This window comes from Chlorocebus sabaeus, chromosome 18, assembly GCF_047675955.1.
Source record: "Chlorocebus sabaeus isolate Y175 chromosome 18, mChlSab1.0.hap1, whole genome shotgun sequence".
NCBI classification, from domain to species: Eukaryota; Metazoa; Chordata; class Mammalia; order Primates; family Cercopithecidae; genus Chlorocebus; species Chlorocebus sabaeus.
This window is the reverse complement of record NC_132921.1, coordinates 37,881,116-38,457,831: the sequence shown is the minus strand read 5'-3', so window position 1 is coordinate 38,457,831 and position 576,716 is coordinate 37,881,116. Positions and strand designations below refer to the sequence as shown.

General features: G+C 40.8%; 1 protein-coding gene across 4 annotated transcripts; it reads left to right on the top strand.

The window, feature by feature from the left end:
* Nucleotides 1-192,655: 192,655 nt before the first annotated feature.
* On the top strand, nt 192,656-570,778 carry SETBP1 (SET binding protein 1). 4 transcript variants are annotated; one of them, XM_007974168.3, is made up of 6 exons: nt 192,656-193,115; nt 214,089-214,746; nt 381,301-381,354; nt 458,749-462,208; nt 540,994-541,164; nt 565,300-570,778. In XM_007974168.3, the coding sequence occupies exons 2-6, from the start codon at nt 214,261-214,263 to the stop codon at nt 565,917-565,919; spliced, it is 4,791 nt and encodes a 1,596-aa protein (XP_007972359.2). In that variant the 5' UTR covers nt 192,656-193,115; nt 214,089-214,260; the 3' UTR covers nt 565,920-570,778. The 4 variants fall into 4 exon arrangements, with proteins under 4 accessions (XP_007972359.2, XP_007972360.2, XP_007972361.2 ...); XM_007974169.3 differs by lacking the exon at nt 192,656-193,115 and adding an exon at nt 193,604-193,747; XM_007974170.3 differs by lacking the exon at nt 192,656-193,115 and adding an exon at nt 199,753-205,401.
* The last annotated feature ends 5,938 nt before the right edge of the window (nt 570,779-576,716 follow it).

Here is a 576,716-nt window from a genome sequence, read left to right as displayed (position 1 = left end):
TAATGGAAAGGTATCTCATGTTCACGAGTGGAAGAATTAATATTGTCAAAATGGCAATACTACACAAACCAATTTACAGATTCAGTGCAATCTCTATCAAATTACCTACTAATGATATTCTTTACAGAATTAGAAAAAACAATCTTAAAAATAATATAGAACCACAAAAGACCCCAAATAGCCAAAGCAAACCTGGGATAAAAGAAGAAACCTGGAGGTATCACACTACCTGACTTCAAGATAAACTACAAAGCTCTAGTAACCAACTCAGCATGGTAACTGGCATAAAAACAGATACATAGGCCAATGAAACAGAATAGAGAACCCAGATATAAATCCATGCAGCTATAGCAAACTCATTTTTAATGAAATTTTCAAGAACATACAATGAAGAAAGAACAGGTTCTTCAATAGATGATGGTGGGAAAACTGGATATGCAGGGGGAAGAACCTAAATCCCCATCTTTGAACATATGTACAAATTAAATCAAAATGAATTAAATCTGTTAAGAGCTGAAACTACAAAACTACTAGAAGAAAGCATTGGGGAAATACCCCACAACTTTGATCTGGGCAAAGACTTTTGTGTATAAGACCTCAAAAACACAGGCAACCAAGGCAACAATAGCCAAATGGGATTACATCAAGCTAAAAAGCTTCTGCACAGCAAAGGAAACAATAAAGTGAAGAGAAAACCCACAGGAAGGGAGAAAATAGTTGCAAACTATTCATCTGACAAGGAATTAATAACCAGGATATATAAAGAACTCAACCAACTAAGAAAAAAATCTGACTTTAAACCTGTGTAATAGATCTGAATATATATTTCTGAAGACATTTAAACGGCTAACAGATATGTAAAAAATGCTCAACATAACTTACCATCAGAGAAATGCAAATCAAAACCACAAAGGGATGTCATCTCACCCCAGTTAAAATGACTTATCAAAAAGACAGGAAATAACAAATGCCGGTGAGTGTGTAGAGAAAATGGAAACACGGTTGTACACGGTTGGTGTGAATATTAAATAGTGCAGTCACTGTGGAAAACTGTATGGAGGTTTCTCAAGATACTAAAAATTGAACTACCATATGATTCAGCAATTCTACTCCTAGGTATATAGACAAAAAAGGAAATCAATATATTGAAGAGGTATCTGCATGCCCATGTTTATTGCAGCACTAGTCACAATAGCAAAAATGTGTAATCAGCTTAATAGCAAAACTATGTAATCAACCTAAGTGCCCATCAGTGAATGAATGGGTTAAGAAAATGTGATAAGATACTTACACATACACACACACACACACACACACACACACACAATGGAGTACTGCTCAGCCTTTAAAAAAATAAAGTCCAGTCATTTGTAGTAATATTGTTTGAACTGGAGGATATTATGTTAAGTAAAAATAAGGCAACACCAGCCAGAAAGATAAATATGACATAATCTCACATATATGTGGGAGGTGAAAACGTGGATCTCATGAAGATAAAGAGTAGATTGGTGGTTACTAGGGCCCAGGAAGGGTGGGGATGGAAGAGATGAAAAGGATGATTAATGAGTACAAACATACAGTTTGTGATATGGTTTGGCTCTGTGTCCCCACCCAAATCTCATGTTGAATTGTGATCCCAGGTGTTGGAGGTGGGGCCTGGTGGGAGGTGATTGGATCATGGGGGTGGTTTCTTACAGTTTAGCACCATCCTCCAAGTGCTGTGTCATCATGGAGTTCTCATGAGATCTGGTTCCTTGAAAGTGTGTAGCACCTTCCCCTTTGCTCTCTTTCTTCCTCTGGTTCCAGCTATATAGGACGTGCTGGCTTCCCCTTCGCCTTCTGCCATAATTTTAAGTTTGCTGAGGCCTTCCCAGCTATGCTTCCTGTACAGCCAGTGGAACTCTGAGTCAATTACCCTTCTTTTCTTCATAAATTACCCAGTCTCAGGTAGTTATTTTTAGCAGTGTGAGAACAGTTTGACAGAAGACATTAAGGCCTAGTGTTTTATAGATTAGCAGAGGAACTATAGTTTACAATACTCTATTGTATATTTTTAAATAGCTAGAAGACAATAATTTGAATATTTTTAGCATTAAAGAAAGAAAAATATTTAAGGTGATAGATATCTCAGTTACACTGATTTGATCTTTATAAATTATGTGAATGTATTTAATTATCATGTATCCTGGAAATACACACATATATTAATAAAAATAAAATTAAATCTAATATGTGATTGTTTATACATGTACATATATATACATACACACTTACATTTTATATATTTATATGTAAATGAAATAATTTAATAAATGGGTGATTACTATATTAAGGAAGAAGAAAAGAAGAAAAAGAATGGGGTATAAGCAACAATGAAAAGCTATCATTTGAGAATTTTCTCAAAACTCATTTAGATACAATGCCACAAACTCAAGAGGTACTACAAACCCAAAGAAGAATGATAAACGAAATAACACTTGACCCACCATAGGAAAATTGCTGAAACCCAAAAACATAAAGAGTTTTGAAAGCACCCAGAGTACCTGAAAAGGAGCGGTAAAAATTACAGCTAGCTTCAAGCCAGAAACAATGATGATTGAGTTACATTGTTAAAGTGCAGGAAGAAAATAACTGCCTAACTGTAATTCTGTGTTCAGTGACAATTTCCTCAACACAAAGGGGGACAATGACATATTTAAATGAAGAGACAGTGAAGCTAATGCAAAAAAAGTGAACTCTGTCTATATATACTTCTCTATACATGTACTATATATTGTAAAAATTTAATAAAATAAGATCCTATGTATACATGGGTCTGCCTCTGAGCTCTTTTCTGTTGCATTAGACTGTTCATTTATTCTTGCATCATTGTCATTATTTTCAATTCCAGAGAAGTGTAATATATCAGATTACCTGAGAGAACACATAACTCCATTTTTATGCTTTATGCTTCCTGTCAAATGTTTACTTATCTATTTCTGAGTTTTAGTTCTGCCATATACAATCTAAAATTAAGTTATTAAATTTCTCAGAATATCAAATGAGATTTTATTGGTATTGAATTGAATTTGTAAAATAATTGAAGAATATTTATACCTTTATAATATTGTCATGCCGTCTAAGAACATGGACTGTTTCTCTGTTTACCCAACTAAACATCTATTTTTATACAGTTGTATTTTTCTCTTGAAGTTCCAAATGACCTTATTTAAGTTTTTTAAAAAAATTGATTGCTTTGCGAATGGTTTTGTCTGTTGCTATTAAAGAAAAGTGCTATTTTTTTTTTTTTTAAACATGGAGTCTTGCTCTGTCACCCAGGCTGGAGTGCAACAGCGCAATCTCAGCTCACTACAACCTCCACCTCCTGGGTTCAAGCAATTCTCCTGCCTCAACCTCCTGTGCAGCTGGGACTACAAGTGTGTGCCACCACACCCAGCTAATTTTTGTATTTTTAGTAGAAACAGGGTTTCACCATGTTGGTCAGGCTGGTCTCAAACTCCTGACCTCGTGATCCACCTGCTTCGGCGTCCCAATGTGCTGGGACTACAGGCATGAGCCACCGCACCTGGCCGCTATTTGTTTTTATCATCTATTTTATTAAGCTTATTGATTCAGCATGTGGGTATATATGTAGACAATTATACTGTATACAAACATTGAGACACAAAGAGAAAGCAAAATAAATGAAAGAAATTAAATGAAATCTTTTCTCTCCTTTCCAATATTCACACATCCCATTTTTTGTCTTATCCTATTATATTGGTTGAGATCTCTACTAAATGTGAAATAATAGAGTGATAGCAGACACGCTTTTATTTCTTTTCTAAATTTTCAACAAATAAGTATGATATTTGATGTAAGGTTATTTGATGCTAAATTGTATCAAATAAATACAGCATTCAATCTCAGAAACTATTAAAAAATAATACCCAAGAACTTAAAAGTATAAGAAAAGAAATAAAATCAACAGCATAAGTTAGTATAATAAAAACAAACAAAATTAATGTAATCAAAAAATCCAAAGTTGGTTATTTAAAACAGTAGTAAAATATGAACCACTGGGAAGAAGAATCAAGAAAAATAAAATTTCATATAGAAAATAGGACTTTATTATGAAAATCAAGGAAAGAATTATATTTGAATAAATCAAAATTAATTAGAATAATTGACTCACAAATTTAATATATTATTTTCTGGAAAGAGGCATCAGCCAGGCCTAGAAAGTTCTACGGGGTATTGTTACCAAAATACGAAAGAACAAATATCCTGCTCTTTATTTTGCACTTTTTGTTAAACATTCACATATTTACTCAAATCCAAATATTTTCTCTCTCCCATTATTACACTTCTGCTCCATTCCCACTTGCTTTCTCTAAGATGTATATTGAAACTTTTCATTCTATCCTTCCTCCGTGTCTCTTAAAAATTTTTAACAATTTTTATTCAGTTCTATTTAATTCACTAATTCTTTCCAGTTGTATCATTCTGTTAAATATTTCTCCTAAACTTTATTTTAATAAATATGATATTAGTTTCTGATACCTGCAATCATTTCATTTTCATATACTCCTTTTTAAAGAAAATTTCTCTCTTGTTTTCAAAGATAATAACTACTTTGTTGGATGACATTATTTTTAATATTTCTTTCCATATGAGTTCTGTATGTTGAGTCTTTCATAATATGTTCAGTAACTTTTATTTAGTACCTCTATCTTGGTCCTCTTGTCTGTACAATCCACAACAGGTTTTATATTTGCATTTTGCACTTTCCTCCTCAACTGGTAGTGCTGTTCTGCATGCTTTTGGTATTTCTTTTTTGTTACTCTGTTTTTGTTTTGTCACTTCTCTCTTGATTGTTTGCATTTAGATGCATTTCTTTCTTCCTAGGCCACTGGCAAGAGGTGCTTCTCTGACCATACCCAAGACAGTTGTAAAATTTATTTGAACTGGAGTTCACTAACTAGCACTAAATCCAGCCCCTAACTCTGACATGTAGATTGTGTTCTCTGCCATGATTTAACATGGTTTTAAAAGTCCTAAATCACTCTGCCTATATTTTCCTCCACTTTCTTCTTGGTACTAGAATTTGTTCTTACTATTTAGAGTTTTCTCTTCTTATCTGAACACACATTTTATCATCATATATCTTACACACACATACACACAAACACACACACACACAATTCTTATTGTGTGGGAGTTGGGTGGTAGGGAGATAAGGCGTGTGTGTACCGCTCTATCTTGACCAGGAGTTCACTCCCTTTATTATTCTATCAACTTTCTGGTATTTATTCTATTTTTATTATAAAATTTTCAAATATATGGAAAATTCAAAATAATCATCTTAAAATGAGATAATTTTAATATCTTACCATATTTGTTTTATCTACATTTCCACATGTAGATAAAATTCAAATTTCCCTAACTGTCTCCAAAGTGTGATTATGATTTTTTTCTTTCTAAACCAATCTCTTTTTCATTATCAAAATAGGTCAGTTGTTATATAAACAGTTCCACATTTTAGAGTTACCTGATTGCTTCCTCATTATGTTGCTAACCTGTTATTATATGATCTGTATCTCTTTAAAACTGAATTTAGGTCTAAAGGCTTTGTAAAATTCAGATTAAACATTTTTGTCAAAAAACAAACAAACAAAAAAAAAACCTCTAGAGGTGATGCTATGGTATAACACATTACCACATCAGAATGCACATATCAAATTGCTAATTATTAGCAATACTAAGTTTGATTATTTGGTTAAGATCTCTTGATCCTAAAAGTATCATTTTCTTTTGCAACTTATAAACAGTTGGCGGAGTGGGGCTCTAGCACTTTGGAAATTTTCTGTTTCCCATAAACTTCCACCTAATCATTTTAGCATCCATTGGTGATTCTTGCCTAAGTCAGTTACTTCTTTAAAGTTTGCTGAATATTGATTTTCTAAATCTATTGTTTCTTCACTATGTTAACTGGTACTCTTCTACAAAAAAAAAAAAAAAAAGCAAATCTTTTATCAACTGTTACATATTGAATTTTTGCATTTCCCCCAAAGATGTATATGTTGAACCCCTAGCCAGCAGTGTGATAGTATTTGGAAATGGGGTCTTTGGGAGATAATTAGGGTTAAGTGAGATCATGAGGATGCTGCTGTCATGATGGGATTAGTGCCCTTATAAGAGGCAGCAGAGAAAACTCTCTTTCTCTCTGTCTTTCATCTTTACAATCAATTATAGGTATTTTTTTGTATGCAACTTTTTACTTTCAAATTTGCCCATATTGGTCAATGAAAGCCTCTGCAAACTGGCATCTTATTTCTCTTGACATTCGTACCCTAGACTCTGGATGCATCATTGCTTTCTGGCACAAGAAGGTGCTCCAAACTCAATTTACATATTCCCTATCTTAGATCGAGTACCAGCCACTCCCCCAAAGATCCATGATTCCTTTTAATGAGGAAACCAAGATCTGATTGCTAGATGTTTTCATTGCTAATTCTTTGTTGTAGGGGTTGTTCTGAGTATCCCTGGACTCTTCTCACTAGAAGAGTAGGACCTTTTCAGTTATAAAAACCAGAAATATCTCCAGATGTTGCCAAATATTGCCTTGAGGGTCAAAATCACCCCAAGTTGAGAAACTGTGGTTAACAGGAATGAAAGCATTATGTGAATACTCTTCTGAGCCTTGATTTGTTCCTTTTGATGATTCATACTGAAGATGATTCCAAATCAGCACATAGAGGTAATCTTCATTATGTCTTAAGTTCTCATGGTATTGTATTTTGCAGCAGTATCAGAAAATCCTCATTTAAACACTCCCTACTTCTGGACAGAGAATAAATTTGTGTCTTTGTTCTTGATATGCATTGAGGTATATCTTTAGGAAAGATTCTTAAGAATTAGATTTCTGATTAAAAAGCAAAGTACATGTGTAATTTTGTTTTATGTTATGAAATTTTCCTCCATAACATTTGTACTGTTTTTCATTTCATCCAGTCATGTGTGACAGTGCCTTTTTCATAACAGTTTTGCCAACACATTTTATTTTCTGGGAAGTGGAGAATGGGCTGGAGGGTGGTGATATGTTTTGGCTCTGTGTCCCCACCCAAATCTCATCTTGTAGCTCCCATAATTCCCATGTGTTGTGGGAGGTTTCAGGTGGTAGATAATTGAATCATGGGGGTGGATCTTTCCTGTGCTGTTATGCTAGTGAATGAGTCTCACAAGATCTTCTGGCTTTAAAAATGGGAGTTTTCCTGCAGAAGCTCTCTCTTTTTGCCTGCCACCAAACACATAATATGTGACTTGCTCCTCCTTGCCTTCTGCCGTGATTGTGAGGCCTTCCCAACCACATGGAGCTGTGAGTCCAATTAAACCTCTCTCTTCTGTAAATTGCCCAGGCTCTAGTATGTCTTTAGCAGCAGCACGAAAACGGACTAATATAGGTGGGTAATAGGAGTTTTGCTAATTTAATAGACGAAAAGTAATATTTCCAGGTAGTTTTCTGCATTTCTCTTTTTAATATATCTAAGAGCCACTTTCCACACACACTACCCCTACCCCCATTAACTCCATGTTTAAATTTTTTTCCTGTTTCTTTTTTCTGACAAGGTTTCAGGTTTTGTCATCGCTATTTTTTAAGAACATTTTACATTTCAGTAGATATTCTTTAATATAATTAAGAATTATTTTCTGATTTATTTGTGTTTTGACTATGTTCATGGTGGTTTTTTCTCATTACTTTTTGTATTAAGATTTTTTCTTTATCGCTTCTGGGTTTTGACTCATTGTGAGAAAAAAACTTTCCACACTTGGAGATTATAAAATAATTCACTTTTTATGTTGCACTTGATATGGTTCAGCTATGTGTCCCCACTCAAATCTCATCTTGAATTGTAATAATCCCCATGTGTCAAGAATGGGGCCAGGTGGAGATAATTGAATCAGGTGAATCATGGGGGTGGTTTTCCCCATACGAACAGTGTTCTCATTATAGTGAATAAGTCTCATGAGAGCTGATGGTTTTATAAATGGGAGTTCCCCTGCATAAGTTTTTTTTTGCCTGCTGCCATGTAAGACATGCCTTTGCTTCCGTTTTGCCTTCCCGCATGATTGTGAAGCCTCCCCAGCCCTGTGGAACTGTGAGTCCATTAAACTTCTTTCCTTTATAAATTGCCCAGTCTTGGATATGTCTTTATTAGCAGTGTGAGAACAGACTATACACACTTGTATGTTCTTATTTTTATATTTTTATCTAAGATCTATTTAAAATTTATTTAGATATGGGTGCAAAGTAAGTAATAAAATGTTATGGCCATCAAATAGTTTTTAAACTGTTTATCAAAAGCTCTATTTTTTCCATAGTAATTTGAAACATCACCTTCATTATATACAAAATTTCCATATATCCATAGGTTCTTTTTTTAGTCTTCTGTTCTAGTCCATGAATGGATTTAGTTTTTCTTATCCTGATACCAAAGTGTTTTAAATAGAGATATTGATAATGTATATTTTTAACTTAAAATGAGGCTCATTATTATCATTGCACCTATTCAAAATGTTGCTGGCTGGTCTTGTTTACTTGCTTTTCCTATAAATGACACAATCAACAGGCCTAGCATCCAAAAAATAATCTGTTATTCAACATGGAGCATCTATTTTTTCAGGTCTATTTTTGTCTCTTTTCAAGATATTTAAATATTTTCTCATACAGATATTATACATTTCTTACTAAATATCATACCTGGATATTTTATTGTTTTATTTCTATTATAATTGGGATATTTAATAATAGTTTTATAAACTAGACTTCATCAAAATTAATTATTTTGGTATGTGTTTAAGATTATTTCAGGAAGATCAATATTAACCTAGATTTAGAGAAAAACCCATGGTTCTGTGATATATAAAGGTCCAAAGTAAAATCATGAATAAATGTCTCATAATAAGTTAGATTAAGAGTTTACACTTCTATTTTACTAATAAACTTGTATAATATAGTTGAATCATATTCCTTATTGCTATGTGGCCCAATTAATCTGAATATTAATAAAATCCAGTTTAATACTAATATAGTATGTTAGATTTATGAAATAGTTTGAAATTACATATTTTGCAAATAGATAATCATACAGATTTTTCAAAAGCATAAGGATATCAAAAAGTAAACTATTCAATCTCTTGTTATGTGAATGAAACTTTTTCTACTATTAAATGAGCAGACTGGCCTGGCACAGTTGCTCACGCCTGTAATCCCAGCACTTTGGGAGGCTGAGGTTGGCAGATCACTTGAGGTCAGGAGTTCAAGACCAGCCTGGTAAACATGGCGAAGCCCCGTCTCTACTAAAAATGCAAACATTAGCCAGGCATGGTGGCAGGTACCTGTAATCCCTGCTACTCGGGAGGCTGAAGAAGGAGAATCACTTGAACCCAGGAGGTGGAGGTTGCAGTGAGCTAAGATAGCACCGTTGCACTCCAGCCTGGGCTACAAGAGTGAAACTCCGTTTCAAATAAATAAATAAATAAATGAGCTGACTGAAAAAAGCAAACAAATGAAATTAATAACTTTGGACTGTCAAAAAAAACACTGTTTAGAAAATGAAAAGACATGCCACAGATTAGGAAAGAAAATTTACAAAACATGTATCTTATAAAGGACTTGTACCCTTAATATATAGTTTCCATAATCTAACATATAAAGCAAAAATCTAAATTAAAAAAAATAGACAAAAGATTTAAATAGATGTGACCAAAAAATATATTAGATGGATGAAAAAAATGTGAAAAATGTTCAATATCATTACTTATTAGAGAAACATAAACGGAAACCACAGCGTCATACCACTATACACCTGTTAGAATGCCTCAACCTCGTCTAACTCCAAAAGGGCAGGGAGGTATGATCCTAGCCTATGCTCAAAAGGAGTGCGGCAAGTATTTAGCCAACAGCACAGATTCTTTATCTTGTGAGATAAAGAATCTCACAAGGCCTTCAGGGTTCTACAGGGTCCTTCCTCTAACAATTACTCACACCTAATTGTAAAACATCTCCCTCTTGCTCCCGGTCCTAGGTCTTCTCAGGCTTTTTTAAAAAACCTTCATACTTTCCATGTTACTTTCAACCACTGGACTTTCTCACATAAGAAACCCTCTCCCTCAAGTTTCCTTATCTCTCTTGGCCTAGTCCAGTTCTACCCATCTGAAAACACAGTGACTCTTAGTTCATAGGTTAAATGCCCTTCCTCCTTCAGAATGGCTGGAAATTTAATATGGATTGTGAAATTGTGTCATTAACATCTCTTTATCTACTAGCCCATAAAACTCTGAGGGAATGGAGACTACACTTGATTTTACTTTCCCTTATCTCTTTAGTACCTAGCACAACTGTGGCACCTTTTAGGTATTCATTCAACATTGTTGAATCAATGTATGAATGAAAGAATAAGTGAATTAAAATATATGAAATTTGAAAACGAAAACATGAAAATCCAGAAAATTGAAGATGGACAGAATCATGAAGGTTTTTTTTTTTTTTTTTTTGAGACAGAGTCTTGCTCTATTGCCCAAGCTGGAGTACAGTGGCGTGATCTCAGCTCACTGCAACCTCTGCCTCCCAGGCTCAAGCAATTCTCATGCATCAGACTCCTGAGTAGCTGGGACTACAGATGCACACCACCACACCTGGCTAATTTTTATATTATTAGTAGAAATGGGATTTTGCCATTTTGGCCAGGCTGGTATCAGACTCCTGGCCTCAAGTGATCCATCCACCAGCTCGGCCTCCCAAAGTGCTGGGATTACAGGCATGAGACACCGAGCTTGGCCAGTAAGCACCTATAACTGAAAAACATGCTCACCTCTCTAGGAGGCTTTTACTTCAAAGCTTGGATGGAGTGTAAAGAAATGGCATTTTTATCACTGAAGTAAAGTAATGCTAATTATTGATAAAAGCCGAGGTAATTTAAAAGATATTAAAATATACTCAGATATCAAATGAATGTATTATTTCATGACATATAGCCTCTAAAATACAATGGTCTCTAGAATCATGGGATTATAAAATGTTAGAAGTTGAAGAGACTTAGAGGTTTTTTCTTAAAACCAACTAACTTATTTTACAGAAGAAGAAAGCTGAGCAAGTTTCTAGTTTAGAGATGACATTGGGAACATTTCTCCTGATTTCTAGTCTAGTGATGCTGCTTATTCCTTTTCATTTTAACTTATATGTCCTATTTTTATCCTCTTTTAATATATTCATAACTGTCTTTTTTTCCAATAGGCATTTATTGGAAATCTACATTAACCAAAACTGACTTCATCACAGTTTACACACCTTATCATTGGGCACATATGGAAAACAAAATAATTATTCTTTTGTGTGCTCATTTGTTTAAATCCTTAAATATTGAAGTTGTAAATATTTTAATATGCATTTTCTATTTTTAGAGCATTGACAAAATATTGACTAAGAGATTTATTTCTGCACATTGTTTTAGGATCATGGCTCCCAAAGGTGGCAGATCATGTCACCACTTCCCAGATGTATCACTCCGATATTCTCAATTTTAAATGCAGATTTTGGGTATCTCCTGAGAATTCATATTTTTTAAAAATGCAAGCAATCCAAAATCACAGCCAGGTTAGAAAATCAGTGTCTTAGAGGATTACCAAATTTTGATAAACTCAAAAACTAATCTTATGAAACATACCTAGCCCAATCTAAAATAATGATAGTAATACTTGATGGTAATATCATGTAATAGAATAAATGAATTACCTAAGGCTTTTTATTGAAGCACCCAATTATTTGCACATGCAAAATGTAGGAGAAGCCGGATTGGTTGAACTGATAAAATAATTTAGAATGTGAAATGTCTAAGTCCTATATTATTCAGATTTAGAGAGCACCCCTCCTGACATTTCTTTCCGCTGCTTCACAAATGCCATCATCTTTATGACTATAGCCTTTTTACTTTTCCTTACTGCTATTGCCTTCCTGCAGACTTTATAGCAGCTTTGACAGTCCCCCTCTTGATTCATTTAACTCCCCCTCCTTCTCTCTGCTGTCTTTTTCCTCCATCTATTTTAAGTTACAAGGAAAGACAAGAAAATCACAGCCTAAAGCCTTTCAGAATTTAACGTTTTCACTCTATGGAATATATGAATCACCCACTTGCACATTCTGGAGTTTAGTTATTTGTTTCTTTTTCCAAAAGAAATTGTTTTTACAGATTGCAAAAACATGTATTTAGATATTGACTCTTTTTTGACACTCTCTCCCCTCTGAAATATCCCTTGCTCTCTGGTCATACTCAAACATGTTCACAATATGTGACCAGCAAAATAAAACAGAACATGACTAATATGGCACAAAATCTTCAGTAGACAGCATCTTTAAACTACATAGTTGTATGAATCTGGCCTTAGTTAGTAGAACCAGTATAAGCCAGTCACTAACAGGAGTTAAAGATCTCATTCCAGGCTAAGCTCTGGGAAGGAGGAACACTGACATGGTTTAAGGCCAGTTGTACTTTTCCATCTAGGTGCCAGCCAGGCCCCAGAGTTTATGATACCATGAAGGTTAAAAACTCTTGTGTTATTAGGTATTGTTTCTTCTATAGAACCTGCCTTTTGGTCATCTTTTTGAAAATCTGTTTCTCAGAAATATATTGGGGGTTAATATGAAACTAGCCTGAGATGCCTTTCACTAGTGAGGAGTCCTGACACTTGCAATATGTAACCAGACCAGGAAGAGAACTGATGAAAAAGGGGCAGGCAATGGAGATCTAAACCAGCTGCTGATACTTTGAGAAGAAACACATGCCTGGATGAGCTTTCCTCTGTTTTGTGTTTGCTGCTGCTTCTCATTGTCAGAATATTAAATCATCAAGGTTTGGGGAAGGGAACCAGGATGGCTGTATTTAGTCATTGCTACTGAGCCCTCAGAGACAGCCCGGCCCAGTTGTGAGGTCTGGTACCAAAGCTGGATAGACATAAGCCATGGATGTGTTCCCTATTCCACTTCAACAGTTTCTCTCTTAAATCTGCTTGTTGTCATGCTATGTGACTGGACAAAATTGAGTGTTAGGGACTTGAGATCCTAGGTCCTGACTTTCTCACTGTCTCTTCTCTCCCTGAAATACAACAAAGAACAATCTTTACCAGAGAGAAAATGGAGAGTGTCAATGGCCATTGGACAGTGTATGTCATAAATCTAAAAATGAACAAGATTCAGAGTTGCAGGTCAGCAGAGCCAAGAACTGAAGCAAAGAATAAAACAGAAAAAAACGACGAGTGAAGTTTTTAAGTAGCAGAAGATCCAGATAGACATAGGGAACATCAGACACAAATCCGAAAATTAACATGATCATAATATACACACATACAAACACAAACAGAGCCAAGCCAGGGCCAAAAACAATTTCTAAAATAATTCCGTCCATGAAGGCTTCAGATTTTGCAATCCCTAGACATTCAAACCTCCACTGGTGGTGCTAAATTCTAGATCAGGGTACTGTACTTTTAAATAGACTCTAGTCTATTTCAATTTGCCTATGATCTACAAAGCTATAGTAGGACATAGACATACTAAAACAGAGACAAATGATTGGTCTTTTGAGAAACAAAAGAATCTGTCTGTCTAGAAAACATGCCAGATCTAGGTACGGTCACATACCTCCCTGGAATCTGAAGCTCAAAATGGTGTCTCTGTTTTTAGAGCATTAACCTAGATTTAAAACAGAAGTGGGAATAATGCAGATAGGATGTGCATTTGGGATCACGAGCTTCTTTTCATTGGCTTGTCCTCTCTTCTATTACTACTACTGATACCACTACTGGCAGTACTACTCCTTTGAATGTCACTAAAATAGCCCAGATGCTGTTAGGGTAGCTGTTTTCATGAATAAGATCCACTAATGCTTTAGATATAGGCCTTATGGACCCACCCAAGCTCCATTTTATTGTTGTGCATTGACACCCACATCTCTACATTTATCAGTCTTCCCACTTCACTCTTAAAGTGGCCTTCAGGAACTGGAATTCTGATCTATCATAAGGTTCAGCTTCTCAATTAAGGTCCTCTGTATAGACATCTTCACTGCAAACAAGAGGTAGAATTTCAAAATTGCAGAAACCAAATAGAAAGTCAAGACTGGAGAAAGAAATATCCTTTAAAGTCATTTCAGTCAGATCCAGTCCACTGCTGGACTGTCTTTTAAACATTGTTTATTTTTCAGCTGACATTTTCTTTTATAGAAGTCATTTAAGTAATCAAAGATAGTCTTTTCTTATTCCGATTGAACAGTTATATTTTCTAATATTCAGGTTGCTAGTGGTAGCAATGTATTTTAAAATGACACTCATAAGAACTTCACTTAATTATTTAGATATGGTTGGAGTAGCACAGACCCAAGCAAAATTACACCTCCTTTGTTTTCGATTTTAAGTCTAATTCAATGATTAGTTACTTGGATGATAGAAGAGGAAGGGGAGAATAAGAATAGGGAGTTGAAATGACAATGATAATTTAGATCATCTGAGCTTAAAATTTAGGTATTCTGAGTTCAGCATTATGCTTAGCATCTACATAGGATTTAGGAATTCCAAGACAGTTTTATATTCACTATATGAGTTGACCTACACACCAAGCGATTATGATAGATAAGACAAGGTGAGAGTTCACACTTGATTTTCTTACAAAACAAAGTATTTCCACATAATTGCTTAAAGCTGAAGCTACTCTTATCCCATCTTCCTGGAGCCTAAACCACTAACATAAGTGTATTTCCTTCAAAGACGTCACTCCCACACATCCATCTTTCACTCCAGTTGTCAAACAATGAGATACAGAGTTTGGCAACAAAAAAACACAAGGCACATTTTGACACTTGGATATCTGAAAAGACAAAATTAACAATGCATTAATGCCACGTAAATGTCACCCCTCTCCTCTTTCCTTTCAAAATATCATTTTCATTTGAATCACAATTCACTTAAAAATAAGGTCCTTCCTGTCTTTAACATAATGGGATCAGCTTGCTTCCTTACCCTCTTTCTCTTTCCCTTGTACCCTTGGTCAGTGTATATGTATATGTGTCCTTGTGAATGAAGGAGAGGGGACAGATTTCCCACTTCCACCTCTAGGATTCTGGCTTTGAGATTAAGACGCCTTAGGAGTGCATGTCTGCATCTGCCTTGGAGACTGTGTCTACTTGGACACGTAAGCATCATGACCTACTTATATGCAGGCCCCACCAGGTGGATCCTCAGATTCACTCCTCTGGTGTTCTGGCTCTCTTATATCTCTCCAATGTGCCAGATGTTTCTTAAATTGCTCTCTCACTCAGTAAATTTGAAATCAGTGGGGCTTGGTGGTAAAGGGAGAGGGCTGTTGTTTCTTAATTTTGTTTCCTTCCTTTGAACACTCCTGCCACATCTGTGCACTGACAAAACTATCTTGAGTCCCTCCCTCTGTGGCAAATTTTGGTTTTGGGTTCTAAAGTTTCATTAGCCCAAGCAAAGTCTCCTGGAAGCTATTTCATTTTTCATAGCTGCAGGCAGCAGAAGCTAACACTCTCAAAAAATGGAAAAAGCGAGAGTCTTATTGTGGTTTTATAAGTGTCTCTTTGATGCCCCTTTGCAGGTGCGGATATAAGGCTGCTGAGCTTCAAGAAAAGTTCCATGCTCAATTCCTGTCTATGGTTTCCTGTAATCTGCCCCTTCATCTTCCTGGGAATTTATTAACTTTAGCAGTTATTACAGAGAAGACTCAGTAGCTCACAGTTACCTCAGAGTAATCAAAATCCCACCAGTTATTCTATGGAAGCATACTTTGTTGTCCAACTTAATGGAAGAAGTGTACAATATAGTGGAAACAGTATTTCAGGAAAACTGAATGTGATTCTAAGTCATTCCACTAACCAGCAGCATGATACTGAGAAAATTATTTAACATCTCTGGACCCAGGTCTTTGTCTTAAAAAAATTAAAAAGTTGAGTCTATAATCTCTATGCTTTCTTCCAAGTTTACCAACCTATATGTATTTTATTAATGTAATTAATGTTTATTGCCCGCTCTTTTGTATCACACTTTATGCTGGATGACTGTAGAGAAGTAATGATATATAAAATGCAGTATCTAACTCCAAAGCATATAGGCTAATTGGTATAAAAATCGTATGAACCAATAAATAAGTGTAATTCATAATGTTGAGTGTTATAAGCAAGATTCCTGGTAAGGTGAGGTAGTTGAGGAATTCCTAATTCAGATTGTGGGGAGAAAGTGAATAATGAATATTGGACTTTATTTACTTTTCCATTTCTCAATTGTTCAAGATAGAGTAAATGACAATCATATTACATCTATGTACATATATTACATATATTATATATACAAAATACAGTTGTTAGTGGTAATTGTTACAAGGTTATTGAAATTGTGTACTGGTGCTAGATATTATAATGAACATTTAGCATGTGTTACCACTTATAAAATTAAAATAATTATGGGGTAGGTACCATGTTTGGTACTTAACTCTAGCTGCTGAAACAAACATTCTAAATGTTAGTTGGGGAGCTTTGGAAGCTTTCTGCCAATTGATGACTCAAGGTTCAACTGATTTCCATCTTTGTCATCTCACATGCATAACCTCCAGGTTCTTGCAGAGAAGACTGAGAACCAAGTCTCATCCCTCACAACGCTCTTAGCCCCACTTCCCATTTGATAAATACTGACCTGGTTGTAGCTCTATGAATAGCCATACTATTTCATTCATCCTCTCTTTACACATACTACATGTTTAATCTGAAAGTGACTTTTGCTTCTTTCCTCTTAGCAAATTCCTATTCTTTCTCCTGCAAATAATTTTTTTAACTATTGTATACATTTCTAGGACTGTAGGAAATTTGGTTCTTCTTGTGTGATGCTAAGTGGCAAAAGCAAGACTCACAGTCAGGCAAACACACACATATTATCCTCTTCCCAAATTTACATTGTTCTCATTTGACTGAATGTGTCAAAAATCAAACTCATCTTTCACTACACCTCTCCTTTTATGATCCTTACTATTTGTTGATAGCATGATTTTCCTTTCCTTGACATATGGGCCTTATGCCTTGAAACTGACTTTTTAATGGTACTCATGGTGTTCTTTCTGCAACACAGCTCATGTTTATACCTTCTCCTCTTTCCCATGGTCACGGCCATTGGCATAGTTCAAGTCCCTGTCACTTCTTTCTCTGATCATTGTAGGAGCTTCATAACCTCTAGCTACTTCCTTTTTCAATGTATTTTACTTCTGCTTCCAGATAGTTATATTTCTTTTTTAGTTTTTATCTCCACAATGCCTTACATAGTGACTTACAAAGAGAAAATACTTAATAAATTACTTTGCCACTGACAATTACAATGATAAAGATTTATTAAATAATCAAAATAACTATCAGTGTATACTTTTAAAGCCTACAAATTATAGAGGAATAAATGAATGTGATTACCACAAATGAACTTGCAATGTTTTTAGAAACCCAAAGATTTTAGAAGTAACACTGAGAGCAGTTATAGATGTTTCAGTTGTACGTGAATGTGTATATCTGTTATGTACCTATGCAAGTACGCACACACAAAGATGAAAAAATCCATCTTGTAATAATAAAAGTACTCTATATTCAGCCCTCTTTTTCAAACAATGCAAAATTTCTTAGTGAGGTTTATTTCATAAGTCTACCTAAAACCATATTTTAGAAGGTAAATACAAAGAAAATATATAATAAGAAGGGCTCTGATCAGAAAAAGAAAACAGAAGGACTCTATTTTTCTGCCTAAATTCTATGCATATTTTTACCAGTGACTCTCTTCTCAATCAATCAATGAACATTAAGCCCAGAATTGCATGAGACATTCTAGGGTAAAGAATAAAGTAAATTGCATTTTTTAAAACCTTTAAAAATTAATATTCACACCTTCATGTGAAAAGAACTTTCACATCATGGTGTGCAACCAGAAGTTTTAAAAGAAGATACTGAGACATTCAACTAAATAAAAACGTCAAACTTCCCTGTTTAAAGGGAAAAAAAAAAAAGCACGATATAAGTTAAAGACAAATAACAAAATGGAAAATAATAAGAGCAACATAAATAAAAAAGACTAATATCATTAATATACAAACAGTTGTCATAAATCAATAAGAATGCTCCAGAAGAAAAATGAGCAAAGAATATAAATAGGCAATTCACAGAAGAATAATTATAAATGACTTGTAAATGCATGAAAAACCATTCAATTTTCCTAGTCATGAAGGAAAGACAAATTAAAACAAGATATAATTTTTCACCTGTCAAATTGGCAAAGATCTAAAACAGATACTGTTCGCTTTTGACAGGAGTTTAGATAAACAGGCTCTCTCGCATACAGCCACTGAAAGAATTTATTCCACTTTTTTGGAAGGCAATTTCTCTTTATATCTTAAAAGTATTAAGAGTTTACATAAAGTTGGTTTACTAAATTAAATAAGAATTTAATAATTATCAAAGAAATAATTTGACAAATTTTAAAAGATATGTGTATAAGGATTTGCACTGTGCCATTATCTACAATAGTAAACAATTAGAGATAATGTTCAATAATAGGAAATTGACTAATACATAACTATAAAAATGACTTACATCTACATCTTTTGGCAAAGGAAGATGTTCGTGATGTACTAATGAAATGGAAAAACAGACTGGATAACAATATGTAGAATATTAATTTATTTTAGGAAATCTACCTATAAATACATTTCTGGAAAGATTTATACAAAATATAAGGGAGTTTAAGTCTGAATGAGTCATTTACTAGTGATTTTCTCTGCTCTCACCAATATTTGAATTTTTCAGCATAAATACAGACCATATATAAAGTATATATAATTCATGCTATAGTTTTGACATACTAGGGTCTTTTTTTTTTTTTGAGAGGGAGTCTCACTCTGTCACCCAGGCTGGAGTGCAATGGCGTGATCTCAGTTCATTGCAACCTCTGCCTCCCGGGTTCAGGCAATTCTCCTGCCTCAGCCTCATGAGTAGCTGGGATTATAGGCACAGGCCACCATGCCCAACTAATTTTTGTATTTTTGTAGAGATAGGGTTTCACCATGTTGTCCAGGCTGATCTTGAACTCCTGACCTCAGGTGATCTGCTTGCCTGGGCCTCCCGAAGTGCTAGGATTACAGGCATGAGCCATCGTGCTCAGCCTAGAGTCTTAAATTTAGAAGGAATCATTGAAACAATCTAATCTATTCCAACCTAGAGACCGGGTTAAGGATTCCCTACACAAATATTTCTAACTGATGACAAAGTGTTTGTCTTGAATATTGTAAATGAATTGAAGGCCACTATTCTATGTCCTATTTTGGAATCTTTAGTTTGTTTTTAATACTTTCTACCTATTAGCCCTAGTTCTGTGCTCTGGAACAGTGGAGGAGAAACCTACTTACTTCTTTACGTGACAGTTTATCAACTCTTTGGAAGAAACAATCATCCTGGGCTTGTCTTCACAAATATATCAACCCCCAAGGCTCCATCTATGGCTCTTTTAGCCTTAAGATCCTCTCTCATCAAGGACAAACTCCTTCAGATACCTCCCCTAAGAGACTTGACATACACCACTAGAAACTGTGGACCAAGTCAGAATAGGAAAAAAGGTAAATGAAAAAAAATAAAAAAATAAACTTAAGAAAAGAAAAACATCTCTGTGAGTGAGAATGATAAACTCAGGCTTCACAGAAAAGATAGAACTTGCTGTAGATCTGTGAATTTTTGATAACCAAAGAAGTAGAAGGGAAATCTAAGCTCTATAAAGTGAGAGAAAGTTTCGTCTTAATGGTTAGCTTTTCAATTCAAAGAAGGAATAGAGGGGAATTTAAATTTGCCTTTCTTCACATTTATTCTTACGTTCTTTTCACTCCCTTTCTGCCTTCTTGCAATCTTTGCTGCTTTGGGAAATGCCAAAAAAAAAAAAAAAAAAAATTAAACAAACCATTGTTTTGTGGCTACTATTCAATTGTTAACAATGTTACTTTTTCCAATATTTTTATTGGTGTTAGTCCCTAAACTATTTCCTTTATATAGGTTAAAAATTCTCAGATAGGCTACAAGCAGCTTAAAGCCAATGACACATCTTTAATTTCTTCATCATCTCTTCCCATGCCCTTTACCACATAAGAATGCATACCATGTCTAAAATATTGTTTAGGCTTATTAAGTAAATGGTATTGTTTTTTATCGTCTGATGATCAGTCTTTCTGAGGTAGTATCACACTTTTACCCTATGCCATACATAAAGGCCTACATCCTATCCTAATTGTCATACTAGGAGAAGGAATCAGGTCACAGTGTTGTCATTGCTGAAGTCCATCCATGTTCCTTCCAGTTGTAGACAAACTCTCATACAGCTTCTTCCTCTCCACTGTGGCTTTTGTGAAATTCTCAGTGGGAGATGATAGGGATCATTCTTTCCCAATGGATAGGTGTAGCTCTTAAGGCAAGAGCAAGGGAAATGCTGGAGGCCACTGAGCCTCCAATGTAAGAGTTGCTGCCAGTCGGACTCACGCTAGCCTCTCTCATTCTTTCTCCTGTAAGACCTTTTCCCTTCTTCTGACACACTGGAGTTTCTATAGAATAATCCCTCACTTCAAAATTGTGAACTTATGATTCTCACATCCAGGGATCTGCTCTGGCTGATCCAGGGACTCAAACGATTTTCCTTTTTCCTTCATGATCATCCCAACTGAAGAGAATGACAGGGCAGCAGGAGATTATCATACTTGGCTAATGTGGCTCCTTCTAGAAGAGCTAATGGGAACAGTTGGTGCCTCTGAAGCGGTTTGAGGATTGGTTTTCATTGCTTGTTGCCATCGGGAGTGACCAAGGAATGATGGCTGACTCATGACCCTCCAGCTGGGGCCTCGGAGCCCAGCACCTGATTTGATTATCACATTGCATTTATCTTGCCAACATATGTCAAGAGGACAGCTTTTGGGAAAAAATATGTATTAAGCAAAAACTATACACCCAATATACCTCATCTTTACACTCAATACCCTTCCCTTAGTCATTTTCCTCACTACTCAACTTTCTATCTAGTCCTATTCCTGTGTCCTAAAATAAATGTTCATTTATAATAAGATATTTGCATATCCAGTGAGAAAGACTTTATTATTAAAAGAGGTTTTAGAATAAACTAAGTGGTGACTATGATTGCAAACTAGGTAGGCTGTTGACATAATGAGTTAGGATACCTTCTAAGATCCCACCACATAAACAAAATTTTCTTATTCAGTATGACCCTGAATGATTTCACAAACCAGAAATACCCATGGCCTGAATCCATTACCTACCCATACCTTATTTTTATTTAGGAAATATAAATTAAAGCTAAATTGATATTTTTTGATAAAAAAAATTAATTTGAAAAATGTGCATTATGAATGCAGTGCTGAAAAACAATTTATATTTATAGTTGCTACTCAGACTCAATACTCAAGTTGCTACTTCCACTTAGTACCACTGGCATGAGACAGGTGGCCAACATCAATCTTCTCCCCTGGAACTATTAGACATTAACCAAACTCTAGAGGCAGAAAGGGGCTCCAAAATTTGCTAATAGAAGGGTAAAGCTTAATTAAGATAGAAAGCTGGCTAGATCCTGAGCCTTCAGCAAAGAAGATGGGGGCAATGATATAGAGGGAAATTTTTGTTATGGGATGTACGATCAGAAACGACACATGGTCAAAGAACTTTTGCCAAAATGGCCTAGACCCTAAACACATTATTTTCCCTATTTTTCTCCATAGTAAATGTAAGCACTTGATTAGTGTCTCATCAACAATATCATATCACAATTCACCAGTGGGTTACTACAGAGGTTGTCTGATATGATATCTCAGGAAATAGTGATGTAATACTGAGTTTCAATGACCCCCTTTTATTAATGAGTGACTTCTCATCTCATGGCTTGTATATTGAGCATCATGGGTATTGTTAATTGTCCCTGGAACCTGATTTTCACACAGAATCAGAATATGTGCTCTCTGAGAAGGTTAATCACACAAACGCTCTTTGACTTCTTTCTCATGAATGCCACATCCTCCTCAGAACCAAGCCCACGACTGACTGACAAGCCCAATGGAGAAAGAGCAGAAAACAGGAAAACATGTATTACACATTACCCTGCATTCATCAGACTGCCCTTCAGAAAGGGGAAATAACAAAGAGTGAATGGTGGGAAGTCATTTTATCTGCTAGAAAAATATGCCCTGTTCCCTACTCAAAAAACAAGTGGTTGTGAAGCAACGGCATTATTTAAAGCTACAAGGCAAACAGGAAGAGGCAAACCAAACAGGCAGACCCTGAGAACTTCCCGCAAGTGCTCCCCTCAGCTGGGCTGGTTTGCAGTCTGATGGGCATGCTGACAGGCTCCAGTGGTTGCTGTGAACCCAGAGCATTCTTGACGAGAAAGGAAAGAGGTAAAGAAAGTGCCAGTTCCTCTTTAGCAAGCTATTTGGGAAACATTTGCCAATTCAAAGGAATAACAATGATTTCTAAAACCAACAACCATTAGCGTAAGCATTAACATCTGAGAAAGAAACCCAATGCTACAATGCAAGCTTGAAGAGTTAGGAATTGCCCAAGAATAGGCGGTAGAAGAAAGTTGTCTACAAAACCCAGAAGAATGGTGGTACTTAAAATTAATTGACAACACAAGTTACTGTAGTGGTCAAAGCATGATCATCATTGGAACTTTAAAAGTTTACAGGTTGGGATCAATGAGTCCCCAGTTTTGAAATATTTGATATGAGTGGACAGATATTCCAGGAACTGTGTGGGATGACACTCTTGGTCTCAGTTCCCCATTTTAGCCACATTTGAAATACCTAGAACTATATCTCAAGATAGCCTCTGAGATAAATTGTTATTTTGTTGCTTCACAAATCAATCTCAGTTCTGAGAAAAGAAGTGGATAAATATTGTGACCACAAAGCAATTCAGGTATTATTCTTAATCCTTACCATGGGCTAAGCATTAAGTGTCAATGTCATCATCTTACAAACGAGGGTACTGACAGTAGGATAATTGTTCACCATCAGAGAGTCAGTTACAGCAAAGTCCATCGGATAATATACCCCCTCTTTCTTCTGTACCATGGGATAAAACACATTTAGGGGACAGTAGAGAGATGATGCCCCTGCATCATCATTTCTCATGGCAAACAAACTGAATTTTCTTTGGGCCAGAGTGAGCAGTCACAGGGGAAAAGTCCTACCCTTGGACATAACGAGAAGTTTGAGTCTGCAGCACTTACAGAGCCTAGAGATTCACCAAGAGGTGGGAGCCAAAGACCCTTGCTTTCCAGAGATGGATTACATAGAAAAATGTGCCACTTGGCTGACAGTGATATTAGTGTATGTTTTCCCATTTCTCTCACTCCTCTGACAAGATGTAGTGTCACTGAGAACCAAATTAACACACCGGGAGGCTTTGTCATTAAAGAAATACAAGCTCGCTTTGATTATTGCTGGCAAGAGAGCAGAGTGTGTGGTGCAAACAGCAATCCTATTCTCAGAACTAATATTCTTGCAGACAGCACAGTTCTGTCTCAGTGTATCTTGAATTGGAAGACGGGGTGTAATTTTTCAAATCTAGAGGGACAAAATGATTTCCAAGCTAGGTACTTAAAGGTATAGGCAGCCATAGATCGCAATGAACACAGCTGTCAATGTTGCCATAATCATAAAAAAAGGGAGAGAGAGGAAAAAAAAAAAAAAACATGAGCAAGGAGGGAGAAAATCACAAGAAGTGTTTCTAGCTATGTATATATGAACTGAATATGCTATTTGTGAGATTAAGCTAGAAAGACACTTAAGCAGAGGGTAAAAATAAAATGTACTTATATGAAAGAAGTTATCAAATATAATCAGGCAATTTACTGGAACAGCTTTAAGAGTCTTAACTTCATTGTTGTAAATGTTGTTGTTTGCCTTTGCATTCAAATTAAGGTATTACCATTTTCATGTTTTTTTTTAATTTACTTATATTTGTTGTTTTGCTGTTTGACTGGAATCTGTTGATTATGGAGAAACCAGTCCTAGACCAGGAATCAAATATCCAGCATGTTTATTTTCCTCATTCATTATCATTTAATAAATTACTTTATTCTTTGGAGCCTCAGTTTTATTACCTGAAATTTGGAAGAATAATATCTATATTGATAACTCTACAGAAGATTGTGTATATCAAATGAGAGAATTAATCAGAGAGCACATTGGATGAGGATTGCCTGGTCTTCCCAAGGCTGGCAGTGTCTCAATATGCACCACACTGTTGAAATCACATTGATACCTGGAGAAAAAGGAAGATACAGTGTGGGATAAAGGGGAGATGTAAAAGGGCTGTCCATTCCCTCAGAAATGGATGGTATGTTTTGTTTTGCCACCTGAAATAGCAAAATCATTGAACTCTTCTGAAACCTAATTCACTGCTTACATCCCAAGACTGGAGGACACATGAGCTGTGACTACATCACATAAAGATAAGCAGTTCACATAATTGTCTCAATTAATTGTCTTACAAATCAGTATGATATTTAGTCTTTAAGGGAATAGGTAATTACACCCATCACAAAGCAGTTTGTATCTGAAAAATAATCTTAAAGGACGTAACCAAAAGCAAAGATTCAGAGGAAGCTTTATGTCCCTAAAACAAAACACTTCAGATTTGTGTAAGAGGGGGAAAAAAAAAAAAAAAAAATCCACACAGATGACCAAACAATGGGAAACGATGACTATGGAACAAGTTCTTTCCAGTTCTGGAAAGCATAATGGTAATAAGAATTAACAACTAGTCAATCCTTTCAACTAGTAGGAGGAGGTATGTGGGGAAGAAGTCAAGTCTAAAAGAATCAGGTAGGTCCCAGGACCAGAGTCAGGCAGAATGGGTGGAGAAACATCAACCACAGCAAAATGTAATAAACAGTTGATATTAGTGATATGATTCAGACTTTTATAAAATAACTTGACAGTTATATTTTATGTTAATCTCCCCAAAACCCTGTGAATGTGTCAGCCCAGGTAAAACACACACACACACACACACACACACAAACACACTGTAAGGAAAAAACATTTCAAACAGTTTAAGCAATTTTTCCACAGATCACAGGAATATGACCGAGAGAAACTTTCTTTAAAACAGTTCTTATAATCACAGTCTTCAGCTGAGCTCCATGGGAAAGACTTAAATTTAAATTATTACATTGCTGCAAAAACACGAATAGTTGAAAAAGAACTTATGAAAATGATGCTACTGCAACTAACTGATTATGGACTGTCATATGAAAATTTTAGCCATAAGAAATGGATTTCTTGGACCATTTTAGCACACATCTATTACCAGATAAATGGTAGAAATGGGACTCATTTCATATCAACATAGAAGGAACAAGTATTTAGGTAAACTGGCCAATAAACACAGAATACTGGACAAGAAAACAGCTACAGAGGAATAGGTGTTTCTCTAGCAATATACAACAACTACGCATCTTGAACCCAAAAGCAGCATTTCTTGAACAATATTCCCCTTAATATGCTTATTTCCAACTCATATAATGGATTTGAAATCTAAGGAAAAGTGTGTAAAACTCTAACTTTATTCCTTTACAATTGAAAATAACCTAAACCTCAATTCTCATTTCCAATAATTGTGGAAAACTGAGCAACTTGAGTAGAACTAGTCTCTTTCAGTTTATAACACAGTATCAAAGGAATCAACTCTCTACCTTTACATTCTCTCTGAAATGAACCATTATTATTCCTTGGGAGTGTAAGATCTTCAGTTTGGTGAAGTTCAATTGATCATTTTTTAATTTTATGTTTTGTTTGCTTGGTGTCATTGCTAAAAAGTTGTTATCTACTTCAAGGTCATAAAGATGTTTGATTTTTCAATATGTTTTTTAAATGTTTTGATATTTTTCAAATATGTTTGATTTTCAAAATATATTTTATTTTTAATTTTAAAAACAGTTTAATGTCTCAGTCTATGATCCAGCTCTAATTAATTTTTGTGTGTGGTGTGAGATAGGGGTCAATGTCTACCTTTTTCCTATAAGTTTATCCAACTGTTCTTAGAGACTCAGAAGGGGGAGCATGGCCGGGGGGGGGGGGGGTTGTGATTAAAAAAAAAAAAAACTACACATCAGATACAATGTACACTACTCTGGTGACAGATCTACTAAAACTTCAAAGTTCACCACTGTATAATTTATCTATGTAACAAACCACTTGTACCCAATTGACTATGGGTCAATTGATATGTGGATTTGCATCTAGATTCTCCATTTTGTTTCTTTGTTATATATATCTGTTCTTACACAAATACCACATGTTGTTAATTACAGTAGCTTTGTAGTAAGATTTAAAATCAGGTAGTTTAAATACAGTTATTCTTTCTCAATATGTGTTAAGAGTTATTCTAGTCTTTGCAATCCCATATAAATTGTATAATCATTTTTTCATTTTCTAAAAAAATTTTTAAAATCTATTAGAATTTTGTTGCATCTATAAATCAACCTCAGGAAATATCTACAATATTGACTCTTCCAATCGATGAACATGACATATCTCATCATTACTTTAGTTCTTTAACTCATCTAAGGCATATCTTATAGGCTTCAGTGTAGACATCTTACATTCCTTTTATTATATATAATCCTGACTATGTATGTATTTATTCATTTATAAATATTTTATTTGTGTGCATATACATACACATATATAATTTTTTCTAAATCTTATGAGAGTAATTTGCTGATATGATGCCCCTTCAGTGCTACTTTATTTAGAATTCATTTTCTAAAGCACAAAGGAATCAAAATATATTCAGAGTATACTTCCTAAAGTGCAAATAACTACAAAGTACAAATAACGACAAAGTTAAAATTATGAGTAATACCCTTTTACTCTCAAACTTACATACGTTATTTTAACATTTATTGATGATTCTTATCTGAGCCCATTATTACCAAGATTTTCAAAAATACTTTCCCCAAAAGTTCTACTTATCATCTGTTGAAGGATTAGTTCACTATAAACTATTCCACCATTACCAGAACCAAAATCCCCGATTACCATTTTAAACATAAATTCTCTGGGTCCAGAATGATTTGTGAAGAAACACATCAGACTGGACATTGTGGCTCATGCCTGTAATCCCAACACTTTAGGAGGTCAAAACAGGAGGATCGCTTCAGCCTAGCAGATCAAGACTAGCCTGTGCAGCATGGCAAGACCCCATCTCTACAAAAAATTTAAAAATTAGCCAGGTGTGATGTCATGTACCAGTGGTCTCAGCTACTCAGGAGGCTGAGGTGAAAGGATCAATTGAACCCAGGCGGTTGACACTGTAGTAAGATATGTTCATGCCACTGCACTCTAGCCTTGGTGATAGAGTGAGACCCTGTCATGAAAGAAAAAGAAAAAGGAAGGAAAGGAAAGGAAGAAAGAGAGAGAAAGAAAGGGAGGGAGGGAGGGAGGGAGGGAGGGAAGGAAGCAAGCAAGGAAAGAAGGAAGGAAGGAAGGAAGGAAGGAAGGAAGGAAGGAAGGAAGGAAGGAAGGAAAGAAGGAAGGAAGGAAGGAAGGAAGGAAGGAAGGAAGGAAGGAAGGAAGGAAGGAAGGAGAAAAGAAAAGAAAAAAGAAAAAGGAGAAGAGAAGAGAGAAGAGAAGAGAAATATGAACATACCTAGAATGGATTAAATATGAACATACATTTAAATACATAAATGAAATATACAACAAAAGTGACAGCTAATTAGTAGTGTTGTTAAAACAAGAACACAGTTTTCCTTTACTATAATGCGTTTTTGCTATTATTATTTGTAATCACTCTGCATTGAGTACACCTGTGTACTTGCCATTTGGGTATATAAGGGTTTTAAATACGATTGTTATTTTATTTAATTCTTATAATAACCCAATAAGGTAAATGTTGCTGAAACCTTTTGACAAATGAAGACTCTGAGGATTAGAGAATTAACAATGTCTTGGGTCAAACATCTAAGTGGCAGAGTCAGTATATCAAACGTAGGTCTCCATGACTGAATGTAAGAGTATGAAAGTAACTCATAGCTTACTTTATTGGAACTTTTTCAATTTTCTTAAAACTTAAAGTTGGAAGAACCAGTGTTACATTACTTAATCCAGTTAGCTGATTCCAGGTCACTAAACAGGTAGCTGCATTGGCATTCCGTCTGTGTGGACAGTGTGTTCAAAAAAAGGACTGAGTACTATTGTCATGAGAATAAGAAACCAACAGGAAAGATATATCTGAAGGAAAGGACGAGAAAAGAGAAACATTTAAGTGATTAATGTAAATCAAATTCTTTAAAACAAACCCTTCTCTTGAAGGATTAATTTTTTTAGAACATAATACATCTTGTCTTCTCCATTGGACTAGGTCATGCATGCCAGGGATTAAAAAGACTGTTTTCTGTCTCATCATTCCTTGGATATTTACTTCTATAATTAGTTCAAGACATTGATGCTAGCCTGACTTATTAAGATAATTGAAGAGGAAAAAAATATATTTACACTAGATTTCCAAAGGACTTAGCCAATGCCTAATTTTATCAAGAACCGATTATATACTTATAAGGCTGGAAATACTGTAATTTATAGACCTTACCACTAAAAGGCTTTCAGTCCAATGGACCTGATACAGAAAAGTTAAATGCTTACTCATATTAAAGAGCATAGGAAAATAAGTAACAGTTATCACCTGGAAGTATACAGTAAATTAAATGTGTTATACATGCAAGGAGAGCTAGAAATGAGGAGAAAGCAGGTGCAATGTGGCTTGGAAACATTTCACAGTAGATTTGGCACCACAATATTGAATAGTTCATCAGCAGCAGTCATCGTTATGCCTGAAACAGAAAAGATGAGGTGTAACCCACATATATTACAGAAAGTTGGGCTGCCATTTATCCCTTTTTCTGCTAGTCAAGAAAGCACACAACAAATTGTACAAAAGTACTACAGTTGTTTTTACAGAAGCAACCCTGAAATGTTCTATTGTGTAAAAGAAATATCATCCATATACTTAAGCATTTAACTCTTTTCAGTGACAGTTGACTTATGACACACCTCATAGTTCTTCCACGTGCTGCAACACTGGTTAAGAACAGCTGGCCCAATGACCTCTAACAATTCTACTTTGAGCATTCCCTAAATCCTTGATCAGACATTGATTAGATGCTTGATTCTATGAACATGCCATGTAAAGTCATTTATATACAGAATTGTTGAGACAGACTTCACTATCGCCTTTTAGAATTGAGCGTTCATTAGCTCATGAAGGCATTTGAAAATTGAAGAATTTCTTGGTAGCAAAATGAAAACAGAAATTGGAATCAAGAGAGGAAACAAAAAGATTGCCAGAATCTTAGAAGTCCCTCTTGGTAGACAAGATCTCTCGGGCTAGGATCACAGCGCAGAGAAATGAAGGATACCAGACTAAGCTGTCTCTTTGTCCAACATGGTAAACCACAAAAGAGTGGTACAATATGCCCCTAGATAAAAGAATCCACTGTGGTGTTCCCCATGAACAGTATGATAGTGACAGTGAGAGTTACATGGGATGGAGCTGGTGAGGGAGAAGAATCATAATGGATATAACCCCAGAAAGGCTATTTTCCATTCAAGCTTCAACTACAGTTCTGCAACCATGAATATTAAGTTCTTTATGACAAAGGTAACCATTACATTAAGGAAACAAGATGTACAAAGTGTAATCAGAAGTCAATGTACTTTTGTCTCTCCCATCCCCGGCCCCACCCTCACTCCACCACTTTCATCCAGTCTCTCTAAATCTGTCTAGGGGAAGGGGCTTTACTGATAATTCTTATGTTATAAAAATTATACAACACAAAATCATCTTCATTTACTAATTAACATCCCCAATCTCATATTTAAAAAAAAAAAACTCAAAACTGGTTTTCAAATGAAAACTTTCCCTTCCGTTTCAGAGTGCTGTAGACATGAATCTTGAAGCTGAGGAAGCAGATGTAATCAGCTTCTTTAGTTTTGCTATGGGTCTCCTCAAACCTCTTCTCACTTAGCTCAAGTGGAGAGACACAAATACCTATCTCAAAAAATTTACCCTCAAATCATCACCTCCCAAGTCTTTTGTAATTTTTGCATGTGTGGGAGGATTAATATTGTGCAATTAATTGGTTTTTGACAATTCAAAAATTTTGCATCCTTCTGTCACCTAACTAATGCCTATTGAATGTTTCTTGTGTTATGCATACACTGTGTTAGCTCAAAGTATCTAAGAGACAGGAGGCAGATATTCTCTTGGGGATGAGTGCCACAAAAGTGAAACAAAAATTTCACCAGAGAAGGAAATCATTGGTCACTGGGACTGTCTGGAAAGTTTTCAGACAGGGCATGATATATGTGTAGTAACTTCAGAGAGAGATGGATGATTTCTAACAGGCAGAAGGGATAAATTTCTTCATATTTACTAAACAAAGTCTAACTATAATCAATTGATCAAATTGTAAAGGTGCCAGATTTTTTTTAAAGTTTTCTTTACTTGTACTATATGGAATGTATTTAATTTAGTACGTTTTACTATATGTCTGTCTGATTCAATTTATCTATAAGTTGTTAAGAAGATAGCAACTGAATTGGGCATTTGCCTCTTTGGGCTACTCAGTATTGGAACTCACTCCCTTGGAGAACAGATATGTTTTCCCTAGCTCCTGGCAGCTAGACAACAGGCACTTCATTGAAACTCAATCAATTGCATATTTTCCCTGGGACTTTAATTGGGAGCAAATAAAGCAAAGACACAGGAAGCAAATTGGAATGCCTCTAACTGTGGTGACGGCATGCATCTCCCAGCAACCATGTCAGTGGCGACTTCTAATACCCAGACCTAGCACTTTAGGTCAGATTCTTTTTGTGGCATCTTCTTAGATGTAATTCAGGCACACATACTAGCCTACTTCAGCTTCTGCTCATTTTCTGAGGCCAGTTCTTTACTCTTCCCAATTATTCTTGGAGTTATCCAGTGTTCTTCCAATAAATTCCTTTTCTGCTTAATTTATTCAGGCTTTGTCTCTGTTGTTTGCGACCAAGGACCCTGACTAAAAAAATGTGTCTTTTTTTCTTGTTCTCTTTTATTGGCATAATAAGCACTCAATTGTTGGCCTGAATGGAATTGAAATGTCCGTTGCCAGATTCTGAAAGGCTTTAAGTTTTAAGTTGGCTATTTTGTCTTTTATGCAAAGGACTGGTATGAAAAACATTTTCTTAATGTCATTCTCAGTATTCTCCCTCTTAAAATCTCACCTATTTCCATGAGTTCTTAGGTTACAGTTCACGTTTCAACTTCCCAATGAATATTTTCATTTGGATACACTGCCAGCACTTCAAGCATATCATTTAAAAATTAAAATTTTTAATTTATATCCCAAATCAGCTCCTTTTTTAAACTTTCTTATTTTTCTTAACTTTACGACAAGGTCCACAGCCTTGGATATCCCCACACACACCTACCCACCCACCCCCATCCCTCCCTACATACATACTTTGACCTCCTTTTCTCCTCGTGGCCTCTCACCTATTCCAACTAAATTATAGTTCAGGAACTTATTAATATCACTAAAATCCTAGGTTGGAATATTAGTCTCCTTGACTTTACAATTCGTATACTCTTCTGGCAATTATTCTTTCTAGGTTGCCCTAGGGGGGTGTCCAGAAGTGATTAGGTGAAAGCAAAAGTAACTAAAGAGAAGGATTTAGGCTAATATTGCACATCTATCAAGAAGGATTAGAACTCACCATGAGAAGAGACAACTTGAATTTCAAAGATGACCTTGAAAACGAGATCTCAGTAGAGTTGTGGTAATGAATATGAGACAGTAAGTGTTTGCAAAAGGGTGGGATGAAAGTCGGGACCATAAAAGCAGATGGTTTCTTGAGAATTTGAAGAGAAAGCAATAGCAGGAAGGGGCAATAGGTGTGAGAAAGCTGTACATATGTAGTTATCATAAAACATGACGATTAGAACCAAACAGCCTAGATTTACATCTCAGAGTCATTATATCCTACCAGCTCCCCGACCTTAGGCGCTCAAATATTACCTGCCCCTGCCTCCATTTCTTCGTCTCTAAAATAGAGCTAATAGTATCTGTCCCAGTGACGATTAAATGAATCTATACATCTAAAACACTTCTGAGAGAGCCAGTAAATCAGTAAGACATCAGCAAGCATTAGTTCCAAAGGGTAATTTCTTTCTTTTTTCCACATTATGAAAGACAAAAGGTTATTTTAAGACATATGTTTTTAAATAAGAAGATAAGTTTTAAAACAGAAAAGAGAGAAGAAAATTTAGCAGAGGTAGATCTGTGAGACACGGAGAGGACAATACAAACCAGGATTTATAAGGTCGGCCTTTCACACAGAGATGACTCGTTGGGCAGGGAGGAAAGCAGCTCAGAGAATATTTCCATAATTTTGCAGTGAACAGGAGGATGTGATGAACAGGCTGTACTGAGCAATCCACATGCTGTTCTGCAACAGGAGAGGGAGTAGGGGACTGTCTAGGGGCTGAACTGCAAAGAGAAGGATTTTTACGAACTTTGCTGGGATGTGTAGTAACCATTTTGGTCTCATCCCAAGTAAGGAAGTCTTAGCTGCTGATCTTACTCCTGGACCAGCCATCTGTTCAGCATTTAGGTCCTCCCGATCCATAAATGCAATAGGCATGCCAACTCATCAGATCCAGAAAATGAGCTGCCATAACTTGACACTTGCCCCTTTTTGTAAAATGTGTAGTACATAATGTGTAGTTAACAGAGGGAGAGGATAACGAGTTTTAAACATACATTTACATGGCTTTACTTTCTAGAAAAGGTCTCATATAATTTTTGTTTAAAACCTATGGGGCTTTCCTCAATGTGGTTTGGAAACATTTATGCATCCCTGATAGGTATGTATGTTGGAGAATTACGTCACATTACACACAGATGTATACTTTGTCTGCTCTGGGGCCATCTGTGCTTTTACCCTTCCCACCAGGGAACCATGCCAAGAAACTTCTGAGAAGCAGACAGGCCATGGGCCTTTAAAGGAGGGGTGCTGTTTCCTCTTGTTCATTCCTAGTCCACAAGTTAGACTCAAGTCTTCTCTGGGTCCTCAGACCAATTCAGTTCCCAAAGTCAGTGTCTCGGCCACCACTCATTCTTCTGTAGAGAGGGGCTGCTGAAATGGTGGAAATCCGAAAACACTAAAAACAATGCCTAATGAATGAGAAAACTTACAACCTCTTAGCTAGCTTTGGTATCTCTCTATCTCATTTCCTTCTAACAATAATCCAGCTGGTTGGGAGAGATAGATATCATAAGCCCCATTTTATAAATAAATAACTGAGGCACAGAAACTCGTCACTAAATCCTCCCATGATTTCCATCATGCTTTATCACAATCCCTGTGAACTCAGTTTCTTCTTCTACAAAGCAAAACAAAACAAGGAAATTCACTACCTACCAAAATATCTTGATAACCATGCAGGCAGGGATTGTAACCAAATAATCTCTGTATTCTCAGCATCTAACCCAATACCTGGCATGGGATACTCACTCAATGAGATATCAAATATCTAAATATCTAAATATATCAAACTAACCAGAATGAAGTACTTTATTTTCTGCTTCCTTGAGCTGTTCTTGTTATCCTCACCTTTGCTGAAATGAACAGACTCAATTTCACTGTATTATATAAACCCAAGGGCTACCAAGAGAAATATTGACCCAACAGTAATAATAGGTAACTTTATTTCAAAAACTTATTCATTCCCTAAGTCTACAACTATTTCTCTAAGGATAGATAAAATACACAGAATATATTCCCTTTACAGATTTCCCCAAGAATAGGAATCATGTCATCTACTTCTTTCTGTATCTCAACACATTGCACAAACAAAAGAAGTTTTAGGCAACTGTATTTGGGATTCTGAACACTATTCTCTTAATGACATAGAATTCAATCAAATCATAAAACTATAAATAATTTCTGGGCAAAGAAAATTAGCATCGTTTTGCACTGGATTCGATATCAGATACAAGATCTTTATACAAAGTATTTTCTCTCAGTGTGCTTACTTGTTAAATCATATTAAAAAATAAAAGATGAAAAAATAAGTACAAATATGGCTTTAAAATGTTACAGGAGTTCAGGGAAAAAAATATTCACATAGTACAGTAGTAAGGTCTTCATTGAAAAGGTGAAGCTTGAGACTCATCAAAAAGGATGCTACATCAAGGCTATTGACCTCAAACTACATTCCTTATGAGCCATCTGCAGCCTGGAGGTATACATTCCCTGATTGAGGTGATAAGCCTGGACTCATTTGATGGCAGGTAGAATTGTTTTGCACAACATAGCTCCATCTTTAGATTTCTTATTTGGTGGTAAATTTCTGCTTTTGTTTGCATTTTTGTTTTGTGGAAATCCTCCATCAACATCACGATCTGAGTCTGATAATCAACATATAAAAAGGAAATGATTTTTAAAATATGATGATTTAATTAACAGCACCCAAGCCTGTCAAGGTGAGAGTGACCACAGAAAGTGATTCGGAAGGCCATAGTGACACAAACTCAAGAAAGCCTATCACATATTCACACAAAAACTACACAAACCCATGGCATCCAGACACACAACTCACACACACAAACCAATGCATGCATATAAATACTCCAAAGCCAACCTGTTTGCCATTCGTGTGAAAGGTGGGAAACTGCAATATCCACTAAAAAGTTAACGTTCCTCATTAGAAAATCTCTTATCTCACTTCAACCTAGTTTCAGATTTTTGCCTCTAAGGTCACTAAGGGTCTCAGCTTAAAGTCATTTCTCCAATTATTTGTGTCATCTTTTTTTAATTCTTCCCCCTCTTCCTATTAGCAGTCAATTAACTATAAAATAGAAAATATTAAGTTACATTTGAATTATTTTGAACAAATGCAAACACACTATAGATATTGACAATTCACCCATTTTTTGCAAATTTCAGAGCTACAAAAGTATTAATTAGGGAGATTTGATGTTTTTAGCGATCTCAGGTATTTAAGGGAATAATACATGCAGATGAGGCTGTAGATACTCTAATTCTTTCTTGGTTCTCTCAGGTATAAAAGCTTAACCTTTATAACAAGTTCTCCTCTTAACCATAAACTTGAGAAACAGAAGAAAATCCACTACTAGGAACATCCTTCACCGCCACACAGGCTCAGTTTCCAGAGTCCAAAACAAAAGGCACATTATATATCTTCAGCTACATGGCCCAAAGGTACCTGACTGGAACTGGGAGCCCATCCAGTCCAGTCAGAAGGAAAATATTACCCTTCTACTTAACAAGGCAGTGCTGAAGGATTAATCATTAAATAAATAGCAACAAGCCAGGAGATTTACAGGAGGGACAGAACCCCACCCGGTGTTCTCAATTTTTCTGGGATTCAGGATGGAAATTATTACAAGAATAGTTTGGAAGGGGCTTCACTAACAATCACCTTCCAAGGCAAGATGGAACAATGCATGCAGCCCCAAGTATGACCCAGACAAGAGAGAAATTCTTCCCCCAAGCCCTCTGGGGAGCATAGATTCCTTTTGTCTAGCAGTTGGCATCCATGCACAGGACTGATCAAACCTGGAGAATGGGCAAAGCCTGGCCATGTATTGCTGTGTGACTTTAAGCAAGTCATTTAACCTTTTTGAACTTTGTCTTTCTCAATTTGAAGTGGATATGCTACCCATATTATGAAGCACACCATAACTAGTCATACATAGGAAATAAAAATCTTGTCACTTGGGTTGTTTATATCTCTTCAGGCCTCCATCCTACAAGGACAGATCCAAATAAGTCCTGACTCCTTTAGAAAAAATATTTCTGCAATCTGAGCCAGGAGACCAGAAGCACTTGTCTCAACATGGGGTATATGCCTTCTCTTAGAAACTAGATCACAATTCTAAGATTGCTTCATGAATGACCTCACCTCAGGGTTGCAACATGCTTGGTCTATTCTGTGTGACTAGATGGTGTTGAAAAGATACAGACATTTCATGAAATATGTTATCTCTAAAGTACTTCCCTATTAAGAGATTGAACAAGAGTCTTTATCTGTGATTAGATTTATTCTGTCTCCTGTTAAATTTGTATGTATTAACTCAACAAAAAATATTTACCAGACATCTAAAGTGTGCAAAAAAAAAACAGTGTTTGATGTTCAATAAAATGTAAGAAAATGATGGGACACAATCTCTGTATATATGGCAATTTATAATACAGTCAGGATATGGTAAGAAGAGAAAAAGTTAACACAAATAAAATATGTAAATAAAAATATAAGCAGCATTTGGAAGGAGACCTGAGAACTTCTTTTCCCCTGTAGCTGGGACAGACCTGTGATGTTGTTTTCCTGAGTCCAGGGTGACCTGTCAGGAAAGGGCAATGATAGCTCCTGGGTGGTGGCACCCTGGTATTGTGCTAAGGGCAAGGCTGCCAAAGAGCATCACTTGGGATGTCAGGCAGGTAGTAAAGTAGATTTAGACATGTACAGGGACTCATTTCCTTAAGAAAGCATTGGAAGTTCAGGTGAGCCAAGCCACGGACCATGGCTTGATCTGCAATCCCAGGCTTCAATCTTGTGCTCCAGATCAGAGAAGGCCTGACGGAGAATTACCACAAGGGGTCCTTGCTATGAAGTACCCATCAAGAGGATTTCTCACTGTTTTTGAAAGTTTCTGATGTCTCCTTTTCACAATGTCAATTGTTTAATGTGTAACTGAATTGCTACATCATGGTGAAAGACTTAATATCTTTAATGTTACTCAGATACAGCACAGCCCATAATGATATCATCCCAATGAGCATCAGAAAAAGAAATGGGCAGGTGTTCTCTGTCACTGGGAAACTCTACTTTAGGTTTATGAACGGAGCACTATAGTAGTCCAAAACCCTGTACAATCTACATCATGGCAGGGATGATGAATGATGATTCTCCAGGATTGGAGAAAAAAGAAAAAAGAAGGAGGACAGATTGTGCTGAAGGGTCTGATCTCAAAGGGCAGACCAATAAGAATCCACTTTAGTTGACCCTCCCTCCATGCTCAACCTCTATGCTTTGGACAAGAATAGCTTCATTTTTTCTATCCTCATGGCCTTTGGTGTCTCCATTTCCTCCCTCTTTTTACTCTGCTGGTTGTGAAAGCAAAGAACCTTCCTGAATAGGGTGGATGACATGGGAATAAAACCAAGCATGGTTGATTAGAGATTTTCATGATGATTAACAAAACAACAACAAAAAGCAAACAAAGGCAATTAAAGGAGGTTGTTATATGAATATTATTACATGAATGACAGAATATGATTAAGTGTTCAAAGAGAAGACTAAATAATGCATGTTCAAACGTGTCCCAAAAATGCAATAGTGACACGATCTGGAATCAAAAGATAAAGTTCCATAGAGGAAAAGAGAGAGACTAAAATGCAGTTTTGAAGGATGAGAAAGAGTATAATAAATTGAGAGCATGTATGAGGACATTTCCAGTGAGGAGAACAGTTTTCCAGCTTAAGCAAAGCTGTAAAGATGGAATGAGTTTCATGTTTGCTAGAGGGTAGTAGCCAAAATGATCTCCTTTCTTTCAGGGTATAATCTTTTGGGGTACAGTCTCTGATTTCTGGACCCCAGCCTTCTAACTCCTTTCCCTCTTGTCTTGTTCTCTCTCACTCCCATATCCATGTCATGCTGGCAGGGAGGCTTCCCAGAATACTTAAACTAGGATGGCCCTTTTATACTTGCATATAATAGTCATCATATACTCCTCCAAAATTCACTTTAAAAATCTGTCCTAAACCTTACGCTAAACCTTACAGCTGCCATTTCTACAGGCATATATCCTAAACAATGCCTAGCACAGAGGAAATTTTAAATTAATTAAACTGATTATCAGATTCTTGAGAATGAGATCTGGCTTCAAGGAGTAACATTACTAATACAAGATGAAATAACATGGTTCAAGCTCTCCATTCAGGACCTAGCGTTGGTAAGAAAAGGCTTGAATAAAAGGAATGACAAGGTAATGTTATGAAGAGTTTAATAGACACATATGGTGCTGTCAAAAGCATGAAAGGAGGCATCAACACTGCTGGGAGGGTCAGGGCAGGCTTCACAGAGGAGGTGAGCTCTTTGCTGAATCTTAAAGGATAGTGGGAGGACTCACTCTTTAGCTAGCAGAGAGTAAAGCAGAGGATTTGAAATATGAGTAGTGTAGGGAGCAGTAGATTAAATTGGAGCTTAGAGATGCTTTGAATTTCAACCTTTGTTTTATCTACAGAGAGTCACAGCCAGAGCATATTGTCACAAGTTGAAGTCTAAATTGCTTTAGATCACAGGTTCCCAAAGGGTAAGGTCCGTGTCTTTGGTGTGTTCTCTCAGAACTTCATGCCTCCTGCACGGTGGGTGTTCAAATAAATATTTAATAATAACGAGCTGATTAATTGAGGGCACTCATGTTCCATATGCATGGGTAGAGCCCTCTTTTCACTTTAATTACTATTGCTTTAATCATCATTAAATGCATTTCTTAGATAGCAATGTGGTTCATTGTTAAACGCTCTGGCTTCCTAAGTTTCTAGCCCTAAGGTAAATAGTAGTATCAGAGAATAACCCTGTTCTTACTTCTAGTAAATGATTTTGTGACACTGTCTATATGAACCTGAAGCAGAATTCTAGAATGACATTTATCAAGAGATTACACCTGAAAGAATGCTGGAGAGGACTCGCGATGTTGGGAAATATAGGGAATTCCCTAGAAGGAATTGGGAATCCAGTGAAGAGTTTCTCACATAGCAGAGGCAGAAATAAATTCAGAAAGAGGTCTTCCAACAAGTGTGGCAAAAAATATGTGGGTTCCTGACTTGATGATGGAATCCAGGGAGGAAACTATGACTAGCCATAGCAACTGGTGAGTGTGCTTCAGACCCATGGACCCAACAGGGTGAATAGTAGAAACACACCTGTATATGAGCATCTCTGCCAGGCAGATCATCAATGATCAAACTGTCCCAGGTTGTAAAAGGCCAATCTCACCTCAACTGAATAAAGGGTAAAATGAATTCATGACTCTTAGGCCAGGAGAAGTCTGGAGAGCAGTGAACTCCAATGCAGAGGAGGTAGCATCATTTCCCGCAGCAAATCTATGCCCAATGATGGAGCAGAAGTGAAGAGAAGGTAAGAGTTGAGGAGGAGAAAAGGAGAACAGAGGTTAGAACACTTACAGCTTTTTCATATGCACAAGTGGAGAAAGCATTTATGAAAGCTTCTTGCTTGACCAGTTTACTGCCCCTAATACCACCTAGGGGCCAGCATGGAACAGGCAACCACTGCAGATCAAATATCAGACTGGGGCTTTTGGGCAATCATCCTAAATGATCTTAATAAGTGTTAAATATTGTTTCTTTTTTTCCATTCTTGCCACAGTAGAGACTATTATGCATAAAACATCCAGAGTGATATTTTTAAACACAATTCAGATCGTATCATTCTCCTGTGTAAAACTCTCCAGTGGCTCCCCATAGTATAGCTCTATGATTATTGTAGTGCAGAGGTCTCAAACTCAAATGTCTAGAGGGACTAGATTATAAGTGTTAAACATGCATTATCAGATTGGAGTGGCCTCTCAGAATGCAAGTATGTGTGAATGTAAAGAACACTGTTGCTGCTTCCTCCTGTAATGTGTTGCCATGTGAAATTATTAACCCATCATTGCTAGAATTAATTTTTCAACACAACCTGGATATCTAAATTTTATATGAAATCTAATTTTAAATGTTGGATCAAATTTATAAAATATAGTTTATGCTAAGCAAAATGTATCTGCGTAAGTGTTCTGTCTACTAGCTGCCAACTGGCCTCCTCTGGGACAGGGCTAATGCCAGTCTAGAACTGGTGTCAGATAAAGTTATCTCATGATTGCTGACGTGGGGGCTAAAATTGCAGCAAATGTAATGAGTGTTACAAGAAGCAAATGGCCAGATCGAAGGGCTAAACTTATATCTGGGCAATCTAAAGAGGGGCCTCAAAGGCAGGATAAGAGATTAAGACAGGAGAGTTCACTAGAACCCACACTATGTAACCACAGCAGAGAGGTCCATAGAGCTATTGATGCCTCAGTAACTTTCTGAAGCAACAAGACAAGCTTATAAGATTGCCTTACCATGTATGGTCTCTAACAAGACAATTTCATCTTCTATATTTATGTGAAGAGGCAACAGAATGCAGAAAGAGTAAGAATATACTATTGGCTAAATGCTCAAAACAACATCTATCTCTTCAGAGGTCTGAGTGGGCTTGTGGTTCATAGAGAGCATAGCCTTACTGAGTGGGGTGCAAAAGTATACTTCTTGGTGATTATTCCCAAAAGTAACCTGTAGCATTGGTGAAATAAGACATGGACTTAATTCAGTTGGAGATAATAAACTAAAGAGTACCCGAAGCAAACCCCAGATCAGAGAAATATTCAACTAGCAAAGGGGAAGTTCAGAATCTCAGAGAGGAAAAGAGAGAGTAGGTATTATCAAAAAAGGGTTGAGAGAGAAGGTAGGATATGAGATGAAGAATAGAATAGATTGATAAAGTTTTTATTACTTCATTAATTAAACAAAGGTTTATAGAATGTTAGGCATGGTTCTAAACATTGGCATTGGGGATACAACAGAAAAGAAAACAATGACCTTGATGGAGCTTATTCTGGTTGACAAATCATTTCTGCTAGTTAGAAAATGAAACAGGGAAATAGGACATGAAGACTAGTGTGGTTAGGAGTTGAGCATCTCTTCAGAGGTGGCACCTGATCTATATCCTGATAGACAGAAAGGAGTCAAACAGATAAAAGTGTCAGGAGAAAGCATCTCAGGCAGAGACAACAAGAGGCATATGGTGGTAATGAGCCTGTTATGAGTATGTTCAAGAGAATAAGAGGTAACTGGTGGCAATGAGCCTAGTGTGTTCAAGAAAGAGGCTAGATGGAGTTAGTGCCACGAGATAAGAGACAGTTGGCAAGGGTCTTGCAGATTCTAGATACAGGGAAAGGATTTCAATTTTATTGTATTTTTAATATGCAGCCATTGGAGTGTTTTAGGCAGGAGAAGAATAATATGATATGGACAGTACCTTTAAAGATCACACTGGCCATTATGTGAAAAAGAGACTTTAAGGACAAAGAATAGAAGGTCATAGACCTTCTAGAAAGTGAATGCAAGCCAGGTACGGAGGCTTATGCCTGTAATCCCAGCACTTTGGGAGTCTAAGTCAGGCAGATCACAAGGTCAGGAGTTTGAGACCAACCTGGCCAATATGGTGAAACCCAGTCTCTACTAAAAATACAAAAAAAATTAGCCAGGCGTGGTGGTGCATGCCTGTAATTCTAGCTACTTGGGAGGCTAAGGCAGGAGAATTGCTTGAACCTGGGAACCTGGGAGGCAGAAATTGCAGTGAGCTAAGATCGCACCACTGCACTCCGGCCTGGGCAACAGAGCAAGACTCTGTCTCAAAAAAAAAAAAAAAAAAAAAAAAAAGTGATTGCAATAGAGCAGGCAAGAGATTAAAGTGGTTCTCAAGCGGTGTTTAGCAGTGCTGAGTTGCTCCCAGTGCTGAAGCTGATAAAGAAGAAAGGATCATGAAACACAGTATTTTGAAAGTTGGAGGCAAATTAATCCAATTTTTAAAGGGAGCACTGAGATTCCTGACCATAGAACTGATGTGACAGTATAAGAATAATTTATTTGCCTAGTTGCTTATCACCTGTTTTTCTCCGTAAATTTCATGAGGAATTTGGTCTTATTCTTCAGGACCCCATCAACTTTACTACCATCACCACAAGGCAATTAAGCATCCTGAAGGCAAGCACCATGCTAATTTCACTTTGAACACAGTTATTAGCATATAGTATGCTCAGTAAGTGACTAATGAATGTAATGAGCATATAAATGAAAGAACAATGTATTCGATGAAATAAATAAGATTTAATGGAAAGATATTAGAAGAATAACAAGCAATTAAGTTGCTACAATAATATAGATTTAAAGTTAAGAGACTGTACTAAGGAAAGAAGGAAAGAGAAATGCAATCTGCATTTTTAAGGAAATCAATAGAATGTGGTAATAGTGGTGGCCTAGTGATGGTAAAGGATAACATTGAGGAATAAAATATGATAGATTAGCATGTCACATCTATTTCACCCTCAACTCGCATCTCCTGTCCAGTGTGCTAACCTCATCTGCAAAGTTGGGAAAAATGAAAAACACATTTCCCAGGGACTCTTGTAGTTAGGATTCTTGATGTGATATAGGTTTGGACAATTTTATGCATATGCACGATATTTTATTTTATTTTTGAGACAGAGTCTCACTCTGTTGCCCAGGCTGGAGTGCAGTGGCACCATCTCAGCTCACTGCAACCTCCATCTCCCTGGCTCAAGCGATTCTCCTGCCTCAGCCTCCCAAGTAGCTGGGCTTATAGATGTGCACCACCATGCCTGTCTAATTTTTGTATTTTTGTAGTACAGACCGGGTTTCATCATGTTGGCCAGATTGGTCTCCAACTCCTGACCTCAAGTGATCAACCCGCCTGGGCCTCCCAAAGTACTGAGATTACAGGTGTGAACCCCATGCCCAATCCATTTGCATGATATTTAAAGGAAGAATTGAAGTGGAGACTGCACTACCTGCCACTGCTATTTTGCTGGCAAGCACGGCCATTGAGATGTCGGGATTTTAATGGTAGCATTTAGCAGATGCGAGGGTCCAGTCAGGCCAGCACAGTGGCTCAAACCTGTAATCCCAGCATTTTGGGAGGCTGAGGTGGGCAGATCACGAGGTCAGGAGATCGAGACCATCCTGGCTAACACAGTGAAACCCTGTCTCTACTAAAAATACAAAAAATTAGCTGGGCATGGTGGCGGGCACCTGTAGTCCCAGTTACTTGGGAGGCGGAGGCAGGAGAATGGCATGAACCCGGGAGACGGAGCTTACAGTGAGCCAAGATCGCGCCACTGCACTCCAGTCTGGGAGACAGAACAAAACTCCATCTCAAAAAAAAAAAAAAAGGAAGAAAGAAAAAGTCAGAAAGCAGTCTCCCATTTTGCTGATGCAGATTATAGCAGGTTCAGTTGCAGACCCAGGCCTAGGACTGACAACAACAATGGCTTCTTAATTATAGCACTTTGCTGGTGTTGACCACTTTCTGTTTGGTAGCATTGGCTACCATGAAGAATCTGCACCTTCCTTGGTGGCAAGATACAGTATGGTAGACTTGGGAGTTATTTCCAAAAGTTTAACACACATTTTGTTTCTTCCACCCTCTGAGAGATTTTTTAAGTCATTTAATATTCTCATATTTGACTCCTTATTGCTTAAATTAGCCAGAGTAGGTTCTGTTCTTTCAAATTGAACTGTGGGAGATAAATAACTATTTCTGGATTTGAACCTGAGGGACTGGAACAGTGGTGGACACACAAGAAAGAAAAAGTAAGGAAGATAAGAAGAGGATAGAGCCTGAAAGAGAAAGAGAAGACATTTTCTTGCCTTATGGAGAAATTGAAATAGGCAGTATGACAAGAGGGAAGCAGAGCCCAAACAGGATTGAAAAACTTCAGTGTATCCACAAAGCAACAAGCAAATATGAATAAACACACACCCTAGGACTTGAGCACAGAAGCCCTGAGTAACCTGAATTATCAGGAAGCCTTTGGAAGCAGGCAGCACCCTGTTAGGAGGAGAGAGCTTCAAACACGATCACTGAAAACAGAAAGATTCCTTGGAAAGCAGGTCCATAACAGTTTAGATGAATTCAAATGGTCTGTGTACATGTTTTGGACATTGCCACAAACAGGAAACATGGGATTGAGCCATTGGATACAGTGCCTGCCTTGCTTGTCAGCCAGGGCCACAGGGGCCAGTGCCAGTGTAATGCAGCAGAAATGCACGGAGACATTAGGTGCCAAGAAAACACAGAGCATCCTGGAGGCTGCTTTTAGACAAGAGCGGGACAAAAATGCCTTCCCCACAGAATTTGAATGGTCTAAGAAAATCCCATAGTGTGAGGTACTGGAAATTGTTTTCTTAATGGAACATCAGAATGATTTACAGAGTAATGGAACGGTCTAAGGTTTAGCAATGTCCTGGGTTTCCAGACTGCTTTAGCCAATGTTAGACCAAAGATTACACAGGGAAGGGTATGATAGATGTGAAATAGGAGAAAGGGAGAAACGAACATGACTATGAATCTGTGGGTATGTTTTGCAAGTATTTGTCATGTTTCATTTTATTTATTTGCTCATGTATTTGTTCTTTTGCTTTATTTTTGCTCAGACCCATTCCACAAAACACTTAGGCAAGAGTTATTTATGACATATTTAGTGCTTTTTACACTTTTATTTTCTGAAGTATGGGCTAGTAATCATTACCTTGATAATATATACAATCCATTTCCTATCCTGTATCCTGTGGATGCTCCTTCTCTAGTGAATTTGTAAAGAACTTTTGATGAAAGCAAACAAAATATGCAATCATCAACATGCTTAACACTCACAGGCATCATTCTCATATGGAAAATTGTTTAAATCACCCATTCAAACATGCTCATTGTGGCAATCACACCACCTCCATAAACTGTGTTATGAAAGAGAAAACACATACACTCTCCCGCTGATGTTCCTGCCTACAATAACTCAAAGGCAAAAGCTACAGGCTACAATTTGCTGTCAGGCTGTCAGGTTCTGGACCCACTGGGCGTGTCGATTTCACTTTTCCTTTCTACAGATTCAATCTCCGGCATCTTGGGGCTACAGAGACTTCCAAGTAGGAGATAACTACAATATTCTAACAAGGAAGGGGAAAAAGGAGATTAACTCTCACAGCTTCCCGATGCATGTTAGCATAAAAACACAACAGTACTCTTTATAGTTCTTATTTTAGGGGTTATGGAAGCCAGTTTAAACATGGCTTGTAAACTTCACCTGAATTATTCCGCAGTGTGTATCACAGTATTCTGCACCATGTGGGTCCTGTTCACCTATTATCATAGAAGTTTAGAGGTGGAAGGGACAATAAATGTTTGACAAGGTGTTAACAGTCTGTATCTCCATGTCTTCCATTCACGTGGTTCACCATCCACATATTCAGGAAGTAGCTTTTATCTTTCAAAAACAGTTCAGTGATAAGAAAAGAAAATGCATTGTGTGAATGCACAAAGAAAAGTGCATTGTGATGTCACAATGGAGCAGCTTTGATTCTCTTTCCTCTGAACACTAGAGAGGCAATATCAAAGCTAGACCCTGGGAGTCCAAGCACCTCTGCAAATCCACTTCTGACAAACATGATAATTATGATGGTAGGTAATGTTATCGGTCGATTTGTGTCCCTCCAAGCTTCATATATTGAAGTTCAGCCCCAGGATCTCATAATGTGATATTATTTGGAAATAGGGCCATTGCAGATATAACTAGTTCAAAGGAAGTCATACTGAAGTAGGGCGGGTCCTAATCTGATATGACTGATGTCCTTATATAATTGGAAATGGGAACACAAACATGCACACAGGGAGAATCCAGGTGAAGGTGAAGGCAAAGATCTATAAGCCAAGGAATGCCAAAGATTACCAGCAAACCATCAAAAGCTAAGAGAGGGATGAAACAGATTCTCCCTCACAGCTTCAGAAGGAACCAACCCTGCTGGCATTTTGATGTTGGACTTCTGAATCCTAGAACACTTTCCTGTTGCTCATGCCATCCAATTTGTGGTACTTTTGTTATAGCGGCCCTAACACAGATAAAGATACTAATTAAAACCATAAACCTCTAATAACATGAGCACATATCATAGAGCTCTTTCAAGATTATTTCCCCAAGTCAAGGCATAGGGCAGAGATTTTTGTTTTAAATGAGCTGATGGAAGTGACGAGACTTACTCTCAGTTTACACTCAAAGGCAGTAAAAAAAGCTGAGGCTAGAAAGGTGTTTCAGAACTGACTTTCTGCAGATTCTGTGACATTAGTCCCTGGCCTATGCTGGTGAAAAGAACCGGAAAGGAGAAGATGACTACGATTCCTAGATGGTCTCTGTTCTCTCCTGTCAGTTTCACCAGGTTAGCAATACATCTTCAACAACAATAAAATGTTGAAGGAGATGGGTGCTATAAACTCAGATCAGAGTGGGAGTGTGGCAGTAGAAATAACAATGATGTTATAACAATATTAATAACATCTTTGCTTCCAGAACATTTTCTCATTATCTCTCTCTTTGAACTTCACCTTCAAATATATGAGATAGTAGCCCACTTATTATTATCCCTTTTTGCAGAAAGGGAAGCTGAGACTCTAAGAAGTAAAATGAAGTATTCAATCAACTCAGGCCACAGCTAGGCCAATGCTCTTTCTAGGAAACCATGCTTGAAGAAAATGCTTTCCATGGAGAATTTATGTAAAAACATAGTTGGCCGGGCGCGGTGGCTCACGCCTGTAATCCCAGCACTTTGGGAGGCCAAGGCGGGTGGATCACGAGGTCGGGAGATTGAGACCATCCTGGCTAACACAGTGAAACCCCGTCTCTACTAAAAATACAAAAAATTAGCCGGGTGAGGTGGCAGGCGCCTGTAGTCCCAGCTACTCGGAGGCTGAGGCAGGAGAATGGCGTGAACCCGGGAGGCGGAGCTTGCAGTGAGCCGAGATGGCGCCACTGCACTCCAGCCTGGGCGACAAAGCGAGACTCTGTCTCAAAAAAAAAAAAGAACATAGTTACAAGGAGACATTAAATTTCATTAAATTCCTGAGGGTTCTGAACCCTTGCTGCATGGTTGATGCAAGCACATCTAGGAATGTGTCCTGGAAAGGAATGGTGGAATGAATGACCGGAGAAACCCCTGAGGAATACAAGGACTCCCTGGTTTGAAAGGCAGTAGAACAGAGCTTCCAATGTGCCCTCTGGATCTAGTATTACATGAATAAACTCAAGAGAGGGCCACACCAGGCCTGCTGTCATTGGTCTCCCCAGGCAGAGCTCCTGGGACTACGTGGCCACAGCCTCTGCACACAAGCCTCTAACCTACCATCTGATGGCAGCAGCCCAGGGTTAAACCTCTGCAAATGAGTGATTGATTGCATCACTGCAACCTCAAAAGGCAGAAAATCTTCCAGCTTCTCCAATCTTCCTTCAAAATTCCTTATTGATTCATCACCTGAGTACTTATCCAGTCTTTCAAAAATCTTTCATATATTCAATGCATTTCCTCTCTAGATATAAGAAGGTAAGCTTACTTCCCACTCTATTAGTGGAATGCCTACTGAATTATCCTAAACCTGCCTCACTCTGTCTCACGATCTCAAAGTGATTCCTCTACTCCTTATATACCACATGGCACGGAAAAGACCTCCTTCTCCATCGCCTCAATGAGTTTATGATTTGTATCCGGTTTTTCCAAAGTCTTCCTCTTCAAACTCCCATTCAATATCATAGTCACATAGTCTTTCTTCTCCATGGGTTTACTCACCAATCAAATTTTAAGCATTTTCTTTATGCAAGTTGCTGGCCAATTACCAGTGACACAAAGATGAACAAAGCACTGTTCATGTTCTCACAGAGTTCACGTTCTAGGGGCAGAATTTCAGTCAAGTGGGAGAGTGAGTTGGACTAAACTCAGCTGACCAGAATGTAATGTGGGCTATGATAGAACAAGCAGAACACATGGGTTTTGCTCACAAGAGGGCCCTTGTGTTGATCAGAGTTCTTTGCAAACAGCATAAGTAAGTTCTGGCTTACTTGGACACAAAGAGGGAGAGGTTGGAATATTTGAATGGCTGAAAGAAGACTCAGGAGATCCAAAACAGGCCTCAGAAAACTAGGAGCAAAGTCTGTTTCTGGGATTCAAAAAGCAGGAATTACCTAGAAGAACCAGCTCCAATCATTTCTGGTTCCATGTGCCATTTCAAGACAAATACCAAAGAGAGGGCTCTGGCTGCTCAACCTCAGTCCTAGGCTGACTCCTTTTCCAAGAAGACCAGCTCACCTTACAGATACCTTGTTCAGACTGCTTCTGTTGGGGAATAGGCAGTTCCTCAAAAACAAAAACATCAAGGTGATGACACTAAATGAAGGCGGCTGTCAGGTAGAGCAAATAACAGATGTCTATAACAACAACTAGAATATAGAGGGAGGAGGCTGGATGTTGTGGCTTATGCCTGTAATTCCAGCACTTTGGAAGGCCAAGATGGGTGGATTGCTTGAGCCCAGGAGTTTGAGACCAGCTTGGGCGGCATGATAAAAGCTCATCTCTACCAAAAGCACAAAAATTAACTGGGCATGAAGGTGCATTCCTGTAATCCCAGCTACTTGGGAGGCTGAGGCACAAGAATTGTTTGAACTGGGGAGGTGGAGGTTGCACTCTGAGATTGTGCCACTGCACTCCAGCCTAGGCAACAGACCAAGACTCCATCTCAAAAAACAAAAAAAAAAATTTACATGTGTATATACGTGTGTGTGTGTACCTATATGTCTATATAGGTGTGTATATGTGTGTGTGTGTGTGTGTGTGTGTGTATAGACAGAGAGAGAGAGACAGAGACAGAGAGAGACGATGGGGAAGACTCCTGGGAGGAAATGAACAAGAGCAAAAATGTTAGCAAAAAGCAAGAATTAGTGGTGTGAGTGTAAGAGACAGGGGAAGAAAAAGGAAGGTGCTCCAGGCATTTGAACAGCAGAGACAAAAGCAGGGAGCAAGTCCTGAGGATAATAGAGATGCTTTGGGACATGGCACCGAAGTGGGGAAGGAATAGGAGCCAGATTATAGAAGGAACCCACGGAAGGGCAAGGGTGTGGGAAAGATGACAAGGGAAACACAGAAAAATGGAAGACAAGACTCAGTGTGGCAGCAGTGTAAAGGGGCACATCATCAGGCAGTGAGGTTCCAAGTGTAGAATGGTGCACAATGCTTAGCACGTGATTAATGCTTAATAAGCATTAATTTCATTATCATTATAATCATAGAAAGGGGAGGCATAAGTACCTTATTCCTTTGTAGGCTTGTCTGAGAACTCCGTGAAATCAGGGATGTGAAGGGGATGGTATAAAGTAGAATGTTTCTAATTTGTTTCCCACTTCCGTTCCCATTCATGCAGTAATCTAAGTCAAAATAATTACAAATGGTTCCTGACCTAAGTTGACTGCACTAAGAATAGAAAGTAGCCAAAAGAAGAGAGGCATTAAGGTGAACAGGTACTTACGAAGTATAAAGAAATAGTTTTAAGACCTTACCAGGTGTCTGATGTAAGAGATTAGGTAGATATTGGCATTATTCTTCAAGATGGGAAAGGTGGGTTTTGAGGGAAAGAGGAAGTGGTTGGTTTGGTGATGTCGAGGGTTAACTATGTCAATTACGGTTTCGTGTTGGGTTTGGGTAGCAGAAGACTTTCCACGGGTGGTGGAACTGCTGGCACTGGCCTTCCTATGCCTTGACAGTGTATGTGTGACCCGAACGGCCAGAGCAGGAGTTTTTGTTCTGGGGTACTGAGTTTTGGACTCTCAATGGGTATCAAGTCTTCTGACCTGCTCTGATATAAACTAGCTTACTCTTTTCTTCAAATCCTTTATCCACACTGTACTTCCTAAGGCATGTTCTCTTTATTTAAATCCCTGTGAAAACCTCCCATCTGAGGATGTCCCTACTAAAGTATTTTCAAAAGGAAAGAGAGGAAGCAATTAGAACAGCAACAATGAACAAGCCCTCAAGGAATTTTTAATGCCTGGAAAGTATTTCCCCCTGAACACCTGGGGTTTCTGGGATAGACAGTTTCCAAGTCCCCTAAAACTAGTCAGAAGGACCTGAATCCTTCTGCGGCTTACAGAGTCCAGTCCAATCTCAGCACTCCACACACAGTGATGAATCATAAAGAATGGAGGAGTTGAATTGGAACTGTTTCTAAGCCCAAAGAGTAATTTTTTTCTTACTTATGATGTATTTCAGATCTCACAACATCTGCCTGTTTAAATTTCAGCTGGGGAATTTGAGGGGGAAGTTAAAAGATTTCTGGATTTCTTATAATAGAAACAAATGTTTCCCTGTGCATTCTAACTTTTCTCCTGATGAATTTTATATCTCTTTAATCTCCTGATAAGCTTATGCCACAAGCATTACATACTTTATTTGGAACGGAGTGCCCCCTACACTGGATGACAAGGGCACACAACAATTGCACAGGTTCAAAGGAATTAGACACTGGTGCTCTTGACCCTTAGTGCAGTCTCCTTCCCATGAATCTCTTCCAAGAGTTTGCTGGGAACCATCCCTTCCCTAAAAGCAGGCTCTCACCAGAGCATACACCATGCTAATAGGCAGTGCAATCAGTGAGGAAGTTCTTAACATCCACCTGCTCACTTGTCCAGAGAATATACTGAACAGCTCAGGCAGCACTGATTACAAAGGTCAGTAGTCGACATGTGGCTGGAGAGCTTAGCAGAGCAATAATCAGGTGCAGTCTCTTTCCTTCCTCTTAGAGTTTTTTCAATTTGATAGAGTAACATGCTCAAGGATGTGAGGTGACCTCTTGGAGCGCTGAAGCTTTGTGTTCATCATACTCATCTTCTAAAAGTGTCTGTGACCCAGAGATATATCAAGTGATGAAATGAAAGAGGTTTTGTATCCTGCTCGTATGCGACAACATGAAACTGGAGGACATAAGGCTAAGTGAAATAAGCCAGCCACGGAAGGACAAATACTACATGGTTCTCCTCATATGAGATATCTAAAATCAAACTCATAGAAACAGAGTTAAATGGTAGTTTCCAGGAATTAGAAGTAGGGAGAAATGGGAGTTGTTGCTCAATGGATATATAATTTCCATATACAGTTTATGGAAGATGAAGAAGTTGTAGAGATCTGCTGTACAATATTGTGACTAAAGTTAACAATACTGTACTGTGCACTTAAAATTTTGTCAAAGGAGTAGATCTTCTGTTAAGTACTCTTACTACAATTTGTGTGTGTGTGTGTGTGTATGAAGATACTAGGGACAGAGGTAAAGTAGTGTCAATCACTTACATTTATAAATAAACTTAGACCTAGGAAAATGAAGCCACTTGCCACAAGCCACAGAACTAATCAGTAGCAGGTTTAGTAGAAGAATGCAAACCTTTAACTCCCAGTCCAGTAATGTTTCTACACATTGAATAGCATATAGTTGCAAAGAATACACCAAAGTAACTGCGTTAATTTCTCACTAGTCACGTCAGCAGGAAAACTCAGGTTTAACAAATAACAAATTGGAAACAACCCTCAAGGCACCACTCCAAAGCCGATCTGCCAGTCTAGGAGCCTGTGGTCCCAAGTTCTGAGTCAGAGCCATTCCAATGAGTCACATTGCAATGCTGGCCCCCTGGGCATCTCACTGTATTTGTAGGAGCAATTCCAAATAAGCAGACAGACTGGCTCCATGCAGACCATAAGCCAGAAAACCTGCTCCTGTATGCTTGTCTGGAGATGCTGAAAGTGGTTGCCTGTCATGAGTGATTTATATTATATTTTATATATATATGTTCCTTCTACACACCTGTACCTGCTTTAGAAGAAGTCGGGTTAGGTAATTGCCTATCCAAGAGCGACTTGAGCAGTAGGTACCTTGCTCCAAGATATCCCCACTAGTGTCAAATCAAAGTTTCTAAAATTTTAAATTTAAAAAAATATATATTACTTTGATTCTTAAAAGCCCTTTTGTACTTTAAGAACCACCTTATTTACATTTAATAAAATGTAAATGATAAAATGTACATCTTTGGAGAAGGGAAATTAGGTGAACTTAAGAGAGCACTTGCTACTAAGAAGCATGAGAAAGAAAAAGGGGAATATGGAAGTAGCAGAATTCAAATTAATATGCTTCATCTGTCATTGACTTTTTCTGAGCACTTAATATATATCAGGCCTGAGCTAGGTGCTGGGGGCACAAAGATGAATAAGGCATGGTCTCTGCTCTCAAGTTCAAGAGTCTCTTAGACAAACAAAGGAAAGAAATGTGAATAATCGCAACATTATGCAATAAAGTTTTAATGGTGATATTAAAAGTGTTTTAATTATGAAAATAGAGATGAGGGCTACCTGAAAACATCCAAAAAATAGATTATAGGCCGGGCGCGGTGGCTCAAGCCTGTAATCCCGGCACTTTGGGAGGCCGAGACGGGCGGATCACGAGGTCAGGAGATCAAGACCATCCTGGCTAACACGGTGAAACCCCGTCTCTACTAAAAAATACAAAAATCTAGCCGGGCGAGCCGGGCGAGCTGTAGTCCCAGCTACTTGGGAGGCTGAGGCAGGAGAATGGTGTAAACCCGGGAGGCGGAGCTTGCAGTGAGCTGAGATCTGGCCACTGCACTCCAGCCTGGGCGACAGAGCGAGACTCCACCTAAGATTATATTTGCTGAGGAAGTAATGCTCAGATTGTTTATAAATAAGAAGAAGCTCATCACGAAACAAAGAGGTCATTTGAAGCTGAAGAAGCAACATGCACAAAGGCACAGAAACAAAATAGATACTTTGCCCTCAGGAATAACAAGCAATTTGGAATAAATGTAATGGTGACATCACACACACCCATTTTTAGGGTGACTAGCCATTCCAGTTTGCCTTAGTCTAAGGTGAGCCCTGGGGCATGGGACTTTTAATGCTAAAACCGGGAAAGTCCCGGGTAAACTGAGATGGTCACCCCATAGATGGCCACGAGGAGAAAGATGTTTATGTTTGGGAAAAAGTAGCAAAGCAAATTGCATAGTAAAAACCATACTGAATCAGGAGTTAGAAGCCCTGAGGTTGAACTTGGCTTTATCATTACAAGGAGCCTTCTTGGAATCACTTTTCTAATGAGTACTTGGGCAAGGAAGCTCTGGTATAATTTCAAGCTCAATAGCTCCATCGTTCTAAATGTCTTGGGATATTTAGAGCAAAGAGCAAAGTGAGGTAGAATCACCTGCATGAACAACAGAACATTCAATAAAACAGTAATTCCAAGAGTACATATCTTTCATGCACAAGTTATCTGAAGCCTTCCCCAAAAGCAAAAAAAGCCACAGGAGCTCGATATCTGAGAGACTACTTACTGCTACGTGATAAACCATGGAAGCCATGAATATGAGTGTATTAATGCCTTATTCAAAATTAGTCACTTTCAAGCACAAGTCACTGGTTTGTGGCTAGGCATCGAAATGATTAAAAAAGAAATCGGTGTCTGTTTATCATTACTATATAGATATATTTTACATTGTAATGATCTGGAGTTGCCAATCTTAGTTGCACTGTGGCTTATCACAGCCTTTCTTATTCATTCATTCCGTCCATGGATTGTAATAATAATTCTTCGCTTCACTTCGGTGATTACATAATTTAGATGACTACTGCTTAGAATTACTAAAGTAGACCAAAAACTAGAATTACTTTTGTAATTGTTCTAGATCAAAGCAAGAATTACCAAACATGCTTCAGACTTCCAACTGCACAGAACCTCTATTCATATTAACCCCAAAATTCCAAGAATAAATCATGCCTACGCTGCACCTTGACTGTCTATAAAACGTGAAAACAGTGACCAAATTTAGTCAGAGGGAAAAAAAAAAAAAGTCAGCCTGTGAGTGAGTTAGATGAAGAGGCCTGGAGAAGAACTTTGTGGACTCATAATTGGTTGGCTGACTACAGTTAGTGTCTCAGGGTCTTATCCAGACAATCTTCTTTTATGTGAATATCATGAATCCAAAATAAAATGTGAGCTCCCAAACTAAATTTTCTATTTTCTGGATTTTTAGTTTTCTCATCTACTTCCGCAGTTGGGAGATCAGCCCAGCAATCCTTGCAAAAGTTCTAAAAAACAATCAGTTCCATTTCCAACCCCAGTGATTGTTCTCTGCTTCGCAGCTTGTAGCCTCTGCCAGAAAATGAAGCAAACGTTCCTTCTCAAAGCAGGTGCAGCAGCCTGACAATCATCCAATAAAAAACCTATTAGCTGGGTCTCCATGACACTCCTGGTATCCATGGGACCCACAATATCTTTAATGTAGATAATAAATCCAGACCATTTCCTTCTGCAATTGCTCCCAATATGGCTCCACTCCTAGGACTGTTCCACTAACCTTTTGTTGCTACATTTTCTCATGAATGCTGAATCACTCTCTAATCTTTGCCATGAAACACGTGCAGTCCCACTCAGTGAAACGGATCAATCTGCTTGTGTTAGCCAATTGCAATTGCCTACTGGGCTATATCCGTAGATGCAAACAGCAGGCCTAATACTGACCAAGTTGTAAATTATCAGTCATGGGTTGGTGATTAAGTGATGATGGGTAAAGAGGGAACACAAGAGGTGATTTGAGACCATTAGAGGCACTGCATATATCTCTGAGTAACTCTGCATATGTAAGCTCTAATGCAACAATTTGACCTGCATATGTCAGGTCAAAATGTTAAACAAAAATTCAAGGAAAAGGTGTTCCAACTCATCTCACATGTTGATTTTACCTTAATATTCCTGTTATCATATCTCATCTCAATTCAGAAATCTTCTATGGCAGGCTGTACTAAAAGACCAAATCTCTCTTTCACCTGAGATTGAAGACTTTCATCACTAGTACCCTCCATACATCCAACCCCATCTCTCACTGTTCCCACGTTAACATTCTACTTAAAGAGCAAAGTGGATCACTATTAAATGTGCATTATGGTCACTGTCTTATCACTTTATTTGCAAGACTATAATCTCCATAAAGCAGGCACCAAAGTTCGTCACAGTTACCCTATGTCCACAGCAACTAGCATCTAGTATATACATAATATTTCTTGCAACTATAAATTAATTTGTTATGTATGCTTCTTGCTCTAAAATTAATGCTCTTTCCCTTCTCTGTATTTTCTTAATTTTCAAGGCCCTGCTTAAATACTAAATCCTCCTGACAGATTTTCCTAGGCCATTCTTGATTATATTGACCTATTTTCATCAAAGTCCAATTATGTTCTAGAACTCATGTCTCTTTAATTCTTGACTTGGAAAATGTTAGAACTTTAAAAATACTTAAAGTTCATCTTGGCCGACACTCCACTTTTTATAAATAAGAAGTCTGCAGCCAAAGAAAATACATCACTTGTCCAAGTTTACATAATACATCACAACCAAGACTAGAACCAGACATGGGGTTTTGCACAACCCCAGCTCTGTCATAACTTGGTCTTGTCTGCACCAGGAGGCTGTCATTCATTCCTTGAAAGCTTGTTAAGTGTCTGTCAATTCCTCCACAGGCACAGAAGAGATTCCATCCTGATGTTTGATAAATATTGTTCATTGGCATATTTGTTCCCAGATTTAAAATTGTGAAGTCTAAAGAACAATGTAAAATCAATGCTGAATAATTTTTAAAGTTGTTAAATTTTGTCTTTGTTTCATGTTTAATGAAAAATTAAAGTCACTTTAGATCTGCAGTGATTTGTCTTAAACCAACAAAAACATCTGGGTAGCTATTAAATGTCTTACAAGCTGTAACAAATCAACAGCCACTCAGAATCAATAGTTCTCCTGGGAAACTGTTTCTATTCATCAGTGCTTTCTACAAAATGTGACTGAAGTATTATAATAAGAACCTGGAAAAATAGTATGGTATGGAAAAAGGGGTGTCATTTTATGAGATTGAAAGGAAACCTTCAAAAACATTTACTGACCATATCATCTAACCATCTGCTTCTGGAGAAATATATCATAAAAGACATGTGAGCTCCTGCCCTCCTCAGTACATGTCATCCCAAAAAAAAAAGAAAAAAAAAAGGCCAAATTATAAGACTGTTTGCCAAGGACCTAAACTCAGCTACATGTCAAACTGGTTAGGTAAGTAATCTTACAATTGTCTTAGCATTCATGAATATTATGTTTCTGATAAATACAGAAAAGACTATAGCAGTGCCTATTGGCGATTCCTCACTCTCCATTCCCTATCCTTCCTGGAAATACAGGGAAATTTCATTTTCAAACTTCCCTTGCAGTTATCTGTGGTCATTTGACTGAAATCTAAGCCAATGGAATGGAAATAGAGATATCTGTGCCACCTACACCTTAACACCTGGTCAGTGAAAACCGCCTACATGTTCTCCCCAGTGTTCTTCCACCTTTCAACTGATGGTAACACTAGAACAGTCTTAGCAGCCACAGGTGGAAAATGCCAGAGTTGCCATCAATCTGAGCCCCAGAAAAGAGCTACCTTGTCAACATAAGCACCAGTCCTAGACAGTTATTATTTAACCCACTGAAATTTTAGTGACTTTTTTTTACTGCAGCTTAACATATTCTAACCAACAACAACAAAAAAAAAATTTCCATGTTACAAGACTGCTGCAAAGTCCAAATTTTTCTTTTAAAATTATATAAATATGATATAAATTGAGAGGGGGATAATTTGTTAATTGCATATATATTGTCCTTTCCCCCTAATTTTGCATGATTTTTACAGGGAAAAAGAAATACCCACATATTTCTGTGTTCACATTACTATAAAATTACTAGTAATAAAATATTACTATATTCCTGATAAATAAGAATATAGTATCTTTTAATCTGGAAGCTTTCAGGTAATACAAATAAAATTCCTTCAGTCTTTTTTTTAGTGATGAAGTCACATTAGGAGTAAATCAGATTTGAAGCAAAAATTACATAAACAATATCTCCAGTCTTTATTCTGTTTGGATAGTGTAAATCTTGGTCAAAAGAAAGAACCAGAACTTGAAGATGTAATCAAAGACTTTCATACAGGAGCATCAAGGAATTGTGACCTTTCTCTATAGCCTCCAGACCTTGACAAAGGAGACAGAATTGCTTCTCAGTTCCTCAGAGCAGAACTGTGCATGAAATGAGACCTGTCAATAATTTTCTGGTATGTACTCTTACTTGGAAATTGGGACACATTCCAGAATCAAGCCCTTCCTTATTTCCAGAAGATCATAATTTAGTAGGCAACATAATAACAACTAACACTTTTACGGTAACTCGTAGCTCAAAGAATACTGTCAAAGTTTCCATTTCAGTTGATAGTATTACCATCAGGTTTTCAAATTTTAATTTGAATCTTGACATAGAAACCAGTTGTTTCTGGCTTCACACTATCTCTGAGTTTTATTATTTATGTTCCATTTCAGTATCCAACATCCTAGTTAAACTTTAAACCCCATATCTGAATTCCTAAAAAATACTCCTAATTACTGTTAGCTCAAACACTGTCTCTTTAGTTCCTCTGCCATAGCAAATGCCTTAAAATATTGGTGCATCATATAAAATAAGAATAGTTACCTTTTACTGAATACTAAGTGCTGCACTCTATGCTAAATACTCTACAGTTATTATTTTATTCCTGCAATCACTACATAATAGATCTCATTTTTCTCCCCATATAATTCTTGAGGACACTAATCCTTAGAGAGGTTAAGTAACTTGTTTGGCAGTCTTTAGTGATAGGGATAAAATTCCCTACCTGGCTTGTCTGACTTAAGAACTTGAAATTTTTATCAATATATTATATTGCCTTTAGAATAATAATAATAATAATAATAAAAAAATGTCCCTTAATCCATTTGTTGGTTTTTAAGTACAAACCCCTCTCTCAATTCAATCCTTTTCTATGTCAGATAATTCAAAATGGTCTTCTATGTTGAAACATATTCTCACTTTCCAGTGAAATTCAAATTTGTTCATGGCATCTCCCTCAGCTATTACTCTATCATCTTTTTGGCTCTACTAAGTAGTCATTGCAACCAAACTTTTTTCTGTGTGTGTGTATATGAGGTATTATATATATATAATATTATAATTAATATCATATTATATATACACACAATACATATTTCTTTTCCCTTATATCTCTTTGATCACTCTGTGATCTTTTTCTCCAAAAACCCTTTCTCTTCTGTCTTGGCAACTTCCTTCTTTTTCTTTCTACTCATAGTTCAGATACACACATATGTACTTGCCCACAAGAGTCCACAAATATTTATTTAATGCTTATCACCTGTGAGGCAGGGGCTCTTCTAGGTTTCAGGAAAACAGCTGTGAGCAAAACAGAAAAAGTTCCTACCCTTAAGGAGTTTCCATTCTGGTAGCAGAGACTGACAATTTGTGAACAAGCAAATGAGAGATTTGAAAAATGAAAAGTGCTGTGAAGAAGATAAAACAGGATAACCCAATAGAAAGTGTCATCGGCAAGGAGGGGATTAGTCTAGCCTGGGTGATCACGAATGGACTATCTGAAGCTGTACCATTTGCACTAAGGACTAAATAATGAAAGAGCCAGCCATGCAGAGGCTTGAAAAGAAAGATTTCAGGCAGAGAGAACAGCTGTGTCCCAGGGTGAGAATACGTTTCTTGTGGCTCCACTATAGCCAGCAGGTGAATGTGGCTGAGGGTAGGGAGTAAAGGGGAAAAATGAGGTTGGAGTTACGGCTGGACCTAGAATATCTGGAGCCTAAAAGTTAAGGTAAAGATCCTGGCTGGGTCCTCGGTGAGGTGGCAAGCAACATGAGGTGGTGAGCCAGGTTTTCCATTTTTTAAGAGTACACTCTGGCTGTTGTATAGAGAATAGACTGCAGATGCAACGACAGTGGAAGGCAGGAGACAGGTAGTCTATGCAGTGGTCCGGGGAGACATTTTTATTATGTGGTCTAGAGTTACGTTTGTGAAGATGGAAATAATAGTGGGTGTTTGGAACATATGTCCTTCACTCTTCTTTTTTACTTCCAAATTATATTGTTTAAATCTATGTATGTTACAAACTGTATTGAAGTTTTGAATCTTCTTCCAGGCTTTTCCTTCTAATCTTCAGAGATTACTTCAGTGTATAATTGCCCAATGTAGTGAGTGCTGATGTACATATTAGATTGGTGCAAAAGTAATTGGGGTTTTTGTCATTAAAAAGTCATGGCAAAAACGGTGATTACTTTTGTACCAACCTAATACATTACCACAGTAGGCCTTCAACAATATCTGATGTGTAAATGCATGCATGAATTCTAATTTTTATGATTTTCTAGTTTCACATGTGCTGAAGTTGCCTTAGGCTTATCCCCTGACACAGTTTGGAAGCGTCCCTATCCCAATCTCATGTTGAAACATAATTCTCAATGTTGGAGGTGGGGCCTGATGGGAGGTGATTGCATCATGGCATAAATTTCTCATGAATGGTTTAGCACCATCCTTTTGGTGCCGTTCCCAGGATAGTGAGTGAATTCTTGCAAGATATGGTTGTTTAAAAGTGTGTGGCACCTCCTGCTCTCTCTTTCTTGCTCCTGCTTTGGCCATGTGATGTGTCTGCTTCTGCTTCACCTCCTGCTATGAGTAAAAACTTCCTGAGCCCTCCCCAATGACAAGCTGATGCCAGCACTGTTTCCTGTACAGCCTGTAGAACTATGAACCTATTAAACTCCTTTTCTTTGCAAATTACCCAGTCTTGAGTATTTCTTTATAGCAGTGCAAGAATGGCCTAATACATCACCCTAGTAGACTTGCAATCCCCTCTAAGGATAGAACTTGTCCTTTTTATTTTATTTTTTTTATTTTTGTTGTAGCAGGGGGGTTTTTACAGGACTAGGTATATTGCTTGACATATATATATTTTACATTTTGAGTTTTTTAAAGTAATTCATAACGAAAAAGTAGCACTGATGTGTCCACTATTCAATTCAGCAAATATAGATTGACTATTATAGACTCCTCCACAGGCTAAAGGCTAAGTGTGATGTGTTAAATATGTTTTAAATGTGGCAGAATAGCAGTGTACTTTGCAGAAGCAGATAATTCAGGCTTTCTAAAGGTGCAGTTTTTCTGAAGAATTTATCAACGATAAGGTTGGCTAAATAATCTGAGGCTATGTTATGAAGGTGTTCAAAAAATATTGGCCTTCATCCTGCAGGCAATGCAGAGAGCTTTTCTGAATAGGCAAATCACTTGAGCAAAGTGTTAGCTTGGAGGAAGGGTTCAGGCTTCACTGACTGTGGAAGACTTTAAAACCAGACAGGCCAGAAAGAAACTATATTTCTAAATAATCATCTTCATATAAGGAAGAATTAAAGGTAACTGATATTTTTTAATGCCTACATATGCTTATGAAAGTGGCAGGTATTGCTGAAGACTTTATAGACATAATCTCATGTTAATTCTTGCAAAAAAATAGTAAGTGAATCATTATTTCAATGGTAGTGGCAGAGAACTTGAATCTCAGAGAGCTTATGTGATATCTAATATCATAGAAGTAGGATCAAAATGGTATAATTAATATTAGTAATAATTCAAAGTCATATGTAGGAATTGATGTTTAAATATGAGGATACAAGAGAAGAAGCTCAACATCTTTGCAAGCTTTTAATCCTGTGGCACTAGAAAATGGGAGTTGCTATTCATGGGGGTGAGAGATGAAGCTAATAAAACAGTCTATTCTCCATTTATTTACTATGTATCTTAGGTTAATTTTCTGGATAACTATCATTCTAATAATACGCCTTCTCAGCAAACTCAATTTTACCATATTTGTCTCTAAATTAACTTTGTTTGTAAATATCCTGTGCATCTTCCCAAAACAATTTTCCACCACTGAATGTAAAAGATTGTTGTATTTTTCTTGTCTAGTTGAATATTTGTGGAGAGTTTGGCTAGCAAACCTAAGTTACATTTTAGTACATATAGCACAGGGAACAAAAAGAATAAGAGGCATTGTGCAGAGTCTGTAAGATTATTATTGCTGTTTCTATTGTTTCGCAGAGCATTTGCAAATTTAGAGACTAAATTGTAGTTCATTTTTGTTTCTTATTTTTAAAAACTTTTTGTATACATTTAAGTTTATAGCATAAAGGCTTAATACTCACATTGTTGCTTTTGGAAAATCATTTTATAAATCAATTTATAAATGCAATATCCCTTTCTTCTCAATAAGGGTTAGTCATTTTACAAATGGAAAATGTCAAAATTCTTATGGTACAGTTGAAAATAGAAGCACTCCTCATGGTATCTCAGATATGCAGGTAAGAATGGGAACAAATTCTTGATATTTTATTCCCATCCACCCATCCCTTAATGTACCTTTCTTTCTTAAGCCCATGGCCAAGGAAGAAAACAAATGTTTCTAGTTTTTCCCTGTTATGTCCAACAGTGATTAAATGTCCCTGAAGCACATGCAGTGGTTTCTTTGTGTCTATGTTTTCTTATCTAATGCCACATTTAGCCCTTACAGTAGCCCCAGCGGATAAGTAGGCAAGTATTACTATTCCCATTGTGCACACAGATGTTCCAAGTTCAAGAATGTTGCCTAAAATCACAAAACTGGATATTGGCAAATCAGGTCTCTAGACATCCTGTCCTCCTCTTTCTCCTAAACAGCAGCCTCTAAGGCTGGATTAACATTTTTCTAGATTAAAGTAATCCACATTAACTACAGCTGTTTTTCCCAATATGTGGGTGGGTTAGTGAGCAGCTGCAGTTAACCCTAAAGAGAAGCAAAAGCACAACCGCAGAGAATGACAACAGGAAGCATCTTTCAGGCAATTTACAACTTGAGGCCAGGCCTCCATCTGTTGTAATAAATAGAAGAGAGGGTTGCGTAATTACCTATTATGCTGATCCCTGTAGATAGCCACTTTTCCTAAACCCGTCAAATCACTTCGTCTTTAGAAGCATTTCCTTCCTTCTCTTACCCTCATATTTTCTGACTAATTGTATGGTAAACACTTTGAGGGCAGGGACAGGATCTTCTATGTCCCATATAACTAGACTGCTTGGCTTAGTTGGTGATAACGAGCACCAGGGTGTCTCCTGGGGCTTCAGAGGTGGGGCAGGGCACAGGGATCCCATCTCAGTGCTGTATTGGAATCTGCCCAGAGTTCTTGTTTATAAGCACAACTGGCCAAGTGTAGACTCTCCATGATATCTTTCCCTGACTTCTTAACAGTCAAAATTCAACCTGTTCTTCGAGATCCAATTAACTCCACCTTCTCCATGAAGCTTTCCCCGAATATGCAAGTTGATTTCCCACTTTAATAGAATCTCCCAAGCTATTGATGACTCCTTTATAGCCCCAAGTCATATCCTGCCTTTCACTGATAATTATGTCTCCTCAATTAAAATAAAAGTTCAGGGACTGTGCATTTTATTTCTTGTAGTTCTGCCCCACTCACTTACCTTCTCACCCACTCCCACCCTCAACTAGTATGAGTATCCGGCACAGAACTGAGGTCATATGAAAAATGACAATGTGAATGATTTTTATAAATATGTTGGGACTTACCTATCCAAGGAAAAGCTGTTCCCTTCAAAGCAGTTTTCTTAGAAAGCTCAGCATATTGCAGCCTTTGATGTTCTCTCCTCTCTAAAGTAGGTTCATCTGTTAGAGGGTAGGTAGCTGATGCTTACTTTATTCTATGTTGAATAATTTGACTCTCCCATGCTTGCTCTTCACCAATAGACTGGGCACATTTCTGCAGTTGAAAATTTTTTCCAACTTGAAGCACTCTAGTTGAGATTAAAAAGATAAGGCAAATGAAATATTAGAGAACAGCTCAAATACGTATTTAACCAATTGTTGCATGTCTTTACATTCTTCATGCCCTATGCAGAACAGATCTTTCCTCTTTAGAGCCCCCATAGCATCGGGAACTCCAACAGAGCACACCCCTGATATAAGCAGTGGTGGGCTGCTGCCCTGACTCTTGCTGCCCCACCACACCATGAGATCTGGTGGAACAGTAAACAGGCATTGATTGCTCTTCTGTCTTTGCCTCAAGCCCTCACATAGTATCTTAATTAACACATCCAAGAATCAACTCATTAACTATATTAAAAAAAAACAAAAAAAACAAACAAAAAAAACTTGTCCTCTTTGCATTGCTAAAGAAATTCAGGGAAGATACTAAACAGTGTGGATTTGAGAAGCCCAGTAAGATTTCATGGCTTACCAGAGGCCAGATGTACACCCTAACAGAGAGTAAAACATAGGTGGAGGAAGAAGGAGGGGAGAAGCATGCAGCAAAAATATTGATGCATTGTCTATTAGACATCAACAAGAATATTGAGGCATATTTCGTCATCACTACCCTATATAGTTTCAGTGATTCTATCAAAATTGTTCAATCAAGAAATTGCCTCCATTTGGTAAGAGTTTCAAGTTACAGATTACCACGCCTTTGAAAGAAAGCAGAGTGACTTTGGGAAATGAATTAAATTTTCTAGGCCTTTGTTTCCTCATCTTTAAAATGAAAATAGCGTTGTTTGTCCTGTCTCCCTAGGATGAAGATGAAGATTATATGAGATAGTATACGTAAAATACTGTGAAAAGTACGAGGGCAATTATAAGGAATTATCATCTAATTTAGCTGCTGACAGGGGAAGAGAACATAGTTGTCTGAAGATGGGTATGGTATCTACGTGAATCATTTGCTTTCAACTGTCTTTTACCCAGGGCCAAAGCTTCTTTATGAGAAAGCACCAGGCAGGTGTAATCAGGCTTCATGAAAGATGGTTCTCCTCCCCTTCCTTTCTCTTTCACCTTCCAGTATTTTGGTCCAAGGAATGCTTGGCAAAATTAACTTGAAATTATTTCCTTGCAACTACATTGTCTCTCTTTAATGTTGTAAGAAATGTATTTTAATCCTCATTGTTTTTCAATGTCTCATACAGAAAGAGGAGATGTTTCATAAAATTTGATGAATGAGTAAAGTTGCAAACCAACAAAGACTTGGAATTTATTTATTAATTAATTTAGTAATTTATACCAAGGATATATCCAGGTCATTTAGAAAATGGCTCCTCTTTCTTGTGATTTAGATCCACTAGTTAATTGGTTTCTCTGCCTGGCTGATTGTCAGTCGAGACGCCTACATTGCTTATAACTAGCATGTCCATAAACAGAGCAAAGTTATTAATTTAATCTGCTTCAGTTGGTAGGCAATGTGGAGGAACCAGTCTGTGTGTACATAGTTCTCTTGGGCTTGTTTACTGGATTCCCACTTCAGAGACAGCCAGACTGTGTCTGTCTATACAACACCTACACTACGCAGCTGTTTAGGCTGTGTACCCAAACAATTCATTGACTCAGTGGCAAGTGTCAATTGCTTGGCTGAATTTCTGGTTGTTTAATGAAATTGAATAGTTGATTAACTTCGATTGGTTAATCTAATAATGCTTTGGAGACCAACTCCTTTTTAAAGAAAAATACGTATTTCTTTACTTGAAAACACTAATGATTAGTTTTAATCACCTTCACACAATATTTTTTTTTTTTTTTTTTAAACAGAGTCTCACTCAGTCACCAGGCTGGAGTGCAGTGCCGCGATCGCAGCTCACTGCAACCCCCACCTCCCAGGTTCAAGCGATTCTCCTGCCTCAGCCTCCTGAGCTGGGACTACAGGCGTCCGCCAGCACACCCAGCTACTTTTTGTATTTTTAGTAGAGACATGGTTTCATCATGTTGGCCAGAATAGTCTCGATCTCTTGACCTCGTGATCCACACCTGCCTCGGCCTCCCAAAGTGCTGGGATTACAAGTGTGAGCCACCGCGCCCAGCCACACAACTAAATTTGTTACTCCAGCCTAGGCAAATATAAAGAACATTGGTTTAGGAGCCAAGAGATCTGTATTATTTCTAGTCCTACCTCTCCTATTGCCTAATTACTTGACCTTGGGAAATAAACCTTACACCTCACCTTCTCTCCCCACCACTATGTTCTACATTACTTCTCACTCCCAGCCTCAATGGTATCACTTGTAAATAAAAAGTTTAAACCAGTAGCTCTCAAGTTTGTGTTTTACGAACTTCTGATGCCATGACCGTACTGGATTTCCTCATTATAGAATCCTTGTTTATGTAGGCTTCAAGTACCTAAGTGCTTGTGACTCATTCCTATTATGTATATATTATATCTCAGAGAAATTGCAAGGCTTCTAAATAGTGTTGACACTTGGGCCTCATTTTAGACTGTGGGTAAAAGTTAAACTGGTGAAGAAGCAGAGAATAAAGGGGAGAGTTTAAACACAACCACAATTATGAGATAGGAAAGTCATAGTCATAATGCCTCCAAAGAAGTAGATGTTGCTCAATTTACCCTGAGAAGAGATGTGGCAATAGTTAGAATGGGATAATTAGGTGATGACTTTGACATGGTGGCTCTCACAGTTATTTAATCAATGACAGTTCTATTATTTCCCAACACTTGTTTTAAATGATGACAAAGACTCCTGAAATATAGCTTATATTCCTAAACCTAAACCTTCCTGGTGGCTCGAAGACATGGAATTGGTGCCAATGTGCCATTTGGTTGAACGGGAAAAGAGGCTAGTGTTACAGTAGGAGTACCAATTGTGGTACTCGAGTTGTGGTACCTGGAGTACCAGTGAGGAAGCTGTCACAGCAACCCTGGAGAGAAGTGACGAGGGCCTAACCTGAAGGCAGTGAGGTGGGTATGGAAAAGAAATTATTTTATTTGGCATGGACATTACCTGAGAAACCATGCACACGAACCTCCGCCCCTATTTTCACAGAGCTGTCCTGTTTTCCTGGGTTAATTTGGGAGTGTGGTAAGTTAGTTTAAAAAACAAATACAGTAAAATATATCCTAACAGTTACAAAACATGTCAGAAGTACACACGAATTAACAAACTCCTGCAGGCTGGGCTGAAGTTTTGCTGGAGACATAGGGGGTCTGTTGGCATGACAACCAAAGGGAAGCATCTTCGGAGCCCCACAGTGGATTCTGCAGTGGCCTAGGTCCATGATAAAGCTGCCTCCCTTCCCTGCAGGCACCCATCTCACAGTTGTATGTTCCAACAGCAGGCTTATACCTCTGGCTTTTTCAACAACATGGCCTAAGGCATAGCCTTATAGGCTTTCTAGAAGAAAAACTTCTTTGGGAGCCCTTTCCTGCTCACTTACCAGCCCTGTGATTGTAAGTGAACCCTGGAAACTTTCAACATCTCAGCTTCATTTGTAATATAGGTGAATAAAACATTCATTTTATATAATAAAGATTAAATCCCCAAACAAAACAGAAAACCCCCACAGCTACTCTACAGAGTTGGAAAGCAAGGTCATCCTGTGGATCCAAGGAAATAAAATTGCATGTGAAAAATCCTTGTAAGCTATAAAACACTACACATGTACTCACATATGTCATTGTTATATGAGTACCTTATGCTGTCTCAAGTACCTATTGTTGTACAACGAACTACTCCAACATTCAGATGTTTAAACTAACAAAGGTTTAGCCTTTCTCTCAATTCTGTGGGTTAATCTGAGTGGTGTTATTTTTACTGGTCAGTCATGGCTACAGATACCCAATGGCTTATCCAAAAGTTGGTTCCAGCTAACAGAAGTTGTGCCTCTTTCATGAGACTTATCATCCTTTGGTGGACTAGACTAGACTTATTTGGAACATGGAGACCTAAGAGTTTCAAGACTGAAAGCAAATGATAGGACATTTCCCTAAGGTCTAACCCCAGAAGTCATATAGCTTTGCTGTACTGTATTTTTTTTTTTTTTTTTTTTTTTTTTTTTTTTTTTTTGGTCAAAGAAAATCACAAGGTCAGCCCAGGTTCAAGGCAGAGGGAAAATATGCTCTACCTTGTGATGGCAGATTTGAAAATAATCTATCACATATGAATAAAATAAAAATTAAAACATGGTCAAGAATTTCCTCTCTGGCCAAGACCAAACATACAACTCAGGAGAAATCAAGGTCTAGGCCTTGCATTTTATTTTAAGATCTTATTTCAGCTTGGCACAGTGGCTCACACCTGTAATCCCAGCACTTTGGGAGGCCGAGGTGGGTGGATCACCTGAGATCAGGAGTTCAAGACCAGCCTGACCAACATGGTGAAACCCTGTCTCTATTAAAAATACAAAAAATTAGCCAGGCAAGCTGGCAGGCACCTGTAATCCCAGCTACTCAGGAGGCTGAGGCAGGAGAATTGCTTGAACCTGGGAGGTGGAGGTTGCAGTGAGTCAAGATCGTGCCACTGCAGTCCAGCCTGGGCAACAGAGTGAGACTCTGTCTCAAAAGCAAAACAAAACAAAAACTTATTTTGTCTTCTGATTGTCATATCTACAAACACCCAGACTATAAGCCTTCTCCACCACTCCTTCCAGAAATCCCAAAGTCCTAGATTAGCATTTTGTATGCCTTACCCGGGAATATTTTTTAACATAAGTTAAATAAAAAAGAACACGTAATACAATGGACTTGTTTCCATTTTTGACACTACTAAAAACTAATATCAGAACTAGTCAAAGGCATCAAAATTCCCCAAGCCTGAAGTTTCACACTAAAACTTAAGATAATAATGGCTACAGAGGAATTTTTACATAAAGTGGTGAAAATAAACTTCTCCTTCTGCTTGCCATTCCCAGAAGGATCCTTGATATGGCCATAAGACAATTGCCAAACTGATTTTCCACACTCTGCCTGGGATATTAGCATGGCATCTGCCCCTAAGCCTACTCCCTCCATCCACTGAAAACTTCCATTACTCTTTGCCGCCCACCACCTTCCCCTGAATGCACATTGTTGATCAAGTGCTCTAGACTAAATGTAAACATCTTTCAAGCCCTTTCAGCCCTAACCTCCCACACTTCAAAATATCAGAAAAAATGATACATGTGTGAGTTTTATTGTTCTTTTTCTTCTGGCCTCCTAGCTTTCTTGCCTGTGTCTCCTATCCCTGTTTAACCTAATACACTAATCTAAATGAAGAAGTCCTAGGAGAAAATAGCTTTAGGAAGCTAACCTCCTCCAATGGCATTTGTCTGTTCATTAGCAGTCTTCGAAGCTTTCCATTAAAGAATGATAGGTACAGAGATGGGAGCATCATTGCAAGTAGGATGGAAGATATTATAGAGGACAACACTTTGACTCATATTCTTCGAGCACAAAGATAAATATTTTTAATGGTGTGTGATATTTATGCAAGAAAAGCATCTTGTATAAGCAGAATTATTTTTTGGTAAAAGCTAAAAAATTTTACTGTTAATATTGATGTCAGACAACCCCCATTATAATGAAAACTCAGCTAACCAAAGATTTCCATGCATCAGGTAAAAAGCCACTTAGTTCAGACTCAGTGCTACACAATTTAAGCCTGACCCAGGATCCCTCACCATGGACTTGGTCACATACTAGCTCTCCAGGTAAGACGCTGAATATTCTAAGAGTCAGCCAGCCTTATCTGCAGAGGGAATTTTAGGCTGGGATTTAGGGGGTATCAAACAGGTCCCTTCACCTAAGACTTCCTCCCCCAGCTACACGCCTCAAAACCTGCAACCCTGCCAGTTAAGATTCATTCCCTTGAGTTTTAAAATCTGCAATTTTTCTATTGACATGCTAAATTTCAGAGGCTACAGGTGAAACCTGAGGTTATTTCTGGTCTACACCATTAACAGGCCACATTCTAGACAAATCCTCAGCTAAGAACAGGGCTCTACAGCGAAAATTTGTAACTCAGGGACTTTTGGACATTTAATAAGCTGATGATACATTTCCAGGGACATAGGAACCCTGAAAATACATGTGAAGTTTCAGTTTCAACACCAGACTCCTCATGCCTGTCTCTGTGGGGAGGGATAGGAGATTAAACTCACATATGTATTTTTCTACAAATAAGATGTCAGGTTTTATCCTATCAGATCCTTGATATAAAAAGATTTATAATGCTAAAAAATAAAACACAGGAGAGGATGCAGGATATGAAGTAGCTCAGAAGTGACTGGTGGAGCAGAAGTGAGGAGAAAATCTGAACAGCAAGTCAGAGAGCCTTGAGACCAACTGTCTTGTGGTCACAACCTGGCCACAGATTCAGGCTGGCTTGTAAACTGACTCCTGCTCATCAGGGGTCCAGACCCTGTTCAAACCATTGTGGAAGCTCCTCTAACTTACTTCCCAAACCTCACCCCAGAAATACTCCTGATCTTGGAATACCCTACCACAGCACTTTACAGTAACTGGTTCCCCACACTTTGGAATCCCTCAAGAAAGAGATGGACTTGGCAGGAAAGAGATCCACTTGGACAGGAAAACGACTAATTTCTCACCTTTCCCTTCCTCCCGCTATCTTAAGGATCTGGATTAGAGCAGACTTTTTCCTGCTGCTGCAGAAATGAGGAGGAGTAGGGGGCTGGTTCAGGCCTGGGGGAATTCATAAACACAGGTCTGACAGCTCAGGTCTCTTGCAAGGCTGCAGTCAAGGTACTGGCTAGAGTTACAGTCATCTCAACACTCCACTGGAGAAACATCTGCTTCTAAGTTCACTGCCATGAGCACGAGCAGATTCGGTTCCTTTTGGAAGGTTGAACTGAAAGCCTCAGTGTCTCACCAGTTGGTGGTTGAAAGCTGCCCTCAGTTCTTCTCCATGTGGGCCTCTGCAGCTTGGTCAATCATAGCAAGCACATTAGAAGAGCCCGAGAGGTGCAGCAAACCATCATGGCACATGTATACCTATGTAACAAACCTGCACGTTCTACACATGTATCCCAGAACTTCAAGTGAAACTAAAACAAAAAAAAGAAGAGCCAGAAACACAGCAAGCGAGGGGCAAATCAGAGTAGCTATGACCTAATCTCAGAAATAGCTTTCCATCCCATTTGCTATATTCATGACAGGAGAGGACTAGAAAGGCATGAACATCTGGAGGCGGGAATCACAATCACTGCAGGCCAGTAGCAGCAGCTTCTCACAACGATTAATAAAGATCATAGGATCTTAAAACAAAAATTTTAAAAAGTTCATAGAATCTTCAGTCTAAGACAATTTTGGGAGATGATCTGATTTCTATACTGAAAGGTAGGAGAACTGAGGTCATGTAAAGTTCAATGTGTTTTCCCAGATTACACAGCATCAGGTGGTGACAACTAGCAGGGACTCGCACCTTCTGAGTCTTAGTCTAGTGTTCTCTCCAACAACTGCCTCAGTGTCCTCACCGGTAAAATGGGATTAATAATTTCTGGGCTACCTTCATTCCCTCAGAGATCTGTGAGAAACCAAAGCAATCAAAGAAGAATGCTTAAAAAAATAAAATACTAGCTAAAGTTGCTAAAGTTATATTTTTTGTTGTTATTCTAATAAACGATGATGATGCAAATTTGTGACATGAGATTTCTTTTTACTCATCTTTTTCCTCCCCTTGGTGGACATCTTACTAGCTTTTGAGACATGTGAAGCACCTCATGTTGAGGAAGGCTACAGAAACAGACATCCTGTCTCTTTTCCACTCGCTTGATTTCAGTGCCATTAATGAAGCATTTCCATTCTCAATACATACGTATCAGAGTCTACCAATCTTGAGTTCCACCTTCAAGAAGTTCTTTTCCCTCTTTAATGACAATGCCTGTTCAACATAAAAAAATGAGGCTTCCTTCCTAAATAGGCCTCATGTTTTCACAAGCACCTGAACCCTTTTCTCACTTAGAACTACCATTTGTTAAGAATCTTCTTTGTGCTAGATACTTTTTGAAGCACTTTATAGGGATCATCTTTGGTTTTCAAACATGTACACTCAAGTGTACAGATGAGACAAATGAGACTAAAAGAGGTTAAGTTCTTTGGCTAACTTCATAATCAAGAGCAGAACTGGGAATCAACCCAAGCCGTGTCTAACTCCAAAACCTAAGCTTGTGTATTTTCCCATATCATCACGAATTTCCAGATTCTTGATTATATTCTTCAGCAGATCCTATGTCTCTTGGAAGGAAAATTATGTTTTTCTTGTTTGTAATCTAAGTGCCTGGCATAGTGTTGGAGTCAGTGTCAGTTAAATATTAGCATGCACTGCCCTTTCAGGCTTATTTGCCATTTTACCATCCTTTCTAACATCCTTAAGGGCAACATCTTGCCTTCTATTCCCCTCAACAGCAAGGACAAATTCTCCAACGGATTTCAGATATGTTGTTTATTTCTCCTAACCTTATCCGTCACGTCCTGAGTAGCTGGCAGTGACCTTACACGGCAAAATCATGAGTTCAGTGATGGGATGTAGAAAAGATTATTTTGCCAGAGATTTAAACACCTGATCTCAGCCCACAAATGCCTTCCAGTGGATGGCTCCATATTACCTTATTACAGAAGAAAGGATGAGTGTTGTTCTTTGCATTGAAAAGATAGTAACTCATACCAAGGGCTTTCCTTTAATTTGTCCTAAATAATCTCCTTTACACTTCAGAGAAAGCAACCTGTATTTTATATTTCTTGTTGGAAACCAGTTTATCCACACACGTAAACACAGGGGGAAAAAGAGGCAGAAATTTCTGTATTACCTTCACATTTCTTGTCATATTTTAATCCAAAATATCTATTTTTCCAAGTCTGACTGAATACTTTCTTAGTATCCTCAGGCTATCCACATTTTAACCTTATCTCAGCCTAAAAACATTGGCCTAGTTCAATTGTATATACAATTAAAGTGTTTGTTTATAATGCTTTCTATCATAAGTACAAAATAATCAGGTATCATTGTGTCCATTCACATTGCCAGCAAAAGTATTCTTGATGGTTTTCTGAATTTCTCACACATTCATTCACCTTTTCTCTCCTTCTTGGCTTCTCATGCTAGTTCCTTTCCTTCCTGAAGTAATTGAGAACAGAAATCTCCCTGTCATGTTAGTTCCTTATTCTTTTTGCCAAATGTTCTTTATTTCACTTATTTATTGGAGTCATGCATGTCCCCAGAGTTTACAATAATCTAGAGAGTTGGTGAATTCCAATTTAGTATTTCCTTTATCACTAAATTCATTTCTGTATTACTCTTCAAGCCTTAATAGTACACATCAGTGCCAGAAAATACAGCACATATCTCACAGCAGAGGTGCAAATAGGATATTCCTCAAAATATCTTACTCTTGATCCAGGAGCCATAAAAGACAAAAAAAAACAAAAAACAAAAAACAAAAAACCTTAATGTCAGCTGCCTAGCTCCAGCTGTGCTGTCTACAGTTACAATAACAACCATCATCTATACAGTTTAAGCCTAGTTAAAGATTTACTGAATGCACACAAAGTTGTGATAGAACCTCAATTCTCTTTGTGTAAATATTCAAGAGTATTTAGTGATTTGGGGTTAACATATGAAAAGTGGTTTTATATCAGTCAATATTTAAAAATCCTCACTCTTTGAAAATGACCCAAATAAATGGAAAATAGAAGTCAGAGCACACAAACTGTAAGACCAGAGGCAACCCGAAATCAAGGTCAGAATCTGACACAACAGAGGTAGTAACCTCTGGGTCCCTCCAGCATGCCTTGAGCTTTTGCTTTGAAGCAGCTCAGTTCTTCCTTAGCAGCCCAATCTCCCATCTCATTTCACAAATGAAGATCTTTCCTACCCCATCACCCAAACAAGGCACCTTCATGTCTGTGTCCAACAGCAGCAGACTCTTAAGGTGGTGAAGCAGGATTTGAGGCGTGATCCAGTGTTGAACTGCTGTGTCCTCATAACACATATCATAATGTTTCTCCCCTGAGCCAGATTCTCCCAGCTGGACTTTTGATCAAAGGGCATGTTCAAGCAGTTGCTGAGCATCTTACACACAAAGCATGCCTAAATATATAAAGCTTTTGAAAATTTCAAGAATGTGAAGGAAATAAAATTGTAAAAACTTGAAATCTGGGGGAAAAATGACAAATAGCAAATTTTTTTAATTTTCATATGTCTGGTAGATATAAAGACACTTGATTCATGTAAAATTGATAATGTACTATTTAAAATACATGTAAAATTTTCAATTTTGGTTTATTGAATGACAGAATGGCCCCTCAGATAGCTTTAGGAAAATGAAATTATTTTTAAAAGGGAATGGAGATTACTGAGTCTAGGAAATAAAGAAGGCCAAATAATCTTTCGGTAATTTTATAATTTCATATTTTATTTCTAGACCTTCATGTCTCCATAAACAACATTATGTTGGATCCCAGATAATCCAATTTAACTAGACATAGAACAATTTCAGCAAAAGTCTTTCTTTGTACTTAGTATCTAAATTTTATATTTTAGGATGGAGGGGAATTGGTACTGATTCATACCTCAAATAAGTGAAGATTTCAGAAAAATAAAAGCACTTGACAAATGATACTAAATTCCGATCTCAGTTTTACCCCTTATTAACTGTATGATTTTTTAAGTCTCTCAAGCTAAGTGGCAGTTTCTTGTCTGGAAAGTGGACTAGTAGTATCTTTCATATATACTTTACAAAGTTTCCATGAGACTCAACTAAGTTGATATATAGGAATCTTTTTTAATAAATACAGAATGTACTATTTAAATTATTTGTCTTCAGGTACCATCATTAAAATTATGATTATTTCTTCATGCTATTCATAGTAACCAGGGAAGATAAATTCTCTTAAATTCAACGAGCTTTGAGCATCCTATGTGGCCAGTCAATACTAGCTGACATGATTTCATTTTAGGCCAAAAACGGGGAGGAGGCTTTTAATCAGAACCCCCAATAGCTATCAGGGGTACAGTACTAGCAGAGTTTCAGCACAGCAGATAACATATTTTTTAAGTATACAATATTATAGCACTTGCCAAGAATGACAGTTTTATGTCTCCTTTTCAGTTTTTACATCTTTATTTCTTCTTCTTGCCTTATTGCACAGGCTAGAACTACCAGCAAAGCTCTATACTTGCTATGTGTTCCATGCATTGAGTCAAAACATGTACAGAAAATATCCTTATCTCTTCACTAGCATTTATTTGCTTTTCCATGACATTTTTATAACTACAGAACTACAGAACAAAACACCCCTCAATATGAGTTGGCTAAGGTTTCTATTTTATTAAGTTTGGGTTACGCTTTTTGGGAGGAATACTACAGAAATGACATTGTGATCTTTTTAATTGCATCATACTAGGAGGCACAAAAATGCAACTAGTGATGTCAATTTAAACCAACATGGTGTCTGCCAGGTTTTCGTACTGAAAAGTTACTATACTTATATTTGTGATTAATAAATATCTTAACGAATTTTGAGATAATGTAAAAATCTTGTTAATCCTCAAAGTTTAACCCATCAGCTTTATCATTCATTGATGATTCTGGCCTCCATAAATTATTATAATAATGGTTGTCAAATAGTAATTTCCCATTTTTTTATACATTTAATCATTGGTGTTCTACTGTAAGTAAAGGTTTTATCATTTTATTTATCATTTGTTTATTTGTATGACAATATGACACATAGATTTTTATTTCATTCAATTGGCAATAATTTTGTATTATCATTATTAATTTTGAGCTTAAATTGTCCCAGATTTGAACAGTGAGATTTCCTTTAAAATGGCTCCTATGATCCTTTCTTGTGTTTTGTTTGATGTGTCACCATCATTCTTTAAGCATTTGTTTTCTGGCGCAGCAAGATGTTTCAAGTTTATTTTACACTTTTCTTTTCCAGTCTTAGAATCTAACATTTTTCAAGGAATCCTAGTTCCCTTTAGTTGAGAATACTATTAGATATTAAAATCTGTTCTTAAGTATGGTTATTGTTAATTTTTGTTTAATTATTCATTTTTACCTAGTTCAAATATCTTAGTCTTTTGTTAAAATATTTGTTATACTTGCATTAAATGTTATTATTGACATCTCAATTTGTTCCCTTTTTGTTTTGTTCTTTTCATCTACTTCTTTCTTGCTTTCTTTGAATTCATATTTAAATTATTCCATATATCCTTCTCTTACCTAGTTATTAATTATTTTATTTGTATTATGTTAGTGGTTATTCTAGAGATGGCCATACATACCACTCCCTGATTAGTGTATAAAATAAAAAGACCTTGCAAAACTATACTGTACTCCTTCCCCCTTCCTGTATTATGATTTTCATGTTTCACTCCACAGATATTTCACACCTCATGAGATATTATTATAATAGTAACTATTTAGATTTTTCTACTCACTCTTTTCAGTGCTCGTTATAAGCATATTTTTTTCTGCCTGAAAATCTCCCTTTAGTTTTTCTTTTAGTAAAGGTCTGCTGGCCATAAATCCTATAAGGTTTTGTTTGACTAAAATTTTTTTATTTCACATTTATTTTTGAAGAATTTTTGGGGGGGTATAGAATTCTAGGTTTAGAGTTTTGTGTTTTTTTTTCAGATACAATTCAACGGGTTTTTGGAAATCTGTTTTCTGTTTTATCATTACTACTTTGATGGTCATCTGTGTTCAATCTTTGCCTACTTTGAGTATCTTTTCCTTATCTTTAGTTTTCTGCAATTTTATTGTGATAAACCAACTGTTAATTGTACCCCCATAAAAATATATGGCAAAGACCTAACCCCCAGCACATCAAAATGTGACCTCACTTGTAAATATGATCTTTCCTGAATTAATAAAGTCAAAATGAGGCCATTATTCCCTATCCAATAAATGGTGCTGGGATAACTGGCTAGCCACATGCAGAAGACAGATACTAGACCCCTTCCTTATGCCATATAAAAAATCAACTTAAATTGGATTAAAGAGTTAAATATATAACCCAAAACTATTAAAATCCTAGAAAATAACCTATAAAATATCATTCTGGACACAGAAACTGGCAAAGATTTCATGATGAAGATGCCAAAAGCAATTGCAACAAAAGCAAAAATTGACAAATGAGTTCTAAACTAAAGAGCTTCTGCATAGCAAAAGAATAAACAGACAAAAGAATCAACAGAATAAACAGACAGCCTACAGAATGGGGAATGCAAACTATGCATCTAGTATCCAGAATCTATAAGGAACTTAAATTTACAACCAAAAAACAACTCCATTTAAAAGTGGTGAAAGCACATGAACAGACAGTTTTCAAAAAACATAGATGCAGCCAACAAGCAAATGAAAAAATACTCAATATTACTAATCATTAGAGAAATGCTAATGAAAACTATAATGAAATATCATCTCACATCAGTCAGAATGGCTATTTTCAAAAAGTCAAGAAATAACAGATGCTGGCATGGTTGCAGAGAAAAGGGAATGCTTACACAATGTTGGTGGGAGTGTAAATTAGTTTAACCATTATGGAAAGCAGTGTGATGATCCCTCAAAGAGTTTGAAATGGAACTACCATTTGAGCCAGCAATCCCATTACTGCGTGTATATATATATATATATATATATATATCCAAAGAAATATATATTGTTCTACCATAAAAACACAGCCACACGTATGTTAATCACAATGCTATTCACAGCAGCAAAGACATGGATTCAACGTAAATGTTCACCAGAAGAAAACGTGGTACATATATACCATGGAATACTATGTAGCCATAAAAAGAATGAGATTGTGTCCTTTGAGGAACATGATTGGAGCTAGAGGCCATTACCCTAAGCAAACTAACACAGGAGCAGAAAACCAGATACCGCACGTTCTCATTTGTAAGTAGGAGCTAAATAATGAGAACAAATGGACACAAAGGAGGGAACATAGGCACAGAGACCTGCTTGAGGCAGGAGGGTAAGAGGAGGCAGAAGATCAGAAAAAAGATAACTATCAGATACTATGCTTAGTACCTGGGTGATTAAATAATCTGTACACCAAACCCCCATGACACAAATTTACCTATATAATAAACTTGCACACGTAACCCTGAATCTAAAATTAAGTTTTTTTAAAAAGTGAGGTGATTAGGACAAGGGTGATTAGGATGATTTGTGTCCTTATACGGGGAAATTTGAACACAGAAACAGACACACACAAGGAAGATGATATAAAGACACAGAGAGAGAACGCCATGCGAAGATGAAAGATTGGAGTGATGTATCACAAGTAAAGAAGCAGTTGAGGCTACCAGAAGCTAGGAAGGACGTTTTCCCTGGTGCCTACAAAGGGAGCATGACTCTGCCATCATCTTAATTTCACATTGTTGGCCTTCACAACTTTAAGACAAGAAATTTAAAATGGTTAAAGCCACCCAGTTTGAGGTACTCTGTTACAGCAGCCCTAGGAAATTCACCCACAAAGGTATAGATTTCTTTACATCTTTCTTGCCTATTACAAGGGCCAGGATTGCCAGTGTACCATCAGTGCTAGGTAGTTATCTTACTTGGGGACTATAGTATTTTGGGATTTAGAACTTGATGTCTGGCAAATCTGAGGAAGTTTTCAGACATTATCTCTTCACATAGTCCCTCTATTCTATTCTCTCTTTTCTCTCATTCTAAGAAGCTGGTGTGATTTAGACCTCCTCACCATGACCTATATGTCTCTCATACTTTCTTCTATGTTTTCCATTCTTTTTGGTTCTCTGTGTGCTTCAATCTGGATATTTTCTAATAATCTATTTCTAATTAATTATCTAATCTGTTATGTCAATTAAAATATATCCATCTATTAAATTCTTAATTTTAGTTATTATAATTTTTAGTTCCAGATTTCCATACTACTCTACTTTATAGATTCCAGTAACCTGGCTAAACTAGAATTTTATTTTGAATATATTATTATTTTATATTCAAGTCCATACCTTATCTATATCTTAAAATTCTGACTCATGATTCACTTTCTATTGTCTATTTTTCCTGTTGGTTTTCAGTCATTCAGTCTTGTTTCCTACCTTCCCTGGAAACTTTTGATTGAATCTTGGATATTCTCACAAAAAAATTATAGTGACATGATATTATGTTGCCTTTCTTCAGATAGACAGGTAGAGTATTGGCATATAAGCTTGACGAAGTTGGGACTGGTCTATTTAAGGTTAGCTTTCACTTCTTGAGTGCAGCCCCTTCAGGTTTCTAATTATAAAGCCTGGGGTATTCACTTGGGCTCCTCTCTCTTGATGTGCTCTGAATGCTAATCCTTGACTCTCTAGCACCAGGAGACTGCCAAAGTCTCTGAGAAATTTTTGGCCTCTAAGCAGCAGCTTTTTGCATTATTTCTGAGAGTACTGCCTGCCACATGCATTGCTTTGGAGTAAAAATGTCTCTCAGGGAAATTGTGCAACAAAGATTCAGCTTCACCTCTCTGTGGTTTCCTTTTCTTTGGGATCTTTCTTCCTCACCTCAAATGATGGCTGTCTTGACAGCTCTGAACTCCAAGTTTCGTCTCCCTAGCCCTGGTGAGTCTGCCAAAGGCTCTAGGCTGCCACTTTCTGTTTGGCTTTGCTGCCATGATATGTGAATCAGTCAAGGACCTGAGGGAAAAAGCAGCCATAAATGCCAAGCTCAGTTCAATCCACTTCGCTTGCCTTCAGGATCTTGGACCTTAATGTCTGGTTGCTTTAGTTTATTTCTAATGCTTTCGAATAATCACTTTGCTTCTCTCCCCCAACCCCTACACCTAATTCATAAATTTCCTGGTGGAAGGTTTTGGCTAATACCAGCAATAATATCATAGCCAGAAACAGAAGTGTTTCCTGTTTTTACTGAATTCTGTAAAAACGGAGATGGTAATTTCTGCCTTGCTTACCCCATGGGAAGATCTAAAGTTAATTTAACCTGGAGAAAGGAAAATTAGTAAAAGAAGAAAGTTAATAACTGATTCCGAAAGTTACTTGTCAAATCTTCATTGAGTAATCAATTTGTAACAGGCATTGTTTAGTAAAAGAGAAAAAAATAAAAGGAAGGAAGGAAGGGAGGTAGGGAAAGAAGGAAGAGAGAAAGAGGAAGTAGAAAGGAGAACACATCTGCTTCCATGAATCTTTTTTTCTAGTACACTCAAATAGATTGTAGGTAAGTAAAAATTTACAAGATAATGATAACTGCTATTGAGAGAATTAAAATAAGGTAGAGACTGTGAAATGACTACTTTAGATTAAGAGGATAGGGAGTCGGAAGAGGCTTTCTAAGGGGATGATATTAAAGCTGAGATCCTAATGACAAGAAGACAGCAGCCATCTGAAGTTTGAGGGGAATAACATTTTAAATAAGAAGAATAGCTAATGTAAAGGTAAGCCCCAAGTCAAAAATGAGCAAGGTAAATCTAACTATTAATGTCAATAATTGCTGTGTGACACTTCTTATTTCTCTACTGCCTGATCCCCTCACCAGTCCCTGCTACTCAAGAAACTAAGGGAGCTGACTGGCTAGGGAGATTGGAAAATGGAGTTTGTAGACTTTTAACCACAATAGTACAGAACAGAGTACAGATGGGTAAATGTGGACTGAGAAACAACAAATTAATACCAGAACAGTCTAGCCTTTTGGCTACTCATGCCTTTCTACACTTATTTAAGCTTCTAAACAGGGACAATAACAATGATGTGTTTACCTCATATAAGATTCAACCATCCTTTATGCAATTGATGCTCTCAACCTCTTTTCCCAAAGACGACAATGTCTCAGAAACTGTTTGTATCTTCAGGTGATGTTATTTTACTGGTAGTTAAGTCACAATCCCAAATTATTCTGTAACCTAAAGACTAAATTTTAAAAATAAGCACAATCCGTGTCTCTTACATAAAACAGTGAGTAGGGAGAAGAAAAAACATGTAAGGTATACTTAACAAACAAGAAAAAATTGTATGTAACTGTAACTAGATATGCAGCCATTACAACTTTCATCTCTCATTCCCTATTCCATGTTTTTCTTATCCTGAACTGTTACCATAATTTGTTAGAATTCCTATTTGGGAGTAAACCAAGCTGTCATTTCTGAAGGGGGTAAATCTTATCTGTATTTGGTTGTTGATGTATCCATTAAGTTGGGGCATGGAAACATAGAGTATAGATAGGTGAACATGGACTGAGATACCCTCAGAAACCCATGAGTTTCAGATGTATTTTCCTCTGTGATGCTGTGGCAATGCAATTATTTTTCCTTTTGATAGTCAGGATCAATCAACTTAACCAGAAAGTGGCTTGATTCTTTCACTACCTGTTGGTTTTGTGGCATAAATACCAGGTGTCAGCCTTAACTTTCAGTTTCATTAACTTATTGTTGTTTATCTGGTGAAGGCATACCTCCAGTGAGAACCAAGACCTTCAAATCAGTATAGTCAAAAGGTAAGGGACCAGACAGTAAAAGTTTTGCATCATATGCTACCTAAATATCAATCCCTCACTAATGGTGTGCTGAGAAGGGTTCAGAGGAGACAGAGGAACGTATCAGGGAGAGAGACACGGACACTGTTGAAAAGCAATGTGATCTTTGTCCTTTGTAGGCCAGGTGTGATGGTAGAAGGCGTTGCCATTGATGTGTGCTCCCTAAGTTCAGTTGGAATGATGGGATCCCAGAAAGGCAAGCTCCACATAGCAGCAGACAAGGTAGGCACAACTCTAACAGGCAGGAAGAACAGAGTGGCATCCAGAGCGTGGCACAGAGAATTCAGATGGATCACTGGAGATTACTAATTAATCATGCTTTCCTCAGAAATAGACACCATATAGTAGCAGTGCTTACCTACAGATGGTCCCTGACATACAATGGTTTCATTTAAACTTTTTACACATTGCAATGATAAAAATGCTACACACATTCAGTAAAAACTGTACTTCAAGTTACCTATACAACCATTTGTTTTTCACTTTCAGTACAATATTCAATAAATTACATAACATATTCAACACTTTATAAAATAGGCCTTGGGTTAGGTGATTGTGGCAAACTGTAAGCTAACGTAAGTGTTCTGAGCACATCTGCGGTAGGCTATGCTAAGCTATGATGTTTGGTAGGTAAGGTGTATAAATACATTTTCAACTTAGGATGGGTTTATTGGGACATAACCTCATCATAAGTTGAAGAGCATTTGTATATCTTTCAGTGCTTATAAGCATTTCTTGAATTTCAATTGTGAAGTCATTATTCGTAAGGAGACCTGAGTGGAAAGAAATGAGGAAGGACAACTAACTTTTAGTCATGACCACACTATGGATTTTGTCATGACCATGGGCAATAGGCTTCTTTTGGGACCTCATCTTTTGTAATTATAAAGTGAGAATAACAAAATAACTTAAAAGAGAATAACAGCTGGTATTTATTGAGCACCTACAATGTACCAAGTACTGTTTTAAACACATCTTGTCACCTCATCCAATCCTCTTATGACTTGTGTCCTATTATTAAATCATCTTGCAGATGAGACAACTGAAACACTGAGAATTTAATAATCCATCCAAGCTTCAACAGTTTCTAAGTGGTAGTCCAGGGTCTTAAATCTACACACTTAATGCCACTAAGTCATAGATGAAGCCTGTTTAATCACAGTTTCAATGTCTGCAGTTTTAAGTCTCAAAATGGCCCAGCCTGATCCCCAGAAATGACCAATTTTAGGGAAACAGAAACCAGCTTTCTGCAAGTGGGCTGATTGTGTAACTTAACTCAGGTGGACTAAATTGGCTGTAAATTCTTTTACCAGGCATCCATGCCCTACAGGCTTCTGGGCACTAGAACAAAAATAACAAAGTGCATAATGATCACAACAGGGACAACTTGCCCAAACATATCTATTTGTGCCAAAGCACAGGAGAGAGGAAAAGAAATAGTTTCCTATCTACACGACTGATCATTCTGGGAGAATACGTCATAAATGTTTGCCAAAGCAGAAAAGAAGGTGATGGTGGGTGGGAAAGCTGGGGCTTACAGGGCGTCGCAGAATGGCATGGACTCGTGGGAAGGCACTGGCCTAGATGCGGGACACTCAAGCTCTAGTGCTGCCTCTGACTCTAAACTACTACCCAACATTGTACATGTTATAATCTCCACTGGATATTAGTATTAAAGGAATCATCAGTTTGAAATTCCAGATTTTGCAGATGAGAAAGTGGAGGTCCAACAAAGTGCAGCTAAACCCCAGCTGAACTATTCAGAATCCCCAGGCCTTCTTTCTGTCCACACTACACCATTTTACTGGTCTAAGGCTATTCATTATTCTGAGCATCAATTTTCTCATCTGTATAATGGGAATAGCCTGACACTCTAACCATCTGCTATAGGTGATTACACAAGACTAAATGAGGTAATATATGAGGTTGTTTTTAAAAGTACACACCATTCAAATGCCACTGGTCTGAGGGGTTTGGAATGTAACATTTTTCTTCTCACTGGATAACTCATTTCTACAGACTGTAGCAAGAATGCCCTAAGGGTCTCCAGAAACAGACTTGGAGTTCAAAAGAAGACAAACATCATTTAAGGTCAACCGATGAATTAGAACTAAGAGGAATAGAATGGAGGTATGGGAAATTTTAAGGAGATGGTGAAAAAGAAACTCATAAAAAGTAATTTGGCAAACCACAAAAGTTTCCTGCAGAGAAAAACTGATCACTCTAATGCTTGCATCCTTTAAGCTCACACCAGACACAGCACTTTAGGATGCACCAGGTGGGTGATCTGCCATAAGCAAGGAAGCAAGCAAAGGTATCCTAAGTTGGGTTTTCTGTTTTTCAGCCCACAGACTTTATGCTAATGTGTCCTGTCTCCTCCTTCAGCCTGGACAGAATTGTCCCACATGGCCTGGTCTTCCCTGATCGCTTTAGTCAGCCAACTTTTAAATAATGGTGCATCTTGGTCCAGGTGCTCTCATTTACTGTGCAACTACTTTTTGCTAAGCTATCATCCAATGCTTATTATGAGCCCAAGCCTGCACCCAGTGCTTTGTGTGTATTCTCTTATTTAATTATCCCAAAAGTACAATGAAGTAAGTCACTGAATGCTTTTGAGATGCTAATGTAATCCTCATTTACCAAGCAAATATCCTGAGGTCCAGAGAAGAACCAGCAAGTGGAGGAGCCAAGTCTGAAACCAAGACGGTCTAAACCTAGGGTTTGCACTTTTAACACCCTGCAATTTTGCTATCTTGGTTGTTTCATTGTCTTGAGCTTTAACTTCAACCCAGTTGTGCCAGGGAATGAATCTCTTGCATTACTTTCCAAGCAATTTTTGTTTTTACAGATATTTAAGAGGCTCTCACATTGATGAAAAATTAACCTTATTCTATATAGCTTTAGAAGTTAAAATGAGACTCAATGGCTGAAAAAACCTAGCCCAATTTCAGCTTACTGTTAAAAAGACTTGTGTTTTCATGGAAGTGGTCCAATGAATGGAAACAGCTATTTTGTGAGTGTGGCAAGCAGAAATTACTGTTTAAGAAGAGATTGTCAGAGATCACCTGTTAAGGACTGCTGCCATGCTGAGGGGGGATTTCCATTTGGAAGCTCCTAAAGTCATGGCTACTCTGAAATCTTACAAGTCTATGACCAGCAGGTCTCAATAAAGAATAAGTAACATCTTGTCAAGCATGGCCTTCTGTGATGATTTTACACCAAGAATAATCTGAACAATCTCCTAAAATGAGAGTCAAGAAACTAATTCTGCATATTGAGAAAGGGGATACTTATCCTGGGTTTGATCTATTTTAAAGCCATAATGCTAGTCTCTGTCTGAAAACTTTTCTCTATTTCAGTTACCAAATTTATTCCTTCTTCATCGCCATTTCAAGTCTCACCACCTCCACAAAGAGTTTCTCTAGGCCATCCCAGGCCTTGACACTACTCTCTCCTCAAACTCTTGCAACACTTTCTCTTCTCCAAAAATCAATACAGTACTGTCTTACTTGCAAAAAAAAGCACTGTAGGAGATGTCAGGCTGCAGAAGAGTCAATGACCATTCAGAACAAGGATACTCAAGACTTTGAAAGAAAAATGTGACCTGCAGCTAAATCCTAAAACATTGACTGTCAGCTCAGGAGGGTGAAAAATATATCTGATCTTCTGATGGAACCTTAGCAGTCAGCACAGTAGCTAGCACATTATAGATGCTAAAAGCATCTATCAAAGGAAAAAGAGAGGAAGGAAAGGAAGAACAGGTGGGGGAGGGGAGAGAGGAAGAGGAGAAAGGAAACCAAAGTGGTCCAGGCATGTTTGTGTAATACTGAGGAGACCAAACTAGTGAGAACAATGTGTATCTGTGTTGAGCAGTGGCTACTGGGAAAAATGAGCAGTGTAGGCTCCTATTAAGAAGAGCCCAGAATGTCTGGATGAGAACTTGAGGCCAGCTATAGAGAGATTTATAGCATTCTGAATAGCGTCGACAATTTCAGACTGCAAGTCATGTAAGAATATGGGTCTCAGCTTATTCTTCTTGATATCTTCAGCTGATTTAGTTATGTATAATACTTGATTGAAAAATAAATAAATAAATGAATAAACCAGTCTCTGCCTAGTCATCCCAGAGATGAATTGATTTTTCACACTTTGCCAACATTCTGGTGCTTGCCACAATGTTGGACTCTCTCACACATAGAAGAGCCAAAGAAATGTGACCATTTCTTCAACTTGGACACTACAGAGTGACATTTAATGAACTTTCTTCTAAAGATGGTATTTATCATTAAATCAATCTCACCTTTTCAGTGCTATTCAGAAACTCCCAGTCTACACTAGTAGCCAATTTCCAATTCCCAGTCATGCTCTTGAAAGTGAAATGAACAGAAAGCTTAGTAAGAGAGACTTTTAAACTGCACCCAATCCCTGGAAAACACTTTATTGAAAGTGTTTCAGCCCCTTTTTTTCTGACTAGAATATCTTTAAATCAACTATAATTCATCCTTCAGAATATATTCAATTAAAATTGAGTTTTGTAGAAGAGTAGAAAGAGGTAGAAAGGAAGAGGACTTGGTCAGAGAGTCCTGACCTGAAATACTGTCTCTACTACTTACTAATCCTGAAAAACTTACTTCTCTAGGTCTCAGTTTCTTAATCTGTAAAATTATACCAATGCCTACTACATTTTTGTACATTACAGTAATAATTTTTGCACATCAGTTTTATACATGTATACATATACACACATATATACACATACAAGATATAGATGTATATAATGTACATATAATATATAAAATATATACATGCATGTATATTTTTATGTAAATATTAACAAAATTTAATTTGATAATTTTTTTTCCTAGGGAAACGGACCTGCTTTTCACAGCAAAGACTCTTGTCCTAAAACTGTCTTATTCCTTTCTCCGATTAAGACATAACTTTCTCTTTGACATCCTCTTAGGGCCCAGCATTTGACTAGTAAGGTACCTTTTCAGACTAATGTGCTAATAGAACACCTCTTCGTGATGGAGTATTCTCATTTTTAACTAGAAAATTCTGGATATCTTACCCCTGATAGATTTTAATCTTAATATTATTAAACATTATTAAATTGATAAATCTATGCTGATAGAAAGCCATTAAGAGAGAGAGTCGGGGTTTAATTGCTTGGGGATAACTTTACATTTTTAAAAATTTCTTCTGCATACGTGACTATGTGGTAGGTTAATCATGAGCTTGTAACTGAACCAAAGCCAACAAAATGCATTTCAGTAGAATAAACACAAAGCCCTACATTTAGATTCAAAACATCCACTTGACAAATAGAAGATGGTGCTTATTTTAGCAATACTCACATGCAAAAATGTGACAGTATTATTTGACTACAAGTTGGGGGTGTTCAAAAGGCTTACACAAAATAAGATCAGTCACATTTATACATCTATCAAATCAATATCACAAGACAATCCAAGCTGGTTCTACTGTGATGGCTGGACTATAGGTAAAACTCAAGATAGCCTATTTTAAGACACGCTGCCAAAAGAAGACAATGAAAGGTCTAAATATCATGTCAAATGAGATTCACCTGAGGCAAATAGGCTTCCCTCTCTCTCTCTCCCCCCGCCCCCCCACCCCCCGCCTCCCCCAGAAGACTAGAAGATTAAAAGAAAATACAAATAATTAAGAGACTCTTATAAGAAAGAGAAAAAAGCTGGGCATAGTGGCTCACGCCTATAATCTCAGCACTTTGGGAGGCCGAGGTGGGTGGATCACGAGGTCAGGAGTTCAAGCCAGCCTGGCCAAGATGGTGACACTCTGTCTCTACTAAAAATACAAAAATTAGCCACTGGTGGTAGGCACCTGTAATCACAGCTACTCGGGAGACTGACGCAGAGGATTGCTTGAACCTGGGAGGCCGAGGTTGCAGTGAGCCAAGATTGAGCCAATGCACTCCAGCCTGGGTGACAGAGCAAGGCTCTGCCTCAAAAACAAGAAAGAGAAAAAAGAGAGGTTACTCTAAAAGACAGAATTAAGACAACTTGTTAGGAACTATGAACACGTCTATTTTGCTGCATATAAGAAAGGGCGTTCGAGTAAGTAGAGCTACACAAAAATAGAAGGGTCTATTTCACAAAGAAATAACTTACTGTTTTCTGCAACTTCAAAGCCTAGTGCAGTTCTTGACTCATGGTAGAACAAGGAAGAAAGGAAGAAGAAAGGGTAGAACAAGGAAGAAAGGAAGAAGAGAGGGAGGGGAAGAAGGAAGGAGGGAAAGAAGAATGGAGGGTACAAGGAGGGAAGAAAGTAGGAGGGGAGAAAGGAGGAAGTTGCCCTCTCAACTCACAGCTGGAGCCAGCCCTTTTTCCCTAACTAGATCAGGATTTCTTATTAAAACCACATCACCTGCCCTTTCCCAGAAAGTTTCCTCAATCACCACCTGGTCCAAATTTGCTTTAAACAGACTCTTTCACAGTGAAATTCCACTTCGAATTTAACCTAACTCTGAAAGGCAGGGCCTGACAAAAGTGTTCTTTTTCCTAACTGGAAAAAAAAAAATCTGGAAATTTCTCACATACATTTTTTATTATTTTCTATTGTAAATGTTAGACATAGCGCAGTTTCAGCATCTGCCAGCTAAATATATAGATATATAGATATATATAAACCATTGTGGAATAAAATTTGGTCATAATAAGGGAAGATGGGTGAAGGACACACAACAATTTTTAATAGAACCATATTTTCTTAAACCTTAAAGTCCAATATTCAATATATCTTCGTTGAGTAAAATTTGTTTGTTCATGCTTAGAGATTTCATATAGTCAAGTCCTGAGTCTAATCAGAAATTCCTGTTACATTTAAAAGAGTTTCATAGCATCGACTTGTTTTTTCAGATTTTAACGACAAAAAAAATAAAAATAAAAAAACACGAAACGGCCATTCTGTAACAGTCACTTAATTCACCTTGGTAATATGCCTTAACTATGCGTCATCCCTTTCGGTTGACCCTGATGGACCTGATTTCTGACATATCCTTTAGTATGATCTAAAGAACAACCTGAGAGTTGGAAATGACAAAATCTGGGTATTAGTCCCATATCCACTATTTCGTAAACGTGTGGCCTTGGGCAATTCCCATAGCTCTTCTGAGCCCCAATTTTCTCAGATGTAAAAGGAGATAAAATTATTACCCCATTTTGCCTTTTTGGGCTTATTGCAAAATTGTCTGAGATATCCTATATGAACACGCTTTAGTAATCTGTAAAGACTTTTTTTTTTTGAGGAGTTTCCCTCTTGTCACCCAGGCTGGAGTGCAGTGGAACAATCTCGGCTCACTGCAACCTCTGCCTGCCTCCCAGGTTGACCCCATTCTCCTGCCTCAGCCTCCCGTGTAGCTAGGACTACAGGCGCCCACCACCACACCTGGCTAATTTTTTGTATTTTTAGTAGAGACGGGGTTTTGCCATGTTGGCCAGGCTGGTCTTGAACTCCTGGCCTCAGGTGATCTGCCCACCTCGGCCTCCCAAAGTGCTGGGATTACAGGCATGAGCCACCGCACCCAGCCTGCAAAGACTTTTAAATAGCATAGACATATTTGTCCTTCACAAGTTTATGAGCACAGAAAAATATCCCTATTTCATTCTCAAGGAGCAACCTGGGATTGGGTTCCTTCTCAAATTCACAAGATCTCTATAGACAAAACCATTGCTGTGACTGCAGAGTGGCTAGGATCATCACAGAGAGATGGGGGTGCAATTGAGATCCATTGATAGATATTTTGTTTTCTTGTGGAACTAAAGCAATAACAAAACCAACTTACAATCATGTATTTCCTAAACTTTTGCTTTCTATATTTTTTGTCACTATGTATAGTTCAAAGTATAATTGAAGCCTATGTGGACTTTGTACACCCTGGAAATCTGAGAAGGACCTTGAATTGTAAGGCTACTTTTATTGTACCTTATAGGTCTACTTTTATGATGATTTCATAATGGCATAATGCATGGGGCTCATACCACTCTGAATTCTAATCACAGTCCTACCACTAAAGTCACTCACAGTTTAATCCCCAGAACCTATGCATTCTATCTGTGACCCTACATGGCAAATGGGAGTATGCAGCTGTGGTTAAGGATCTTGATATAAAGATATTATCCAGAATCATCTGAGTAATCATTGGGATCCTTATAAGAATCATCTGAGTAATCACTGGGATCCTTATAAGAGGGAGACAGACGAGTCACAGGTGTAAAGGAAGTGGTGCTGCCAGAAGTGGTGGTCATAGTGATGCAGGGTCGTGAGTCAAGGAATGTGGACAGCCTAAAAGGCAAAGACAGATTTTCCCTAGAGCCTCCAGAAGAAACAGCCAGCCCTGCTGACACCTTGATTTTAGCACACAGAGCCTGATTTTTGACTCCTGGCCTTTAGAATTTAAATGAATGAATGAATGAATGAACGAATTCATGTTGTTTTAAAATGCTAAGTGTGTGGTAATTTGCTAAAACAACAACCAGAAACTAATACACTAGATTTATGAAAATATTCATCTCTCTAAAATAAAATAATTGTCATAAACATCTACACATCTAACATCAGTTGTGATGTTAGATACCTTATAGGGCTACTTTTATAGCCTGTAGATAGTCTTACTCTTGGGAAAATCTAGTTTCTCGTATGGCATTATAGTTGGATTTTATATAGATAATTAGGGCTCTGTTGCTCCTAGAAATGAGATTCTCTGTTGTAAGTTGTTTGTATTTTGGGTTTAGTTCTTGTATTTATTTGCCTGAAAGGAAAAAAAAAAAGAAAAGATACGTGTATTTTTTTCTGGAAGAAAATAGGGATAAAAATAAATGAATAAATGCAACGAGAGGAGTACTGGCTGCAAATGGAGAGACTTGGTCTCTACTCCTGCCTTTGCTAGTGGGTAGGCCACTTCACCTCTCTCTCTCTTTCCCTCTCTGTATGTGTGTGCTTGTGTATGTGTGTGTGTGTGTGTGTGTGTGTGTGTGAGAGAGAGAGAGAGAGTTTCCTGGTGCTGCCATAACAAATTACCACAAACTGAGTGGCTTCAAACAACAGAAATTATCTCACAGTTCAGGAAGCCAGAAGTACAGGATTAAGGTATCAGTAGCATCAGTTCCTTCTGGAACCTCAGAAGGGGAATTTATGCCTCCTCTCAGCTTCTGGTGGCTGCAGCAGTCCAGTTCGCAGCATTCTTTTGCTTGTAAGTTCATCACTCCAATCCTTGACTATCATTAAATGGCACCTCTTCCCTGATTGTCTTTTCTGTGTCTCTGTTTTCTCTTCTTATAAAGACACTAAGCATTGGATTTAGGGCCTGCCTTAATCCAATATGACCCATCTATCAGTCAGGGCTCTCCAGAGGAATAGATCTATTAGGATGTATATATCTACATATAGAAGGAGGTTTAAGGAATTGGCTTACTTGATTATGAGGGCTGACAAATCCCGAGACGTGCAGTGGGCAAGCTGAAGAAGCAGGAGAGGTGGTAATGTAGTTCTAGTCCAAAGGGCAAGAGGCTCCAGAGCTAGGAAAAGCCAATGTTTCAGTTTGAATCCAAAGAAAGGGAAAAAACCAATGCTTCAGCTGGAAAGCAGTCAGGCAAGAGGAACTCACCCATTTTCAGGGATGGTCAGCCTTTTTGTTCTAGTTCAGCCTTCAGCTGAATAGATGAGGCCCATTCACATTAGGCAGGGCAATTTGCTGTACTCAGTCTATTCATTTAAATGTTAAGCTCATCCAAAAACATCCTCACAGAAATACCCAGAATAATGTTCGACCAAATTTCTGGGCACCCTGAAGCCCAGGGAAGTTGACACATAAAATTAATTATTACAACCTTATCTTAACTAATTGTATCTGCAAGGATCCTAGTTCCAAATAAGGTCACACCTGAGATTCCAGGTAAACATGAATTTTGGAGGGCGGGGCACTCTTCAACCCTCTATACCCTCTCCAATGCCTTCTCTGTGAAATGAGGGCCTGGACCTGCGGGATGGGGGCAGGTCCTCTATAACAAGGGGTTTTGGGTGCTGATAAGATTGGGAAATGCTGCTTTGAACAAAATTGGCCAAGATTCTTTATCACTGGCCCTTGCTGAGACTTTATTTCATAAAGAAGTGCTGCGAATCTTCAAGAGGAAGATACTGCTCTGTTTTTTCAGAGCTTATTTGATCGTAGAAACCCCTCTCTGTTTTTCTCGGCATGCCTATGAACACCTCTCAATGCAGAGTTCCCTAGAACCCAGTTTCAGAAACACTGGACTAGGTCAGTGATCTCCAAGGAGTTGTCAATTTCCAATAATCTGTGGTTCTATAGATCATTAGTTCTCCAACCTCCTTTTTAAAAAATAAAGTACTCTTGAACTCCCGGTATTGGTTTAAATTACATTTATTAAAATGTTATTTAAATATGAATAAACATAAAACTACCTATAAATCCCTTACGCTTCTGACTCTCACAGAACTATAAAAACCAAACAAATGTGCAAACAAATTAAAAGTAAACTAATAAAATTAAAATTAACCACATTAATTTAATGTGATAGTATTTGGTTGGAATTATATCATTGCTCACAATGTGCATATGGTATACTCTGTTCCAACGCAGTTCAACAAATCTATTACAATATGCCACAGGTGACTCGATTGCCCCACAATTTTTTTTTCTATTCAAATTCCAGGAAAGCTTTATTTGTACAGCTCTTACGGATGCCATTTGCCTTCTTATGGTGGGAGCAGACCATTTATATATTTTTTTTATACCTCTGTGGGTTTTTTTATTACAGGTAAACATTAGATAGTTCTTTGTATTACTGTAATAATAAACACAAATAGAAAGAAGGTATGAATATTGTGAGTAGGTAATTTAGTAGCCGTCCAAAATATCCAGAATGTCTTTGCTTTAGATTCACATGATCATTAGACTAAAACAAGACACTTTAAAACAAGTGTAAAAATAAGAGATAGTTGGCAAATCTCTTTAACCTTTAATTTTTCAGAGCCCGTTTTAAAAGTGCTAACTACAGATGCTTGTAGTTCTCCCACATGAACTTGAAATTCCCCTACAGAGGCTAGCTCATCTCTTTTCTTCCATTCTCTTCCCAGGAACCAAGGAGTCAATCATACTCATGAAGATGATGCTCCACCATGGGTCCTAACCACTTGTCTCTATTCGGGAAATCATGGCCATGAATGTTTCCTTCATAAGACTCTATGTAGAAATTTGTGTGCGGTACTTTGGCTTCTGCAGACTCCCAGTTTAACCTACAGTAAGAAAGGGACAAATCTAACAATCTCTCTAAAATGACTCTCTTAGATTGCCCATAAACAAACGTCATTAATTCGGACTTAACTGGGCTATGAAGAGGCCAGTAGGAATTAGAGAATTCCTTTCTCTTCACTGTCTAGTAAACATAACAACTCAAATCAGCTTAACAAAGTGTTAAGAAGCAGAGGTCCTTTAATGGCCTGCTTTAATGAACAGGTAAGAACAGTTTAAAAATAGCACAATGATTGTTTTCTTGCAAATTTGATTCTCTACTATTCTATTAAGCACTTTAATTATCTACAATCTTGTTTACCCCAGTAATTTGCTAAGAAAACCTTTTCCTTCCTAGCTAGAGTAGAAGCAACATTTAGCTCAGGCTGGTCCAAATAAGCAAGAGTTTCAAATTAGTAGCATCTGATTTAATTAGATTTTACTAACAGCCAAGTCAGGAAAATGCATTAACTCACTTAGCCCACTAGGGGTTCCCTTTGTGTTCCGAGGCTAATCGCTGCCATTTACTTCCTTGCCTGTTGCCGCCTTCCTGACTGCTTTCTCATTTGCAATAGTGTGGGAAACGTTTTGACAAACCTCACTCAACCTCACCAGCATTCCTAGCTCAGCAGAAGGTGGATGAATGGTGATTTGGCTGTCAGTCTGCATGATGAGATTAGAGAGTCACCAAAAAGCCACCTGGACCAAAATCATTATACCTTTTTGTTTGTGCAGCAAGTCCAGAAGGAGCTATCACATAGACATACTCACTATTTACACTACTTCTTGAGGACTTTTCGAGTTAGCTCGCTTTTCACATCCTCACAGTATCACTTTTTCTCTGTTAGTCACACATTCCGTGTACATTAGCATGTAGCATTTGTTTCTATTAACTTAAATTTCTGAGAGGTATGCTGCATCTTTGCAACTAGACGTGACTTGGAGGACAGAGGTTCCTTTTACTTGCATTTTTGTTCAACCCCACCTCCCTCCTAAGCCCGTGGCACAATGATAAACCTGGGATCATAAGTTACTACCTTAGGACAGAGTAATTGTGAGGTAATACTTTTTAAGTGTTTTAAACAGTATCTGCCCAAGGGATGTTAGGAAATAAATAAGTGTAGATCCTACAATCATTAACTTCTATTATCCTCCATTATCAGGACCTATGCTTTCTGATTATTCACTCACTCTGATTATTCACTCACTCCACAAGCATGATTTGTCCTCCTACCTGGTGCCAGCCACTACACAGGAGATGACGTAACAATGAAGACAAATGTCCCTACTCTCAAGCGGCTTTCGGTTGGCACAGCTAGGTTCTATAGCTATAATAAAGTGAGCTCATTCAGTTCCCTGCTCCCAATCTCAAAGAAATTGTTACAAAAAGGGGGTGGGCATTAATCAAAACGATGTGTAGTATTATCTTGGAGAAAATTAGCACAGTTGGGAAAATTTATATTTAGGAGAAATTACTCCAACCAATCACCAGGAAGGCATTTTTTTTTCCTAAACATAATATTAATAATCTGTTCTAGGCCTAAAATAATGTTTATTTTATTCTCCTCTGGTTCTAAAAATACACAATGGCCTGAAAGCCAAAATCTAATTTGTAATTTTCACAGCTGAATCATATTCATTTCCTTCCAAATCGGATACTCCTGGGCACTGGCACCAATACTCAACAGCAGCCCAACTCGAAGCCCAAAAGCTCCCCTGGGGAAGGGATGGGGCAGTTGCATTCCATTTATAGCAAGATGAAAAAAGAGCATCTCTAAAGTAGAGGATATTCAATCAATAGACAGAAAGTTGGAGTAGAAGACCTTCAAAGCTCTTTCCAATCCCAGATCCCATTATGCTGGGAGAATTAATGAGTGGCTCATGAAATGTGACAAACATCATAGGCAGAATATGGGTGGAAGCCAGGTGTTCTAATCTCCAGTTGATGACTTTGAAAAGCAGATTATGGTGGGCCTGGTCTACAGCTCAAGGAATAAAATAGTGCTGTCTTTTCATTAAGGAAAATAGTTCATACGACAAAGAAATAGCAGTTTCGCAAACCATTTTATGTGAATCCGCAAAGCATTCTCTAAGCCCCAGTTTGTAAGAGGCAGATAGATATGCACAAAGGTTGTAGAGGCAGTCACAGCTGGAAAGCTAATAAGTTTTTGAGAGATAATTTGGTCCTTAGATGACACCACTCCCTTCTCATTAGGGGGCACTTAGGGAGAGGCAGCAACAGCCTTCCCTGACCTTCCCTGCAGGCCCTGAGCAGAAGTTGAATACAGGCCTGGAGTAATTTTAGAGCTGATGGGATGATGGCCTTTCTGTGGCTAGAATGTTCACTCTGGGAAATTTTGAAAATAAGGCACAGTGGCATGGTAATCTAAGAGTCTATTTATAAACAAGGATTCTAAATTTTGATGAACCAAAGGATAGGCATAGATTCAAAATTCACACTTGCCACCATTAAGAACATTCTTCTCCAAAAGAACAGAATTTCTCAAGCCAATCTCTGACTGGGGCGGGAACCTAGGAATATACTGCTTAGGGTTGTGGTTTTTAAAGATTCATGAACTCTCATTGGGAAATCTCTATTAAGAATTAAGAGCATGGAACTTGGAGTCAAAACTGAGTTAGATTCCAGTTTTATCCCATATTAGCCACACAACCTTATGTTAGTTATTTAATCTCTTTGAGGCCTCATTTTCTCATTTTTATAATGAGATATCGTGACCTTGGGCAGGTCAGTAGAAGTTTTTGGGTTACAACCAAAGAGTAGGAAATGTTTAGTGCGAGGGGTCCCTGGGTTTGTTCCTCTACTCTCCATCTTCATGAGACCAGAAGACTAAGCTGCCAAAAAAAAAAATATACCCCAAGCTCAGCTAAGAAGCTGAGCAGGTGGAGAAAGGAGCACAGTCTTAACTCTCGAGGAAAAGAAGGTTCAACTTCTGAAGGATCTTTGATAATTTAATCGCTGGAAACATATAAATGAGTTCTTTTTCCTAATTTGTTTGCTCGTTTATTATCCGTTGCAAGTCCAAGGGCTCTACTGGCTCTTATAAGGCAGACCCACTCTTCTGCTTCAAGCTAGGACACTTTGCTCCAATGTGGGGAACTATCTTGGACCACAAATAGGAGGAAAAATTAAGTCATCTGAATTTTGAATTACTTATTCAGAACCATAAAGATGAACATGCCATCCAAGCCACCAGAGGAATAAATTTTTCAGTATACCTCAGCTTTGTGAGTTTGTACGTTTGAGAAGTTTTGTGAGTTTGTCCTCATTTTCAGCATTCCTACCGAACTTTACAGAGATTAGCATCTTTTTAGTGACACTAAAGACAAAATGCATCCCATTCACTAAGCCTCTTTTTGAATCAAATGTATAATGAGCCTATGCTTATAATTATCAATCCCAATAAATCCCACTTCATTTCCCTGTGACTGTCCCAAGACACACCTTCAGCCCTGGATTCTCCATTGTGCCAGTGTCATTTTTTCAACTATGTATTAGGCATTTGAGGATAACTTGCCGCCCCCTAAAGCTAATATATTTAACATTAAATTTGTATTTTCTCCAAAGCACTTCATTTTATAAAATAGCCACTAAATAAATACTTGTTGGCTAAACCCATAAAACTCTTCTGTTCATCTTGATAGTAGCATCCATTGCTCCATTATTCCCTCCATTTACAAGTCTTGAACACATTCCAGTCTTTGACTCCGCCCTTTCCATGAACCCTCAAGTTCAATTAATCACCAGTTTGTCAAATATTTACTTGACACACATGCACCCTTGTCAATACCCAGATTCAAGGATCTTATTATTTTATCACCTTTTTATTAAATTCTTTATTCTCACTTTCTCCCTCATTCTAATCTATTTTTTTAATTAATCGGTAGTTACCAACTATGACTTTGATTCAGGACTTCCCATTTCTTCGGTAGTGAAATGTGCCAGGCAGTATTTTAAGATCCTAAAGCTGTAAGTTTTAATTTGTATTGCAAAGATCCATGGGAGTCCCATAGAGGGAGGAAGCTAAGGGGAACTTTCAAGGCTCTTTCATCTTGTCTTCCGCCAGAGATGATTGTTGTTTTCCTCTATTTTACAAATAGAGATCTACACAAATTTGCTTTAAAATTGTCTATTGGCAAAATGAGTTTGGGAATCATTTGCACGTGTGTAAAAGGCAAACCTCCATAGCCTGCTATTTAAAACTTTCCCAATCTAGCCTCACACATCTTTACAAATTAGTTCATTTTATGTCTCTTAAAGTAGAGTTTTCTCATTAGTTTTTTTCCAGTAGGTCTTAGGTGCTCTCACCCTCCCCACTCATTGTCTCCTACCTAAATGCTGGCCATCTGTGGAAGTCAATAGTTCTATTATTCATCAAACGTGTCTACTTCTCTATTCTTCTGGTACAAGAGTGGATTACATTTCCTAGGATCTTGTGTATAGTTCTGGCCAATGACTTTTGAGTGAAAGTGATTTGTGTCCCTTACAGAGAACAAAATGAATTGCCAGTTGCAGACCCTCCAATGTCTGTCTTTCTCTCTGGTGCTTCATATCTACACTCCAGATAATGGTCGCACGATTAGACTTAGTCCAGACCGAGCCTGAGACAGAGCAGAGACTTCAAGTAGATAGAGTGAGTGAGAACCAAATGTCTGTGCTTAAAAGTCACTAAGATTTTGAGATTTTGTTGTGTTACTGTAAACTTTCCTAAGCAATACACAATCCTTCTTCAAGGATGGGATAGAATTCTTCTCAAGGCAACTCTTTTAAAAAACAATAAATCATTTTATTATGTACACCAAACCTGCTACTACCACCAAGGTAAAATATCTCTCATAAATGATATCTGTGGCATATCAAGTAGTCATTCTATAGAATGCCAAAACACTTATTACTTATGTTGATGGCATTTAAATCGATAGTCTGTCCCATATTAAGTAATAGATGTATCTGCTTACCTATTTTTCATATAAACCATAAACTTCACCTTGATTATTCCCTACTGTGTATCAGAGTGGAGGGAGTATAACACTGTGTGCTTCTCTCCCAGTCCCACCTCAAAGCTAATATATTTATTAATATTCCACATAAAATTCAGTTAAATTACTATCAGGAGGTTGTCAAAAGAAAGATTACCTCATGGCCAGGCACAGTGGCTCACACCTGTAATCCCAACACTTTGAGAGACCAAGGTAAGCGAATCATGAGGTCAGGAGTTCGAGACCAGCCTGGCCAACATGGTGAAACCCTGTCTCTACTAAAAATACAAAACATTAGCCGGGTGTAGTGGCAGGCGCCCGTAGTCCCAGCTACTAAGGAGGCTGAGGCAGGAGAATCGCTTGAACCTGGGAGGCGGAGGTTGCAGTGAGCTGAGATCACATCACTGCACTCCAGCTCAGGCGACACGATGAGACTCCATCTCAAAAAAGAGAGAGAGAGAGAGATTATCTCATTTAAAAACGTACAGCCTAAGAATTAAAGACGTGTGTGATGGGTGAGAAAACCAAGTGCCCCAAAGGCTATGTGTAGATATTTCTCATTCATCATTGGCCTCCTCATCCTCCCCTATCTGTAACCTCCTTGACTCAAGAAGAAAACAAGAGTTTTGAAGGTCCACTAAAATGCAGAGCTGAGGATGAGGACCTCAGCTTGACATATCTTGCACTTCTGTTGTCTGTGAAGTTCAAGACTGTGTCAACTTTTAAGTTCCTTCTCATATATAGCCCCTGAGTATCCAGCCCAAGGATGCTAAACATGCTTTCATTTCTGGGTTGATGGGATTTTTTCAATTCCCCTCAAAGGATAGAATCACTTCCATGGGCATATTAAGTTGAAACATAAAATTGGTGACTGCCCTGAATTATAAAAAGAGCTGATAGTAGCTAATACTTATTTTGTACTCACAGTGTGCCAGGTATTGCTCTAAGCATTTTGCATGTGTTAATTTAATATAACATGGTGGTTAGCGTGGGGACCCGGGTCAGACTGCCAGAACTTGAATCCTTGCTGTTTCATTATGGCCTGTGTGACCTTGGGCAGTCCACCTCTCTGTGCCTTAGTTTCTTTTTATTTGTAAAATGAGGTGATTGGACACAGTGGTTCATGCCTGTAAATCCCAGCACTGTGGAAGGCTGACATAGGAGGATTGCTTGAAGCTAGGAGTTTGATACCAGCCTGGGCAGTACAGCAAGACCCCATCTCTTAAACAAATTAAGTCAAAATAAAGTAATTATCATGATAGTACCTACCACACAGGATTGTTGTAAGACTTAAAGGAAGTAACATATTCACAGATCTTAAAACAGTTTAGAGCCAGGCATGGTGGCCTATGCCTATAATCATAGCTGCTCAGGAGGCTGAGGTGGGAGGATCACTTGAGGCCAGGAGTTTGTGTCCAGCCTGGGCAACATAGCAAGACTCTGTTGCTAAGACAACATGAAAACTCAGTCCAACACAGTGTCCAAGCTCTGCATGTCCTGCCTGGTTTTCTTTTAGGGAGCCAGTCAGAATATATACTCGGGACCTATGGAACACTGCAGATGGGAGATGCTAAAACAAATATCTTCACTCTTAGTATCATGTCAGGGGAGACTTATGAGGAATCAGTCACTGTCTTCCAGAGGGATGAGGAAATTTGTTCCTGACAGAGGTTCCTGCCATCTGGCTGTGTTGCTGCTACTGTTTTGCATTAGAGAGTTTTTTTTCCCCCACCCAAGAGATAACCACAATATACTTTGCACTTCAGGGCCTTTCATCCCAGGCATTTATGGGATGTGATAACAACTCTCCTAGCATTTGTTTCTCACCAAAGTAGGCCAGGCCATCACTGGATTGAGCTTTGTGGGAATAGGAATGTTCCAATGCAGTCAAATAAGACAAGAACCAGGTCTAATATAATTCTTCAGAGGAAGAGAAGATGCGCATTTGGCCTGCAGTAATTGCTTTTAGAGCATAAACAATTGCCAAGATGAAAAAGATGAACAGTTTGGCAAATTTCAGCTCTGGAATCCTGTGCGGAGATACTCCCAGGTTGCTGTGTCATCCAGTGCCATAGCCACAGCCTGTCAGCGTTTCACTCCCCAGAACATCCAGAGGAGGTAAATCAGAAGTGGGCAGCCTGATGCTTGGACAGGTGGGTTGAAGATTTGGCTCAGGCAAATGTGAGGATGGCAGCCCTCCAAAGGCTGGCCTGGAGTAGGAAAGAGGAAGAGAAAGCCATCTCCCCTCTTTTCAAAGGGCCTGGCTTGGAAGCTTGCTTCTTTTTCTGCAGTGGCTGCCAGGAAGGCGTGTGAGGAGTTCTCTAAATGGTGAATGGTAATCCTATTTGCCAACTATGGGCAATTTGCAGTAGAAAAGAACAGAAAATAGTTGTTTGACATAATATTTGTATTGGTAGTTTAACTATAATAGTAGAAATATTAGAATATATTGAAAAAATCCATATTATTGGCTTATAACTTCACTGTTTCAAATATCATTCCTTGTTAGCTTTTCCCAAAAATCTTATTTCTACATATTTCACACATGAATATAGCATGATTTATTTAACCTCTCCTCTTCCCATGCTTAAATAATTAGGTTGTCTCTAATTTCTGAAAATCACAAAAGGCAGAGATAAATACACTTGACCATACATTTTTGTTGTCATTTTTACCAATTTACTTTGTATAGATTCCTGGTAGAAAAATTTCTGAGTCAATTGGTATAAGCAAATTGTGATATAAATTATATATGTGTGTGTATTTTTATATATATATGGAAATATATATGTGTGTGTGCGTATATAACCATATTTGTTTTTCAGGAAGGGATTATATACTTCCATAACCATACATGAAAGAGTCTAGCTCATCCAAGCCTCCTAGTCTTAAAGATAGACGATAGATAGATAGATAATATTTGCCTTCATATATGAAAAAGTATTGAATTAAGAAGCAGCTGTAAATTCACCCACATGGAACAATATCATACATTGTAAAATGCCCTGAAGCTTTAAACAGGCTGAAAGTCCTATTGGAATTGGGAGGGGTTGGAAATAAATAAAATTGAAAGGCTTCACGAAGCAGCTAGTCTTAAGTTGAACATGAATGTGTGGTAAGTATTTAATCAGGTAGATTGAAAATAAAAGCCTATGTATGCCTGGGTGACAATAAAAGCCTATGTATGCCTGGGGGAAGGGGAAGATTGAACAAAGAAAAGCCAGAATAAGCAAGAAATATTTGGTGGATGGTTTTACCAATGAATGTTTATTTCCACATCTGTTCATTCAAATAATATTTACTTGGTATGTATTAGCTACCTGGCAGTGTGCTAGGTGCTGAAACTCCAAGGATGAATAATAAACACAGCTTTGGTCTCCTAATGAAATAGTCTCCTAACTGGCATCGCTGCCTCCAGGCTCAATCTACCACTATCCATCACTAGCACTGCCATCAAAGCATCTTCCAAACTATAAACCTGTTTACATTATACCCAGGTTTTAATCCCCAGATCATTTTTACAAGATTGGGAAACTTCAGTGGCTTAGCAATGCTTTGGGATAAAATCCAAAGACCTTAATGGGGTTTTCGTGGCTTTTCTCCATCTGGAGGCTTCCTACCTCTTCACATCTAGCCTCTCTTCCTCTCTTTCCAAAAATAATAAGGTTCTTTCAGTTCCTTGAACTGGTCAAATGCGAACTCTTCACACAATGTCTAGACTCCTGGAATTCACAAATGCTGTTTCGTCTTATGAAACATCTCCCCCTCTGAGCCCATGTTCCTGCTCCACCATGTTTTACCTAGCTAACTTCTGTTCACCTTCTAGCAGTCAGATTTGGGAAGGCTTCCCTTGGCCCTGAGTCTGGCTTAAGTTTTCCTGCTACTTATCCTCAAAGCACTTGTTACTTCCCCTAGCATAACTCTCATCACATTTTATTTGCATAGCTTCTTTTATCATAGCACCCTCAAGAATGTAGTCTCTATAAATACAAAAACTGTCCTTCATGTTCACCTCCAAGTTCCTAACATTGCACTTTACACATAGTATTTTCTCAATAATTATTTATTGAAATATTTTGAAATAAAGTTAGTTGTAGGGGACTGACCTGCAACTAACCACTTGTTCTATCAACTCAGAGGCCAAATATTCGCAACATTGAATTCCGGAGTCAAACATAACCAGCAAAGGTTTTGAACAGAACAGAATCCAGGCTCAGGAACTAAAGTATAGCATGTCAATATACTATCAACTTAGAGCAGTTCAGTTATCTCTCTTCTCTAATGCCTCTCTCCCAAGGCCATGGTAACGAGCTAATAAAACCAAATATGTAGGGCTCTGCATAAGGCATCCATTAAACTCTCACTATTCATTGCTTTCCCTTCTCTCAACTCTTCATCTTACTCCCAAAGAAACTTTGACAAGTCACTTCTTCCGGGGCTTTCATGTTTTTTGCTGTAAAAGTAAAGGATTAGAAAAAACAGTTATTGCCTAAACTGGTCAAACTCAGCATCATTAAGAGAGCTTTGGCTGAAAACCTCCAAGGGTGGACCTGGAAGCCAGTTTCTTTATAAAGTTCCCCCAGGTGATCCTGCGGCAGCCAGCCCAACTTAGAACTGCCATCCAGTGTGTTGGAAACACTAGCCTTTTCCAGCTCTAACAGGCAATGGTTTCATTTTTCTCTCTGCTTCTCACATGGAAAGTGTTTATTCAATAAATCAGAATATGACTCACTTGGCTGGCATTTTTTGTTCCACCAGATGAAAACTATGCCATAATTAGCAGTGAAGGTCTACTTTATGTGTATGTGTATGTGCATGTGGGTATATGAGAGTGTGTGTGTATTTGTGTGTGTGTGTGTGTGTGTGTGTGTTGGTGGACTGAGGTGGAGAAGCATAAAAAAAGTCTTGCAATCACTTCCATTCCTGACTGGCAGAAGTAGACCTCCCAGTAATGACATTACAGCACAGTGAAGCAGTGAGCTGCTTCCAGAAGGCCGCCCTTAAATAGAGACAAAGTGAAGATGTCCTTTATTCTTCTGCTTTTATTACATCAACATCAATCACATTTGCATGTTGGCCAATGGCCATTGCCCTTTTAAGTAATCACCAGAATACAGGGTCACTGTGGGCTCTCAGAATGGGTTGGTAGAAACAAAATCAAGATCAGTCCAGAGCTTGGCCATTAGTTTAACAGACAGTATGACCAGAACCCAAAGCCCCTTAAAAAAACACTAATTAGATGTCCACTTGATATAACAACAAAAAATTCAAAAGCTGAATGGATCATGCAAGAGAGTCAAAGCCCGTGGAAAACTTTGAACTCAAAGCCTGCAGAATTATATTGCAAATGTTTTCGGTAATCTGTAGACATTTCTTGAGCCCTTCTCTGAACTAGATGTTGTATTATAAATTGAGAATAAAAATATATTAAGACATGGTCTATCTCTTTAAAGAACTTTCAGTCTATGGATATGGAATTTGAAAGAACGGTAATTAAGACTCACTGTGTGCTAGCTGTATTACACGTGATATTTTATTCAAACCCCTTAACACTTCTACATTGTGGGTATCAGTATTCCACTGACGCTCAGACAGTCTGAACAACTTACCCAATATTCAGAGATAATATTAGAAAAACTGGACTACTTCTTTATTAAGAATATAGATGGAACTGTTCAGAAATATTATCTATATTATACAGAAAATATTTGCAAACATTGCCTTCTAGTAAATAACCATGGCTCAAGCACTAATTAAAGGAATACTCTAATTAAGAATCATCAATCCTAATAAGTTTCTCTGTGACAGCCCAGAAACTTAATGGTTACTGGAGTTTTAAGATGAAAGATTCTGACTCTTCAAATGCCATTGTCGTTTGGGTGTTAACCCTAGAATGAGTCCTTGCCAGCCACACAAATCTGTTCTTCTGTCTTCCCAAGCCAGAATAAGCAGAACTTTCCCCTTATTTACATCCATATTTTGGCTAAAGCAACAGTCCAGACTCCAAAGAGTCATATGGAATGCTAACTGGGCACTGGTGGGCAAAGCATCATGCCAAAAAGGCTGAAGTTCTGGAGGCAAAATTCACCCAGTGGCTCCCAGAACAAAAATCCATATATTTTCTTTTTTCCTTTACCAACAAAAAAAATCGTCTCAAAACTAACAATCTATCTAGGTTAATAATTGGACAACCAAGTATCCACTACTCCCCGCTACTCTTTTTAAAAATCTCATTACTGGGACTGGAAAGAAGTAGAAATAATCTTTGTGTCTGATTGAAAACAGGTTTCCTGATTCTCTTGTGCTTCCACATTTAACAGCTCATTCCACAGAAACAATCTCTCTTCCTTCTGCTTGGCCTAGAAAGTTCCTGACTTTATTGGTGCATTTTAACACGCAGACTGTCCCCCTTGAATGTGACCTGTCATCATTGAACTTTGAATATACAAATCCCAATCACCTTCTCCTTCCAAATTAACTGAACACATCTCCCTGTTTTGACTCGAGTTAGATGGTTGCTACTAAACTTGAAAAGGTTGCGTCTCACTTCCTGGCATCATTGGACAGGTTGCAAACCATAACCACACTAATTAGCACATGGATTTCTGGATTTTAAGTATGGCAGGCAAAGGGAGATGTAAAGGAGGGGATAGGAGAAAGAGGAAAGGGTCACTCAGGGGAGAAAATGGAAGGGAGGGAACATGGGCAGAAGGAATTTGACTTTATTTTATCCTCCAAAGCAGATACTTGCTGGAGGATTAACTTCAGGAAAAAATCCTTCAGTATTAGCCTTACTTATTTGTTACACAGAAACAAATATTCCTGTTCTTTCTTACTAGATCCTCTTCTCTTATTTTGAATCATGGTAATACAACAGACTTCAGAAGGTACTGAATTAAATTATCTCTGGCCTGGCTTCCAAGTGAGGTCAAGTCAATTGCAATCTCATCAATTATGTAAATGAACTAGAGAAAATGGGTCTTTGGAAAGTTCCTGAGCTAAGCTTTGCTTTCATAGCAAGAAACACCAAACCATCTTTTAAAAGTATACATATGTGTGTGCATATACACATATACATATGTATACATGGATATACATATACACATATACAGATGGTCCCCAAATTGCAATGGTTAGACTTAGAATTTTTGGCTTTATGATGAGTTTATCAGGACATAATACCATTGTAAGTCGAAGAGCATCTGCATGTATATGTATGAAATGCTTCCAGTCCTTCTTCAAATAAAGGAAATTTTTTTAGAGAAAAAAATATCCTCTGGGAATACCCTCCACCCATCCCAACCGCAGTTATTTAAAATAGAGACTTACTTAATTGTGTCACCTACCTACCTCTTCCTTCTCTAGAATCTCAGGCTATTGAATTGGCATTCTTTAATTTGGAATATATTTGAAATTTATTGGAAGAAGCAGACTGTGTGTTTTGATTTTAAACTTTGTCTCTTTGCTTTCTGTGTATTCCCCCACATCCTCCCTTCTCCAGTCCTTCAAATAGCCATGTCCTAAATGAACCTTCCAGGCCAGTCTGATGTTAAAAGAGAAATGTTTATCTTGGAGTGTAGAGATAATTGACAATTAGAAAAGAGGACGCTTTTAGCTCTTGCTCAGGGCACTGTGCTCCTGAACAAAGTGCTCTTTTCTTTGAAGCAGAGTGGATTGCTGAGTGACTCAGGCAGGGATATGTGCATGTTTATATTTAGGGCCTACCAGAGTCAAGGAGCTTTCTGGGACAGATTTCTCAACCAGCTGGTCCCAGATAATACCAATAACTCATAAAAGACGAGATCAAATGAGCCCAGCCCCTCCTGGTGAGAATTTCTAACTTTAATCCCTGATGTGTTGGTTTAGGGGAACTGATTTTTGGAGTGAAACCCAGCTCTGCCCCTAGTTTTTATTTTTTTCTGTGCACTGGAAAAGGAGGCTATGGAAAGAAGTGGCTTTTCCCCAACTCTAATCTGAAAAGTTAGATTTTTTTTGGGAAATTTATAACTGGTTTTATTTTTTAAATTATCATTGTATTTTTATCTCAAATGAGGCTCACTTTATTATCTTTATTATAAATTCATTTTTATTTTATACACTATTAAAAATAATTTTTCCATTCTATCCTCAAAATCCACAACCATTACCCCCCCAATAAGGGTAACTATTCTAATGTGTTTAATAAGGTTTTGTTGTTGTTGTTGTTGTTGTTGTTATTGTTATTGTTTTTATGTGTTCTTAGGATTAGGTATATTTTATATAAATATATATTTTTAAATTTCTATAGAAGTTGTGACATTGTACATCTATTCTGTTTCTTGGTTTTGTTCTCACTAATTTTTAAAGATCCCTTCATCACACTTAGTGCACATCTAATCTACTGCTACTATCTGAACGCTACAGTGTCCGTCTACTCCATTTTACCTCTCCAATGCTCTGTGTTGCCCCCTGCTATGGTTTAAGTGTATCCCCTGAAAAACATGTGCTATAAACTGAATCCCCAATGCAACAGGGTTGGGAGGTGGGGCCTAATGAGAGCTGATTAAGTCATGAGGGTGAAGTCAATGAATTAACGTCATTATCTCAGAAGTGGATTTGTTATAAAAGGGGGAGGTCAGCTCCCTTTTTATTCTCTCCCTCTTCCCCACTGCCACCAACCCCTCTCCGTCACCCTCCCTTGCCCTTCTACCTTCTGCCATGAGATGATTCAATAAGAAGACCCTCACCAGATGCCAGCCCCTTGATCATGAACTTCCAAGTCTCCAGAACTATAAGCCAATACATTACTGTTTATTATAAAATACTCAGTCTCAGGTATTCTGTTATAGCACAACATAAACGAAGACAGTCCCTAAGTCCAGGAGTAACTGAATAAACTTTCCAAAAGAAAACTAAAGACAGAAGATTTGCCCTATCAAGTACTAATACATACTACAGAGGCATAATAATACAAACAGTGCATTTAATGGTCAAGAACAGAAAAAATATATCAATATAGAGCCAAGGGACAAATTACTGCATATATAGAGATTTACTATAACACATAAGAAGAATACCATAAACAATGGGGAAAGGAGGATGGTTTGATAGGTAGTGGTGGGAAACCTGGTTCACTATATCTGTAGAAACAACTAGAACTCTAATGTTACATTGAAAGACGGGTCATAGATGAATTAAAGGCCCACCTGTGAAAGGTAAAACTATAAAGTTATTAAAAGAAAATATAAGTAAATATTTTACTTATTTTATTATTAATAATATTTAAGTAATATTATTACTTAAAAATGTTTACCTGGGAACAGGAAAACACTTTTAAAAGAAAACTTCACAATACAAATGTAAGACAAGAAAAATTTGGTGATATATAATTAAGTGAGAATTCCTGTTCAATAAAAACCAGAGATATAAAATGTTATTTTCTCTTTCCACACCTGGATAGTGAATAGAAAATTGTTTCATATGGCTTCTTTTCACTTGAACTGCTACAAATTCCAAATAATACTCATTCATTCTTTCTGGTCAAATTAATAAACAAATCAGTTTTCATTCTATCTAAGCCCTGCATGGTTTTATAAATATTGAATGGAAAGACCTTACTTTTTTTTTTCAATCTACCCCAAACTAGTATTCCCTAAAAGGAAAAGAGAATCTTACAAGTGCTTCCTGGTGTATTAAGCAAAACTGTGTTCATAGAGATATTTTGCTCTTCTGAAAGCATCAAATCATACAAACATTTATTCTCACTCTCTGCCAGGTCTCACACTAAGCATACACAGAATTCCTTACGTAGTTCTAAGAGAATCCTGAGTTTGCAGGACTAACGGGTTGGGGTGAGTAGCAGGGATGAGATGCCTGAATTCAAAACCAGCTCCGTACTCACTTTCGAAACAAGGATCCAGAAAAATGACTATTTGTTATTTAAGGTAGCAAATTCTTTCCAAGCTTTCTTCGTAACACTGATAGAATTAAAACTCCTTCTATCATAAGAATGAAAGCTAGAAAGAAGCATGAGGAATTAACAAGTTCAGCTCTCCTCCACTGTGATAAAGGTACTGTGGTAGAGTGTGCTGACATGGCCACCCAGTGTTACCGATCTAGTTAACTGAGCCAGGCCCATGACTCAGAGAGCTGATTCTTGGCCCTGTTCCCGTGATTTCCCAATTGTATTAGCAGAGGTGCCTCAAAGTGCCACAGTGTTCACACAAGGTTGCTGTCAGATATTTTAAATTTTCTAGGAAAACCGTAATAGTTGACATTTGGCAGACACCACACCAACTACTAGCTCAAGATAGTTCACAGTTTTAAAATTAGATTGCATTACATTCCTTTTGATGATGTACTATCTTTATGAAGCTGGGTTTTCATCTTTCCATGCAATGAAAAGTAAGTACAGCAAAGAAATCAATGTGAAACAAGAAGTAAAGATGATGGTATCCAATCTAATTCCAAGATTTGAGAGTGTATGTGGAGCCCAGCAAGCACATATATCCTATATATATAGCAGGTAATTGTACTTATTTAAGAATAAAAGTAAAATATGATTTCTCTCCATAAATATATATTAGTTTTTCAAATGGCTTCTAAGTTGTGAAGACAAATATTAAATCATTTGAATTTTAATACTTAAGATACTGAATATTTAACACTTCTCTTTTTAAAAAATAAACATAAGGCTTAAGTATTTCTTTTGGCCTAGGCCCTCCATGAAAAAATTTCTGAGACATACAGGGTACCAAAAGCCAAAAAAAAAAAAAAATACGGAGAACTTTTGCCCCATTCCTTAGATAGTCACTCAGAAGGGTAACCTATTTCATAGTCACAAAGGTGTCCCTTTAGGGACTTTGAGACTTGGAGTGGAGACCTTGAAAACCTCCACCTCCACTTTAGCAAAGCAGCTTCTTATTTACTAGTTTTCTGCTTTGCACATTTCCACAGATTTTCATTTGGAGAACCAGTTGAGGAGTTGGGGACAAATGAATTGAATCCACTGTCATGGTAGACTGAGACTGGATTGGGATAAGGACATGAAGAAATTATTTGCATTAAAAACGATGGGCAGCCGGGCGTGGTGGCTCACTTTGGGCGGCTGAGGTGGGTGGATTACCTGAAGTCAGGAGTTTGAGACCAGCCTGGTCAACATGGTGAAACCCCATCCTCACTAAAAATACCAAAAAAAAAAAAAAAAAAAAAAAAATTTGCTGGGCGTGGTGGCATGTACCTGTAGTCCCAGCTACTCAGGAGGCTGAGGCAGGAGAATCGCTTGAACCCAGGAGGCAGAGGTTGCAGTGAGCCGAGATCGCGCCACTGCACTCCAGCCTGGCAACAGAGCGAGACTCCGTTTCAAAAAATAAATAAATACATAATAATAATATTAATAATTTATAGTAACTCAAATGCAAACCTTCTTAACTCTGGCCTCAGCTTCCAAATTAGTCTAAATTTCAAGGTATCTTTAGTTTTTTTCTGAATACTAATGATTCAGATTTAAACTCACTACCCCTGTCTGACCCTGGTTTGATATGTTATTCATGTCTATTGCCAGTATGCACAAATACCAAATCACCTAGACTTGTAACTTAGAATCATTTTTGCCTCTTCCTTCTGTCTTACTCTTCACATTCACTTCAGGCATTAAGTTGTGTACATTGGTCGGGCGCGGTGGCTCATGCCTGTAATCCCAGCACTATGGGAGGCTGAGGCGGGTGGATTACAAGGTCAAGAGATCGAGACCATCCTGGCCAACACGGCGAAACTCCGTCTCTAGTAAAAATACAAAAATTAGCCGGGCATGGTTGCGGGCGCCTGTAGTCCCAGCTACTCAGGAGGCTGAGACAGGAGAATCACTTGAACGCTGGAGGTGGAGGTTGCAGTGAGCTGAGATTGCACCGCTGCACTCCAACCTGGCAACAGAGTGAGACACCATCTCAAAAAAAAAAAAAAAAAAAAAAAAAAATTGTGTACATTTGACCAAACAGTGTGTCTCACACCTGCCCTCTCTTTTCCATGGTGGTATAGCTAATTGAAGTAAGGAAGGCAGGATGTGGTCCTGATTTCGCTGAGTAAAATTATGGTTTTTCTGATGGGCATTTAGGTAGATATAGGAGTAGAATAAAACAGGAAGATATTGATATTATCTGCATGAAAGTGATATTTGAGGTAGCAGAAAAGAAAGTCAAGAAGAGAGCTTGGGAGAATATGCCTAGCAGTATGAGAAAGAGGGAGTCTATCAAAAGAGTCAGGAAATCAATCACATAAAGACTGATACCAGGGGGCTGGGAGAGACCCTAGCCAGCATCCAGGCTCTTGACACCATCGTGAGAAGGAATGCAAGGATGAGTCAGAAAATAGTGAAAGTATGGCGATTTGTTGCAAAACAAATACACTCAAGAAAGTACATATTCAAGAATGGGGAGTGAGGGTATACTCAAGAGAGAGTCCCACAGTGGAGTTTAGGACTGCTACCTTGGTTTCTTTAACCAAGGAGCTGAATATTTATGAAAATCCCTGGAAAAAGGTGGAGGCTTCTCAGAACATGGTGCCACCCACTTTTACACCAAATATGTGCGATCTCAGAACTCTCATGTCACTGGTGGGTGTGTAATTGAGTATGTTAATGGGCATATAATGAGGTCCCAGGTGAAACCTAGGTAGAATCCAGGGCCATGTTGGGTGCAGTCAGTCTTAGCAAACTTGGTCCACACCCTGTTTTTCAGAATCTTATCAGCTCATAGCCGCTAGTCATGTTAAACTATTGCCTAGAATTTTTATTCTCCTGTGACCATCCTGTATTATTCCTGTCTCCAGAGAACCATTGTATGATTCAGGAACAATCACCAATGGATGAAAGAGGGCCGGAAGGAAAGGAGTGACTATCAAGTCTCAAACTGTGTTCACATAAGATGTTGGCCAAGGAGAAAAGGAAAAGATATAGAGAACAGTTTCTGGTCTTTAAAAAATCTATCCTCCAGTTGAGGCTAGGGCATAGGACAACTGTGAGGAATGCAGGAGCAATGTTATTTCGAAGCCAAAATAAATCTATTCATTGGAAACAACCAAAGAAAGAAAAAAACAAAAAGGAGTACTTTAAGGTTTCTCTTTTCATTACATATCTTTAAGACCTAATACTTAAACTCTTTCAAAGCTATTTACTAGATATTTAAGATGTATTTTGTTGAAAATGAGCTCTAAGGAAATTTACCATGCATTTACATAATCAAGTAATCTTGTGTTACTCAAAGGAACACAACTTAGAAGGAATTCCAAGGTGTATGGAGTCATGGAGTGTTAACACTCACCAAGACTGCAGAACTTGCCATTTAGACATTGCAAATAGACAATTTATAAGCTACTTCTAGCCCTCATGTATTTATTTTTTGGCTCAAACACTTTGGTTTGATTTTGTGTGTCTCATCAACAATCAAAAATAAAGAAATTTTACACAAAAACATCTATTTCTAAGTTCTCTGAAACAATCAGAAGGTTTCCCTGTTGTGGACCAGCATTCCAGAGTGTCTGCCATCAGCTAAACCGACTCACAGGTGCCCCCTTGAAGAAGGCACCACAGACCTGGCTGCTATAAGTATTCTGCTTTTTGTAGGCCCACAGCAGGGCCAATATGCACATTTCACAGGCAAGGATCCTGGAAACCAGAGTAACAAGAGACTTGCTCAAAGCCGATGACTTACTAGAGGCCAAAATGGCCCCAACTTAATAATCTCTCAAACCAGATCTCCTGACTCATTGAACTAGGGAATTCTACAATGTGGCTCACCAGAAAAAAAAAGAAAAAGAATTCTATCCCAGGTCTGTGGCTTATCTTTGAGTGACCTTTGGTAAGTCTGCCCAATTTTCCTCATCAACAAAGTTTTAGCATTGCCGTGTACCCTAATGGCTTCATAGGGCGGCAGTTATAATAGAATATTATTTTCAAAAATACTCTCTAGAAAAAAAGGAAAACATAGTAATTTGTAGAAGAGCGAAGTTAGCCAAAAGCCCTACCTAATTTCATGTTCTAGACCTAGTTCCTCCACCAACTGGTTGTATGACCTTTCACGTGTTTCTTAAACTCTGGGTTTCAAATGCAAATATTTTATTTTCCACGATCTTTGCAAGATTAATCTCATTCGTCACCTTGTAAAATGTTTTTCTTGAACTAAAATCTTTATGACTTGGGCCAAACCCAATGTGAATTAAACTAATAGAGAATAAGAATGGACTATTGGGTCAGGTCTACTTTACGCCCTGTCAGAAGCCCACTGAGATATTGATAATGCATAGCCATTTGAAACCCCAGTGCCTCCCAGCTTGGCACAAAGAGCAGAGATACAGAGCAGAGCTCAGAGAGGAAAAGTAGAGATATAAATGACTGGAGAAGTGCTTCCAGGGAGCTGAGTCAGCCGAAACAGAGCCTCCTGCTGAGCTCAATGGATCTTTTCTCAGTTGCTTGTAGTGTTGGCTGGAGGCTGCTTGGCAGTGCCTGCTGGGAAGACAATTTTTAGTCCATCGATTCATTGAAGCTGGGCAGTCTGCCCCAGCACTTAGGCACTCAGACAAAAATGCCCTTAATCACTGGCAAACCCAGAGATGTAGCAGGAGCCAGTGGCTCCATCAGCACCTCAGGTCTGACCAAAAGGGAAGGGTGGTCTAGAAAGCTCAAGGCATCAGTCTCTGAGAATTCACAGGATCTATGGCTTGACTTTTAAAGCCAAAACTCTAAATAATCCCTGATCTTGAGGACAGAAACATTGTAACTCAAGAGCACCGCACTCTTTCCTTTGCCCTCAGTGAAACCAAGAGCAGCTAAGAAGCAGATTTTTCGGGCTTTACTCACACTGTCCCCTCTGCCAATCTTCCTGATCAAATTAACCCAGGATGTGCTTCCTCCAGGAAGTTTTCCCTGACCTCCCTCTTTATGTTGGAATCAGGTCCCTGCCTTGACCTTCTTCAGAACCTCCTTTGTTTATCACTATTATATCACCATCACAGCATACTTATCTGTTTTCTTCTCCATCTCCTCAATAAGACTGATCTCTTCAGACTGAAGACCTTTGTTAACTATTCATCTCTAGCATCTAACATAGTGCTTGGCATATGAAACACCCTTGAATTCTTAAATGTTTATGGGGGAAAAGAGGGAGGGAATAAAAGTAAGAGGAAGGAATGAAAGAAGGAGGATAGGCTGAAGGGACTACTGTGATGAGAGTGAAAGCTGAGGAAGTAAAATGGGACACCTAAGTGGGCTATCAAAGTCCCCAAAAACTGTGCTAACAGCAGACGCAGGTGTCTGAATAGTCAATCCAGTCAGTTGAAGGAAAAAAATAATCCTGGAACTGAGAAGCAAAAGGAGGATCAGGTGAGATCACTAATATATAAGTAATATGAAAGTTTAAGGTGTCCATAAATACAAGGGATTATTACAATTTCTGTTTATTATTGTATTATTACAATATGTATTATTACAATCATTATAAAGGAATTAGGACCACTTCCTTTCATCAATTCATGGTTTATTTCCCTGTACCAAATCTGAGATTGTATGATTCAAATAGGAAAAAATTGAAAAGGATTATCTGTTCCCTGTTTATGAACATGTCTTTATCTTGTAAGTAAAATATCTTCATGAACTGAAAATTCCTGAAACAAAGAAATTATATCACATTTAAAAAATAATGATGATGATGCTTTAGACAAATGGAAGATCATTGATGGTCCTCAAAACATACACTCATGTTGGACTCTTAGGAGAACTTCTGACAGGCCAATAAGCTAGGGCAACCCCAATTTAGATGGTCAAACTAAAAATCATTGAGATTAAGTGACTTGATCAAGATTGAGCTTGGTAAGCATCTTGAAAGATCTAAGAACAAAGTAAATATCCAAAAATATTTACAGAAATGAAGTGCCAAAAAGGATCTAAAAGATAAGCAAGTCCAACTTCCTACATAGCACAGGAAACCCTTCTGAAAAAGGGGCACACCTAACAACTAACATGTCATTTAAACATTCTTTATTTTCCAGAAACAAAACATTTTTCCATTATCCACTCATCTTAGAGGCAGTTTACTTATTGTAAAAAGAGGATAATAATTAGCACATATTTCTTGGTTTTTTTTTAAGGATGAAAATACATGATGTGTATGAACTACTTAGCAAGGACAATTACCAGCACATAGTGGGTATTCAATAAGTGCTAGCTCTTACAATTTTTATTAGTCTCTTCTTGTGTTTTCTGTTTTTTGTTTTGTTTTGTTTTGTTTTACAGAGCCTCTCCAACCTCTCAGATCTTTTTGCTTCAGACTCCAACACTGTTTCAGGTGAATAGGGGGAAATCTGTTATATGATTCTTGAAATTATCCTTAGTGGAGTAGAAATTATTGGTCTTAATTTTTCTCTGTATCGTAGAAACTTAGAGATATGATGAATTGACAGCAGCTGAGTGAAAGACAAAGCCTTCTGGGGAAGAAAGATTTTTTTCTTCTAGGACTTGAAAGGAGCCTATTTGGCAACCTGCCATCTCAACAGCATGACTGTGTGGCATCCAGCATCCTACAAATGTAGATGGAATTCCCATAAAACAAAGTTTTACAGTAACAACTAGCTCATTGCTTAGGAAGCTCTGATTCAAAGAATACTACATAAAGTGTCTTGTTTATGTTAACAAACTTCTTAAGTGAGAAACACCCAGATTGTGGGCAAGACCACTCACTGAAATGTAGAAAGAAATTACTGGAATTTCAACTTATATAGTAATGTAATCTTTTCCATTTGAATTTTTATCTCTATATAGAGTTTTTGTTGTTTGTTTGTTGTTGTTTGAGTTTGGGTCTCACTATGCTGCCCAGATTGGTTTCAAACTCCTGGGCTCAAGTGTTTCTCCTGCCTCAGCTTCCCAAAGTGCTAGGATTACAGGTGTGTACCCCTACACCCAGCTTTTATATAGACTTCTAATGCAAAAAATATATCATTAAAGTTGCACATGAATATGGTTTATGAATAAATGTGCATATATTTGAGATCTATGATCACAATTTTTACAGCAAAAGTATGTGATCAAGGTTTTCAAATCATTGGTTTATATTAATCCTAAGATTAGAAGGTGTTTAAAACAGTAACTGTGTAACAATCTTTACCACTATACATGTGAAAAATAGAAAATATATACCCATTTAGAAATTAATAGTTATTTTTCTCATTTCCTAATTGATTTTGCTAAAATTAATTTGATTTTGCTAAAATTAATTCAGTTTCCTAAGTCTCTACTCTCTCTTTATAAAAGCAAATTCGTATTTACTGTGATCAGTGTAAAGAGAATGGGTGGAATATGCTGCCAGCATTCAAAAGAAACATTCCTAAGGGCTAATGGAAAACCACAAATCTGACTGGAGGTCTTGACATCCTTTATAGCAGTAGACCAAATGTTAGCTACATCCGCCAACAGTTTCAAAAGTTTTTATGGAACAAACAGAGACAAATACCAAATGCCAAGTAACCAAGTTACAACACCTCACTTCCTTTAGGCAGTGCTGTCAGAAGCATGGTTCAATTCTCACTTTCAAGTTTGAAGTAACTCTAGACCCACACCCTGCCCTTCAAAACTGTAGGAAAAAAATATTGCGAAAGATGTCTTCTTCATGTTTCTCAAGGTAGTTAATCTCACCCAGAGAGTAGCAAGTACTTGGAATCTTCCTGATATATTTTTCTCCTCCAGAGCTTTAGTAATGAAAGATGTTGGGAGAACACAGAATGCTAAGCCCCACAAATCTTGCTGGAGAGATCTCCTAGAGAAATCAGAATCTTTCAAGATTGTTTTAGAGAAATACGCTACCACTCTGACTCCGTTCTAACAATTCCTGTGTGACCCAGCTGGCCTGACAAACTAAATCACAATACTCTGCAAAACATACCCTTTCACACATGAATGCCCAAGGCAATGTTTCCTAACCATTCATGAGTCATAAAACCTATGGCAGAAATCATTCTACATGTTCACCAAGACATTTCATTTTTCCCTCTGGGTCAGGAAAACTATTTTATTTTACTTTATTTTTTTTACTTTTTCTAATCTATATGAGGCTGTGTGATGAGTGCTGCCCAATAAAATGTGGGCAAAATTGATATCAGCCACTTCCAGACCATGCCCTTAAAGCATTCTACAGAATCATCCCCACTCTATGTCTGTTATTATTAGTTGTCTGGATGCAGAGAATCAAAGAAAGGACTTTATTTATTTATTTATTTATTTATTTATTTATCGAGACAAAGTATCACTTTGTCACCCAGGCTGGAATACTGTAGCGTGATCACGGCTCACTGAAATCTTGACCTCCTGGGTTCAAGCTATCCTCCCACCTCAGCCTCCCAATAGCTGACACTACAGGCGCATGCCACCACTCCAGGCTAATTTTTGTATTTTTTGTAGAGAGGAGGTTTCACCATGTTGCCTAAGCTGGCCTTGAACTCCTGGGCTAGAGTGATCTGCCTGTCTTGGCCTCCCAAAGTGCTGGATTACAGGCATGATCCACCATGCCCAGCCCAAATGAAGAATGTGGAGTCCGTGGTAAAAGGTAGAACCTCCCCAACTCAACTGAGCTGATCGTGAGTGAAAAGCACATCTTTAAGCCAGAGATTTTGGGAGTTGTTTTTTACAGCAGCTAGAAAGGTTAATACACACTTCTTTGAACAAATAATAAAAGACATAACAGAACAATATAAATTTGTCCATACATACAAAAGCTGGTGTGCAGATTCTAGAAGCCCTGCTGTGAACCTCATGACATTTTTTGTGAGGAGAAATCCTATAGCCAGTGTCAACACGCAGGTCCCATCTATCTCCAACAGTGCTTTGAAATTCTTCCACTACCACAAGCTTTATTTTGGTATTTTTTATTTTAGGCATATAATCACAGTATAGTGATTGATTTGGTAGTTTCCCTCTTATTAGACCCTAAATAATTTGAAATCCATGTTACCTTTTGGTCCAGAATTTTCAGAAAAACATGGACAAGTGAGTGAAGCGTAGTAGGCAGCAGGCCTAGGTGCCCGTGGAGTCGAGTAATGCAGAAACTATTTCCTTCCCCTGGAAGAAACTGACTGAGCTGTTGGTATTGCATCGGCTCTTCAGGACTGAGGGTAGCTATGAACTAGGAATTTTAACCAATGAGATTTTCTAACTTCAACCATACCAATAAAACATCATTTTCAATATGGTTCCTTTATCTGTCCTTCTTTTATGTTTCTAGACATGTATGGTTTTTAGGAAGTACCTGATATGGAGAAACAACTAAAAAGCCACCAAGCTGTTACCACTCCTATTACAACCAGGCTCCAACATTGATGCTAGTTGTAGCCGTACTCGCCTTTACACCACTTTCCTTTCCCCACGCTTCACCCAGCCTGTATTACTGTTAATGTTTGTGTTGCCATTTCTCTTGTTCCCCTGGCGCCGCCAGTTAATAATGGCACCTGGTAGTAAAACTATTATTACTAGCAATGGCATACATTTGGCCGCAGTTTTAAAAGAGATTTGTAGGATGCGGTCTTGAAATTTTCCCAATGTATAATTTTATTTAAATGATTTGTAGAAATGAATCTGTGTTTACTTCTATATATGCTTGTTTATGAATAATTTAATTATTTACCGGCAATCTGAGTGGCTTTCTTAACCTGCAAACGCAATGGGGCTCTACTGACAACCTGACAGTTGGAACTCAATCGTCATGGCTAGGAGCCCAGACTTTTCCAGAGTTCCCCTCCCTCAAGTCATTCTTGGAATCACTAAAGAGGCTTATCTATATCGAGAATCCGCCAGTCGAATCAAGATCATCCACAGCCTCCAGGCCCCAGTGGCTCCCCAGAGCGACCTCTCTGAGTCGATGAAGCTCTGGCGCCTGATGTTGCCGGAGGACATGCGGGAATGTGCCCAGTCAGTCCCACTGCCTCTGGACCTAGTACAGACCTGCGGCACCTTCCAGCCAAAAACCCATGTGGCAACTCCTCTAACAAAAGATCACCCTTTCTACTTTATAGCACTTCTAAAGATAGGGGTGGGGAAGCAGTAGATCCCAAAGCAAGAGGCATGAATGCTAAAGTGTAGTGACTTTTAGTGACACAACTCGCATCCCATACGCACACCCCACCACCATTTCCCAGAGGAGCGGGTGGCGGGAAACCCCAGCCTCAGCTACCACACTGGATCCAGAATACTCATTCCCTGAGACTTTTTCTCAGGAGATTCTTCAACCCTTGTGTCTGCTCGTACATGCAAACGAACACTTAAGAGAGGAGTGTCACTTACCTCTTTTCTCATTACCTGACTCCGTGAATGCAGCTAAGGTACTTTGTTAAGTACTTCATTTTACACTTATGTAATAATAAACAGTAGACGTGAATTGGTTTTACAATAACGAAAACTTCTTCAAGCTTCCCACAAAAATGAATTTTATGTTTTTATTGTCCTTCATATTGTTACTCTCAGGAATACATGTATGTGGCTATGCTAAAGCATATCAGTTAGGCTCCATTTGCTGAAGAAGAAATCACCCAAGTGGAAAAGTGGAAAAATAAGTCAGAAAAGAAGTTATTCTTCCAAGTTTGTTCATTGTTATGAACGTATTGTTTATTCTTCTGTCTTAATAAATAGAAAATTTGCTTTATATACATCATTATGATATTCTAACCACCAATAATTTACCTTGCCCATATAAACAGCCAATTTATAAATTGATACTACTAATACTGCTAGTTTTATTTTTTAATTTCTGAAGAAAAAAGATTTAAACAGGGTATAAAAAAAGTGTCAATGACAAAGCAACTTATGTTAGAATTTCATTCACCTTACACAAAATAGCACAGAATATCAAGAGGTCAGATTATTTTGAATACTATAAAATATAGGTTTTGGATTTTGTAATCTTATTTAAATTTATAGTTGAAGAACAGTGCATTGTGCCAGAACATTTATTAATAAACCAGTGGAATAGAATACATTATAAAAGACCTTATGAGGTTTGATTAGTTTCCAAAGGACTTGAAAAAAACGATGTAGAAATTTATCCACTCCTTAGGTTTTCAAAAATCTAGTTAATATCTACATTGTCATGAAATTTACATTTGCATAGTACTCCATAAGTTTTAAAATACTGTCAAATGCATTGTCTCATTTGATTTTTCAATATCTCCATGAGAAAGTAAAGCCGAATTAATGCCTGGTTTTAAGACAAGGGAAAAGAGGTATAGGTAAGAGCCAAGAGTCTTGTTGAAATCAACACAAACAGAAAATTAAAATCTAAGAAACCGTTCTACAAAATGTCAGTCAAGGTCTTTATATTACTCACCTTCTCTATGTCAGATAAGCTAAACTTTGAATCTGGGTCCAGCTTCCTGGGTAACCTGTGGTAAGTTAGTTATCTTTCCTAAGTGTTAGCCTCCTCATCCATAAAACAGGAATATTTCTCACAACCTCATTAAGGTTTTTTTTTTGGTGAAGATTCGCATAAGAATGTTTATGTAAAATTGCCAAATCTTGTGTAAGTGCTTAATAAATATTCATTTTTTTCCTTCTCCCCTTTGTTATTTCAAGAAAGTCTCAGTCACACTATTATAGTCCCCTTGAATATGAATCTCTAAAAAGTATTAAATATCCATCTGGAACTAGGAAAAGATTAAATCGGAAAATCATATTGAGCAGGAAATTCAGTGGGGTAGGATTGTCTACTGAACACTCCTGACATTTCTCTGAACCCCGTCCTGCCCAACTCCATGGGACAGCCAGCTTTATATGCAGATTTCCCCAGGAGCAGCCTCTCTTCAAAAATTCACCTCCTTCCATCCAGCTGGTCATTGATGCCTCATCCTAGTTGACTTGATTGAAAATATCCTGCGGCTTATCAGTGCAGAAAGGAAATTCTTTGGCTTTGAGCTGAACCCTACACAGCTAGATAGCATTATTTTGGCATTCTAATTTCCAACATTGAGAGCCTTCTGGATATTTCAAAATGCCGTATGGTCAAAGAAGTCAAAGAATCAGTGTACTGCAATATAAAGCACTGGCCAAGGCACAGGAGACCCGGGTCAGAGCCTTAATCAGCCTCTAAGTGTTGACTCAATAAAGCATTTTCACCTCTCTGAACCTTCTGTTCTTCATGTATAAAACAAAGCGGGTGAAGAAATATTGAACCCCTCTTTCCAACACTGTGAGTTTATGATGCAAAGGGGATTTGCAGTGTTTGCTCTAAGAGTGTTGAAGAACAGAATCATACAAAATCCAATACAAGAGCAAAAACGACTTGGGTAATTGAAGGAGGTAAAAGGAATAATGACATCTGTTATTTGTCAAGGTGTGAAGCAGAGTCTGAAAGACTTGTCAATAAGCCAACAAGACCATTGGAAGAAGTCCTAGATGACACTGGTAGATTTAGGATAAGGAGTGAGACAGAGAGCGTGGGAGAGGAAGGCGGAGGCAAGAAAATATTTAAAGAAACTTAAGAGTTGCTTGAAAAAACCTAACCAGGCAAAGGACCAGGAGGCTCCTTCTTCAGAAAAATGTGCTTTGGCCACAACAAAAGGGTTTTGGCTGGCCTGCTTATCCTAAATCCTTCCTTTCTACCAACTATCTTGCCACTGTTGCCAAATTTTTCGTCCTAATTCAGAATTTCCTAATGTGTCTAGGGGATCTTATGCAAGGTTTCACAAATGAGGTTTAACTTGATAGCATTTTAAGAGATGGGCAGAAACTCAACCAAGGTGAAGCTCTTGTACTTAAAACAAAAGAAGGATAAACAGCATCTACTTTATTGATGTCATTCTGAGTGCATTGCATATATTGCATATAATCCTGTTGCATATAATACTGTTGTTCTGGGTGCATTGCATATATTGTATATAGTCCTCACATCACTACCAAGATGTGATTATTATCTCCATTTTACAGAAGAGGAAAAAGAGGCTCAGAGAATTTAAATAATTTGTCCATAATTACTTAGCTAGGAAAAAGCCTACACCAAGTACATTACATGATTGTTCTTTTTCCACCAAAACTCTCAATACATGCAAAGTCACAGAGTTGCAAAGGGATAAGATTTCTTTGGAAAGCATTGTCTATGCTTTCTCTGTATGAACAGGAGAAGAGGTGTGGCTGGCTGGGATGGTAACAGTTGCTGATGTGCTTCAAACGACAGGTTGACGCTAGATTGAAAGTGATCTTGGGAGTGTTCATGTCATCTTGTGGATGATAGAAGACCACTGAATTTTTGAAGGGATTGTGGAAGACAAGCAAATTGACATCTAAGAAGTCTGGTGGTTTGTATCACAGGAATCTCTGTGATTGCCTCATGCCTCATTATAATTTTTTTTTTTTTCTTTTTAGACAGTGTCTTACTCTGTCACCCAGGCTGGAGCGCAATCTTGGTTCACTGCAGCCTCCACCTCCTGGGTTCAAGCGATTCTCCTGCCTCAACCTCCCTCACAGCTGGGACTACAGGTGCACACCACCACACCAGACTAATTTTTGTATTTTTGGTAGAGACAGGGTTTCACCATGTTGGCCAGGCTGGTCTCAAACTCCTGGCCTCAAATGATCCACCCACTTCAGCCTCCCAAAGTGCTGGAATTACAGACATAAGCTACCATGCCTGACCCTCATTAGATATTTATATAATATTATCGAAATCATTATTTTTTATTAGCAACAGTATCTAGAATGGGATCAGAACCTCCAAGCTACCTGTTATCTGTGATTAAATCCCTTTGCCACCTGCCATTAGGATATTAGGTCCAGAGGTCTAAAGATGTCAGGCCCATTCCCCAGTCTAAAGGGGTAAGGAATGCAGTTGCAGACACATTTGCTTGTCTTACCAATCAGACTGCAGCTAATAGATTATTCCTTTTAAAGAAATATTCCTAGCCGGGCTCGGTGACTCACGCCCATAATCCCAGCACTTTGGGAGCCCGAGGCAGGCGGATTAGGAGGTCAGGAAATCGAGACCATCCTGGCTAACATGGTGAAACCCTGTCTCTACTGAAAATACAAAAAAAAAAAAAAAATTAGCCGGGTGTGGTGGTGGGCACCTGTAGTCCCAGCTATTTGGGAGGCTGAGGCAGGAGGACAGTGTGAAGCTGGGAGGCAGAGCTTGCAGTGAGCCGAGATCCCGCCACTGTACTCCAGCCTGGGTGACAGAGCGAGACTCCGTCTTAAAAAAAAAAAAAAAGAAAAAAAAAAGGAAATAATTCCTTAGTAGAGACCTCATTGGGAAGCCCTCACACCTGGATGCACTCAGAGTCTTCCTTTCTCCACTGGAGCCTTAGACTCATGTTTCTTTCATGTTTTATAAGCCATACCTTCATTTTCTGAACCAAGATAAGCCTGGTGTAAGTTTCATTTTTTTCACTGTGCTCTGTACAAGAGAATCGGAAGCTTGTGTATAAAAAATAAAATAACAATAATAATAATTATGGGACCAGCTCCACATGGCAGCAGCAATAACAGCTTTCAAAATCCTTTGAGTGTAAAAGTCTTACTTGTTTTATGAGCCAACACATGGAGTTAGTCTTAAAAATAAAAAATAAAAAAATGAAAGGTTTCTTGCAGCTCAGATTTCATAGGAAAAAAAAATTGCATCTTTAATTAAGATTTATGGCCCTCAGTAGGGCCCAGTGAGAGAAGAGAAATGGCTCAAGAGTGTAAAAAGTAACAGTTAAAAATGGGGAAATATGATTAAGGGCCTTTAATTCCTCCTGTCTCTTTTGCAGGGCCTCCAGCGACCCCAGGCAAAAACGGGCACTTATTGTCTTTAAAACAGCATTATTCTTGGCATAAAATGTTTATGAATCAAGATGAAACTTGTAAGGAATAATAATGCCAATCTCACTTGAAAGGCTTCTTTTGCTAGAAACAATATTTAGTTTAATGGGAAAAAAATTTCTTAAGAGAGAAAAAAATATTTACATATTAGTTTCTATATAAGAGAAGATGCCAAAAAGTCGACATCTTGCCTGGTGTTGGTTTAAGACCTTTCGGTTTTCTTAGTGTTGTGTGCTTTATTTCACTAGATCTTCTCAAGAACTTTGAGAAGCAATTAGAGCAGATGCTAGGACCTCTACTTCGAAAATGAAGGTTCTTTTTCATGATGTGAGGTTATAATTGCACAATCTGGAAATGGACATAAACAGAAGTTTGATTCTACATCCAGCACTTCCTGCACTATATCATAGTGACATTCCTCTCAGTATATACATGCAGGTTATTTCTATAACATGTATGCATTTTTAAAGCATCATAAGAAACATTTCTTCAAAAGCATTGAAATACAAAATACTATATATTTCAACACTATAAATATTCAGACTGAACAATAAAGATAACTTGTGCACATTTAAAGTGATTATAAATGTTTTAGATTTGATATAGAAACTGGAATGCACCAAGACTAGACCTATGTCCCTTCTCAACTGTGTTTGAGAATCACAAAAATTAAGAGCAAATCATTTCAAAAATACCTGTGGACACAGTTGTCCTTTCTATTACATAGACAATTAATTATGCCATCTTATGTTTGTCATTTTATAAAAAAAGTTACTCTATCTCTTCTTTCTCTACAAAAAGGATAAATTACTTTAGGGAAAGAACTGTGTTGTCATCTGTTATTTTTATTCTAGCTAAAGTTGGAAATGCTGTCAGTATTTAATTTGTCAATTAAGTAGGACTTGCTTTAATTTTTAATTACTTCCTTAATGCTTCAAGGCATGCCCTCTTGATCTTGTGCCTCAGTAGTAATACATAAGCCATTCCTTTCATGATTGCATATCTTTAATTATTCATTGCTGCTGAGAGGTGCTAACCCATCTTCTCAAATTCAAGTTTCAATCTTGTTCCGGCTCTACCTCCCTCATGACCAGCTTGCCGCTTCCAATGGGGGAAATTTCTGTGAGTGTCTACATCCAGTTCTGGGATTTTGACAACCTTCATTTTGTTCCAAAGACCCACAAATCTGATAATCACTCTTCTAGTAACCTCAACCTTCCAGAAAGCAAAGGGAACCCAAAGAGTAGATGAAAAGGCTTTCCAAAGGATATTCAATGTATTCATTTTGCACCAAAGCACACCTTATGTCCTCACCACTCTCTCAATGAATCATTTTTATGACTTCAGAAGATATCCTTATGAAGATAATTCCATAGTCAACATCTCTAGCCCCAAGTCTGTTTAAAAAGACCAGCCCTAAAACTACTGCTACCTGTATATCTGACCAGCACTTCAAACTCATTCTATCTAAAATTACATTCATGATTATGGTTCCTAAACTCTCCTTCCTTATATTGTCCATCAGTACTTACTTGACTCATTCTGTCTTCCCCCAGAATACCTACACTTCTGCAAGTATCCCTTCTACTTTCAATGATCTGCTTCAATCTCATCTCCTCAGTGCAGACTCGTGATCCCTTTATCTAAAAAGTGACTCCAGCTTCTTTCAAACTTCTAAAACATATTGTAATTCTAAATGTTACCCAAGTATCTTTCCAACTTCTAAAACATATTGTAATTCTAATTGTTACCCAAGTATCTAAACCAGTGATGTGTGCAATGTCAACATAAATGCCTTTTGTGAGCTATTTTGCTTCCATTTCAAATGATAAAGGAGCTTAAGGAGAGCTGTTTCCAAAGTGAGTGGGGCAAGATGAGATCTAGTGAGATGCACACACACACATACACACACACTATTTGGTTTCCATTAAATTTAACTTAAACTTAGAAAATTAACTTTATTCCTATTTAATAAAAAAACGGCCTGCATTAAATCTTGTGTGCAAAGGTCTCACGTCCCATGTAACACATAAGAATCCTCAGAAAAACATGTATTTCTCAAAGAAAAAAGTGGAAAGTGGAAGCCTCATTCTTTACTTTGCTTTCCAAGTAAGGCTGTGCACTGCAGTTCATTTCTGTCTTATTAAGAATATTTATGGTTCATGTTGTCTATTGTTGACTACATTACCACCACAATAAGGTAAAGCTGATTAAAATATTTCCTCCTTGAATAACACATGAGTTAAAGTTAAAAATAATAATGTAAACACAAATGAATAGCCAGAAAATGGTAGAACTTAAATAGTTATGAATAGTATAAGTTCTTCATCAAAAATATTATAGGGCAAAAACAATGGATTCTGTAATTAGACCTATTGCAGGATAGACTTTTAACCTCATCTTAGAATAGGTGAAGCCTTAGATTATAGCTATTGGTAGTTATGAAGCCATCAATATGCAGGGAGACATTTTATAATGTTGTATATTGTATCTTGAATCATTTGAAAATTATATTTTGGTTATGTTTCTATTGTTCATTATCTGTACTGTACAGTCTTTATAATGTATAAATAAATAAATATTTATACAGGTGTTTTTCATTTTGTTTGTTTCTTTTTCCAATAGGGATGGACAATGACATAATTCAGAGGCCACTGCCCTAGAGGCTTGATTTCCCTGCCACAGGCTCTGTACACTCATTGGTGGAGAGGAGCTATTGCTGATGATAGTACCACATCCCTGGTGGCCAAGAGACACAGGCTGACGATGTAACACAGTGCTGCCCATTGGGCTCCAGCACTTTCTCAACACCACTGCTGCTACCAGTACAGTTCTCAGTCACAAACATCTGATAGAAAATCCACCAGGTCTCAAATGCTGCAGAATTTTACAAGTACAACACGTTTAGCTCACATTCATTTTTTTCCCCATATGATCCTAGAACAGCAAGCTCAGAAAGCCTCAAGAAAGTCTAGAACCGGAAATTCTCTCCAGTGATTAACCCTGTCCTTCATAATGTCAAAAATTCATGATCTCTCCCCATCACCACTGCTTCCTTAGCTCTGATCTATTTTCTCTCTTGGGACCTTGTACGTCCTGTCCCTTCCCCAGGCTACGCTCAGGCTGCCCTAGACCATCAGACATATTTTAATGACTATGAACTCAAAGGAAAGCTGTAAGACTCCTAATTCCTTTGCCAGGAGTCTTAGCTGCTTTTTCATAATTTCATGAATTAAAAATTGTCAGGAAGATGCTGCCTTCTATGCCAGTATTTAAGACACAAATGAAAGTGGGAAGCTTAGAGGAAGCCAGACTCTTAGCCTCTCCATCAACATCCCATAAACTCCAAACTCTTTCAAGGAATGGGACAGTTACATGGTTCTTCTCATTTTCTCCATGACAAGCTCCATTGAGGGCAAGGAAAAACAGCATAGTGTAGATGTCTGGGGCATCAGCTTGGGGTCAAATGATCTGGGATCCTCACAATCCTATCGCTGATCTACTGTGTTGATTTGGGGCAATTGACAAAGCCTTTCTGTCCTCAAATTCCTCCTCTCTGAAATGAAAAGGAAACTGATGCACTGAGAATTCACCGAGCTAATTCTTATAAGATACTTTGAACAGAGTTATCTTTCACATAAAATCACCTAATAAATGTTAGCATTAGTAATTATTATTATTATTTTTAATTTTCTACCTTCATGGTTTCTATCAAATGCCATGTGTTGTTTTCCATATTTATTTGTTTAATGGATAAATTAAGAAATACCTAAAAGAAAGAATGAGTGAATGAATGAATTGTGTATGCTGCAAATATTAAAACAGCTTCTAACTTATATGTGTTCTCCACAGGGCCTCACCATGTGGCAAATATTTTTTTCTTCTCAATAATTGAGAAATCAATACAACAAAAAAGAATACCTGCCAAGCAGCCAACTTATATATTTTTATTGGTTAGCCTCAGATTTCCATGACTTTAACCAAGAAAAATAACAACTGATAATACAAATCTGAAAAATGGCATATTCCCTTCTCTCCTATGCAATTTTTAAATGTTTTTGTTGCCTGACTTCTCTTTAGAGTTGCCTGTATTCCTCTAGCATGTTCTTATTCAACAAAGAACTCCCAGGAAAATCTACAGAAAAAGCCTTTTAGACCTGAACAGCCCATCACCATGTGAGGAATCTCCTTTAGACCTGAACAGACCCTATCATGTGGCCTAAACCTAAAAAGATGTAATAACCAGGAAATCTTTGGGCTTAAACAGAGCCCCAGAGATCCCCCAGTACCCAGCTGAGAGTAACTGAAAAGGTGAAAACATTGTAAAGCATAGGAATATTAATCACACCGGAAGAAACAGCTAAGAGCATATGACAAAGATATTCAACATTGCAATATGCTCCTTGAAAATTGTTTATTTCTTTTCTTGAAAATGTACCTACTCCACAGGATGTGAGATCACACAATGGACTTAGGGAAGGTATTTTTCAAATGCATATAGGAGAAATATGAAGTTCATAAACAGCCTCTGGAAAGCATATCTGAAGCCAGGAAGTGATTTGGGATATGTTCCTGTATGGAATACTTAATCAGGTCTTACATCACTAATACTATATGCCATTCATTCCATAGTAAAGATACTCTGTTATCCTAAAGCACACACTCTTGAAGGCCCCAATGATGAATTCTGATTCTCCATGTGTCATGACCACATCTTTCTAGATGCATGTGCTGCTGGTAGACCCACAATCCCTCCATCTCTGGTTAGGAGAGGAAGGTACCAAATGTCTCTTCTGTCTGGTTAACCAATGCCAGGAAAATGAACCAGTGATGCTGTCCCCACATGTCCAGTTTTTCTCTGAAGCAGTTTGGCCACTGAAACCTCAGTAGAAATCAATAAGAATGGATCAGTAATGCTATAATAACAAACACTTAAAACATTTCAGTGTCTTACAGCAACAAATATTTATTTATTGTTCATATCGCATATCCATGTTGACTGGGCTGAGGGTTTTGCTACATTGTGTGGTCATTTCAGGGCCCAGGTTAATAGAATAGTCACTACCTGGATGTTGGCAGTCATTGTAGCATTGGGAAAGAGTGCTCTGTTGGGTCTCATTGGTAATTAAATGCTTTAGCCTGGAAATGACATACAATTTTTCTAACAACTCATTAGTTAGATTTTGTCACATGTCCCCATCCAACCATGAGGGGATAGCACATTTAATCAACGCCAAGAGATTAAAATGGTAATGAACATCACTAAGCAGTTTCTCACTCAGAAAAGATGAACAAATGTCTTATTATAAACTTGAACTTAACACCAAGGGCATAAGAGTGGGAGGAGAATACAATCTAATCTTTGCCCTCAAAGACCTGGTAATCTTTTGGAAGAAACAGAACATCCAGAAAAAACAACAAGAGTTTACTTTTATTGAAGACCATTTACAGTCAGAAGGAATATGAAACCCCTAACTCTACAGTACCAGGATAGAACATAATTTCCTCTTCAACATAACTGAAAATGGCAAATTATACTCTTCAGATCACTAGTGATCCCATAATTCCAAGACATTCAACTCTTAAATGCATTCAAATTGTTCTTTTCTAAAAATCATTACAATATTGGATCTCCTTCTCTTTAATTCTAATAAAATTAGCAAAATTACTTTCCATGCAGACATTATTTTACACACATGATAATGTATATAATTAATAAGAACCAGTGAAGAAACAAGGACAAATGTAAAACAAAAGACTCTGAGAAGCAAGGCTTGACAATGGGATAACTTTACTCCCAGCACTGGTAATGTCCAAGACTCAAGTTTGTGCTTCTATATGACTGCTAAGTTTTATCTAATCCTAGATTTTTGGTATCATTTTCATAAAACCAAGAATACGCAGTCTGAAAACACTGAAATGTAAAATAAATGTATAGAAGAGAAGGTATTTTAACTCAATTTCTATCAATGTGCCATTCTGAGGATGGGGGAAGTGAGTTTTGCTCACGAAGTTTTGTCACCTATAAATCACTCTCTGTAATCTTGATTCATCTAATCATCATTGCTTCAGCAACCTTCCGATGGTTTTAAATATATGATTTTAATATTTTATAGGCATTTCTAGTTATTCCAAGAAATTCCACAAGCTACTCTATCCTTCTTGGAATAGACAATATGGGATCATTTATAGGGTCCCTTTCTCAGCCTATGTTTCATTTTAGAGAAAAACTGCCACTGAGTTCAAAGATACCAGAGAAGTCCTCGTGAGTGCAATAAAAACAGAACAAGTATGACATAAAATCATAGACGTTATAACTAACAGCCTCTTCCCACTTATTTATAAAACACACATGATATATTTAGATTTCCTTGTGTTCATTCTCTTTTTCGTTGTTCTAAATGCAATACCTTTTTGAGGGAAAAAATTTGCAATCACTAACTCTCTTTGCCACTTTCAAATGAAGGATAGAGTATCAGATCTGGGAGATTCCACAAATATAAAATGTCCTTTTTTTACATATGACTAAAAGAGGCACCGCTTATCAGAATCATGTTATATGTTGTGAAATATAGAGAACGTACCCAAAATATGTCCAGCATACTCTGACGCTCAGGAAGCTTACACACATGAATTAATTTATAATTTAAATAATAGATGGAGAAAATCAAGAGTGAGGTTGTATAGTATAAACAACAACAACAAAACAAGAAGTTCAGAAAATATAAGATTACCCTGAATGACTACTGAAGCATTCAAGGAGAAATTGTGAAAAAGGTGGATTGTGACCTGTACATCTTGAAACATGAGTTTTATGCCAACAGAAGAAGAAGTTAAGGAATGAAAGAAAAATGGAGCAACTATTGAATAAGCAACGTAAGTAAATGTTCTCAGTTAAGAACCAGTGGAGGGACTTCTTCCAAGCAGGATAGAGTAGCATGTGGAATTTCTCATAGAACTAGAAATGGCTATAAAATATCAAAAGCATATATTTAAAGACATCAGAAAGATGCTGAAGCAATATGATTAGATGAACCAAGATTATAGAGAGAAAACTACAGAGAGATGAGCTGATGATCTGCCACTGCCTTTCTCTAAGAGAGGTGGCTCATTTTGGAAACAGATGAGGAGGAACATTCAGACCAGGCTTTGCCTATTGATAAGATCACTTTTGGGGCCTAGGCAGTCAGCAGATTTGGTGGCCTCATAGGATTGAAGGGTTATATTGAAGATTTTTTTTCAATGTATAAACGTGTTTGCTCTTTTCCTCAAGATATTTGCCAAATTCTGAAGCTACATAGGAGCAAAAGTTAAAGGAGAAGCAGATGCCGCTGCAAAGAGAGCAAAGCTTTTCATAGTATGGGAATCCTAAGGACAGAAAGATTAGAGTCCAGAAAACACCGCTTAATTAAAAATTCTCCAAGGATACACCTTAGGAGAAGAATGATACGGGGCTGACTGAACTTTCCAAAAACTAGAAGCCAGACTCAATTGAATTCAGTGCTTGGTTGAAATAAAGATGACCAGTCACCACTGAATTTGCCTGGCAGAGGAAAGAGGGAATCTTGGAAGAAATTATCTGGGGTAACCAACAAATTTTATACACAATATTATACACAATATTAGGCATTCAATTAAAAATTATTAGACATGATAAAAAAGAATATATAGGTCACAAAACAAGTCTGAAAACATTTGAAAAGAATTGAAATAATGTCAAGCATCTTCTCTGACCACAATGGAATGAAACTAGAAATCAACAGCAAGAGGAATTTTAGAAACTATAAAACACATGGAAATTAAACAATATGCCCCTGAATGGCCAGTGGGTCAATGAAGAAATTAAGACGGAAATTTAAAAATGTCTTGAAACAAATGATAATGGAAACTCAACATATCAAAAACCTATGAAATGCAGCAAAAGTAGTACTAAGAGGGAAATTCATAACTATAAGTGCCTACATCAAAAAGAAGAAAAACTACAAATAAATAATCTAATAATGCATCTCAACAAACTATAAAGAAAGAGTAAACTGATCTTAAATTAGAAGAAAAGAAATAATAAAGATAAATTAAAAATAAATAAATTTGAAATGAAGAAAACAATACAAAAGATCAATGATACAAACAGGTGGTTTTCAAAAATATAAACAAGGCAGACAGATTGTTAGCCAGACTAATGAAGAAAAAAAGGGAGAAGACACAAATAAATAAAATCAGAGATAAAAAAAGGAGACATTACAAGTGATACTGCAGAAATCTAAAGGATCATTAGTAGCTACTATGAGCAACTATATGTCAATAAATTGGAAAATCTAGAGGAAAAGAATAAATGTGTAGACCCATAAAACCTACCAAAATTGAACCATGAAGAAATACAAAACCTGAACAGTCTCCAATAACAAGTAATGAGCTTAAAGCCATAATAACAAGTCTCCCAGTAAAGAAAACCCCAGGACCCAATGGCATCACTGCTGAATTCTACCACACATTTAAAGAACTAATAACAATCCTACTCAAATCATTCCAACAAATAGAATAGGAGAGAATACTTCCAAACTCATTTTATGAGACCAGTATTACCCTGATACCAAAACCAGACACATAGACCAATGGAACAGAATAGAGAACCCCGACAAAAATTCACACACCTACAATGAACTCATTTTCAACAAAGTTGCCAGGAACATATGCTGGGGAAAAGAGAGTGTATGTCTTCAATAAATGAGGCTGGGAAAACCGGATATCCATATGTAGAAGAATAAAACTAGACCCCTATCTCTTGGTACAAAAATGGAATCAAAATTCATTAAAAGCTTAAATCTAATATCTTAAACTATAAAACTACTAAAGAAAAAACAGTGGAAAACCTCTCCAGGATATTTTTCTGGGAAAAACTTTCTTGAGTAATTCTCCACAAGCACAGACAACCAAAGGAAAAATGGACAAATGGGATCACATCAAGTTAAAAAAACTTCTGCACAGCAAAAGAAACAATCAACGAAGTGAAGAGATAACACACAGAATGGGAGAAAATATTTACAAACTATCTAAGTGACAGGAATTAACAACCAAAATATGTAATGAGCTCAAACAACTCTATAAGAAAAAAATCTAACAATTCAATTAAAAAATGGGCAAAAGATTCAAATAGACATTTCTCAAAAGAAGACATACAAATGGCAAACAGATATATCAAAATGTGCTCAACATCATTGATCATCAAAGGAATGCAAGTAAAAACTACAATGAGATGCCATCCCACCCCAATTAAAATGGCTTTTATCCAAAACACAGGCAATAGCAAATTCCGGTGAGGATGTCGCAAAAAGGGGACCCTTGTACGTTTGTACACTCGTTTTTTTAATACTTTAAGTTCTAGGATACATGAGCAGGACGTGCAGGTTTGTTACATAGGCATGCACATGTCATGGTGGTATGCTGCACGCATCAACCCATCATTTACATCAGGTATTTCTCCTAATGCTATCCCCTTTGTACACTCTTGATGGAAATGTAAATTAGTACAACCACTATAAATAACATTTTGGAGGTTCCTCAACAAAAGTAAAAATAGACCTAGCACATGATCCAACAATCCCACTGCTGGATATATTCCCAAAAGAAAGCAAATCAGTTTATTGAGGAGATATCTGTACTCCCATGTTTGTTACAGTGCTGTCCACAATAACCAAGATTTGGAAGCAACCTAAGTCTCCATTAATGGATCAGTGGGTAAAGAAATGTGGTACTTACACATGGAGTACTATTCAGCCATAAAAAAGAAATGAGATCTTGTCATTTGCCACAACATGGGTAGAACTGGAGGTCATTATGTTACATGAAATAAGCCAGGCACAGAAAGACAAACATCACATGTTCTCACTTATCTGTACCATCTAAAGATCAAAACAATTGAACACCTGGAGATAGAGAGCAGAAGAATAGATACCAGAGACTGGGAAAGGTAGTGGTTTGGGGTGAGGCGGAGGTAGGAATGGTTAATGGGTACAAAAAATATAGAATGAATAAGACCTAGTATTTGATAACATAAAAGGGTGACTACAGTCAAAATAATTTAACTGTACATTTAAACATAACTAAAAGAGCACAATTGGATTGTTTGTAACACAAAGGATAAATGCTTGGGAGGATGGATACCCAATTTCCCATGATGTGATTATTATGTACTGCATGCCTCTATCAAAATATCACATGTGCCACATCAATATTTACATCTACATTGTACCCACAAAAATTAAAATTAAAAAAAGAATAAATATAATTGAAAACAAAGAGAAAAACATACAATAATAATAAAGTGGCAGATAATCTAGAGAATGCCTTTGGAAACAGCAAAAACTTTGACATTAAAATAACAACATTTTTTATCTTTTGATGTTTTAAATAGTCAAAGATATAGATAAAATGGCTTAAAATAGAAAATCTCATGAGAACTTATAGGAAAAAACAAAGAATCAATAGGAATTTTAGAACTTAAAAATAAATTATCTGAAAATAAGTAGCACCAAAAACTTAAAACACCAATAAAACAGCAGTAGATTAGATGCAGCTGGCTATAGATACAGATGATATAAATAGATATCATCCAAACTGAAGCACAGAAAACAAAAAGAATGAAACATACAGAAAAATGCATAAGAAGCATATAAACATATTAATAACAAATATAATTGGAGACTCAGAACAGGAGAAAAAAGAGGATGGACAAAACAATGTTTGAAGGAGTTATCGACTGTACTTCTACAGACTAGCAGCAAACAAATAAAAATGTTTTAAATGTAACATTTAAATTATATAATAGCATCAAAAACATCAAATACCTAGGAATAAATCTAACAAAGCATATGTAAGACACAAACATTGAAAACTATGATATATTATTGACATAAAAGAAAACCTAAAAAAGATAAAATATACCATTACCATTAATTGGAATACTCAATATTGTAAAGATATTTATTCTTCAAAATTAATTAGAGATTCAACTCAATCTTAATATAAATCTCAAAGTGTGTGGTGTGTGTGTGTGTGTGTGTGTAAATTGACAAGCCTATTCTAACATTTATATGGTCATGCAAAGAGCTAAAAATAGCTTAGGCAATCTTAAAGAAGTGTAAATCCTCTTCTTGGACTTGAGCTGAAGGATTTATACTTCCAGATGACAAAATTTGGTATAATGTTATAGTACTTTAAAAAGTATGCTATTGAAAAAAGGGTAGAAAAACAGACAGAAAGAAGAACAGAATGGAGAATCCAGAAACTGACCTATTCCTATAAGGTCATTTAATTTATGACAAGGATAACATTATGGCACCTTGCGAAAGAGATAGGCATTTCAATCAATGGTGCTATGAACAAAAGTATACCATACATAAAAAATCAATTCCAGATGGACCTTGTACCTACATTTTGAAAGAAAATCAGTAATTATTTCAGATGGAATCATAGGGGAATATCTTTATGATCTTGAAGTAAGCAAAGATTGCTTAAACATGATGCAAAAAGTACTTTCAAAAAAACCACTGATAAATTGTTTTTTTATTAAAGACTTTTTTTATAAAAATAAGACAATAAGAATTCAAGGAAACTCAAGAAGAGTAAGAAGATATTGGCAATACTAGAGTCCAAAAACAGACTCACACCTAGGCTGCTGGGCGGGGTGGCTTGTGCATGTAATCCCAGCTACTCAGGAGGCTGAGGCGAGAGGATGGCTTGAGGTCAGGAGTCTGAGGCCAGCTGGGTGAAATACTAAGACCTTCATCTTAAAAAAGAAACAAGAAACAAACCTCATTTGCATCAAGAAGAAAGACAACATGAAAATAAGCAAAAATTTTGAAGAGAAGCTTCATTAAATCTAAATGCCCGAATGTCAAATTAACATATAAAAGGTACTCAATTATTAGTTATCAGAATAATGCAAATTAAAACCAAAATAAAACAAAACATAATGGAGAAAATGAGTCAGTGCAGATAATAATACCAGTTGCAGATTGATGATGACTGAAACTCTCACATGTGATGGACATGTGAGTTATTAACAGCAGCTTGAAAAAATTGTATTTGCTAGAGCTAAACCGTGTAACCCAGTGTTTTCACCCCAAAAAACATACTCATTGAAATGTGAACATTATGTTTATAAAAACACATGTACAATAATGTCTATGTCAGTACTATTCATAATAACCAAAAATTGTAAACCACCAAAAAATCAGAGTATATATGATATATGTATGATATATGTATATGAATGAGTATATGTATGTCCATTTAATAATAAACTATTCATATACAGCAATGAAAATGGTTCAACTTATAAGACACACATCTATATGGATGAATCTTATAACACTGAAGGAAAAATAGATATTTTGTATGAATTTAAATATAAATTTATAAACATAAAATAAAACAATGATGCTATTTATATAGCTTCCAAAACCAAGCAAAATCAGCCAAAGTCATTTTATCCCATATTTGGCAAAGCAATCCAAAAGTTGAATCCAATTCTTTAGCTAGACTAATCTCTGTGATGTTAGAAGATCACAGTCATTACTGGGCCGTGACTGGTGACATGCGAGAACTTCTCTTGTTCTCATAATATTGTTATTTGAACTGAATGCTGGTGACAGGAGAATGTTCACTTTGTGATTTGTGTACCTTTCTACATGTATGGTATTTTTCAATGAAATTTTACTTAGAGAACAAATATGAGCTATGGCAAGGAAGTTCACCAAAGGTAAATTTGGAAATGAGTTCAGAGAAAGAACGTTGGTTGTTAAACAAGTAAATTCGCATATTTTAAATGATTTGTTTTATTTTAACATAAGACATTATTACAACTTTGCTGCCTTAGCACATGATCACCTAAAACAATCCAAATGTTTGTAGATGTACAAATCAAGTATTTTTTAACGCCAGTTGAGCAAAAAAAGGAGTATTCTTAGTATCCATGTGTTTATGTCTCATGCCACACACCCCTAGGGTTCTCTCTTCCTGCTCAAAATGTCAACCACCATTGTGATATGCGTTACAGAAAAAATTGTCTCAACAAACATTTCTGTGTCAGGAATAAATGTTTGCAGTGGAAATATTTTTGCTTTTTAAAATTGAACAGTTAGCATTTCAACTTGGGGCCATGTATCTCACCAGTGTGTGTTCTGTCATGCACAGCTAAAACAATCATATCTTACGAAATTGCCATAAATGCTCTTAGTCATATTGAAATTCCAACATAATGATTATACTTCATAGAATGTCGTGGTTATTATCTTTCTACGTTTATCTTTTTTTTTTTTTTTTTTTTTTTTTTTTTTTGAGACAGAGTCTTTCTCTGTTGCCCAGGCTGCAGTGCAGTGGTGCAATCTCGGATCACTGCAAGCTCCGCCTCCTGGGTTCACGCCATTCTCCTGCCTCACCCTCCCAAGTAGCTGGGACCACAGGCGCCCACCACCACGCCCGGCTAATTTTTTTGTATTGTTAGTAGAGACAGGATTTCACCATGTTAGTCAGGATGATCTCGAACTCCTGACTTTGTGATCCACCCGCCTCGTCCTCCCAAAGTGCTGGGATTACGGGCGTGAGCCACCGCGCCCAGCCTCTACGTTTATCTTTTAAACAGCATAGATGTCTAAAAGTGATTAAAGACTTCAAGGTGTTAGTGGAGATCAGAGCTGACCATACCTTTACCACCAAGCAGCAGTCGTGACCAATGATCATATAAACAATGACCGCTCATCTTCTGGGCTTCCCGGAATTCTGCTTTATTGCTCTACGAACTCTCCCTCTCCCATTCTAATATCCCACCCAAGTTCTATGATCCTCTGTATTATCAAGAAAAAAAGATAATCCACAGAAGCCATTATTGCATTAGCAGTAATACCAAGTAAATAAATTGAAGCTATAGTGAACTAATGCTTCAATGAAGAGAGCGCTGACTTTTTATAGAGGTCTAAGTTTTCTTGGCTTATGGGAAATAATACTTATATTCTGGGTCAAAGAATGTTCTTGCATGTAAGACAAATATGGTTTAAGTATTGCCCTCTTCCTGTAACCTCTTTTAAAATCTAAATAGCCTTTAAAGAATATCAAAGTTCAAATACTTAATACAGGTTTGATTATCAGATTACTTTCTTTTATAAAGAAGGACAGCCTAAGACCACAGGGCCACAAAAATGATAGATGAAGCACTTAGAAAGGGAAAAGAAATTGAAAAGTGGAGGGATAAGTTGGAAACACAGATATTACCTCCTTCAAAATTATCCCAGGGGCCAAAAAGAAAAAATAAACAGAAAAACATACATATTGCTGTCCTCTGCTTGTGGCTGCCCCTTGCACATAAGAAGCCCTCCCATGTGGCATTGGGGTTGACATTAAAACTATAATAAACAGATACTGAATCCCATTCTAAACCAAGCACCGACTGTTAGGCCCCAGGAGTTCAGAAAAGATGAGAAAAAGAGAGGTTTCTTCTGTCTCCATTGAAGCAGGAGTTTACAGCAGCCAAAGTCATTTTACCCCATATTTGGCAAAGCAATCCAAAGGCTGAATCCAATCCTGCAGCTAGGCTAATCTCAACTTTCATCACTGTCTGCAAACAGATTTGGGAGTTGCCAACTGCCTTGATTCCATTGGCCTGGGAAAAGTTCTGTAAGCTGAGTGTGAGGTTCTGTTTGTCACTTTTGTCCTTGGGCTAGTAGGTGGATAGATGACACCCAAAGGACACTGTCAGAGAGGTGGCAAATGATCAGGATTTTCCCTTCATTAAAGAGGATTTGTGGGAAAGTAAATTTTCTATTGAAATACAAATACAGGAGAAATAGCAACTCACTACCTGCCCTCAACACTTTTTAGTGAATAAGTGAGCCTTGGGCTAATTGGCACACTAAGGACAAAGTGACACACCCAAGGTAAATATTAACTGGTGAAAGGGGAGAGAGAGTGTGAAAACCATCTTCAAAGAAAATCAGGGCTGTGTGAAAGAAAGCAAAGGCAGTCTTAGTCCTTCAATATTTGAGGGAAAAAAATGAGGAGGAGATAACATGCAAAAAAAAAAGAAAGAAATCTATGAGAAGATTGTGAAGAATTCTGAGAACTGGCCCTTTAAGACTGGTGGAGATTTATTCAGGAGGGAAGCCCTGCCCCAGGGAAAAGTTGCCAAGAGACCTGTTTTTAGGAGATCACCAGCCCAAATTTCCATGACTTTCTACTTGTAAATTCAAGTTTACTTCTGGCCCTTGTGGTCCAGAAATGTCAGTACTCATTGAAATCACGGTCTCATTGTGCTCATCAGAGTCTGATCTTACCTGAGCTTCCATCCTTGTTTTGTTTGTTTGTTTGTTTGTTTTGTTTTGTTTCTAGAGTAAGTTTTGCTATCTTGCCCAGGTTCCACTTTTTAATGCTTTTCTTTAACCACTTCCCAGTTTTGGTTTTGCAAGGCCCATTCTCTGTGAATAATTTCTGTCCATGAGCTCAGATGGAAATGCACCAGAAATCAACACTGCTGGCCTCACGGTTTTCATGCCAAAAAGAATTCCATGAGATTATCTAGGGACCTGGTAGGCTATAGTAGTGTGCCTGCTCGTGGTGGCACCAGAATGCTTGAATAAGATGAAGAGTTCTACCATTTTCAGGATAAATCAAAAGGGCTAAGGAAGAAGACACCTTAATGTAGCAACAGAGTTCTCTACCATACACAGCAGCCATAGACACTGGGTTTCCAGAACTCACCTGGGAAGACTCTATCGTCACACTGCTCAGGAAGCTCATTAGCATTTTAAGGAGACCTGAAAGCTTCAACCTCCCAGTTAAAATATAATTTCAACTGACAGCTTAAGGGCATCAAGGCATTTCCCTCCCTTTATTTACATGTAAAGCAGAAAGAAGCACAACAGTTACAAGTTCCAGTGCCCCTGGGAGAGGAAGGTGTGATTATCACAGGGTAATCATATCCCTCCAGGTGCGGCTGCCAGGCTTAGCCAGCTGCTGCCCTCAACTAACCAGCTGCTTAGAGGACTGTTACCTTTGGGGTTTGGAGATATGTTCCAGGTTTGGGGATAATTTGGTGAGGCAGCAGGGTGGGAGGTAACTGCAATTAAACAAAAGGGTCCACACATAGTACGAGACCTTAAGTGAATCCCTCCGATTCTGTGAAATGACAATGACAATGGTTCTTTTTCTTGCTGGAAGAGGTTGGGGAGAGAGGTTTCCCTTGGGGAGTCTCTGAAAGGAAGTGGAGAAAGGGAAGCTGTGAGGTTCGCACAAGTTAGGAAGGAGCAGGAACCCTCAGCTTTCCTTTGCTGAGTCTGAATGTCCATCCCTTTGCATGTAGGGCTCTGCTGCCAGGCTACCTGCTAGTCTTAGGAGGAAGAGATGATGCTGTTTGTTCCCCAGAATTTCATGGAGGAACCAGTTTCCATATACCCATGGGTCTGAAGCTGGCAAAACAAATTTCCTCATTGTTTTAGCCTGAGTAAGGTTAAAAACCTTCACATAGAACTTTTCTATGAAACAAATGAAAAATGAAAAGCATTCAAACACCTTAATGAAAAAAAAAAAAAACAGAAAAAACAGGTATTTTATGAAATAACCTAAAGTCCAGTTGCTATGGTCTGAATATTTGTGTCCTCACCAAAATTCATACATTGAAATTTACTTCTAAAGTGATGGTTTTAAGAAGTGGATCTTTGGGAGGTGACATTAGTGCCCTTATAAAAGACGCCTGAGAGAGTTTGTGTATGTCTTCTATCTACCTCGTGAGGATGAAGCAAGAAAGTGCTATCTTTGTGATAAAGAGTGAGCCCTCACCAGATGTGGGGTCTGCTGGCACTTTGATCTTGAATATGAAAGCCTCTATAACTGTCAGCAAAAAATTTCTGTTGTTTATAAATTACCAAGTCTAAGGTATGTTGTTATAACAGCCTGAATAGACTGAGACACCAGTTTCAGGTGTGACTGTTTCTACTCTCTTTGTTCATCTGACCTCTGTCTGGGTGGAATGCTGAATGGCCTTGAGCTCTGCAAAAGCTCACTTTGGTTGGCACTGCCACTGACTATGGTGGGACTCTTGACTCTCCCAGAGCTTCAACTATTGATATTGTCAGTTCAGAATGTAAATTTCCCAAGGTCTCCTCTAGCCATGAGCAGTATACATTTAAAATCTCCGGACCCCTGGAAAAGAAAATAAATATGTTATCTGCCTTAAGAGGGTCTCCTTACAGCTTTGGAGCATCTTGAATTATTTTTTAAGTCACTACTTTTACACGTAAAGTCTCTTTGACTTTTGTGTTTGCAATCACTCCTCCAAAGTGACTTTCTCTGTCTGGATGGCTTGTTGGTAACACAGTCACTTACTTGTCACTTGATTTCCTCATCTAGTGTTCCAAGCCTATATCCAGGCCTAGGGTGACTGATAGTCACATGACTCAACAGCTTTTACAATCAACCTGCAGCCTGAGTGTCTCAGTCTAAGCCCTCTATAAATGAAGAGATGCCTCCAAGTCCTTATTGTTGAAAACAATATCTCTACTTACCCTTCTCTGGCACTCACTGAGAGATAGTTCTCAGATCTGGACACCAATAATTACAGAAATTGCTTTCTTTCTGTGGAGAATTGTGGCCACCTCAATTGACCCTTTCCATTGGGGGGATTTGGGAAGGGAGGTGACATGGGGCTGTAGTAATCAGGGTTGGGTCATGGAAGCACTACTACCATCAGTATCATGGAATAAAGAACTTAAAGAATTAGACCTTATGTAATTGAGAAAGTCACTGGAGAAGTAAACGTCAAAAAGGGATCAGAGATCCAACATTTAAGTTTCTAATCCATCTTGAATTAATTTTTGTATAAGGTGTAAGGAAGGGATCCAGGTTCAGCTTTCTACTTATGACTAGCCAGTTTTCCCAGAACCATTTATTAAATAGGGAATCCTTTCCCCTTGGACACAGGAAGGGGAACATCACACACGGGGGCCTGTTGCAGGGTGGAGAGGGGGGAGGGATAGCATTAGGGGATATACCTAATGTAAATGACGAGTTAATGGGTGCAGCACACCAACATGCCACATGTATACATATGTAACAAACCTGCACGTTGTGCACATGTACCCTAGAACATAAAGTCTAATTTAAAAAAAAAAAAAAGGATCAGAGAAAAGTGATTAGTCATGGTGTGATGGAATGAGCTGAAGCTTGCAGGAAGGACTTCACAAATGATATGGGAATTCAGCTGAGTCTCAGGGACCTATTAGGATCAGGATAAAGGAAAAAGAATGATTTGAGCTGCTCGTATTGGTTCTCAACCCTGGCAGTATATTAGAATCACCTAGGGAGCTTTTTAACTTCCTGCTGCTCAGACTTCATCCCAAGTCAATTAAATTCAGTCTCAGGAGATGGGGCCTGGGCATCAGCATTTTCCAAAGCTCCCCCAGGTGATTCTAACCCGCAGGCAGTGTTGAGAATAACCACTAAGGTAGGCACAGCAAGATGGCCAAGACTCTCATTATTTTAATATGTTATAATAACACTTAGCACCTGCGAGGTCTTTTCATGTTCTTGGCATTTAACTTGGCATTAATATATGAAACATATATTAATTACTTACCAAAAGAAAACCCCAAAAGGCCTTCCCTTGGCCTCAGCCTTAAGCAGGAGGATGAACACCTGGGGGCTCTATCTGTGCATCTGCTGGCAAATGCTCACACCTGTGCCTCCTTGCCCACCCACACAGCACGAGGAATGATAGCATGCACCAGTGAGCTCCCACAGCTCCCTGCCCAGACATCCACTGTAGGTGCTATGGAGTGCAGGGTAATGTGTATGTTTCACTTCAGTTTCTCCCAACAGATGGTGTAGCAGGCACTGTGACTTACTCCAAGTTGTATTCACAGCAGTAAGTACAGTGCCCAGTACATTTTGAGTCACTGAATAAATGAACAAATGAATGAAATAAATTCAGTCAAGGATATCAACTCAGTTCCAGTATTTCCTGCATCCTAGAGATGTTCTCACGAATTGTCTGGCTTCTTGGACTCTACTTTTTGCCTGGATAGCCAGATGATACCTTCTTGGCCTCTTATGTCTCTTCTGTCCTCAATGAACTTGATCTCTCTTCTGTGTCCACCTATGAAATGGAAAGGGAATCTTGGCCTTCCCAGTTCCTCAGGGTGCACTCTCTTACCTAATAGACCTTATACCTAGCTGCCAAGTTAGAATCTAGGCAAGAGCTCCAGATCAGGCAGAACTTCAAAGCTGCCACCTCTGCCCTGATATATAGTTCATCTTTGACAGTTATATAGAGTATACTGAAACTATACTTTATTCATAGAAAGGCACTTCAGTTTCCACTTTAAAACAGTTTGCCCCCAGTATGTACAGTATCGAGATGGTTAATATGAAAACCAAGGCATCCCCACCAGTAGCAGTTTTAGAAATGTCAGATGTGCCCTATGCAGGCCTTTTTTTTTTTTTTTTTTTTTTTTTTAATGAACTATTGAACAACATTTCTTGTGGGAAAATATGCCTTTGTCTTTCTCATGTCATCTGAATCATTAAATTTAGTAACTATTTCCATCTGATCTTGTGTTTTCTTTTGCTCTGTTATGTTATTCTTGTCTCTTCCCAAAAGTATAAGCTCTTGAAGGCAGGGACAATGTCTTTCACTAAAATATAAACTCCATGAGAGCAAGGACTTTGTTCTGTTCATTTCAAAGTCTTCTCAGGCTTATCACAGCACTTAGAACACTTTCTGAAATGTGACAGGTGCTAGACAAACATTTGTTGTATAAACGTAGTAGCATAGGGATATAGTCTTATTATTGAATGTATATAATATTCCTGACTTGATAATTTACATTGATTCATATTTCTTCTCAAAGCCAATTGACAAACTTCCAGCTTAGGTTACAGAAACCTTTGGAAAGGTTCTCCAATTTTTCTTTCTGTACTTTTTCTGAACAGTCCAGTATCTGGTATTTCTGGCTTTAAATCTGGCTACATAAACAAATTCCCTGTATGAGACTGACCTTACCCTATAAAGTATGACTTTGAGTGAAAGATCACTGCTCCAAAAAGATGCTTGCTTTCTTGCAGCCAGTGAGGGCCATTATATTCTTTTATTAGCTCAGCTAAGTTTTGGAAGTAAAATAATTAACACAGAAGCATGTATAACTAACAGGCCTATACTTAATTTTATAAAGTGTCTGCATTAAAAAAACAAAACCAAACAAAACTTCTTAGCCCCGAAGAAATTTTAAGAGATGGGACAAATAGTAGTAAAGAATGTCAGATATTTTTGGCTAGAGATGCTTTTTATTGGAAAAGGACTTCTATTATGAGGAAGGCCTTGTTTTTGTCCCAGCTGCATAATCAAAGGCAATTGCTTTTCCGAGATGTCAAACTTTTTATTGAAAAACAGATGCCATTGAGCCAAAGGAGCAGTTTTCAAATTTACAGTCTTTCTTTTCTTTTTGTGAAATGGGGTGGAACAGGGACAGCTACAGTGTTAACTACAAGGAGTCTTTAAATTCATATGTGCCAATTAGCTGAATGCATAACATCTCATACAAGCTATTTTAATACATATAGATTCTATTATGATTAACTAAATACAAAATCACTTTAGGAAAGTCTTACCAAATTTAGAGTATTTGCCATTATTCATTTTCTTCTTTATATGATGTTAACTGTACAGACACACCCATATTTATCAATATTGAGAATTGCCAGTCTAAAATAAATCCCTCTAGATCGTTTCAGTTGTTTTTAGCCAAAAAATAGAATTTACTCTAGATATTTAGGGTTTTATGTAAGAAGTAGGTCCTTATCACACTTTTAAAAGAGCTTGGAGGGCAAAGTTCATGAGAGCAAATGCTAAAGATTTCAGCCTAAACCCCCAAAGTTCAAAAGAACTTGCCAGAAAGTACCTTTGATCCCCAAGAATCTGCATGAAGCTCCCACCAACCAGCCCTGGTCTGCAGCAGTGAAGAGTGTTTCTCAAGAGCTAACCAGAAAACTCCTGTGAACCTCACATTTACTCACAGACCTGGCTGCTACTGCCTTCAAAGAATAGTGACTTCCCCTTCTCTTCTGTCTTCCCAATCTTATGTGAGTGGTGACACTGAACTAAAACTGTATATGAAAAAGAATCCTGAAATACCAACTTTGGCTTCTCTTACTGCATTGCAGAAGAGACATTAGAGGGGTGTTGTACTGATGTGAACTTTACAGTAGCCAGTGGCATGGACTACTTCTTTTGTCAACTCAGCATCTCCACACGCCCATTTTACCCATTTTTAACCTTCAAATAGGATATTACCATCATTTTGACCTAACATGGCACAACTGTATCTCATACAACCAAAGACCTGCTTTCTTTCTACCCAAAGAGTAGACACAAAGTCCTGTGTATTATTTTATCTTTTGGCAATGTCCTTCATTTCAAAGGGCACACCAAATTTTCTTTGGTGTACTATAATTTAAGCCCTTAATTATAGGATCATTTATAATTAACACATCTTTTATTACAAAATAGGAGATGGGGAGGTGGGAGGAAGAACTGACGGACATGTAAAGCACATAAAAGCCATGGAGAAAAACATGCATAACCAGAAAGTTCTTGTTTTTGCAATTGATCATTTAGCCAGAGTTAGTTTAATAATTTCCTTCTTCTACCACATATTCTATGTTTCCTTTGCCCTCAGCAATTTAGTTGGTTATGAATCTTTACCTGGCAGGGTATTCCATGATGATAAGTACAAGAATGGTGGTTTTTCAAATGCTATTGAAGGCATGGAAAGCAAATACAAACCTAGGCTCTATCTATTGCAGTGAAGATAAATTATTGCCCTTTCTATGTTGGAAAAGATTCAATCTAATCGCCTGCCACAGAGTGACATATTTTTCTCCCAGGGAATGGAGCCATATAAGTTTCATTGTTGGTCTTTTCTTTTCTTTGTCTTTTTTTACCTTTTAAGTTCAGGGGTACATGTGCTTGTTTGTTATATAGTTAAACTCATGTCATGGAGGTCTGTTGTACAGATTATTTCATCACTCAGGTCTTAAGCCAACTACCCATTAGTTATTTTTCCTGATTCTCTCTCCCTCCTCACACCCTCCATCTTTCAGTAGGCCTCAGTGTCTGTTGTTTTCTACGTGTCCATGTGTTCTCATAGTTAAGCTCCCACTCATACGTGAGAACATGTGATATTTGGTTATCTGTTCTGGTAGTTTGCTAAGGATAATGGCCTCCAGCTCCATCCATGCTCCTGCAAAAGACATGCATGTCCTCATTCTTTTTATGGCTGCATAGTATTCCATGCTATTTATGTGTCACATTTTCTTTATCCAGTTGTCCATTGATGGGCATTTAGGTTGATTTCACATCTTTGCCATTGTGAATAGCGCTATAATGAATATACACATGCATATGTCTTTATAATAGAACAATTTGTATTCCTTTGTGCATATACTTAGTAATGGGATTGTTGGGCATTGTTGGTCTTTTCTACAAGCAAGTTTGGCATTCAGCTGCATCATGGCCAGATCAATCTTAATGAAAGCCCATGTTGTCATGCTTGTGCAAAACCCCAACCTTGTCATCATGGGCCCATTATGGGCGTAAAACCATTGAGCTATGGCTGGAGTATCTGGGGAAGGAGGCTAACTGACATACATGGCACATGTCTTCTTCTCCACCTCAACTTTAAGAAACATTTCATCTCTTTACTGAACATTTAAGTGGTACATATATATCCCTATATTTTCTACTTATTCTGTGAGATCTTTTCACAAATTTCTTCCCAGACTTTGTTATCACTAACGTGCTAATCTTTTTTTTCTACTAAGTCTACCACCTAGCCTAATAATCCCTATGTGCCCTTAGCCATCTTTTCTTCAGCAAAAATGAACAAAAAAGTTCAAAGCTGAAAATTCTGCACCCCTTGGAGAATTTCTTTTCACCACTATCCTTCAATGCTGTCCTGAATGGGGCCATTCTACTCAGCCATTCATTTTGGGTGTGGTGCCACCATATTGGGCAGAATTATCAGGAGAATGGGTCCATTTCTTTTCTTTAGTCAATGGTAATAGAAATCTTCCCCTACAGCCATGTGTTGGTTGAGTCAGCAATAGTAAGTGCCATGGAAGTGTATATATATTATTAAATTTGGCAAAGACACATTGAAGCTCTTGCCACCAAGAAATGGAATCTATTTTTCAATCTCTTGAATCTGAGCTCTTCTTATTACCCTTGGTATTAAATAGAATTTGGCAGAGATAACTTTGAATTCTGAACTTAGGCCTTAAGAATCCTTGCGGCTTCTACATTTATATTTCTTGGAACTCTGAAGTGTTCATGTGAAAAAAGCCTGGGCTAGCCTTCTGCATGACAGTAGAAACATAGTCCAGTCACCTCCATTGCCTCAGCTGATAGCCTGTCAACAGCCACACATGTGAGTGAGATCACCCTAAACATGCCAGCTGTAAACTGACCTTCCAGGTAACAGTAGACATATGAGCAAAGCTAGCAGAGATAAGTGAAGTTGCCACAGACCAGAAGAATGATCCAACTGATTGACAAATTGTGGAAATCATAATATAAATTAATGGTTGCATTTTAAGCCATTACATTTGGAATGGAATGCTGTTCAGGTTAGGTAACTGATATAGAGTCAGCCATGTGCTCATACACCTCAATTATGTATCCAGAAACCTTCTCAAGCCTAAACTTGTATATCCTACTTCCATGGAATGACAGAATGCTGTTGTGTATGCCCAAATTCATGACTTTGTGGGTCATATAGTAACCACTTAAAGATGAATAGTTCATGTCACATAGCAATTTTGTGTCCTATAATTAAGTATTCATCTCTATCAGGGCCCTGTAGAAATTAGAAGCTGCTTTCAAAAGAACTATAGCTACGTTAAAAAAACAAAAACAAAAACAAAAACAAAAACAAAACCACAGCATAGCTTTGCTCCAAACCTGTACATACTTGAGTTGTAATTCTTTTGTTGGAATCACGCAGCCTTCCCTAGCTTTCAAAGGTACTGTGAGCACTTTGGATCTGCTTGATCCTATATCTCAAGAATCAGAAACACGTATGTTTATTGCGGCACTATTCACAATAGCAAAGGCTTGGAATCAACCCAAATGTCCATCAGTGACAGACTGGATTAAGAAAATGTGGCACATATACACCATGGAATACTATGCAGCCATAAAAAAGGATGAGTTTGTGTCCTTTGTAGGGACATGGATGCAGCTGGAAACCATCATTCTCAGCAAACTATTGCAAGAACAGAAAACCAAACACCGCATGTTCTCACTCATAGGTGGGAACTGAACAATGAGATCACTTGGACTCGGGAAGGGGAACATCACACACCGGGGCCTATCACGGGGAAGGGGGAGGGGGAGGGATTGCGTTGGGAGTTATACCTGATGTAAATGATGAGTTGATGGGTGCTGACGAGTTGATGGGTGCAGCACGCCAACAAGGCACAGGTATACATATGTAACAAACCTGCACGTTATCCACATGTACCCTAGAACTTAAAGTATAATAATAATAAAAAAAAAAAAAGACTGAGGATACTTAGAAAACAAAAAACAAAAAAAAGAATCAGAAAACCTGGTGTCTGCCACAGAGCCTTTTTATTGGGACCCAACTCAAAACTGGCATCAAATAAATGGGTCAGCACAGTGTGCACTCATCTAGCATACAATGTTTCTAGGATCCTAAGAGGCCCCCAGCCACACTATATTGTGCTTCTTTCTTTTCTTTCTTTCTTTCTTTCTTCCTTTCTTTCTTGCTTTCTTGCTTTTTCTTTCTCTCTTTCTTTCTTTTCTTTCTTTCTTTTTTTTTTTATGGAGTCTCGCTCTGTCACCAGGCTGAAGTGCAGTGGCGCGATCTCAGCTCACTGCAACCTCCACCTCACAAGTTCAAGCAATTCTCCTGCCTCAGCATCCCGAGTAGCTGGGACTACACGCCCAGCTAATATTTGTGGATTTTTATAGAGATGAGGCTTCACCATGTTGGCCAGGATGGTCTCCATCTTTTCACCTCGTGATATGCCCACCGTGGCCTTCCAAAGCGCTGGGATTACAGGCATGAGCCAACACACCCGGCCCTCTGCTCCTTTCTTAAAGATAGTACATACAAGATTCAGAAATTTGTTCTTCATCATGGCAGGGAAAGAGAGGGAAGGCTGTGTGGTCCAGACCATTGGATGTCTAGAAACTTCCTCAAGATGGATGATATCTGAATTTTTATGGGTTTGATTTTTCTAACAACTTCTGGCATGCTTATTACCTACCAAGATATCTAGGGCATTGTCTATGTCATGATCATCATTTCCAAGCAGCATGATGTAATTAATCTTACAGATTAGCATCATGCCCTGTGTGATGGTGAGACAATCAAGATCCCTGGAACCTAAATCATAATAAAGAGTTAATACAGCCTGAAGGAAGTCAGTGAATGTATATTGCCATCCATGACAAGCAAAAGTAAACTGTAAAAATGTTTGCTAACAGGTACAGAAGAAAAACAATCACCAGAGCAATAGCTTAATACCAGGCATCAGGAATTTAGATGGTTTGTTCAAGTAAAAAAAAACAAAAATCAAAACAAACAACAAAATACTACATCTGAAATAGCAGCTATATTTAGAGCTACCACCCATGTTCAGAAATATATAGTTTTATTCTCTAAATTTCATCTGTCTTTTAGACAGGCCAAGTAGGCATACTTCAAATCTTTGATAATACTACTCATCTGAAATTTCCCCTAATACAGTATATGATTTTGGTTTTCTGCTTTCTTAGGGATAAACTCTTACTTGGTCCTTCTTATCACTGTAGCTGTCTTTTCACAGGTCAGGAAACCAATATGGAAAATTTTGTCATTTTCCAACTATGTCTATTCCAACTATTTATTCAGGAACTGGGAAAATAACTAATGGTGTTTTGGGGAATCACTGAACACATTTTGAGATGGAACTTAAGCCAAAATGGCATTCATTGCTTAATTTTTGCTAGCTTCTGCTCTAAATTTATAGAATAAATTGGCATTTTGAATCCCCTAGAATTAGCATAAATTCAGATGTTCAGTAATCACTCAGAATTCTTGGTATTCCCCAAGGCGGAGAACCTTTTATTAATGACTAAAGTCAATTTGAAGAAAAATAGGTAGAAGAGTCATGTTATAAATATTGGCAGTGGAGCAGAGTCCTCCTTCAAGATACCACAACTTTCACTTTACTTAGGAATCTTGGCATCTGTGAAGTGAAGTCTAAGAATTGTGAGAGTCCATGATTTCTATTATAGTTACTCAACTTCAACATTACATGCTTTACTCTCTGGTCTAACACCTACAGTCCATTTCCACACATAAGCCACTGTACGTTGACAAAATATTTTGATTCTTCTCATATGAGTGGAACTTTGGCCCTAATGAGAAGTTAAATTTTATCTTATTGTCCCAGGTTTTATCAGGATTTGAGTATGATTGTGGGTTTGGAAGCAAAGAAAGGTGATGGGTGGGCCTTCAAGAGAATCATGATTCGTTTGCAAGGTCAATGCCTGAGTTGATATTTTTACAGGGTAGTCAGGCAAGAAAGGAAGCACTACATACAGCTTCTTCTGGCAACAGAGGCCTGGCAGGTTTGGGGTGTTCAAGGTATTTGGATTCATTGAAATTTGCCCAAGTTTCTCCTGTATATTTCCAATATGCCAGTCTTTCTTGATTAATTCTCTATCTTTGATATAAGAGACTTAACCAGTCTGTACATTCATTTTGAATATAAATTTACTACTCTCAGGATTATACTTTTAGTTTATTTTTGGGAATATTTGCCCAATGGCTACAAGAAATATAAGACTCTTTCAACAGAGTAACTGAAGTCATAGTCTATAGTACTTCATGCATTCCTTGAATAACTAATTTAAAACCTTGACATTGTCTTTCTTTTTCCAAGTTCTACATTATATTCAGAAATAGCCAACCCCATTGAACATTCCTTGTACTCTTTATTTCTATCACAAAGTTCAGTTACTACTATTGCTACTTTGCCTTCTGAAGTGTTGCCTTCTACAGCTGCATAACTCCAGGAAATCAGAAGCGATAACGTAAATAGCTGTTTTGCTACTGCATGCCATGCCTGTACTATCAGTGACCCATTTTGCTCTGTTGTTGAAACTGTAATCACATCAAAGAATTAATTTGTCAGTTTCATCCCTAACATTCTAATAGCCCCAAACCACTTACAGTTAAAAAACAGAAACAAACAAACAAAAAAACTATCTATGTTAAAGTTCAGTTAAGCAATAGAAGCCACTCTATTTCAAGTGTAAAGGACTTAAATCAGGAAACAGTAGCTTAACTACTGGAAGAACTTGGAAGTACAGGTTTGGGAAGTTGACACTAAAGATCTTACCTGAGGAGCAGAAAGTTTGGAGAGCTCTCTGGAACACTGTTTCTATTCTTAAAAATTCCTGAGAAGTTTGTATCTCTTTGTTGTCAGCAGTGAACCAAGTAATTCTCTAGGACTCACCAAGAAGTTACTGTGAGCCACTCTTCTGTTCGTGAATCTGGCTGCAGTTCCCTCCAAAGAATAGTGACTTCTCTTCCTTTTCCCTGTTTCCAGATGACAGGCAAATGCCTCTCACTGACAGACTCAAATCTGACACCATATAGAGAAGAAGGTTCTGTAAAAAGGAGTCTCTCACTTCCCCTTTACAATACAGAAGACACCAAAGATGAAAGTAGTAGTATCAAATTTGCTATGGATACTCCAATGTAATGATCTAGCACTTTTATGTGATAGACCCTTAAACCATGAGTTAGAAAATGAACACTATATCCTATAGTTTCCACTGACTTTGTTTCATCTGCCTAAACCTTACCCAGGCACTCCCACTAAAAATGGGAATTTTTCTCAGCCATTCACCCTGAGAAACACTGAAAAAGAAAGACACTGTGGGGAAAAAAAAGTTATTCAGTCATCCCAGGTGTGGTGATGATGATAGTATTTCAATGAATCTTCATTGTTCAGTTCAAAATGGAAAAGCATCCAGAGGCTTAAAACAGGAGCTAATATTTGGAACACCGTTAAGTCACATGAGCACCTACATTCAATTCAACTAGACTCAAGAGCATTTTCCGATTATATAAAGTTCACCTGGCATGGGATAGAAGCCAAAAGATTAGATCATCAGCCAACATATTGCCAAGAATTACAATGAAATCAATTTTCTTTTTTCATAATTTCATACCTCCTAATCCGTCTGACATTACTTTAAGATGTCCTTTAATTCTTTTTCCTGAGAGAATATTTATCAGAGCATATAAATAAACCAGAGAAGATTTTCGCTTTAGAAATAGCAGAAGGTAAGAGGACTAAGGGGGAGACTGTTAATTTTCTAGAAAATATTTTGCTCAGTGTATACATATAGCCTATTCAAGATAACCTAAAATAAATATAAACAGTAGAAGACACTTAGATTTGAGCTTACCAAAAGTTTTCCTTGTCTGCAACAACTCCAATCAATCAGTAGTGGTGGCTGAGAGAGCTGTGTTGAGGAGTCCGATGATAAGACCTAGCTCAGGTTGAGGTGGGGAGGTGCGGGGAAGAATGCTGTGATCACCACAAGCAAAAGAGCAAAGATGATGGCACTGTGCACTTGACATCTTTTGATTCATGTCATGCAAACCTTGGCAACCAATAAGTCTAGCATATCTTAGTAAATTCAGCCATACATTCTTTCCTAAATTATTATTGTTCTGTCACTTTCAAAAACCACTAAACAGGAAAGCAGGGCAGGTATTATTCTTCACATTTTACAAAGGTGAACTCAGAAGTTTAGAAATCTCAGATGGCTTGTTGAAATGATCTCACCCAGTAAGTTGGAAGTGGCAGAAGTCACATCAGAACACACCTCTCTGAGTCACACATCCTAGGGTTTCTCTGATAGTTCACGTAGTTTGAGAATAACTGGCGTACCTCTTATGAGAAGCAGAGGGGAGGTATGACAGTGACTTTAAAAGTATTATAACCAGCTTCTCTACAGGCTAAGATCTGATTTTTAAAAAAGATTGTATTTAGCATTAAGGAGAAAACGCTAGGGTAACAACCATTCCTAGGTCTGCCCTTTAAGGCCAACACATTGTTCCATGAGGACACATGTAACTGATGGCTGAATGTTTAACTTTGTGACTAAGAGCCTCTGCTGACTGAGGAGAAGGGATTAATGGAGTGAAAGAGAAATAACAATGCTGACCTAATTCACAGGAATATAATTACCCAATTCACCATTGTAAAGTACTTTGAAAACAAGTGTGTTATAAATGCTAACTCACATTATTACCAAAACTAATTCTGTGTTACTATCTCATATCAAGGTTCCCAGAGAATTCCTTGGACGTGCCCTGCCCTGCCTGCCCACACCTGCAAGGTAGCATGTTAAAAACTCTGACCAGTCATGACACCTATTTTTCCCATACCTACTCCTCCTGTTCTTCTTTATTCACTTTTTCATCTTTCTTTATGGCTTCACTTCACTTCATACACAATCATGAAAGAATCTTTGCTTCAGTGATTGGCATTCCACAAAATGCCGTTAAACCAGAACCATATTCCTCTTGCTTTATTACGGTCAGCTTTCCTTAGTGGTCATCCTATCTGAGCACAGTAGCCACGTCATATGCCAATAGGTGTTCAAAAAATGCCAATAAATGCATTGCGCCTCATAATTGTCCAGCCCTTTTATTTCTACAAGGCACTCTTCAAGCCTTTCTCTCATAAAAACTGTACAAGAAAGACCAGACAGGGATGGTCACTATGGACAGTTGAGTAAACTAGTGCAATAAGAAGTTAAGTGGGCCGGGCGCAGTGACTCACGCCTATAATCCCAGCACTTTGGGAGGCCAAGGTGGTTAAATCACAAGGTCAGGAGTTTGAGACCAGCCTAGCCAACATAGTGAAACCCCATCTCTACTAAAAATACAAAAATTAGCCAGGTGTGGTGGCACACACCTGTAGTCCCAGCTACTTGGGAGGCTGAGGCAGGAGAATCACGTGAACCCGGGTGGTGGAGGTTGCAGTGAGCCGAGATTGTGCCATTGCACTGCAGTTTGGGCAACAGAATGAGACTCTGTCTCAAAAACAAACAAACAGAAGTTAAGTGACTCTCTCAGTTCCCATTAAAATGAGCAAGGAGACTGAAATCCTCAACTTCACAAGTACAGCAGGTTAGCACAGTGTCTAATACGTCATAGGCTCTGAATACTATCTGCTGAATGTGTAAGTGAATGAGTGAACAAAACAATGAAGTAATGAAAGCAGGTGTTGAAACTCAGTGCAGTGTGTTTTCCACTTAGCCACACTGATACTATTTTCTGTGTCAGAAAAAAATTCTAACCTGGTGAAATACTGCCCAGAGAAACAGTGCCAGGGTGAGGTGAGTCCTGTATCCACTTCTCCAGTAATCTTCTAAGATGGGTAGAGAAGATGCCAACAGAAAGTCCTGTTCCTGTGAAGTCCTTCACGGAAGAAGAATGGGATTAGACACTGACTGTTACTATCAAAGAGTATTTCTTGAGGGCCAATTATCGTAACAGTTTACATTTGCAACTGCTTTGCCATTTGAAAAGCACTTTCCCATTCATTAGTCCATTTGATCCTTCTAATAATGCTATGGAAAATGTGTCCTCATTATCCCACATTTTACAGATGAGCAAAATGAGCTAGAGGGAGGTAGGTAACTTGCTCAGGGTTTTATATCTCTCATAAACAGCAGATAAGTTCTGTAAATAAAACCTACCAGCTTCAAAATGAGTGTTCCTTCTGTTGCATTGTATTGTCTTCCAAAACTCAGAAACTCGTCTCTAGGACCATTTCCAGAGAAAAATCAAATTCTCTATCACCACTGCCTACACTTTCTGAGCCTATGCCCTACCACCCAAACTTCCCCAGGCTCCCAACCAGGGGCTCAATGGAATTGTCAGCTGGTCATATGCAAAGTATGAACTTAATCACATTCGCTTCCAAAGCAAGTGTCTGTGATTAAGAGCTCATCTAGTAGAGTCCTTTCTCTTTAATAGTCCATTTTTAGATGACAATATGTCTAGGTTTTACCTTCCAAAAGCCTGTTGTCTGCCTAAATGCAAACAAATGACTAATGGAGCAATTTAGAGAATTTAGCAGGGAAAACAATTTGGCTGCACAGAGGCCAGATTAAGAAACAGTAGACTCCTATTTGTAAATTACTAACGTAAGAATTGAATTTTCCAGATGCTTTCAATAAGGATTTGTTCATTCACTCTTTCTTACAATGAGTGCTTCCTCCTACTTTTGGCCTTGTAAAATGCTGCAATGTGATAATGAATAAGGTAGGCTTCACCCTTCCTACTGCAGGTAAGAAAGAAGATTTGGAGCAACATTAACACATGTTTCTTTGAAAGTGGTTACTTCATCTATTGGAGAACACCCTGGTTTTAAACTTTGCCACTACCTCTTTTGTGTTAGTTTGCGTTGTTCTGGCCTGTTGCGCTTTGTTTGTAGAGAAAGACTTACTGATTTACAAGGACCGATAAGTCTTTTTATTTGTAACTCAAAGTAACTCAGACAACCGCTAAATATCAGATTAAACGTGTTAGATCCTCCCTCCCACCCTACTCTCAAGTTTGCTGTCAATTTAGTCCATTGAGAGAGGAAGCTATGTAGGAGTTAGCGGAGTAGAAATAAATCAGGTTTGAAAATCATCACTAAAAAAAGAGATTAGAGACTGGCTTCTAGCACATGGAAGTTACTGAAAGCAACGCTCATCACATTTTTGATGGAAAGAAAATGGTGACTACTTAAGAGTTAGTACAACCTTTGACCCACCAAATGTGCACCAGTAGAAAAGAAGCAACAAATGCTGAGTAGTCTTCTAGTAGGGCAAATTATCTCACACCTGCTTTCGCTGTAGTCATAGAGAAAATGTTCAAAGAGGAGCCACCAAAAACAGCACACAAAGGACTTTCTTCCAGAGGCATATTCAGGGCCTCATTTAGAACTTCCCAATCCCTGGTACAAGGATTCTTCATAAGGACTGCCCAGAGGGATTCCACAACTGCTGGAGAACTTTGTAGATGGGAGTTTTTACAGCTGTTATCCTGTCCCTGCTTTGTAAAGTATAGCGGGGGAGTGAGATGTGGGGCAGAGAAGTGCGGGAGACAGAGGTGGGAGGACGGAAAACTTATCCTTGAGTTTATTCGTCACCAGACCAGCAGGAGTCACATGGGGACCTCATGAAGAGAACTTGCATCACCTGGAAATCCTGAACACTGACCTGGATGCACTGAACAGATGGATCTTTAGATTCGTCTTCCATGGAATGGGAATGGGGACAAGTGTTCTATGCAGGAGTGCATGGCTATTTGATGCACCAAGTGCAAGCCCATTCAGAGACTGCTGCATGCTCACTATTACCAATTTCTGTTTCTTTCTGTGTACATAGTGAGACTATACTGTCCAGCCACCTTTGGAATTACACAGCATCATGTTCTGGCCGCTGGAAGAGAATATGTGCAACACAGCCTGGGCTGGCCCATTTCATATTCCTTTTCCCCATTGAACATCCAGAAAAGAAGGACTTTTTTTAAAAAAGACTGGCAAAAACCACAAGATGAAAGGAGTTTGGATCCCGTAACATGAGGTGGAAGACAGCCTACTGAACACTGGTGAGATAAAATGGGCTTCTGTTGAATTAAGTCATTAAGATTTTAAGATGTCAATAAAAAAAAAATAAAAAAATAAAATAAAATAAAAAAAGATTTTAAGATGTCACTGTTCTGGAAGTTTGTATCACCTAATAAAACTATGTTTTGAATCCTAGGAGAAGGGCTTAAATCTTATTTCTCTCTGTGATTCTTGCAGCTCCCAACACAGCTCCTGATTCATCTTGCAGAGTGTAAAAGACAAAATAAATTTTTTTTCAATAAATAAACAAATGAATTCAGACCAGGCCTACACAGCCATATCAAAATGTGGAAGGATAGAATTTGAATTCCCCTGATCAAATGAAATAAGGAGGATCCCTGCTTGTTTCATGGGCTGAAGAAGGATATTGCTCATTTCACAGAGACGTTATGAGAACTGAATTATAGAACACATACAAAATACTTAGCAAAATGCTTAGTGCAAAATAAGCATTTAATAGTTGGTGGGTTGTTTCATTGTTAACTGTGAATGCTACACAAAATTGCTTTAGTGGATACAACAAACCATGTCTCTGAAAACAGAGAGGAAGTAGCTTTCTCAAAAGCACAATCTGCATCTGATTCATGGTCTATGCCTCAAATGCTCAAGCACAGTCTTACGCACATAGTGGTAGGGAGGAGTGAATTGCATTCTGTGGAAAGTGTGAAAGAATAGGGAAGAAAAAAACTTATTTGAATAATATTAAGAATAAAACAGAAGTAAAAATGTAGATAATGCCAATAAATAATTCCATTGTGATGTATTATTTCTGACAGATATAGTGTTTGTGGTTTTGAATCTATGTTGAGAGAATGTTTATTCTCATACATACACATTCATTTTTTATTCATTGTCACAAACTTGGCATAGAATGGCGAAATGTTAGAATATTCCCTAAATGGAATCTACTTAGGAGCCAAGATATAATAAAATGCATGAAATGACTTTTGTACAAACACTAAATTATTTCAGGACAGTCCTATGTAGAAATCCACTGATCACTCTCTACTTGTGTATATTAGGAAGACATGGAGCACAATAGAAGACTTCCTTCAGGCATTTAGGTGTAGTTAAGTAACAAGTATAGAAATATTTTTTTACAGTGTTTTCATATAATTTATGTTAAAAGCATAATCCAGTTATAAAATGTAGAGAAAGAAACAAATCATACTAGAAATCTCTTGCAAATTCAGCCTCGTACCTTCAGACTAAAACTAAAATATAACACAACATATTTGAAAATGCATCTTGGCACCAATGCTATGTATTCTTAGGTGTGCACTCATTACCTAGGGAATGAGATGAGATGCAATGGAACAGATCCAAACAGAAGTGCATGTCACCAAATGGGATTAAATGCCACTGGTTTACACAGAAATTTCAGCTCTGCAATTCCCTTCTGTGAGGCACACTGGGGACTTCCAACCCCAACCTCATTTTCCTCTCCTAGATGAATGAGTGACCTCTGGTGCCTTTGGGTGTTGAGGATGGATTGCCCAGGCACGTTTCCAAACACTTCACATTCTTTGAGGGGAAGATGCTATCGCTTCTCAGTGGAAGCCTTGTTATTAGTGCAGGTGAATCACAGGAGGAGAGAGTTGTGGGTGGATCCTGTATTTCATAAGCAACCACAGCAGTAAGGCAGGGTGGAGGTTGGGGCAGGGATCCAGGACCAGCAAAACTGGGAAAGGTGCTGATGGAAGGATGATTCGATTTTGGCTTATGGGAGGGTGTGTTGTCAAGAAGTCTGGGTTACAAGGCTAAGTGCCAGCATGGCAGGTTCTTTCCCTTGGCCTGACAAAGAGACAAGCACAGATTCAATCAGAACTTGCTCCAAGAATGTACTGAGAACGTTGGTTTTGCCCTCTGGGAACTGATCCTCAAGGTCAGGTCATCTTGCCTGGAGCTCCAGTCCTCGTATACTTCAGATCATAGACAGCCCTAGGAGCAGACAGCCTGGAGACATTGGTATCTGATTAACCAGGTGAATACTGGCAGATACTACACACCTAGGCAACCCAAAGGATGCATTTCAGAATGTCAGCTGCAAAGCAGCCAGGAGGATTCCGCAGAATAGTCACAGTCATGGAGGGTTAGGAAAAGGAGGTCTACTGAGCAGGAAACACCAAAGAAGGAGTATGACTTGGGGAAACGTTCTCTTCCTTGTTCTATACTTCCTTTGGAAGCTGAGCACACCTTTGATCATTCATTTGTCATCCAACATTAATTAAGCACTGGTTAGATGTCTACAATACTCTGGACACGGGGGAAATAATAAAATAATGATAAAAAACACACAGCTCTGTTCTAGCAGAGCTTAGTCTACTGTTGGTAAGAAAACAGACATAAATACATTTTTAAAATATAAAGAAAAAGATATGATTTGTCAGATGATGATTAGCTCAATGGAAAAAACATAAGAGACAAGGCAGTAGAGTGGAGAATTACTATTTTATAAAAGGTAGTCAGGAAAAGCTGCTTTGGGAAAGGAACATCTGGGCATAAATCACAAGGAAGTGAGAGAGAGGTGACTGCATAGCTGGCGAGAGGCTTCCAGGCAGACGAAGCTGACACTAAGGGCCTGGGTGCATGCATCCTTAGCGGGGCAAAGAGGCTGCAGTGAGGCCAGTAAGGAGAATTGTGAGAGATGGGGCTATGGGGCTGGATCACGTATTGCCTAATGGACTATTTCAGCTTTTTTGTTTGTTCGTTTGATTGATTGCTTGCTTGTTTGTGTTGGTGAGTAATATGAAAAGGTTTCGAGCAAAGGTGTGGTATGATATGATTTCCATTTTTAAATAAGCACTCTGGTGATGTGCTGAGAATATGCTCTAAGGGTGGGTGGTAGGCTGTTTGTAATACCTGAGGCTGAGTAACTTATAAAGAAAACAGGTTTATTTGGCTCACAGTTTTGCAGGCTGTACAAGAAGCATGGTGCCAGCATCTGCTTCTGATGAGGACCTCAGGAAACTTTCACTCATGGCAGAAAGCTGAGGGGAGCCAGCATCACATGGTGAGAGAGGGGAGGGAGGGGCCAGGCTCTTTTCAACAACCGGCTGTCATGGGAACTAATACAGTGAGAACTGGGTCATTACCATGAAGATGGCACCAAGCTGTTCATGAGAGATCTGCCCTCCTGACCATCTCCCACTAGGCTCCACCTTCAACTTTAGGGGTCAAATTTCAGCAGGAGATTTGGAGGAGACAAAGACCCAAACTATGTCAAACTGGATACAGGTAAGCCTGTTAAGGTACTGTGATAGAAATCCAGGGGTGGCAAGCATACCACGCAGTTGATGCTCTGTGTCACATCTCAGGACCCCCACAGAAGTGCGGCTGCAGCCCCAAAGGATGACCCTCCACCAGCCTCCTGTCTTAAGCACGCTCAGTTCTATGCTTCTCTGCCTGAGGAGTTTCCTTCAGAGCTAGGGTGGTCTGCTGAGGCCACACACAGGGCAGTTTAAAATTGCCAGCTACCAAAAATTTAACACCCTGGGGCAACCCTCTACCAGGGAGAGCTGAGACTTGATGGATAAATGCCTCTTCCCATCCCTCAGTGTGACTGTTCTCAGGTTCATTCACATGGACCACAGTGGGGTTGAGCTCCAACTGCACACAGGGGTAGCCTGCTCATTAATATACCTTACTGCCTTTTCTCTCTTTCTGGATTTCCTGCTTCCTGGGATGACCTTCCAGACCAATTACTGGCCCTTCACGTCTCACCTTGCAGTCTGTTTTCAGGGAGATGTAAGTGATGATGTCAGGTGAAAGGCGACAGGAGCTTGAGCAAGGGTGATAGCCTGGATGAAAAGTTGTCAAATTATTTTGAAGCTGAATAAATAATATCCACGAGTTGTAGAAACATAAAAAACAAAAGAGGAAAAGAATTATCTGAATTCTACATTTAGAGGCAGACACTGTTAGCCTTTTGATATATTTTTTTCCTGGCTGTTGATACTAGTTGGGTATGTTTGTACATGTGCGTTTGCATAATTTTTATGTTAAAAGAATAATACTACCCATACTATATTGTAGGTGATTTTCACTTAATATATTATAAACATCTTATTTTTTAATAAACTCAGTAAATATACATCTAAATTCAAATACTCAAAGGTTCACTCTGCTTAGCATATTCTACTCCACGTAGCATAAATTTTAAACTAATTCCCCACGGTTGAATATTTAGTTTATTTCCAATTTCTCAATACTATTAACAACACTTCAATGAACACCCTTGTACAAACATCTTTGAACACTTGTCTGATTATTTCTTTAGGACAAATTCATAAAAATGAGACTCCTCTGTCAAAGCATATTTACAATTTTAAGTACTTTACATATTGCCAAACACTCTGCCACAAGCTTTTACTAATTTACATTCCTATGAGAGTGCGTGTTTCCCCTTAATCATGAGCAGCACTTCAATGTTCTTTTGGAGAGAGAGAGAGAGAGAAAGAGAGAGGGAAGGAAGAATTCTGGAGCCTACTACAACCTTTCTATATTTCTATTCGACTTAATTATTTGATTTTAATTTAATTTGATGTTTAATTTTTAGAACTAGCTGATTTATTAGCATTTAATTAATTGAATAATTTCATGTCTATTAATGAAGATTCTACTAGGTAAACTATTTTTTAAAGAATATCTTTTTTTCTTATAAAATGAAATGGAAAAATATTACCAGAAATTCTGTGTCATCTTCTCGTTGGAGTCCATATTCCTGGTTCCCCACTTCTTAATGTAAAAGAAATAATACATTTCTCATGGGCACGAAGTAAATCAGGGTGGTTTCCATTATTTTGCACAATAACAATACTTTTCGCAGAAAGGTATTCTATTAAGTTCCACAGAAACAACCCGCAAACTCTTATCTCAAAAATATCAGACATTATTTTTATTTTTGCCAATTTACTTGAGGAAAAAATGCCTAGTATTTCATGGTATTTTAATTCACATTTCTGTAATTATTAATGAAGGTAAAATATATAAAATATATATGTTTGTAAATCTATATCTATGCAATGGGTGTGTATACACATACACACTTTGTTTTACTGTTTTTATCCTTTGCTCCATCGTTTTTATTGGAATACCTGTCTCTTTTCTTATTGATTTGAGAGAACTTTTCCATAAGGTTATTAACTCTTTTGTAATGGGAAAAAAAGAAAAATAAGCATAATATTCTAAAAATTATGAAACCAAATAAAATAGCTGTTTTGCAAATATTTATCCCAGATAATCATTTTCTCAATTTCCTTTTCTACAGACAATTTTAATGACTTATGGTTAAAGTGATTATCTTTCTAATCCCTAAAAGACCCTACCTTTCATGTTTATATTGAGAAGGGACTTCTGTACTCTGAATGGTCTTCTGGTTGGCTTATTGATTTACTTTTTGGTATTTGAATTTCTCATCTGTTTGAAGTTTGTTTTCATATACAATCTAATCTTTGGTGTTTTATTGTTATGTATTTTCCTAAATTGACAGTACCTGTTCAATACCATGTACTGAATAATGACAACAGTAATAATATCTCACCTTTTTTAAAACATTTACTATGTGCCAAGATATTGTTCTAAATGCATTTACACAAATTATCTGATTCCCAGATTCCAAAGGCTACCTTTACCATGGAGTAAATTATTTGATGTCTTGGGTCTATTTCTACTCCTAAATTTGATCTCTAAAGTAGGTGTTTCACCAGCAGCTCGAAAAGGCTTCCATCCTCTGATCTCAATGGGGTGAGAGATCTATGCGGGAAGGAGGCAGTTTAAAGCTCTTTGAGGCTAGTTTTCTCATTCTCTATATCTTTTATTTGTGTCCAGAATTGACAAGGTGGCATGTTTAATTTGTCTTAGTTTGGCTATTTTTTTTTCTCCCTATAAAAGTGATACATATTTCCAAGGAAGACAAACAAAACCTTGAAAGCTAGAGGACAGCTATAATTCCACCACTTTTAAATTTTTGGAGGATCTTCATTACTTTTATTTCCTAGCATAGTTAATGGGGGGAGAGGACTGTTTTGCGCACTTGTAATTATGCCATACGTGGAATTTTCATTTTTTTGTGTAACATTCTAATATTATAATGCTGATATTTTTCAAAGGTAGCATGAAAGCTTTAAGATTAATACCATTCTTCTGATGGAAGTACTAAAATTATTCATTATTCTAATGGACATTTTGGTTATTACATTTTTGTGGCTATGTAATGCTGGAGAACATCTTTATGCATAAAGTTTTTCTGTATTTAAAATTATCTCCTTAGCGTATGTTTTCTGAAGTGGATATGTAGGGCCAAAATCCATGGCTATTTGAAGGATACATGCTATAAAGTTGTTCTCCAAAATATTACACAAATGTACACTCTCTCCAACAATGTGTGATTCTGCATCACAAAGTTATGTCAGTATCGCATATGCTCATTTTTGCCTCAAATTATATCCCTTGGGTTTTATTCCCCAGTTAGACTAGTTATAGGCTCTCTGGTTTTTGGTCACATATCCCACTTCTGATTTCAGCCATTTATTTCACAAATTCAAAGAATCCATCCTAGCTATATAAAAGACAAATTCCTGGTGTGCAGCTGAAAGGAAAAGCCTGTCTCCATAAACACAACGGCTTCCGGCACAGGTCCAAGGGTGACCGACACTAGAGGTCTGGTCAAGCTAGCATGGCTCCATGGTGGAGGACTCAGATACTGTCGGGTCTTGGCAGCCATATTGGGAAAAGATTGCCTTCTAGAATTTAAGGAATAAGACTGGAAAAGGCAAGGCAAGGTTACAAAGCTGGGCTGCATTTCATGGAAGAGGACTATTTCTAGAAAGAAAACTAAAATCCTGGACAGGATAGCAGTATAGCACTCACAGAAATATGAAAATGGAGTAGAGCCAACATGGAAGAATAGCAAGCCAGCAATGCCAGTGCTGGAACTGGGTGGCAGGGCACTGCTCCTGAGTCTTCTGGCAACAAACTCTTACATTGGGCTCTGAGGGGACTCGATTTGAAAGTCCACACCAGTGCCATTAAGATACTTCATCTTTCCACCATATTTGCTTTGGGAGTGTACATGGGGCTAAGCCTGCAGATGGGAATGTGAAAGTGAGCCCAACTCTAAAAAACTAGGAGAGGCCGCTTTAGAGGAATAAAAGGAAAGAGATTGCAGAACATGGCCTGTTTTTGACTGAATATGAAACATTACACTCAAAATGCCCCCAAACAAGTTTTTACAAACTGGAAAACATCCTCATTAGAGAATTTGAGCCAGATCCCCACCAACTACTTCAGGGACCTTGGACACACTACTTAAGAACTCTGACAAATTTCTTTTCCACGGGTGCAATCAGCTCACTACAACCCTGAACTCTTGGGCTCAAGCAATTCTCCTCCTTCCTCAGCCTCCCAAGTAGCTGGAATTACAGGCATGTGCCATCATGCCTGGCTAATTTTTCTAAAATTTGAGACAGGGTCTTTGTATGTTGCCCAGGCTGTTCTCAAATTTCTGGCTTCAAGTGATCCTCCTGCTTCAGCCTCCAAAAAAGCTGGGATTATAGATGTGAGCTATTGTGCCCCGCCTGAATTTCTTCCAGTCTTGAATGGGAGCCCCATCCTAGGACACTTGTTTGACAGCACAGTGAAAATAAATCATGATACAGTCACAAAATAGATTACATCTACACAAAATGAATGGACTACAGCCATATATCGAAATAGCAAAATAAAATAATATCAAAGTGATGTAATAGCAAAACAATACTGAGGAATCAAAAATATCGAGTGGGAAAAAAGTCTCAGGAGATTAACATGTAGAACGATATTCTTTTTAAATGAAATTCAAAATCAAATAAAATGAAAAATGCATTCAAAGCAAAATACAATTTAAATACATATATATGTATAATACATATATATATAAAACTATGTTTTAAAAGGAAGAAAATTATAACACAAAACCTAAGATAAATATTACCTTGGATGGGGAAGACCAAGTGAGGGAGGAAGGGCTGACATAGTGGTGTGGCATTCTCTGATACATTTAATCATCTTCCAGTTCTCGGATTGGTGGCCTATGGTGGTCATAATAAATGAATTAATAAGTAAATAAACAAGTAAATAAGCCAAGAAATACTATTCTGCTATTTTTATTTTTTCATTCAACAAGCTTTTTGGTTTTTGTTTTTTATTTTCTGAGACAGAGTCTCACTCGGTCACCCAGGCTGGAGTGCAGTGGCGTAATCTCGGCTCACTGGAACCTCTGCCTCCCGGATCCAAGTGATTCTCCTGCCTCAGCCTCCTGAGTAGCTGGAACTACAGGCACGTGCCACCATGCCTGGTGAATTTTTGTATTTTTAGTAGAGACGGGTTTTCACCATGTTGTCCAGGCTGGTCTACGAAATCCTGACCTCAGGTCATCCGCCCACCTCAGCCTCCCAAAGTGCTGGGATTATAAGGGTGAGCCACCGCGCCCGGCCTCAACAAGCTTTTAATAGGTATCTACTATGTACCAGAGATACAGCTGAAAATGAGACATAAGCCATCCTTTGTGGGGCTGCCATCCTCATTTAGGAAACATAAACTAAAGGAATAACAAATAGATGTATTATAAAATGTCAGGTTGTGCTAACTCCTGTGATGCAAAAGGAAGCAAGACAACGGGCCAGAGAGGACATGGGGGCAATCTTAAATGGGGTGATCAGGGAGGGACTCCCTGTAGAGGTGGCCTTTGAGCAGACACCTGAGTGGAGGGAGGAAGTCAGCCATGTGTGTGGCTGAGAGAAGTGTATTCCAGGCAGAGAGAGCATCAAGGAAAAAGACTCTGGGCCAGAAACCCGCTAAGCATCTTTGAAAGAATAGTGAGAAGGCCAGCGAGGGTGGAGTGAACAAAAATGATCGTAAATAAATAAGAGGTAACCAGGGCAAGATGGAGGAGGGTCTGCTAGACTGAAATCAGGACTTTAGGTTGTTTTCTAACCGTAATAGGAAGCCATTGGAGGGCCTTGAGCAGGCAACTAACAAAACTGCCTTACTTTTCAAAAGGACCTTCCCAGCTACTGTGTGCAAACAGACTGTTGAAGGTCAAAATCAGGCCAACCCAATCTCTTCACGCACTGTTGTATGAAGCTCTCTTCCAATCCTGGTAGCCTATGGCCAGATCTCAAACGAAAATTGCTTTCAATATGTGTATGAACAAATGTCTGTCCCTCTCTCTCTCTCTCTCTTTCTCTCTGTGCTTGCAAGAACTTTTATAAACATATGTATATGAATTTTATGTGTATATTACAGCTTCAGATGATACGCTAAAGATCTCGAAGCTGTTGAAAGTGCATAAAACACTTAACCTACATATAAGTGTGTCATGTACTTTGAGGGCTAAAAAACTAATTACCCTTTATTCTAAAAACAGAGGCATTAGCACATGAAAATATTTCACTAATTGAAGGTATGAACTTGTGAAATGAATGCATGTTTATGAAAAACAATCTTCTTTTATTTACTGGGAGCCTCTGCATGAGGCGAGTCCTCTTGGCCAATCAAATGCATCAACTTCGTGCATAGCCCGATAGACAAAAATACAACTTGTAGACAGGCCACTTTGTTTTTACTCTGTGGTAGACAAATCTATCTGGAAGCATGAAATGACACTAATCCCATACCTGTCGTGGTATTCCCCTGGGTTTTCTCTCATTGGGGGAAACATATTTTTTAATGATGGGGGCACGAACACTTATGAAGAAGTTGTTTCTGTGTTTGTAGATCATCCTTGGGAATTGCTATATCACAGTATTACACAAATCTACAAATTATTTCCAAGGCTTAATTTGCCCAGGGTTATCTTCCTCAATGCTAGAAGTCTCCTGAGCAATTTCGGTCTTATATTACTTTGCAGCAAATATTCCCATTCATTTCAGGGATATTCCTCCCTTCTCAAATTTCCACTCACTCCTACCAGTAATCTGCCAAACTCTCTACAGGGTTCCCAGTTTTGAGAACCCAGATAAAGGTCCTTTGCCTACCTGCCACTCCCAAGGCCCAGCTAAAGTCCTATCAGTCCCAGGGGACCATTTGTCATCTTTCTCTACAAATGCGTGCAGAATTAGTCACCTGTGCTACTTAATCTAATGCCAGATTGAGTTTTAGTGTTGTCCTCTCATTCTTGCATAAGGCCAAAAGTTTTGGCACAGTTTGATGCTAAATTGCCACTTTTTTTACATTTTTTGATTTAATTTCATCAGGTTCTTAAGAAAGTGCTGAATGCACAGAAGATAAGGCATCTGGACTGGAATATGTAAAATTACTTAGATGAAGTGAGTATACCTGTTTAGTCCTTTGGAAATTATAGAATCTATATAAACAACACAATGTCTTGTTAAAAATATTAATATTAACTGAAGCTACATTCTGGACAAGCTGCTACTAATAATTAATTCTAATTAATAAATGTCAACAAAGTAGGCAGGGATACCAAGTGGGCAGTCTGCAACATCTTTGGAATTTAGCGGGCATGGACTCTGCTTTGCCATGATATTGTAGCCACATTGACCTGAGTCCCTGGGACCCCTCCAGGAGACCTGGCCTCTGGGCCCTGCTGAGCCTGCTCTAAGTAGGACTGTTCTCTTACCTTCAGGCAGGATTTGGCTGTGCATGTCTTCTTTAGCTGTGAATGTTCATTATTTCTATTTGTACCTGAGCCTGTATTTATGGATAATCTATTGAAGGAGGAAATATGGCTCAGGTGAGTGGGAATGACAGGGCTGTATTTAATGGCTACAGCAAATAACCTTCTAACGGCCGAAAGAGTGTCATATCTCATGGTTATGATGTCTTCAAAAGGTGATATTTCTGGCTGTGTCATCATAGCTGTGAAAAGCATTTTCTCAGCATCTAAGAAAAATGGGAAGACCGTGGGGGTGATGGAGGTGCACTCAAGACAGGCTGGTATTAATCACACCAGCTCAGCCTCAACTTTTGTCTACATTTAAAGAAAGGCATCTGGGGTTGGGGGAGAGGTGGGTAGAAAAGATACAGACTTCCAGTTTTTGAGGTGGGTATTTTAGGGATATGCGACAGAGGCCTTGCCTTGGGAAAAGAGCTTAGGAGAGCTAATTTTCTGTGGTGGTTCTCACTCCCCTTCTGCACAGCCCTGTTTTTCCAACTTCTGGTTCCAAGTCTGTCACCTTATCCCACCTGCCAACCCTATGAAACCTCCTTATGTCTCCAACCCACTTAAAATGTGAACCGAGTTTCTCCCAATATACTTGGAATTATACTGGATGTTATGAGGACACAGGAATTACAAGACAGAATTCTGACCTTTTGCCTCCGGTGAGACTTCCTCCAGAGACACAAATCACACAGAGGCACATACTTTACTTACACTGTAACCCTCACAAGATGATGCTCACTGCATAATGTCACAATGAATTTATGCTCTCTATTTTTGTGTACGGGGTTGGCTCTGAGAGTTGTAGCATAATACTGGGATTACTTAGGACTCCAGATTTGCCCTCCTGCCTCCACCAATGCACCTACTAAAAATGTGTTTTCTTTCTTTCCACCTTGCTACCTTCAAGACCTAACTCACATCATACCTCTTTCATGAATCTAGTCCATGTTACTATCTGCCTTTTCTTAAAACTTTTTTGCTACTAGTGTCTTAGATTTGTCTATTCCCTAATTTTTGACCCATATTTTAGCATCTTATTGGTTACACGAAGGTGTCTTGTTCACTGATTATTTCATGCAGTTTGTCACTGAACACATAAAAAAGCAAGGAAGTACTGGACATTTCTTTGCACCTCATGGTGTTTAGCCCAAATTAGATTCAGCTAAACTTTCTTGGATTGTAAAATGTGATATCCTAAGTTTCTTTCTTAACCACACTCTGAATTAGCCATCTCATAATAGTAAACATTAATATATCAATACAGACAAAGAAGTTTTTATTCTCCCCATTTGCCACAGATAAGGAAACTGAGGCTCAGAATAATATATTTTGTCCAAAGTCACATATGATGGCACATAGGAAATTGTTCTTTCAGCGCACCAATTTTTCTCATGAAAATATACATTATAAGGGAACACGAAAGTGAATGTGGATGACCTCATGTAGCTAATTTCTAGACTATAGTATCAACTTGCATGCATATCAGAGAGAAAAGGTCTCAACCACAGGAAAGAGTAGGGCTTAGGACAGTGTCCAGCACATGGAAAGCATTCAAGAAATGTTTTCTGGCCAGGCTCGGTGGCTGAGGCGTGTAATCCCAGCACTTTGGGAGACCGAGGTGGGTGGATCACGAGGTTAAGAAATCGAGACCATCCTGGCCAACATGGTGAAACCCCGTCTCTACTAAAAATACAAAAAAAAAATTAGCCAGGCATGGTGGCAGGTGCCTGTAATCCCAGCTACTTGGGAGGCTGAGGCAGGGGAATCACTTGAACCCTGGAGGCAGAGGTTGCAGTGAGCCGAGACTGCGCCATTGCACTCCAGCCTGGTCAAAAAGAGCGAAACTCCATCTCAAAAACAAACAAACAAACAAAAAAAGAAGTATTTTCCATTATATGTTACTCATTATTGTTATTATGCATTTATTATATCAGAATCACCTGAGAAGCTTTTTTTCCAAAATCCACAAATCTTTCCTTCAAGGGCATATTTGAATAAATCAAAAATAAAAGGAAAGACATAGAAATGTGCAAAAATACTTTGAATTGAATAAGTCTCCAGATGATTCAGATGCATCTCCCTTTTCCTGCCCATCAGTCCTCTGACACACATATAACCCCTACCATCAAATCAAGAACCCCCAAGAATATGGGCCAGTACAGTTGGCCCTTCATATTCACAGGTTTCACATCCAATTGCAGATGGAAACTCGCGGATACAGAGGTCCCACTGCACTATGCCATTGATTCTGGTGTCTGCTGGGGTTTCTGGAAGCAATTCCCTACAAATACACAGGGCAAACTGTACTCAGTTCTTTAAGTAGAATTTAATCAAGCATAATTTGATTCTTTGTTATTATTTTGTTAGTATGATGATAATAAAAATGACTGATTGCTTTCCAGTATAAACAAGTTGCTTAGATATGGTTCTGTAATTTCTCTGACTTGTAGCCACAGTAGTGGCATGACTGCAGAAAGACTAGGGCATGCTATATAATAAACAAGGAATGTTGACCCAAAAGAGCACAGCTACCTATGTCATCCACAAAATATGTGATGCAGAGGGTGCATGGAAAGTTTGATTGCTGCTTGTTTGGGAAATGTGACAGAGTACCTGTGGTTCTGTTGCTGAGAAGAATTGTACTTATCCCAAGTAGAGGGCAGTGAAGTTTTGGAGGGCAAGTCCCCTCATCACGCCTGTGTCTCTACAAACAAAAGCGTAATAGGAATTAGGACCTCTGTTCCCCAGCTTCAAAAGACGGTACCCTTTACCAAGCTACACATACAACAACTGAAGAGTTTCCTCCTAAAAGCAATTTGCAACTTGCAAAAGTCATTGTTTAGCTCTTGGATTTCACTAAATCTAAACAAGTTGGAATAACTTGAGTAGAGATCCTGCTGGAAAATATTACAGGCTATACTCTGTGCGTACATAAGCCTTAAATCAAAGGCAAGACAGGTAACTTCGTTGTTTGTTTACCAGGGTTTCCATGAGCACATAGGAACAATATCCCATTTATTGTGCAGCTTTCTTGTTTCAAGCTATGTTTAAATGTTTTTATTCATCTCAGCCCATACTTTTCTGTTAGAGTTTCTGTTTCTAATGAGCCTTTGGATACTGAATACAGTGAAATTGTAGCTATTTATGAAAAAATGAAAGGAGTGAATAGTTCAAGAGAGTTGAATCTTATACACAACTAGACATTTAAACATCATTTATTTTTATTTTTGCCACTTTTTTATGAAAATCTTTATTCTTCCCTACCTTTTCTAACCTATTGGGTAAGTACTTTTTAAGGATGCAGCCTGGTACAGCAGAGTCATCACAGTTTATTGGGTATGTAGATGTGTGTTTCTGGAGAAAAGCACTCAGCTACCATGCTCTACATTCTTGTGTTTGCTTCATGTGGTTCTTTTCTCAGGCCTTGATCTGTCGCTTTCACTAAGTAGCATATCTAACGAACTCATTCCCTTCTGTAACTCTACTCTTACATTTTCTGTGAAATCCAAGCCTAACCAGCTATCTGAGGGCTTTCAAGGGGCTCTCTAAAAAGTCAAGTGCTCAAACTTTCATATAAATATTTGTGCAATCCATTTTGTTACCAAGAACAATTGTGTGCTTCTTTCTGTTTCTATGTTCTGTGTTCTGACAGTGAGATTAGAGACAGTAAAATTCCAGATAGGTAAGATGTAACTGATCTCTGTAAACTATCTTTATTTTTCATGCACCTGCTGATTTAGTTGAATTTTCACAATGACAATAAAGAAAGAAATCATCTAACAACAGTTACCATCCATGACACATCTGCCAATGCCAACTCTTCAACCTGAATGATTCCGATAGATAGTACTGCTCCTATGGGTAATACACTTTTAAGAGTGGGAACTGAAGTTCTTGGAAATGAAGGTATTCATGGAAGATCACAAAGCTTGTTGGGGCAGAAATGAGATTTGAACCCAAATGTGGCTGTGTCTAAGGCCTGTGTTATTTCCATTATACCATGCCACACATAGTAATTGAAAACGTTTTAAACTGTGACAAGATTTGGGATTGTATTTTCCAGTTTCTTGGCCAAACCTCTTTTAAATATTATACTTTCAGAATCTGCAGTAACTGTCATATATAGGTTTTGTTTTTAGTTTATATATAATAACAGTACATATTGATAGAGTACCTATAAAATTCTAACACACGTATAAGATGTATAATGATCAAATCAGGGTAATTGGGTTATCCATCACCTCAAACATTTGTCATTTCCTTATGTTGGAAAAATTTTATATGTATTTTTTAACTGCCAAGTGAACCTATTATTCTGAAGCTCCTGAAGAATAATTCTTTATATCAGAAATAGAAGAAATTCTTCATATCAGGAAATAGAACAGGAGTAGCACAGGTTACTGAGGAAATTCTGGAATCCCCTCATGGATTTTGCCCTGTGTGTAAGTGTTTTATTTATTGTTTATTTAATTGTGAATAGGTAATATGTTTACATGGTTCAAAAAGCAAAAAATATTTTGAGAAAATATATAGAGTTAAAAGTTTCCTTCCCTTCCCTATTTTCTTTTGGCCCCACATCCACCAACCTTCATAGGTCACTGACAAGCTTGTGTATCTTTCCAGTATTTATGTAGGTCAATATAACCATTGTGTTTTTGAAAGATAGCATAATATATATCCTTTGTTTATTTCACTAACAATATACCTTGGAGGCTTTTCCGTATCACTAAATAGAGAGGATCCTCATTCTTTTCTATCTGGTTTCAGTGTATTCTATTTTATGATGATACCACGATTTATTTGAATAGTCTCTCACTGATGGAACTTTGGGTTGATTCATTTGTTTATTCCTCTAAATCAAGTCTAAACGAATTACTCTGAACAAAAGTTATTCTGGACTTATGCAAGCCATAGGATCAATTCTCACAAATAAAACTCTGGGTCAGAAGGACATACATTTGTAATTTTGGATACTTTTCAATTGCTCTCCAAAAGAGTTGTGCCAATTTGCCATGAGTGAGAGTGCCCATTGCCCCACAACCTTGCAGTAAAATGGATCAAATGTTTTGATTTTTGCTTATCTGTCAAGTGAAACCTAACATCTCAGTAAAATTTAAATTTGTACTTACTTCTCTTATTATGAAGGATACAGATAATCTGTTAAAATATTTAAGATATTCACATTTCTTTAACTGTGAACTGCCTATTCATTTGCTTTGCCCTTTTTCCTATCAGGTTATTAGTCTAAGAGGCCACATACTTTTTTAATCTGTCGTTTGCCTTTTGACTCTGCTTATGATAGGGCTTTGTTTTGTCTTTACAGGCAGAAATCATTTTTTAGCACGATCATAATTATTTCTCCTCTCTGGATTCTGAATCATGGTTTGATAGATTATTTTTCACACATTGGACAAGGCTCTGGATATGATGATGTCTAAGTTTGTAGCATAGTGTCAAGCATACTAGATAGGACTCAGCAGGCTAGAGTGTTAGGCCTATGTCCACACTTATCACTAGACAAACTTTGTCAAATGATGAGTCTGGTGGATACTCAACTACAGAATCAACCATTGTTTTCTGAATAGTATAAGCAGTTAGCTCATTAGAGAAACAGAGGTGGCTTCGGCCGGGCGCAGTGGCTCAAGCCTGTAATCCCAGCACTTTGGGAGGCTGAGACAGGCGGATCACGAGGTCAGGAGATCGAGACCAGCCTGGCTAACACGGTGAAATCCCGTCTCTACCAAAAAAATACAAAAAACTAGCCGGGCGAGGTGGCGGGTGCCTGTAGTCCCAACTACTTGGGAGGCTGAGGCAGGAGAATGGCGTAGACCCGGGAGGTGGAGCTTGCAGTGAGCTGAGATCCGGCCACTGCACTCCAGCCTGGGCAACAGAGCAAGACTCCATCTCAAAAAAAAAAGAAAAAGAAAAAGAAAAAAAAAAAAGAAAAACAGAGGTGGCTTCAAAACTAAACAGCCAAATTCATCCTAAATTGAGAATAAATGGTCCCAGGAAATTATATATTAGTAAACCTGGGATGCCAAAACAAGACTGGATGGTTTTACTGACAGAACTTTATTTTCTCACAGTTTTAGAGGCTGGTAAGCCCGAGATCAGTGTGGTGGTGGATTGCATGTCTCATGAGGGCTCTCATCCTGACTTGCAGGCAGCCAGCTTCTCACTGTGTCCTCACGTGGCGGAAAGACAGAGAAGAAGACATCTCTGGCTGTTACTCTTCGTGTAAGTCCACCAACCCTATCAGATTAGGACTCCACCATTTTGACCTCGTATAACCTCAATTACCTCCTGAAAGCCCTATGCCCAGATAAAGTAACAATAGGGATTAGGGCTTCAATGTGGGTATTGTAAGGGAGGGCTTAATTCCATCCATAGCAAACTGGATAAACAAATTAACCAACTTTGCAATATAGAAGCAAAGTCCTTCAAATATAGATCAATCATCAATACATTAATCTTTCGAAAGCATTAGAATAATCACATCAGAGCAGTAAAGCAAAAATATCATGGTTAGAATCCTGAGGTTCTATCTTAACATTTATTTTGTTTTGGTTTAACTTCCTTTTTTATAATGAAGTACAGATGAGGAGAGTGGAGAGTGAAGAATGTGTTCCCCAGAAAAGCATTTTAAGAGAGTCTGATCGAAGCTTGGATGTGAGCAGCCCAAATCAGAACTGATGCTGTGCACCTGCGCTCCGCTTTGCACCAGGGAAAGCTGCTGGCTTATCACCACCCCAGAGTTTCTCCCATTCCACAACTTCCAGAAATCTCCAGCTCCAAAAACTCAGTTTTCAATTCATGTGGTAGGCAGAAGAGCCAAGACTACAAGTACAGTAAAAATATCATGAGGACTTTCACTGGCAAAATGCAAATATAAAAAAGTAACAACATGCCCTTTATCCGCTAATTTTATAATTCTTTTGAGACAAGTGGTAAAGTTTTTTTGCCTGGTTTTATTTCTCTTTCTTTATATACACACATAATGTTTCCCATTGTATTCTTTATGTTTACAGATAGTCTCTTTGCTCCATTACTTTCCTAAATCACATGGAAATCACTTGCAATGTTTCTAGGGCTAAACGAGAGTAAAAACAGGAAAAAGTAGCAAATTGGACACCAGGGATGGCCCTTAAGCAGGCTGTTCTCACATAGTAACACGTTGTCTCCTTCTGAGGCCTGGTAAGATCTTGATTGAGCTAATTGAATTATGCAGTGGTCAGTCTGTTAATGAAAGTAGTGCTCATGTATACAGCACTTTAACTTTCAGAGGATTGCAATATTTACAACCTAATTTTATCCTGATAGTAGCTTGAGTTAATTAACTAGGCTAAAACCTTTATCCTCATTTTCTAGATGATATAACTAAGGACCTGAGAGGTCTAGATTTATGGTATCCAAGCTAAAAGTCTAGTTCATGTCTTGGGTATCTGACTTAATTGATCGTTTTGGCTTGTGCTACCTGAATTCAACTTGAAGCTGGCTGAAATGACATGGTTGACCAAACCACTGCCAGTCAGAAACTCAGCCTCAGGCAACTGCTGCAGAAAGGAAAAAGGAGCTTTGGATCTATGTAGACAGCTACACTAGTCAAGTTTGATCAAATTTATTTATTCCCAGAATTATCGGATCAAGGTGGTTCAGACAACTTGTGTCTATACAGAGCAAAAAGATACTGGGGAACTAAATCAGTTACCTGTAAATTTCTGACTGAGGGTCCTGACTGCATTGAATCACTAACATTTGGTCAAGGATTGGCTTCCATTAATAGATTAGGCATTTTCTCCTTGGAACAAGAAATGTTCTGTGAATAGTCTTTTAATTAGCCACAGTTGTATAATGAATGCCACTAGAGAAGGTAGAGTGAAGGAGTCATGCTAAAATGGGATCTTAGGGGTGAAAAGTGGCATGATGGACATACACAATGAGTCAGAGAGGCAATAAAATAAAGTAATTGTAACAAGAAAACCATGAAGAAGGCATCAAACCCTACATGGGCTGTAGCCATACTTGTAATGATCACTTAGTTGCTCCTTTCAACCATGAAAGGTCAGGCTTGGAATCGTAGAATTTCAACCTTTAAAATTCCTGTATGGTTAATATTTTTCTCATGACATTTGTCACATCACATATATTTAAAGAATTTGAAAAGTACGAAGAATAAAGGAACATTCATCCAAATTCTACCCATAATTAGCCATCTTGGTGTCTTTAGGGTCCCATCCTCCACAAATCAGTGGCCTGATGCTGATACTGGTTCCTCCATGTGTCCTACAGCAGACTCACCCAGGACTGTACTCTAAACCCCAAAAACCTTCCTCACTGTCTGTCCTCATCTAACCATTCAAGCCTTGTGTTCTGTTCTTTCCCCTCCAGGCTTGGTTTCCAGATTTCCAAGAATACAGCCAGCTACCCTGGTAACCAGTCTGTGCCAACGTGTTGATTAATGGATACAAATGTGCAAATCACACCAACCTTTCTTCTCTCCTGGGTAATCTGTATATTTTAACTGTGAGATGCCTTCTGGAGCTCTAAGGCTTGACTCAAGTGGAAATAGCCGTTGTGGAATCCAACAGAGAACTCTTCAGTAGTACCTGCATATCACACTAAATAGGCAACCACTTGTTGCAACTAACACTGAGTCAGCTTCTTTTGCCAGATGGTGAAAGCCATCGATAAAAGAACCCAGAAATCCAACCCAAACTAGTTACTGAAAGGGCCCGGACAAAACTTGACTCTGCAAATGCTCATGAGCTAGGAAATGGCAGGCAAACAAGAGACGAGTTGTGGAAGTCATGCAACAGCCCTGGCCTTCTCTGAGCTTCATTTTTTTGCAGAGAGGATATAGTAACAGCTAAATTGGGTCAGATCTGCTGCAGTGGCTGGAATAAAATAACAAAGACCAAAGCTTGCTATGCAAAGAATTATAGGACACATGAAACCCCATGAGACTATCTATGCTATTATTCACCAAGGCGAGCCTTAGATGTACCCAGAGAGACGTCTGCCTTCACCACAATTCTGGGTTTCAAGATAATGATGTTGGATGTTCCAGCCTCAGAACTGTGGTGAAAACTCCTAACATCATACCAGTATCTTTGCATATCCCTGGCTATTGGGTTGGTGATAAAATAAAGGGAGAGCTCTATACCTGCTCCAAATGGCTTTTGGCTGAGATTCTAACATTATAATAGGATTAGAAATTAACAATGTGCTAGAAATGTTTTGTCTATATTATTTAAACTTTATAACAATGATGAAGGCAGATATGTATTCACAGAAAAAGAAATTGACTCCCCAGATTTTTACTTAATGGGCTTGTGGTCGTGTTGTTAGTAAAGGGTCAAAGCTAATATTGACATTTGGTTCTACATGGCCCTGAGGAGCTTCTTTTTATTAAGCCAAGTTATTTCTAAGATGCAAATGAGTCTGTGGAAATTCAAAAGATGCTTTGTTTTTTTGAGATCAAGTCTCACGCTGTTGCCCAGGGTGGAGGGCAGTGGCATGATCTTGGCTGACTGAAACCTCTGCCTCCAGGGTTCAAGCGATTCTCCTGCCTCAGCCTCCCAAGTAGCTGGGATTACAGGCATCCACCACCATGCCCAACTATTGTTTTTGTAATTTTAGTAAAGACAAGGTTTCACCATGTTGGCCAGGCTGGACTCGATCTCCTGACCTCAGGTGATCCACCTGCCTCAGCCTCCCAAAGTGATGGGATTGCAGGCGTGAGCCACCGCACCTGGCCAAAAATGCTTTTATTTAAGTCAGTCTCCATAAAGGTTGTATGATACTCACCCAAAGATTAAAGGCAATACACAGATAGAATGACAATTCATCATTGCTTCCAATTATTTATTTCACCTTCAGATTTCCTTCCTTCAAGTTTTTTCCTTAAAACACCTGTGAGCTTAAAGCACAAAATGTAAATGGTAGAAGAGGTTCAGCACAAATCCATCTTCTCCATCACTTTCAAAGACTACTTAACCTCCACCTAAGACCTTCTGAGTTTGTTAAATGATAAATCCAAGTCAGTCAGGGGTCTCCAGAGGCCTTTTTGCCCTGTTCAGGACTACAGTTAGATGACTTCCAATTATTTTCCCCTTCCTAAGGATTCACAAAGATCAATGTATTACCTGAATGATGAGACCAGATATTCTGAATTCAGATTTAGCATTTCCCAGTTTCACCCCCTTCCCTCTCCATCTCAACATTGGTTTTTCCAAGGAGTCTGTTACTTCCCTAGTAACCAGAGTAGGACAGGGCAGGTGTCACTCCCACTGTAGGGTACATGCAATGAGAGGAAGAAATTAACACCCTTAATAGTCTAGGATGAATTAATTAAGGCAATTACTAGTTTTCCCCTAAAAAGCAGAATACTTTAAATTCAAGGGAAAAATCCAGAAAGGAGAAAAATATTAGCTGAAGAAAGAGGCTATTTAAAAGTATGGAGCCTTGGAAACTGCTGTAACTCCTGGCAGATCTTGGAGGGCTCAGGAGTGGATCTCACGTTGCCTGAAAAAAATGATTTAACCTGATTTTGCCTAGAACACTGAAGATTAACTCATGATTTGCACATAGAATAATCATTGAAGGAAAAAGTTTTCAGCTGTTGATTATCTTTGCTCTATAACTAAAACTTTACTGTAGAACAAAAACTAAAATCAATGTTCCCTATTTGCCAATTTTACACCCTTTGAGATGTTAATCATAAATCTGTAAGTTTCAGATTTTCATTTCAGGTACAAACTAATATTTTAACAGGAAACTTCTGGTAACAATATCATAACACAATGAAATCAGTCTATGGATAGTCATTTCACTTAATGAGGCAGATAATTTTGGCTAGGAAGGGCCATATAGTAATATAAATTCTTCTTAAGAACCAATCAAAAGTACGTAATGTGTATTGACTTTGGAATTCAAGCACAATGGAACCTTACTTACTCTGCATAATGTGGTCATTATTACTACACTATGAGTTTATTGAGCTACAGGAATATTAACATGATATCCTGTTGAAGAGCCTTGATCAGTTAGGACTAGGTCAGAGAGTGAAAGTAAGCGAAGAAAATTCTAACCTAACAGTTAGAAACTACAAGAGAGTTGGCTTTTATGTAAAATACAGGTAGATGATCCTGGCCTGACATAGTACTCTGAGATATCATGCTTCTTTAGTGCATGGTCTCAATCTCTTGGTTCAAGTGGCAGCTACTACATTCTAGGTACTGTGTTAGTATGGAGAAAAGAAATGTCAGGAAAGACATTTCCTGAAATTGTATATACCACGTTTACTGTCATGACATTGGCTGGTATCATTTGGCCATGCCTTGGTGCAGAGGAGGCTGGAAGTGTAATCTTTATTCCCAGTATTCATAAAAAATGTGGAAATTCTATTACTTTGGGGGAAGAATGAGTGAATTGATATCTGGTTATTTACCACAAGCTTTATTAAGAATTAGGCAAAAACTGGAAGAGAAGCCATCAGAGCTCAATGTATGCATGTGGATGAGTGAGAGGGTGGGCATTTTGTTTGTATTTTTCATAGCATCTATAACAGACATCTCCTTGCTGATGGGTTTCTACTCAGACCCGAGACATGCATGTGGGGAAAGATATCGAGAGACACAGGTGGGAAACCAGAAGAGCCAATGAGAGATAGAAATGGAATGTGTAGTGTTTCTTCAGAGGATACAGATTTTACTGCAGTCTTCAGTAGTAGGCTTCTGGGAGGAGTTGAGGGTTGAGAAAGACCCCTGAAAATGCTGACATTCATAAGTAGGCAGAGAAGAGGAAGAAAAGACCAGAGAAGGGACATAGAATATTAAGCAATGGCATAAAAAGGAGATTAAGTCTAATCAGGCTCCATTATCCCTGCTGCACAGTGTAAGACAAACATTTTTCATTTTTAGTTTCTGTCATTTCAAATATTTATTTAATACAAATATTTCTTTTCTTTTCTTCTCTTTTCTTTTCTTTTCTTTTCTTCTCTTTTCTTTTCTTTTCTTTTCTTTTCTTTTCTTCTCTTCTTTTCTTTTCTTTTCTTTTAGATAGAATCTCGTTCTGTTGCCAGGCTGGAGTGCAGTAGTGCAATCTCATCTTACTACAACCTCCGCCTCCTGGGTTGAAGTGATTCTCCTGCCTCAGCCTCCTGAGTAACTGGGACTACAGGCACACACCACCACGCCCAGCTAATTTTTATATTTTTAGTAGAGACAGAGTTTCACCATGTTGGCCAGCATGATCTTGATCTCTTGACCTCATGATCCTCCTGCCTCAGCCTCCCAAAGTGCTGGGATTACAGGCGTGAGCCACCATGCCTGGCTGCAAATACTTCTTTAATGCCCAGTCTGCACCTAATACCATGCTAAGAGCCATGACTCCATTCAGAACCCTTTCCCTGAGAGTCACATAAATTATTCAAATAAATATTTTAGGGAAATGTATAAAATTATGTAAGGCTTAGTTTACAAAATCAGGTGAAATAATGGTAGAAAAGAGCTGAAACATGTAGACCAAACAGAATCAAAATCAATAATTAATCTGAATTAACCAGGTAATAGAAAGGAGAGGATTATAAGGTTAAAAATAAAAGACAAAAACCTGATTAACTTAAATAATCATCTCCTCTTGTTTTTGTCTATGAAGTATGAGAGAAGGATTTCTACTTTTCTTCTTTCCTTTTTTTCGTTTTTTCTTTCTCAGTGTAGACATTCCCATTAGACTATAAGCCTGAGGAATGCCAGGACTACATCTGTCTTCTTTGTTGCTCTACTACCAGTGCCTAGCAAATTGAAAATGCAAAAATACTTGCTGAATCGAATTGAAATCTTAATCACAAATATGTACATGTATGCATTTAAGAATATTATTCGTGTAGCACATATAAACGCAAACCAAAACATATATAATTAAAAATAGGCTCATAAACAAATTTTATTGCAGAACACCAAATTTTAAAACTTTTTTGTATTTATTTAAACAATGACTTGAAACAGCTCAGAAATGTATGCCTGTATGCAGGTCAATGATAAGGACACCATAGTTATATTTTACCGGTAAAGTCATTTTTAACTTGTGAATCATGGACCTACATATGAGTGTTTAATAAACTATTTAACCTTTTCCAAAATATCATCTTTGGATTTATTTAATTTATTTGGATTTATTTATCCAAATTTTATTTATTTGGATTTAATTAATTTCTGCAATTACTTAAAAATATTTATTATTTCCTTTCTTCTGCTTGTATAGATTTTTTGCTATTCTTTTTCCTAACTTCTGTAAATTGATAATGAGATCATTGATTGATTGATTTTTTAGCTTCTACAATTTTCCATTATATATGTTAGGGCTATAAGTTTTATTCAAATCATGACTTTTGCTGCATTACAAAAGTTTCATTATATTGTATTTCAGTTATCATTTACTTATAATCTATCATTGTGATTTCTGTTGTGATTTCTTCTTTGACTCATAAACTATTTTGAAGTACATTGCTTAATTCCAAACAGATAGAGATTTTATGATTTTAATGGATTATCTCTTTGATATTAATTTATAGCTAATGCCATTTTTTAATTTTAATTTTTGTGGGTACATAGTAGGCACATTTAATTTTATTTATTTATTCTTTTTTTTTTTTTTTGTAAAAACAGGGTCTCCCTATGTTGCCCAGGCTGGTCTTGAATTCCTGGGCTCAAGTGATCCTCTTATCTCAGCCTCCCAAAACGTTGGGATTATAGGTGTGAGCCACCGTGCCCAGCCAGTTAATTTTATTTTTATCAGAGATCATTCTGTGACTTTTAAAATGTTTTAATCCTTTGAAATATGTTAAATCATGCTTTATAGTTCATGAACCATGCACATCTTTCCAGTATTTACATTTGTCTATGCTTGGGGCTGGATATATTTTATTGCCCTAACTGCCAGTTTACCAATCCTCTCTTTCATTGTATTTAACCTGCCAATAAACCCATTTATGAAACCCTTACTTTCTGTCACTGAGTTTTTTCTTCTAGATTTTCTATTTCTTTTCTTTTTAATAAGATATATGCATCTGGTTGAATTTTGCAACTTCTCTTTTTCTAAATATATAAATAGCAGGTATTTTATAATCCATACCTGATAACTCCAAAATCTGGATAACATTATACTGCTTCATTCTTTTTTTATTTTATTCATCTTTTCAAATGCTTAGTAACTTTTTAATTTTTTTAATTTGACACAGAATAGATGTACATCTTTTCAGAGTACATCTGTGATGATTTTATACATGTGATGATTTAATATATTCAAATATATATCTTCTCTTTATGCAAATTATTCTCTTCTAGCTACTTTAAAATGTACAATAGATTGTTGTAAACTATAGTGATTCTACTGACCTAATGAACACTAGGTCTTTTTTCTTTCATCTAACTGTGTATTTGTACATATTAATAAACCTCTTTTCATTCCTCCCCTATGAATCTCAACCTTGTGGAACTCATAATGCTCAGTACTATTGCTTGAATGCTAGACATTATGTACAAAAATTGCAGAAGTTCTGGTCAATATCACATTCCTCCAGAAAAAAATGTATTTTTGATCTCCATTGGCAGTTTACCTTAATTTAATCAGATATTGAACTAATTTGGAACTGGACTTCTATCACTGTAAGGCCTATTCCATTTTGATCAGAGATCATTGTGTTTCTAGTTTACCCTTACCTTTAAGATGAAGGCTTCAGGAATTTTAGATGAAAGCCTGGGAGTACTTATCAGAACTCCTCTTTCTTGGTGGAGCCTGAACTGTAAATTTTTTTTCACATATTTTGTCTGCAAAAAAACTCTGTTTAGATTTTTAGCCGATGAGGGTGTATTCTCTTTGACCTCTAAGTCTCCTGTTTGGGAGCCATCACACTCCTCACTAGGAAAAACGGTATAAGAGTTTAATTATTTGTGTTTTTCTTCTCAGTGTCTTTGGCCCTTCAAGTCCTAGCTGCCTTGGAAGCCCTAAGCTGCATTTTTATTTTTCTTCTCAGTTTCTGATATTATCAGACTCTGCTCAGTTCTTCTACATTTTTGCTCCTACTTTTTACTTGGTTTTTCAGACTCTTGCTCTATGTGAGTTTTCTGAAACAGCAAATGCTTTGAGGAAAGAAATAGTGCAGAATACCAGGTTTTCCTCAATGCATTTTCCTTTTTGAGAGAATCCTGGCACCTAACGTTTTGACTTCCTTGGTTGTTCTCAAATGTCTTAGAACAGATGTGCTTTATTCTAAGTAGGTGAGTAGGTACAATGCAAATTACTCTGTGATAGCCAGAAACAGAAATCTATTTATTTCTCCATATAACTAAAATCCTACTATAAGTTACCCTTAATCTTAACCTCAAGTTCTGCTTAGCCAGCAAAGTCATGTAGAGTGATACAGAGAGCTGGGGAGTTTCAATAACAGAGTAGAGGGAGATCACGGTAGAGAAGGATCTGGTTGGAGGTTGCAAATAATCTGGTAACTACTCCTGAGAAGGTGATCCAATCAGTTGTTTCCTCCTCTGGCCAGGACTCCTGTATGTCTTCAGCTGAACTACTTCCCTTCTCTAGGCCTCTTTACCCGCAAGGCCAGAGTCTCCTGAATGTTAGTGTGTATGGCCAGGTAGGACCCCATTTGTGTTTTTCTTCTCTGTGACTTTGGCCATTCAAGTCCTAGTTCCCTTGAAAGTCCTAAGGAGCATTTTTTTTTTCCTTCTCAGTTTCTGATATTGTCAAACTCCGCTCAGCTTTTCTACCTTTTAGCTTCTACCTTCTACTTGCTGTTTCAGGCTCTTGCTCCCCGTAGGTTTTCTGAATCAACAAATGCCTTAAGGAAAGAAATAGTGTAGAATATCAGGTTTTCCTCAGTGCATTTTCCTTTTTGAGAGAACGTTGGCACTTTACATTTTGACTTCCTTGCAGTGCCTCTTCAGAATTACAAGGGCTAGGCAGATAAGTATCTGTTCTAGGCGCTATAGGGAAAGCTTGGTGATAAATACAGAAAATACTTTATGCAGCTGTTTGTTGGTGGGGAGGTATCAATGGTTAGGGATGAGTTGTGGCATGGAGAAATCTATGGCAAGGAAAATCCCTAGAATCCCTAGTAGTAGTTAGTATCCAATAAATATTTTGAAATCACTGAAGCAGAGTGCTTCTTTCCCTCCTTCACTTAAAATCCCCTGGGCAAGACAGAACACTTGTATTTATACTAGAGATACAATATTTCTAATTTTTTTCCAAGCTAACAGATTTAGCTAACTGAAAACTAGACCTTGAGTAGAAGCTGCTGAGTAAACCAGTGAAACTGTTTTTACAATGTATGAGGACATGTCCAGCAGCATCTCTCAGGCTGCCTCCTCGGTTCTCCTGCTGCTGTCTTCCCTCCCTCTTCACAATAGACAGACTGATTTCCACATAAATTTAAATCCCATTCCAGGTATCCAACAAATCTGATTTAAGGAAGAATTTTAAGTAACCTTTTCATCTCCCTTTAAACCAATAGGCTGATACGAAGGAACTGGTCATTGTACAAGTCTTGTTGGAGCAGCCTAACATGACCTGGTGCTGAATATTTAATTTCCTGCCAGGATAGCCTATTTCTGTACTGATCATTGGACGTGACTCACTGCCCTAGGATTCTGACCACTAGGATCCCTCCACTGAAGTTTCAGAAACAGAGGTACCTTCTTGGACATCACTTCTGTGGATTTATAGAACTCCCCTTTTGCTTTAGTCTCTATTATGACCATTATTTCCCATTGGTCTGATTTGCCTTGTATCTCCATTGCCAGATGTAGGTCCCTGCCTTAGTCTTGCAATCTCCTTCCTTCTCCCAGGGCCATGAGCTCCAGAGGCTGGTGTCAGAGTGTTGCCACCCTAGATTTACTCTCACAGTGTCCTGTTTGCTTACTGGTACACCCACAACTTTATCTTTGACTCTTTATCTCCATTGTGTCTCAACTTAGTGTCACTGGGGGAAGACTTGCCCTGCTTATCTCAGTGATCCATGACTTTCAGCTATGACTTTTACCCAAAGTCTGTCACACCTTCTTCACAGACACAGAATTAAGTTCCAACCCTTTTCACACCTGCCCTGGTACAATTAATAAATATATAATCCTAAGAATAAATATATAAATCCTAAGATAAGAAATAGAATTGCCTCCTATCAGTCTTGTGTTTTATTATGCTAGAGAAAAGGTATAGTCACTACTTTCATTAAAGAGGCGTTCTTATTTAAAGATTAACATACATAAACAAGTCACCATTTTATCTTATGCATGAAGGTTGAAGAAAATTAAATTTTATTAACTTGTTCATTTTATTTTTCCTTTCTGTTCTCAAACTTGAGAATATTGGTTGGAGGTAATTGCATTATACATCACAATGCTGCAACCATATACAGGTTGCTGCAGTGGTTAAAGCATTAGATACAGATAGTCATAATATCTAAAAGTTGTTACATCACCATAAATAGAATTTATTATTATTATTATTATTATTATTTTTGAGACAATATCTCACTCTGCCACCCAGACTGGAGTGCAGTGGCACTGTCACAACTTAGAGCAGCCTATACCTCCCAGGCTCAAGCAATCCTCTCACCCCACCCTCCTGAGTAGCTAGGACCATAGGTGTGTACCACCATGCCTAGCTATTAAAAAAAAAATGTTTTATGGAGATGAGGTCTCCCTGTGTTGTCCAGGTTGGTCTTGAACTCCTGGGCTCAAATGATCCTGCTTCTTCAGCCTCCCAAAGTGCTGGGATTATAAGAGTGATCCACAGCACCTAGCCCATAAACAGAATTTTAAATGACTTGAAAAAATGATACAGGAAATACATATAATCCAGGTGATGTGGAAACCACTCCCATTTGCTTGCCATCTTATGTGTCAGACACTGTGCTTTAGCATTTTATACACATCATCTCATTGTTTAGAGAGAAGGAATTGACTGTGGAGAAGTTGAGGAATAAAATGAAAATGAACATACACACACATATAATTTAATTGATTGAAAAAAATTTCAGACAGGGCTTGATGAACATTATTTTTAGATATAAGTTTTTTTCCCCAGTTTTAAATAATGGATGATACAGATTGATTAGAGACATATATTATGAGTATCCACAATATTGTCCACAAGGAAATGTATTCATTTGTAATACTATGGGAGATGGCGAGGTGTATATGACTTTGGTAAAATTGACTGGGGATCTGGATAAGCAAAGTTGTGAGTTAGTGCACTCAATCATCATTTTTTTTATTGAACTCAGAAGGATCTTCAATAAACTTATCTGCTGACCTGAAACTAAGTGATTTAAGCAACTATCTGGATTAAAACTATCTCCCAGGCTAGGATGGAATCTTACCTTTCATAGTATATTCCACAGTCCCTACCATTGTGTCCAGTGACTTATAATACTAAGGATGGATATATCCTACATTTTTCACTATGAATATATGACATTGTAATTATCAGTTTTTCTTTGCAAAAATGTGCCAACTATTTTCAGAAATACCTCATACATATTTCATACTTATGGCTTATTTTTAACCTCTCAAAATATTGTTTCTTTTACTTTTACCCTGAAACATTTTCTTACTTTCAATTATTACAAGACGAAAATTTAAGTAATTGGCTGAGAGAATATTGGTCTAAATGGAACATTAAACCCAATTTTGTTTTCTTTGGACTACCATTTACATGGAAAATGAACAATTGCAAAGTGTATGTCAAATTATTTTCTCAAAGAGAACATGCCCAGATATCTCTGCTTTGAAGGCTCACTGAGATGGCCATTGGTGGAACCTCCTAGTTCCTAGTTCTCTTTTTCCTGGTGTGCATTGGTCTGCAGAAAGTGTAACCAAGCCCTGGCATCTGAATATAATGGGAAGGACTCTGAAACTACAGTCCAATGTGCTAGTTTTAAATCTGACTTTATTACCTTCATGCTTATCTTTCTGGTTCTCAGTTTTTTCTCATCACGAAAATGAATTATTTTGGTTCAAATGATCTCTAACAAACTGCCAGCTGTATAATTTGAAGTTTCAATGATTTGTTTAGTTTAGAAGGCTGAAATCAACAAGCCTATTCAATACATACTAAAGAGGCCATGTAACGAGCATCCAGGTATCTCGTTGCTGCTTTCTGGCAAGGCAGTCGTGCAATAGAATGGCTATATGAAGCAATGGATAAGAGGGCGGACTCTGGAGTCAAATTACTGGGCTTTAAATCCCAGTTCCAATAACTACTGGCTGTATAACTTTCCTCAATTTGTTTCAGCATACCCAGCTGGTTCAGTTCCATGGATCTTGTGTTGAATCACTAGGAACTGGGGTTGAACCAAATGACATTTCCAAAGGTCTATCTAGTGTCAAGATCCACAGTACTGTATTTGGTAGGTGCACTGATGCAAATAACTGTCAAGGAACAAAGAGTGACTCTGTGGATTTCAACTTCAGAGTTTAGAATGAACCCAATGTTCAGGAAGCAGAGCTCATATTAATGTTTTCCCACGGCCATCCTCCTACTATTAAAAAAACTGTCCTCTACCCAGATCTCTCTAATGCTCATATGATGCTCACCAAACTAAGAACCAACTCTATTTAGCAATAATAGGCTGACAATTTCACATGCTTCTAAAATACTCCACGGTAAAACTGAATGATCCAGATTGGACTAGCCAGGTCCCTTGCTACCTACATCCTCTGCTTCTTTTGAGGGCAGTTCAAGTTGTCCATAAAAGCTTGTATCTTAACTGTGGCTTACTTGGATCTCTCTCTTCTTTCCATCTCTTAGCTTCATAGTATCATATGGATAGAGAACACTTTACAGGTCATCTCACCTAAGCGCTTTCCTGTAAGATAATCCTTTCTATCTGCTCACGTTAGTCAATAGTAGATACAGTTCCATACCATGTCTTGTATTTTTTTCTTACTGGTTTACATGTAGTCTTGTCTGACAAATTTGCAAGCTGCATGAAATAGGTATATTAGTCCATTTTCACACTGCTATGAAGAAATTAGCCGAGACTGGGTAATTTATAAAGAAAAGAGGTTTAATTGACTCAGAGTTCCTCACTGCTGGGGAGGCCTCAGCAAACTTACAATAATCATGGCAGAAGGGGAAGCAAACACATCCTTCTTCACATGGCAGGAAAGAGAAGTGCAGCGTGAAGAGGGGGAAAGCCCCTTATAAAACCATCAGATCTCCTGAGACCCCACTATCAAAAGAACAGCATGGGGGAACTGCCTTTATAATCTAATCACCTCCTACATGGTCCCTCCTACAACACATGGGGATCATGGGAACTATTAATACAATTCAAGATGAGATTTGGGTGGGAGCACAGCCAAACTGTATCAGTAGGAAAGGGCTGTGTATGGAGGTCTCTTCTGCTACTAACAGCTAGAGCTGGCCTTGGGTATGAGGTTAAGAATAAGCAGTAATCTCTGTTCTTCAGATTCAAACACTAAGAGATGAAAGCAGTAGAATGACAAATTGGGTTCACATACATTGCATGAGTCTCTTTTTCAAGACTGAAAGTTATCAAGGTGAAAAACATTTAATTATAGTTTTTGTATTTGTAGTACCAAGTTCAGGTCAAATATAGTGAGTTCTAATGAACGTTTATTGACAAATACATATGCTATGTATCTCCTATACTCTCACAGCCCCTAGCATAACCTTGGTCACATAGGTGCTTTTCATACATTATTTCATTTAACTGCATTTAATCCTCATTAAAACTCTAAAGAGTTGGTTCTACCACTATAAGCTCATATTTTTCAAATGAAGAAGCTAAAACTCAGAGAGGTAGCTTGACTAGTTTTCCTCAGGGTGAGTCAAATTCAAACCTGTCTAACTTCAAATCCAAATTCTTCTCCTGTTACAAGATGACCTTGTATTGCAAGTATATAAATTCACTGAGAGTCTTTAATCTTCATTCTAAATTGACCTGGAGGACCAGCCCCATCTCAGACACATTCCCTGTAGTCCTGCTGAAGAAGTGCTTGGGGCTACTGGGCCAAGCGGGTACCATCTTCTTGGCCTCAGCCACGGGTACCAGGAATGTGCCTTGATGCACTGAAGGCAATCAGATATTTTCCTGTGAGGAAGCTGTATCCCATAAAAGATTGCCAAAACAGTTGGAGGTTATCATGAAGGGTTAGGAAAACCAAAGTCAGATGTAAGCTAAAGTTATATAGGAGCAAAACCAAGAATCTTGCAAAGAAAATTTGTCTCCAGATGGATAAAAGCAAACACAGGGAGGCAAGAGTCAGTGTGACCCTGGAGAGGAAAAGAGAGGAGCTGCCTGGCAACTTCCCAGTTCCCATGGGGCCTGACTATACTTTCTATATCTACCTTCCAGCAGGTTCACTTGTATCTTTTCAACAAATTCCCTTTTAAAGGAAACAAGCCATCTCTACAATGACCTTTCTGTGCATCCCTTTTTCTGTTACAGCCCATGTGGGTGGGATTTTTAGGGAGAAAGAAGAACCTCCACAATTCCGTGGTTTTCGTCTGAGATCTCCTTTTGGCTCCTATGCCATCCAGAGTGATATAAACATAAACTCTTTACAGCAGGGCTCCTAAGGCCCTTCTAGGAATTGGGAACATTTCAAATATTGCTTCATATTTGGAGCACTCTGAAGTCACAGTGACAAATTTACTGAAGAGCCAGAAAATGAAAACCCAAAAGAATGCTCTTCCCCACCTTGTTGCCTTTCAAGTAGTGAAAGCCGGTCTCTTGGAGGATGCTCACAAGGATAAGTGTGCCAAGAAAGCTTCCTTTAGTGAATTTCTTGCAGCCAGGAAGGCAAGGGTTCCAAAACTAAAATCTAGTCATTGTTGGACCTGGGATTCCCTTCCTGGGACAGTTATATCGTGCTCCTGCTTAGCGCCTTGTTGCTTAGCAACCACAGTAGTATCAGGGGAAGAAACTGGAGAGATGAGTCTTTTCCAAAGTGGGGCTGGAGTGGAAGGAATCAGGAATGGACATTACCTTCTCATTTCCTAGAGAGAAAAAGATATGATATGGACCCCAGAGGTGGCAAACTAAGACTGCATCAGGAAGGAGTCATGCCCACATGATATTTTAATAATCAAAACTAGTATTTGAACAGAATTATTTAACTTTGTAATGTAACTGTACATCTGATATTTCCTGTGAGCCTCATAACCATTAATATCTTAGGGCAAGATTTTAAGTTCTCAGTTTATAGAGAACTGAGGTAGAGAGGTCTGAAATTGGCTCAGCTTCACCCAGACAGTTAATGGCAGAGCAGGACTACATTCCAAGACTCATTTTCTTTCTCTCACAATATCTTTGGTTGATTCATTCATGCATTCATGAGGCAGGACTGACGTTCATCTATGCATAGATAGGCATGCTGATCTTAAAATATTTGAATTTTAAAATAATTACTGCTCTAAACTCACCCCCATGCCTTTCATTCTGACATTCTGTCTCTCCTGAACTCCACAGGATCATATAACCGAAAGGAAATCCCTTGACTGAGCGGAGCCATGGGTCAGCATCCATTCTATGGACTGATTCCGTATCATGTTGGTTGTCAAATATTTTTGACATTCCACCAGCCCTTACTGGGCATATAGTGGGCTCCAGGTACAATCTTAACTAGTGAAGATACAGAAGTACAATGGAAAGTCCTTGATCTCAAGGACTTTCAAAAAAATTTCCCCTCAATCAGCAGTTGGGAGGAAATGAAAAATTAAAGACCCAAATTTTTTTTTTGGAATACTTCTCAAGACAGGGAGCTCAATATTATTTAAGTAGTGATTTGTTCTCAATGTAGGTTCAATAACAGTATTTTTCATTATATTGAGCTGAGGTCTGCCTCCTCATAACCTCAGCTGACCAGGGCTTGTTATCACCCACCCGCTCCACCCTCGAGCAGAGTCAAGTAATCTCGTTTGTATTTTCCCTGACGCTCTTCTTACATTTAAGAAAAGCTTTCACATCCCAATCTGACTGTTCCCAATATGCTCTCACTGTTCTTCTGGGACTCTCTTGTGACCTAGAATCAAAAATTGAGAAAACTGTAGGGCTGGTTTGGTCCTTAGAGGCTTTCAAATACTCCTCTTTTTTTCGGAAGTGGAATTGGCGGGGCAGAGAGATGAGGGGACTTATCAAATAAGTTTATAACTGAGTCTCCTTTATGGTCTGGTCTATGGTCTTTTGTTATTCCAGCATAGAACATACTCTGAATTTCTACATTTCCAGAATGGCCCCTAAACTCCAAATGTGACTTATTCACTGTATATAGTTCCTGGTGGCTATCACCTCCTTTGTTTAGGGACACCTACGCATGCTATGTTAGCTAAGAGGGTAGGAGCTTTGTAAGTATCCTGATCACACTGTGGGAGCATGTGCTTTCAATTGGATTCGTGATTCTCAATGCTTGTTACATATCAGAAGCACCTAGGATTTTGTTAAAAGTACTGACATTGGGTCTATGCAAGACCAGTTAAATAAAGATGGATCCCAAGCATCAGTAATTCCTCCAGGTAATTTTGATTCGTAATCAGTATTGAGAAGCACTACATTAGATATTACTAACCCATTTCCCAGAAAGGCGGGAATCAACACTGTAGAAGGTGACTGGCTCTGAGTATTTGATTACACTGTTTGATCTCAACTTCTTATAAAGGAAAAAAGGATGGGTTTGTCGCATTTCTTTTTACCTTTAGCTTCAGAGATGTGAAAATGACATGACCTGGGCCGGGCATGGTGATTCATGCCTGTAATTCCACCACTTTGGGAGGCGAGGCAGGCGAATCATGAGGTGAAGAGATGGAGATCATCCTGGCCAACATGTTGAAACGCCGTCTCTACTAAAAATACAAACTTTGGCAGGGCATGGTGGCGCACATCTGTAGTCCCAGCTACTCAGGAGGCTGAGGCAGGAGAATGGCTTGAACCCAGGAGGTGAAGGTTGCAGTGAGCTGAGATCACGCCATTGCACCATTGCCTGGTGACTGAGCGAGACTCCGTCTCAAGAAAAACAAAAAGAAAGAAAGAAAATGACATGACTTCCTCTTGTGCTTTGAGGCAAACCTTGAGTTGTATATATCCCTCTAGTCCTCAAATCCTGCTGCAAATGATCATTCTGCAGATCCTTGGAGTACATCTGGCATAGGGCCTTGGACAAAAAGGAGTTATCATCATGGTAATTTTATAGGTTAGGCATATGGATGCCCAGAACACAGAGCAATAGTCCAGTTGGCAGCAATTCAGATATTTGGTGACATCAGAGGAACAATTATTCTCAACTACATTTATTGACATTGTCCATGCAAGGCACAGCCTAGTTCTCATAAGTTTTAAATTTGGTTGAAAAACAGGTAATGGAAAAAAATATATGTGTGTGCAAAGGGGAAAATGAAAAGTGTGTATTAAATACACATAGAAAATAAATGTGCAGCAATTTTTAAGAAGACATGATTTCAGACCCCACTCTCCTCCCACCAATCCAGCATCTGTACTCCATGCACTTTGTAAGCCTCTCCTTTCTGATATTTTTGAGAATTAGTTGTAGTCAGAAGTTCTCATGACAATCTTTCCCACTAGGTCATGAATTCTGTGAGGATGGGGACTATGTCTTGGTCACATTTATATCTCTAGTTGCTATCAAAGTATTTGGCACATCACCACGCTCCATAATTATTTGCTGAGTGTCCGCATGATTCAGATATTGAAGACTGTGTGGTACTAAGAGATGTATGTCCTGTGCATTCCCATCAAGTGCTCGGATGGCTTTTTGATTTTTTCAAGGGTTCCTGGGCCCTGGAAACGGGTATCTTAAAATTGTCCGACTCTATTTTCAGGCTAGATGAAATTCAGACTTTCTGTGTGTCAAGGTTGGTTTCTCAGATGATCACAAAGTGGTCGAATTGAGAAATAAGAGGAGAAGAATTCCTGTGACATTCACCTAGGATTTGAACATAGGTCCTATTCTATTAACAGATGTATAGTTCAGTGATGGGGTTTTAGTTTTTAGAAATCCTTTATTATGATATATGAAAATTTTTATATTTGTAATATATTGTTATATACTAAAAATATTAATATGTATAAAATATCTATTGTATCGATTTCACATATGTATACATATTTATATGTGTATATATTTATATGTGTGTATATATATATATATAGATCTCCAATCATGCTTCAATTAACCATGGGGATGTGTGCTGAGAAATACATCGGTAGGTGACATTGTGCAAACATCATGGAGTGCAGTTACATAAATCTAGATGATGTAGGCTACTGCCCACCCAGGCTATATGGGATAGCCTATTGCTTCTAGGCTGCAAACCTGTACAGAATATTACTGTACTAAATAACGTGGGCAAATGTAACACAGTCGTAAGTATTTGTGTATCTATACATAGAAAATGTATAGCAAAAGTAAAGTATTATATTATATGGGACCACAGTCATATATGTGGTCTGTTGTTCACCGAAACATTATTATGGGTGCATGACTGTACCCCCCCCACACACACAGGCATATATATTTTTTCATATATATGTAAGCGAGTGAGAATATCCCTCCTTTTCTTTCTCTCCTCTCCCCTCTCATGATTCAAAGATGGGCTACATATAAGGAAGGAACGTTGGATAAGACGTCAAGGAACACGGCATCTATTTCTGGCTTTGAATTAACTTAGTGGCTTGGGGTAGTGCATCATTTCCCCAGTTTTAAAAAGATGGGATTCTAATAGGTGGTCTCACAGGTAAACTTCTACTGCATTATAATTCTACAGACTTATCATCTATTGTAGTGAATTTTAATAAGGTATGTGCTTTTCTTAGCTAGTCTTCTAATCCACACACCACCACAGGAAGGAAGACCCTGTAAATATGCCTAGGTTATAGAAGGGAAAGGACTAGGGCAATAGGCTTTAGTTCTGTTTTGGATGGCATCAGACAGTCAAATGCTTGTGGACAAACCCTTCTGATTTCTGGGGCTACTTTCTCCACTGGAAAAGTGTGGGGAATAGGTTACATGCTATCTTAGTTCTCTATTTTTGGTATAGGATTTCAGAAATCTGGGTGTACAAGCAAATGAGAAAGGTCATTTGATTACAGAGAATAGTTGTTTGATATTGTATTCTGTGCCTTGATCTCTACTTCTATCATCAGCTCATATGGCCTGCTATTTTTTTTCCTAATCAAGCATTATTTTCCTAGCAATAACAATGACGCAGTAATAAAGCCTAGTAGAAGACCTATTGAAACATGGCTCCACGGGAGGTCTTGCAGTGACAGAGGAAACGTTCGTGGCCAGTCACAACATTCCTCTGAATAAAAGAGGACAGAGCACTTGGATCAGTAAAAGGGTGAACTATCCGTTCTGAGTCAGACTGAACCTGCATCCAGACAGGAATCGGGATGGGATTGGGGCTGGAAGGGGTTCACCCTTCAGTCCACAGTCTCTTTCACTCCACTTCACTGCAGCTTTCCTATGAAAAACTTGACGAAGAAGTTCTGTGAAGGAACTCAAACCAGCAGCCAATGCAAGGAGGCAGCCACTGATGGCCTCAGTGAGGTAATGCCCCTGACTCACCTCCAAATCATTCCTCAGTCCAAATAGCCCAAAACTCTCATGAAGAACGTGAAAGGATTCGTCTCAGAATCTGAGTTCTCAGTCAACTTTACTTCAAGGTCTTTAAGCGGAACCATCTGCAGACCTTCCCGAATCCGTATCTATCCTATATTGTTTTATAATGTAGACATGTCTCTGAAGGGTTCCATTCCTCGGTTTCCCTGAAAAGACCCCCTTTGTAGGCCAAATACAAACACTCAGAGATTAAAAATGCCACCATATTTTGTAAGAACTGAAGACATTCCACTTTGTTCATTCCCACCACCCTGAAGACAACTGCATGCCATTGCGCGTTTGCCGTCTCTCCGGGTCCTTCCCTTCATCAAGTGTCCAATTCTCGTAAATAACGAGAAAATGCACGAGATCGGAATGCATACAAGTCGCTTAACAACAACAAAAAAACAAACAAACAAAAAAACCCAAAAAAAACCCCTGAAAGTGAAATGTAATTACCAGGTTAAAAAAAAATGCGCCTAGTTTCGAGAGCCTATCACAGCTCACGTCTGGGCGCGCAGGACCCCCCCGACACTGCTCCTGTTGTGTCAGATAGTGGCAGTGTTGAGCCCAGGAATACGCGCCTAGCCCGCGGCGCTCCCCGCGGCCGCTCAGTCTTCGCGGCGGACTCCGGCGCGCAGGAGCCACTGGGCCGCAAGGGCTCCGGGGAGCGGGAGGGGCGCTGGGGGCGGCGAGGGGTCCCGGATGCCCGTCCACGAACTGTTTTCCTTTTCCCCGGGCAAGAGACCCGCTCCCTTCAATTGACAGAAATTCACTGGGGCAGGGGGGCGGGTGGGGGAGAGGTCGCTCGCGGCTCGCTACTGGCTGCGCCTCCCCCGTCTCCGGTCTGGGAAGCGGCCCTGGGCCCTTCGGGCGAGCAGCTTGGGCGCCGGCGCCCCCTGCGAGGAAGATCGCGGGGTGACGGTCGGTACCCGCTCGGCTGGGCCGCGCTGCCGCTCCGATCCTTCTCCCTCCCGCGCCCGCGCCCTCCCCCTTCCTTTCACTAGGAGTCCGGGACTCGGAGAGGGCGCGGGAGGCAGGCACACGGGCCCGACCCCAGTCCAGCGCTCGCCGGGGACGCGGGCGGGCGGCGACGGGACGCGGCGGGGGCGCGGGGCGGGCGCGGCCATGGAGCAGCGGCGGCGGCGGCGGCAACACTAGCGACCGCGGGCGGACAAGCGGGCGGGCAGGGCCGCTGGGCGCCGCGGACCGAACTGCACAGCTCAGCAAAAGCGCCCTCGCCCTCCGCGCGCCGCCTCCTGCGAGCCCAAACCCAGCAACATTTTTAACGCTCCAACCCATCCTTTGAAGAAAAGCAAAAAAAAAAAAAAAAAAGCAAAAAAAAAAAAAAAAAAAAAAAGCATTGATCGGAGAGACGGGGATATATATATATATATAAATTTTTTTTTGGCTCCTGCTAAAATTAGCAGGGCTCGCCGCGCGCCTGTGTGCGAGTGTGTGCGAGTGTGTGTGCGTGCGGGCGTGTGTGTGTGAATGTGATTACTCCAGGACTCCTCGGGCTCCGGAGACGCCATTTTCCCCCTTGATATCTCTCTCCATAAATCGGTGGCGCGGCGGAGGCGGCCGAGTCGGGCGGGAAGCGCGGGGCCGGCCGGGGCGCCCGCCGCTCGCCGCCGCCTCCGCGCGCCCGGGGGCCCCGGCGCCCCCCGAGCTAGGGCGGCCAGCCCGCGGCTCGCCGTTTGACAGATGCTCATCGCCATGGAGTTGCCGCAGCAGCACCTTTGGGGGCTCAGGCGAGCGACCGGAGCCGGGATCTGAGCGAGCGCCGGGGCCAGCGGAGCCGGAGCCGCCGGGACATGGGTGAGCACGCGCGGCGACCTTGGCCCGGGAGCCCGGGCGCCCAGCCTCCCTCTGCGCCGCGGGCCCCCGCACGCCCGGAACCGGGGGCGACGTGTGTGCCCTGCATGCAAAAGTTCACGTCGCCTTGCTGGGTCTTTGACTTTGCACCCGGCGGGAAGGGGGAGACCGGGCCGAGGGGGCGGGATGCCGGTCCGGGCGAGGTTGCAGGAGATGGGCGCGATTCCGGCGGGCCGGCGGGTGGGCGGCGATGCTGGCTCAATTGGAGTGACTCGTTGGTGGCGGCGATGGTGGAAGCTTTGGGCTGGAGGGCTGGGAGCTTATTGAGTTTCGCCTAATCTGATCTCCCCCCCCTCCGCCCCCCGCCTTTTGCACCCTCCCTCGGTCCTGCCGCCGGCTGGCGGGGCTGGCGGGTTTGGCGTTGGAGTGGACTCGGGAGGGGGAGGGGGTAAGGAAAGGGGTGGGAAGGCAGGATTTTTTTTTTTTTTTTTTTCTCTCTTTGTAACTTGCAGGTTAAGTGGAGCTAGAGAGCTACATTGTAACCTAGTTGGATTTTTTTGGGGGGGGAATGTATCAGAATCTAACGTGTCGTTAATAGAAAGAAGAACAGGCAAGAAGTGGTCCAGCCGGCGAAGGTTGGTGTGTGCTTGTGTTGTGGCTGTGTGTTAGTCTTTTTCTTAAAAATCTTAATCAATGGATTTGAGTCTCTTTCTTAGGCTCTCTGGTTTTGGGACTCTGAAAAGATAGGAATTCCCTTAAAAGCAGACGAATGCCGTTTTGAAAGCACGCATTGTGTGCGTTTCTAGAGGAGCCGTGGGCTTGGGAATGAACGGCAGGCTTCCCCGTTCGGTGGTTTCCAGTGGGAAATCACTCCGGAAAGGGAACCCTTCGGTATCGATTTATTGTTTTTGTCTTCCAAACCATTTTCTCTTTGACCGAAATACTGTCTGAGAAGTTCCGCAGGGACAAAGTCAGGTAAACTGGACCGGGCAGATCTTTAGCAAGATGGTGATAACGGGGATGCTGTTTTCAGTGTCTGTTTGTGATGGAAGCATTGTTGGGTAATAGCAATTTCTGATCGGTAGAGCATGCTGGTTCTAAAAAAATAAGTTAACTGCCGAAATACTGTCTTCCAGCCCCCCTCCCCTGCACAGTACAGCACCTATTCCCCCCGCCCCCCCATCCAGACCGCTTACTACAAGTCTGAAATCGGATCCAACTGGAAATATTTTCATTGGAGATTGAAAGTTGTGCAATTGGAAATAGATGAGGCTAGAGGTATTGGGAGTGTGGAAAGGGAGTTCTTATTGCCCCCTGATGCTGCATTTATTCTTTATGTGTGTCTGTGTTGGATTCTCAGGGTGTGTATCTGTCTAAAAGGACTGTTGTGGGAAGGATTTCCGATTCGTTTCCGTTTCAAATAAACTGTCCTGATAATCTCACGGTTGACATCTAACGCTAAAAGGGCAATTTGTGTGTCTCTTTATCCCTGCAGAAACTCTCCTCCAAAAGGGCAGTTTATTCTGGAATTCTACAGCAGATACCTTTCCCTTCCAGCCCCTACACTCCCCCCACCTCTTGCCAACTATCCACACCTTTCCTCTTAAAGTTTAGTTGGAGTCCACTGGCATCGCTTGTTTTTCTCTTCTTTTTCCTTCTTTTTCTCTTCATTCCTTCACTCTTCATCCTGTTTTTCTTCTTTTTCTGTAGATTTATACTAAAAACTAATTTCTTGAAGTCTCTGTACTGTCACCAAAACTATCTGCCAATTTGGCACCATCTCTTACCTTCCTTTAGTAAATAGGTATGTCTCCTGTGCCCCATCCAAACTCATCTTCATGTGCAAAGCATGTAAGTGTGTGCTGTGGGAGAAAGGGGATGGGGTACAGCAGAGGTATTTGGAGAGGACGGGTGGTGTTGTGTGCAGGCCACATCTGCAACACCGGACCAGACCTGGGCATTCCTGGGACAGTTTCCTTTGCACACCCCAGCTGGGATGGGAAGGCGGAGCCAACCAGCCAGGGGCGTGTGAGGGAGGAGAAAGTTTGTAGCACTTTTAAGATGTAGCTAGTTTACAATCCCAGGTTACTCCCTCCCCTTTTTCATGATTTCTGTGGCTTCTACCATCCTTAACCCTGAGGGAGGCATGAGCTCTTTTGCTCTGACGTGGGATTCCCAGGTTTCAGAGCGAAGGTGAGGTGCTGTTTTCCCCTGTGCTTAGTCTCATTGCGTGTTCCCAGAAAAGGGTATTAAGACAGTGTTTGGGGGAAAGTCGAAAGAGGAAGAAGAAATCAAGTGTGGTTTAACAGAGTATTTGCAAACTGCAGGGAATGTAGCCCCAAAAGATATGGAGACCAGGTACCCAGAGTGTTGCTTGGCACAAGATCTCTCCTCCCCCATTAAGGTGACAAAACCAAAACCAAAACAAACTATTGGTCTTGGGAAGTTGAGTTGGTGTTAGACCTGGGCTGTGGGAGTTGCTAGCCACTACAGTAACCTGAGCTGAGCTGGGGGAGGAGGTGGTGAGCGAATGCGCCTTCGGGAGCCAGAGGAGGGAAAGGGACTCGTCTCTCTTAGCTGGGAAAATAGATGTGTCTCTGGAATAAACAAACTGGAGGTGGGGGAGGGGATGGCTTGCAGCGAACATAAGGTGGAGTGTCTGAGAGGCAGAAGTGTCGGTTAAGAAGGGGTTCTAGCTTGGGGGAAAATATCAACTGCCTTATATGTTCATGAGAGGGCTAGGCAAGTGAAGGGCTGTAATTTGATCTTTTGTATGTTAACATCAGAATGTTACATAGGAAGGCTCTGCTGGAAGGCCCAGTTCTGGACATCACACAGGGGAACTTAGAGGTATCTTTAAGTTAACCCAACAGGCCCTGCTGCCATAAGGGCTTCTGGTCATGGACTTGCCTTACTCAGAGTGAGCTACTTTGTAAATCACCTGATCTAAATAAGGGTTGGGGAAAAAGGAAACAGTGCTTGGGAGTGTCTTAGCATTTAGTTGAAAATGGTGAGTCGGGAGAGGCAGGAGGCAGGATTTTGCTGAAGAAGAAATAAATAGGTAGGTACTTTCCCCTGGATTCCCTGTTCCATTTCTCCTGTTAACTTTGAATTCCTCTATGGGATGAATCGATACTTATCTGGCACAAAAGTGTACCTCTGGGAGAGGAGAGTTCTCTCAATGTGGTCATTATTTTTAGTTGTACTTCAATCTCTGCTCCAAAGCTTCTATATAGTATGCAAAAGGAAGCAGATGAGAAATAGCTAGCTGGATAGGGCATCCTTTCTGGGTTCCTGTGGAGACACTGAAACTTGGCTGGGCCTGGACCTCCCAGAATGCCAGTTTTTATCCTTGGAGACTTGAAGTTTAAATTGAAACCAGAAAGCTATTGAAGGCAGATCCAGCCAATGAAACCCTGTTTTCTCTGATGCTCAGGAATGGGAAATAAATAACTTTTTGCTGATGGCATTTCAAGTTGCTTCAGTTTTGCTTCTGCCAGAAGAATGGGGTAAATTATTATGAACACATTAGTATTGTAACTAGGAGTTGCAGTGCTTTAAAAATGGGATGGTGTTATTGAGTTTATTCAGGCTCTCAGTGTATGGGAGAGTCCTATCAGGGGCTGGTAGTGGGAGCACAGGAGGCTGCCCTGGAGAGTTAGCAGCACTGGGCTGAAGAAAGGAAGCCTCACAGAGGTCTTGATGCACATCATTTTATCTGGTCCTGGGGTTCCTGTGAAGGGAGCAAAACAATCCAATTCCATTCCTATCCTGTGGCATGTGTTGAAACCTAGTGAGTTTCCCAAAATGTTTTAGGCCAGGAATAAGGAGTGATACCATCATGCCTATTGCCATAAGTTTGGGCTTCTTTTAGAGTGGTTTTTAAAGGCAACCCTGGTGTTTTACAAACTCTTCATGAAGTTGCACATACTTTGGCCTGCCATATACCTGAGAAGTGCAGGAAAGAAAACACACCAGGATGTCCACAGACTACAATTCATGAATGCAGAAAGATGATGCCAATCTGCATTTTTGCTTAGCTCTGAGTTTTCATTTTTCCTTTTTACTGAACTTTCTATTAGATTTTGATGCCCCCCTGAGATACATCATGTCGGGGCTGCAGAAGGTTTTGGGGGACTGTGATCATAGATGACTGAGTCGAAGCTTCTGGTCCTTACTATTCTGATTTTGAAGTTTCATAGGTTCAGTCTGGAACAGCTCTTTTTTTTAGAGGGTTCCCCCCCCCATTAGAGGGTACCATCTAAGGTTGAGGAACCATTAATTAATTAATGAATTAATTTTTGTGACAGAGTCTTTCTCTTGTTACTCAGGCTGGAGTGCAGTGGCGTGATCTTGGCTCACTGCAACTTCTGCCTCCTGGGTTCAAGCGATTCTCCTGCCTCAACCTACCAAGTAGCTGGGATTACAGGCATCCACCACCATGCCTGGCTAATTTTTGTATTTTTAGTAGAGACAGGGTTTCACCATGTTGGCCAGGCTGCTCTTGAACTCCTGACGTCAGGTAATACACCTGCCTTGGCCTCCCATAGTGCTAATGGCCTCCCATTATAGGCGTGGGCCACCGCGCCTGGCTGAGGAGCTATTTTTTTTTTTTAATGGCCCTTAGCTTAGAAACCAGCAGTTGACTTCCTACCCTGTTCACAGCAAATGATACCAGGTAAAGAATGTGAACAGCCCTGAAGTCCACAGAGTCCTCTGGGAGGTAGCCGCCACCCCCTCCCAGGAGCCCATGATGGTTAATGATCAGCAGACCCCGGTAAAACAATTGTAGGCAAAGCCAGCTGAGCTGACCCTGAGGTAGGCAGAGGCTCTGCCACTCCAAGTGCTGAGGAGGAATAGGGGATGAATGGTGAGCAGATAAGAGTTTTAGAACTTTGTCAGCTTGGAAAAATGCTTCTCTGATCCAACTTATCTTTTCCCACCAAAAATACCCCCTTTCATATGCATGGCATTTTGTTCTTTTCAAAAATATCTTTATATGGCTTCCGCCCCCTTGATTCTCCTAAGGAGGAAGGCCAGATAAGCATTTTATCTCCGTTCAGAGAATGAGGCAACTGATACACTGGGTTGCCTGAAATGACACAAGTTGGTGGCCAACCTGGGGCCAGACGGCTGTGGCAAAGTGTGAAGAGCCTCACATCTGAAGTGACAAGATCCGCTTTGGATTGTGTCCCCGTACTTCCCAGTTAAATGACCCCCGTCAAGTCAGTTAACCTCTCTGAGCCTCCGGAACCTAATCAGTAAAATAAAGATAAAGATGCTTACCCTGCCTACTTCATGGGGGTTACGAGGATTAAATAATACCAGCTAATTTCTGTAATTGAACTCTGGGAGGATTTTCATGCTGCCTCCTGGAAACTGGTGCCTGGGATTATTGTTGCCATAGCCCAGTAATTAATAACCCCTTGGAATGATCAGAAATGCCCACAAGGGCTCCTGGTGTTCTAATAATTCAACTGATGTCCATATAACTGTTGAATTATTAGATGCCTACTATGCCATGTGCTTTCTGAGACTCAAAGTCTCAGGTAATATCCAGTTGGACTCAAAGATGTCCCAGTATTCGGGAAATGCTCTTTGAGTTAAGGATCAGCCAGAGAAAAGGAAAAAGATGTGCAAACACACAAGGAAGGGAGGCGAGGTGGAGAGAATGAGGGGGAGGTTTTCCATCAGGAAACCGCAATACTTAAGCAATGGCACTCAGGACAGAATTTCTAGCCTCTCTAAAGAAAAGAACTAATAGCAGGGTTGCCGCCGTCCCAGCAATTCCAGTAAGTTCTCCAGAATCAGGAAAGTTCTTCACAGCCCATTTGTTCCCTGACTCTTCTGTGTCCCTCCTTTTACCCTTTCTCATGAGAGCTGGTTTGCCCAGTCTGGCAGCCAGCAGCAGGCACTTTGCAGTGTTCTCGATTGAACCCCGATTTTATGCAATATGCCCGAGGCTCTGTTGTCAGACTGGTTTTTTCACTGACTCTGGACATTCTGAACATCTTCCTGCCTCCACACCTCAGCTGTCTCTGTGTTGTCACCTCCAGGTGGAAAGTGCCCTGACTAGTCCCTTATAACGAGAGCCTTGACCTCTTAGGCCAACTAGTTGCACCCAGCCTCCTCCCTGGGGGCTAACTAGTTCCTTCCTCCCAGCTCTCAGCTCCTCATCCCAAGTTCCCAGAGCAAGGCACCCAGCTTATGCTGCCTTGCTATTTGTTGTCACTTACACCCCCAAGCTCTGAGCCCTTGAAGAAGGGGACAGGTTTTCCTACACAGCCTGAGCCTTATTTATTAATGATTTTTTTTGTTTCCTGAATGAATCACAGCATTTATGAAGAGATAGAATATTGAAAGTCAATGTTGTTTAAGGTGTATTAATGCTCTGCGTTATGAAGCAACACAGTGAGGGCCCCGTAGACAGTGTGAATAGTAACTACTTTAAGCCAATGATAATGGCTTTTTATATTTTCAGCTGCTTTTCAGGGGCAATCAACCCAAAGTTTCTCCCTTAAAGTTTAAGAGTGAAGCATATTTTACCACATGTGCATCCTTTCAGTCACCGATTCACTCATTCAGTCATCAAATATTTATTAATAATAATAGTGCCTACCAGAGTCTCATTGTGACTCTAACACACATAGCTCTTGACTTTCTCTGAAAATTCCAATTGTATTTTTTGTCCATCTTGCTCATTTTGGCACTTAACCATACAGTCATCTTTGTTGCTTAAGTCCAAATGCTTTTCCACTCTTCAGTGATGGTGTGAGCCTGGCCACAGTGGAAAACAGAGAAGGCTGAGGAGGCTGGGTGCAACTGGTTGGCCTAAGAGGTCAAGAAGGCTGAGGCAGAAAGCAGCCTGGGCTCACACCTATTAGCATATGATGTGGGACAAGCTACATTGCCTTTCTACTGTTGTACAGTAAAAAAGTTTGGATTGGTATAGAGTGTCCCTTCTAAAATTCTGTGATTCTATAGCTAGAGGTGTCCTAGGAATGTTAAGGATTTCTTAAAGGTCAGAGCTCCTCAAACCCCTTTAAAGGCACCCCCAACAACTGTCCAAACCAATCCCACCGAGGATTTATGCACTTTGCTAAATGTTTGATGGGCTGAAAGAGTTACAGAAAGGGAAGGTGGTGCGCTGGGGTAAGTAGGATTGGGGTGAGCACTCATTAGAACACTGGAGTCAGTCTTGGAGGACCGGGAAGGGGAGAGGAGGCAATGGTGAGCTGAATGTGAGAACACACCACTAAAAGTAATGTGGAAGGAAGAAAGGGATTACATTATCCACATCTCTTTTGAACTGGTTCTCTTTGGTAAAATAACTGACTCGAATCAAGGAAGACGGAACAGACAAAGACAGTTTCTAGGAAGTCCAGAAAATATTCTGTAGTTGGGCTTTGCTGCTGCTTCCTGTCAGGTGGCATCGGGAAACCCTGCTATGGATACTTTACTCATGTCATGGATCTAGGGGGCTGGATGTCATTTCTCCATGTAGATTCTAAAGAGCATGAAGTCTTGGGCCATTCCTGGGTTCCTGGGATGTCCTCTCCCTCCCCACAGCACCTGGTCTGCCTGTGTTGCAGCATGTGTTCAATAATAGCTAATAGGTTGCTTTGTGTGCATTTTGAGATCAGATACAGTGACCTACAGTCTGCAAAACCAGAGCCGCCTTTGATTTGGGTTGGAGTAGGATCAAGGAAATTGGGCTTTGGCCTAAGGTACTGTAAAAGTTCTGTGGGATTGATGAAGTACCTGGGAGCATACTGGTTGGATATTTAGGAAGAGGAAGCCTCTTCAAGCCACTGAAATGCTACAGTTGCTTTTAGCCCAGGATCTAGTAAAGGATTAGGGATGAAAAAGGAGCTTGTAATATTGTTAGCCAAATTTAGTAAAAAGCAATTTCTTCAATATTCCCTTTATCTGCCAATGATTTTCAGTTCTGTCAGTGGAAAGGAGCTTCTTGGAGTTTGAATTTGTGGCTTGGAGAATGGTTGAGATGGAGAAGCTGAATTTGATGGAACCAACATAGTAGCTCATCAGAAGCAATGGGGGCACCAATATGCTTGTAGCAGAATAATGAAATCTGCATGGCAGGTCCCGTACAGTTGTTGGTGTCTCTTTCTGTGACCTATTGTTATTTGAGCAATGAGACCTTTGATTTTTTTCTTTCTTTGTTTTTTTTTTTTTTTTTTTGAGACGGAGTCATGCACTGTCATGATCTCTGCTCACTGCAACCTCCACCTCCTGGGTTCAAGCGATTCCCCTGCCTCAGCCTCCCAAGTATGGGATTACAGGTGCGTGCTACCATGCCCAGCTAATTTTTTGTATTTGTTGTAGAGACAGGGTTTCACCACATTGGCCTGGCTGATCTCGAACTCCTGACCTCGTGATCCGCCTGCCTCGGCCTCCCAAAGTGCTGGGATTACAGGTGTGAGCCACCACGCCTGATGAAGACCTTTGATTTTTAAAAAAGTATTGATTAATAGTAATGACTAAAAGGGATGATTTGATGTGAAACTCTGTGAACCTTTCTACTCATTACACTTTAGAGCTCTATTGCGATTGGTGTTTTGATCCACAAATATTTATTAAAATATCAGCATTGCAGATTGTGTGAGCCATTGTGCCTGGTACACTTGGTTGGGAAAGACCTGCTATGAGATGTGGCTTTTGTGCTGGCAGAGTGGGCAGTGTATCTGCAGATATGTGCTTTGCTGAAATGGAAAGCATTCTTCTGCAGCCAAAGTAGGAGCATGATCCAAAATGGAATTTTGCTATTTGTGTGATCAGGCTGAAGGTATAGTCAGGGAAGATTTCAGAGTATGCGTTTAGGATTTGATGGAAGTTGTAGAACAAGGGGACATTCTTGGCGAGTAGAATAGCTTTGGCATAGGGGCAGCAGGGGGACAGAGTTCAAATGTGATTTGAGAATTGCCTAAAGGAAACACATACTAATTTTGAACATGTACTGCATCTGGCAGAAGCAGCACAGCCCTTAAGATGGCTGACATTGAGGGGCAGACACCCCTACAGCAGACACCTTTATGGTCTGAGGTCTTCTGTCCACAAAGAGAAGGATAAAACCCAGGGCCCTCTATGTTGGACTCAATATACCTGTTATAATTCAAACTAATCAAGTTTCCAACTCTCTGATTTAGCAAAAATTGGTTTGTTCATTGACATTATTATTAATTGTGACCAGACTCTGATAGGTGCTGTGGGGACCCCAAGAGATGGAGTGAAAGATACTCTACGAGCTCATGAAAACCAGGGGAGGAGGAGCAGCAGCCAGCCCTGTACGCCAAAGTGCTGAATTGTAGTGGGAGCCCGAGGGAGTTAGTATCTCCAAGGGTTAGTCAGATCAGAGAAAGCTTCCAGGAGTAGGTGGAACTTGAGCTGAGTCATCGACAATGGAATAGTCTTGGGTAGGTATGGAGCACCAGGGAAGATCATCCACTTGGGAATGTAGAGGGAGAAAGGAGAACAGTTCAGCATAGGGCTCTGTGGAGTGTAAGGCAGCAAGACAGATGGGATGGTGTCCTGTGAGAAACAGGCCAAGGATTCATCTCCCCTAAGCTGAAATTGGGAGGCATGCCCACAGCTTTCCAAGTGCAGGAAGAGCAGTCTTGGGGAGCAGGTGGGTGTGCCTGTCAGAGACTTCCACACATACCACACATGAAAGAATGCTGACAGCTGACTCTGCCTCCCGCTGCTAGGTCCTGTCCGCTACCAACTCTTCAGCCTGGGGTTCAAAAGAGGTATCTTTAGAACAAGAAATGAAATGATATATAAGCATTTGGAATGGGGATGGGCCACTCTGGGGAACATAAAACTCTATGATACTGGTACTTATTTCCAAGTGTTTAATGTATAATTGGAGAAGGAAATATAGAAGATTCAGTAACAAGGCAATGTTTAATGACAGTACAAGATAGCTAGAGGAGGTATATCATAGAGAAAGGAAAGTGAAGCTGGTATTTGTTTAGTTCTCTGGTATGCTTAGCATCTCCTTTGCAGCAGAAGCACAAACATATATGTGCCAGATTATGCTTTATGTTGAAATGACGATGAACAAAGCAATGGCTGAATCAGATGGTTGAGAAGTCAAGGAATTTGAATTAAAACTGAACAGGTAGTGAGGTGAAAGTTAGAAGGCTTTGAAAGACTTTATTAGTATCTGTTAGATTGTTCAGTTTATCCTCATTGCCTCCAAGTATGTCTACCATTTCCATTCTCAATTTGCAAATGGTGTGGTGGAGGACCAGAGTTTTCAGGGACCAGTAATATCGAGTATTTGAAGACTGGTGGCTCTATGGTTAAAATAACATTTGGAGTCAGACACAACTTCTCCTGTGATTCAACAAATCTCTCAACTTTAATTTTCTTATCTGTAAAATGGTTATGTCTCTGGGTTAAAATCAGAGAATAAATCAGGGTTAAATAGTATAATAAACTTAAATCAGATGAAAAACGTAAATAAACTTAGAGAATACCTGATGTATGTTAACAATTCAGATTATTTTCTTTACCATGTGAATCTCTCCACCCTATATGGACAGGAAATATTTTGGTCACAGTTACTTCTTTCAAATCTACTATTTTTAACCTATTTTGGCATTGTGCTGCACATATTATTTATCTTTTTTTTTTTTTTCCTGCAAGATTCTGTGAAGAGCATTAGGAAAGGCAGATGAGAAAACTGATGCCTAAGACAGTTTAAGTGACGTGGCAATTCAGATGGCACACTGGTTTTAGAACTCATATATGTAGAAGCAACTAACAACTTTTGGTCAAAAGTTGGCATCACTTTGTGTTTTAGATACCTCATGATGTCAAAGTAAGAGGCTTTGTAATCATATATACCTCGATTTGATTGTGAATCTGGCACAGAAAGTGTGTGCTCTTGAGTAAATCATTAACCTTTCTGGACCTTAATTTCCAGGTCTGTAAAATGAGGACAAGATCTTCTGCATCACAGTGCTGTTGTGTGAATTAAATTGACAATGACTGTAAAGAGCTCAGCACAAGTTAGTGGTAATGTTTAACCACCCCCCTCCCCACCCTTTCACTACAGGAGAACACTTTTCCTTGACTGCACAGAGGAACACAGGCACAAGTAAGTCATCAAAGCCAGAGCTCAACCTACAAACTTGATTGGCCCAGGCACGACTGTAGAGATTTTTCCCCAGGGAGCAAAGACACAAGGGTCATGCTGTTGTGTTGTGTTATTGGTTCCCAGAGGAGACACTGTTTTTTGCAGCTAGAGCTGGAATTGTTTAATGGATAGTATGTCAGACCTCAGGTCTCAGAAGTTTAATCTCCTTTCCTTATCATAGAGATCCCTGAGTACAGAGAACAATGGCATATGCTTAGTTTTGTCTTAGGCTCAGCCACTCCAGCCAGGCTGAGCTGCAGAGTCAGCAGAATCTGAAAAAGATGTGGAAGGTACCAGTCCTGGCTTTGAAGGGCTTCTAGTTGAGGAGACAAGGCTCAGTACCTGGGAATGTCAGAGCTGGAAGGGGCCACAGAGCTGAACTCTTGTTCTCTGATCTCAATTCTACATATAATGATGGGAAGACTTAGGGAGAAAAAGGAACTTGCCCAAGGCCACCAGCTCTAAATGGTGGAGGAGGGATTGGAATGTGGAATTCCTGACTGTACCCAGTATTATTTCCTCCATGAGACAAACTGGAAACAAGAGAAGAGCAATAATCAAACAACAGCTAAATGATCAGGTTAGCAGATACAAAGGAAACTAGTTGTCTGTGCTTCTCACTGTGTAGGAAGATGGAGGAGGTTGGTCTTCAACTCCTGTCCCTCAGGGCTTGACTTGGAGTCTTAGAAGAGACGGCAGCACTTAGCCAAAGGCTAGCATGGTGACTGACTATAGAAGTAAATCAAATGTAACAAAAAAATTTGCACACTTAGTAAGGTGATCCCAGTATGTTCTTTCATGATTATTATCTCATTTAATCTTTAATTACTTCTTGAAACAACCCTTCAGGTAGAATTATTACCCCATTTCCAAATGAGACTTGAAAAGATTAAAAATGTTTCCTAAGAACACAATTACTAAGTGGGAAAGAGAGGCTAAGAAATCTAAACCTATGACATCAAATCAGAACTGCTTCCATTCTTCTTTTTAAGGAGAAACATGGCTTGAACATTTACTGTTGGACGGTTACTCCCAGTGTTCTCTATGCTACGAGCTGTGCAGAGATGCATTTGAAATATAGCCCTGTCCTCATGGAGCTCGTGGTCTAGTGAGAGAGATAGACAGGTAAATAAAATACTGCAACGGAGCTTGCCAAATGCTTTGTGATAGCAGAATGACCAGGGAAGTGAGAGCAAGACCATGTGTTTGTGTCTGTCTGTCTGTCTGTGTGTATGTCTGTGCACATGTGTATGCAGGAAGAGGTAGAAAAGGAGGTTCCAGCCAGTCTCCGTGAAGGAGGTGAAACGTGACCCAATTCTTGCAGGATGACAAGAGTTAACCATGTAGAGAAAAGAGAAAGGACAAGCCAACCAGAGGATCTATCAGGGAATCATATACAGTAATGCCCATCAGTGGGACTCAGGAGATCTGCAGCTTATGAGATGCTGCTAGAGCATGTGGTATGTGAAGTACTCTGGAAATGCTGCTTGGAAGAGGTAAAATGTGATCAGGAACATACCACACAAGTGCAGAGTATAAAAACACCACTAAGCAGGAGCTTTGTCGTTTGCTGTAGACAGGTGATGTATCTGCAGGGTCAGAGAACCGTGGTGTAGAGCTGCTCTTGCCTTTGCCGATTGAGAGTTGGTAAGAGCTGGGACACTTGCTGGATTTACCAGTGTTGATGGAGCATTTACTCTGGGTGTTTCTGCAGCAGGAAGGAATTCCGGAAAGATTACTCAGTAATAGGCACCTGAGTCAAGTGGTGTCTGTCTGACCTCTCATTCAGCATTCACTGAACGAATAATTTGGAGTGTCTCTCTGTATCAGGAACTGTGCCAGGACCTGGGGATGACCTTGGTGAGCCAAATAGGCACAGATCTTACCTTCAAGGGCTTATCTAGTGCAGAAGGCGGAGTTTGAAACCAAGAATGGCACAAATATTTAATTATATAATAAATGTTAGGAAAGACAAGTTCTAGCCTACAAAGGCACAAAATGGTGAGTTATGATCTGGTTTGCGATGCTCAGGGAAGAGGCATTTAACGTCAGCCTGAGTAATGAAGAAGTGCTAACTCCAGGGGAGCAAGAGGAAGATTCCAGGTGCATGCAAAGTCCCATGAAGTCAGTTGTGACTCCCCACCAAAATACCTTAGAAGACATAAAGAAGGATGAATAATCAACCACTCCCAAAGCCAAAGTCAGACAGTCAGTCTCTTGCCAGAATCTGACAAGAGATTCTTATAACTATAGGCCAGTGAGTCTAGGTGGAAAATACAATCTCTTCCTCATCTGTAATTAGGTAGGATCTCACTCCATCTTTTTACACCATTTGCCTTCGTAATCAGAAGATTCACAGTTTCTGTCAACCAGAAAAGCAGGCAGTCATCAAGTCTACTGTATGGGCAGCTTGAACAAAGCCAGTTAAAGACTTCCCTCCATGACGTCATTATGCATATTCTCAAAGACTATAGCTTTCAGAAAACAAATGGGCAAGAGTGGGAAGGGGAGTTCTGGGAGGAGTGGAAGTAGGGCATTGACTTCTGGGCAGAGGTGTTGCTTCAAGTAAAGCTCTGAGGTGAGCATGGAGTCTTTGTCACAGGGTGTATTGTGAAGTCTAGCTGTTCAGCTGGTTTTGTGAATCCAACAGAAAAGACTCTTCTCAGTTCAGCAACACAATAGTGGATGGATGTGTACTCTCAGTGGTATTCTAGTATATGCTTAACACTCCAGATTTTTTAAAAGCACTGACTTGTAAAGTTTGCTCGTTCTTATGGTGTAAACACTCCCACCATGGCTGAGTTTATTTATTTATTTGTTTGTTTGTTTGTTTTTGGAGACAGAGTCTCGCTCCCTTGCTCAGGTTGGAGTGCAGTGGCGTAATCTTGGCTCTCTGCACCCTGAGCCTCCCGGGTTCAAGTGATTCTTCTGCCTCCGCCTCCTGAGTAGCTGGGATTATAGGTGCGTGCCACCACGCCTGACTAATTTTTGTGTTTTTAGTAGAGATGCGGTTTCGCCATGTTGGCCAGGCTGGTCTTGAACTCCTGACCTCAGGTGATGCACCCGCTTCAGCCTCCCAAAGTGCTGGGATTACAGACATGAGCCACCATGCCCCATGACTGAGTTTTAAGCTACCAACTTAATGCCACTGAATGTGGAGCTGGGGAGAGATACACACAGTGGGCTCTTACGAGCCCGTAGGCACTAGCTTCAGCGCATCCTCATTACTGTTCACTAGAACTTGATATGGTCTCTGATAAGAGGAGTAACTTGAAGAGGAGGATGTGACTGGCTTCACAATGGGTAGAACGTATTCCACTTCTTCCTCTGTAGTCCAGTACTTCCTCTGTAGGCTAGACTCTCTCCTCATGAGAGCATGGAGCAAAGAAACAGAACCCAATACAAGGCCTCCTGAGGTGGAAGAAACACTTAAAACGAGTTAAAGGAACAATATCAGGAAAATTAGTTAATCCAACAGCAACATTAGAGTTTCAGAAAGCTACCTGGCATCTTCAACAAGAAGTATGACCCGTAGAAAAGGAGCATTAAGAAACAAGGAGGGAGCATGCTGTGATGAAAAGACATTAGCGCCAACTGAAAAGTTGGTGCATAAAGTAAAAGATTGCAGGGATACAAAATGTGCAGTTGCAGAATTTAAAGAATCCACAGTGAAGTCAATAAAGGCAAAGGGGGCATGGAAAATAGAATCAAATCAAATTGGTATTATGGAGAACAGATTGGGGTATGTTTTCCCACAAGGCAAAAGAAGGAAAGAAAAGCAGCGAGAGAGAAAACGATAGAAATGGAGAACAGAGATGAGAGCTCTAAACTCAGAATTATAGGAAAAACTTTGAAAGAAGTAAGAACCATTTAATGGAAGAAATTACCAAAGGAATAATTGAAGGGAACATTCCTGAACTAGAAAGAACCTGTATCTACAGATCCAAAAGACTCATTATGTTCCAGGAAAATTAAAGGGAGAGAGCTCCACACTACACTCATTTTGTCATTAATAAAATTCTAACATAATGAAAAAGAAAGTCTTCAATTATAAACACATAAAGCAAGTTGCCTATAGAGGAAACCAAACCAGGCCAGCCTCTGTTTTCTCTTCATTACTTTAAATGCTGAAAGACATTCTACGAAGTTTTGAGGCAAAAAGTTTTCTAGCCTGAGAATTATCTAGTCAACCCAGTGTCTTTTACATGTGAAGATGAAAGAAATGCCTTGTGGTATGGGAATTTGCAGAGTCCAGAGCCAAGGGAGGACTGAGGATGAAGAGCTTGGGGAAGTTTGCAAAACTTCAGGAATGAAGCAGAGCACTCTTCCTGTATTTGGGATTGTTTGCCTTTAAGACCTGAGAGGTGCACGTGTTGTTCATGTTTATTTTGTAATAAGGAGCATGGAGTTCTACTACCAAGAAATACGGTAAAACATTTTTAAAAAGTAAAAACCATAAACTAGTGAAGTAGGCCAGGTAACTATCATTTTTTTTTTCTACTTTGTTGATGAGACACTGAGGCTGAAAGAGGCTTATGAGGGCTCCTAAGTGGCAGAACTAGGCCAGGAATTCACTTCTTTTGACTCCTGTTGAATATACTAAGGGCCCTATCTCTACCACCTTGTCCTTTTGGAAAGCAACAGTCAGGATGACAGTGGCCTGTATGTACATGGCACCTGGGCAAAGCAGAAGAGCAAAGTGAATGAATGATGCTGGGAAGCCCAGCTTGAGTTGCTTTGTTCATTTGTTAATTCAGCCATCCAGCATTTCTTGAATGTTCATTATGTGTTGGGCATGGTGCTAGGTGTTAGGATTATGTGGATGAATACAACACAAGTCCTGCCTGTTCCCAAGAGACTCACGGTACTGCCGTAAGGGAGAAATACCCTCATGTACTTGATAATAATGCCTATGATCTAGCAACTTGACAGGGGTAATCATATAGACCAGGCACAGTCTAAGACATTGGCTCTGACTCTAGGCCTTCAGAACCACCGAGAGGGCTTGGTAAAAGCCGGCGTGTTGGGCCGCAGCTCTGGAGCCCTGATTCAGTAAGTGGAGCTCAAGAACTTGCATTTCCACCAAGCTTCAGAATAAGTAAGAGTTCCCCAGTTGGAGAATGTATTTTAGACTAGGAAAAAATATTCCATCTGGCAGTTTTGGAGGGGAGGGAGGAAGTACTCTGGAACTTATTTGGGTATAAGACACATCTAGCCAAGCAGGATTCCCCTGGCCATTCGGAGAAATAATTCTCTAGGTTCATGCTGTTCATTTTGGAGTGTACCCATAGGTCTATGGCTCTGCAGGGCAAAATTACTAAGTGTTGAGTGTGAAAGAGACTTTAGTCCCAACCCATTCATTGCTAAGGCAAGTGTGGGTCATAAGAGATCCACAAAGTGTGGGTAAAAGACTCAGAGTGGCTTGTCTAGCATCTGACTGCCTGTGAACAGCAGAGCTAGGAATAAAGACTGAGTTTTGGACTCCTATCTCAGTATTCTTTCCAAATACATCTATTTCCTTTCCTTGCCCTTTTGTTTGCTTGGGGCTGACAAGGCTGTTATCTCCTAAGCAATTTTATCTTTCCTATCCTCCTCCACTCCCAGCCCCCATTGCCGCTCTGCCCAAGTCCTGCAGGCAGTCATACAAGGGTTAACTTTTGTTGGACTGAAGGCCTGAGCCAAGTACAGAGTGTCCATTGTGTGCCCGCCCCCTCAGGAGGAGTCACTGACTGCTGGAATGTGACAAGGCAAAACATTTTTACCTTGCCTTGGCTTCCCCAACTCCGTGAGTGCGTGAGCCTGTGCGTGTACTCACACGCGTGTTTTGGCAGGGCTGAATCACAAGAGGACTCGCAGTTGACACCCAGACTCACCAAAAAACTGAACTGTGAATTTGGGGAGGCAGGTACGTGCTGGGAAGAAAGCTAAAAGAGAACAACAGCTTTGTGTGCTGATGAAGTAAACAGACAGGTTAGGTTTCTTTGCTGTTTCTTTTGAAAGCTTATTTTATTTTTCTAAGATGAGGGTCACATATGGACACCAGGGGCTGGATTATGATCCTCAGGATAGGCAGCAAATTTGGCCAGGGCTGCTGCCTGGGTGGGTGGACCTGCAGTGGGAGTAATTTGAACTATAAGACTTTGAATAGCTGTCAGGGTGCAAAGCCATTTTCATTCAGAAAAAAACCTTGAAGTCCTCCAAGCACCTAGTCCTGCAATGGGTGCTATAGGTAATGTCAGCATTATATAACCACAGTTAGTCTCAGCCTGAGGCTGAGCTACAATCATGTAAGAAAAATAAGATTTATATGCTCAAAACAACTAGAAGACAATACAAGGCTGGTATTTAGGGACGAACTATACAGCTGGGTGCAATGTCAGTCCACCCAAGGAGTGAGCACCATCGTCTGGAGTTTATAGAATGTTGCCATGGAGAAGTGAAGACTTGGGGATGACCTGGAAATATGGAAAGGCTTGGGATCTTTTTATGCATTTGTTTATTCATTCCTTCATGCAACAAACATTCAGCGAACACCAATTGCATGGCCGGCATTGCAAGGATGAGAGGAAGTGGATATAAGAACAGATTCTGTATATTTTGAAAAATACCGAAAGAACTATGTATAACATTGCTGTGGAGACTAGTTTGACTTGAGTAGTGAGTGCAAGTTGGTGGCTAATTTGCTTTGGTCTTTTAAGGTGAGACAAGTATGAAAAGTCTGGAATAGACGAATTCCTAAAGATTAAGGCTATTTGAAACTGCATTACTGTTTTACCTACAGTATTTATTATGACATACTCACATTGCCCTGGTTTGGGTCTTCAAGCAACATGAATGAAATTTCAGCTGAACCTTCTTATGGCCCCCTGCCTCTAACATCAGTTTCTCTTAATCCCACCCTCACACCATGTATCGGAATTATCTTACTAAAGCATAGCTTTGATATTATTCCTTCCCCGCTGCCATTTCTTAAATGGCTTCACATTCCCTGTAAGATAAAATCCAAACTCGTTAGTGCAACATTCAAGGATGTTCATGACTTTGCCATGACCTTTTATTTCTAGCCGTATCTCTCACAGGTTTCCAGTTTCTACCATACTTCCTAGCCAAACATCAATTCCCTCTTTCTTCTGCATAACCCTGCACATGGCTGCCTGGGACGTGGCATCATGCCTTCCCTTTATCTGCCACGTCTTCCTTCTTCCTGCTCTACCTAGGAAACCTCCATCAAGATCAAAGATCTGTCTTATATTCTCCTTGAAGCCTTTCTGTGTAGTTTCCTAGCTATCTACACCTTGCCCAAGTGGAAAAAACTTTTTCTTCCTTTTGATTCTGTCCTTTCTTACAGTACATATAAAGTTCTGCTTTGTTTTAGAGTGATTTGTCAAATCTCCCATCAAAAGCATAACTTCCTGGAGGAAAGAGATTGTATTGTCCTTGTATCTTAGTATTTTGATTTGAGGAGAACTGAAAAAAAAATTTTTTGAATTGAATTTTTTTTTATGGCTCTCTTATGACTTGAATTTTAAGTTTTGGAACTTTGTCTTGTACACGTAGTTAAATGTAAGAGATGATTGTTTCATTTATTTCACTCTGAAGTGAACCTTTTTTTAATGGAAGGTATTTTCTTAATATTAATAATATATTCGCTGTATAAGCCCATAAATTCATCTAAAGTTTAGAGTTCACCTTCTTTTATTATATCACAGAATCTGTAACATACATTTCCCTACTCTGGTTCAAAGGTCCAAATGGATTTCATTTAGGAACTTTGTATATATATGCCTTGCCTTTTCTCCTGACCTTGGGAGATTTTATAGGTAGGTATTAGAGAATTAAAATGTCGTTGGAGATTCCTGCCGAAGGGAATAGACTCGGAACATTACTGCCATAAGAAAACATGACTTGCGATTTGCATGGATCTGGGATACACACTGAGAAAGACCTATTGGATTCTTACCACTTGACAAATGGGGAAATGCCCTAAGGTACATTGATGTCTCTAACAGCTGGGGTGGTGTCTGACACTAGTAAGAGAGGCCTCCGTAAAGTCAACTTGAGTATAACTTTTTAAAAATGATGTGTGTTGTTGGGCAGATAAATCTAGATGAGACCAAAGATCTTGTCAGTAAAAGAAACATCAAGTGTCATCTGGTCTAACTTCTCCCCACCTCCCAAAGTGGAGACTTTGTCCATCCTGTAGCGTGGGTCACAGGTGGCTGTTTTCAGTTTTGGCTCAACAGTGTCAGTGACGATGCTCATGCTCTCACTAGGCAGCTTCTTCTTTTTTAGAAAAGCTGTATTCATTGAATCTTCCCTGAAGTGGAAGCAGTTGTAAATGTGTCTTTCTGCAAAGCTGAGCATTTTCCGGTAGCTGATGCTCCTGGGCTTCTCTGGGGAGCAGGGTCCATGTTGGAGCCTGGGCTGCCTTCCTGGCTGGCTTCCTCATGGGGCGTCAGCTAAAAATGTGCTGATTCTGGAGAGAGAAGACAAACGTCTGGTCTTCAGACTTCCAGTTCTTGGTTATTCTGAATGTGTTTTTGCAGGCAGCATTGGGCATTTTCTGGTGGACACAATTTGCCGGCCACTTCTTTAAATTGATGGGCTCAGAGGTAGAAACCTAAGATGAACAGTTATGTCTTCTGCTGGGAAACTTAAGTGTTCAGCAGCTGAGAAGGCTTGAGTGTGATCCAGCCTATAGCCTAAGGGCGGGAGGATGTGATGTTTGTAGCCCCAGGGCTCTTGGTTTTCTCTTGAGAGTGAGCATTTGGGCTTCCTTTTGGGCTTTGAAAATTATGAGTATGAAATTGGGAATAATGGAACGTGGGGTGAAAAAGCGTGAAGGCAAGTTTAGCTGATCCTGTGATAGTTCGGAGAGAGCCTAACTGATTTTTCTCTTCTCATCTTGGAAGAAGGTAGAGAGGAAGATCCTGGGGGGACTCCTGACACTTCCACAGGCCTATAAAATGCTCCTTCTCTTCCTTTTTCTCTTTTGCTGCTGTGGATACACAATACTACTTCATTTAAGAAACCAGAAAGGGAATGACAACTGTCTAGAAAGGCTATTTTTATCTAAATAATGGATAATGATTAAATACCTCCTTTTTATGTCAGTAGAAACATTTGTTGAGGTTGTTTTCCATTAATCACAGTGTTATAAGTGATTTGCCACTGAACTCTTTTTATTTTATTTTTGTGAGCCTCACACCTAAGCTTTGCATTTGCTTGAAGAAATAGAGAGGTCTTTGCATAATTGAAATAATGCATAGTGAAAAATGATAAAGATAAAACAGTTAAGAGATAGGCTGCATGCCCCTCCTCCAAGTGGGTGGAGAGTTTGGCCCAGGCAGCATGGGGGTTGTGCTCAGCTTTGCAAACTGTTCTTCACATGTGAGAGAGAAGTGGTGCAAAAAACCAACCAAATACAGTTCCAGTAGAGCTGAGCCTCAATACTTCAGACTTCCCTTTCGTCATGATTGGTTTTAGCAGTGACTCACGGCTGAAGCTTCAGTATAAAGAAACCTCTAGCTTGCTACCGGGCTGGAGAACTCGCACCTCTTATCTTTTTTCTTGGGTCTGCAGCCATAAAATTAATAGCAATCCATTATGAAGGCATGTGTGAATGTGTTTTTCCCTCTGCTCTAGTAAAATCTAATTTGGGGATGGTGCTTATTTTGGTTAGATGTTTTTCCATCACTTTTTTGTTTTCTGGATGCCATAGACAAGTGGAAAGGGGCCTCTAGAACTCAGATTGAGTAACCTTTGAGGTCATTTTCCTTTCTGCCATGCCTAACTGTCTCTTTGCTTCTCAGTTGCAGATCTGATCTCTTCTGAACACCTCATCGTGTCTCCATCCCTGGGAATCTGACCCTAGCAACTGGACCATTTTGTTCTTGGAATTTTGGGTGTCCTCTCTTCTCACCTTTCCCGTTTCCCTTTTCCCCTTCCCCCTCCTGAGAACTCCTGAAGACTGTAGAGGTTGTCATGGAGTCCAGGGAAACCTTAAGCAGCTCCCGGCAAAGAGGGGGCGAGTCAGACTTCCTGCCGGTCTCCTCAGCCAAGCCCCCAGCTGCTCCTGGCTGTGCAGGAGAACCTTTGCTCTCCACTCCAGGACCTGGGAAGGGGATCCCGGTGGGCGGAGAACGCATGGAGCCAGAGGAGGAGGATGAACTAGGCTCAGGGCGGGATGTGGATTCCAACTCCAATGCGGACAGTGAGAAATGGGTGGCAGGAGATGGTTTGGAAGAGCAGGAATTTTCTATCAAGGAGGCAAACTTCACAGAGGGAAGTCTGAAGCTAAAGATTCAGACCACAAAGCGGGCTAAGAAACCCCCAAAGAATTTGGAGAACTATATATGTCCACCTGAGATCAAGATCACCATCAAGCAGTCTGGGGACCAGAAGGTGTCCCGTGCTGGAAAAAACAGCAAAGCCACGAAGGAGGAAGAAAGAAGCCACTCCAAAAAGAAGGTAGGAAGCACTGTCTTATAGTCGTTTTTGTTTGTTTCTCTGTTTTTGCCATTTTATCCTCAACTTTTTAGGGTCTATTTATATATTATACTTGACTCTAGAACAACATGGGGTTGGGGACTCAGACCCCTGCACACTTAAATCTGTGTGTCACTTTTGACTTCCCCCAAAACTTAACTAGTAATAGCTTACTGTTGACCGGAAGCCTTACTGGTAATATTATCAGTTGATTAACACTGATTTAATATATTATATTATACATATTATATGTATTATATACTGTATTCTTTCAAAAAGTAAGCTAGAGAAAAGAAAATGATCTTAAGAAAATCAAAAAGAAGAAAAAATATATTTGCTCTTTATTAAGTGGAAGTGCACCATCATAAAGGTCTTCATCCTCATCGTCTTTATGGTGGGTAGGCTGAGGATGAGGAAGAAGAGGGAGGGTTGAAAGTCTTGCTATCTCACGGGTGGCAGAGGTAGAAGAAAATCTTCATGTAAGGGGACTCTTGAAGTTCAAGCCCGTGTTGTTCAAGGGTCAACTGTACTTATCTACTCATTAATTACCAATCTCCTTGATGGAATATTTAAGGACTCAAGAAGAAAACAGCTCTGCTATAATCTTGGTATAGTATCTAGTTCATTATCATATCTTCTGCATGTCTGACAGCAATAGCTTTAGAATTGTAATTTTGGAGAGTTCCTGTTTATTGTATAACAGCCAATTGTCTGGGTCAGCTAAGCCATAACAAAATTTTTAGTATTTTTTTCTTTGTTTGCATTAGTTTTCATAGTTAGGAGTGAGATATTAAAAAATTTGGGTTAATCAGAACAGTCAAGAATTGTTAAAATCTCCTTTTGATTTCAGTCATTACTACTGTAAATCTTCCTAAGATGAATCACTCGCCTGACAATGGAAGCCCTGTCTTTGTAGTAACTAAGACTCTCACAGAGCTGAAAACTCATCATTGTGAAAGCCAGCGATGCGCATTAGAACTGGAACTGTAGAAAACCAAAAAAAAGGGGCAAGCGATTGGCCTGAATCTCTGTCCAATACATCATGGACTTTTGAGATTGGGCATTGACTTAACTTGGTTGGTTGTTATTTTCCTCCTAAAAGTCAAACATGGATGTGCAAAGTAGCTAGATAGGTGGTTGGTGGTGTCAATTGGTTGGGAATGAATGAGTTCATATTTCATTGAATTTATTTTGTATATTAGGGAGTTACAGTGACTTACAGTGACCTCCCTTCCTGTGTGTGGCACTCAGCTGTGATAGCAGAGGACTGCCTTAGTATAGTAAGTTTTTGTCTTTGAGAATCTTTGGGACTTGGGGATGGCCCTGGAAGAAGGCCTTTTACTGACAGAGTTTTGGGGTCCTAGGTTGTAGGTGTTAATCATAGTCTTTGTCACTCTCTCCCTGACATTTGATCATTTATTTGGGCTCTAGCTATGTGGATTAGCTAAATACGGCACAAATGAATGAACTTCTTTATAGCCCAAAGATAATCCATAGCATTTCTGTTACCATTAGGTTTTGTTTCGTTTTGTTTTTAAGCTTTGGGGTAGTTATTTTCATTAAAACCACTAGGAATCATATCATTTCTTTAGCACAGGGGGCTTGTGTCCATCCTTATACTGGGTGTTGTGGCTGATCTTGTTGCATTTAAAATCCAAAGAATGGGCTAGAAGAGACTTTCTGGGTGACTGAGTCATCACAGTTTGCCCAAAAATTCTCTCCTGATTTCAAGACTGAAAATTCTGCATCCAGAAATTGTCCCAGTTCCTAGCAAACTGGGACAATTGGTCACCTTAGTTTAACATTTTGGAAGACAAAAGAACTTTAGAAATTGGTTTGTTTTGCCAGAACATAGAGGTGGTGCTCTCTCCTCCCCCATTACAACTTTGCAGTGATTTCTGGGTACTCTGTCGTGAAACCAAAGGTTTAATCTCCGCACATACAGAAACTTCTGAGATTCGGGCAAGAAAATGCAACAGTTCAAATCAGGCTCTGAAAGTGAGACTTTGCGTTGGAGTTGGGTCTCTTCAGATACGAAAATGAAGATCTTTGTTTCTGGCCATTGAGTTGGCCAGTTCTTTTTGTATTGTTGTATTTTTGGGTGGGTGGGTTGTCTTGAAAAATAGTTACCCTTTGTCTCCATCACCTTCACTGCCAGGATTTAAGCAGCAACCCACAGTTTTGGGAGTTCAAACCCAAATTCGCTGCCCTAAAAAGAGAATACCTTGTCCTGATTAGGTACCACTTTTCCTAAAGCCACTGATTGTTCCCAAATATAGCTTTCTCCCCATTGGAACACACCAGAATAAGCTTTGGAATCTGTACCATTGAGATGATTTCAAAGCTGAAATGCGCGGTGGACCTTGGTGCTCATATCTGAAGTTCTCAGGCTGGTCGTTTTCATCCAAAAAGCTGGATGCTCTTTGTGGACTTTATGGGAAAGCAATAAAATTGCTTATTTGAATATGTGATTTGCCTTTTTTTGTAAGCATTTTTATGCCTCAGCAATTGAAGGGGACAGAGAGGAAGGAGAAGGACTGAAATGCAATGCACAGTGCTCTTTATGATGACACTGTGATGGGAATACCCTTCAAAACTTTTTAATTGTTAGAAACTTGCTTCATGTGGTACTTCTCCACCCTTCTTACGTTTATTTATGCCTAACACTGTTACTTTCCAGAAATGAATTAATAAAGCTATCATCACTGAGTCTCAATTACTTGATAGATGACAGGAACATTCTCTGATCTCTATGGGATGAGAATGTTAACTTTATTACCCTTCAAATTCCTGCTGTTTTGCAACCAGAGAGTAAGCAAAGGCTAAAGCTGAGGGTGAGATGTGGAAACCTTGACTACTGTGTGTGTGGGAAAGTTTAGTGGCATAAACTTGCAGAATTTACTTACTTGTATGAATGAGAAGTATGTGATCAGTAATTTGGCACAGAATGGATAAGGATGAGGTTTTGTAAGCAACCCACCAGCATCTAATCCTGAAGTCACCTTCTGGATCTATTTTTATAAGTTGTACCACTTTTTGAATAAGTGGACATGGAGTGGCCTCTGGGAAGCAGGTCCTACACTAGGAGCTAGAAAGGAAGCCCTGTTAAGCTGATCTTTGAGCTGGTAGCGATTCCTGCTAGGGAATCATCTGAATATATGTGCTGACTTTGAGCCGGGGTTGGCAAACTATAGCCCCTGGGCCAAATCCAGCCCCCTGCTGCCCATTTTTGTATTGCCCCCAAGGGAATAAAATTTTTTTACATTTTTAAAAGGTTGGAAGAACATCAAAAGAATAATATTTTGTAATATGTGAGGCATATGAAATTTAAATTTCAGTGTTTATAAATAAAGTTTTATTGGAACACAGCCAAGTTCATTTGTTTATGTTTTGTCTCTGACTGCTTTTTATTATAGTGGCAGAGTTGAGTAGTTGTGACAGAGGTACTATGACCTTCAAAGATTCGACTATTTACTCTCTGATCCTTACAAAAAATGTACATTGATCCTTAACTTAGGGTAAGGACATAGAGTTTCAGGATAATAAAGGTTTTGTTTTATTTTGTTTTGCTTTTCGTAATTCAGCCTCCGAGTTTGGAGGCTGGGGGGAATTAGGTGTTATCTTATGTGCTGCTTTTTGTTGTTGTTTAAGTGAACCAGTTAATTTTGTTGGAGTCATTGCTTGACAGCCTCAGGCAAAGACAACTTATATGGGATCCCAAATGATTTTCTTTTTCGCTGGTGTTTGAAAAGAAAGCTCTGTGTGATAAGGGTAGCATGACTTACATATTATAGGCTAGTTCTCTGTGACGTTAACTCTAGTTATACATGTTCCACTGCTTTGGGACGAAGGCATTTATGTCTAGTATTGTTAACAGCCTTGTTCCAAATTTTAAACCTAGGGCTAACTCTCTAAACTGGAAAGGGATTATAAATGGTCAGGGAACATCGCCACTTAAGTGGTGAGTTGTGAGGAGGAGCCTATGTACTACCTCCCTGGCTCAAGGATGCACGGACTCTTCTAACCAGGATAAAAGTCTTTTCTTCCATATAAAACTAGGATAGGAATTGAGATGCTATTTGGGAGAGGGTCTATGATGAGTGGATTTACATGAGGTGTGAAAGCAGCATTTGGTAGAAGTAGGGGCTGAGGGGAGAGCTCAGAACCTACTTCGGGGCCTCTGAACTCTCCTTTGGACAGGTGTAATTTTGCAGATGGACGCTACATGTGTAACTTGTTCTTTATCATGGGACCAACGTGGTTGCATCTTAAACTTACTCAGGTAAGTGACTTAATAACTTACACTTCCTCAGGTTCCCTTCTAGGTGATTAGATTAAAACAACAGAGAACATGAAGATGAGTCTCTGGAAGAATGTTCCAGTAGTGGGACACAGTGGCTCGCACCTGTAATCTCAGCACTTTGGGAGGCTGAGGTGGGTGGATCACTTGAAATCAGGAGTTCAAGATCAGCCTGCCCAACATGGAGAAACCCCATCTCTACTAAAAATACAAAAATTAGCCAGCCATGGTGGTGCATGCCTATAATCCTAGCATCTTGGGAGGCTGAGGCAAGAGAATTGCTTGAACCCAAGAGGCAGAGGTTGCAGTGAGCTGAGATGGCGCCACTGCCCTCCAGCCTTTTTGGATGACAGAATGAGACTCAATCTAAAAAAAAAAAAATTCCAGTAGTGACAGGGTTTTGAAGAGTTTCCAAGCTGGGCAGGGCTTAGCAGCTCTTCTCTTTCCTGAGGATGTTAGGAGTCAGGGACACCTGCCTAGATTCAACAGCAAGATAAGGGCATGAGAGTTCCAGATGGATGCCATACAGTGACTCAGGGTAGGAGATGTGGTGTGATAGTCTGACACCAAGCAGCTTTGTGAATTTGGATCTGCAGTATGAATTTGCTGAAACTCTAGTTTCCTCATCTGCCAAATACAGGTGATGATATCTACATGATATAACTCAGAGGAAGATTTTAGAAGGAAATGGATAATTTACAGAGTACACATAACTCTGATTTCTTGAGCTACATGGCAGACCCTTTGCTAGCTGTTTTACATTACTCACCTTATCTATTAGTCTTCATAACAATCCTGCCAGGCAGATCTTATTTATTTATAGGAACTTGAGGCTCAGATTGCTTCAAAGGAGGAGCTGGAAAGGGCAAGGTTTTCCTGTGAAGCCAATTCTATTAGACTCCAATCAAATGTATATTCCAGTCCCTAAGCTGCCACACCCTATAAAAGTAAAGGATTTCTGGAAGCTGAGGATCACTAGAGTGTTTCTTCCATACTTTCTCATATAGCTGGGGTGGCACATTTTCCTTAATTCTAAGTTTTCCATGGTTTTGAGAGAGCATTCAAATCTCACTAGTTAAAGCCCTATTTTTTTTCATTTATTGTATTTACAAATTTTATTTGCTTTTGACAAAAATACAACTTCTGTTTCATTTCTTTGGATTTATTTTTTCCTCCTCTCCAGTTCCATTGGGAGATCTTATTTCCTCCTGTAGCAAGGACTTCAACCTTATACCCATCAAGTGCCTGCCATGGTCCTAAAAACGCATTCAGGATTTGTCTTGGTCTAGACCATCATCATATGCGTAGGGAAAGACTCTTGTATTCTGTCCTGAGCATTCACAGTCTGCTTTTGTGAAGCCAAATAAGTCATGCACTAATTTCCTCCTTACACAAAGCGCAAACACACAAAGTATGGATGGGAAAAATATTTCTTAGGTGTTGTTGATGGGAAGAGAGGTTGGCATCAGATTGCAGAGATCAATGAATGTCAAATAAATGGGTTTGGATTTAATTCTTTAAGTAGCAGGAGTGCTTAGAGAGCTTTGAATCAGAGAGAAGGAATCGTTGTGGGGGTGCTGGGGAACTTGGTGAGAGTGACTCTGTGCAGAGGAGCTTAAAGTGGGTAGAGACATGAAAGCAGAGCCTTTTGGTAACACAATTGTCAGCAAGGAGAGATTGCTCTAGGGTTCTTCCCTTTTCCTGGCACGTCCTGAGAAGCACATTTCTCTCTTGACCTTTAATGGTCGTAGCAATTTTGTTTACAGGTGGGTGCGGAGGGGGCTATGAGAAGAGGTGTTTGGCAGAGGGTGAAGGGTGGCTTGCTTTGCCAAGGGTGCAGGTTACCTGAACTCTGGCTGCTGCACCCATGGTTTTCTCCTCCTCCACCCTAGTGGGTGGCTCAGAGAGCCTTCTACTCTCCTGGTGGTTCAAGTGTCCCTCCCTTGCCATCCTCTTTTGTCAGCACTTTCTCTGGTCATTCCCAAGTATTCTGCTTTACAGAAGACTTGGCCTCTCTTCTTCTGGGGGTGGGAATGTGGTGTTTCAAACTCCTGGGAGTATGAGCTTCTTCCTCCACAACGTCCTCATCCTGACTTGGAGATCAGGTCTCCCTAGCATTTCTACACAAGAGGTCAAATTTCTCCTCTTGTTTCATTTCAGTTTTTATCTCCTGAGATTTAAAAACGTTTTTGTTTTAAGTACCACATTTCTATACATTCATGAGAATGCCTGGAAATTTTGTTTCCTGATAGATTTCTCTCTGATTATGTTATAGCTAAAGCAGCAGGGAAGGCAGGGAACGACCTTTTCTGCGTGGCAGCAGGGAGCACTGGACATGTCAACTGAAAGTGTGAGGGAAAGAACCTTGGCCTTGGAGATGGGAGCCCTGGGCACCGGCTCTGCCTCTGTGACTCACAATCACATTCGGCCAGCATACTTTACCTCCCTGCTTCTCAGCTTCTACATATTCAAAAAAAAAAAAAAAGATGAAGAAGAAAAACAAAGCAGCATTTTCCTTCCGAGGTCTTGTTTCTGTTCTATAATCTAGAAACTTTAAGGGCCATTCTGTTTCATCAGCAGGGCAAGTGTTTCTCTTTAAGAACGCTCGTTACTATAAACAGATTTTTGACTTCTGTTTGGAACCACTGTTCCGTCATCAGATTGTTTCCTTTTAGCACCAAATGTCAAAAGATCTAAAATCATGGGAGCAAGGGTCAGAGTTGAGCTTAAAATGTGGTGATTTACCAAACTTGTGTTCCATAAGTATATTCTGGGAATATTTGGTTATCCCTCAACCCTGTCTTCCATTTTTCCCTTTTTTTCTTCCTGTGTTTGGGATTCTCTGGGGGTTTAAAATATGTAGCTTGGCTGTTTCCCCCTGGTTTGGTGTTCTCTTGTTTGTTTTTTTTCTCTTTGGACTCCCCCAAGGAAGGGTTTTTGGTGAATTCTATGCCATTGAAAATGCATCTGGCAGAATAGCCAGCAGAAAACTGTGTTCTGTTCAGACAGGAAGTCACTTATTCTCTGAAGCATGGCTAGTGTGCTCTGTATGTGAAATTCTAGGTGAGGAGTGCAGGGTCTGTTAGAAAGAGCCCCCACTCTGGGAGTGGATTAGAACTCAGATACCCTGATTCCAGGAACGTGGTCTCTCTGCCTCTGAACAGAGACAGGCTGCATAACCTTAGGCAAGACTTAACCTCTTGAAATGTTTCCTGACAGTTGGAAAATCAGGGATAACAGCAGCCCCTCCTTGTTGATGTCACCGTAGTGAGGTTGAAATTGTCTGTTGGGCACTTAGGACAGCACTTTGCTCAGTATGTCCTGCTCTCATTGCTGTTTGGCATCTCTCCCGGCTGACCACCCACAGGAACTTCCTTAGTTGAGGCACAGAGTGGGCACACAGTGATCTGCAGTGGTGCTGGGCACTTGGAAGGCCTGGACTGTGTTGAATTATATGTTAGCTGGGGGGGCAGTACCAGGGCCTAATCTCTGATGCCTGGAGAAACATCTATTAGTTGAGCATATCACTAATGATTTTTTTTTTTTTTTTTTTTTTTTTTTTTTTTTTTTGGTGTTGGTGGTAGGAATTGCTATAGGGATTTATTTAGAGATAGTTCAAAGGTCTTTTATCTCTGTGGTCATTTATCTGCCAAACGGGGATGACTGCTGAGCACAAAGGATGACTCAAAATGAATCTTTCAAAGCAGTGTCAAAGGAACCACCAAGTGGGGTTCAGCTGGCGGCTGCTACTCTTCCAGCATTTGCAAAGTCGGCCCCTCTTCCTCATCGTTGCAATTTTACATCCTCAAAAAGTCCTCTCATTGCTACATTGCTAGTTGACCTGCAGTTATATTTCCTTTTTTTCTTTTTAATAAAAGGCAAGAGAAACAATCCCTTTTTGCCTTTTCTTACCACATTTTGACTCTTCTGATTCCTGCAAGTTTAAGTTAAAAACATCCCACCTTCAAGCTACAAAATGCAGCATATCCCAGGACATCCCCCACCTGCCTTGCTTGTTTATTAGACACAAGTGGCTTTGTTCAGGAAGTTACTGGGAGCCGCTAAAGATAGTCAAGGTAGAGAACACGGGGTGGGGTCTCAGAGTCCGAACTGAGGCCTTGGTTCGGGTTCCTGACAGCATTAAATGTAGAAAATAAACAGCACAAGGCCTTGAAGCCATGCATTTTAGGAGTTTTTTTTTTTTTTTTTTTTTGAGATGGAGTCTCACTCTGTCACCCAGGCTGGGGTTCAGTGGCAGGTTTTCGGCACACTACAACCTTTGCCTCCGAGGTTCAAGCAATTCTCCTGCCTCAGCCTCCCAAGTAGCTGGGACTACAGGCCCATGCCACCACACGCAGATAACTTTTGTATTTTTAGTAGAGATGAGGTTTCACTGTGTTGGCCAGGCTGGTCTCAAACTCCTGACCTCATGATCTGACCGCCTCAGCCTATCAAAGTACTGGTATTACAGGTGTGAACCACTGCACCCAGCCAGGAAGTTTTTAATATCCACAATAAACTAAAAATTTGCATTATACTTTGCACACAGCCAAACTGCTTTGGGGAAAGTGTTTCAACATGCATGGTCCTCAGAGTGACTTGACTTGGAAGGTTGACATTAAGGCTCTGGTCACTCCCCTATGGAGCCATCAGTGGTGAGAGGAAGAAGCTGCCAGAGAAAAGGGCAGGAGTTAAGTAGACCCAGGTCCTCAAGAAGTGTACAGACAGACACAACACCTTCACTGATTTTTAGCCACACCATGTCATATCGAGTCGGCCTGAGGCTGAATGATATATTGACTGGTGGATCAGTGAGCGCCCGCTGCTGGAGGAGTGCAAGCTGAGGCCACCACCTGAGCGTGTTGAACAGGAACACCCAGAGCCCTACATTGCGAGAGGTTTGAACTGTGCAACTTTTTTCTCTTTTCTTTTCTTTCCCTCCCTCCCCCACATCCCTTCCCCACTCCTCCCCCCTCCCCTACTCCTCCCTCCTCCCTCCCTCCCTCCCTCCCTCCCTCCTTCCTGATTGTTTCTGCTGCTTGGCCCTGGCTGTGGGTAAACTCCAGCACTGCAACTTCATCCTGGAGACCCCCAGCTCCCTCCCTCCATCCCTCCCTTCCTTCCTTCCTGCCTTCCTTCCTTCCTTGCTTCCTTCCTTCCTTCCCTGCTTCCTTCCTTCCTTCCTTCCTCCCTCCCTCCCTCCCTCCTTTCCTCCCTCCTTCCCTCCTTCCCTTCCTTCCTTTCTTTCTTTGTTGCCTTTTTTTTTTTCCTTTTTTTAAAACAGGGTCTTGCTCTGTTGCCCAGGCTGGAGTGCAGTTGTGCAACCATAGCTCACTGCAGCCTCAAACTCCTGGGCTCAAATGATCCTCTCAGCTCAGCCTACTGAGTAGCTAGGACTGCAGGTGTGCACCACCACATCTAGCTGATTTATCTTTAAAAAAATTTTTTTTGGTAGAGATAGGTCTTGCTATGTTGCCCAGGCTGGTCCTGAACTGGCCTCAAGCGATCCTCCTGCTTTGGCCTCCCAAAGTGTTGGGATTACAGGTCACTGGCCTGGCCTGACTACACCACCTCTAGGGCACTTCCCCATTTTCCATAGTACCCCAGTGGATCTTGCCCTATGAAGGCAAGGGCCTCCCTGTGTATCTTGAGTTTGCATTTCTCTCTGAATTGCCAGGTTGTTGTATTTTTCTCCCTGCCTGCCCCTTCTTCCCTGGGCCAGCTTCCCTCACCTCCCCACCAACCTGTGACCTCACACGGGAAACAACTGAGACTTTTATTTACTCTGAGAAGTCTGAGCAGTTCCCACCTCAGTACCCAGCCTGTGAGGCCATTCGATAATCATCATTAGTATGAAATGCAGGTTGCTTTGGTGTGTTTTCTAGACCTTGTTTATTGTGGTTTCCCCCCATCCCCCACCAGATGGTCTTCTTTGCCTCCCACGAGTTTCTAGCCAGTTTCACAGTGGGGGATAGGAGGATGGGGGTGGGTAGGAAATTCTTAAAAGGAGATAGAGAGCAGCTCTGTCCCTCCAGGTGGGCCACACACCATGTCTTGCCAATAAGAAGCAATCATTTGCAAATATAAATTTGCCCAGGAGTGTGGACAGCCTTTTATGCCAGGCCAGTTAGTTCATTTGTTTAGTGTTGTTCATGAGAACTCAGCTCAGGAATTTCAGCATTTTTTACAACACATAGTACCCCTGCAGAACCAACTTAAAGCAGTAGCTCCTCATGGTGGATCATGGGTTTTGGAGTGTACAATGGGACTCTCCATGATTTCTCCATTCTTATTATTTGGGGGCAGCATTATGTATAAACTAACTTATTTGGGTGTGTGATTCTTCCTGTGTGATCAGGTTCCTGAACTAACCCAGTCTTCCTGCTTGATTCCTACCATTTGGATAAATGGCAGGGCAGTGTTTCTGATTGGGCTTGTGTGCTACTGGATCATGAAGGAAGGCAAGATTGGGAGATCCAGAAAGGGTCCTCGAATGAGAAGTTGAATTCATTGAGGATACAGGTGAGAATCAGGCATCTGGTCATTAGGCAGGAGAAGACTGACAACAGAAGCTCTGTGTCAGAAGAAAGGCATAGGTCCACAACTGAGTCACACTTCCAGAATCGTGGATATTGCTAGAAATTAGAAGGGCCTCTGAGCATTTCTTTATCAGCATCCCTCTTTTTTTTTTTTTTTTTTTTTTGAGACAGAGTCTTGCTCTGTCGCCCAGACTGGAGAGTGCAGTGGTGTGATCTCTGCCCACTGCAAGCTCCGCTTCCCAGGTTCAGTCCATTTTCCTACCTCAGCCTCCCAAGTAGCTGGGACTACAGGTGCCCGGCACCATGCCTGGCTAATGTTTTGTGTTTTTTTTTTTTTTTTTAGACGGAGTCTCGTTCTGTTGCCCAGGCTGGAGTGCAGTGGTGCGATCTCCACTCACTGCAAGCTCCGCCTCCCAGGTTCACGCCATTCTCCTGCCTCAGCCTCCCGAGTAGCTGGTATTACAGGCGCCTGCCACCACGCCTGGCTAATTTTTTGTGTTTTTAGTAGAGATGGGGTTTCACCATGTCAGCCAGGATGGTCTCCATCTCCTGACCTCGTGATCCTCCCGCCTCGGCCTCCCAGTGCTAGGATTACAGGTGTGAGCTACCGCGCCCAGCCTCAGCATCCCCTTAAAGGAACAAAACACACCTTTCCAAACCCCTAAGGCATGGTTATTTGGCTGCTGCTCAAAGGCCTTCAGGGAGGGGATGTGCCACCTTTTGCGGCAGCCCTCGTTTTAGAAAGCTCTTTCTTATATTGCAGTAGGCATCCCTTTTAAAGCCTAGATATTTCCAGTTCCTGAAAGTGTTCCTTGTATTCCATGGTTTCCTGGTGCCAAACCACCCTGGTTCTTTTGCTGGGAATACTAGTTTTTCAGTGTCCCTTCTAAAAGGTATAAGTGGGAGAGCTCACAGAATGGAGTACAATACTGGGAGGTGGTCTGGCCCTGCATTATGTCAGGGAATTGTAACCTCCTCTGTTCTAGACACAGTACCTCTATTAACATGACCCCAAGCTGTACCAGCTTTCTAGAAGCTATGTCATTGTTCATATACACTGAACTCAAGGTAAGGAAACCTGCCAAATTAATATTGTCTTATGCTACTTTTGCTGTACAAATTATCACATCCTATAGTCAGTGGATTCTCTAGGCTAAAATTCAGGTGTTTGCATTATCATCATCTCTTTGTGCACAGTTCTGGGCAGAGATGTGAATCGAATGTTATACAGATGGTCTGGTTTGGGTCTAAGGACTACATGGAAGGCATAGAAACAAGACACTTTTAAATGTAGTGCCCAACTCAGTCAGAATTCCTTTTCTGTGTATTCTGTAGAGATACATCTCTAGATGGCTATCTGCCTTCTCCGAACCTGGTTTCTCATTTATATAATGACCTCCTTTATCTAAATGAAAGGGCTGTTAAGTATGTGTTGTTAATGATAAAGTCAATTCTTCTCAATTGTGGTGTAAGCTCCCTGAGGACAGGAGTTATATCTTTTAATATAATATTCACTTATTTTTATTTTTCCAGCCTAGATGTTAAACAAGTTCTTCTTAGCTCTTCTTTTTCTTTTCTTTTTTGAGAAAGAGTCTTGCTCTGTCACTCAGGCTGGTGTGCAGTGGCACGCGATCTCCACTCACTGTAACCTCCGCCTCCCAGGTTCAAGCGATTCTCCTGCCTCAGCCTCCCAAGTAGCTGGGACTACAGGCGCGTGCCCCAACACCGGGCTAATTTATTTTGTATTTTTAGTAGAGATGGCATTTTGCCACGTTGGCCAGGCTGGTCTCAAGCTCCTGACCTCAGATGGTCCACCCACCTCGGCCTCCCAAAGTGCTGGGATTACAGGCGTGAACCACCGCACCTGGCCTTAGCTCTTGTGTTCTATTAATATCAAAACAGCTCCTGCTTAGTCAGCTCTGTGTATTTTGCATTGGTAGTTAGAAACATCTGAAATCTTGTGTCTGTGTGTGTGTGTGTGTGTGTGTGCATGTGCACGCGTGAGTGCTCTCCTATCCAGATATACTGTAACAGAGGAGCTGAAGCATCTTAATTCTAGAAGTACCTGCCGAGTTTTATGGAGTGTTCAGCCTAAGTGCTATGTGGGGTATAGAAAGATGTTGCCAAGAAGTATTGATCTCAGGACATTTAGGGAAAAACCCAGGGCATTGTGTTTAATAGGTAACTGTCAAAATATGTGTTCCAGATGATAGTACATGGTGTGGACAATCACATCTGCCCATTTGTTCCTTCTTTTGGGTTTGCTCTTCGTATAGTTAAGCAAAGTTGTTATTTTTCCCTGTTTTATAGACTGGGGAAAGGACTCTGAGGGTTTTAAATGGCTTGCCTGAGCTTACAGCTAATTACTGAGGGCTGGGGGGTGTTTGGGACTCAGACCCTCAGGTCTCCTGGTTTCCGGCAGTAGGAAGCTATCTTCGAAACATTCCACACTGCCTTGCCCTGCTGAAGCATCTTTAAGAAGAGAATAGTTGAGTCTCTTGAAACTCACCTGATTGTTTCTGCTGCTTGGCCCTGGCTGTGGGTAAACTCCAGCACTGCAGCTTCATCCTGGAGACACATAGCGCCTTTCTTGACGGCCCACAGCCATATTCCTGCTAGAAAACACTGGGCAGGTCACAGCGGCAGTGAGGCGTGGTACGAAGCGATGGGCTGGCAGCAGCACAGGGCTGTGGGATAATAGGCTCGCTGTGACTTAATCCAGAAGTTATTTACAGGATATTCTAAAGTGTCCTGGTTTGGACTGAGAATGTGGGATTCAGCTGAGGCCCTTGCAAAAGAAGATTCCATGAGCGCTGACTAGCCTGAGGCCTGAGGGGAACAGTTTCTCCAATCAAGGGTTCTGGGTCCAAGTCCCTGTTCTGCCTTTAACCAGTCAATCTGTGTTTGCTCATATTTAATAAGGGAGTAATAATGTCACTCTTCTTTCCACATTATTCTGAAGATAATCTGAGCGAATGGCTCTAAAACAGTTCTGAAATGTTAACAGTGCAATGGAAATAGAGGGTGTTCTTTAAAACTACTATATAGCAGATTTCCAACAAACTATGGTTGCTAATTGAACTTTTTCATCACTTCCTTCGATATCCTTTTATTCCCTGGCCTCTCTCCTCCTCTGTTCTTAATAAAGCCCCCAGACGTGGCTGTGATGGACAGCAGCTGCAGGTTGGAAGTGGGCGCGTTCAGATACCCACCACGTGGTGTAATTGCCCTTTGTGAAATGCTGGGGTGAGAGGTCAGTCCTCTTTGCCCATCTTTGTCACTTCCCAGTCATCTGTATCCTGGTGGCAGTTGTGTTATCCCAGCATCCTTCCCCTACCCCCACCTTCCCCCCCTTCTCCTGGAGCCCAGGAAAAAACCATCTGCTGAGTTGGCTTTCAGAAGATTTTTTTTTAAATACCAATTTCCCTTTGTTCCGAGGCAACCTCCAATCAGGGCTGGTGTCTGCCGGGTTTGGCGAAAGGCTGGTATTGTGTTTCATGCTCCCGGAGGAAAGGTTGTCCACTTGCTTTTCTTTTTGATTCGATTCCCTGCCATTCTGCAGGAGAGTCAGAGGTTGCAGCTGCTGCTGTCAGCTGTAAGTGGGGGACCCCCTTGTTTAAGAACCTATACGTTAATCCCTTGGCAGGGGGAGAAAAACAAAAAAACAAAGTAGGGAAAATATTAAATCCACCAGTGACAGAAGTTTCTCTTTCTGTGTCCAACCTGTCCCATAAGTCACACCCAGATCCTACCGCTTGCTAAAGGCGAGGCCTTGCTGTCCTTGGAGGTTTTCTTGAAGGTTCTTTGGTGTCCAGGCTCTTTATGTTTTCTTATTTCTTTCTGAGAAATGGGAACTGTGTATCAGAAGCATAGGCGAATCATTCTTTTTGTTTGTTTGTTTGTTTTTGAGACTTAGTCTCACTCTGTTGCCAGGCTGGAGTGCAGTGGTGCGATCTCGGCTCTCTGCAACCTCCACCTCCCGGGTTCAAGCGATTCTCTCACCTCAGCCTCCCGAATAGCTGGGATTACAGTCCTTTGCCACCATGCCCGGCTCATTTTTGTATTTTTAGTAGAGACAGCGTTTCACTATGTTAGCCAGGCTGGTCTCGAACTCCTGAACTCAAGTGATCTACCCACCTTGGCCTCCCAAAGTGCTGGGATTATGGCATTAGCCATCGCCCTTATCCAGGTGAGTTGTTCTTTTGTGGAAAACCCGAATCACAGAGAAAGCCAATTGGCTGTGCAGGTTGCTTTTCTGGACATAACAACAGCTGCCATTTTGCTACTTAGAGGAGCTGAGAACTTTGCCAAGCACTTGACACACATTGCTACTGAATCTTCCCCACAACCACAATGTGATGTTATTATCCCCCTTTACAGATGACTCAAATGTGGCATAGAGAGCTCCAGGAACTTGCCCTGGGTCTCAGAAGCAGCCAGGATGTTGTGATACCGGTGCCACGCCCTCCGAGCTCCGTGGCAGCCACTGAGGCTCCTCATGCAGTACTCAGGCAGCTGAACACAAGGTGGGAACCAGAGTTTCTCACCTCTGACTCTGCCTTCTGGAAAACCAGCAGAGAAGTGTTTTTCCGGTCCTTCCATTAATCTCTCTATAAAATGAGAACCACAATGGCCTGATGCCAGGGAAACCAGAGAGACAGTTGGGTTGAATCTTGTCAAAGCTGTATGAGATTTGCTCCCAAACTTCATGCTTTTGTCCTCTTTTTCTGTCATGTTCCACAAAATTGATGAAACTTGTCTCAACAGATTTAGGATGCTCGAGCACATTCTCTCAGGTTGTCTTCTGACTTTGCAGGCACAGGGCTCTGCTGGCCTCTGGCTCTGCAGGGTCTGCCCTCACTGCACACACTCCCATCTCTACTTTGGGCCCATTGCAAGGGATTGGCCCTTTACCAACAAAAGGGTGTATTTCGATCCTTTATGGTGATGAGAGAAAGGGTCAGGGAATGAACACCTGATGAATGCACTAAATTGGTAAAAATACATGAAATCCAAAAAGCTGTTCTTAAACACACCATTTTCTCCCTCTTCTCGCTGGTGGACTAAGCCTGTGACCCAGAGCATTAAAGGACCTGAGGATTCCCTTAGAATAGAATATAAAATAAAACAAAGATAAGAGAAAGAAAAGACAGAGATAGAGAGAAGGTCAGAGAGGTTGAAGGTTTCTCTGTTTCTTCCCCCTAAGGAAATAGAATTTTTCTAGATGACTTAAAATGCATATGTGCATCTGTGGGTGTGTGCTTGTGTGTGCATTTTAACTTCTTAAAATATATCATAGGTTCATAATAGTGTGGATTATAAGAAATGTAGCAACTTTACTGAGTAATTAACTCAACTTTGCTCCTGAAACTAATAGAGTTTTTGCTCAGCACTTTACCATATGGAATGATCTGGTTTTTAGTAAATGCTCTCTCCTTCTCTTCATTTTTGAATATAATCCAGATATGAAAAGAAATCTTGCCTGAAGCAATGAGGGAGAAATAGCAGATAGGATATAGACACACTGGACTAGGTGAGAGAGGTTGAAAGTGATGGATGCCACAGATTGGGTAGCAGCAGGTGCAGGGCAGACCCTGGACCTGGAGTCAAGAATGGCCCTCATGCTCAGCTCTGCCAGCTGATTCATGCTGCACCTTGCGTTAGCCAGGGTCCCTCTTCAGAGCCCAGGGTCATCAAAAGCTGCAGATCCCAGAGCTGTGAGAGCAGGAGGAGCAGGATAAGTGTCAAAAAAAAAATTTGATTTCAGAACAGTGGGCTCTTCCGAGCCTGAGAAAGATGTCCTAGTAGCAGACAGAGAGAGAGAGAGAGAGAGAGAGAGAGAGAGAGAGAGAGAGAGAGAGAGAGCGCGAGCGCGCACTAAGCTGAATGGAACCAGGATGCCCCCGCTGATGCTGCTTATCTCACTTAAACTGGTCTCTTCCTTAGCGTAACTGAGTCATTCATTCATTTATTCACTCATTCAACCAAATATGTTTTCCTCAATAACTATTTATTGCATGGCAGGCAGTACTATGGAGGTGTCAGTATTGTCCCTCAGATGATGCAAGTGGCGTACTGTTGTCTATTTGACTCATAAGCTTCCCACTGGTATCAGAGCTGCTGCAGATACTCTATAAGCAGAAAGTTCCTCCATAGTATCTCAACTAGGACAGAGGATGTCAGAGATTCTCAAATACTAACTTGTAACTGACCGATTAATTTGACTGAGTGATAGGGACAGCCTGTGCCTATTTGGAAAGAAAGTCAAGAAACACCTTCGAGCAGAACAAAGTGAGATGATAGTTGAAGGCTTCCATTCTGGTGTCTATGTGAAGACACACGGGGTTTTATGGTACTGATGTATTTAATCTGTGGGATGTCCTTGAAAGTCCTGGCATAGGAAGAGGAAGGTAGAATAGTAAGCTTGACAAGAAACCTGAAAAATCATGCGTCACACATTTTGGAAGATGGAACAGAATCCCGAAAAAGCAGCAGAGGAAATAGAAGCAGAAATCTGATAAGTCAGGGGAAGATCAAAACACCTGAAAGGCCCGGTGTATTGGGGCAAATCAGGTGCAGGACTGGAGGCCACGTGAGCACTGGTCACTTCATGGAGGAAGGGAAAAACTGCATCCGAGAGAGAATGTGTGCAACGGGTGGAGGGCAGGGGAATGGTACCTGCTTATGAGCGGCACCAGTATTTCAGGGTCTGAAGGGAAGGACTGCCTTTGAAAGTCTCCATTAGTTCAGAAGAGCTTTGCAGAGAAGGAATGGAGAGTACCTTGGAGAAGCCTGGTCTGTGATTCTGGGACCTTTTCAAAAATGCTTGTTGCTCCCCCACCCAAGGTGCTGGCAGCTTCCTACTGGTACCAGAACTGCTGCAGATACCCTATAAGCTGAGAATGGCTGCTCCAGGCTGGCCAGCTGTGCCCCTCTCCACCTCCAGGGAGGAGCAGGTGCTGCACTTCTGGATACCTGCCTTTCCTTCTGGCTTCATTTCTAATTGACAGCTGACCTTTGCTCCCAATTTTAGACTTGCAGCAGATTCCTCTCTGGCTGGGCCCTGATTGCGGGAGCAGCAGTAGCCACTTCTGCTCATCTTATTTAACACTGGGAGATAATTGTTGGTCCTTGGAGCTTGTCATCCTCAGAAGACAGTCCAGCTGTGGGGGTCAGGGGTCAGAGCACACAGCCTGCTGGCAGTGGAGGCAAAGATCTGGATGGGAGGACAAGCATATGAGAAGATGTCAAATCTGGAGAGCATCCGGGGATCCTCAGGCATTTGTGTCATTCTATCCTCAGGATTCTCTGAGGACCTCAGCTGAAGAGGGTGGCGCGCATTGGTTTGCATATTAGAGAGAGTACACTGTTGTGTGCACATACACGTATGTGTGTGCATGTATAGCCTCTGGGATGATAGATATTGCATATGATCTGATAGAACCCTGGCTCAAGAAGCAAGAATTTTAGTCTCTGTCCCTAACCACCTGTGTTTTCTCACCTGCCGCTTGTTCTCAGAGGTGACATCTTGAAATGAAGGCCATGAAGCAGAAGACACTGAAGTCCTTTCCAACTCTGATATTCCAGGACATCACCATAGAAATACCTATTCCTATAACTAGGTAGTCACATGTACAGGATTATGGAGACATACGTAAACAAATTTTATCTAATCAACAGTATCGTTTTCTCAATAGCTGCTGCTATAGGTATCCAACATACATAGTTGAGAAAAAAAGTGGACATATTCATCTTCAGCTAGTATGAATGATGCCTGTGAATGAAGAAAGAGAGGAACCACGTGGGCATCTGGGCAGGTGACAGGATGCAGAGCCATCGCTCCCAGTTTAGACTGACTTGTCTGGCTTTCGGGGAAGCTTCCCAGTGTCTGCCTTGTTAGGGAGGTTACATCCACGCATGGTACTTATGGTGTCCTGGATGCTGGAACATGTGAGAGAGTACAGGGAAGGATGGAGGAAGAAGCTTGAATGGGCCTTGAAGAAAGCGTAGGATTTAGGCAGGAGGGAAAGGGGGATAGGGAATGTGCTTGAACCACTGTGCAGAGGGCAGAGTGCTCATGGTGGGCAGCCTTGACTTGCTGGACTGCAGAGTTGACCTGGAAAATCTGGAGTGGAAGCTTCAGTAGGCCAGATCAGACAGATCTGACTTTTTCCTAAGTGCACTAAGAAAGCAATGGAGCCCTCCAATCCCCCACCCCTTGGGGAGAAGAGAATGAAGGACTGTGCAGAGAGCTGCTTTAGGACATCGTACTGCAGCCAGCATTGGTGGGGAGTGAGCCTAGAGACTGGCTAGAAATTGATGGCAGCACCCGGCGAAGGGCATGAGTACCCTTGAGTTCTGCCATCACATACAGAGAAGAGGCTGAGAGAGCCTTCTGGGATGTGGAAAGGAGCCACCTCTAAGGTCTCTATTCTTGTGACCTAGAGAAGTTCAGGTGTTTTTTTGAAGAAGTAATTGATTTCTTTTCTTAAGGATTCAAAAGCATCTTACTGACACTTATGGAAAAGAAAAGGGCCTTGCATGAAGAAGAGCTCCAGATATGCACAAAGGTCCTGAATCCAGCCTGTCTTGAAGTTTCGTTTCCAGGAGTTGTGCCTCATATAGGAATGCATGGAGGAAAGACTTCATCAAGTGTTTCTTCCTTTGCTGCATAAAGTCAAAGTTTACTTCCTGTATATGAGGCCAGTTGTAACCCATCACGTGGGAAGGTTTGAATTTCATCTGATAGGTTCACTGTCTGTTTCTAGTCCATTTTGTTTTATTTATTCTTTGCCACTCATTTCTTTTCTGCTACTGAGTTCTCCAGCTCGACACGGGACTCCATGAAATCTTTTCTTTTCTACCCCTTTCTCCAAGTAAGGAGTTTAGGGAAATGGTGTAGGTGGGTCGGTGGGGAGAAATCAGCACATGTTTGCTTCCACCATGTCTCCTTTTAAATCTGTGTTACCCACTTTAAATATGACCCATCCACACTATGGATGAACCAGTTGCACTTTTTCTGTGTTGGAAAGGAACAAAAATGCATATGGCCATGATGGGGAATTTTCCTTACCCTCAGAAGGTGGGGGAACAGGGCAATGGTGTGAAAGAATGAATTAGTTCTGACAAATCTTGTTAGTGTCCATTGTAAGCGGAGAAGCTAACTAAGCCATCTGTGGCCACTTGCAAAATTGTTCCCTGTTTGTTCAGGCTCCCCACCGAAGCAAATCTTTGTGGCTTCTGATAATTTGCATATTGTCACTTGTTTGCCAACTAGAGGGTGTCTGGACATGTGTATGTGAGAGGGCATCTGCGTGGACATGCATGTGTGTACCGAAAAGAGTCCAGCGTTGGTGTGACATTGACATAAATGTTTGGGGGGCTGGCTTTGACTGGGCTCTAAGCTCAGGAGGAGAGGAAGGAATCCTGGGAGAACCTGTTTATATTATTTTGGGATATTCCTAGCCACCATCTCCAGTCGCCTTTTTGTGCCCCCTCCCTTGCTTGTCCCATGAGTCCCCTGCTGCCCTGCCTTCTCACACATTTTAGCCTCAATTTCTAAGTGCTTAATCTGTGGTGTTTGTGAGCAAGAGGCAGAACATATTTAGGGCGGCTTGTTATAAGCTAAGAGAGATGTGTTAGAGTAGTATTTGCTACCAATGGATCATTCTGTGTCAAAGACACTGTTGTTTTGTCTCTATTAATTCTACAATGTTTATGGGTGCCTATTGTAGACCCTCCTGCAGATCAGCAGTATTCGGTTGCTGCAGCTGTCTAAAGGCTGCATGGCCACCATGATTTCTGTCTTCCAGTGATGAGCATCACGTGCTATGTGGACGGGATGAACAAAATTCGGGCGTGGAGGGACTGGTGGTTGGGTTCTGATAGTCACTGAAGGCTTCCCATGTGACTGCTCCTAGAAGGCAGATGACTGTGAAGGGCATATAGTCAGGATGGTTCTCTAGTAGGCTTCTAGGATTCCAGATTGGCCAAAGAAAATGGTAAATGCAAATCCGCAAAAATTAAACAGCACAAATACTGTTTCTTTTCATCATCACAATATCCTATTGGAAGGATAATATAATAGGATTAGAATCTAGGACAAAAATGGGAGTCCTTCTGAGTTTTATTTTTAACAGCACCAATAACTAATTGTATGACATTGATAATTTAACCCATTTATACTGGAGGTTGCAAATTTTTGTGTGTGCAAAATCAGACCTTGGTGATGACCTTGAGCAGTAGGCTATAAATTACTCCCACAAGCTTAGCGTTCCAATAATGGAACACTAGGCATAACTGGGTTAATTGGCCAAAATTTCCCTACCCCTTAATTTCTCCTTTGTGAAATGGGCAATCTTGCCTTTTCCTTCTCCTTCTCTTCCTCTCACTTCCTTTTATATGAGACAAACTCTGCCTATAAAGAAAGTTGCTGCTTTCATCTCTTCAGAAGTCCTCTTTTTATACTGTCAGGCGGTATTCTCCATAGCTATTTGAGAGGGTCACACTGTTTTTTATTGCTTGATGGATACACACAAAGAATGTTAAAGCAGAAAGAGACCTTGAAGATCATCAGAGCTGTCTTCCCTTCACAGATGAGGACATACAGCCCAGATCAGTGATGTCTCGTGATTTGTTCAAGATCACATGGCAATCAGCGACAGTCGGGGGGAAAAGAAAACAACACTCTTTTTAGTCATCACAAAGCTGAGTGCTAAAAATGAGACAGGAGACTGAATTGCTGTGGCCGGCCATTGCCACTGCATGGGAGTCTGCCCCAACTATTTGCTTGGCCCATCTTATTCCAGTTTGGCACTTCTCTGTTGAACCCTCCTGAACTCACCACGCCTTTGCCCAGGATAATCAGATAAAGGGGTCTTTTATTTCCCAGCTGCCCTGTGCATGCAGCATTCAGAGAAGAGGGGCTGGCAGTGGGGGTGGGGAGGGGAGAAAACATTTGTCTTTCAATACTGGCCTGACATGAAAGCTTCACTGCCGGGCATTTTGAGAACCCAGCTAAATAATGGTCGCAGCCAAGACAAAAGATAAAACTGACCCACTAGTTATGCAGTTACTTAAACATGATTTACCCTACATAATGCTGCCTGGGACCTGAGGGTCTCGTTTTTAACGAGCCAAGAGACAGCACAATTAATTACATGGGAAGCAATGCTATCAGAGAGCAACCTAGTCTTTGCCAAGGAAAAAGTCCTGAAATATTCCACACCTTTCTCAAATACTCACAGAAACACCCAGAAGTGGCACAGCTCACAGGTTGGTGGACACAGGCAAGGATGGAGAAATGATGAGTCCCAGTGGTTCTAATGTTGGATGTCACAGGGCTAGGGGTTTAGCGAGAGCCAGGGAAGTTGCAGTGGTTACAGGAAGTTGGGACAGCGGTTTAGAAGCAAATTATCTTGTGGTTTGGCTGAATGTGAATATTGGGAAAAGTTAAACAGGAGCTCCGCATCTTATAGCTCTAGCGAACATGATTTCCATTTTGTTTCTACATCTTACAGCCAACCCTTGAGCTTCTAATCTCAGTGACATGCCCATTTGAGGGAGTTAGGATATAGGGTGGGGGAGGGGAGCAGGCCTAGACCAGAGAAGAGGCTCTGAAGACCAAAGGTAGGTGAGAGTGGGAGTCTATTTACAGGTTGTCTCTCATCCACTGTGATATGTTAATTTTTCTGAGCATCTTTTGATCAGATAAGCAAATCTCAGCAGCACGTCTCTTGTTCTGATTGCTTTAGGGGCATCACTGTACCTCTTGTGGTTAAACATAGTCGTCGGTGACACCATCCCTGGAGTGGAGTGTCTGAGCTGGGAGGATGAGAAGGTAAAGGCTAGAGGATTTGAAGAGGACAGGGTCAAAGGTTAAAGGACAGGGGTTAGCAGCAGGCAAAGGCCCAGGATTGAAATATTTGCTGAAGGCTGACAGGCAGCAGAATAGAGGCAGACAAGTGGCAAATTCCTGTTTTCTCCTCTAATTGAGAAAATATTTTGAGTGGTATTCAGTCAGACTACATAATGAGTGGGGGTGGGGCTGGAAGTGGAAAGAGAGAATATGAATGAGTGAGAATATTATGAAATTACTGCAAGAAGCCAAAGTGTCTGTAGAGTTCAAGGAATTGTATGAATGTGCCCTTCCTTGCTTCCTGATTTGGGATGCACAGCATTCATTTCTTCACTCACTCATTCAGCAAATGGTCACTGGCAATGGGGTTTACTTTCAAAGGAAGGTTTAGTAGCTGCCCATAGAGTTACCATTAGATAAATGAAAAGGGGGCCAGTTTTCTCTCTCAAGGCTAGGGAGACACATAAGCAGGTGATTGCAACAGGTGAGACTCCTATCTTGATGCTGTTATTGGTCTTTTCAACACCTAAATCTTATAATCATCTGTATCTGCTCACAGTTTGGGGAATAATTTCATATAATTTCACATCTAAGAGAGACTATAAAGTGATTCCTGCACTAGGTCTGGCTCTCTCAGGGCCTCTGTTCTTAATGGGGTTACCCTGCACTGCCCAAGGAATTGTGTAGCAAAACTGGGTTTGGGGGGGTGGGCGGTATGTGGAGGGGCAGAGTCTGGGTTTGGGGAAGTGGTTAGGAAATAAAGCAGTTATGTCTTGACTCAACCATAACCAGCCTGCCCTTGCTTGAAAGATATGGCTTTCATATTTTAGGAGCACAGGTTCATTTTGTTTTCTAGGCTGACAGTGAATAGCACTGACGGTTTATTCACCAGGACCTTTCCTGAATTATAGGGGCATATAGCTGGGAAGGCCTTTAGGATCATTTTGCCAATGGGAACCCACAGAAGTTAAGTGACATCCTCCCGGTGCTACGTGAGGTTGTGGCAGAACTGGGACCTCCTCCTCCTCAGCCCCCTGACTTCCCAGCGGCTCTGGGTGTGCTGTCACCTCTTCCAGGAAGTGATGACTCAGATTATTTTCATCAACATACCTCCCCCCCGCCCAACTCCATTTTCTTCCCACAGCCACCAAAGCCAATAATAGACTAAGACAGTTTCAATTTTAGACAATTTCCTTTTTTACTTAGAAATCTATGGTTAGAAAAGGGTGTAGGGTGGTAATGGTGGCTGGGGGTGGGGAGGGAGGCATGAGAAGCTTCAAAGGGGATGGGCATCTCCTGGCTTTCTGGTGGCCCGGATGGAATTAGAACCAAGAACCTTCATATGACCTTGAGTAGATCTCTAAAAGATTCCTTCCCCTCTGAAGTTTTTTGACTTTCAAGTTCAGAAGGGAATTTCCTTTCCACCAATTCAGGGACCATTCCTGAAGCTTCAGGAAACCTTTACATAATTTTTAAACTTTAACAACTAACTCATGTGAGTTGTTACACATAGTTTGTAAGTGACATTTCAAGGCTTCTTGATTTTCATTCCAACAGTTCTAGATACATAATACATTCTTTTCAAGGAAGGTAGGGACTTTGTTTTCTTGTAGTAACTAAAGCTGGCAATCATTGAACGAGATTATGAGTAATCAAATAATAATACTTATCTCTTGAGTTCTGTATGGGAGGCACCAATCTAAGCCTGTTACCTGCAAATGTATATGTAATCTTCCCCAAAAACTCTAAGAGGTAAATCTTATTGTTCTCATTTTGCTGATGAGTTAACTGGCACGGGGAGGTCAAATAACTTGCCAAATGGCATCTAGAGAGTATATAAAAGAGGTAGTGTTTGAAGTCCAGTTAGTCTGATTTCAAAGTTCATATTCTTAAACACAAAACTATATAGGACCTCCTCCCATTTGCAGATTAGAGGTCATAAACTGTAATAATATTGCTTTTAAATTTCATGTTTGATTCTAAGTGACATGAACTTGAAGTTTATTAAATATGTAAAGTACACAAAGACTTCATAAAGGCCCTGTTTTTAATAAATGCCTCAAGCCACACAACTGTATGCTTTGTTACATAACTTGTTTTTGTAAGAATACGTGGAGAAGAGCCCAAGATGAAAGGGCGGGCTAAATTATTGTGTGTCAGTTGTGCACACACACTGTTTCTGTTTTTCATTCTGGGGTCAACTGGGGAGATAAATCCCTTTGCCATTGATCTTACCATCTTGAGGGTGGAGTGGTTATCGGAGGATCCTGGAAAGTTTAAAGCATTACCCAAATGCGAAATAAAAGAGGTGGACGACTTTTTATTTTTTTTAACACTATAAACATACTTCAGTTTTGCTGTTCAGACTCTTCTCTTTGAAGTCCTTTTCCATAATGTTTGTTTGGATAACTAGCATTGGAACATTGGATAACTCAGTGTTTGAGCTCTCTGGAAGAGTTGCGTGCATTCGACTCACATATTTGGTCACTGTGTGTGTGTGTATTGATACCCAAACAAAAACAAACTGTTAAGGTTTTACTGTCAGTTTCCTTATTTCTGCCTCTCACTTTGGGGTGAGAGATTAGGATGAGTGATATCTGCAGAGGTTCCTGTCTTGAGGCAGGGCTTTCCTTCTCATTTGAAAGCATCTTAAGGATGTGTTGCTGAATGTCTATCTTCAGCATTTTGTGACTGTGTTCACAAAAACGCATTCAGATGACATTCTAAACTTCCTGCTTTCCTGGCAGCCTTTTCAGTGAGTGGCCAGCATCACTTTTCAGTGCAGTGGGGTGGAGAGTAGGTGGACACTGTCTATGTATGAGCACTGTAGGAAGTTGCCATCTGAATGGTTTGAGATGTCCAGAATGTTCCTTTCAACCTCACAGGAACAACAATCATTTATGCATCCCCTACTGTGTCTTCACCAAGCTCTCAAAACACCTTAAATATGAAATCTCTACCACCATCATAAAATCAGATTCTCGAAGGTGAAAGAGAATTATCCTGGCATTCCTGACAGACATTTAGCCAATTTCCTTGGTGCTTTGTGGGTGATCTTCCTATTGTTGAACAACACTTCTGGGCTGAGATGCTGCTTCCGTTGTTGGGTCAAAGTAATCCAACAAGTCGTTCTTCCTATAGCCTCCACTTCTTGGCCTTATCTAACCCTCAAACAGAAGCTATCCTAGAGAGTTAGTGAAAGTTTTCTCAGAACCCAAACTAAACCAAGCACAATTGTATCCAGTAAAAAAAAGAGACTGAATTTGAGGGGAGGTCCTTACACGTACCATTTATCCCTTGTTTGCTCTGCCGTCACTTATTAGTTTCACTCTGAAGAATTAAGGAAGACTATCTCAGGAAGAAAAGCAAAGTCTTCTCTCATTTAAGACTCATTACTTAGAAATATGCTAATTCTGAGAGACAGAATAATGCACTTCTACTCCATTGTGATCACTTTTGCACAGTTTGGCTACTTTATTCAAATTCCTGTGTTGTACTGTCTGATTTATTCCAGAGAGCAGGACAATCAAGAGACAGGCAGAAGTAGAAACCTTCTGGAGATTTAGCAGTTATTTACTGTCAGAGACTGGTGGTTCTCAGAGCTGATCATTTCCCTGGACATGATCACGTCTCCTTGTGCTAAGTTTATTTGCAATCTATAAAACTACACAAGGCATGCGGGTCTTGGGAAAAAGTCACTGTTTTGTTTCAAGTGCAGGTAATCAAATTTAAGCGTGTTTGGGTACCTGTTATTAATATTCCATAGGGACCATTTGTTCATTCAGTTAACAGTGGATGAGTGTGGATTCTAAGGTAGTCATTGTACTCATCATTAAGAATATAAAATCAAATAAGACATGTCATTTACCTTTAAGAATCAGACAAGCTTGAGTCAGATAGGCAAATAAAATGGTAATTATAAAATAGTGTACCAAATTCAATGAAGAGAAAGCATAACCCTCCAAATCAGATTGGGAGCAGGGAGAGAAAGCTCTGGGATGGAGGGAAGGTAGTCTTGGAGCAAGTTTTGAGGAACAAGAGGAGTCAGCTAGAGGAAGAAGGAGAACGGGCATTCCAGGAAGAAATAACGGCATATGCAAAGGCATGGGTGATGAAATGATAGATTTGACTAGAAGAAATGCAAGTAGATCCATTTGAATGAATGATGCCATGGGTGGTTGGGAGCAGAGGTGAGAACTAGGCAGTGGGAAGAACGCAGCTAGGAACTAACTAGTGTTTATTGAATCCTTACTGTGTGCCAGATAGAGTTCTAAGCCCTTTACATGTATATTTCAAGTAGTCTTCATAAAACCCTAGGCAGTAGCTACTACTGTTATTCTTACCTTACAAATCAGGGAACTGAGGCACAGACACAGTAGGTCATCTACCTGTTACAGAGCTAGGAAGAGGCAGAGTTTGGATTGAAACCCATGAAATCTGGCTCTACAGTTCACTTTGAATCACTGTTCTTTGGACCCTGTGTCCTAGGAGGTTATACATTATCCCCAAAACTCTGATTTATTTTAGACAAAGAAGGACATGAGCAGAGTTATGTTCCGGAAAGGTCACATGGAGAACCATGCGGTGAGCAGATCATAGGGGAGAGAGACTGGAGCAAGAGAGGCCAGCTAGAGGCCTTTGACATAATGCAGGTGAGAAGTGAGAAAAACCTAAAACACATTGGTGACAGAGACAGCCTCAGAAGTGAATTGATATAAAAGGCATTAAGCAGGTAGCATCTGTGTGACTCAGTGGCTAATGGGATTTAGTTGTTGAATGAGAAGGTGGAATTTAAGATATCTCCGAGACAAACGGATATCACTATTCATAAAGAAGGGAGGCCTTGAAAAGAGGATGCTGCAGCAAGTCAGTGTGATTCCTGTTGAGTTTAAAGGGGCCTATGGGAACACTCATGTGGCGATACTTGTTAGGCAGCTGAATATTTGGGTTCTGCAGATTACTGTGGGTTTTGGAATCTGTTAATGGTTAAAACCATGGGTGTGGCTTAATTTGCCTGGGGTAGCTTGTAAAGCCTTAGAGCCGTGGAGAGATCTTTGGAGATTACAAGCATTTAAAAGATAAGCAGAGGGGAAAAAAAAAGTGTTTGCAGCAAGTGGTCTGGCTAGAGCAGGAGAAACCCCAAGAGGTCCCTGGGAGGCTGTGGTTTATGTCACACAGGCTTTGGCACCGCAGGGTCACTGTGACTTTTGAGAGAGTGTTTTCTGTGGAGCTATGAGATCAGAAGCCAGTGAAGAAGGAGATGCAGAAACTGTCATGTAAACTAATCTTTCCAGAAGCCTGAGTGTGATGTGAGGTCTAGCTATGCATCTGTGTGAGTCAACTTCTTGAAAACTCAGCATGGAACATCTGCAGAAGCCTAGAGTGGTGAGGCTGAGGCTGAGACCTTATCTGCCCTTGTTATATGGGTAGCACTAAATTCCCCTGGATACATATTGAATACGACTTGTTTTATTGTGTTTGGTTCTGTGCATTTTACTATGGAATATGAAGAAAAATTATGTAATATAGGTTTTGCCCTCAAACAAGTTTTATTCTGTCTGTTCTAGATAAGACAAACACGGAAAACTAAGAGTCAATATGAGCTAAACGGTCAATAATTCAGCTGTCAGAGAGTGGGGAGGTAAGAGTTTGCTGGAGTCCTTGGGATGCATTGAGTAAACTCTATTCTGAAGGATGGAACCACGGAGGATTTGGAGAACATGCGATCTGTCGTACAGATATGTAGATGGGGTGGTATGCAGGGGTCAGGGAAGGAAGGCAGTGAGGAACCTGGCTCTTTTCTTGATCCTATGCCTTTTCCCAGCCTCTTTATTCAGGAACTTTCCTGTGTTGCTTCATCTCTCCATCCAAGAGGCTCTCATGTACCATTTTTGCCTACCAAGAAGAAAGCATTTCGACACATGCTCCCTGTTGTGCCTGTCCTCTTTTTCAGGCCCTCAACAGATCCTTCTTGCTTTCATCATTCCCCACTGGTCTAAGAGAGACATCAAAAGGAGCAGCTAGAGGAGTTACGGTGGGGGAGGGAGAAAGAGGAAGCTTAAATGGTATCAGGGGTTCTGGATGATGAGATCGTCCTGGGAGCCCTTTATAGATGAGACACAAGATGTGCTCATTATCTACTGCTGTGTAACAAACTACCCCAAAACTCAGTGGCATTGAAACTAGAGCCATTTTGTCATGTTGTCAGTGTTGTGGATCGGCCCAGTGAAGATAGCTGGTCTGTGTTCCTCCATAATCAGGAACTCAGTTGGTGTGGCTGCGATAGTGAGACATTGCCCCACTTGTGACTGGCTCTGGCTGTGGGCGGGGTCTCTCAGCTCTTCTCCTTGTCTTGTCTGCTGGATGACACTGGTGATTGGGCTGGGATGGATGGAACAGCTGGGGCTGCCTGGGTTCCACTCTGACCTCTTGACATGACTGACTTGTACTTTCCACCCAGCATGGCAGGTCTCGGAGTGGTTGGACTTCTCACATGGTATCATTCAGAGAGAATCAGGTGGGAGCTGCAAGTCCCCTTATGTATGACCCTCAGCATTTCCAAATGTCCCTTCCCTCACATTCTGTTGACTAAGCACGTCACTAAGGCCAGCAGATGATCAGGCTTTGCAGAAGCTGTGCTTTTTCCACATGGCCATAGGTGGGAGAGGCACCACTTGCTAAACTGACAGAAAATAGGGTCTGCCGAGAAGTTTATGAGACTCTCTGAATCCATGTGGGTTTTTATCTACTGTCTGGAAGAGCCCTGAGTTAACAGCCAAGAGACCTGGGTTGTGACTGTGGCTTCATCTCAATCTAACCAAACCTAGAATTGTTTTGATCTGTGGATAAAAATCTTGGTCATGATAGTTTTATATTTTATTCTACTAGACCCTGGGGCTAATGGAATTATTCTGATTTTAAAAGGGAGGAAAATGGTTCTTTACACACACACACATGCGCACACACACACACACATCCTCATATGCTCCATAACCTGAAGTTGAGTGACTGACTGCAATTAAACAGACCTTGGTCTAGTTCCTGTTTCTGCCACCCGACAAACACGTGCTCTCTCAATCTGACTTTCCTTATCTATCAAACGGGCATAATTCTAATTACCTGGTCCACGTGAAGACAGTATGACATACAATATTCTGTGTCTGTTCAGAGTAGACTCTCCCTAAGAAGCATCATAGTAATTCCAATTGTTTGCCCTGATAAGAATCAGGATTTCCATAGTATCTGGCTGAACCTGTTTTTCTCTTCCTAATGCCTTGTTTGATCCCATTTTTCTTTATTACGAAATACCCAGTGGCTGGTATGTGTGAGGTGCATGTTCTCAGTTTTTGTGTTGAGGCTGTCTAGTTCTATTTGATGAGCAATGTGTCTGTGTGAGTATGCAAATATGCTGGACTCTTTGCATGAAGGATTAAAAATAGAAGCTGACCTAAGAAAGTTGATTACCACTCAGATAGACGATCACATACCCTCGTTATGAGTCCTGAATTGGTTGAACTTTATGACTAAATATGATATTCTTGGAATTTAGCTTACTGCTCCTTGAAGCTGAGCAGGGCTATGCAATTCTGTTTTCTTTAACATGCCACAACTTGACTGCAGACGCTCTAAACCCCTGATGTCTTCTGCATGTACGATCACAAATTCCTAGCTCTGGGAACTTGCTGTGCTGAGCAGACATCTAGTGAAGGAGGAAACCCAAAGCCTGTGTCCTCACGAATATATAAGTGAAGATGTTAGTCAAAACAAGATGTTAGTGCTATTTCTCACCATTGCAATAGACAGGAGCAGCCATATTGTATGTTGCATTTATTTAGACCCTTCTGCGGAGAATAAGTGCTCTGTAAACATGCCCTATTTAGCCCTCAATGCATATACTACTGCCTTTCTGAGGTCTTGCAGTCAATGAAATAAATTATTCTAAAAAGAAGTGCTATGCAGCCCCTTAGAACAGTAAACAAGAACAGTTCAGGTCTTTTCAGGAACCTGAAGCCAAGGGATGGTTTGTTTTTTTGGTCTCCAGGAAGAGCCAGTACAGAAGGAGGTATTGACCTCGCTACTTTGGCTGGCACCCACCAGGTCCCTTCCTGGCGCTCACATTCCCCGAGTGTGTAACTCAACACCTGTCCTTCTGCGGCAAACAGAGCTTACAGTGATGGCTGAGCCCCCCTGCCCTGGCCCTACTAGCAGCTCGCACCTTTCACCTAGGATTTCAAACTCTGAAAAACCAGAGTCAGAGAATAAATTCCTCCCCAGGATTCTGGTTTGGGCCAGGAAAAAAAAAAAAAATCAGAAAAACAACTCCCGTAAGAAGTCCTGGGATCAACGCAGTGATCTGTTTCTAGCTCCAGACCTAGATGAGGGAAGGTGTAGGGATCTTAGGGACATCTAAATCTCACAAGTGGCTCCCTCTGAACCAGAGAGGGGCATGTGGCCTGAGTGATGTCCTCTCTTACTGTTTGAATGCCAGCTCATCTGAGCTACACAACACCCCCTGCTATTTCCGTCTGACATGGCCAAGCTGAATCTCTGGTAAGTAAATAATTAATTTGGAAGTTGGGGATGTCAGTGGAAAAGTCGGCTATGACGGCTCAAATAACAGGCCCCAAATGTGATAGCCACGCTCTGGCCCTTTGAGAGACGACCTATCGGTTGTATTAGACCTGGACAGTCCTGTCTTCCGGCCTGTCTCTCCACATTAAAGTCAAGGAACTGTATCTCTCCATCTTTGGATCACATCTCTGTCCCCAAATGCTTGTGCACACTGTGGAGTCTGGTGTTTTCTTTCCTAAATCCACCAGCCCCATGCAAGTCCACATGACTCATGAGAAGAGATGAGTCGCAGCTCCAGTATCCCTGTGGGTTTGGGGAGGGGTCAGGCTGTGAATAAACCACTACATGGCTGATTTTACATCCTTCTCTTTCACCACAAAAACCTCAATTTCCCTTTTTGTGGAAAACAAAAACCCTCTTTCAGTGTTCCATCAAGGGGACTGTGGCCTTTGAATTGCGCGGTGTCCCCGAGAAATTTTAAAGATTAATCAGCTTTTGGGGGGAGTGGCTGGTAGAGGCCCTATTCCTGTCCACCGGGGAGTAGCAGGTCTCCACTTCTATTCCTTCTGACCAGGCTGCCAACTTCATGTGTAGATGAGGAATTGATCAGCCTATGAATGATCTGTGAATCCACAGATGTGTGGCTGAGACCACAGGATCTGCCCACTCCGAAAGTTCCCTTCCCCCATCACAATCCATGGCCTTCACAGAGCTGGGGGAGTGAGTGATGGTGGGGACAAAAATCACACACTGAAGCAAATGAGGACAAGCCCTGAAAATCAGAGCCTCTTGAGGCCTGGTCCAGGGGCTTTCTAGTACACTAGTTGAGATCATTTCTAAAAGGAAATAACAGAACAAAATCTCAGATAGGCAGTATAAGAATTTGTAAATGGTAAATGTGCTATAAGGGTGAGTAAGATGCATTGCTTATTGCTTGAGAGAATTTCTTTGCCCTTCAGTGTATCTGGATTTGTCATTTGTGAGCTATTAATTAAATTCGTACTCTCTGCTAGTCTTAGTTTCTTCCCTGGGCCTTCCTGAAGACTGCATGTGTCCTAGCTGTCTGCTATTCCAGCTCTCCTGTATATTCTGGGAGTGTGTATGGATCGACTTAGGCCCTTGTTAATACCATTGTTCTTACAAGACATAAAAAGAAAGTGAAAAAACTTAGTTTGACATTCTAAGATCTTCCAGTTTCACCCAAACTGTTATTTACTAGACGGAGAGAGAGGAGGCATTTAAGGTCAGAGCAATGTAAACAGAAGTATGGAAGTGGGAATTGGAAGTGTGGTCAGGGAATTCACGGAACTCAGAAACTAGTCAATACTTACCTCTCCATGAAGAATCCCCTTCCTTCCTGGTCTCCTCAGCTCATACCTTCCTTGCCTCTAAACTCCTAGAGCACGTCTCCCCAGTAACAGTCATTTCCTGGCAAAATGTGTCCCTCTATTGTTACGTTTCTTCTTTTGGACTATTTAAAATTTATTTATTTTATGTTGCTTTCCCTTATTTAGATTAGAAATTATCTTGGGGATAAAGGGTTTCATTTATTGGCATTTCCCTAGCATATCACCTAGCAAGTACTCAATAAATACAAACTGACTCTATATGATTAAGTTTTAGACAATATCGAAGTGTATTATATTCCGTTTCTGCTCCTAAGGAGTTTTGCTGTCCAATAAGTAAGAAGAGAGTTGTATATAAGTCTACATAGAATTCTACTTAGAGATATTCACTAATACAATATTGTGAAGTTGGAAAGCCACACCTCAATGAAGTTTCTCAATATTCATTAATCCCAAGAAAGGGTGTTGGTATAGGTGCAGAGGATTTAGTCCAAGTTGCTACATCCTGTTAAAAATGTGCTTGAAGATTCATCTGTGGTCATGTGTGCTGAAATCAATTGATACAGACCCAGCTTGGCTCTGCATTAGGAAGCAGGAGACCTGAATTCTAGTTCCTCTTTTTTCAGTTGCTGGCAGTTTAGCCTTGAGTAAGTCACATAATTTCCTGGGCTCAGCTGTTTTTTCCTTACAACTAAGGTTGCAACAATTGCTTGTAGTTAGAGATCTGAACCAGATGATGTATTAAATCTCCTATCTATCTCTAAGTTCTTTGATTCTATTATTTAATGAGATTAATTCTGCTTGCCATTGCACAATACATCTTAGCAAATAAAAGTTCAACTGAACAGACATGACAGTAACAAACACCCAAACATCTGCAAGACTAAACATTAAGAAGAGAGACAGACAATGGCTTAGGTGGGGGGGGTCTATGATAGGTGCTCCTGGGCACAGGGAGGGTCAAATGCTGGAGTGGCCCAGTCTTCCTGGGATAAAAATGAAAAGGATCAGGAACACTTTTAGAAAATATTCTAGATCAAAACTGTAAGATGCATGGCCCTTCCTTTCTCAGCTACGCCTACTAGTAGTCCATGACTTAATGTAAGTTCTGCAAGGGACAGAATGGTATAAGATATTTCTTACCTGCTGCTCCTGTGTTCAAGGAAACTCATCAGAAAGATGCTCCAGGTTGGCTTCCGGTGGGTCTTTTTTCATAAAACATCTGGGCAGTTTCAGCCCGAGGAACATATACTGCTATCTTCAGCTGCTGTGGTGGGAGGGAAAGATAACATTTTGTGGGGCTTGTTTTAGTAACTGTCAGCTGCTGCTGCCTTAGAATCATGAAGAACATTTTTACCTCCAAATGCAGATCACTCTACTGGTCTTTTGGAATAGTCACAAAGGGAAATGCCATATCATTAAGAAGGTCAGGTTGGGCACAGTAGCTCATGCCTGTAATCCCAGCACTTTGGGAGGCCGAGGCAGGAGAATCGCTTGAACCCAGGAGTTTGAGACCAGCCTGGGCAACACAGAGAGACCCCCTTCTCTATAAAAAAGTTACTCAGGCATGGTGGTGCATGTCTGTGGTCCCAGCTACTCAGGATGCTGAGGAAGAAGGATCATTTGAGCCTGGGAGGTCGAGGCTGCAGCAAGTCATGATCGTATACTACTGCATTCTATACTGGGCAACAGAGTGAGATCATGTCTGTTTACTTAGGCTTTGTAGAGTATGCAAAAGAACACAAGACAAGTCTTTAAAATTGACACTGTTATTGGAGAGATCAGTTTTACAGACATAAGGATGGATGTCATTGTCCTAAGTTGGGAAGATACTGTCATCTCATCTAAAAAACTTACCTTGATAACATCAACCCACTGTGATATTTCCCTTTTTTGTGCCACGTGGTTGTTAATGTAGATTCTATCCTACTTCACTCTTTCCACTTTTCATACTCCTTTGAAATCAGCGTATATTTCAATTTTATACAATATGTTGTGTATATATTTTATCACTTTAATAACTGAAAATGGATCAAAGCAGAAGTTTCTACATACAGTCCTCTCATAACCCACAGTGCACTTAGAACACTTAATGCGTTATTTGTTGACTGACTTGCTCGTACAGTTTGCATGGCTTTGCAGTTCTGTGAAAAAGAGGTATTGCTAGGAAGGGAGTTTTATCTGGAACTATTTCATAAAGCCTACTCTTATCTCCATTGTGCCCCAGGCAAACTTAGCCACTCTGTCCTCTGTGCTCACTCTCTCTCTCCTACACACTTCATTGCCCTCCTTCTTTCAGTCTTTTTTCCTCAGTATATCTCCAATGTTGAGCACAGGGCCTGGTACACAGTAGATGCTTGGTACACCTTTGTAAAATAATAAATGATGAATGAATGATATTGAGGTCTAAAAGCTCAGGATGAGAAAGAGAGGCAAATACAGTTACAAGTCTGGCAAGTGGCTCAGTTGGAACTCCTCAGCAGGTCTGGCTTGCTAGAGGCCTGTGTTGAGTTTGTCTGGGACAGGCATCCTGTGAAGAGTCACTTCTATGATCCAGCGGTAACAGCTTTCACGCCACTGTCAGGCACAAACTTCTTGGCTGACTGAAAGAGCAACGTGTTAGTCTCTAGAAGTGGAGTGAACTGGTGTCTGAGGTGAGTATAGCCCACTTGGATACAGATGCTCAGTATTTGGTACCTGCACTGGGGAGAGGACTGCTTTCTTCCTGGTATATAGACTCATAGGCTGGCTACAGACATATATATGTGTGTGTGTGTGTGTGTGTGTGTGTGTGTGTGTGTGTGTGTGTGTGTATATATGCATACATACACACACACACACACATACACACACAACTACTGATTTGCCTTGGGAGTACACTGTGCTTACTTAATATTGTATAAGCTGGTGACCAGATTACCTTATGAGAAGCCACGTGATGTAGAGTGTAAAATCCACTAGATTTGAATTTAGAAGACACAAATTCTACTTCTAACTCTGGTTTGCCCTGAGTGTGTAACCTTAGAAGGGTCACTTCACTAGGCCTGACTTCTGTCTGTAGGATGAAGGCATTAGGCTACATAATCTCAGAGTTTAAAGCTAGAAATTTCCAAAGCTGGAAGAGTTGCCTTTGAAGGCAGTGAGTTTCCAATAGCTGGCTGGAAGTTCCAGAAAAGGGATTCTTAGCCTTAGAAGTATAGTTCTATTGGGCCTTTCCAACCCGATTGAGTAACTTTCATCTGATTTGGAATCCCATCAGCATGGGCCAAATTGACGTCAGCAGGGAGACAGACAGCATTACGTTGTTTACTCTGTACGACGTATGCATGAATTAATGACCTGCCATGTCACTATTTTGATAGCAACAACATCACCCTCATTGTCTACCATTGATGAATTATCATTTTGGGGCTTGTCAATTGGTTGGACATCTGCATATCTTAGGGCATGTGCAGATCCACATGGTCACATGCTCATTCTCTGTGTCTCCTCCTTTGAGAACCTAGCATGTGGTGTCTTTTGTGACTTGCCTGTATAAACTGCTATTAAAGCCAAAGACTGAGTGCCCTGTGCTGACTGTGTCCCTCTGTGAGAGACTCAGATGCCGAGGTCTACAGTGGCACCTAATGCTCCAATTGCCATTGTTTGAAGAGCGACATCTACCCTGTAGTCATACGTACCTATGTTGACATCTCTTTCCACTTGCTCTTTGCAATTCTCTTCTGGTGTCCATGCTGCTAGCGATCTTTATTAGCAGCAAAATGCTTTAAGAGCTCCATAGCCTGAAAGAAGAATTATGCCATCACCTCCATTTTACTCAATTTCATTTTTCTGGAAGCATTAGAAAATGAGTGTTCACATTTTCCATAACTTTATTTGCAGTTTAAAAGAAGGAAAGACTGAGCACGGTGGCTCATGCCTGTAATCCCAGAACTTTGGGAGGCTGAGGCAGGCAGATCATCTGAGGTTAGGAGTTCAAGACTAACCTGCCCAACATGGTGAAACCCCATCTCTACTAAAAATACAAAAATTAGCTGGGTGTGGTGGCACATGCCTGTAATGCCAGCTACTCAGGAGGCTGAGGCAGGAGAATCACTTGAACCCGGGAAGCGGAGGCTGCAGTGAGCTGAGATCGCGCCACTGCACTCCAGCCTGGGTGACAGAGCGAGACTCTGTCTCAAAAAAAAAAAAAAAAAAAGGAAGAAGGTATACATGAACACACACACATACACACACAGTCTCCCTTTATGTGTAACAGTTGACCACAAACTTAGTGGCTTAAAGCAACAAAAATTTTATTATTTTATATTTGTGGGGGTCAAAGTCAGAAATGGACCTCACTGGGCTCAAATCAAGGTGTTGACAGAGCTGTATTCATTTAGAAGACTCTAGGAGAGAATGTTTCCTTTTCTTTTTCAGCTTCTAGAAGCCACTGTCATTTCTTGGCTCTGTCCTTCTATCTTAAACATGGTAACTCAGGTTGAATCATTTTCACACCGCCATCTCTGTGGTTCTACCTATTCTATTTGCTTTTCCACTTTTAAGGACTCTTGTGAAAACATTTGGGCCTATCTGGTTGATCCAAGACAGTCTATTTCAGGGTCAGCTGATTAGCGACCTTAATTCTGTTCCACTTTTATTGCCCTTTGCCATCTAGTATATTCACAGATTTCGGGGGTTAGGACATAGGACATCTTTGTGAGGCCATTATTCTGCCTATCACATCTTATTTTAGTAGTGCTAATAACTTGGATTAATAAAACATTAACAAACAACCTTACCTTGCCTTTATCTCCTTGATCTGTGACTACTCCCCCAAGCAAAATTCTTTATACTGGGGAATGAAATAATTGCTTTTTAAACAAAAAGCAATTTGCTATAATTTGTAGGACTGTTGGAGTCATAATGCTTTCAAGATATGTTTTAATAAAAAGATACTTGTATATTTGTAAAAGAGTCTGACTAAATATTTTCATTCATCTGAGGTTCTGGGAAATCTCATTTTAATTGTCAGTGATATCTGAATTTGGATTCAGATCTTTCACATTTAAAATACTCTGAAAAGGATAATTTGGGTTATTTGACTTGGAATCAAACGAATGACAGATACAGAAGAGTTTGGCAATGTGTTCATTAAATTCAAAAACCAGTATACTGGGTTATCATCCAGCAAGTGCTAACTATGTCTTGGCAGATGTCCGATGTCCGAGTAGGAGTGATTATGGTTACTGTGCGAAGACTTGACTCTCATGGAGTTGCGGGATCACACATGGGAAGTGGAGGGGTTCCCATGTCACCTTCCATTCAGATCAGAAGAAGAGCAAACCTGAAGATAGATTTTGGTTGGAAGAATAGAAAGTCTGCCTGGAGTGTCTTTGGAATGCCAGAGGATGAGATTGTCCTATTTACTAAGGGTTGTCACAGTTCCCCTCGCCTCACCCCCCCAATCCTGGTAAGGAATCAGGACCTGCCAAGGTGAAGCACTGATAGATTTGGCCTTTAGTCTGCAGGTGCTAAGGTTTGGGTTATTATTCTAGAGTGGGCATTGTGAGTCATAGGGCTCCAAGGATTCATTGATAGAGTTACATCACCTCCTTTGGGCATTGCAAAGTGAGCATAGGTATACGCCTACTACTCTGCTGACAGCTTGGGAAGGTTGCCCATCTTACCTTTACACTAATGACGATATTACCTATTACACATTGTGGCCATTACAATGTGTACACCAGGGGAGGAGACAGCAAGAAAGTGGTTATCAGGACAGCTGAGGGCTGGCACTCGTTAACACTTGTGATCAGTTATTTCCTTTCTTCGTGTTCGGAATAGGAATAATGATTCCTGCCCAACTTGCCTCAAGAATTATTATGAAGACAACATGTGATATAAATGCACTTTGAAACTGTCTAGTGGCTATTGAGTTACCAATACTTTATAAGAAAAAGAAACAGAAAGACGGGGTAGAAAGCCTTTCTATGTTAAGGTGAAATGATGCGATTCAACTCTGACCCTTTCCATACATTTCTCGTGGACACTGGGAAAAGGATCTGCTGCCTTTTGCTTTGAATCACAAATCCCGTGCTTAATTGGAGTTTACTGGTTGAAAAGCATTCGTGGGATGAGTTTGTAGAGTATAGAATGGAGGGTGTGTATGTTTGGGGTAGGGTGAGTACAAGTTGTATGATCCATTGTTAGTTTAATTCTCATTTTTAATTGATTTTAATTTAGTGTTTTGTCTGAAGTGATGATCTACATTCACAAAATTTTATGGATGGCTCTTTAGGGAAAAAGGAACCTGCACTTGGATAAATTTGAATGTACATCTTGATTTCTCAATTTTCTCGGAAGTATGGAGGCCTACTATATCTTGCACTGTAGACTGGTAGATTATAAGATCATCAAATACAGGAACTAAAAGTGATTTTATAATTAACTGGCCCAGGGGGCTAGAGGAAGGAAATGACCAAACAAAAAACTTTAAGGCAAAGATTGGGCATTCATTCAGTGTAATATATTTTCATTCATTCAGTGTATATTTTTGAGTACCTATTCTGTCCCAAGCCTTGAGCGAGTTGCTAAGGGCACCAAGATCAAAGACCCAGTGCCTGCCTGTAAGGAGGTCATGGTCCGGAGAGGAGATAGGCATTAAACAATTAGTGTTCACTGTGCTCCTTGCTAGGTCTGGCTGATGGGAGGATAAGAGGGATGATCAACAGCAAATAGGAACTGTCCTAAGATTGCCTGGGGGTGGGGGCGGGGCTGTGAGGAAAGGCTATTTCCTATCTCTTCCTCTAGAAAAATAAAATACAACTAGAGCTCTAAGAGATCACCTTTCATTGCCTGTGCCATCAGCACCCCTTTTCCTTTTCAGTTCCATGCAAACCCATGACCCTAGTTGCCTAAGATCTATTTTTTACCATCATCTTTCTTACTGTTATTATTTATGACGGTCATTGTTTTAACTGCTCCAAGGAGATAATTGCCTTAGTTGCTAAGGCAACCCAACATATTGGGTATAAGAGCAGCCAGCAGAAAGGGTTTGCCAAATTGCAGGGCTGGGTGGGAGGTGTGGGGTGGGAGAGCAAGGGAGCTCAGCTGTGGAGCTTGAAAATAGCCATGTTCAAATTATCTCTGCATTTCTTCCACTGAGGAGCGTGAAGCCACTTGGAATCCGGTGCCTGCCAACTCCTCACCCACCCCTGACGCTTCCTATTTTCAACCCAGCCAGTGCACTCCCTCACTAACCCTCAGTGCTCAGCGGAGAGCTTTCTTGGGTTCCAGTTCCCAGACTCACAACTCCTATTCTGTCTGCTGCTACTCAGCCCTGGAAATGTTCTTGCCCTGTATTTCTGGCCTCCAAGGGCGGAGGTGGAGCGGGGTGCAGCACACACAGATGTGTCTGTAGACTCCCCTGTCTGGGCAGTGCACATGACCCATTTCAAACAGCATCATCCTTGGTGGTCTTGCTCAAGTCTTGTCTTCTTTCTAACTTGGAGAACTGTAGGCAGATGACAATAACCATTATTATTTTAATTTTTGAAGATTGAAACATCTTAGGGGGTCAACCTTGCTGTCTCCATTAAATAGGTAAACTGAAGCCAAGAGAGGAGGGTTATGCAGACAAAGCAATGCAGCAAAAGCGGGTGATCTCAGCCTCATACCCTAGTCTCCTGACTTTCACACTCAGCCCTTATCAGTGCCATTGGCTTTGCTCCTTGGCTACCGACCATCTCAGTCTGAGGTCTTCTGGGAGAATTTGCTCTGGTCTCATGTCCTCTAGTTAGCTCCTTTTTTTGTCTCCTGGCCCTGGTCCTTATGCCAAGATGGGGTGGCAGAGAGGACGCTGGGGCAGGAGGGTGCAGAGCATAAAGCTGTAGCTCATTGACTGGCTTTGCTTTTCATGATTTGATCATCTAGAAGCAGCTATTGCCATGAAAGAAGATAATGGCAGGAGAAAAGGCAAGATGACAAAAGAATCCCTACCAGAAGATTCGGGAGGTTGTTGCTGACTTCTTTCAGAAAAGTGTTCTTTCTCCTCTTTTTTTCCTGCTCACCAAGTACACATTAGCCCCAGGATGTCTGTTGGGAGGGCCAGCCTGCCTCTGTGTCCTTAGCAACCTCCAGGGTGTCTCCCTAAGTATGTCCCAGGGCCCTCTGCTAGAGCTCTGCCTCCGAGTTGATCTATCTGAACAGGTTAAATAAACAGGTCTGTGTTTGGGTTAATTATCACTGGTTCTGTTGCTCTCCATTACTGCTCCATCCGGGACTCTGGCCAAGGAGCAGATGGGAGAGGCTGCATCATCACCCCTGCCTCCTCATTGTGTCTGGCTCTCCCTCCTTCCTTCTCTCTCTCTCTCTCTGTCTTTCTCTCTGTCTCCCCCTGTCCCCTTACCCCTTTCTGTCTGACTCCCTTCCTCCTTCCCTTCCTGCCCGCCTCTTTTCCTCCCTCCTTTTCTTATTCTCTTCCTTCCTCCCTTTCTCTCTCTCCCCTCTTCCCTCTCCTAGCCCTGCTTCCCTGCCTTCCCTTCCCCCTCCCTCTTTTTGCTCTTTCTCTCTCTCTCTCTTTCTCTTTTTGGCTGAGCAAATAGGCCAGATGGTGGTGAGGGGAACAGACAACAAGTGAGGCATGGCATATGGGGAGCTTGTTTAATTTCGGCTCCTGTAGGGAAGTAGATTGGAGGAGGTGAGCTACAAAAGCAGAAAATGGAAAGGGGAAGGGTAAGAAAAAAAAAAAAAAGAAAAAAAAAGAAAAACAACAACAACAACTGACCCTTCCAAGGGGGAAATTGGATTCAATTTACTATTGTTGGTCAGTAAGCAGTTGAGAATGAACTGAATCAAAAGCAGAAAGTGCCCTTTTTGAATTTCAAAGGTACAGCACCTCCCCAACCCCCAACCTACAGCAGACCTCACTTGTACCAACTCCATATTGCCTAAGGATCTGGCTTTGGGAGAAGGGTCTGCCAGGGGCAGTGGGCATGGGCAGAGTTTCTTATACAGGATGGGATATGGCTGTCTGTTGGATCAATTCTAGGAGAGAGAAAGGAAAAAGAAAATAGCTATGTGGCTAAAATCAAGGATCAAGGAAAGACTAGCCCGCATTTAACCTAGCTCTTTTTTTGTACTAGTTGTCTCGCTTGGTTTGATGCACCTTTTGTTTCAATTTTATTCTGCTCTACCCACGGGCAGCTGCCCACATAGCCACACCTCACCCTGCTGCCATTGTCTGCTTCCTTTGCATACTTGGAAAAGTGCAGGCAGGATCTCGGAGAAATGAGTGTCAAGATGTCACTGAATGACCCTCTAGCAGAAGCCTTTTGTTTTCAACCAAAATGTATTTAACCTTCATGGTGACTGCCAGGAATGTCAAATTTAAGGCTACATTAGCTGGACCAGTTTCTGGAGATATTCTCGCCACATATAATGGCACATGCCTTGGTCTCACTGGTGTGCCATTCCCACAGATTAACGAAATACTGCCTGCTACACCCCTGAACATTTCTACTCTGCCATTGCTGGCGAACCCCCACTCTCAGAGAGCAGGTGGATTTCTGACATCCCGGAAAAGCTGTGACCCAGTGCAGAGTTGAATCTCAGGCTCCTGGGTCTCTGGGGACTGGAAGAGACCAGAAGCCTTAACAATTACCTTAGGAAAGGAGAATACAATCCAGGCTCATCTGCTGGAGCTGCACGCCTGCTCCCCGCTTCCCTGCAGGGGCCTCCCCAGCTCCACCAGGCAACCCGTTGTTCTGCAGCTGATAACCGGATTAGGCAGCAGAATGGGGCAGATGAGTACCCTGAGGGGCCCTGCCTGGGAACAGGGGCTCCCTGGCCTGGCGTGGGGGCTGCCACTGTCAACACCCTAAGCCGCTGCCTCCTGCGAGGCATTTGCATGTGTGTGCGCCCTACTGTACGCGCCCAAGAGCCAGTGGGAAATGCCGGCGGTGGCAGTTCACACGGGGCACTGCTGCACAAAGCCCCAAGGCCAAGCTGCATGGTGGCCCTGGCTGGCGAATGTCGCGCACCCAGTCTCTCGCAGCAGCGCCTGGCGCGACGACTGCTGGAAGCCGGGCCAAACGCAGTCTTTGCATGAGTGTGGCCCTGGCTGTGGGAGCCGAAGCACAGCCACCACGCGCGCCCGGAGCACAGAGAGAGTCGCCTGCATCGTCCAACCCTCCTCTTAAAAAAAAAAAAAAATGCTTTCTTCGTGCTTGCTTTCAGTGGCAGGCCGGCAGTTTGATCTCCCCTGAATGCTGTCCCCTCATTTGAGGCTTCGATTCTGAGAAGATTCAGGGCATTGTCCAGGGTGGCGGGATGTCGGATTGATTTCGGGGCCTTTGTGTGGACGTGGGGCTCCTGAATGAAGCTGTTATGCGCGTCTGGGGCTGGCGGGCAGGCTGTCCGGCTGCAAGCTGGGCCTCCCTTTGTTGTGGGGGCCTCATTGAGCCCACGGAAGAGGCTCATTTCAGCGTGATTTACTACCACCCAAACACCAGCTGTCTGTTGTGCTGCGGCTGCTGCGACGCCCTGCCCGGCCCCCTTTTGGGTAGAATTTCTTCTCCTTGTGAAGCTCTCAGAGCCCCCACCCCTTTCTTTAAATGCTTAAGGTAGATTCATAATCATTCGTGTATATTCATACTATATACTTGTGTATGTACACCTACGTATGTATACACACACACACACACATATATATATATTCTTTTGGTGTGTTTCTTTTTAATAGAGGGCCCTGAGCTGAGGTACGGAGCAGGTGGAAAAACGCTGCTGGGCTAGGGGCTGATGACCAAGATCGCAGCCTCAGTTCTGTCCTTGAGTCATTGTGTGACCTTGGGTCAGTCACTTGATGTCTCAAAGACCCAGTTTCTTCACCAGAAAAAAATAAGAGCATTATTTTTGATAAAAGGAAGGCATGCCTGTGTTTCTTGAAATATTACAGGATTTCAAAGCTATGACAAAAATAGAAAAGAGAGTGTCCTATTACTCTAACAATTTTGTAAAGCATTATTCAGTGAAAAAGCCACAACAGGAAACAAGGTTGTGCTCAACCTTGCCAGGCACTGGGGAGGCAGGGTTCAGACTCTGTCTTGTCCTGAGGATCTCAAAGTGTGGGGTCAAAAAGGAGACTAGGACCATGGAGCCTTGGAAGTGCTAAGTGAGCATCAAAGGAGGGAGCAGGAGAAAGCCTTGGAGGGAGAAGGGGCCTTCAGGGAAGGCTCCTGGAGGATGTGGTGAAGGATTGTTTTGATGTTCAAGGTAGTTGGTAAGAGGTGGAGTGAGCAAAGTTATTCCATGGAACTTGAGTGTCCAGTATAGCGGTGACCATCCCTTCTCTGGCACCCTTCCTTGATCTAGAAGGCACACATGCACCCAGGAGTGAAGAGAGAGCTTGAGTCGGGGCAGGGAGATGTGGTCAAATATGCAGGGTAGAGGGGTTACTCTGCCACTCTGTCATTTCTGTTGGAATGTCTTGAGGGTGTCTATGTTGTCATTCAGGCAGATAACCATTTAGAAGGTAGCGGTAATAGTTCAAGCAAGAATAGTGATTAAAATATGGGGTGGCGTAGGAGAGATGACAGAGGTGGAAAGGAAAGACATTTATGTAGTGGGACTGCCTTTGAGAATTGTTGGATGTAAGGAGTTGGAGAGAAAGGAGCAGATCTGTAATGATGCCCACATTTAGGTAAAATAGGACACATAATAGTATAATGGTCATAGCGTTGCTAGCCTGGCACATAATAAGCACTCAATAAAGGATGGTGATAAATAATCATGATGATTATTATTGTGTTTTTTAGGTGATTTAGTGAGTGGTTGCCTTCAGACCATGTTCCAAAATGGGGAATTCAGGAAAAAGGACAGATTTTTAAAGGGGGAGGTGGTAAGAAAAGTAGGAAGATATGTTTTTAACATAATCAAGTCCACACAGGAGTTATCAAATGTGATATTTGGGGAGTGGGGTCTGAGTTGGAATTATCTCTTTATTCCCCCATAATGTTTAGCTTAGTGCTCAGAACATGCAAGGCATTTAATAGATGCTTGGTGAACTTATGGATTAATGTATATTCTGACTCTTAACAGTTATCAGGAACTATCAGTTTAGAAATAATCATTTATTCCTCACATATTAAGGGAGTGGCAATTAATATCATACACGGGACACAGGAAGGAACAAGCAGGTGGGGTCTGTGCCAAGATGGAGTCTGTGGTCTGGTGTGGCTGTGAGGATGATAGGAAAGCTACTTGCACATGTGATTGGAGAGGATTCTGCATATTGTTTCTGAGTGTGTAAACATTGTCTTCTGGTAAAGGTGAGGAACAGTAGGGCGTGGTATGGATGCATATGGCATCTAAGTTATATTGAACCAGCCTCATGTTTTTATATAGTATCTGATGGCCAGAGACAGACCTTGGCCCAACAGTTAGTCACATGCCAGTCCCAGCCTTGGCTGCTGTTTAATGCTGTGCTGCAGGTGCTTAGGGAAGCTGCATGTGGGTGCAGCTGCCCAGGTTCCTGGTGACCCCAGCATCAATCAGATCTACTCTGAGGCTTCTACAGGTGATGACCAGGTCTCCAAGGTCCTGCTTCTTCCCCATGTATCCTTTCAGGGATACCTTCATGGCCCCTAGGGGTTTTGCTCTTGGTTCTCCTTCATGTGGGTTGACAATCTCATGAGCTTTTTAAAGTTTATATTTAGAACGACTATAGGCTCACACTTCTGGGACCTGCTCCAGGAAGTAAGTACTAGAGTCATTCAGCATCCCAGGAAAAGGGAACCGAAAAGAGCATTAGAAATCCTCAGAAGAAAAAAAAATTCTCCTTTTATTAAGAGCGAAAATAACTCTAGAAAGGAGAGGTGCTGGCCCAAGCCACACAACTCAAGAATGGCAGGGAGGAGCTTTGACCCAGACATCCTGGCCTCCCAGTCCAGAGCTTACTTGCTCTACTTTTTAAGGACTGCTCCACATTGCTGTGCATGTGTGAGATTAGGTACACTGATGCCTCCCTCTGTTTCCTACATTTCCCATGAGAAATATGAAAGTCAGTATTTTACAATATGCAGTCTGTATAACTCAGTTACTCAGAATATTAAGAGGTGTTAGAGGCCAAAAACATTCTCTGAGCAAGAAACATTGGGAAACAACTGGTTTAACAAAGCTAAACAGATGTCTTTGCAGTAGGATGTCTCCAAGCCTTTAATGTTAATAAGCATCACAGATCTTCAAGTGTGGTTGAGTTTTTGGTGTTTCACAAATTTATTAGGTCACAAGTTGATATCTAGGAGACCAGCTATCCCTAGACTGCACTCCTAGGTCTGATTCTTGTGTAGAGACAGCCTCCCTGGCAGAGAGCATAGATTGGGTTGCATTTGTAAAGATGCTACATGGATCTTTGCTTGTGCCTTGGGAGGCTGAGTTGGGTGGGGAGGCTGACAGTATCCTGAATGCACTGGAGTACAGGACTCTGGAGAAGGAAGCATCCTGAAACACCACCTCCATTGAGTGTCACTCCTCCTGCTCCCCTCCCACTAGAGAAAGAAACGGGGGGAGGGAAAGATAGAAGAAAGGAAGGAAGGATGGATGGAAGGAAGGAAGGAAGAAAGGAAGGAAGGAAGGAAGGAAGGAGGGAAGGAAGGAAGGAAGGAACCATTTCACTGCTCTCAAGGATTCTCATGCCCTAACAAGAAGAAGGGTTGCAAATACATTTCTCAGAGTTGGTATAAAGGATGATCTCTCTGCTTCCTATTTAATTAGGAAGAAATGTTTAGACATGTAGGCCTAGAGAGGCAAAGAAAATAAGGAGAGCAAACAAGAACATTTGTTTACTTTTCCAGAGGAGGAAGAGGAGAGCACACAAGCATGGGGAAGAGCAGAACATGATAGTTTTATCAACTTCAGTTTCACTGCTTTTCCTAACAAAACTTCAGGACGATTCCTGATTGTGGTCAAACCTCAAGTAGTTCAAGAGGTCATGCTTTTGCAGTGGGTCAGTTGATATCATGAACTCAATCCAAGACTGCTTGAGATGCCCCTTGGAAAGAGAGTTGTGCGTGTGCATGCACATCCCAGGAGCAATGCAGGGAAAAGGAATAGTGTCCACTTAGCTTCTGTCTCATTGCCTTGGTATTTCTGGACCTCAGATCCAGACTTAAAGATCAGTCTCAGATAAGCGGCTTTTGGCAACTTAGATGGTGTCTGTTTTTATTGGAAAATGCAGGATGGATCATGCAGCAAGACATATTTGCACATTCTTTGTGGGGATGTGGCAGGACACACAAGTAGACTCACAGGCAGGTGAAGAGAGGTGGTAAGCGAAAGTCTCCCAGGGGCTGCTGCAGAGCACTCTGCTGGCTGTCTGCATCACTTCTATTCTGTCGTAATCTCCATGATCACAGAGGCTTGCCTGCTTGTCAGCAGAGTGATTTCTGGGGTAGTTAGGAGAGGGGCAAGCTTAAGGGGAGGTGTTAGTGCACAGTGTCTACAAAGAGCAGCAACTTAGGATCTCCAAGCCTTCTTCCCCCTTTCCATCATTCAAAGCAACACTCTCCCAAGGCAGATGTATAATCATACTTATGACCTCCTCTGCAGCACTTACGAGATATCATCCTTAGTTCTGTTACATTCATTACCCCTCGCTGGGTAGTTAATAATTGGACCCATTTTATAAGAGAGAAAGTGAGGCGCAGAGATGCAAGTGATACTCTGGCCTTCAGAGAGACAAATTACAGTGGAACCAGAGTGTGTCTCCAATTGTAAAATTCTAGAATATTGTAGGAGAGAAGGAACCAAGGAGCAAGCTCCCTCATCACTGGACACACTCAAGTCTCTGGCTGCTTTCTGCCTTGTCATTCTTTTTCAGGAGAAAAGCAACAATTAGGAAACCCAGACGCTGGGAGATGGAGCTTTTCACTGGATTCCAGGGAAGCAATTTCTTCTTTTAGCAAGAAAGTATGAAGGACTGATACTGTGCACAGCATCTTTGCTAGGCAAGTGAGAGAAAATTGATCTGCAACATGTGGGTCCTTTTCTAAAAGAGCTTGCAGTTTGTTGCATACAGACATACATATGAAAATTAAAATACCATCTCTCACCGAATCTAAGATGTCATAAACTACAAGCCAATTTCAAATAAGTTAGAAGTAAAAAATTGTGCATTCTATAATCAATGGGATATGGTAGTAATAGAAAAGGTAAATAAAAATACAAGCTTATTATTCAGAGTTGTTACAGCCATATGTGTTGATTCACTTTTTGTTTTCTGACTTCTCTGATATGCCAATGCATGGTGAAGTATCCAATGAGTGGTACTGACCGTTGTTGCTTTGAGCTCACAATGAAGAAGGATGCCTGGGTGGGAGCAGGGTGGGATAGAAAATGAAGGACTCATAAATGATGCAAGACTGAGTTAGGTCTTAAAGAACAGGAAAGATTTCAAGTGGGAAGGCAGGAGAGAGGTGTGATGGGAAATGTCTAGCTCTGGGCTTAACTGCCAAAAAGGATTTCTGAGAAACTGATTTATTCATAGGAGAAGTAAAATACTGGTGTATTAGTCAACTTGGGCTGCTGTAACAAAATATCATAGACTGGCTGGCTTTAACAACAGACATGTGTTTCCTACAGTTCTGGAGGTTGGGAAGTCTACATTAAAGGTGGCAGTAGATAGATTCAGTTCCTGGTGAGGGCCCTCTTTCTGGTTTGTGGATGACTGCCTTCTAGCTGTAGCCTCACATGGCACAGAGGGGAAGCTCTGCTGTTTCTTCATTTTCTTATAAAAACACTAATCCTGTTATGAGGGCTCTACCCTCCTGACCTCATCTATACCCAGTTACCTCCCAAAGACCCCACCTCCTAATACCTTCACACTGGGGGTTAGGGTGTTAACGTGAATTTTGGGGAGACACAAACATTCAGTCCGTAACAACTGGGAACCAATTTAAATTGGATTTGGATCCTGGAACTTAAATCATTGGACAAACCTGTGAGATGTTTTAGGGTCCAAGTATGGCAGTCATCTGATCGATGTTTTGAAGGGATATGGCCACCTGAGTTGGCGTTTAATCATGCCAGACACCACTGGACTTCTTCCGGGTTTCCTATCTCAGTTTCATTGATCTTTCAGAGTTCTGCTTTGTAGAGAATATAAGGGAAGGGAAGGCATGACCCCTGCTCGCAATAAGCTTACCTAGGTCATGAAACATATAAAGTTATGAGAGATTTTAAGAACAAAACTAGGTAGGATGCAGTGTGTAGGGTACTGACAGTCTGTGTTATAAATATAAAAAGATAGGAGACCACTGTGGGCCAGTTGAGTAGGACATGGCTTTTTGGGGCAAGTGACATTTGTGCTGGGCCTTGAGGATGGTGGGGGCTGTGGTAATGATGAGGCTGATGGAGTGGAAGCAGTATGGGCAAACATAAGTGAACAAGGGTGAGCCTGGTATTTGGGGATCAGGGAGAGGTATGGACTTATATTTAGCACTTACCTATCTCCTGCAGAATATGGCAAAGCAAAGTTGTTTGTTTGTTTGTTTGTTTGTTTGTTTTTACAGAGTGTAGACAGTGAAAAGGGTAGGCATGGGAGAAGAAAGAAGCAGGAAGGTAAGGGAGAGTTAAACATGCTTTCCACATCAGCCTCACCCTTCTGTTCCTCACAGCTAGCCACTGCTCGTCTAGGAGAACAGTTCACAAACTCACACTCTTTAGCTGGAAGACCTTCACAGCTTACCTAGTGACAAGAGTTTGAGAGAGTTTGAGAGAGAGAGCAGAGAGCTGGAAGGCAAGAAAGTAGATGAGAGAGGCTATCAGATCAGCAAGGGCAAGGAGTTCCTAATTTGATTTGCGTCCATTCTTTGCTTTCCATGCCCCTTTCTCTTTTTCTACCACTATTTGTCAATGAATCATATGGAACTTATGGTTTCTATTTTTATTACTATTTATAGTTATTTGCAGGTTTTGTAGTTATTTGATTTATCCTTTATTTGTCATTTTGTTTCTTGAAATTTCATTTATATCTTCTCTCTTTAGTTACAATGCCAGAAACTTGAAAGGAGGAACTATGTTTTTTTATATTTCTCAAAGTGTAAACAGTTTTCTTTTTCTTAGTAAATCCTTAATAAAGTTAACTTCAATACATTTGGAAACTAGGCAGGCATATTAGTCTTCTCAGGCTGCTATAACAATATAGCATAGACTGGGTGGCTTAAAAAATAGACATACATTTTTCACAGTTCTGGTAGCTAGGAAGTCCAAGATCAAGGTGCTGGTCAATTCACTTCTTGGTGAGGGCGCTCCTCCTGGTTTACAGGCAGCTGCCTTCTCATTGTGTCCTCACATGCTGGAGACTCTCTCTTCTTTGACTTATAAAGCCACTAATTCTTTCTCTGAAGGCTTCACTAACCTTTATTACCCATCTCACCTTGACTACCTCCCAAAGGAACCATCTCCTTTCAACATATGGATTTCAACATATGGATTCTGGAAGAACACAATGAAGTCCATAGAAGCAGGATGCAACATTTAAATACAGGGGAAAAAATATGGAAGAAATGAAAGAACAATCCATGTTTGTATATTTGATTTTTATGTATTCAATGAATTACCCTCCCAATCCAGCTGATTTACCAATTGTAGTGTGAGACACTACAGGACCCCAGTGGTTCTTGAATGAGTAATCATTACATTGATTGGTGGTCAGTGCTGGGATGAGCCCCAGACTATCTTCTTCATGAACAGAGAACCTAGATAGCTGTCTGTGGTTCTTGAGGTAGAAAGTGTATATGTCACGGTTAGAGACATAGGCAAGCTACAGGAACGCTTCGAGGAAAGTGGCAGCTCTTGGGGAATGACCTAAATGAAGTGCTGGTGGGTATTGAAATCTTTAGTTAGTAGGGAAATGTGCAGCATGTTTTTGCACTCCAGCAGTGACAACTGTGGACTTGAGTGATTATCAGTTGCTGTCTCTCTGTCATCTAACGAAATGAGTATACTGGACAAATTTTATATATTTTATGTTACTTTAAGGGACATGCGGTGTGATGAGAATTCTTGTGTAACTGACTGGGGACTCAAAAACAGAAAAATACTTAATAAAATCTCACATTTACAAAGAGGGTTTGTAGTAAATAAGATGGAGAAGTGGAGGCAGCATAGAGAGTTATAACTGACAGGTCCATGAAGCCTCTGACCCAGGTTCCAAGATCATTGTCAATAGTCATAAGTGGCCTTCAGGTTCTCCTCTAACTTTCTGGAATTGGATGCCCAATTTTGTGTGTATGTGCATTTAAGTATTTTCTTGGAAGAACCTACAACATTCTTCAAATTCTCAAGATGGTCTGTGACCCAGAAAAATTAGAAATTACTTCTGATTCCAACTTCTCAAATCTACAGATGAGGAAACCAAGGCTTAGAGAGGGTTAGTAACTTTTTCAAAGCTACAGAAAGCTGGGACAATTATGGTCTTTTTTAATGTTACGTCACTGCATTCTCTCTACTGTTCCTCTCTGAAGGATCAAGAAGTCACTTTGCTTGTAGATTATTTCCAAAACCCTACTGAGAAGGATAAGGTACTAAAGAGATTATAGATCAGTTTCCTGCCAGAGCCTCTAATCCACTGAGGCTTCCCTGTGTTGGGACCAATTTGAACCCACCATGGGTTCATCACAGAAAAACGGGAATTTTGTGCAATGAATCATAGAACCCCAGAATGATAATCTGGATAGATCCTAGGAGGCTGGTGTGAGAATACTCCTTCACCTGTGGGAAACATCATTTTAAGGAGCCTGACCCTGAGGTGTCCTAAGCATAGGAAACAGAGACATAGCCTGGGTTACTTAATGTCATAGAAATGACTTTGCCTAACCTTTGACAGACTTGTGTATTAGAACTAGTGCTACCTAAACAAATAATAGAAATACACCATTATGGAGCCTTTCTAGGCCATGGCTTCAGTCTATCACACCCAAGAAAATTCATTTCTCAAGTTCCTGCCATATGGGCATTGGCCACCCTATCCCATGCCTGCTGTGACCATGAATGACCCAGACAGAAATGCTTTAGGTGAGCATGAGCTTCATGTTGGAGGTACAGGATATTGACATGGGTAGAAGTGAAGTCCAGGGTCTAGAGAAAGAATAGTGGAACACTAAAGGTGGTGTGTGGTGGATCAGTGACAGCGGGGTGAAGGAGGAAGGAAAAAGACTGAATCATAGTCATGAATGGGAAGGAAGTCAGGAATCTGAAAGATACAAGGTGAAGAAGGATGGCATAACTCTTGGGGCATAGTTGAAGCCATCTCACCTAACTCTGGCAAAGTCTGGTTAGAGCTGGCTGTTCAAAGGTAGCTTGACATCTGGCTACCTACCATTTGTGGACAGCTCAAACTCATGCAGAATTATTTCTAATATTGCACTGTAATATTCTCTCCTTGTATTCACCATAGATCGCCTCTGTTCAGTTTCTTAAAAACCCCACAAACCAGTTTTATCCTCTGTTCCATGAGACAGCTTCCCCAGTATTTGAAAATGACTTGGATGCAGTGCCTTAGGCCTCTCTATCTTCATCTGTTTCCCAGTCACTCTGCAGGTTATTCCTAGTAACCCTTCTTAAGTGAGAGCTACTCTCTTTATGCATGTCATATTTAAATATACCTTAAATATGAATAAAATAGAATCTATTCTTCTAAATGTAGAACACAGTGAGACTTCTGTAGGGTACTTTATGTAGGGTCCTAGTCTCCTTAGGTTGTGTTTATGAGAACTTAAGCCTCTGTAGTTTTATTAATGCTAAGTTGATTTTGGGTTGGCATCCCAGAATGTGGAGATTATTTCAAATTTGATGTATTTTGTCCATCATTTTGGTTGTTTCTATTTTGTATCATCAGTGGAGCTGAATTTTTTTAAAAAGTCTTAGATGAAGTCATAGAACAGGCCAGGGTTAAGTGTAAAAGTCAGGAGCATTCTTATAGAGAAGTCCCTTTATGTCTGTGGTCTTGGCCTCTTAAAATAAGTACCACACATTCATAGTAACACATGAGACCATATAAATACCCAGTCAAGAGAATGGAGCTTCATCTCAAGAATTTATCTAAGCTACTTAATAAATTATTTAGACTCCGTCAACCACACCAATGTGAACTTTGTCACTCTGGTTCTCTTTGGCTCTCTCTCTACTGGACTTGCATCTTAGCTTCATGCATCTGTTGCTGGGCTTGATGCCGAATTTCTGTTTAAACTTAAAATCCTCTCTCAGGAATGAGTCTGGAATTTAGTACACCCAAAGCCCCAGCATAGTGGATCAAAGACATTCCTTCAGCCTAGTGCTCTTGGGAGAGAATAATCAATAGGTTAGTATTGATCTGCTGATCATTATTCTGTCCTGACATCTTTACCAAATTTCTGGAATCTCTCTCCAAACTATCTTATGCCCTTAACTCACTGAAAAATATGAACTACTAACTTGTGTCTGACCCTTTGTAGGTTACTAAAACTTCAGACCCATTTCACAGGTTGTAAAATGAAGGATTTTGGACAAAACAGCTTTTCAGAAAATGTTTTCCAAAATGAAATGTTGTTAGAATAAAAAATGAGAAGGGAGGAAATTCAGTGATTAAAAAAGTTTTACAAATGCTTGTGTGATGGTTAATATTAGGTGTCAACTTGATTGGATTGAGGGATGCCCAGAAGGCTGGTGAAACATTGTTTCTGGGCATGTCTGAGCGTGTTTCTAGAGGATATTGAGACATGAGTCCGTGGACTGAGAGGAAGACTCTCTGTAAATGTGAGGCATCATCCAATCAGCTGGGAGTGGGCTAGGGCAAAGTAGGAGGAGGAAGAGGGATTCTCAGCTCCCTCTTGCTTTCTCTCTTCACGGTGGGGCGACTTTCTTTTTTCTTCCTCCTGCCCTTGGACATCAAACTCCAGGTTCGTAGGCTTTTGGACTCTGGAACTTACAACAGCAGCCTCCTGAGCATTCCCAGGCCTTAGGCTTCAGACTAGGGGACACACTGTTAAGCTTCTCTGGTTCTGAGGCTTTTGGACTTGGACTGAGTGAGCCATACTACTGGCCTCTTTGGGAGCCACACTACTAGTTCCCTGGGAGACATACTTCTGGCTCCTCTGGTTTTCCAGCTTGCAGACAATCTTGCCTGGGACTTTGTTTTTGTAATCGTGTGAGCCAATTCCCCCTTAATAAGTTCCATTTTATATATATCCCGTTTGTCCTGTCTCTCTGGAAGATCCTAACCAATACAGCTTAGTTTAAAAAAAGTTAAACAGGGTAATCACTCTGTGGTTCTTCTGTGTACATGTTAATAAAATTTGTATACCTTTTCTCCAATTAAACAACAAAGTTGGCCGGGCACGATGGCTCACGCCTGTAATCCCAACACTTGGGGAGCCCTAGGTGGGTGGATCAGGAGGTCAGGAGATCAAGACCATCTTGGCTAACACGGTGAAACCCCATCTCTACTAAAAATACAAAAAAACTTAGCCGGCCATGGTGGCACAAGCCTGTAGTTCCAGCTACTTGGGAGGCTGAGGAGGCGGAATCGCTTGAACCCGGGAGGTGGAGGTTGCAGTGAGCTGAAATCATGCCAGTGTACTCCAGTCTGGGCGACAGAGCGAGACTCCGTCTCAAAAAAAAAAAAAAAAAAAAAGAAAGAAAAAGGAAATACGAAGTTAAACAATTTTCTTTATAAATCGTTTCTCAGAGCCTTCCACATGCTAATGTTGCTAATGTGCCTTGTGACTCTCCATAGTGAGAAGTGCTATGCAGTTTTTCCCAAACTTTATTTGATCATGGAACACTTTCAAGTGGGACACATTTTCCCTGGCACCCCTTTTGAGAAACACTGAACTAGTTGGTTTCTCACAGAGCCTTCTGGGATCACAGTGCTGACAAGAGCATCCTTCACTCAGAGAGCCCAGGGCTGGATGCAAAGGGCAGGTTGCTGTCCAGCCAAAACCAGGCTCCAGGGTCCATGGGGAGTGCTTGTCCTTCTGCTGTCATGACCACCATTAGGAGGGCGCCTCCTGACCACCCCAGACATTGAAGAACGGGAGCAATTCCCTGGGCGTGTCTCTCAAACCACCCCTTTCCCTTCTCTTCCCTCCCCTCCTCAGCATTCAGGGCATCTGCCTCGCTAAGCTCATTAACCTCCTTAATGATGCAGTATCTTTTTTCCATATAAACCTCTGTCCTTAAAATTCAGCATTCTCAGTGCTTCCCAGGAGGAGAACTTGCTCTCCTGGGCTGCTCTGTGAATTGGAACTTGGCTCCTCTCTATGTGAGGAGAATAAATGGCATGCTGTCTCTGGGGTGAGGACATGCTTAGGAGAGCACCAGGGAACAGTTTTGTGGATTTCTTGATTTTTCAAAATGACATTACTGGTTCACAAATGTGGCATTTTGGTGCCCTGCAGATGGATACTCTAAATTTATTTGACAAAAGGCAGATTTAGCATTTTAAATTCTTTTTTTTTTTTTTTTTTTTTTTTGTGGGGGAGAATGGCTCTAAAATTTAGTTCACGCATCTGACTCCTGAGCCATCCAAGATAAGATACAGTTGTTAGGATGAGCCCCTATGATATTGTTAACAGCATCAGGTGATTTAGGGCAGTGGGGAAGGTTGGAGATTATTTCCAAAATCCCTTCAGTGGCCCCTCTCCCTATGCCCTGAGTTTGGCTTAAAGGCCAAGATCAGTCTCTCTGATCATTTTTATCAATGAAAAATGTATGATCTGAATTAAATACTCTTAGTCTCCATTAGTGGTTTACCAACTATCTGTGTGGTCCATATACAGCTCTACCCCTGCTGGGAATAGCAAGCACGGCATTGTGTAGATCCTGCCTCACTGCTAATGCCAGCTCACTAGACAGGATCCATCCACATTAGCCACCTATAGCCAAGGATGCATGAACACACACATACACATATATATGCCTGAATTTGAGTGCTCTTTATCCCCTGCCAGCCTCCACTACAGTTAACTGGATTGCATTATTGTGAGATCTGAAGAACATTATGTTAGTAGCAATAGTGAACATTTACTCAACACATACTATGTGCCTCTCTACTGTGTGCTTCATCTGTACTATCTTATTTAATCTTCCTAACAAATCTGAGGGAAATATTTAGCAGATAATGAAATTGGAGATTTAGATTAAATGACTTGTCTCAATTTCACACCACTGAGATTTAATCCTGACTCCTGAGTCCAGACTCTTAAGAACTCTGTTTGAAAGTATTATAGGAAGCAATGCATAAATAACACAGTGTGGTGTAGATCAGGTAACATTAATTTGTTGCTAAACCTATCACAATTCAAAATATGTCAGAAGATAATGAGGAAAGTCTAAGTCCCAAGACATCCCAGGCACATCATTTATGTTTGTTAGAGAGATGTGTTTCTGACCATTCCATTTCTGGTTGGAGATGAGTCTGTTATGCATTGTCTCAGAGAGTACTAAGGTTGAGGATGGGTGGAGGACTCTCTATCAGGAGAGAGAACAGGGAAAAATCCCAGCTTCCATCCCTCCCATCTATTACCCATGTAGAGTCCAGCTCTTATTTTGCCACCAATGCAGGGAGAGGTTAGTCCGGTCATAGACTACTGAGGCAGCCGCTGATGTCAGGACACCACAGAGCTCGGACCGAGAGCACACACTCCTGAACTTTAGCCAAGTTAAGAAGGTTGATCAAATAATTCTGTTCTCAGATCGTTCTCTTTACTAATTGGCACTTTCCTTGGAACAAATAAAACAGCTGAGAATAGATCTCAGGACCTAAATCTTGAGATGCCAGAAGTCACAGAGCTGAAAGATTTTTTTTTTTTTTTTGAGATGGAGTCTCGCTCTGTTGCCCAGGCTGGAGTGCAGTGGCACAATCTTGGCTTACTGCAAGCTCCTCCTGCCAGGTTCATGCTGTTCTCCTGCCTCAGCCTCCCGAGCAGCTAAGACTACAGGCACCCACCACCACACCTGGCTAATTTTTTGTATTTTTAGTAGAGTGGGGGTTTCACTGTGTTAGCCAGGATGGTCTTGATCTCCTGACCTCGTGATCCACCTGCCTCGGCCTCCCAAAGTGCTGGGATTACAGGCGTGAACCACCAAGCTGGGCCTGAAAGATTTTTAAAAAGATCTTGCTGCTGATTTCATAAATCACATCAGTGAAGAATTGCATGTCCTTGACAGTCTAGTTCTCCTGACTGCCTCTTTTTCTTTCCTGGTTTAATCATTAGGATGGTCTTATGAGAAATGATGGACCTGGATTCCCAGCTGTTTTCCACATCAGAAAATACCAACTTAGATTAAGGAGCATTTCTTCCATTGCCCACTGACAGAAAAGTCCCCCATGTGTCCCTGGGACACCTGCAGGGCCCACCACAGATGCTGTATGTGTGTGATGCTGGCCCATGGTCTACACCCAAACTCTTTTCAAAATTATTCTCTCTAAATAACACCTTTCTCCATCAGAAAATCTAAATGTGGGCTCTTCCAAATTGGAGAACCATCATTTTTCTTCCCTTAGTTCATAATTGGTGAGTCAGTTTTTTTGTGATGTGGCAAGGGGACAATATTTCAGTTATCAAAATGTGCTGCTGTGGGGGTTTGGCGTGCTTTTACAGGGGCATGGGATGGTGGCAGCCTCTCGATTTTACCCATAGTGGTCCATGAGCCGTGAGCACTGTCTTCCTGTTTTGTATCAGGAGGTATGTTTTCAATCAGCAGACCTTTATGGCTCTGCAGTTGCCCCCAAGAATTGTGGTGTCTGCAAAGCTTTCCTGCGAAGGGGATACATTCAACATGTAAAGCATAATCCCTCCCTGAAACCTTAAATTATCTAAACTGAAAGAACTTTCCGGGTCTAACTGGCTTTTCTCAGTGAGGTGGAGTGTTTTCATTTGCTTCATTTCTCCTCTTTTGGCCTTTGAGCTGACTCTTGTCAGTTTCGTTCCTATTTAAAGTTAGTTTCACCTTTCAGTTCCCTCCTCCATCTTAGCCTTATAGAGTTTCAGTTCCCCAAACAGTGTGTGTGTAGGGTGAGGTGGGACGAGAAGCTTCATAATTCAGTCTAAAATAAAAAGATTTCCCTGAAATGTCACAAAAATATTGGACAATGAGAGAAAGGCAATTTGATTGAAGAACGAATCTAGCACATTTTATGTTAGGCAAGTCACTCATGGCAAATCTTTGAGCCTTGCATTCCTGTGCTATATGCAATGGTTTTAAACTGGATTTTGGTTCTCAATTCTGACTGCATGTTGGAATCACTAGGAAATTTTAAAAGCAGCAACCAAAAAACTCTAAAAAACTGATGTCTGCAACCTATCCTATACCACTTAAACCAGAAAATCAAGAGATGATTTTTAGGCATTGATATTTCTTTCAAGCTCCCCAGATGATTTGTCCGTGTGGCCAGGTTGGGAACTTGTGGCCTGCATGCTTGCAGAGAACCTGGTCTACTTCTCAGCTGAGCATTGCCAGGAGTTGTGGTGGTGGAGGCTCTTGTTATAATAGCAGTAACAATACCGGGTTAACACATGTCCCAGACTGGTGGTTCCATTTCCTATCAGACCTTTGCTTTGCTTGGTAAACACTGTTTCTGAAACAGGCCTTATTTTAAAGGTGGCCATATAGAATATTTTCACCTTTAACTTCTCACTACTTTCTTGTTGAGATAGAGGCCTCCTCTCATCAGGTCTCAGACATCTCTCTCTGGATGGGGAAGGGAGGAAGCTGGTTTACGTGGGTGCACTGCAGAGGCCTGAAATGTGTCTGTACTTGAAGATGCTCAGCTTAACCTATAAATTATCAGCCAGGACCTGTTTAGAAGCCCTGTTCTGCCTTGGTTACCCAAGATCTCAATGCAGCAGTGGCCAGCAAAAGCCAAATCTGAAATCTTGGTCAACTGACCTAATTTCTGTCATCTAAGGAAGCAGTGAGGCTTTGACTGAAGCCCAGTGCATTTTATTACCTTTAAGTTTAAATGCTTATTCAGAGCCATTCTGGTTTACACACCTCCTCTTTCCTTTTCCTTCTCCCTTCTCTCTAGCCCCTACCAATCCAAACATGACAGAAGCACAAAATCAAATTCAAATTTCAAGTGTAGTATGCGATAACAATACATTTTTCAGTTATTTTGCAATCACTAGACCTAGAATTTGATTTTTTTTTTTTAGATGGGTATGGAAATAGGGGGAGATGTATATACTGTTTTTTAACTCACGGTGTAATATGTTTAAATAGCATTGAATGGTGATTTCCACCATGCCATCTTCAGTTTGAGAAATAAAGGAATACATAAAGAAGGGAGGAATCTCCAGTAAGATTTGTTATGTTTATGATATCGAAGACATTTCAATCCCTTGCATATGGCTGATTAATGTGATGTGGTATCTATTGCCCTTAGTGTCTTTCATATTGAAATAATTATAAAAATGGTTACATTTGTAGCTACTATGTACCAGAGATTGACTTAGAACTTTTACAATTGAGGTCATCTTTAATTCTCACCACAAAATCAGCCATGTTACTTTATTTATTTTTAAAGCATCTTTTATTTATTTTTTAAAAAATTTATAATTGACAGATAATAATTTTACATATTTCTAGGGTATAATGTGGGTTTTCAACGCATATATATGTAGTATAATGATCAAATTGGAGTAATTACCATATACATTACATTAAACATTTATCATTTCTTTCTGGTGACAGCATTCAAAATTTTCTTTTCTAGCCATCTTGAACTATACACTTCATTGTTATTTGCTATAATCACCCTACAGTGTAATAGAACAGCACAACTTATTCTTTCTCTCTGACTATAACTTTGCACCCATTGGCCAACATTTACTGGTCTACTCTCCCACATTTTAATTTTACTGATAATCAACTAAACAAAAACTGAGGTTTAGCAAGCTTACAAAGCTTGCCCAAAGTCATACGTGATAGATCATAGCAGAGCTAGATCAGTCCATGTGGATCCTAACATTCTTTCCAGCACCCCACTAATCCTGAAGAATTGACTATAGTTCCTTATCAAGAGAATGTCCTCTTGAGTAAGGGCAGCCACAGATTACAGTGTTCTCATTGGATCTATGTTGTTATGTCAGTGTATTTCTTAAGACAACTACCATATTTTTGTTAGATATTTATGCCGTACACATACTGCTTTTGAATTGACCTTTGGTAATCATTGTTGTATATGAGCCTCGTGACAACCAAAGGAAGTAGGCAGAACAATTGTTTTTCTTTCCTTTTTCCTGCTAAGGGGAGAAAATCAAGGCAAGGAGAAATAAGTTGCCTTGTTTATAGGTTTTTTGATGTCTGAGCCAGGGCCTTGGACTCAGGCCTTCTGTCTCCTGCTCCAGTGGTCCTTCCATGACTTGTGACTAATGGTAGGGCTTTGTGCATGACCTGGCCCCATCGTTGTACCCTGGCTGACCCTGGCCATCTAAACTCACAGAGGGTGCTATATTAGGACCATTATGTAATGAACTGGGCCAGCTGGCCAGACTGGTCTTTCAAGCTTTACCTCTCACCTTGGCCAATTCACAGTTCTACCAAGCTTCTGAACACTTTTTTTTTCCCGCTGCTTCAGGCTTTCCTGACTTCTTTTCCCACTTCTGGAGTGCTCTCCCTGGAGTTATCACTCTAGCAAATTCTTCCAGTTCTTTAGGCCCAGCCCAGAACACACCTCTACAGGAGCTCTTCTTCACAGCAGTCTGTTCTTGGTATTACCCTAGGCCCTGAGTTCTTAAGATATTGTTATCTGGACTGTACAACTCATTAAGCAAGTAGCACATATAGATTTACATTTTGTTCATATCTTCAAGTACATGTAAAGCTAGAGATATTTGTCCATTCTCTTCTGTGTGCCAGGTATGGAGGTAGAAGTGGGAGGGGTGCTAGCATAGTTCTAAGCACACAGTGCTTAGAACAGATAACCATTGACTTGTCTCTTGTTTACTATATAGTATTATCTCAATGGTTGACAGGGTATATTGTGAAGCAGAAAGGGAAGATGTAATTATTTTTCAAACAGAGATGGGTTAAGAGTTTCCCATTGAGGCTGGGAATGTGGGAGTGGTACCCAGGGAAGGAAAGGCAATGCAACCCTATGTCTGGGGTGAAAAAGCCAAGTCCTTCAAAGCATATTTAACAGTTCTGTCACCATCAGTGATTAGCATTGGCAGAGAAAGGAACAGCCATTTCTAAAGTGAATCTAAGTGTCAGAATTTAAAGGTCCTGAACTGGACTCAACTATTGACTTGCTTTTAGCTCTTAAGTTCTACCATTCTTTGTTATGAGTTTTTCATTCATTCTCTAAATAGTAACAGTATTTATTTGGTATAACGCATCATGTCAAGTATTACATAGAATAAATACTTGATAAAGATTTAGTGCCTGTCACCCAAAAGATTTCATTAGCAGGAGGCAAACACTAATATGTATATAATAAGTGCTATATGAGTGTCACAGAGACAAGGGAGAAATTACTCTAGACTTTGAAGAGGCCTCATTTACAGAAGTCTTCACTGATGAATTTAACTGGACCTTAAAATTAAATAGAGATGGGGAGGGAAGCATGCCAGTCCGTAAGTAAAACATCATTCCAGGTGTTGAGGGAACAGTGAGTAACTACAGCGGTTGAAGTAAATAGTTGAAGTTATGAAATAGTAGGTCACAGAAAATGTTAAATGCAAGGTCATGGAAGTCAAACTTTGATGGGCAGAGGGGATATATTAATGGTACAAACTGTGCCGTAGTGGCATAGAATCGAAAGAAATAATTCGAATTCGTGTCCTGGTGTCTTCACTTCTACAATAAGAAAAGGTAAACTGATCACTCCCTCTAGGCTTCCTGGCATGTGGTGAGGAACAGGGAGGCAATTGACATGAAGGTGTTTGCATCCCTGGTGAAAGGAAGCATCACCAGCTGCAGCACGGAGCTGGGTTGTTTGAAGTTGATGTTTACTGTATTGACTCTCTAAACTCCCACTGTGAACATTTGGAAACTCAAGAGAGATGGTAAATGGCATTTTAAGCTATGAAACACTTTCTCCAGTACTCTTCTAATTATGCTGAAAGCCAAAATTTAATCTTTGGAGAGATATCCCTATGCTTCTGATAACATTAATTACTGACTGACCTCTCAGTCTCATTTGACATATTAATCTTTTCCTCCTTCTTAAAATATGTTCCCCTTGGCTTCTGGGACACCACCCTTTATTCTCTCCATAGCTCACTAGTTGTTCCTTTTCTGAATCCTTCGCTGGTCTCTCTTTATCTCCCTGACCTCTAAACATTGGAGTGCCTCAGGACTCAGTTCTCCACCCTCTTCTCTGTCCTTTCTCATGGCATTAAATATCATTTACACACATAAAACACCAAACATTTGTCTATACCCTGGACCTAACAGCTGAACTCCAAACTAATATCCATTCTATTTTCCACGTAGTAGCTAGAGTAATCATCTACAACATCAGTCAAATTAGGATGCGCCTGCGCTCCAAACCCTCCCATGGCTCCCCATTTCATTTCCTACAAAAGTGAACTCTTTGTAATGGCCTACAGAGTCCTATGTGACCTGTCCCCTGTTAGCTGTTGGCTTTGTTTCACTCTGTTCCACCCTGCTGAATACTCTAAACCAAAATCTATCTCAGGCACTTGGCTTTTGCCATTTATTCTACTTGTAAGATTCTGCCCCAGACAACTGCATTACTTGCCCTGATTCTTCTGCTTAAATATCCATTCATTATCCATGATGTTTCTCCTGACTACCCTGTAAAAAGTCACAGATCTCTCCTCTTATAACTACCTTTGTTGTTGTTGTTGTGGTTCTTCTTCTTTGTCCTCCTCTTCTTCTCCTCCTCCTCCTCCTTCTCCTTCCCCTCCTTCTCCTCCTTCTCCTCCTCCTCCTTCTTCTTTTCTTCTCCTTCTCCTTCTTCCTCTCCTCTTCCTCTCCTCCTCCTTCTTCTTCCTCTCCTTCTTCCTCCTTCTCCTCCTCTTCCTCTTCTCCTTTTTTCTTCTTCATCTTTGTCTTCTGGAGCCTTGCTCTGTCACCGAGGCTAGAGTGAAATGGCGCAATCTCGGCTCATTGCAAACTCTGCCTCCCGGGTTCAAGCAATTCTCCTGCCTCAGCCTCCTGTTCGCTGGGACTACAGGCGCGTGCCATCATGCCTGGCTAATTTTCTGTATTTTTAGTAGAGATGGGGTTTCACTGTGTTAGTGAGGATGGTCTCGCTCTCCTGACCTCGTGATCTGACCGCCTCAGCCTCCCAAAGTACTGGGATTACAGGCGTGAGCCACCGTACCTGGCCATCTCTGTTCTTTTTAACCTGCCTTATTTTTAGCATTATCTGTGAATACATACTACATATTTTACTTGCTTATTTGTTTATTACCTGCCATTCTGTGCTAGAGTGGAAGCTTTTTGAGGGCAGGGACTTTGTTTTGCTCATGTTGTGTCCTTGTGCCTAGAACATAGTGCCTGGCACAGAGTGCATGTTCAACAAATATTTGTAAAATGATTTGTGAAGTAATCCCCTCTAAAAATAGAATTCAGAAGGGACAGTCAGGGTTAGAATCTAGCCCAGGATGAAGTTTGTTAAAGGCCACAGCAAAGGAAAGCCCTTAAGGTGGAAGCCTTGGGTTGAGACCAAGTTTTGCCACAAACATGCTCTGTGTTATGAAATTCACCTAGAGCTCACAAACCACACTTTCCTTATGTGTTGAACAGGTGTTGACATCTTACCTATAAGATAGAAGTAAAGATCAGTTGAGTAGGTAGATGTACCTTTCCCTCTGTAGGAAAAAACAAACAAACAAACAAACACAACAAAAAGACAGATTTGGTTCCTCTTCTTTCCTTGGAGAAGGAAAGAAGTTGTCTTGTTGATTTTGTTTCTCTCTCTTTGGAACAAGATAGTGACACAAGGGTTTTGTTGTTATTGTTGTTTTCAGCTTTAAGCAGGCATTTTGTGGGTGGATATGAAGGCATTTGGTTTTATTTTGGTGATGGTTTCTAATTTTATCTTCTCTTGTTTATGTAGGATTTTTGTTTTGTTTTAATGTGATAAATGGCCAGCAACTTCTCTGAGCCCTGTGGAAATGGTATCCAGGCTACGGAATAATTATTTAGTGAATGGCAGATCTAGTTTATGTCGGCACAGATCAAATTAATCATTATTAATCATGCACCAATGACAGTAACCTCATCCCTTGCAGAAGTGCTATTCTTTATTAAGCAGTAATAGCTGTGAGGAATGACTGCGCTCTACTCTGGTTACACTCTACTATGCCTTTCCCTATTTCTCAACAGGAGGGAGAGCAACACACATCCAAAGAGAAAAAAAAGGAAGAATTAAAAACAAACAAGCACCCATGAAGCATCTCCCTCTTCCTGCTACCTACGACAAGAGCTCAAGTTCCAGCATAAGCAAAGAAAAGGGGCTTTGCAGTATGCTGCCCCTCAAAAGGAACAGAGTAAATGATTATAATAGTAATTAGAGTTACACTTAAGGAAGTGGTGTTTATTAGCCAGCCTATAGTAGGACTAAATCCACAGGCTTCCTTGCCTAGTTCCTATGCCAGTGCTTGGATCTTCAGAATTGCAATCTCTAAGCTTTTTAAGCTCACTTCTATCTGAAAGGTACTTCCCATTCTGGGGTATGTGTGTGGAATTGCTTCCAAGAACAAGATAAGTTCTTTGCCTAGGGAAAGTTGGTAAAGGAGGCTTACTGTTCAGTTTCAGTCCACATTGAAATACAGGACATTTGGAAAATAGAGCATGATACATGGTTAGGCAGTGGATAGGGGGTCGTGGGGCTTGTCTTCAGTTCTGATTGTGTGACCTTAGGAACGCTCTTAACTTCTTGAAGTCTTGATTTCATGTCTGTAAATTGGAATGATGATATGGAACATTATTTAGCCTTAAAAAGAAAGGAAATTTGAATGCATGCTACAACATAGATGAGACTTGAGGACATTATATGAAGTGAAATGAGAACAAAAGAACAAACACTGTACAACTCCATCTATATGAGTATCTAGAGTAGTCAAATTTATAGAGACAGAATAGAATAGTGGTTTCATGGGCTGGGTGATAGAAGGGAAGGAGGGGTTCTTCTTTTAATGTGTATAGACTTCCAGTTTTGCACAATGAAAAGAGATCTGTGGATGGATGGTGGTGATGGTTGCGTGGCAATGTGAATGTACTGAATACTACCTATTATACACTTAAAAGTGGTTGAAAATGAGCCAGGCATGGTAGTGGGTGCCTGTAGTAACAGCTACTTGTGAGGCTGAGACAAGAGGATTACTTGAGCTCAAAGTTCAAGGCCAGCCAAGGCAACATAGCAAGACCCTGTCTCTGAAAAAAAAAAAAAAAAAGTGATTAAGATGATAAATTTTATGTTATGTGTATTTTATGCAATTTAAAAAATGTAAAATGAAATGGTAATGATCTCTAAAAACATATCTTTGAGCATTGTTCTATTATAGTCCTTCAGAGTACTGGGAATGAAGTGATGAGATCACCGGAGGGCAATCTGTAAGACCCCATGAAGGCCTGTCCCATGGAAGGGGGAGAATTTCGTTTCGTTGTCGTTTCACAGAGCAGATTTAGAAACAATAGGTAGGAGTGACAGGAAGAAAAACTTCGTATCAACTTAAGAAAATTTGTCTTTGTAAATAAAAATCTAAAAAGTCTGCCTGAGAGGAATGTGCTCCCACAAGAAGTTGTCATCTCCCTCTGCTGGGGATGTCCAAGCAAAGATGATGCGGTCATCTGCATGGCCATTTTCCTCCTTCCCAAGGTTCTACAGTCCTTTATTCCTTTCCCTTCTTACTAGTGTGAGTGTTTTTTCATTCCCCAAAATAATGGCATCCATTAGTACAAAAAAAACCCCACAATCCTGCAGCTATTAAGGACTCCATGGGTTACGTGGGAGTAAATTGAGTTATCTGGGCACAGATCAACTTATTAGAAAACTATTCTCAGAGGAGTCACCGTCTGTGACTTGGGTCTTGAACTTAAAGGTTTCTAGTTCAGCAAAGGAAAGGATGTCAGCAAATTCAACTCACCAAATTGGTATTCAGCTTAGGAACTCCTTACCTCCTTAAGATGGTTATATGAAATATTTGTAAAAAAAAGATTAAATGGGTTAGTAAATTGCATTAAATGTGATATGCGTTATCAGCTTCATGTTTGTGATTAGGGTCAATGTAGGCCACCATACCATCTGCAGCATTATAATCCTGGGGGAGATGTATGCTGTTTGATATCTTGTGAAAATTATGTTATTCTTGTGTCTTTAAATATTTGACATCATCACTTATTTACAGTGTAGATGGTAAGTGGGAATAAAATGAAATAGACATTTCATAGAGTCTTTCTTAAACAAGCCTTTGATATACTCATTTTCTCAGTGCCCAATCTTCTGCCCCAGTGATAGCAAGCTGATAAATTGAAAGATAGTCCATTTTGAAACAGTGTCCTGAAAACTATTGGTAGGATGAAAATTGGAAGCCCATAGCATCCTGTGACTGCCTCTATCACGTTACTTGTTCTAATGGTTGGAAAATTCTGATGACTTCTCTTTCCCATAATAGACTGAGCTCCTTGGAATCAAGATTCATGTCTCTTTCACTTTGGTGTCTCTGTATAGGAGCACAGTAGGGACTTGGTAAATGAACTCTAGAATGAATGGTGAAAGCACATAAATCCTTTTATAATGAAGACCCACACCTGTTGTTAGTAATGTATAGTCTTGTAGAGTCTGGGCTGGTGGTCTTTAAGGGGTGATTTGGGAGGTTTTGATGCTTCAAAGTCCAATGTTGATTGCCAAGAGATTGTTAAGTGAGAAGAATCTGTTCTTCTGACCCCACTCTAACCATGCAGGCTCTGCTTTTCATTTATGTTACATATTGGGATCTCCAGTGAAGTTTTCTCTAAAAATATTTTGAAAGACACATATACACATACACAGATACTTAAAACCTTAGTAAATGCTTTCTTGGTGTTTGTGTGTGTGTGTGGTATGTGTCTGGTATGTATGTTGTGTGTGGCAGAGCTTAGGATAAAGTGTAAATATTTTCAGATTTCTTTATTCAGTTTAATTATTCAATTAATGTTTCTCTACTTTGGAGGAATTGGGTTGGTTACAATACAGGTTGTTCCATTAAGGATCTGTCAAGACTAGCGGAGGATTTTGTTCATATTCACCAAGAGTTTTGGTGATTACCGGGTGTTTTGTTCTTTTCCTTCTAAAAGGATTTGAGCTTCCCATTAGTGGATTTATACTGATCATTGCTTAACCATATCAGACAATGAATTACACAAGAAACCTACAGTTCCTAAATTGTTGCAAACCTCATAAAGCATATAGGGAGATCTGTTTCACTAAAGACTTTGTTGTTTTGACAGTTGCCCTTGGTTGCTGAAGAAAACCTCGTGGAAACCCTCATAAGAAGACAAAGACTGCTTGCTCTGCAGTTGTTTTCCATATACCCACAGTGGGTGATAGTGTGGAAGATGGGCAGATAGTCTCTTTTACCTCTGCAACAGTCCTGTGAAGAGAGCTGGACAGTGGGACCTGTGGGGTATAACACACCTGCTTGTGGTTTTTCTTCAGTGACAGAGGCAGGAGGTACACTAAAATGGCAGGGAAGAGAAGAGGGAAAAACAAGCTGAAGGGTCAGCCAACTGCTCAGAGCTGAGTCAAGGAGGCTGGAGAGGGTGCTGGGGCTTGCGTTTGGTTTGGTGGTTGGTCCAAAAAAGGAACTCTCATCTACAGTGAATTCCTTGGTTCTTGATCAGTTAGACATCAAACATCTTCCAAGTTCACCTCCTTTATTTGGTTTATTTTTAACTTATTTTTTATCTATTTTTGCCTTTGATTTATCCTTTTAGTCTAGGATTTTGGTATTTTTGAAGTGTCCTTGGGATATACAGTGGATTCATGTTTTCATCTATTGCACTTGGATGTTTCATGACAAACATCTCACACTATTTTTGTTTTTGTTTTCGCACTTGCCAGAGCAAAACATTTTTCAGCCTTAGTTGTTCAGGAACAGCCCACAGAAGATTCAGTGTCATTCCTATAAAAGTCTTCAATTGTAGGTGATAACTATACAGATGTCAGGGAGCTCAGTAAACCCAATCTTATCAGAAAGTGTGGGAGGTATTATACACTAGAATGTAGAGTCAAATATATCCTGACAGTACAGTGGTAGCAAGAAAAGTTGCATTCGAGAAGGCATTCTTGGAATCAGAGAAGGCCTGAGAACAGAAGGTGGAGGTGTGATTCCAGACCCAGGATTGTCACCGGAAGGCAATGTAGAGAACTGTGTGGCCCTTAGAATGAGGGTTCCGAGTCATGTGAGGTTCATCATGGCCATCACAGTGGCCTGCTGCATGTTGAGCTGCCCACTCTAGACCATTGATTTCACCTTGTAGGAGGCCAATACCGTTATCTCTGATAGCCTATGTCACCCGTTTTCAGCCTGCTGTTGGGGTTGCTGGCTGCACCAGAATTACCTGGGAATTTTTCATAAATAGAGATTCCCAGGAGCCGCTCCAGATCTACTGATTCAGAACTTCTGAAGGTGAAACTTCAGGATCCACTAGGAGTTAGGGACAGTCTAGAGCATTCTTTGGATGGTTGGGTTGAGAGTGAGAATTCTGGGACTTCTGCAATTAAGTGTCTTTGTGAGCCCGCACAGAGGCTGGTGTGGTTTCGTGTACTGGTCTAGATGGTGCTTGGGTGCACAGGTGGTGTCAGGTCCCGATACTGAAAGAGGACCCTCACCAGAGTTTCTGAGGGTGAAACTGTTAGGTGAACAGCTAACATAACAAGCACGATGAGAATAGGCAGAGAGCTCATCCAAGAGACCCTGCAAAGGGGCCAGGCCCAGACCATCCAACCGGTGGTTTCTCTTTAACTGCTTTGGGCTCTGCAAAAAGGCATTTTTCATGTAAGGCCCTAAGACAGAGTTGGGATACCCACAGAACGGGACACAGGGTCAGAGACACCCACAGTGAGGAGGACATGTGGATGCCATTCATCTCAGGCCTCCCTTGGGCTCAGAGGGACCACGTCATGCCTGGGAAAGAGCAGAAGGTGGAGGCAGGGTTGTGCCCTGAATTCTCATCAGCATGCAGCCCTTTCCACTCTTATCAAAATCAACATGGGTATTTCCTGCTCACAGGCCCCTGGAGGTGCAGCAAGAACAGAGGCTGGCTGGGAAGAGAATGGAGGAGAAACTCTGTATTGTGGATTCAATATCAGCTCCATGATTTCCCCCCCAAGGGATAAATATTGTGCTTTGCAGCTTATATGATGGAACAGACTTCCTATGTGTACGATTCCAGGAAAAGAGTTCATAAAACCTCTTGATACCTTGCCTCCCCGGCAGCATTTATTTGTCTAGCAGTGAGGCTGTGTGCTGTTCATACAGTACTGGTGTTAGGTTGACATTTGTTTTGACCTTTAAACTTTATGCTTCCTCCTTCCCCGTCCTCTCCCCCGCCCCAGCCTCCCCACCTCCTGTTGTTCCTCAGCATGTGAGTTTGATCTTCTGTGACCTGGGCTTTTCCAAAGGTTGACTCTCCTGGGTTTGGATTGGGTGGGGTGCAGGCTTTTCCTCTTTTCTTTGCTCAAGGGTCATCGTGTGACTGTAAAATTATTGTCTGGCAGCAGTGCTGGTGCCATTTCACATGTGGGGAGTGTGTAGAGTTTTGTTTTTTCTTTAAATAAGAAAAAGGAAAGAAAACACCTCGAGGACCCACATCTGCCTGGAGAGCACAGGGCTAGGCCTCCTCCTCTCCTTTGGAGTCCTGCCCTGGCCCAGCAGGGACTGGGAACCGCATCCCTGGGAATGCTGATGCCCGTCAGGGAGAGGAACATTCTTGGCTCTGAGGCTTCTTCAGATCCTGGGGGTATTTTCATAAGAGCGTAACCCCCAGGGCTAAAGGAAAATTCCACTCTTCAGCAGTGTGGTGCATCTGTTCTTGGTCATCCTCCCAAGTAATTAAGTGCTGTGCTTAAGCTTTGAGCTTTGCACTTGGACTAACCTGGGTTTGAATCTAGCTCTACTAGATACTACCAGATAACCTTACCCAGGTTTCTTAATGTTTCTGCACTTCAGTTTTCTCATCTGTTTAATGGGATTCATGGGGAACATTTTGAGACTTAAATATAGTGATCGATATAGAAATTCCCGGAATAATGCCTGGCAGAGCGTAGACCCTCAAAACATGTTATATCTTAATATGATGATTCCTCCTTAAGCATCTTCTACCTGAAAGAATCTTTTATTCTATTCATATTTTCATAGCTCAGTTGGATTTTTGGAGGTATGAACTATGCCCTTTTGTATAGAAATATCTAGCAGAGGTAATTTGTTCTTTAAATTCCTTTTACTTTCTTGGTACTCATTGAAGACCAAAGACACTTTGTTCATGTGGATCCTTGAATGGATTGTTGCTGCTTTACCTTATCTTCCTCTCCCACCTACTCCTATTGAATAAGGGTTCATAATTATCCATCTAAAATCTACAGTAACTTAAAAAAATAAATGTGGAGACTGTCCATAGAGGAAGCATAGCATATACACAAAGGTGCCCTAGACCTCTGCACTATCTATTAGTGGGCATGCACAGTTTTTCTCTCCTGATGTTACTTGTGCTGTGAGTGATCTTCCTGTAACTGAGGGATGGCCATGGAGGGAGTGCTCTGTGGCTTTGACACCTACCTACTAGTGGGCCTTAGTTACAGATATGGCCCCAAAGGAATCATAGCAAGCTTTGCTCACAGACAAGCACAAGGAAAGCAGGTAAAGAGGAAACCCCAGGAGACACTGCAGAGCTGACTCCAGAGAACTGTGGGGTCTGCTGGGCACCTCCCTCCTCCTTCACAGCAGAGCACTGAAGTTATGTTTTTAACTCGTTTTTGCAATGTCAATAGAAACAAACTTTCTTCTTGCTCCCAGAATATAGAGAAGTGATAGCGAGATATTAGAGTTCCACTCTTTAGGTGTTTATTCCCAACTGATGGAAAATAAAATCCAAACCAAAACAAACAAGTAAACAAAAACCCAGTCCAACCACTGGGCGACTGCAGACTATCTCAGGCTAGCTGAAGAGAATGTGATGAAAGTAGGTTCATACCTTAGGTTCCAAGTATTAATCTCAACGAGTCTCTCTCTCTCTCTCTCTCTCTCTCTCTGTGTGTGTGTGTGTGTGTGTGTGTGTGTGTCTTTCCTCCCCCTTTATGAGTGTATGTCCTTTCTTGGCATGGCATGGTGAGGTAAAAGGCATAGCTCCTAGGTGACATGTTAACATACTTCTAGTTTCCTACCACAACCACTTACAGGTGCCTGGGGGGACAACATGGCCATTCAATCAGATTGAAAACAAAAGTTTGAGCCAGTGGTAGATCATAGTTATTGAGGGACAATGTGAGAAAGAGGAAGGGAGGCCCAAGATTTATACACCAATTCCTCCTAGAAATTTTGTTTGGTTTACTATGAGCTGAGGCTGTCACTTTGAAGTTGTTAATCTTAAAATTAGGACAGATTTTACTGCCTCTTTTGATGTAGGCATGGATCGCAGCACAGTCAGGGGAGTCTCAGTCAGAGTGAGGGGCGAAGCCGTAGAAAATTGTTCCACCTGAGAAACTTTATTGAAATATACATTTCTGACCTTGATCCTTGGAAGTACCCTTCAGTAGAAAGTATATGTGTTTCAGTGTGTGTGTGAGGGTGGGTGTGTAAGTGTGTTTGTGGGTGTGAGTGTGGGGGTGTGTGGATGTAGGAAGCTTAGATATATGCATCTTATAAAATAACTGCGAAGACATGCTGATGACCTATCTTGCATCTTTATCTCTCCTAGCATGAGCATCCTCTGATGGATCACTGTTATAGGTGGTGATCACAAGTAGGACGTGTAGAGGAGACTGGCAAGAGTTGTCATGTAGAATGTGACTTGGCAGTAGATGATTTGTGGATAGGGTGCAAACACATGGGATTATGAAAACTCAGAGTTGGAGGACACTTGGGAGTCATCTAATCTAACTCTTCTACAGACACTCTGGAAAATATTCTTCAACCTCAGCTTGAAAATAGTTATACAGTCTGGAAGGGTCCTGGCCAGGATTTGAACCTGGGTCACCTGATCCCAGAGCACATACTCTTGACCCTCATCAAGAAAAATGACTGTAGCCTCTCAATTTGAGTTAGTTACAGGTCTCTAGGAGTTTAACAATAGATTCCTGAGATTCTATGCTTTTACTTGGCGTTTTTTTTTTTTTTTTCTTTTTCCTGAGTCAGATCACTTCAAATTTGATATAATGCTTTGGAGCGAGGCTAATGGAAAGGTTCCTAGAGGTAAATTTAGAATTTTTTTTTTAACTTTCTTGAAAATGCTGATGAAAACTATGAAAATGCTGATACCTTCAAATCAGTGCACCTTGCGTTGCTGCTAAAGGTCTCACCAGAAGTCAAAATCTTTAGCCTGTGCCCTGGATCCTTTTTTCTTTAAATTGCTATTGGGGATATAGTTTCATGGCTCATTGATTCAAAATATTTTTTGGTCAATTACTTTATAGAGGCTCTGTGCAAGGCCCTACACTGACAAAGTTGAATAAGACATTCTCCTTGTCCTCAAGGTATTCACCATCTTTTGAGAGAGACAGATAACTCAGTCAACATGGATATTTCTCTGTGATACCTGCAGTTAGCAGGATGTAGAAGATGCTACAGTAGTATAGCCTGGGAAGGCAGGAAAGTTTCCAGGGAAGTAACATAAGGTTTATGAAGTCTAGAATCTTTTCTCTTTCTCACTGAGTGCCTGTAAGAATTCAGTACTTGAGTTCTGGCTACTTTTTTTTTTTTTCCCTACCATCACTTCCACCATAGCGTTGTTTTCAACAGCTGAATAAAATATAGTTTTGTCTACCTTACTTTCTAATTTGCTGTTTTCTATAGTTTATTGTTTTACCACTTAATTCCTTCACTCAATTCAAGTGATTAGGATGGAGCATACTTTTCATGTTTAGGTCAGTTTAGGAATTTCCAAGTGTAGACAGCACTATTTTTTTTTTTTTTTTTTTTATTGTCCAAGACTAAAAAACAGTGAGTCTTAGAGACTGGATTTAGAATAACAAGATTAAAGACTACCTGAGCTGGAAGGGACCTTAAAGGCCGTCTCACTCATTGCCTCCATAGATCATAGATACATGATGGATCTGTGTTCCAGAGAAGAAGATCCCTGCTCAAGCCACTTTCTTTGCACTTTGATCTCTACATAAACTGTCCAAATAGGATCACGTTTTTTCTTTTCTGAATGGCCCTATCCTGCCTCTATCCCTTAATTGCCCTTCAATATTCAATGAACAGAGCCATTTTAGTGTAGTTGTAATTGACTTGTATTTCTCTTTCATCTCCTGTGAAGTCCGGAGGTGTGGCTATCTGTGTATAGCTGCCCTGGCAGGTGAGAGGGAGGGTATATGAACAGGTACCCATCCTGAAGGTACTGTGGACAGGCGGTTGAGGCCTGGATGTCAAACAAGAAGCACTTTTCTTTAGGATCTTTTCTTCCCCCAACCTTCTTCTAGGGTTCCACTGGGCACCCAACCCCTAGGGCTCATATTTAACTGTTCCTGATTGACATCAGGCTATAGAGCCCTCTCTTTGCTCCATAGCACAGCCCATGTTGTCCATATGGGTGACGATTTAAACCCAGGCTAGATTGTTTCTTTTTTCTAAAAGGCCAAAGAAATTTTGATTTCAAAACCAGACAGAATCTTCTCTCATTTCATTTAGTGACACCGTGAGGTGGAACTATCAGGATAAGACTCCATCTAGCAAGTTAGAAACTTCCCCAAAAGCATAGGGACAGGAAATTTCATGGTAAATATTTAAGCTCCTGGGCTCTAGGGCAATTGGAAAGTGTGTGTTAAGAAGCTTTCCTCTTTCCCTCTAATTCCCCGTATTCATCACTTGAGCTGTGCCATTTGGGCTTATCCTTCATGGCTAAAGAAGTCTTGCCTTTTAATCTTTTAGCCAGAAAAAGAAAGTAAAGAAATATAAAACACCTTAAATAATAATGCCCCAGGGAGATAATATCCTGGGAAATTTAGGGCTTACGTGTTCCTGTGGAGCACACATGTGTTCACAGATGCCCATCTCTGATGCTGATCAGTTTAATAGAGGTTAATACTTTGTGTAGGATCAGCAGGGCTTGAGGTCTTGTCCTGGGCATTCTGCTCCTGCTTTGTCTCTGTGTGACTCAGTTTCCACACTGGGAGAATAGGGAGAAGAGTTTTCCCTTAGACTGCCTCCCAGGAGGTGGAGAGGATCAACTGAGATGAGGAAGGCAGAGATGCTTTAGAGGCCAACATGTGGACAATAAAGTAAGGTAGGCCAGGTATGGTGGCTCATGCCTGTAACCCCAGCATTTTGGGAGGCCGAGACAGGAGGATCACTTGAAGCCAGGAGTTTGAGAGCAACCTGCACAACATAGTGAGACCCCCGTGTCTACAAATAATTAAAAAATAATTAAAAAATAAGCTGGACATGGGTGGTGCATATCTGTGGTCCCACCTACTCGGGAGGCTGAGGCAGGAGGATCCCTTGAGCCCAGGAATTTAAATCCAGCCTGGACAACACAGCATAACTCCATCTCAAAAAAGTAAAAGTTAAATTACTTGGCCACTATCCCACCATTCTAAGTGGCAGAACTGGGTTATACTCTCAACTCAGTCTCTCTCTGAAACTCAGAGTCACTCCCTAACACTTAGTAATCTCTCCATCAGCATTAACTGTTAGGTTGTGGCTGTGATTTTGTCACAGTTATGCATGCTCCTGTGTGGACCTGACTGGTCCCGGGTCCTGCACCATTTCGCGTATGTCCTGGGGCTGCCGTCCCCTCATCTGGTGGGTAGAGTTGCACCTGTATGTCTCTGGCTATTCCGCTCACCACTTCAGAGCAGACATCACCACCCTTTCCCCAGGCTTCTATGCAGGCAAACTGAGGACACAGGAGGTTCCTGGACACCCGTCAAGGAGGAAGGCAGGGATGCATGTTGCTCTGGGCTCCGTATCAGTTCATATTTGGCACTGCCTCTGTAGTCTGATAAAAACAGGCCAAAAGAGGAAATCCAAATTCAAAATCTGACTTTCACACAACTTCTGACAAGCTGAAATAGGCCCATTTTGGGGCCAATGATAAAAGTCTGATTTCTCAAGCACTTTATTTGTCTATTGGATCAGAATGGCACTGATTAGTACTTTCTGTGCAGAAGCAGAGACGGGGAGCCGCCTTCCCATTTCTGAACCCGACTGTTCTATTTACAATCTCTAAGCAAATTTCTGGAATTTCACTGACAGATTCCCTGGGGCATGAAAATCAAGCTTCTTGTGTGTGTGGATGGGCTGCGGGGTGGGCTGGCGTCTTCTCTAAAGCGTCTTTATCTGCCCGGACCCCCTCCCTCTCTTCTCCCTGAAAGAGCCAGTGCCAAGACTTGAGTTGTTTCATTTGGCTCAAGTCTGGAGGCATTGATACCGAGCTGGCCTTGTGTGAAACCCACTTGCTGGTCCTCTTCGTCTGAGAGTCAAAAATGTAAGACCCTCTGGAGCAGAGACAGTCCCTCCCTGCCATTCTCCTCTCATTCTCAGCCTAGGGGGGGCCTAGTCTCAAAAACCTGGAACTAGAGGAGGGTCACCTAATCACTCCACCATTTTTTCTCTGAGTTTTATTCAGAGTATTTTGTAAACTTAGACTTAGTGTTAAATTCATTAAAAGCTTTATCAGTGAGGCTTTGATGTCACTTGCATAATATTTTCATAAAGAACTCTCAGGTACCAAATCCTACATATTGTTTATTTTTATCATCTGATTTTCTTTATCTCATTATGGTGTTTACTAAGAAAACAAACAAACTAACAAAAAGCCTCTGTTCTACCTTTACTGGGGTCAAAATGTAATTTTCTTAAGTTGGCCAATTCAGTAGTAAGGCACTAGACTTTTCCATTAAGTGACTTATTTCCTAGTACTCTCCAAAGATTCTCCTTCAGTGTTTGGCCCCTTCCTTTCTTTCCTCTGTTCCTGTCTCTTTCAGCCTAGCTCAGAGGAGGAGTGAGGAGCCTGTGGAGGGCTTCCATGGAGTGGGGAATTATGGAACTTGTCATTTTAGCCCAAGGGCTGGGGCAGACCGGGGATCTCTCCCCTTCAGCCCCTGCAGGAAACTGCCTGCCAAGGTCTATTTACTCAGCCCCAGAGCATTTAATCCTGCGCAGTGTGGGGTGGTGTCACTGGGTCAGAGCCTTCGAGCTGAGCAGCCGGGTGGAAGGAGAAGGATGAATGGCTGGTTAAAGCCTGAGGTGTTGGGTGGTCACTGAGCAATGGTTGGAGCAGCCTCTGGCCACCACCGTGTGTTGATTTTGTAGTGAGATCATTACCTTTCCTGGGTTGTTAAATGCAGTTTAATCTTCCTTAAGACAGGACTGGACAATGTTGCTTTTGTAACTTCAGAGAGTCACTAGATAGTTTAGAGGAGGCTGGGTTTCCAGATTTCCACCGGGAGAAAATCACAGCCTTGTCAGAGAGGCAGGGTATATGTGATGCTTCTGTTCTCTTCTCATATACACTGTATCATCATCTTTGGAGCCTTGCACTTGGTGGGGGTATTGGAAGGCTGAGGACCATGCATTGAGCCCCCACTAAGTGCTTAGAGCTAGAGAATACTCGCCTCTGATAGAGCATAGTGCTCTCCCCAAACCAGGAGTAGAGGTTTTAGGAGCGCAAGAAACACATGTTATGCAGTACAGATGTCAAAATATATAAACTGCCTCAGCATGTATGGGTTTCCTTTTGTGGCTAGGGCGACTCTTGCAGTTTCTTTTTCTTTTATAACTATAATGGCCTGTCGGTGGTTGCACTGGGAACAAGCAGTTGGCAGGAGAGGATGAGGAAGAGAGAATGGGACAGCGAGAGGGAAAAAGAGAGGAGAGGGAGAGAGAAAGGTGGCTTACCTAGGCTGCCTCTGGCTAACTCTCGAAGACTTTGTGCAAAGGCAGACCTTGAGAAAACTCTGACACACTTGGAGTCCGCTTGTGAGCTGATCTGCCCTCTGTAAGGGGAGGCTCCTTAATTGTCTTCCTTTTCTAGCTTCTTATCCCTCTACTCTGCTGCATCAATCTCAGAAGTCACATTTCCCTCCTGCCTACTGCCTTCTGTTTTCCTCTGTGGTTGTGTTTTCTTCCCTTGTCTTACTAGTCTAATAAAGTTTAAATTGCAGCCCCAAACGCACACATACACACACACATGCATGCGCGCACACTCACATACTCCGCACTTTCCCGCCAACACTTTGGGACTACTTAAGAGAGTTCCCTCCTTGTTTGGGAGTGGGAACTCACAGCTTGCCTGCTCCCAGCACAACCTGTGCCCAACTGTGCAGTCATCTGGGTGTTCAGAGACAAGAAACAGACAAGCCCTGCTCCTCCAGCTCTTGCAAGGAGGCATGTGTTGCAGGAGACTCTCCTGTGCCCCAAATCCCCAAGGTTCCAGAGATCAGCCTCTCTTCCCCTGCCTTTTCCTAATATTTTACAAATGAAGGAAGCATACAGCTGGGCTTTGAGGAGCCCTGAGTCCTGATTCCTCTTCCTGAGCCTGCCCCTCTGAATAACAAAGTCCTCATTTTGGAGCTATCGTTTCTGTATCTCTTTCATCCCTTGAGTACCTAAGATTTTAATTTACCTTAGCCACTTTTTAGGATAATGAATCTTAAATATTTGTTTCCATCAACGGTCAGCTTTTCCTTACTTTAGGACATGCTCATTTGTTCTTGAATTCCAGAACTCAAGACAGATCAAGTTCATACTAGAACTTTTTCATCCCAGTCATGGTTTTGTGGTTCCCCATTTGAGATGCCCATAGACACACCTTCATACATTCATTTATCCAGGCAATCAAAGAATGTTTTTGGAAAACAGGCTGATTGCCAAGCTCTGTACTAGACCCCGGCCTTACAGGGAACAAAGCAAAAACAATAGTTGCCCTCACAGTTATGGTCTACTGAGGAATAGAGACCTTAACAAGGCAGTATAATAAAGCTGTTGAATGTAAGGCAGAGGAACCAGTATACTGTGGCAGCACACAGAAGGGCTGTCACTTGGCATTGGGAGTCATGGAGCTCCCTAAAGATGTGGTGTCCAAGCTCAGAGCTGAAGAATGACGATGAGTCAGCTAGGTGAGCAGAAGTTAGAACAGAGTGATGAGAAATCCAGCTGGCGGGGGAAAGAGTTCCAGAGAAGGAGAACAGCTTGTTCAAATGACCCTAAGGCAAGGGTAAATCCAGTGCTTTGGGGAAACCGACAAGGACCAATATGTCAGGCCGGGTGCAAGCAAGGGGAGTAGGCAGCCTGCTGGACTGGCGAGGCAGGTAGGAACAGGATACAGGGTATGAAGGAGTGCATGTTAGATAGGGGTTTTCCCAACCCTCTGAGGAACTCTGGAATTTGTCCCATGAACAATGGAAAATCATTGAAAAATTTAAGTGAGGGAATCAAATGACCTTGGTCGTTCCTTAGAACGATTGTTCTGGCTGCTGTGCAGAGAATGGATTGTAGGCCATTGAGGGTGGCTATGCAAGGATATGCTCACTTAACTAAAATTCTTAGAGACAGGGAAGATTTCACACCTGGTGTTCTGATTGGCATAACTCGCACCATGATATTTTTTAATGTAACCTCATCACCAAAGCAATAGTATAAAGCGGTTGTGCTTCTTTGCACCTCTCTCTCTCTGCCACCTCTCTGTCTCTCTGTCTCTGTCTCTCTCTCTCTCTCTCACTCTCTCTCTCTCTCAGGGAGAGGTCCACATCATTTTCATTTATGCATCCCTGTTGCCTAACACAGTTCCAGGCATAAAAGATACCTAATCCATGTTTGAGGAATGAATGAATGATGAAATGTGTAATCTCTCATAGATTCCCCTCTTGAAAGAATTTTCCCAGTAAAGTTTCCCTGGATTTTGAACCCATGTGTTAGAGAGGATGGTACCACATTGCAAAAATCTGGACTAGGAGCCTGGGTTCTCTTCCCATGTCTGCCCTTGAGAAGCTGAGCAAATGGAGCCAGGCTGCAGTTTCTTGATACCTTGTTACTTCAAGTGTAAAATGAAGGAGTCAGGCTGGAGAAAGCCTCTTAATCACTGGTTTTTGTGATTCTATGACATAAGGGACTGTAATACTGTTTAAATTAAACACAACTCTCACTATTTGCAACCCTGAGTGTTTTGAGTTTGTTAGAAAATGTCCTTTGCTAGAGGGATGTCAGAAAACCAGGCCTACTTTATCTTGGGTGTTACATTATTCCCTTCTGGTCTGGGGATTAGGGAAAATGAAGTAGCTGTTATGAATGCAGAACGACCTCAACCAGAGCATCAGAAGCCACTTAGAGGCACACTGCTTCCAGCGGGGCATGGGTAGAAAAAAGGGATTCCACTATAAAGAGAGATATTTGTAGATTTGTTTTCTTCTTTCTCCACGTTAAGGAGAGAGAAAGGGAATGAAAGGAAAAACAAAACCTGAACTTTCACACCCTGATAAGAATTTCCTGGTATTTACATGTAAAATAAACTTTTTTTTTTTTTCCCCCAAAAAGAAATGTATTTTTTGCTACGTGGCCAACATGACTGGTTTTGGGGAAAAATACAGTCTTTTAGTTCTAATATGTAGATTAGACAGAACAAAAAAGCTCACAACTTTCTTCTTCAAGTATTTATTTACCTCATAGAGGAAGGAAAGAAAAGCCAGGAGGAAAGACGAAGAAAGCCCTGTCAAGAGTGCTCCAGCAAGTGAAGTTTCCTGGCTATATGGAAATCATCTAGGTGGGGTGTGTTGTTTCTCCCCCTGCTGGGACTCCAGAGCGGGGCTCCTCTCTTTAAAAAACCTGGGATGGTTCTAATGGAGAGAACTAGATAATCTTTCAGGCTAACCTCTGTCAACCCACAGAGATTGATAGAAGCCCATTGCCTGCTTTTCCAGGAATCCTGGGGGTTGCAAACATGTCTAGGTCAGTCTGGAACTTCCCCCAGCTTGTATTTGAGGTGGGCATACACCGCTCACTGGTCAGGGAGTAGGAACGGGCAAAGGAAGATAGCACGCCAGGGCGATCTTGTTCTTGTGATAATTGTGTCTTACCACTGGGAAGCCCTTATAGTATTTATATCCATGACCCCATTTTTTAAAAAATTAATTTTTGTGGGTACATAGTAGTTGTGTATATTTATCATCACTAGATCCTGACTGGAAGAGGCTTAGGAAACTTCAGGGATCACTGAAGTGAAATCTGAATATCTAGATTTCTGGGAGTTTGGACTAGACACATAACTACAAAAAGATTTATTTTCTCCTATATAAATTTGCTTTTCTTATCCCTGTTCTCACTTTTCCGAAGGTTATTAAAGGTATCAAATAAACTAATGGATTTGAAATTGCTCCATGAACTCAAGGATATCAACATTTATGAGATATCCTGCATGTTTTGGGGGACAGATAAGAAGTGCCCTGCAAATTTTGGGATTGAAAACATACTGTGGTAGCGGAATGGTTAGAGACTTGCTCAAAGTGCCACAGCTTGCCTTTAGCAGAATCTTTCTCGTGGATCTTTATCCAGGAGGTATTTCCATTATAATCTGCTATTGCTTCTTCCAATGCAGGAAATCAGAAGAAAAGGAAGGAAATCAATGAGAAGTATATTCATGAGGCAAATTTCATAAATCATCAAGTGTCTATAGAGCTCCTTAGATGCAATTTCTTTAACTCACAAAATAGAAGGATACCCCAAGGCTTATCCAAGGTAATGGTAATTGTGCAACATGGTAGAATGCTGGCAGTAGTGCAGAGTCAATGACCTAAACAGAACCTATGCACAAATATAAATGACAAAGGTAATGATATTTGTTTTGTACTTTACAGTTCCCACACTTTCGTGTATATCAGCATATTTGATCCTTTCAGTAATCTTATAATGTAAGGATGGAAGGAGTTTTTATTATTCTTAAATTTTAAATGCAGAACATGAGGCCTGGAGAGTTAACATGACTTGTCCAAGGTTGAAAAACCTGTAAGAGGTGAGGCTAGAGTCAGGCCTGGATGTTGAGACTTCAAATTCTTATCTCCATGGTGCTGACACTAATTCTTTATATTAAGCCTTGGGCAAATGGTTCATTATGCCTATATTGCAAATTTCTTGTAGTGAAATAAGTCATCTCAAGAAAAGAAGTGGGAAGCCTTGCTTCCAAGCAGCTAATGTAGAAGGCCACCCTCACCTGATATGCTGGGTCCTGGAAGGTCACTGGCAGGGACATGGATAAGTTAGTGCCTTTGTCCTCTGATCGGGAAGATGAACGGGTTAGACAATTCTCTTTTGCCCTAAAAATTATGTTTTGAGATACATGGATGAAAGATGTTCTAATTGTGGACTTTCCTAAAGATACAATGCAGAAAACAGGAGTTCTTTCATGTAAAATGAGCAGGTTCTGTTAATTCATTTTACTTTGTGGACTGCTTCACCTTACTTTTAAGGACATCCCCATCTTTTTTCATTCATTCTTGTAACATTCTTTAGCAAGGTTGGACAAAGCATTTTTTTTTCTTTTTTTACTTCCTGTGGCTATTCTTGCCTTTCTGTTCTGTAGACAAGCCTAGCCCAGTGCCTCCCCAAGGGGTCTGCACTTGCTATGATCTGTTCTCTGCCTTCACATGACCTGCCCCTTCTTGTCACTTAGGTTTGGATCACATGTCACTTCCTCAGAGGGCCTTTGCAGATTCTTGCAGTTAAGGTCCTGAGGCCATGTCATTTTCTATCACACTGACCTGTTTTATTTCCTTAATACAATTTTTCATCATCTTAATTGTGAATATTATTGATTTGTTTATGTTATCGTGGTCTGTCTCTCCTGCTGAAAGTTAAGCACCAATAGAGCTATTTTTCTTGCTCTACATTGTACACCAAACACCCAGAAGAGTGCTTTGCACGTAGTAGGAGGTTAATACATGTTGACTGAAATAAACATCTTATGAGAAATTTGACAGCTTGCTCAAGGTTACATAGTCAATGAAGGACTGAACTAGGGCCAGAATTCAGTCTCTCAACTCTTAGTTTATTGTTCCTTTCACTTGATGTGATGCTGCCAAAATGTATATGTATTTATACATGGGAGCTCCTGATGATTGCTGATAAAATTTGAAGTGATTGTGAGACATTTATGTGAAACTGAATGCATTTATTAAGGAAAATAAGGAACTCCCCGAGGCTTACACTATTCAGCTTGTGATAACAGAATTTATAATCTATGTACTTTGTATATTGGGCATCAATCATCCTATATTTGTTTAACTCATTCTTAAAGGAAGCTTATTTTAGGAGCATTTTCAATATTTTGTATTGATGACGCTTGGATTTTCACAAATAAACACATCATGTACACACACTCAGGAGAGAGTATAAACAGTGACAGGTGACAGGCAAGTTAGATTCTTGGTCAAACTGCAGATGTTTTCTCTCTGACAGAGGCCGAAAGGGTTTTATGGGTGAAACTGTTGAGCATGTGAAGTTGCCAGGGGACATGGGTATTCCTTCTAAGTTCGGCCCCAGAAGTTGCATTGCAGGTGTTTTCTAGATGGCCTACTTTCTCTCAATTACCAGTCATGAATCTCTCAGTTATTGGAACTTTTGGGGCGATGAAGTAGTAGATGTCACCTAGATTACCTCTTAATTGTATAGTTTTTCTTTTTTTTTATTCTCGTGTGAAGCAGATTGCCTTTCATTTGCTCTATGTTTTCTCTTTTGAGCATTAAGGAAATTTTCTCCAGATACAAATGTTTGAGTGCTGGTGAAGAAGACTATGTTTATTGATTTTTCCAGTCCCTAGACTTGTCAGCCCTCATCTTCCCATTAGAGAACAAGTGTTATTAATCTGTCATTTTAAGACCATTGTTCCTTCTCCTTGCTGATTTTAGCTTTGGTTCTTCCCCTTCGTTATCTCTTGATTGAGACGCAACATGCTCAACAGCACATGGCGTTTGGGGTTAGGGCTAAGGATGATTTTGTAAAAGCACTGGCTTCTCTCTTATGGGTTGCCACTTTGCGATTTTGCCGATGGGACCTGCTCAGACCTGAAAGGATGGTATCATTGCCTTATAAGTACATTTTAGTAACCCCCCCACCATAAATCAAAGTATTATCTTGTGCAAATAAGCTCTAATTCAACTTTTTCATTTTTCTCCCTTTGTCACCCAAGAGTTTCCTGCTGTTCCCCTCTGTTTTTACATATGACCTTCTCTGTTTCATGGGGTGCTTCTTCCTCTAGTTCATTTTTATCAATCTCAGTATTGATTTTTCAGAAAGACCATTGATGACACTAGCGGAGATATGTCCATTTCGCCCACCTTTTATTGCTGGCCTCTAAGTCAACTTCCTGTCTATGACAGAGCATCTCCTTTTCCCTTGGAAATGCAATATTTTAGTTATTTATGGTTGATACCTTTTCTAAAGTTTTTGAAAGCTACAGCGTTGACATTCTAGATTTTTTCCTGTGTACATGCTTATTGATTTGTATAAAGAACACACCCCGCCCCCCAGGCTTTTTGGTTTAATATTGACAACAGCCCAGATTTAGACCTAAGCTCCAGCACACATAGAAATGCAAATACGTGATTCGAGAGGTCTTTGATTTTTTTCCACCAAGAATTACATCTTTTCTATACCACCTCATTGTGGTACTACTGTGTACTTGTTGTGTAGTCATAAGCAGAAGTCACTGGCCAAAGCGAAGATGCAGATATGTTGTATGGAACTTGGAGGTTGTACTTTTGGATAAATATGCTTTCTTGGTAAAGACCAAGGGTAACAGGGAAGGGAAAGATCCCGTGTAAGACTATGGGGAGGGGAGAATGCATTTGAAGCTCTCTCTAAGACAACATCAGCTCCTTTGGACAAAGAGCAACTGCCCCTGACAGAAAGAAACATTTTTGGGTATTAGTTAAACATTCCCTGAATATTTGGAGTGTACTTTTTTCTCTCCTCCTCCAAGAACAAGTTTTAGTGGCCTGGGTTTAGAGAGCCACATGGGACCTAAGGAGGGAGGGGCTGTATTGACTTTCACTTGATTTACTCAAGCAATTGAGTTTGTCGGGGGAAATGTGATCGTCTCCATCAGCTGTCATGCTGAGGTTGCTCCTATCATGCTGTCAGTAGCTTTCGCTTTCTGATCTTTCTCTCAAATTTGCTGTCTATTTGAAGAGGAGACGAAAGATGTTTTGGGTATCAAGAAGGGAGAACATTTTGAGCAGTTACCTGGGAATCCATTTACAGACTTTGATGCCCTGTCAGTTTAATTCTGATGGTGTGTAGTAACATAGAAGGGACAATAATGCTTTCAAAGGTAATTTAGATTTCTCTCTTTAGGAATAATTTTATTTATGAGGAGCTGAGCATGAGTGGAACTAGGATGAGAAAGGGTGCCGATGTGTAGGCAGGCTTCTTTCCTTGTTTATGGTGATATAGCTTAATTCAATATCACACAGTAGCAGTAATTGAAAGGATATTTCATTTATATAGCATCTGTCAGCCTGAAGTACTTTCAGAGTCTTCACAAACAGGAACTGCTTTCCTTCTCAGAAAAAAATGCTGCTAAGTTGAAGATGGAACTGAGGCAGGCTCCAGGAACCCCAACTAAATACAAAACTGAGTGAACTGTTGTGGTAGAAAAAAATGGGAGCAGGCATTCTTCATTTTATGAGATAGATGAATTGCTGAAAAAAAATACATAGACATGAAGTTTCTTGGGGAAGTCAATTGAAAACAAAATCCCAGTACTGTAGTAGTTGGTCATTTAAAAGAAAATTGTTCTCTAAGGAGAAAAAGAAAGTAAGAAACAAAAGACTTCATGTAACACAAATAAAGACCTTCTGATTTGTTTAGTTTTCTTTATTTGGACTTGTATACATTAGTTTATTGGAGTTTTGTTTTGTTTTTTTTTCCACAACAGGAGTAGAGCTATGCTTTAGAGATCAAAGATAAATTGTGGCCCCCGAGGTTAATGTCCCAGAAGATGTTAGGTCGAAAAATTTCTCAAGTGATTGAAAGACATTCATCCTCAGAGTGTAGAATCCTAGTTTCCACTGGCTCCTGGGAAAAGCCATTCCGCCCACTTCTCTTGGGCAGATAGGAGGGAAGGCTGCCTCCTTTCTGAACTGCTTCCTGAATTCCTCCAGCAGCAGGAGGCAGAGGTAGAGAGGGAATGTATATTTTGGGGGGCTTGTCCAATGACTTCAGGAGACGGGATATCACTTCTGATATATTTGCATATTAATGTGTCACCCGACAGCAGCTGGCTTGTTCCCTGTTGAATCTTTAATTTATGCACAACCTCCTAAGCTGTGTCTCTGTGTTTTTTCTTGATGGGGACCCTGCGGAAGGTTCTCGTTGTGTTAACTTTAGATGGCTGAGGACATTAGCAGAGTGAAGAGAATAGGTGCCTGAAAGCCTGGCCTTGCTCATATAATATTCTGTGGAGGCTCAAGACCTTATCTTTGCAGTATTTCCACTCACTTATGTTGTTTATTCTGCTACAAACACTCCTAAGAAGGGAGCAGAATTGTTTATGGAAAGGCAAGCACGGAGTACTGTTTTAGTACTGTTTTAATTAGTAAAACTATCAGTCATGAAAGTGATCATTTAAATGTAAGAACAACTCCCCACTCAGAGAAACTGATTTTTTTTCTTTTTAATTTTTTTTTTTTTTTGAGACAGGATCTTACTCTGTTGCCCAGGCTAGAGTGAACTGGCATGATCACTGCTTACTGCAGCCTCGATCTCCTGGGCTCAGGTGATCCTCCCATCTTAGCCCCTCGAGTAGCTTAGCTGGGGCTATAGGCGCACACCACTACTCCTGGATAATTTTCTGATTTTTTATAGAGACAGGGTTTTAACATGTTGTCCAGGTTGGTCTTGAATCCCTGGGCTCAAGTAATCCACCCACCTTGACCTCCCAAAGTGTAGGGATTACAAGTGTGAGCCACCGCACCCGGCTTCCTCATGTTTTAAAACATGATTTAAAATGTCTTATTTATTTTAGATCTAATGGACTCTTTGACAAATTTCGTTTTAGTGACAGTGGATAAGAGGAGAAAAGGATCATGCAGAAGAAAACACGAGATTTGACCCTTTACCAAAATAGCTTTGTGACCTGAGATTAACCATTTAACTTCTCCAGTCCTCAACTTTTCCGTCTGTAAAATGAAAGACAAAATGGTTGTTGGTATACTTTCCAGCTCAACATCTCTAAGGTTCTAAACTTTAAAGCTGCATAAAATTGATTTATTGAAATAAATCTCTGTGTTTCAGCAAGTACAAACATGCCCTCTCGAATCTGACTCCGTTCAGTTTATTGAAGAATATAGAAAAAAATAGAGGACAGGATCTAAGTGATCATCCAGGCAGTACGTGGAGGATCACTCAGTAGAATTTATTTCCAGGCCATGTCCATTTAACTTAAATACTGTTGAGATTTATATTCCTATTTGGGTGGCAGGACGTCACCTCCCTACTCTTTCGCTCCCGTTTTACTCTGCTTCTCTTCTTAAAAAACAAACAGTAAAAGATTTTATTTTCTGATGATTTTTTCTGTCATTATCTATGAACAGAGAAGGGAGTAGGATGGATATTGTGCTTTTAGTAAACGGAGTCTGTCCCAACCTGTGTGCATAGTAAACTCACTCCTCCCACATTCCTGAAATTTAGCAAAACCAACCATGACACGCCTGGTTTATGTTAGTTTTATTTCAGAAAGTACTTTTCCACACTGATTCCTCCCGATAAGGCCTGCCCGGCACTGCTTTGCTGGCCCCAGGAGATTCAGAAGTCATTGTGTGACAAGCTGTGTGATCCAATTCACTGGACAAACCCAGGAATGATGTCATTTACCCAGATCTATTCTTTAAACCAAATCCCCACCCATCATAAGATTTTTCTCACTTCTCGTTTGAATCCTGGTAGCTGCTGCACAGATTACAGTTCTGTGATCCCTGCAGGAAGAACAGGCTGTGTTTTATGTGGAAAAAATAGCCACATGCCCCACTGTCAGTTTTTCTTGTGATTACTTTTGCTCCAGAAAGGAGAATTTGGATACATTTGGCTCAACTTAAAAAATAACAAAACAACAATTAAAAAAAAAAAAATCTCAACCAAATCAAACTGTTTGTCAATAAGTATTATTCAGTTTTTTTTCTCTGCTGGGTACCTTGAAAAATAAAAGGCAACTCTAAGATACTGCTTCCAATGTATTAGCACCACAGGGACTCCTGTTTACAAAGATTTTGTTGCCTGAGCAAAAGGTATTTATTAGATAATCATACATTAATTTTCTCATGACCTAAAACCAGCCAGACCTTCTGATCCATGATAGCTAGTGTCGTCACACTGAGGTGCTGCAAACCCTCACAAGCTGAGAACCTTATTCTTTTCGTTAACATGGGCAGCCTCATCCCTAGAAAATGTAAAACTTCACTCTGCTTTTTCAGGTATATTCCCAGGATTCATTCACAGGCCTGTAAGGCATGGGATCTCAGCATTGACTGCATAACAGAACCACATGGGGAACTTTTTGAAGACCAAAATGCCTTAGTCTGACCCCCAGAGATTCTGTGTGTTTGGTTTAGGAGGTGCTGCCTGGTGTTGGGATTTTTAAGAGTTGTGTGGCCCAAGTTGAGAAGCACTGTCCTAGGGGCTCATGAATTGCTTGGCCAACCTTCTTGCTTTAGAGAAGTCTACAGTTTGTTTGGGGAGATAAAAATGTGCATTCCTTAAAAGAGTCTACCCTGAACAAACACAAAACCTAGATAAACTATGACAGCATTTGTCTATTTAAAAAAAATTATTAAAAATGTGTTTTTTCAGGAATATCAATTGAATACCTACTGTGCCCAATACTATTGTAGACCCTGAGATTACACAGGCTGAGCTGGTAAGGAGTCTGCCTGCCTGGAGTTTAGAGAAGTTCAAGGACAGTTGACAATGGACTAGAGCTACTTTGGGAAAGAGGTGTACTGAAGACAGGGTTTTATCCTGCCTTCGATTCCAGGGGATATTTGGTAATGTCTGGAGTCATTTTTGATGTCACAATTGGATCGGAGGCGCTATTGTATCCAATGGGTAGAGGTCAGGGATGCCATTAAACACCCTAAAATGCACATGTCAGCTCCCACGACAAAGAATGATTCAGTCCCAAATGTCAAAAGCACTGCATTTGGGAAACCTGTCCTAGAGGTAGAAAAAGAAGATGGAAGAAGGACTTTTTGCAGCAAAGTTCTCTTACTATAATGTTTCTTACTCCAACACAAAACACATACACATACATATATACATGCATGCTCACACAGATAAAACAGACAAATCGGTGCATTGCTTTGTAGTCCTCACATCAGCCTCTGAGGAGACTTGCATCTCCCAGTGGTGGGGGACACATTCAGAGTTTCTAGACTTTCCCCAAACCACTCACTTTCCCTGAATTTTCAGCACTTAGGAGAAATTTCCATGGAGAAGAAGAATTGCTTTTTGGTCATCCATGCAATTTCCTGCTCAGTTTTAATAGCAGCTGGGCTTCTCACTGTCTAAGGTTGAAACTAAAAGGCTGTATTTTCCTGTGGGGGCGAGAGAGAGAGAGAGAGCGAGAGAGAGCTAGAGCGAGCTTACAAACGCCTCCCTGGACATTTAGAATTTCTAAATAGAATTTTGGCTCAAGTCTTGAAAAGCACAGAGTGATGTCAGCTGAGGCGGCCGCTTAATTGCCCTAACTTCTTGGGTAGGGGTGAGGCAGGAATCATCTCTTCTTCTTCAAGACCTCCTACCCAACTGTGGGGAAGGCATCCATCTGGAGCCAGAACCATGCATTTAAGTCCTAGTTCTGACACTGTTGGCTATGCAGTTTCGGGCTCATCATTTCATTTCTGTCTGCTTCTGCTCCATTTTCTGTGATCTAACAATTCTACTGATTTTCGGCTTTGGGTGAGGATTAGATTTAATTTGTATAAAGTACCTGATATATAATAGGTGTTTAATAAATAGCAGCATTTAAAATGTTACTATCAGCAAAGGGGGAGTACAGGACTAGGAGATCCCCAATATCCCATCCAACTACACTACTCAAATACATTGTCATGCTGGAAAATACAGAGGCTTGGCATGCTCTGAAATATGGGGAAAGGACTTTGTGTTTATGTAAGAGAGAAGATATCCATGTCTGTATATGTTTCAGATGATTTTTAGGTCACATCAAATTCCTCCTTGCTGCAAGGAACAGCAAGAGCTGGAGCGCAAGGTAAACATGTCTGTTGCCTGCCTGAGAAATGAAGTCAGAACTGTGCCTGAGCCCACCATTCAGGGAGCAAACTGTGCACCCAACTTGGGTTCCAGGTCTTTGGTGGTAGAGCCAGCACAGGGCAGTTGCCAGAGCTGGCATGTGTACTTTTCCTGTTGCCCACCACCGCCTGGAGTACCTGGACCGGATGCCCACGTTCCTCCCCCTGCTGAGCAGGATGTGTTAATTGTCTTTTGCCTGGCCACTTCCCCCTTTCCTCTGCCTCCCCTTTATGCACACCACACAGACAAAGTAGGAATATGCTTTTTGATGTTGGCTGCTTTTAGAAGTTTGCCTCCCACCTTTTTTTCTCTTTCCAAAGGAGAACAACCTGAATACCACACACAGTGTTATCTAGCTCTGACTTTGAAGAGGATTTTCTCCCCTTAGGGCTCTATTCCTGGTATAGCATAATCTAGGAGAAAAAAAAAAAAAAGTTTATCCCAGGGAAGCCAAGTCAGCCGAGAGTTATTCAGAGTGTCTGACTGCCTGTTATATTTAGAAACTACCCGGAGGAGAGCTTTGAGAATGCAAGAGCCTTCCAACTACGAGTGGTCCTGTTGGATTCTCCTTCTGGTTGCATGGAGTGGCCAGATGAAGAAAGTCTCCCTGACCGTTATTATTTGGGAATGATGGGATAAGAGAAAAAGGAGAAATGCAGCTATAGAATGCGATAGCCGTAGAATTAAAACCTGGGGTCTCCAAATTATTTTGTCCAAACCTCCCCTTTTGCTGATGCATGTGCTGAATGAGCTGTCATTGGTCTGCTGAACCTCAGTTTTGTTATCTGTAAAATGAGGCAGCTGGGTGGAGTCAGTGTTCTAAACCTTTGCTGCACATTAAGATTATCTGCACATTAAGATTATTAAGATTATCTGCACATATTAAATTTGTTAATAATAGAGATGCTGGGGCCACACAACCAGAGATTCTCTTTGAAAAGGCCTGGTGTACACTGAGCACCAGCATATTACCAGTGCCCCTCCTCAGGGCAATTCTAATTTCCAGTCCTGGTTGACATCACTGGGCCAGATCAGTGCTTCTCAAAGTGTGGTCTCAGGACCAGAAGCAGCAGCATTACCTGGGAACTTGTTAGAAATGCCTATTCTTGGACCCCACCCCAGACATACTGAATTAGAGACTTGGGTGGTGGGGACCCCCTGTGTGTTCTGTTAAGCTCTCCAGGTGGTTCTTATGCATGAGAAAGTTTGAAAAGAACAATAGATTGGATAACTTGTTAAGGGGTGCCTACTAGGTTTCAAAACCTATAATCCTATAAATAGCCTAGATAGGGTACAAGATCAAGCCAAGGCCACACAGATGGCTGAACATGTAGGGGAGCCCTTACCAGAATCCAGGCCTTTTGAACTGCCATCCAGAACTCTTTTAATTATCCAGTTAGGAAGATGTTTAGGATTCATGGCAAGTCATTCCACTCTCTCTTTCTCTCTCTTCCCCTCCCTCACTCCCTCCCTCTGTTGAGCTTCTTGTGGGCCGAAGGATTGTGGAGGACATGTTATTTTTAGTTCATGGTATACTTACAGTACAGGGTATGTTAATTGAAAAAAGAAATTGTTTTTTAATTCTTAGCCATGTAACAAGGGGTTAGTCAGAGTTGGACTATTGGCCACTTCTTTGGTTTCTGTAACTACTGTGACTGAACAGATTTTTTGGAGGTTGGTTGGCAGGTAAATGTAAAGATAATAACAGCCTGCTGAGTATGAACAGAGAAGAGCGACATGAGAGGGGGAATGGGGACGCCAGCAGCACCTTTCCCTTGGGACACAACTGTAATTCTTTTAGCTCTTCTAAAATAGCTAGGATTGCAGCCATCGTACGGCATTTTGTAAAATTCACTGTCTGTGATGGATACAGCTGTTTGTAAAAATATTCTTAAACAGGAGTGAGTTTTAGGGCTGAATTTTTGATGCATTAAGAGATCATTTTATTTAGTTGTCCTAGAGATAAATGCTATACCCCCACACCAAGAGGTGGAACTGGGACTAGAAGCTTGCTCTTTTCATACCCAGGCTGAGGTACTGGAGTCAGAAAGAGCAGAGGAAACCTCCAGGAAGATATGGTCGTGCACAAAACTTGGGAGGTTCCTGGAGGCAATGAGATCAGAATTCAGAGGCTCACAGGGCTGAAAGAAGGAGTTGTAGACATTGCCCAGCACATCTCTCATTTTATAGAAGAGGATATTGAAGTTTGGATAAGGAAAGTAACCTGCTGGGAGGTCACAAAGGGTTGCAATGACCCCAGCCCTCTTGGTGTCCTTCTTATCCAGTGCTGTCCCCAACATATTACCTCATTGTCTAAAGTCACTCAAATAAACAACAGGAAGATTTGCTGGACCTCCTACCTTCACATATCACTGTAGGCTCTTAAGTAAATGGTGTTGGGTAGGGATGTGACTTGGGATCCTGATTCGGTTTCTTTAGGGATGACTATTGGTGGCAAAATGTGTCTTAGGATCTGAGATTTATATGTGATAATTCTTCCTTGGGTTATCAAGCAGGAAACATTTATGAGTGCAAGACATTCTACCTAATATTATAGACAAGGCTCAGATGCAGTGGAGGATCAAGGCTTATCCAGATTTGAAAATGTGGCAGAGGCCCTCCCCTCTAGTTTCAAGGAAAATATGATTCCTGTGCTCCAGAAAAGTAAGTTGATAAAGTGCTGCTTCTACATAAGTGCAATAGATCTAGTACAAAATAGCAGTGTCTTATGAAGGGATGTTATTGTGAATAAGGTCCACTGTTTGCCATGGTATTTATTCAGAGTCAATGGTCTACCAGTTCCATGGATATTTTCTCACTCATCTCTTTCTCTTTTCTTGGAATACCATGACTTATTAAAATGCCGCAACTGATGGTGATGAGCCCTGAAATAGCATGGGTGGTCTCTTAGTTGTTCAGTCTCAGCTTCCTTTTAGATCCTCATAGTGTCAGGAACCCTAACAGGTTTATAATTCACTCATTGATACTTGGCACATCGAACACCAAGTCTTCTTAGTCATGGCCTGAGTCTGCTTCTGTAACTGTAGCTGTTATTAGAAGTAGAGTGGGAGTGATTGAGCGGTTTTTGATCAGGTTTACTGACTAAGAGTGGCAGGGGAAACTGTGTCTCATTCTGCCTACCTATAGATTCTGGGGTTTCTAAACTCATCTACTGGTTACATCCAGGGTGAACATTATCTGATGAAAACCTGAAGAATGTTTTTGAGGTGGAAAAGGCTATAGATACCAGTTCTGTTTTTAAAAGCCTGACAAGAATACAATAGTGTTTTATGCTAACCCTCAAGTTTTGAACATTTAAAATCATTGCTCAGAAAAATCACCCAACAGATACAAAAGCATACACACATACACACGTGGGCTTGCCTTGTTAAATAGAACTCAGTCAACATAAGCTCTTCTCTCCCTAATTGTTAGAGAGTAACACAGAGATACTATCAGTCTTTAAAAATGAGTAGAGCAGTTTGCCCCTACACTAAACATCCCTAGACTATGATTTTACATTGGTTCCTGTGCTGTCTTTTTATATCATTTGAGTTTTCTTTCTCACTGTGAAGATGCTAGTTCTTCTCCTTTTCTACTGTTAATAAACATAACCAGCTCCTTCACCAAAGTAACCTTCCAATTTGTGCTTCTAATCTGCTGTGGATGGGATACGACATAATCAAGCTGGTGAAAAATGTGCTGAATGTTGGAGCAAACTGATCCCGAATTAAGACTCAAGTAGATCTTCTATAATGGAGTTCTCTTTCCACAGATTTTTCATTTTCAGTCAACTCAGTGAATTTATTTATCGGGTATTTGCAAAATGAACATCAATATTTTATGTATTGAATTTCCCTTAGGATTATGATTCCTTCCAGAGTCACAGAGGAAATAGGAAGAGAATTATACATATGAATGAATTAAGTAAAGTTTTAGAGCTAGAAGGGTTCCTGCCTATCACACTAGGAGAGACCTCTAGGATAATCTAGAATTATCCAGTGGTAATCTAGACCAGTGCTTGTCCATCCTCACTGAATCCATGTAAGAATGGCCTGGGGAACTATTAAAATACCGGTGCCTGTTTCCCTCCTAAAGAGATGCTTCTCTGGGGTGGAGCCCCACAATCTGTACTTGCTAAAAACTCTTTATGTGATTCCAATTGCAGCAAGAGTTGAGAATCAGGCATCTCATACAAGTCTCTCACATTACAGATGAATAGTCGGAGGCCCAGGGAGTGCAAGTGACAGGCAATACAGCATTGTCTATGCCCACAGTCAGCAGCAATCCCTGCACATGGCAGAATACTGTTATGATAGCCTTCTTTCAATGTAGGGTTTCCCTGTCTAAACAGCTCCTACTCCTTCAGCTTTTTCTCAAGTGACATGATTTCAGAACTTGGCCAACACATGCAAGCCTGCTACATACACACACACATGCACACACACACATGCATACACACACACATACACACACACCACTTTTATGCTCTACTATAGCAAAATAATAATCTCTCCTTTATTTTATCTCTTTCTCTTCTCCCTTATTCCCCTTTCCCTCCTGGACTTCCTCCTACCTGAAGGGGGGTAAGTGAGGCCTCAGGAATACACTTGCTCAGTATTGTTCCCTAAACTTGATCTGCCAGTGATGTATTAATTAGCTGGGCCACTGCACCTTAACGAACAGGTTACAGGCAGATCCCGGTGTGTGTTAATGCTTAACCAGAGATATTTAGCAGTGGTCTCATTTGTGGCCACAATGTAAAGAGAGAACTGTACTTATTGTATTTTTATAGATGTTTTCTTACTTGTAAGTGTTGACGTATTGGTTTTAATGCCATATGTCAGCATATTTGCTGTATGTTGTCTCACATATGTTTAAATTTTTGAATAATAGCACTTTCTGTGTAAGTTATAACTCCTAAGCTTCAATTTATACATGTTTTCCTCACATGCATGTATAACTGTGTATGTCATAGCTTTCACTCTGTCATTATATGTTTTAGATTTACCTTAAAATCAATGAATGCCATCTATTTTGCATTAATCTCAGAGCAATATGATACTGTTAGCTGTCATGATTTATTCTCTGTTAACCATGATGAAAAACGCCAGGCCACTACCCTGTCTCTGCCCCTGGTATAGCCTGTTGGGACGTGGCCCCATCCTGGCTGAGTCACAGATGCAGGTTCAGGATCTCTTAGAATTCTCTTAGCAAAAATGGCAGCTCTCTCTCGTGCCACCTCCCAGCTGCAAAAGCAGAGTCCTGCTCTTTCCTTGAACCCAGTACTCTGGGGGCTGATGTTCATGGAGGATAGGTAGAAAAAAGAAAGTGCATGAACCTCCAGGTGTGCCATGGAGAGAGCTAATTCCCACAGCAATTGAACATTTTTTTTCTTTTCTTGAGAACACAGCATGTTTTGCCCACAATTATACTTTTGCATTGACTTTCCAAACTCTCTTTCTCTTTAGCAGTCCACCTCTCTGATCTCATCTCAAATCCAGAGCCATCCTGTTCTGGAAGATAACCCAGGTTGTCATAGTGCTTGGCAGATGGATTCATGTTGGACTTGCTCTTGGTGCTGGTGTCTTATGAACACATTCCCTGACATCTAAGCAGTCACATTTATGCTGTTCTGCTAAAAGCATATAGGGTCCATATATGGACCCAACAGCTATGGATGCCTTTAGGCCAGGGAAAATTACACATAGACACAAAATGTTATATGCAATATCCGGAGTTTCATAGACCCTCTTAGGAGGACCATAATCACAAAATAAGAATCCTTGGGTGCAGGGATGGACTGTTCCCTCCCAAGAAATAAGATAATGTTGAGAACATGTGGACTTTCAAGACATAGTTGCTGAAATAATAACAAAAAATCATGGTGTTCAAAATCATAAAATGTGAAGATCTCGTAGATCATTTAGTATAAGCCGTTCATCTTACTGATGAGAAAATTGGGCCCCAGAGAAGGAAGGTGCCTCCCTAAGGCCACATTGAGGTTGTTAATTATAGAAATGAAAATATCCCTCTGACCACCTTTTCTTTCTGGTACAATGAAATGCCTTTCACCTAAGTGAAGGTGGACTTATTTTGCTATTTCTCGGGTTCTTTATAACTCCTTGAGGTATAGGAAGATACCCAGGAATCAAACTTATACACCCCAGGGTGGAAAGAAAAAACAAAGCTACTGAATCTAAAATAGCACTTCCCCTTTATGAGGAAAGGCATCATTTTTCAGGCAACAGGGGCTTTCCACAATGATATCTCTGGGTTATAGGGAAACCTCTACCCTCCTCTGATGCTGTGTTTTTAATTTGTGGGGACCTGGAAACCTCACACTGAGACTGAACTTACATATTGCCCTAGGAATGGAGGTCACGATGTGTAGCTCACCTCTTTTCCTAAGCATTCAAAAGACCAAAATAACTCTTGCTTATCTCCTATCTTGGGGCCTGAGACCTGAACAAACATTATGGAGGGGTAAGTGTAACTTGCTCAAGGTCAGCCCCATACTTAGCCTGAAGTCAACTCATTCACATTTCATGCAACTGCCTCCACTGATAGGCAGTTCTAGGTCTCTGCTGGATTTCTTCCATCCTTTGGTTCCTCAATCAATCAATTATTTGCATGTGTTTATTGGACTTAAACTGTATATTAGCCATTGTGCTGGGCACTGTGGACAAGATCTGGCCTACAAGAAACTTTCATGTGTTGGAGAAGTAAAATCAAAGCTTGAGGATTTTTATGAACAGAATTATGACTGTCATTAACATCTTATGTTTGTGTAGATATTTAAAATGGCTGTGTGTTCCCCATAATAGCTTTAATAGACAGGTGAGAACCTTTGTATAAGAGTGGACAGGGCCTTTGCATAGGTTGTTCTCTCTGCTTGGGATTTTTCCTGTTCCCTCTACTAGCCTCCTACCCATGCCCCACCTAAATTTGACCTTGTTCTGATGTCAGATCAAGTATAGATTTTTTCTGAGAATCCTTGCCCATTAGATCGTGCAACCACCCCAGATCACAGAAATGCAGGCATGCATAGAAACACATTCCTTACTTCTTAAAAATCATCTCCTAAAACTGCACTCTTGCTCATGTGTGTACTTATTGAAATGATGTCTCTCTACCTCCAGGTTGTGACCTGGGTGTAGGGAAACTACAAAGATTGCTGCATTATTACAGGGATAATAGCCCAGGAAAACCATGATCACCATAGGCTTGAAGAAGGGGGGTCAGTTTCAGAATGTGTAGGTTTGCTGGAGATAGGGAGCTAGAAAGAGGGCACAAGCAAGCTCTGTTGGAAGCATACTTGATAGGAGCTGTGGCCTTTGGTTAAGGACACAGCTAGCCTAGGGTGACCCAGCAGGGAGGAAGCTGGGAGAACAATACTTCTGACCTCACTCACCTCCCTTTTGTGATCTCCTGCTGGTGCCCCTTCTTGGCTAAAACCAAAGGGTGAAGGAACTTGAATGTGTAGGTACAGAAATCAGCATCACTGGCTAGATAGCAGACCAAGAAGCAAGGGCAAGATGTCCTGCTCAGTGTGGAAGCTACCCCAGTCTTTGTTCCTTTCATCTCCTTTTCAGGTCAGTACCTTGGAAACTGTGGACAGCTGTTCATGACTGACAAATCATTCCCTACCATAGTTAATATTTACTCCCCTTTGGCTACTGGGGCCTTAGGAACCAGGTGTGTGATGGGCAGGGAAATTGTCAAAACTCAGGCTGGTGGTTGTCAGTGGTTTCTCTGGCCTGAGGGAAGTGAATTTTTATTTTATGCCAGGAGACCTCAAGGCTAATTATTCACCCAGTTGTGGTGGCTACCGTGTTAGCCCAACATAAATTTTAAAAATCCCTGCTTTGGATGTCATTTGCTTTTGATGTTTGGGGGAAGTGATGATTCTGCTTTCACTTTCTTTGGGGGCTGGGAGTCCTTTAGAAGCAGCAGTGAATAAAGCAGGGATTTACGTTGGGATTCTGCTTATAATTCTTGAAGGATATCTATACCCATTCTCAGATTTGATCTTCACACCAACCCTGGTGGCCTTCCAAGCACAGATCAAACAATCAAAATGTAAATAAACAGTTTCAAAATGGCAAGAACGCTGAAGAAAACCTGTGGTGCTGGGAAGGACAGGAAGCTTTCCTGATGCATCTGTGCAGAGGGGTGAGCAGGAGTGAGCCAGTGAATGGAGAAGGTGAGAGCAGCCCAGCAAATGAGGACGTTTTTCCACAAGACCCCAAGAGGGGGTAGGTATGGCTTAGGAAATTTTGAGGACCTGGAAGATCAATGTAGGTCCAATGAACTGATGAGAAACAGTGGGAAATGAATCTGGAGTGAGTACCTGCCCCATCCTTGTTGACCAGAAGAAAAATTTCCTGTCCCTAGCTTAAAAGCAATGGGAGCCATTAAAAGGTTAAGTAAGGGCAGGACAAGATCAGATTTGCTTGTAAAGAGATCCTTCTGGAAATTCTAGGAAGCTACTCTTGTAGCTTGGGTGACAGATGAGGATGGGGGATTAGACAGAGAATGAGACAGGTTTGGGCTCCGTTTCGAGGTAGAAGAAAGGAACTTCTTGACAGGGACATGACTGCCTTTGGAAAGTCATCCAGTTGAAGTGTGACGTGACGACTGTCACTACACAGTCACGCTCAGCTGTAGAAGCCTTGACTTTGTTCCCAATGAGGAGTGTGCGTGTGCATGTGCACAGGTTTGCATATGTGTGTGGATTTGTGTGTGTGTTTCCCAACATTGGGACCATTCATGTTTGAATGACTTTTGAAGCTTGAGATGAATTTATTTTTTTAATTTGAAAACAAATATTATACTTGCTGATTGAGCTTGCCATATAAAAAGAATGAGGTGTAGGAAAGGGAGTAATTTCACAAAGCATTTTTTTTTGTGTGTGTGGTAATTTCTTGGTCTTTGATTTAGTTTACCCAGAATCCAAAAGCAGCACTTCCCACATTGTGGTAGTTAAATTGTTCCTTTTCCAAGCAGACATGCCTATAAAGTCATTAATGTATTTATGGGGAACCATCTGGCCACTGGAAATGATCCATTTCATACCCTAATGAGAATGTTCTTCTCAGCCCTTCAGTCCAGCCCAGGTTAAAGGAATTAGACAGCCTGTAGGTGAACTCTGGCTACAGTAAACTTCTCACCCCACCTGGCACTTGCTTCCTTTCTTGCTCTCCTCTGCCAGGCAGAAATAATTGGCATACACCATCCTCCAGGGAATCTCCTTTTCAAGGTTCAGATCAGGGCTGGTGCTTCCATCATTTTTTTTTTTTTTTTGCATTAATGTCACTGGCCCTGAATCTTTTTCTGAAACAGAGACAATCATTCTTCTGAGGATCCAAACATTTTCTATGATAGTTTCTGCTCACCTTTCCTAGTCTGGTTTCACAGAAGAGAGGTTCATAGATAAGTAGGTTGATTCTTGGCAAGAACCTTTGTGCAGATGGCTTTTGTTCCAGGAATCAATTATGAAGAACCCACTGATACTTGTCAAGGTACAGGATTGGGGACTTTAGCTTTGTAAAAGCATCTGACTATATACAACCAAATAATAAGGGGCATCTTTGCTTATTTTATCTAATTCAACTGGAATGCTCTCCTTGCTTGTCAATACCTCATTCATTCTTCAAGAAAGAGGTGTCTTCCTCTGAAAAATCTTCCCAGACTTCTTAGATTCCAGCTGTCTCTTCCTTCTTCAGCATTCATCTTGAGCCCATGTATCTATTCCCTGTCCCACCTGTGTGATTGCTTTATGCCCACATCATAACCAAATCTCCCTGAGAGAGAAGGGAATGCCTATGTGTGGTTTGTCTCACAAAATCTAATAAGATGCCATATCCAGAATGATGACACAATTACTTAATGAATTATTCAGGTCAAGCATGGGTTTCTCAACTGTTCCTAGACTTCTCACTTCTCCTTAGTGGTAGCAGGTCTTCATTTCTGGCCATGGGGTATGCACGTTGGTAACCTGCCAATCTCCAAGATCCAAGTTTTTGTTTTGTTTTGTTTTGTTTTCAGTAGGAGTCAGCTATGTTCCCCTGGCATCGGAGGAAACCTGTAGGTATTTCTGTGGGTCATTTGGGCCTGGGTGTCCTTGAGTAGACATTGAAAACTATTCTTCCAAAGCATAGAGCCCCATGTGGAGTTAAAGCAAAGATCAGAAAACCAGAGAAGGTCTCAGAAGAGAACACACCGTATAAGGTAAGGGGCAATATTTGCTTGCAGGGATTGGGGGAAGGGACATCCTTAGGAACCGAGAGTAATGACTTTGGTGTTCTGAAAGTGCTGTTCTGTTATACAGCAGGTCATTAAACTATGTTAACAGTCATATCAGTTATGTTCAAAATGCTGCTCCTTTGTATATAAACACAGTGGAGTTCTGTAGCTGTGAAGGCGCAGGCCCTTGACATGACTATTCCAGGGTAGGTGGTAAAACGTTTCTTCAGGACACTGCAGCAGCTGCCCTAATGGAACACTATTGACTTGAGTTACATCGGAGCTAAATATAGCTGGTGCAGTCATGTCCACAGGATTGCATCTGATAGCCAGGACAGAATGTGCTTCTTAGAGACGTGCACTTCTTAGACTGAGTCTCCCAGAAGCTGCTTCGAGATTCCTATCCTTTCCCTTTCCTCCATTATTTTCTCTCTTGATTACTCTTTCTTTTCACTTTTCCTCTTCCAGCTTTCTTGTTCTTCCCCTGTCCATACTTTAGGTCTCACTTCCTCAATAGTGAAAACAAGGAGTTGGGCATCTTTTAACTAACATTCTTAAATTCTTACATTTATCTTTTTTCTCTGTGTTATTTTCTCTTCACCTCTTTTTGCACTATTTTTCCCATTCTTTACATTTCTTAATTTTTCTCTATAACTCTTTCATTTTATCTACCTCTAAACAGGGTATATTCTTTAAAAGAAGCTTTCTCATATCTAGTTAAAATTTACTGTTTTCAGGGAGAAAACTCAGATTTAGACAATTGAACATTTTTTCATTAAGTAGTGATGTCTTCTCAGGGTCTGTTGCAAAATGACAGAGAAGTATGAGGTAAAATGGCATGTTATGGAAACTATTTTTTTTCTCTTTTTTCATCCCTGACTCTTTTGGCCAATTAGTTATCAGGACAAGGTAAGAGTTGTGTCTGCAATAAGTAAATTGTTTTTAGCCATCCACACCTTTTGGCAAACCAGTTGCCCTAATACACATGATTTTGAAAACAGAGAGACACTTGAAACAAAGGAAACCAAGAGGTTATAACATTGAACAAGTTAATCTCACATGTCTTAAAGAGGAGGGTATAGTGTGTGTGCATGGTTGTACAAGTCTGTGAGTCAGTGTGTGACATTTATTTCCATTCAGGTTTTGAGGATGAAAGAGGAGTATACGTAGATTGGCTTAGGCCGGCTTTTTCAACTGAAATGTTATGTATTCTTCATCATGGAATATTCTAGTCTGCTTCAAATCAGGCGAACCTCATTTCAAGCAGCAGATATTTTCCTGAAGAGATATGAATTTTTGTAAATTAAATTGTAGAGTCTGTGGACAGCATTTTGGCAGAATATGACAGGTAGAATAGGGTTAGAGAGCTGTTCGAACGTAATCCTGTGGCTAACTTATTTTGCAAGGTTTGGTTTTGGGATCTGGGTTTTCCCCTCCCTTTTAATGGGTACCTTAAAAAGGATGAATGCTTTCACTAAAGGATCTCACAGTATTTTCATAATTCTCATGGTCTATGAGAGAACATGCAGTTCTATCCACTGTGAGGAAGGCAAAAGCCCATAAATACGGTTCAACTTTCCCCAAACACACAAACAGAGAACTTGAGTATTATAAAGGGCTTTGGGGACCTTTAAATCCAGCCCTCTTCTTATTAGTAAGAAGACTGAGCTCATCGTGGGATGGTGATTTCTGATAGAGCTTGCATCGTTTCTTACACTCTCGTAGTTTTTTTCTCCAGGTGTGGGGGAGCATTCCTAAGGGGCCTGTGCAGAGGCCTGCACTCCTCCAGGCCATGTCACCTATCAGTCTGTGTGACATGTGTTTCACAGAACACACATTGAAACATAAACGATGATGGGAAATTCCTCTGTAAGCCTTAGACACAAGGCTGCTGCAGGATCCCGGCCTCCCCTGGAATAAGCGCTGTGTGTGCTTCAACTCCTGGACTCAAGCTTCTCCCAAGACCTCAGCTGTTTGCAGTCCCTACACTTTGTCCATACAACTAAAGTCTCAGGAGAGCTGATAGAGCAAGTTTCTCTCTCTAGGGATTTAAATGTATCAGAAGACTTTGAAGATGAGAAACTCTTTAAGACTCCAAGTAATGAAATAATAAAATAATAAAAGTATTTCTAGCATGTTGAAAGGTGACATTGGGAACCTGCTTATTTGCTGCTCAGCCATATGTCTGAAGGATTAACTTATTCTGTGTGTCCAGCAACTGCCAGGCACCCATGGGGATAGCTGTGGGTCCATGTATATGCACATGTAAGTAAGCGTGTGTGTGTGTGTGTGTGTGTGTGTGTGTATGTATACTTCTCTTCCTTCACCGTCTCAAAACCTACCAGTTCTTCAATTCTAAGCTCAAATCTCAACCCCTTCACAAAGCCATTTTGTACTTCTCCAAAGGTATTTTTACCCTGGACATCTCCTTTTTAACTTTGATTATGTTCTGTTGTCCTTATAACTTCATATGCATTTCTGTGGTCTGTTGAACTGTTCTTTCTTTATTTCAGGCATTTGCTTTTTCTTCTGAGCTAGATCTTTATGTCCTTGATGGCAGAGAGTGTCAACTTTTTCTTGATTGCACTATAGCCTGAGCATAGCCTTGAGCTCAGCGCTGAGCTTGTAGGGCTAGAGCACCTTTGCTTTGGGCATCCAAAGAGAGCTTGACTGGCCCAACTCATTTTTTCAGGAAAGAAAATAACACTTTACTCAGCTAAGGTTAATCAGATAAGGCAGTGGTAGGACTAGGGGGAGCACTAGCTCATCCAGCCTCATTGCTCTATGCTAAATTATAAGTGTCTGAACTAGATTTCAGGGGAGAAGTCTGGTAGATCCCCCATGCTTGGCAGGAAAGTGTGCTGGAGGGTCTAGAAGTCATGCCTCAGACCTTCTTTGCCTCTGTCACACACTTCTTGATGTTTCTGTTATCCTGAAGTACCATGTATGCACACATGCACCTGCCTACCATTAAATGAAGGAAATGCCACATTAAGAAGCTGAGAATAAATAGAAAAATGTGGAAGAAAAGTTAATCTACCTAGGAGAACGTAGAAAAAGAGGTCTTTGTTTATTTTTTAAAAATCTGTTTTCCCTTATGGATAACTTTCAAACTCTGTTTTTGGCTTTTCTTAAAGCCTGTGAATCTGTCTTCTGCCACTGGCATATTTTAGCAGGAGCAGTCACAAAAGCTTGTCCCCTGCTAATGCATCATGTTTGGATCTTCCATGTAATATTTTCCACTTCTCATATCTTTCAGGAAAGGTTCATTCTAAGTTTTTTTCTCTCTCTCTTTCTCTCTCTCTCTCTCTTTCTCTCACTGTATGTGCATGTCTTTCTGCTATCACAAAGATATCTATATATTTATGTACCAGTTTGTTTTGATTTTCTCACTTATGTTACTACTAGTAACACTTAAACTCTTAACATGCTGAAAACTAGCCTACATTTTCTGACTGAACTTTCTTTTTCCGTAGTAGACTTTGGCTCATAATGAGCTCCTTTTTTTTTTTTCCTGGTAATGGTGCTTTTTCTTTAAGAGATATGGGTCTTGTTATATTGCCCAGGCTGGAGTGCAGTGGCTATTCACAGGTGTGATCATAGTTTATTCAATTCCTGGGCTCAAGCAATCCTCCAACCTCGGCCTTTTAAGTAGCTGGAAGTACAGGTATGTGCCATTGCACCTGGCTTGGTAATGGTGCTTTAACATAGTGTCCTTATGTTTAGGACTCAGTTTCCCTCCTGCATGCCACCTAGCCATTGTCTTCTCATCTTTTAATGTCTAACTTTACATGTAGATTTACCCAGCCTGAACCGGCAGCTTCTATTTCAGGATTCCATTATTATTTGCAGTAAGCTCTAGAGAGCTGATATAGAACTGGGTTCAAAACTGCATTGAGTGTGTTAATGTTCACCCCCTAACTACACTATAAGCTCTGGAAGGTAACAGTGGGAATCTTATATTTTTTTCTGTGGCAACCATTTTGCATAGCACAATCTTGGCATTATAATGTGAGCTCAGACTGATTAAGGCTCAGGGCACAGGGAACAGTATACATTAAATCCACATTTTATAGATAGTACATATAGTTTATTTCTGAATTGTATATTTGCACTGTAAATCTAAAGTTTATGGCCACTGATTTCATTTTTCCATCTTAAGAGTTGTTTATTTCTTGTTTTTTTTTTTGTTTTTTTTTTTTTTTTTGGTTTTTTTTTTTTTTTTTTTTTTTTTTTTTGCATCTTCTGCTAAGGTATTAGTAACTACTCGTTCAAGAAGCATTTTAAATTTATTTTACTCCATTCGGAATCACAAAACTTTTTCTATCCTATTTTAAATTATCCATGTGCCATTGCAGAGACATTTCCATTCATATTTGGTGCTGGTTTGTTTGTTTGTTTGTTTGTTTTGCTTTGAGATGTTTCTGGTCAAGAGTACTTAGCAGTTTCACTTTGATTTTGAGAGCCAACAGAAGCTCCCAAGTGGTAATGATATAGAATTTCGTCCTGGGCCAGTCAACATCTTACCAATTTGGATTTATTTGCTGAAGGCCATTTATGCCTCCTTGATTAATTTTTCAATTATTCCTGATGTGAGGAAACTAGTAGGATAGTTCATTTCTAGAAAGATTTATATTGCTAATTTAGGGTGTCCTGCACAGTGCTATTGCTGGAACCCAACACCTTTTCCAGCCTCAGAGGAGACCCTTGTACTGAAGGGTATGAGGTCATGGGAGCACTTCAGAAGAAGAGACTCGAAATAACTATCATTGCTACCATTATCATTTGTTCTCCTTGAGTTATCCTCATAATGTTGTTTTCCATAATTTTTGTTATGTGAATATATGGATATAGCCAATTTTAGTAGCCACAAATGTTATTTTTTGAATTGTCTTTGAATTATCCTGACCTTCTGACCACAAAAAGAAGAAATGGGTCCTTTGGGATGTAACCACATGGTTTTGGGAAGGGAGTCCAAGATTTAGACCAAGATACGTGTCTCATTGGTCACTGTCTTTCTGGCCCTGCTTAAACCGAGACCCTCTTCAACACTCATCTTTTTGGGAGCCATAAGAGATATGGGTGATACAGAGCTTGCATGCTAAAGTAAAATACCTCCATTCAGGGGTTAGGCAAGACCAATAAGGAAAGAAATATTCGGGTTGGATCTTGAAGGACAAGTAGGGCTTGGCTAGTCAAAGACAGTGTTCCAGTTAGGGGGGAAAATGGAATTCACAAGGGCATGGTGGTATAGATGATGGCAGCTTCAGAGTGGGGGAAGTGACAAGCTGGACATGTGGGCTGAGTCCTGAGGCTGCACAGCCTGGAGGAGCAAGCCAAGGCGTTTGGACTTTACCCTCAGGGTCAACAAAGCCATCAGAACCTAGAAACAGGCAGTGGAATCTTCATATCTGGCCTTTAGAAAGGTTTTTTCTGGTGACAGAATGGAAACTAGATTGGAGGTGAAAGACATCAAAGCCCCACCAGCACTCTGGAGTCTCCTGTTGTTGCAGTACCTGCCTCTTTGTGCTTTAAGCCAAGACGCAGTAACAGCTTTTCTGTTCATAACTTCCTGTGCATCCCTTTCATTTATCCACACGATGGTAAATTAGTTCTCCTTAGCGATCATGATTTGGTTGTGCCATCTCTTTCCTGTTAAGACCCTGACTGATCTACCCCCCTTCACACGTCTTTGTAACTCTTTGTTTCTTTGTTTGCCTCTCCACTAGTCCATGAGCATCCACAGCAGAGGCCATCTATGTGTGGTTCATTTTCAAGTCTTCACTTGTTCAACTGATATTAACCCTCTACCGATTAAGCTTCATTTGAGGCCATAATTTCAGAGTTGGGAAAGGTCAGAGCCAACCAGAGTAGCTCAGGAAGGCTTCAGAGGGGAGACCTGAGGTGGGCTGAGAAGCCTCTGCTGGGTGGGATGTATAGAGTGAAAGGAGAGTCATTGTGAGACCACAGTGCATGCATCAACAGAAAAGTGGTCAGGACCCTCATTGGGGCCACTGAGGAGACCACCTTTCCTGGAACACATGTGAGCTGCAGGAGGAACCAGCAAAAAGTAAATTTGAGAAACCAAATTTCCCTTCCAGAGCTTGTTTCCCCTTCTAATTACATTTGATCCAGGCTAACATGATTCTTGCTGACCCTAAGCATTTGCTGTAGTAGGGCTGGGGAAGAGACTTCAGAAATTGATCAAGGAAGAATTACAAAACAAACAAACAAAAATACCATTAACCAGCTACTTATGAGTAACTAGGAGTTGCTACAAATCCTTTCTTTCCCTCATCCTAACCACCAATAGGATACAAATCCCACGCAAAGCAGGATTAGGTTCCTGCAGCAGTATATAACATCCAACAGTGCAGATTGCTTCTGTGTTTTAATCATTGGCAGCAGAATCCTGAAAGGTAATTCTTGGCATGGATGCTTTTTCTTGTCCCAGTAAGAATATTGCCTTTTTCTATTCAACTACTGGAAGGTTCAGGTGTGGTCAACAGAGAAAATAGAGCAGAAGTTCTGGGAACCTGATTTTTTGAAAGAGGAATATGTAAGAAACAGTTGGATGAATCTTTCAAACCACAAGTAGATGATCCTAGAAACATGAGGTTTCCCTTCACTCTCCTATAAAGGCAAATCCAGCAAAACTGAAAGTTTAAAAAAATTCTGTGAATAAGCTGACCCCAAGCATTCTCTGTAATAGGACTGGGAAGAGATTTCAGAAACTGACCAAGGAAGAACCTATTTCAAAATGAAAAAAAAAAAAATTCAAAACAAGAAATTACTCCCATTCCCCCAGTCTGGGCATACATGTCTCAGAGAAGAGTAATGTGCATATTTGATTCCTGACCTTAGGATTTAAAAGGAAAATTCATCTGAATTCTCAAAAGACTCCTTGGAACTGTGAGGGGAAGGGATGTATAGGGAACCAGGCCATAAAAATCAAGTTGAAAAGTTACCCATGGCCTTTAGTATTTTTCTGGATCCAAGGAAGAGGCTCTATCAAGTAATTTGTCCTAATGCAGTCTCAGTGCAGATGATGATGTTCTTTTAAATAAGAGCTCTGGTCTCAGTGGCCATAGCTCATTACCTTCGGGTTGGGGAAGGAGGTGAGGGGTGAAAGGAGCAGAGAAAACTCAAACCCAAATGTTAGGAAGGCTGATTCATGGGAGATCAGTCCAGAATATATATGAGAAGCTCTGAAGCCTGTGAGTCAGTGGAAAATAAGAGGCTAGGAAGATTAGGAAGTCAAAACACCCAGAATAACCCTTTCTAGGAAAGAATCTAATGCAGAAAGCAAGGGTCCCTACGCCTACTGGTATAGTTAGTGTTGAGACCACCACATTCTCCAGGCTTATCCCATCTGTCCTGCAAAAGGCAAAGTGTCCTTAGGGCCTCTCTGCAAGGATTTTTTTCTGCCTCATTTTTACAGGTCCTTGTGGATTTAATGGATTTTATTAGATTTTATTAATAATGCATTTATTAGAAAGTAAAGCAGTGGGGAGCTCTTATCCTGGGTACTCTTTTCTTCATTTCTCAAAATATTCCTACCTTTCCTCTCTTCCCCACAAATTCAGTCTGCTGTATTCTCTCATATTGGGTCTCCAAAACAGGCAGCAAAGGACAAGAAAAAAAAAAAACCAAGATTTGAGGATCGATAGAACTGGATCTGGGTCTCAATTCTACCTGGCACAGGCCCTCCTTCCTGAACACCCATCTAATATTGGGAAAATTGAACTAGACAATGTATAAGGTGCCTTCTCAGCTCTAGCATTATGTCCTTTTTAAGGAAGACAATGAAAAGTGCTCTAGAACCCCTTAATACAGATGGAGGGATGGTAACTTTACAATATTGGCTGAAAGCAGAATACCTCTTTCCTCATGGTTTCCTGGTGTCCATTCACAGTCAGATTCAAGTAGCATTTGAATAATGGAACCCCCAAAGCAGCATAGGAGAATTCCATTCCCAAAGCTTTCCAGATGATCATTGTCACAGCTGAGTGAATGATGTTTGATTTAGGGTCTGGAGATCCTAATTGTAGTATCTTTTGTTCCTTATCATGTCATGTCCACTTGGGTTTGGGAAGTAGTTTTCTAGAACTTGAGAGCTTCAGAGCTTGTTGTAGATTTCCATGTGGATCATTGGGTTGAGGGAATGAGGAAAAGAGAAGTTGAAATGGAAGCCCACAGGCTCCAATTTTCTTGCTCAGAAATATTAAAAAAGAGATTTTCTCAAGCCTGAAGGGACACTGGATGTTGCCTCACCCAGAAATTGGCTTCAGGTGATTAATTCCTTTGCATGTCATGCAGAATTATATCCTCATATGAACATGTGCATTTTCTGGGAAGAACCATGTAAATTTCAAAAGTTTCTGAAGGGGGCTCGTGACTCAGTAAAGATTCACTTTCCTCATTTTCCGGATTAGAATGCTGAAACTCCAAGAGGGGAGGTGCTCAAGACCTCCTGTTGATCTCAGAGTCCGGACTTGAACACAGACTTCTTGAGAACAATTCTATTGCTTATTCTCCTTGAGTCTTTTTCAGACAACTTGCCCTAAGGTATTAGACCAGACCTTAAATATGAAATTCTTTGAAAACGTAACATACTTTATTTATTCATGAAGAGACAAATGTAGCCTTGCAAAACATTTTCCAGGCTGCAACCTTGATCCATCCACCCATCCCTCTCTGAACATTCATCCAGGCAGAGATGTTTAAATGAATACACATACACACGTGCTCACACATATGCATGTGCTCACTCACACCTGTGTATACACACACTGTTTGTCATGTGTGTCTCTTCCATACTGCTCCACATGCTTTGCCAAAGGAGGGAGATATCAATGAAAGTAATTACAGGTTGGCAAATTGTGCTGACTGCAATAAAGAGAATGGGTTTCCTGGAAGGAAACCTGCCCTTCTGCTGCTGTGCAGTCCTATGACTCTGTAACCTGTACCTGCCTGTGTATGAAGTATGCTTTCGTAAGTAGAACGATGACTGCTGAAGATACCAACAGAGCTAAGGAATGAAGGGGATAGAAAGCAATTCTGTTTAAAGTTGCAGTTAAACCTTTGAGTTCACACTGAATGTCAACATCTGTCTTTCCTCCCCTACCATGAGGTGGAGTTAAGCAACACAGCTGCTCATGTCCCTGTGAGGAGTACAAGCCTGCCATGGCTCTGGGTATGCAAAAGGCCCCAAGTCAAGGCCTGTTGCTGGGGGTCCCCCATAGAGATCAGAATTCTTGAGGTGGCTGGTCTGAATGCTGACACAGGAAAGGAGGCAGTTGGCTTTTCATACTTTGAAGACCTGTGTGGCAGCTTTTCCGAGCAGGACAGCTGGCTGATTCACCAGAGAATAACAGCTTGATCTCGTTCCCCATAGAAATGAGCTGTAGGAGGCCCAGACGCATCTGACTGGGTGGCCTGAGCAGCTGCCCCATCAGCATACCCAGGACTTGTAGAATTAGGGGCCTGCAGAGAAGTGGAGGCAGTGCTGGTGTGGGGCTCTCATGAGGAGACTCTCATGAGGAGACCTGCATGTAAGTCTCTGCAGACATGGCTGTCTGCCTCCCTTCTCCCAGTCCTCCTATCCCATGGCACATGTACACCCCCTGCCCTTCCTCCTTCCCCCTACAACACACACCCCTGCAGAGGTTAAGACTATACCACAGTGATAATGATGTCATTCCTAAAATACTTGAATAAATTTATGTTTTTGCAAATTCAATCATTTTTTCTTGATACGCAGTTTCCCTGACCATCTATGATTTGCTTGTAATTCTGATTGATTTTTAGTGCTCCTGGATTCTCCTAGAAAATAGTTTCAGGGCCATAAAATAGCCTTAAGAGAGCAAGAAAAAATGTTTTCTCAAGCACTTGTGGGTTGCACTATTTTATTAAATGAACAGTAATTAATTATTCTCCTCATGATTGCACGTGAGATATTTTTGCTCATTGATTTGGCAGGGAGTGCTGTCCATGTGGGCAGTGCAAAAGGGATCTGTTGGTGCCCTGGCTGGGTATCTCTGCCTGTCTCCTGTGGACTGCAGAATAGTTGCCTGTTCTGTGGCAGCATTGATGTCTGTGCCCCAGTTGCACTTTGTATTGCGTCCTGCCAACACCTTGAAAATCAAGTTCCTATATGTGAACTGGGATAGAGCCAATATGTAAGCTGGAAGACGATACTTTATGGGGCAGCATTTTCTTAGCATTTATAATTTGAGGAGGGCTGAAGTGTGAGAAAATGCTACACTTCAGCAGGCCTGGGATTTCTCTTATTTCAAGATTATTTTCCTTGATGTGAAAACCTCACAGGCCAGAAGTGTTGCCAAGATTGTCCCTTCCATGGCATTAGCCATGGATGACTTCAGAGGTCTCTTTGGGGCCACATCAGTGACATGTTCATTCTGAGGATCAGTTGTCCATAGAAGAGAGAGGGGACAGGCTGTAAAAAGGTAAAAAGGCATGAGTCCACTTAAAAAAAAAGGAAGAAGCTGCTGCAGTTTCTTTGTGACACTGTCCACAAGTGTTTCTCTGAGAGTCTTTCCCACTGATGTCCTACACTCAAACAAAATTGAAGTTGAACACTCCATTCTGTGGCCATGTCCTTTCAGGCTCTCTTTGAAATGGAGGCATTGCCTTTGGAAGATATCCTGTGATGATGGCTCCTCCCCATGTTTTTACATGGCAGAAGATGTAAAAACTTCTGGCTGTTTCCTGGGAAGAAGAAGGGCTTTTTTGTTTTTTTCTCTTTCCTAAAGGAAGCTCTTCTTCATTATGGGGAGACAAGTGCTGGACAGGGGTGGAAAGAAAAAAGCCAATAGCCCACTCAGCCATTGGCCTTGCAAGCTCTTGAGGCTTGGATTTCCTGCAAAATGTGACAGTGTGACGGAGATGAATGTGTGCTAGCCTGGGAGCAGGGTGCCTTCTGTGAGATCTTGGACCTCAGAGTTGCCATCTGCAAATGAGAAGCTGGAACCAGCTCCCCAGTTCCATCTAGACTCTACATTTCTATGATTTTGCCATCATTAAAAAGGGAAACTTACACAGCTTTGCCTTCTGAGGAAAGACAGAGAACATGGTGATGGATCCAGCTTGTATTCAGTAATTAATTTATGCAAGAAACACATAGTAATTCTGCAGAACGTGCCAAGCACTGTCCTGAGTGCTGCAGATGTAAGATTTGAGTCAGACACTCAGGTTCCTCTGAATGCTCTAATGGACCACATCTGTTTCTGGACATGGGAACCCTGATGGGGTTTCTGTTGTTAAATAATGCTAGAACCCTCAAATATCCTGGAGCTGTAAGAGAGTGCTGGCGACCTGTCTGCCAGGTTGAATCTGCAGGTCCTTTGGTTCTGTTCCATGATAGAGTCCAAGTCCTATAGGCTGGAAATAATGATAAATGAAGATGAGGGCCCTTGCCCTCCAGAAACCCCCAATCTAATGAGGTAGTCAGGCAAAAAGATAACCTGAGAATGTGATCTATAGCTGAGGCAAGGCCTGAAGGAGTAGAAAAAAGTCACCTAGACCAGTGGGAGTAGGACGATGGGGGAAGGTTGGTACAGAGAACCACACTCATGAACAGAGAGTAGAATCTTCTAGAAACTACCTCTAGCTTATTGAATTTGCACAGTTATATAAAAATGTATCAAGAACTTGCCTCATGCAAAACTTGCACTAGATGCAAGATAGTTGTGATAGAAATGGAGGTTGCTGGGTGGGGTTAGGAGGAGTTTTGGCCCAAAGAAAACAGATAGCAAATTAAACAGAAGGCCAAATCCAAGGGCCAGGTTGAGTGCTGCTGATTTTTTAAAAATTGAATTAATTACAATAAATTGGGCAAAAATTAGATATGGCTTCTTACACATCTAGAATTGGCAAAGCAAACATACTGTCTGTTAGTCTAAATGATGGCAAATTTTAGGTGGCCTAGGAAGTAGGAGCTTCTAGTGATAAGCCAAGACTAAATAAAATTCCCTCGCTATATAACCAAATGTTTGATTAAAACCTCACATGACAAGGACAAGTGTTTTTAAGAATCAGGGATCCATATGAACATTGATCTTTAAGGCTTCAGAGAAGAGATAGATGCAGGCTGGCTGCACTCTGAGCTGTAACCTCTGATGTTGGGCAGTGCGCAACTTGTGCACCTATTCATAGTATTCCAGAATGTCAGAATCTGAACAGTTTTTTAAAAATTGGCTTGCACTGATAATCACATTTGGTGATGAACATTTTCTGGTAGGTGAAATAGCATATGGACAGGTGTGTAGAGATGGCTATGAAGATAAAGTGTGTGGAATTCAGGGTCCTTGAATCCTGTCTAGCTGTACTTAGTGTCAATTGAAATCTCATAACATTGGCTATGTACCCTCCCTCTAATATCACAAGCATATTGTTGGTCAGGGAGGACTGCCTCATATGACAGACCCTGATGGTGAGGTGAGAAGATATATAGCTGCTGGCCTTGGCATATCCTGTGCCAGGAACTAAGTGAAGACTTAGATTCCTGTTCTCTCTTTGATTCAGAAATCAAGCACCTGATAAGCTTTTATCATATTTCCAGTGCATGTTGAGCACTAAGGAGTAATAGAGGAAAGTATTGTTCCCACCATTAGGAGCTGAACTCTCTCGATGAGGAAACAAAGTTAGACTGCACACAATCTTACATTCAAATGTGTGGTAAAACCCATCTGGGCTTTAGGACTTTGAGATGTGAGTTATCAGCAGGAGTTTTCAACTGAACTTTAAAGTGTGAGTTGGATTTGAAGAGGAGGTTGTACGGGGCAGCTTGTATCTACTTTTCAGGGGCGAGGAAGGGAGAAATGGGCAATAGATATTTGAATTATCAAATGAGACATAGTCTGTTAGACTCCTCTTTGGCTACTATTTACTTTAGTCATTTTCTTAGGGCTGGAGATATACAAGTGGCAGAAATCTGAAGCTTTTCTGGACATGCTACTGATACCTGTGCTATTCATGCAAATAGTGCTTTCCAGTTTGTCTCCCATGGAGGATGCAGGGCAGTTGATAGGACTCATATATTAACAATGAGGCTGCAGCCAGGATTACCCATTCGCTGCTCTGGTCAACCAACACAATTGGGATTGTCAAGATTTTCTTTGAAATTCCAACACATTGTTTCTGTTGCCAGGCAGATGAGGAAACTGAGACTCAGACAGGCAAAACAACAGCCTGAGGACATACGGATGCCCAGGAATAGGGGCCTGCAGCTTCTGTTGGCCTCTGTTTCATCTTGGAAGTGACAAGCTTGAAAGAGATGATGTTGGAAGACCCTCCCAGCTTCAGTGTCCAGAATCTATAATATAGCTTTTCTGAGGCCACGTGAATGTGTCCTCTGTGACACCACACTGTTTCTTTGGCTGAACAATAGTGATTTGATTCCCCAAATCAATAAACAAATTAGAGAAACAGTAGAGAGACCCTGGGAACCAGGGATAACAGATGAAAGAAGGAGGCCTGGGAGAGAGAAGGGGAGGTGAGGGAGGGGCTCCAAGGGAGCGTCCCATAAAAGCCAGTGCAAGGCAGGTGGGCAGGGGGACAGCAGCTTCCATGAGCCTTTTTCATTCTGTGCTGCAGTCATCTGCCTGGGAATCTACTCATGGGTGGGAGGGGGGCTAGGGCAGACCCCTGAGAGGAGAGCGAAGGGGAGGGGCTGTGTAGCAGGTGCAAGCAAAGGCTACAATGCAAATTCTCAGGAAAGCCTGAGGGGCCAGGCTAGAGGGGCAGTTGTGCAGCATATACTGGGAAAAGACAGAGAGGGGTCAGCAGCTGGCTGAGGGGAGCGGGTGCAGGAGGGGAAGGGAGGGAGCCCTCCGGGGAGGGGTTGGCCAGACTCTGGGAAAGGCAAGTGGTAAGTTTTTTGTACCTCTGTGATTCATCTACCTCTGCCTTTACTAGAAGGGAAATTTCCCATCAATGTCCAGTTATCAAGCCAGAACGGGAGCCCTTTCTGTGCACACCAGAGCATCAGCAAAAGAAGGGGCGTAGCCTCTCCATGAATGAGTCCTCAGCTGCCTGCTGAAATAAATGCTGCTTTTACAACCTGTCAGAGGCCTGTGTTCAACGAAATAGAACACTGCAGTTCATCACCCCCACATCATCCCCTCCCCTAAATTTTTATTCTTCTGGATCCAGTTCTAACAAAGAAGCAGTTAGGATTTTTAAAAAAACACCTTTCAAATTTGTCACTTTCTGCACCTCCCTTCCTCCCCCGTGGGTCCTCTTGCCTTTTCCTGACCCAGGATACTGTGTCTCTTACTCTGAGTTGACAAGAATGCATTAAACATGTATCCAGCCAGCGATTTAGGGAAATTGACGATCTTCTGGGGCTTGTTCTGTTTGGGGTCAGATGATAATATTGCCCCTTGGGTGAAATCCAGACAGCACTGAGGGATCTCCAAGCTGGTACTGTGTATACCCTCAATCGACAGGAGGCAGATCTGCACAGCGGCACAGCCCTGCTGCTCCTAAACCTAGAAAGCTTGGATCCAAATGACTTTATGTAGTGATTAGGGTAGAACGAAGAGCATTTAATAAGAGAATTTACAAAGAGTGCAGGTAGCTAACAGAAGAGCATTACTTTTGAAAGCTGCAGGCTTCATTACATTCCAAACCAGCTGGCTCACCAGGCAACCACAGCCCAAATTGGGCGTGTGACTTTCCTAGGGTCACACAGTTAAATAATTGAGGTCTCAGAAATAGAACACCCATTCTCTGTCTTTGTCAGACCACCTCCACGCAGAACTCAGGCAAGAATCTAGCCCAGTAAAGAGCTTCAAGAGGTGGCTCACATCTGTAATCCCAGCACTTTGGGAGGCCGAGGCAGGCAAATCACCAGGTCAGAAGTTTGAGACCAGCCTGGCCAACATGGTGAAACCCCATCTCTACTAAAAATACAAAGAATTATCTGGGCGTGGTAGGAGGAGTCTGTAATCCCAGCTAATCAGGAGACTGAGACAGGAGAATCTCTTGAACCCGGGAGGCGGAGTTTGCAGTGATCCGAGATCCCGCCATTGCACTCCAGCCCAGGCGACAGTGTGAGACTCCATCTCAAAAAACCAAATCAAACCAAACCAAACAAACAAACAAACAAAAAACTTTGCACGTGAGTGTTGTCTCATGGACGGAAAATGCAGAGACTACGAACGCTCTTCAAAATCAGAAAGTCTTCTTGATTGAGGAGGAACATGGATTTCTGTTGAACAATGAGGTGCACCATGACTGCACTTGAAAGACAGAGATCAGCACATTTGTGTCCTTACGGGAACAACTAGAGTATGGGAAATTAGAGCTGTCTCAAAAAGTCTGGAACTTACTGTCTTTGGACACATATAAGCTTTCAGACTTACCTGTTTTGCTATGTAATTGACTTATGGCTTGAACACCGTTTTAACCAGGTGTTTTTACTCACTCAGCACCACTCTTGAGTTTCATAAATCAACACATTTAATCTTCTATTACAGCGAGATTAAATAATTTCCTGAAAAAGTAAACATCCAGGAAGCAGCAAGTCAGGATTCGAACCTTTGTCTGCCTAACCCCACATTCTGCACTCTCTGTTGGTCTGTGCTGCCTTTTGAGAAGCCTTTTTTTTTTTCTTTTTTTATTGGAGAGATGTTTCATTGCAGAGTTTTTCACATACAAAAAGGAATTTATTCATGTCGAGATTTAGAGGATCATAAAATCACCGAACCTTAAAGAAAGAAGGACTTCAGAGTTCGTTGATCTCAACCAACTTGTTTTGCAGATGAGGACGTGAGGCCCAGCTGGGCAATGACATTGGTCAAGGTCAGGCTGCATTGAACCCAAGACTCCCAGCGGAGTGTGCCTTCCACTCTGACACGGGAACTCCTTGAGTTTAAAACCAGTGACCATGGCCAGTGGGATAGTGGCCAAAGGCTGCCAAGGTCACCAGAGTCTTTTTTGGGCTTTGTTTAATGTCTTAACTCCCACTCCCATCCCCCATCGATATTAACTACCTTTTGAAAAGATTGAAATCATGCCTGCCTACCTCATGCAAAGTTAAAGGTCTACAGAGATCTAAAAGGCATGAGCTACTGTTTGTGATACTTATCTTCACAAAAGAGTTTATAAAAACAATTTGAGATTTCTTTTTATGAAAAGACATACATACACACACACACACACACACACACACTCTTCTCACCAGCATAACAGGATTATGTTTAGCGGTTAACCAGTGCCCTTCCATCATCTCCCACTGTGAAAACATGCTACCGTACACTCATCATCGTACATATCCTTTTGCGTTTGCTTTCACTTACCATGGTTACAAATATTTCCCCATGTTTTCTTGGTGATTCTAATTACCAGACAATATTTCATTGAATGTGTGTGTGTGTGTGTGTGTCTGTGTGTGTGTGTATACATATACATTTACTTTAATGTTTTACTATTATTGGACTGCTTTTGGAAGCAGTTGCACAGCTTTTTATGTAGCTTTTTATTCTCTGAGATTGTTTCATTCAGACAGATACTTGAGAGTGGGAGTAGACTTCCCTTTTTCCTCTTGATACATGTGTCACGCTGTTTTTCAAAAGAGATATAGGATTCAAAATGCAACCTTTGGTTGGAGATGGGCAATCCATCACCTGGTTTCCTTTTGAGCAGCAGTACCAGACACCAGATACACACAAAATTCATTTTCTCTCTCATCAGAACTTCTGAATGTTTACCTGCCACTCTGTCAGCCGAGAGAGTGTGGGTATAATTCTATCCTTTTCATCCTCCCTCTGCATATCACTGGATGTTTTCTTTCTCTGGTAAGTCTTACTGTGTATGTTTCCTTCATTTGCAGACTGCCACAAAAACATTTTTGAAAGTAGATGGAGGTGCACATGGAAATGGAAGCTTTTTCTCTCACTTAATCTTCATAAGATCCCAATTGGTGGCAGAGGGTACCCCTGGATTACAGCAGAGGACACTAGATCCTCAGGTCAGCAGTCTGCTCATGGTCCCATGCAGGACAGAGGAAGGAGACTCCCACCCAGGCCCTGTGACTGCATATTTGGCATCTTTCCGCAGCGCCACAAGGAAGTGTAATTGTGTGCCTCCACTGAAATCCACATGGCTTGACTATCTTGGTCTGCTTTGGCTTACATGATAATCCTGTCCTCAGGTTAAAATCAGACAACAATTGGACCCTAACAATTTCCATTGAGAATGATTGTTTCAGTATGAACTGGGACTGTGTGTAAACCACATGGACACCTCTTGAAGACAAGGCAAATTGTAACGATCTCCAAACCAGCAGCAAAAAGTAAGGACTCAACGACCAGGTTAGGGCAAAGAAGGATTATTCTTTACAAAAACAAACAAACAAACAAGTTGCCTTGTTGTACACATCATCATTGCTGATGGTGGAAGGAGCAGACAACTGGAAGTTGTACTAGGCTTGCCTGTCCTGGCAGCTTTGGGAGGTTGGCTGGTTATGGGGAGTGGCAGTGCTTGCTGGCGGCCCTTTCTGGCCAGCTCAGCAGGGGGACATTCCTCACCAGGGCAGCCTAGGCTGGGCTTGGAGCCACCCAGCTGAGCGCCACGTGGCGGGCAGGCAGTCACATGGCTGGGATTTGGGTTTGGGACCACAGTGCTGAACCTACAGCCTACTCATCTCCCTGTTTCAGGGCATTCGTTTTTTCAGTCACACCAGGTAACTGACAGTTGTAAATGTTCTGGGGGAGGACACTAGAATGCAGTGAAGGCATCATCTTGGTTTCTTAACTCTTGTAGCTTTTGACTGAGTGCTTTTCCGGCCATCAAATGCTGAGAGATCTAGCACCTGCTGGTCCTCTGTGTGGGCGGGAACTGTGAGGTCCAGCCTGGTGCATGTCTCTGTCCTAAGCCTTATATTTCTGAGTAGTGGTGGGTGGGGGATGGGGACCAACATTGAGACTTGGGCTTCTTTTCTCCTTTACAAGCTGTGCAGGCACAGGGCACAGCTTCAGGGACCCCTCCATACTAGAGGAAAATAGTGCAACACTACCAGCTCCCTCATTTTGTCATCCACACAATTTTCTGAAATGTCAATCCTGTGCTCACTTCCTGGGAATGCAGGGTTGGAATGATTGCAGTTCCACAATGGGCAGAGACCATGTCTTGATCACTTATGGTGGAAATACTGCATGTCTAGCACAGTGCCTGGCACATGGAAATTACTTAGTTAACACTTGTCTTATGGACTGATTGAAGATGTAGTCTCTGATTTCAAGGAACTCACAATTTAGTGGGAAAAGGAAGATGGATAAAGAGTCCCAATGACATTGTGGTAAGTGATTTGATAGAAATGTATACTTGGTAGCTTGGGAGCCATCAAAGTAACATTTCCTTTCATTGAAGTAAGAGGATTACAGTTCCTTATTGGCAGGTAAGGATCTTGCTCCCCACAGGATATTCAAAGAAATATATTGCTTCCCACAAAGATGTATTGACTCTGGAAACAGCATGGGTTAGTGGAAAGCAGTCTGGGTTGGGGGTAGGAAGAACTGTGTTCCAGACCTCTCTTGCTGAGTGGCCTCAGGCATAATCTCTTTGTGCCACAATTGTTTTCATACATGAAATCAGGACATTAACTCCTTCTCTGCCCACCTTCCTGCAAAGGCATTGCTTAACAGGCCCTACTGGCTCCCTGTCCTCTACAGAATTAAATCCAAACCCTGAAAGGTGGAATTGAGGCTCTTGATGGTATGTCTCTTTCCTTTTGCGTTTGTCATTATGGTCACATCAGTCCCCTGGATTTCCTCAGACATTCTTTGTCTTTCTGTATCCGTATACATCCTTGTGGGGCACTACCTCTGCCTCGAATGCTCTTTCAGAATTGGTTCGTCCAATGACTTTCTAAACTTAAATGGCACTTTCTCCTCTGTGCAGAATGGTCACTATGTCACCCATGGCTGGACCCATGCCTCTTTAGGCATCCTTCTAACAGAGTATTAATTCCATTATTGTCTTGTTTATGTACCTTTCTTCTCCTCCTGGTTTCTCAAAGACTTTATATCCCCCTGCCTATCCCCTGTTCCTGACACACAGCTGAGTGTTAAATAAGTAATTGTATTATAGTTGAATGTATCAACATACACTGATTCCTTAATACCTGTTAATGCAGCGGGCAAGAAAGACCCATGGGTGGAAGTTACAAAGAAGCAGGTTTCAGTTGAGTATTCAAAAGAATTTCCTCAGAATCAGAGCTGTTTAGCAAAGACCTGGGTCCCCTTGGTGTACCTGAGGACTTGTGCACTGTCCGTAGCTAGGAACACCTGCTGTCAAGAGTCGTACCTCACATCTGTGACAGCACAGCCCCTCTTGTGTGGTGCTGTGGGAGCAGGAAGACAGAAGGGGCTAGGATTCTCTGAAGCCATTATTTAAAGGATATTCTTCTCTACTGAATAAATTCTCACTTGTCTCTCCCTTTACTTCTTTGATTTCCTGCTAGTGTTCAATCAGCATTTGTTGACTGAGTGACTGTGTTTATTTGTACAACAGTGACTTTTGTTCTGCAGAATGGAATAATCCAGTCTGGAACATGAATTCCATGTCTGATTTAGGGAGAAAGTTTGCTGTCCTCCTTTGTAGTCCTTTAGTTTGACTAAGCACTCCCATTGTGAGAAGAGAGTTACTTAAGGTCAGTGCGGTCTATCCCTAAGTCCTTCATTGTCAGCAATCCAGGCAGTATTTGGGAAGTTACAAGTTTCTGAGGGTGACTGTGTCTCATCCCCTTCTCTATTTTTCATACCATCTAGTGCTGTCTTGCACATAAATATTCATCAATTTAAATTTGTCTTCTAAAATTATTGATAGTTGACATTTAACCACTGACTAGCAAAGAAGTTCCAATCAAAATGCCATGGAGTAAAGGGTATTTAAATTCTTTAGCTGTTCACCCCAAAATTTCCTTTAGAAATTAACCACCTGCCATAGGAAAGATACATAGGTGATTAGGTTAGAAGTTAGACTGCAACTCTTTGCAGCTCGTTCTGCTAACCCTACTCACCAATTAGCCTCACTCTTCAACTGCCTCCACTAAAGATACTGAACTGAAACTTGCTCCCTATCGCAGCTACGTGGAGAAGATATAATTTTGACAGGTAGCATATGACAATGGCTATTCCACTATTGAAAACCTGGGCCTCTGACTTAGGTGCCCCCAATCTCCCCTCCCCTCTAGTACACATATACATGTAGTTGAAAGTTAACAATTATAGTTGTTTTCCATGGGGTATAGAAATAAGAGAGAATTAGCTGGGCACGGTGGCTTATGCCTGTACTTTGGGAGGCTGAGGTGGGCGGATCACCTGAAGGTCAGGAGTTTGAGACCAGCCTGGCCAACATGGTGAAACCCCATCTCTACAAAAAATACAAAAATTAGCCAGATGTGGTGGTGTTAGCTCGTAATCCTAGCTACTCGGGAGGCTGAGGCAGAATCACTTGAACTCAGGAGGCGGAGGTTGCAGTGAGCCTAGATCATGCCACTGCACTCCAGCCTGGGTGATAGAATGAGACTTCTTCTCAAAAAAAAAAAAAAAAAGGAATAAGAGAGAATTTATCTTTGCCTAGCTCTTCATGTCTTATTAATTAAAATAGACTACTACTTACACAAAATATCCAGCAGAGTCAAAATCTTAGACTGAATACTGGTTACTTGCAAGCTATTAGCATTTAACAGAATAAAAAGAAATAGATATCCCTGGGTTTGTTTTCTTACAGGTGGTACTAATGAAAAAATCCACGCTTTCATCTATCTGAAGGAAAATACCAAATGAAACAAAAACCAATGATAGTTTCTCTCTCCCTGCTCTTAAAATAAACAGTTATATTTTCAGAAAGCAAATCAATGATTCAGCAGGAAATAGGTGGCATTTATTTCTTATGCCTAGCTCTATCATTTGGTGCTGAAAACACTTGCTCTGTGATGAGGACTCACATCTATTCAGGCTCATGAGCTGCCAACTTAGGGACTTAGGTACCACATACCGGGAGGAAAATATTCTAGAACAGGACTCATGCTCAGGTCAAGGAAGTTCAAACTTTGATGCAGAGCAGACCCCTTGTTTATGAGACCTGGGGCTTTTGTGCAATAAAGAAATAGAAATAATCTTTATTAGCTAAAGTGGCAAAGCAGTAGAAAGGGGGATGACATTTATAGGAGAGCCAAAGATCTGTGAGATCAGTCCCCTTGATTCACAAATAAGAAATGATTTTACTCCTCTCATTCCCGCTCTCATTGTTCTGCTTAGTTGTGGTAAGTTCTTGAGGTGAGCAGTGAGGTTAAAAGCATTTGGTTATGGGATTAGTTGAATTTAAGAGAAAACAATAGTTGATGAATTCTTCACGTATGAGCACTTTGGTTTCATACCAACCATGGCAGCAATCCCAGGTTGCTGTGAGGATGACTCTTCAGTGTCTTGACAGGAGACATTATTCATTCATTCTCACCCCAACCTCCATTCAAACTTCTTTTCACTCCTGCCCGAATCTTAAGACCAGTTACCTTGACTTGAGAAGTGGCTGACTGTGTGTGTGTGCACACACATGCGTCAGTGTATGTGTCTGTGTTTGGGGGGGCAGGGGCATAAATCTTAAGGCCGCAGTTCTCTTCTGCTGCTTCTCTGTAAAGTTCAACCATCCTTCAAAGCTCATCTCAAGCTACCCTTTCTTGAGCCCACCCAACAGTGCACCCTGCCTCTGAGAGTTCGGGGGTGCCCATCTAATATCTAGCACTCTGCCCTGATGCCTGCTCATTTACTGCACATAACATGGGATCTTTGTAGGGTTTTGTATGATTCACTTGGGTTATTGAATGTGGCGTATGTGTATATCTCACTCGATTCTATTCTGTCTGTGGTAAGGGTCCACATTGAAATTTATTCATAATTTTCACAATATCACCTCACTAACCCAGTTCTTGCATAAAGTAAATGCTCCAAAGGTATTTGCTGATAGATTTCCTGATTGCTGTTCTGTATTTCTGAGGGTGTAACATAACACTGTCAGAGGTGTGTATCTTTCATTTTAAAAGGCCCATTAATATTCAACATTAACAGAATAATTTTCTAAATGACAAGTTACAACCTTTTGGCTGTCTCCTCTTTCTTTTCCCCAGGGAATTGCCCTTTTAATGCAGTTGGAAAAAAGAAGGGGATGGGAAGAGAAGGAAAGTGGGGGGCAGAAGAAAGAGCAATAGGAAGGGAAGGAAGTGGTGATTGCCTAGGAAAGCAGATGAAGAAAGGGGGTGGGTCATTATAGAAAGTAGGTAAGGGAGGGAAATCCTGAAGCAGGAAGATAAAGGAGCAAAGTCTTGGTCTTGCTGCAGCCATAGTGACTGCTCCTCTCCTGCTCTTACTTGGGATAGCTGCTTCCCAGTTCTGCTCCCAGTAGAGTGGAGTGCAGATTCTCCTGCACATTGTTCACCTAAACAGAGTTACTTTTTTCACTTCCACTTACGAACTTGCTTTATCTTATTCTGCTCTATCCCCACCTGGGGGCATTAAGGTTAATGTTTCAAGTTATGGTGCCAGACTTGGAGTTAGACTGGGATAGATCTTGGAATTATGTCTTGCCTGTTTCCAAAGGAATTTCAGAGGTTTACAAATGTAATAAAAATTCAACAATTAGGGGGAAAGCAAAGCAGAGATTATCTAAAAGGATTGGGAGCTACCTGGCTCCTTCAAGGCTCTGATCTTTTACATTGAGGACTGATGTGGGCTGTGTTTGCTGGAAGCCAGGAAGAAAAGGGACCCACCTTATATGACAGACAGTTTTTGTTTAACCAAGAGCACAGGTTTATCTGTCAGAATATTTTTTCGCCCAATGAAAAAGACACAATTTTTCTGAAAGTATCTTTTAAAAAGAATTATCTCTTATATATTACAATATTTTTAGAGCAGTTTTAAAAAAGACAAAGGCTTTCAAACTGCCCCTCTTGAAATGTAGAGGCTATCATGTTAAATTGGATATCCAAGAAAACATTTATAAAGTAAAATTAGATAATATGGTTTATCAACTTTGGGACAATCTTCACCCGACCTTTGTGTTCCAAGTTAGTTATGATGAGAAAGGAGAAAAATAATTTTATGGATGATGCAGATTTCTTGATGCAGAATTAGTGGGAGTACAAATACAAATACTGGAAATAACAATAGTGTTCTTGTCTTTGCCAGGAGCCCTTCATTCAACCATTCTTTCATTTCTCAAAGTTTACTGTAGCAGCAGAGTAGTGCAGAATAAGTATGGTCCTTGATATTGCAAGACCTGAGTTCAGTTCCCAACACTGTCAGCTACTAACTGTATGATACAGGATAAGTGAACTAATCTCTCTACACCTTAGTTTTCTCATCTGCTAATAAAGAGTGACTAGTACCTTGATGTTTCATGAGTTAAACGCATAAGCACACGACTTGCATAATACCTGGAATTTAGTAGGTACTCAATAAATATTAGATGAATCTTTTTGTAACTAAATGTGATTGAAAATATCATGTTATCTCTCAAGGAAGGTCAAGAGAGGCCAATAGATTTCAAAGGAAAGTTCTGGTATAATGATTTTCATTGTTTCAAAATATACTTGGTCCTTTGGAGGTTCACTGTGGTTGCCTTTCTCATTGGGGCAAAGAAACGGGTGGCAAAGAGGTATGGAAAGACCCTCTTGCCCCTTCACCCCTTTTTCGCCTCTCCTGCCTCTCTCCACCTCGGTTAGTCCCTGGCCCTCGCACAAAAGCTCATTGCATTCAGCTCTTTGGTTGCTTTGTACCTGTTGGGTCTGCCCCCATCTAGGGCCCCTTTTTGGCCTTTCTTTTTTTCTCTCTCAAAAGACCCCAAGGGGGTTCCAGGGCCTAGTGGCTGGGCTCCCAGGTCGCCTCACAGAGAAGGTGTTGTTCAGTAGAAAGGCATGTGGAGTCCCAGGGTGAGAGAGTTGGGGGCGATATCAATCATGAGCTGCTAAAAGCCAGGAGAGAGACGGGAGAGCTAGCAAGAGCAGGGAGGACTGAATTGAAGTGGAGGATTTTTTTTTCCTGTTCCTGTTGTTGTCGTTGTTGAAGGGAGAGTTCTTGGACATCTGCCCAGACACATGCTGAGTTAAAGAAGCAGCAGGATAAATTCTTAAAGAATGAATTGGGAGAGGGGAAGGAGCTGGGGGTGGGGAGGAGTAGTGAAAAGGAACCAAGGAATGATTCCAACCCCCAAACAAAAGAGGCCCCTGCAGACCAGACCAGCCTCAGCCTGGCCCTTCTGTGGTTCAAACATTGGTTTGTTTAGCACATAATCCAGGAACACCAAGGATCTTTAATAGCTGCTTTGGGCCCACAAAAGGGCCACAGAGGGAAACTACAGTTTCTTGAGCTTTCCCCTTTATATCCAATGCAGGCTAAGAATGCCATGGGAGAGCTTCTCTCCCTCACTTGATTGGCCTCAGAAATGCTTACTGAAGGACCTCAGTTCATGATGCAATCAGTGTGGTAGCATAAGCATAGGGCTCACTGGTAGTGGTGACACATTCTATTTGATGACAAATGTCTTTTTCTTTTTAAAGAAAAGAAACTTGTAAAAAAAAAATGCTCTCCTAGATTCTATGGTAGGAAATCAGGGAGCTTCTAATTAAGGAACTTCCCAACATAGTTTCTGAAAGAAAAATAAGCAAAACAAAACAAAAGCTTGTGACGATGGTGGGACAGTTGGATTCTAACTGCGTCCCCTTCCTCACTAGACTAGAATTGCCCATAGACGTGTCATTAAAGACACACTTGTGTTATTCAATTCATTCTCTTTGCTCTAAATTTCCTAATAGAAATTATATTGATGGTTGTTCTTAGACTTTGGAATAGGTCGGTTCTGAATATTGAGCTGACATGTCAGACAGCCCCCATGATAGCTCATTCATTCATTTCTTCATTGCAACATATACGTCTTCACTATCGAATGGATGTCATTGATGGTCTTTTGTGGTTTGCCCCTATGCTAGGGTTTGGGAAGACGCAGGTATTTTCATTTTCAGCAAGAGTTAACAAACCATATTCTTCCTGGGTGAGGAAGTTCATACCAAAAGAGAAACTGCATAATTTATAGAAACATTAGGAGACCAAAGCATTATAGTCAAAATATAGTCTCTGAAAATGGCACAGGTTTAGCATTGTACACTCTGCACATGCCACATTTGTTGACCCTGTTAAGCCTTGAACCAGCTCTGTCATGGGTACACACACTTTCCCTAGAGTTCCCTAGGTTGGAAATGAAGAAAAGTAAGAGAAGCGAAATGGCAGACAGTGCCTATTCAAACCTAGTCATGCTCAGAACCTTTTATTGATGACCTGAAATTAAGAAGGGTGGGCACGCTCCTGTCCAAAGCAAGAGAGATTAAGAGACTAGCTTTGCAAAACACAAACTTGACTTTATTATACATTCACATAAGTGTACTCACTTATCAAAGTGTTCTTCTTGTGACACTATGCACTTAATATTGCCATTGTTCAAACTATGGTTGAAATGTCCCTTTGTTGTCTTCAAGTCATTGGTTTTAAAAAAAGAGACCAGCACAGTGGTCTCTAATTTATGTAGCTGATTGTTCTCGACAGGGCCCCAGGGATCTCCAGTTAGGAAGTTCCCTTATGTTGAAATGCGGTGGAACAGGTTATCCATGGCCTTGTCACATGGCAGTGAAAACAAAGGGACTCAGGATCTGTGAACTGCCACATGTGCTGACTTAATAGCTCTGGCAATGGTTCTTGAACCATCAGTCATTATTCAATGTAGTAGATGAAAATCCAGATACTACTGAACTTGGTGTCTCTTTGAATATGGTGATTTGAGGGGCAGCTGAGGGAATGAGTTTTTTTAATCTATTCCAATCTGTTTTAAATTATTTTGAAAATTATTTCTTGAACATTGACTGTTTTTCCTATGCTGTATAATATGAAGGGTTGGACAGAAAGGGGGTGGATGATGGAAGGAGAGAGAAAAAGAGAAGAAGCTTCCACTGACTTGTGCTTTGTATCTACATGGCTGCTATGGAGAAAATTGTGTTCCCTTCCACCCAAATGCATACATTGAAGCCCTAACTCCCAGTGTGACTGTATTCAGAGTGAAAAAGTAATTGCGGTTAAGTAAGGTTATAAGGGTGGAACCCTGAGCTGATAGGATTAGTGCATTTATTAGAGGAGACACTACAGAGCTCATTTGCTTTCTCTCCACCATGTGAGGACACAGGGAGAAGGCAGCTGTCTGCAAGCTAGGAAAAGAGCCCTCACCAGCAACTACACCCTGCTATAATCTTGATCTTGGACCTTCCAGCCTTTAAAACTAGGAGAAAATAAATTTCTGTTGTTTTAGCCACCCAGTCTGTGGTATTTTGTTAGGTAGCTCATGCTAGGACAAGACATTTTTTCCGGTTCCATCTACTGGATAAGTGGAAAAGAGTGAAAAATAGTGAAAGTTTCCATCCCAACTCCCTAAGGCCAATCTCCATTTAATGGTGGGAGCCACTTAGTGAGTGAAAAGAGATAGTTCCCACTACAAGCCCTGTTTGGGTTCATGTGGGTTTTCTGAATCTGAAGATTAGATGTTAAGGTGTTACTATAAACTTGGTTGTCGGTGCACCTTCTCCTTTCTCAAGAGTGCAAGCTTAGAACATCGTATACATGTTACTGATCTGCTCTATTGTATTGATGCCTGTGAATAATTTCTTTTTGGCCAAGTATAATTCTGTTGAAAAGACTAAATTTTGCTGATAAAGTGTATCTAAACTGAGTTTATTTGAACTCGTAAGTCAGCTGAACAACTGAAAATATTTAAACGTTTTTTGAAAAAATAAACTGCTTAAGATGAATAAAAATTAGTAAAATGAAATCCTGAGTCTAGTTATATCCTGGTTTCCATCTTGTGGAAAGAAGGCTATCCGTGATCAGTTCTGTTTTGGTGATATGACATTTTTAATCTCAACTCATCATTAGGCACCTACTGTGTATCTGCTATTTTGCTCATAAAAGATGTGGGAAAGGAACCTTATAGTAGAAAGTAGTGGTTTGGGGCATATAAGAGTTCTAAAATTCAAATCAGGATGAAATTCTGCAACATAGGGACAAAGTGGTCAGTTGATTGAGTCCTTGTCTTTAATCTCTTTGACATGGCACAGTCCCACTTATAAAATCTGGCCATGCTCAGGGTCAGATTGCTGTCAAAATATATTTTGCATGTCTCAGATCCTTCTGAGTATCCAAATTATTTACCATTACCTAACCTTTCTTATCGGGGAAACTGAGACTTGATGAGTTCTAAATAACTGAATGTGAATCAGTATAAAATATTATCCTTGAGTTTTTTTTTCTCATAAAGAAGAGAACACACTATGATATAATGTCATACTTTCCAAATGGCTTACACAGAGGCACTCATTCCTCTGCATGTTAGTAAAAATTATATTGTAAAAAATGTAAGTAAGTAAATAAGTTTGGGGGAAAAAACCTAAGTAATTGGGTTCTTGATGGTAGAACTTACTGGAATCTTTAATCATGTACTAATCTTCATTGAGAATCCACAAAAGGGAGAAGAGGGGAGGTAATGTAATCCACACAGCGTTTTCCAAACTAATTTGACCATGGGACATTTATTTTGACCCAAAGTCAGAAAGGACCAGCATTTTACTGAACACATTCTCTTTGGGAAGTACTGCTGCAGTTTAAAAACTAAATTCTTATGCAAAACAGTGACCTTATATAAGGTGGTATTTTACTCAACCATACAATTTGAGGACTGGCCTAGAAGATCTCAAAGGCGCTTTCCAGATGGTAATTTTACACATCTTTTATTATAAAATCTTGGCGGCATCTCTGAGGGGAGAATTTCAGGCTAAGGGAAGATGTGTAGGGGAGATGTTTGGAAGTCCTCTAATTGCACTGAAGAGTTTCCCATCTCTTTTTTGCCTATACGAAGGGTGTTTCTGCTTATTTGATTGTGCAGTGCAAACTTTTGGGATTTGATCAGATGGAGGCTGGGTGGGACGGCTCTCAGAGAGCAGAGTTACTAGGGATACTGTTCTGCTTCCTTGGCCAGAATACAATTTTATTCTCATCCTCTGTAAACAGTGAATACAGGAAAACCACACACAAGTTTTAAACATTCTGTTGCACGAAGACTGAAGGTTACTGTGTACTATTTGGGGGAGGGGAGGGGTAGAAACCCTATACATTGAGAATTTGAATTGGTTCCAAAAGTCTGGATTCACAGAACAGTACATTGTGTTTTCTCCAGTTTGAAGTGTTTCCTTGGTTTCATGATTGCCTTCTAGAGGGAGTGGATCGTTCCTCAAAGCATTAGGAGGATGGGGAATATGTATCATTTGGAGAAACTTAAATTCAATTTTCTGCTCAGTGACTTCCCAGAGCGCTTAAGGCCTTGTATAGAGCTGTCTTTTCTTTTCTGTTTTTATTCCCAACCCTCTTTTTTTTAAAAAAAGGACAAATAAGCACAGTTATAAATTTTGTAAATCCAGTAGAGACCTGTTTGTGAACATTGCCTATGATGAACTGTTCTTATGTTGGCCTCAACCGACGTGGAGTAGTGTAGCATGGACTGTGAGCTCAGTTTGACTTGTTTTCATGGATTATTTTAGACATAATACTTTACCTAGATATTCCCAGAGATTTTTCTGCCTCTATACTGTATAAAACAAGACATGTGATTAAGGGGTATCTAAGGTCAGCAAGTTTCAGAATTTCCCCTCCAACAGTCCATCTCTTCCATGAGGTTTATTCCTAACTCTTGAAAACATCGCTGACCTTTTCTTCCTTTCGGGTACCATTGTGCCTTTCAATGATCTTGCTAAGGTTTGGCATTTAATTACATTCATGATTTTCAAACATAAGACTAACAATGAAAATACTATGTTCTGACTCCATCTCTTACTAGCTGTGTGAACTTGGACAAATAGTTAAGAGCCAAATGACTCAGAATCCTCATTTATAATTAAAGAATAATTGTACTTATCGCCTCAGGTTATGAAGAGGAGTAAGTGAGGTAATATAAGGTGAACACTTTTCATGTCTGGCGCCATATACATATTCTATAAATGAAGGCTATTGTTACACAAGGCATATAGACTTCCTGAATTAAAATCAATATTATTCAGGTGATTGTGACACTGATTGTAACAGATTTTAAATCCCCCCATGACCCTGCCCTCCCATTCACTTGCTGTGCTTTCTGCCCCAGGGTGTCCTTGACCTTGTGTGGGACTGAGTTGTGTTTATCCTGCCATGTTTTCACTCCGGCTGTCAAGGATCATGACTCATAATTTTTTCATTTTCCTGACAGGCTGATAAACACAAAATTAGTATTCAATAAATATTTATTGGTTATTAAATAGGTTGATTTTTAAAATGCAAAGAATGAGAAGCAGCATGCCTCCCTTGGCTCTGGAGAACAGGCGGCCTTTGGATAGAGTAGACAGGAATGAGCCCTTTTTTGTGGTTTTCGACTGCCAGGCCCATCAGGTGATGTTACACATCATTTATAAATTTGAAAATGGAGTTGAAAAGGGTGTAGGCTTCCAGCACAGGTCAGGTTCAAGCCACTGACCAGTTACCCTGGTCAAACATCAGTGAACATAACCATCATTCAGGGAGATTTTGTAGCATGCAGTGTCCCAGGCCAAGCCCGGGGCTACCCCCAGAGGTTCTGATTCTGAAGACCTGGCAGGGCCTGAGAATCTGCATGTTCACTATGTGCTCAGGAAATGCTGATGCCCCTGGCACTCTGATCACTCTCTCAGGAACACATCATCAGAGAAACACGGCAGTCAGAGCACGCCCCTCTAGTCCTTTGTTTGGTCCGGCTGAGTTTCCTCCAAACCCCAGGATGCAAACTAGTCATGGCAGAACTAGATATCCATAGTTATTCTTTTCACTTAGCATCAGGATATTTGCTAGGTAAAGCTGACATCCCCAAACTCAGTGCCCTTTGGGTCCCCCTCCCCAACCTCCCTCATCTCTTCCTGCCCCTCTGAATAGCATGGCTGATGTGCCCACCAGGTTCTCATTACAGGAATCTGACTGGACAACACTGTTCTTAGCTTCCCATTCCTTGGGCCCTGCTGGTCCCTGAATGAGAAACAGCTGTCTGCTCACACCCTACTCCATCTAGACTAGTTACACAAAATGCATGCCGTTCTGCAAGTCGGGTCCCAGCTCTCCCAGTCTTCTGGCCCCTGAAGCATTTCATACTCGATTTTTAATCACATTGGACAAATGCCTGCAGCAGGCCAGGGCTGCGCCTTAGAGCACGGTGTCACCCTAGACCTGTCACTACCGGGTCCAAGACCTGCCACTGTGCCACTGTGTCTTACTGGGGACAGTGGAGGTGGATGGGAAGTGTCTGCTCTGATTAGGGACCTAAGATACTGGACAGTAAGTCTAAGAGCCCACAAGCTGGGCATGATGTAAACCAAGTGCCTAGGCTAGCACTTACATGTCACCATCACCTTAGAGTTTGATAGAAATACAAAATCTCAGGCCTCACCTGGGATCTTCTGATTTATGCTGGAGATGGGGCTCAGCTCTCCAGGTATTTCTGACACATGTTCAAGTTTACTTTTAGAATGTTGGAAGCAGCAGTTGTGTTTAAGGTGGAAAGATCTTTCTGGAGAAAGAGGCTTCTGAGAGCCTAGCAGAGCTTGGTTTTCCTCCAGTGTTCCGAGAAGTAGGAGTGTGATGATTTGCTGTGACCAGAGGGTTGGAAGAATGAGGAGAGTCCCTGGGAGTGGGAGGAGGGTGTTAGAGTCTGGAAGACTGGGAAGTACAGGCGTGGGTACCAAAGCCCATGTCTGTCCTTTGGCCTTCCTGCATTACATGGGCCTGGGAACTGGACCAGAAGTGGCAGGAAAAGTCGGGCTGAGTATTAATTACAACCCAGGAAACAATGGTCAAGATGGAGAGCAATGCCTTCGAGGGGAGAGCTAGAAGTGTGCCCAGTGGTTCCTGCCCACAAAGTGGACATGCAAAGGTGGGTCAGCTTCCTTAAACCCAGAGAACACGGTCTGCAAATGCTGCATTTCCTGGCTCAGAAATGGCCACTTTTTACTCCAAGTTCCCCTGGCTCATAGCAATTCATGCAATAGTTATTGTAGTGGAGAGGGGAAAAGATAAAGGATCTTTTAAATTACAAAATTTGCCCTTGATTCTGCTTCTTGGACAATGTGTGGTCTTTTACTAAACAGATACCTGGTTTTGGGTATAAAAGGTGAGGCCTGCAAGGCATGGCATGAAAGAAAATAAATTGTTCTGCGTAAGAAATAATTGGAAATTTTAATGCAGGTGTGGGCAGAGTGGAAAACTGAAAAAGAAGGTCTGTGGAAGGGGGAAGATCTTATTTCCATCAGAATAGAAAATCAAAAATAAGAACATAGAATTGGACTTCAGAAATTTGTAGAAACTCAGGCAAGGCATTAAACTTCTCATTTAGCTTGAGATAATGGATGTGGATCCATTGTATATAGATCTCCAAGGATGGTTCAGCTATGCTATGGGTTACCTTCAGTTTTACCTTGAACACAGAAGCTCCCAAGACAGCTGGGGCCGCATTTACTGGCTTCATTCCTCAGCAAGAACATGGTGCTAAGCCTTGCACAGAGAGAGTACTAATGAGATACCTCTTTATGGGAATGACAATACAGTGACTAAGTCAAGACATGGCACCTGGGAATGTATGGGTAATTGCTAAGTACGTATGAACTAGACTGACAGTGTAGATTATAAAATGGTAATAGCCAATTCAGAGCTGTGAGTCGAAAGGAGGGCTTCCTGAGTGTTTGTCAAGCAGGAAGAGTGTATGTGGATGGGTAGAAGGTGGCTAATCCCAGAGATGATTTGTGACCCCTGGAAGCTATAGAAGAGGCACAGAGCAGAAGAAGGGACCAATCAATTGTTCTCCAAATGTCCTCGATCAGCAGGGACCAGTAAATATAATGATTAATCAATCAAATAATTACTGTACACTCATCAAATGCCAGGAGATGTGGCAAGGACTAGGGATTCAGAAATGAATTAAGATGGAATTACTTGCCCTCAAGGAGTTGTGTAGAAAGTGACCAATAGGGGCAAGACATAAACTAAAATTACAACCAGATACCTTTGTTCAACATAGGCCCACATGAACATGGTAGGGACAAGAAAGGATATGAGTTAAATCGAAAGGAGGGAGAGAGGAGACAAGGGCAGTTCTCTGGAAAGGGTGCAGTTGTAGGTACTTGGAAACGGGAACAGTTTTCTAAGCAGAGGAAGGAGGAAAGGGTATGGCTGGCTTATGAAGTATGAGGTGGGAGAGACAGGAGACTAGGCTGGGGAGGGGATCTATTTCAGAGCCCATTGGCCTTCTTGGAGTTTCTAGGGAGCTTGGATTTTACAGAGCAGCTAGAGGGAGCCATTGAAGAGTATTAAGGATGAGAGGAGGTAATGGAAGTCGTGTTTTAGGAAGGTCCCTGGGTTGGGAGAAGCAAGCACAGGGTCAGGTCACAGAGGAGTAGCCATGCAGTGTGCAGGACAGCTCTCCCTGGGGTCACTCCCCTGCAAGGGAGGGGCTCTGCAGCCCTTGCATCTCGAAGAGTCCCTTGGGTGAGGTGCATTTTATCAATATCATCCCACTAAGCCAGCCCTCGAAGGATTGTGAAGGAGGCAGCGTCGTGTTTGACAGTCTCTCTACTGTGTCCTCTTTGCTCCCTGCCCTCAGCTTTTTCCCATTCCTTGCCTGTGCTCATCCCGAAATCTCTCTCCAGAAAAAAGCTCGTCTGATTAAGATTTAAGCAAAAGTTTAGCAGGTAAAAACACAGGACTCCAACTAATACTTTTTTTGTCCCATGAATACTTCTAAAAAAGAACTGGTAAGTATTTTAAATTCAAATTTAATGATTGTCTTGTATTTTATCTGGCAACCCTGTATTTAATACATCCAAGAATCTCATTTTAGAGTTTAGGGATCCACCTTGTCTGGCTGCTCAACATTTCTTTCCCATAGGAAGATGCTGAAGCCCCTGAAGGTCAAGTGGTTTGTTTGTGAAGTTCACACAGCCAAGCCGGAGCAAAGCTGTGACTTCCAGACCAACTCTGTGTCCACTTGGCAACCTGTTCTCTGTACCTAGGAATGAATTGGTTAAATGTGGCAGACTTCCTAGAAGCATTTGCATTTTAAAAAGAAGGCCTGAGGGCAAAAAATCCTAGAGTAAGAATGTCTAAGAATGAAAATTCAAGTCCTATTCAAGAGGAAAGGCAGTCCGTCCTGGAGCTTTCTTGGAATTAAGGCCTCTTTCTGCAGCCAGGGGAGCCTGCCTGGCCTTCTGATCCAGCAACTAATCACGTGAAGCATTTGGCCACGGACGACGATCCTGTCCATTGGAATGATACTTTGAACTTTTCAAAGTGCATTCAGAAACACCATTTCCTTAATCTCTGTAAGCTTTTTTTATTGTAAAGTATATTTACATGCTTTCCATATTTCCAATTTGGTTTCTACCACCAAGCAAATCAGAAAAGTTTGATCCACAAACACTGAATTGCATACCAGCTTTTTATAAACATGCTGCACTCAAATTTCCATTCTTTTCTTTTCTTTCCCTGCTGCCTTCATTTTATTAGTCGCATGCCTTTTCCCCAGTTAGGTTCTGTCTTGCATACCTCTGGTTCAACGTTATTGCTGCCCAAGAAAAAATGTCAGATTGTTAAAACCATAGAATGGAAAAACTGGAAGTGCCCTTAGGCCCAGCCAGGCCAAGCTAGTGCTAGAGCTCAGAGCTTCAGCGTCCAGGGGCCACTCCACTCCATTCCACTCTTACCTTAGGATTCTGAGTTCTGATTCTTCCCTAGTCTAGAAGAATGCTGTGAAGTTTCTGGACAACCATGGCTTGCCCACTTTTTCAAATTAATTGTTCATCGTGGTTTTTGATGCTTCTCGATATTAGTCTGGGAAATTCTAGGCTTACACAGGTATATAATTGTCTATTTGGCAGCTGAGAAAAAGGACTGACTGAGGCAGTATGGGACAGGTGTTTGTCCTTGGTTCTTCCAGCTCCAGTAACAGTTTGGTTTTGCTGTGATCTGTTCTTAGCAGCTTCTCTGGTCATGTTCCAGCCTGTGAGGAACAAGGACTTCTTGTGTTTCTGTTTGAGCCACTGCAGTTTTGGGGCCCCATCACTTACATCCCTATTTTTTTTCTTTGCAACTGTAAGGGGCCATGATTTTATCTCCACTTCTTTCCACTTCTTCTTTAAGAAACTTTTCATGCTAATGTTTTGAGTTCTTTGTACTCTCCAGCACCCACAAAGGATTGCAAAGGGCAGGAAGGGCTCTGCTCCATGGGCTAAGGACTTTGTTTGACATCTTGATAACCAGCAGTGCTGGTGGTCACCCTACCACGTAAGAGCCAAGGATACAGGTCCCTGTTCAAGGCACGCAGTCTTTGCTATGCACTCCTTTTTTTCAGCTAACACTGTCCATATAAGGCAAATTAGAAAGTGTTAACTGAGGATAGAGCAAGAGTGCTTCATTCTGGCTGGAAGAGGGTCAGTCAGGCTTCCTGGAGGAGGCTGGTCCCTGTATCAACACTCAGTTATTTGCTGGTAAATAATCAACATTGTGGTTTCATCTCTAGCAAGTCTTGTTCTTTCTAAATCATTTATTTAAATACCTTTATAAATGTATTAAGTATGTTAAATGCATTAAAATAAATTTAATGAAATAGTTTTTATTTGATAATGGATACAGGACTATTGAATGTTCTAGTCCTGCAAAAACTAAGAGTATGTGTCCTTGTACATAGTCATCACATAAGTGCTGTCTTTGCATCACATGGGTGGGGTGGGAGAAAGGCCCAGCCTCAGCACACTGGAAAATGCAGGTGTTTTGCCTCAGCCTGAGAGGCGATGCGGTCCATTTGCTGCAGGAAGGAGCTGGGAGGGACACACGCATTTCTAGGATGAGCATGACAGCTGCCCAGCTCTTCCTGACTCAGGTCTTTAGAGGCATTTCATTATTTCTTGGAAAGTGTTGCAAGCTTTACATTTTCTGACCCATCCATATCAATTCCAGGGCATAGATATATACTAAAGGATGTTTTGATTATCTGTCATTTCAGATTATCTGCCCTACAGCCGTGGGTGTATACAGAGACATATGCAAACAAATCTCCTCTAGTCACACTAGAGGAATTCAGCTGAATTGCCTACCATTCTCTTGAACTGGCTGGGTGGGCCATGTTTCCGCAATTCTTAGGGCTCATTCCCACTGTGGCTTGTTTTCTCTTGCTGACCCGTGCTTGGTGGACTCTCCCTCCTCCTTTCTGTAATGAAGATGCTCCCAGGATTAAGGATTCTTCTAAGTCCCATGCCTGGCTCTGCCCTTTTGCTTCTTCAGTCATTTCTAAAACATTTTGTGAGCCACATTTGACACCCAGCTATATTCAGTTTAGCATTTTATTATCTACTCCATGTTATCCATCCTGTATTTCAGAGTAGGAGTCTCTCACTGCTTATCTACTCCTTTTGTATTGATGTTTAGTATTGAGTTGCATTCGCTTCAGACCCTGTACAGTGTCTTCTTATGGATATGAATGACAGCCTTCAATATATGCCAGAGCAGCGGAAGATTCTACCCTTTTTCTGATCTGATACTTTAGCTTAGCCCTTACTTTCATTCATGACAGAATGGGAAGGAGCTGGGACACCATGAAGAGGCTCTTTATCCAGATACTGGGAACATCTGGGTTCCCTGCTGCAGTTGTACATCTGTCACCTGGCCAAAGCTAGGCAGCCCTTGGGGAGTGAAGATGACATATGCTTATGACAGATGTATCGTTTACAGCATTCCTTACTAGGGTGGTTTACTCCAAGGCCCTGCTTAGAGCTGCTTAGAGAAGAGTGCTGCAGCCCCAGCTCATCTCTTCTCCAACCAATGGGGTGTGGGGTGGGCTGGATGGAAACTGTCTTCTCAGCTTTCCTGAATGCACATAAGCAAATCAACCCTTTTAATTACTTATGTTCTGAATCTCATTGCTCACTTTTTCGGAAAACAGGAATACCCAGAATGACCCCCCCACAGCCCCCACCCCACACTACACCTTAATAACATAATGCCTGGAGCTGACAGTTGTTGTGGCATGCAGGAGCCACGCAGAGACAGATGTGACAAAGATGAACTGATCCCATTTTTAAGAGAATGAAATAAGCTCTTTAAAACTAATAATCAGGCTCTCTCTCAGGCTGATACACACTCAGCTGTCGGTTTGAAGGATGAGACCCTGATGTGACTTCTCAGCAATGAATGATTCTCTTAATATCTTACAAAAAAAAAAAAAAAAAAAACCAGCCTTCTCATTGCTTCTTTGCAAAGAATTAAGTATTACAGGATAGACAGATGAGAGAGCTGGGAAGCACTGCTTCTGGAGGGCCTGAAATGCTCAGCTGGCAGCATCTTAAACAGTTTACGAGTGTAGATGAACCCCAGAAATTGTGCTCCTTGGTGGGATCAGGGTGAAGAGGCCACCAGGGAAGTAGCAGACATTCTGCCAAAATAGAAAGTCTAATCTGTCTCTCCACTTCCGTCACCCCCGGGGATGGGCAGCCTGGTGTGTGAATGGGGAAGGAAGAAGAATGAGTCAGCATGCTTGGCAAACCTGGGTGTTGCTGCCGCCACTGCTGCTGCTGCGGGGCTGCCCTTAGCCCACACTGGCTCTTTGAGCATCTCCCGGACTCTCAGCTGTTATTACAGATGTAATGGAGAACCATGGGACGTGCCCTCTGCTATGAATCTTCCATTCTCTTGGCAGTCCAGTTGTATACTGTGCAGAATGAGTAGCCAGCACTGGAAATAACACCAAGGTTGAGGCAAATGTGCAGTATTACAGTGTCCAGAGTACTTAGGCTATAACAGTGTAACAACAGGTAGAAGACCAAACAGGGGCATCCAGATAAGTGGAGGTCTGAGATGAAAGATAGATGGGATAAGCATTCTCCTTCCCCTTATGGGTTTTAAGGGTACCTGTGTACAGTACACACAGGATAAACACTTGTGGAATGAGTAGATGGCCAGATATTGCTGAATGCCCATTAATAGCACAAAGGGATGTGATTGCACCTCCTTAGGAAAAGCAGGTGGAGAACAATTGTATTGATATGTAATTTTTGGTTGCAGCAGGAGCAGGAAAACGTGAGGAGGAGGTCACTCTGAGAAAAAGTTGTCTGCTTGATCCACATTGCTTTTTATTTTATTTTACCTATGCATTTAGTGTTTACTGTTTTCCCATAAGAGACCTGTGCATGGTCGAATTCTCTCCATGGCTGTTCGTGATTTAGGGACAGAGCACCCTGCACCCTGACATGTGTACACTTCTCTTTATGAGGCTTACAGCCTTTATTGTCTCATTCCTCCATTTGGCAAGGTCAACATGGCAAATATATAATTTCCATCTTTAACAGATGTGGACCCTGAGTTGGAGACATGAACTGACTTGTTTAGTTTCTCACAGCCAATGAGCCAGCGTGCCTTTTGGCTCAAATTCACCAGCATGAATACCCTTGCTAGATCCCAGCAGTGACATGGTGCTACCTCTGCATGGGGCTCATGCTTAGTAGCATAACACACCTCTTTTGCAAAAGGACTCTGCTAAGCCAAGCATGGCCCACTTTTAACTCTCTTCATGCAGTGGGATAAGGGAATTGATCAATTGCCAGCTCACCTCAGGTCTGGGCTGTTTTCCTATTTCCCAAGATTCATTCTTATTGTAATGACATTTTACATCTTAAAATACACTTTTTTGTCTTGGGCCAGGTTTCACCAGCTGGAGTAAAGGAACTGTCTTTGGCTCTCCTGGACAGTGTCCAGGCATCTGGAGTAATGAGAGGGAGATGGGAATGAAGAAATAGTCCAACTCGCACGTTCCCAGTTCCTGAAACTGCCAAGGGTTTTGTAAAATTGTAAGAAGTATTTTAGAACACAAAAATCCTATCTAGTTCATTGGTACTCAATTCTGGCAGTACATTTAGAATCACCTGGAGAGCTTTTTAGAAATGTCAGTGCTGGGGCCTCTCCATGCCCAGGGACTCACTTTCAGTTGGTCTGGAATAGGTCCTGAGTATTAAATGCTTTTAATAGCTTCTAAGTGATTCTAATATGTAGCCAGGGTTGGAAACTTATGACTTGTCCATCCTTAACATGAAAGTAAGGAAACTGATACCTAGAGAGTTTAAGTTAATCACCTTGTATTAGCTATCTATTGCTGCATTAACATTACCCCAAAACTTAGTAGCTTAAAATGATAAGCATTTATTACTTCTCAGGCATTCTGTGGGTTAAGAATCTAGGAGCAGCCTAACTAGGTCATTCTGGCTCACGGTCTCATGAGGTTGCAGTCAAGGAAGATGTTGGCCATGGCTCTAGTCATCTGATTGTGTGATAGGTCTATAGGATCCCTTTCCAGGGTGGCTCATTCACACACTGGCAAGTTCCTCCTGGCTCTTGGCAGGAGGCCTCCACTTCTTCAGCACGTGGACTCTCCATGGAGCTGTTGGGTTCTCACAAAGGCAGCTGGCTTTTTTTAGAGTGAGTGATCCACAGAGAAAGTCATGATGCCTTTATGATCTTGCCTTGGAAATCACACCTCTCACTTTCACCACAATCTATTCACTAGACATGAGTCACTAAAGCCAGCCACACTCAAGAGGAGAGGGATTAGGCTCCACCTTTTGAGAGGAAGAATACCAAAGAATTTGTGGACTTACTTGAAAACTATCCATAGCCAAAGTCATGTGACTCCATGTAGTATCCAAGCTACAAGTCTCTTGACTGCTAGTTCGGTGCCTCATCAACTAGTCTCATAATTAATTGATTGACTCTAAATAAGGAAATCCCCATGAAAAATTTAAGATCCCATCAATTACCTTCTTCCTATGATTAAGCTGGCTCATCAGCCTCCAAGGAAGGGCCCCTCGTTCCTTAGGCATGTGACTGTCTCACCCCTTTTGTGATTCTCTCTGACTTACCGCCTCTTAGAGTTCTCTGAAGGATCAGATTACCTTGCCAGTGGAAATATATGAGCTCCCTGTGTGATATACCATAACTGCCGCAGCACATCATATAATTTTCCCCGAAGGCTTGTTGCAGCCTATGTCGAGTCATTTGTATTTATGACAGCTTGGGCGTGATTTAATGCGACCTCACTTTGATAAAAGCCATTTAAAGCTCATAAATATGGGTGACATGCTGCCTCCCTGGCTGGGGTTTTTAAGAAGAGACTGAGATTTGCATTGCCATTCAACTTTTATTGTTCAGTAAAAAGAAAAGGAAAGAAAAGAGCAAGGAAGTAGGAAATGGGAAAAGAGTGTCCAGGAGTCACTGAGAAAGACAGAAGGAGAAATGAGGCACATTGCAGGTTGCCACTCAGACGGTTGGCATCAGGCTTCCTGTGCTTGCCCCAGGCTCATCTCTAGCCTTTCCCCAGGAGGGCTGGGATACGTGAAGGGTGCCAGCTCAGGGGGAGGGCCCAGTGAAGCACACAGGAGCAAATAGGTCACCGGACTTTATGAGCCATTTACTTCCTCTTTTAAAAGCATTGTTAAATCACAACCAAATTACAGTAAATTGTCAATTTTTATTGAAACAGGAAAGCCCTATAGCTTCACTCTTCCCAGCCCTGCTCCCTGGGGACAACGTTACTACAAGGTGGAACAGGTGACTACCCTGGGCATAGAATCTGAAGGGCATCAATCTGGTGCCTTTCCCAAAGAATATCCCGCAGTGTCCCACAGGGAATGGGCAATTTCATCATGTATGAGCCAACTGGTTTTGGTTGGGAGTCCTGCACGGTCTACAGATTTCCAAAAGGGAACCTGCTACAGCCTACCAATGAATGCATGGATTGTGAAGGTTAGAACCAAGGGTGGCAAAGACAGGAGGTGTGTGGTAGGAAGCTGAAAGGAGGGACCACACAATACACACTTCTCTAGTTTTGTGGGTGGACTTCCATTTGGACACCCTGCTTACCTATCGCCCTCGATTTCCATCTGAGGAGCCAACTGTCACAGATGCAGCCCTCATCCCTCACATGGGTTTCCATTGCCGTTTAGTCACAACCACTGGAAGATGCTGAGGTCATCAGCCGTGACCCTTGAGCTGTCAGAGACCTGGGAGGACTCTTGGGGCTGCCCCTTCATTCTACACATGAGGAAAGCTAGGGTCAGACAGAAAGCCAGGGTCAGACAGCTGGTCAACCAAAGAGACCGATAGCAGCCAGGTCACTCAGCCCAGAGCTGCTCCTATGCCATGCAGGCCCTAGTGAGCCAGGCCTTTTGTAGCCTGTCCACTCTTTTACTCAGAAGCAGTAGCTGCAGTGGAGGGACGTGGGAAGGAGGATGACAAGCGGACAGCTCCCCAGGCAGCCACACTGTAAGAGGGGCACAGCACCTCTGGCCGCAACTTGAACAGAGGCCTCACACTGAGGGCCTGAGGGCCACAGTCATCCCACAAACATGTCTCCTTTCACCCTCACAGTGTTTTACCAAAATTTGCCAACATTTGAACATAAAGAGATTTCTCACCTACATACTCATGAACACCAACCACACCCCTGCTAGATTTTTGGCTTCTGGCAACCATCGGCTGGGGAGTTCCTGCTGCTCCCCAGATGACCCACTGCCCTCAAAGGACTTGTGTGAACGTGCAGCCTCTCTCCTTTCACAGGTGGGAAAACCGAGTCTCCTCAGTTGCTCCTCCAGAGAGCCAGGTGAAGTTAGTGGCTGAGCAGAGTTCTCCTGACACCCATTTCTCAGGTCCTGCTTGAAAGCCCTGCCCATCCAGGCCAGCCGCAGTCCTCAGGGTCCCTGCAGTGGTCATGCACCCCTCCCAGGTGGCTCTTGGTGGGTCACATGCCCCTCCAGTCAAAGGGGCCACACTTGAAGTGCAGGCACGTGGAGGCAATAGGGAGTACAGCTTCCCGGGAGCGGGGAAGGTGATTCATGGTTTATCCATCAGTTTCTCATGTGAGGCTGGACACACAGTCGGGCTTGGGAGGGTCTCAGTGCATCTGCGCTGACTATTTTCTATAAATCCAGGACGAAACCACCATAATTCATCTCCACAGGCATCTTTATCAGAATGTCCTCCCGACAGACAGACAGAGGATGTTATTTTCCACAAATTAGATTTCCATTTGGGCCAAGTTGCCCTCTCAGGTTCACAAACTCTTTTTGTCTTTGATCCAGATTTTTATTTATCTTTTTACCAAAGGCTCAATTTTCACTCCTGTCATTTTTTTTTTACGTGTGTATGGAAAATGGGGTCTATTCTTTGCCTTATAATACAGTTATTTGGGATGAGGGAATGTATTTTCTCCCTCAAATAAATTGGTTGTTAATTAAAGCTTTTTGATGTAGTGCAAAAGGAGAATATATCTGATATCAGCAGCTGTGTGCTGTTTGATTTATAGTTTGTGCAAGTGCTGTGAGGAATATCAGCCCCCTTCCCCCGTGTAACTCCTCCTTCTCTCTCCTGGGTCTCTTCTCCCACCTTCTCTCTCTCTCTCTCTCTCTCTCTCTCTCTCTCTCTTTCTCTCTCTCTCTCACACACACACACAGAGTATTAAAACCCTACTGCACTGCTCTGACTTCAACTAGAGAGGCATACGTCCTGCTTCATACTGTCTTATGCAGTGGTGTGTGCTCTGGAGGCCATGCATGGAGGTGTGTGGAGCTTGAGTGTGTTGCAGGAGGTTAAAGCAGAAGCTTAGAGAAATTCTGCAGTCTGCTTAGAGAGGTACAGTTAATAAGGCCGCAGCTGGGATTGGAGGCCAGGTTGGACTGCTCCAAAGCTTCCACTCATCATGCCTCCACCCACGATCATGATAAATCATGTGATTTGTCCTGCAGGCTCTTACCAACAAGCTGGAGGGACAGGCTGAGAACATGAATTAGGTGGACAGCTCAGCAAGGCAGCATGTGCTAAGTGCCTCCACAAGGGTTCTCGGTGACTGAAGCTTCCAAGTTCAGAAGTGGAGATTGCTGGCAGTTCTTGCTGGCCAGGGAGGCTTTTCAAGGCACACACAAGCCTCCTGCACCAGACAATGAAGAGGGCTGACCTTGGCATCAGGCTGGTAGACAAGAGCCTAGGAAAAGTTTGCTTTCAAACACAGTGTGCTATTCACATTCACGCTTGGGGCCAGGAGTGAGAATGGCTTGATGGAGAGGAGGGTCTTGATGGGAATCGGTGACAGACCAAGTGTGATCACCTGAGGAAGAGCTTTCTTTGTGGTTGTTTTGAGTGGCACAAAAGAGTGATGCGTGGCTATTCCCTTTCACTATGGGGTGATTGCCAGAGAGTTCTCTTGCAGTGATTAGAGAAGAGACAGAGATCTAATTTTCTTTAAAACTCAGAGCAGAAGAGGTTTTATTGAGTGTGGTTGTTGGGCCGCATGAGGCTGCTTCTCCCTAAGTTGGTTTCCATGCTCTCAGTTCAATGACATTGCTGTATCATGGTTCTTCCACAGTGACATCTCCTGGAATCTCAGGAACCACCCAACCCCCTTCCACTCTCCTCGTTTCCCTTGGCCCCTTTGGAACTGCCTGACTGCAGTCATTTACACACAGAGAACTTTCCAGGAAGCAGGAGGCTTCACACTTCATCTCATTAACCTATATGGTGCCAGAGAGCTGAATTCCCATTTAGGGCACCAAGATGTTTTGCCTGATGCCCTTCTGCACTCAGTCTCTGGTCTCTGGGTGATTAATTCCCTTGTTGGTTTGCACAGTACACTGAATTCAGAGGAGGAAGAGTGCTGCTGGGGGTCTCTAGGGTCATAGGCCCCCATCTGGTTGGCTCGTTTCCATGCATCCAGCACTGCCAGGGGCCGTGATGCTCTCTGCCTTGCAGCTCGGGCCCTTCCCCATGGGCAACTGGCTCACTGCTCTCTCTAGGGCTTGTTCCATGCAAGGCCAGACCCCCAACTGCTACTTTCTCATTTATCTGAATTATCCAGGGAGCCCACTTCTAATTAATTACCACCTAGTCTGCACTCAAGAGGGAAACCTGCCTGGGGGACAGTGGGAGGTAATCGATGTAGAAATTCTATCAGGGTCTTCAGGTTGTGAGCCCTGTTGTTGGAAGCGATACCTCTTCTCAGGGTACATAAGAAGAGGGCACCTGGCTTTGTACAAAGCTGTGTCTGAATTTGGCTTTCCTTATGTGCCTAGCAGAGGGGAAGGCTGGTGATGCCTGACAGCAGAAGCCTCTGAACCTCAGCCTGGAAACTCAAGGCTCCTTGTGTTGAAGATGTATGTAAACCACATTCTTAGCTGTTGCCCATGGCTCAATCCTTAATGCAGTCTCTCCTCTCAGAGAAGCCAGGTGTTGACTTCGGAAGTAACAACAGTGGTTCTTAGCCCAGGCCACACTTCTCAACTGTGAATTTTTAAAAAATAATCCAGATATCTAGTTCTGCTCCTTTATTTTTAAAGTTTAATGCTCCCATAGTATCTTGTCTTGAGATATAATTCACATACTGCAAAATTCACTCTTAAAAGTGTGCAATTCAGTGGTTTTTACTGTATTACAAAGTTGTGCAACCATCTCCACTATTTAATTCTGAAACTTTCAACCACCCAAAAGAAACTCATACCCCTTAGCATCATTTCCATTCCCTCTCTCCTCAGCCCCAGAATACCACTAATCTACTTTCTGTTTCTATGGATTTGCCTATCCTGGACATTTCCTATACATGGAGTCATACAGCATGTGCCCAGTTCCATTTTGAATCTGTGAATTGAAATATCTGAGCCTTATATGTTGAAAAAGAATCTCAAGTGATTAGGCACAGCCAGAGTTTGAGTTTCCTCAGCTAGAAATAGGGAAGTGCCCTGCACATGGATGACCAATTTGCTCTAGTAAACAGCCAGTGCTCAGAACGTGTTAGTTGAATGACCAAGTCCACATTCTAGAGTAATCTTCCAAAGCCTAGTGGCCTTAGGATGTCTGCCTCCAAAGATACCAATTAGCCCTAACTTCTTCAATAACTGTTTCACCAATATTTTATAGAAATCCCAGTCAAAATGAATTTTAGTCTGTCCTTTTCCAAATCAATGAATTGAATGAGTCTCAAGGGTTGTTACCATCTCCCAAACTTGTCTAGAACTTTTCCACATGGGGCTGAGGCTGGGAGTGTATGAAAGGTGTTGTCCCTTGCAGAGAGCTCTTTAACGGCAGGGGTGGTCCTGGTCACGCAAAGGAACTTAACTGAAATGGCCAGACTGGGGCCTCCTGAATGCACCAGGATGAAAACTAGACTGACATTAGAGGAGAAGAAACACAGCTTATAACTATGTTAGAGTTGGAACCTTCCAACTGAAGGAAGGTTAAGAATAGGCATAACACTGCATTGATTAGAATATGGTTTAGGGCCAATCTGCACGCTTACCATAGGGTCTGTTTAGCAGTCCGATTCTTGTTTCTTCACTTCTGAGGCCTTCTGTTTTCCAAAGGAGCCAGTCTCAGCCAGAAGACACTCAGGTCATGCCTGTCTGCCTAGTGCCTTACACAGTTTTGCCACGGTGCCTGGATGGTTATTTATTATATTAACATCTCCATCCTTTCCTCCGTGCCTTCTGGGATGAGCGAAGGAGTCCAGGGTCAGCTCTTGGTCAGTACCTGCAAAGAAAGAACCCTCAGAAGTACGTGGGGGGTCACTGGCTGAGCATCCAAACTTGGCAGTTGTGTGAGGAAGTGAGAATGGCTCGAAGCACGCCCATCTCCAGGGCTAGAAACACAAAGCAGAGCTCCCTGATATAGAGACACTCATGCATTGCTTTGTGCAGCAGGTACGTTTTGAGCCCCTACAATGTGTCAGGCACTGTGGGGATAGAGCACTGATTAAAACAAGACAAATCCCTGTACTTCTGGAGTTTCCACTGAAGTGGAATGGGACTGGGGTAGGAGAAGGGAGATACACAATAATTGAGTAACAAATGTAGAATAAAATGCTGGTTAGAGATCATGCTACAAAGATAAACTAGGTCCAGAGGATAGACCTTGCTAGAGGAGAGGAACACAAGCTGATTTGGAAAGTCTAGCCAGGAAAGGCCTTTCTGAGCCATGTCATGACCTGCATGAAGTTAGGGAGGGAGCAGGCAGGCATCCCAGGAAAGAGCATTCCGGGCGGAGAGAACAGCAAGTGCAAGAGCCTGAAAACTCAACCCTGGCTCAACATCATAATGACCCTGGAAACCCTCAGAAACACTCCAGGGCCAGACCTCACCCTAGATCGGTTAAATTAACATCTCTCCTCTGTGTGTGGTGTGTGTGTGTGTGTGTATCTGTGTATGTGTAATGTGTAAATCACCAGGTGATTCTATAGTACAAGTAACTAAGATTGTAAACTACTGGGTAAGAAGAACGGCAGAGTCCATTGTGACTGAAGCACAGTAAGCTAGTGATGCAAGGGTGGGAAAGATGAGGTAAGCAGGCCTTAGCCAGTTCGTGGAAGGCCTTAAGGCTCTCGGTAAGGATTACAGATATTATTACAATTGGTGGAAGGCCACTAGAGAGTTCTGGGGGAGGGGGTGAAATGAGCAGATTAGCACACTTGGGTCTGTGCCCTCCCTATGGAAGTGTCATCAAAGGCTGGGAAGTGGCCTGCAGAAAAGCTATCTTTGCTCATATAGAAATACACATGGCTAAGCCATGTTTGATTATATGTGTTGAGAAGAGACATGTGTACACATATCATGGGCTAGAAGTCACAAAACTAGAAGACCTCTGAAGTGACCACATTTTAATTTCTCCTCTGGCATTTTAGATGAAGAAGATAAATTCGTCGATAGGTGCAAGTCCCCCAAATGTCTCATTTCTTCCTGGAGAGGTAACTTAAACAATGCAAACACAATGAAACAGATGAGAAGAGTTGTGGATTACATTTCTGACAATGCATAATCTCTGTTTATTTGAGCATTGTCATTCGGAAGCCTCCTGATGATTCTGGCAGGTCTGGCTTCTAGCTCCCCATGGACAGAAAGAGGCATGAAGAGAATTACATTTCTCCAAGGATGGGGCCAGAGGTCGCTCTGTGCATTGGACAGCTGGTTCTAGTCATATTGAAGTGCTATGGCCTCAAGTATTACTAACAGAATAGCTGATGACCCTGTTGTCAGTTTCCTTACACTCACTATCTATTAGAAATTAAGCTGAAATTGTGGATTTCCAAAAATCAAAGAAGAAAATCTCCACCTGCTCTCCCCATTCTCATGCATTGATTACAAGTCCCTAATACCATAGCTTTGTTAAGGCTGTGGGGATGCAACATGCTGTGTACTGACTGGATGTCTGTGCCAGAACCTCCCCCATCTGCTGCTGGGAGGATGAAATTGGCACAGAGCCCACATGCTCCTGTGGACAACGTATTAGTAAAATATCTCTGGACCTTTTAGGTAGAGCCTTGTCCATCTAATGACATGCCCAAAAGACAGACACCTCCACACTTCCACTTCTCAACCTCTGTTCTATTCCCAGATCCCATGATTCAATAAAAATGGCACTGAACTGGGAGTCAGAGACTTAGGTTTTAAGGCTGGTCCTATCACTAACTAGCCTTATAGTCTTGAACAGTTGATTAACCTTTTAGAGCTCCAGTGCACTAATCTGTAAAACAAGAAGACTCGATGTGATATGCCCTAATGGTTCCTCTAGCAGTATGAGCCCGGGATGGTTTCCCTATTTGGCAGGGCACTGAAGTGTGAGTGAGCAAGAAGAGAGGTGGATGCGGAGTGTGTCAGCCCTGTTCATGCTGTGTGACAGTAACAACACATCAGTGACCCCCTCTCTGAAATGTGACTGAGCCACAGGTGATGAAGGCCGTAAGGAAGAGTCCACAAGCACTGGGATGAGAGAGAGAGAGAGAGGAGTTCAGGTCTCATCTTCATCACTTTCTAACTGTGTGGTCTTGAGCAAATGACGTAACCTCACTGAGCCTCAGAACCCATACCTTCGAAATGGAATTACTGTGTCTACTCACACAAAAAAGTGAGAAATAAACAAGATTTATATGATGCACCTGGCACACGTGAGAGTTTATTAAAAGTTTGTTATTATCATCAGTCACCTATTCCATACTGAGTAATTATTTATTATTTATTCTTTTGGGGTATTTGGTTATCTTCCAACATGACATAGAACTCAGCAAGAGAAAGATTAGTTATTTTACCATATGCTTCTATTGTAAATGTTTCTAAATTGCTCCTGAATCTTCCCACTTGGCTCTCACCTCCAAAACTTGATCATTCTTGGTGCAGAGGACCCCACAATGTTGTCCAAAAATTGGATCTGGAGTGTTTCTTTAGCACTAAATCAATGGTAAAAACTACAACATTAACTCATGACATACCATGGAATTTGCATTCCAGTCACCCATTGGGATCTTTAAAAATGCATACAACTCACAAAGGACTATTGTCCATGCGGAGAGGTTAGACTTTGCCTTCACTCAAGGGGGTCATCAGTCCCACCCAGCATTGACATGCACCCAGGTCATGTGTACAAAGCTTTAATTAGGCCCAGATGGGTTCTTTTCTTTTCTTTTCTTCTCTTTTCTTTTCTTTTCTTTTCTTCTCTTTTCTTTTCTTTTCTTTTTTCTTTTCTCTTCTCTTCTTTTCTTTTCTTTCTTTCTTTTAATTTTTATTTATTATTATTTTTTTGAGACGGAGTCTTGCTCTGTTGCCCAGACTGGAGTGCAGTGGCACAATCTCAGCTCACTACAACCTCCGCCTCCTGGGTTCAAGCAATTCTCCTGTCTCAGCCTCCCAAGTAGCTGGTACTACAGGCAAAAGCCACCATGCCTGGCTAATTTTTGTATTTTTAGTAGAGGCAAGGTTTCACCATATTGGTCAGGCTGGTCTCGAACTCCTAACCTCAGGTAATCTGCCCGGCTCGGCCTCCCAAAGTGCTGGAATTACAGGCGTGAGCCACTGTGCCCGGCACCAGATGACTTCTTGTATCAGGAGTAGGTGGAAGAGCCCCCGACTTCTTTGTTCTGAAAAACCTTTTTATAAAGAAGCAGCTTTCCTGGCTTCTTGGTTCCCCGACTTCTCCTACTTCCCAGACCTCTAGACAGCCTCACTGACCATGTCACAATTAAATCACAGTAAATGTTCATTCCAAACCCTTTGTGTTTTTTATTCAGCATTTGGTAGACACTTGTCTACTCTATCCAAGGAGAGTGCTTGTTTCTAGAGATAGGTGCATACTCATAAACACTTATCTCCTGCCTTCAAGAAGCTCCCAGTCTCCTATCAAAGACTCAGGATCTATTCAACCTTGGAATCTATTCTATTAGTTGTGGAGGGGGTCCTGAAGTGCACTATGTAACAGCTGTCCTCTGGACCTTCCGTCTGGCCGATGAAGCAAGGCACATATTGTCATCATGATCATCATTATCATTATCATCATCAAAAGTTAAAAAATTATTTACCCTTCAACCCAAGAGCCACCTGAAGGACAGTATATGCTAAGTGGCAAATGAGTGGCATAGATAGAACATGTAGACTATTTCAGAGAAGGAGGGTCCAGGAAAACTTCCTGTAGGAGGTGAGTCTTCATTTGGATGGTAGTGATGTTTATGATTTGGATTGGCACAGAGAAGTGGGATCTCAAACTTTACTCAGGCAGAGTTTATAAATAGAGGATAAGATCTGGGCTGAGATCTTCTGTTTTAGGGAGATGCAACTCAGAAAACTACCAGAAGTGGTGATCAAAAGAAACATATAAACTGTTGAAACACCTGGACTCAGCTCTTCTGGCCACCTTTGCATCTTTAGTGTTATTTCTTCTCCCAGCATGAGCCTACACGGTCTCTGTACCAGCTGTGCATCACTTCAGGCAACTTCTTTTGTCCCTTCCTCTCTCCTGGTCTCTTCCTTTTCCCCTCTCTCCTTCCTTCCTTTTACATACACAAGTGCCAGCCAGGCATATAATATGCTTTTCTTTTTTTTTTTTCTGGATCTCATTGTCCTCTTCAATAAGATGGGAGAGTGTTAGAATCCTTCATGAGTCTAACATTGAATGAGTCCTGCTTGCTTTCAGTCTGCCATCTGCTCCATTCTCTAGGTTGGGAATGCCAGCCTCCAGAGGTGAAACCTGGGCTGTGGGCCTCTCTGGGGACCTCCTCAAGATTGCCAAGTCTCACACAGGCGAGGCTACACTTGCCATTCCCGGGCTCTGCTCCTGGAGCCCACCCTCTTTCTGAGTGCCAACAGCTGCCTGCCCCATGCCCGAGGCTCATGGCCTTCCGTGCCCTCCCAGATGCAGGCGGCTCTAGGAAGCGAATAGGAGCCTCAGCTTTGATCACACACACAATAACCTCAGCACCGAGGCATCCATCCTAATCACTTCTGATTACAAATGGATTAAATGGGACAGCAGCTGCACAGAGCTGCTTTGATTCAGGCCCGCTCAATAATGAGATGCACAGGCACAGGCTGGGAGGCTGCAGCTATCAGCCCCGCCCAGCACTCAGCCCACCACCTTCAGGGGCTCCTCGAAGTGGTAGGCAGTGATCAGAGACACAGGGGAAACTAAGGCAACTTGCATGAGCCCTGAAATCAGTAACCTCAGTGCCCTCAGCCTCCTTTGAGATCTCCTCATGGCCCACCTACATGCTATACTCTGCCAGTTGTGCCCCTACAATCTGCACCATTGCTGCAAACATGCAGCTTGGCCCTCTGTATTCCCATGAGGTTGGGTGTGCAGCCATGGGTCAAACAGCAGCTGTTCTGCTTAAATGAATCCCCAGAGGGTCCAGGGGCTCTTCCTCTCCTCTAGCTATGCCCCATATATGGCCATGTGATCTATCAAGGCTGGTAGGGATAATAATATTCTCATTAATATCATTTATTGGTATAATAGGTATAAAGCACATTCATGCCTCCATCCCACTTTATTTTTCCCCAAATCCTATGAGCTAGCCGGGATTTGGAGGACCTTATTTTCAGAAATAAGGAAATTGGCTTTTCCTGGGCACCTTTGATACCCATTCTGGTTCTTTGGGGACCAGCCCAAGCTCTGTCATTCTGCCATGTAAGCATCTACCAGCTTCTCCTTCCCCTCATTGGAGAGTGTCCTGAGTATATCTAATTTCTGATGGTGGCCCCATGAAAGCAGTGATCGCCATGTGTGTCTATTTTTGTATACAGACTGAACCACTCAAGGGCTGATGAGGTATGAGCAGCTGCCTTGGCTAAATTGCAAGGCTTAAGGGAGGGAAGGGAGATAAATGGGATTCAACCCCAAAGCCAAGAGTCCTCTGGGCTGGTGGATGCACTAACAAATTTGACCTTGGGGCATTTCATGTTTGGCCAAAAGAGTTTGAAAGAGCAATGAGGAATTCCCTGTTTCTAATAAAAGCTTCATAGAAGAGCCAACATTTCCAGTCACCTCCCGCCCACCCTTGCCCTAAGTCCAGGAAGGCAAGTTGCCAACTTTATGCTGAGGTGGCTACTTACAACTTGCTCATGGCAATAGCCAAAGCCCCTCCACGTTGCCCACAGCTCTCCCATGTGAAGAGATTTAGAGGGCCAGGTAAGGGAGAGGAAGGGTACAAAGTTTAACACCAACAATTTCATCTGTTAGTGTGGTACAGTATCTTCTTGTGATCTCATTTTAGTGGTCTAAGTTGAGCCTCACCATACCCCTTAAAGATATCACAGATGGAGGGAAGACTAACTCATATTTATGAGGCACTGACTCCTGCGTCCTATTACAGACATCTAAACATCCCCATCCAAACATCGCTATGAAGTATCTAATGTTATCCACCTTTTATGGATGATAAACAGAAACTCGAGATTCGGCTTCTAAGAAGAGCTCATATCTGAATTTGAGTCTGATTGGCTTACTAAGCATGTGTTACTTTGCAGAACACACTGCCCCATCTGCATTCTAACTGCACAGGTGAATAAATTGAGCTGAATACATGAAATGATAAGTAACTGGAATAAGGTCATAGTGCTAGGTATTGACAGGATTTGGATTAGAATCCAGGAGTCCTAGCCTCAGTCTAGTCCTCTTTTTACATTATAAACTGCAGGGGTTCTTCCAATGTGCAAATTACTTTTTCCTGCTAGAAGCCTTCACCATGATGTTTCATCTACCTGAAGTGCCTGTCCCACAGCTCTTCAGTTAGCAGCTTCTACTCATCTTTTGGGGGCATGGCTTTATTGTCACTTCCTCAGGAAAGCCTTCCTTAACCACTCCCAAATTCTACGTCAGACCTGTCTTCATTAATTCTTTTGTCCTACCCATACCTTTCTTCTCATTACTTTTTCTTTTTTTTTTTTTTTTTTTTTTTTTTTTTTTTTTTTTTTTTGAGACGGAGTCTCGCTCTGTCGCCCAGGCTAGAGTGCAGTGGCGCAATCTCGGCTCACTGCAAGCTCCGCCTCCCGGGTTTACGCCATTCTCCTGCCTCAGCCTCCCAAGTAGCTGGGACTACAGGCGCCCGCCACCTCGCCCGGCTAGTTTTTTTGTATTTTTTAGTAGAGACGGGGTTTCACCGTGTTAGCCAGGATGGTCTCGATCTCCTGACCTCGTGATCCACCCGTCTCGGCCTCCCAAAGTGCTGGGATTACAGGCTTGAGCCACCGCGCCCGGCCTACTTTTTCTTGAACTTATCACAGCTCTAAATTATATTTGGTTTTCATATTCAAAATAAATGCTGTCTCCCCTAATAGACTCTTGGGTTCTCTGAGAGCAGGGCTTATACATTATTTGTTCATTGGTGTGTCCCCAGAATGCATCACAAGGCCTAGGACTTGGAGGGGCTCCCTAAGAGAAAGTTAAAATTCGGAATGAATGTAGCAAGCAGATGAGAGGGGGAAATGGGTCTTCAGTTCTGAAGAAACTCACAGACCTGTAGACCCACTGGAATAGGTCCAGGTATAGCAGACTCATTGCATTTATCTGAGATTTATTCAGTTACATCTTGAATTCCTAATAATGTAGATTTCTCGATGTGTTCTACAAAGTCGGTAAATCCCAAACACCTTTTAAGTCTCCTTCCCTAAGACATCCTCAATGTATCTAGTGGTGCAGCCAAGATAAGCTATGCATCAGCCCACAAACCCACTGTGTGTTAGTGTTCTACATTGATGCTAACAGCACTGAGCCAAACCAAGATACTCATGGGTTATTGACCATGCCTACACTACCACCTACCCACTCCAATCTTCCCAACATCAACAAAAATCATTCTCCCACCCTTCTTAGGCAAAAACCCTTGGCATCATCCTTCACTCTTGTCTTAACCTCTCATGCCATCACTAATCCATCAGCAAATACTGTGGGCTGTTAAGACAACAGCCAGCGGGCACTTTTTTCAGTGTGTCTCAGATTGTGCCCCACATCAGTTTTTGTCCTCCATTACCCCCCATATCTCTCAGATTCATTCATGCACCATGACCTATACCTCTTAGCTCTGACCTAAAGGCTCTTATGTGATGTGGCTTCACTCTGCTGTCACCTCCTACCACTGCCCTTGCTCTCTTTCTTTGCTCTAGGGTGCCAATCTCTTTGCTGTTCCACCAGCATTTTGAGTACAGTTCATGTCAGTAACTTTGCATATTCTGTTTCCTCTTTTGGATTGCTCTTCTCCCAAATACCACATGGCTCACTCCCTTCTTTTGTTCTTTTGGGTTTCACTCTAATATTCCCTCCTTAGAGAGGCCTTCCCTGATCAGCTCATTTAAAGTAGCATATCCCCCACTCTGCTTTTTCTTTCTGCTTTATTTCTCTCTTCTTTTATTACAATTGACAGCTTATATTATGATGGTTATTGTTTATTGTTATTATTTTACTTCATTGTTTGTCTCATTAAGAGTAAGTACTTTGGGTTTTTTGTTGTTGTTGTTGTTGTTGTTTGCTATTTCCTCGCATCCCAGAAAAATAAATATTTATGGAATAAATTCATTGGCATCTTTCACATGAACTCCATACAAAAGTCTTACTACCCTCACACCTGGATTGGCACTGAGGACATGGTAATTCCTGAAGTTGTGGGGATGCCCTGTTCCATACGAGTTACCCAGACCGAGTTGCAGGCTAGTTGTTGATGTCTTAAGTGGGAAGGCTGATGAACACACCAGTGGTGCATTGGAGCCAACTCATGCTAGGTGGCAAGAGCCAGATGGGCACATCTCTTTCCAACTCTGCAATCAGTGACTTCAGCTAGTAGCTTGACATATTGGGAGTATTTACACTATGGAAATTGGCAAATGCCTCACAATGGTGATTCCCCCACCCAGAGAGTCAATTGTTGAAGATTTTCCAGCACATGACTGGTTAATTACAGTTACTCCCACTGGCAATGTGTGCTCAGATCTGCCTGCCACATTGAGGAGAAGGCTTTTATAAGCTAGATGATGAGTGATGGCATTGGGATCCATGTTCAAGAAGAAAAAATTGAAAAAATTGGGATATTTTGCCTGGGCATGTCATCAAATGGATCACAGGCTGGCTACTGGAATAAACAGGCTGTAGTGTGTGCCTATGGGCAGGGCTGGGGAGCAGCGGGAGAGGATGAGTCCTCTAGTTTTGGTGTTTGGATCTAACTTCAGTCATGGGGCCTAGAAGCTGTGCTTAATTCATCTTTTTTTGTTGTTGTTCAATCTGTAGAATGAGGTTCACATTTCCTATTTCGCAGGAAGATCATGAAGGTTAAAAGACAAGCAGTTAGTTCCTGCTCCCCAGAACTAGGGAGACAAGTTTCAGCAAGGCGTATTTCAAATGCGTAAAGGTAGAACTTGTTAAAGACTATTGCTGTGTCACTAAAATAGCAAGTGCCACTTCCCCAAAGTGCTCAAGCTGGGCTCCCATCTGTCAGAAAAGGTGGAAAAGGGGATTCCTGCATTGGAGGAAGGCTGATCTGGATGATCCCTTCCATGCTAAGACTTTGAAAGCCAAGAGCATGTCCCTGGGCAAGTCACTGCCCGATTTTTTGCCTCATTTCCTCCATCTGTCAAACCAGCAGGGAAGTTTCCAGCCCTTCCTGTTTTTCATTGTTGTTGGGATGATTAAGTGAGATCATCCTTTGAAATGTTTCTAGGTTGAGGGAGTAAAGCAATTTTATCAATCTCATATCTTACTACTATTGTTATATTAAAAATGCTTTATATCTTGAAATAGGACAAGACTCCCTGTTACTTGATTATCAGGAATACCTGCCATTTTGCACTCAATAGATTGAAAGGGTAAATACTTTATTAAAAGCAGCCCTATTTCTAAACTCTTGTAAATTTTATGTGGAAATAGCTGTATAAGTTATAATTGGAATGCTTATTAATATCCTATGAGATTGAGGAAAGCCTTAGAGTGAATAGAGAGAATGACCACTGCTGTTAACATACACATGTCTTTCATTGCGATATGGCAAAGGTAAGAGAGGGGAAATAAGTTGGTATTGTTTTCCACTTTCTTGATGTTCTTCTGTCCTGGAGCCACCCTTGCTTTGTATAACTCCCTGTGTAGCAACGGTTCTTATGCTCTCCAAATTATGAACCTTTCTTACCTCTACTTTCTAGATCTGGAATTTCTCTTTATCAAAAGAGCTGAGTTCTCCAATTTTTCTTATCTAGTTATAAGTGAAGCACAAAACAGTAATCCTGAGAATAGTTGCATAGCGATTGTGGTGTAATTGACGAATACTGGGTTCTTTATTAAAACCAGAGTTAAGTAGAAAGGGTTGTGGAAAAAACATGAAATCTCTTATTCTCTGAAAGACCAGTGAGAGATGAGGGCATGGCTCTTCCTAGAGATACAGATAGGCTTTACCAACTCCTGTTGTGTCAAGAGCCCTACCACTTCACCACTTTTGCTGTGTTATCCATTCCTCAAGTGGACTCTAGGTAATCTCACCCTGTGGTAATAGACAAGGCGTATGAAGCCTGATAATGCCTTGGGTGAGTGTCAGGGCCATCCGTGCCTGTCCAGTTTCAAAGGCTGTCAGATCAGAAGGGATTGTACAGAGTTCTTCATGTTAGGGGTGGGGAATACTAAGGGTCTGGAGGGATGTGACTTACCCAAGGTTGCACTATTGGTGAATTGCTGAGTGTGTCTGCAAAAGTGAACATTGCCAGTTCCTGCTGTGGGCCCTTCATTTGTGCTATAAATAAAGGGTTTGGGCATGTGATTACTAAAGGGCTTTCAGACTAACTTCGCAGCTACTTCCAGTCCTGCTGATGTAGCATCTGTGTGTTACATTCATTTTGCTCAGTCTCAATGGGCAATATATAGAGAGATATCCCCCAACTGAATCAGCCAGAAATTCTGGACAAGTTTGGCCAAAAATGGGTGGACTGTGAGTCAAGCATACGTGTGAGTCCAGGGAGAACAATGAAAGGATATCTTGTTTGGAGAAGAGGTCTGGGGAGATCTAATCCACATTTGACTGAGATGTTTTGGCATAAAGAAAGCCTTCATTTCCAGGTACCTCTGTGAGATGAGCACAGAGTTCTTGAGAGTGAAATCATAGAGATCATTTTTAACAAATGGATTGGTTGAGGCAGGATTGTATGAGACACAAATACACACATACATAGCCCAGAAGAGGAGAGTTACTGGTGACACAGCTGTTTCCAGAAGCTGTTTCCAGAAGGTATGAAACACAAGAGGGAGATTTTTAACAAAGGACCAGGAAGTATACATGCCAAGGAGCCAGACTTCCTTGGAAGTTGTCATGAGAAGAATCTGGTCCTGTCTTCCAAGGATGTTTTGTTTGCCTAATGCACTGAGAGCATCTTTAGAAGCTGTGGCAGATTCTGCAGAGTATCTTCAATGGTGAAGAATCATTTTGAAAACAGCCAGCTGTCTCAGTCCTCAAAGAGTTCCCAATGCTAAGGAGTGACAGGATCAAATCCTGGCATTTGCAATGCCAGTAGCATTAATGCAAGAGCAAGGCCATCTGTGGAAGGAATTGCAAATTGATTGCGCAGTTTTCAAATAGCAGTTCGAAGATATTTTCATTTCAACCAATGTCAAAGCATACAAGCAAGCAAGTTCTGGCTGACTAATTAAAATAAACAAGCAAATAACCTGATTTAATGACTTTGAAAATACTCAGTAATATTTCTGGTAAAAACTGTTAGCAGAAGTATTTGGTAGACAAAGACTATATTTTACATTTTTTATTTTGTGAAGGTTGTTTTTTGCAAAGGAGAGGAAGAACTTGCTTTTCACCTCTCTTCTCTTTGGTGAAGATGGTTGTCTTCCTTGAAGGCCCTGCCTCCTGCTGTCCAGCTCCTTCATTCTGTTAGGCACAAGACTGTTCTTGCCACCTGTACTCTTTCTAGATCTCATGCTCTATTGGATTTGAAGATGAAACAATAGCATGTTTCATACCTGTAGTAATAGAGATGGTTTATTTGGGATTTTTCACTTCTCTGTATTATTAAAAGTAATAATACACTAATATTATTAAAAGTAATAATTGCCCACTTATATGATCATGATATCACTCTTTCTTGGGATGCAACTATCTCCTTCCCATTATTGGTTACCATCTGTGATGGTGTCTGGAACTTGGCATGCCATTGCTGGAAGGAAGGAAGGAGGGAGGGAGGGAGAGAGGGAGGGAAGGAAGGAGGGAAGGAAGGAAGGAAGGAAGGAAGGAAGGAAGGAAGGAAGGAAGGAAGGAAGGAAGGAAGGAAGGAAGGAAAAAAGGGAGGGAGGAAGGAAGGAAGAGAGGGAAGGAGGAAAGAAGGAAGAAAAGAAGGATGGGGGAAGGAGGGGGATGGGACAGAGGGTGAACTTGCTTAGGGAGAGAAGATACATGCCAAGGAGCCAGACTTCCTTGGAAGTTGTCATGAGAAGAATCTGGTCCTGTTTTCCAAGGATGTTTTGTTTGCCTAATGCACTGAGAGCATCTTTAGAAGCTGTGGCAGATTCTGCAGAATATCTTCAATGGTGAAGAATCATTTTGAAAACAGCCAGCTGTCTCAGTCGTCAAAGAGTTCCCAATGCTAAGGAGTGGCAGGACCAAATCCTGGCATTTGCAATGCCAGTAACACTAATGCAAGAGCAAGGCCATCTGTGGAAGGACTTGCGAATTGATTGTGCAGTTTTCATTGATAATTAACAATGTTCATAGCAGTGTACAGTACAAAATCCTCTGGTCACCCAGATTTAGGAATGAAACTCCTTTGAACAAAGTCAGCTTGAGTTCAGAAAAATTTGAAGGGAAGATCAAGATGGCAGAGACAATACCTTAGATGCCTACGTCGTGGGGCTGCATAGGGCTAATGGAAAGTCTGGCTTTTACCTGCATGGTGAGTCACCTGAGGTGTGACTGGCAGTGGTACCAATGTCCCTGGGGACCAGGCTGCCTCCCTGGCAGAGTAGGGAGGGAGATAGCAACCTTTCATGAAGGGATTCCCGAGGGGATCATGGATAGCTAAGACAGAGAACTGGACTTTCCATGATTCAGAGCTATGTTCAAATTCCAGTTCTGCCACTTTTTACTGTCATAACCTTAGGTGAGTTATTTAAGCAGTTTGAGCCTCAGTGTGTTCAACTATAAACTGGAGAAAATAATACTGTCTTGCACTGACAGTGTGAAGTTTAAGATGGATAATGAAGGTAAAGCACCTACCTGGTACAAGAACAGGCTGAAGTAGGTCCTGACAGAAGAACAGGAAAAATGAAGATCCTGAAAAATCATAGCGACTTTTCATATTATAATAGCCAAGAGTTCAAGGTGGGCTTTCTGGAGAAGATTCTCCTATTTTACCTGCAACGTTTACAATTATAGAAGTTATGGCTACCTGCAACTACAAGGTTCAGTTCATTGAGTCCTGCCTGGCTTTATCCCTTTCAGATATCCACCTGTAATCATGATTAATTGCTCCAGTTTTGGCCCAGGGACCCAGATTCTCTGCCAAATTGGCTCCACTAAGCTGAGGAGCAGAGCTTTTGACTTTGGTGCTCAGATACTCTCTGAAACAAGCACCTTCTGACTTTCCCATTCTCTGCCACTGAGTGAGCCCAGGGGGTTAAATCAGTTTCCTGGGATTCACCAGGGGATGAATTAGAAAGCTTTGATACTTATCTTGGGCCAAGTGAGCAGATCATCTGGTCACTTCTAAGCAGAAATTCTGTAAATGATGAGAAGAGGGAGGCGAGGGTGGATATTCCCTCAGCACCCAGCTTTGCTTGGCATACGTTCAAGGAGGGAATTCTCCTTTATTGGCTTTTTACGGACTTTGGAAACAGCCCACAGATGCTTGCAATGTAATTTCTTAATTTTGTTGGAAGGAAAGGACCTACAACCCAGATTGTGCTCCTGAGAAGCAACATATCTTTAGCTCTTTCCTCTTCTTACATTAGTTGTTCTTTCCAAAGCGTGTAGCTTGCAGAACTTCAGATGAAGAGAGCAGGCATACTGCCTGCAAAAAGTATACAGAAAGGTTGGCCAGGCGGGGTGACTCATGCCTGTAATCCCAGCACTTTGGGAGGTCAAGGTGGGCAGATCACCTGAGGTCAGGAGTTCAAGACCAGCCTGGCCAACATGGAAAAACCCCATCTCTACTAAAAATGTAAAATTAGCCAGGTGTGTTGGCGCGTGCCTGTAATCCCAGCTACTTGGGAGGCTGAGGCCTGAGAATCGCTTGAACCCTGGAGGTGGAGGTTGCAGTGAGCCAAGACCGTGCCACTGCACTCCAGCCTGGGTGATAAGAGTGAAACTTCATCTCAAAAAAAAAAAAAAAAAAAGTGTAAAGAAAGGAAGGGAAGGCATCCTCCCCATGAGTAACTCATGCACATATTAAAGGCAGTGTGGTCTTAAAATGAGGTCTGGTCATGTGTTCAATCCACTCCCAGTAGGAGAAGACTATCTTAGCATCTTTAAAGAGATAAGCTGCTTAATTCTCTTTCCCCAGGTAAATTCTGTTAACACTGAGAATGGCTTGCTCATGTATGTAGTATCCTTCTCTGTTAAAATATGGATTTGCCAAATTTCTTTTTTACAAAGCTTTAATTTAAATAGGTCTTAACATGGAAGTCCAATATAATATACCAATAAAAGTTATGTTATTCTGAATAAAGAGTGGTTAAGAGCCTGGAACTCCCACCTCAGTGCCTCTCACTCACCTCGCAATCCCCAAGGCCCTTCTGTGAAATCCAGGGCTTCTTAGGGTATAGTTTGAAAACCACTGTCTTGTGGATTTTTTTTTTTTTTTTTTTTTTTTTTTGAGACAGAGTCTTGCTCTGTCACCCAGGCTGGAGTGTGGTGGCATTATCTCGACTCAATGCAAGCTCCACCTCCCAGATTCACGCCATTCTCCTGTCTCAGCCTCCCGAGTAGCTGGCACTACAGGCACCTGCCGCTATGCCCGGCTAATTTTTTTTTTATTTTTTTATTTTTAGTAGAAATGGGGTTTCACCGTGTTAGCCAGGATGGTCTTGATCTCCTGACCTCATGATCTGCCCGCCTCAGCCTCCCAAAGTGAATTTCTTATTCATCATTCAATTCAGAATGTTAGACACATCATGGACAACCTGATAGAGCTCCCAACAGCATACATACCCAAGATAGCCAGAAGCTCATAAGATATTATGATGTAGTGAAAAAGAGCATGAGTTAGCCAAGCCAGGCTCAAATACATTCTATCACCTGCTAATCCTGAATGAACCCCAGAGGCTACTTTAGTCTCTTGAGCCACTTTTGACTGAAATGATTAATAAATGCTGATATTAACGTCCATGTCACCAGTTTCTACCAGATTTACCCTATGTAAACTTCTCACCCGTAGCCACAGAAGATGCCCTACATAAAATCCAGTTTTCCTGAATCTAAAAAAAATTCTATGTCACGTTTTAAAAGGGTGGAACAAACTTTTGTAGGTTCATTAAGTTCAAATAAGTTTCTTTGGGTTTATTAAGTTCAACATAAAACAAGACTCATCATCTTAGTGAGTCTAGATCAGGGCATTCGGAGGTCTCGTCTTTCATGTGGTCTCTAGTTATTGCTCCGATCTGAAAGGTGGAGGATAAAAGACATTTCCACCCAGAAGTTGAAATAGCTATGACTTGGACAGCAAGCAAATGTACACCCCGCTGTAAGAGCATGGGTTGTATGTGCCAAGATTACGCATGGAGTCTTTAAAAATATATATAAAAGCTCTTTTGGCTCCATATCTGGGGGATTTTGTTAAAGATCTCACCTGTAAATATTAGAACCCCGTCATTTAAAGAAGCAATAAAAGAAAAATATAAGCAATCAAGCCCAGGCTTGCTTGGAGTTATGTACAAAGTTATTATTAGTCATCCTTGTTGCTCTTTAGGAAGGGAGCCTAAAATTAAGACTGTGGGTGTCAGTGATTTCAGGTTTAACCTTTAAAATTTCATGAGGCTGAGAGCATTTAGCAAAAGGACACAGTTCAGCTAGGATGGCAATTTTGAGTATATAACTTGCTTCTTAGGCTGGTAGGAAACCAGCCCCTCGGTCTCTACACTACCCATCCACTGCCACCCCCACCCCAATGCCTTGGCCATTAGAACTAATGCCTTTTGAATTGGAAGATTGTTTACTATTAGTTAGGGTGTGGATTTGACTTCAGCCTCACTGGAATGGGGAACTCATGTAGCAGTCTGAGTGGCCATCTGTCCAAATTCCTATTTGTAAGCCAATAACAGATCCATAGTACAAGACTGTCTCATTGTCCTCCCCTCTGACCTTCTGATTATTAATAGAAATTCTTCCACAAAGTGTAAACAAGCTCTTACAGGTATGTATTTTGAAGGGACAGAGGAGATAGTGTCCTTCCATCTTTTCTTCAGCCTTGAGGTGACAGGGATGCTTTAGATTGCTGGCAGGGTAGGGCCAAAGGGAAAATGGCATTCATTTCATAGGTGGTAAAATGAGACCTGCATAGGCAAATGATCCCATGACAGATCCCATATTGAGTTGCCGCAGAACCAGGGCTATGACTCAAGTCTTTTTTTTTTTTCCCTCCGAGTCCAGTGCTCTTTTGTATGACAGTGTTTCACTTATCCTTGGAAAGAGTGGCAACCTATTGGTTCCATTTTACCTACCTTATTTTCCAGTTTCCAGATTTCCTTCTGTGATCCCAGTGGATTTGTGGTCTCCTTCATGGCTGGTCATTTCAGAATGTTTTGCTTGGTAGAAGCCCTCCTTAGACCCCTTTCCTTTTCTCTGTCTTGACCCCCGACATATTTGACAATTCTTCCTGCCTGTTTCAGAATCCCCAGTACCCAGTATGGCTGGATATTAGAAACTTTCTTTGGGTTGCATACATACAGTTAGATTTTTTGTTTCTGATTTTCCACTGGGTAAGTCACTTTTTCTTTCTGTGCCTCAGTTGCCTTTTACAATGGAGAGTGTGGGGCTAGTTCATCTCAAGCAGCCCCCAGCACACATATGATTAGATGTTTGCCTCAGCTTGCTGGAACAATTTTCCTTACCCGTAGGCTGTTCTGAACTTTTTTTATGGGTTGAAGGGTTGGGGTGGGCCTGAGTTCAACTTCCATTCTAGAGCCAAAGTAAGAAGTGAGTAACACTTTACAAAATAAAGAGGGAGAAAAAAGGTTCATTTCCTACATTGGAAATAGAAATGAAGGCAGATTGAAAAGAGTAGAGGTGAAGTAGAAGGCTTACTAAATGAAAGGATGGTACATTTGAGGGTAAATTTGAAAATGGGTCATTTGCTGTCCTCAAGGCCAGCTTCACTCTGTTTCTTTACCTACCTACCTAGCTACCTATGCATCAATCCATCTATCTATTCATGTGCCAGCATCCTTTGCTTTGGCCCATAAGAAAGGAGATATCTGGGAAGAGCAAATGACTTGGAGTATCCCCAGGGCCACCAGTCTTCAGCTTGTCCAGCTGCATAAGATCCTTCTGGCCAGATGTTCAGCATGACCCACACCCTGCCTTTTGTGTCAGTGTCCCCCTTCCCGATGCAAGCATCTGCAGTCAGCTAGAGCAATTGGTGCAGATATGTGAGGCCCCACTCTATCCAGATGGAGTATGCATTTTTGATAAAGGGCCAGCAGAGGGGACATGACGGTTGTTGCTGGGGCAGGAGGACAGAGGGGAAAAAATGGAGTCACCTCCTCCCATCCTGTGTGAAAGTTTAGAAGCTATAGACGTTTGTAGGGAGCTGGGCAGCTGTTTAAAGGGACAGCTTTAGACTTGCAGAGGTCACAAGGGAATGCTGGATGCAGCTGTACCATGGGTAATTTTGGGTGCGAGATGCAAAGAGAGAATCCCATTCAGAGAACAGAGTTTGAAAAAGACAAGGGAGCAGAATGTCACTGCTTAGGAAGCTGAAGGGATTTCCACTCTCGCCTCCTTAGGGCCCTACAGCATCCTTCATCTCCCTTCAATTCTCCTTGTTCTCCAACCCTCCCCTCAAGCTCAGAGAAAGAGAGAGAAAATAAGAAAGCAACATGAATTTATGCCAAGAAAGAAACTGCAGCTTCTCAAAAATGGAAGGCAGGGTCATCCTCCTAATATTTTGAATGTGGACTGTTCCAGAGAGCAGCAAGACATGTCAGGAATGAGATTGTTCTGAGCAGGGCCCCAGGAACACTGCCGGGCTCCACCTGGGAGATGAAAGAATTTTCTCCTTCCTTTGCCTTTTAAATGTAATTCTGTCTGCCCTCTCCACCCCGCACACCCTGTCGACCCTCTAGCTGGGAGCGGTGCAGACCTTAAGCCATTCTGGGAAAAGACAGGATCCTTTTCATTAACTTCAGCCTGATTGGAGTCCCTAGGGCCATGGCAGATTTCATTTTCCTCCCTCTCTGCCTCCCTGTCTTGGATCCCCCCCAACCCCCGACACAGCAAGGCTACCATGAGCAGTGAACTGTTTCCCAATGGGATGGAGTGGAGATAGGGTTCAAGCAGGGGAGGCAGTAGAGAAGGGTCTGGGACGTGCACTTTTCAAGGCAGTGACTTTGAGAAGGGACATGTATACTTCCTCCCCGTGCTTCAATTTCCCCTGGATTTCTGAGCAAATCTATCCCAGCTTTAGGGTAGAAATCAGCAGCCGGTTATGTCTGGTTGTCAGTGATGGACTGGACAGATATAATCTCTAGTGGAGGTTTCTGCAGAGGTGCTCGGGTTAGCAGACTCAACCAATCCCATTGTTAATTAGCAGTGTGATCTTGAAAATGTCACTTATCAGCTGCTTCTGCAAAATAAGGACTTAGTCTGGAGTTTTAAGGTATGTTTTAGTACCAAACATTGGTTTTCAACTGAAGTCGCATACAAGAACCAGGGAAAAGCAGAGCCACTCTGAGTGAAGGTAGAGACAGGCACAGTGTGGGCCCTTTGTCTACACGTTTTCTCACCCGTTTCCCGGCAGAGGTGGCTCCTGAGCCCACTGGGGACACACTGATTTTCTCCTCTTCTCCAAGGGCCTCCAACTGCCTCCCCAAGACCCTGACACTAAGAATGGAACTCTTTTGCAATATCCTGATGTAGGTGGTCTGTGATCTTTTCCTTTATTTCTAATCCACACTTGAACACCATATATTAGTGCCTGACGTTCAGCTGCTTCTCCATCCCTTGGTGTGGAATTTGTAGACTTACGGGAAGTAATCTGCTTTGAAAAGGGGAGTGCTCAAGATGCAGGGCCTATGTTTGACCCAACAGTCCATGCGTTTGGTTAGAGTGTGGTTAGAACTCAGAAAGACCAAGAAGGCAGAAGGCCAGAAAAGCCAGAAAAGCAAGGGGTCATGGCGTAATGGTGAGGAAAGACACACTGTTGTACATATTGTTTTCAGGACTCATTGTGAGGAGATGTCACAAACCTTGCCTCTGGTCGTTTCCCAGGTCAGATAACACCTTCAATGCATGCTAGTTTGTGAGTTAAACTTTCTGAATCTCCCAAGTAAAGGAATCCAGATAGAAGTTATTTGAGTTCCATCCCTGACATTATATCCCTGCATCCTCCCACACATCATCAGATGCGCTAACACATCTGAACTGGGATGGGCCCATTTAACATTTTACTGTTTCAACCAGAGCAAGGGGTGAGACCCTGATCTCTCCCTGGTGATGGATTTATTCACCATTCAGCTTCTTTCCCTTTTATACTGTTCTTCCTTAAATTTAACCTCCAATTTCTACACTGAAGCAGCACCCAATATTCTTCTAGTAAAACCTGTAGCGGCTGGAGAAGAGCTTGTCCCCAGTGCCTGAGTTGATTAACTCATTCAATTATTTGAGTGCCTGCTTCACACAGCAAATGTGCCAGGCACTGAGTGCTGTTTCCTTTTGTTGGCTTGGAAGATATCTTTAGCCTGCTTCTCACACTTCTGTTCTCTAGGCTCAGCAATTTAGGTATTCTGGTCCTCACCTCTGGGACTGACAATATTTCCACTCTCCTTTTAAGTCATTCGACAAACAGGTTATTTAGTGACTAATTGTATGTCCAGACTCTTCTCAACAGGTTGAGATATGCCAAATTTACATAAGATAGAAGCCATAGTCTTTTTAGACAGGGTCTTGTTGGGCATGTTCTTGTTAGGTGAAAAATAGACGAGTAAAAATACATACAACAGCACGAAACAAAACTAGGAAGATCTCTGCCCTCTGGACGCCCAGGGTCTGAAGAATTTGAGCTCTGAATCTAATATGCTAACACATGTTGGTGGGCGTGTTCCTGCACAGGTCACTCTCATGCCCGTACCTCATCCCAGCCTTTTATTTTCCCTCCTTTCCAGCTCCATCCCGATGTTGTGCCCAGCTCAAGCTAAAGGTAAAGGTTTATTGATAAACTCAGATGAGTAAATGGTCATTATCAATTAAATACAAGCATTTCTGCAAAGAAGAGTTAGTTAAGGGTCGTTCGTGGGGATGCATGTTTTATGTTACTTTCCGTGGCTCATTTGACTAATATTCTGGCACTCAGCTTTTTTCCTGTGCCACATCTCAACAAATGGTCTCCGGTGTGCTATAATTCAGAGGCATTTTATTATAGAAGAAAAAGCATGAGCTTTGGGAAAATATAGTTGGGGATTTAAATCCCAAATACATGTACTGGCTGTGAAATCTAGAAAATGTTACTTAGCTTCCATAAGTCTCAATTTTCCCATCAGAAAAGAGGAGATACCTTCTGTCTCATGGAGGAGTTGTGAATATTAAAAATGAAAAATTACATAAAGCAGCACCCAGAATGCCAGCCACCCAGGTGATCCTCAATGTATCCTAATTCCCTACCTTTCTCCTTAAGGTATGCTGTGGCTGGCACTTAACAGATGCAAATGGAGGTGTGTTAGGATTGGCCATTTCCTTTTTCACATCTTTGCTCTTGCACCTGCTCCCACCTGAAGTGCCTTGCCCTACCACCTTTCCAGTGAATTCAAGGCCAAATGCAAGCTCCATCTTATTTCAACAAGCCCACCCTGACTGCTCTTGCTTCATTTCCCCAGTTCGATGCTCACACTCAACTACACTCTGCTCCCACTGATGTACACGTGTCTGCATGTCTGATTCTTCCACCAAACTATAGGTTCCTTGAAGGCAGGGACTAAGTCTATCATTACATTTCACCCTTAATTCCTAGCATGTGGCCTAATGGGTTGTGGCTTGGCTGTTTCATTACAATCGGAGGGGTCAAACCAGCTCTCCACCAGGATGGTACTGCCTGCCACCAAGACACCTTCCACATGGGGGAATCTAGCCTGCAGGATGGGGAATGTGGGGGTGGGCAACAGCAAAGTGTTTGCCTTCTCCACCTCTCTTCTACTGGATCCTAGCTTCAACATCACTTAACCACCATTTATGGCAGTCATTTAAGGAAGCTAAAAAATCCAGTTGAGCTTTTCTGAAGGCTGGAGGCCCTGGGGCTCAGCATGACTTCTTCTCTTTCTTGACCCAAACAAAACATTGTTACAGCAAACGTGAAGTCTTTCCTATTTTTCACAAATGCTCTCCAGGCCTAACAAAGCTAGCAGTCACCCTCCTTGAATCAAAATAAGCATCTGCCCTTTTTCTCTTTATCTTACACTTTCCCAGCATGTATTATAAGAATGCGATTATTTTACTAATTAATCCTATATTTTTATTTAACTTTTTTTGTGCAAAAGCCTGGAAAGGATGCAAAAATATTTAAAACCTTAACTTTAGTCTTTAATATTGATTAAACACAGAGGTGCAAAAAGTCCATATAACTGACTCTTACTCTTTTATGTTGTGTATGATTGTTTGAAGCATAAATGATAAAAACCTAAATAGTGTATAAAATCATAGGCAGCCTATGACAAAGGGAAACTGAGTCACATGTAGCTGTGAAGAGGAGAGGGTCATTTTTACTGAGCTCATATTTTTTTTGTTTGTTTGTTTTAATAAAGAAAAAACAGTCGGGCACAGTGGCTCACACCTGTAATCCCAACACTTTGGGAAGCCAGGGCAGGCATATCACCTGAGGTTGAGAGTTCGAAACCAACCTGACCAACATGGAGAAACCCCGTCTCTACTAAAAATACAAAAATTAGCTGGGCATGGTTGCAGGCACCTGTAATCCCAGCTACTTGGGAGGCTGAGGCAGGAGAATCGCTTGAACCTGGACGGCAGAGGTTGCAGTGAGCTGAGATCATGCCACTGCACTCCAGCCTGGGCAATGAGAGTGAAACTCCATCTAAGAGAGAGAGAGAGGGAGAGAGGGAGGGAGGGAGGGAGGGAGGGAGGGAAGGAAGGAAGGAAGGAAGGAAGGAAGGAAGGAAGGAAGGAAGGAAAAACCCTCATAGAGGAGATGGACCTTTGTTTCTGAAGCAGTAAGTCTTGTATCACAGACCACTTTGATAGCAGGAAGAAAGCCAGGACCCTTCTCTCTAAGGAAATATATACATCTACAGATTCACACATACTTACAATTTCAGGGAGCCATGGACCTGATGAACTCCATCCATAGTCCATGGTTCCTAATTTAAGAGCCTCTGAAGAACTGATAGCACATAGAAATAATTCAGAGAGAGCAGCAAGAGAGAGGTGGTGAAGTCAGAGATGGAGCACAAAGTGGGAAGGCCACTGAGCCTAGATTCCCAGTCCAGAAATCTCACATTTGTCTTCTGCAATCCCACTTCTGTAGCTCTCATCCAGGCTATGGTAAGTCCATTGCTGGTCAGTTGTCATGGGAATGCAAACTGAAAAGTGTCACTGAGAAAATTTCTTTGTTTTTTTCCAGCTCCTCACAGCCAGTGACCTTGCAGCCAGTGACCTCAAAGGATTTCAGCCACAGGTAAGTTCCACTGATGCTCTTATGAAGTTTGGAAGAGTGAAATGCTCCACAGTTTAGTGGTCAGCAAGCACCCTTGGGGCCAGGACAGAAATCCCAACCTTGGATTTCTAGCTTCTTTCCCTCGAAATGCTAACTGTGAGAATGACCTGGTAGCTTTCTCTCCTCCTCCAGCTCCTCTCATTCCAGCATGGACAAAACCACCTCTTTTGGCTCTTTCATTCCTAATATTGTATAGTGGAAAAATATAGAGAGATCAAGATGCTCGGAATGTTAAGTGTTGGGGATTCAGCTTAGGAAAGGGTTAAACCAAAGGCGGCAGAGGGTGGGATGGGGTTGGGGTTCTCCCCTGTATTTCTCTCTTTTTGGACAGGACACTCACATTTCTGTAATCTTTGCAGCAAATGCCTCACAGTCAAGGCCTGACAGCCAAGTTAATCTCAGACTCCTGCAGAGGCAGACAGTTGAGGTTGGCTGATCTTGGTCAGGAAATGGGCCGCTGTTATCTCTGGCCAGAGTGGTGTTTGGAGGTTACTATGGGCAAACTGTGCGAGGGTGTAGGCAAGACCCTTCTGGAGACTTTTTTGCAGGGGTGAAGATGGACATCATCCTCCCTGTCTCTGGAAAAGGAGTCTACACACAAACATGTAAATACCAAGACACATACAAATCTCAGCTATACAAAAGCCCTTGTTTGCTCACACAGAGCCCAGTATAGGTAGAACGTGTACATAAAGAAAGATAAATCCAAAGGTGATCATTAGGGGACTCGGCCCTTGCCCTGTCCCCCTTGCAAAATGAAACTTTCTGTCACCCTTCAACTCAGTGCCTGCCTCAAGGTCTCAGTGCTGTACCTTTGTGGGAAAATACATTATAGCTAATAGCAGTGAACTTCCAGGTGTCAGCAAATACTTTTCTAATTGCAGGAGTTTCATATATTTGGGAACGTTTTCTTCTTTAAAGGTGTTTCACATTCAGGAGCCCACTGAACCCTCCCTACCCTTCTCCCAGGTGAGCCACATCCTGTGCGTACCCTTTCACTGCTGAGGAACCTGAGGACCCAGTCCTGATACACAGTGGCCCCAGATCACACAGAGAGCTAGGAACAGGTGACAGTGGGAGGCCAGAGGAAGAGAATTAACAGAATCAAGGGCTTCATTGGTGGGAATCAAAGATGGATTCACACACCAGCGTGGGGTGTTGTCATCTCGTCTTGTTGATCCTCCTGCCTGGAAAGTAGTGAGTTTTTAGACAGACGTGGCCAGTAAGCCTTTTTTTCAACCATCGAAAACTGTTAATTAATTACTTATTCACATGTTTACACAAACTTCCAGTTTGGCTAAGGGAATGTGAAACAAAAACAAAAGAAAATCCACATTTACCACCTACCCCACTCACCTCTGCACCTACGCTCATACATGGTGGCAATGCCAGCTAATTATTTTGTTTTAATCTGAAAATTTATAACATTAAAGAAAATTGTGTGGTGTCGTTTTACTGCCTGAAAAGGACACCCGTTAGAGACTGAGTTTATTGGAGTTGTGTGTGTGTGCGTGGTTTTGGCATGGTTTCCTTCTGAGCTGAACACGTTCTGTCCATGTTTGTTGACCTACACTTTTAGATATTAGATGTAAACTAATAGAGTGAACTTTCCAGTGAAGGAGAATTTAGATATATTTAAGGTTCGTGCATAACATTTGAGAGCATGATCCTAGAAAGACAGCTCCCAGGCTCCCCCACAGCCAGCCCCACAGCTTCCAGTGCAGATGGCTCGCTCCTCTGGTTCTGTTCAGCCCTTCCATGTTATTCCATTTGTGTGTCATCCCCCTGAGGCTAGAAGCATAAATACATATTTTTCACTCCTCAGGATGCCTGTTCTTGAGGCCAGGAAGTCCTGGGAAACTTGTAGCCAGGGTGTAATGCCCAGATCAAAGTTAATTCTCTAGTGAAAGGTTCAGATGTGTCTCTGGTCAACACCACCCTTTTGGGTGCTTTTTAAAACAGAAACAGAAAGCTGTCCACAGGCTTTGCACTGCCCCCTCCAGCCCCACTGCACCAAACCGCTGGCTTCTGTTGTTATTTTTCCCCTTCTCTCTTTGGGTTTTAGATGAAACTGAGTCCCACACCATAATTCATGGGTGTGTTCCCCTCCAGGACCCATCATTGACTGGCAGGAGGGGACTCCCTGAGGACCCCTCCCAGGGATAACTATCTGTCCCCTCAGCTTTTGCATGGTGCCCACTTACCACTTGAATGTAGAGGTTATCTGTTTGTTTTTCTTGATGCTTGTTCCTGCTTTAGACTCTTAAGGAAGATAGTTACAAAATCTTCGATGATTTTGAATGTGTGTAGAGTAGAGTCTGTATTGAGCTGGCTTTTCTGTTCATTTGTCTCTGTCTTCTCTCCGCATCCAGATGGAGAAGAGGAAGGTAAGGAAGTGAGGAGCTGCCTTTCTCCTCATAGTTATTGGTTACTAAAAATGCCATGCTCATTCCTGGAAATAAACACATAACTTTTCAAGATGAGCCTGAAAGCCCGTTTTTCTAAGGTATTATGTTTTAGCGGGGGGCGGTCTCCCCAGAGACTGGTGAGCCCGGCCTCTGGGCCACAGGGTAGAGCTTCTCCTAGAGTCAGGCCTGGTGCTGGTAGGCGGGTACTATTCTCAGCAAGTTTTAAAGGCACAGATGGAAAAGCTTCTCAAATTCACACCTAACCCACCCTGACTCTTCTACCTCCAAACACATCTCCTTTTACTTTCTAACATCCTGTTCTTGCCTTTTGAAGCAACAGACACACTTGAGTACCCTCCTTTCTAAGCCTTTGCGTTATTGGAAATGAGAGCCCTCACTCCCTTTTGTCGGACCAGTCCCCTCCATTCCTAAGAGGAGTAAGAGCTGACATTTAATTCTCTTTAGTAAAAGCCCAATAACTATATGCTTTCCTCTGCATTTTTCTTTTATTCTTTTTTTCCTCTAATATAAAAGTTGTAAGTGTCTATTGTAGAAATTTGGAATATACAGAAAACTATAAGAAAGAAAATACCCTAATGTTTCACCTCAGAAACATACACAATGACGTTTTGGCGTATAGTCTTCCAATCTTTGTTCTACATAGACACACACATCTATTTTTTTTAAATGGTCATATTTTATATGCTTTTTTGTTACCTTATTTTTTGTTGGTTTGCATGCTTTCCACAACACTGGAAAATCTAGCAGCTAGCCATGCTTGCAGTAGTTGTTAGTACTGTCATTCATTTACTAGTCCCTTCTTGCTGGACATCCCATTCCTTTTGCAGGCTGAGATCTCCAGGAGCAATCCGAGGCAAATGCTGGGATCCAGTGCCTTCATCCAGGATACAAAGAGCATCCAAGGCTTCTTGGCATTTATTTATTTATTTACTTTTATTTCTCAGTTCCTACAAGAATGTGCAGGCTGCTTAAACTTTGCAGTAAAGTGCCCGTGGGTGATGCCCATGTGCTTGTGCACATGCTTATGAGGTGGGGGATGTGGTAAGGAGATAGCCATAGCATGGGCACCAAATTCAGATGCATGTCCTACATGCCCAGCCACCGTGTCAGAACAGTGATGTGACAAAGAATGTCCCCCACAGAGGAAAGCACAGACTAAAGGATTTGGTCCTCACCTGCTACATAAACCCTCTGTTGTCTCAGAGAATAGGATACTTCCTTTAGGAAAAATGGAGTATTATTTCAAGTGCGGGGCAAATGTAGTGGTTGCCTATGAAGGGTGGCTATTTTTAATGAGTTTCTAAAATGTCAATTGCTACTATGGTCAAGGGCACGCTGTGGTGGGAGGTGAGAAGACAGTAAATCAGAACACACAGGAAAACATGTTTTAGTGCAGAGAAAACAGAACTTTCAGTCACTTAGTTGCCATTTCATTCAACAGATATCCATGGAAGACCTTTCTGTGGAGCTCCCAGCTATGCACAGACCCTTCCCCAGATGTTGATAGTTCTGGAATGTTCTGCCACCAATGTTAGCTTTGTGACCCTAATGAAGTTACCTAATGTCTTTCATCTAGATTTACTTTATTAAGCAAAGGAGTTGTGCAGCTTATTTCACAGAGAGTATGGGCATCGATGAGACAATGCATGTGAAGGTAGCCTTGTATGCCTGAAATGCACAGTGAGGTATTGTTTTCATCCACTAGAGAAGTGCAGAATAAATTAATTAAAAATTCAGATGTGGAAGATATTATATGTCTATGGAACAAGCAGGGAAGTCTTCCCAGCAGAGGTCTTGTTGTACCTGCCAGGATGGGTGAGAAGAAAGTGAGGCTGTGGACTTGTTCCAGAGCAGGTGAAGTGTGGATGAAGGCTGAGACCACAATGCGGTGCTTGGGTATGTGTGAAGACTTGGAGTAATTTAATTGCAGAGCCTCAGAGGAGACCATGGTGGGAAATTATATGCAAATTAAAATGGGGCCAAATTTCAGGTCTTAAACGTCTTGAAAATGAAATAATAGTTTTTTTTAAAAGTCCAAAAAATAAATTAGACTTAAAAATTAACTTTTATTTAAGTTTTCAAACTTACACAAAAGTTAACATAATAATGTAATAAACCTATGTACCTGTTACCCAGTTTCAATGGTATGCTGGTAACAAAGACTACATTTGTAGCATTTGGTAAGTTCTGTGATGTAAATATCTCCATCATAACCAATTTTAAGCTATCAGTGGTTTAGCCACCTGTTGGCAAAGTCTTTGACAGTCAGCTCTGCTCCCCAGCGTGCCACTGGAAGAGCTGTCACAATTGTTACCATTTTCCAAACTTGTCTATACTCTCATCTACTTTGGTTTTTAATTGTAATTATTTGGGGCTATACTTTAAAAGAAATCCTAGTCATTATGTTATTTCACTGATAAATAATTTAATTAACTTATCTAACAAATAAGGGCTTTTTAAGAACAATCAGAATGCCATTATCACATCTATCAAAATTACCAGTAATTTTTAAATGTTTTCAAATACCCAGTCCATATTCAGACTTTTCTGATAATTTTTAATATATCATGTTTTAGTTGATTTGTCTGAATCAGGAAACAGAATTTGGATTTTTGGAATCCATCCTAAGACAATGGCAGGCACTGAAGGTTTGAGGGCAGAGAAGAGTCAGAACCGTGATGAACGAAGGTTCCTCAGTGGGTAGAAGGCGTGATGAAACCAAGAGGGCATCCAGCACTCAGCCTGTGCTGTTGATCCATACGAGGAGTAGTGGGAAATGAAGGTGGACTGAGGACCGTGGGGGTATCACAGAGGAGATGAATGCCAAAAAGTTTGGTGGCAGAATTAGTGGACCAGCAGCTGCTCAGTAGCTGGAGAATTTGGGATGCTGTTAACCAAAATGAGGGCCCACGAGAAGTGCAGTGTTCATTCTTGGAGTAAGAATGATTAAGTGTTCAGAGGAGGAAGGCTCAGTCCTCCTCAAATGAACCTTTACTCCACTTTCCTTAGCCCCCACGATTAGTCCTACTCGGAGATCATCAGAGGACACAACCATCTGCAGAACAATCCTGGGTTCCGTGGGTCCTCACCTAGAAGTTTTAACGCAAAATCCCCAAGTATTCTGTGAGGAGAAGCTACTTTTTAGGAAGGTGTGACTGTGGAGTTTCTGCATAGAGAGAAATCCTGGCTGTGCTTATCTCTCAACAGAAAAGGAAGGCTGAAGCAGGGCAGGGGCTGTGACAGCAGCTGATGTTTCAACGAGGGTCTGTGTATTGGATTGCTACATTTGGGCATTCCTACACTGAGAAATGGGAGGCAAGTGGGGAGTTAGAGTCTCCGACAGCTCTTTTATTTTGTAGAAGGGAATGTCTGAGTTCCCAGGTTGCTTGTTCTTCTAGGGTTGGTCATGTTTTTCAGAACAAAACCACCACTATCTGACTCAACTCTAAATGGACATCAGCTGTCTACAAGGTCAGCATCAACACTTAGAAAGGGTAAAATTGGGCAGTGTGCGGTGGCTCTCGACTGTAATACCAACACTTTGGGAGGCCGAGGCGGGGGGATCATGAGGTAAAGAGATCGAGACCATCCTAGCCAACATGGTGAAACTTCGTCTCTACTAAAAGTACAAAAACTAGCTGGGCCTGGTGGTGCATGCCTGTAGTCCTAGCTACTCGGGAGGCTGAGGCAGAAGAATAGCTTGAACCCAAGAGGCAGAGGTTGCAGTGAGCCAAGAACGTGCCACTGCACTCCAGCCTGGTGACAGAGTGAGACTCTATCTCAAAAGAAAAAAGAAAGAAAAAAAGGAGTAAAATTGAAGCTCTGGATTTTCCAGGGCACTCAGCCTCATTAGACTCTCAACTGGAGTTTGTGGTAATGCATGTTCACCCTGCTTTTGGCTCAATACACATATGCCAAGGACTTACTGAGCATATATAGATGCCAGAAGGTGTTCTTCGAACTTTACATGTATTTTGTCATTTAATCCTCACAACACTTTGTGAAATCAATAGGAACATTATCCCCATTTTACAAGTCAGCACACAGGCACAGAGAAGTTAAGGTCACCAAGCCTGTATGTGCCAGAAGTGAGATTTGAACTCAGGTAATCTGGCTCCAACATCTGTATTCTTAACCACTTATGCTATGTCATCTTGAATTAGATTTATCTCTACAGTGAACACAGACCAGTGTGACCACTGGCAAGTGCAGGACAAGTGGCCGCACCTTCATTTTCGAAGATTGTGTTGAATTTCCTTGATCTTTGACAAGGTCCATGAAAAAGCAATTTCTTCATCTGATTAATAGAGGGAATTGCTGCATAGCATTTTGAATCCTTCCACCTTGGCAAATACTTTCTCATTGTTCTTGTTCCTGTTCTTCCCCAAACTCTCAAAGGGAGAATCACAGTAGTGTTTGTCCCTCCCACAGAGGAGGAAACTGATATGAGACAGAGGTAGGCTGGGCCAGCAGTGAGGATACAGGTTGCTTGTTTTGACTTCACCACATAATATTTACTTTGCTGTTTAGGAAAGAGCCATCCCAAAGCAAAGCAGTGTATAAGGAAATACTGCAGCTGCTGCTTCCTTACACCCTCCCACATCCCCACACCCCTATTTTAAAATGGAATGAGACACTAGAGACCACGAAAAGCTGCCATCCCCAGCCTTGGCTGCAGACAGGAATTATCAGGGCAGTTTGAAAAATACAGGAATCCAGTCCTGACCCCTGTAGTGTGGATTGAATTGGTCTGGGTGGGGTCTGGATGTTGGTATTTTCAGAAGCTCTCTGAAATCTAAGTCAGCCTCCTCATTTTCTAGATTAAAGACTCCAGTAAGGAGGAAGTCTGGAAGAGAAGAGGAGGCCAAGGCGTCACATTCAAAAAGCAATTCCTGTCCCAGGAACGTGCCGTGTGCTTCTCATGCCCACAGAACCCATTTCCCACAAAACCCGGTCCTCTCTCTTACTCTTCCTTTTTCACAGTGAACCTGCAGTCTGGGCACAAGAGGTATAACTTAGCATGGATTCTGTAAAGCCCACACCTGTGGTCATTCCCTGTTCTTTCCATTCAACAACTGAGACTTGCCCAGGATAGTAAACAAGTGAGTGACAGCATTTGGGCTTATGGTCTTCTCTGCCTGCTTAGCTAGACATTCTCTCTGGGTCTAAAAGATAATCCAAAAAGATCAAGCTTCACAATGCTGCCCTGAAGAGATAATGCATTAGGCGGCCCCGATGCAGCGTTCACTGTCTTCCGGGGCAGGCTTGATCCCAAGAGTTTGCCTGCTCAGACGATCGCTTAGTAAACACATGCCTTTACTCTCTAGGCCTTTTTTCTAGCTTGCCTTGTATCACCTGTGCCATGGATCTTTGCTCTCTGACCCCATGCTATGCAGACTGTGGGCTCCAAGCCACTGCTGGCCTGTCGAGTGTGTGTCGCTGGTCCATGGTGGAACAGCGACACACACTATTGCTATAACAGTTTCTAAAAGTTTAGAAACTTTTATAGCAATTTGACATTTTTGTGATATCCAAGCATGTGATTGTTTTCCTACTGATTTGTCTTTATAGTATTTCACCAAAGTTTCCATGCAAAAAACATGGATTAAGGACAAAACATCTGGTCCTTCATCAAAGATTGTTTGACAAGCTCTGTTCTAGTTAACCCACACTGAGCTTTCCTAGTATTAATAAAAGAGTAGGATTTGGACTCCTCGTTTGTCTTTTTCTTCTTCTACAAGCCTATATGTGAATATTTGTAATAGGAATAATGTTCACCCTCCAAAAAAATAGTGGTTCTGCTCGTAACAGTATCTTTCTTGCTATTTTTAGGATAACTGCACACAACGTGTATCTTTTCTCATAATTCCTAAGGAAACTCATTTAATTATTTTTCTTATCAAACATGTGTGACAATAACAGGGCATTTTTAACAAAAATATTTGCCCACGTGCATACATGCACCTCACACTGAAGCCCAAACGGACACTTTTACTCTTCTTACATGAAATCAACAGTTTCCTCCCGCAAGTATACATTTTTTGCACCGCTTGCCTTGATAGTGTTTTTAGTTGATTTTTTTTTTAACCAGTATTGGCATTTGGTCCTGGAGAAAGAAGTTCTCCAGGTGTTTTCCAGAAAGTCTGGCATTTCCGTGGAATATTCTGAAGTCTTAATAAGTTCTCTTGGGATACTAAATCTCTAGACCTCAGTGAATATTTTGTTTTTTAATTCCAAGACGTTCTGACCATCTGAGGGCTGTGTGCAGGTGGGCCTGACTTAAAACAAACCTAATGTGCAGAAGGTCACGTGTGAGAAAACTAAGAGACGACAGGTGGGTATTGGCGGGGAGGTGGTTATTCTTATGCAGAAAATTGTTTCCACTTGATCAAGGAAATCAGTATAAGTCATCCCTGCTAGTATATTCAAATATGATGTCATATTTCAAAATCTGATTTAAACTCAATTTTTTCAGAACAGAAATATAAACAAAGGGAGGCCAACTGGTTGAATTAACTTTGAATGATGCCCTTAGCAACAAGGGAGTAGGAGTAGATGATGTCTGTGATCCCTTGAGACCCCAAAGATTTACTTATTCTGGGAATCCTTCCACTGTCTTTACATCTTCAGTTTTTCATCCTGTTCTTTTTTTTTTTTTTTTTTTTTTTCTCTTCAAGCCTTTTGGTAAAGTGGCCTAAAGATGAGCTTCTTAAAACTTTGCCTGTAATTCTGCTCACTTGAGACCTGGGGTTATTGATGTTTTGTACTGTGTCTCTAATGTCTGTGTTTATTACTAGATTATTACAGCATCATATTTTCCTCTGTCTAAAATGTTAGTATGATACATGACTGTGCTCTATACATTTTTAGGTCTAGGAATGACTCCTGCATAGTAAATGCAAATTCACAAACCACCTTTAGGGCTTGAGAGATTTCTTTTTCTTAATTCCTTTATCAGGATAGTTCCAAATCTCCCTCTTGAGGATGGAATAGGCCCATCTCCACAACGAGTAAGCAAGCTCACTTTTGTAGTTCCTTCCAACCCCACTGCCTGGCTCCCACTCCCACCTTTTTGTCCTTCCACCTATCTACCCACCCCGTTTCCTACCATGTTGTACCAGACAAAAGACATCCATTGAGAGGGGTCAAGAGACCTCCACAAGAGAGGGGCCCTCGTAGCGGAACAGCTTGCAGCTCTCATGGGGCTTCTTCCAGACGTGCGCTTGCTTGTGTTGCGAGGCTGGGTTAAGACTGCAGACAGCCTCCCCCTCATTTTTTGGATATTTCCCTGATAGTGGCCATCCTCTTCCACCGCCCTCCAGCTCTGCCATGATTTCCTTTGTACGTCTCTCACCTTCCTAAAAAATATGTACCAGAGTTACTGGCAGACCTCGTGTTTCTAATGGGTGACCCAAGCCAATGATGCATGGAGGGAAACACTTTGTGTGATGTTGTTGTAATCTTTACAGCTATAAATAGTAAAAATTGATGCTTGTTTAGCAACAAAGCATAAATCTCTCCCACCTTGCTGTATCCAGTATCAAGCACAGAGAACATTTTCCATTACTTTATAGTTTGGTAGTTAAGAGCAATGATTTTGGAACCAAACTGATAAGTTTGAATCACAGGTTTGCCCTGTACTAGCTGTGTGACTTCTGTAAGTTATTTGACTTTTGTGGCTAGAGTCATCCTTAGTAGAGGAAGGATACCTACCCCATGGGGTTTGAACAGGATTGAAAAGATAGGCCCATAGAAAAGTGTCTGGCATCTAGTAAACACTCCACAAATGTGCACTATAATTCTTATTACTCTTATAAATTACATAACTGAAATTGATCTTGGACTGCTAAAGTCAGGTTAGAGCACAAATTTTAGCTTCCCAAGACCATATGACTAGAGTTTGGGATTATCCAACAGGAAAAACAAACAAACATAATAAACCAAACCCATAAAACCTAGATTCACCTAATCTTTCACTAGGCTGTTTATGATGCTTGCCATTTTAAATGAGCAGAGATAAACACTGTAGTCCTGGGAGAATGGCCCTAGGAGAGGAAGCAGGAGGACAGAGACTGATGAGAACAGCCTGAGGGATGCGTAGCGACCATTTGACCAGGAGAAGGGAACACCCCACACTTGCCTTCGTTGACTGCTTCCTTCTCTTCCCACCTACAGCACTTTCTGAACTAACACTGTATCTTTCACTCATGGAGGAGGAATAACCGTAAGGTACTAAAAATGATTTTTAATAAATGTATCAATAGATCATTCAACCATAGGGTATTGCCTCATTTAAGCAACTTTCTCAGGCCCAGTGATCCTCCACGTATTTCTGGAGGTCCACTTTGGCTCCTACCCTGTGGAAGATTCACAGGTGCAGTGATTGATTGCCCAGAAACACCAGTGAGGAACCAGACCAAAGGACATTTGGATGTTTGGAGAGACTACACTAGGACTTGGGAATTTTTTAGGATTTTATGTGATGACTTTCACACCGCTAAATTCAGTTGCTTCCATATGAAAAATAAGAGATGATTCAAGAAACACGTAGGTTTTGGATTTAATGAGGCATCAGGGGAGTGAGAGGGCATCTGCAAAAAAGAGCCATCCAGGCTGCAGAACTCTTGTTTCCAGCAAATAGTCCATTGTTGACTTGGTGATAGGGCAAGTAGTTTGCTGATGGAAAAAAGAGAGGTCTGTGCCAGGCTTAATTGTATTGTGAGAAAATGCAGCTGGCTAAATTTGGCTTCCCGCCTTTGATATGTGTAGGAACAGAATTACCAAAGTAGAGAACATGGGGTGAGCATTGTATTAGGCTGTTCTTGTATCATTATAAACAAATACCCGAGACTGAGTAATTTATTTAAAGAAAAGGTTTAGTTGGCTAATGGTTCTGCAGATTTTTCAGGAAGCGTGGTGCCGGAATCTGCTTGGCTTCTGGGGAGGCCTCAGGGAGTTTACAATCACGGCAGAAGGTGAAGGGGAAGCAGGCACATCACATGGCCAGAGCAGAAGCAAGAGAGCCAGTAGGGGCAGAGGTGCCACATGTTTTAAATGACCAGATCATGTACGAACTCAGAGCTAGAGTACTCTTATCACCAAGAGGACAACCCAAGTCCTTCATGAGGGATCTGCCCCCGTAGTCCAAACTCCTCCTACAAGGCCCCACCTCCAAGATTGAGAATTACATTTCAACATGAGATTTGGGCGGGGACAAATATCCAAACTATATCAAGCATGGTGTAAATCCACTCTATGTGCTTCCAGCCAAAAGTAGATGCTCAATAAATATTTGTGGGACCAGTTCTAAGGCTGTTTATATACCCAGGGGTCAAAGCAAATCCCTTAACAAAAATTCAGGTATACAAATTCTGACATTTCTGTAATGCTTTCTGGCCTTGGGATCATATCAAAAAATGTCTTCTATTACACATCTTATTTTCGGAGTTAACAAGTTTTGTGAGCCTATTTTAGGACCATCAAATTTTGGAGGTTTACTTGTCACTCATCATGATTTTATGGTATAACAGGAATGTTCAGGTACCTCTGGAGGTGGGACCAAAAGTGGACAGCTTTGAGTTAAATCAGCTTGATTCACCCACCTCAAACCCATTGCATTTTTGGTTTATTGGCATCTGGTGAACAGTGGCCTAAGGCAGGGGTGGGTAAGAGGAGAGACGGGAGGGTGTTGGCAAAAAGAAATCTCAGCCTGCAGGCATCTAGAGAGACAGCACATTTCATTCTGATAAACTTCAGCAGAAAAGAGCAATCAGCTAAACAAGAGCTGGACAAATTAAATGGCTGAGTATTATTTCAAAGGAGAGCTCAGGCAGCATCAGAAATTCCCCATCAGCTGTAATAACGCCAATTACTTTGCCAATTGCAGATTCCATCGTGATGTGTTTAGTGCAATCAGGCGTCGGACTCTTGCAGGGGCCTGATGGGTTTTGTTTACTCTGAATGTACATTTGTAGAGAATCTTTTGCACCTAAAGGCTTAGAGCTCTGAATGTCCTTCGCTCGATCCAGATTCATACACAGCTGAGGGAGATTATCTTTGAGATAGAGGCAGGGGCAGGCCGGACCCAGTGCCCCCGCCCCTCACTAGAGAATGCCTGGGATTTAAATATAAAGAGCACAGCTGGGTTTGGTGGTTCTTAGTAAATGTGGCAATCTCCAGAAAACCTCTCTGTAGATTAACCAACCAGTTAATCAATATATATTTCTGATTACGAGCAAGGCTTCTTGGCATGTTGGAGTGTCGGACAGATAACCATTAAGCAGCAATAACAAACACGTAGCTCTGGGAGGACAGACTTGCCAAGAGTTCATTAAGCATTAAATACTGACAAATGGGGGCGCGGGGGTTTTCATTGTCTCCCTTTGAGAATCATTTGGTGGAATGTCAAACATACAGATCATTTCACATGTGGAAAGAGATCAGTAGAAAGGAAGGTATCTACTGCCCTCCCCAATATTTTAGTGGAGAAAACAAAATTTAGAGAGTATACAGGAACATTCATTTTTTGTTTACGTTTGACTCCATAGAAATGAATGGGTATGTGACTGCCGCTACTTTCAGAAGTGAGCTGCGATTCTCCATTTATACCCTCAGTCCAGGAAGGTGCTAATCATGAACACTTTGGTCAGGCTGACAGCTCAAGTGGAAGCTGTATCTGTGACTGCTGGGGGTGCGGACGAAGCGCTAAAGGCTGATTTGATTCCACTTGTGCTCAGCTGTCATCTGCGGCCAGAGCCTGAAGGAGAATGGGAAGCTATTCTCTTTCCTCTGCTGTGTGACAAGCAACCTTTGTGTCTTTTTTTTTTTTTTTAACCTGCCTCTTTCTCCTTTACACCTATGATAAAGGCCCCTTTGCTTGCAAAGAAAGAATTCTCCAAATTGAAAAGCAGTTGCCATTGCCTCATAGTGAGTGACTCTTGGACTCCTCAAGCCCTCTCTCCCTCAGCTGTTGCTGAGGGCTCCCTGTTCACAAGGATGGGTCAGGTCCTATTTTAGATGGGAAGGCAGACATGGGATCAGACAGGAAGAATAGGTCATAGGATATCAGATTAGCATGGCAGGGCTCATGCTATAGGCTTCAGCAGCCTTGCAGATCATTTATTCTAGGGGTGTGTGTGTGTGCATTCACGTGTATGTTTTCCCTAAAAAGAGGTGCTTCAGCCGGTGCATTTGGTTTGACACCAGTGTTTCTGCAGCCACCTCCTGTTCAGATAATGTTCCTGGCTCTCAGATAAGAGGCAGAGCTTGTTTCCTGCACACACTGGGGACAGGAAAGACTCTTAGAAATCATGAGATAATATATGAAGCAGTAAATGGAGGTGAGGGCATCAAGTCTTGTCACATGTACTTGGCATCAGTAACTTCACCGCCTGTGGCAGAGATGCTGCCTTCTCATTAGCATGGAATGGAAAATATTCAGTGATTGATCTCTTTGTCTGTAAGGAGATTCATTTGTTCACATGTGAACTCAGAGGACATCTCTGACTTGATAACATAGCCTCCACCATGAGAAAGATGTTCTGAGATGCAATTCATCAAAAGCAATCTCAGTGGGGTGTGATCCTGTGTCTCCCCTCTTGAGGCTAGGCCAGTCTTAGAGGCTACTAATGTAGCTCAGCCATGAAAATAAATTCTCTTCGTGCAGCTAGTATTCTTCCTCCATCTTTCTCCACAATGTCTTTGAAATAAGTATATAAGCATGCCATTTTGAGAAACTTGGCTCTTGTGCTAATCTTAGTAACTCCACTTTCCTTAAATGTGTATCAGCTAATCAGGTTGTCTGTCACCATATTAATTCATCTCCCCTAGATACAGGACTCTCTACTAAAACTTATGGCCAGAGAGCCTTTCCTTACATACATGGAACAATTAGGGTCATTCGCTAAACTTATTTACAGGACATAAAACAATAAACATCCTGGCTAACACAGTGAAACCCCACCTCTACTAAAAATACAAAAAAAAAAAAAAAAAAAGTACCTGGGTGTGGTGGCGGGCACCTGTAGTCCCAGCTACTTGGTAGGCTGAGGCAGGAGAATGGCATGAACCCAGGAGGCGGAGCTTGCAGTGAGCCGAGATTGCGCCACTGCACTCCAGCCTAGGCGACAGAGTGAGACTCTGTCTCAGAAAAATAAATAAATAAATAAATAAATAAAAATAGTAAATAAAACAAACAGCCTATGTTTATGAAGCAATTTTAAGTGTTTTCTTATACTTGTTAAGGACTAGAAATGTGAAATAGGCAAGAATAATTAACTCCATTTTACAAAAGAAAAAGTAGACACTGAGGCAGATTAAGGGATTATTTTTTTTTTTCCAAAATTCTCAGCTGTTAAATGGTGAAATGGCAGAACTGGAGTTAAAACCAAAGCCCTCACACTCTAAGATCTCTTTCCCCTTTTGTTCAGTCATGAGACAACCAGGAAGTGTATATTATGTACCGATGGCATCTTTATACATTTCTCTTTTATGTATACAAGAGATTTAGCATTTCTGCTAAACTAATTGCTCCCCCAAAGGAAAACTAGAACCAATGGGAGTTGGTTGAAAGAGGCAGATTTTCAGTTTATTTAGGAGAAATTTCCCAGCAACAAAATGAACTCACTCCCATGTGCCTAGTTAGCACCCCATCTCTGGATGCTTTAAGTAGCATCCAAAGGCAAAGCAGTAGACTAGAGGATTTTCTACAGGTACACAATCAGCGAGAACTGAGGTTGAATCACAGCTTCAACACTGGCTAGCTCAATGACCTTGTTCAACGTGGATTAGTCTTCTGATCCTCAGTGTTCTCATACATACAATGGAGGGAACGATATTCGCCTCATTTGGTATAAGAAGGATTAAGTATGCATGTAAGAGATCTAGCACTTTGCCTGTAATAGAGGCCTTTTTCAATAAATACAATTGTAAAATCCTCTCCAGCCTGGCCTTTCTCCAAGTCATTGTATCCCATATGTCTCCTCTTTCTCTGCCAGTCTTCCCAAGGCTTTTGCCACCCTTTGCATGGATGAGGAAGGTTGGCCCCAGCAGAACCTTCCCATGGCAGCATTGGGAGCCCAAGGACCATGATTCCCACTCCCAGTTTTGGGTCCAGAACTTTCGTAAACTGACTTTGGATTCAGAAGCCAGAAGAAGGTCATTAGGCAAAATGGAACTGGAATCCCTAGCAACTGAGTAATTCACAAGTATGCCATCAAGGGAATAGTTTTGATGGTTGCCAAAAGATGATACATGGAAAATGTGTCAGTGAAAATACTCTTGTTTGAATAAAACTTCTTTGAGTCTGTTCTACTGTACCCTGCTGGCACCTTGAAGAGTTTTTTTTGTTTTTTTTTTTTTTTTTTTTCCCCTCCCTAAAAATTAATGGCATGGGTAACTGGGTCTCTCAGTATGTCATAAGTTCAGTGCCTAGGTATATTACTACAAACATCAAATACATATCTCTTATTACATATGTCTGATTACTAGGTAATACATAAGTATTATAGAAAATTTGGAAAATTAAAATTAAAGAAAAGAATTTAAAATCACCTTAAATCCTATCCAGGACCACCAATAACACTTTTAGAATATAGTCTCTAGATTTTATTTTATGTGGACATAAAAAGATGGGACTTTGTCACTTTGAGCTAAAGCCAGGCAAAGCTCACCACCTTAGATTTTCATGCTATCAGAATGGCATCTAGACGGGAAGTTGTCATTACCTGGCTGACTCTCAGAAATTCCCTTTGCAACCTTAGCTGTCAGTTTTCTTATCTGTGAAATGGCCTTGATCCATATTTTGAAAAGCATATTTCCTGGAATGTTATGGATGTTTCTTGAAAGAATCTGTAATCAAATAGATTTGGCAAAGGCAGAGTTAAAGGAAAAGCAACACTGAATATTATCAATATTCTCAGAGCTCTTAACAAGTAAATGAGCACATGAATTCCAAGAAAGGGACTTAATAGGCCATAGAATCCGTTTTTCATGGCACACCTGTTAGGATGTCGTAGCAGTGATATTCTTCAGAACATCCTGGGAAGCACACTGTACGGCAATCACTGAGGCGTTTCTCATTCAATATGTGCTGGATTCCCACTTTTTGGTAACACACGAACATTGAAACTGATCCCTGGAATGTGAACCTGATAGGATTAAAAAGCTAATCCATGTGGCATTGACTCCCATTTATTTGGAGAAACCGAGGAGTTAAAAATTGTTGAACAGCTGTAACCTTACACCTCGGAAAGTAAACATTTCACAACTGATATCAAGGTCACTGACAACCTGAGTGCAGGGGGACTGGAGATGTTGGCTGATATTTTGCAGATACCAGCCCTGGACCGTGTGTAGACAGGGAAAATCATGCTCCCAGGCTATGTCCTGAAGCTTCACATGTGCCCATTTGATTAAAAAAACAAAACAAAACAAGGTGACTTACCCTGTGAGAGACGCCTCAATTCTGCTATTCCTTGTATCCTCCGTGTTTGAGTCTTATATTAAATGCAATTTATTTTCCTAAGTTCTCAATGAACTGCAGTGGTGTGCCACAAACTATGCTGCATACCTGCTCTACTGGAAAACTTGGCTGCAACATATAGTCGGATAGTTTAAGAAGGACAAAAGTCTCATGCATGGGAAAATTAGAAAGCAACATGACCATGTCCAAAAGTATGTTCTAAAGTTAATAATAAAAATTCAGGGGGATCAAGAAAAGGACTAAGCCATGTGGCCAGTGTGTCTTTGCTAAGCTATGTCTCAGTTTCTTTATGTAGCACATGGGAGGTACATACTCGAATGATGCCTCAGAAGCCTTCCAGCCTCTAGCATTTTACTCTTGTCCATTCCATTTCTGTAGAGATGAGACCTCCAGAAGCCATAAAAAGTACAAATGAAAGATTTTCAGAATAGGTGTAACCCTTCCGGAGCTTACTGCTTGGGACAGTGAGCCTTCTTGATTAACTACTTAAATCTTCATTTTGTCCAAGATGTTCCTCAGTTTACTTGGATCAAAGTCTTCCTCTTTCTTGTCTTCTTATTTTTTTGATTAGCATATATTTTTCCTACTTGGATAGTGTACTTTTATATTTATATTTATATGTAGAAGTGGTTTTCATTTAAAGTAAAAAAGCAATGTTTAAAATTTCTAGCCCTTAGGTCAGCACAGGTGATTGGTGTAGGAAGGGCCCTGTCACTTTTTAGATATATCCAATTCCTCTTAAACATGAACACCTATCAGAAATAATGAAAAAATTCACCCTTGGGATTTTCATTAGTTTGGCAATCACTTCTCCTGTTGAAGGGCTGGTGGACTGTACATTTTATTATTATTATTATTAATTTAAAGGGAAGCCAACTGTTTCATTTGATACCACACATAGATGACAGCATTGTAAAGTCCCAAAGAGTTTCCCACTGAGTTCCTCCAAAGTGACCTTCTAATTCCTAGCAAAGGGTCTTCTCACACTCAGCTTATCAGAGACCTTGCTTGCAGCAGTGTCTCAGGAACACTTGTTGGCTGAATTGAAGGAGTGAATGAATTGGTAAATTAGTGAGTAGTGTCCCTGTGTGGTATCTAAGAAGAATTTCGACTTTGGGGTCAGATAGAATTGATTCTAAAATCGTGTGCTTCCTCTTAGTAGGTGTATGACCTTCAGAAAATTACTAAACTTCTGTTTTCTCATTTGTCAAGTGGGGACATGAACTCCCTTTCAGTGTTATTGGAAGGATTAAAGATGATCGGTGTAAAGTGCATGATACAACATAGGTGCCCAATAAAATGAGGTTTCCTTTTCCTCTCATTCCTCATGCAGCATCTGGCTCCTAGTGGGCCTTTGGGACATGTTTGATGACTGAAGAGAGCTGAGCACCATGCATTTGGAGACCATGAGTCATTCACACCCAGAAATTACACCTCCTTTATCTACTGGGCTGCTGTTCTCACTGGGGAAGTCCCCAGTCGCCTGGTTGGCACATTGTTCCAGCCAACCAGGTATTTACCGCTATCTCTGGCTATTCTGAGCATGAACAAGATTACCTGGGAATTTCCCTCTTGATAGGACTAGAGACTCCTGTCCTTAGATCAGAGAAGGCAGCTCTGATAATGAGATGACAAAACAGAGGGCTTTTCTCTGTTCTCAACTAAGCCCTGAGAGGCAGGAAAACAGACTGTAGTGTGCACAGGCTGAGGCCAAGGGCCACATAAGATCTTCAGAATAAGAATACAGGAGCAAGGACAAGCTAGGATCAGTGATACCCACTCAGAGTGAGGAAAATCCTCAGGCCACAGACAACAGAAAAAGGCAGGCAGAAAGTAGTGAGCAAGAGGCCAACTGTATCCTGGATGTCCAGGGATTATTAGAGCAGGGGCAGGCCAGGAGAAGTCAAAAAAGCCTAGGCAGAGATGGTCAAGCAAAGATCATGTCGAGGAGCGACAGTAGGTTATCCAATTGTAAATACCTGGAAACCAGATTCCAAAATACAAGGGCTCAGTGGAAGGCAGAGAGAACACTGGGGAGCAAGACGGTAGAGCTAAGCTAAAGAAGATCTGGAACAAGCAAGAAAATCATTTTCTGGGCTCAGATAAGGAGCTGAAACATTAGAAGAGCAGTCAATCTGCATCTCAGATGATAGGCATTCCAAGTTCTTGCCTGGATGGTGTATTCCAGGGTGCTGGTCCTGGTCTCTGCCAGGAGGGGTGATCAGTTTCTACACCAGGTTCCCAGTGAGTCAACTTATATATGTTGAGCCTAAAGCCATGCACCTCAATTAGTGAGAAATAGAGCTAATAAAACTCAAACCATGGAATTTTTCCCTGTGAGTTACCTTCTCCTGCCTGAGGATCCCTTCTTAGCAGCTAGTCCAATGTCACTTACAGGCCACTTTTAGAGCACACACACCTAGGGGTTTTGCTCAGGTCAGTGCTTGGAGGAGCCTTTTTTCAGGATCCCAAGAAGTAGTATTTCAAAGCTGATGCTGTTCACTCAATTCTTTAAAGATTTATCTTCCCTCAAGCCTTATGAATTGAATTGTTACCAAAAGGATGCACTTCCCTTTTGGTGCAAAGCAAAAAGTTATATAGCAGATAAGAAAGCTTTGTGCTTTTATTAAAACTGTCACAATCAGCCTGTTCATTTCCCCAGACTTACCTTGTCTACTAAGGCCTAATACCTCTCTATTATGTGAAGCCTCTGTGTGGCCTTATATGAGCAGTGACTGTCATTGACATGGCCACTGAGATTAATAACATTGATGCTACCGACAGCTTACCCAGGGCTTTAAAGAATGGAAACTGATTGCTAGTAAATTGGAGGTCTAAGAAAAAGTGCAAAGAAAGAGGGCCTAGAAGAAGTTGACAACCAGTCTTTCTTGGGAGTCAAGTCAACTGACTGCTTTAGTTTTAATACCTTCTTGAGGCCTAGAGAGTTGTCTTGATTTATGTTTGAAATGGTGCCCACCTGTTTTTTCCCAAGCATGTAAAGTGTAGTGTCAAATAACAACACACCTGACCACTCCAGCAAGTGGAAGCTTCTCTCTCATTCTGCTTTATTCTGGAAAAATAGCAGCAAATAAATTTTATTTGCTTATAGGCCTTAATTGACTTGAAAGTTGAATATCTTTCCTAACAAACACTTGGTTTTTCTTCCTATTTTTATGAAGTCACTCCCCTCCAACGTTTCTTTTTCTTCAGTATTTCAAAACAGAGATAAATAATTTTGCTGATGCTTTTAGTATTTCTCTGATTCCTTCATTAATCTCCAGGGACAACCATAAGCCTCCATGGCTTTAAAAACATTCCATTTCTCTTGCCAAACCAGAAGAAGAATCAAAAGAGGAAGTTAGTTATCTTTGTACTAAGTTGCCCACTCTTCCTCTAAAAGTTTGAGAGCTACCATCAGAGCCTTATTTATCATCTCTACTAAAGCCTGTTCTATGAACCATAAACAACTAAAAGACTTGGATCAGTTAGCTTAGACTGTTTTGATTCCCTGCGGAGTTCAGTTTGGACCCAGTCATGTGGGGAGTGTAGACTGGCGTCATAAGAAATACTGTCTTTAGATGCTCAAGTCATCTTCTGTTCTATAGAGCTCAGAGCATTGCTAAGGGAGTGGTGATGGTGTCTTCTAGCTGTGAGTTGCACTGACTCTCCACCTAAAACTGCTGACACTGAGGTCCACAGTTGTTGTGTTCTGCTGCAGAAGTCTTAACAGATAGTTAAATTAAACTATTGAGATGAGGCCTATTGATATACAATTAACCCAAGACAGTTTTCATAGATATATGGCTATATGTACATAGAAAGAACAGATAAATTTGAATGTTGGTAACCCTTGCCATCTATGTGGAGAAGCCCCAATGAACAACTTTTACAAATAATTGGCCAATAGAAATTCTACTGCAATCCCTATTTCTCTAAAAATGTTCTCCCTTTTTGTTGGATAGCATGTTTTCCCAACATTTATGAAGGATTTTTAAATTCAGTCAGCATTTGTTTACTTGTTTACTTAATTAACAAATTAAAATTGTACGTATTTATGATGTATGGCATGTTTTGATATATGCATCCATGGTAAGGATGAATCAAGCTAATTAACATTTATATCACCTCACACATTTTTTTCATTTTTTTGTGGTGAGAATATTTAAAATCTATTTTTAATTTCCAGGTATACAATACTTTGCAGTTTTCAAGTATACCATGCCTTGTTATTAACTATAGTCACCATGTTGTACAATAGGTTTCCTGGATTTATTCCTCCTAACTGAAACTTTGAACTCTTTGACCAGCATCTCCCCAAACCCGTTACCCGACTCCCAAGGATTTTTTGTTTTATGTTTTCTTACTGCAGTATCGCCAAATCTTTATGTGAAAAGCAGGGCAAGAACAACATTGTAAAACATAAAAGGGGCTATTAGTTCTGTATAACACTGGATTATTCTGTGTCCAGGGTTTTTCTCCATCTAAGATACTGTCTTGTTTCTCTTAACCTGATTAGGAGACTCTAGCAGATGGGGAAGTCTCTTCCACAGGAATCTTTTTAGAGGTCAAAGATGGAGTATTTGGAGATGTTTGTGTAGATCCTGTGGACACACGATATATCATCAAGTTATTATTAAAACAAATATGCCCATTTTCTCTATTTAATTTTGAGGATCCCTCAAAGTAGCCTCAGCCTACACCTGGAAGAAGGAAAATAAGAGGGTGACCTGTGGATTATAATTTTTTCACCTAATCTTACACTTTAGAGTGCTTTGTTGCTTAAAAAGTAATTTCCTAATGATATTTGCATTTTATTTTTGCATAAAACCTGCAACCTCATGAAGGCAATTACTGTCGTCCAAGTTTTAACTCTAAGGAACTGAGGATGGAGAGATTAAATGAATTGCCCAAGCTCACAGTGTTAGTAAGTGACCAAACTGGATTGGAATTTACATGGATCTTCTGATTCCAAGTCTAGGGTTCTCAGCAAACACCAAATGCTAAAACATTTGACAAGGAAGGTGTATTCATCTGTTTCCATGCTACTGATAAAGACATACTGAAGACTGGGCAATTTACAAAAGAAAGAAAGTTTTAATGGATTTACAGTTTCGTATGGCTGAGGAGGCCTCACAATCATGGCAGAAGGAGCAAGTCACATCTTACATGGATAGCAGCAGATAAAGAGAGAGAACTTGTGCAGAGAAACTCTCTCTAATAGAACCATCAGATCTTGTAAGATTTATTACTTTCATGATACCAGCATGAGAAAGGCCTGCCCCCATGATTCAATTACCTCCCACCAGGTCCCTCCCACAACACATGGGAATTCAAGATGAAATTTGGGTGGGGACACAACCAAACCATATCAGAGGGGCATATCAATACAAAATGAAATGAAACAGAGGCACTCATATATTTGATCATCTAGGTTTAATCTACATTTTATTATATACATTCAGTCAGCAAATTAAGTACCTATTGTTTGTAAGGCATTGCAGTGCTTAGATTTTACCTCTGAGTACAGGACAGAGATGGGATATATTGGGCCTCATTATAATCCAACCTTGGCTTCAGTGAAAGTCTTATAATGGACTTTGCACCAGCCACAGCTTCTAAAGTCATTATGGGTGGGTCTGTTCCACAAAAGTGAGCCAAGACTACTGTAACTATGCTGTTAACTCAGGCTGCAAATGTTCTATTCCTGAAAAAAAAAAAAAAAAAAAAATGTATTTGAGGTCTGCTTGATCTCAACTGGCTGTAAATACTTTTCATATTTCCTGGACTATTGCTTAGTCTTCTGTTTTTCCTTTCTGTCTTTATCTGACCAATTCAGAGTCCTACTTCACAAATGCCAAACCATTTTGCTTTCTGTATAATGGAGGTATTTTTTTCCTTTTTAGGTCACATGTCTTTCACAGAGATTTTTGTCATAGATGTCTTGAGATAGGAACTATAAAAGACATTATTTTTGAACGTTTGAACATTGCTTTTTATTTTCTTAAAGGAGTTTGCACATGATCAACAGATATATTCATCAAACCCACCTACGACATGAGAAACCCAGACTCAAAGTTGAGGGGAGGAGAAGTGTTCTACTTTGAGAAGAAACAACAGAAATTAAACTCAAATGTCTTATAAAATGAATCCTGAATAATCCTTCTACATTCAAACATTTTGACAGTTTTTAGGCATGAGAGGGGGAGTGAGGAGTTTATTTGGAGCCTAAATTATCACCAAATTGTTTGTTTGCTATTAAAGGGCTGAAAGAGAAGTAAGCAAAACAAAAATAAAACTCCACTGGCTCTCCACTATGGATGAGAAGTTGCACAAAGTCCTAGCTGTTTCATTGGTGGAGAGCTACATGGCTGCCCAAGTTTTGCAATAGAATTTAGGGAATGGCCTTATATGGGAATTAAGGATGGGAAGCAAAATGTGTTTTTGAGGACTTAAATAGATACTCCAGGTGGTGCAGACAGGTGCAGACACATTGACATAATGTCACCCACATATGTGCATGGCTTAGGCCTTTTAAAGTCCATTTACCTATGCTATTGTGTTGAATTTTAGCTCTGAAATAGGTTGTGATTTGATCTTGTTACCAATTTAAAAAATCAGTTAGGCATTCCTAGTAGGTCATCTTGTCTCGGCTTGAAAGTTTCCAGTGATGGAGAGCTTTCTGTTGGCCAGGTAATGTATTTTGTTGCTGGACAGCTTTTATTGTTTGGAAATTATTCTCTATATAGAGTTCAAATGTATTTTACTGAAACTTCTATCTACTGGTTTTATTATAACTGCTACACAATAATTTTTCTTCCTCATCCACACAATAACTTTTCAACCATTTGAAAGCAGTTATCAGAACTCCCTTAAATCTTACCATCTCCAAGCTAAAAACCTCTCATTTTCTCAACCAAGCCTTTATTAACATGGTCTTCATCTCCTCCCAGCTCTGTTCACCTTCTCCTAGAATAGATTTTTTGCAGCTCTATGACCGTAAGTGATCAACCCTTCCGGTAGCTCCATGACTTTAAGTACAGTATATTAAATGTTTCTTGACCAATATAGTGTGATTGTTAGCAGCCTCTACTGAGATTTTTTATTTCACTTACTGCCATCTAGGATTATGATGACTATTTTAGCAACTATTGCTAGCTCCAAAAAAGCTTGTGGTCAAATGACATTAACAGTCCGTGTTCCATAACAACTTTGACTCATTTCTCCTCATTTAATTCCTTCTCATCTTCTTAAGAATGAGCAACCTACGTGAAAAGTTTCAAGGGTTAGAACAGATCCTATCATCTCAATTTAAAATAATACTAGATAACATTTACTGACCACTGACTAAACGCCAGTCATTAGAACTGTTCTGAGTAATTTTCCTACAATAACTCACTAAATGCTCATAATAACCCTTGGGGGTAGGTTCTATGAATGCTCCATTTGAAAGATGTGAATATGAAAGCGTGGAGATGTTTGGTAACTTGCTTAAATTCACACAATTTGTAACTGACAGAGGTGAGATGCAAACACAGGCTCTTCAGCCCATACCCTTTACCCTGCTTTCTAGCTGGTACACATAGTTAGTAGTCAACAGGAATTGAACCTCAGTCTCCTGGCTGCTAGATCAATGTTCTCTCCTCACCCCAGTGTGGCCTTCCTGAAGTGGTAACAAGTCTTTCACTTTTGAACTTTAAGCTGTTTTGTTTTGCTTTTATACAAACTGAGATTCATGACCCATTATGAATTCAATTTAGTAGGTCAATACAAGAAAGAGAAAGGAAAAAAGAAAGGAGGGAGGGAGAGAGAGAGAAATATCAAAAGATGTCATATATAGTAAGTGCAAATTTTGTTTCTTTAAATTCTTATTTTAACATGTGTAAAATGCACACAAAAATACCTATTTGTATGTGTGTGTACAGAATGTAATGAAAAGTATATTTCTTATCTCTCTCATACGGTCAAAACAGTTTGAGAGTTGCTGCCTTACCTATTGTTTATACCAAACTTTGTCCATTTCTTCATGCTAGGGTTAAACAGGGATTGGAGGGGACACTTTAGTTTTAAATCTCCATTCTTGATCTGCAGCCAGTAAGAGCACAACTTGCAACTAAGCAGAAAGTTTAAGCAAAGAACCTTAGAGTGAAAAGAGATGATTGAGGGCTGAAATAAAAAACAAAAAGCTGTTCCAATTTCACTTGAGTTTCCATTCAGCAGCCTCATAGATTCCTAACTCATCACCTCAAGCAGGTCACTTCCCCTCTCTCCAAGTTGTTCGCCAGGACCAGCCAGAGAATGCAGGAAATGGTTCTCTCTTTTTTTGTGTGAATCTTGGCAAAATGACTTCAATTTAGCCAGCAATGCATTAAGCAACTGTAAATATGAATTTGTTTTATATACTCCTCCCAGAGGAGACTTGCAGTTTGCCTCCCTGGTAAACAGGGATGTGTATTCCTGATCATCTTACTTGGATCATTTTTTTTCACCCTTCTATGTAGCAATGTCCTTAATTGAGGTAGTAATACTGTGCTTGTTGGATTGTCATGAAGTTTAATTTGAATGTTAAAGGACACCCTTGGTGCTCAAATAAAAATCATTATATAAGGAGGAAAAGAAAATTATGTTGACTAATTATAGGTATATAGAATCCCATTCATTATGTCCACAATGATATGTATCTGAATATGATATGTTGTAGATTGAAAAATAGTAACTCTCCATGTTTATTTCCAGAGTCACTTTAGGCACTTGGGAAAATGCATTCTCTCATTTTATTCAATTAAAGTATGTGTAGGAATGAGGCAAGCACAGTACAAAAATCTCCAGGAATCAACAAAGGACCACCAAGAGAATTTAAATGGATTTCAACCATTTAAAAACAGAAGGCAATTTAAGTCCATTTCACTGTTGAAAACATAATTGAGGCTAGGCACTGTGGCTCACACCTGTAATCCTAGTGCTTTGGGAGGCTGACGCAGGATTGCTCAAGGCCAGGAGTTCAAAAGCAGCCTGGGCAACATAGCACGACCCTATCTCTGCAAAATATAAAAAAAAAAAAGTAGCCAGTCACATGTGCCTGTAGTCCCAGGTACTAGGGAGGCTGAGGTGGGAGGATCACTTGAGCCCAGGAGTTCAAAGTTACAGTGAGGTATGATCATGCCCCTGCACTCCAGCCTGGGAAACCGAGGAAAACCTTGTCTCAGAAAAGAAAAGGAAAAGCAGAGAAAAGAGAGAAGAAGGAAGGGAGGGAGGGAAGGAGGGAGGGAGGGAGGGAAGGAAGGAAGGAAGGAAGGAAGGAAGGAAGGAAGGAAGGAAGGAAGGAAGGAAGGAAGGAAGGAAGGAAGGAGGGAAGGAAGGATTTGAAAAAGTATGAGTTCACATCAAATGCTGTGGATAAAAGTCTTTACTCAAGTTATTGAGAATTGAGAAAATCTAAGAGCTGTAGAGAGTACTATGCATTTTAAACCCATTTTCCCTGAGTGTGTGTCTTCAGGTATAATTGTGTAGTCAAGTGGTATTCAGTCTTCTCTGTTGAGTGATTATGGTTGAGTTAGAAATTGGCAGTGACCTTTGGCAGCAGAAGTGACATGGTTGCTCGAGGTACCATAGCAAGTTGTTGGAGCAGAAAGTTGGACTCCCAGACAAGTGCTCTTTCCATTACCCCATGCTGCCTCCCAGTGGGAAGGTGGCAATGGTGTTAGGATGTAATCTCATAAGTTACTATCTTTTCTTCCCACTGGACAGTTGGCTCAGAATTTTAGGATGACTTACCAACTTAACAATGTTGTGTTTCACATACAATTTGAGAACTAAATGACTTCTCTTCAGAAAAAATTAAATATTTAGTTTTATTTTAACCAAAGAAAAAAATAACACTTTTTTTTTTTGCATTATGAGCTATTTATTAACATTGAGAGGCAAATCTAAAAATCTTCTTAAAGGGGATTTGGTGAAACAGTGCAATGACCAAGTAAAAATCATTTCCCCATGCCTGCATGCTCACCCCATCCTCCTTACACACACTCCCTGATAGGAGCATGATCACTCCCTCAGTGAAAGTGTTGGAGAGGAACCCAGAGCCACAGCAGCGCTTCCTGGGTATTGCATACCTGTAACATTGGATCCTCTTAACATTGCCTACCCCTGACAGGTGGGCTGAAAGGGGTGGTATTGGGAAATGATGAGGGGCAGTGTCTCAGCACACAATCTTTGAATTGGTATTGGAAAGTAGCTTGGAGGTTAACTGTTCTAACTTCCCATATCATAAAGGACTCTAACAAAAGGATATTCTGTCTCGTCTTAAATTTCCAGCAGCTTCTCTATTTCTGAACATTTTTGATTTTCAGAAAACATTTTATATTTTGCAGAAATCTATTTCCCAGCTACTTTCACCATTAGTCTCTTCCTGGAATTATGCATATGGTACAAGTCTCATTCTTCTTCCGTGCCTTGGCCCTTGGTATATTTGAAGACAGACATCGTCCCTGATCCTCCCCACTCTACATCCGAGTTTTTTTGTTTTGTTTTGTTTTGTTTGTTTGTTTGTTGGTTTTTTTTTTTTTTTTTTTTTTTCTGAGATGGAGTCTTGCTCTGTCTCCAGGCTGGAGTGCAGTGGTGCCATCTAAGCTAACTGCAACCTCTGCCTCTAGGGTTCAAGCAATTCTCCTGCCTCAGCCTCCTGAGTAGCTGAGACTACAGGTGCGCACCACCACACCCAGGTAATTTTTGTATTTTTAGTAGAGATGGGGTTTCACCATGTTGGTCAGGATGGTCTCGATCTCCTGACCCCATGATCCACCTGCCTTGGCCTCCCAAAGTGCTGGGATTATAGGCGTGAGCCACCATGCCCAGATCTACATCCAAGTTTTGACTCTTCAGGCTAAATATCCTCATTTTTCCTCCTGTGATATCTTTCTGCTTTAATCACCGCCATTATTTGTGTTTCTCTTTATCTTCTTCAGTTTGTCAATGTCCTTCTTACTTTATACTCTTCGGTCACAGATATTTAAGCAGCCATCAAATCCACCCAACTGTGCCATCACACATACACACAGGGTTCTATCAAAACTGCAAGGCTTGATCGGAAATGTTTACCCAGCTGTCGCCCAGAGCGTGTTGACTCACTCCTGTTGAGACTTTGCTTCACTTCTGGTGGGGCAGCTGTGCACTCCTCACTTTTGATTTTCTGCCTTGTTACAGAAAAGCACGTTAGAGGTTAAGATTGCGTTTGCACTCTAGAGTTGCTGAATCTCTCTGCTTTTAAGTTCTGCAGAGTCCTTTGGGGGCTATTTGAAACCCAAATTGGTGAGGTGTGGCCCACAGTCTGTGGCCACATAACTCGCTGTGGGCTGCTTCCCTATCCCACGCTGTCAGCCGAAGCTTCGGGGCATCCCTATGTTTGAGAAAAAAACAATCTGGACCTTCTGTATATTAGAAAGGGTGAGGATCTGAAGCTTTTGTGAAGACAATATGGTGCTTCTATTGATCCATGCGAGTCGAACATATGGAGGCTCTGCGAAAAAAAAAGTCTGCCCTATTTAGCGACCCAGGGCTGATGAGAAGGTGTGTTACAAATTCGTATTCCTCCCAGCATGTGGTCTGGGACACATCGGGCTCATTTTACTGATGAGTTCCTCGAATCAAGCAGAGGCCATCATATTTCACCAGTTTATAGCATTAATTGAGTTGCGTGGGAAACACTGCAGGTGCGTCTGTGAGAGGAGAGAAAACTAGGAAATGCTGTTCCAGCTCTCAGAGAATAGGTAAATAGAAAAGAGTGAGCAGCCATGTAACTGACAGCATATGAACAAGAGCAGCTGTGCAGGGGCAAAACGAGGCCATCTTTTTAGATGGAGGAAGACAGCTCTAGTGCTAATGGGGGAAGGCAATGTGAGCTTTGGGCTGTTCTCTTAGTTATGGTGACCACATTCATCAAGCCAGAAATACAGACCTGTGGTCTGATAAAGGATTTTTAGTGCACTTCTGAGAGTGTTGAGTTGATAAACCTTAGGTACTGAAGTATTGAGACTTCCAGTATATGAGCGTGTTCAGTGGAGACAGTAAATCAGAATATTGGAAGTATCAGCTGTCCTAAAAAGGTAGGTGTGTATGGTAATTGCGATGATAGTGCCCAGACCTGTGAGGAATGGAAACCCTGACTCTAAATTCATTCAGGGCTCTTTGCTTGTAACTCGGCATACCTTTCCATAGAGAGATGCCTGTTTCATTGTTCCTTCACATTCTTTCTGGATCCCACAGCAGTGACCCGTATTGATCAAAGGTCTTTTTAGCCACACCACTACTTGATTCTATATATTTATAACTCATGACCTTTAATCTGAGTTACACTATTAAGCACCAATGGGTTTCCTAGAAGTAATATATTTATACAGTGAATGTACATTGAGGATGTGAATGGCTAGCCACATCTCAATTTATGGTACATAGGAGAATCACTTAGGAAAATTTAAATGTAGATAGATATAGATGGATGGATAAATTTTCTGTCTCTAACTTCTAATTTAGCATGGCCAGAATAGAACCTACTTAGAAAGTTAGAATTTTAATAAGCCCTGCAGGTAAATCTGATGGAGGGCTTCCAGATGTGTATCTTCAAAATACTAGCTGGAAGACAATTCTCTCAAAGGGCCCCAATTTCCTGAGTTTGGGGAAGGAAGCCAGGAAGGCTGCCTCCAGGATTTTCTCTCCCTTCTCACAGTCTTCATGAAAGGGCTTCGAGTTCTACCGTAGTCTTGCCAAGCAGAGTTTGGAGCAGAGTAAATTCCTTTTAGGATTAGAGGATTAGGAAGCTGAAAGGTGATTCAAATTCTTGATTAAACAGAAAGAAGGAAACAGGAGGGGACACACCCAAGCACCCACATCACTCCAATGTGTTTTCTCTGTAATTAAAGGAAGTGATTGCAAAATATTTGAGAGGATTAAATGCTCAGAGAATATAGTGATCAAATAACATAAGATGCTGCATTCTTTAAAATGATCCCTGACTTGGCTTTCCATGTGTTTTTTAACTGCTGTCACTTACACCTCAACACTGAGGGATTGCCCAAATGGAAATACTCTCTGCTGAGTTTGGAAAACAGCCCTGGGTCTCATATCAGGAGGTACTGGGTTCTAGTCTGGGCTCCTCCATGAATTTTTGAGTGACAGTGAAATAAGGTATAATGTTTTTATTGCTTGGGGTTTTTTTTCCTTTTGTAGAGTTAAAACAATAATCCCTTCAATGTCTTTCTGCACTTTTGCCTTTATTAATATCCACTAATCCACCAATGATTTATTGAAAAGCTATTTTGAGTATTCTCTAGAACAAAGGAAGTAAATTTTTAAATAAACAGTCACATTTGTCAAGTAATTTCCAGATGCCAAACTTTTTGGGGGAATAGAGAGAGGCATTCCTCCCCAAATGAGATCATAACCAGGGATTGCAAGGGGTCATGGTGGTTTCACAAGAAAGGAAGGCGATTCTGTCTCCAAAATAAAACTGCAATAGTTCCTCATGCCAGTGCATGTTGGCCATGCTATGTGGTCACCCATGTAGGAAACTGCTCCAAGCCTTGGGACCAGACAGTTCAGGACTGGACTCACCACTCAGCTAAAGGCTGGCTTCATGGTCATTCCACCCTGGCATTCATGAAGGGCCCGCACTTAGAAGATCTCACACTTGGTTTAGTGCTTGGTTTTTGCTATCTGAAATTCTTAATCTTTGAACAAGGGGCCTCACAACTTTATTATGCGCTGATCTCCACAAACATGTAACTGGTCCTGACTCAGATTCTATGTGCCCTTGTACAAATTACTCATCCCTCTAAGGTAGAAGAGACCCAAAATTCATTTATATGATTGTGAGGACAAAATACAAAAATATATATTAAATCTTTTTAAAAATATAAGATATTTAATAAATATTATGCTTAAAGGAAAGGAGAAAGACTAGAGCTGAAATTGGCCAACGTTTTCTACAGTGGGCTGAATAGTAAATATTTTAGGATTTGCAAGCCATACAGTCTCTGTTGCAATGACACAACTCTGCCATTGTAGCTTGAAAGAAATCATAGATCATACAGAAATGAATGGGTGCAGCTGTGTTGCAATAAAACTTTATTTAAAAAAACAGGTGATACAATTTGCCAACTCCTGGACTAGAAAGTGCCAACGCCGAAGAGAAAGAAAGCTGAGATGAATAGATCAGTGGTTTCAAAGTGTGGTCTTAGGACAACAGCATCATTTGTACCTGTTAGAAATGCAGGTTCTCAGGTCTTTCCCCTGACTTGCTATCTCAGAGGTTCTGGGATTGGGCTCCAGCAACCTGTGTTTAATACATCCTGCCAGTGATTCTCATGCATGGCCCAAGTTTGGAAACCACTGCTCCTAAAACAAAGAAATTCAAGAATGTCAAACTGTAAATTGGAGAACAAACTTAAGAAGAATCCATCGAATGACTGTTGATCATTATAGTGATCTTTATGCTGCCTTATAGTCGTGAACACACCTCGAATCTTTTCTGCTTTTCTTTCCATTGATCCTCATAACCAGCCTGTGTTTCATAAGAAAATAGTCTTACAGAAAATGATTTGAGTGATTTCTCTGTTCTCCCAAGGATGATACATAGCTAGTACCTTTCTAGATTCATAGGAGAAAAATTTATTCACAATGAATGCCACAGGACATTAGTTTTCAAAGTGTGCCCCCCAGACCAGCAGCATCAGCATCCCCTGGGGACTTGGTGGAAAGGCAAATTCTCAGGCTGTACTCCAGGGTTACTCTGGGGATTGGTCCCAGTACTGGTTTAACCAGCCCTCCAGCTGATTCTGATCTCACGCTAGTTGGAGAACCACTGGGTTGGGGAACTAAGGCCTCTCAACTCTGCTTGAGAAGGGCTATCACAACCACCAGTGAAGGAAATGGGTTGAGTGATGGCCCAAGGGCACTTGACTGGTACCAGGAAGGGTGTGGATTTGAGTCCAAGCCTTCCAATTCTAAGCCCGGGGACTTTTATACTCTGCCAAATAATACTAGAAACAAATAAAATCTCCTGTCTCCCCCCACCTTCTTAATTTAACATGTGAATTCATTTAACTCCACAAAAACAATAAACTACACATGGGTCTTTAATATATAAAACAGAACAAACTGTTTAACACCCTGAGAAGATTCAGCTTCCTCACTTGGGCTAATATTGTTAATTTAGTTTTGTTGAGGGAATTAGCCCCCTCTTGCTTTGATGGGTTCTCTTCTTTCTACCCTACCCTGCCCAGCATGAGGAATAGTCCCTAGTCCTGCAGTGGTGTATAGCTCTGTCTGTTCTGTGCTCTTCTGTCTATTCTGGGATGAGACTAGACTTTCTTGTCCTTTGTTCAGGCAGGAGCAATGGCATTGAAAAGTTGAAAGAAAAATAAAGTCAGCAGGAGATAGACTTTTGAGATTCTAGCTTTTGAAGCCAAACAGATTCATCTAATGAATTCAGTCTTTTTCTGATTCTTTGTATTCTTAACATCATCTTTGCCTGCATGTGAGTGACTTCTGGCCACCAAGGGGCAGCACTTCAGCCTGTGGCCATGTGGGAGGCATTTTCTTCCTTTTGGCTGAAGCTTTGGGTAGGATGGGAGGTAGAGAAGGTGGGAAATGGGTGGCACAACCCTCTGCCTGTAGCATTTAACCCACACAGTGGGCTTGGTGACATCCTAGTGGTTTGATGTATCCCACCCCTAGAATCCAACCTTTCCTGTCATTACTGCCAGACATTATACACTCAGGGCATACATATGCTGCACATACTATAGGGAAACAGTTGATACTGGGGAGATCCATTCTGTAATAATTGTGACTTGACCAGTTAGAAATATTATCCAGGGACAAATTAAGGTTCTTAAACCATTAAGAACCACCACTTTTTCTTAAATTTCTTTCCCACCAGTATATATTTTAACACATCTTTTAAATTTCCATAGAAAGTGCTAATTCCCCAGTTACCAACTTGCTTTAGAATCTAGTTATTCTGCCTATCTAGGCTTCTGTCCGTCTAGAGCTGCATGCTTTCATGTGGTAGCCACTAGCCACATGTGGCTATTTAAGTTTGAATTAATTAAAATTAAGTACAATTTAAAATTCAGTTCTTGGGTCACACTAGCCACATTTCAAGTACTCGGTAGTTCAATGTGGCTACTGGCTGGACAGTGCAGGTGTGTAATAGTCCTATCATTTGAACAGCACTGCCCTAGAACTCTGTTCCCACTCACTACGTATACCTCTCTCTCTCTCTCTCCCTTTCTCTCTCTGTCTCTCTCTCTGTCTCTCTCACACACGTACACACACACACACAATTTATAGTGTCTTCTCATGTCCTTTGCTCCTATCAAACCTATCTTAATCAGCACCTGTATTAAATATTTATTTCTACATTATATAGTTTAATTGCTAATATTGTTTCATGTATGTACCTTTTAATAATAGTAAAACTTACCAGCTAAACTGGGTTGGGGCTCTTGGTGGAATTTCAGAAGTCAGCTAGTACAAGAGAAGGTGGAGCCAGGGGTGGGTGGGCTGGGAATGACATTCAACCAGGCCCTTCCCAAATCATACACAGTAGGTAAGCATTTTCTAGCCAATGTTTACTATGAAAATGTAAAAAGATTCAGAAAATTTGAAAGAATACCAGATTATTATTGGTTCATGATTTTATATGTGAATATATAGGATATGTTTTGCAGCTTTATAAATGTCCATGCCTTTTTATAAAAAAAGATGCTATTGATATTCTGTCTCTAGCAGGCAAGAATACTTGACTAACTCTTTTTGCCTCTTTGAGGTATTTTCAGAATGAATTCTGACTTATGTTATTGAGATTATTACTGCCTCATTAATTCAGCAATAAATGGAAATATGGATCTCAAAAATTGGCAATAAAAAGTTATTTCATACATATGTGATAAAGTTTTCATGTTGTTTATATATGTTGTATTGCCAAACACGGCTATTAAATACCACATAATTTTTTTTTTAAAAAAAGAATACAATGAACATCTATATGACCTCTTCCTAGATTCAAATATAGCTGAAATTGGCCACATTTATCAAATTTGCTGACCCATTTGAAAGGTAGATTTCAGGAAGCATGACCATCTACTGCTACCTACTTCAGTGAGTACTTCTTAATTCCCTTACTTAACCACGTCACCATTTTTCGCACACACACAAAATAAACACTGATTCCACATCAGTTAAGCATTTACTGACACGAAACACACCCACCTGTTTCCATTCTATTCCACATAAAAAAATAGGTTTTAAGTATAAAATAAATCTCTTTTTCCCCACCTACTCTGGGCAGTGCCTCTCCGACATGCATACACCTGCTGTCAACACAAGGAGTTCAGAGCATTTGTCTTCCCTTGCTGGCCCTGAGATGTCAGGGAAAAGGTAGATAAATAGATAATTATCTGATGTTATTGACAACTTAGATCCCTTTCGCTTATCAGCTAACTAAGAGAAGTCTCTTTTTGAACAATGCCCAGCCACCCTGTGAAACAGCTTATAAACCAATCTACAGAGAGTCCAAGGGGACTCCATGGGGATGACATAGATAATGAGAAAGAAAGAAACAAAGAAATGGAAGGCACAGTTCTTGCCCTCAAAAACTTGATAAAGCAGTCAGGACTTTTGAGCTGGACAAATACAACTGTCATTATTATTGTAACACCTATCACACAATCTCTTTTTCTCTACAGTGAACTTCTTGCAGGTATCTTCATCCCCAGGGTATAGCACAAACTAGGGACAAAAATAAATGCTTATTGAAATTCATCACAACACAGTCATCAGACCCAGTTCATCTAATTTCACAGAGTAGGTGCTCAATAAATACTATAGTGGTTAAATTGAACTGATTTATTCATCTCCTTTCTGGGAACTCTTTGACACCTAATATCTGTATTACTCATTTGATAGTCTGATGTTATTTAATAATTGACATTTTATTTATTTTTCCTTATATATAGCTTGTCTCCACATTAAATTAAAGGTCTTTTAGGCCAGGAGCTATATCTTCTAATTCTTATTATCATACCTAAAATCTTCTAGGATACTGAGTCCACAGCAGGCAACTCATACATATTTGCTCGATGAATGGACACATAGATGAATAAATGAATGAATTAAACAGAATTGAATTTTGCAAACCGGAAATACAGTTACTTTGGAGACTAGGTTTAGTGTGGATCCATGCTATAAAATCAATGACACTATCACTTTTTCAAAAATAAGGGCAAAATGAATTACTCCTCTGTGACTAACTTTTTTTGTTTATGCATAAGATTTCTAGGTTTCTTAGAATACATACACACAAAACATAACACAAATACAAAGCTATTTGTTGCTACATACCTGGGAGCAAGTGCATATTCTTTTTTGTTTCCTGGGCATATGTAACCTCTGTTCATTTTGCTTTGAATTCCCCTGATCTTGTAAGTATAATGCAGTGGGTTTAAATGTCCTCTTTATAGTGTTTTTCTCATGGTCAAAGATATCAATAAAGTTGGTATTACCAATAAGAAAAAAAGAAATCTCCCAAAATGGAAACTCATTTTCATAGACTTAGCAATGCAAAATCCTGTGATTGCATTGAAACTAGCTAATTGCGGAGCACAGGTTGTAATGAATCTGACTTGATAACAGCTTATCTTAAAAAGACCTGGTCATCTGTAGTTAGGGTAAGCTAGACTGACTTAACAACTATGTGATGGTTCAGGGCCTGATGTTTCTGGCTAGTAAGCAATACTTCTCCATGCAGTGATGCAGGGATCCAGGCTCCTTCTACCTTGTGGTTCTGCCACCTGCTAGGTCTTTTCTTCTTGCATCAAGTTGGCAAAATAGGAAAATGGGAGCATGATAGAGCACATTCATTCCTCTAAAGACTTAGGACTTGGTTGAAAAAAGGCACATCTCTTCTGCTCACATGCCACTAAAACTGTCTCTGGTGGCCACATCTAACTAGTGGGAGTTGAGAAATATAATCTAATGGTATACTCCAGAAAGAAATGGATTTTTTCATGAAGAGCTAGCAATCTCTGACAGGAAGTTTTAGGTGACCTCAAAATGCAACAGATCAAAGAAAAATGTAGACCATGAATAAAAGTATGAGAGTCCACAATTAGAGAGGTGAGTCGCTTTAGGATAACATACTGGTACAACCCAGCTGGAGCAAGTGTCTAGGTACTACATATTAAAGGGAACCTCAATAAAACAGAGCTGGAACAGAAAAGAACAGACCAAGATGACTGGAGTCCAAGAAGCATGTTCAGGGAGAAAGGATGACTAGAATTAGAGATGTTTGTCCTGGGCAAAAAAGATATGGGAATATGCAGTGATTGCTAAAAGCCTTTTAAAAGATGAAGCTGACTTTTTCTGGAGGGTTACAGAAGCCTGAATGGTGACACCCATAGAGTTTGGAAGGATAGGGAATATGTATATATTGTATATATATGTATATATTGGAAGGATAGGGAATATGTATATAACAGAATAGAACTGGACAATCAATTCTATTCTGTTGATTTATATGTCTTTTCTTATGCCAGTGTCACACTCTTGACTGCAATAGCTTTGTAGAAATTTTAAAATTGGGAAGTGCGAGTCCTCCAACCTTGTTCTTTTTCAAGATTGTTTTGACTATTCTAGGTCCATGGCATTTCAATATGAATTTTAGGCTCAACTTATCAATATCTGTAGAAAGGCTCTCCTAGATTTGTTAATGCTCTCCTAGATTTGCTAAGCCTCAATTTTCTCATGTATTTAAAAAGACTGGTAATTCATGTCCTATAGAGTACTCGTGAAGCCCCCCAAAATATAACTCTGCTTTAAATGTTTAAAATACTAATTTCAAATCCACATTTTATAGTGTTTATCTCATTTTATAAAATGCAACCAATTTTAATCTTCATTTTCAGAAAAATATGTTTTTGCCATATTTATTAACCTAGCATAGTCATCATCACACCTTTGGACTCACTGAAAACTGTGACATCTCCCACTTTACCCAAGGACCAGATTGGTGCTACTGCCGGGTACCTGTATTAGAATTGGAGAATTCCAGATGTGTACAGGAAAATGGCCTCACCTACCCTAAGGTGGGATGTGGTTACTATCAGAAAGGTGAGAAGGAAGGAGCAATTGAAAGGAAGGACAAGTAAGGAGAAATGGCGAACTTCTTTGACTGCTGGCAGTATGTAGAGAATTAGACTGAAAGTGGTTTGTCTTCAGAGACTGGTATCTGGAGGGCGAGGCTGAGGAGAAAATGTGTTCCTGCTTGCTACTCCTCCTCTAGCTGGAAAGCCCCATTATTTGGATGGATCAGAATCCAGTGATCCAGTTTGTAGGTGTCTGCTCGGCTGTCATTTGTTCTCCTGGCTGACTCCAAATATAACTCAGAGTGATGAAGATACAAGGAAGAGTGTCTTGGCCAAGGTCCAAGGCTGTGAGGTTTTCTCATTCCGTCTGTCCTCTGAACTTGGAGGGAGTATCGTACCAATCCTGCAGCTAGGCTCAGAGTGACCTAAAGCAGAAAGCAATCAAACTGCAGCTTTTTCTTTTCTCATCTCCCAACTATTTATAGTAACCAATTCTACTATCACAGTTATCTTACCTCACATTCCCTGAAGGTAAGACCTTGTGCTATGTGTTACCTTCATATGAAGTCAGCACAGTTATTATTATCCTGATTCTACAGATGACAAAACCAAGGCACAAACAGGTTATATATTTTGTCAATATTATAAAGATTTAAAGGGGGGTCTCTCCAGGATTGATCTGAGAGGTACCATGCTGTACCATGTCAACCCTCTTTTCTTCTGTTTCTTGTCTCTTTCGCTCAAATAGCATTTTCTCAATTTGTCTATACTTGGAGAATCACAGAATTAGCTTACAACCCTCAGGAATTGAGACTCTTAGAGCAGTGGCCTAATTTCATTTCTTCAAGGAAGCGCCTTCCAAGATTCCATAGGTGACACTATGGTTTATTGTCTATGAATTCCTATCGCATTCTTTTAAGAAGTCAGCACCTGAGTCCATAACCATGCGATGGGTGTTTCTGAAGGCTGAGAACTGCCTGCCTTCTGGGCTGCTGGCATCACTGACAATGCCAAGACTTGCCTCTTCCTCTGAGATTGTTGTTAACTGGAGCAGGAGCTTCTCACTAAAAACATGGCTGACTCCCTCCTAGGGCCTTCATGATGTAATCACCATACACATTGCTGCTGTTCCATAATAATAGGATGCCATTCAGGGACGAACAGCAGTGACTGACTCATTCAAGAGATGGTGAAGGGGTGATGGGAGGGATGACTAGGTAAAGCAAGGCGTTCTTTAGCATTTTTCCTTACCTCAGAGCTCTATTGAAACCAAACCTGGATTGACCTGCTTTTCCAAACTTTTATGTCTTTGATGGAGTCAATAAGATGAAATAAGCTGTTGTCTGGACAACTATTTCCCCTTCTGTGAGTTGAACTGAATTGAAACTGCTTCATGTTTATCAAAGATCAGGCCAAGATATAAGCAATGTCCTGATGTCAGTGATAAGGGCCAGTGTCCTGCCCATGGTCAGCATCCTGGGTCTCCATTATTGGAAGGCCTTAACATCTTCATGAGCAACCTTTTTTTTCTTCACCCATAGGAAACTAAATTTCTTGCCCTGTCGTACTAAGAAACTAGAGGGGGTTTTGTCTATTTTACTTTGTTTTGTAAGCATACGTAAGAACTCCTGATTTCATTTTATGTTGTTAATAGTGGGTAGGGTTCTTCCTACTTCTAGATCTCTTCTAGTGCCTCCCCACAGGGAAATCAGCCTCTGGTCCCTGCATGTGTTCAAGTGTACAGGCCTCTGGTTGCCCCCTGTCCCTCATGCCCTTTTCACCCACCCTACATTGTTCTAAGTTGCCACTGTCTGAAGTTATGGAAGGTGAAGGCCAGGGAAATTGTGGGTATCAATATAGCACTTTGATTTTCATACACTCCTGTGTATGTACATGCTTTAGGGCTATGTAACACAGGCTGTAATTTCTTTGGGATAGAAAGGAAAAGTGAGAAACAGTTTCCATAAAATAAAAGGGCCATTGGATCTGGCTCAGATTTGGAGTGGGGGAGGGAGGATCCTTTACCTGAAAATGTTGTATCTATGATGAGTCATTTTGGTCTCATATGATTACCCTCATTTTCTATGGTGTATCTTTAGCTCTTTGAGGCTTCTATTACTGAAATACTACTAGCGCCGTAAGTGGAACCTGATTTAGAGTATATAACTGACAGAGAATTTGTATTAGGTTGATGCAAATGTAATTGTGGGGTTTGTCATTACTTTTAATTGCAAAAACAGCGATTACTTTTGCACCAACCTATAATTGAAAAGGTCCTTAGAAATCCACTACTCTGGCTCTTCATCCTCCAAATAATATTCTCCAGTAAGAGGAACTGAAATGACCTCTAAAGTCACTCAACAGAGTTCCCGTTAGAACCCAGAAAGCCAAAATCCTGATGCCATGATTCTGCCGCCTACCAGCCACCTGTCTCCAGTTCAATAGCATCTTATCCAGGTTATACAAAAGATGCGACCCTCTGGGTCTCTCGCCATTAGGTGATAATGTTCCCCTCACTCTGCTTCACCTGCTTAAATTCTACTACAGGTCTAACCCTGCCAAACCTCACCCATGGAGCCCTCTGAGCTCTCCAGTGAAACTGTTCATCAGAAAGGGCCTGCTATATATGCTATTCAGCACCCCATACCTGTTCCCCAATAGACATTCAACCCATATTAACAGAGCTTGACTACGTGCCAGGGACAGGGGCAGACATTGTGGAGGAGGCACAGATGTGTAAGCCTTTGTATTTATCATTAAGGAACTTCAACAATAGTGGAAGAGAGAAGGTACAAACGTGTGCTCTCACACACACACACAGAGGCATAAACTTCAAGGCAATAGGTGACAATTGATATATAACAGATATAAAGAAAATGCTAGTGGTTTTGGAGGAGAAGTGAGAACCTCCAGCAGGGGTGAGAAGATGGAGGCTGTTTCTGAAGGAAGTGGCATTGAGCTTCCCTTTTAAGTATAGCTCAGGTTTATCGTAAGAGTCTTTTTCTAGATGATGTGTTTATTGTTTGATAAATGTTGGTTTTTCACTCAACTAAACGTGAAGCTTTTCAAGGAGAAAGACCATGTTCAAGGCATATAATGATAGCTCAATTGATGTTTGTTTTGGAAGTGCTGAATTTTACTTGATTCTCGTAGAATTTGTAGCAATATCATCCAAGGAATGATGAAATTTAATTAAGTTGAGTCTGCAGAGGATCATATATGCTGTGAAATAAATGCTGCTGATTGCCTTCCTTCTCAAAGCCCACCTTATTTCTTGATGTTCACTGAGCACACCTATCTACATATTTTAAGGAAACTTTTCTTTTTTTTTTTTTTTATTTGTGACGGAGTCTCGCTGCCTCAGCCTCCCGAGTAGCTGGGACTACAGGTGCCCACCACCACACCTGGCTAACTTTTTGTATTTTTAGTAGAGATGGGGTTTCATTGTGTTTGTCAGGATGGTCTCCATCTCCTGACCTCGTGTCCCACCCGCCTCGGCCTCCCAAAGTGCTGGGATTACAGGCGTGAGCCACCGTGCCCGGCTGGAAACTTCTTTACAGTAACTTTTCTATGTGCAGAGAATGTTTACCTCTCCTCTACGCACCTTTTTGTACACAAGCAGTCAGTTAGCTGCTCCCTTTTCCGCTCTCTCCCTTCCTTCTTTCTTCTTCTGTCATGGTTACTGGCCTTGTCTCTCAAAAATAACCAAGGATGCAGTGGGGACAGGTGGTGCTTGTGTCATCCTGGTGCTCTTGAGGTCTCGCTCTGGCACTTCTCTTCAGTGTCAGCAACCACGAAACAAAAGGTTTCCTCCCTCTGGCTTTGGCTTTTATCCCAGAGGAACCACAAGTTCTGGAGCTAGGAAACTGAGTGTTTTAAAAGAGGAAGACAATATTCTTTGAGAAACCCACTGCTCTAAGCCCATTTTGACTCAGCTCTAAGATCTGCCTTTTCTGATCCAGCAGGTCACCAGAGGAGTTTTCCTTCATAAATGCACATTGATGGGCTTCTATATCAATGAAGGTTAAGTTCAGCTTCCCATACGCCCACAGAACAAGTCTTGGGCAAGACAGACCTTGAGTTTTCTTTTGATTATGGAAGTCCAGGGGCAAGCATGTCAGGACTGGTGAGGCAGTTTCATTACATCACCAGGGACTGAGTCTTCTCCTGTCTGTCCTTCTGCTCTGCCATCCTTAGATCAATGCTTCTGCCCTCCTGGCTACCTCTCATGGTTAGATTCAAATGTAAACTCTCTGGTTCAGACTATATGTGCAGTGAGGGTCCTGAGAAATCAGACACATGCATAGAGGATGCAGGGCCAGCTTCACAGAAAGCAGAGACTAGAGGTGAGTCAATACTTCAAGCTGGGTACTACTTGAACATGTACGGCAGGAAGGGCCTGGAAAACAGAAGGAGATGTCTTTGGAAAGGGCTAGAGTGGTAAAAAAAAAAAAAAAAAAAAAAGTGGTTTCCCTGCACTCTAATCAGGAGCTCACACTGGCTATCATTACATGTCCAAACTGGAGCCTCCTTGTGTTGGTGGAGTAGTAAGAAGAGTGTTCATCTCTGCCTTGGGCAGCCCAGAGCTGTATGTATGTTGGCCTTTCAATGTGGTCTCTCAGGCATCTTTGAATGGCCCACAGTGACTATAGCCAACTGTGGAAAGATCAGGCTGATGCCATAGGCTGGGTTCATTCCATTTGTAGTTACTGAAAAGGCTTGGTTCATTGATTTATTTTTTGTTTTCACTATCCCTCCATTCCTTTCTCAGACTTTTGCAATACAGAACATGACTGCCATTCTGGTGAGCCAAATAATCATAATAATAAAAATGTGGGGCTCAGGCTGAGGCTCAGACCTGGTATCTCAGGGTCCACAGCCTTTGTCCTTAGCGAGGGGACAGGCCCTAGACTCAGTGTAGAATATCTGGAACTGCAGATGGCACTCCCATCATCTCTACTCCCAGACATGCCTTTCTTTCATATTCTTTGTGTGTGTTTTCCTTTTGCAATTTGTACATGCTTTGCACGGGTGTCAACCCAAAGTAAACTGCAGTGCCACGAGTTACCTGGGATGGGAATATGTGTCATTCAGAATGTGGGGATCACCATTAGCTGTTAATTATGAACACACTGGCCTAAGACAGGGCTTGACTAATGAGGCTATGTCCTGCCCTCTCGAAATACTCTACTCTTAGGCAACAGAGAGCATACTTGAGCTGTTGGAAAAATCATGCATTGTATTTTGGTTTGCTGTGTCAACATCAAGGATTGAAGTTTTATTTTTAGTCTTGTTTGGTGGTTTTCACTGGTCAGGATCAAAGTCACAGTTTCTCTGTATATCAGGCAAAGACTGGAAGTAAACGAATGGATTTGGCATTCTATTCACTTTTTGAGTGACTATCACCTTTTAGATTCTAATAGAAGGAGAGACATTTCATGCAATAGTCTACGTAATCAAATGATGGTGAGAGGTGGGAGGAAGAGGTGAGAATGGATACTGCTGGTTGCACAGCCTTTGGACTGAGGTGAGATTTTTTAGAAGGTTAATATCTGGAAGGAGCCTAAAAGTTCAAGGTGACCCACCCCCTCATGTTATAGACGAAGTACTATAAGGACAGAAATAGGACTTGAACCCAGGACTCCAATTCCCCGACCAGTGCTTTCGGCAGCAAGCTTTCCTGGAGCTCTATCAACCCCATGTCCTGAGGACAGGTGCTTTGCAGCTGGCTGCTGGAGTAAGCTCTGGCTTTTAAAATCAACACTTACTTTAATACTTTTGCAGATCATAGACAAGCAGAAGAGTCTATTTAAAAATGCTAAAATTTACTAAGTTAGTGGTTCAGGTTGCAACTGATGTCATTGCATCATAAATATGTGTTTTATATTGATTTGAATATAACTGTGGAAATTCATGATGGAGAAATTTTACCTACTGCATGCCCAACTTGGTGATCAAAGATCCCTGATATAATAGGGAATCCTTGGAAGAAATCACAGGGAAACCTTTCCTCACTGCATTTCCCCTCACTTCATTATGCTTCAGGACGCCAGCTCTCCAAGCAGTTCTTCTGACTTCAGACTGATCCCCCAAGGAAGTATGGGGTTTTATTTGGTGGCTCAGGGAAGAATTATGAATCTTTTCTTCCAGGCTAAAGGACCTTGGCAGCAAATGGAGGGTACAAGTCATTCAACTAATCAGTGAGTCAATTAATAAGTATACACAGGGCACTTGACAATGTGTGCAGCCCTATGCTAAACACCATGGGAATATAAGAGCAAACATGATCTCAGCCTTCAAGGAGCTCAGAGCACTGTTTAGAAGAAAAAAGACAAGAACACATAAAAATAATAGCTAATAACTAGGGACTCACATGTGCAGTATTGACTGTTAGTAGTAATCACATGTCAGACGGGCAAGATGGGAGATGGCTGAGCAATAAAGAATTCAGAGAAGGTTCCAGGCGGGACCAGAGCAGGGCTTTACTTGAACAGAATGTGGTTAAAGCAGTGAAATGAAATGCTTGGGAAGAGGCAAGCACAGGCACCTGCTACGATTTACTGTGTGCCCTAGGCAAAGCTTTCTGCTTTTCTCATCTTATTCTGTCCCCATGAGATGGCTGTTATAATATGATCCTCATTTTACAGATGAGGAAACAGGGCAGCAGGCAAAGGGACTAGATGTTTGTTCCATATCACACACTAGAGGATGTCGGTTAAGCTCCAAATCTAAGACTAGACTCTTCCAAAAAGTTTTCTCTTGGCTGGGCATAGTGACTCAGGCGTGTAATCCTAGTACTTTGGGAGGCCGAGTCAGGTGGATCACTTGAGGTAAGAAGTTTGAGACCAGCCTGGCCAACATGGTGAAATCCCGTCTCTACTAAAAATGCAAAAATTAGCCAGGCATGGTGGCATGCACCTGTAGTCCCAGCTACTCAGGAGGCTGAGGCACAAGAATCACTTGAACCTGGAAGGAGGAGATTACAGTGAGCCAAGATCACAGCACTGCGTTCCAGCCTGGGTGACAGAGCTAGACTCTGTCTCAAAAAAAGTTTTCTCTTAACTAATCTCTTTTTCTTTCCAAAACATCCTTCTTATTGATGCTACTCTTAGTCCAAACAAACATCTGTTTCTTTTCTGATTTCCGATTTTCAGGCTGACTGGAGTTTGTGGGACCAGGAATGCTGCCTAATGAAAGGTTCCTTGGAATTTTCCCATAGAGAACAATCTTTTGCCTGCTACCCATGAATGTTTCTGTCTTTCCTTTTTTTCTTTCTTTCCTTCATTCCACAAATATTTATTAAGTTCTTCTCAAGCTCTCAAATATCCTAAACTTAATTTGTGTAAATATTGCTACAGCCCAGGTCACAATGGAATCTTAGACTGAGACAGCACCTTCTGTTTACACAGCAGCATGAATTGATGTTACCCTGTTTGGCGAATATGGGATAAAGTATCCAAGAAACAGCCCAGACACAGAGAGCATATTTTCTGAGCAGTCAGCATAATGAGGTTGAATGAGTCCTAACTATGTCAGAAAATCTATATTTAACTCCCGATGTTGCTATTCATTGTGTCAACCTCAGACAAGTCATCTGAACTCTTTCTGCTACAGTGTCTTCAAATATAAAATTGGACTCATAGTTTCCTCTCTTATGAACTTTAAAGGGATGTTGGGTGGTATGAGGGATAACATAAATGAAAATGGTACCAGAAAGTGAAGGCCCCCACCTCCCCGAACCTGGTAACTCAGATTTCGCCAAATAAGCCACTACCCTGGTTTCCCAGACCTCATCAGTACCTGCCAACTCATTGACTTCAGCATGCCCTGTTAATTGATTCTAGGGAACCCCATCAGGGAAAGAAATTAATAGGTGTAACTGTTTGGAGATAGCCCTATTCTCCAGAGAACCTCCTGAATGTCCCTCTGAGTAGATATCAGGGGAAGGACACCCTTCTCAAGCTTCTGTGTGGGATAGGAAGAGCGTGCACCAGGAAGCCTGTGAGACAGGTGAGCTGGAAGCCCTTACTTGCTGGATGTCAGTTTCCTTATTTGTAAAATGAAAAGGTGGTCAGTCTTACTTGGTGGTTTTTGAACGGTACTTTCTAAGTGCTGTGTGGGGCCCACTCTAGGGTCACTGCCTGGGGAGAGGCAGTTTGGTGCAGGATATTTGGGAGTGTTTCCAGCTCTCTGATCCCAGAGTTACTCAGCTTTTACTTTCTTTATTTGTTTATGCTCCAGCTGTGATTTTATTTCAACCAAGGGTTACAAAGCTTTAAAAATTTTTTAACCCAGGACCAAGTCATATCTAAATGCCCGACTTTGTGGTTCTCTGATACAGTTACTGAGCGAGTTGTCTTTCTTTCATCTTCTTCCCTTGTCTATGTGCAAGGGGTTCAATGCTCTGATCCCTCCCCATCCACCCCCAGCAGGAGGGTTGGAGCTCTGCCTCCTCGAGTTGTTGATTTCTGAGTCCTCAGCATTCCCCTCACCCTCTCCAGCTTGTCCTCAAGCCTGCCAGTGTCTGTTTCATGCAGCAGAGGCTGCTGTGAGGTGCCCTGGAGCTCTGTGTCCTTGGCTTCAGCACTCAAAGCCTGTGCATGGCGGGGCTCTGGCATACTGGACTTCAAGGGGATGACTCTACCACTCGTCATGACTTTTGGGACTCCCAGGAGCCAGGTTTGGAGAAGGAAATAGAAGGGGAAAGAAAGCCCTGAGCATGTCAGCCCCCACTGCAGTGAACTTGTGTCTCACCTAATAAAGCCTCCCAGTGCTCATGTGCCCTTAAATGGACTTGTTCACCATGGCCCTCCCAGAGCATGCTGCCCTCATTTTGTATTTTGGAGGGCTTAGTAGATTAGATGTTTGAAATCCAAAATCCTTCCCGGTGCTGCTGAGCCATTCATACTTTCTTCTCAATAAACAGTTGTCAGACAATTTGATTAAATGAACCCCCGCATATAGTCTACTTCAAAATAATAATCCACAGGACAGCCTGTTCCTCTGCATTATCTCTGTTTACATTTGGATCTGGTCACAATGCTCTGGTTATACTTTCTGGCAACATGCACTTATGGGGCAAGGGTCACTGGGGTGGAGGCATCACCTCATCCTGAGGAATAGGGACCCAGGCTCAGCTGGAGTGAACTGGAGCTCAGGTTCCCCCAGGCCAGGCCTTCTCCATGAAAGGCTTCCTCGGCAGTGGCCTTCCAGGAGAGGATCCCAGTGAAAAGACCACTTCACTTTGAGCTAAAAGACATGAAATTTATCCCACCTGGCCACTAACGAGCATTGGACTATCAAGAAATAGAAGAGATTGTCCTCATAATCATGGGTTTCTTGTCGTTAGAGATGTTGAGGCAGAGATGGGTGGCCCTTGCTCTGAAATGGTGAGGACAGGAACCCAACAGTAAGTAAAAAGTTGAATCAGATATCCTCAAAGGTCCTTTCCAACTGTGAATGTTTCCAATTCTAGCCTTCTTGTGCAGTTCTACCTAGTGCACAAAATTGCTAGAATGTTTACAAAAGAAGATGTACATAAAAACATTTGACTATATAATATGGCAAGAGAATGTGAGAATTTGTGTTGTAGTTATCAACTTTAAATCTGAGGTGATGATCTTATGTGCACTGCCACTGGGATGGACCCCACAAATGACCTCAACAGAACTGTACGGGCAACTCCCCTTTCCCTAAAGCATTTTGCTGAGATATGTCAACTTCCAGCAGACTCTTCTCTTAGGGCTTAATATCTATACCAGTCCTCCACTTTGGATTCTGCTGGAGATAAAGAAGTAGCAAAGCCAGCGTAGCTCAGCCCAGTGCCCTTTTCACACTCATGTGGTTAAGGATGCCGGTTCCTGTACTAGACCTTGAGCTCCACGAAAGCATAGCCATGTCCATTCCATTCTCTGCCATGTAGTCATCATCTAGCCCACAGTGTCTGGTACACAGTTTGTGCTCAGTAAATATTTGTTGAATAAAAATATAATACATTAAGAGAATTAAGGAATTAACCATAGGCTTCTGACTCTGCAGGTAGAAACTATTTAGAAATGTGAGAGCTCATTTCACCTAGGTCTCCACTTGCATGTTACCCTATCAGAAAGGGTATCCATAGCCAGCCTGTCTAAATCAAATCCCTCATCTTTAACCTTTGTCCCCATATCCTGTCTGGTTTTTCCTTAATAATTAGTGCCAGTTGATTAATAGATATTTATTATATATAATATATACACATATATGTATTGTATGTACATATACACACGTATGCATATACATACATGAATTTGTATCTAAATATTACGTATATGTTTATATGTATGTCAGATATATGTGTGTCTGTGTAAACAGTCACACATATAAATATAAACATAGTTTTTGGGTTGTTTTCCTATCTCCTTTCTCCCCACTGGAATGTAAGATTCATGAGGGCAGGCAGGCTGTTTTGTTCACTAATTATCTTCAGTCATTTTGTGCTTTTATAAGAGTATACTTCAGACTGGGTAATTTATAAGGAATAAAAATTTATTTCTCATAGTTCTTCAAACTGGAAACTCCAAGGTCAAGATGCAAGAAAGTTACCTGATCTCTCTTCTGCCAACGTGGTGTCTTGAATGCTGCAGCCCTCAGATAGGAACACTATGTCCTCACATGGCAGAAGAGTAGGAGAGAGCGAACCCATTCTTGCATGCCTGTTATCCATAGTGGTATGAATCCATTTATGAGGGCGAAATGGATTAGTCCCATCTCTAGATACTATTGCATTGGGGATTAAATTTCCAACATCTGGGTTTGGAAGGGAACAAAAGCATGTAGACCACTGCACTACTCATCCCTGTATCCTAGAATGGGATCTGGCATCTAGCTTTTACTCAAAAAATATTTGTTGAATGGAAGACTAAATAAAAGAATGTTTACTAGAGAAAATGGACTTGAGTTGGGTATGAGAACTTACAGACTGATTGTAATTCGGCTAAACCCAGCAAGAGTGTGAGAATCCTACAAGCAAGGGGTGCAGGAAGATCAGGCGAGTTAGTAAAAGGGAGAAAAGCAAGAGCCCAGTGGTTTAAAAATAATCTCTGTGCTTATCCATCATCATAAGGGTGACTGTCAGTCATCAGTGGTTGTCCCCTGTGGTTTCAGCCTCTGCCAGTAGTGGCCACAACAGTCCCTATCACATAAGTTAGAGCCCTCAAGGACAACAACTACTTACTGGGAGTCTATGGAAAGCTCCTCCACTCAGACTTCCCCACAATTTATGCTTTAAGAATATAATGATAGATTAATTAAAAACTAGCTACTAGCATCGGCATAGTCACCTTACTTCTTTGCAAATGACTTGCTTGCCCTGCCATCATTCTTCAGTTTTCGCCTTTGTTCTCACGTCTACTAAAATATTAGTAATAATTACAGGAATATGATGTAATTAGAATAGAGCTGAACTGACAAGTCTGAGGCCTGGGTTTCAGTCTTTCCTCTATCATTAACTACCTGGATGACCTCTCTGGTTCTCAGTTTCTTTATTCATAAAAGGAGGTAATCAGTTTACATCAGTTGTAAGCACTTTAATTCTCAAATTAATCTTCAAATTCTACAATCATTTTGTTCTTCATAAAGTCAACCATTGATTTATAAATGGAGGCAGTTCCTGTCTATTGGCAGTTCAGTTGTGAAGAACCTAACTACAGTGTAATAAATGATGCTTAAACTCCCAGGCCAGCTAGTACAACTTACAAAGACTATTTGAAGCATAAGGTAGTTGAACTCTCATTCTGATAGTCCAGCAGTCTCCAGAATCACTGACTAGTGGGTGTCAAGTGCTGAATTTCTCTGAGCTTAGCCTTATGAGCCCTGAGCAGGGGGCTGGACACTGCCTGTTGGAACCGGGTTGAGGTTCCAGTGGCAGTGGGTCTTAGATCATCCATGTTAGAGGGGCTAAAGGCAGAGCAGAAGGGAAGCATGGAGTTCTCCCAAACGAAGGTTAGCGCGCTGGGGGAGACCCATAATCAAAAGAACAAAAATACTTTGCTTTCAGTAGTGCTTTATACCTTTGGAAATGCCTCTGCGATTTTTTTTATCATCATAGTCAGTGCAGATGTCATTGCTTGGATCTGCGCTAAATGTTGTAAGGGATCTCCTCAAAAGATTTACAGTCCAGAAGGGAGGGCAGCAGCAAGTAACTGTACTGTAAGCCTGACTGTGCTAAGCCGTAGAGGATATACAGAATGAGTATCATGGGGGCCCAGGGGACGGAGGGATAAATGTCAGCATGAAGCCTTATGAAGGAGGGGGCATTAGAGATGGCTTTTCCCAGATGGAAACAAGGCAAGCAAGGGTAATATAGCAAATGGCTTTCCAGGGCACAAGGAACTACACAACTCATGTCACAGGCATGTAGGATCTTTTGTGATGAGAGTGGTTACGATGACCCATGTATTTCCAGATGTCAGATTAGAAGGACCAATTGGCCAAGCTGAGGAATTTGAACTCTATTCGTGAATCAGAGTGGCCACAAAGACTTATAAGCCTAAGAGATACCCAAACATTCCATTTCAGTTACTTTGTATGTAAAACTAAAATAAAGTGGCTTGAAGTGGTTTCCTTATTCTCCAAGTGCTTATAGATTAGGATAGTAAGGAGCGCATGCACAGGAAAAGATGGAAAAAATATGAGTTAGCTCTCCCAGTATCTCATTTCTTTCTCACCATGTATGCCATTCTCATGCTCATTTTATATATAGGCAAACAGAGGAATAGAGACTTTGGTAAGTAAGTTGCCCCAGATCTCACATGTAGTAACCATAGAGCCAGAACAAGAAGTTGCACCTGCAAAATTGCAAAACGGATGGTCTTTCTAATAAACTATATTCTGGTCATGTCCATGAACTTCACTGAGGTTCTAGAAAGGAAGATGTGTTCTGCTGCATCCTATGTTACCATGTGAGCTATAGCCATTGTTGGAATGTAAAGTGTTGATGTCGCAAATTACCTTTATAAAGAGCTGGAGTAATTATCTCCTGTTTCCTGCTCTCCCAAGTCCCTGGGGTTAGAATCTTGGCTTTGTATGGCCCAGTTCTCTTTTCTCCAGTTCTTTGGAGCAGCTGTTGAAAGGACAAAGGCCCCATTTTAATGACAGAGTTTTTCTTGCCTAGCTGAAGTGATCACTAGTGAGCGACACACAGCATTTGCTAACCTCTCATCTCTGGGTGAAGTGTCTCTCTCCTTTCAAGCTGAAGGGGCACAGCATCCATAGCAAGGAAATCTAATTACATGGCGCATGTTCTAACTTAAGGTGTTGTCAGTTGTAAAATGCTGGAGAAGCAGAAGCATTAGGATAGGCACTTACAGAGACCACTGTATCCTCTAAGTGACGAGAAGAAGAGAGTCAGGGACCACTCTGGGAGATAATTAGCCCAGAGCTCAGAGATTCCACAGGTTGGTTCTCAAACCATGGATTAACCTAGCCTTGAAAAGAGACACTTGGCTAATTGCATCGGCCAGCTGCCATGCTGGTTACTACATAGCAAAGAAGGATGGTGTCATGATATTACAGATCTCTAGATCCGTACTGACAGCTTCAGAGATCACCTCATCTGACCATATGGTTTTATATTTGAGGAAACATAGAGAAATGAAGTGACTCACTGAAGGTCAAAAAAATATGACCTTCTGGGCATTTGAAGAACATGGAACTTCCCTTGCATAAAAGGTGTGAGTTTCATTCAGCTCAATTCCATTTGTGTAAATTTAACTCCTTTCCTCCTGAGCAATATGACTGAGTATTCTGTAGGCAGGGGACAGAATTTCTGTTTAACTAATGAACAAACTGAAGTCAGGGAGTGTAGACATTATGTCCAGGATCACCCAGAGATCTAACATTGTATTGCCTGGTGAAGCAGGCAAGTCTTCTGATGTTGTTGAGTCTTTGTAGGGCATTGATTCACGAGCATTTGGCCATTTACTTGGGAAAAATTTGTCCTGCACTAGCTATGCTCTTTAAATTAATTCTCTCCATGGCCAAGATTGTATGCATTTGTGAGCCAGCTGACAAGTCAGGGTTATTCCTTTTGGGGGAAAAATTAAGTAGAATTAAGCAGTTAACACACCATTGAGCATAGAAGCTTCAGCATTGAACATTAAACAGTTATCTTGATACCCTTTGCTTCTCTTCCATCTACGGACATGATCGATTACTTAGTCTCCCCTTATGACTGGTCAAAGCTTTGAGAATTGGTTGTGATGGAAAATGAGCTATGGAGTACATTGAAACCCACAACTTTTATAGCATTCCTCCTGATGGTGCCCTAATGCTACCTGGAGGAGTGTGTACAATCTAGAAGACACAAGATAACAGATGCCCATGAGAAAATGAGCCCACATGGTGGTGGCTTGAGGGTAAAGAGAATGAGGTGTTGAGGTGCATTTGCAGAAGTCCCATGGCTGCCAGCGAGACCCACACTCCAGTCCATTTTTTTTTTTCCTTCTCTTGCCAAATTTTCTGCTTTTCAGAAAAATCCCTACAGCCAGCTTTTTATTTGGTTGTAGACAGACACAAACAGGAAAACATCAAGATGGCCCAGTTGTATATGTGGGACCCTTGAGACTGTGGCTTCCTTTCAGCTTGCACTAAGAGGGCAACTGCCATCTAGTTAATAAATGATGCCAGGTTGGGGGTTAGGCACTTTTGTGATTCTAGTTCCCCAGGCTCCTGTCACTCTGTCCTTCCCACTGATAAACAGGCTCTGGGATCAGTGAGTCAGATGTCATCCACAGCCTAGGGCTTAGTGTAGAATCAGTGCAGGGGAGCTCTAGAAGAAATGGCTAGAGAGGGAAAATGACCTGTACTGTATTTAGGGCTTTGAAGATTGAAGTTTTTACTCCATCTCTAATCCAAAATTAAGAATAGTTGCATTTTAGAATTTATAATGGTAGAGCTGAGTAGAACTGTGTACACTCTTTATCATATTAGCCACTTTATTATTTATTATATGAATGAGGAAAGTGAGGTTCAGAGGAACAGTGAATGCACCAGAAACCAGGTTTGTTAATATGCTTTTCTTACCATGCCCCCTGTGCTTTGAGTTGCCTTTGCATTCTAGGAGCCAAATTTGCTAACATGGCAGAGGATGGATTGATTCAGAAGAAATCTAGAAATACACCATAGACCCTAGGGTTGTTTCCATGCCAACTTGCCTGATTATTTAGTAAGAAATAGACTCCCAAAGTACATTGCTCATCCCTCGCCCCCAACCTTGGGGATAATTGATTCATATAGATACCCCTTTAGCAAATCACCTCCTGTGTGGCATCAAATGTGTTCCCAGGTGGTTCAGAAGAGCATAATCACCTTTCAAGACCAGGGAGAGCAGAGCAGGACAGCAGTTCAGGATAGGTGTGTCCAGCTTAGGCAACCTCTCTCCATGTTCCAGCCGTGCTCTTTTCCTTCTTGACCCTGTGTGAAGTTTTTTTTTTTTTTTTTTTTTTTTTTTTTAATCGAGAATGAGCTAAATTTTCCAGAGCTCATTTCATGGCTGGGAAAGTTGCTACAGTCCTGCCTGGATTTTTTTTTTTTTTTTTTTTTTTTTTAAACCACAGCACTCAAGCTGTTGGGAACATACCCATGAGGCCGTAACCAGAAAGCAGAGAGACAACTAAATCTTAGTTCCATCTCCAAAAATGTATGTTTTTTTTTTCACCCTGAAAATTCACACATAATAAAATACTTAAGAATGGCCTTTCATTTCCCCATATAAATACAGGGCTGCAGTGGAAGGAGATTGGATCGAAGAGGAGAGGACAGACTATAGCCTGCACCAGAACTGGGACCCACTCAACTCGCAGACTCACTGCAGAAAAACCAGGCTGGATAGTCAGGCTACTTTTATGACGGGAGAAATGACTGTTTTCATAGCACACTAAATAAAACCTGCTTTTGGAGCTGGAAGTTTACTGCCAGAATGGGGAGGGCTGTTGTTTTTGTTTTCTGTTCTCCTCCCTTTCTCCCAAACCTTCCTTTTCAGTGAGACAGGAAAGGAAGGTAGTGAGTTTTCAGGAGTCCTTAGAAAGTCCATAGAAATAATATGATTTTAAAGATTATACTAAACATTGTCCTAATTTATCCCTGCATCTCATGCTGACTTTACAGGGAGTACATTCAGCATTCTTGGCTTTCCGAAATCATTAGAAGAGTTCTCTCAACCAAGTAATAATAAACAACAGCAATAACCTCCATTTCTATAGTTTTTTATGGTTTCCAAAATGTTTTCACATCCATTAGGACTTCAGGGCAACCTGGAGAAGCAGGGTGATCAATTCATTATTACAGAAAGAAGGAGTGATACCCAGAGAGGTTAGGTCACTTGCCCAAGGTCATGCCACTAATTAAGGGGTGAGTGAAAAATAAAAAGCAGATAAATTAAATAAAGAGCAAATAAAATTAAGACCCTCAACTGGGAAGGGGGAAGTTGTTGGGGACATTACAGTGAGAGTAAGGCAAGGCTGAGGCACCATTCTGAATACAGATATTACATTTTATTTATTTTTGTTTGTGTTTGAGAAGGGGGTCTCACTCTGTCACCGAGGCCAGAATGCAGTGGCACTGTCATAGCTCACTGCAGCCTTGAACTCCTGGCTTCAAGTGATCGCCCCACCTTGGCCTCCAGAAGTGCTGGGATTACAGGCATGAGCCACTGTTCCTGGCCCGAATGTCGATGCTATAGAAGGTGGTTTCTGCTGACCTGCAGCTGCAACATGCCTTTGTCTTTAAAAGCCTTATTCCCAGTGCATAATGTTCAAAGGCTGGGAGAAAAAAGGCCTAATACATCTAAAGCTTCCATAAAGGCCACAGAAGAAAGCTTTTCCCTGCATGATTTTGTCCGATGATTAGTGCCGCATCATCAGGAAGTGCTGCAGAAAGATGTTTCCCTGACTGGGGATGCAGTGACCTCATGGTATGACACAGTGGTCCCTCAGGGGCCCTCCCAGCTTCCTTGTGCCCCATCTCTTCTTGGATGCAGGGAATTTCTGAATGCCATTCCCAGAAGTGCCTATCCCAAAACATGGTTAAGCTAGTGGGTCAAGGAAGGAGATCCTCAGAGCAACTGCCAGTAGAGCAGTGATTAGAAGGGCAGGTGTCTGAGAAGGGGCCTGCTTAAGAAGCAACCGAAATGATCCACGCCAAGCTGGTCTAACCAGAAATGGTCAAGGAACTGATTGAAAAAAAAAAAAAAAAAAAAAAAAAAAAAGAACAGACAGAAATTCTGCAAGAGATAGTCCAGCCATCAAGATAAGCAAAAGCTTCAGGTTCAGGTCAGGCTTTCCTTGGAGGCTGGTTCAAGAACCCAGAGCTATTGGGAGAGGTTCTATAGGTAAGAAAGATTCAGCAAAGTGTATGGGCTTGCAGGGTACCCAGAGGCTTTATGACAGTGCTTTTCACATGTCTCCTGATGGGAGGGCTACTGTCAGGGAAAGTAGGAGGTGTAGCTTGAGCCTGGAGACAGGAGACTGTGGCTCAAGTTCTGGCCCTGATTATCCACGTGAGTTTAAGCAATCCATTAGTCTTTTAAGACTTGATCTCTTCATCCGTAAAATAGGGTCTTCAACGTCCTTCATAACTAAGATTTCATATATTTACAAAAGCACCATGCCTTGTCTATAGTGCCACCGAATGTATATGTTTGTTTAATGAATGATTCTCGGATGAAGAGAGTCAGATGCCTCAGGCTATGGCCTAATGTAGCTCTGCAGCCCACATTCAACCTTCACTGTCACCATTCCATGACAACAGCTGCCCACAGACAGGTGCCAGCACTCATCATTGAAAATATGTGATTCGTCTTGTCCCCATGACTTTATAGCATGTCAGCACCCTCACCCCAAAGCTCCGCTTCAAGAACTATACAATGTCTAGCTTTTTATATTTTGATAGAGGAAAAGACAAAACTCTCTAAGACAAGGGGTATAAAGTGTGACCATTTCACAACTCCTGTATAACTGATGAATAATCTTAAAGTATCTATAGTGTAGGAAGGCAGAGAAGATTGAGACTGAGCCATATGGCCCAGAATAACTGTAGGATCACAGCCAGTGAGTGTGCCCAATCAAAACGTGGTGGTAACCAGAGCCAGGTCTGGGCTGGTCTCCCCTTCAGACTAGTTATTGTCACTGTGGTTAACAGCGACCTCTCCCAGACCTGGCATCACCGGACAGGAGTTTGAAATGGAACTGTTGTCAAAAGGGATGTGGGGATGACTAGGGTTAAATGGTGTGGCATCCTGTACCCTTGTTAGTGCGTAACTGCATTTATGATGGGTGTCGATACTAGTAATTAATTTAAAAGGAGTCTAGTAATAGTTGACATTTGTTGAGCATTTCCAATGTGTTCTGTGATAACATTTATATATATTTATATATATATATATACACACACATATATATTTTATTATTACTATACTTTAAGTTCTAGGGTACATGTGCACAACATGCAGGTTTGTTATGTATGTATACATGTGCCATGTTGGTGTGCTGCACCCATTAACTCGTCATTTACTTTAGGTTTATCTCCTAATGCTATCCCTTCCGCCTCACCTCACCTCATGACAGGCCCCGGTGTATGATGTTCCCCACCCTGTGTCCAAGTGATCTCATTGTTCAGCTCCCACCTATGAGTGAGAACATGCAGTGTTTGGTTTACTGTCCTTGCAATAGTTTGCTCAGAATGATGGTTTCCAGCTTCATCCATCTCCCTACAAAGCACATGAACTCATCCTTTTTTATGGCTGCATAGTATTCCATGATGTGTATGTGCCACATTTTCTTAATCCAGTCTATCATTAATGAATATTTGGGTTGGTTCCAAGTCTTTCTGTTGTGAATAGTGCCGCAATAAACATACTTGTGCATGTGTCTTTATAGCAGCATAATTTATAATCCTTTGGGTATATGCCCAGTAATGGGATGGCTGGGTCAAATGGTATTTCTAGTTCTAGATCCTTGAATCGCCACACTGTCTTCCACAATGATTGGACTAGTTTACAGTCCCACCAACAGTATAAAAGCATTCCTATTTCTCCACATCCTCTCCAGCACCTGTTGTTTCCTGACTTTTTAATGATCGCCATTCCAACTGGTGTGAGATGGTATCTCATTGTGGTTTTGATTTCCATTTCTCTGATTGCCAGTGATGGTGAGCATTTTTTCATGTGTCTGTTGGCTGCATGAATGTCTTTTTTTGAGAAGTGTCTGTTCATAGCCTTTGCCCACTTTTTGATGGGATTGTTTGATTTTTTTCTTGTAAATTTGCTTAAATTCTTTGTAGATTCTGGATATTAGCCCTTTGTCAGATGGGTAGATTGTAAAAATTTTCTCCCATTCTGTAGTTTACCCGTTCACTCTGATGGTAGTTTCTTTTGCTGTGCAGAAGCTCTTTAGTTTAATTAGATCCCATTTGTCAATTTTGGCTTTTGTTGCCATTGCTTTTGGTGTTTTAGTCATGAAATCCTTGCCCATGCCTGTGGCCTGAATGGTATTGCCTAGGATTTTTCTAGGATTTTTGTGGTTTTAGCTTTAACATTTATGTCTTTAATCCATCTTGAATTAATTTTTGCATAAGGTATAAGGAAGGGATCCAGTTTCAGCTTTCTACATATGGCTAGCCAGTTTTCCCAACACGACTTATTAAATAGGGAATCCTTTCCCCATTTCTTTTTTTTGTCAGGTTTATCAAACATCAGATGGTTGTAGATGTGTGGTATTATTTCCAAGGGCTCTACTCTGTTCCATACCAGTACCATGCTGTTTTGGTTACTGTAGCCTTGTAGTACAGTTTGAAGTCAGGTAGCATGATGCCTCCAGCTTTGTTCTTTTGTCTTAGGATTGTCTTGGCAATGCAGGCTCTTTTTTGGTTCCATATGAACATTAAAGTAGTTTTTTTCCAACTCTGTGAAGAAAGTCATTGGTAGCTTGATGGGGATGGCACTGAATCTATAAATAACCTTGGGCAATATGGCCATTTTCACAATGTTGTTTCTTCCTATCCATGAGCATAGAATGTTCTTCCATTTGTTTGTGCCCTCTTTTATTTCGTTGAGCAGTGGTTTGTAGTTCTCCTTGAAGAGGTCCTTCACATCCCTTGTAAGTTGGATTCCTAAGTATTTTATTCTCTTTGAAGCGATTGTGAATGGGAGTTCACTCATGATTTGGCTCTCTGTTTGTCTGTCATTGGTGTATAGGAATGCTTGTGATTTTTGCACACTGATTTTGTATCCTGAGACTTTGCTGAAGTTATTTATCAGCTTAAGGAGATTTTGGGCTAAGATGATGGGGTTTTCTAAATACACAATCATGTCATCTGCAAACAGGGACAATTTGACTTCCTCTTTTCCTAATTGAATATCTTTTATTTCTTTCTCCTGCCTGATTGCCCTGGCCAGAACTTCCAAGACTATGTTGAATAGGGGTAATGAGAGAGGGCATCCCTGTCTTGTGCCAGTTTTCAAAGGGAATGCTTCCATTTTTTACCCATTCAGTCTGATATTGGCTGTGGGTGTGTCATAAATAGCTCTTATTATTTTGAGATACATCCAAACAATACCTAGTTTATTGAGAGTTTTTAGCATGAAGGGCTGTTGAATTTTGTCAAAGGCCTTTTCTGAATCTATTGAGATAATCATGTGGCTTTTGTCTTTGGTTCTGTTTATATGATGGATTACATTTATTGATTTGAGTATGTTGAACCAGCCTTGCATCCCAGGCATGAAGTCAACTTGATCGTGATGGATAAGCTTTTTGATGTGCTGCTAGATTTGATTTGCCAGTATTTTATTGAGGATTTTTGCATCGAGGTTCATCAGGGATATTCCTCTAAAATTCTCTTTTTTTGCTGTGTCTCTGCCAGGCTTTGGAATCAGGATGATGTTGGCCTCATAAAATGAATTAGGGAGGATTCCCTCTTTTTCTGTTGATGAGAATAGTTTCAGAAAGAATGGTACCAGCTCCTCTTTGTACCTCTGGTAGAATTCGGCCGTGAATCTGTCTGGTCCTGGACTTTTTTTTTGGTTGGTAGGCTATTAATTATTGCCTCAATTTCAGAACCTGTTATTGGTCTAGTCAGGGATTTAACTTCTTCCTGGTTTAGTCTTGGGAAGGTGTATGTGTCCAGGAATTTATCCATTTCCTCTAGATTTTGTAGTTTATTTGCGTAGAGGTGTTTACAGTATTCTCTGATGGTAGTTTTTATTTCTGTGGGGTCAGTGGTGATATCCCCTTTATCATTTTTTATTGCGTCTATTTGATTCTTCTCTCTTTTCTTCTTTATTAGTCTTGCTAGCTGTCTATCTATTTTATTGATCTTTTCAAAAAAACAGCTCCTGGATTCATTGATTTTTTGAAGGGTTTTTTGTGTCTCTATCTCCTTCAGTTCTGCTCTGATCTTAGTTATCTCTTGCCTTCTGCTAGCTTTTGAATGTGTTTGCTCTTGCTTCTCTAGTTCTTTTAATTCTGATGTTAGGGTGTCAATTTTAAATCTTTCCTGTTTTCTCTTCTGGGCATTTAGTGCTATAAATTTCCCTCTACACACTGCTTTAAATGTGTCCCAGAGATTCTGGTATGTTGTATCTTCGTTCTCATTGGTTTCAAAGAACATCTTTATTTCTGCCTTCATTTCGTTATGTACCCAGTAGTCATTCAGGAGCAGGTTGTTCAGTTTCCATGTAGTTGAGCGGTTTTGAGGGAGTTTCTTAATCCTGAGTTCTAGTTTGATTGCACTGTGATCTGAGAGACAGTTGGTTATAATTTCTGTTCTTTTACATTTGCTGAGGGTGCTTTACGTCCATCTATGTGGTCAATTTTGGAATAAGTGCGATGTGGTGCTGAGAAGAATGTAAATTCTATTGATTTGGAGTGGAGAGTTCTGTAGATGTCTATTAGGTCTGCTTGGTACAGAGCTGAGTTCAATTCCTGGCTATCCTTGTTAACTTTCTGTCTCATTGATCTGTCTAATGTTGACAGTGGGGTGTTAAAGTCTCCCATTATTATTGTGTGGGAGTCTAAGTCTCTTTGTAGGTTCCTAATGACTTGCTTTATGAATCTGGGTGCTCCTGTATTGGGTGCATATATATTTAGAATAGTTAGCTCTTCCTGATGAATTGATCCCTTTACCATGATGTAATGGTCTTCTTTGTCTCTTTCGATCTTTGTTGGTTTAAAGTCTGTTTTATCAGAGACTAGGATTGCAACCCCTGCTTTTTGTTTGTTTATTTGTTTTCCATTTGCCTGGTAAATCTTCCTCCATCCCTTTATTTTTGATATTATGTGTATATCAAAATATCTTTATTTTGATATTATGTGAATCTTTGCACGTGAGATGGGTCTCCTGATTACAGTACACTGATGAATCTTGACTCTTTATCCAATTTGCCAGTCTGTGTCTTTTAACTGGAGCATTTAGCCCATTTACATTTAAGGTTAATATTGTTATGTGTGAATTTGATCCTGTCATTATGATGTTAGTTGGCTATTTTGCACGTTAGTTGATGCAGTTTCTTCCTAGCATTGATGGTCTTTACAATGTGGCATGTCTTTGCAGTGGCTGATACCAGTTGTTCCTTTCCATGTTTAGTGCTTCCTTCAGGAGCTCTTGTAAGGCAGGCCTGGTGGTGACAAAATCTCTCAGCATTTGCTTGATGGATTTTATTTCTCCTTCATTCATGAAACTTAGTTTGACTGGATATGAAATTCTGGGTTGAAAATTCTTTTCTTTAAGAATGTTGAATATTGCCCCACTCTCTTCTGGCTTGTAGAGTTTCTGCCGAGAGATCCGCTGTTGGTCTGATGGGCTTCCCTTTGCGGGTAACCCAAGCTTTCTCTCTGGCTGCCCTTAACGCTTTTTCCTTCATTTCAATTTGGTGAATCTGACAATTATGTGTCTTTGAGTTGGTCTTCTCAAGGAGTATCTTTGTGGTGTTCTCTGTATTTCCTGAATTTGAATGTTGGCCTGCCTCGCTAGGTTGGGGAAGTTCTCCTGGATAATATCCTGAAGATTGTTTTCCAACTTGGTTCCATTCTCCCTGTCACTTTCAGGTACACCAGTCAGACATAGATTTGGTCTTTTCACATAGTCCCATATTTCTTGGAGGCTTTGTTGGTTTCTTTTTACTCTTTTTTATCTAAACTTCTCTTCTCATTTCATTTCATGCATTTGATATTCAATCACTGATACCCTTTCTTCTACTTCATCAAATCGGCTACTGAGGCTTGTGCATGCATCACGTAGTTCTCATGCCATGGTTTTCAGCTCCATCAGGTCATTTAAGGACTTATCTATACTGTTTATTCTAGTTAGTCATTTGTCTAATCTTTTTTCAAGGTTTTTAGCTTCTTTGCAATGGGTTTCAACATCCTCCTTTAGCTCAGAGAAGTTTGTTATTACCGATTGTTTGAAGCCTTCTTCTCTCAACTTGTCAAAGTTATTCTCCGTCCAGTTTTGTTCCATTGCTGGCAAGGAGCTGCATTCCTTTGGAGGAGAAGAGGCTCTCTGATTTTTAGAATTATCAGCTTTTCTGCTCTGGTTTCTCCCCGTCCTTGTGGTTTTATCTACCTTTGGTCTTTGATGATGGTGATGCACAAGATGGGGTTTTGGTGTGGGTGTCCTTTCTGTTAGTTTTCCTTCTAACAGTCAGGACCCTCAGCTGCAGGTCTGTTGGAGTTTGCTGGAGGTCCACTCTAGACCCTGTTTGCCTGGGTATCACCACCAGAGGCTGCAGAACAGCAAATATTGCACAAGGGCAGATGTTGCTACCTGATCGTTCCTCTGGAAGCTTCGTCTCAGAGGGGCACCCACTGTATGAGGTGTCAGTCGGCCCCTGCTGGGAAGTGTCTCCCAGTTAGGCTACTTGGGGATCAGGGACCCACTTACGGAGGAAGTCTGTGCGTTCTAAGATCTCAGACTCTGTGCTGGAAGAACCACTACTCTTTTCAAAGCTATCATACAGGAACGTTTAAGTCTGCAGAAGTTTCTGCTGCCTTTTGTTCAGCTATACCCTGCCCTGAGAGGTGGAGTCTATAGAGGCAGGCAGGCCTCCTTGAGCTGTGGTGGACTCCACCCAGTTCGAGCTTCCTGGCCGCTTCCTTTACCTACTCAAGCCTCAGCAATGGTGGACGCCCCTCCCTCATCCTTGCTGCCGCCTTGCAGTTCGATCTCAGACTGCTGTGCTACCAGTGAGTGAGGCTTCGTGGGCGTGGGACCCTCCGAGCCAGGCATGGGATATAATCTCCTGGTGTGCCATTGGCTAAGGCCGTTGGAAAAGTGCAGTATTAGGGTGGGAGTGTCCCGATTTTCCAGGTACCATCTGTCATGACTTCCCTTTGCTAGGAAAGGGAATTCCCCGACCCCTTGCACTTCCCAGGTGAGGTGATGCCCCGCCCTGCTCCGTGGGCTGCACCCCCTGTCTGACAAGCCCCAGTGAGATGAACCCCGTACCTCAGTTGGAAATGCAGAAATCACCCATCTTCTGCATGGCTCACATTGGGAGCTGCAGACTAGAGCTGTTCCTATTCAGCCATCTCGGAACCTCCTGTGATAACATTTTTACCAACTTTGTCTTGTTTAATTCTTAACACAACCCTATCAGGTAGGCGCTGTTGTTTTCCCTTTTTTTTTTTTCTTTTCATTTTTTACACTGAGTCTTGCTCTGTTGCCCAAGGTGGAGTGCAGTGCTGCTATTTCAGCTCACTGCAACCTCCGCCTCCCGGGTTCAAGCGATTCTCCTGCCTCAGCCTCCCAAGTAGCTGAGATTACAGGTGCACACCACCAAGCCCAGCTAATTTTTGTATTTTTAATAGAGACAGGGTTTTGCCATGTTGGCCAGGCTGGTCTCGAACTCCTGACCTCAAGTGATCTGCCCTCCTCAGCATGCCGAAGTGCTGGGATTACAGGTGTGAGCTGCCACGCCCAGCCTGTTTCCCTATTTTTGAAGTAGAGAAGATAAGTGACAAGTCTCAGTTCTCACAGGTGGTAAGAGGCAAAGTTGGGATCAGACTTGTTTTTCTGATTCCAGAGTTTCAATGCAGTCCCAAGATTTCCCACTGTGTAGGAAGCTCTAAGGTAATCCTGACTGGGCACCAGGCACTGGTCAAAGTGCTTTACATAGATTATTTGATTCACTTGTTGACCTCACCTTAAGGGTAACTATATTATCTTTCCCATTTTACAGACAGGGAAAGTGGGACACAGAGAGGTAAAGCAACTTGCCCAAGGTCACACAACTAGTCATATTTGGACTCAGCTCAGATTTGACCCCATTTGTGCTGACTCAAGAGTCTGTGCTCCTAATTGCTATACACTCCTGCCCCATCCTCTCAGAATAAAGATAGAAGACAGTCCAGAAGTGACAGATGCCACTCTATCTTCAACAGGAAGCCTAGAGAAAGTTCTGGAGCACAGGAGATTTCAAAGGCAGTGGCCCTGGGTTGACATGGGGACCCACATGACCACTGCACCTGAGGCATTGTGATGGGAACCCATTAGGACATGAACGTGTTCTTGCAGCACTATAGAGAGGAGCAGGAATGAATCCAAGGCTCAGACTTCACCCACAAGGCCAGCCTCTCATCCTGGCTCTGCCCACCGGCCTCTGCGAGGTCACTTGTTTCGGAGGGGACTCACGCTAAATGAGTGAGTCACCAAATGCTCGCAGTTTGCAGTGTTCATGGGAAGCTTAAAAGCTGGAATTTTAGATGAATTCAGCATTTTCTTGACATTTTAGACTTGATTTATAATCAACGGTTATTTTAGCCCTAATGGCAAAAAACACCGGTTTGGCAGTAAAAAGCATTTATATAAAAGGAAAAAAAGGAAACATGAGGTAAAGAGGAGAAGGATGCTTATTTTCCTCTGTTCTTTCTTATCTATTTTTTTCTTTTTCCTCTAATACCCACAGGCTAGGTATAATCTTGGTGCATAATCTTAGAACCCTCTCCTGCTTCTGCCTTCATGACTGTCTCTCACTGGTCTCCCTGCACCCACTCTACCCTGAGACAAAGCTGAACAATTCCAAACCTTCTCCCATGTAGAAACCCTTGCATTACAGTGTTGACCCAACTTGACTGAAGAGGCTCTCTAGAAGTACCTGTTAAAAACACCAGAGTCCTGGGCCCCAACCCAGAAGCATGATTCCACATGTGCAGAAGGGGGGCCTTGTGAGCTGTGTATTTAGCAGAGGCCACTGGTGATTCTTAACCATAAACAAACCTGGGAAATGACTTTTGGCCACATTAATGACCCTCTCTCCTCATTCATTTAACTTTCTCCAGGAGGCAGGCTTCTCAAATCCCTTGCCATGCATGCCCTGCTACAGGTTTTTACAGATAGGCCATTCATATGTGACTGTTCCACCACACTAATTTTGCCCCTTCATTGTAAGCTACCAATTCTCAAAGAGGAGAGAAGAATGTGTTATGTTTCTTTCTTTTTTGAGAGGAGTAGGATGGAGAACAAAGCCTCAGTGAAGAATAGCTAAAACATTTTTAAAACTGAAATGTTGCTCCGTGTAATTCTTCTCCATCAGGATGAGTCTGCAGTTGTCACTCAATGCCTTCCTACTGCAGAATGTATCTGAATCAGGACTGCATCCTAATTTCTGCTTCATCCCTCAGAAGCCCAGCGCAGGGCTCCCAGGACCCCACTGGAGGCGTTCAGATGCCTGAGCAGGGAGGGCAGAGGCTGCTGCTGGAAAAGACAGAGCCATGGTGTTGTAGTGGGATCCCGGGGCAGCCGATCCTCGATACCTGAACAGTGCAATCTGGAGGCATCCAGGTCCCTTCTGGAAGGATGCAGCGGTGCCATTGCATTCCAATTAGCCCCTCCAAGCCTGCCCCATGGCTGTCTCTGAAGTGGTCGCCTTGCAGCTCCACACTAATTTACCTCTTTCTGTAAGTTTTCTGAAGTTGGCTTCCAGCTCTACTGCTGAGAGGCTTTTTTTTTTTTGTAAGTCACATAATTGAAAGTCCAGTTTTTATCATTTTTTCCCCTACCAGTACACATTTCTCGACCACGGGGAAGCCCCTGGAAGCCTGCTAAAAACAGCCATAGGAGAGGGTGCTGGGAAGTCTCTTCTAGGGGCACATTTGCTCTCAGTTGCAGTGACCTGGTCCTCGGATGCCAGCCAACACAGAAAGGGATGTCTGTCTTCTCTGCTTGCCAGAGCTGTCCAAGGACAGGCAGATAGACTCCAGCTCTAAACAGGAAGCTGATATCTAAGAGGTAGAACAAGGTAATCTGTGCACAAGTCAGCTCTCTGTGACTGCGTATTGTCAGGTAGCCCCGAAGAAAGCTGTGCAGGAAGATCTCGAGCTCTGAGCATTAGGCTAGGTTGAAAGCAGAAAGTGGTGGGAGACAGCAGCCAAGAGGGTGACCAGAATGAATGACTGTAAGAAATGACCATCTGAGTTTAGAGTCACTCCCTGGTTAATGTCTCCACCCTAGACCCTATTTCTGCTGGATGTTGTTTTCAGAAAAGCAGTTCACTGAAAAGTATGGGAATAAAATAGCTATATTTTTATAACGCCTATTATGGGCCAAGCACTGTGTTAAATACTTGACACTCCAACTTCTAATGCTTTCAACTCCCCCTTTAAGGTAGGCACTACTGCTAGTTTCTAGACAAGGAAGCTCAGGTATAAGAGGTCAGGTGACGTGTCCAGTGAATGGTATGTAGAGCTGAGATTCCATCCCAGGCACAGAACCCGAGTCTCCCCACCACACTGCAGCCTTTCAGCTACTCCTTAGAGCCCAGGAACAGTGAGTCTGGTCAGGGTCTTAGGAGAAGCCCGGCACATCTCAGATGCTAGTCCTTGGGCTGCACCTGGGAGCTTGTTAGAAATGCACGCTTGCAACCGCGTCTCAGACTTCCAAAATCAATCTGCGTTTCAGCAGAATCCCCAGGTGACTCTTGTGCGCTTTGAATGTGAGCAGTGCTGGGTTCCAATTCACACTCCACGGTTTGGTGTGACTCTTTCCTCTACACTCCAATCTTCCTCTCTTTCTTCTCCATCCCATAGTTGAACTGTGGAGAGGGAAGAGAACAATGAACAGACTTTAAAATATAAAATGATCTCTCATGTTCTTATCATTTCAACACATTCCTCTCACCTCCAGATATTCTGGTTCGTCCTCAGCAAAGTCCTGATCTGTACTAACAGGGAAAGGGACTCCACTAATTGGAAGCAGGGAGCTGGGGAGCAGGGCAGGGAGGTGAGGGGGCAGACACCATGGTCAGGACTACTCTGGAGCAAGCCAGGTCCTGGGTCCCTGTGTTCCTCTGTGCCACCACTCCCTGCTGTCTGGCCCCACACCCCTGTTGGCTTCCCTCCTCTGGGGAGGATAACAAAGGCTGACTCCCCCACCAGGAGCGTCCCGAGACGTCCCTGAACGTGACAATCCCTCCAGCCACTGCCGATGTTATTAATTTTTAAAACAAACTTCCTGATTGAGGTTCTGGCTGCCTCTAAATTGTCTCTACAAGGAGACTGTGTACTAATTAACCCATAGAAACAATCAATGATGTACCTTTTTCAAGTTTCAGGGTGATTAGAATATGAAAATGAAGAGCACAATGGTGCAGATGTTTTAAAATCACAGCAGACAGCAATTAGTGACACGGAAACCAGCTGCTTATCTCTCCAGATAAAGCCTCTTAATAGGGAATTACACTGGAGGAGCCATTACCCAGATGGATCTCACATGATTTACAGAGGAGGCGGGGCAGTGTTAACTTTGATTTGTGAGCCAGGTTCTTGTCAAGCTTCCCTCCTTACCTCGGAGGAAGGTGAATTTGTGGCTGGGGTGGAGACATCGGCTTCAGCTTTCTACCTCATGGCCCAGGTTAGGGACACCACCAGGACGAGGAGAGGAGAGAACAACGCTGTTTACAGAAGCCACCAGCACCTGTCTTCTTGATTCAGGCTCTATTGTTTTGAGATCAACTCAGTCAGCTGTCTCTGTGCAGAGGGGAGAGTGAGGACCTGGGAAGGGGGAACAGTGAGTGGCTTGCAGGCCGCCCTACGTTTCACTGGAAAGAAAAGGCCCCTGCTTCCTGCTGCTTGGCTTTAGGGTGTGTGCGTGTGTGTGTGTGTGTGTGTGTCTGTGTCTGTGATATAGGGAATTCATAGTCATCATTTTTGAATGGGTTTCTCGTTGTTGATTTTTTTTAATATGATTGAGGTTAAATGTACATATACTGAAATGTACAGATCTTAAGTATGCAGTTCAAAGACTATCAACAAATGTACACAGCTGTGTAACTCACACTCCTATCAAGACACAAATTACATCCATAACTCCCTGGAAACTCCCTCATTCCCATGCCAACCCTTCCCAGCCCCCATCCCACCACTCTCTACCCTGGAAGCAACCACTGTTCTGACACCTATCATGATAGATTTGTTTTGCCTGATCTACAACTTTATATAAAAAGAATGGTACACTACGGATCTTGAGGTCTGGTTTCTTCGGCTCAGCATGATTATGTGTATGTGTGTGGCTTATCCCTGTGGTGGGGTGTGTCCATGCTTTGTTCCTCATATAGATAAGTTTGTCTGTTCTCCCTTTGATCAGCACCTGAACCGCTTCTAGGTGCTAACGACTCTGAATACGCTGCTGTGAAGTCTTTATAAAAGTCTAATTGTGGATGTATGTTTTCTTCTCTTGGGTAAATATATAAAAGTGGAATTGCTGGGTCTCGGGATTAACTTTAAAAGACATGTGGAGAGATCTTCCAAAGTGATGTTTACTGTTTTATAGTCCCTCCAACAATGTATGAGAGTGTCAGTTGCTCCAGATCCTTGTCAACGTTTGTTATTTTCAGTCTTTTTCATTTTAGCCATCCCAGTGAATGTGCAGTGGTATCTCATATGGTTTTAATTGACATTTCTTTCATGGCAAATAATGTTTGAAAACATTGATATGTGTTCACTGGCCATTTCTACTTGTAGCACAGCATGTTTTGACAAAGGTATTTTGCATTTGTTGGGTGAGGGTAAGTTGGTTGATAGTATAGATGTAACCTCTGGTGGATTTTTCTGATTTTTTAGGAAATTTGTTCAGCAATTACTGAGAGAGGAGTGTTAAAATATCTTTAATTGTGGAATCATCTATTTCTTCAATTCTCTTATTTTTTGTTTTATATATTTGAAGTTCTGTGGCGAGGTACAAACAAATTTAGGATGATTATCTCTTCTTCATAAATTGACTCAAAAATATCATTTAGAAATGTCCATAATTATCTCTGGGAATGCTTTTTATTCTGAAGCCTATTTTTCCTTATATTAATATAATCACTCCAGCACTTTTATGTTTAGTGTTTGTGTAGTATGTCTTGTTCCCTCCTTTTACTTTTAAGCTGTCCTTATATTTAAGGTGTATCTCCTATAAGCAGCATATAGTTCAGTTTTTCTTTTTTATTCACTCTGATAAGCTGCTTTTTATTTTCTTGCAGTGTATAATTTTTGGTATCTCTAGAGTTAATGTAATTACTGATATTGTTGAGTTTAAGTTTACTATGTTGCTTGTATTTTCTGTTTTTCCCGTTTTCATTCTTTCTTTTTTTTCTGCTCTCTTTTAGAGTCATCAAGCATTTTTTTAGTAATCCATATGTTTCCTTTTATTAGCATTTTAGATATGCAACTTTTTAAAATACTGGTTGCTCATTATGGAAAACAGTATGGCGATTCCTCAAGGATCTAGAACTAGATGTACCATATGACCCAGCCATCCCATTACTGGGGATATACCCAAAGGATTATAAATCATGCTGCTATAAAGACACATGCACACGTATGTTTATTGCGGCACTATTCACAATAGCAAAGACTTGGAATCAACCCAAATGTCCATCAGTGACAGACTGGATTAAGAAAATGTGGCACATATACACCATGGAATACTATGCAGCCATAAAAAAGGATGAGTTTGTGTCCTTTGTAGGGACATGGATGCAGCTGGAAACCATCATTCTTAGCAAACTATCACAAGAACAGAAAACCAAACACCGCATGTTCTCACTCATAGGTGGGAACTGAACAATGAGATCACTTAGACTCGGGAAGGGGAACATCACACACCGGGGCCTATCATGGGGAGGGGGGCGGGATTGCATTGGGAGTTATACCTGATGTAAACGACGAGTTGATGGGTGCTGACGAGTTGATGGGTGCAGCACAGCAACATGGCACAAGTATACATATGTAACAAACCTGCACATTATGCACATGTACCCTAGAACTTAAAGTATAATAATAATAAAAAATAAATAAATAAAAATACTGGTTGCTTTTGAGATTACAATGCGCACCCTTAAAACATTACAGTTTACTTTGAACTAATATTACATCCCTTCACATATAAGAACATTACAAATGTATACTTCTATATCTATGCTCTTATTCTTTGTTTTATTGTTGTTGTAGAGTTTATTTCTACAAATGTCATAAATTCTAAAATGCATTATTATTATTTCTGCTTTAAGAAGTCACTTGCCTTGTAACAATCTTAACAAGAATAGAATATTTTGTATACACCAATATATTTACCATTTTCAGCACTTTTCATTCATTCATGTAGAACTCAGTTTCCATCTGGTATCATTTCCTTTTGGCCTAAAGAACTTTCTTTTACATATCTTGTAATTCAGGTCTGCCAGAAATGAATTCCCTCAGTTTTTATTTATCTGAAGATATCTTTATTTTGTTATCATTTTTTAAAGAATATTTTCACTGGATATAGAAATCTGACTGTTTTGTTTTCATTTCAGTACTTTGAAGATGTTGGCTCATTGTCTTCTGGTTTATATTCTAATTAATGAGAAGTCAGACTTTGTTTTTGTTTTTGTTTTTGAGATAGAGTCTTATTTTGTTGCCAGGCTGGAGTGCAGTGGCGCTATCTCACATCACTGCAACCTCCACTTCCTGTTTTCAAGCAGTTCTCCTGCCTCACCCTCCAAAGTAGCTGGGATTACAGGCATGTGCCACAACACCCTGCTAATTTTTTTTTTTTTTTTTTTTTTTTTTTTTTGTATTTTTAGTAGAGACGGGGTTTTGGCATGTTGGGCCAGGCTGGTCTTGAACTACTGACCACCTCAAGCGATCCATCCCTCGACTTCTCAAAGTGCTGGGATTACAGGTGTGATCAGACATTATTTTTGCACCCCTATAAATAATCTCTTCCTTCTCTGATGGCTTTTGAATTTTTTCTCTTTATTTTTGGTTTTTATCAATTTGTCTACAGTGTGCTTAGATCTGGTTTTCGTGGGTGTTTTTATTCTGCTTGGGATTCGCTGAGCTTCTTAGCTATGAGAATATGTATACACTAATCTTCCTTTCCCTTCCTTCTGGTATTCTCATTATCAGTATGTTAGACCTCTTGATATTGCTCCATAGATCAGTGAGGTATTGGTTTTCCATTTTTATAGTTAATTCTTATTATTATTATTTTCCCTTACGTATTTCAGTTTGGATAGTTTCTACTGCTTTCTCTTCATGTTTACCGAACTTCTCCTTTGCAATGTCCTAGAAGCTGTTGAGTCCCTCCAGTGAGTTTTGTTTATTTGTTTTAGATATTGTATTTTTCAGATTTAGAATTTTCATTTAATTATTTTAGTGTAGTCATTGCTATCCTGAGACTTCCCATATGTTCATCAATTATGTGTATATTTTCTTTTAAATGCTTGCACATTTTCATAGTAGCTATTTTGAGAGCCTTGGATTGGGTTTTACTGTCCTGACTGTGGGTCCCATTTGCCTGCTTCTTTGCCTGTCTAGTAAGCTTTCTATTGTGTTCTGGATATTGTGGATGCTATATAAACTGATTTTGTTGTTTTTCTTTAAAGAGTCTTGACTTTCGTTCTGATCAGCAGTTAATTTATTGGCAGATCAGCTTTATGCCAAGAGTTCTTTTCAGAATTTGTTAGTGAGGAGCTCGAGTAGCTTTTATTCTAGAGAGGGATTAATTCTGCTCTTAAGGAGTACCATTTCTGAGATGTCAGCTGAATGCCTGGGATATTCATTGACGCCTCCCCCCTCTGTCTGGGGAGAAATCCAACCTTGCCCAATACTACATGACCTAAGGACTCATAGCTGATAGCCCCCGGTAGCTAATCTCTGCTAGGCTTTGTGAAGTCTTCCCTTCAAGTGAAGACTAGAATTTTTCCAGAGACTTAAGATAATCCCTATGAAGGTTTCTAGAGTTCCTTTCTGCATAGCTCCCTGTTCTCAGGTATCCTAACCTGCAAATTCCATTTCCCTCGGGAGCCCCAAACTCTGGTCTTGGATTTTTCTTCCCAGTGAAGTCATAGCTATCTCAGCTTTTCTTCCCTATCTCAGCTTTTCTTCTTGCCCAGATTTAGAAAGTACTCCCAGGCAGAAAACTGGAACATCGTGAGTTTCTCTTCTCTAGAATCTCAGCCTGTGTTGTCTATTGTCTAGTGCCTGAAAACAATTATTTCATATATTTTGTTTAGTTAGTTTTATATTTATCTCCAAGGAAAGGTTATGTCTACTTCCTATTACTCTATCACAGCTGAAACCAAGTCAGTGATTATTTTGAGTTATGCAGAATTATTGACTAGTAAAAGAGGCATATGATAGGGCCCTCTGTTGTATATGAGCTGTTACCAACTTAAGTAAAAGAAGTGCTGTAGTATGATCCACAGCCCTTAAATAGCAAATAAGAATGAATTTTATGGGAATAACATCCAGGTGAATTCCCAGGGTGATAGGATATGAGAATGGGTTCAGTTTACGTATTTAATTGAAAACTTCATATTCATTTAGGAGCTGCATAGCTTCTCTGTGTCCATTGGAATCAAAGAATCATAAGACCGTGGTACTAAAAAGATACTTGGTGACATTCTTCTACAGCTACCAGTAGCAAATGCAGGAATGAACTGGGCTAAGGAGAGATAAGCTTTGGGACAATTTCAGTGGAAGTTGGAATGTGCATTCCTACTGTTCATGAGCCTAAATAGTAATTTTCCAGTTTTGTTTTAAATTAAGTGACAGAACTGCTTCACTCTCTCTATCTCTCTCTCTTAAATGAAATCCCTTGGTAGGCTGGTCTGTTCCATTGGGGGTTTGGGGGTTAAAAGGAAGGTCTGAAACGTTTTTCTTACCCCATCCACTGGCTGCAGTTCAGAAATGTCTTTGCAAAATCCTAGGACTTTGTGAAACACATTTGAAAACCACTGAGCTGGAACATCTCTTGATAATATCAGAGCTGCTCTAGTCCTTAACCCAGACCCTGTCTTTGATATAATCCAGTGGTTCTCAACTCTGTCTGCTCATTGGGATCACCTGAGAGCTTTGAAAAAGTACTGCTGTTCAGGTTCCACTTCCAGACTGTTGATTTAATCACGCTGGGTCAGGTCTCAGGTATGTTGATCTTTACAAAACTTCCTAGGTGATTCTAACATACAGCCAGAGTTGAGAACCTTTAATCCAGTCACACCGTTTGTGGTTGCATTCTTTGTCTCCCACACTCAGTTCCTGCTGAGGCCTGAGCACTTGCTTCTAGCTTCAGAGATGGCCTGCCAGGATTCCCCAGAGGTTTGAAATCCCACAGTGGGAGGTCATCAACACCCACATTCCTGGTCCTTTCTTTCTTTTTCTTTTTCCTCCTCTTCTTCTTCTTTTTTTTTTTTCCTTTCTTAGACAGTTTCTCTCTGTTGCCCAGGCTGCAATACAGTGGTACGATCTCAGCTCATGGCAACCTCCACTTCCTGGGTTCAAGTGATTCTCCTGCCTGGGAGTAGTAGCTGGGATTACAGGTGCACACCATGATACCCATCTAATTTTTGTATTTTTCGTAGAGACAGGGTTTTGCTGTGTTGGCCAGGCTGGTCTTGAACTCCTGACCTCAAGTGATCCACTGGCCTCAGCCTCCCAAAGTGCTGGGATTACAGGCATGAGCCACCGCACCCGGCCTCTCTGGTCCTTTCTTATCCACTCAAATCATTGGTTCTTCAGTCCACCTCAGCTTCACTTGGAATACCTACACAGGGAACCATGTTAGAGTTTCATAGTATGTAAATTGCATAGAGTTTAGAGATTAAAACAGTAATGCTCCGTGTTGCTAACTTACATATCCTAACAGGCCTATGGTGGTTGGTTCCGCATATTTATTACCAAAAATTGCTGTGAATGTTATAGCAAACACAGAAGGACCCTACCCCAGAGAAGAAATGTGGTGTTAAAACGTTAGATTAGTGGTTTTAAAACTTTGTTGCCCATCAGAATTCTCCTGAGGAGCATGTGAAAATGCATATACCTCCTTCTCTCCCTGAGAGACTGTGAGTTTGTAGGTCTACAGTGGGCCCCGGTATCTGTATTTATAACCAGCACCTTAAGCGATTCCGATACAGTAATCTAGGACCACATCTTGAGAAGTGCCAAGTTCCAAATTAAGAGATGAGGCCTCCCTCATTGCTTCATACCCAGGCATATTTTCCTGCTCATGTAACCCAAAATATCTTACAAACAGTAAATTTAAATTATTGGTGTCAGCAGAAAGTAGCACAGACATAGCTAACCCAAAAGAGTAGTTTATCTCTCACAAAGTCAAGCTTGATTCTTTTTTTCTTTTTTAAATGAGTTATGTGATTTTTATTAGATTCAAATCATCATCTTCTCATCTCTTTGCAATAAATTTTGCATTAGGTAAGCCTGAGATAAGGCTAGGTCACTCATTTGCTTCCCATTTTTTGGATTTTTAAGATTTTACTCAATGGTCTAATTTTATTTTGAAAAATAAACTAAAAAATACTTTTTAAAAAGAAACCTAACTTGCACACACTTTAAATGTATATTATTTAGTCAACTTATAGGGGAGAGAATAACAATCTACTTTACAAAACAATTCTTTACATTACAGAAGAACTTGCTTCCATGAAGAAATACTGAAAGCATAAATCTGCCTAGTGTTTTCAGAGTTTCACTGAAGCATTCGACCTAGGCTCAATGTGCATGGAAAACATTTTTCTTATAAAAGTGAGCCACACCTTCAAAACTGCCATGAATTTCACAATCAATCAACTCTTGGGAATGGGGAGAGGGGTGGGAGGCAGCCAGGCAGCCATGAAGCGTACTAAGCTTAGTTTGGTATTGAAAGTTTTCCACCAGAATTGTATGCCCAATATGGAATATCATTGACTGTTCCTTCACATGTTAACTGTTAATAGTTCTGCTGAGGGCTGAGGATGGTATAAAGGCTGTAAAAGACTCAGACCTCATCAAAAAGAAAAAATCAAACCCCAAAACTCTCAATCTAAAGAGAAAAAGGAGACGTGGTGCATAGGTCAATAAAGACCTGAGTCCAAGAGCCCAATAAGGTATCATCTCCCCAGACCACTAGGACGGGAGGCAGAGGCTGTGGTGTGTGCTTCCCCCATCTTGCAGCTTGCCTTGTCCATCTCTGTCTGGATGGAGTAAGTGCTCAGTTCTCAGCAAAGGACATATTGGAACTGACAGCCTCACTATTGTGTATATAATATGTCATGGCTGACAGATAAAGCGCATTGCAATGGGATATAGCCATCAGCCAAGGCTGGAGGAGGCCTTGTTCTCTGGACCTCTTAGAAAGCACTCCTTCTGGGTCCTCCCTGCCCCTTCTCTGCAGCCCAGCTGAGTGAAGATCTTAAAGCACCGTTCCCTCCATTACTCCTGATCCTTTGTTGTGCTTCCCTTTTGTGCACCCTGCACTTTGATTGCTGAGCACTCCCAGCAGGGCAGACTGCAGCTGAAATGGTAGGAACAATGGGATCAGGCAGTGGTCCAGGGAAGCACTAGGGACCAGGCATGCTTAACTGTATTACTCTCAGCTGGTCTGCCCTGGGTGTAAGTGAGCAAGCTCCACCTTTCAACTGCCAGGGTGAAATCCACCCTTCTGACAGTCTCATGGCCTTCTCCAAAGGCAGAGTTAATTGAAAAGTGAAACAATTAGGAGATGGGGAGAACTAACAGTAAAAATTACATTGAAGGGGAGTTACCTTATAAGCTCCTTTCATCTTTAAGTATTTGGGAAGGATTTCTTGCTTAGCACGTAAGGCATTTCAGTGTTCCAGTTTCATTAGGAGCCATCATCAAATGACAGATTAGTAGTGTATTGTCTTTTGTGTGCAGCTGTATATTTTGCCATGGTAATAGGCACCTCATCCATTTATTTATTTAACAAGCATTTATCAAGAGCTTTCTGGGTGCTTGGCTTTGTAGTAGGCCTTGGGGATAAGACGATAAGTCTCTGACCTCAAAGTACTTATAGTCTAGGAAAAGGAGACAGAAAAGTACACAAATAAATGCCACCTATCAGTATAAAGACTGTGATAGATGTCTTTATGGGAGGCAGTGGCACATACAGGAGGTATACAGAGAATAAGAAATTAGGCTGAAGGCAGTGACTGTGTTTGCAGACAACATGTTGCAATATACAGATTATTGATCTCACTATTGACAAAATGAAATGCCTGTAGTAAAATGTATGCTTATTCATTCAGTAGATGTTTATTGAGTGCCTACTGTGTGCCAGGTGCTCTGCGTAGTACCTCTGTGATGATGTGTACAAGCAAGAAGGGGAGACAGACATTTAATTCAGTTAGCACACAAATCAAATGTAAAACTAAAACTATGGTAAGTGCAACAAAGATAAGTTACATGGTTTCATGAAAACTTACAATAGGGGTATATCTATAAGGTAGGGGTGTCTCCCCAGGATTAAGCTGAAGCCAGAACATGAAAGAAACATTAATTAGAGACTCTGCTAGGTACCAAGAATATGATAATGGAACAACAGAGAAAAAATGGTACGAGTTGGGGCCCAAGATCCTGGCCTAGTGTCACCATGGAGCCTCTCTGTGGACTTTGGTGCCTAAAACTAGAAAACTGATGGGGGTAGAGGTGGGTAGAAGGCCACTACAAGTCCTCTTTTACCCAGGTCCAAAACAGTCACACTGTTTGTCCCACTTTTTTTCTTTTTTGAATGGAGTTTCACTCCTGTTGCCCAGGCTTGAGTGCAGTGGCACAATCTCAGCTCACCACAACTTCTACTTCCCAGGTTCAAGTGATTCTCCTGCCTCAGCCTCCCAAGTAGCTGGGATTACATGCATGTACCACCACACCTGGCTAATTTTGTATTTTTAGTAGGGATGGGGTTTCTCCATGTTGGTCAGGCTGGTCTCAAACTCCCAACCTCAGGTGATCCACCTGCCTCGGCCTCCCAAAGTACTGGGACTACAGGCGTGAGCCACCACGCCTGGCCATCTCACTGTTATTTTTAATAATCGCCCCCACTAACCCTCAAGATGCCCCAGTATGAGGACCTAAGGAGCAGAAAACTTAACCTCCAAGAGCTCCTCTAGACCTGTGATCCTGTGAATGAACACAGAGTGCCAGCTAATTTCCAAAGCAGAAGTAGAAACTAGCAATGCCCTGATTCATAAAAGATAAGTAAGCAGCACTTAATATTTTATGCCACAAATAAGATTTCTATGTTTTTGCTGAAAATGGAATAGCAGCCTATGTTCATAGCAGTAATGCCAGTGAACACCCTCAAGTGGTAGGATTAATTCTCTGTATGTTGATGATGGTGGCGTTTCAGTAGAAGTTTAAGTTGCAAGATGAATTAAAAAATTAAATTGTTTTCTCCTGGGTATTTACAGGCTTCACTTGAGGAAACTATCTCATGATGCTTACAAAATATTGTAAGTATAAACAGGATTTCACAAAATCAGGGAGGCAGGAAATAACCCTGGGGATTCCAGAAATTAGTATGAAGGAAATCCTAGTTTCATGACTACATTGAACTGTCCCTGTAATGCTTTATGCCATCTGTGTTTTGACTCTTAACAGGGGCTGTAAGACATGTTTTCCTATAAAGCATAAGTTCCATAGCTTCAATGAAAAATAGAGATAAAATGAGATATAAAAAGATAGAGGATGGATGGATAGATAGATAGATAGATAGATAGATAGATAGATAGATAATTACCAGCTAAAATTTTCTAAATTCATGAAGCCAGTCATCATACACTTCCTGGAGGGGTTCTTCAATTTACTAATATTTTCTCTTTTTTAACAGTTCTTAGGCTAATGCATCCTGTAAGTTTACTACTCTATGTATAAATTGGGCTTATCATAAACCTTAAGGAATGCTTCTTTGAACTAGTGTCATGGCTTAAAATTCATCTGGAACAGTGAAAGCATATTTTTATTAAAAATAGCTTTAATATCTCCAAACAATGTGTTCATTGTCCATTCCATTATGATTTTGTAGACACTGATTATGTTGTGCCTCCAGCAACAGGTTCAGCTTTTTATTTTAGCTGGAGAGAGTCAGTCCTGAGAAACATGCTGGAGACATTCCTTTAGAATCAATGTAGGGGAAACACAGTTGACAAAGTTCAGAGGAGTGATCTTGAATGACAACTGTTTTTTTTTCCTGACACATTTGTCTAGCAGACTCAAGGTTCCTTTTGAGACTGTCCAAAAGTTTCCTCAAGAAAGCAATAAGTGCATAATATAAAGTTTAAGGATTTCTTTGCATGCTAAGCCCCAAACACAGCAACACTCCTAGAGTCCACAAGGATTTGAAGACTTAGGACAATTCTTGTGTGTTTCTTTTCTTCTTCCATTTCTTCTCCATGCCCCCTTAATTCCTCAACCTGGGCTGTTTTTACTGGTTACAGTGGTTCTTTATGAGCTACTTGTACAGAGATGTTGAGCTTTAAGACAAAGTACAAACTGAAATGAGCTGGAACAGGAGGAAGTGAGGAAAGACATTCATTTGAAGAGAAGCAGGGACAGAAATAAGAGGCTGCTCGAGTTAGGTGGGAGCCAGGAATTTCAGATTCTCTCCTGGGATTTGCCATCTTTGGCAGGACTCCCCATTGTTCAGGTCTCAGCTTCTTCATTTGTAAAATAGCATGTAAAAATGTAAAAAGTCACTGGGCTAAGTGACCTTTATGTCCCCTTCCTCCTGTCTCTAAAGATTGCATTAAACCAAGGTAGGTCAAGATTCCTGTTATTTAGGGAGAAAAGACTGCAATTAAAGCGTGCTTACTGATGTTCAAAACCAGTGCAATACATCTTTACTGCTGCAATTGAGAAAACCTCTGTAAAACATTCTAAAATTAAAGGTGGCTGTTCATTTAGTTATTCATTTCCAACTTTCAGATCATTGAGACTTTTGCTGTCAAATCTTAAGTAGCTTCAACATGCTCATTTTTGTTTCTCTCTCTCTCTCTCTCCTTCTCCACTCCGCCCACCCTTAGGCTTACGAGAGGCCCCAGAAACATTCAACTCTCCATTATGACACAGGCCTCCCACAGGACTTCACCGGTGACACCTTAAAACCAAAGCACCAGCAAAAAAGCAGCAGCCAGAACCACATGGACTGGTCCACCAACTCTGACAGCGGACCTGTCACTCAGAATTGCTTCATCAGTCCAGAGTCTGGCAGAGAAACTGCAAGCACCAGCAAGATCCCAGCTCTTGAGCCCGTGGCTTCCTTTGCAAAGGCCCAGGGTAAGAAAGGCAGTGCAGGGAACACGTGGAGTCAGTTGTCTAACAATAACAAAGATCTGCTTTTGGGAGGTGTGGCACCATCCCCAAGCAGCCACAGCTCACCAGCCCCACCCAGCAGCTCTGCTGAGTGCAGCGGGCTTCAGCCCTTGGTGGATCAAGATGGAGGAGGTACAAAGGAGCCCCCAGAACCACCTACTGTGGGCAGCAAGAAAAAGTCCAGTAAGAAGGATGTGATAAGTCAGACCATACCAAACCCAGACCTGGATTGGGTCAAGAATGCCCAGAAAGCATTTGACAATACAGAAGGGAAAAGGGAAAGTTATTCCACAGATAGTGTCCAGGAGGCATCACCAGCCAGGCAGAACGTGAGTTCTGCCAGTAATCCTGAAAATGACTCAAGTCATGTCCGGATTACTATCCCCATCAAGGCACCCTCTCTGGATCCAACCAACCATAAGAGGAAAAAGAGACAGTCCATTAAAGCGGTGGTGGAAAAGATCATGCCAGAGAAAGCCCTGGCTTCTGGAATCACTATGAGCAGTGAAGTAGTTAACAGGATACTTTCCAACTCTGAGGGGAGTAAGAAGGATCCCCGTGTCCCTAAGTTGGGTAAAATGATAGAGAATGAGTCCCCCTCAGTTGGCCTTGAAACTGGTGGAAATGCTGAGAAAGTTATCCCAGGAGGTGTGTCTAAGCCGCGGAAGCCACCCATGGTCATGACACCTCCAACGTGCACAGATCACTCTCCATCCAGAAAGCTGCCGGAAATCCAACATCCAAAATTTGCTGCAAAACGAAGGTGGACTTGCAGCAAACCAAAACCCAGCACCATGCTTCGAGAGGCAGTTATGGCCACCTCTGATAAACTGATGCTGGAGCCCCCATCTGCGTATCCCATCACCCCATCCAGCCCTCTCTACACCAACACAGACAGTCTTACTGTGATCACTCCAGTCAAAAAGAAGCGGGGACGACCAAAGAAGCAGCCTTTGCTCACAGTTGAGACGATTCATGAGGGAACTTCCACCAGCCCCGTCAGTCCCATCAGCCGAGAGTTTCCTGGCACTAAGAAAAGAAAGCGACGACGCAATTTAGCGAAGTTGGCCCAGCTAGTGCCGGGAGAGGACAAACCCATGAGTGAGATGAAATTTCACAAGAAAGTTGGAAAGCTCGGCGTGTTGGATAAGAAGACCATCAAAACTATCAATAAGATGAAGACACTCAAGAGGAAAAACATCTTGAACCAGATCTTGTCCTGTTCCAGCAGCGTTGCTCTGAAGGCAAAAGCTCCCCCAGAGACCAGCCCTGGGGCAGCAGCCATTGAAAGCAAACTGGGCAAGCAGATTAATGTCAGCAAGAGGGGAACCATCTACATTGGCAAGAAGCGGGGCAGGAAGCCAAGAGCAGAGCTGCCACCCCCATCCGAAGAACCCAAAACAGCCATCAAGCACCCCAGGCCTGTTTCTAGCCAGCCGGATGTTCCAGCCGTGCCTTCCAACTTTCAGTCACTTGTGGCGTCTTCACCAGCAGCTATGCACCCACTTTCAACACAGTTAGGTGGGTCCAATGGCAACCTGAGCCCTGCCAGCACTGAAACCAATTTTTCAGAGTTGAAAACTATGCCAAATCTCCAGCCCATCAGTGCTCTTCCAACCAAAACCCAAAAGGGAATACACAGTGGAACCTGGAAGCTGTCTCCACCCAGACTGATGGCCAACTCCCCTTCACACCTGTGCGAGATTGGCTCCCTAAAGGAAATCACGCTGTCCCCTGTGAGTGAGTCCCACAGTGAGGAGACGATCCCCAGCGACAGCGGCATTGGGACAGACAACAACAGCACTTCTGACCAAGCGGAGAAGAGCTCAGAATCCCGAAGGAGGTACTCTTTTGATTTCTGCTCCCTGGACAACCCGGAGGCCATTCCGTCCGACACCAGCACAAAGAACCGGCATGGCCACCGGCAAAAGCATCTCATTGTGGACAACTTTCTGGCCCACGAAAGCCTCAAGAAGCCAAAGCACAAGAGGAAACGGAAAAGCCTGCAAAACCGCGATGACCTCCAGTTTCTGGCAGACCTGGAGGAGCTCATCACCAAGTTCCAAGTGTTCAGAATCTCCCACCGGAGTTACACCTTCTACCACGAGAATCCATATCCCAGCATTTTTCGGATTAATTTTGATCACTATTACCCGGTGCCATATATCCAGTATGACCCGTTGCTCTATCTTCGTAGGACTTCAGACTTGAAGTCAAAGAAGAAGCGTGGTAGGCCTGCAAAAACCAATGACACCATGACAAAGGTGCCTTTTTTACAAGGGTTCAGCTACCCTATTCCCAGTGGAAGTTACTATGCACCCTATGGAATGCCTTACACATCAATGCCTATGATGAACCTTGGTTATTACGGTCAGTACCCAGCTCCTTTGTACCTATCGCACACGCTTGGAGCAGCTTCCCCATTCATGAGGCCAACAGTGCCACCACCTCAGTTCCACACAAACTCCCACGTAAAGATGTCCGGTGCAGCTAAGCATAAAGCCAAGCATGGAGTACACTTGCAGGGACCTGTTAGCATGGGCCTTGGTGACATGCAGCCTTCTCTGAATCCTCCCAAGGTAGGCAGTGCCAGTCTGTCCAGCGGTCGGCTCCATAAGAGGAAACACAAACACAAGCATAAGCACAAGGAAGACCGGATCCTAGGGACCCACGACAACCTGAGTGGTCTCTTTGCAGGCAAAGCCACAGGCTTCTCCAGCCACATCCTGAGCGAGCGGCTGAGTAGCGCAGACAAAGAGCTCCCGCTGGTGAGTGAGAAGAACAAGCATAAGGAGAAACAGAAGCACCAGCACAGCGAAGCCGGCCACAAAGCTTCTAAGAACAACTTCGAGGTGGACACCTTGTCTACACTGTCACTTTCCGACGCCCAGCATTGGACACAGGCCAAGGAAAAAGGAGACTTGAGCAGTGAGCCTGTGGACTCATGCACGAAAAGATACTCTGGCAGTGGCGGGGATGGTGGCAGCACGAGATCGGAGAACCTGGACGTGTTCAGTGAAATGAACCCTTCGAATGACAAGTGGGACAGTGACGTGAGTGGGAGTAAAAGGAGGAGCTATGAAGGCTTTGGAACGTACAGGGAAAAGGACATCCAAGCCTTCAAGATGAACCGCAAGGAGAGAAGTTCTTATGACTCCTCCATGTCTCCAGGTAAGGCTGTTTTTCTTCAGACTTGGATTGTCTAGTTATTTAATTGCTGGACTTTGCACCTCAGACACATCTGTGGCACATTGTGTTCATTAGTTTGCAAAGAGGTGGGAATCAAATTAAAATGGGTCTCCTTGCACATTTGAGTTTGCTGCACATTTTGTACATTGTTTACTTGGTATTTACTATCTTCCTTCTCTCCTGGAGCCATTGTTTAAGAAACTTTGAAACCATAACCCTAATAACTGCCTACGCTGCAGTCATGCCCACTATGTTTATGCTTTTTATTAAAGATGCTATTCTTAAGTCCTCATCTGATCTAACAGTACAGTTTGCTGTTTGGATACAGCCTCTAAATCTCATTAGGAATACCAATAAGATCCAAGAATGCCAAGCCTGGAAGGAAATGACTAGCTAGTTTATCTGGCATGCCAGGTCCAGAAGTCACACATCTAATGTGAGAAGTCCACTGCAGAGCCATTAGAAGCTGATGACCAGTGAATCCTGAAGTCTAACTGATCAGGTAGCCACAGCTTTGGGCCATATTGTTTCCCTTTTTTTCCATGGGCATTTGATAAGTTGTCCTGGGCAGGTCCCTAAAATGAAAACTTGACTACATTCAGATACTTGTCATTTTTGTGCACTAAGTGGAAGGAGGGAGGCTGGAAGGTGGTGTGTGCCTCCTGCTTCCAGGAGACCTTATAACTGTGTCTCTTTGCATGCCCACTAGAAAGGGATTTTGTTCACTAATTGAAACTGAAATGCCGGTTGCTACTAGAAGGACCGTATTCCTTGTCAGTTGCTGGCAGAATTCCCATGCTAACCTCCCCAACCACACAAATCCTTCCCTGCTGTTAGGGCCTCACATTTCTGCAAAAGTATCCCTTTGACCCTGGCCTTACATCATATATGATAAAACTCCTATAGAAGACTAGAGCCATTAGTTATTAGGAAAATAGTAGAAACTTCTTACCTAGGAGTTGCAGAAGCTAAAAAAAAGAAAAAGAAAAAAAGTTATTGGGTTCCCCCTGTCGCCAAATAGTATAAAACCCTCTAATCAAAGCCTGGCTTTAAAAAAAAAAAAATCATCCATGTTTAAGGTTTGGTGTAGCATTTCACTTCTGTTTATGATGTGTACCACTCACTTGTCCTCTCCCTTCCCAGGAAGCCCATATTTCCTGAAGGCAGGAATAGTCTATTCATGAAGAATTAGAGACATTTTTTAGGCCAGCAGATTTCAGGAAGAAATATGATTATGAGGTGGAAACCACTTAAAGATCGCCCCAGATTGCCACTAGCTTGTGAGTTGTAGTGGTAGATGTTCTCCTTGGTTAATGAAGAGACCAATTAGCAGTCACATCTCCTGCATTTGCTAAAGGTAATAAATGACCTACACTTTGTGTCTGCCCAAAGTGGATGTGCTCATCTGGGCGTCATCATTTTTCATCATCAGACTTTGTTGAAGGTGCTTGGTTTTATGCAGAGTGCAGGCTAAGCCCACCTGGGCAGGAGGTACTGCCTTGACCTTGCATGACATGTGAGAAACTGATCTCTTTCAGCATGATGAAACTGATTCATGGGACCTACACTAGCTGTGGACCGAAGATGTTCTATTTTTGTACTTTTATAAGCCTTATTTAGCTAGAAAATCATGATGAGGGGTAATTGTTAAGAACCTGCAAGCAAAAATCCTAACTTAACAGACCCAAGGAGCAAGATCTCAAGAAGCTAAAGCCGGATGTTGTTGCGTGTTGGTTTTCTCAGTGATTTTACCAGGATTTGTCTGTGGCCAGGCTGAATTGCTGAGTGCTGGTGGACTTCATCAAGTTTCCCAGCTGGGGTTCATGTCCAGTCACTGTGTGCCCCCACTCTAGTTATATTGCTTTTCATGTGCTTGCATTTATATCGTGTTCATCACTTTATTAAAACTCCTCCCCATCTCTGTCCCATCTCATGGGATCTTCAGCCAGCCACTTGAGATGGGAAGAAATAGGTATCATGACAATGTCACGAAAGAAAGCTAGATTCAACCTGAAGAACTGGATACAAGGCCCAACTCTGTTACTACTTCTCCGTGTGGCCTTAGGCATGGGGTTCCACTTCTTTGGGGTACTGTCTTCCCATCTGTAACTCACGGAGTTGGGCCAGACGTTTTGTGTACAGTGTGCTTCCATTCTTAAAGCCATTTCACATAAATTTCTGTGTAATGCCCTTTGTGCAATCTTATAAGACAGGTATTTTTATTCCTATATTACAGATCAGGATACTGAGGCTCAAAGAGATCAAGTGAACTGTCAAGGTTCAAAAAGCATTTGGTTTTGATTTTAAGCCCAGAACTTTGCCTGCTGCATTGAACCTTGACTACCTGCCACGAAGCTGGTGAAAGCTGTGTTTAGAACACAGCTCTTGGTGCCCAGTCCAGTGTTCCTCTATGTCACCTCTGTTCTTGCCTTCAAAATCCCATTCATCCTCAGATCACATACCATTCCCTAAGGTGTCTGCACAGTGATTATGTGATCATTACTGAAAAGAATAGTTAAGGGAAGAAGACACCCATTTATTCAATTCCCGGCCAGTGTAGAAGGAATCCTTGTGGCCTTACCTTTCCTGAATTGATATTATCAGCCTGGAGACACCATGGACAGAGCTTCCACCTCTGTCCTTACTGAAATCCAGCACTCTGAGTTATTTTTGCCACTGCTTTGTGTCTATCTCTGTCTTCTATGAGCTTATTTTTTCCCAGAACTTTAATGAATCATAATTGTTGGTGGCTGCTACATCGATATGAGCTATGCCTGATGTTCCTGCATATCTCATTGAGCTTCTTACTGAGACAGGCCAGATTCCCTCTTATTCCCCTCCCTTCCAAGCCTTAGCCTCTCATTGCCTATATCTCAAATGTCTCCTTCATTGCTGTGCCTCCAAAGCATGAAAGAAAAATATCTTTAGCATCACATAGAATCCAATGTCAGAGTTTGTCAAGACTCCCTGAAGAACATTCACCTTAATGTGATAGACTCTGAAGAGTGCCAAGTTCCATGAAAAGACAGGAGGCAGATGAGATGAAGCTGAGCTTACTAGATGCATTAAGAGCTTTCAGTGACTTTATCTGAGTGGAGGTGTCTATTCAGCTGGATGATACTGAGGGTCATGATTGGAAATAAGCATCTGCACTTTCTACAACTTCTCTCCCTCCACCTTTTCCTTCGTCACACTTGATTCATTTCCTTAACATCCGAATGTCCTATTTCACATGAGCTATTCTTCTCTAAAATAGATACAGTATAAATATAGATGTCATCCTTTAGCCTGTTAAGGACCAGATTTAGGAGCGGAGTCAAGAGAAGGCTTTCAGTGCTCCCTGAGATCAGAGCTGATGAAAGATACCATATAAATGTAAGTCATTACCATTATGGAGAGAGGGATTAGAGACCCTATTTAGCAATAGCAGCAGTTGCACACTCTATTTCCCTTTTCTTGCTGGGAAATCTTTCATTCTTTGTCTCCATGGCCCAGCAGATGGTTGCATTGTCTTGTTAGCCCACTTCTAACATACCTGGGCCTAGGATGCAGTACAGATTCCTAACCGTTTTTCTGTATTTTACGCCTCCCTTTTTCGGTTTCAGAATGCAGTAGCTCTTTTGGCCTGTTTTCTAAATGCATACCATCTGCTAAATGTCCATTTATAAAAATGCTTGCCTGGGACCACAAAATGGATAAATAGTGAGAAGGTGCAATCTCAGAATTGTTATAAGCCTTATCAGCTCCTATTTGGGCCTGTCTGTCGGCAGGCATTGCCATCTCTTGCACCCTAACATGCAGCAGAGGGCCAGAAAAGCGATTGCATACTCCAGGGGTAACAATGCTTAGTCAGAATGATGCCATGTGCCCTCAAAGCCAAGTTTTCACAAGGTGTTGGAAGAGTGATGAGTGACATTTTCTATTCAGATCACTTGGAAACAATCTTTGCGTACTTTGACCTAAACTTACGCCAGACACTGAGACCTCATGACAACTGCTGTTCAAGCTCCAATCAGATAACTTAAAAAAAAAAAATGAGAAGAGTGAATCTACATGTGTTACCTCTTAGTTTAGTGCCATTGTTAAGAAGGTAGCCATCCCAAGTCCCCAAATGTAAAGTACTTTCCTCATGATGAGTGGATGCCGAGAACTGATTCTAAGTGCACATCTCATATATGCAAATCCTGCCATGTATGTAGCTGGATTCCCTGGCACCTGGCCCCCTCCATCTCTCCGTATAGCTTCCTTCTTGCCCTTTGCCAACTCCTCTTATCAGCACTGTGGAAATTTGAGGAGGCAGTCTCTGCTGTCACTCACTGGCAGGATATGGATGCCCAAGCCAAAAATAATACAAAAACCTCTTCCAAGCAGTTATCCAGTTGAGGGAATTAGCCACATGGATGAAACGTCATGAAAACTATACAAAAGAAGCATTTGAGTATCATTTCCTTAAAATGGAATAAAAGGAAGAAGAGGACTAATGTGAGGAGAAAATTAAGACCAGGAATAAAGAGAGTAAAACCTGGGAAGCAGATGAAATATAGTCTTTTTAACCTTAATCCAAGTCCAATTTTGAGTCCTCTTGTGGGAGGAAATGAAAGATTAGTTAACTAATGGCTGCTGTGCAGTTCAAGTAGGGTTAGGAAGACCTGTCCAAGTCTCATCTCTCATACTAACCAATTGAAGTACCTCTTCTGTTTTTTGACTTTCAGTTTTCCAGAATGGGATTATGACCATAAAGGTTCTGACCAGACCTGATAGTCTAGGATTCTAAAAGACTCAAATTTATACAATGGAATTTCAATATGTACACAGCTCCCCCACACACATGTACAGGCAGAAGCTACAAAGTAAATATCCAAGTTATTGACCATGTTGACCAAATAATTAGTTGTTCAATCAAGTTTGAAAACAGGTACCAGTGGTTGTATATTAATCTATGAGACTTACCCCCATTCATCTTTAGCTCCAGCCACTTCACTTAGCCATTGGATTTCTCCTTTGCAAAAGGTGGAACCCCCAGTACTTGAGTCTCACCAACAAATTAGCTTGTTCCTTGTACAGGCTGGAACCATAGTCACCATCTGAGACACAAATAGGTTAGAACACAAATATGAACATTTTTATGGGAACAGACAGAGCACACTTGGATTTGTATTTAGACTCAGCATTAAATGAATCTTAATAATGTAGTACAAACACCTCATTTTGCTGATGAGCACACTGAGGCTTAAGAAGGTCAAGTGACTCATCTAATGATACATATTTAATTGGGTGAAGAGCTCAGACGGGGAAGCTTCACATCAAGGAGAGGGGCACAGGAAGGGAGAGAGAGAGAGTGAATACAAGAAAAAAACAGAAAGGTGAGTCATGGGAGAGATGTTAAGCTGTATATTTTCTTTTGCTGTGAGCTGTTGTAAAAGGTAAGCATCTCTTTGACAATAATTTGGTTTTCAGGCTATCTCTGGGGACCCATGTTTGGGACTGGAAACGATCTTTGTGGGCTCTGATGGAAGTCATTTTTTTTTCCTCTCTTGTCTTAACAATTGCACATACTTATTTTATTGAGCCTCCCAAGGTTCCTCCTAAGGTTTCCTTTTGGAAACCAAGAATTAATCAAATTAAATGATATAACCTGTAACTTTGTAGCAATGAAACAAAAAAAAATAACTGAGACTCACAGCATCTCCTTTGCTACATTGAAATCAGAAATGGAGCGATTCTGCCTTTGGAGCTTGAAGTCCCCAAGCCATTTATCTTCCCACAGTTGGCAAATGTTATCCTGTCCTGGTGAAAGTTTTTATTTATACCTCTGTGGGATTGGGAAATTATGCAGATTCAGGTGTGGGTGCAGAGAAGTTACAGTTTTGACAGACTTGGCTTTGCTATAATATGGATCCTTCTTGGCTGGAGAAATCAGGAAGCATGCCTTCGAAAGGCTGTCACTGGGCAGAGATAAGCAAGGCACCTTTGGAAAGAAACTCCAGAAAACCATCTCTTCACTCTATAAAACAACAAGTGATGAATACTTTTAAAATTGCGGCCTAGGCTTGAGCCAGTATAGCACTTAATCCAAGTTGACTGAATTCAAGGGGAAGCGATGAGGACAAGACAACATTTTTTAATGTATAAGGCTTATTGCAGTCCCAGGAAGAAATCAAAGATGAGTAACTCAATGCTTTTGCCTTCAAAGAGGCTACAATCCAGGAGGACCACTATAATTTAGGGGAAGAAACCAGCAGCACCTCCTCATGTTAAAAGCCGACTGCAAGAGCCATCAGAAAGCCATAGAGAAAGAGCAAGGGCTGTCCAACTGATTTATGAGCCACCTCTGTGTTCTCGGTGGGGGAGGAGAGGTGGGATCTGGAAATACTCTTCATAGCAGTCACCACGTAAGATGGGTCTTGAATGATGCAAGACACTTTTGGAGAGTAGAGATGGTAAGGTTGGTGATGGGAGATGGGGTAGGAAGTGTGACCTAGAACAGGAGCCATGCAAACAAAGGTATGTAGATGGAAACACCAAGAAATATTTGGGAAAACCTGTATAGTGCAGTTTTTTTGTTTCTGTTTTTGTTTTTATTTGGTTTTGTTTTTGTTTTTTTTGAGACAGAGTCTCACTCCATCACCCTGGCTAGAATGCCGTGGTGCGATCTCACATCACTGCAACCTTCACCTCCCGGGTTCAAGTGATTCTCTTGCCTCAGCCTCCCAAGTAACTGGGATTACAGGTGCACGTCCAGCTAATTTTTGTATTTTCAGTAGAGACAGAGTCTCACCATGTTGGCCATGCTGGTCTTGAACTCCTGACCTCAAGTGATCCACCCTCCTCGGCCTCCCAAAGTGCTGGGTTTACAGGCATGAACCACCGCGACCAGCCCATAGTCCCATTTTACTGGGGTTTGGATCTGTAGTTGGGGAACATTGGCAGATAAAGTGAGGGAAGAACGTTGTAGTCAGGGGCTAAGGCTAGAGCATCTTTTTCCCATACTCTGAGGCTTATTCTTGATCAAGCAAGCAGTGGCAAGCCACTTTTTATTTTATTGTATTTCATTTTATTTTTAGAGGCAAAATCTTTGTCACCCAGGATCCTAGCTTACTAAAACCTCCAACTTCTGGGCTCAAGCAATCCTCCCGCCTCAGGACCCCAAGTAGCAAGGACTACAGGTGTATGCTACCTTTTAATTTGGTAGAGACAGGGTCTCACTCTGTTCCCCAGACTGGTCTTGAACTCCTGGGCTCAAGTGATCCTCCCTCCTCCACCTCCCAAAGCACTGGGACTGTAGCCGTGAGCCACCGTCCCTGGCCAGAAACTACTTTTTAAACAAGTGAAAGTCATAAAATGACCAGATTATACTTTATCTTTCTTTCCTGACCACTCCCTCTCCCTAACCTCAATTGGGCAAACTTACCTCATCTCTGTACTCTTCATGCTGTGTTGCAATCATTCACTTACTTGTTTAGGTTGTACCCACCTGCCCTTGCTCCTCCACCCTCCATCCCCAGATTATAACTACATAAAGGAATCACTGTCTACACAGATGCTCAAGCAAAAATTATATTTAAAAGGAGCCATCCTTGATTTCATCTCTTTCCCTCTCTGGCTAAAGTCAAAGGTGATTCCAATGTGTGGCCTCCAGGCACTGAGAGGGTGGGAGCACATGAACAGAGCAGAAACCTGGCTGGTGTCAGAATGATGAGGGGTTTAGGCAGCAGTTGCCAGTGCTGTGCAGAGCTAGACCTAGAGATTCAGCAAGGAGAGAGTCAGAGGGAATGAAGGAAGGAGGGTGGAAGAGATGACCTAGCAACCCACCTTAAACAGAGAGACAGAGGAAGTGGGGACCAGGAAGGATGCAGAGGAGGAATGCCAGAAATGTCGGAGACTAAATTTAAGAAGAAAGAAGTGATCAGCAAGCCCGAAGATGCAGAGTTTATAGAGGATGGAAACAAATGAAAATATGCATGAACATATTGGTGACCCTGAAGACAACAGAAATGTTAAACATTATGTATTTGATGTCTCATCTGTTTGGAGCCTCATGGACTGTGTGCCTAGGCCGAATGGCAAGGAGTTAATGAATAAGTGGATGATGAGAGAATGGAGGCTGCAGGTGCAGATAATGAAAACGTTGCTGTGTTTCTAGCAGTGCCCCAGCTTCGAAGAAGACTATGTTTGTGAAGTCAGCGCTTGACGAGAAGTGATACTCCCATTCTGAATAGGCCTTAAGTCTAAGTTTCTCCAATTCTGGGAGCAGAAACACAATGCCAGATTCCCTTATACTATGTCATTCCACATGTCATAGTATAAGGCCAAAAAGTCCATGTGTAGAAAAGGTAAAGGTTATAATATTTGAAAAGAGGTAAGAGATTTCAGGTCAGCTTCCCTTTCCCTGCCTCACAGACACACAGGCACATAACTTTTGATCATATGATGACTATTTGAAAATTCCTTTCTGTGGTACCTTGGGTGTTTGCTGTGCATCTGTGAATGTATGGAAGAATGAACAAGTTATCACAAGTTCTAATAAATGGTTCTGTTACTGAACTCTTGCCATGTACAAAGGATTATAGATGAAAGCCTAACTGTCAGTCTTACAGAGCTTTTTACTAGTTTGTGGAATAAAATATATATGCTGGTACATAAAAAACTTGCACTCTTAAAAATGATTGAGAGGTCTTTGGTCACCCAACATATAGCATAGTGCCAGAGACAATTAGGGAGACCAGAAGGAAAGAAAAAGCAAGAAAGAAACTAAGTTAGCATTCGTAAAACAACCAGAGAATAAATGCAGACCAAGTTTAATCCATGCTAACTCACTGGCCAACAATGGGAGCTGTGGGGACCCAGGATCAGGAAGGATAACAGTGTTCAGTGAAAGACAAGGTCCTGTGGTGGAAGCTCGGAGAGTAGGTTCACTGTGAGTGCTACAGCAGCATGAGTGAAGATATTTGGGGGGGTACAGGAAGTCACTTGGCTAGATGGAAGTTATTTGGGGGGTACGGGAAGTCACTTGGCTAGATGGAAGTTAGCAGTTGAGTGGGGGTGGATTTTTAAGAGGCACAACTGCCGTGAAGAGGGGTTGAACTGCCTCCCAGAGGAAGGGAAGACACAGTGATGTTCAGGGGTGCTGAGTGTGAGATGCTTTGAGCTTGGTGCTAGGTACTGAGTGGAATGATGATGTACCAAGAAACATGCCTGTCCTCAAAGACCTTATACAGCCATCGGGAGATAAGAGATGGATATAGACATACACACAAAGCAATTAGCAAGAATAATGGGAGTTAGGCACTTAATGACTAGAAATAAAAACTCATTCTACAAAAAAAAAAAAAAAAAAACCCAAAAACTAACTATCAGTGAAATAAGCTGCATGTTGTAAAAGCAAGTTGATATTGGTATTTGTCCTGTTACAGAGAGATTCAGAACAAGCTGGGATAAGAAGAAGGAGGCATTAAGCGAGGTCAACACAGTAGAGCAGGCAAGTCCCAAGAGCTGCTTCTGCTATGGTTTCCATGCTCTTCAGTGTGGGGACTGGGGAGAAAGATGGGCAGTGAGTCAATAAGAAGATGGGGCTCACATTGTTGATGGAGGATCTGAGGACCCAGAGATAAAAAGCTTTCGCTGAGGCTACGTCACAGTCATCCCATACATCTGAACAGGGTGTTATGCTTTTCAAAGCGCACTTCCTTACTTTCATTTGATCTTCAAAATCCAGTGGGGTCTGCAAATAGGTGTTGCTTTTCCACTTGACAGACAAGGAAATCAAAACCCAAAGTGATCAAGCCATTTTTTGTTCAGAAAAAGTGCTAGATCGCAAGTCTCCTGGAATTTTCCCAGCATCCCCCCCAACCCCCACTGCCATTTTTCCCACTGTATTTCTTAAGTATTTGATCAGGTCAGTAGTATGACTTACCTTCCAAGCTATCCCTAAAGAACCCTTGCCAGTGGGATAAATAGAGGAGCCCAGAATAAGACACTAACTAATAGGCAATTTAGTCTTTGCTGAAAATAGGATTTTTTTTACATACAAAGGGAGTTCTTTGGAACCGGGTTAGCCAAGCCCAGAGTCTGATGCCAATTCTGTCTGCAAAGCCTTTAGCTCACTTGGGGAAAGAGAACTTGAATGGAGCATGAATCTCCTGAAAATCACAAGGAAGACACAAATGGTGCACAAGAATATTCTTATTTGCTAAATTACAAAGCACTAAAACTAACATTTAAATCTTTGTTTTTTAAAATTAAAATTTAAGGATCTTTACCCACCTTCTAGTAAACATACAAAAACTTACACTTTAAAAATGCTATATGCTGACCGGGCACAGTGGCTCACACCTGTAATCCCAGCACTTTGGGAGACCAAAGCAGGCGAATTGCCTGGACCCAGGAGTTTGAAACCAGCCTGGGCAACACAGGGAGACCTCCGTTTCTATTAAAAAAAAAAAAAAAAAAAAAAGTACAAAAATTAGCCAGGTATGGTGGTGCATGCCTGTAGTCCCAGCTACTTGGGAGGCTGAGGTGGGAGGACTGCTTAAGCCCAGGAGTTCAAGGCTGCAGGAAACCACAGTTGTGCCACTGCATGACACTGCACTCCAGCCTGGGTAACAGAGCAAGACTCCATCTCAAAAAAAAAAAGAAAAAAGAAAAAACAAAGAGTGATATACACTAAAAGTAGAACTGGAATGGAGCAAGTCATTAAGAGATCCATGGGGAAAAAAAGAGAGAGAGAGAGAGAGAGAGAGAGATCCATAAGTTTGGGCTACACCTCAGAAGTTTGGGAAGTTGTTAGAGTGGATGCCTCATCTCAGTTTGAATGTCCACAAGGAAATGGGATGTAGGCTGGAGAAACTGTGGTGCAAAGCCTATCTGAAGCCTGTCTGTCATGTCTTATATTGCAAGTAAGACCCAATAGGCAAAAAAGGTTTCTCTTATAGGATATGCTTCTTTGGGCTGTTATATTTTTACTTTATTCCAATCACAGTTTTAAAATTATTGGGTGCCTAATATTTGTAAAATATAGTCCTGGGCAAAGTGGCTCACACCTGTAATCCCAGCACTTTGGGAGACCAAAGCAGGCGAATTGCCTGGGCCCAGGAGTTCGAAACCAACCTGGGCAATAGGAGTTTGAAACCAGCCTGGGCAGCTCTAAATATGTAAGGGACACCTTGTGATCCTTTATAGATGTGTCATAGTCCTACAAGTCTGTGTCAGTTTGTCTACCACTAAATAATTCACCTTTTTAGTGCTAAATACTGTTTTTCTATTTGAGGTCCCAATGACAAGGACAATAAAAATGAATTCCCCACCTATAAACCTATAGCATGGGATTATTTGAAAACATTTTTATTATCTTTAAAAAAAAAAACCCTGTTAATAAAGAAAATTTGAAGAATTCAAAAACAACTAAAATCACCTACAATCCCACTGCCCAGAAATAGCCACCATGGTAATGTAAACGCAGAGGTCCCCAGCTGATGGAAAGCACTCACCTTGCTTCCTCTTCCAATCTGCCCTTTCTCCAACCTAACCTAGGAAAACCAACTCATGCTCCCCTCAAGCCACACCCCATCCTTTGCCTCCTCTTTCTCCACCACCACCATGGTTGCCAGGTCTTTTCAGTTTTCTCAAAGTGTTTTCCCAGATTTGCTCATGATAACCTTTCCTTCTGCATGTTGTGTCATTACCCAAACAGGGGAATACATTTTAAAAATAAATGCAGGAGGAATTGGGCATGAAAACTGTACAGATTTCTAGATTGTCCCATTTAACTAAAATCTCCACCAGATTTCAAGTGTCAGGACATTGACTGAGAAGGAGACAAATTAGGGCTGAAGACAATTGCCAAATATCTTCCTTGAGTGTCACTGAGTGTTGAATGTTTCTTCTCAGATCAGAATTGGACAAAGGGAAAGGTAATAAATTTTCGGAAGTTTAAAATTCCAACTTCACCTCAGCAATGTAAAATGTAATCAGTCAGTTTCTGTTACAATTACCACTCTCACTTCGCACACGTTAGACAGACACACACACAGATCACTCAGAACAAATCAAGTTATGGATACTCTCATTGGTCAGTGTTGCCATCACTCATACCAAGAGCATTTAGAGAGAAAGCACTTGCTATTAATTTTAGGCTTATCACCAGAGAACTTCCTAATGCTTGCTTATTATATAAATATCCTAGTACGTCTATGGACATTCCTAACATAAAATTGTAAAGCCAATAGTTTCCATTTCAAAATACAGCTCCCCTGTTTGTTTTTTTCTTCCATTGCTCCTCAACCAGTAAGTCCACATCTATATATCCTCCAAGTTGGACTTTTGCACAAGGTATCAGGCAAAGGAGAAAACAAAATTTTCCAGGAGACTTCTTAAATCTGGCTTGCAAATCTCACCTACTAATTTTCTTAGCCATTGTGGCATCCCTTGCTTCTATGGACAATGCAAGCATCGCAGAGGGTTTCCTCAGATCACTGAAACAGCTTTTCTCTTTCTCTCTTCCTCCATTATTTTTGACTTTCAGCTGTGATAGAGGTAAGTCTACTGCAGGATCTGTCTTATAGAGGAGAATCATGTTTCTGAATGTCTTCCCTGGTGATGAGATCTCTAATAGTGGCTCCCTCAAGTGAGTCCACAGCTTGGAATGTCAGCTCCACCTACAGTGTCCCTGGGACCCCAGAAACACTTCATTCACATGAGCTTACCTTCCACTACGCCAGGGTTGCAACTTCTTGGTCCAGAGCAATGATTCTGTGCTTATTTTTCATTTCGGTGATCCTTTGGGCAATAATTAAACAAAGCTCGATTGCATCTGTCTCTGCTTACAGCTCTAACAAAATAAATACATGAATTATTAGAACGGGAAAAGAAGAATGTAATATTTTTTCATGGAACACCTATGAAGTCAGCCATAAGTAAATGAATAATTGATGTCAGATGCAGAAATATCAATTCCTATTGCATTAAGTCTAAAACTCTCTGGCTTAAAAGACCCTCCATTATCCACTCTTGCTGGTCTCACCTTGTTTCCTGATCATTTTCAGGTATTTCCTCACTATGAGTCCTGCTAAATCTCCTCCTTATCCTATAGAAAATGTCATAATGAGCCCCTTACCTGAGTGTGCAATCACCACATGGCTTCTTCATGTAGAACTTCCTCTCCTTTTCCATCTGACTTGCAAATCTCACCTACTAATTTTCTTAGCCATTGTGGCATCCCTTGCTTCTCTGATATAACTAATATTTTCACTTTCATTTCAGTGCTTATTTTTATATATGGCCTTGCATTGTTTACCTTTGTATTAGGTAGGGATGTATTATTCACCCAAATCATATTTGAGTTGTAGGAGAATCACAGTCATGTCATACGCTTTTCATAGCTTATATGATCCTTACGATGGTGCTGAGCAGATATTACTGACCAACTGACTGTGTTGATCCTTGCAGACCACTGTCGTTTCCTGACTCATGCTTTAAGACGCACTAAGTTAAGAACAAATTCAACAATTTCTAATGCAACTTAGTAGAGCAAAGAAAGCCCAGGAGTTAAAGACTCAGATCTAGATTTGGATGCTAAATATCCCACTTACTCGTAGTGCAACCTTGGACAACTTAGGCTGTTAGATATCCCTTTCCTAGCCCAAAAAATGAAGCTCTTAATACCCACCACACAGAGTTTTATGAGAGCCAAAGAAGGGTAAAATATACACAGGAGCATCCAGCACACCACTTACCATATAGTTGTCAATAATGTTCATTTCCTTTCACTTCCACTTTAGATAATATATTCAAACAGAAAATACAAAACAACAGATTGCTATAGAAGTCTTCTTTAAACAGCAGGCTTTCCTGCCCAATTACACTCTTACTGTGAGGAAGTTAAATCCAACTCTGAACACACATTCTCACAGGGAAAGGTGGAAATTAGCTTGACCACAGTTGTAGTTCACGATGAAGATAAGATGTCAGGATTATACTGTTATGGTGGCTAAGTAACAAAATACACATTTCACCCAAAGATAACGGAAAGCTCACTGAGTAGGCATTATCCGTAGAACTTGGGAATTCTCTTGAAAGGGCAGTCATCACCATCCCTTGGCATTGGGACTGTCATGGCAAGAATACATATGACTATTCAGTAGCACCTGTTTTGTACACCAATGTATCTGCTCACCCCAGTCATAAAAATGCAGTGATAATAAAAATAATGAAATGTGGATTGGTACTCTATCGTTGTAACAAACCACAGATTTAGCAGCTTAAAACAATGCAAATGTGTTATTTCACCATTTCTTATGTCAGAAGTCAAGTGGGCACAGGTGGCTCCTCTGTTTAAGGTCTTACAGGGGCTGAAATCAGGTGTGGTCAGGGTTGTGTTCCTCACTAGGGGCCCTGGAGAAGGACCCACCTCAGAGGTCAATCCGATCATTGATCCACTCAGTTCCCTGTGGTTTTAGGTCTCAGGCCTTTTGCTGGCCTTTGCTTCTAGGGGCTGCCCGCATTACTTCTAATTCTTTCCATGTGGCCCATCCAGCAACAGAGTCAAATCACTATGAGTCTTAGACACTCCTCCCCCACCACGCTGCAGCCCCTGGGAACTTCTTGCCCTTCTCTGAATGCAAGTACCACATTCTCCCACACCTTCTGGCTTTGCCCATGCCATTTCTCTCTCAGAACACCTTTCAGGGAGGAAGATCCTAGCATTTTGCCTCATGACTAAGTACCTGTGTTCTTTGTATATTTCTCCTTGTGACCTGGTAGATGCAGGTCTACCTTGTGGATAAGTTTGAAAATACAGTGAAAAAAACATCAATTCTAGAACTGCAAATTGCTCAGCAGGATGGTAAAGAAGGCAGTTCATTTTTAGACTGGCATATGGAATGCTCCATGAAGGAGGTGGTACCATACCTGGTCCTAAAGAATTGGTTGGATTTAGGTACACTGGGAATAAACAGGAACCATTGAGGGAAAATATGAGTATATATGTATAGTGTTCTTTGAGAAAAGATTGCATTTATTCATTCATCATACACACACACAAAATTCCTGGGAATACAAGAATGAACAAGAAAGATAAAAGATAGGGCACCTGTACTAATGGAGTTTATAGTCTATTAGTAGATGTGCAAGAAGAAGAATTAAATAGTTAAATAGTTAATAATAATTAAATAGTTCAGTGTGATAAGTTTCGGAAAGAAACTGGATAGTGGTCATGATTTGCTGTACTTCAGTGGTAAATTCATCTGTGTGGACAACCTGGGGGGAAGCCAGCTAAGTAAGGCATGGCCTTATCAGATAGCCTGGACTGCCAAGTGGTAGCAATTGATAGGGCGCTGCCAGCAAGAGGAGACCACTAGGAGCAAAGGAATGGCATAGTGATCATTGTGTCTTATGCATTTTGTATGTTACTTAACAGATTAACATACTGTTACTTACCTTAATGGGTTAAGTAGTTCCAGACCATCTTTCAATTTTGATGTATGTCTCAATGGCTTCATAAATTCTTTCTTCCCAAGTAGGCAACAATTTTTCTCAAATCCCTGCCTGAATGATTGAGTTTCAATGACTTGCTCCTTGAGAGTGCACTGGCGAGACACACCAGCAACCAAAACCTGTTTGTCATCCAGGAATAGCCTGCATGCTGGGAGGAGGTGGCTTGGAACATGTGTAAAATCAAAACATTTCTCACTGTTAATTTCTTTTCACAGTTCAGAATCTCTGTTCTATTCCATGTGAAAAGTAAAATAACTCCTTTGCTCGGATTTCTTGCTGACATTTCTTTTTGGTGGGAGTCAGGGGTGGGGGTTCACTCTGAATGCTTACTATACCTCCTGCTACAGCTCTGTGGCATTTTCATAAAATACCAACCACCAAAATTCGAGTAATCACAAAAACATGTGCTTTCTCCTCATAGCCACTGAAATTCTTTCTCTCATTAGAAAATAGAAGTCTCAGAAATGTAATTAGAAAGCTAAACTTGATATCTTTACATTCTTTTTGGTTTGAAGGGGAGAAGAAAGCTGCAGTTTTTCTAATTTCCCTTCAGTGCTACTCTTGAATGGAGAAAATGATACAAAACGTCTGAAGAATTGAGACTCTTGACAAGAGGGGAGGATTTGTATTTCCTTGTTATTAAAAAAGAAGAAGAAAAAGCCCTCAGTTATGTCTAATCTTTAGGAACGCAGTGCCCTGTCCAACCCGCGAACTGTTGGCAGCATCATAACTCTACACAGAATGTTCTTTTAAGCTTTTCCCTCCTTCCCAAGCCTTTCCTGTGAAGTTATAAATCTCAGCATTTAGAGACGTTCTTATGCAAATAAAGGAGGGACTTCAGGTAGGGCCCTTTCCTGTTGATTCTGCTGAGGGCATGCTAGAGAAACAGCCCCAAGGAAAGCAGGCGCATTTGCATGGCTAGGTTCTAGGTTTGACTTTATTTGTGAAACCCCATTTGTCCCTCCTACACCAAGTACCAACTCCGGGAAGCTGCGATTTAATAGCTCTGTGCCTAGAGGAAGTTTTACCCAACCCCTCACAACATCCTCCTGATTGTTTGGAAAGTGAAATGATTCTGAAGATCAAACTCTACCGCTTCTTGCACTGCCTCCTCTTCTGTTTATAGCTGACCTCCTCATTCCACCTACACAACACTCCCTTTAGACTTTGTTGCAGCAGGCAGAGCAGTGTGGCCTTAGGTGTAGCTGTGCCTGGAAAAACCCCAGATAATGTCCATTTGAGGTCACATAGGCAAGCAGATGTCCTGAACCTATTGCTGCCCTTGAGTCAAAGAATCCTAATTCTCCTTGTCTGGTTATTTTGGCTGCTCCGTGATAGTGACATATTTTTCAAAATACATTCATGTGCATTCTCTCTTTTGACCATGATAGCCCCATGAGCTGAGCACTCATAGAGTCCTTGGGGAACATCCCCAGTGGCTTTGCTCAGGCACTCAAACCAAAAAGGTAATGATGGGCTCTGACTTAGGACAGTGAGTTATCACTGAAAGGAAATGGGAAAAGAGACTGACCAAAGAGATCCAGCCAGACAGCCTTGGGCAAGTGATTTAAACAACCTCTGCCTGTGTTTGCAAATCCAAAGTAGGGATAACAGTAGTTAGCACCTCACAGGGTGTGTCTGCTTATAAAGTTGTAGCATAATGCCTGACTCATAGGAAATGTACCATAAATATTAGTGGTTATTAATGATTATTGTTAATGATGTATTGAGCACCTATAGTATACCAACCTTTATTTCATATTTTGTTTACAATGATTCTAGTTGGTTTTCAATAGTAGAATACATCAATGTTGATATAATTACAAAAGCATGGGCCTTTATTTATTTATTTTTTTTTTTCGAAATGGAGTTTTGCTCTTGTTCCCCAGGCTGGAGTGAAATGGGGTGATCTCGGCTCACTGCAACCTCCACCTCCTGGGTTCAAACGATTCTCCTGCCTCAGCCTCCCAAGTAGCTGGGATTACAGGCATGTGCCACCACACGCAGCTAATTTTGTATTTTTAGTAGAGACAGGGGTTTCACCATGTTGGTCAGGCTGGTCTCGAACTCCTGATCTCAGGTGATCCACCTGCCTCAGCCTCCCAAAGTGCTGGGATTACAGGTGTGACCCAGCACACCTAGCCCAGCTTGTTTTCAAACAAATGTGTATTAAGCAGCTACTTATTTTGTGTCAAGGAATCTAATACATGGAGACTCAAATGATGCAGTTGCTGCCCTCTGGAGGCTGCCATTCCAAGTGAGGGAGATGCTCTTGGAGACAGAGAAGGGCACTGTGATGTCTTTGGTGCTGAGACAGTATGAGGCCACTGGGGGCAAATGGATAGAGTCGTTAATGCTTCTTGGAGGGCTAAAAAGGGCAGCATTTCATTAACTTTTGAGGGCCCAATGGCTAGACATAGAAAAAGAGCAGATAGAGGCAGAGGAGCCGTGAGAATAAAGACAGTTACCCTGAGGCAAACAGCTCTGGAAGAGGCAAGAAAATGCTGATAGGGCTGCCCCATGGGGCGTGATGCACAGGGATGGCCGTGGTAAGTGGAGAGGCAGACAGAGGAGGGGCAGACACACTACACAGAGGAATTGGCACTGTTAAGACTGCACTTTGGGATACCACACAAAGGTTTTAAGCTGGCAGAGTGGGGAGTGGGGGATAATATTCTCCGAGTCATGCCTTAGGACAGGGCTTGTCAGACTGGAGTCCAGAACCATTTTGTTGTTGTTCTACTTCTTCCATTCTCTAATTAATTGCTGGTCAATATCTATGTAAAATTTAATTAAAAGGAATTTTTTTTTTAATGAAGTAAAAATAAAGTGCAGTGGCTTACAAAATACAATTCAAATTTGCTTATTATTAGGTTGTATGAATATAAAAGTATTTGATCATGTTGTTATGAAAGTTTCCAAACGTTTCCACTCAATTTCCATAATTATCATAGGCCGATAACAGCCTGTGTATGGGCCCTGGTCATGGGCCCCATTTAAGTGGCATTGCTTTAGAACCATGACTCTGCCAGAAGAATAAAGAATATATCTCAGAGGGAAGAGGGAGGCAGGAAGACCACCTGGGAAGCAACTACAATAATCCAGGTGAGAGATTCAGAAGCTCAAAACCAAGGTAGCTAAGTAAGGTTGGCAAGGAGGGGAGGGAGAGGAGAGTAGCTGAGGAAAGAGACAGCAGGACTGCAGAAAGGCAGAGAGGAGGGAGTTGGAGGGAGGAGTCCAGGATGATTCACCCTCGCCTGCTATGGTGTTTTCACTACATAAAAGGATTTGAGGTTCTGAACTAAAAGCCAGAGAGGCTTCCTGCTTCAGATCCAGTAGACCTCCCCAAATGACTGATGCGGACTCATGTGCACAGGTGGGTGACTAGATTTACCAAAGCCTGGTAAAACAACACCCCAACAAACCACAAATATATATTTGCATATATTTAAAAGAGGAGAAAGGCAGTCCATCTTTTTAAAACAAAATAGGAACATCCCAAACTCTTATGATATCAAGAGCAAGACGAGTCAAAAGCAGACCAGTTTTACCTAGAAAACATAGTCACTATATGAATTTCACTTTCCATTTATATATAAAATATGCTACATTAAGAAAAGGGAAAGCAGTAAAACAAAGACACCTAAGTAAAAAATAGGATAGATTTTTACTAAATTGGCCTGTGAGTGACTCTTTTTAAACACTGGGTTATTGTCTTTTTGCCCTTTGTGAACATGTAGACCTCGCAAAGGCACTTTTTGAGATCTGATTTGACCAACACCTGTTTATTAACTTCTATACATGTGGCCCTCTTATCAATGCCACACAAGGTGTGTGAAGATCAGTAAGGGGTACAAAGATATGATTGGAAATTTCAGATCCAAGAAGAGAGGCTCTCTTCCATTTTAATATTTGCACTTCTCTGGCCTTAAGAGTCTTTCTGCACTGAAAAAGAAATTTATCATTAAGAACCTGTGAATAGGGTATAACAAATCCTGTCTGCATCTGCAGTTCTGCTAGACGCAGGGCACAGTTAACAGTCTTACTGTGGGGAACATTCACTGACCGTTTACCTTTCACTGCTTTCATAGAGATGGAATTTAGGCTTCAGTTCTACTGTCTTGTTAATTAATTGCCCTACACTAAAATAAATTCACTTTTAATGCCAGTTATAGGTTTTCTCACGTTAGCAATTCCATCATTTAACAAGTGTAGTAACCATTGAGTTACTGAGGTTCGAATGTAAAGGTACTGTACCTGGGACAGCTTGATATCCTAAAACTCAGCATTATCCAGCACCCCAAGAAGCATTGTTAGGTGTTCTGTGAATAAAAAGAGTTTGATTATCAAATAAATTTATTAAATACTAGAATAAGCAAAAATATATGATTACTATATAACATCACATAGCTTTCAACATAATGATGAGTGATATGGATCTATCTATAAAGGAAAAGTCATCTTTTCCCAATTTATCTGACTGTACAACTCTTGTTTCTCCAAATCCACCCATTAATCTATCAAAGAATACTAACATTCTGCAGAAGATGGTTTAGGAAATACTAAGCTAGTTTAATCCCCTAAAATTAAAAATGCCAAAATCAAGGCTCAGAGGGTTAAGTGTCCTTGTTGATGTGAAGCAGTAGTGGCCAAACCTGGAACAGAATACAGGTCTGCAAGTCAGAGGCTTTTTCCACTTTGTCTACCTTAAGGAATTATTTCTCAAAATACCTACCACCACCTTCAGTAGACTGTGCATGTGTATTCAGTGTTTAGTAAGTTGAGCTTTTGGGGAGGGATATACACACACACACACTCACAGACACCCACACACTCCTATGCATATAGACACCAGAGCTCCTCAGGGGTATTAAGGCCCCTTTTGCACAAGGCCCAGGAAATGTGCTGGAGCAGGAAGCAGGCGGCAGGTGCTGAGGAACAGCAGAGGAGAGCCACCGTGGGTTTTGGAGGCTCCTTGTTTACAGTCCGTATTAACCCTGGGCTGTTGCAAAGGCCAAAGCTTGGCTCACATTTGAGATATGAAGCTCTGACATTCAAGAAGCTCCAAAGCAAATGAACCTGAGTGAGTAAATAAATAAACCACAAAGAAAAAGCCAGTATTGAAAAAGATTTGCATGGTCTGGTGTAAACTCAGGAAAGGCAGACTGCTGGGAAGTAAACTGGTCCTCATCCACCCTGCTGTGCCTAGTCTGGGCACCAGAAACCAGAAGCACATGACTGAACCATCCCGTGTTTGAGGCCTTAGAATGGTGACCCACGTACATGTCCTCAGGGCAAAGATACTGCTCAGGGCAAGGAGAGAAATAATCGATCGTAGTTATAGTTAGTAGCTATTAGAGTCACAGGCTTCCAAATGCCCAGACTTGGATCCCAGCTCTGTCACTCACTAGCTGGATGATATGGGTGAGTTATTTACTTCTCTGCACCCCAGCCCTTGTGTCTGTAATATGTGAATAATTATATAGAGAGGCATAGATGTGTTGTGAGAATTAAAGGAGTGACTTCATAGAAGATGCTTAGAACATAGCCTGGCATATAGGAAGTGCTCAAAAAGTATTCATGTATTTATATTTTATTATTGTTGGTAAGTCATAAAGTCATAATTTAAGGACTATGAGCTTCAGTTTCTGTATCTCTAAAATGGGGGAAATTTGTGTCTATTCTGGGACTTCTTGTCAGGAATGAAAGAGTTGATATATGTAAAGAATATATAGCGTTTCTAACCTATAGTAAATCAATACATGGCAACTCTTACTACATCTGAGGATTCCTCCATCTCCAGCTCTGAAATGATTCCATCTCCTTCACTATGAGGCCAACCCCTATGGCACTGAAAAGCTTTCCTTCTGTACTCACCAGATGTGTTCTTTCTGATCCCAGATAGAGCCCATGGAAATGTCTTTTGGGCATGCTGTGGTCTCCTTTGGATAGATATCAAAAAAGAAATGGAGAAAGTATGTGTGGACAACTGATATATTCTAGGGAAAGGGCGGGGGGAAGGAGAAAAGAAGGGAGAGAGGGCAGATAAGCCTGATCTAACTTTGGTTATAAACCCTGGCCAGTGTGCAATCAAGAAGGATTACCCACCAGAAAAGCTGGATGTGGCTGGTAAATGTCCCAAATCATTCTGTAGAATGAGGGCCCACGAGTGGGGAAATGCTTTTTGATGGATGAATTGGATTGTGAATAAAATGCTGCCTTCCAGGCACTACCCTTGGAATTACCCTGATATGTTGATTTAATTCAGAACTCAATGTTTGCTGAACATTGACTTTCTAACCTTAATTGTCTTCTGATTTATTAGTAGATCGCTGTGCTTCTTATATTTCCTTGGTAGAAGTTACAACCTTGTTTCCCAGAATAATCCCATAGCCTGGAACAGATTTTAGGGATGACAGGCTCAATTCACAGAGGCCAAAGTGGCCGATAAACATGGGCGTTCTTGAAGTTGCTGCCCAGAGTCTGACCCAGCTGAGAGGAGAGAACACCTTTCACTTTGCCTTCCAGCCTTTTCATCTCCCCCTTATATCTATTCAGGAATGACTGATCTTTGCTTGCTACTGATACAAGCAGAGCTGGTGAATTAGTAAAATCTTTCCCAACTTCCCCAACAGTTTTCATCTATCAGAAAGTTTAGCAGCATGGTGCATTTTTCAGCTCTGGGGCCTGTGCTCTTCCTATTCTTGAATCTGAGATGACTACACAGCATCATAAAACCTTCCTTATTCTGAAAACAGATCCATCCTCCCACCTCAGTCAGCCAGGGCTGCAACCAGCCCACGGGCCAACATTAGGTGGGGAAGAGCAAGGAAAAAACATAGCTCCATTATTCCTCAACTTGCAAAGGAACCTGACAGTCACAATTGATGACATAAAACACTAGGACAGGCTCATATTTTAAGAGTGTCAATACAGAGTTCATCATCACAGGCCCCAATTTCCAAGAGGCCCCTCACCACGTTTATTTCATGCCAGTTGCTTTTTTTGTTTCCACTGCAGAGTGAGCAAGGAGAGAAACTGGAAGCCGGGCCCAGGAATAAGTTTTCTACCCGTGCAGGGGAAACCGTAACATTTTACATGATATCTTGTGACATTAATCACAAAGCACAAATAAACTGAAGCCCAAATGAGTGAGCAATAGGAATCCAATTCTGATAGTATTACACTACCTAGTATTAATTTATACTCAACTGCTTTATCTGCCATGATTCTGATGATATCTGCCTCTGCCCAAGGTGGACTGGGTTAGATGTGATTAGCTCCATTTAACAGATTTAACAGATGAGGAGACAACATTTCAAATGAGGGCTCTTGCTGAATGTCAAAATGGAAGCTTGCATTGCTGTCATTCTTGACAAAGTCAGCAACACCAGTCATAGTGAGTATTTTATAGATGAACATAGGCGCGTATGTTTCCCAAGCCCTGTTCTGTTTCCTGCACTGCAGACACAGGGTGGCTGCCCATGATGGCCTGCAGTGAGTTAGAGCTATTGGCTGGTAAGTTTTAAAAGCCACAGGACGTGATGCCATTTGACATTTTAAAAAAATCTTTAATTATCCCGGATGTCTTAAAGATTGTGCAGACACAATTATCCCGATTTTAAGATGAGGATATTGAGCCTCAAGAAGTGAATAAATTGTCTAAAATCATGTGTCTCATAAGGGGCTGACCCAGGATTCGAACTCAAATCTGGCTGACTTCAGAGTTGGTGCTTTTTCTCCTCTACCAAGCTGCTGATTTAAACAACTCACTTATTTTACAGATATTGAGTAGGATACCTCTGAGAGCCCAAGGAGGCTTTTCCTCTCCTGTCCGGTGACTGCTACCACAGCACCATGAGAGGACTTCCACGGACTTTTTGGCCATTAGGGACCCAGCAACACCGAATCTGCATTTGCTTCCGTTTGCAATCTGAGAGGTCAACTCCAGTATGTTTAAAAGTTTTGTGCTTTAAAACTGTATTCCTGGAAACAGTCTGTTTTTAACTTTGCCCCTAAGCCTTTCATATTTGCCTGGCCCTTTGTTCTAGGATAACTTCAAAGGAGCTGCCTTACTTTAATGAAATTCAGGGTACTACTGGCCATATCCATACAACATTTGGTTCAGTTCGATGCTCAATCCACAGTCTTGAAATAAAATGGTAGTCAATGAAATTTTCTGAAGAGTATTATCCTCTGTAAGTTCAAAGATAATTTAGTAAAGCTTGGCTCATGAAAGTGATCACAGAGCTATATGATTCTACTAGGGATAGAGGGGTAATATATTTGTGTGTTGAATGAATCCGAAATTTTGAGTCATTGATTGAGCTTGTCATTTTGCTTTAAGAATTTGCGAAGAAAGTATTCCAGACCTAAATGCTAACCAATGGTCCACACTGATATAAAAATCACAAATGCCTCTTACATATGGAGGCTCTCAGAGAAACAAAATATTTTCAAGGCTCAAGAAAACTCACTCTATGCAATTGAATATTCCTTATTTTTTTTCTTACCACCATCTATTGTACATATTGGCCCACAGGGCAGAAATATGTGACTGTCTTGGTTCTTCATTCATGTTCCTAATTTAATACATTTACAAACAGCAGTTCCTTCTTAATAACTAAGTTCATGTGTTTGAAAACCTCTGTGGACGTAAATTTGGAGGTATGGAAATTTCGGAGTCAACTCAGCAAATGTTGACCCAGCGCCACGGTGTGCCCAGCACTGTCTGAATGTTGTGGTCAGAGCAGTGACCACGAGAAGTGATGCTTTGTTCTCTATTCTTGTTTCTGTGGAACCAGACAATAAGCAAAGCCAGGAGTCTATAATATGATCTCAGATATTGATGAGTACTGAGTATACAATGAAGCAGATTGAGAAGATATAGAGTGATTGGGTGAGCTGGGAATATTTTGATAGTGGTGTCAGGACATGTTTCTTACAACTTGATTGCTGAAATAAGAGTGGAAATAGATAGTTTGCACGGTAAACTGTTTTCAGGGCTCAGCATTATTTGATTACAACTTAGGTCTCGTCACAAACCATTTCGTAGGGTTGGAAAGGAGGAAATTTTACTACAATATGTATTAGAAGAGCCAATTTCATAGATCATAGAATCTCAAAGTTAGAGGAAAGCTTAGAGGTCATCCAGCCCCAAGTAGTTTCTCTGATTCACACATTCTTCTGCTTTAAAAAAAAAAAAAAAAAAAAAAAAAAAAAATCTAGTCTCTAGAAACCCATTGCTTTATAAGACAACCAAGTTCAGTTCTGAATAGCCCCAACCTCCCCTGCCTCTCCCTTCTCTGACAAACGGAAACCTTGTCAGAGGCGGGAGAGGCAGGGAGGTTGAGGAGCCTCAAAAGGCTTTTTCCTTTTTCTCAAGCACTGGGGATGCTCACCTTCACTGAAGGCACAGAAGGTGCAGGCCTTCGGCAGGAAGATGAGAGCCCATCCCAGACGGCAGTTTCAGAAACAGTTTCCGCAGCTCTAGGTTAAGGTTACGGTCATGTGTAGCAGGGTAAGAGGTTGCAAAGCATGGTCCTAGGGAAGCAGTAGGAGCCCAGGTTTAAAAGCAAGAAATATGGGTCTTCTAGACCTAGCTCTCATGGACAGGCTGTTGCGTGTGGCCTTCGCAGATCAGTACTTCTGTCTGGGCCTCAGTTTATGCATCTGTGAAAAGAAAGAATTGCATTAAATCAGTGGTTCCCAAAGTTAAAGTGGTCCCCAGACCAATAGCATCTGCCTCACTTGGGAACTTGTTTGAAATGCAAATTGTCAGGCCTCATCTCAGACCTATTAAATCAGAACCTGTGAAGCAGGAGAACAATAATCTGTTGAAAACTGATGCGCCCTCAAGTTTGAGAAACATAATTCTGCATGATCTTCAAGGCCCTCAATTCCAGCCATAACATCCTGTGAATCCCTGAGGCAGAGCCCCAAAAACTGCAGCTGCCTCACTTCTCCCCACTCTCACCATAATCTCTCAGGTTCCAGCAGTTTCTTTCTGTCTCTCCTTGGATCCCTGAGCCAAGCTACAGAGCCAGTTGGCTTCAGGAGGTGACTCTAACTCCCAGAACATGTACCTCCCTTAAAAAATCTATATCTGGTCTTACATGGAATCAATGCTTACAGTCACCTTGTATCTAAGCAAACTGAATAAAGCTGGAAGCACCAGCAAACCTGCTTATTTATTTCATGACAAAGGAAACAACTTTCAGTTCTGTGGAACTTGACACCTTTGTCAATAAAATCTGCAGATTGCACAATATAGAGTTGTTTTAGAATTCATCTTTCTGACAATAACAGGACTTTGCAAGAGAAGAGCATCCAGGGTTATCATGGCAGCCACCTCTTTGGCCTGAGACTACTGGCTGCCTTGTCCATGTTTACATTTTACATCAGAACCACTCAGTGAATCTCCATCAGCATAGAGAAGATTGAGGGAAAAATTTTAAAGCATGTGCTCCCTTTTGGTTGCCTGTTTTTTTTTTTTTTTTCCTTTTTCATATGTCTAAAGAAGGCAACCAAATTTGATTTTTTTAAGAAGCACTTAGTTTTAATAGCTGATTAGCCTACAATAAGGTCGAACTTGTGTTTTGTTTCTAATTAGCAATAAAAGCAACAGGGTATTATGTTTGCAGTTGCTTCACTGTAGCATCTTTCCAAGATTTTCTATTCATGCTGTTCAAAAGTGCCATATACATTGGAAATGTGCATTTATATTCAGAGCAAGCTTATTGTAGGAAACATTAAAAAACACCCCGTAAAGCGAAAGTTTGAGGAAGGTGGGGTGAAACTGAAGGTAGTAAAAGCTTCTCAATTGCTTGATTGTGTGAACTGAAGTTGCTGTTGAGTAAATCACCATTTGTGGTTTCACAGCTCTGGAATAAATGACACTTCCAATAACATTCTCCTATACAGGTGTAAAATATACAAATTGGGTGAGGAAAATGGTTGCATCATTGAAATGCGCACAAGCAAAAAGCCTGGGAAGCAAGCATATGGCAGAGTGCCGGGCTGGGGAGGCAGGGGCCGGCTGGAAGATCCACACACCTTGGCTTCCTAGAGCAGTCGCCTCAGGGGGCCAGAGCCAGAGCTCCATGCTTCCACATCCAATTTGGATGATTCTGTGATTATTATATTATTTAGGGTATTCCCTGCCTAAACGCTTTTTAAATTTATGGCTCTGGTTCGACTTGCATTTTTTTCCCTCCTCTTCTGAGTTTGTCATGAGTTGTTGAAAAGCATATTCAACCAAGCAAGAGCGTAACTTTTTGAGTTTATCCATACAGTAACAGATTTGGTAAGTGATACGCAAAGTAGTCATCAACGTAGATAAATATAGAGACTGAAAGCTCTATCATTTATGTATTTCTTCTGCAGCAGAATATATGATGCTTCCTCTTGTTTTATTTCTGTTCCCAGTGGGTCATATAATCTCAGCTGGTTTATGAAGGCTAATCCTAAAACCCTTTTTGACTTCTACTTTTAAAGGCTTGGAAGTGAGTATGACATCATGGGGGACACTCCAAGCCTTAGTGAGGAGTCATGGGTTTCAGTACTAGTTTCCTCTGCTAAACCCAGTCCATGGCCTGAGGGCAGCTGTGTTTCTATGCTGATTTTATAGATGATGACACCAAGGCCTAGAACAATTAAGGGACTTGACAAGGTCACAGGATGCTTAACTTCAGCCGTGACCATAATTGCAATCGTGGTATGTGGGCCCCCTGAGAAGTCACTGAAAACCCTTGTCTAATATTTCCTGTGGACCCTCAACCTCCAGACCACAAGGCCTTGTAGGGAACTTATTCAGTGGAAGCCAGGCCAGTTGAGTAAATCATGATTATGAACATTGAAAAATGAGAGGAGAGAGAACATGAACAGAAGCATTTTAGTTTATAGAATCATAGGGTTGGGTGCATTTCTTCAATCTGAAAGCTTTTGTGTGTATCAAAACATGATTAGGGCAAAACAGGTACACGTAGCCTTCTTCAGATGCATTTTCTGTTATGGTCAAGTTCATTCCTGTATAATTAATTTGAGGGCTCATGAAATGTTAGGTGCCATTCTAAGTGTTTTGTATGCATAACTTTATTTTTCCACCAGCCAGCTCTAATAACTAGGCACTACCTTTATCCCCATTATACAAGTCAGGGACACGAGGCATGGAGTGAGGAAGTAGCTTTCCAAGGTCATAGAGCCCACAAGGAGTAGAGTCAAGATTTGCCCCAAGCCAGCCCAATTCCAGAGCCCATACTCCTAAACACTGTCCCATTGCCCTTCTTGTCTGAGTAGATTTTCAGGTCTAATTTTCAGTCCCTCCTGCTGCAGCAGCACGCCTTAGTTTTCTTGCCAAGTAACACCAGAAATGGTAATCAGCTCATGCCAGCTGAGTGTTTTCTTCTAGGCTTGGCGACAGCCGTAAGCCATCCACCTGGTTAAATAACCCCCTGCTTGCCGCTCCATTCCTTTGGTCTGTGATGGTATGAAACTTTGGGAAGAACCCGAGACTAAATACCTGTTTGTTGTCTGTCATTGAACAAGTGACTCACCATTTCCCATTTCTCAACTTCAATTTTGCCATTTGTCAAAAGATTGTTGTTCCTGACCTGGCCATCTCAGAAAAGGTACACAATCAAAATACTATATAGACTGGGCGCAGTGGCTCACACCTGTAATCCCAGCACTTTGGGAGGCTGAGGCAGGCAGATCACAGGTCAGAAGTTCAAGGCCACCCTGGCCAACATGGTGAAACCCCGTCTCTACTAAAAATACAAAAATTAGACGGGCATGGTTGCACAAGCCTGTAATCCCAGCTACTCCGGAGGCTGAGGTAGGAGAATCACTTGAACCCAGGAGGTGGAGGTTGCAGTGAGCAGAGATCACGCCATGGAACTCCAGCCTGGACGACAGAGCAAGACTCTGTATTAAAAAGGAAAAAAAAAGTTTACTTGATTAATTTGCCAAAAATGGGCAATGCCCCAGAGCTAAGCAGTAGGTACTATTGTTTCCATTTTCGGGTAACTTGTAACTTGTTCAGAGTCTAGTTTTGTTCAGATTTTATTTCTCTAGAGCTATGCTAGTCCTCTATCTCTGTCTTAAGTGACCCAGACAACTGTATATGTGATAATGTAATAGTAATAATAATTCTGGCTTAGGCTTAATACACTTATTAATGTTGAACTATTTTAATCTGTGGAATCAATCAAGGAGCACAGTCTTATTTATTTCATATGAATCTCATGCAAGGGCATAGTTACTTGCGTGATGATTCCTTTTCTTCTTTTAAATGTTCTTAACTTAAATCTACAGTACAACTGTTTAGTTTTGACAGCGTCTAGGTGCCAGTCCCTCAATTTGTCAATAATCACTCTGTAATCCACCATTTAGTATCTGCAGGATTACTTCTAATCAGCTTTTAGGGCTATGAATTCTCCATTGTTCATTTTCACTGTTCAACCTTTAGCCAGCTACATTGCCAAAAGTACCATGATTTCCTCACAGATTTACAATGAAGGCCACAGAGATCCTGCAGGGGAAGCTAGTATAAGACTTTTTGATTTTGAAACAATATCTGGAGCCAAGAACCAGAGTATTCAATACTCCACTAGAGTCTTGTTCCCAGAGGGAAAGGGCAACCAATTTATAGATTTTGAGTTTTAAAGTGAGTTAGAAAAATATACATTAATTATGACAGAGAGTAGCTGAGGAACAACTGTAAAATGATGTTGCTTCTGCTAGTGTGTGCCACTAGACCTCTCCATCCCAGTGCAAACATCATAGTGTACTTAGTCAAACCTAGATAGGATAGCCTGGTACACACCTAAGCTAGATGGTGTAGCCTTGTACTCCTAGGATACAAACCTGCCCCACATGTTACTGTACTGGATACTGTAGATAATTGTAACACGATGGTAAGCATTTGAGTGTCTAAACATAGAAAAGGTACAGCGAAAATGAAAATACGGTGTCAAGGATAAATAATGGCACACCTGTCTAGGGCACTTATTGTGAATGGAGATTATAGGACTGGAAGTTGCTCTGAGTGAGTCAGTGAGTGAGTGGTGAGTGATTTTGAAGGCCTAGGACATTAATGTATACTACTATAGATTTTATAAATGCTCTACACTAAATGTTTAAAAAAATTTTCTTCATTAATAAATGAAATATAGCTTACTGTGACTTTTTACTTTATAAGCTTAAGTTTTTTTAACTTTTTCACTTTTGTGATACTTACATTAAAACACATTCTACAGTTGTACAAAATATTTCTTATATTCTTATTCTATAAGCTTTTTCTTATTTTGATTTTTTTTTTCAAACTTTTTGGTTAAAAACTGAGGCACAAACAGATACACAGGGTCAGGATCATCAGTATCACCAACTTCCACCTCCATAGCTTATCCCACTGGAAGGTCTTCAGGGCAATAACACGTATGATGCTGTCATCTTCTATAATAACAATGCCTTGCTTGTTCTGGAATGCCTCCTAAAGGACCTGTCTGAGGCTGTTAACATTTTTTTTATAGGTAGGAGTGTACTCTAAATTAACAATAGATAGTATAGTATAGTATAGTAACTAAAACCAGTAACATAGTCATTTATTATCGTTATTATTATGTACTGTACATAATCTTATGTGCTAATTTATACATGACTAGCAGTGCAATAAATCTGTTTATACCACCATCACCACAAACACTTGTGTAAAGCATTGTGTAATAGCCTCTATGATATTACAGTGGCTTACAACATCACCAGGCATTTTAGGAATTTTTCAGTTTCACCACAATTTTATGGGACCGCTATCATATATGTGGTCCATCACTGACCAAAACGATGTTATGCCATGTATGACTGTATTTAAAGCTCCTTCTCCAGAAGAGCCCCCAGAGTTTTCCTGCTGACCACTCTCTAGTCACACATGTTTGAGACAGACAGCAATAAGATAGCATAAAACACAGAGACTCATGAAGTCAGTGGTACTCAAACCCCCAATTAGGATTATTGCCTGTCCATCAGTAACAATCACTAGACAACGCAGATTCTGGTTCAGCTGCCTCTGCTCGAAATGCTTTGGAGCTCTCTTGGAAATTCTTTCAAGCCCTGCCACATTCTTCTAAATATCTGAAATGTCTTTGAAAGGAAGATGTGATTTATGGAAACCGCCAAATCACTTGGAGCCAAGTCTGGCCGGGAGGTCAAGATGGGTAATGTTAGTTTAGAATTACCCATTTTAGATAGGAGTGCTGTCAGAGTTTTCTCAGCAATGACTGGTTTGGTTCTCCGTGAAGATAAGGCAGTTTATTATCTTTAAGCTTAAGCTTGCTGTGGAAAAATACACATAATTAAAACAAATTTAATATTGATAATAATCCCAGTCTCTCACCCTATTTCCTATTATGTTGTAGCACAGCAGCATGTGCCTGTATGTATGAGAGTGTGGCCATATGTGTTTGATTATATGTAAATAGGCAGATCAATCTAAGCTAGACAGACATATATAGATATAGCTATATATACCGATTCTCATGGGATATTTTTTCATTCCCTTTTCCCAGGCATAGTTTCCAGAATTCTCCTATAAATGTGAACCTGTTTAATTGTTGATATTCTAAGATAAGCAATTCTTAACCTTTTTTAAAAAGGCTACATACTTCTTTCAGAATCTGCTGAAAAGCATGTACCCTTTTGTAGAAAAATAAAAATATATACACATACATACGATTCAGAAAAGAGGGGACACGAATATCATGTTTAGAACTTTTGACCTAGGATTTGAAAAGAAAAGCGGCATAAAATTCACATCATAGAATATATTTACAAAACTAAGTTAAAAATGACTTTTTAGTAGACACTGTACATTATTTATTATATAGCATCTCTAGTTAATTAGTTGAATTTCAGGTTGTCTGAATAAGGCTAAGAACAAATAAGTGATGATAATGGAGAAGGACAGAAGTCAGTGGGTCACTGTGTATTGACGTTGGGATTAAAATCATATAAAAGGTTTCTGTTTTCAAGATACAGCAGGCAAGATATACTTCAAAACCCTTCTGATATAAAATGTTTAAAAACTGAATGAGGTGTAAGAGATCTGTTTATATGTATTTTCAGGTGAGAAATGTGGGTAGGGGTTCTGAGATGCTAAAATTGACAAGAAAGCTCTAATACAAAGAGGTAGCTAGCCTTAAAGTTGGTGGGCTTTTTCTGCAGCTATCTGCCTGTTTCGGAATAGGCAGATAGTTCTGGATAGTTCAGACTGTTTGGTTTATTTGGTTACTTATAGGGAAGAGAAAACAAATGTAATTCCCATGCAGTCTAGGATGTATGACCAAAAATTCCTTTCAAAGAGTGCATTTTATAAGGCAAAACCCTCAGCAAAAGACTGAAATAACATACAGCCCATCATAGTCTTCACTTATAGTTGCAGGGACCAGTAACCTCTGAGAAATCTTAATCTCAAGGCAGTTTTCATATGAATGGGGGTGTCGGGGAGGGGGGTCAAAATAGATACTTGCTTTGTGACTACAAATGACCAAATGAAAATTTTAGTTTAAAGTTCTTCTAGTTTGGTGGAACCCCTGGGCACCTAGCAAATGGAAGTGCTTGTTATCTCTGGAAAAAAATGCACTTAGTAACCATGACTCAAATAGTTCTCATAGAAGAAATGCCAAAAACATAAATCATGATAAAATATGATAATGCAAAATACATGAGGAAACAAGTTTTTATAAGACTCAGCAGAAGCAACAAGGAGTAAAATTAGACCCACTATATCTGGAAAAAATATGAATCCCCTCAACTACAAGCTAAGTAAGCTCAATATGTTTTAAAAAGTAAAGAAGAACATCAAAAGAATAAGTATAATGATTATGAAATATAGCAAGGTAGATTTGAAAACTACCCAAATAGGAAGTCTAAAAATGAAATACATAATAATATAAATTAGAAGCACAATGATGGATGATGTAGCAAATTAAGAATAGCTAAAGAAAGACTTGCTGAACTGGAAGAAAGATCCAAAGAAATTATATGTAATATAGACAGAAAACAGTAGAAACAAAGGTTAAGAGAATCATAAATTAAAGAACAGATTTTTCATACATTTTATTGAAACTCCAGAAAAGAGATAGTAAAAGGAATAGAGTGAACAGGATATTTGAATACATAGTCCTTAAGAATTTCTAGAATTGATGAAAGGCATCAATCCTCAGAAGCTGAAAGCCCAAGAAATTCCAAACAGGATTAAAAAAAATTATCTAAGTGGACAAACTGTAATCAAACAAAAGCCAGGAGGAAAAGATAGATAGCCTTCAAAACAAACAATCATTAGGCTTTTAGCCAACATCTCAACAGTAACAATGAAATCCGGTACATGGTTAAAAACTATCTTCAAAGTATATAGAGAAAAATAACGCGTGAAGCCAGAGAAACATCCAGAGCAATATCGTCTTTCAAAAAGATATTTTAAGTCTAACAAAACAGAGTATTTTCTACCAAAAGACTCTCCCTAAAGAGAGTTTTCCAATGTGTATACTGCAGAAAGACAAAATATTTTCCAGAAAGAAGGCTGGAGATGTAAGAAGGTATAGTGAAAAAAATAATAGAAAAAATGTGGATAAACTTATATTTAAATATCTGAACACTGGCCAGGAGCAGGAGCTCATGCCTGAAATCCCGGCACTTTAGGATGGGAAGGGGGAGAGTCAGTTGAAGCCAGGAGTTTAAGACCAGCCTGGACAACATAATCAGACCCTGTCTTTACAAAAATAAAAAATTAGCTGAGCATGGTGGTGCATGGCTGTAGTTCCAGCTACTCAGGAGGCTGAGGTGGTAGGATTGCTGGAGCTCAGAATTTCAGGGTTGCAATGAGTTATAATCACTGCACTCCAGCCTGGGCAACAAAGAAAGACCTTGTCTAAAAAAAAAAAAAAAAAAAATTACACACACACACACACATTGGCTCTACAAAACACTAAATAGTGTTCAATTTGTAGTACTAGGAAAAGCATAGAAGTACTAAATAATAATGTAAATAGGAGTAATCAGGCTAAAATACTCAAAAGTTGCCTTATTGTTTTAGAAAAGTGTAAAGGTATTAAATTTCCATGTTGTTACATTAAATTTGGGTTTTATAATATTTAGGTTAGCCACTAAACAGATAGAACTAAAGGTATAACTTACAAACCATTAGAGAGAGAGGAGGAAAAAAAAGAAACCAAAAAGGAAGAAACGGGACGGGCATGGTGGCTCACGCGGGTAATCCCAGCACTTTGGGAGGCCGAGGCAGGCAGAAACCTGAGGTCAGAAATTTGAAACCAACGTAGTGAAACCATGTCTCCACTAAAAATACAAAAATTAGCTGGGAGTGGTAGCATGCGCCTGTAGTCCCAGCTACTCAGGAGACTAAGGCAAGAAAATTGCTTGAACCCGGGAGGTGGAAGTTGCAGTGAACCAAGGTCACGCCACTGCACTCCAGCCTGGGTGACAGAGCGAGACTCCATCTCAAAAAAAAAAAAAAAAAAAAAAAAGAGGAAGAAACATAAGAAATGGAAAATTGGACAATATAAATCATGAAGTAATCCAAATAAAATAATAATAACAGCAAACATAAAAGCTTTAAAAAGGCCAGATTGGATCTTCAAATTTATAATCTAGAATATGCTTGTTATAAAACAGATACCTAAAATATATGGAAATATATGACTGAAAAGAAAGGTATGAAAAAGATAGATAAATAGGAATAGAAAGCTTGTACGCTTATATAAATACCATCCAAAATAGTCTTTAATGTCTTTTTCCTTGAAACAAAGTTATTGACAGTAAAAAGGGTCATAGTGCAGCTGAAATGATAGAATGTTCAGTTAAAACCAATAATATTTTAAAATTTCTACTTATATGGACATAATAACGTAGTTTACAACTAAATAAAGTAAAGATGACAAAGAAATTCACAAACTTGATCTCAGAATGGAACATTTTAACAAATCTTTGTTAGTAATGGATCAAACAAACAAAACACAGATGAGTAAGAATATAACAAATCAGAGAAAAAGAGTTTCCAAATCTAATTGTAATAAACACACATAAGTGCTACATCCAACTAATAGAAAATACAACAAAGCACACAATAGAACAATAATAAAAATTGATGACATACTGCGCCATAGAGCATGCCTAACAAATTTCAAAGAGTCAATGTCATAGCGATTGTATTCTCTAACAAAAGACAATTAGATTAAACTCAGTAATGAAAACATAACATTAAAATCCCCAAATCATTGGAAGTTAGAAAACACTTCTATTTAATTCATGGGTCAAAAAATTTAGTACTGAGTAATAGTGAAAATACTACATGTCAAAACACATAGGCTGCAGCTAGGTTGGTTCTTGGAGAGAAGTTTAGAAGTTTAAAGATTTACATTAGGAAATAAGAAAGGCTAAAACACGGTGGCTCAAACCTGTAATCCCAGCACTTTGGGAGGCCGAGACAGGCGGATCACGAGGTCAGGAAATCAAGACCATCCTGGCTAACACAGTGAAACCCCATTTCTACTAAAATATACAAAAAAAACCTAGCCGGGCGAGGGTGGCGGGCGCCTGTGGTCCCAGCTACTTGGGAGGCTGAGGCAGGAGAATGGTGTAAACCCGGGAGGCGGAGCTTGCAGTGAGCTGAGATCTGGTCACTGCACTCCAGCCTGGGCAAGAGAGGGAGACTCCGTCTCAAAAACAAACAAACAAACAAACAAACAAACAAAAGGCTAAAACAAGAAAGGTTTACCATATGACTTAAGAAATTGGAAATTATTTTTTAAATGAATTTACTCAAAGAAAGTAGAAGAAAGGAATGTATAAAGATAAAAACATAAATCAATAAAGTGCAAAACAGATGCTATAGAGAGGATCAATAAAGCCAACAATTTTTTAAAATAGTGATTGATGTAAAAAAATGCTTTTCAGCCTTTTGGCTAAGATCAAGTGATAAAAAATTATGATCAAGATTAAAATTATGATTAAGATCAAGACTGAGAAAAAATTATGACAATAATAGTTGAGGGGCAAGGGAAGGATAGAATGCAAAAATATATATATATTAGGGAGAGAAGTAAAAAGAAAAAGATAGTGTTATGGAGAGTATATAATTGCAAATGCAATTGAGATGAAAAGACATGTATTATGAGCAACTATATGTCAACATTTGAACACTTACATGGCACAGACATAGCTTGGGAAAAGAATGTAACTTAAAAAATATCAAGTCAGGAAGAAATAGAAAACCCACATTTCCCTTTAATCATTAAATAAATTGAATCAATAGTTTAAAATCATTTAAATAAAAATGATCCAAAGGTTTTACAGTGAGTTCTGCCAAGAATTCCATTATTACACAAACTTTTTTAGATTACAGAAGAAAGAACTTTCCCAGGATGGAACATAGATCACTCTCAAACACAGAATGAGAAAAAAGAAGTAATAGTGGGCCGTTTACCTATAAACATAGATATAAAAATTCCAAACAAAATAAAAACAAACATAATCTAGAAATATATTTTAAAGATACAACATTTCAACTATGTTTGATTTACCCCAGGAATGCAATTTTGATCTAACATTAGAAAATAGATAGATATAATTCCCCATATTAACAGAACAAAGGGAAAAGGACAAATGATTATGTCAATTGATGCAGAAGTCATTCACTAACAGCCAACATTCATGACAAAGGTTTTCAGCAAACTAAGCATAAAAATAAACTTCTTTATCCTGACAAGAGATACCCAGAGAAAACCCTGCAGTAGACATCAGACCTAACAATGAGACATTAAAAGCCTTCCTTTTACTCTCAGAAACAAGGCAGAGGCCCAATGTTCTCAAGTCTATTCAAAGTTACCTTACAGGTCTCAGCCAGTAAGCTAAGGAAAGTAAAACAAATTAAAATTAGAAGGTTTGGAAAAGTAAAAATAAAACTCTGATTGTTTTCTTATGATATGACTACAATGACATCCAGAAAGAATATATAAATAAGTTATCAAAATTAATAAAAGTATAAGACTAAAAGTGATTAAATACAGAAAATCCTTTTGATATATTTTTCTATGTATTGCTGATGTATAGAAGTGAATATTTATAAGAACAAAAAGTAATATGATACCTAGAAATACATCTAACAACATACATATAGGATTTCATTTCAAAAAATGAGTCTTACTGAAGTTTATTAAAAAATACAATTGAGAAAAATATGTTGATGAATAGAAAGACGCATTATGAAAGTATCAATTTTCTTCAAATTTATCTATAGATTTTAATGAAATGTCAGTCAAAATTTCAACAAGCAGATTTGGAACGTTATAAGATAATTCTATACTCATATAAAAAGCCTACATGAAAGTTATAGGAATAACTAAAATACTCTTAAAGAAGAAGAAAAGGTAGAGGACTTACCCTACTAGATATTAAAATATACAAAACCCACTTTTAGGTGGATTACATTATCAACTGTGATAGTTGAAACTTTGTCCTTTTAGAAAATATAGAGCAACACTTTATGGCCCCAGAATAGGAAAGCATTCTTAAGACAAAAAGGCAAATCACACAAATTAATAAATCTGACAATCAATGGAAAATGTTTATCAAAAGACATAAAAAAGATAATGATAACCTATCAACTGTGAAAATATCTGCATTTTATATTACCAAAAAAGGAGAATTCGGAATATTTAAAGAACTGCTAGAGTTTAATAAAGAAAAGACTTTCAACCTTACTTTTTAAAATAAACAACCTGGGTAAAAGAAATGAAAAGGTGTTTTAGATGAGAGGACACACACACACAAAAATTCAGTACTTTTCCTGATTATAATTCAGGAAAATTATAATCAGGAAAATCTAAATTAAATTATAGGATTACTCTTGTAATCCAGGAAAATTATAATCAGGAAAATCCAAATTAAAGCCACAGTCACCCACACTGGCAAAAATTGAAATCCGTGAATACTAAGGATTAAAGAATTATGTGAGGAATGATAATTCCTTTTTATTCTGCTAGGAGTTGACACAAAAGTTTTGAAAAACAATTTGGCATTATATATTAAAATTAAAGACACATTTCCCACATCTTACCCAACAGTTTCATTCCTCCATGTCTGTTCTCACAAAACTCTTGCCCACATGTGTAGAAGATAAATACCAATGTGCTCATAGGGAAAATTTTTTTTGTGATAGCTAAACACCAGACACAACTTGGTTGCCCATTGACAATAATGTAGATATATACATGGTGGAATATCCATACAAAAGAAGATTATTATCCAAGAAGATGAATAAGTCACATCTACACATATCAGCTGAATCTTAGAAATAGCATGTTGAGCAAGAGAATATGTGGCCCAATATCTACAAAATTCAAAAATATGAAAAAATAACATACTGTTCAGAGAGCCACATGTATGATGAAACTGCAAATAAGGGAGATTGGGCAGGGTTGCCATGTATGGTTGTACATTGCACAAGAATTTCCAGCCAAGGGAGTAATTAGAGCTAAATATTAGCCCTTCAAGATACTCCCAAGCCTTTTGCCCAGGTGTAGGAATTCACCTCACAAAGAAGAAAAGGGTACTTTTCTTAAGTTTACCCAAAGGCACCTGGTGCGGGTTGGGAGTGACATATATGTGAATGTCAAAGGTATTGGCAATAGTATGTGTCTTAAACTGAGTGATAGTAGACAACTGACCACGTTATTTACTTTTTTTTTTTTTTTTTTTGAGACAGAGTCTTGCTCTGTCGCCCAGGCTGGAGTGCAGTGGCACAATCTCAGCTCACTGCAAGCTCCACCTCCTGGGTTCACGCCATTCTCCTTCCTCAGCCTCCCAAGTAGCTGGGACTACAGGCACCCGCCACCATGTCCAGCTAATTTTTTGTATTTTTAGTAGAGACAGGGTTTCACCGTGTTAGCCAGGATGGTCTCGATCTCCTGATTTCGTGATCCACCCGCCTCGGCCTCCCAAAGTGCTGGGATTACAGGCGTGAGCCACTGCGCCTGGGCGTTATTTACATTTTCAATGTACATTTTAAATGTAAATATGCAGACATGCATATGTAAATACGCAGTCTTAATACAAAGGCCACATTTTTAAAATGTACATGTGCAGACTTTGTGTGTGTGTGTGTGTGTGTTTGTTTAAAACATACGTAGATAATTTAACCTTTCTGTCTTCATCCATTTATGCTGCTAGTAATTTGTAAAGAACAGAAATTTATTTATCATGGTTCTGGAGGCTGAGAAGTCCAAAATTAAGATGCTGGGATCAGTGTCTGCCAAGGACCTTCTTGGTGCATCCTCACATGGTGGAAGGTAAAAAAGATAAACACTCTCTCCTCATAGGACAGAATAGCAGAAGAAAGCAAACCGACTCCCAAATGACCTTGTTATATTATATAGCAGCATTAATCCATTCATGAGGGCAGGGCCCTAAATACTTCCCATTAGGCCCCATCTCCTAACACTGTTACATTGGGGATTGTTTCCTACATCTGAATTTTATGGTACACATGTAGGCCATAACACCTACCAAATGATTTGAACTGATATTTTTCAGGAAAATGTTTTTACCAACTTTGAGAAATCAAATTTCAACAGGTCCACAGTGAAATTCGAATGAAGCTACCCCAAAAACCCAATACAGGGTTTGTGTATATTAAACATCAAGTAGCTACTGTTCTTGTTTCTTCCTCTCTCCCTCCCTCTTTTCTCTTCTTCTCTGTCAAAAAGTATAAAATACTTATGAGGCTGAAGAGAATGCATGTTTCAGTGAAGCCTGATAGCCAGGAGCATTATTTGCGTGGGCACATGAAAAGTCTTCTCCAAAGAATGTCTCAGAGAATTACAGAGACTAGAGCCTGCTGGCCCCGGGCCAGACTGTCAGTAAAGCCATGCTCTCTATCTACAAGGTATTTAGGAGAAGAGGAACTTGTGGGGTGGAGTGCAGGGGTCTGGGCAGAGCCAGCTTTCTCTGCTTGGTTCCATTCAGCTGTGTGGAGTCACCTCTAGGAGTGCTTCTCTGTCCACATGTAGGCCTGACAGTAAAAGGGGAAGTATTTACAGACTGGATTTTAACTCTGTCAGACCCTGAAAAACTACCCATGAAGATAAAACTGCTAAACTGACTCTCAGAATCCTCCCCATTCATATCCAACTTTCTGATTTCCAAAGGGCTTTCCCATATGTTATCCCATTTGTGCTTCAACACACTCTGTGAGAAAGGGATAGAACAGTAGATACTAACATTTCCGTTTTACAAGATGGAGAACCTCAAGTCCTGAGAGGTGAAATGAGTCATGTAACATCAAGTCAGGCAGACCTTCTGGCTGCTACTCTTATACTCTTCTTTTCCAGCCCACAGAGCATTGGGTTAAGGCAGAGGCAAGGGAGAAGACAAAGGGAAAGAGGGAAACTATATGGGGCTGGTGGAAGAAAAAGGATAGGAAAAAGGCAAAATGATGGACACTCCTGTGCAAAAAGCAGTGAGAGGGGGTACAGGCAGGTCTCAGCTGAAGGCGGTATCCCAGAGTGTTTCCTTCAAGACTCTTTATTGACTAGGGAAGATCAGATTAGAAAGAGGGGAAACACTTGCCATAACACAGGTGGTGTAATCAGAGATGAGGAGGACATCTTGGGGGAGTTTTGGACTAAGAGAGTTGAAGTGTAGGTCTCCCAGTTCCAGGAGCATCTCTTTTTTCTTTGTGTCACTGCAACCCCCATCAGGCTGGCAGCATCTGCCCCTATGATACTAGCTGAGCCACCAGCCCTTCAAAATAGGCCTCCCTAGTCCTCTATAGATATCACTCATAGACACCATAATGTCAGGATGGCCTCAGGCCTTCCCAGAAATCTGCCATGTCGGGACTGCACTCTCCAGCAAGCACACACACCTTCCAGTGTTGGAAGAAACCCAGGCTTTATGCTTGGCCTATTTGCCAGGTGGCTCCCAGCTCTAATCCTTAAATACTGCAGCCCATTGCCAGTGTTCTGCTGAGTATTCCTGTGTAACTTTTCTGCAAAGTTCTAGCCAAGCCCTGGCAAGATGCAACTGAAGACAAAAGAGTTTCCCCTTAGGTAGAGGTCACTATACAGTGGAGCAATTCTTGAGATCTAAAGATCGAGGTTTTTAGACTAATGATTTGATATCCATTGCGTTAGTGTAAATTGGAAATGGATACCATATCTTTAATGCTAATTAGGCATTGCATTACTTAGTCTTCCAGGCCTCATGTAAATAACAATTAGCAATAATTTAGCAGTTGTACATGCTGGCATCTTCTAAGCCATACCATTGTATACCATTCCAAATTCCTTTGCATTAATTAGGATCATAAGCCAATCAGCACTAATTAAGAAGAAAATAAGTATAATAATAAATGAAACAAAATTAGTGATTTGTATCTGGTCGGTAGTTCCTTCACTTTGCTGTTCATCAAATAGTCTTAATGCGTAGGAACTTCTTGTAATTGAAACTAATTATGAGGTTTCCCCTGCTACTTTGAGCCTCATGTTCAAATCCCACGAAGCTCATTAAATAAGTAACAAAACTGGAATCTTTAGCACATATTGTAACTTGGATCATGTTAATTAGCACCACACGCAAAAGGCAGCGAGAGGCCGTTTAGCAGCCCCTGTTCTAGTTAAAGAGAAGGGAGACTGGGACCGTTACAGTTCTTTGGGGCTTTTAATAAGCCAGGCCAGTGGTGGGTGGGTACTGTGGTAAGAAAATTCTTGTTATAATACAATGATGGTTCGGGGCAGAGAGGACAACATGGAATCCAGGGCCAAGCTAACCCTTGACAGGAGCATTTCTAGCTGTCACAGTTGTGTATGGAAAACACCTGAGTGGGGTGGTGGCCCCATTTCCGGGGAGTCTCTCCTCACACCAGGCACTTGCCCCATACTTGACTCTGTGGCAACCTCTTCCCAACCTTGGGCCAGTTACAGAGCTTTTCTCTTCAAGGTTGAGTGGTGAGCATTAAAGACCCCAGAGATTTCACTTGCCCTGCACAGAATAAAATTGTATACACATAAACCCATGTGTCTGTTTCTAGTCAAACATATGTACCGTTCAGTAGACATATTGGCTGTATTCACAGCTTCCAGCGCTGATCTCAACGACTGCCGTTCCTTTTTCATATACGGCTAGATCTGTAGATAGCGCTCTAGGCCGCAATTGGAAGATGCAGTAGAAATATGCTCACCCACCAATGTGTCTTCTGCCCTCCTGTCTGTACTGTGGAGCAGTCTGAAGTTAAGCACTCGGGATGATGATGGGCAAGGTTGGATATGGGGAAGTAAATCCACAGGAATGTTGGTTTATGGTGTACCCGCCTACAGTACTAGAACTCCATAAACAATATTATTCACTGCTGTTTTATGAGAAGCAGTTCTAAAATAGCCCTAACAGAAAACACTTGTTACTCTACCATTTTGACACATCAGGTTTGATGGCTTGACAAGAAAAAAGACATGGCCAGAGCTTTCTAGACACCCAGCAGAATCAGAGCTACTGATGTCTTAAGCTACTAATGTTAACTTTACTTATTTGGATATAGAATCTTCTGGTTCTTATGTTACAACAGAAGACAATCCTGAGCATCCTTCTGGCCTCAACTAATGCCTCATTCTTCTGTAAAGCAGGTCCTACTGTTTGAGCTCACAGAATTTTTTTTTTCTTTTACTCCTAATGCTCTGGTTACCACTATGAGGCTCATGTATGTGTGATTCCAAGTTATCAGATAATAATCTTAGGGGTAATAGTCTGGCCTCTGTAGGCAGGTTATTAGTTATTTAGAGTCTGAAGTCCTCATGTGTCACATCCCTTTTCAGCCCTAGAGTGGCTGACCCAGGATGCGAACAAAAAGTTTCCAGGAAGTTATGATTTTTTTACAGTGAAGCATTGAAGAGCCTCCAGAACCCAGCATAAGAGTGACCCTTTGAAAGTAGAAAAATCTCATTTTAATCACTCCTGTTTTGTTCTTAACATTTTATATATTATGCAGTGTGCATGAATGAGAAGGTGAAAAGTCTGTGGTCTTAACATCGTCTACTGAGAGATACCTGAAGAAAAAACTCTGGGATATGTTCAGTGTACACCCATGTCACTGGCATAGATCATGAAGTTGGTGCTTTGGCTACATAGGCACAATAAGATAAAGTCAGAACCACCTCAGAGAGAACTCACGACAACCCTTCTTACTAATGTTCATAGCAAAAAAGGACAGTAATAGTTAATCAGGTTGTCTGCATTGCTAAAGTCAGCTAAACCTGGTGAATCCATTTTATACCAGTTGATTCCATTTTTCTGTGTATGCTCAGCCCCCAACAGCACACATAATTATTTTTAAGGATGTAATTCTGCATCATGTAATGCTGGATAATTGACAATGAAACTAATAAGATAATAGTTATGCCCTGCCACTAGTAGTTTACAGTCTAAGAAAGCTCGTGACTGATCATAGTGAAATTAAATACAGCCAAATTAAGATGTTTAATCAAAAGAAAGAGAATAAGCAAAACACAAAATTCATGTTAGTCTTTCCTGTTTTAACGAGAGATGATTCTTTCCAAAATTTTCTCATCCGCAGTCCAATGTTACGTTATATGACAGTGAACTGTCGGCACACCAGCCCGTCCTAGTAGTACTGCACTGTAACCTCCTCTTTGGTATGAATGCCAATGAAGGAAATCAGGTGATGTTTAAGTAGGAGGGATAAGCTGTCTAGACTGGGCTTTTGAACCAAGACACCCGTCCCTAGTAGAAGATGAAAGAGGAGGCTGGTCTTCATTATTAGGTACTAAGACATTTGAACTTGGATAGACAAAAACACGCTTATGTTAGTACAATCAAGTCATTAGGCAGAGATAGGGTCACAAGGAAAAACCAAGAGCCCAGTGGTGAGAACTAGGCCCAAGGACAGAGCAGGGGCTACAGTGAGCAGCCAGGGTGTTGGGCAGCCCATGTATCGCCCTGAGGTCTTCTGAACACGTTCCTGCCTGGAAACAGGGCATAGTAAGTGTAGGGGGAGGTTGGAGACTGCAGTTAGAGCTCTGTGGATCATTGCAAAGCCCCACTCCTCCATCACCACCACCAAATCTGTTGAAAATGTGTCTGTCTAAATTGTACTAAATATACTCTTAAAATAAAAAATATACATGTATATTTTAGGCTTGATAAGGAAACCTCTCAAAATTCCATAGCTTTTCATCTTATCATTTTTTCATTGGAAAAAAAATGGAAGAAAAAGCAGAGAAGTTGTAAGGGAATATGATGAAAACCTTAAACAGTAAATAAGATGCTGCTAAAAATCTGTATGACTAGAGCAGTACATCAATGGGAATGCACACAACACACACACACACACACACACATACACACTCCTAGGAAGCTCTACACTAGACAGACTGCATGCTTTACATTTTTGTCGCCTTAAAAGCAGTACTGAGTTACGAAGATAGCCTAAGCAATAAAGATGAGGCCAGGATGTATTGAAAGTGGGACCCTAACAAAATCGAGGTTGAAACAGCCCAGGTCCTGACTACTTTGCAAATAGATTGCTTCCTTAGTTTGTGTGATTCATCCATTTGTTCATTCACTCATTCATTCATTCATTCTCCATTTGCTGAATAACTCCTCTGAATTCGATACTACACTAAATGCTTGCCCTACCAAGGACAGCAGTGTAATCTGAAATTGCAGCATGAATTGGGACTGACAGTGACTTGGGTTCAAGTCTCAGCTCTTTCACTTGTTGAGTAAGACATTTTTGGTAAGTCATGTCACCACTCAAAGCCTGTTTCCCCATCTGTAAAATGAGGGCAATATTAACTCCTACTTTATTGAGTATCGTAAGGATTAAATTCTATAACGCCTGAAAAGCTCTTAGGTTGGTATGCAAAGTAAATGCAAAATAAATATTAGTTGCTTGTGTTGTTGCAGTTAAATGACAGTATTCTATGTCAGTAGAAAGTAGAGGAAACCCAATACTGGCTCCCAGTAAGAGCTTGACAACAGATAGAGCTACCTATACAGAGTAGGCTGCCCGAAGAGGTGGGGAGCTGTTCATCTCTGCCTGTGTTCAAGCAGAACTTCGATTTCCAATATTAGGGATACTGTAGAAGAGGTTCTTCTTTGAGAAGGAGCAGCAGGAAGGACCCTACCATTTCTCTTGTACCCTTTGTGCTGGGCCTGCTGCTCATTACTTAATAGATGTGTTCTCATTTGAGCCTTGCAAAACTCCTGCAATGAAGATAGTACCATTCTCCTTTTGGCTTTGCAGGGACAGGTAACATACCGAGACGCCACAACCAGGAAGAGGTAGAAAAGATCTTAGACCCCTAAATCCATGCTTTTTCCACTGCACTATCTTCATGCTCAGTTAACTCACACTGAGACTGAAGGATTCTCAGGAAACTTACTTAAGACAGAATAAAGTCAGGGTGGCATTTTATCCCACAGAGTGAGAGGGAGCTGTTCTTCTTTGACTCTCCAGATCTCATGCATTATCCAAGGCTCCCCCACCAAAATAATAATCATAATAATAACCTGCCTGAAAATACCACAGATCCGAAAAGTCTGGAAAGCTCCTTCAGAAAAGCTTCACTTCCGTACACTGATCTCTTTTTGAAAAAACAAAGCCTTCTCCCCCATGGTTCAGGTCCCTGGCTCCTTGCCCTGCCACCCATCCCTCTCCACCTTCTAGCTACCCTGATGAAAACAGGCCAAAACAGAGCGTTTCAGTAATTCACCTTAGAACCCCAGCTTTCAGACCTGGGATCTGAAGAGGGCAAAGAGTGGAAGGTGGTGGAGGGCAAGGGTTGAGAAAAATCGTTTTTGTTTTTTTTTTCTTTGTCAAGAGGAACAGATTCCATTCTTGAATCCTTTGCCGTGTTATAAACAAGGCTGAGCACACAGCATTCCTCCTAAAGCACATGGTCCTGTTTTTACAACACAGGCCTGGTCCCCTCTGGAATTCAGTGTTTGCTTCAATACTGTTCATCCTATTCATTTGGGATTTATTTGAATTTGGTAGTATTAATGGTGGCCAGAAATGGAACAGTTCTTTCATTCTTCTTCTCTTTTCCTTCTTCTCTCCCTCCACACCCTCAATCTTTTATAATTATATTTTTAAGCACGTAAATGTTTCCAAGGGCAATGCCGAATTCTAAGCACTGCTTGTTACTGTCCTTGGTGGGTGGCTTTGCCCTCATACCTGTAGCTTCCACTTTTGCTGGCATGTTGCAGTTCCTTCTCCAGGGTGCTCAAACTTCGGCAACTCTTTCATCTGAAGAGACATTATTGAGATTCTCTTCTTTATATAGAAAGGTGTTCGTTTGTTTTACCCTGTAAGGCTAGTTTTAAGGACTCAGTTGAAAATGTAATCTGAGAAGGCACAGTGTAGATTTGGCTAAAAATGGAAACAGTGGGTCCTCTTAACTACTTACTGCCTCTTTGAGGATTTATAGTTAAGAACTTGGATTGTTGGGGTAGAGGTGGGAGCTGAGCACCTTGGTATATGTGGGAAATTAGTATTTAGTAATTAGATTGATCCATTTAAGAAATACACTGATATGTGCCAAACTCAATAAACAGGACTTTTTCTCAAAAGGATACATCACATTCCACAAAGCTGCCATTGCTCAAAATACTTTGGAATATTTCTGAAATTATCTCCAGAGATTTTGGTATATTTTCTTTTAAAATCATTCATCAGAAAAAACCCTCACCCTCTGAGAAAACAAAAGTATGCAAACTTTCAAAAATCACCTGTGCACAATACTAGGGAATCTGTGTATTTTTTAGTTCCTCATCCATGATCATACAGGACCCTGGGCTTTATTGATTGGCTCACAGTCTGGTTTTATTGGTTTCAAACTCCAAGTAACATCTGAACAATGGCAATATCGTTGCAATGAGTTAGTTTGCCTTTCATGACTACTCTCTTCCATTACAAGTAATGTATGTATGCGAGCTCAAGCCTACTCAGGGGGCCTTTGTCCTATTCAAGGAGCATGATTAGACAGCAGTCTTTGCCACCCAATGCCATCATGAACCAGCTACATGGGCAATGTTTACTCTGGGCATGGCCTTGAGGACAGGAGGCGCTTCCCACTGTAAACATGTGAACAAACGAGTAGCCTGCCCATATCTCCACAGCCAAACCATCCTGATATGAATCCAATAAAAGACTCCACTCCTCTTTCCACGTTAGATGCTGGAAGAATAGTAATGTCATGGAAAAAAAAAATAGCTATAATCTGAAAGCCTTTTTTTCTTTTCCCAAATCTTTATAAGATCTACTTGCATAGGCACCCAAATGTCTGTTGACCTTCGTAATCTAAATGTGGTGACACTCTTAAATTCCAGGAAGGGTGACATTTCTTATCACTGTGCTTTATGACTTGGGTGTGGATAGTCCTTTCATAAGATAGTATCCCACTGCACCAGTGATTCTTGCCTGGGTTTATTTAGCCTCCCATGAGAGTTTTGGCAATGTCTGGAGATACATTTATTACAGCTAAGTGGGGGCTTCTGCTGGCATTTAGTGAGTAGAAGCCAGGGATGCTGCTAAATACCCTACAAGGCACGGAAAAGCCTTTAACCCCCCACCCCCCACCCCCCATAACAAAGAATTATCGCATCTAAATGTCAGGAGTGCTGAAGTGGAGAAATCCTGCACCAGAATCAATCTCACCCGATGAATACCAAGGTAGCATATGGCACAGGCGTGAACATAGCCCGGCCAAAATGTATGCACTTCTGCCTTCTTTGAGCATGACTTAGTAGGGAGACCAATTATTGTGGTTTTCTTCCATTCATGCCATAAAAACAGGAATACTCCAGGTAGATGTTGTCCTTGGCATCCCAAATTCATCTTTTCTACACCGACGTTTGGCGTGATGATTGACCTCATTGTACCTCGGGTGTGATGGATCCTTTCATATGCACTGTGTAGAAGAAACAGCATCTCTACTGTCCAAGTTTATGTAAATTTCAATTTCTGTTGTGTAACCAGCTGCCTTTTACAGAATCAAAGAATATCAGAGTAGAAGAGTCTCTTCTGGTTGTCTTCCCTGTGAGGAAACAAGAATTATAAGAATGTGGGTAACTCTTCAGGTAAATGAAAAAGAAACAGGGTTAGGACCAGGTGTCCTGAGATCGAACCTGGTGCCCACCTCACAGCCTTTCCACCACTCCTCCGTGCTTTAGGCAGAGAGCATGGTGGCCCCAGGCCCAGTGTTTCTGGCTCATAACATATCTCTTTACAGGCCTAGGCAGTGAATCACAGGCTTCACTCAAGGGTGAGAGCTTATTTCCCTCTGCTGCTGGACCCTGCAGAGTCTCTGAAGGGTCAAGCTCAATCCCTGACTTTTCTCCTGAGATTAGAGAATGGTTTGCTTTCTTCACTTCACTCCCAATGTCATTTTTTAAAACATCATTAATTGACATGGGGAGTGATCCTGATAAGCTTCTCCATCATCACAGTCAGGGAACATGGCAGAAATACAGCTGGTGTGGGACAAAGGAATTTCATGGGATGTGATTGTTATTTTAAAAGTAAATAGTAGAAGAAGCCAAGTGATCTGCAAAGACCTATAAGGGCTTTGGCACAGCATCTCAGTGAAGGAATGAAACTAATATTATGACAAGAGAGACGCCAACCATCATCACTACACAAGAAAAATAATATATAGGAAGAAAATACAACCTCATATACTACATAGTCACATTGTGTTCCCTGGGCATTTACTAAAACAAAAGTCTTGATGGTTAACCCTTAAAAGTCCCCCAAATTAAGGTGCTTTTCAAGCCATTCTTAGACTCACCACAAAGTAAATGAAAGGAGATACAGTTGTCATTTTTCTGGTGGGAAAACTGAACAGACTATTCAGCCCACCAGCCAGAAGGTGGGTTTGGTGTAGGATGATGCCTGTAATAGGGTCATAAGACCATGGGGTCAACAGATTCTTAAAACTGGGGAAGAATTTCTAAGTGCACCCAGAAGGTATGCACTGGATAAAAGAGGAGTTGTGCAATATGATTCAGGGAAAGAGCTGCAGACTCCATAACAGTGTTCAGAGGGAACAGAATGCAAAACCACCTGCAGATTCACCAAATCGGGGAATAAGCCTTCAAAGGTACTCCAGGCCTGACTCAAGCCCTCCTTCCTCCTTGAAACCTTAAAATCTTTTTTTTTTTTTTCTTTTTTTGAGATGGAGTCATGCTCTGTCACCCAGGCTGGAGTACAGTGGCATGATCTTGGCTCACTGCAAGCTCCACTTCCCGGGTTCACATCATTCTCCTGCCTCAGCCTCCCAAGTAGCTGGGACTACAGGCACCCACCACCATGCCCCGACTAATTTTTTGTATTTTTAGTAGAGATGAGGTTTCACCGTGTTAGCCAGGATGGTCTCGATCTCCTGACCTTGTGATCCACTCCTGACCTCGTGATCCACCTGCCTCGGCCTCCCAAAGTGCTGGGATTACTGGCATGAGCTACCGCGCCTGGCCTTTTTTTTTTTTTTTTTTTTTAAACAGAGTCTAGCTCTGTTGCCCAGGCTGGAGTGCAATGGCATGATCTCAGCTCACTGCAGCCTCCGCCTCCCGGGTTCAAGCAATTCTCCTGCCTCAGCCTCCCGAATAGCTGGGACTACAGGCATGCACCACCATGCCCAGCTAAGTTTTGTATTTTTAGTAAAGACAGGGTTTCACCATTTTGGCCAGGATGGTCTCGATCTCCTGACCTCGTGATCCGCCTGCCTCGGCCTCCCAAAGTGCTGAGATTACAGGCGTGAGCCACCACGCCTAGACTAAAATATTTCTTAACCAGCATATTTACCCCTTTTACTCAGCACCCCTACTTCATGTATGTCTGTTCCTACTAGCTTGTTCTTTAATTGTTCCTTGTAGGTTTGTTCAGAGTCTTTGCAACTGTATCGGCTTGGGCTGTCATAACCAAGTTCCACAAGCTGGGGGCTTAAACAACTGAAATATATTGTCTCACAGTTCTGGAGGCTGGAAGTCCAAGATCAAGGTGTCTGCAGAATTGGTTCCTTTTTAGGACATTGAGAAAGGCTGTTCCATGCTTCTCTCCTTGCATTTGGTGGTTTGCTGGCAACCTCTGGCATTCTTTGGCTTAGTATGTATCACCTCTAACTCTGCCTTCATTTCTTATGGCATTTGCCCTGTGTACAGGTCTGTGTCAAAATTTTCTCTTCTTAGAAGAACAACAGTCATACCAGATTAGGGCCCACCCTAAAGACCTCATTTTACTTTGATTACTTAATAAAGACTCTCTCCACATAAGGTCACATTCTGAGGTAATAGGGGTTAAAAGACCATACATCTTTCTTTGGGGGACACAGTTCAACCCACAATAGCAACTAAACCTTAAGGTCTCAAGAAGAGGAATTGCCTTACATTCGCACATCCTCTATTGCACCAAGTGAACTCTACAGCACACAGCAAGTTTCTTGGTTGATCAGAAGCACAATGCGGAGCCACAAACATGTGGTCTGTCCAGCTCAGGCTCTCATCTCCCATCGAGCTGCATAGGGCTGGTTTTCAAGAGATTATCATTTAAGAAGTTCTGTCAAAATACGCCCCACTTCCCCCAGTTATAAACCTCCTCAGTATAAACTGTGAAGTTGGGAAAGTTGAGTCAACCATGTCGCTATTGGAAAAGTTAAGATTCCACCCTCAGTCCTTTCACTCCTGAGCTAACAATTTGCCTGACCCACAACATCTTTTCCTGAATCAGTTTCCAGTTCCAGCCACTCCTAGTCAATGGATCATATTTGTTCTATGCAATTGTTACTTTTATCTCTTTCATTTCTCCTGTGCAGTCTCATACTGTATTAGATGTGTGTTTTTTCATTTGTCTTGTTCTGTCTTCTTCTAAATGTACTTGCTAGAAAACAATACACATCTTGAGGGTTTGTTGATGAAATGGAACAAAAGATATCCAGTGATGCTTAAAGCCTCACTTTGATTATTATTCTCCAGTGTAAAAATTTACATGGGCTCCCAAGAGCCTACTAGATAAAGCCTATGAGGCCTCCAGGCCATGCTCTGTGTTCCTTGCCTACCATCTTCCATGATGTACCCACATAAATCCTCTGCACCAGGACGGGGTCTCCTGATCTTTCCCATCTGGTCTTTCCCATCTCACAGCTATGAATTTTTTTCCATTTCCCAGTTTTTCTACCATCATTGGGATTAATTCTCACATTTAACCTGGAGATGCTGATACTTAAGAACACTCAGAAATGAGTAATTTCCTCTTCAAAATTGAGTCAGCTGGCCATATTTTGTCTCTTTGTGAAGGCCAAACCATTTCATGAATCTAACATGATGCAGTAACCTTTGAAGCTATTCTGAGGATGAGGAATGCATCCAGTTGAACCAGGGCTGACCCACCACGGGTCAGAGTGGATCTATCCATCCAGAGCCCAGAAGTCATATAAAAGGCAGGTTTTTGCCCCAGGCCTCCTGAAGGAATGATCTAGTAATGCCTCCAGAGCTTCCTGAGGCTTGGCAAGGGCTTCTTCAGAGTTCCTGAGCTACCAAAAGCTGGCTTTACATTATCTCTGTGAGTCTCTGAAGACTCCCAGGACTTCCTAAGAAATCATCAGCCCTCCGGTATATGCTAATGTAATGAGGGTTCAGAAAGAGTTCAAGACACTTCTCTAGATATCCTTATTTGATTTGCCCCTTTTTTCTTGTGGTATGAGCAGCAGAAACCAAGTTCTATCTTGTCCCTAGGGGACAAGAGGTTTTCTTCATCAATCTCATGGATGTTGAGTATATATTAATAAGTATAAAGTCTTAGCGATAACTCCCAGGGATCCTGAGGGGTCTGGCCAGAAGCTGAGTTTTGAAATGATGTGTAGTCTTTATCGGAAACCATGTATGTCCATCATGAATCTGACAGAAATTTTACCCTGAGATTTGTGTCTCTTCTCTCATGAATGTATTAGGGTTAAACCCAGATGTACTTCCAAGAATGGGAGCCCAGGGTCTGCCCTTGCAGAAGTAATGATGCTGAAGATTTCATCCTGTTGCTCTATCAAAAGAAAAAGCAGTTTGCAGAGATGGAAAGAAAAAGGACTTTGCAGTTTGACAGACCAGATTTCTACTTTGGGTTCCAACTTTTTACTAGCTCTGACCTCAGGCAAAATCGTTCCGATATCTAAGCCTCAAGATCCTCTTCAGAGAAATGGAAACAATCATATGAAGCAGGGAGCAAAAATAAATCCCAGAACTCCGTGGTTCTCATTCTTCTAGGTAAAGGCAAGGTTGTGACTGCCCTATAAGCTAATAAAAGCAGACCCCAACTCCTGGTGTGGGATTAGTGGTCGGTACTGAGCCAGCCAGGTGGGGAGGAGGAAGCCCAGCCCTGCAGTCTCTCCGCTGTCAAGGTTGGGTTTGGAGCTAATCCGCTGTCAAGGTTGGGTTTGGAGCTGATGAGTGTTTAGGACAGCTCTAGCAGTGGAGGAGTGAAGACAAACAGCAGAGCAGCTAGTGTCCCCTCAGCTATGGAGCAGGACATGGTGCCTCACCTGGAGCTGGCTTCCACAGATGAAAGAACAGGAGACTGGGGAGGCGATTGCCACCGTGCACTGTGGTGGCAACATGCCTTGTAATGACGGCTCCTCAGAAGTCGTGTTCTCACATGGGAGGACTCAGGAAGAAGTGTGTTCTCTCCCAGCCGCCAACCATACCTACAGGACACCGGAAGGAGTTTCACTCTCAGCACTGGGCCCTGTAGCCAACCTCACAAAATGGTGTTTGGCATTTGCCAACAGGGAAGCTCGGGCTGCAGCTGCACCAGCAGGTGCTGGCTGCCAGGTTCCCTGTGGCAACCCAGTGTACGCCAGGTTAGCAGCTCAGCCTTGGAGAAATGGCCTCCATCTCGGATGCATGTGGCCCAAAGCATGGAGTAGAGCTGTGTTTCCCCGTGGTGGGAAGATAATGACTGCGCTGGTTTTTATGGGGCATTATATAACCTCAGCGGGTAGTTCAGCAGTAGCAGTGGCTTTTAGAGGGTATGGAAGATTACAACATGCTAGTTGTTTTTTGTTCGAGGGATTTTTTTCACTTTTGTTGTCATCATTCAGTCTGATTCATTATCATTCATGGGTTTTCTCAGGCCCTTGGCTAATAGGTTTATGACTCCAGGAGGACATTGCTTCCGGCCACATGATAACTCAAGTTTCCATTTGTATGTTTTGCAGAAAGGTTCATATCTAGGATCTTAATTTGGGCCTCTCTCTGAAATAGAAAGAGAGAGAGAGATTAGGAATTGCTAACCTGTTCTGTTTGATGTGTAGACTGAGGCTCAGAGTGTGACCTGCCTTGTTTCATATCATGCCTGTTGGAGCTAGGACCCCAGATAAGGTCTTCAGAGTCTCACTACCTTATTCTTTCCAATCTACCATGCTGCTCATGCCTCCCTGCTAGCCCTGTGTTTTTGTTTCCAGTTGGCAGTGAACTGTTTAATCACATGTCCTTTTCTCTGATCGGTTGTGGTCTTGCCTTTGGTACACAGATCAATGCCTGTTAACCACAGTTCCTCGCCTGGGAGGTGCTGTTACTGAGCACGACTGGAGGAAAAAGAAAGGAAAAACCCTGAGTTATAAAAGCATCTCCGCCTGTGCACTATGCCCCTTTACCCCATGCGCTCTCCTGCACTGCGGGCCCCATCTCCATCTCTTCTAGCCCACCCCACGAAGCTTGTTTTGACATGAACTGCTGCGGCTCTTGGAGATTCAGGCTAAGTGAGACATCAAGGGTGGCTTAACTCCTGGACCCAAAAGCACATTGATGAAACACTGTCTGATGCCTTTGCCTCCATCATATTGGTAAACTCATACTCTAGTAGATGGTTAACTTTTAATTCTTCTCAATTTAGGAGGAAGCGTAGGCCTGGGAAATTCCTAAAAGCTGATAATCTCCAGTTACTTATAGAAATTACATATGTGCACCCACATACACAAATGCTTCCTATAGTGTTTTTCTGTAACTTCTTAGGAACTTGACAGTGATGTGTGTCATGACATTTTTTGGATTAAGCAGGTGTTAAAATGTGTTTACATTCCTTAAATAAATAAGCACATATAAAGGCATCGCAGACGTTTTTCCAAAACATAATACTGAGACAACATGTATCTTTGATGGTTCTCATGGTTCTCATTGGTGTTGCTATGAAAATGATTTCTAGAATTTCTCCTCGTCTCTTAATTTACAACTAACTGAAAACAAGGACAGTAATACTAGCAAATACTAATTGGACATTTACCGTGAGCCAGACATTGTGCTTAATACTATGCATTTATAAATAAATACTCATGTTTTATTCATTCCTTACAACAACTCTATAAAGTTGGGCACTACTCATATTTACAGATGAGAAAATTCAGGCTTAAGGGGGTTAAGTAATTTCTCGAGGTCATGGCTGTCATAGCTGGTGTGGACTTATTCTGGAGTCTAAAAGAAAGCAGAATTCTAATTTTAAAAAGCAAATGATAATTTTATAACTGGATGTTGATAGGATTACATATGATATTCAGTAAGAAGACATAATTCATGTGATCAAGTGAAATCAAACAATTTACTGATATGGATGCTGTGGGGATGCCAAGGAAATATGCAGCACAGTTCTAGGATTAAAGAGTCTACAATCTGTTAAGGGTAAATAAGATATAAACACGTGAAAACATAAATCACAAATGATGATTCTGATTTGATTGGAACAGGACTACGTTGTTAGAATCATAGAGTCCCAGGATACAAGAAACTTGCACTCCAGGGATGTATGTTGTGTCACTAACATGCACCACCTATCAGACCTGAGATGGCCCCCCGATAAAGATCTGGTCAATGATTAAACAAATAAACCAGCAGAATAATCTAGATAAATCTCCTCTCTGGTGCAGGAATTCTCAAAAGAGCAGCCCCAGGGCTTCAGAGAGCTAGGGCAGCCTGTGCCATCTTATTGCAAGGGTGCATTCAAAGTGCTGATCCAAGACAGCAAGATAAGGAAAGCGTGCCTCAGTGGAAATCACCATGCTGCTTCCTTCACCCACAGTCTCACTAGGAAAAAATACAAATGCTGCGCTAAACAGCCTGCTCAGCATAATACTTGATTTACATACAGGTGTAGCCTCTCTTTCTCTCAGGGGCCAGGTAATTATCTGCTGACCAACAGCCAATTTGCTAACCAGGCTTTGTGCTATTCTAAAACCTACTCCCCCGGCGTGGCTGCCCCTGCATGTGCATTGGCTTTTTGTGCTGCCCCATGAGTCAGACCACTTAGGTCTGAATGCCACCTCTGTCCAGCTGTGTGATCTTGGGCAATCAGTCTAAGAAGATGAAAGATGGAGATAATCTGAATTAAAGAAAATAATCCATAGAAAATGCCCAAACTCATAGTAAGACTTTGTACCTGGTAGCTCTTATTGCTGTGGTTGTCAATGATGTGGTTAGAAACTCTAGAGAAGTTTCTTTAAAAAAATAAAAATAAAGATCCTAGTGAAATAAAGATCTTACCTTATACTGAGGGCTCAAGAAATGTTAGAAGAGTGACTTCTTCATAATTCTCCGGGCTTGACCCAGGGGAGCTGAAGAGAGACAGACAGAATCCTGGTGTGATACAATGCATTCAGGATTTGTTTGAATCATATATGGTAAGAGATGCAGATATGGAATGACTGTCATGAAGGAAGAGGTTTTTATACTCACAGATCCCTGAGAACAGGAGGCATGGCACACCAGGCAGGGCCACTGGGGGAAGAACTAGGTCAATCAAGAGGCAAAAGGATGAAGGGAAAGTGTGAGCAAAAACTTTTATTGTGGTTATCATGGGATGGAATCGGGGAGACTGGGGAGGCAGATTTAGGATTGACTAGTTGGAATAATTTCAGGGGACTCCAGGGTGTAGAGATTGCCTCTAGTTGTCTGGTACCTTGCCCTGGGGTGACGTTAGTGTGGGGAATAGTGACTCATCCTGTGAGAGCCTCATAAAGGAAGTGGTTGGTAATGTGGGCTCTGGATTGGTTGTTTTGTATGTGAAAGATGCCTTCCCAGGGGAGTCCTTTGCTAGCTCTAGGAATTCGCTAACCCTGGGAGGAGCAATCTCTCCAGGATCAGCAGGATTTGTCAAATCATCATAAAATACAGAAAATAAAAGAAAATGTGGTATGTATTCACACATACAATGGAACACTACTCAGCCATAAAAAAATAAAATCATGTATTTTGCAGCAAAATGGATGGAACTACCAGCCATTATCTTAAGTAAAATAACTCAGAATCAGAAAGTCAAATACTGCATGTTCTCACTGATAAGCAAGAGCTAAATAATATGTACACATGAACATAGAGTATGGACTGATAGACACTGAGGACTTGAAAGGGTAGGTGAATGGGAGGGGAATGAGGGATGAAAAATTACCACCAAAAGCCCAGACTTCACCATTACACAGGATAACCATGTAATAAAGCTATACTTTGTAACTCCTAGATTTATTCAAATGTTTTTAAAAACATGAATAATATACTTGGCACTGCAGTCCTGGAAAGCGACAGGAGTAGAGTCAGTACTTAGGAAAGGCAAGGTGATGACTTTTTCAAGCTCACAGCCACCTCACATGAACTCCAGGTTGAGTCCCGTGGGTGTCTGCACAGTAGACAGCAGGATGCTGGGTCTGTGCCAGCCGCAGGCCCTACAGCCTCCTGCCATTCCTGGAGGCTGAGATAACATGGGGGGGCCCAGAGCTCACCTCCTTGGCCCCCACCCTGCCTACCTGCTCTAGCTTTGATAACACACCACAGGGGATGCTAGGAAAATCCAGTTGCCTCAGCCAGTGGGAATTTTGCTCTCAAACAAAGGACTGTTTCTAGAGCTGGAGTCCACTTAGACACAGACCACTTAGGATTATATCTGACTCTTGCTTGCTTGCTTGCTTGCTTGCTTTTTTTTTTAATGGAGTCTTGCTTTGTCACCCAGGCTGGAGTGCAGTGGCATGATCTCGGCTCACCTCGACCTCCGCCTCCCGGGTTCAAGCGATTCTCCTGCCTCAGCCTCCCAAGTAGCTGGGACTACAGGCACTTGCCACCAACTTATTATTGTATTTTTAGTAGAGATGGGGTTTCACCATATTGACCAGGCTAGTCTCGAACTCCTGGTCTTGCGATCCGCCTGCCTTGGTCTCCCAAAGTGCTGGGATTAAAGGCATGAGCCAGCACCCAGTCCTGATTGTTTTTGAGCAGCAGCCACTGAGCGGCTGTGCCCCATGTCAGTTCCCAGGCATCCCCCTCCTGCTGTGAAGTCTGAAGCTCTGATGGTTGCGATTGACAGACAAAACTCACCCACCATGTTTCTTTCTGCTCTGTTTTTAAATTTACTTTCAGGAAAAGGCATGTGGTGTCCAAGACACTTGGGAATACACAGATGTGTTTAAACAACTTGGTTTCTTCTCAGGTTCGGCCTTAATTCAATAATCCATTGACTCTTTCATTCAACAAGCAAAGGATGTTCGGCAGAAAAAAAAAAAAAATTCTGAATTCTGAGACAGTACAGCAAATGAATCATTGAGCATTGGGACTCAAATTCTCCAAGGTGGGAGGGCTGTGGAAAGCCAGTGCCTGCTGTACAATCAGCAGCCAGAATGTAGGCTGAGGGAGGTAGTAAAACAGCCTGTGCCCATCCATTAAGAAACAGCTGAGCTTCATAGGGAAAGCTTGTCCATAGCAAGGAGGTAGAGATCAGAGGAATCGGTTTCAGCCCATGCCATCTAGTTAGATCTGTTTTACTTTGTGGGCCACAGACTTCCCCTAGCTCTGACCTGCCACCCTGCAGGAAAGATGCAAAGGAGGAGGAATCTGTCCTGGTGACCCAGGGCACCTTCCCCCGCAAGGGAGAAGTAATTCAGATTACATCCTCCTGCTGTTGGATCAGGGCAGCACATTTCAATTTAAGCCCATACAACCAGAGACAGGTTCATGTCGAATGGAATAAATTAATAAATATGCTGTTGTTTAACTGGGAAAGTGCTCTGGCCTGGGGACAGCTTGCTGAATTTCCTCCTGACACACACTCAGGAAACAAAAACATCGAGGGAACTCAATGTCTAATTCTTGACAGGGTCAAGAAACAAGGACCGTATAGCATTGTTTAGTGGTTAAGACTTTGTAGCCAGGTTGCATGCATTCAAAATCTGACCCTACCACCTACTAGTTGTGGTAATAAAGGGCGAATCACTTACCTTCTCTGTGCCTCAGTTTCCTCCTCCGTAAAATGGGAATGAATATGATGCTCCAGCAAATAGGCTTGTTGTAAATATTAAATGATATTTCAATAATTAAACAATAATTAATAATTAAATAATACATGAAAAGGTCTTAGAGAGTGCCTTAGCATGGAGTACCTGCAATTGAAGTATTGGCTATTCCTATTACCAGCACAGCTGTGAGATAAAGAGTTTCAGGAACTGGAATGCATGCTTCAAACAGCCAGTGGGGTGCCTGCTCTGGACTCTGTGCCTCATCATCAGGGGTTTCCTGATCAGTGCTGAGCATACCAGGGCTTGGGGAGGATGTTCTTGGAGCTAGATCAACTTGCCCCAGATTTTTCAGGGTCCAAGGCACAGTGAGTAGAAAGGAATGACCCCAAACCTGGCCAGAGCAGAAGAGGGGGAGCCTCAACACTGAGATGGAGCAGGTATGATGGTACTAGAATAAAATCAACTTCTCAAAAGTCATGTTTTCACTCTCTACTCTTAGGGGTCTGGGCAAGCTGGGTTGTTCCATCAGGCGTGTCAGGCCATCTCACATTTTGGCCCCAGTTCAGAAACCTGCCCCCTCTGCCAGATCTTTGGATTGGCAACTGCTGCCTAGGTCTTGATCTACCTTTACCTCCATCACCATGAAATCTTCACCTAAGAACCTAACCACAGTGAATAGGTGTAAGGTGCTTAGAGGCACATTTACTTTTCGCAGGGCCTTAAAATATAACAGACATGCACCTGCCATTCTTGGGTGATCCCCAGCAGGCCTCCAAACATCCGTTCATGCCCCAAGCCTGATAAAACTGGCAGAAGGTCAGAGGGTTTCTGAAGATGTCTAAACAGTTGTGTTTGTGAGAAGTAAGAGAAGAATATTAGATTACACTTTCTGCCTGTGCATCTACTTTTATCAATGTTTCACACCAACAAGCACATGTGTAATAAAAGGCAATGAGGGAGGGAGTCAGTGGCAAAATTCTGCTGTAGAAACTATCTTGGGGTGAACAGAGAAAAACAGATCATAAGTATGACATACTTATGCCCATAAATCATTTCTTTTACAGGGAGAAAGATAAGGGATTTGACATTTAGTCATGGGGATATTCTGTTCTTGAGTTACGTACTCTTACAAGATATCACATGTATGCAGTCCTCGTAAGTACCATATGAGAAGAATTATTACCATTTTACACTTAAGAAAACTGAGGCCAAAAGTCCTACATGCAGCCTCCACCCACAAGGAGGTTCCTTCTTAAACAGACAATCCATCCTAGCATCACTGAAAGAAACCAAACAACAAAAGAAAATACAGCCCATGCATGATAGAACTGACCAGCTACTTTATTTTGCTTTCTAGAGGCAAACAATTAGTTTGAGCTGTTGCCGAATTTCATATGAACTGGGCTGGAGGATCTGAGGGTGGGGGAGGTTTTCCCTTATACACTATTTTAGGAAAACTCATAATTGAATGTAATTTCTGCAGCTGCCATTAGAAAGCAGGATGGCAGCCACAGCGTCTAGGAGAACAGCAGGGCAGGATAAGCCAGGGTGCAACTGAGAAGCTCAGGGAAGAGAGCAGAGCCCATGCCCTAAAGTGACACCAAGGTCAGGACCCAGCCCATAGAGAAAGTGGTGGGGGAGAGTGTGAACCCCTGCAGCCCCCACCTAGGAAGGGTGAGCATCCCACAGAGTTCCTGTCGCGGCAGAACCTTCTGTATCTTTGTTCTCTCTCCGCCACGGCTTGTAAGTATTAGCCTGATGTTGTTTACTTCTTCTCCCAATCTCTCCAAGGAATATGATTCACACGTTTTCAGATTTATTTGAACAAAATGCAATAAATATGCTGCTTCAATTTTAACTGCTGGCCTGTAGCCAGGGTTTTTAATGAATCTGGCCTGTGCTACTGAAGTGTTCCAGGATCTCCAGGGCTCTGGGCACTGTGAGATTATACACACTGGTGTGCACACACACACACACACACACACAGAGCTCTCACCCCACCCCCACCCCCACCCCCACCTCCCCACCTCCTATTCCCCAGAGGGCCAGTGACTCACAGTCAACAGCAGGTTTTCAGAGCCGACTCTGGTAAAAATTAGCAGGAGCCTTTTATTGTTCAAGGAGAGGAAGGACTCCTCCATCTCCTTTCACGGCTGCGTGGAAGTGCCATCTTTTAATTTTTCCCCCTCTGTTGGAATTGAGGTACCCACCTCTAAAAACTGCCATCATCAGCCTTTTTGTCTCTTCCTTTGTTTTCTTACAAATGGTCACTAGACCAGGCCCAGCCTGTGGGGACTTCCATATAAAAACAGCTGGCTATGGAGGCTTAATGTGGAGATAAAAGGACTCTGAATTGATTTTCACCACAACCGCACAGCCAGTGCTCCAGGCTTTGGAGAGCTAGGAAAAAACAGGAAGAGGGACCCAGGCCAAGGTGGTCTGGGCACGACACACTTTCTCAGAAGGAGTGGAAGGAGGATGAAACTGGCTGACAGCAAACCTGAGGCACACAACTCCAGACCCCACCCTCCAGTAAATATGACCAACACAGGGCAAAACTGTGGACTCTGCAAAATGTGTCCCCTTGGGTGGCCCTAGCCTCTTTTGGCAGGAAAATGATCACTAAGACCCCCTGCAGCTCTAAGAACCTGCAACTCCAAAGTCCTTTGCCCACTGTGAACACTTAGCTGCATTATGGAGTAGCATCTGAGAAACACCTCTGAAAGAAGGGACCATTGCAGGGAAGGGCAATTTTCGGGACTGGGATATGGTTTTCCACTGGTGACAGAGACAAAGGTGTGGCTGTAAAGACCCCATCTATCAATGTTTTGGCAAATGCTGCCTCGTTGCTAATGAACACCACCACACCACCCCCTAATTTTTTTCTTTTAAAGCGCAAACCATGGTCTGATCTTTTCCATTATGACCAGTGACTTTTATTGATGTCAGAAGCCCCTATATGTTTCTCCTGTCTTCAAATTACTCTCAAAAGCAAATCACACATTGCTCTGCAGGAGTCTGCCCACCACACTGCATCCCTACCTCACTTTAGCACATTCCCTAATGGGGCCTTCACAGTCATTAGGCAAAATAAGCAAAGAAACTGCAAAGTTAGGAACCTGGGCAGGAAAATCACATGAAAGGCCTGGCTGCTCTCAGTGAGCTGGTAAGAGGACCAGGGTGCAGAGGTCTGGGTTGGGACGGTGTCACCAACAACGTAGTGTAACTTCCGGGAGCCTCAGTTTCCTTATCAGTGGAATGTTGGAATCCACTTAATGATCCTTGCCAGTCCTGATAGTCTGGGATTCTAACATCTGGGCTACAGACTTTGTGTGATTCTCCTTTACCATATCTGAGCCTCCATTTCAGAATTAAAGACACTTACAGTTAAACACGTTCTCTGTTTTTCACTTTCTTTAAATGGGAAATAGAATAATAAATAGCTGTTATTTCTACTGTGACTCCTCAAATCATAAAAATTGAATTATCTTATTTATAATATTTATAGACTTGTAAAACATTTCTCATGCAGACTGAGAAAAATTACCATCTTGTTTCTATTTCAAATGGTAGTGTTAGTTGTTGGTTTTGTATGTGTTGAGCTGTTCTTGTCTGTGCCTTTTACCAAACACGGTGAACTTCCATTAACCACATATGTGTTGATCACGTGACCTCTCACTAGCCCTCTGCTGGGTGGATGTTCTTGGAAACATGTGAGAAATATATGACATCATCTCTTTCCTCAACTAATTATCTTATTGGGAAGTCAAGATTGTTATGTGTAATAGTAATAATGTTAAAATAACAGGATGCTAGTTAGGAGCCAGGTGATATATTATGTACTGGATAGATTTTTACTTCATTTGAGCCTCACAACAAATTCCTTAAGCTATCTTATTTTATTCCCATTTTACAGACAAGGAGTCTAAGGCTTGAGTTAATTTTTCTGCTCAAAACAGAGCAGTGGTTAAAGATGTATCTGATTGATTCTATGAATTCGAAATGTCATGTAGCTAAGTATTAAACTGAATACAAGCAAATTCTATGGAGCTACGGTGTAGGCTGGTGCTGCCTGCAAGCTCAAGGATGTGGAAGTTCTGAGTAAGTGAGGTTACCTGCTGCTGATAGGAATAAGCAGGAAGGAACCTAGGACAATGGAGAGGAGGCACTGATCCAGAGGTGAGAAGGAAAGTATAGACTCCTAATGAGAGATGTTCAGACAATCACTGGAAAACCTTTGCCTTGCCACCCCACCATGTCTTCAATAACAGACAAGCCTTTGATGACACCATTGGAGACAGGAAGCCTCCACCTGCTCAAGCCTAGAACCCAGGAACTCTCTAGGCTGGATGTCCTTCAAGCACATTTTTGGCTCAACAACAGGGCTGCCCTCAGATAACTTTGATTATTTTAAAAATGGTACTTTTAAAAACAAACACATTCCACATATTACATAATCAAGGCTGGAAAAAATAATATTTTACTGTCAGGTTTGTTAGTTGGGAAATGTAATAATTTCCAGGTTTGGGGAATACAGTCAGGGAATTTCTTTTTACTTGACAAATAAAAATTATATATATTTATCCTGTACAACATGTTGTTGTGAAACATGTATATATTGTGGAATGGCTAAATTGAGCTAATTAACATACATTGACTCATGTATTTATCATTTTTTGTGAGTAATTTTTTAAAATCTGTTTAAAAGTCTGGCATTTGCTTCATTGGCAATTCTTGACTATTTCATTTGCTCTCTGAATCCTGGTTTCAGCTTCCTTTCTTCTCTTTGGGAAGTTTAATTCTCAGGTTCTGGTCAAACCTGACAGTTATTTTTTAGCTCTGAGTGCATGGAGATTTTCCATAGTTGTGGCCTAATTGCACATTCAGTCAGAATTAGTATTTTTTTTTTCAACAGGTTCTGCAACTTCTTAATCCCACATTAGGCCATTACCTGCTTGAACCCAGGGCTAACTAAACAGAAGAAGCAAGCCAGTTGTTGACAAGGATTCTTTTTCTACACCTTTGCCTCAAGGACATGCATAAAAAACACTTCTCATTCTCTCTGCCGGTTTTTGGAGTCCACACACTAAATTGTCAATTTGTATGTCCAGTGGCCATGGGAAAGGAAAGCTGCTTAAGAAAAAGCACCTACCATAGAGACTTGGGTTCAAATTGCTGGTAACATTTAGTTGTGAGACCTTTGAATGCTTCTGAACATTTCGGCCTCGTTTTCCTTGTATATAAAATATGGTTGGTATTGTCTACCTCCCAGGGTTGTGGCAGGTTTAGATTTAAAGTTACTCATATAATTGTTTGTTCTTCAGCTGTGGACAGTCAGTTGGTCCTGAAATAACCAAAGGGACTTTGTTAAAAAGTGGCTTCTCCTCGATCACTTGAACCCGGGAGGCAGAGGTTGCAGTGAGCCGAGATCACGCCACTGCACTCCAGCCTGGTGAGAGCGAGACTCTGTCTTAAAAAAAAAAAAAAAAAAAAAATGTGGCTTCTCCTCGAAGGCAACACTAGGGCATGTCCTTTTCCTTCTGAGTCATTTTTACTATGAGGCACCCACACTTACATCATAGAAACACCCAGACAAGCCTGGACCTAACTGGGTTTTCCAGGCCTTTCCATGCCCAAAACCCATTACACTTTATTTGGTTTATCTAAAGAAAAAATGAGATCTTTGTTATCCTCTAAAAAATAGGAATGTTTCCCACATTTGGCTCTCAGATCTTCCCTTAAGGGGACCAGGTGAATTTCCTACAGTTTAGGATCAAAGGAAACTCTTCTATCTACCCAAAATGCAGAATCAGAAGGAATTAGAGGCCATAAAGAAACTCAGGACAAAAAATAATAAGTCATAGAGCTCAAAGTCATAGAGCTAAAGATAAGTGAGTCTGGAAATCCTGTGTCCTGAATCTCTGTCCTCTCACCATGCAGTTTTCTTTGATGGCCATAAACCATGCACTGAACACCTGAAGTCACCTCTGTGTGGAGATGCTCCTGTCCAGCATGGTCTGTAAATGAATCACTGGGCCGGTGTGCAAAACATTCCAGACATCAGTGCAATGTGCTTTGTTCTCTATTGCATATCCATCCACATATGTGGGATGTTTGTGTATTGAACTAATCTCAGTGTTCAATAGTCTTCTTTCTATAGCGGTCAGAAATTCAATATGTGTGGTTTGTCTTTAGTTAGAGTGATAATCATCACTGCCCTTTCTTGATTATTATACCAATTCTTTTCGTCTTGATCTCATTTTGCAATGGCATTGTTACTAAGGTCTGCCAGACATCCTTCCTCAATATAGATGCTCAATAGATGTCTGTTGAACAAATAAATAGGTAAATGAATAAATACCTGAATATCCCAACACATATCAATTCAATGGTATCTATGACTTACTGGACTGACTTGAGTTTGCAAATTAAACAACGCATGAAATTTGAATTTAGTAAAACAATTTCATTTGGAGTCTGTATGCCACCTATCAACTATTTTGACTATTTTTAATCAGTTATTAGGATGCCATGGTTTAAATCTATAATACATCTGCTTCTTTAGGAGCTAACATTAATCCCCTAGCCTGGTCTAATGGCCTCCCCATCTCACTTTCCTGGCTAAACTGCCTGTATGGTTTCTATCTGCATATCTGTCCTCTTAGACCACCGATGAAATGTTCACTCCCTGTCATTATTATTCAGTTGTTTCTCTTCTCTTCCCAAACCTCCCATTTTCTTTCATGTGTTCAAAGCTTTTTCATAATTGGAGAAAGAGCATTAATAGGAAATTTTGTGCTAGGAATGAAGTCCTTCAAAACTATGTCAAATACACAACTTATAAAGAGAAGAAGAAAAATTGAAAACCCCAGAGCAAATATATAAAAATTCACAATTGCAGAATACATACACTAGAGAGGGAGGGTCTTATTCTCTTGAAAACATAATTCTCTCTAAGTCCTCCTCTCCAGCTTTCTCTAAACATGAGCTATACCAATGAATCAAATAAAATTTGATTTGGAAAAATAATCATTTGAGCATGGGTTTAGGTGTCTTCTGAGCAAAAGACGTAACTTATTCCTTAGTGTTTCCCTCATAGTGTCTAGAAATAAACTTCGAATGTAGAATTTGTCCAATAAAGGTTGAAGAAGAGAAAAGGAAACCAAGGGAAGGCAAGTAGGAATTATGTACAATAGGGTGCATAAGTTAACCATGCCATATCAAAGGTTCAGTTTCTACCCTTGATTCGAAAGTGTCTTATAATTGCTTGGCCACCTTCTCAAAACCTACTAGGAGCAGATTTTGCCCCTTGTAATCCAAATTGGACACATAGAGAACAAACCACCTCTTCTCCATGGCTGAGTGTTTATAGCTGTACATAGACATCCTTCATGACTCCATACGACCCACAGGTGAAATTCAAACTCCAGGCACTATTCCCTGCCTGATCCTGAGCCCAGCCTTCTGTTATGCTTCACCTGGCCACCCCAGAAACCCCATACCCTGGCCACACAAGAATTCTTGCGTTTTCCCAAACATGCGGTACTGTTGTGTGTTTCATGCCTTTATGCTGGCTGGCCGTTCTTCCTGGAAAGTCTTTCATCTCCTTTCAGTGAATGCTTCCAAGTAAGACCTGAGTACAACCACCTTCTCAGTGATGTCCTTCCTCCTCAACAGTGAAGTCCCTCATTCTTCAGGTAGTCATGGCTCTTGTACCTGAGCCTGTGATCCTTCTCACAGAGTATTAAAATTACATTTACAGGCCAGGCACGGTTGCCCATGCCTGTAATCCCAGCACTTTGGGAGGCCGAGGTGGGCAGATCACGTGAGGTCAGGAGTTTGAGACCAGCCTGGCCAACATGGTGAAACCCCATCTCTATTAAAAATACAAAAATTACCCAGACATGGTGGCGGGCACCTGTAATCCCAGCTACTTGGGAGGCTGAGGCAGGAGCATCACTAGAACTCAGGAGGCAGAGGTTGCAGTGAGCCGAGATTGCACCACTGCACTCCAACCTGGGCAACAGAGCGAGACTTCATCTCAAAACATAAAAACAAATAAAATTAGCATTTATATGTTTGCCTCTGGCACTTTGAAGATAGAAATGGATCTTTGTATCTTCGTAGCCTCCCATTTAAGCCTGGGGGATAGGTACTACTATTAGTTCTATTATTGATGAGTAAACTGAAGCAACAGAGATTAAATAACTTACCCAGGCCTGGATAACCAGTAGCTTGTAGAACAGTGATTTGAGCACTGAGAATGTGGGCTCAGAGCTTATCCTCTTAACCACTTTGAAATGCTGCTTTTTCATAAAAATTATCATACTGGTTCCCTTGTTACTTTTACTGTGGTATCTATATTAACATAAATTCTGATTCTTAATCAACCAGATCAATTATTTATGTTTGCATCTGAGTTATATAGTAAATAAATTCCATTTTTAATGATTGTGCTAGAATATGCTAGTTCAGATCACCTCCATAAATCTCTAGTGTGGTCCCAGGTACAATGGAAGGTAATATGGGTGATCTTTTCAGCTCAGGGGACGTTGTTATTTTTATTTAAATTTCTTGTTCCGGCATCTTGTTTCATCAACTAGATATTCGGCTACCCAAAGATTAGACTGTTTCTTATATTTTACAGTCCCCCAAAGGGCACAGAGTTACTGTATTCGCAGTAGGTACTGAAACTTTTGTTGAATAAATTAACACATGCACAAAACTGCTTTCTTATAGCCGACCACCAGCAGTTTATTGAGAATGTGGCATCAAATTGAATATTTAGAAGTTGACAAAACTTGGCCTGTTGGGGTTCCAGCGTTCAGAGAATTCAAAGTTAGTAAGTATGGCAGAGATGGAGAAATTAGTTTGCCAGCAACCTGTCATCCAAATTGCAAGCCCTCCAGTCAGGCATTTGGTAGCGTCCACCCTAAATACCTTTTAAATATTCAAAGTTCTTTGGATTTGTTCCTGGCTGGCCTGTTCTGAGCATATTCTCTGTGCCAGCCACTTTGCTAAGCATTTTATTGGCATTATCTCATTTAATCCCTATGATAGCCCTCTGAGGTGGGAGGTTTATTACACTTTAAAAACATAAGGAAACTGAAGCTTTGAGAGGTTAAATCATTTAAACAAGGTCAAATACCTAGTTAAGTGACAAAGCTGGGATTTAAACCAAGGACCGTCTGGCTCCAGGGTCATGGCCTTATCCACCAGCTGAAAACTCCTTTTCTTATAAGTGGCATATTTCCCAATTACTGACTAACGTATTTGTATTTTGATCCTTACACAGAATGCTTCTGTCTCCATGTCTTTGCTTTGCTCTCCTCCTCTTAACCTCGCTCCCCTTTAAAATAAAGACTAAACAATTTCACAGGCTGTTTCTTATGTCTTGAGACAGGGATAAAAAGTAAGGACTTCTGTACTGGGGATTTCATTTGGAAGGCTGAGAAATGGGAATTTCAAAGACTGGAGACAAGATACCAGTTCAGAATCAAAAAATAAGATTTTTGATTCTAAACTAGCGTTCTATACTCACCTCTCTGGTTCCATGATGCTGAATAATAGTGTGAGGCTGCTTTTCCTGAAATGCTTCTTTCTTTTTTAATAGCATTCTGCCTCCATAGCAGTCTGTGAATCTTTGACTCAGAGGCAATAGTCTCTCTACCAGTTCCAAACCTCCCCAGTGACAGCTTCCTCTCCTAGCTCAAGCCCCACCAAGGGCTCTTCATCCTCATTGTCCACTTACGTAAACTTCCCACTCCTCTTCTCTGGATGACCTAAAGACCTCCTCAGATACAGTTACTATTAAAATACTTCCCTTTTATCTTAACTCTTCAGTCTTGCATCAGTGTAATGGCAGACTGTCCATTAGCTCTGTGCACAATGCAGTGGTTGGAACCAACACAGGCATCATCCAAATCAAACTTCCTTTGGACCACTCTGGGACCAGGCAACAGTGAAATTACTTTAGAGGAGGGTTGTAAGAAATGCACTGCATCCATTTCTTAAACAGGGGCTTACAGAATCAACCAAGTAGAAAGAAATGTTGAGATGCATTTAACCTCATTAGTTTCAGTAGGACTGGCTCCCTCCAATCCATCAGGGTTGAGCTACATTAGTGAAACTCAACTATTTCCAAATCTCATTTACATAATGGATGAGATGTGAAATGAGCCCAATGTGAGGGGAACCGCCTGGAGGCACTAAAGTTTATCACAATATGTAAGAGTTCTTTTAGATCATTGCATTAAATTTCCACTAACAAGGTAACAAATTAATTGTCTGTATTACTGTACTAGCCCAAAGTCTATTGACTACAGAGTATCAGCCGAGGAAGGCAGCTGGGGTTTCAAGGGCTGCAGATGCTCAGAGATGCTTAAAGGGAGGTGATGAATACTACCTTGGCTTTCTCCTGCCCCTTTAAGAAATCCCAGGCCCCTCTGTAATCTGATGGTGGACTTTGGCTTTATTAGTGAGGTAAGCGAGGATGAGTAAATCAACTGTATCAGACAAGCCTCAGGACATCTAGAAATTGATCATTCTGCCGAAATAAGCACTCTGTGTTTATTAGCTGGGAGTTCATCACTATCGCTTCTCCTCATCCAATTCCTAAGAGATTTCAAAGCCATCATCATGGTATTAGCTCGTCTGACTGAACTACTAGAGATAAAGATTAGGAGATCTATCTAATGATGGGTCTGAGTTTCTTTGATTTTTTTTTTTTCACTTCTATTGCAAAGAGGAGAGCTTTTCTAGCACACATTCTGTGTCTACATGTGCATGCCTGCACACAATCAGGATGTATTTCTATTCTACAGGAGGAATTCAAACAGTGAAATAAAGTAGGTGGTTTGAAGAAAGGACACCCAATAAAGCACTTAAAACAATGCAACTTTCTCATATCAAAAGACATGACTACTTAACAAGGGGAATGTATGCTGAACTGATTTCTCAAGCCATATACAGTGGGTGATCTTTTGCTGAGAAAACTAATTATATTCCATAACCTTATTTATAATTCCAACATCAATACACAGCCAAACTTCTACAGATATGTCCATAAAAGGTGAGGACATTTTGGGCTAATCTTTCACAAGCTAGTAAATGTGCATTTATCTGTTTATACATATATTTATGTGCACACATGCACTAAGCTCCTGATACCAAGCTCTTTTTTCAATGTGGCTTCTAAATAAGCAGTAATCAAAATGCAAATAAGGTGACCCAGTTAGTATTGAGATCTGTATTACCATGCAGATGTGCTCTGCGACTGTGTGCTCTAGAGGTAAAAAGAAAGACACTACAAAAGATGCTTATATTAACTGGCATTGATTACTAAGTCCTTCACATTTGGAAGAATCTAGAGAATAATCTTCTAGAGACAATGATCCTACAGCTTATATCACATCTGGCATTTTTGGCTTGATCTGTTTCTAAGCCATCCTGTGAGTGTGGCTAACAAGCATGCACCAGGAGTAAAAGACTGGTTTCTTGAAGTCTCAGAATATGACCCTTGAGCACCAAGCCAGCATGCTGGCCTGAGACGATCCAAGGACATGACTAGTGTCAGAATCATGCCTCTGCCACCCTCTGTATGTGACACTAGGCACAGCAAGTCACATCCCCTTTCTGGAACTCAGATACCCAGGAAGGATTGGACTAGCTTTCTTCCAACGTTAACCTACCTTGATTTTACTCTACTGAAGCTCCAATATGTTCAGCAATAGCCTGTAACATGCTTTATGTCTATTACTGTAGCAAATTCTTAACCTACCTAATTGACAAGGATGTAATGTGCATACTTGGTACATTGTACTAATGAATTGGTCTTAATTACATGTATGCATTGGTTTTTTCCTCTTAGTACCTTTTGCAACTCCGTTTGTTATACTTTTCAAAGAATAGTTACCACCCTATTGTCTCTGCACTTTTTAAAGCATGGTCGCAATTACATCAGCATTTTGTTTGGTTCTATCTGTGCTTTGTCCTTCTGTAGTGTGTGTGTATGTGTGTGTGTGTGTGTGCCTGTACGTGTGTGTTCATGTGTGTGTACAAACCAACTTAGGCAAGAATTCTAACCTGAGCTTAAAAATATCTGTGAACTGTAAACTGGGTTCTATGTGTATATGTGCTTCTCCCCCTCCCACCACCAGTGACCTGGGAAGAATAGAATCTGATGCTGGAGATGCAGAAAAATTAAAACATTTAATTTTAATTTAATTCAGTGTTTGTTTTTTTTACAACTCATCCAAAGCACTCTCTTTGCAGCTGCACAAAGAAATGTAATTTCTGCTTTTGCTCTGGTCATTTTCCAGCCGTGGCAGGCCCTCTTTCTGCTTCTAGTTGTGGAATTCTACCCAACTTTTAAGATTGGGAGTTTTGTACCTGTGTGTATCTTCCTGAGTGGGTGGTTGACTCCATTCAGGAAGGACTCAAGTTCCTGAGGCATGATGGTTCTTGTCACTTATGGGTTGTTCGTGAATGTTGAAATAATAAATGGATGAGCAGGAGGTCACCTCAGATCCCATTGAGATCTCATTTGCCTCCTAATTTAACTTGGGATGGCTCCTCTTTGCAATTTTTATGTCTAATACCTCTCCATTCTAAGTGATGTCATTGGATACTTCTAGAAAACATCTTTGAGCTGGCATAATCTTTCCACTATAGAATTGAGAGAGAGTGATTTCTGCATCATTAGAATTTACTACATAGAGTAAAATACTCTTTAGTGTATATCTGTTATTTTCTAATGAACAAAAATGTTATCTTCTCAGTCTATTTCTGCACTTCTGAATTAAGAAGGCAAGAACTAGTCAGACTGTGTATAGCGGTTTCTCTGAATCTAGAAAGCTCAGAATCAGAATAGTGATTTATTCTGACCAGGAGGAAACTAAAGCAGAATGAGATTCCAAGTCTTGTCCAAGTTCATCTAACAGTCATGGGGAAGAGCTTGCAATAACCCAATGTCTCACAATTTCTATCTCTTAATTTTCATATTAGCAAATTATTTCTCTCTCATGTAAGATATTGACCATAAATATCCATTGAATAATTTCTTTGGATCAGTCTTATGCTAGCAAGATACAGGAAAAGAATATAAAGTCTCTGCTTTCTCAGGAATTAAAATCTTGTAGGGGACACACTTAACTTTAGCATACCTAAGACATAAGTTTAAAATGAGACAATCACTAAGTGTAGTGCTAAGAAGTCATCATGGTTAACACAATTGAGTGCTTACTATAACTAGGCACCAAAGGAAGTGTTCTTACATGTGTGTTAGTTTTCTCTTGCTGCCATAACACATTTCCACACACTTAGTGGCTTAAACAACACAAATGCATCATCTTTCAGTATTAGAGGTCGGAAGTCTGAAATGGGTCTCATTGAGCTAAAATCAAAGAAAGCTCCATTTCTTTCTGGAAACTGTAGGGGAAAATCCATTTCCTTGTTTTCCAGCTTCTAGAGGCCATCTGCATTCCCTGATCATAGCTTTCTCCTCAGTCTTCAGGGCCAGCAACATTGCAGCTCTCTCACCCTGTTTCCATCATCATATCTCTTTTTCACTAACTCTTGTCTTCTGCCTTCTTTCATTTGAATTGACTTTTGTGATTGTACTGTGACCATCTAGATAATGAAGAGTACTCACTCTATCTTAAGGTCAGCTGATTAGCAGCATTAAGTTTTATTTGCAATCTTAATTTACCTTTGTCATATTCACAGGTTCTAGGAATTAGGATGTGGACAACTTTGTAGGGATAACATTATTTTCCGTTTACCTCAATATGTAAACTCCTTTAATCCACACAATGACCTCATTAACAGATGAGAAAATTAAGGCATGGAAAGTTAATATAACTTTCCCAAGATCACACAGCTAGTAAAACCGGTAGTCTCTCTCTAGAGAATATATTCTTTACCCATTTGCTATATTTCATAGCATGTACACTATATATACTTTAATGGAAAAAGGGAGTTTTAGAATAGAGCAATATGTGGGCTAAAGTAATTAGTGCAGTTTCCTAAAAGGTTTGAGCCTAGAAAGATAGATATGTCCATCTACCATTTGTAAGTACCTAGTACCTACCAAGCTAGGTGCTAGGGAACCAACAGGAAGTGAGACATGGTTTCTAACCCCAAAACTTTTGCAGTTGCCTAGAAGAATTGGCAGAGAAATGAACAAGTAAGTGTGAAACAGGAGGTGTATTCTGTTACAGAAGTCTGTTCAGGATAGTGAGATGACAAATGGGAAGGAGGCCTAAACTCTACCTGACAAGAAGATATGGTTTTAATTTTTCCCAGCTGCCTTTCCAGGCAGCGCTCAGTGTTTGTTTTTTTTACAACTCATCCAAAGCACTCTTTTTGCAGCTGCACAAAGAAATGTAATTTCTGCTTTTGCTCTGGTCATTTTCCAGCCCTGGCAGGCCCTCCTTCTGCTTCTAGTTGTGGAATTCTACCCAACTTTTAAGATTGGGAGTTTTGTACCTGTGTGTATCTTCCTGAGTGGGTGGTTGACTCCATTCAGGAAGGACTCAAGTTCCTGAGGCATGATGGTGCTTGTCACTTATGGGTTCTTCGTGAATGTTGAAATAATAAATGGATGAGCAGGAGGTCACCTCAGATCCCATTGAGATCTCATTTGCCTCCTAATTTGTGAAGGACTCATTGGGCTTCCTTTGTTGTTTGGTTTATCAATTGTATAGGTGTTTCTGTCTTACCCCCCTCTCCACTTCTAAACCATCTCTGTGAAGACAGAGATCACAACTTCCAAGTTTTGCTAGTCAACTCTCAAACAATTGTTAAATTCCAAATGATTTATTCTAGAATCAGTGAATAGTATTCTGCCCCAGAGTAACCTTCATCCTAAAAGGTGAAATTTATCCTAGAATGAAGGTAATGATGATAAATTTCCTTAATTCATCTCTTCACTCATCCTAGAATGAAGTAAAACTCATTTGACATAAAACTAATGCTGATAGGGTCATCACCTCTGATTAAGCAGGTTGTTTGCTATTCACAGGTGCCTAGCTTGGGGGGAGAATGGGGATAAAATCCATCCTGCGCTCCTCTCCCCAAGCTATGAGCCCCTGGGGTTCATGTGCACACAGAAAGCTGTGTCTTTTTCTAATTTGCCCAAAGGTGCCCTCTCTTTAATAAGCTCTGAGTCCATGGAGCTATATTCACCTGGAATTTTGCCTTTTTCTAATTCACCCAAAGATGCCGTATGAATAGTAGCAGAGGCTCTGTCTTCTGATGATTAAAAAGTGCTTTAGGCTCTTTCATTGCCCTTCCTTACAAAAAGCCACAGCTACTCTTATGCTACACAAAAATTATTAGAATGTAAATCTTGGGGAAAAGGGCCTTTAATTGTTTTGACCAGTGCCATATCTCTTGTATGGTAGATGTTCAGTACATATTTGTTGAACTAATGAATAAGCCAGTTCAACAAAAATAAAATATGTATTGACTTTGGCACAGAAAACTATTATTTCCCAAAACCTACAAGTATCTATTACTTGATTCACTTTCTTCTGTAATGTCGATTCCCTTTATTGCCATGAATGAAGTTCATTTGCAAACAAGAATAAAGAACAATAGAATAATCTAAATAGACAACCAATATATTGGCGAGGGAATTATTACCAAGTTTTCAAGAGTAGTTTTTTTCCTGTGAAAAATATGTCATTTACTAGTTTACCCAAAAGTCTACTTGTTATAGGGAAAGAAAGAACATTGAATTAAGTCAAGAAACATGGATTTCAGCATCGCTTCATCCACACATATGATATGTAAACTTGGGCAAATCACTTGGTCTTCTGTGCCTTTATTTCCTTGTTCGCAAATTAGGGATTTCACCATTTGCAGCACGGGGATGCTGCAAGGGACAAAGAGCATAATGCATATTAAAGCTCTTTGCAAGTTTAAAAACCACTAACTGCTCAATATAACTCCCAGTCTATGCCAAAATCTGCCTTCTGCAGTGTAAAGGGAGCCAGGAAGATGACTAAAGGGACCAACCATCCCAGTGGTGTCAGCCCCTTCCACCATGCCAGCCTGGGCTTTGTCACCATGAAATATCTACATTTGCAAATCTTAGAATTACAAAATTAATTAAACTGTTCAACAAGCCTATATTAATCACATACTATCTGCCAGATATACTGTGCTCTGCAGCAGATGTTACAAAATGAATTACGTATGGATCCCTTGGTGATGACTCCATCACCTCTTTTATTTTCAAGAAACTGCAGAACGAAGAACCAAGTGGGAATCAGAGAATCTAGACTGTTCCACCTCTTACAGCTGTGTGATTTTAGATAGATCAGATGACCTCTCTGAACCCCTTGACTTTCTTATCTAGGAAAGGGTAGTAAATAGTATCCATCCCACAAAGATTTTTGTTTGTTTTTCTTCAGATAGAGAAATGACATAAAGTAGATAACTAGCTTTATAAACTATAGAACAACATACAGCTTCTCTAAGGTGAGGCTGGTTTTTATTATCCAAGGTTGCAGAGCTCATTAAAGGGATCCTGGGAAAGTCAGCCACCATAGACCCTACTTTTCTTTCATGACCTCTGTGACCTTCAGCAACCTGGGGAGGAGGTAATTGAGCAGCAACTACTACTTCGGAAGAAACAGAATCGAAATATTGAAGCTATTGACTCACCCTTAAGGTAGTAAACAATGCTTTGGTCTCTGACCTTTTCGCATCCTGGGGCAGTCAATAACCTGGCCACTAGATGCAGCGCCTGCCACTGATTTTGATTTGGGAGTAGTTTAACCTTGAACTGAGCTCCAAGTAACCAAGGCAACAGGAAGTCAGCTTCTGCATCGAAGGAGCAGGAATCCATAAATCAAGTCCCTAATGCAAACACGGTGTGCAGGTAGAGGTTTGAGGGGATAAGTGGTCTATGAGAAATTACCTTTGAAAATGAGTGACTATTTCCACATAGGCTACAGCACAGTTTCAAAGACTTTTTAAAAAAAAAAAAATTATCAATAGAGGTCAATAGGTTATAGCAGAATGTTTTTCTTATAGGTTTAACTTTTTTGTATTTCCTCCTGTGTCTTTTAATTAAGAACAGATGTTGGATCCACAAAGGTATTAGCATTGTTATTTTCCTCTTTAAAAACTTACTGGCCTCCAAATAGGCAATCCTCAGTGCAATTTGTCTCATGTTGGGGTTTAGGGATGCTCTGAACACGCCTACCAAGAGTGCTCTCCATACAGTCTACTTTCTGAGTTTGAGACCCAGTGATCCCTTCCCAGAGCACACCAGTGGCATTACAATTGTCTCTGTGTAAGCAGTGGTGCTACATCTCAATGGTCCCGTCAGTACAAGGTTAAGTCTGGGTTTCTTTATGATCACCCTCTAGCATCAAAAATCTCCCTCCCATTGATAGAAGCCTGGTTCATGCTGAGAAGAAACGTTTCAAATGCCGCCCCCCCCCCCCCCCAACCACTTTGCTTTTGCTCATCATAGAATATCAGTCACCACCTGGAATGAAGGGTAATGAAGAGGCTTCCAGTGGTCAGCCCGCCCAATGCACTCTCCCAAGGACCAGTACCCCATCACCATCTCCTGATACCTCTGCCCTCAGACAGATTTTGTGGATTAATAAGTGTTCATAGATTAGCCTTTGTTTAAAGTGTACTTAATATTCTTGCTTGTATTATTTCTGGGATTGTTTCCATTATCCTTTCAAAATTCAAAAATGGCTGAGAAAAATGTCAGGGCTTTTTTTTTTTTTTTTTCTTTTTTAATTTGTTTTCAAAATCATTGGGTGGTAACTAGAAAGCTGTACTCGAATCTAGAAAATTCTAAAGGATCTAGGGTTTTCAAGAGAGCTAATAGTAACCATCTAAATTATAGAATGTTTTAAGTATCATTTTATTACTATTAGTATATTCTGTAACATAAACACTTGAGTAGCAAAGTACACCCATGAGAGATCTGACTGGCTCAACTCTAATGAATTGATGTGGACTGAGACTAATTTGAATTGTGAGCATTTGCATAAAAATGGGTACAACTAAAGTGACTTAACTCCATTTATTCCGAAGTGAGAGCTAAATATCTGACTGCTAATCCTGTTTATGGCCTTCATGCCCCAAGCATATCATAATTTGAACAAAGAATTACCTTCCCAACTTGTGTCCACGGTATAAAGATGACATATCAGTGAGTTTTTCCAGAGGAGCTGTTATGCAATAGAAATCTGACAGCTTAGATTTCCTGAGGTGTTCCATGGAAATTCTGCCTCCATCCATTCGGTGGGAATGCCATGGTGGTGCAGTGTACCAAAATGGGAAATTTTCATCAGACTCATGCCTGCCTTGCCCATTATCAGACTTTTTAGCAGCCAAGTTGTGAAAACACCTCAGTCATTCTGCCCCTGTGCCCATAGGCTTCTGGATATTTTCCAAACTGTGTTTGTTTTCTGAAAGGAATGAAAAGTTTAATACATGTTTGTGGGTTTTTAAAATATTAACAATAAAGAAGGCTAAGAAGTGGCCAGGCGCGGTGGCTCATGGCTGTAATCCCAACACTTTGGGAGGCTGAGGCTGGTGGATCACGAGGTCAGGAGATCGAGACCATCCTGGCCAACATGGTGAAAACCCATCTCTACTAAAAATACAAACAATTAGCTGGGTGTGGTGGCAGATGCCTGTAGTCCCAGCTACTTGGGAGGCTGAGGCAGGAGAAATCGCTTGAACCCAGGAGGTGGAGGTTGCAGTCAGCCGAGATTGTGCCACTGTACTTCAGCCTGGGCAACAGAGTAAGACTCTGTCTCAAAAAAATAAAAAGTTAAGAAGTAAAAACACTGCCTCTTCCTTACCAGTCTCTGAGCTCTCCTTCCTCAGAATAACCACTGTTACCTATTTGGATGTGTTGCTTTACACATGATTTTGAATGCATTTTAAATATGTCTGTACCTAGCCCATGATGAGCACACCTGCAAATTTTACAAACAAGGCATACTATACATACTTGCTACACCTTCTAGTTTCTTGATGGTTCTGCCTTGCAATCTGTCTGTCATAGAATTTGATGTTTGCCTATCTCCACCTTCAAAGGGCTATGAAATATAAACTCCAAGAAAAGCATAAGTGGCATTTTTGTTCATGGCATCACAACTGGGAGTTTCAGAGACCGAAATGGAGAATAGGAGGAAGGAAGGAGGTAAATGTCAGCATGACTGTCTTCCTTAGATAGTTACAGATGCCTTATCCAGGTGTGATACTGGGGCCTCTTCATCCTCAGTCATGCTGTCGGCAGACTGGGGTCATGGTCAGGTATTCGAGTATGGCCAGATGGACCAATATGATCCCTGGGTTTAGCGTCCAGCTACCTGGAAACTTCCAGCTTTGACATTAAGAGCTGTATGAGTGAGTTCAGTTCTCTTTTAACCTTTTAGAAATGTGCTCTCTTCATCTGTAAAATTGAGAAAACGGTAATATCCACACTACATGCTTCACAGGGTTGCCACGAAGCCCAAGAGAAGCTGATCACAAAATGGCAATGAGATAATGTTACTCTGGGAGGGGACTGTATCACTCAGGTTAGTTGGGATTAAAAAAAAAAATGAGTCAAGAACCAATATGATAAGGCCCAATTTGTTGTTGTTGCTGTCAGTGTTATGTAGCTGACAGATGGAGAAACTGAATAGGTAACCATTTGAAATGGATTCACATGCCCTCAGCCTCTGGACTTACATTTGGATGAGTAGAGAGCCTTGTTTTTGCATTGGGGTGGGGAGGAAGGTGCCCATATATTCTTAGTCATGTCAGGGAGAAGAACTGACCCTTTGCTTGCTGGTTACAATTGGTTCTGAGGAAGCAGCAGGTCATAGTAATGATAGTTGCAATAATAGGGATAATAATAATGTTAAGCACTTTCATAGCACGGACTATGCACTAGGCACTGTTCTAAGCACTTTACATCGATCGACTTGTTGGATGCTCACAACATCCCCTACAAGGTAGTATCATCACTACCCCATTTTTACAAGTAAAGAAGTTTAAAACTTGGAGAGATTAACTAACTTGCTCTTCATCACAGAGTTGGAAAGTGGCGAAGCCTGGATTCAAGCTCAGGAAATGGGATTGCAGAATAGCTCTTACTGTTTGTTACATAGGAAATTTCTAGGCCCTTACAGGGGCACCTCCTGACTCCTCAGGCTTTTCAGCATCATCATGACATGACATATGATGCCTGTTATGACCAGACACTTAAAGGCCCCCAGATCAGCTCTCCTTACCCTACAGGCTGATGACACACTAATCCCCACAGTTCATCTTCCACCTCCAGCATGCTGGCCTCATCTGCATCATGTTTACTCCCCTCCCATGCCTTAGCCTATGCTCTTACCGAAAGGGCCTTTCCCTCATCCTTGAAGCTTCAGCACGAGCCTTTCCCCACTTCTTTCAACACTGATCTCTATGTCCTTAGAACTCCCCAAACACCTAGGATAAGTAACACACAAGCCTGCACGAGCTTGCTGTCCAATTTTTCCTTCTCATTCAGTCTTGTTTCCCCAGCTGGATGAGAGGAGAAGTCTTACTAGGGTAGGAGCCATGTCTCTTCCACTCTGAGCTCCCCATCATGCTGCACACGCACAGCCTCTGTAAAGATAGGAATGTACATCATCAGAAGGCAAAGGGTCACCTGATGGATTATTCTGCTTCACTAGGCCTATGCTGTGACCCCACCACTTCCAGACAGCCAGCCTAGAATGGCATCACTCCTAACCTCAGCCACAAAAGCAAAACCAGTCATAGCTATTTTTCCTCTTTAAGCATTTTAAATTTCATTCTTGTTGTACCAGAAGGAGGTGTTCAAATCCTTTGACCATTTCCTCAGATCATGTCCAGGTTATATGTTGTCTATCTTCCTGTTCCCTTAAAGTGACTGAAAGCTTTGGGGTTGTTATTTTTTAGGGATGCCAAGTCCCCACTTAAAAGTGGACCAGACAGCAGTGCATAGTAAGAACGAAGGCTCAGTGCCCACCATGATGACCAGGAAGAAGCCAGCCACAGTTGACAGTGTTGCAATTCCACCAGCCCCAGTGTTATCTCTCCTTGCTGCATCCGCAGCAACATCGGACGCAGGTGAGCACTTTTCAGATGCTTTGGGTTCACCCCAAGCAAGACGAATGTGGAGAAAGCCCACTGAGAATGGCCTGTTGAATACAGGTAAGAGTACTCTGTTTTGCCATCGTCCCGTAGACTCTGAACATGGGAACTGTTTCAGCACTGGCTCTTTGAAGTGGGAGGAGATCTGAGAAAAGAAGGAGATCTCCTGGGAATGTAGAGGGTGGGTACTCTGGAACATTCTTCACTTTATTCTAACATGGGTCCACTGAGTAGCAACTAAATGCTAACATTATTAATCACTCTTTGTCAAGCCTTAGGAATTACTAATCTCTACATCAAGGGCCTTATATATGTTATTTCTTGTAGCTCATAAAATAAACACTTGTATCCTCATTTTCAGAAGAGGAAGCTAAGAGTAAAGAAGCCTGCCCCAAGAACCTGTGGACAGTCAGGATTCCAAAGCCCATGCTCTCAACCAGTGCATTTCACTGTCCCTTGCTCATCAGGGTTGAAAGACCTGATGAGTAATCACTGATTTATTGATGCATCGATACCTCCTACCCATGAATTGATAAATTTCTCAGTAGTTCCCAGAGTCCTCGCCAACAGTGGATAAAATATAAACTCCTTATTTAGATATCTCAAGTTCTCCACAGCCTGGTCCTTTCCACCTCTGTTCCCCACAGTGCCTCCCACCAGCCCCTGTGCCCACCTCCACTGTGTCAAGCTCATCCCTGCCTCCAGGAAGAGAGGCCTTGGGTTTGACTTAACACCTGAACTTGGAGACAGCCTTACTCAATTCCTAATCACATCCTACAAGTCCTTAAAACACAGCTAGTCACAGCTCCTCCAGGATACCCAGAATCTCTACCATGCAGTTCCCATCATTTCACAGACTGCAACTTCTCCCATGTAACAAAATTGCACATACCTCAGAGGCAGAGTCAACTATTTAGATTCTTGCTATCTCCCTGACATGCAGCATGACAATGTTACATACATATTTCTTGAATTAACATATTAATGTAAATGTGGCAAGCACATTACAGTATTTAGAAAGGCCTGTTATGATTAGAAACCCAAGAAGAGACTCATTCTTAATATTTAGTCCAAATTCATTTTTCAATTTAGCAGTTTGCTTTGAGTAAAGAACTCAACTTGTCTATATAACTACCTCCTTCATGGAAAGCACTGGTAATTAGAAAATGAGCCCAACTGAAATAACAGAAAGAAACACTTGGAATGACACTTCCCCAGTTGAATTCAGCAAAATACTAGTAGGTGTTTTGTGATAAAGGATGTTTTCATGGAAAAGTAGGTGTAGGAAAAGCTGCTGCCTTGCCCCTGATTCTTTCTTGCAGGGCTTTTCAGGGCCTTGCATTGACCAATGTGCATTGTGAGGTTGCAGGATCATATCTGAACATACAACCCTTTTTTCTGGGACTATCTCTTAACATCTCTTGGAACTGGTGTTCCCTCCAGCCATTTGAAAACTCTTGCTCTGAAGGAATGGGGTCATCTCTCAAATATGATCATGAGCCTTTACTTGGTGTGAAACAAAAAGTTTGTGGTGGAATTGCCAGGTAAATGGTGACAATGAGGAGTACAAGAAGAAGACAAAGGAGGGAAAGTCACAGAGAAATGCAGAGGAAGTTACCCCTGAGATTTGATGGATTAGTAGCACCTTGGAGGGAGGGTGTCCAAACAAAGGGAGCAAGTTGGGCAGCGTCTTGGAAGTGGGAACTGGTGCTATGGCTGACTTCAAGGAAGACATCATTTGGTTTAAGCAAAAGATTTGGGCTATGCTGTGCACCCACCCAGATCAGTGGTTATTCAACCTTGTCGATTAAGCACTGGACACCTCCCTTTATGGATTGAGAAATTAGTCTTTGTGTTTCCACCTTTGCCTGCCATGCGCAGATATTCCCCTGAGGCAAAAGACAGGTGGTCCCCTATTTTCCTCCCCTGCACTCTTTCCCTTCATTGTGAGAGAACTTATTCTTGGGATCACATGCTTATATGGGCCTGCCTCCTCTAGTGCATCCAGTAAATAATTTACGAATATGCCAAATGGGCAGTAGAAACAGGTGGGTATTACACTTTTATACTTGACTCCCTGGTAATCAGAGCTCAGCCCAGACGCCCCTGTTGCAGGATGCAAGAACGGGCTGTTTATTTTTGGCAGTACTTAAACGAGACCCTCATGAGAATTTCACAGATTTGGTCCATTTCCGGGTCTCTGGCTGCTGAGCTGGACTTTTGAGGGGAAATAGGCCAGATATCTACCCCAGGTGCTGGAAGACAGACCTTCCTGAGATTTCACTCCCCACAGATAAAAAGCTTCCCACAAACCTGGGAGAGCTAGAAATACACAGGCTGGGCTTGTGGCCAATGATCTGTTTTACACGTGAAGAAACTGAGGCCTCTTGAGATTCAGAGATTTGCCTGAGGTCATACAGTTGGATTGGAACCCAAATTTCCTGATTTACTGCCCGATTTCCAGTGGATTCCCACTTCTGTCATAGTCCCAACATGAGCAAAGGCAGATTTTTTTTTCCATAAATATGGACTTCTACTTCTTTTGGAGAACAGTGAATGAAGCTCATAATTTGATGAGGTAGAGAGAGAGCTTTAGCCAAAGCCAAGCACATAGTAGGTAGTTAATAGTTTCTGGATTTGATCTTATTTAATTAGGTGCTTGAAATATATAGTAACATATATAGTACAGTAATATATATTTCTGACGAAACAACTCACTTGATTTTTGTTTTCTTTCGAGCGCCTTTCTTCATCTTTCACTATAAACAAGGTAGAATTACTTCTGGCTTTAGGCAGGGATCAGCTTATTTTTCAATAGGTTATCATTTCTACAGAATGGTTTTGGAAACACAGACAATTGCAGGGAGAAAAGAAAAGGAAAGAAGAGTTAAACTAGGTGGCTTATAAAACAAATTTAAGAAGTCATGTATAGACATAATAAGGTGATGAAGTAATTCGATTAATTAGAAATTTTATTTAGAAATAATGGATGCAGGCCAGGCATGGTGGCTCACACCTGTAATCCCAGCACTTTGAGAGGCCGAGGTGGGTAGATCACCTGAGGTCAGGAGTTCAAGACCAGCCTGGCCAACATGGCGAAGCCTCTACTAAAAATACAAAAATTAACCAGGTGTGGTGGCATCCCCCTGTAATCCCAGCTACTCGGGAGTCTTCCGCAGGAGAATTGCTTGAACCCGGGAGGTGGAGGCTGCATGAGCTGAGATCGTGCCACTGCACTCCAGCCTGGGTGACAAAGCGAAACTCCATCTTAAAAAAATAAAAAAAAAAAAAAAATTAAGAAAGAATGGAAGCAAAAATACCTAGTACAGTTCCTGACACATGTTACATGCTCAGTAAATAATCACTGAGCGAAACAAATGATTGAGAGGCAGTAGCTGTGTGCTTTTACAGCATTAAATATGATGAGAGATACCTGAGAAAAACAAAATCTTGAAACTGCCATTTTGTTTTTTTGGGGGTTTTTTTTTGTTTTTTTAAGATGGAGTCTTGCTCTGTCACCCAGGCTGGAGTGCAATGGTGCAATCTTGGCTCACTGCAACCTCCGCCTCCCAGGTTCAAGCGATTCTCCTGCCTCAGCCTCCTGAGTGGCTGGGATTACAGGCACATGCCACCATGCCCGACTAATTTTTGTATTTTTAGTAGAGGCGAGGTTTCACTGTATTGGCCAGGCTGGTCTCGAACTTCTGACCTCAGGTGATCCGCCCGCCTCGGCCTCCCAAAGTGCTGGGATTACAGGCATAATAACAATTAAATGGAAAACATTTGACAGGCACTTTGTAGGCTGCTGGAAAATACTCGCCAAATAATTTATCAGTCTCTAGTAAGAACAGTACTGTTTTCAAATAGGTGATCTTTAGTAAAAGTACAACGAAGGAACATTCCCACCTTATTTTATAAACAATACAGTATGGGAGAAATGCATATGGGTCGAGGGTTTACAAATACGTGTTTTCTAGCTTGTATGCCTATATGCATGTGCTATATGGATCTCCAGGGTTTTTTGTTTCAGGCAATTTTTTTACTTTCTCAGAGTCTCAGAGGCATACTGATTATGACATTATTGATTTGTAAAAGGGGGCCATGGAGGAGATGCAGGAGGGAGTGGCGAGCTGGGAACATGTCAGTTTGTGAGCTACCGGGAGGGAGGATGGCGGTGGCTGCCAGAGGTGCTCAAACAGATCAGCCTTGGTGATCAAACTGCTCAATAGCTATTGATCAGCTGCAGCTCCCTGGTGCAGCTGTGGAGGTCTGATTCAAGGGAGCACTGCATCATTATTGTGAGTAATTAAGGCTAATGCAGTAAAAGCGCCACTAAAGTTTGCTCGAAGTGAGGCATAACTTGAAACAACTTCTATTACACTAGCCCAATAATGATTTCACAATCATATCAGATAATCCATACCTGAATAAGCCAGGCTGATTTTTCTGATTTTCTAGATGTTGAACTAACTTCTCAGGGAGATCATGTAATGTATAGAGAATTTGTGATTTCATTTCAGAAACATGTTTTCTCCCCTTATATTTAAGATGAGTCTATATGAATAAGTAGATTCCAAATGGTGGTAAGAATTCAGTAAAACATCAAGGCAACAAAATCTGAATGGTTTTGCACTTGAAAGACTAGACTAGCAATAATGGGAAAACAAGTATATCCTTTCTCTCTCTCTCTCTCTCTCTGTCTCTCTCTCTCTCTCTCTCTCACACACACACACACACACACACACACACACATCAATATTCTCTCATCTTAAGTCCAAGGAAGAAAAAAAAAGCAAACATGTATCAGCCATGCTATCATCAGATCTCAATTGCTCGAGGTGTAGCTCAGTTCAAGATAACAAGGAAGTAGAGTGAGCACAGCTCTTAACTTCTATCTGTTTTGTATCAGGCTAATCCATTATTATTTCAAACTATATTATCTACCATGTTTAAAAGTACCAGAGCCAATGAATAAGTGAAAATATTTAAATTTCATACGTCTTTTAAATTTTTAGGCATTTTGTTTCTCATAGCAGGGACTAATATTAGGGAAATCATTTTGTTATTAGCCAAACCAGTCCAATCAGAACTAACTGATACCTGTAGTCAAGATGCAAAACCTTAATCTTGAAAAATTAATTATCTTTACAAATAATAGTGGGAATTCTTAATACTAATGAAATCAGAATGAAATTCAGTATACTAGTAGCTAGAACAAAATGATTGTGAAAATTGCTTTCAGCTCCCAAATTCTAGGATACCTGAGTTTTCTCTTAGCCACCTGCCATCTATGGAAAGGGGCCCAGAATAATGAAGTAATATCCAGCTACAAAAAAGAGCAATGAATAGGAATTTAAGAATGATGCAATTATTTATTTACTTCTTTCTTTGTTATGTGGAGTCATGATCTGAAGGCCCTAACCAAAATAACAGGTCAAGTCAGCCAAAATCTTATCTTTAGAAGAACAAAAATAGAAGAAATAAAGGTGCAATTTAATAGAATTTGGAACATCCCGGGACCATAAATATATACATTGAAGAAGTCTCCAAATTGTGAAATATATTCCTATGTGCCCAGTCTAATCACTTAAAATATTCAGTAGAAAACCTCCCAAAGAAGATCCAGAGCAAACAAAGCTTAAATTTAAAGTAATTGTTCAAGTTGACTGAAAAGTACTACCTATGGGCTCATGCTGAAGCATCACAAAATGAGCCGGTTTGCCCTGAAAGCTGTGCTGAATATGACAGGCCCATGAAAGGCGCCCCCTCCTGCAGCTCTGGGCCACCAAGGGACAAGGGACTCGGCAGGGTTGGAAGCTTCTGTGTTTCCCCATCACACACCAAAAGCCTCCTGAAAAGCCTCCAAAACCTGTTGTCATTTTCACTGTTAAAGGAGACATAAGCTCTTTTCTGATTTAACCTGAACCTCCTAGAGCAGCTGAGCCATTCCTATGGCAAAAGGAAGCCCGGGGAAGCACCAAATCTTCCAGAATCTGGCCCTGCCTTCTGCCCCAGCCTCATCTCCTTAGAAATCTCAACCAAATTTCAACTCCTCTGGGATTTCCACTGCCACGGTATTAGTTTCAAAAAACTAAAAAGTTATTTCAAAGGCTCATTCGACTCTTTAATGCAGAAGACAGCATGGTGGTAAAGCCAGCCCAAAGGAGAATTAGAGAACGGGGCATTATGACAATGCAGGCACTGGAGAAAGCGTGTAGAGCAAGTTGTTCAGTTAGTGTCGTAACAGGCAATAGAATCATAACCTCATAGTTTATCTCTTCTACCAAAGAAAAATCATTCGCTTCTTTAGTAGGCAAAAGTCCACAAGTTAACATAAAAGCTGGCAGATTGGCCAGGTATGGTGGCTTATACCTGTGATCTCAGCACTTTGGGAGGCCAAGGCGAGTGGATCCCCTGAGGTCAGGAGTCCAAAACCAGCCAGACCAACATGGTGAAACCCCATCTCTACTAAAAATAATAATAACAATAATAACAACAACAACAACAATACAGGCTGGACGCGGTGGCTCACGCCTATAATCCCAGCACTTGGGAGGCCGAGGTGGGTGGATCATGAGGTCAGGAGTTCGAGACCAGCCTGGCCAACATGGTGAAACCTCGTCTCTATTTAAAATACAAAAATTAGCCAGGCATGGTGGTGGGCACCTATAATCCCAGCTACTCAGGAGGCTGAGGCAGGAGAATCACTTGAACCTGCTGGACCTGGGAGGCGGAGGTTGCAGTGAGCCAAAATCACGCCACTGCACTCCAGCCTGGGCAACAGAGCAAGATCCATCCCCCCTGCCAAAAAGAAGCTGGCAGGTTCCGAGCCTTTAATCAGTAGTGGACAGCAAGCCTAACAGGGGTACATGTTCCTGTACTGTTAATAATCCTTGGGGAGACCCGAAAGGACTTGTCTCCTTCCATTTGCCTTGTTTCTAAGTTTTGGCTCATTTTTTCTACATACCACACATGGGCCATGAAATGCTCTGGTTGAATGCATGTGTTCTGACTTTATATTGCCTGTGTTGAAATCTCAGTGCTCCACTCACCAACTAGGTGATCTCAAGACTTCAGTGGTCACATCCGTAAAATGGGGAAAAGAGTATCACCTAGAGTCGAGGATTGTGGTGAGGAATAATGGAGATAATCCTCGGGAAATATTTAGCAAAGTACCTGATACATAGTAAGAGTTCAACAAGTGGGTGCTGTTTTTGCTGCTGCTATTGTTGATGTTGTTGTCTGTTTTCTTCCCTGGATTGTTTTTATTTTTGTCCCACTTGCCCACCTGTCATGCCCTTTGAATGGCTAATTCATGATGCTTCTTCAAGCCTCAGCATAGGTGCCTTCAGCTCTAACAAGCCTTCCCTGACACTCATACTGAGAACCACGCCAAGGTCAAGTTGAATGCCACATTCTCTGTGCCTCACTGGGTCCCTATAAGCTCATTGATCATAGATTCCTACATTTAATACAGTGTCTGTGCTCCACCTGTGTCCCACAGTGGACCAGAGGATCGCATAGTCCCTGTGGCCAGATCTTATTCCACTTTACCTAGCACTGAGGTGGGCAAACAATAGGTAATCACTAAATATTGGTCAAAGTGTATTGAACAACTGTTTCCTGCACAAAAGTGTTTCATTCATGAAAAGATACATTCTAGAGTGTATGAACTCTAATATTCATTAGAGTTAAGGGGCAGTGATTTTCCTTCAGTTTCTATATCAGATCCAGAAGCAGCAAACCACCCTAAGAAAGTTCACCAGATGGAGCAACCTGGAGCAACTTGGGAGCCCTCCAGCCTCCTTTGTTCATTAATAGCAGCCCAGCCCTTGGTTAGTCTCCCAGCGTATTGAGAATGATTATTCTTGAGTTAAAGATTCAGCCTGTATGGTGGTGTACTTGCACTACAAAAGCGTGTATTTATTCAGAGAGGAGGAATATGCACACATATGTGTCTTCCTTCACTCAGAAGTTCTGTGAGAGTTTCAGGATAGGCCACTCAATAGAAAACAGGAGAGTGCATCAGCCTATGCAGTACTTTAATTATTTTGTATGTGTTAGTCTTGCATTGTGGCCAGAGTATTGGTTTCACTACGACAGCAACCATTTCCTATTTAGGTTTTGTCTCACTCAATAAGTATTGGGCATCTCAATTCCCAGAACCTTGGAATGTACGGAATGAAAATAAGAGAAGCAAAAGCCAGGAGTCTTGCTGTTAAGCAACTCATAATCTTATTTGAATGTCAGGAACCTTGCACGATGCTGAGTGCATAGTAGATACTCAATAGACATGTCTGGACTTCACTTAGCTAATTATTTTCTCTCTAGAGCTGAGATTTTAGGAAATACAGAGGTTTAATGACAGGTTTGAAAGTGCTGTGTCTTAAGAAGTTTAACTCAATTTATCTTCTCTGAATGCTTCATACAGATTATGCTCCCAACCACCTCATGCCACAGTCAGACCCTCTTAAAAATAAAGTAAGGATAATAACACATTTTATCTTCTTTCCAGTGATAGTATCATTCACACCTCCATTGAAGCCCAGTGGGAGGTTTGGCTGTGAGGCATCAGATGCCTGGGGAGTCAGGTGCGATTATTGTAATGACCTCACACTCGGAAAAGAAAACCTCCCATACGTGAAGCGATTTCTATTAAGATACTCATTTTATATCAAATATTCAAGCTCCTCTTTATAAATGGGAGAGAATGGAAGGAGACTCTTATAGGGGCAGAGTTTATGTGGCAAAGAACGAAAGGGCACAAATATTTTATGATCAGTTTTAAGATGAAAGTGCGGCGCCTGCCTTGTTCACTGGCACTTTCCATTTCCAGAAGTCTAATTAGGTTGTGGGGGTCATGATGGTGAGATAATTTAGTGGCAACTGAAAGCAACTGTGTTAATGAGAAGGGGGCACTGTGCGTTGGGGTTCCTGTAATTAATGGAGAGTTTTTGAAAAACTTCTTGGTTCCAATAAAGTTGGCATAGTGAGCCCAACTGCAGGAGTAGGGAGTGGCAGGGCAAAATCTTTCCTGCTCTTTGCTGCAGAAATGGCCTCAGGCAACGCAGAACTATGTAATGACTGTCATTAAGAATGATCTTGAGTGGTCCAGGCAGGCTGTAGTCAGTCTAAGACAGCAGAGAGACAGAAAAGAGACATGGAGAGAAAGGAGGCAGGGAGAGACAATAGAGTAAGGATTGTGAGACAGGTGTGACAAAGACAGAGAGAGAGAGAGAGAGCACTCACCTGTCTGCTCTCTCCATTCTCTCCCTGGGAGACACTGGAGTCATCCCAACATATCCTCCCAAGGACTCTCCTCCTGCTGCTTCAAATAGAACAGACTAGACAAACCTGGATTACAGTAAACTAGAAGGGACCTTTGCCAAACACTTCATGTTGCAGATGAGAAAATTGAGGCCAGAAGGGTTACAAATATTGCCTAACTGGGAACTAGGAAACTTGGACTCTTTCTGGCCACCACAGTGAGGCAGAGTGAAACTGGATTTGAAATTCAAGGGTCAGGGTTATTGCAGAGTCCTCATTACAGTACTGCCATACTTTTTAATCCATCCCCTTAGGTAAGTCACAAAGTCTCACTGAGATTTCTGAGTTCTAGTTTTCTCATCAATGAAATGAGAAAAATAATTTCTGCCTTCTAGGCAGTAGCAAGAAAGAAATGAAATATCAGATGAAAACACCAATCACATATTCAAAACTTAACATGTAAGTGTTTTATGAAACCCTCTCATGTCAGAACTGAAGTTATCTCATGTCAGGATTTAATCATGTGAAGTCACAATTTAGCCGTGTGATGACTTAGATCATAATATCCATTAACTATCCTTTAGAAACTGATATGTATCCTCACTCTCCCTTCCAAATACTCTTATCTCAGGACACAGTCCAAGCCCCCTACTCTTGAAGGCATTAGTGACTGTATCAATCTCATCTTACTCAAACATCTGTAAGACTTTGTTAAAAATTGTCAAACATTTTTTTAAGAGCCTGCCACACTGCACTCAATTCTATGAATGATATATACAAATAGAAGATTAGCCCCTGCCCCAGAGGAGCTTTAACACTACATGGGAAGGCCTGCCTCCAAAACATGAGATGACCAAATAGTATTTTTAAATGAATAGATCGAATAACAATCTGAGATACTAACAGAACTATTATTCAGCAGTTGATTTCAACTGAATGGTACTAAGAGATTTCTCTTTTGGGAAGAGAAGAGTTAAGATGGATTTCTAAAGATAAACTGAATAAGGTAAGCAGACAGAAGCTAGGAGATAGGAATACAGCATTCATACAGAAATAATGGCGATGAGTCTGGAAGGGAAATTTGAGATCAGAAGATGGAGTACCCAAAAGTCTAGAATAAGACAGGGTCACTATTCTGACCGGCAATGATAGCAAAATGACAGCCATGGCCCAGCTGCTGTCTACACTTGTGTTTTGGTTGGCCTACAGAAGGTTGTGAATTTTAAAAAATTAATTAGCAGTTTATGAACATCAGAAGATTTACATAATAATCAAGCTTTCTGGCTTTATGAAACTATCATCTTTGGGCTCAGATTTTTTAACTGGCAGCAATTGATTGGAATAGGATAAATTTTCTCCATTAAATGTGCCATAGTCTCTTGTGTTTACCATGCCCTGCCTCCCACCTTTCTTCGTAACCCTGACCAGCTTCTCTCAGTATCTTGAATGTCTGGCTCCCTACAAGGAGCCACTGAAGGCATTGAACTGGAGCAGGATCAAAACAATGTGCAGGAACAGTTAATCTAGCAGCAATGATGTGTCATCTGCAGTAATATCTTCTGTTATTTAATTATGGAATTTAGGGGGTTGGAAAAGGCCTTCGAGATGGTGAAATTCAGAGAAATTTGGCACTCCAGTACAGACAAGAGTATAAAATTAATGAGGAAACTCAGGTTTTATCAGTCTTTTTCTAGCTCCCTGTCTTCTTTGCTTTCTTAAGGAAATATAGCATGAAACTAGCTTTGAAATGAGACAGCCATTGCTTGAATTATTGTATTCACAACTTCTGAGATGTGTGTCCTTAGGAAAAAAATACTTAGTTTTCATCTCTGTACTGTAAAGAAACTAAGGGATACTAATCAAGGTCCTCAAGTGGTTGTTATCACAGTTAAATGAGGAAATATGTGAAATACTGCAACATACACTGTAGGTTTTCCAGAAATGTTAGTTCCTTCCCCTTCACCTTCATTTGAGGGCAAGAGCAATGCATTCTACTTGCCTTGTATGGTGTAAGGTATGACGCAAAGCATAGATGTTACAAAAATAGTCCCCGAGTGTATGAATGGTTGAAAGCTACCTCCTCACCCCCACAACTAGGAAAGAGCTAAAAGTCCTTTTCCTCCTCTTTCCCCTATCCAGGACACCCAAAGTTTAAGATCTGTTGTTTTAATGTCCATTGGAACTAACTCTGTTAGTTTATTTTATGGAATCAGCTTTTGAAAGGGACATAAGGAAAGACCTCACTTCCACCTCTCTTGGAGTGTCTGACCTATTGAAGAATACTCTTCCCCAGGAGTTATGTTTTCCTTGATACCTCTTTAAACTAAAAGAGACCAGATAGTCTTCATGAGACAATCAGGAAATATAAGTTAGTGCTACCAATGGATAGTTTCAAAAGACAGCAAGAAGGAACTGAACGAAGGAATTGAAACTTTTCAATGGTCCCAGTAATGTGTGTGAAAACTCTGTGTGGCCGGGATCCAGGGCTAGCCAGCATAAGAAAAATGACAGGACACAGAACAAAAGAGAATGTGCCTAATATTACCTATAAATTCAGCAGGGATCCTTATCAGCTTCCAAGCAGTCTTCCCAGAGTGCCTGGGGATAGTTTTGTTACTCAAAAATTCTCCTCCAGGTGATCTTCTTGAAGATATTTTGAAAGGACATTTTTTATTTTGAAATCTAGTTTTGTTAGTGCCTGCATAGTCACAATCCTGGTCTTTGTCTTATACAAGTTGCCAGAGTTAAGTGATTTGGGCTTTACATATGGAAAGTTCATTTTGTTGTGTAATTAATGGGAAGCAGACTCTGGGAAGCTGATGATCCAGGCCCTTATTTATATGAGAGCATATGTCTGTGTTTTGTTTATGACTCACTCTCCTACTCCACGCATTGTAACTTGGATTTGTTTACACTAACTTTTCCTAGAATCCAAGCCACATGGTGTATGAGCCAATAATTTATGGTCTCTAAAAGGGAAAGATGATGAATGAGCTTTTTCTTCTTAAATTGTCAAATCTTAAATTGAGAAGGGAGTGTTTGCCGTCTTGAGTCTGTTCAAGCTTATACTTGAAAAAAAAAGTTAAAGCAATTTTTTTTTTTCAAAAAACTCCCGGTATAGCACTCAGAATGTGAATGTATATATATTTGCCAAGAGAGCATATGACCCTTCTCCCATAATAAACCATTATGATTCTGATTCACATGCTTGGCAATGAAAAGACCATTCATGGTGGAGGCTATACATGTGCTGGGACAAGGGAATATATGGGAAACCTCTGTCTCTGTACCTTTAGTTTAATTTGGCTATGAATCTAAAACTGCTCTAAAAAAGTCTATTTAAAAACAACAAAAAACACCATTCCTTCCCCCGATTCTCTCTCTCCCTCTAATGTATAATATGTACATGTGTTCCTTTTCCAGGGGACTCGTCATTTCAGTCAATCTTCACGTTCTTAAACATCCTTAATGTCCTTAAGTGTTCAAGCTGGTCTTCTTAGTGACTCTTAATAAATTCCAAACTTGCTTTAGTCCATGTTTTTGTCATTGAAACTCCACTTCTCTTATGGAATGAAGTTTAGATACTGGTCTATATTTCACAGTACTTTTGGTTCTAACTGAGAGACTTTTCAGTTAATGGTGCTCTGAAGAGTAGGGAACAGCTGAAATATGTGAGGACCTAATTTAATTGACAGTGATCTGAATCTCCAAAAACATCCTTTCATGCCTCAAACACAGACTTTACGAAATAGATGGTAAGTACTGTTCAAGTCAGGTCACACAGATTGATTTCAATTCAAGTAAGTCAGCTAGACTCTGTGCTGCTCACTAGGGGGAAGGCACAACATTCCATGCCCCTTATAGTGCCTGGCACAAACTGGGCCTGAAATCAATGTTTATTCCAAGCATGAATAAAAATGGCTAAGACAAGGTCCTTGTCCCTTAGGAAAACTACAATTTAAGAAGAGTGTTAATACAGATTAATCCTATAATCATAATAGAGGACGGACTAAGTGAAGTGCCATCAGAGAGATACAGGCAATATAGAGAGGAGCAAACAGATGAATGCTGAAATGAGAGTCCATGGATGGCTTTTAGGAAGAGAACTTAATTGGACTTTTAAAGAATGGGTGGAATATACAAAGACATGAAGTGTTCATAAAAAGCTTTAAGACTGAATTATAAACTGAATTCTAGTGGAAATTTGTGCGCACTGGAACAATGCCTGGTATTGCTTTGTTTTGTATCTTTTATTTTTTTCTCACTAGGGCAGAAGAGTTGCCTCTGGATAAAAGAAAAATGCAAGACTTTTTTCCCTGTTCAACATCAGATGTAATATCCTCTCTGACACTTACAGAAATAATAGAGTTGGGCACACACACCTGTAGGCTATGCAAAGTTATTGTTTCTGTGGTTCATCCATCTTCCACTAACCAAACAGACATGAGAAAGTCGAAAGCAATTGGTGTAAATTGCTTATTGTTTTTAGGGAGAATACAAAGATAGTTAATTTGTAAATTGACATGTTTTTCTTTAGAAACTTCAATAAAGAAAAAATGATAGCATGGCTTTTAGTTACTTGAATCCAGCCCAGAGGTAGTTAAAAGGAGAGACATTAGCTTTTAGGGTATTCGAGCCCTCTGAATATTCCTAAAAATCTGAGAACTCTTTGAGAAAACAAAATTAAGTTTCAAAATTTTCACAACAGACTAGAATATTAATTCACAAAGTTAATAAAATTAAACTTTCAGATTTAAATAGAAGGCCTGCATTTAAGCTTAGCACCCAATTCCACATAGCAGTGGCCAGTGTTGATAGCTGTTTATATGAAAGTGTTTAAGGGAGTTAATTGAGCCTCCATTTAACATGAGCCAACAGTAGGATGTTGTTGGGAAAAAAAATGCAGTTTTTTAAAAAATGTAGCTTCTATTAATATAAGCATGGTGCCTTGATCACAGAAATTAATCAAACCCATTTTTCTGTACTAATCACTTCGTATCTAGAAAATCAGTTCAATTCTAGGCACTAAAATTTCAGATCAACTTTAGCAGATGACATAATCTCCAGAGAGTGATCAAAATGAAAAATTTGCTTTGATCTAGAATTCATCTGATAGGAAACACAGATGAAGGATTTGAGGATGTCTTACCTAGGGCACAGAAAACTTGGAGGTATATGACTTTTATAGAATTATATTTATTGAGAATCAAGGGTCGGTCGTTTCAAGAAATGGAGAGATTTGTCTGGAGACACAGAACTGAGGGATGATGAGCTAAGATCAGAACCTCATTCTTCTAATGTCCTGGTCAATATGTTTTCCATCAGATTGCCAAATATGCTAGCTAATACATAAACAAATGCAGTTACTATTAAGACCAGGAAAAAAACAAAACAGAGATACTTACCGCTATATGTAATTCTTGAAGTTCTAGCATGGTCAACAGGACTTATTTTATCTGAGTCCGTGTTCACGTTTGTTATATGTTTCTTTGTTCTTCCCTGTATTTTTTTTTTCAAAGTTTTAAAGAGACAAAGAAAATGTCTCACAATCAGGTAAGAACATGCATGCATAATAGTTGGGGTATTATATAAGAGATGGTATTTATGGTTAAGGATAAAGTGATACCACATTTGAGAGGAAAGAAAAAAGAAATATAAAGAGCCCTTTGAGAGGGTGCAACCACCCCCGCTGTGTGACCAACTGGCATGCTGTGAGACTCAACAGATGTAGCTTCAAACTTTTTGGCGTTAACTACATTTCTATCCAGCCTTCCATGTTGTCTCATCAGTGTGTTGGGACTTGATCCACATTACAACAAACAAAAGCCAAAGTTGAATGAAACAGAGGAGGGCTAAATGCCCTCGTATTTCTCAGTTTACCAGTGCTGCCATTCCCAATTCACTCCTTACCAAAAGCCTAGGAAGCTACTACTTTTTTTTTCTTTTCTTTTTTTTTTTTTTTTTTTTTGAGATGGAGTCTCACTCTGTTGCCCAGGCTAGAGTGCATTGGCGCAATCTTGGCTCACTGCACCCTCCACCTCCTGGGTTCAAGCAATTTATCGGCCTCAGCCTCCCGAGTAGCTGGGATTGCAGGTGTGCACCACCACACCCGGCTACTTTTTGTATTTTTAGTAGAGAAACGGTTTCACCATGTTGGCCAGACTGGTCTCAAACTCCTGACCTCATAATCCACCGCCTCAGCCTCCCAAAGTGCTGGGATTACAGGCGTGAGCCACCACTCCCGGCTGACTATTTACAAGTAACTTATAAATAAATAGCACCTCCAGAAAATCCCCCAAACTTAAAAGACTCCTTTGTTCATCCATGGTGGGCAACCCCTTGTGATGAATATTCATGATGCACCTTACAGGGAGCTATAATCTCATCTTTTGCTGGTTCTCTTATCTCTGAGGTCTCTCTTTTGCCCAGTTTTTTCAGGACTGCCAAAATCCGGCTTGCCCTCCTTAGAAGTCCCTTGAGCAGCCTAGTAATATTTTTACTCAGCTTGGATTCTCTCTGGAATGAGTCGCCACTGTCATTATCTGTCCAAAGTCCCAGGTGGTTTGTCTAACCCATGGGCCCATGAAATAACTGGCGTTATTTCCTCGTGGTCAGAGAAGTCAAGGACCCTGAAAGTCTACAGACCAGGACCTGTGAATTGCCTAATCAAATAAAGGATGTCAGCATTAAATCCCATTCGAGGAGCTCTCCATGGATAGGGCACCCCTCACTGCCATGGAATGGCATGCCACTCAGTTAAAGGTGTTCTGGGGAATATAAGGATAAATGCTCTCCAGGATTTGGGCTCTGGGAGTTTACAGTCTGAAACAGTCTAGCAGGAAATACTAATCAAACATCTACTATGACACAGGAACTGTGTTCTTTGTTTTGAAAAGGTATGAAAAAGGACAACACATGCTGTCTTCAAGAAGCTTTAGTTAAGATCTTTGAGGATTAAATACCAAGTGAGTGAATAAACTCTTGAGGAGTTTTTTAAAACAGAAAGGACAACTTTAAAGCAGTGGGCTCCAGATTATTGATCATGAAGTGATATTAGTAACATAATTTTGAATAGTCACACCATTTAAATACATACTAAAAATATGTGCCCTCTTTTTCTTAAATACAAACTTTAACAGGATGAGATAAACTTGAAATATATTCCTAAAATAATTTTAAATTTCATTTTACCTATTATTAACAAAACAAAAATATTTTTGTTGCTAACAAAATGTTATACTGATTTAAGTGTTTTTAATAGTGTTTTAAGGAGGGCCAAGCAATTGAGTTTGTATACTTGTTTTCAAAAATCTTGGGTTTTTTTTTTAAGCACTTGTGATAAGTAATTTAAAGTTCTCGTTCTGAATTCAGTTTGTTTCAATACTTGTTGTTAGCAGATGTTGTAGGATAAAGAATATTTCACATACCCATAGATTCAAAAGAATAAAGTAGATTGTTGACTGTGCTTAAATCAGTACTATTTTTTTCCAATCTCATCTATCAGTTAAACAAGATTTTTGTTGAAACTTGGCAAACCATCCTCTTTATTAACAATTAGATGGTCCATATTTTTTAGTCCAACTCTTCATTTGAAAGTCAGTTCTGTTTACAAGGTATTCAGATTTGCAGATTAAAGGGATTTATAGGCTATATTGTTTTCAGCAACAAAACTGCCAAATGGTGGAAATATTTGCAATAAATTTCCAAAGCTACTCTTTCTATAGCATGAGTTTCTTTCCAAACGCGGTTACTTTCTGATTCAGTTTACTGTAAAGGGACATTAAGTGTTTTGTCGTTTATCATCTGCAGGGTAACGTTACTGACAGCCTAGAAGAGTTAAGAAAATCTGGAACCCTTGTCTTTTTGTACAAGAAAACGGCCAAATTCATCTTTGAAAGTGGCCACTCATGTATACAGTTTGGTGTGAAATAACCAACAGAACTCTGTGTGGTATATAAAATATTGTATGGGTCTTCTTCATCTCATTACAAAGTATTTTGAATTTTTTTTCTGTTGAAAAGTCTTGCTTTTCTAAAATTACCACGTGAGCTGGCCTGCTACAAATTTAAAATATAGGACACTGACAGCACCCTGAAAGCAACTAACCAGTGAGATCCCCTGTCAACCTCTTGAATGCACATGGCCTCCCCTTCTCCCAGGAATCTCATGCCCAAGTGTGACAGGTGACCTGTCATCTGATGGGCAGCGCAAGTCAGGGCATGGCTGGAGTTCCGTTTATTAAGCATTAGGATTATTTAGGTAAAATATAAATAATGTAAATACAAATGATTAATGTGTTGTTTCTGCAGCCCAGTAAATTGTCTGGCTTCCTCTGGAGGGAATGTGCACTTGGGAAGCTGCTGGTTTAATTTAGAGAGGCAGAGAGGAGGTGAACAGTGTGGGCAAGCTGGCAGGGGCAGGAGAGCACTAGGCTGATTTCTAAATCCAACACCAGTCCTGAGAAGATTAGGGAGCTGCTCTGGGACACTAACTATTTGGTGGCCTAGCCCACTTCAGAGCTCACACACATAAGCATGCTCACACCTACATACCCCACTGTTGCACCTGTCCATCAGCCAGTCTGCCCACCTCTCCTCCTACCTTGTCCCAAGAAAAAATGTGAAATAGGAACAGAACACAGGCCAGAGTCCTTCAAGCCATTGCAACTGAGATAAAAAGTTCTTTCACAATAAACCCCTAAGAATAAGTTGTTGAATGGTCAAGCAGTTACTGTGCTTCAAACAAGCTACTCATGTTTTCAAAGAAACCCCAAAGTATGTTAAGATGATATTAAGAACAGAATGAAAACACCATCATATTTTGACAAATCCCCCACATCTGCTAACTCTTAATTCTAAATTGCTGCTTTAAACTTAGCAGTCCTCTAGCACTTGTGTTGATAACAAGCAGCAACTCGGATGCCCCCTACCTTGCAGAGGCCTCACCAGCAGAGGCAACTTGCCATCTTTTTCAAAAGAGCTTTTAAGGCCAGTACTATAGAAGGTTAATTTAAATTCTAAGGATGGAAGAAGAAAGTCTGCATGCCAAGGCAGGTTACCTCAGTCTCCCCATTAAAAATAAAAAGCAGCATTAGGAAAATAAGAGACCATTGCCAAGGCAAGCACAAGTACAAAGTAAAATAAATAAATAAAATGCAGAATTTACATTGGAGAACATGAGACAATTGAATGCCATTGAGCTTGTATTTGCTGACCACATAGTATGCACTAGATCAGGTACTGCTGTATCGATGGGCCTGTGCTGGGAACTCTGAAAGTAGAGAAAAAAAGTGTGGCCTTTGCCTTCAGAGAATCTTCTAACATGTATCAGCACACAAAGGAATTTACACTGCAACTCTCCGCCTTGATTAAAGCACAGGATATTCCAGCTCTATCTGCCCTGAAATGCACCCCAACTCCAGGCAGTTCAGCCTTCCTCAACATCTTTCCACCTCCCCTTAGGAACATTCAAACAGCAAGAAAAACTCTAAGGAGTCTAGAGGCAAATTTGCCTCCCTCCATAATCCACCCAAAGCTTTCTTGTAAAATAGCGTGGGTCTTGTACATGGGCAAAGTACAGTCTACAAACATGAGTATCTATTTCTTGGAAATCTTCTATATAACTAAGCCTTGTTAGCCTTTGTCTCAAGGGGCCTACTATACGTACAAATTCTGCATCCAAAAAGCAGTGCTAAGTCCATTCTCTAGTTACCATAACCGACTTGACAAAATCAACAGAATGTTGATGAGCCAATCTTCTGATAATGGGAGTGAAAAGATAGAATGTCTAGATCTGGACCAAAACCAGCTCAACCATTTGCATGGCAATTTCAAATATAGATAGTGTCTGAAAGAAAATTTGTATTGCTGAGTTATGAAGAAATGAATTTGCATTTTGCCTGGGCCACTCAATAATTATTCTTTAAAACTAACAAAGAGCAGGCAAGATATAGGACAATTATAAGAAGGAGAGCAAATATGGAATCAATCTTGCAGCAAGAGCCCAGAAATGACTGTCCAGTAATGAAACGATTTGAAGAGAGAAAAATCTGTAAACATTTAGAGGGACAGTGAAATCATAAGCAATAAGGAGAAAGATCTGTGAATATCAAACCCTGCCAAGTCCGAAGTTCTCCCCACACACTAATATTTTAGAATTATTCGATAAATAAATGTTTTAGAAAGCCGCCCCACATTTGGGGATGCAACTGATAATGAGTATAGAAAAGAATTACGGCAAACTAAATATAGAAGGGAACTTCCAAGAGCATCTGGTTCCACCATCCAGTGTAACAGATGAAGAAACAGAGATGGAGGAGTTAAGGGACTTATCTCAGTACACCTTGTTTTCCAGCTTCTTCTACACAGAGTCACTTCTACTATACCATACTCTGCTATTGTTCACACAGAGGGATAACAAATCTGAACTGAAAGTTTGGATAACAAACATAAAGGAAAAATAAATGAAATTCAGATGTTCAGTAGATATGAAAAACCCCAAAGATTATAATGTGCAAAAGACAGAGGGATACTGTCATAATACCTGATGCCATCAATGGAGATTGGCTCATGACATGTATTTATTTATGCAGGTGGTGAAAGCATAAAACACAGAGAACTCATTCATGTTTCTATGCCATTAAAACAGGATGGCAGCTACAAGCTAAGCCTTCTAGGGAGATGGTGGATGCATGACCTTCACTGAGGACATCTCTTATTCTTCAAAAAGTATTTAGGTGAAATAAAGCCCCAAGAGAGTGAAAATTAGAGCACTGTCCAGCCCTAAGATTTTAAGATGCTTTATTGCCACTTATTTGTAACTTTTTAACATTGTGTTATGGAAAATGTCAGACATACATCAAAGTAAGCAGAATAGCATTAACAAACCTCATGTACCCATCAATATCAACTTCAGCTTCAACAATATCAACTTACAGTCAATCTTGTTTCATCAATACTTCCACTTACCTCCTCCCTTCCTTAGTATTTTAAAGTCAATCCCAGATGATGGTATGTGATTTCATCTATCAATATTTTCATAGGCATTTCTAAAAGATAGGTACTCAAAAAGCATAATCACAATGCAAATATCACACCTATGAAAATTCACAGTAATTATGTAATATCATGAAATGCCCATTGTTCACATTTCCATTTATTTCATGATCTCTCTTAACAGTTTGTTCCAACTGTCATCCAAATAAAGTCACTTTATCTCTTTAGTCTCTTTTGATGCACAGTTTCATCTTCCCCCTGCCCGGCAATTTATTTGTTGAAGACACAAGGTTGTTTGCCTAGAGCCTCCCACAGTCCGCAATTTACTGAATGAATCCCTGTGTGTCTTCTGTCCTCTGTATTTCAAGGTAGGTAGTTCTAGAGCTGTGCTGCCCCATAGGGTAGCCACTAGCCACACTGTAGCTATTTAAACGAAAATTAGGTGATATTAAAAATTCAGTGTCTCAGTCACACCAGCCACATTTCAAGTGCTCAGTAGCCACAAGTGGCTAGTGGCTACCTATGGAGCAGCACACACATAGAGAACATTTTCACCGTCTCAGAAAACTCTGTTGGACAACCCTACTCTAGAGGCTTAATAAAACTCTGTGAGGTTGCCTTGGGGGGAAGTAGATGTTGAGTAGTAGGTGAGTCATCCACCAAGTATTTGACTCACAGTTGATCTCCTACACAGCAGTCACTTTAAACCTCCACAACTGGACTCTGAAGATAAAATAAAAGTTCAAGAAGTATGTGTGTTTTTAAAGTTATGTAAGTAGTATACTTAAACATGTTTTTGTGATTTCCTTTTCTACTCAACTCTTTAAATAAGATTTAACCATGTTGATATATTTATGTGTAGTTTATTCATTTTAATCGATGTATAATATTGCATTGTTTTATGTATCACAGTTGATTAATTAGATTGTTTTCAGTTTTCTGTATCATACACTGAGCTTCAAGGAACATCCTTATATAACTTTTGCCTCCTGTTATATATAAGTAAAGGAGACAAGCTTGACATGAAATTGCTGGGACATTGAATGTGTACATCTTCAACTCTAACAGTTATTGCCCAATCACTCTCCAAAATGATTATAACAGTTTATACTCCCGCCAACAGTATGTGAGTGTTCCCAGTTCTTACATCATTACCAACACTAGGTAGATTCAGATTTTTAATTTTTACCAACATCAGCTCATCTATATGCAACAAAAGGATTAAAACAACCATAAAAAAGAAAGGGAAAGGAATGGAGAAAGGAGCCATGACTTAGCTCAATCTGTAATGTTTTCTTTCTTACTAAAAAAAATAATATGACAAGAAGTTAACATTTGCTAAATGTGAATGGTGGGCACAAAAGAGTTGTTTTGACATTTTTTAGGATTGTTTGGTAGATTTACACTATCAGAATTAATTTTTATTTTATAATCTTTTTTAATGCAAAGACTTAATAAGTTATTCAGCACATGTTTTTGAATATGGAATTAGCTGCTATCTGCTAGGTTTCTGTTTATTTCTTTATTTTGGTTTGGAGATTTTGTTTTGGGGGTTTGTTTATTTACTTATTTATTTTGGCATTTCACTTTAAAAAGACAACACATAGAGCGACAATCCATTGGTTGAATTTTCCCCAAATGACCTGCAGCTCATGGAGTATTTCCATCAAGCTTAACTCAGTCAAATACAGTATTGCCAATTAATTGATTTACTTTATACTTCTATGCTATATTACATGTCAGCAAGGTGATTTCCTTTATACTTTCATGCTATATTATATAACATATCACATAGCATTTGCTTCCTCTATGGCTGATATAAACTAAAGAGAGGGCAAACTGTAAATGAAACCTTTGCTTGGAATAGTGTCAAGTTTTGTGGAGTATTACTACTGACTAGTTGCCACTGACTCATGGACTATGTGGACAAAGTAAATTATCTGTCACTGACATGGAGGTGGGCTAAGTTTTAGTATAACTATATTTGCAATGGTCACTTTAAAAATTCAAACTAGAACTCTTCTAGGGAATATGACTACAAGGCCTGATTAGATTGATTTGTCAGTCCAGAAACAATTCTTAAATCTCTTTTACATACCAGGCACCCTGCTAGGCCCTTTGAGGGCCATAAAGACAGACAAGCATTGGTTCTTGCCTCTGATAACTTACAACCAGGCAACCTTTTTCTTTTACAAAACTAACTACAAAAATTTTATTTTTATAGTCGGAAGCTCACTCTGGCTTTGTTCTATTTTGATCTTTATAACTTATTTTAAAGATCATTCAGTAGTTATTCATTGCTCGGTCAGTCTTACTGACCTTTGGCCAAAAGCAGTAACATTTTGACCTGGCCTGTGGGACTCAGCTCTCCCCACTCCATGAAGCTGGGGGTGTAAATAACTTCAAATAAAACCCTCCTGGCAATCTGTGCTGGGCACAGCATGAGAGAGAAATGGGACAAAGCAGAGGAAAGAATCAAGTGGGAGTACCCAAGAATAAGTGAGAATGGTATCCATGTTTTAAGCATCTTTTTTCCTCCTCTCTCTTAAGATATTTATTCTGCTTCTCTATTAGTAGGTACAAAAAAAATTATGGGAGGAAACAACAAACCAAAATGATAAAATGCACCACACTCCCCTCTATGTGTAGGTCTTCCACGTGGGCTCCTTTCGGGCTGAACATGCAGCGTAAATCATAGCAGCAAAGAACTCGGTGAAGACACACTTATTATGTTTATAAACAGCCAGGGGGAGTGGCCACCTTGAAGGTGGAGCCATGGAGTCTGTGTGAGTGTATGTGCCCGTTTGTGTGTGTGTGTGTGTGTGTGTGTGTGCAGACAGGTATCACACATGCGCCTGCTCATGAACCACACAAGGAGAAAGAACGATCTGCAGGAGGAATGGCTGGCTATGTTTTGAAGCCATTCACACTTTATGCTGTCTGAACTTCAAAACTAAGCAGTTCTGAAGGCCATTTAGTGGCAGCAGTGCAGGACTTCCTGAGACAAGAAGTTCGGCTCATAAAATAGAGGTGCAGCTGCAGCTGGCCAACAGGACATGAAAAGAGCTCTTTGCAAACGCCAGCCTGGTAGGGGTAGTGTAAATGATTCAGAAACACCTGGCTGATACTTCCCTTGAGGTTCCCAGAGGATGAACTGGTTATGAAGGACCTGGTTAACTGAATGCCATCAGGCAACCTGAGTAGTCCAGAACGCTGGGGGAAAAGCACAGAGAGATGATGCCATGATAACTAGAGTGCTCCAGGAAATAGGCCTCCCTGTGTCAGTGGAAAAGGATTAGGAATAAAATGGTTCACTTACATTTTCTTATTCTTAATCAAGCCAAGGCATCTCTTCTATGAGATCGATAGTACATCTGCATGATCCCAGTTGCTTGATATGGAGGCCCATGTGCCTTTTCATTCATCCAACACCTACAAAAAGAGAAAGTCTAATCCTGTGCTAAATTGAATCAGATCAAATGTCAAAAGGGTGAATAAAAAATTACCTGTATAATAAGATAAACAATGGGAAGATTTATATTGTGATTCTGCCATTGAGTCCCACGGCTCTAGGCCAGTTTACCTCAACAGTGTGAGCCTCAGTTTCCACATCTTTAAAAAGGGAACAACAATATTTCACATAATTGTTGGGAGGACTGAAATAATGTAAATAGAAGTACTTTGCATGCACAATGAATATTTGAGAAATGTTTATTTTTATTTTAATACCCATAGCATTAATTCTCCATAATCTTTATAGCCAAGTAGAATGCTAGCTGTCAGCGAAGAGGCTGGGTTGAAGGCAACTTTGCATCCTGTGCTCAATTTCTTCTCTCTTCCCCTCCTGCAGTCGGCTCCTCCCTGAAGAAGAGGTTCAAGCGGCGGGAGATCGAAGCCATCCAGTGCGAAGTGCGGAAGATGTGCAACTACACCAAGATCCTATCCACCAAGAAGAACTTGGACCACGTGAACAAGATCCTGAAGGCCAAGCGGCTGCAGAGACAATCAAAAACAGGCAACAACTTCGTGAAGAAGAGGCGCGGGCGTCCCAGGAAGCAACCCACCCAGTTCGATGAGGACTCCAGAGACCAAATGCCGGTGCTGGAAAAATGCATCGACCTGCCCAGCAAAAGGGGCCAGAAGCCCAGCCTGAGCCCACTGGTGCTGGAGCCCGCCGCCAGCCAAGACACCATCATGGCCACCATCGAAGCCGTCATCCACATGGCCCGGGAGGCGCCGCCCCTGCCCCCGCCACCGCCGCCGCCCCTACCGCCACCGCCGCCACCGCCCCTACCCCCACCACCCCCTCTACCCAAGACCCCCCGAGGCGGAAAGAGGAAACACAAACCGCAGGCCCCCGCTCAGCCCCCGCAGCAGCCGCCCCCGCAGCAGCCCCTTCCCCAGGAAGAGGAGGTGAAAGCCAAAAGGCAGAGGAAGTCCCGAGGGAGTGAGAGCGAGGTCCTTCCCTAGGGCGGGTCTGGGCGTCTGCACCTGGGGCCTAGGGAACTGACACGTGGGAAGCGCAGTGGGCGGGGGCGGAATCCCCGGCTGCAGGGACACCCACGCCCTTCTCTCCAGAAGCCGGGCAGGCAGAATCCGGCCAGACGACGGGCTGAGCCATCAGGAGCTCTAGGGAAAGCAAAGCAGGGAGACACCTTCAGAAGAAGCTTGTCAGCTTCACCGCAGCTCCCATCACGCGGCGCTTCAGTACGGCTGGATCGTCCACAGGCGAGCGGAAGGCCCCCAGGAGGAGCAGGCTGGTGGCGCTCTCCTGACCTCCCGCTGTCAAGGTGCGCCCTCGACTCCGATTTCATTTGCTGGCCAGGAAAATCGAAAGGGAAACACCCTCAATTAGGAAACATTCCAAGGGGAGAAAAGCTGCAAATTGCTCAACTGGCATTGCTGTAACCTGTTCCATTTAATTGGTTTTTATTTCTTTTGATTTTCAAGCTCTGCTAAGCTTTGGGGTACCAACGTCATCTTCAGGTGACCTAAATCTTTCCCTTAACCGTACAGTTTCTCAGATGGAATTGTGTGATCAGAAGGTGGAGTTCTAGTGATAGGCGACCTTAGACCCGCATTCATGTTCTGTGTGCCTCTTCTGTCGCACATACACTGATTTTTAGCGTTGTCTATTCCTACTTTTCCTTTGCCCGTTGTACTTCCATATATCTTTTCATTAACGTACTTGCTGCTTTTTTTTTTTTTTTAAATCTTGGTACACATTTAAATAATACAATTCTTAACCTGCGCTGTAAAGTTCAACCTTGGCATGCTGTTCCAAGAACCTGGCTTTGAATCCCAATCATTGTGAAACATACTCAGTATTGATAAAACCTTTTTAATAAGTGACGCAGAGCAGCCAAGGATATGTTGACCCAGATGTCAACCAGGCTATTTTTATACTTAAAACATGTCAGCAGAGCATAGGCAGAATAAAATGGTTTTAATACCCCACAGCAAATAGAATAACTGACAAGCTACCAAAAACTGAAACCCCAGACCCACCAGAAAGACAAGTGTCTAGCAATGCCTTGGTACCTGATCTTTTTCATACGAATAATTGTCATAGGTTGTTCAAAAAAAAAAAAGGAAACAAAAAGACAATAGAAGAAGTCCATTATCCCTGGATAATTATTTCTTAAAAGCAAATGGGAGTAAGTGTTCTTATCTGGAAAAATAAATAAATAAAATGCTCAAAGGGTATCACCACTTCAATTATATCAAGCCACCTTGGACAAAGTATCCAAATTGTGGTTGCCTTAATAAACTAAAACATTATTGTACATAATGTAATTATAAATCTATCAGTCTGCATGGATGCAAACTGTGTGTGACAAATCGTCTTTTAAATGGTCAATTTCAGCTGTACATTTCTCATCCAAGTTGTACTCTAACCATTGGTTTACCGTGGACAGATATTCCATCTCTATTATCCATTTCCACAGCCCGAATAAAATATGTTAAGCAGGCTCAGAATGAATACGAAGAATTCCATTTCCGTAGATGTTTTCTAAAAGTCAGATTGTGGAAATTTCAAATAACTATTTTCAATTTCCTCCCTCACTCCCCCTTACCTTCCCCAAGACATCAAACACCTGGCATGGTAGATTATAGAAAGAGACACTGAGAGAGAGAATTAAATTTTCTAATGGGAATTAGAATATCTGGTTTACTTCCAAATTAAGTTTCTTTACGGGAAGTTGGGACCAGCTGGAAATTGTATTATCATTTCAGAACACAGTATTATTTCCTTAGAGAGAGAGAGAGGGATTTTTGTTGGCAACGTAAGAGAATAAGTGATGGGGTATCTATGTGAGTAAATTTTTAAATTCCAAGTTAATGTGCTTGCAAACATTACTGCTCCGTTATGGCACCAAGAGTTAGTTGAAATTACCCACATAGTCATACTGTTGTGCTCTGTCACCATGGACTTCACATCATTCGCTGCCCACTAGGTCAGTCGCATTTAATACTAGCAATATGTAAGTTTAAAGGACGGCATTCCCCTCTACTTTAAAGCTTATGTTCTAGATACTCAGTTTGTGACCTTGGTTGACCTTTGGCATTTCACACAAGTTAAACAGCAATATCAAAGCAGCCATTTTTAATTCGTCATTCCCAAGCCCTGAGTGGTTCCAAAGTCACCTGAGAGGAAGGTTTAAATTAGCCCCTCTCACCCCACCATTGCTAAGAAACAGCAGCCATTTTCATTCCAATTCAGCCATAAAGAGGTTTCTCTTCCTGGGTTTTGAAATCATTTCCTTCTTTCTTTCGTTTGCCCTTCCTCCTTCCTGTGTTGTACTGTCTCTCCAGCCACCTCTATAAGCAGACTCAATCTTCTCACAGAGGAAGATGAGCTGGCACTCTGCAAACTTCTTTAATAAGGACCCAAAGTTTAATTGACATTAACCTCTAGTAGGTGAGAAATTCCAAAAAAGCTTTGGGGTACATTAGAATTTCCAAAGCCCTGAAAGATATTTCAGGAGATTTAACAGCAGAGTTGCAACTTACACGTGAATTCTGGTCTATAGTGGTCATGTGAGTTAAATTCGAATCCCCTACTTGTATGACCCTAGGAATAGACTGGAATACTGCAGAGGACCACAGCTGAGGCATGCTAAACAGCCGCTTGGAGGCGGAAGCAAGTTTGGTCACCTACACAGCTTCCTCTCTCCACCACCCAGTTCCTCTCTCAGTATCACATTATGTTATTCTTCCGCTTTTCATTTACCTAACTCATCAGTACAACCATTTCCTTATTCTCTAACTACCCCCAATTCCTTTAGCCTCTCCCTACCTGTCCAAACTCAGCTCAGCCGTGGGCCAATGCAGCTTACAGACAGTTGGTTGCAGAGCTGGGAAGAAAACCCAACTCTCCTGACCCTGATCGTGGAGGTCTCTGGGCCCGCCAACACTGCCTTCTGGGTGGGGCTGCTTTATTATTATTATTTTTTTTTTTTGAGAAGAGGTCATTTGGGATACATGGTACTCCATATACAGCTTCACAAAATATTTCATTATAAAAGAAACCCCTTGATTTTTATTTCTTTTTTTTTTTTTTTTTTTTGGTTTTGGTTTTAGTTTTTGTTTTCTGGATGACCTGACTTCAGTAAGCAGATGCGGACCCACTTGTAAGGAGTCTGGTTGGTGATGAGAAAAGGATGAAATCTAGATACAAAAGCCTCCTTGAAGGTGATGATGGATCTTTAATCCACTTGGCTAAGTGTCTGGAAGAGCTACTTGCTCTTCCACCCCTCATCTCAAATGAGAGGAACAGAAGTTTAACTTCTTCAAATAGCCCAGCTCTGGCGAAAACCCAAGGAAGAAAGGTCAAAGGAAAGGAAAGCATGTCAGGGGCTGGTTTGTGACTTGGCAGGACCAGGAATCAGCAGCCACTAACAACCCAGAGAAGGTGACTAAGGGCTGGCAGAAGATTAGCATGTTAATTTGGCTGCTGTCCGGAGTAGGTGGCCATGTTCAATGGCAGTCAGAATTTGTGTTCTGCACATTGCTGGGTCTATAAATATGATAATCAAGTGGTGACAGAATTATAGTATAAGGTGATGTACTACATGCAGATCATAAAGGATTTGGTTTTAAGACTTAAGTAGAAAATCCCTCTTGTAGCTTATTACCCAACAATATTCAGATAATGAGCTTTTGGAGAATATTTTTTTCCTATCACTAGAAAGATTTACCTGGGAACTGTCTAAAGTCTATACACATATTTCCAAAGCCTTTAAATACCAACTGCAGCATGGAGAGAGAGGGGTGGCGGAAGCTGAAATGCCTCAAAAGCCATTTAAGTGTTACGTTGCAGGATTTTCAGTCCTTCTCGTTATGTAAAAGTAGATAAATATAGACGTTATTCTCAACTCTACCCTATAGTATCACAGTGGTCCAAATGCCAGAGCTTACAGATAATGTCATCACAGTGCCTAGAAACTCGAACTGTAATATACCGTAGCATTTTCTTGGTGTTTCTTAAAGTTTCTTTCCACAATACAAGGTCCTCTCTGCCTCTTGTTTCTTGGAGAGTTCACCCCACTGATGAGTCTTCCTTCCCTGTTGGACTCAGTCATTTGGGGAACAGTCTTAGAAGCACATATCAACCAAGGAAGAAACTTCCTGGATATCTATTGCCCACTTGCCCAGGTCTAATAAACACTAAAGGGGGGAAATTGAAAGGAGCTGCCAACTGGTCAACGTGGAAGGGCAGTTCCACCCTAGATTGGTGTCTTTCTTTTTCTTCCTTTTTTTAAAAAAAAAAAAAATCTATTTCTTAAATAATAATAAATGCACATGATGTGTTAAATATGTACATATATATTTCAAAAGAAAAAAATGGGGCACAAGATTGTCTTACAAGTCGTGCTGGCTAATTTTTAGTTTGTATTCATAAGTGGTTTTTAAAAGCCTTTTTTAAAGTGTAATTTGCATGTTCTACTTTGATTGTATGTAAACATATTTTAGAACAAAAAATGTATTTGTATTTTATTGAATATAGAGGCAAGAAAATTGTACATTGTTTGAAATGTTCTTTTTGTAACAGTTTTTATTCATAAAGCATTTTTGTACATTTAAAATGAACATGGACTTGCTGTTATTTGAGGCGTAGATACATCTAGCATGCTTACTGTCATGCTCCTCCATGGTCTTAGATGTTGGGTTTTAAACATTTTTTTCTAAAAGAAAGCTCAGTCTTTTTCGCTACCAGATCAGGTTAGCACAGTATAGAGCACTTAACTATTAAAAAAAAAAAAAAAAGTTAATCCTATTCATATGTTATTCATTGTGTGAAATTAAAGACATTCAATTCAGTCTAACATGAGTTGTGAATTCTTTTGTTTTATTTTCCATCTGGTTCACATCACTAAGGAGTTTAATAGCATTTGGGGGTCTTTGCTCACACCAACTGGATACAGAATCATTGAGAAAATTTTAACAAACGTATCTCTTTTGTATGATACTGGGAAGTACATTCTGGGTAAGAGTTGAGTCTGATTTACTGGGTTACTGTTCATACAGTATTGCACTAACTGGCCACTAAGCCAGGGCTGATTCATAGAACCGGTCAGGCCTCTGCTGAAAGTGATCAAAGGAGACTGTAGGATGTTGAAGACCCACCCTGTCCTAAATTTTTAGAAGAGCATTACAGATAGGGATTAAGCTTTCTTACTAAATATCCCATGATGTCAAACATCTGAAGGAAGGATCCCTGGCTGCACTTAAGGTTTTACTGGAGTGACAGGAGGGACTACTTAATAAATGACAGACAGTTACTGATTACCTACCCAGTGCCTATACTGAACATCCTTGCCCTAAAGGGACTTACTAGGCCTGCATTTGAAAAACGAAGCTAGCAGTTTAAAGCAGAATATGGCCAGCTGTGAAAGAGTGATGGGGTCTCAAAAGAAAGGCAGAGTCTTCACTGCTTCCCTGCCTGTTTTTTCTACCCGTTCTGTTCCAGTTTTTAGTTTGTATTTACAAGTAGGTTTTAAAAGCCTGTCTCAAGGACTTTGCACATTATACTTTAATTGTATGTGAACATACAGGCATTTATATATTTTTTGCCTTCTTTCTTTGTCTTACCTTTGGACGTGCGTCTTCCAAAAGCCAACAAGATAGTTGTTGATTATAACAACTATCTTGTTATGATTGTTGTTATGATTATAACATTTCCTGCTCACTCCCCATTCCTAGCCATCAACTGACCCAGCATAACATCCACTGTGACTTTCGGTATTTGCGGCACCTGTGGTAGAATTATAGCAGTCAATGGAAGTCTTCAGCAGTAGAGTATTAGGGAGCCATTGCAGGAGGAGTGAAGCACTACTACCTCAGCTTGTCTCCTGAGACTCAGAGAATTTGGTCAGCAACCTCTAGTAGAATAGGACTTGCCTTCTTTTTCCTTTCCTCCTCTCACTGTCTTGCACTGAACTGGGACAATTTAAAGCATTCTATAATCCTCATTCTAACTTGGACTCATTAGTTCCATTGATATTTCTGAAATCAGAAATGACTTCCAAGAGTGGCCCTAATCCCTTCCTACCAGCTTCTCATGCAGGGACAAAGCTGTTGCCTAGGAATGGATTGGCTCAACTCTAAAGTTTTTAATCAGTCCATAGTGGAGAAATGTGCTGACAAAGATTCTCAGGAAAGTTGGATGTGTCCACACATGTGGCTGGCCCAAATCTCAGTCTACAAATTGATGGGTGGGAGGAATATACACTTTTTAATTTTTCTCCAGCTCTATTTTTAGTAATTTTTAAGGCCCCATGCCACCAGCATATAGCAGAATCTTATTTGCAGAGCCAGGGAATCATTTTTCTAATCTGAAGGGGAAGGAAGAAGGGATCCTGGAAAGCCTGGCTCCAACTTTCTTCCAAATTGTTTCTCTGTGCCCAATTCCTTTCAATTTCCCAAGTTTCTAGACATTTGAAGCCAGAAATAAAGTCTTTTTCATGTTTTCCCTGCATTCTGCTGTCAGAAACATGCCCTGAGGGGATAAGCACAAACCAGCCTCGCTGCCTGTACTGGGGAGAGGCAACTACCAGAATAGTGAGGATGTTGGAAATTAGTTGCTACATGGAAAAATTTAACCTGTCACATATGCAATAAGGAGTGAGGACGATGGGATGTGCAGGGCTGAAGGATTTGCCCATGGTCATAAAAAGGCCCTTTACAGGTCAGATGAAATAACGAATGGCAATGAAAGGGAGTGGGTAAGGGGAAAACAGTGGTGTGTTCATTTCCATTCCTTATTACTAACACTTTCACTTTTATGGACATGCCAATGCCCAGTTTTAAATCGTTATAAAGCTGTGGTAGGCCGGGCGCGGTGGCTCAAGCCTGTAATCCCAGCACTTTGGGAGGCCGAGACGGGTGGATCACGAGGTCAGGAGATCGAGACCATCCTGGCTAACACGGTGAAACCCCGTCTCTACTAAAAAATACAAAAAACTAGCCGGGCGAGGTGGCGGGCGCCTGTAGTCCCAGCTACTCGGGAGGCTGAGGCAGGAGAATGGCGTAAACCCGGGAGGCGGAGTTTGCAGTGAGCTGAGATCCGCCCACTGCACTCCAGCCTGGGCGACAGAGCGAGACTCCGTCTCAAAAAAAAAAAAAGCTGTGGTAATACACTTTTCTAAAGTGTCATAAGGGCTTTCATTTTGGATTAATTAAAGAAAAAACTAGTTCCAAAGTGTTACATTCACATATGGAAAGATTAGGAAGTAACAAATGATAAGTGTTAAACCTCAAAAGAGTTGGAAACTATACATCCTCTCATTATAAAGCTTGATATTTTAAAGCTTAATTCTCTACTTTTTAGGGCACCGAGTACTGGAATAAGAGTCAAGTGACATGGAATATCGGTTCTTCTTGGTCACTAAAGAACTTTGTATCCAAGAGCAAAAGTTATTTGTTATATGTCATTATAGTCATACAGAGTTCTTGTATCCAAGAACTCTGTATCCAAGAGCAAAAGTTATTTGAGTCTCATCTGCCTACTTTATAAGATGGGAAGTTAAACTCTCAACGGTATCTCCAACGTGTCTCCAACGGTGTCTCCAATGTTCTTCAAGTCAAAAAATCTCTGATCCTGTCATCTTTGTACCTTCCCAACAGAACCTATCTTTGATTTCCAACTTTATTCTCACCATTGTGTAAAGCCAGCAACACTCTGGGATTGTTATCTTAGCAGTCTATCCTATCCTAATACAATGTGGTAGCATGGAAGAAGTTAATGAAAAAAATAGAATGAAGGCACACAGTTAAATCTTTCCTTCCTTCTTCCCTCCCTTCATTCCATCCTCCCTTCTTTCCTTCCCTGCTTGCACATTGCCAGGTACCAAAGGTGGAAGAATGAGCAAGAAAGACAAGGCCTCCTTTGAATTGTATTCAAGCAAACATTCCTAGATCATGAATATCCTCTATACATTCTCTGCCTATCCAAATTCTACCTATTTTTAAGGTTTAATTCCAACTTCACCTTCTCCAGGAAATCTTATGAGCACAGTCCAGAAACACCTCTTTATCTCTTGCACCACTCATTTGGTAACTGCCCTTAATAATTCTACATATGACATAATATAATCATCAACCAGGGCTATCATATAAGGTTGCACCAGCTGCTGCCTGCACAAGGGGACTTGGCTGAAAAATTCAGGGCTGAAATCCAGCCTGTACTTCTCTTTCCAAGATCTGCTCTCTGGGTGTGGTGTCTACCCTGAGTGGGCATATTTTTCTCATTTTCACAAAATTTCTTTTGTGAGAATAGAACCCTTAAAAAATTCAAGATTTACCGTGTGTCTTCGTAAAACAGAATAAACTCCTAGCAGAATGGTATCTGCCTCCTCTTCCCACTCAAACCATCCATGCTGCCCTTGCCTCAAGACCTCCATAGCCACTCACAAATCCAGGAGATCCAACCACCACCATTATAGTCAGCAATACTCCATACTCTAGAAGACTCCAGAATCCATTTCCAACCTTCACAATTGCCTCAGCTGTCTGCCAGGAGAAGTGGGAAGAAAATAATGACACCAGAAAACAGCCTTGCACAAATGAATCAGCTAGGTTCAATGGCACATCTTAGTAAAGTACAGTTTACTAAGATGCTGGCATCTAACATCTCACAAAGTCTTCAATTTTTCAAAGACTTTTAAAATTTTTATTTTTACATAATTACAGAGTCACAGGAGGTTGCTAAAGAATATACTGAGTCCTGTGCAAGTGTCTCCCAACTCTCCCCATCCCATGCCGACGTCCCACACAACCACAGTACAATGTAAAAATTAAAACATTGACATTGGCACAATCCATAGAGCTTATTCAGATTTCACCAGATATACATGATTTCATTTATGTGTGTGTATTTGTGAGTGTGGTTGTATGTGTAGAGATCTGTGTAATTTTGTCACATGTATAGCCTTGTGAAACAACCACCACAGTCAAGATATTCAATTACACCGTAGCCACAGAGCTTTCCCTGTGGCAATTCTCCTTTGAGTTCCCCTCACCATCCTTAACCCCTAGCAACCACGAATGCCTGCTCTATCTCTACAATTTTGTTATTTCAAGATCATACATATTGCATAATGGAATCATGCACTATGTATCCTTTTAAAAATAAAGTCTATTTTTAGAAAAGTTTTAGATTTAGAAAAAGTTATGAAGATAGTACAGAGAGTTCCCGTGAACCCTGCACCTACTTTCCCTTGGTGTTAAATTTTGTACAATAGTATGGTACATTTGTTACAATTAATGAAACAATATCAATACATCATTATTAATAACGTCCACACTATACTCAGATGCCCTTAGTTTTTAACTAATGTCCCTTTTTGTTCCAGATTTCCACCCAGGATACCATATTACATTTAATCTTCATGCCTCCTTAGGCTTCTCTCGGCTATATCAGTTTTTCAGACTTTCCTTATTTGTGATGTCCTTGACAGTTTTGAGGAACACTGGTCAGATATTTTGTTAAATATCCCTCCATTGGCTTTGCCTGATGATTTTCTCACAATTAGAACGGGATCATATGCTTTGGGGAGGAAGACCACAAAGGTAAAGTGTAATTGTCCTCACTTCCTATCAGGGGTACCTACTATCAACATGATGCATCATTGTTGATGCTCACCTTGATCCCTGGCTGAGGTAGTATCTGCTCAGTTTATCCACTGTAAAATTACTCTTCTTTTCTCTTTTTTCTTTTTTTTAAGAGTTGGGGTGTTACTCTGTTGCCCAGAGTAGAGGGCAGTGGTACAATCATAGCTCACTGCAGCCTCAAACTCCTGTGCTCAAGTGATGCTTCTGCCTCAGTCTCCCAAGTAGCTGGGATTACAGGTATGTACCAACACACCTGGCTCAATTTTTTTAGTTTTTGTAGAAACAGGAGCTGGCTATATTGCCCGGGGTGGTCTTGAATTTCTGGCCTCAATAAATCCTCCCACTTCGGCCTCCCAAATCACTGAGACTACAGGTATGTGCCACTGCACCCGGCCCTCTCCGTTTCCAAACTGTATTCTTTGGAAGGAAGTCACTTTATGGAGCCCACACTTAAGAAATGTGGAGTTATGCACCACCTCCTCAAGGTCTGCATTTATACATAAATTATTTGGAATTCTTATGCACAGGAGATTTGGGTTTTTAACACTTTTGATTTTGAAATAATTTTAGACTTACAGAGAAGATGCAAAAACAGTACAGAATTCTATTTAATGCCTCACCCAGCTTCCTCTGATGTTAACATCTTATATAACCATAGTACAATGATCAAAACTAAGAAATTAACTGCAATACAATACTATTAGCCTCACTGCAGACTGCATTTCACCAGTTTTTCAAATTATGCCGTTTTGAAAACATTTTGAGAAATATTAAGTTATTAAAAATACACATAACACAAAATTTATCATCTTAGCCATTTTAAGTGTATAGTTCAGCAGTGTTAATTATATTCACTGGAGATTGTGTAACCAATCTCCAGAACTTTTTCATCTTGCAAAACTGAAACTCTATACCCATGAAACAACTTCCCATTTCCCCGTCTCCCCAGCCCCTAGAAACCACAATTTTCTCCTTCTGTCTCCATGAGTTTGACTACTCTGGATACCTCAGATAAGTAGAATCATACAGTATTTGTCCTTTAGGAGGTTTGTCTTTTATCCTTTATTTATTCATTTACTTGATGATTTATTTATATTGGTATAGACTCATGAACACCTGTTTCATATTTTAGGTTATATTCCAACACCACTT

Bases quoted from the DNA above. Each gene is read 5' to 3' on its own strand.
- SETBP1 (XM_007974168.3), top strand. From the start codon at position 214,261: ATGGAGTCCAGGGAAACCTTAAGCAGCTCCCGGCAAAGAGGGGGCGAG. The intron at 381,355-458,748 runs GTAAGTTCCACT...GCCCACCCTTAG, and splicing joins TCAAAGGATTTCAGCCACAG to GCTTACGAGAGGCCCCAGAA. The intron at 462,209-540,993 runs GTAAGGCTGTTT...GTTATTTTTTAG, and splicing joins TGACTCCTCCATGTCTCCAG to GGATGCCAAGTCCCCACTTA.